This window comes from Heloderma suspectum, chromosome 15 (genome assembly GCF_057233095.1).
Source record: "Heloderma suspectum isolate Gila_16-S chromosome 15, 16-S_ref, whole genome shotgun sequence".
Taxonomy (NCBI): domain Eukaryota; kingdom Metazoa; phylum Chordata; class Lepidosauria; order Squamata; family Helodermatidae; genus Heloderma; species Heloderma suspectum.
The window spans coordinates 8,701,237-9,247,218 of NC_139472.1; the positions used below are offsets into that span (position 1 = coordinate 8,701,237).

At 47.9% G+C, this 545,982-nt stretch overlaps 14 protein-coding genes and 1 non-coding gene across 29 annotated transcripts; 5 read left to right on the forward strand and 10 right to left on the reverse strand.

The window, feature by feature from the left end:
* The first annotated feature begins 2,659 nt into the window (after positions 1-2,659).
* Positions 2,660-17,849, forward strand: TARDBP (TAR DNA binding protein). Of its 2 annotated transcripts, XM_084821784.1 has the most exons (9): positions 2,660-2,802; positions 7,188-7,441; positions 8,251-8,414; positions 10,150-10,290; positions 11,792-11,962; positions 13,196-14,486; positions 15,388-15,484; positions 16,135-16,234; positions 16,757-17,849. In XM_084821784.1, the coding sequence occupies exons 2-6, from the start codon at positions 7,204-7,206 to the stop codon at positions 13,727-13,729; spliced, it is 1,248 nt and encodes a 415-aa protein (XP_084677910.1). In that variant the 5' UTR covers positions 2,660-2,802; positions 7,188-7,203; the 3' UTR covers positions 13,730-14,486; positions 15,388-15,484; positions 16,135-16,234; positions 16,757-17,849. The 2 variants fall into 2 exon arrangements, with proteins under 2 accessions (XP_084677910.1, XP_084677908.1); XM_084821782.1 differs by having other exon boundaries at positions 13,196-16,234.
* On the reverse strand, positions 17,509-41,628 carry MASP2 (MBL associated serine protease 2). The gene is made up of 11 exons (XM_084821781.1): positions 41,548-41,628; positions 39,861-40,083; positions 39,099-39,276; positions 36,434-36,565; positions 29,661-29,857; positions 27,707-27,854; positions 25,999-26,117; positions 24,096-24,174; positions 21,506-21,643; positions 20,717-20,791; positions 17,509-18,626 (listed from the first exon to the last, which is right to left on the reverse strand). Exons 1-11 carry the CDS (start codon positions 41,574-41,576, stop codon positions 17,851-17,853), a joined length of 2,094 nt encoding a protein of 697 aa, XP_084677907.1. The 5' UTR covers positions 41,577-41,628; the 3' UTR covers positions 17,509-17,850.
* A 16,213-nt stretch (positions 41,629-57,841) lies between these two features.
* Positions 57,842-63,044, reverse strand: LOC146335283 (somatostatin-2-like). Its single transcript, XM_084822093.1, has 2 exons — positions 62,871-63,044; positions 57,842-58,540 (listed from the first exon to the last, which is right to left on the reverse strand). The coding sequence occupies exons 1-2, from the start codon at positions 62,970-62,972 to the stop codon at positions 58,328-58,330; spliced, it is 315 nt and encodes a 104-aa protein (XP_084678219.1). The 5' UTR covers positions 62,973-63,044; the 3' UTR covers positions 57,842-58,327.
* Positions 63,045-93,729: 30,685 nt separating this feature from the next.
* LOC146335284 (uncharacterized) lies at positions 93,730-116,122 on the forward strand. The gene is made up of 13 exons (XM_084821526.1): positions 93,730-93,898; positions 100,284-100,355; positions 101,097-101,168; positions 102,814-102,885; positions 107,026-107,097; positions 107,843-107,914; positions 108,828-108,899; positions 109,823-109,894; positions 110,808-110,879; positions 111,803-111,874; positions 113,414-113,485; positions 114,215-114,286; positions 114,928-116,122. Exons 1-13 carry the CDS (start codon positions 93,770-93,772, stop codon positions 115,003-115,005), a joined length of 999 nt encoding a protein of 332 aa, XP_084677652.1. The 5' UTR covers positions 93,730-93,769; the 3' UTR covers positions 115,006-116,122.
* An 18,001-nt stretch (positions 116,123-134,123) lies between these two features.
* On the reverse strand, positions 134,124-152,402 carry SRM (spermidine synthase). 3 transcript variants are annotated; one of them, XR_014786085.1, is made up of 9 exons: positions 152,154-152,402; positions 150,099-150,219; positions 147,994-148,086; positions 143,877-144,030; positions 143,016-143,099; positions 142,126-142,271; positions 140,046-140,168; positions 135,557-137,547; positions 134,124-135,412 (listed from the first exon to the last, which is right to left on the reverse strand). XR_014786085.1 is itself a non-coding variant. In XM_084822376.1 (8 exons), the coding sequence occupies exons 1-8, from the start codon at positions 152,300-152,302 to the stop codon at positions 137,530-137,532; spliced, it is 888 nt and encodes a 295-aa protein (XP_084678502.1). In that variant the 5' UTR covers positions 152,303-152,402; the 3' UTR covers positions 134,128-137,529. The 3 variants fall into 3 exon arrangements, 2 of the variants coding, with proteins under 2 accessions (XP_084678502.1, XP_084678501.1); XM_084822376.1 differs by having other exon boundaries at positions 134,128-137,547; XM_084822375.1 differs by lacking the exons at positions 134,124-135,412; positions 135,557-137,547 and having other exon boundaries at positions 139,900-140,168.
* Positions 152,403-158,000: 5,598 nt separating this feature from the next.
* Positions 158,001-189,486, reverse strand: EXOSC10 (exosome component 10). Of its 2 annotated transcripts, none has more exons than XM_084822373.1 (25): positions 189,303-189,486; positions 188,075-188,211; positions 186,857-186,980; positions 186,432-186,536; positions 185,035-185,200; positions 182,480-182,591; positions 181,026-181,101; positions 180,799-180,909; positions 178,341-178,484; positions 177,558-177,748; positions 175,817-175,973; positions 173,645-173,793; positions 172,609-172,659; positions 172,068-172,179; positions 171,156-171,206; positions 169,403-169,481; positions 168,776-168,897; positions 168,148-168,243; positions 165,377-165,451; positions 165,006-165,093; positions 163,867-163,937; positions 163,524-163,695; positions 161,939-162,000; positions 158,385-158,461; positions 158,001-158,190 (listed from the first exon to the last, which is right to left on the reverse strand). In XM_084822373.1, the coding sequence occupies exons 1-25, from the start codon at positions 189,408-189,410 to the stop codon at positions 158,160-158,162; spliced, it is 2,667 nt and encodes an 888-aa protein (XP_084678499.1). In that variant the 5' UTR covers positions 189,411-189,486; the 3' UTR covers positions 158,001-158,159. The 2 variants fall into 2 exon arrangements, with proteins under 2 accessions (XP_084678499.1, XP_084678500.1); XM_084822374.1 differs by lacking the exon at positions 189,303-189,486 and adding an exon at positions 189,136-189,206.
* A 691-nt stretch (positions 189,487-190,177) lies between these two features.
* On the forward strand, positions 190,178-309,572 carry MTOR (mechanistic target of rapamycin kinase). Of its 8 annotated transcripts, none has more exons than XM_084822366.1 (60): positions 190,178-190,262; positions 196,451-196,614; positions 197,353-197,461; positions 199,535-199,767; positions 200,168-200,368; positions 203,767-203,901; positions 204,390-204,665; positions 205,728-205,836; positions 206,685-206,871; positions 208,006-208,134; positions 211,218-211,462; positions 211,919-212,134; positions 213,189-213,394; positions 214,283-214,345; positions 214,724-214,846; positions 215,050-215,139; positions 215,990-216,082; positions 217,021-217,155; positions 217,575-217,704; positions 221,795-222,045; positions 223,321-223,362; positions 225,224-225,310; positions 227,074-227,241; positions 228,296-228,408; positions 229,007-229,169; positions 229,530-229,622; positions 230,622-230,768; positions 233,401-233,543; positions 239,107-239,269; positions 240,337-240,482; positions 268,835-268,910; positions 269,933-270,072; positions 272,344-272,444; positions 272,739-272,854; positions 275,341-275,418; positions 275,520-275,627; positions 279,944-280,069; positions 282,955-283,086; positions 289,765-289,880; positions 290,872-290,989; positions 291,500-291,712; positions 291,838-291,938; positions 292,140-292,236; positions 293,060-293,158; positions 293,255-293,377; positions 294,548-294,730; positions 295,297-295,431; positions 295,564-295,738; positions 296,333-296,468; positions 297,055-297,202; positions 297,703-297,825; positions 299,016-299,098; positions 299,937-300,009; positions 300,545-300,619; positions 303,115-303,250; positions 303,510-303,575; positions 304,447-304,527; positions 305,970-306,050; positions 307,104-307,209; positions 308,611-309,572. In XM_084822366.1, exons 2-60 carry the CDS (start codon positions 196,495-196,497, stop codon positions 308,624-308,626), a joined length of 7,677 nt encoding a protein of 2,558 aa, XP_084678492.1. In that variant the 5' UTR covers positions 190,178-190,262; positions 196,451-196,494; the 3' UTR covers positions 308,627-309,572. The 8 variants fall into 8 exon arrangements, with proteins under 8 accessions (XP_084678492.1, XP_084678493.1, XP_084678491.1 ...); XM_084822367.1 differs by lacking the exon at positions 190,178-190,262 and adding an exon at positions 190,385-190,475; XM_084822365.1 differs by lacking the exon at positions 190,178-190,262 and adding an exon at positions 191,152-191,240.
* Positions 247,276-257,753, reverse strand: ANGPTL7 (angiopoietin like 7). Its single transcript, XM_084822381.1, has 5 exons — positions 257,381-257,753; positions 251,933-252,033; positions 251,188-251,382; positions 250,146-250,344; positions 247,276-248,646 (listed from the first exon to the last, which is right to left on the reverse strand). Exons 1-5 carry the CDS (start codon positions 257,751-257,753, stop codon positions 248,453-248,455), a joined length of 1,062 nt encoding a protein of 353 aa, XP_084678507.1. The 3' UTR covers positions 247,276-248,452.
* LOC146335289 (U4 spliceosomal RNA) lies at positions 281,995-282,150 on the forward strand. Its single transcript, XR_014786090.1, has one exon. It is a non-coding gene; the product is annotated as a U4 spliceosomal RNA (small nuclear RNA).
* Positions 309,458-321,543, reverse strand: LOC146335290 (F-box only protein 44-like). Of its 2 annotated transcripts, none has more exons than XM_084822377.1 (6): positions 321,361-321,543; positions 319,574-319,835; positions 318,031-318,208; positions 317,017-317,112; positions 313,481-313,610; positions 309,458-312,201 (listed from the first exon to the last, which is right to left on the reverse strand). In XM_084822377.1, the coding sequence occupies exons 2-6, from the start codon at positions 319,809-319,811 to the stop codon at positions 311,926-311,928; spliced, it is 918 nt and encodes a 305-aa protein (XP_084678503.1). In that variant the 5' UTR covers positions 319,812-319,835; positions 321,361-321,543; the 3' UTR covers positions 309,458-311,925. The 2 variants fall into 2 exon arrangements, with proteins under 2 accessions (XP_084678503.1, XP_084678505.1); XM_084822379.1 differs by having other exon boundaries at positions 321,186-321,484.
* Positions 321,544-333,752: 12,209 nt separating this feature from the next.
* Positions 333,753-341,821, reverse strand: LOC146335291 (F-box only protein 6-like). Its single transcript, XM_084822380.1, has 6 exons — positions 341,723-341,821; positions 339,999-340,283; positions 337,977-338,154; positions 337,239-337,334; positions 336,231-336,360; positions 333,753-335,658 (listed from the first exon to the last, which is right to left on the reverse strand). Exons 2-6 carry the CDS (start codon positions 340,255-340,257, stop codon positions 335,521-335,523), a joined length of 801 nt encoding a protein of 266 aa, XP_084678506.1. The 5' UTR covers positions 340,258-340,283; positions 341,723-341,821; the 3' UTR covers positions 333,753-335,520.
* Positions 341,822-344,472: 2,651 nt separating this feature from the next.
* Positions 344,473-349,610, reverse strand: LOC146335292 (F-box only protein 44-like). Of its 2 annotated transcripts, none has more exons than XM_084822100.1 (6): positions 349,306-349,610; positions 348,261-348,559; positions 347,305-347,482; positions 346,512-346,660; positions 345,784-345,913; positions 344,473-345,615 (listed from the first exon to the last, which is right to left on the reverse strand). In XM_084822100.1, exons 2-5 carry the CDS (start codon positions 348,502-348,504, stop codon positions 345,879-345,881), a joined length of 606 nt encoding a protein of 201 aa, XP_084678226.1. In that variant the 5' UTR covers positions 348,505-348,559; positions 349,306-349,610; the 3' UTR covers positions 344,473-345,615; positions 345,784-345,878. The 2 variants fall into 2 exon arrangements, with proteins under 2 accessions (XP_084678226.1, XP_084678227.1); XM_084822101.1 differs by lacking the exon at positions 349,306-349,610 and adding an exon at positions 349,099-349,196.
* Positions 349,611-352,172: 2,562 nt separating this feature from the next.
* On the reverse strand, positions 352,173-365,904 carry LOC146335293 (F-box only protein 44-like). The gene is made up of 6 exons (XM_084822099.1): positions 365,842-365,904; positions 362,115-362,395; positions 358,641-358,812; positions 355,472-355,567; positions 353,946-354,075; positions 352,173-353,411 (listed from the first exon to the last, which is right to left on the reverse strand). The coding sequence occupies exons 2-6, from the start codon at positions 362,356-362,358 to the stop codon at positions 353,151-353,153; spliced, it is 903 nt and encodes a 300-aa protein (XP_084678225.1). The 5' UTR covers positions 362,359-362,395; positions 365,842-365,904; the 3' UTR covers positions 352,173-353,150.
* Positions 365,905-368,745: 2,841 nt separating this feature from the next.
* LOC146335294 (F-box only protein 44-like) lies at positions 368,746-376,972 on the reverse strand. Its single transcript, XM_084822098.1, has 6 exons — positions 376,639-376,972; positions 374,949-375,229; positions 374,475-374,646; positions 371,979-372,074; positions 370,996-371,125; positions 368,746-369,406 (listed from the first exon to the last, which is right to left on the reverse strand). The coding sequence occupies exons 1-6, from the start codon at positions 376,689-376,691 to the stop codon at positions 369,128-369,130; spliced, it is 1,011 nt and encodes a 336-aa protein (XP_084678224.1). The 5' UTR covers positions 376,692-376,972; the 3' UTR covers positions 368,746-369,127.
* Positions 376,973-391,975: 15,003 nt separating this feature from the next.
* UBIAD1 (UbiA prenyltransferase domain containing 1) lies at positions 391,976-403,380 on the forward strand. 2 transcript variants are annotated; one of them, XM_084822229.1, is made up of 3 exons: positions 391,976-392,075; positions 397,935-398,498; positions 402,653-403,380. In XM_084822229.1, the coding sequence occupies exons 2-3, from the start codon at positions 397,976-397,978 to the stop codon at positions 403,138-403,140; spliced, it is 1,011 nt and encodes a 336-aa protein (XP_084678355.1). In that variant the 5' UTR covers positions 391,976-392,075; positions 397,935-397,975; the 3' UTR covers positions 403,141-403,380. The 2 variants fall into 2 exon arrangements, with proteins under 2 accessions (XP_084678355.1, XP_084678356.1); XM_084822230.1 differs by lacking the exon at positions 391,976-392,075 and adding an exon at positions 395,580-397,123.
* The last annotated feature ends 142,602 nt before the right edge of the window (positions 403,381-545,982 follow it).

Below are 545,982 nucleotides of genomic sequence, written 5' to 3' on the forward strand. Positions count from 1 at the left end.
AGCATTCATGTAATACTGGTCGGTGTTGCCAGCTTTACAAGTGAGGACAATCCCGTTTGAAGGGCTGCCAGAGGACTGTTCTCTGTTTGAAAGTGTCCTGGATTTGAAGGGCTGTCCTGTCCAGTTCCACTTTAAAGATAAAGAATGCAAGAACTGTTGCCCATCGACAGCAGACTGAACAGGCAGGCACACAGGTCACCTGGACACAGTCTTCCACACTAAGGTGAGATGTACTGTATTTCTATTTAAATTATGATAATTATTTTTAAATTTTCCATTTAGACATATACCTATAGCATATACAAGCTTTATGCAAATCACTGTTCTCTTTCTGAGAGATGTATTTCCTCTTTTTTGCTGATTTATAGGTGGCCACCCTCTAGATAAGTGAGTGAGAGGGAAAGCGGAGGAGGCTTGTGGATGGGAGTGGATGGAGTTGGGGGCTGCCTGGGTGCGATGCAGGATTAGGATGACATCCAGTTGTGCCCAGTTGGAGGCACTATGAAGTCTGAGTCATGGTAATAATTCCCCCCCCCCTTTTAAAAAAAGAAATAGCTCAGTTTGATCTAATCCAATTTGAAGTTCAGTGCTCAAATTATGGGGGGAAAAGGGTGGGGGGAGGGTGGCTAGTGAAACCCACAAGCCCCATTCCCTGACCTCTCTTACCTACCAATTTTGGCAAATTTAATTTAAGATCAGTTTGTTACCTTCTGTTTCAGAGGACTGTTGCTGTTTTTGTTGTCACCCCGTATGTCTTGTCTTATTCATTTCTATTTTTATTGTATCTCACTATTTTGTCACCTGGGAACATATACTTATGTTGAAGGTGACGGATATAAACTACGCAAATAAAAAACTTGGTAGATGTTGGCCGGGTCCACACAACATGACAAGCTAGAGTATGGGTTGAGTTTAGGTCATTGCTGAGGGTTGTCATTGAACTGTGGGTTGTGTTGTGTAAACCCAGCCGTGCTAACAAACCATGGTTTGTTAACCATGAACAACCCATGAAGAGAAGCCATGGTTTATTGTTAGGTTGTGAACTGTGGGTTGTTCATGGTTAACAAACCATGGTTTGTTAGCCCAGCTGGGTTTACACAACACAATAACCACGATTCAACAACCCACATTCAACCCATATTCTGGCTTGTTGTGTTGTGCGACCCCAGTCAATGAGGGCATATCTTGCAAGAGGTGCCATGTTAGATCATCCCAGACTATTTTTTTTTTTACTGCTCTCTTGTTACTGTTCGGTATATAGCATGTGCTTTTCACATTTACTATTTTTAAAAGGTTTTATTTTTAATTGTACATTTTAAATGTGGTTTTGTGTGTTTTAAAAATTGTTTTGGAACACCACAGGGTGCTGCTCGTGTTGACAAAGACAGGTGGGATAGAAATGTTTTAAATTACAAATAATTAAGATGGTGCATGCTAACTGCAGTTTTTATAAGCTGCTTGTATTTTTATTTTTATTTAAAAAATGATTAATTTGGCACTATTCTCCTACTTAGAGTAAGTCCATTGAAATGGACAGGACTTGTTAAGTCATGACTAACTCAAGTCCCATTCATTTCAACACATCTACTTTAAGTAGGCCTAACGTTAGATACTGCCCAAAATATTTTAATTGTTTCATCTAATGGATTGTTTGTCTAACGGTGCAATCCTATACTCAGAAGACTCAATGGGATTTACCCTAAATAGGTATAGGATTGCAGCCAAAACGTTGTTCGTACTTCAGTATTTTCCCTGTCACACAGCTCTTAAATGCAAAGGAGCCACCCTACAAGTTTGTGTTTTTTTTTTTAAAAAAAGTTGCCATTCTGTTAATCCTCTTTTCCCTGCCAGCCTTTCCACTGGACACCGGGAATAATGGGAGTTGTAGTCCACCAATAGCTGGGGATTCAAGCAAAGGCTGCGCCGGGGCCCACATGCAACTAGGATGAGTTCTATAGTGGGTGTGGAAATGCGCTCTGCACGCGCTCAGAGGCACTCGAGGCACCTCAGGGGTGAGCCCTGGGATTTGAAATAGGTTTCCCGAGCTGACTGCTCAAGAGAAACTGAACAAAATACGCAGTAACGGACTTAGCACAACATAAATCAACTAACGTTTTGTCAATTATCTTAAAGAGAAAGCCTCTGTTGGTGCTGCGCATGCGCTCCACCGAAGCGTCTCCTCCTCGCAGCGTAACGACTTTTCCCGCTCTTTCCCCTCAATACGGGGTAGGGTTTTTTCTACGTCTTCCTCCACCCTATGCGCATGCGCATGCGCACAACCCGCCACCCCCTACCCAACCAGCTTTGCTCGAGCCTCCTTCCCCTCCTCCCTTTCCTTCGCGCACCGTTCCCTTAACTCATGCGCGTTACAGGACCGAGCGGGCCGTACCACTCTCGGTTTATACGAGAGGAAGGGGGAGAAACGCCTCTCACGCTCCGAAAAGATATTTATATGCGAGAAACCCTCGGCAAAGGAAAAAAAAAGAAAAACAACCCTAAATAGAAAAGTTTTCTTCACGGTTTTCTCCTTAGACGGGATTATTCCGCAGCAACACAAAGAATCCCCCACAACAGTGCCGGAACACCCCTCCCCGCGAGATCGGAGTGGCTCGTTCCGAGGCCGCGTCTCCGGCTCGTCGCTTCTGAGGGGAAGGAGGGCGCCGCCATTTTGTCGGCAAGGAGGAAAGCTGAGGCCTGAGCGGGGGAGCTCGCTTGACCCTCCTCGCACACGGCGCTAGAGGCCGGCAGCCGCCGCTGCTTTTTTTCTTCCCTTCGTCGTCCTCGTCAGGCCTCGGGCCAACGGTGAGCGCGGCATTCGGGGGTTAGAGCAGCTAGGCCCGGTCCGGAGCTGGCCTGGGAGGGTTGGTAGGCCAGGCCGCAAGAAAGGTTGGGCCTAGCGCGGGAAGGCCGGGGAGGAGGGCGGTATACAAGATAGACTAACAGCAGAGTGATTTCAGTATGTATTTAGAGGCAAACGTTTTGGTTTCTGCCCCCATCAGTAGCTGTGATGTGCTTTCAATTACAAATTGAAATTGGGCCTCTATTACAAATGTGGGCGGGGGCCATTACCTTTTCTAATTTATTTTTTAAAGCAGGGTTAGGCCTCAGATCCGCACACCTTTGCTCGTGAGTAGAGCCCATTGGCAACAGCGCGGCTTATTTCCAAGTCCCCGCGCGCAGGATCGCGCGTTAGACGCAGCAATGGAGGGGAGAACTGCCCTGTACTTACCGAGTGGGTTCATAATCTCATCTTTGAGGGCGCTTTTGCTGACAACTCTTGCCCATGATAGCAATGTACACGCGCGCACGTGCGAATGCACCACATTTTTTTTTCTCCTTAAGAATTTTTTTTTTTTTTAAATCTCCCAGCATTTAAAACTTGAAATCCTTTTAACATCACAGCTCCTGGTAAGGGCAGAAGCTGAAACATTCAACTCTGAATTACTCTGTTGTTAGTATGTCGTGTGTGTGTGTATGTGCAAACACATACCCCACATATACTCTCACACGTGTGTGTATAATATATACATGTGTGCACATATATACACGCCGGTGCAAGTGCATATATGTATGCAAATGAACACAAGTGCACAAAGGCATATCTATATCCACACAACACACAGAGGTAGGTGTGAAGCGCCACAGCAGGAAAATAACAAGGAGGTTCTGGATCTACTGTGGATGCTGTCGGTCTTAATTGAAAATATGTAAGATAGACTGAGAACAGAGTAATTTCAAAATGTATTTAGAACTAAATGTTTCACCTTCCACTATCAGCAGTAACTGCAGTGTTAAACAGATACCAACAGTGGCAATTTGGAAAACTTTTAGGAATTTTCATCTCCCGGTGTTCCAAATAACCATGCTTAGTATCTATTTAACATCACAGCTGCTGATGAGGGCAGAAACTAAAACTTTTAGCTCTAAATATATTTTGAAATTACTCTGTTAGTCTATCTTTCAAATACACACACACACACACGTGTATATGCACACACGCGCGTGTATATAGTATGGTAATAGACAAAGCACCTAAACAACGATGCAGTTGGCCAGACCCTGAGTCCTTGAGGGATGTGACCAACTGCAATAAGAATCTATTTCTAACAAGGTAACTGACAAATAAAAGTTAAAAGCTGTCACTGATGAAGGCAGAAGCCAAAACATTTCATGCAAATTAATATACATTTATTCCTCTTTGGCCAGTTGCTTTATTGGATAGATACAGCATGTTTGAAGAGGCTCCCAAAGCATCTTTGTTGTTGTTCAGTCATGTCTGACTCTTCGTGACCCCATGGGCCATAGCACGCCAGGCCTTCCTGTCCTGCGTTCTCTCCCGCAGCGTGCTCAAGTTCATATTCATTGCATCGGTGATGCTATCTATCCATCTCATCCTCTGCCGCCCCCTTCTCCTTTTGCCTTCAGTCTTTCCAAGCATCAGGGAACAATAAAAGACAAGAGAGCCCAATTGTAAATTCCATTTTGCAATTTAAAGTTGCTAAAATCTACATAAGCTTCTATTATGTTATTGTAATGATGTTATTATTTAATGATATCTCCGTATAGAACCATCTACCTACAGTACCCTGTTGCTTTAGAAAGGATGAGGGGACAGGCTGCCCTGTCCTTTGCAAAGTGCTGTACAAACAGAGATTGTGCTGTGTATTATTTATCTGTATTCATGTACTTGATGCTTAACAAAGTGTGAGCAGGAAGATCCCTGCCCTGAGGAGCTCACAATCTGGAGAACAGTGGAGAGATAACTGAGGAAGGAGAGGGAGATGGAGGCAGGGGTAAATGGGAAGGGCGTATAATTAAAGGTAAAGGTGTCCCCAACCAGTCGTGACCGACTCTAGGGTGCGGTGCTCATCCCCGTTTCTAAGCCGAAGAGCCAGCGCTGTCTGAAGACACTTCCATGGTCATGTGGCCGGCATGACTGAACACCGAGGTGCACGGAACGCTGTTACCTTTCCCGCCTAGGCGGTACCTATTTATCTACTTGCAGTTTCTTGCTTTTGAACTGCTAGGTTGGCAGGAGCTGGGACTGAAGACGGGAGCTCACTCCGTCACGCAGCACTTGGGTCTCGAACTGCTGACCGGCCGACCTTCCAGTCTGCAGCTCAGCATCTTAACCACTAGGCCACCGCGGCCCCTTAGCGTATAATTACTACAGTTTTAATTGCTTAGGTCTAGTTGCAGCAGGGTAGCCTTCTTCAACTCTGTCCCCTCCAGATATGTTGGGACTACTACTTCCAGCATCCGCAGACATGCTTTGGTAGTCTATAGGGACTAGATTGAAGGGGAGAGTGGGGCAGAGAAGTAGGTGGTTGGAATGAAGGCTGGGTACAACCTCTTATCTCACCCTCCCAGACCTATTAAAAGTTGATGGGTATGTAACTACTTTTCCGTCCATCTCCCCCCCCCCCCCAAAAAAAAAACCTTTTTCCTGAAGTTTTCGGTCTCCTCCCTTTTTCTGTTTTCTCCCCCCCAGGGCTTCATGTATCTAGTTACAGTAGGGTATTGGGACCAGGGTGGGTTATATTCAGTCAGAATACACCTAACAATTTAAAAGCTATTAACTTAAATTTGCTGGAGACCTCCCTCATGAAGGCACCTCCTTCCACAGCTGTCACCACCAGCAGCCATTCCAGCAGGCTGTGCTGAGGGAGATGAGAAGGAAGGGCAGGGCCATTCCACTAGCCCTGCTAAAAGAATGATTTTTCCCCTCTTCCTTTTATGTTTTAATTGTAAGTTGGCTTCGGGGCCTTATTTGGGCTGAAAGGTGACTCATACATTAATAAATAATAGATTTAAATATTTGTGATTTTCTGTCATGGTGATCTACAATACAGCCTACAGCAGAATAAACGCAAAGCATTAAAATCAGCATAAATAATAATGCAAATACATTATAACATAACTATAACTAATAATAGCGTAATAAAATAAGTAGCAGAATATCAACTTGCTCAGCAGAGATTTGAATGTAGGCCTTCATTCACATGTCTTTTGTTTTCCTCTTCTACGCTATACTTTGATATTTGTATCTACTGAGGTTTGCTAAATGCTTAAGCATAGTGCACTTTTGTGTGTATTTTGGTAACTGTTTCAGCTTCTCCCATCATTGTTATATTGTCTGTGGAAAAACCTCATATGTCAAATTTGCCTGCACAGCTGTTGGCTTTCTAGCAACTCTCTGACCATGCATATGTGTGTATGCATTCACTGCAAAATGTTTGTTTATGCCTTTTTTGTTTCCTAACATTAACTGAAGGGAAGCACCCTCTGGCCATTGCAATCCACCAGAAGAATAAGGGCCATTGAGAGGTCCCCGTCCCCCCGTGAAAGAGCATAGGTGACATGAGCCTGGCTGCAGCTATTGACTGGAGAAAGAGCAGATGCAGGGAGCTCCCCCCCCCCCCTTGCAGAAAGAAACTGTTCCAACTGCCAGTTGTCCTAGAGCTGCAGAAGTGAGGGGAAGTATTACTCTGAGCTCTACCACCAGCTAGAGGAACAGGGGCCACCAGGTAGCTGAACCTTTTCTGTCCAAGCAAGGTGATCAGCTTGGTCTTAAACTGGATATAAATGCCTGTTTACAACTAACCACTTTGCGCTGCCACTGTCCAGCTGATCTTTCTCCACTCCCCTTCCCATGTATGTCTTGTCTTTTCTCTTTAATTTGTAAGAGTTAGGACCTGTAGATAATGTCAGCTCCTTTAAGAGATGATCTTTGTCTGAAAAGCCAGATAAAAATAAGATGAAAATGAAATGTGTATAAGAAGATAGAAAGCCGCCTTATACCAGGCCAGTCTGTTTGTCCATCTGGTCCAGTATTGTCTATCCTGACCAGCTCTCCAGGGTCTCAGCAGAGGTCTTTCCCATCTGCTGTGATAGTGTCCTTCTAGCTGGAGATGCCAGGGGTTGAATTTTGGGCCTTCTGCATGCAAATCAGGTGCTCTACCACAGAGTTAGTCTTTCCTTATCTGTTAGCTGAGTGTGTGCTAAGCATCTTAGTGTGAGAGTTGAGGAAGTGTCGGTCATGATACTGCTTAATTAGGAAAACAGAGGGGTGACATTTTTCACTTTAAGACGGACTCTTAACTAGATACAACCATTATCAAAATCTGGAATTACTGTTTAGAAACTATTTGTCAGTCACTTTTCTCCTTCATCTTTTTAACCTTTAGTAACATCACGGCGGAGATGTCGGAATATATCCGGGTTACTGAAGATGAGAACGAGGAACCCATTGAGATCCCTTCAGAGGACGACGGGACTGTGTTGCTCTCCACAGTTACTGCTCAGTTCCCGGGGGCGTGTGGTCTGCGCTACAGAAACCCTGTGTCTCAGTGTATGAGAGGAGTCAGATTAGTGGAAGGAATTCTGCATGCACCAGATAACGGCTGGGGAAATCTGGTGTATGTTGTTAATTATCCCAAAGGTATGTGCTCAAGAGTTCTGGATTTTTTTTTTGTTTTTTTTTTAAGAGTCATGGTTTCCTGTTTGATGAACACAGAAATCTATAGTTGGAGACTTTCCTTTCCTTTGGTTTGTCCAAGGAGTCTGAACCAAATTGTTAAGCAACTTAAAAAAGAAGTCCCCATCACTCCCACAGCTCTGAATTGATCAACCGCAATATTTGAGATTGGAAACAGCAAATGGCAGCATAGTGTCTAACTCATAGACCAGGTTCACACAGCCACTGTGGTTCATTGTGGCTTATTTAAGCCATGATGAGCCTTGGTGGCTGCGAGTGCCATCCTGAATATTCAAGCCATGGCTTGTGTCATCTGAATCCAGATGCATATATTTTACTCTAGGGGAGTAATTCCAAAGCCTGTATTAAAGGTGCTATGGACTTTGAAGAAGCACGAGTACAGGATGAACAGGAGAAATGAACTCAATGGAAGGCACGTCAAGCAAACCCTCACCGTGATCGCCTTCCACCCGGAAACCTATGCCCTCACTGTGGGAGGCTGTGTGGATCCAGAATTGGCCTTCACAGCCACCTGCAGACCCAATGTTAAGACTCTACTCTTGGAAGACAATCTTAGTCACGAGTGATCGCCATGATGATGATGAATTCCAAAGCTTAGCTTGGAGTAAGCTCTACAATGAACACACAGGAGCTTGCTTCTGAGTAAACTTAGGGTTGGGCTGTACATAGCTTTAAAATGAGCTGCTCCTTTAAATACTTTCATTTAGCTGTTTAATGTGCTGTCTGTGCTGATGGGTAATCTTTCTCTTTAGACAACAAGAGGAAAATGGATGAAACGGATGCCTCATCAGCTGTTAAAGTGAAACGAGCAGTGCAGAAAACCTCTGATCTCATAGTTTTGGGTCTTCCATGGAAAACGACAGAACAAGATCTGAAGGAATATTTTAGCACATTTGGAGAGGTTCTCATGGTGCAGGTATTCGGCTTTCTTTTCCAGGAGCTATTATGTCCCTGGATTTAAGGGTAATGGTTCTAATCCCTATCATATGTACTGCGCTGTCATTTAATAAAACTCCTAACAATTACTCCTAGTTTTGTGGAGGAGGAGATAAACTAAGCTGTCTCCTGCTGCTCTTTGCCTGTAAGCAGTGAGCAGGAGTAACCTTGCATGAAGCCATAATTAGCCAAACCTTAGAAGTGAAACTCCTGTTGTGTGTAGTGGCTTCTTAAGCAGGGATAATTCAAGGACTTAACACCCCACTGCAACAATCTTTTAAATTATAGCAACAAAAATAAGTTCTTTGCAATCCCCCCCCGCCAATCAATAAGAATTCTCTCCTGCCTATCTACATCACCTGAAATCTCTCCCAGTGAGCTGCCTAATCCAGATATATTAAGCTTCTGTGTACTCAAATCTCATGCCCTTAGTCTGTTTCATTATTGAGTTAGGTAATTTGACATAGTTCTCACCCTTTTCACACTTGTAACAGCTTGCCAGACCAATTTTGGGAGTCAATTTTGCCTTTTGTGAGCAAATTTTACTTGGCAGAACTTAAGTTTTGCGCATATGTTACATCTGTTCCAAATTCTAACCTTTCTGTCTAAATGCAAACTTGAGCATCCTGATTTATTTGCTGCCTTTTAATTTTGCTTTTCAAACAATTAAGTGACTCACATCAATACAAAAAGAGAGACAGGCCGTGCCATCAGGTTTACAAACTAAAACGATAAGACACAAGGGAATGGAAGTGAAGGGAAAAGGAAGAGGAAGGGAGATCAGTTTTTCAAGGCCAGAACAAGAGGGTGAGCTATAAGTGGGCTTTTAAATGCACTTTGGGCAGGCTGATCTTCCCTTGCTGGTATTCTTGCTCGAATGGGGCTCTGTTCCTCTAGCCAATGGATGGGGCAGTGTGTTCTTTCCCCTTCCTTCTGCAGTCCTGGGGCAACTGTCAGTTGGAACTGAGTTCTTTCTGGCGGGGAGGGGGGAATGAGCTCCCTGCAGCTGCTCCTTCTCTGGCTAGTGGATGGGCCAGGTTGGCCTCTCCCTTGGGATGTAGTGGGTGCAGCCTCCTAGTGGCCCTAGGTCTCCTGGCTGATGGCAAAAGGCAAAGTATGATTCCTTTCTGTCCAGTCCCAGGGCAAATTAATTTCATTAATTCCTTGATTCTCAAAAGAACATTATTTAAAACTTTTTTACCCCACTGTCTAGCTGAAAAGGCTCCCAGAGTAGCTTACATAATGTCAATAACAAATAAGACAGTCCCTCACACATGCAACCTAAAAGAAACAACACAAAAAGAAAAAAAGATGAGGAAGGAAGAGGAAAATGAGCCAAGTCAGGCACTTGTTCTTAAAAGTTACAAGGCTCTTATATTGACCAGCTTGAATGGAAATAGTTCAGGGCCAGAAAGAGCCAAATAGAGCAGGTCTCTCAGCAGACCCAGTGGAGTTGCCCTGCTTCTCCTTTTTCCTGTTGCTACAGCCAGATTGAATGGCTGTTAGATGACACTTGAAGGAGAGAGGAGCCCGATGCTGCATTTGTTGAGAAGACAAAAGCATGGTGAAAGCTTCAGCTGAACATCAAACATTATCATTTTTTACTACTTCGTTTTGGAAATTTATCTGTGAAATAGTAGTGTGGAGTTATTTAAATAAATTCCAGTGCACTTCCTTTGCTGTTCTAGCCATCTAATTTCTTCTCCTAACCATAGGTTAAGAAGGACATCAAAACTGGCCACTCTAAGGGGTTTGGTTTTGTAAGGTTTACGGACTATGAAACCCAGGTGAAAGTCATGTCTCAGCGCCACATGATAGATGGAAGATGGTGCGACTGCAAGCTCCCAAATTCTAAGGTATTTCATGTGGCTTGTTCTGGCTTTGTAAGTATGTGAAGAGGAAACCCTTGTGAAGTACTTGTCCCAAATGATTCCAGACAATGAGATTCTCTGTAGTCTTGAATATGATGGCTGGGATCCAAAGTACTGCACACATGTCAGCCCCCTGATGCTACATGGCAAACAGTTTTTGAAACGGAGGGTACTTTCAAAAGTGGATTTGTGATATTGGGGTGGGGTGGGAGGTGTTAAAGGAAAAAAGCAAACCAGTCCCTCTACTCTTTGAATTACTCGGTTTGAATTACCTGGCCAATTACTCACTGTTCTAAATAGAACTTTGAAGAAAGTATACTTATGATTTCAGCCAAAGTAGGATATTAATATCCTGTAGTATCTCATTGTGGTACCACAAGATGGAGTGATGGCCACTAATTTGGATGGCTTTAAAGGGTGTTGGACAAATTCACGGCAGAGAAAGCTATCAGTGACTACTAGTCCTGATGGCTATATGCTACCTCTAGTATCAGTGGCAGTATAGCTAGATATACTGTTTGCTGGGAAACAGTGGGAGGGGACTTTTGCACTCTGGTCCTACTTGTGGCCTTCTCATAGTCTGATCCAGCATGGCTCTTATGTGCTTTTTGTCTGTTGATGTACTGCATGGCGCGCGTGCGCGCGCGCTCTCTCTCTCTCTCTCTCACTCACTCACACACACACACACTCTCTCTCTCTCTCTCTCTCTATATATATATATATATGTCTGAAGGACATAAAGGGAGTGTTCTAAGCTCAATACACCTCCTGTTCCAAGTTGCTGTATAAAACTTAGCTACTACCGCATAGATACATGTAAGCATAGAGTGTTATCAACTATTCCCTAGTTTGCCATTCTTGTTTCTAATTCCATGTCATGCTGCACCAGGGGTCCCCACCCTTTGGGCACACTTGGAAGTTTGAGAATTCCACCCTCACAAAATGCTTTCTAGGGGGTTGCCAATCCATAAAATGGCTGCCACGGTGGGTGTGGCCTCTCACAACACCGATTTTCCAGAAGGCAAACTGGTTATGTTCTTTATTTACTTTATTACATTTCTATACTGCCCATTAGCCTGGGTGGTTCACAAAACAAAACGTTAATATATCTTACCGTAAAATAGCACTGGAGCCAGCACTTCATTTTGCAGCATGCCCGCTTCCTGTTACTTTTTTTTAAATGAAGAAAAAACTTAAATAAAAATCAGGAGGGGCAGGGAGTCTGGCAAGCACCAAGGGAAGTGTCCAAGGGCATCACGTCAGGGACACCAGCACTATATATTTAAACTTTAGAATACACAATTTCAGAATCTGGGATACTATTCATGGTTAGTGATCACCTGCTTAGGTGGAAAAATCTACTTGCTGCTGCGCAATTCATGTGAGTGTGAATGTATATGTAACTGCCTTTGGTATGTGGGTTATTACAGCTGCTAGACAAAAAGCTCTGTATTAATGTGAGTCTTTTGTTCTGCATTGGCACCAGCAAAGTCCAGATGAACCTTTGCGTAGCAGGAAGGTGTTTGTTGGGCGTTGCACCGAAGACATGACTGCCGATGAGCTCCGTCAGTTTTTTTCGCAGTATGGAGAAGTGGTCGATGTCTTCATCCCCAAACCCTTCAGAGCTTTTGCCTTTGTTACGTTTGCTGATGATCAGGTATCCATCCAAAGCGCCCTGGTTATTCCCTGATGCGTGGGCACCTTGTTCTTAAGAGTTTTTCGTTAAGCTTTCATTTTATTTCCATTGTGTATAAAACGTAAGTGCTACTGGCCTATGAAGGGTAAGATCAACTGCGGTTCCTGTTAATGTCACTCTTGTCGGTTATATAATCATCTTCACTCAGAAGCCTTATTCATGGGCTACTCAGTTGTAGCCTCTTACCATGTAGAAGAAGATGTGAGGACGCATTTTTAGCCCTGCCCCTGACATCATGCATATGCCTTGCAACATGCACACGGAGTGCAGTAGTTTGCAGTGGAATCTCAATGCACAAGCAGCTGCTTGCATGGCTTTACATGATTGGGATACCCCCGCAATCAGGTCTTCCAGTTGCACCGAGTCCTGTAGATGCTCGTGTGTGGAGACTCCTTTGCAAACAACCACATACAATGCAAGGGTGTTGCAAGAGAGATGCATGACGTTACATGGTGAGGCCTTAGATATAAGTAACGCATGAATAGGGCTTAAGCTGTGTTTTAATCCAGGAAAGTGTGACCCTGAAATACCCCAGTATACTGATTTACTTCAACCTTATAATCAAATTTCTCTTTAGCTTGGCAGTACTAATTGCAGTTCACTGCATCATGTAAAAAAAGGGGCACAAAACAAGCCTTGTACATAATTAGCCCAATTGCCCAAACATACCTGTTAGCCATTTGTGGCATGTTGACTCTTAGGAGACGCAGGAGTGGGGAGAAAACCAGCTAGGTTAGAAACTTATTTTGCCTGGTTCTGGGGAAGTAGCCTGTTCTTGTCACAGGCCACCGAGTGAGTAGTTACTTAGAATATCGCTTGCACAGGTTTATAATTGAACAGTAAACTAAAGTATAATTGACATAAACACAGCATTGGAAGGTCTCCTAGAAGTTTTAAATGAAGCATATGGGTTTCTGCTTTCAAGGGACTAAATAGCTGTTCATATTAAGCAGAAGCAGTATGAGGTACAGTGCCCTTTAAATGAATACTGTTGCATAGTTCCATTTTTCAAGGAGAACTGAATTCCCCATTACAGTGAAGGGCGCAATATTACTCGGGAGGTAGTACTGTGTATTAAAAGTAAGCCCTCTAGATCTGTGTGTTGCTACTGTTTTAAAGTTTTTTGCATGTGTGAATTTTTTTTCTTTTTTGCTGTTTAAAATGACTCAAGTCTGCATACCTTATTTCTTATAGGTTGCCCAGTCCCTTTGTGGCGAGGACTTGATCATAAAAGGAATCAGCGTCCATATATCCAATGCTGAACCTAAGCATAATAGCAGTAGACAACTAGAAAGAGGTGGAAGATTTGGTGGTAATCCAGGAGGCTTTGGGAATCAGGGTGGATTTCCTAACAGGGGGGGAGGTGGGGGAGGCGGAGGGTTGGGAAACAACCAGGGCAGCAACATGGGGGGTGGGATGAACTTTGGCGCCTTTAGCATCAACCCAGCCATGATGGCGGCGGCTCAGGCAGCGCTCCAGAGCAGTTGGGGGATGATGGGTATGCTAGCCAGCCAGCAAAACCAGTCTGGGCCGTCGGGGAACAACCAGCCGCAAGGCAACATGCAGAGGGAGCAGAACCAGGGCTTCAGTTCAGGAAGCAATTCCTACGGAGGCTCGAACTCTGGTGCAGCCATAGGGTGGGGCTCTTCAAATACAGGTTCTAGCAGTGGGTTTAATGGAGGTTTTGGATCAAGCATGGATTCCAAATCATCTGGCTGGGGAATGTAGAGAACCTAATACTGACTCTGGTGGGAAATCAGATTTTTTTTTTCTAGAGCTCCTGGTAAGTATATTATAAGATGCCTATACTAAAACAAAAACAAACAAAAACTCCAAATCAATTTGTTCAGCGTGTAGTATATTTCAACAGTATTTTTGACATGTTTTTCTTTTGTAAGGGGGAAGAAAAAAAAAAGAAAAGATTAAATGGAGTTTTATAGGTTTTGTTACAATGAGTTGGAATACATGAGTTGGGATATTGAGTGGCTGAAAGTGAACTGCTGTTTGCCTGACTGGTAAACGGACGTGCTGCAATTTGATAGGAAATTGTAAAAAAAATTTGATTCCTCATTTCCTAGTCAGCTGAGATCTTTGCATGTTTCAAAAATGGAAGCCATTTTTCAGAAACTGCATCCTATCCTTGTTAGTTTTTTTTTCTTTTAAAATTTAATTTGATCCCCCGCCATAAGAATTTCTCTCTCTCTTTCTCTCCCTCCCCCTCCCCCCAAATGTCCTGTGTGGAGAATGCAATGTTGGTGTCGGCTTTTTTTCCTTTTAACACTGTCTCCCCTCCTCATACTAAAGTACGGTATGAAGACCTCATTTAATCCTTGCAGTTCATCTCATTTCAAATGTGTATGGAAGAAGCACTTCATTGAAAGCAGTGCAGTAAAAAAAAAAAAACCTGCCTTAGGAATACTCCTGTCTCCATGCTTTCCTCATCCAAGACTCCTTCATCACACTGCACATGCTACGTCTTAAGACGGTGGGTGTTCCATTTTTATCCGCTACTCTTTTTATTTCATGGAGGTCGTATTCAACGCTATGAACGCAAGGCTGTGAGATGATGGAAACCAGAAGGCTTGTTTGAACTTTTGAAAACCTTGTGTGGGATTGGATTGGTGGTGCCGAGGCATGTGAGGGCTTGGTATGTGCGAGAAAAAGGAGGAGGCGCATGCAGAGAGAGACTTGGTGGTGCATTATGGGATTTTTTTAAAAAAACTTTTTTTCTTGGCGCGATGTCCCTCGATCCTGTGGCTTTGGTGATGAGAGAGTGTGCGGAGAGCAATGGGAGCGGACGTACGAGTGTTTTTTTTCTTGCATTCAGAAGGACATCCCGATCTGGAAGAACTTAATTGGGGGGAGGGCTTTTTACTTAGTTAACCAATTAGTTGAATGTGTTAAGTGAAATGAATATCTGTATTTTTTTTTCCTCCTTTATGTCAACTCTGCTGTGAATGCTGTATGGTGTGTGTTCTTTTCTGTTTAATGATCCTGTAAGTGTGGTCATGTGAACTGGAGGTGGGGCTTTTGACGGGAACACTCGGCTCGTGGTGTGCTTTGCCGGCCTTTTCGTCACAAAGCTCATTCCCGAGCGCAGGGGTTCCTTCGTGGGTGGAAGTTTCTCTGTCTGTAAGATATCCATATGAATGCTGTTTGCTGCAGTTCTGTGTTTGGATGCTTTTTATAAGATTTGTCAATGTAGGAAATTCTTAAATAAAACTGATTTAAGTAATATGCGTGTGTGTTTGACAGCTCCCAAGTGCAAAGAGTTCATAGCAGTTAAATTTTGGTGGGTTGGTGTTTCTTTTTAATGCTTTGTGTTGGGATAAAACCACTGTGGAAATGTCTTTGGTATTTTAAATTTGCCTCTTTCATTGATGTAGTTGATACCCTATAGCTCGGCTCCAGTCCCATCCTGGTAACATTTTGTGATATACACATCTGAAATCCGGTTCTGCCAAATGAGGTACCCCATCCCTGGTGAGCAATTCCGTCTAGGGAACTGGTACTGGGTGTTGGAGATAAGAGCCAAAATGTCCTTTGAACGTACCTGTGATATTGAGACTTTCCAGGGCACTCTGACAGTAATAATAGCCTTCGGTTGGTTTTGGTGTGGAGGCGCTTAACCAAATACTATCAGAAGTTTTAGGTTTTCCTGTATTGAGGAATAGGATCAAAAGATTATGGACTCAGTAGTCCTAAATAATTGTTATACCAGCAGTGTCATGTTATAGCTTACTTGATGTAAATCTACAGCTTCTGCTTTGCAGATTGTGTTAAGTTCTAAATGAGTAAACGGGGACCCCCTTAAATGGGTGCAGTCCTATTTAAATGTAAATTGCCCCTTTGTGCGCCCCCCCCCAGGCTACCTTCATGCTTTTCCTTTCATCTTCTCTTTTAAATCTTTATAAAAGACACTGATGGACATGTAAAATGTGTTGTTGGGTGCTGATCTGGCATTGCTGTTGAATGCTAAAATCCATGTAAGGCTCCAGTACATGGTTCCTGATGTGAAACAAAAGCTGTCAATGTTCCAGAGAACAAATGTTCTTTAATAAGTTGCGTAACCTTTTCTGCACCTGAATCAGATTGATTGCCAAACTCTGTACCATCTGAATTTTGCATTTTAGCACTTGCACTAATACCAGCTACTGCTGCTGAGTAACACTTAGGGTGGTGTTCTCGGACCTCCAAAGGCTAAACTGTGTCATCCCGGGAAGAATCACGAGGGTAAGTTTTATACATCACTAGCATGGTTTCAGTAATTGTTTCAGCTTGTTCCTTAAAAAAAGTCGAGGGCCCTAAACAGAAGGGGGAACCCATGTTGTGATACTTTAATACAGTGAAAGCACTAAGGGTTCTGTTCTCTCCTCCCTTAAATCCCTGAGTGTATTAGAAATGTTTCCAAACATTCATATCTTCATTTTTATTTTTCATTAGTGTTTAAAGTGAGCTAATAAAAGGTATTCTCATAACTTGATTGTCTGGAGTCTTGTTTTGCTTTAACTTTCCACAGACCTGCGCCTATTGGGCTAATGTGATTTGAAGTAGGAAATAAGGAACACAGTCAGTTAACACTGCTACAAGGATTATCTTGCTAATGAGCGTCATTTAGTCATAAACAGCATAATAATTTAACAAAGGCCCTGTGTGAGCAAATGTGTTGTGTGTTTCAGTTACCTGCTGAGCATCTCTTAATTACTGAGGCTTCCATATTCAAATAGATGTAATGTTGACAATTTCCTCTTGCAGGCCAAATTTGTGTGGGTGTGAATTGAGTCTTGGAGCACTTTGGTCTCAGCAGTTGCAAATGTAATGTTGCAGCTGATTGAACAGCACCTCTGGGGGTCTTGCCCTATTCCGCCGAGCTGCATACATCTGCGGTATTTTTTTGTTTTACTGTCTGTACTGCCTACTTATAAGAACAGAACAGTGTTTGAAATACTTTCTTGGCAGTATTTTATAAAAACTCAAGATTAGCTCCTGCTGATGTTCAAGAGTTGGCCTTATGAATTGGCTGCAGAAGGAAACTGACAATCTTAACGCGTTTAGATCCAATGTCTGTGATTTGCGAAGAGAATGGAAGAAGTTGTAGAAGGCAATTCTGTCAATGGCAGTTAAAGTAGTTACGAAGTACAACCTCGAGACTTGGAGCATCTTTATCATCTCACATTGGAAGAAATTGCAAGATCACTTTGCTATTTCCAAGAACCTTCTGGTTTGAGTTGACCGGTGCCTGTAGTAATTAAGTCACCTGCCATGTTAACTTTCCATAAAGATCCATGAGGACAAATTTCTCAAATGATCAGTAAGGCCCTCTAATCTCCCCTCCCCCAATAAAGAATACAGTTCTCTTTTACAAACAGTATGCTGTGGCAAGAGATTCACCACCAGGAGGAACAGCGCAATCCCAGTTCTTTTGCCGTCTGGGGAAAAACAGAGGTGCTTTAATTGCATTTAGCATGTGACTATTGGTGTACAGTGTGGCGATTTTCCCGGTGGAATGGGAAGAGAGAACAAGTTAAAAGGTCAGCTATTAAAAACAACACCCAGCCTTCCTTGGGGAAAAAAGTACACATGTGAGGCAGATGTTGTTATACCTAATTTTATACTTCTGATGTGTAAGTTTGCAATTTTGTTTTATATAAGCATACCCTGACTGAGCTGTAAATCAAATAGTCTGGAAATTTTTGCCACATGGTTCTGTGTATATTTACGCAGGAGGAAGACCCAGTTAGCTGGATAGGGCTTAGTGCGTGTAGGCTTTCAGATGCGCAAAACCATTTCATGTAACAGAAGAGGAAGACTTGAGTTTTGTTTTATTGAAATAAAGCAGTAAAAATGAGTCAAGAATTGTGCTCAATTATGTCTTCAATCCATGAAATGTAATTCGTTACTTTAGTGTATACACCATAGAGCTCTGCAGATCCACAATCCAACCCCCAGGATACGATGCCACCCACAAACCACCTCTTGGTCTGGGTATCAAAAAAGGCTAATGACCCTCCGCTGTCTCCACTGCAGGAATCCTTCCCCCCTTGCTCATATCCAGCACAAAGCATGTTTTTTGTCAATACGAGTGGCTTCCCCCCTGAAGTATGGTTTGCATACGCAGCTTTACACATGTTTGGGTCAACAACATCTAGCTCGGTATACAGCAGGGCATGGGACTGCCGCCTTTTCTCCGTTTTCCCCCAGCCAGCTACCACTCCAATATCACTTGTGTTCACGTGGAATCTGCTGCTCCTCCCTGGCAGGCAAATGGGAGTGATGTTTGCATTAATAGGGACTTTGTGTCTCAGTTTAATCAAAGCAATGTCATTGTCAAAGTTGATGCCGTCATTTGTAAAACCTGTATGGACAAAAGCAGATTCTGCCCAGGCTTGGTGGTAGTGGGGGCTTCGTTTGTTTAGAAGCCCCATTTTCAATGTCAGGGAAGATGCAGCCTCTGGACTGGTGATGACATGAGCAGCTGTTAAGATCCAGTTGTCGTACAAAAGAGCGCCGCCCCCGGTTGCTCCTTGTGTATCGATGATCAGGACTTGCCAAGGAAACTGGCCAGGCAGTGCCTTCTTTCCACCAAATATACGCTTCAAAGCATTTGAAGTTTGGACTCCACAAACTGGCAAGTCAGAAATAAATGTTATTTTTAACATAGGTTTTCATTAGGGAAGTGAGACTTGAATGCCATGCATATTTTTTTTACTTATAACTTTAAATGCACATGTTTTCTGAATGGGTTGAAGTGAGGACAGTTGTAGACAGGTAACCTGATCCTTAAAACAAATAAGATAATTGTTCTGGTCTGCCTGGTAGGACTGGACCTTGAGGTCTTATTTTGCAGTAGTTCTGGTTCCCTTCTATATTGAAAGAAGACTTGGGGCGCGATCCTATGCATGTTTAGACAGGAAAAAAAATGCTACAACTCCCAGAATCCTGGGAGTCGTAGGACTTCTTTTGGTCTAAACATACATAGGACTGCATCCTTAGTTGGAAGAAGGGTCACCCACATGCACTCACAAACAGCCAAGGGATTGGTTGATCGTTAGAAGATAATCTAGACGGGGCAGTGGTTGCTGTGGCAAGAGACTCTTGATGGGATTCCTTGGAGCTGAGCCCTGACATCTAACTTTCCACCCCTTCTTCTCTGGCGAGGTCACTGCTGTTCAGTTAAAATGTAGGCTTAGTTCTCACTGTGAAGGGCAAGACTGGCTGGGCTGTAAGACTGAAGACCAGGTGGGGGCTCATATGATGGAGAAAAAAATTGGTTATATACTGCCTCTGACCATGGAAGTCCTGTCGTAGCCAATAACTGCTGGCAAGTGGGGCTTGCAACATTTGCAATGGATCCCCAGCTCTTAAGAGGGGTACTGTTCAGGCCATTAAAAAAAAAAAAATCCCAACGTACATATATTATTTCTATACCGCCCAATAACCAAAGCTCTGTGTGGTTCAGAAAAATTAAAAGCGATTATGCATTCTTAAGGATATTCCTGAGTACATAGAAATCGCTCCCTTATTTCTAGGTGGCCCTGTTTCCTTTCCAAACTGACAGGTGAAGCATAAGGTGGTCACTTGCTTAGATTGCTTTAGAAACAAATAGTTCCCTTTCCTTTAAGAAGCAATTTAGCCACTGCCATTCATGTATAGGCCAAAGTGGTACAGCCTGTGCACAGGATGACTGCCTTACTGTGAGGTGGGGGCCATAGCACAGTTGCAGAGTACACCCTTTGTATGCAAAAGCCACAGGTCCAATCTCTGGCAACAACTGATAGGTCTGAGAGGACTCCTGTCCAAAACCATAGAGAGGGGGACAACCATAGCTCAGTGGTAGAGCCCCTGCTTTGCATGCAGAAGGTCCCAGGTTAGATCCCTGCCTTCTCAGGTAGGGATAGAAAAGACTTCCACCTGAGACCTTGGGAAATGGCTGCCAGTCAGTCAATGTCAACCAACTTGATCAACAGGGCAGATGAAATATTCAGAATGCTCTGGCTGTACTGCCAGTAGACTTCCAAAAGCCATGAATCAGGGCTGTCGGCAGATAATTTTGGTTGGTCATCTGTCTTTAAGCACGTTACCGCAGATCTGGGTTTTATTGCCAAAGCTTTGATTTGTAGGCTGCTGCTTAGGATATTACAAGTTTTAAAAGGTGAAGAGTGGGCACTCATGAGAAGTAAGGGTCGCCCCTAAAGTTCTTGTCTTTGTTCCTTTATGAAAGCCTGGCACCAAAATGGCCTCAAAAAATAAGCATGTGGGCCCTTTAATTGATGCTGGGGATAGCTGAACACTCATCTGGCAGCCACAGGCTGCAGTGGGGGCAGAGAAAGGAAAGCAGGGTCACCATCAGCCCTCCTGAGAAGCCAGCTGGTGCATTTAAAGTCCTGGTGATCAACTTCTGAAAGTCTTAAATCGCTTGGGACCAGTTTATTTGGAAGACTGCCTGCACCCATATGACCCCGCCCTGGCCCAAAGATCGGCTTGGGAACTGCCCTGCTCACATGCCTGCTAGTAAGACCTGTCGGGGTGAGAGCATATAATTTGTGCCTCAGTATAACAGAAGTAAAATGTGAGATTGATGTGTATCACTCTGGAGGTGTTTTACAAACACCGCTTGTAGCAGGCAAACGTTTTGTGCTTTCCTCACAACTTGTATTGGGGTTATCCTGAGATGGCAGTCTTGCTCATCTATTATGTACAAATTTCATACATTACCTGGCTCACAGACAGGAGGTGCTTTTTTCCCTTTGGAGTCCCTCCAGAAGCCATCATCAGCACACTGGAAGTTACCTGCATAAACGTTAAAAGCATTCGAGATTATTGTACAGAGAGAGTTCTATGCTAAGAGATGCTGGCTAGTTCAAGTCTGTGAAATCCAGGCCTTGCTTTCATGCTCTTCATGTTTCCCAGCCCCTATGTAAAGTTTCACAGAAGCATGGAGTCGGAAGGGTCTTTCAAGCTCATCTAGTCCAACCCCCTGCTCAATGCAGGCTCTGCACTGCAGAGTGCAGCTACAGCATCCCTGACACATGGCCATCCAGCCTCTGCTTAAATACCTCCAGCGAAACTCTCCTCATGCTCCGTATCAACAGCTATATAACAAATTTAATTCTCCAGGTGCCTGTCTTTGTGCAGCCAAAACAGTACCATCCATGCACAAAAGGAGGTGTTAGTTAAGCCTCAAATTAGCAGAAATGTATTTTTTAAAGGGGAAAAAACATAAGGGCCCCCAAGAAACAGCCCAATGAGGACTAGGCCACAGAATGCTGACTTCACTTTTAGGAGGAATGTGCTGGAGTATCCCAGAAGCGGTCATGGGTAGTTTGCCAGAACCCTGAATTGGAGCACTCCACACTAGCATCTTGTAGGTGGCAACTTCACGGCGCAAACCTAGGCATGTTTATTTGGAAGGAGGCCCCACTGGATCAATGGAGCTCACTTTTAAAGATGTCTGTGTAGGACGGAAGCTATAGTTCCCTAAATTAGAAAGTATTTTTCTCTTACCAGAATATCCTGCTTTCAGCACATAGAAGGGACTCTTGCAGTTATATCTGATCTTGGCTTGGTATGTGCTAATATCCCGTCCTGTGATATAGGCGAGTGTTCCATTTGCTATGTCCTCGGCTGGACCGCAGTCGACAACTGAAAAGTAGGTAACAGTTGTTTTTTTTTAAAGACCCTGCAAGCCTGGGTAGGAGGTACACAGGAATGGGATCATAACTCAGCTGGCAAGTGACGAATAAGAGCCCTGCCTGAGACACACACTGGTTTTTTTTTAGTATTTTTGTATACCACATTTTAAGTACAGTTTACTGTTCTCAAAGTGGCTCACAGTAGACATCAGTACTGTGCATATAGATTGTGGGAGGTGAACCTTAACCTCCTTGCCTACTAACCATCTAGTGCCTGAATTTGCTTTTTTCTTCCTCCCTCCCAATTCCCTTTCCTCATGTGTCGTGCTTTTTTGATTATAAGCCTGTGGCCAGGGACTGTCTTATTTCATATCTTTGTAAGCTGCCCTGGGAGCCTTTTTGGCTTAAGGGCAGAATAAAAATGCTATAAAAAACCCAGCCAACCAAGATATGCATGAACCCATGGGGGTTTTCTTTTTTAACTTTGATAATTCCTATGATGAAAGGTTGAAGGAGCTGGGTCTGTTTAGCCTAGAGAAGAAACAATATGATAGCCTCCAGCTGTTGTTGGACGAACATAAGAGCCTTGCTGGATCAGGCCAAGGGTCCATCTGGTCCAGCATTCTGTTCCCATAGTGATCAACCAGCTGCCTATGGGAAACCAGCAAGCAGGACATGAGCGCAACAGCACCCTCCCGCCCTAGCAGTTCCCTAGCAACTGGTATACATAGGCTCGCTGCCTCTGGTAGTGTAGGTAGTATAGAGCCATCAGGACTAGTAGCCATTGATAGCCTTCTCCAGGAATTTGTCTAACCCCCTTTTAAAGCCATCCAAATTGGTGGCCATCACTCCGTCTTGTGGTAGTGAATTCCATAGTTCAGCTCTGCGCTGAGTGAAGAAGCCCTTTTATCTGTCAATCAGTCAATCAAAAACCAATCAGTTTTATGGGATGATCCCTAGTTCTAGTATTATGGGACACAGAGAAAAATGTCTCCCTATCCACGGTCTCCCCACTGTGCATCATTTTGTACACTTCTATCATGTCTCCCCGCTATGCCTTTTTTCCAAGCTAAACAATCCCGGCTGTTGTAACCTTCCCTCACAGGGGAGTTGCTTCAGCACCTTGATCATTTTAGTTGCCCTTTTCTGCACTTTTTTTCCAGCTCTATGATATCTTTTTTTTAGGTATGGTGACCAGAACTGTACACAGTATTGTAAGTGTGGACACACCATAGATTTATATAAGGGCAGTATGATACTGGTGTTTTTATTCTCAGTTCCTTTCCTAATTTTACCTAACATGGAATTCACCGTTTTTACAGCAGCTGCACACTGGGTCTATATTTTCATCAAGCTGTCCACCAAAACCCCAAGATCTCTTTCTTGGTTGGTCACTGCTAACTCAGATCCCATCAGGTTGTACTTGAAGCTGGGGTTTCTTACCCCAGTGTGCATCACTTTACACTTGCTTACATTGAACCGCATTTGCCATTTGGAAGCCCATTTTCCCAGTTTGGAGACATCCCCTCTCACAATCCCTTTTTGTTTTAATCACCCTACTTAATTTGGTGTCATCAGCAAACTTGGCCACTTCACTGCTCACTCCTAATTCCAGATCATTTATGAATGAAAAGCATTGGTCCTAATACAGATCCCTGTGGGACCCCACTATTTACATCCCTCCACTGGGAGAATTTACCAGTTATTCCTACTCTCTGCTTTCTGGTCTTTAACCAGTTGCTCATTCATACGAGGATCTGTCCTCTTATTCCATGCTTAGCTAAGTGCTAAGTTTGCTCAGGACTCTTCGGTGAGGGATTTTGTCAAAAAAACCTTTTGGAAATCCACGTAAACAGGGTCTATCAGCCCCAGCAACCATGGCTAATGGTTAGGGACAATGGGTCTAGCAGCATTTGGAGGGCCATGGGTACCCAGCTCTGCCATAAAGGCACTTTTGTTTAAAATATTTATAAAATAGTTGTGAGCCACACTTTGTTATAGGGCATCCTCTAAATACTGTTAATAAAATAATAAGCTACATCTTGCATGTCAGCATCTTCGAGGTGCCTTTCAGATAATTAAATCACATCAGCAATAGAGACGTTTAAAAATAAAACCTGAAAAATCCAGAGCAATAAAACAGCCAACTAGTAAAAGCACAGGAGCCCTGCCCAAGGAAAATGTTGGGAACTTTTTCTGTCATGGCAACAATATAACTAAGACTGTTGCCTGTTGATCTGTGTTCCCAGTGAGGATATTCCAATGAAAGCAATTTTTATATGCTCTAATTCAGGCTTGCTTTGCCTCAGATGGTTTTTTAAAATTATTTTTTATGAGAGAGCTTCATTCTGTCAAACAAAATATGGATCCCTGCAAAGAAATAAATAAACCAATAATCCATCTGACTATTGCAAATCCAAAAACCTCTCCTCCACCCACGCAAAGCATGAACATTGACGTACTGGTGCACTGAGCCATTGGCCTGTTCCAGGAGCCGTCCTTTTGACATATCGCTGTGAAGGATTCCACAATCAGCTCATTCTGTGCAGGAGGAAAAGCAGAAAAGCACAGATCAATTTATTTTCCCTTTGGAAACAATTGCAGCTTTGACAGCCCAAATGGATGTGCCCTGGGGGGGAAATATGTTTAGTACAGTCTGTGAGATGGCATTTGCCATTGGCTATCAATAACGACGATAATAAGGCAAAAACCAGCACTGTGGGCTTTTCTGGAGATGGGGAGGGCTGGACTGACCACTAGGTAATCCTGCCTCCCGAGAAACAGTTTGCACAATTGAGCAAAGCAAATCACCATCAGCACAGTCGGAAGGGCTCTTGCAGATGATCTACTCCAACCACCCTGCTTAAAGCAGGATCCATGGCAGCCTTCCCCAACTTGATGCCCTCCAGATACTTTGGACTACAACTCCCATCAGCCTCTGCTAGCATGGGCAATGGTCAGGAATGATGGAGATCATAGTCCTAAAACCTATGGATGGCACCAGGTTGGGGAAGGCTGATCTACAATGTCCTGCCCCTGCTTAAGTCCAGTCTGTCCCACTGTGGAAGATGGATGTGTCTCCTAAAGTTTAGCTGAAACCTGCTTCCCTACAACTTTCACCCATTTGTTCTAGTCCTGCCCTCTGGAGCAACAGAGATCAAGTCCTCCCCATCTTCTGCATGACAAATATTTGAAGATATCCATCATGTCTCCACTTAATCTTTTCTTCTCCAGTCTAAACGTACCCAGCTCTTTCGACTATTCCTTACAGGACTTGGTTCCAGTATGAGGCATATTGGCATTCAGTGGTGGTGTCCTACCTGTGGAGCACCCTACCCAAGGAGGATCACCTGGTGCCCATGCTGTTGTCACCTGGTACCAGGTGATGACTTTGTTCTTTTTAAAAAACAAACAAAACAAAAACAAAAACGCAGGCTTTTAACCTTTTTACACAGTTGCAAGTTTTTAATGACCCAAGTTTTTCCTTCTTTGTAATCAGTGGTGTGCTGCTATTTTATTGTTGTTGTTGTTTTAGGTGTTGATGGGGGGGGGGTATTATATTTTCTATGGTTTCTGTAAGCCATCCTGGGAACGCCAGCTGGCCTAGAAGATGTGGGGTTCACATTTTAAAGAAAGAGATAGATTCCCTTGTTTTTACTGGTGTTTAATTATGACTGGATTAGAGCCACAACATATGTGTTTGCTTTGGAAAAAAAACAGATTTGGTTGTTTTCATTATTTTTTAATTACATCACTTAAAATTAGACTTCAGAGCAGAGGGAGAGAAGAGAAGTAGAGCCATTCCATTGGCTGTCCAGACATACCAGCTCCTTATGGCTCTTCCGGAACTTTTTTTATCCCAGCTGGTCATTATAAGAACTCTGTAAGTTTAAGAACTGGTACCTGAGTTTGTTTTCCTTCTCCCTCCCCATTCTTTTTTCCTTTTGTGTCATGTCCTTTAGATCACAGGCAGGGAGAAAGTAGATCTCCAGATGTTTTGAACTCCAACTCTCAACATTCCTGACCATTGGTCATGCTGACAGGGGCTTCTGGGAGTTGAAGTCCAAAACACCTGGAGATCTATCTTCTGCCTACCCCTGCTTTAGCCTGAGGGCAGGAACTGTCTTGGAGTTCTTAAAAAAAAACCCCTCTAAGCCACCCTGTAAGCCTTTTGGCTGAAGAGCAAGGTAAAATTGCTTTTAATTAATTAAATTGATCAATCAATTTTAATTAATATTTTAATTAACAAATTAATTAAAATAAAATATATTAACAAGTATAAATTTTGTATGTGTGTATCAGAACAAACAGTAATACAGAGAGAGAGAGAATAAAAGAAACAAAAGCCACAATAGTTTTACCTACTTCCAAGAGTACATAGCCAACTTTGCAGGAGAGAATGTAGAAGTCTTTCATAATATATTTTGCTTGCACTGGAGAGATCTGGCCATTGGGCGGCGCTATAGGGTTGGGGCATGGCAAAGCTGCAGAAAGTCAAAACACAAACAGAAGGAAGAACCTCCCATTATTCTTTCCTGGAAAAGTGGACTCTTCATTTATACACACCAGAAAGTTAGAGGTGGCTCTCTCAATCCTGTCCAGTTAATCCCGTGATTGCAAGCATGACTATTTTGCTCTTTTGGGACTAGAATGCAGGACTAGATGGACTCTTGGTCTCACCCAGCATGGCTCTTATGTTCTTCTGTTCATTTTCTTTTTGGTATAAGGCAGCTTCTTTTGTTTTTTCTAGTAGCCCAAGGACAGACCCTTAGTCCATCTCACTCAGTATCGTGCAAAACTGGCAGAGGATCACTTAAAATTAGACTTCAGAGCAGAGGGAGAGAAGAGAAGTAGAGCCATTCCATTGGCTGTCCAGACATACCAGCTCCTTATGGCTCTTCCGGAACTTTTTTTTATCCCAGCTGGTCATTATAAGAACTCTGTAAGTTTAAGAACTGGTACCTGAGTTTGTTTTCCTTCTCCCTCCCCATTCTTTTTTCCTTTTGTGTCATGTCCTTTAGATCACAGGCAGGGAGAAAGTAGATCTCCAGATGTTTTGAACTCCAACTCTCAACATTCCTGACCATTGGTCATGCTGACAGGGGCTTCTGGGAGTTGAAGTCCAAAACACCTGGAGATCTATCTTCTGCCTACCCCTGCTTTAGCCTGAGGGCAGGAACTGTCTTGGAGTTCTTAAAAAAAAAACCCTCTAAGCCACCCTGTAAGCCTTTTGGCTGAAGAGCAAGGTAAAATTGCTTTTAATTAATTAAATTGATCCACTGCTCCCCCTCCCTGCCTGGCTTCCGCCTCCAAGTTCAGGGGCTTCCAAGCAGCTCAGGGGCTTCCAGTCTTGGACACCTCCAAGTTCAGAGGCTTCCGACCAGCAAGAGCGTACTCCATAGGCCTGCACCCTCATTGTACCCTGCCTCATTCACAGAATTTTACAAGCAGTCCAGATGGCATTGTCTTCTGCCGTTTGTAACCCTCCTGTGTTTTTCTACCACTATTTCTGTCTTTTTTTCCCTTGCCACAAAAAACAAACACACAAATAAGGTGGGAAAGACAGAACAGCGGTACAATGGCTTTTTATGGCTAGCACTAGGAGACAGGATAGGCATCAAGGATGGGCATGGTTGGGCACCTGCCAAGGGCCCACACCCCAGCAGGGGCCCACTGACAAGAGCTCCCTTGCCTCTTCTCCTCCTCTTCACCATTGCAACCTGCATGTTCACCTGCCTCTCACTCTACTCGGACAACGGTGGTGGTGAGGAGGAGGAGCAGGAGATGCTGCGGCCTGCTTGCTCCCTGGCTCTCTGCCTGTCAAACAAGCAAGTGAGAGCAGTGATGAGAAAGAGGAGGAGGAACAGCAGCTGGAGACCATGGCGGTGAGGAGAGGGGACCCACTGATGGTGCCTTGCCCAAGGGCCCTCAAAAACGGGGAGCCAGTACTGCTCGGAGACAGTACTCAAAGCACCTTAATCTCATAAGAAGAACCATGTTGGATAATAAGACCAAAGCCCTGCCTCACCCGCACCCAACACAGATAGGCCCGTTTTTGCGAAACGTCATCTACCTGTTGTGTTGTATCTGAGCTTCCATCCAGTGTGAACTCCGGAAAGGTCTGTGGTGAACTGGACGTCCACGATGCTGCTGCGTGTTTCGATTTTTGGAGGGAGGGTGTTCCCGCAGAATGGGCCAAAGACTTGCTTGGGTGTTTTAATCTGGGACAACAAAAGGAGAATCTCATGACCTAACGCCGCCTGCCTGCTTTCAGCATCCACATGTTACGACAACCTGTGCCTACCTGTTTCCCCGTTGCGGAGACACTTGTCTCTTTCTTCTCCCTCTCCTGCAATTCTGGCCTGCCTATGGCTGCTTCCAGGTGGATTGAAAACGCCAACCACAGATTTTAAATTTGACTTGCCCAAGCCGTTTGTGGCGAAGCTGTAGGGCAGCCTCCCTAAACATGGCTCCCTCCACCTATTTTAGGCTACAGTTCCAATTAGCCCCGCACAGCCTAGCCAATGGTCAGGGAGAATGGGTCTGTGTATGTGTGTTGTAATCCAAAACATCCAGGGGTGCCCACCTTGGGGAAAGCTGCCGAAGGGAATATGAAACTTATATGTTATTTCAATGCATGCCGCCTCTGGTGCAGTCTGATGCATGTTTATTTGGAAGTAAGTTCTGTTGACTTCAAGGTCAGTGTGCATATTATTGTGGAATTGTGAAAATAAATAAAAAAAGATCAGTTTAGGAACACAGGAAGCTGTTTTACACTGAGTCAGGCCCTTGGTCCATCTAGTCCAGTATTGCTGACACGGACTGGCAGCAGCTCTACAGGGTTTCAGGCAGGATTCTTTCCTAGCCCTACCTGGAGATTGAACCTGGGACCTTTGTATGCAAAGCGGGTGGTCTGCATGCAAAGCAGGTGCTCTGTTTAAACTATGAGGACTGGAATCTTGTAGGGGAAGGTCCTTCTAAAAGATTCTAGTCCTCATGGTTCTAAATAAAGGGCAGGTTTACATGAGAACATAAAAAGCTGCCTTTATACTCAGTCTCGCCATCGGCCCATCTGGCTCAGAATTGTCGACACTGACTGGCAGCAGCTCTCCTGGGCTTCAGGCAGGATTCTTCCCTAGCCCTACCTGGACATGCCAGGGACCGAACCTGGGACCATGTGAATGTGCTTAGTGGTAGAGTGCATGCTTTGCATGCAGAAGATCCCAGCTGCAATGCCCGCCATCTCCTGTTTTAAAAAAGACGAGGTAGCAGGGGATAGGAAGGATCTCTCTCTCTCTCTCTCTGTCTCTGTCTCTGTCTCATTCTGCCTGCAGTGCTAGAGAGCCATTGCCAGTCAATGTAGAGAATTCTGGTCTAGATGGGCAAATAGTCTGACTTACTATAAGGTAGCTTCCTATGAACTTAGATCCTTTAAAATGAAGGGGTTAATAGAGAAGCCATAGCTCAGTGGTAGAGCACAGGCCCGGCATCAACACCCAGCATGATGGGGCACATGTCAGGGCCCACAATTTCTGGAGGGTCCACCACTGCTGACACCAGTCTTCTTTTAAAAACAGCCCAAAATCTCTCAACAATTCTTTCTTCTTCAGTGGCATGGTGCTCTGAATGCGAGTGCAGGGCGTGTGGCTGCTGCTGTTGCCATCTTAATTTCCCCAGAATGCTTCTGGGCCCACTGCTTTGGAAATGGTCACTGTAACTTGCATGCACTTAAGCTTTGACATAACTGTCACAGTCTGTATTTTTGCATTTCGTTCCCCTGTATCCTCACCGCTCCCATTCCTTCCTGCCACCTCCTATCATGTGTATACATACCTGACGATTTGGGAATAACTCTTCATGCATCTGATGAAGTGGATTCTAGTTCACAAAAGCTTATGCCATAATACATTTGTAAGTTTTTAAAGTTTTAAACTCTCTGTTAGTTTTGCTGCAACACCCTGACACAGCTGGCCCTCTAAGATGTCCCCAGATCAGTAGTAAGGGCCTTGAGAACAGGTCCAACTAACCTTAAGGATGTCATAGGGGCATGACACTTCTGGGTGGATTTCTACGTCAAAGGTTCCCACGAATTCCAGGATGACCATAAAACCGTCTTCCACCTGGATGCCGTAATTGCAGTGGGAGAGTTTGGGATATGGGTTGGGATAATTTGGGCTGGTGAACTCTCCGGATCTTGCCGTCAGCACAGTATTTTGACAGTCAGCTGAAAGGAGAGTGGGTGGGGAGAAGACAAGCCTTCAGGAAAGCAAATGCATTTAAGCATTTCTTAAAACAATGATATTTCTAAAAATGGTAATGTTCATTCCAGGGCTGCGCACACATCTATTCAGTTAAGCAGGGGTGTTGTCCCTCCAGCCCGTGGGCCAAATCTGGCCTGCTTAGGGTCCCAAGCCAGATTAGCCCTTCGGGAATGTGGCCCTTGATAGAGAAAAGTTCTCCATTCCTGCTTTACACATTTAGTCCCTGACACAATTTGGATCACAGCCATCTGCCTCCTTTCTTCCTGAAACCTCCGAAAACACAAGCCATCCCTCAGCTGCCGTCTCAGTTGCCAGGCATGTGTAGGAGTGGAAATCATCTTTGCTTGGAAAAATCCAGCTGCAACCCTTGCTGGCATGCTTGGAGCCAGAAGCTCTCCTGCTGCCAGCAATGGGCAGTTAGCGAATGCCCGAAGGATCTCCACTTGTCAACAGTGCCAGTACTCGCTGGGAGCCAGGCGCGATGCTCACTGCTGGCAAAAGATTGCAAGTGCAGCTCCCTCCTAACTGATATATGCAGGAGGATGGAGCAAGGGTTGACTTGACACATACACTTGGAATGTTTTTGCCTTCACAGCGGTGAAGCTCCAGATGACTCAAAATCAGAAAAGCATTCAAGCTATCAAACCTTCCTCCATTTTGTTTCCCTTGCCTGCCTGCCTGCCTCTAACTTTCTTTCCAAGATATAAGCTTGGAGGTGGGCGGAGAGAGGGAGAAAGTTGTACTTGCCTGCTGGCCTTAAAAAAAATCTTTTAAAAATACACAACTTCTTCCCACCCTCCACCTCCCAACGAAATGCAGAATCTCTTCAAATCCATCTTCTGTGCTACAGCACCTCTTAAAAAGTAAAGCAGGGGTTCTATTAATCTTCTTTAAAAGGGTTTCTCAGGCCACAGATATTCCATTTGCTCTACTGATAAGAAGGCCCTGGTTTTCTTTCTTTTTTTAAAATGTATTGTACTTTTGGCACGCAAAACGGCACTGAATGCCACAATCACATTCTTTGTTCTGTCACTGCAACGTGTTGAGACAAGCTCTTTTTAAAGAGGGCCCGTTCCTCAGATTAGCCAATGTCCAGAGCTTGGTAAATGGTTTGGAACTGGAAGGTGGATCTGTAAAATTCTTATCCACTTGATCCTACAGTATGCCCTAATGAAGCAAGGAGTGGATAGAATATAGTGCAATGTCATCAGTGTGTTGTACCAATGCAGCTAAACACCAAGAATTTGGCATTAGCGTAGCAGTGTGTGACCTTGGACGAGCCAGATGGAGGCAAAATGGGGTCATGACAGTGTGTGAGAAAGAGAAAGCGTTCTGATAGAAAAGAGAGAGAGAGAGAGAAAAGAGAAAAAAGAAAGAAGAAAGAAGAGGGAAAAAGAAAAGGAGAAAAAGAGAAAAGAGAGGATAAAAGAGAGAACAAGAAAAAAGAGAAAAGAAGAGCCAGAGGAAAGAGAAAAGTGATGGTGGTATGGGCTACAACAGTAAGCACATTTGGGGCATAACAGAACTAGGTCCACCTAGTACTTTAGCCCCTTAAGACCGTTAAAGGGCTACCTGACAGGTTGTGCATCAGAATTTTATGAGACCTAGGAAGTGGGTGTGGACCTCTTTCCTCCCTGAAGGCAGCACCCAACTGGGGAGGAGCCTAACTTATAAAAGACTCTAGTCCTGTTGAAGGAGGAAGTCAGACAAAATGGGCCAGGAAAGTGTGTGCTTCTGGACAGCAGCGTAGACTTCTGTTTTTGGTTGGGTTGCCATTTTCAAATGTATTTTGTAAACGTGTCTATAGGTTTGTTTGTTTTTTAAACCCTGAGGAAATATAAATCAGATTTCTGGCTGGTATTTGAGTCCAACGTCACTGCAGGCCATTCACCACACTTGTGCCGGAAGTGGGATGTTCTAGCTAGGAGGGTAATGTCTTAAAGAAAACTAGAGATGGATCTCAAAATTCAGAGAAGGAGAGGGAAGGAGGCAGCTGGAGTAGATGACCTTCTGAGTCATCTACTGGTGAGCAGAAAGTAGATTGGGATCTGCTGGTTCATTTGCAGCAGATCAGCAAGAATGTCTGATTCCCAATAGTGCAACAATGGCAACAACAAAATGGCTCCTCCATCCTAAATTATACTGCTGAAATGAAGAAAGCTAGGGAAGGGGTAACCAGGAGCGGGTTTTTGTGTAGAAGGACTGTGAGCTCCATTCAGTTTTGGTTCTCTAAACAAATTCCTGGGCTCAGAATTCTTTAATTCTAAGTGTATTTTTTTGTGCCAGGCTCTGGTTGCTGGATCTTGGGTATTTTTTCTTCTACTAAAAAAACAAAGCAAATGGTGCAGGTCTGTCCGCCCTCTGCATATACCAGGGGTGGGCAGAAAGCAGTCCTCCAGATGTTTTGGACTTTAACTCCCAGCATTCCTGACCATTGACCATGCTGGCAGGGGCGTCTGGGAGTGGAAGTCTAAAACATCTGGAAATCTCTCTTCTGCCCCCCCCCCCCGGCATATGTAGCCAACCTATTGTGTGTGTCTCCAATGCTGGATTAAAATTACCTTGCCGCACCACTGGCTAGAAGGCCAGATTAGAGCAGAGCATAGGAAAAAGGGTCAAAAAATGTTGTTAGGCCCGTTGTTAGACATGGCAGGGAAGGGAGCAGCCCTGCTGGCGTTCACCCCTTTTACAGTTCTCTTACAAAGCTGCATGAGAACACTGGTGCTTCAGTGGTAGAGTGCAAGAGAAGTGTGTCCTCAAATTTTGGGGGGTTTTGAGCCGCAAGGAAAATAATACTTGGTAAAAGTTCACAAATAGCATAGGCATGGAGAATAAAGTTGTGTCAGTTGGTGCCAGTGGCATCATGAGCACTATCCAATCCCCACCTTTGGTGTCATGGGCATTATCGAATCCCCGCCAGTGGCGCCATGGGCATTATCAAATCCCCGCCAGTGGCGCCACGGGCATTATCCAATCCCCACCAGTGGCGCCACGGGCATTATCCAATCCCCGCCAGTGGCGTCACGGGCATTATCCAATCCCCGCCAGTGGCGTCACGGGCATTATCCAATCCCCGCCAGTGGCGTCACGGGCATTATCCAATCCCCACCTTTGGTGTTACGGGCATTATCCAATCCCCACCTTTGGCATCACGGGCATTATCCAATCCCCGCCAGTGGCGTCACGGGCATTATCCAATCCCCGCCGGTGGCGTCACGGGCATTATCGAATCCCCGCCAGTGGCGTCACGGGCATTATCCAATCCCTGCCGGTGGCGTCACGGGCATTATCGAATCCCCGCCAGTGGCATCACGGGCATTATCCAATCCCTGCCAGTGGCGTCACGGGCATTATCTAATCCCCGCCAGTGGTGTTACGGGCATTATCCAATCCCCACCTTTGGTGTCAGGGGCTTTATCTAATCCCTGCCAGTGGATTCCAATCCCCACCAGTGGCGTCAAGGGCATTATCCAATCCCTGCCAGGGATTATCCCTGGCAGTGGCATCATGGACATGATCCAATCCCTGGCAGTGGCATCACGGGCATTATCCAATCTCCGCCAGTGGTGTTGCAGAAGTCATCCAGTATGTGTCTGTGACACTTATGCAGCCCTGTTCTACAGAGCATTTTATGCAGCAATTGATGGGGCGAAGGGGAAAGAGTGCACAGGGGCTATTAAGCTGTGAGGACAGACAGTTGTGGTCATGACAATGCAACATTTCAGAATTGGTTCTCCTTTTGTGTTTTATATGTCTTTATATGTGACCACAGGGATCTGCCTTTATTAAGGGCTGCATTTTTATTTCACAGATCTGTAAGTGCAAAGAATCTATAAAATAAAAAAATAAAAGGCTTGCGCAAGAGGAGTGGGATAATTTTTCACGCAGTCCTTGGCCATAAACTCCAACTGAGCTTTAGGTGCGCCAGGAGACTGTTCAATTATATTTAGGTCCATATTTTTATTAGAGACGCACGGGCGCTGCCCACAAGAGACCTGGACTCTGAGAAAGGAGCCCATCTCAACTTGTGAACTCATGATGGCTGGATCATTAGGTCTGAAATTAACAGTGGGCTGTAAATTACATTGCTGAGCAACTCGAAGAGCACAGCGAGGTGGTGCTAAGAGTGGAAGTAAAAGGGAGGTGGACCGACGTCGTTTTGGCTTTTGAGAGTGAGCCGAGACGCATGATACGGAGGGGAGAAATATCCCATCATGCCATTATCCCTTGGCTGTAGCATCTCATGTTGCAGGGAAAGAGAAACCAAACCTTTAAATGATGTATAGATCGACACACACTCCTTGCATGTAGAAAGCTAGTGAATTCAGAACCTTGCAGGCCAATTTTCTATGTACAGCAAGTTTTAAATGTATATATCAAGGGTTCAGAACCTCAGAACTGTGGGCCAAATCCGGCCCGCCTGGGGTCCCAATGTGGCTCTTTGGGATCCCCTAGATGGTCACACCCCCTTCTCCAGGCCCTGCCCTCTTTCCCCCTATTGTGTGTGTGTGTTTAGGGCTGGCATTAAGTGTAGGCATGGTTGGGCATCTGTTGAGGGCCCCACACCCCAGCTGGGACCCACTGACAAGAGTCCCCTGAAGCTGCTCCTGCTGAAACACTCCTTAATTTTTTCCTCTTCCCTCCCCATCCCTTTTTCCTTTTGTGTCATATATCTTTATAGATTGTAAGCCTGTGGACAAGGGCTATCTTGTTTTTGCTGATTGGTTTAGGATGCTCCCAGAGCCTTTTTGGCTGAGGGGCGGGATAAAAATATTGAAAATAAAACAAATAATAAATGAACAAATGAATAAATAAGAGAGCTTCAGCTATTGGGCGGTATAGAAATGAAATGAATAAATAAAATAAATAAATACACAAGTCAGGATTGGGATGGTGGATTTCATAGCTACTGTCATAGTCAGTGGCGAGGCCACTCCACAGGTTCATTCGCAAACAACCAGTTCAAACGTGCCGTGGAAACGTCGACGCAGACAGAGCCACAAAGGGCTGCAACTTTGCATGTCTCCGGTTCAAGCACCGCTAGCTAGGGCCAGGAAAGACCCCTGTTTGAAAACCTTCGGGAGCCGCTGCCAGCCAGTGCAGAGCAGAGCAGGCGTGTTGAACCTCTTTCGGCCCGAGGGCCGGATTCTGTTTCAGAGAAGCTCCCGGGGGCTGCATTCCAGCGGTGCGCGGGGCCAAGGACCAAAGGGGTGGGGCCAAAGGGGGAAATTTCCCAAATGACGAGTTCATGTGTTGACAGCCCGGGCAGACCTCTGTGCGTTCTAGGCAGAGGTGGTTCTATACTGGGTGCAGGTGGGGCAGTGACCCTCCACCTGCCCCCCACCCACTTGCGGCAGAGACAGCCAGGTGCATGTGCAGCTGCTGAGCGCCGCACATGGTCTCTCCTGTCCTCCTCTGGCAGTCTCAGTAGAATATTGAACATCTGCCCCGTCCTCCGCCCTACCAGTCCCAAGGGCCCCCAGCCGCCACTGGTTCTAGGGGTGTAGGAAGGAATGCGGGGTGCTGTGAATTCTGCTCCAACCTTCTCCCCCTTTTCAGAAATTCTGCTGGGCCCAAACATGATTCCATCCCAGCCTATTGCTCTAGAACTGTGCAGTTCTCCTTCCTTCCCTTTCCTTGGGGCTTGGGGGAGGGCGCGGCACAGTGAAGCAAGCTTGCAGAAAGCCGGGCAAGCACAGAGAAAGCCATTTTATTAACTGCAGGAGGCAGACCGAGGCCGGAGGGAAAGAGAAAAGGCCCATGCTAGTCACTGACTGAGCACAGCACTCCGTGTGATTGCAGCCGGGTCTAGCTCCATCTCTGCCTAAGTCGTGCAGAAGCTCTTTTATTGATTTCATGCTGGAAAATAAAGATGGGAGAAGAGAGGGACAGGAGAGGAACGGGAGAGAGAGAGAGAGAGAGAGAGAGAATGGGCTGGTGAATATAAGCCTTCCCGAGCAATCGCAGAATGGATCTAACAGTGCAATCCCCTGCATGTCTACTCAGAATTAAGTCCTGCTGTGTTGAATGGGGCTTACTCCCAGGAAAATGGGTATAGGATTCCAGCCTTCGTGTATTCCCCCCCCCTTTTTAAATGTGTGGTTTTTCTATTTTCTGTGGTGTATTCTCAAAATCTTGCTTTTGTAAACTGCCCCAGAAGATCCAATGAAGAGCGATATGCAACCCGTTTCAAGGAACAAGTAAACAAATAATAAAGAAACAATTTAAACCACCCTTCTCCCACCCTGGTGGCCTCCAGATATGTTAGACCGCAACTCCCATCATTCCCATGCTGGCTGGGAATGATGGGAGTTGCAGTCCAACACATCTGAAGAGCACCAGGTCGGGGAAGGTGGATTTAAGTAAATAAATATACTTATTTATAAATAATTAAATAATAAACGAATGCAGCCCGAGCTGTATTTTAGGTAAATGGTTGCACTTCCAAAAGCCAGGCCTGTAACCAGCTCAGGTGTGCTGCAGGCTACCTGACATTCTTCACAGCTTTGGCCTCCCTGCTTTCCGTTGGGCAGACTCACCTGTGCAGGTTCTTTTGTTTCGATGGAGCTGGTAGCCGATCTGGCAGCTGCAGTAAAAGCCACCCAAGTAGTTGTGGCAACGGTGGTCACAGAGTGGCTCGCCGTCAAGCTCCAGCCTGCACTCGTTGATGTCTGGAACAGAGGGAAGGAAAGAGGAAGCGGTTGAAACTGGTACCTAGCAAACCGCCTTCCCCTATATATGCCCAGCCGACTGTTCAGATCCTCAGAGGAGGGCCTTGCTGGTCATTCCACGACCAACGGGACGTTGCCATCTAACATCTAGAAAGCGGGGCGTTCTCAGTTGTGGCACCCACCCTCTGGAACGCCCTTCCCTGTGCAGAAAATGTGGTGAATTTTAAATGCCTCCTGTTTTTACATAAGAACATCAGAGGAGCCGTGCTGGATCAGACCAAGGTTCGTTTAGTCCAGCATTCTGTTCACACAGTGGCCAACCAGCTGCCCGCAGGAAACCCACAAGCAGGACATGAGCGCAACAGCACCCTCCCACCCATGTTCCCCAGCAACTGGTGTACAGAGGCTCACTGCCTCTGATGCTGGAGGAAAAATAGAGCCACCAGGGCTAGTAGCCATTGATAGCCTTCTCCTCCAGGAATTTGTCCAGTACCCCTTATATTTCATATAAGCCTGCACTCTGTGAAAAAGTCCTTCCTTTTATTCCCCTGGCTTGTCAGTGGTATGACACAGCTCCCTTTGATTGTTATCCATTGCTGTTTTTTTGTTTAAATTGTTTCTGTTTATTTATTTTTGTTGTACCTGTAATTGATTATTAATTGAGTATTTTAATAGTGATTTACAAAAAATGCTTTGGCATGCAAAACTGCTTAGAGATTTTGTTATCTCAAGCAGCATACAAGTATTAATATAAATAAAAAAATAAAAAAATAAAATTGGCACTCTCAAAGTAAGATGTAACTATCTGGGGGAGGATTTCTAGAAATAGGCGTGTTTGGAAACATGACACAGTGGTCAGGGTTATGAATCATGCATGGAAAGACTGAAGCACCTGGGTTAGGTGTAATGTCAAAAGCTGACCTTTCCTGAACCAAGCTGAGCTTTGCATCTGATGCGCATGGGTTAATGTTCAACAGCATTGGGAAGCGGGTTCGAAACCTAGGACGATTTTTGTATGTTCAGTTGGACATTAAGCCTGGTTGAGATGGTTTTTGACCATTAGACTGTGTGGGAGAGCATCAGAAGACTCTTTGGAAATGGGGTGAGTTGAATGATGACACAGCAGGTGGCTGGGCAGGATAAGGGCTCTGCTGGGCAAGGAAAAATGCATGAACACAGACCGCTGCCTTGTACTGAGTCAGAGCCTTGGTCCATCTAGCCCAGTATTGTCAATATTGATTGGCAGTGGCTCTCCTGGGTTTTAGGGAAGAATTTCTCCAGCCCTACCTGGAGATACCAGGGATTGGACCTGGAACCTCCTGTATTCAAAGTGTCAAGGGCTCCTTGGCGGCCTCTTTCAGTCTAATCCAGTAGCCAAGTCCAGACACAGACAAAGGGATTCTTTTCAAAGCTTTATTCCTCTTTTACAACTTAACAACTCTGCTGTTAGCAACTAGCTATGAGCAGCAGAGTACCTATGCCCTAAGTTGGAACAGTTGGTCCCCGTTTGAAGGAGAATCACTGGCAGACCCTGAACTTACGCGCTAGGGAGAGTCCCTCCCCTTTTCCCTTGGATCCTCTGGGCGCAACCGTTGTTTGCGTGCCAACCAGGCACTACGCCTCCTTTCCGTGCCCTCCATTTGGCACCGCTCCCTGCATCGGCGTCGCGCGTCCAGCAAGTTTTCTTCCCGCGCTCTCTCACTCCCGGGACTGCTATCTATGCCAGGAATGCTGGTGGGAGGAATTTCTGCCAGCTGTTGGCCCCGGGAAGGATGAGCGCGCTCCTCTCCCAGGAGCGGCTGCTCTTCCTCAGAATCAGAACTACTCTGGGATTCTATGGGCTCAGTGTCCACCCTGACATCAAGCAGGGGCTCTACCTCTGAGCAACATACAGCCTTTCCCTTAAAAATAAACTAAGTTTCCAGTCCTCATGATTCTGAATAAAGGGCAGATTTAAACAGAAGCTTCAGAAACCGCCTTATCCTGAGTCAGTCTCATGGTCCATCTAGCTCAGTTTTGTTGACAATGACTGACAGCAGCAACCCAGGGTTTCAGCAAAAGGTCTCTCCCAGCCCTACCTGGAGACACCAAAGATTGAACCTGGGGACTTCTGTGTGCAAAGCAGTGTTTCCTAGCACTGAGCTACGCCCCTTCTTTTAAGACTGGTGTAGACTGGAATCTGCCTCAGCTGAGTCAGACCCATAGCTCAGTTTTGTTTGCACTGACTGGCAACAGCAGTTCTCTACAGGGGTCTTTCTTTTCAAGGCCTCCATGAAGATGTGGGGACTGCCCTATGGTCCATCCTCGATACGAACCTGCCTGACACCAGGTTAGGCTGTTTTTCCATGTAGCTCAGCACTGTTTACTAGGCCTTCCCCATGTCTTGCTACATGATCCTTTTTCACTGGAGATGTTGGGGACTGAACTGGGGACCTTTGGCATGCAAAGCAGTTGCTCTGCCACTGAGCCACATTGATGTTCTTGTTCTGCCCTGCTTTCCTGGAAGAGGAAGGTCCCTAATTCCATCTCTCACCTTCAGCAGCATAGAAGGCTTCAAATCCGGTGAACTCCTTCTCGTTGGAGTAGTCCGACCTGAAGGTCACGGCAAGGTTGTTGTCAACCGAGTGGTACGTCTTGTCCCCAGGAGCTTCTTCAGTGTCGGTGCCCTGATGTCCACACAGAGTGGCCAAGACCTTTCCCCCTGAACGCAACTGTAGAGCAATTCAGTGGGGCAAAGCAGGACGTGACATAAGTAAGTAGGTGGGGCAAAACAGGGCGTGATGTAAGCAAGTAGGCAGGGCAAAACGACATGACGTAAGGAAGTATATGGGGCAAAACAGGAAGTGATGCCGATATGTTATGGATGCGTTTTCCACCTTTAAACTGACCTCCCAATGCTACAGTTTTGAGCATTTGGTTACTAATCCCAGGCTTCATTTTCAGGGCTGAAGGCAAAGGGGGTGGGGCCAGGGTCAAAAGGGGCATGACCAAAATACCAAAACTACCGGCATACTTGAGCTTAACACTCTTACTGCCGGTAAGTAAGCCTTAGGAGAGGCTGTTCAACCTTTCAGAAAAACTGCACAAACACTAGGAAATGTGCAAATGATTGGCAGTTGGGGGAAAGGGCTGAGGCCAGGGGAAGGGGGTATGGCCATCTGCGGAACCCCAGAGGGCCAAATGGGGACCCCAGGTAAGCCAGATTTGGCCCGCAGGACTAAGGCTCAACACCACTGCTTTATGAACATCCTGACACCCATCTCAAACACTCCTCAATGCCCGTAGTTTCACGTACTTTCACATAGTCGTATTCGCACTGGTAGGACAGCTCCATGTTGAAGTGGGTGAAGTAGATTCGGACGGTGTAGCCATGGGGGACAGTAATGTTCCATGTTCTCTCCTTGCCATTGGGATATACATTCGGAAAGTCGGGAGATGCAAACCTCCCGTACATCCTCTCTAGCTGAAGAATGTCGCTGAGCCCCTCATGGCAAAAGGCGACTAAGAAGAGGCAAAGTCTGGGGGCAGGGGAGAAAATGGAGAAAGTTAGCAAAGGGATCGGTAGGTCATGCTTGATTCATATGAACATGGGAAGAGCCATACTAGATCAGACCAAGGGTCCATCTAGTCCAGTATTCTGTTCACACAGTGGCCAACCAGCTCCCCAAAGGAAACCCACAAGCACAGCATCCACTTGTTACAAAGACCCAGGAATATTGTAAAAAATGGGGTATGTTTATGAGTAAATGGGCATTGTAGATGATTTATTTATTTACTTATTTGTACCCCACCTTTCTACCAAGGAAATGGTACTCAAGGCAGTTTACAGTCATAGATGGATACAATATTGATCAATAAAATAAACAATCGATAATCAATAATTATTAAAACTAAAATAAAACAAATATATTATTAGACAATTACAAATGTAACAGTAACATAATAAAAAGGCACCCAACTCAACAGACCCACTTACACGTCAAAGGCCTGCTTGAATAAAAATGTCTTAGCTTGCTGGTGGAAGGACAGCAGAGAAGAGCCAACCTGGTCTCCCTCAGCAGGGAGTTCCACAGCCTGAGAGGGGCCACCAAGAAAGCCCTGTCTCACGTCACCACCAAGTGTGCCTCAGAAGGCGGCAGTACTGAAAAGGGTTTGAATTTTGTAGACTCCATTTAATAATGCCCAGTTTACATCTTTGAACCTGGTGCCCTCCAGATGTTTTTGGCCTACAGCTCTTATCACCCATCACCATTGGCTATGCTGGCTGAGGCTGATGGGAGTTGCAGGCCAAAACATCTGGAGGGCCACAACTTTTGAAAGGTGGCTAGGTGTCCTACTTTATAGAGTAAGGAAGGGGCAATTAAAATCCTCAAGAGGGTGGAGCAACTCCCTATGAGGGAAGGTTACAACAGCTGGGATTGTTTAGCTTGGAAACTAGGCAAGTCAGGGGAGACATGACAGAGGTGTAAAAAATGATTCCTGGTGTGGAGAATGTGGATAGGGAGACATTTTTCTCCCTCTCCCATAATACTGGGACCCAAGGGAGTCACCCCATGAAGCTGATTGGTGGGAGATTCAGGGCAGATCAAAGGAAGGACTTCACACAGCATAGAATTCAACTATGGAATTCACTACCACAAGATGGAGTAATGGCCGCCAATTTGGATGGCTTTAAAAGGGGGTTAAGCAAATTCATGGAGGCTGTCAGTGGCTGGTAGTCCTGATGACCCTATGCTACCTCCAGTATTGGGGGCACAATGATATACACCAGTTGCTGGGGAACATGTGTGGGAGGGTGCCCATGTTCCCCAGTAACTCAGTGTGCCATGGAACAGATTAGTGGGGCACAGCAAAGCCCCAATAACCACACATTTCAGGGGGCAATCTTGTAAGGATCTGATTTTACGAGTAAAAAGACCGATGGAAAGAATCTGTGGTAGGTTCCCGATTCCCTACAGAAGGACATTTTGGGTAGAACGTACCTCACTGTTGCGAAGTCCTTCATGTCCATGGGGTGCTTATGATCAACAGCTCTCTTTGGGATCTTTGCACTGCTCGGAAAGGCCGCTCTTCTGTTGGTTCAGCGGCGTTTGTCTGAATTTTGAAATCTGATCTTTATCTTGTCTTTTCTCCTCAGTCCAAAGCCAAGCCGATAAGTTCCATGGGACAGGATAGATTGGTAGAAGTGACCATGTGCTCGCTTCGATCTGTTTGTTTCCCCCCTTGTTTTATATTGTGGTTCAGAAGTGAAAACTTTAACACCTTAGGTTAAATCTGAAAGTCTTCAGAGATAGGGCTGCATACGCAGTATTTGTGTTGGAGCAGGAAACAAAGTCCGAGACCTAAATGGAGGAAGGCACAGGAAATTACACATTTTCTTTCAGTGGTGAGAGGAAGGGAAGGGAAGCGTATTTGGCAATATCAGTTCTGTTTCGTCAGCTGGGTCTTCCCCACTCTTGTGCAATGTGTGTAAATGTACTGAGAATCCTGATTCTTTTCAGCAACCAGTAATAAAAAAACCTAACCAAGCAAACAAAACTTACACACACACACACACACACACACACACACAGAGACAGAGACAGAGACAGAGACAGAGAGAAGAGAAGGCCAGTCCATACTTTGTCAGAACATATGTCCCATTCTGGCAGTTGCACAAAGCACGTGCATATTTAAAATTTTATTCCCTGCAGCAAACATCGGGAATGTCTCAGGGCTGCAGCTCAGCAGTAGAGCTCCTGTCTCACATGAAGCTCCCAGATAGGGCAGGAAAACTTCCTGGCTGAAACCCTGGAGGGCTGTGTCGACACTACTGGGCTAGATAGACCAAGAGTCTGACTAAGTATAAGGCACGTTCCTGTGTTCTTATTGTATCAGCCTTTTATTCAGAACCATGACGACTAGAACTCTATTTTTAGGGGAAGGCCATAATTCAGTGGCAGAGCCACTGCTTTGCATGCAGAAGCTCCCAGGTTTGATCCCTGGCATCTCCAGGAAGGGCAAGAAAACTTCCTGGCTGAAATCTAGGGATGGCGGAGAATTCCACCACAGATTTCAGTGAGGCCGAACGCACTGGCATTCGGCCCCCCGAAATCTGTGGCGGAACAGCCTCCCACCTCCCGCCCCCTGCGGATCCCCCCCCCGGGATGAAGCTTACCTGGGGTGGATGTTCCAGTGGTGGTGGCGGCGGCGGCTGGTCTTTCGACCGGCTGCCGCGGCTGCCATTTGTGTCTGCTGTTTGACGTGATAGGCAACGTAAGTATTTACGTAGCCTATCACGGCAAGCAAAAAAAAACACAAAACAGCGTATGCAAATGGCGGTGGCTACGGTGGCCGCCATTTGCGTTCCCTATTTTTCGCCGTTTTAGCCTACGTAAATATTTACATAGGCTATTATGGTGAAAAAAAAGGGGAATGCAAATATCGTAGTGGGAGCTATTTGCGTTCCTTTTTTTCGCCGTAATAGCCTACCTAAATATTTACGTAGGATAAAACGGCGAAAAATAGGGAACGCAAATGGCGGCTGCCGTAGCTGCCGCCGTATGCATACGCTTTTTTTTTGCCTGCCGTGATAGGCTACGTAAATACTTACATAGCCTATCACAGCAGCCTGGCTGGACGCAAATGGCAATATTGGCTAGAAGGACCAAGGATCCGACTTGGTATGAGGCAGCATCCAATGTTCCTATTTTGAATGAGGCCCTGATCTCATTCTAGAGCTTTCCCTAACCTGGGGCCCTCTAGATGTTTTGGACTTCGACTCCCATCAGTCCTGACCATTGGCCATGCTGGGGCTAATGGGACTTGTAGTCTAAAACATCTGGAGGGCACCAGGTTGGGGAAGTCTGCTTTAAACAGTCATCACTTTACCATTTAGTGGGGATGAAGTATGGAGGGGGAGACACCGTCTGTTTAAACTCAAGTGTGCCATTGAAACAAGCCATGTGTATTTTGCGATTTAAGTGAGTCATGTCTGTAGGGATGTATGTTTTTTATTAAATCCATCCCGTCTGTGTTTTGCTGATTGTCAGGTGTTTTTTGTTCCATCATCTGCTCATTGACGGAATCGGATTTTTTTTTTAGGGATGTTTGAAAATTTCCTTCCACTTCCACAAGTGCTCATGAGTGTGCCTGCGCATTAGCATTCATGTGCACTACTGCTAATGCACATTAGCGCAAGTGCAAACCCCCCCCCAATGGTTTGGAAGTCTGCGGAATCCATACGACTAGGAAAAAGCCAGTCTGCTGCTGAATCCACAGGCCGTATTCATAGAAATCTGAACTCATTCAAATCCGTTGCAGATTTCTCTGACATCTCTACCTGTTGGCCCCAGCATTCGAAAGCAAAGTGTAGTTTTTTCCTGTCTTTAGCCTACACACATCGGTGGGGATTTAAGGTGGGGAAAGTGATTGGGTGGGAAGGTTTAACTCCCTTACCTGTGCACCGTGGTCCCAATCTGGATTGGGGCCCCAGGTGCTTATACTAAAGTAAAAAAAGAAGTTAGGAAAAGCTACATGTGCCATATTTAACATAGCATGTCATTTAGTCCAGAGTTTAAAATTACTTAGACATAGTCATCTGCACATACTGCCTGTTCTTTACACCCACATGGCCAGAAGACATGATGGAGGGGGATTCTAGCTTGGAGTGCTGGCTGCTGGCTGTCCGTTCCTTGCTCTGGAGGCGAATTTTACTGAGATATCCTGTAATTACACTGCCGCCTTATCACAGTCAGCCCTCGTTATCGGAGGTGTCTGTTCTGTGAGGCAGCAAACACCGCCTGTCACCTCCAAATCTCTTGCAGCCTCCTGAGCCCCTCGATTCTGAAAATCAAACTGGCATTTTTTGCAGGGGGGAAAATACCTGAGAATGGATTGCATCTCTCCCCCCCGCCCCGCAGAAGATGCTATTTCAATCCTGCAAAAGGATACATTTGCAGACTGTGTTCGTCTCAGTTTTGAAATTCCTCAAGCATCCGTTCTTGATCAAAGTTTTGTGGGAAGATGTAGTTGTGGATGGAGGGAGGGGGTTGAGGAATTCAGTGTAAGGCTGAATTTTTTTTCTAACCAGAAGAAACAAAGGAAGGAAGGACAGGAAGGAGGAAAGGGAAAATGCCACCAAAGAGTTTCACCAAAGGGTTGCACCAAGGGGTTTCCCCTCTGGGGGAGCCTCTTCAGGGTTGAATGAGGGTGATGGTCATGTCTGTCTGTCTGTCTGTCTATTATCCATCCATCCTTCCATCATCTGTCTGTCTGTCTGTCTGTCTATCTGCCTGCCTGCCTGCCTGCCTGCAGTATTTTAACCCCACATGTCTTATGAAGGTTAATACTGAGTCAATCTCTGCCCTCAGGCTTACAGTCTAAAAGACACAACACAAAAGGAAAAGGGATTGGGAGGGAGGAGGAAAAAAGCAAAAACTCAGACACCAGTTCTTCATTTCAAAGTCCGCATAGGTCTTCTTTCTACCAGGGAGGGGTGAAGTGGGCTCTCTGCGGCTGTTCCTTCTCTGGCTGATGTATGGGGCTAGTTTGGTCCTGTTTGTTGGACAGAGGGGAGGAGGGAAGTGAGTGGCTGCACATCTGCCTGCTTGCTATGTATATTGTTATTAGCGCTGCCTGAAAGATGGGAAGGGAGAATGACAGGACAGAAAAGAGGGGACAGGATAAGAACAAGGGAAGGGGAAATGACAGGACAAGAACAAGGGAAGGGAAAATGACAGGACAGAAAAGAGGGAAGGGAAAGTGACAGGACAGAAAAGAGGGGACAGGACAAGAAAAAGGGAAGGGAAGGGAAAATGACAGGACAAGAACAAGGGAAGGGAAAATGACAGGACAAGAACAAGGGAAGGGGAAATAACAGGACAGGAAAGAGGGAAGGGAAAGTGACAGGACAGGAAAGATGGAAGGGAATCAGAATGAATAGAGAATTAAAGAGGAAGGCAGAGGGAAAACAATGGAAAATGAGAGAGAAATAAAAAGACATTGAAAAAAGTAGAAAAAAATAGAAGTGTCTTACAGTGAATGGAGGAGTAAGGGAAAGCTCAAATGTACTATTAGTATCAAGTTATGAAGGAAACAATGCCCATTTTTATTTTCTGTTTTTGACATTCTTTTTTCCTCATCTATTTCTTTTAAAGAAACTCCCCAGCTGTTAACTAAACTCCACATACTCAGCGACATAGAAACTTTGTTCCCACCACACAAAATGTGCGCAGCAGCGCCTTGGCATATGTTCTGTTTTGAGACAATGTATGTAAGAACCAACTGTGTACCAGAGGCAAGAGCAGGATGTATATACACACTGTGACCTGTGATCCTTCTTTCAAATCAAGACCAGATGGGAAGCACTGAAACAGGACAGAATGCAAAAAGAGCCCGTGTTCTCCAAGATGTCTATCACTGTGTGTGTGGTGTTTTTAAACGATTGAGCCCAATGTGTTTTGGAATGAAGAGCTCCTTTGTCAGGGGCAATTTTACGAACCCACACTCTAGGAATAGGCGAAGTCAAGTTCCAAAGATGGTGGCCATCTCTTTCACACCATCATACATTCCTCCGTCATCCCTAGTGAAGGGTGTTTTTTAGGACTGTTTTCCAAGCCAAGAGAGAAGTCATGGCATACATGCATGTAAGCCGGGAGGGGACGTTTCCCCATCTGAGGCTTTGCTGGTGCACTGAACTTGGACTGCCAAATATTCTCTCTGCCCCTGCAAGCCAAAAGATTCTTTGTGACCGTTTTGAGAAGTAGCGGGCCAGTGCCCAGACAGAATGGATGCTGTTCTAGAGAGCAGATGTCAGGCTGGCTCTGAGCAGGTCTCTGAGCTGGAAAACCCAGGGGCTGTTGTCCACCTTGCATTTGTTCATCTCCAGGCTTATTTACATGAAGGGTGACTCCAACATACCCACCCCTTCCCTTTCACTCGGGGCACGCCCAATGCTCCTGCTACGAGGCAGACCCGGCATTCGCACAGCCCATTTACCCCACCAGGAGGGAGTGATCTTGCCTCCAGCCAACCAGCCAAGAGTGCTTTTTGTACTTTCAAAGAGAGTTTCTTTATTTACATTATTTCAATTCTTTCCACTTCTTTCTATTTATATCCCTCCCTTCCTCGCAAGGAGCCTGGGTCATCTAACAACCGATATAAAAACAATCCCCGCACATGGACACCGTTGATATCACAACTCTTCACTCGGAAAGCAACAGAAGTGGACCGATTCTGCTTGGGCTTTGGGTTTCTTGCAGATCTGGTGCACATCCCTAGTTGGCAACTGTTAAAAGAGAAGCCTTCCCTTTCTTTCCTGCTCCCCCCTCTCTTTATAACTGGTGTCAGTATGTTCTTCTCGAATCCAAAAGGTTGCCTGACATTGTAAAGACAGAGCTGGGGAACAAACAAGCCAAATGCAGGGCGTGCGTTTGTGTTGTGAGCCAAGGTGGCAGTGTTGGGGGAATAAGGTGTTAGAAAGCTGTGAAACGAGCAAATCAAGCTACTTTGTGCTAGATGGTGGAGCAGAAGAGGGTGATAAATGCTTTTAAAGCTGAAGAGGGCACGCAGAGATGCCCCGTGCTTCTTCATGGGGTCTCTGTTGATGGAAGCCGGGTTATGTTTTCTTCGCCTGTAGAGGCGGGTGGCAGCCATGCAGTAGAATAAGAGTTAATAGAAAGGACAGGAGAGCATGACTTCGGTGGCTGTTAAGCCTTCCCCATGCCTGGAGCAGGGATGGATGGGTCGGTTTCTCTCTCTTTCTCCTTTTTCCAATCTTAATTATGTTCAGTTCATCGGTCTGAGATTAACTGAACTTTTTTAAAAAAATCCCACGGATATTCATATGTATTTTTTGTGTACATTTCTCCTAATGCAGACTTAAAAAAAAACAACAAACCACAATAATGCCTAATCTATTTTGTGTGTCTAGTTGGCAAACCTGGGAGGGTACTACACCATAACTATCTTGGAACATCTCTCTCTCTCTCTCTCTCTCTCTCCATCCATCCATCCATCCAATCAGTTAGTGGAGGCTGGTGGCTCGCTCTGATGTCAGTGGGGCAGTGAATCCACTTCAGGTTTCAGTCAGAACCAGCCAGAACTTTAAAGGAGCTATTCAAGGTGCAGAACTTATTTAAGGTTTGGGCTATTTAGGCCGGTATTCTCTATACCAGCCTTTCCCAACAGTGGGTCCCCAGATATTGTCAGACTGTAACTCCCATCATCATGGTCAATGGTCAGGGATGATGGGAGCTGTACTCCAACATCATCTGGGTAACTAAGGTTCCTGTACTACACCATAACTATCTGGGAACTGGCCCTATCTTCCTTCTTTCTTTCTTTCTTTCTTTCTTTCTTTCTTTCTTTCATCCATCAATCAATTGGTGGAGGGTGGTGACTCTGATGTCAGTGGGGCGGTGAATCTGCTCTGGGTTTCAGCCAGAAGCAGCCAGCTTCGCACCTTGGATAACTCCTTTAGAGTTCTGGCTGGTTCTGACTGAAACCCAGAGTGGATTCACTGCCCCACTGACATTGGATTGGAGCCACCCGCCTCCCCTGCTGTCTATCTATCCATGCCAGGACTGAATTAGGGAGGACTCAGATTAAGCCTTGTACTGCCCAGATCTTGCAAGTGAAGTCAACATCCAATGTCACCTGTGTCGATCCTGAGTCCTCCCTGCCAGGTCTGCTGTCATAAAGCATAGCGGAGGGCCACATAGAACTGGCTTGCAAACAAATCGCACTCGCCTCTGATCTGTTGGCTTGGCTCCAGCAGCAACAGGGCTTCAACAGCTGGGATGTCACTGGCAACTAGCAGAAGCGTTTGGAAGCGGTGCTGATGGTGCACGAGTGCTTCATGCGCACGCTCTGCAGAGCTCTGTGTGAGAAGCAATAGTCTTGTTGGCTGTGGATGATGGGGTTTGTAGTCCAGCACAGCTGCTGAGCACCAGGTTGGGGAAGGCTGAGCTAGACTTAGCTTGGAAACAAGGGGAGTCAGGAGTGACACGGCAGAGGTGTACAAAAGGATGCCTGGGGTGGAGAAAGTGGACAGGGAGACGTTTCCTCCTCCCTCTCTTATAATACTAGAACCCAATGCAGTCATCCTGTGAAGCTGATTGGTGGGAGACTCAGGACCGATCAAAGGAAGTCCTTCTTCCCACAGTGCAGAGCTGAATGGTGGAAGTCGCTACCACAAGATGGAGTGAAAGCCACCCATTTGAATGGCTTTAAAGGGGGACTGGACAAATTCCTGGAGGAGAAGGCTCTCAGTGGCTGCCTGTCATGATGGCTCTGTGCTACCCCCAGTATCAGAGGCAGTGTGGTTGCGTACACCAGTGGCTGGGGAACATGGGTGGGAGGGTGCTGTTGGACTTGTACCCTGCTTGTGGTTTTCCCATGGGCAGCTGGTTGGCTACTGTGTGGACAGAATGGTGGACTGGATGGACCCTTGGCCTGATCCAGCTGGGCTGTCCTTATGTTAGGCAAGCACTGCAACTCCCAGGGTTCCTGGCCATTGGCCATGTTGGCTGGGGCTTGTGGGAATCGAAGCCCCAAACACCTGGAAGGTACCACGCTGGGGAAGGCTAATTTAGCACAACATCAGGGGTCAGTATGTGCTCGAATGTGGGCTCTTGGCATTTGCCCAGCCATGCCGACCGTTGACTTCATCCCATGGCTGCTGGAAGAGTCATGAGTAGGGATGGGCCAACTCACCCCTGTCCGTGCCGCATGCTGCTCGCCTGTCACCTGTCAGGTGCCCAACCTGGTTTGCTGTGTGTGGTGAGCCACCTGACAGTCTGCGGGCACCCGGTGAGTGGAGTGCAAGGTCACCCTGCTCTGCTGAGCTGCCATTTTGTGCAGAATGGTGGCTCAGCCTTTTCCATAAATCACCATTTTATGTAAATGGCGGCCCTAAAGAGGTCCATTTATGTAAAATTGCAGGCGTAAATGCTCTAAATGGCCTTGGTGCGTGCTGTGGTGGTCCACAGACTCCAGTCTGGGAGGCTGAGCTGGTGGGAACCCGCTGAGCTTGAGTCCCCAACTGGATGCTCATGACTTCCCTAATCATGACGACCTCAGCCTCTCTTGGCAGGCCAAGAAGACCTGGGCAGATTGGAGAAGGGGCTTGATGAGTTTCCCTTTTCTTTCTTTGTCACCTTCTCAGTTCTTGAGCGTGAGTGGCATCCCGTTAATGGGAGCTGACATGTTTTCACGGAAGCGGCGTAATGGAGACTGAAAGATTTGGGACCCGTTGTCTTCCCCCCGCCCCGACACACAGACCCTGCTGCTCCTCAACCGGAAAACAACTTCCGAAGTGTATAATTGCAATTTCACACCTTCAGCACAAAAGATCTCCTGGGGAGGGGGCGGGGATTAAAAAAAATGACACGTCACCAGCAGGAATGAGATAAGCTTCAATTCAGCCACTGTTTATTTATTTAAAGTATTTTTATGGCACTCCCCAGCCAAAAAGGCTCCCAGAGCAGCTTACGTATAATCAGTTGAACAGAACAGTCCCTGCCCGCAGCCTTACAGTCTAAAAAAGATACAGCAAAGAAGGAAAAAGTGATGGGGAGGGAAGAGGGAAAAAAATCAACAGGGCTGGTGGAATAGGCCTGCTTCACACTTCCAACTTTCTTGGTCTGGCCTGCTAGAGTGGCTGCTGGTGGTGACAGCTGGGGAAGGGAACCTTTCTGGGGGAGGTTTTCAGCAAGGGAGTTCTGCATTGCAAATGACTGAGGATCCTTCCAATGCTGAATACTTGCTTTGCATCAGCAGTGTGCCAGGCACTGTATGCTGGACTGCCAAAAGGATTTGTGGGCACTGGACCTCATTAAGGATGCTTGAGAAATCCAGACTTTGAATTCTGAGAAAAACCAACCTGATCAACTCTACTCAGATACACATGCAGAGTGGAATGTAGTTATTCACCAGCGTTTGCACCTAGGGATGGATGAACCTGTCAATTTCAGTTTCTCATTTTTCCAGTCTTAAATTCGATTAGTCCCAAATTTTGAGTCAATTAGTCCCAAACATTTAGGCCTGGGTCAATTCTAAAAACTAGGGATGGATAGATGGGCCCGTTTCGGTTTCTCTCAGTTTCTAATTTTTCCTATCTGAACTACTGTTCATCTCGATTTTGAGAATTTCTCCAGTCTTCTGTCCAGTTTGTCTTGAACATTAAGATCTATTTATTTTTTTTAACTTCCTATGAAATTTCAGAAGCATTTTTGTGCACTTTTCTGCTAATGCATGCGAGTGCATTTTTGCCAAATATTTCAGTTTGTATACGGGTTTGAAAGTGCAAAATTAGGTAAGCTCACATTAATATGCGAACTGAACACATTTCTCCCCCATGCCCATGAGAAACCCATCAACAACCATCCCATCCTAAAATGTCAGCCAATTAAAAAACAATAACAATGCACAACTTAGAAAACAAAAAGAGAGCAAATACCAAAAGAGGATATTCAAAGAGGATTTTCACCGATTTTCTTCTCTCCATTTCCATGAGATATTTTCCACATATCTAGATAAAATTAGGTTTCAAAGTGGCCAAGTGAAAAAAGCCATTTTGAGCCATCTGTGTTCCATTTACCAGAAAAGGACTTTTCATCCATTCTCATTAGGCAGACCTCCAGAATGTGGGCGGAGGGTGAGGGCTGGTCAGCTACCCGCGTGTTGGGCTAAGGAGCACCATATGGAGAGCCCCTAATGTATGTTAACAGCTTCAGAGGGCTAAATTGAAAGAATAATGGCTTATCCCTTGGCATGGCAGCCACGATGAGGCAAACTTCAGCACTGATTTGTCAGCGGCAATTTCTGGCCATTACGACACTGTTAAGTAGGGTCCAGCAGACAAGTGGAAGAGATTAATCGGACGTCAACAAGAGAGATGGTCTAGCCTTTCCCCCTCTTTTTCTTTTTTGACAATGTCCTATCCCTGGGAGCAAATGGAATACATCTTCCTTCTGTCCCTTTCTCCACTTTACTCAATAGGGGGCAAACACACCCTAGAGATCTTTTTGGCAGCTTAAAGACTCTGAACGAATGAATGAACCAACCAACCAACCAACCAACCAACCAATATATGTTTGCTGTAACAGCCTAACATGGTCACCCCTCTGGATTGTGTCTCTACAGCAGGAGTGGGGAACCTCTTTCACGCCGAGAGCTGAATCTCTAGGGCCACATTCCAATGGTGGGCGGGGCCAAAGGCAAAAGGGGCAGAGCCAAAAATACCATCCTTAAAGTTCTTATAGCCTCAGTAACTAAGCTTTAGGAGAGGCGTTTAAACCTTTCAGAATTGGGGTGGGGTGGGGAATGGAAAAGCCAGGAAACCACCAATCAATCTATGGTCAGGGAAAAGAGGTTGGGACCAGGGGAAGGTGCGTGGCCAGCTGGTGAACCCCAGGTGAGCTGGATTTGGCTTACCAGTGGGCCGGATTTGGCTCACGGGCCTTAGGTTCAACACCCCTGCTCTACAGGGAAGACATCCAGAAAGGACACTGCTTGGAGCTCAGTGGCAGAGCCCCTGCTTTGTATGCAGAAAGTCCCAAGTTAAATTCCCAGTATCAGGCAGCAGTTGATGAGGAACTTCCTTCTTTGCCTGAGCCCTGAGAAGTTACTGCTTAGAGTAGGCAACACTGAGCTTGCCCCGATCTAATGCAGTGGAGGCTGGTTGCTCCAATTTCAGTGGGGCTGTGAATCCATTCTGGGTTTCAGTTAAAACCACCCAGTACTCTAAAGGAGCTACCCAAACTTCTGAACCCTACCCCCCAAATGGGTTCAGCTCTTGGATAGCTCCTTTACAGTTCTGGCTGGTTCCGGCTGAAACCCAGAACGGATTTAGAGCCCCACCAAAATAAGAGCCTCCACTTATTATGCTTCTTTATTACATCAGCTTCATTGATTGATAATTTGTTTCTGGTCTCAATGCAAGCTGCTGGTTTTGATCTTGAAACCCACCAACTGTTTGGGACCATTTGCCTTCCTCCATATGGGTCTGTCCAACAACGTGATGTATCTTCACTAAGAAACAGTATTTTCATTTATTTATGTTATTATTACATTTATATCCCACCTTTTCCCCCTTGCAAGGAGCCCAAAGCAGCATACATAATCCTCCTCTCCATTTCCCCCCTTCACAGCAACCCTGTGAGGTAGGCCAAGCTGAGAGTCAGCAACTGGCTGCTGAGAAGGCTCTGTTCCCATTGGGCTTCTCCCCCAATCCCTTAGGTATTTTCCCCCTAAATATATTTTTTTTTACTTTTGCAGACTTCCAGCTTTCCCCAGGCAGGCTGAAACAGCCCTGTTGTTTCCCATTAGCCCCATTTCGGCTACAAAGCCATCGTAACTCAGGGCTGAATTCCATTCCCGAGGACTGAATTCCATTTCAGAGAAGCTCTTGGGGGCCGCATTCCAGTGGTGGGCGGAGCCAAAGGCAAAAGGGGTGGGGCCAAAAGTAGCAGCACATTTTAGCTTAGAGTTCTTCCCGCCAGCAACTAAGCCTTGAGAGAGGCATTCCAACCTTTTAGAATGGGGGGCGGTGGGGAAAATGCAAAAGCCTGGAAAACACAAAAGAATTGGCATTTGGAGGAAAGTGCCAGGAGACGGGAGTGTGGTCATCAGAGGAATCTGGCCATCTAGAACATAAGAATATAAGAACATAAGACGAGCCCTGCTGGATCAGACCAAGGGCCCATCTAGTCCAGCATTCTGTTCACACAGTGGCCAACCAGCTCTTGACCAGGAGCCCACAAGCAGGGCATGAGCACAACAGCACCCTCCCACCCATGTTCCCCAGCAACTGGTGGTACTGGATGCAGCACAAAGCCATCAAGACTAGTAGCCATTGATAGCCTTCTCCTCCAGGAATTTTTCCAACCCTCTTTTAAAGCCATCCAAATTGGTGGCTGAGCCCCCCCCCCCCCCCGATATATATACAAGAGTGGTATGCAAGACAGAGTTTTTTCAGCTGTGGGGCCAGAGGTCTAAATCACCCTCCAAAGGGATGCAGGCCAGCCTGTCTTCCAGTGGTATTCGCTTCTCTACAGGCTGCAAAGACTGTTAATTTTAGCAGGCTTTTGCAAAGCACCACCTTCAAATTACTTTTATGCTGCTGCTGCTGCTGCCATTTAGTTCCCTGTAATCCTCTTTAGATAGTTCCACTGATTGTATCGAGGTGTGTGGTTGTTTTAAACAAAATGCTTTTTCTTTTTCTTTTGTACTGTGAGCTGCCTTGAATATTTTATAGAAAGGCATGATAGCTGGGGCTTAAGAGTGCTCTTGTGTCAGGAACAATAACTGTGGACTGCTAAAATACAGTGCCTGTACGGGGGGCAGGGGGGGGAATTGTTAACAGCCAGTCTTGGAAACTGCTGGGAGATTTTTGTGAGGGAGTGGGTGAAACCAGCTTGGCTTCTTACATGTTACATTCTGTGTGTGTGTGTGCAGAACAGGGGTAGCAACTTGTATTTTGGCCTCCAAATATTTTGGCCTAGAACTCCCATCAGCCCTAGCCAACTCAGCCAATCAGGACGGGTCATGGGAGTCAGGGTGCAATCCTATGCATGTTTAGACAGAAAAAAGCCCTACAACTCTCAGCATGCCCCAGCCAGCCCTGGCTGGGGCATGCTGGGGGTTGTAGGGCTTTTTGCTGTCTAAACATGCATAGGATTGCACCCTCATAGGCCAACACATCTGGAGGGGATACAAGTAGTCCTATGGACAGGACTACATTGGCAGGGGTGTGTGAGTGAAGGGGTGTTCTCAGAGCTGAGGGAGGCTTGCATCTGAATGTTGACAGTGCCAGCTATGGTAGCTTTCGTCTTCCTTTCTGAGCTACACATTGGCTACAAAATTCAGCCAGCTTTCGAGCAAAGCAGAGAAGCAACCGGGCGTGCTTTTGTATTCACTTGATTATTACAGCTTTTAAACATGGTTTTTAATGTTTTAGTATGTTTTTATTTGATTATGGTTTTTATGTTCTGAATTTTTTGTAAACCACCTTGGCTGGTTTCAGAAAGGTGATGGAGAAATACAATAAATATTAATAATATATTAATATATAACCAAAATGCCTGGGAAAATAAAAAAGATCTTCATCTGGCACTGAAAAGAGCACAATCTAGGCCCCAGGTGAGCTTTCTGGGAAGCTCATTCTACAACGGGGTGCCACAGCAGAAAAGGCCCTCTTCTTAGTAGCCACCCACCTCAATTCCTTTGATGGGGGCTCCCGGAGAAGGACCCCTGAAGACATTTTTAGTGTCTGGGCAGGTGTATATGGGAGGAGACGATCCTTCAGGTAACCTGGCCCCAAGCCATTTAGGGCCTCGAATATTAAAACCAGTACTTTGAATTGGACCAGGTAATGGACCGGCAGCCAGTGCAGATGGAAAACCACTGGCATAATATGATAACGTTGGCCACTCCCCATTAACAAGCTCAGTGCCCTGTTTTGGACCAGCTGAAGTTTCCGGACTGTTTTAAAAGGCAGGCTCACGTATAACACATTGCAGTAATCCAGACGAGAGGTTAGCAGAGCAAGGATAACTGTAGCTAGGCTATCTCTGTCTAGATAAGGACGTGGCTGGTATCTCAGCCTATGCTGATAAAAGGTGCTCCATGCCACCGAGTCCACCTGAGCCTCAAGTGACAGTCCTGGATCCAAGAGCACCCCCAGACTACGAACCTGATCCTTTAGGGGGAGTGAAACCCCTTCCAGAACAGTTGAACAGCACTTAGCCATGGAGATGAACCACCCACTAACCATTATTACTACCGAGGCCTGTGCTGATTCTGCCCCAAAGTTAGCAAAGCCTGTGTGCTTGGTGTTGCACCCTTAGCATCTCTTCTTAAGCGGCATATCTGTAAATTAGTAGATGCCACCAACTTGTGAGTGTTTTAGTTTCTGTCAAACCAGACTGGCTGTGCAAAAACCCTTCAGCCCAGCACACCATACGGGTAAGATATAGCAATGCATTTTTCTGCCACTTTCAGTGCCATTATCCACAGCCGGCTACGACTGGAGCTGCATTCTTTCTATGCACAGGTGGTGATGCTTTTCACACCGCCCCTGCATTCTAGCCTAATGAACGATTCTGCCAATACGACCTCCCTCCCTTACCCTCCCTGCCACTTTCTCTGTGGCATTTTGCTTGTTTGTCAGGCTGGTTTGCTGATGCCTCGTTGACTTCCAAAGGCTCTGGCTGTGCAGTTTTTGTCTCCCGGGAGGCTACTGGAGACTAGACATGTTGATCCCCCACCCCCGGTTATCTGCAGGAATTTAGGCAAGCATGACAGGGACAAAAATAAGGGATGTGCGAGGGGAGAGAATTTCCTTTGTCTGGAGTTGCTGGATCATTGCCTGAGATAAATTCATGTTCAGTGGGTTTTCTTGATGTGCAGCGGTATCACTCGCTCTAATAGTCAAATCAGGTGGTGAGTGCAGAGTGGACTGGAGCCAAAACCGGGCTACTAAGAAACAAGAGGGAAGATCAGCATAATTTGTAGAAATACACAAAACATGTGCCTGCCTGCCTGCCTGCCTGCCTGCCTTTCTCTCTCTCTCTCTCTCTCTCTCTCAGGACTTCTCTACAGGAGGGTAAAATCCTGCACCCTTACTGGGACTTCTGCTTCTGGGCTTTTTGTGGGATTAAGATCGGCTCCTTTACACGGGCTGACAGTTGCTGTTTTTGTGGGATTTTCTTTCTCAGCAAGTTCTATATGTTTCATTATGCAGCCACTAAATGGCGCTGTGTTATAGCAGAATTGTGCATTTTCACCAGGCTTCTATGGAGAGATGTAGCAGGATAGAGAGAAAATACTAGACTTTCCTCATCATGGAAAACCCCCAATAATGGTTGCAAAGAGTGGGAGAGGCCCTGAAGGATGACGACATCATGTAAAGGACCTGCAAACTTCTGTGAGTAACCAGTGGTGATCTCAGGATAAATGCCCCATGTGGAGAAGCTCTCACACATAAACAAACACAGACACACATTCCCCCTTCCTCCCTCTCTCACACACACATGTAATCTCTTTCACTTCTTTAGACCCATTGGAGAGTGTGAACGTGGTGCCCCAAAGCCTCTCCAGAATTGAATTTGGTCCTCAGGCAGAAAGATGTTCAATATCCCTGATTTACTATAATCAACACACTGAAAATTCTCCTCCTCCTCCTCCTCCTGCTAGTCCCGATGCCTGAAATTTCATTTGGCAGTCCCACATGTTTTTTTAAAGCCTATCTTTGCAGCTTTAAACATGCAGGAGTAGATGGACCTTTGCCCTGATCCAGCAGGGTTCTTAAACTATGGAACTAGCTATGACAAGGTGTGGTGATGGCCACCAGTTTGGATAGCTTTGAAAGGCAAATTCGTGGAGGAGAATACAGCTGTCAGTGGCTACTAGTCATGATGGTTATATGCTACCTCCAGGATCAGAGGGAATATGCTGTAGATCAGAAGGAAGCAACATGCAGCTTGTGGGTCACATGTGGACCCATAATCCCTCACCCACCCTGAAATTAGGGGCACCCCCCAAAGAATTAAAACTTTTTTTCAAACAAAATGGCATCTGGAGCTGCTATGGAGTGTCCAAGAGGTCAAAATTAGCTGCGTTGCAAGGTAATGTTGACCCTTCTGGCAGTCTGTGGCAGCTACAGCGCCCCCAAGTGGTCAAAATTAGCTTGCAAAGAAGCTCATTTTGACCCCTTTGGCACTCCATAGCAGCTCTGGGTGCCATTTTGTTTTTATTTTATTTCACTTTTTATTTGACCCCTGCTTTGAGCACCTGTGCACGTGTGTGTGTGTGGTTCTTGGGATGGGGTCTGGGGGCCCCCTGGACCTCCTAAAGTTGCCCACCCCTGCTGTAGATACTGGTTTCTGTTGAACATGAGCAGGAGGTACTACTGTGCTTATTCCTCCTTGTAGGCTTCCCAGAATTACCTAGTTGGCCACTGTGGGGTAGGCGATGTGGAACTAGAAGCCTTTTGGTCTGATTCCTCACGGCTCTTCTTATCTCCAGGGTCTATGCCAACCTTCTCCAACCTGGTGCCCTTCAGATGTTTTGGACTACAACTCCCTGAATTCCTGACCATTGGCCATGGGGCTGATGGGAGTTGAAGTCCAAAATGTCTGGAGGTCAAGACTGAGATAGGCCTTTGGGTTGAGCCAATAGGCCTCTTCTTATGTTTTCAACCAAGCCTGTCGGGCTTACACCAGTCAGTGCCTGCCTCCCCCAGCTCTTGAAAGGTACACCAAGATGAAAGAAGACATTAATAAATGGAAGGCTGTGTTCCCAGGAGCCTGTAGGCCATGCTTTATTTGCGAATGGAACCATCAGAAAGCCAACATTTGAATCATTCAATGAGAAAGAAATAGAGAAAGAAAAAAAACTCAAACCAAACCAAACCACGGATGGGCAGAGGCTATTTTACAATGGCAGGTAGAGTTCGTCATGTTCTAGCAAGACCAGGATGGGAAGGGTGTTGTCAGCATTCGACATGGTCCTTGGGAGCGGCCCCCTTTAAGAGCACTGTTTGATCTGCAGCAATTAGCAAGCAATCATTTCTTATTGTCTGCTCCATGCTATGAACATCTTGGTCTACTTATATCTGCAGATCAAACCTCTGTTAAAAGGTCAGGGGCAGGCCGGACTGATGCATTTCCCACCCCCTGGGCCCTGTTGGTGACCCTACACAGTGGGAGACAAAGTTGGAGGGCTCCCCAGATCCAGAGGCAAAAGGAGTCCTGGGAGAGCGGGTGGCTGGCTGGTGTGTTAGCAGGCAGTGAAGGTTTTCCAGAAGAAGTTTTTGCAAGGGGCTTTGCGATCTCGCTGGGTGATGTGGGATAACCGCCCAAGCACTGAGGGCTCTTCCTCCAGTTTGCTTTCGAGCAGATCTTCTGAATCCAAGAAAGCTGTCGCATCTGTCCCATCCAGTACATCTGCCAGCATCTTCAGGATCAGGCCTTTACGAGCTTTACTTTGCTCCTGTAGTCAAGAAGAGAGAGGGAGAGAGGGAGGGAGGGGGAGAGAGAGGAAGAAAGAAGAGGGCTGTGATATTTTCTCCCTTGCTGGAAGTGCCCTGTTATGAAAACTGAGGAAGAGCAGATATTCATGGAGGGCAGGTCATAGAATCATGGAACTTTAAAGCTGCAAGAAGGAATCTTGCAGACCATCCTGTCGAACCTGCAGCTCAGGGCAGGAATCTTGTGACTACAATGTGTCTGACAGACAGTCACCCAGCCTCTGCTTAAATACCTCCAACAAAGGAGAGTCCATCCAGGGCTGACGTCAAAGGTAGGCATGACTGGGACCTTGCTGAGAGCCCACGCTGTATTAGGGGCCCACCGACAGAAGCCCCCTGGAGTCGCTCCTCCTCTTCACCGTTGCAACCTGCTTGTTCACCTGCCTTTCGCTCTGGCCCAGACAATGGTGGTGGTGGTGAGGAGGAGCAGGAGATGCCGCGGCCTCCTTGCTCCCTGGCTGTCTGCCTGTTAAGCCAGCAAGTGGCAGCAACGATGAGAAACAGGAGGTTATGTCTTCTTATAGGTGACTATAGCAGCAAGTGACTATGGCGATGTGAGAAGGGAGACTTACTGAGGGAGGGAGCCCACTGAGGGTGTCTTGCCCCAGCGCCAGCACTGAGTCCACCACCTAATGAGACGGTCTGTTCCACTATCACACATCTCATACCCCTAGGATGTTTCTCCTAGTTTATTTTTTACCTGAACTCTGCTTGCTTCCATGTCTAATCATTGGTTATGGTCCTGCTTTCTGAAGCAACAGGTCTATCAATACATACTAGTCATGATAGTTATATCATGATGATTGACTGGTAGCCATATATCATGGGGGAGGGGCCATGGCTCAGTGGTAGAGCCCCTGCTTTGCATGCAGATCCCCGGCATCTCCAGGGAGGGCTAGGAAAGAATCCTGTGAAATGCTGGAGAGCCGCTGCTGCCAGTCAGTGTCAACAGTACTGGGCTAGATGGACCAAAGATGTGAATCAGTATAAAGACAGCTTTTGATGTTCCTATGTAAATCAGCCCTTTATTTAGAACCATGAGAACTAGAATCTTTTATTTTTTAGAAAGCTGTATTTTCATACGCACGCACGCACATATATATGTATGTATACACAGACATTTCACATGTATAAACTGAAATTGATACATTTAATCACGTTGACATAAATTTTTTCTTTTCTTTTATGGTTTTGTTTTGCTTTGTTGTTTTGAAATTTACAATAAGATGACGATGATTGATGACAGTAATATAGATAGACCAAGGGTTTGACTAAGTATAAAGCAGCTTCCTATGTTCCTATTTAGATTAGCACTTTTTCCAGAACCACAAGGACTAAAAGTGTAGGGAAGGGCTGTAACCCGAAACCCTGGAGAGCTGCTGCTGCCAGTCAGTGTCAACAATACTGGGCTAGATGGACAAAGTGTCAGACTTGGTATAAGGCAGCTTCCTATGTTGCTATATATGCAACCTCCAGGTTTCAGGGGCAGCTTCTAAATGCCAGTCAGTCACTGAGGAACAATGCTAGGAGGTTGTTACCACCCCATGTCCTGCTTGTGGGACTCCCCAGAGACATCTCGTTGGCCACCGTGGGAAAGAGGATGTTGGATTGCAGGCATCGTTGTCCTCCACCTTCCACAAACTGGTGCCCTGCAGATGATTTGGGCCACAACTCCCATTAACCTTGACCCTGCTGGGGCTGATGGGGGTTGTAGTGCAAAACATCTGGAGGGTCCCAGCTTGGGAGATCAGCCTACTTCTTCCCTCCTTAGGCTTTCCCACCCTCCACACATGCCTCCTTTGCTCTGAACATCTACCTTTAGTGTGAGGCATGATTGGAGAAGATCCAGGTTTAAACACTGGGCCTCCTGTAGAATAAATGCAGAAGACTACTGTATATCGAGGAGCTAGCGTTGTCTTGAGCCTGTTTGATCTCTGCTGATGGGTTTTGCAGGTCATGCGCATTTTGAATTGCATCCTTTTGATACTTTAGAAGCTGCTCTCAGAAGGGGCCATAGTTCAGTGGCAGAGTCCCTGCTTTGCCTGCAGGAGGTTCCAGGTTCGATGCCTGGCATCTCCAGGTAGGACTGGACAAAATTCTGCCTGAAACCCTGGAGAGCCGTTGCTGCCAGTCAGTGTGTCAACAATACCGGGCTAGACGGACCAAGGGTCTAATTCAGTAGAAGGCAGCTTCCTGTGTTCCTGTAACGGTTCTGTAGAGGTTTTGGAAGATGACCCTTTTCCTGTCCCTGTTGAACATCCCATTTCCATGGTACTATTAAATGCACATGAATCCTCTTCTCCTTTGCATCTGGTCTCCCAAATAAGATCCACTAAGAGCTTCGTGTAACAGGCAGAAATTCAACATGAGCCGATTCCACCCCCCACCCCAGTGCGGTGCAATGGGAAACACTCTGTCAGTTGAATCGCTGCCTTTCACAGTGCTGTCAAAGGCACTGGGTCTCCGTCAGGAGGAAGAAAGGGCCCCCCCAACGTATGCTTCATTTTCTAGTTTTCTCTTCTGTGTAAATAACGATGACAGTCCATCACAGTCAAAGCTAAATTACACAGAGTCACAATGGAAAAAGATATTTTAAATTGAATAATAATAATAATAGCTTTGCTCATTTCCTGGCATAGAACAGTCAGTTACACCCACAACCTCGTTAACACCACTATCCTTAATTTAAGCCATTTAAGGCACAATCCTATGCACCTTTAGACAGTAAAAACAGCATTTCCCAGCTGGCAATGGGTGGCTGGGGAATGCTGTGAATTGTAGGACTTTTTCGCGGGACTTTTTCTGTCTAAATGTGCATAGGATTTCACCCATAAGCTGCAATCCCTTACACACTTACCTGGGAGTATGTCCCACTGAAATCAACAGGATTTAGTTCTGAGCAGACATATGTACGATTGCACTGTTAGATTTTAATTTGTTTTGGCCCTTTTTGACTCTGCAAATATGACTAAAATGGGATCAAATTCTACTCCCCACACCCCCGGGCCAGTGTATCTACCAACAGGCAAAAATCCAACAGGTGCACTTGATGTCTCCAACCTGGGAGGAGCTGCGCTTGTGTGATATTTGGCTGTTAAAGGCAGACGAGCACAAGAGCCCTGCAGGTTCCAAACAAAGAGTTAGTAACTTTCCTTTTAACTTCTTCGTGGAGTGGTCGGTCAAAAAATGTCCCCCCCCCCCTCCGCCCAAGATCTGGCTCGGAGTTGGACCACTTCGATCAGGTGGATTTACCATAATAATGGATACACCTGCAGCTTCCAAAACTAGACCCCTGAAAGACAGGAAACAGTTTAACCTCCCTTCTCTTCAGCAGTTGTCACCAAACCCAATCTAACCATCTTGCTTGAGCCACCTACCTTCGCCCTCCCGGAATTTCCCCATCAAGAGATCAGATCCAAAGGAGCCAAAAGTCCATCCAGAATTCTCCTCCGCACATCTGCATTGTTGTTCTGAAACCGGGCGCATCCTTTCCAAACATGAGATGCGCCTTCAAATAAAACATCCACCACAAAGTGTCTTGTGACACCTTAAAGACTGACACATTTATTCTGGCAGAAGCTTTCGGGGACGCTGTCCTCTTCACTGGAAGCAGAAGAAAGCTTCTGCCAGAATAAACGTGTCAGTCTTTAAGGTGTCACAAGACTCTTCCTTGTTTAGGCTGCAACAGGCAAACACGGTTACCCCTCAGGAAACCTTTAAATAAGGATTCCAGGCGGCGGCGGCGGCGGCTGCTTCAGTCCCTTCGTTTTGTTTTATTCCCCCCTCCCCTTCCTTCTCTAAGGCTGCAATCCTCCCCACCCCCTTGCCTTGGAAAGACAAAGGAAGCCCCACTTACATGGGGCTTACTTTTGAGTAGACATGCATAGGATTGCGCTGTTTCTCTTTTGTCCTTTCATTCACTCTGCATCCTGTTCTCAGTGCAGTAATATTCACTTTAGCAGCCCCTTTCAGTAGGGGGTATATACCTAGAGATCCTTCCTTTCTTCTCGGTTTAACTCCCTCCTTTCCCCACATCTGCTTCCTTCTTCACCCTCTTTCTTCAGATCCCCCCTTTCTCCATCAGTTCTCTTTTTTAAAATGTTGATTTTATCTTTCCAATCCCTTTAACTCCATATATATATTCGGGGGAGGGGGGAATCTCCCTTGTGCAAAGACTCCTCACCAGCCAGAAGCTTTGAATGCTTTCCCCAAAAAGTAGCCAGAAAGCCTAGAAAAACCCCTTCCGTACCAAGTCCCAGATCATTCAGGAATGTTGTTCTTTTTTCAACTCACCCGGCTGCTCTGCACAGAAAACTTATCCTCCCCCGGCAAGGCGGATGCTCTCACACTCCAAGCCAACAGCAGCACTGCTACCAGCCTCACCACAAGCTGCATTCTGGATGGATCCGGACACTCCTTGGAGAAGACCGAGTGTCAGATCTGCTCCTCTGAGTTCTATCCTGTCTCAGAAGGGGGCTGCAGCATCCGCTTTTATAAAGCCCCCCTGCCTCCAACAAGCTGTGCCAGGTGACGGAGACAGTAAAATCTGTCTTGCCAACCAATGGAACTTCAGAGGAGCATCAGCACAAGCCTGTTGGAAGGCTGAGAGAACTGTGGTCATCCAGGAGAGTGACAAACCCAGGCGTACATTTTGAATGGATGGCAGAGGGGGCGGGAAAAAATGAAATAACCACAATAGGTCCTCCCTCATCTTTAAAATAAATCTGGACTTCAAGAGAATTCCCACAGCTTACTGAGATGTGTTCAACTGGCCCCTTTAGTCCTGCACCTTTTTCTGGTTTCCTGCACACTGTTCAGGACACTTATCTGCAAAAGCAGAAATTAAGGGTGCAATCCTATGCATGTTGAGACAGAAAAAGTCCTACAACTCTTAGCATTCCCCAGACAGCATGGCCGGCTGGGGCGTGGCAGGAGTTGTAGAGCTTTTTTGTCTAAACATGCACAGATTGTGCCCTGGGGAGAGCAATCCTATGCCCCCTAGACATCCTCTGGGGGACATAGGATTGTTTGGTTCCTGGAATCCAAGGCCGGAGCCAGGGCCCTGACCTTGGAGTCCAGAACCCCACCCCCACCCCCCGTAGCCAGCACAGTCCCGTGCTCGGAAATGGAGCACAGAGACGGGGAAAAGGGGCAGTCTGGGGGGCAGGGAGGGGAGGAGATTGGGGAAGCTGAATTATGCGGCTTCATATGCTCCCTCCCTCTCCAGGGCTAGACAGATGAAATCATCCATGTCATGAAAATGCAGGGTGGCCAGAACATGGAGGTGAGGATGTTCTGCCTCTGGAGAGATGGAAAAAGTGCAGAAAAGGGCAACTGAAATGATCCAGGGGCCGGAGCATCTCCCCTATGAGAGAAGGCCACAACAGCTGGGGTTGTTTAGCTTGGAAAAATGGAGGCTAAGGGGAGACGTGATAGAGAGCTACAGAATGATGCCTGATGTGGAGAAAGTGGACAGGGAGACATTTTTCTCCCTCTCTCAGAATACTAGAATCCAAGGGGGCCATCCCATGAAGCTGACTGGGAGTCCTTCTTCACACAGTGCATGGTTAAACTATGGAACTCACTACCACAGGATGTAGTGATGGCCACCAATTTGGATGGCTTTAAACGGGGGTCGGACAAATTCCTGGAGGAAAAGGCTATCAATGGCTACTAGTCTTATGGCTACGTGCTACCTCCAGTACCAGAGGCAGTGAGCCTGTGTACACCAGTTGCTGGGGAACATGGGTGGGAGGGTGCTGTTGCGCTCATGCCCTGCTTGTGGGTTCCGGGTGGACAGCTGGTTGGCCCCTGTGTGAAGAGAATGCTGGACTAGATGGACCCTTGGCCTGATCCCGCAGGGCTCTTCTGATGTTCTTATGGAGGCTGCCAACTATCTCCTTAGGACTGTGCCCGAAGTCCACCTAACTTTTTCCTCTTTCCTCACCATCTCTTTTCCCCGTGTGTGTCATTTTTTAGAATGTAAACCTGCGGACAGGGGTTGGCTTGTTTACTGATTGACTGTAAGATGCTCTGTGAGACTTCTTTTTGGCTGAGGAGCAGGATAAGAACATTTAAAATAAAGAAATAGATAAATTAGAAAATAAACTAAGATGTGGTTTCTTTCTGCTGTGCAGGTCGGAATCACCATTGCACATTGTGTGTGTCTTATTAGCAAGAGGACAAATAGGCTCAACTGTGCATCGCAGTTATGGCAAATTGCACTTGCATATAAATAGCAGTTTTAAAGAATATTGTTCTTTTTGTGGTTGCAAGGCAAAAATTACTGATAGCCCATAACTGGAGGCCTTGAAATAGGAGGACATTATGTAAAATAGGACATGAGAGAGGAACTGTGCGTGTTTTTTTGAAAATACGGTGAATATTGGAATCCCCTTTACATGTTATTCTATGTGAGCAAAGCAGAGGTGATGAACTTCAGCCTCCTGGGCCAAATCTGGCTTGCATGGGGTCCCAATCTGGCTCTCCAAGGTTCCCCAGATGGTGAAGCCCCCTTTTCCCTGATTGCCAATCATTTGGTGGTTTCCCAGCTTTTGCGTCCCCCCCTATTCTATTTTTGGCCCCGACCCTTTTGTTTTTGGCTCCACCCACCACTGGAATGCGGCTCCTGAGAGCTTCTCTGAAATGGAATTTGGCCTTCAGGCTGAAAGAGGTTCAGCACCCCTGGACTATAGAGTGGTGAGGCCACGCTGCTAGCTCCCCCCCCCCACTTAGCACCTGCTCCTCTGAGGGAGATTCAAAGGATGGCAGCAAAGGAGAGGGCCTTCTTGGTGGTGGCCCCCTGTTAAGCTTGAGGAAAATCCCTGCCTGAAGCCCTGGAGAGATGCTACAAGTCAATATCCACCAGGAGCAGGCAGCCTGGCACTCTTCAGATTTTTTGCACTACAAGTCCCATCAGCCCCAGTCAGTACGGCCAATGGTTGGTGACAATGAGAGTTGTAGCCCAAAACATCCAGAGGTCGCCAGGTTCCTTACCGCCCCCCCCCCCAATGTAGCAGGCTGTCCTTTCTCAGCCTGGGTTCCTGACATGATGTTGGACTACAGCTCCCATTATTCCTGACCATTGAGCATGATGATGGGAGTTACAGTCTGATGATATCTGGGGACCCACTGTTGGGAAAGGGTGGGGTAGAGAATACCAGCTGAAATGGACCAGACCTCAAATAGGTTCAGCACCTAGGATAGTTCCTTTTAGGTTCTTGGTGGTTCTGACTGAAATCCAGATCAGATTCACTGCCCCATTGGCATCGGAGCCACCAGCCTCTACTGCCTATGACGTGGTAGAAAACTGCTTCCTAGGATCCTAACTCTCTGAAGGAAAAATGACACCTACGACCACAGCCACACCCTGTTTTCCTTCTCTCCAGCCCTAATCACATTAAAGCCGGTGTGGTGTAGTGGTGAGAGCGTTGGACTGGGAGCTGGGAGATCCGGGTTCTAGTCCCCACTCGGCCATGGAAGCTCACTGGGTGACTTTGGGCCAGTCACAGACTCTCAGCCCAGCCTACCGCACAGGGTTGTTGTTTTGAGGATAAAATGGAGAGGAGGAAGATAATGTAAGCCGCCTTGGGTTCCTTGCAAGAGGAAAAAAGGCGGGATATAAATGCAATAAATAAATAAAATAAATAAAGCACAGAGAGATGTCAGGCTTGTAATGCCATTTCAGTGCAGCCAACTGACTTTAGCGATGTCCCCCCCTGGGTTCTGCAACAACCTGTTACCATTAGCAATTGCACTTGTGTCCTTCTTCCCCGGGATGCCAAAGCGCTTGGATATTTGCTCAAAAAGCCTGCTATGCTCATCAGTTCCAGAACATGATCTTCTCTTAATGTAGCATGGGACCAAAGGGATACTGGTTAATTTGCATATTTAATTAAATGCGAGGCTCTCAATCAGCTTATCATTTGAGCAAAACCTAGGGGAACGCATCAATTGCACACTTGTCTCCCAGCAAAGCTTTTAAAGCCTTTAATATATCTATATATTGTGTAGTGGGAAATATCAGATATCTCAGTGTGGAAACACATTAACATTTAGAAACGAAGACTTTTGATATTATTTCATACAAGATATTAAAAAAAAATGTGTGTGTGTGTGAGACAAAGAGAGAGGGAGCCCTTTAGATGGCCTCTATTGTTGCTTCCCCACACTTTTCGGTAGTTGACATGGGCCCATATTGTAGAGCCAGAAAAACATACAGAAAATTGCAACCAAAATGATCAGTTGGTAGGAAGAGAAAGATCACAACATCTGGGGAACTGTTAAGGTAATTATCACTGTCTGTTCTTTTTGCATTTCAATTGCCTCTGATAATACAGTTTACATCTCTCCCTGCAGTCTGGCAAATGTATATAAATCTGCCAATTCAAGGTTAACACTTCATGCATTTGACAAAGTAGACAGTGTTTACCAAAGCTTATGCCAGAATAAAATTGTTAGTCTTTAAGATGCCACAGGACTTTTGGTTGCCCCTGTGGAAATCATCTAGGGTGATTCAGATTAGGGAAAAAAGGTGATCAAAATGGGGACAGGACCGGGATGTATAAAATTATGCTGGGTGTGGAGAATGTGGAACATTGGAAAGCCCCCCCCCTTCCTCTCGTAATTCTAGAACCCAGTGGGATTATCCCATGAAGCTGAATGATGGGAGATTCAGGCATGAGCCAAAAGGAAGTACTTCTTCACACAACACACAATTAGTAGATGGAATTCCCCACCACAAAATAAGGCGATGGATGTTAGCTTAGGTGGCTTTTAAAGAGGTTTAGTTACAATCATGGAGGAAGAGAGGTCAATGCATGGCTATTAGTTCTTTCGGCTATCTCATTATAGTGATATACATACAGGGATATCACAGAATCATAGAATAGTAGGGTTGGAAGGGGCCTACAAGACCATCGAGTCCAACCCCCTGCTCAATGCAGGAATCCAAGTCAGAGCATCCCCGACAGGTGGCTGCCCAGCCTCGTCTTGAGTGCCTCCAGCGTGGGAGAGCCCACCACCTCCCTAGCCAACTGGTTCCATTGTCATCTTGCTCTAACAGTCAGGAAGTTCTTCCTGATGTTCAGCTGGAATCTGTCTTCCTGTCACTTGAGCCCATGATTCCATGTCCTGCACTCTGGGATGATTGGGAAGAGGTCCTGGCCTTCCTCCCTGTGACAGCCTTTCAAGGACTTGAAGAGCGCTACCATACCTCCTCTCGGCCTTCTGTTCTCTTCTAGTTGCTCCACCACCTCCGAGAGTAGCCCATCATCTTTCTCTGTCTTTTTCAGTGGAATGGGCACCAAGTTAGTTCCCTCCTCATTGTCTGACAAGCCACCATGGGAAGAGTATTTCTAATTGTTACATATACAGTGTGCATGGTACTTTACAGCAGGGATACAGAGCATCAAGTCCAGGGGCCATTTCTGGCCTGCAGAAGGCCACACCCCAGAAGGCACCCCCCTTCCCCTGGCCTCTCCTCTTTCCCCCATCTGACAATCATGTTGTAGCTTCCTTCCTTTGTCCAGTTTTTCCCCTCCTTCTAAGAGGTTGAAATGTCTCTCCTAAGGCTTAGCTACTGGCAGAAAGAGCTTTATACTAAAATATGCTGGTATTTTGGGCTCTGCCCCTTTTGCCTTCAGCCCCACCCACCACTGGAATGTGGCCCTTGAGAGCTTCTCTGAAACGGAATGCAGCCCTCGAGCTGAAAGAGGTTAAACACACCCACTTTACAGAATACAGTGGAACCTCCATGTTCAGAGGTACTCTACCCCTGAAAACCAGCTGCTAGAGGGGAGGGGTTGCCTTTGTGCCTCCTTGTGGGTTTCCCAGAGACATCTAGTTGGCCACTTTTTGAAACAGGATGCTGGACCTGGTGTTACCCAGCATTTAAGAACACTTTGTTCTGGTGGTGCTGGCAGTGGGAAGACAGCTCTCTTCTAGCAGGCTACTGGAAAGTCCTCTCCATTTTGAACAATGAGTGAGGAGGCATCTTTGGAGATGCCAGTTCTGCAAGCAGAAGCAATGAAAACCCTTTTAGAAGTGAAGGTGATTTATTTGCTGCATTATTACTGTGAGAAATTGTATACAGTAAGCTACAGCAATAGCTCCATTAACATGTCAGACAGGGATAGCTCCTCAGAAACCGGCTGGAATGCTGCACAAGCTACCTGTATATTTCCTGGCCTACACTCTGGAGGTTGCACTGTCAGGGAAGGTGCAGCACTGTTCCCCTCATCTGATTCTTAAGAGACAGCTAGACCATCCTGCTCCTTTAGGAACTGTAGCTCAGGGGTAGAGCGCATGCTTTGCATGCACAAGGTCCCAGGTTTGATTCCTGGCATCTCCAGGCTAGGCTGGGCAAACTCCTGCCTGAAACCCTGGAGAGCTGCTGCTGCAGCTTCTTATGTTCCTATGGAAAGTAAAGGTGAAAAAGTATCTCCCATTTATGTGAGATAAACATTGTTTTTGGAAACTGGTTAACCAAGGCAGACTTCAAATGTTTTCTAAACTATCTAGGGCAGCTTTCTTCACTCTGGTTCCCTCCAGATGGTTTGGACTACAACTGTCATCATCCTCAGCATAGGGCTGATGGGAGTTGTCATCCAACACATCTGGAGGGAACCAGGCGGGGAGAAGACTGGTCCAGGACAACTCTAAATGGCTGGCAAGCCAAGCTGGGCTCAAAAATCCCCATGCCAAGTGGCTTCCTGGCATGTTTTGGAGCACCGAGGACACAGGAAGAGATGTCGTGCTGCACCGTGTGTTGATCTAGCTGGCCTGCCCTAGGCTAGAGCAGGATTTACACAGCCTTTAAAAAAAATGATATACAACCTCCTGTTCCATATCACGCTGTGCCGAGATGAGAAATGCGGTTTGTGCAGTTATGTACCCTAAAGGCAATCGAATGGCACTGAAGATAGTCTTGGGCTTGGAAGGTTTTCAGCACCTTGGAGAGAGCCAGCCCCCTCTTCCAAAGAGCGAAGGGAGGGAACGCTCTGGTTGTTGACAAGAGATGGTTAGGGCCAAACAAATGCATGTGATCTTAAATGTGTCTTTGCTTTCAACAGGTGGGTTTTTTCTTTTTAAAATGCAAATAGGAGTTTGTCCTCAGGAGTACTGGGACCGCTGACCAGGTCCGTGCACACCGACTCTTTTGACACATATAATGAAAAAGGGCCTATCGACCAAGTATGCCTAGGAAAGGTGCAATTATGGATGGGTAAGAATTTCATTTGTTTTTTCACCCATTCGTTCATTTATTACATTTCTATCCCGCCCAATAGCTGAAGCTCTCTGGGTGTTTTACAAAGATTAAAACTTTAAAATGCATGGTAAAAATCATTTGCATACAAACATATAAACAGGTGGCACACACAGAGACACACGTATATCTAAAGCTATTCTGAAACCATCAACAATAAGAAAAATCCAGGACCTGATTAAAACCTCATCATAGGCTGCCAAATGCCTGAGAGAAGAGGAAGGTCTTAACCTGGTGCCAGAAAGATAACAATGTTGGTGCTGGGTGGGGCTCATCAGAGAGATCGGTCCGTAATTAGGGGGCCACCACCAAAAAGGCCCTCTGCATTGTTGCTGGCTTCTGAGCCTTTCTCAAAGGAGGCACCCAGAGGAGGGCCTTAGACGATGAACATAGTATACGGGTAGATTTTTAGAAGAACTTACCAAGATTTGTACATTGCTCCATAAATATGGAAAGAACCTGAGATTTTAAAAACTCGAATGCGGGAGCAAGCAAAATGGACAGATCCAAGCCTGGCTTCAACTATATTAGTGCTGAATTAGGGGGTGTCACCTCTGTTTTCTGATAGCCTCCTCATCTTTAACAGCTATACAGCAGGCAGGTACACCATGGTCATTCTCTCCATGCTGGGAATAGCTGTGCCTACTGATTTTGGCTGGGAGAGAAATGTCTGGTGACTGAGACCCTGTGTTTAAATTTCCAACCTTCGAGCCTTTTTCAGAAAATGTTAACTCCAGCTTCAACTGAAGGGTGACACAGATATTGGAACATCTCCCCTGTGAACACAGGCATATTCTCATTTGCTTTTAACAACTTCTTTGTCAACTTGGCAAACTTTCTTGCTCAGCTCCGTGTTTCTTAATCTTAACAACAGGCTGAGCTGCTCAAGCTAAACTCCAACAATTTCTGGGCTTTCTGTCTCACATGAAGGGGGTGGGGAAAAGAACCCCAAAGCATCATTGTGAATGCAACACCATTTAATAAGATGGGGATGCAGTTTGCAATGAAGGGGAAGGCCTCATCCCCCAGCTAGAGGAGGGCTCATTATGTAGCTGGATCTGTTGTGCTGTGATAAGAATTAACTACTGACTAATAACTTCTTTGGAAAAGATTAATAATCTCTGCTTTTCGAGGTAATGCAAAGGCCCGTGTTACAGAAAGATTGCCAGACAACAAAGAGGGTGAGACTATAGGGCAGACTTTCTCCAACCTGGCTGGGGATGGTGGGATTTGTAGTCCAACACATTCCAGATGTAACCTAGGCAGGGGTATAAAATTGGCCTCAAAGGTAATCTCTCTCTCTCTCTGTCTGTCTGTCTGTCTGTCTCTCTCTCACACACACACTTATGAAATTAATGTCTGATGATATTATAATTTCTATTATTATTATTATTATTATTATTATTATTAACCACTTCCCATGTTAAAGATCCCAATGTGGTTTACAACAAATGATAAAACAATACAGCCTTAGAAAATCACAGCAACATTTAGACAAGTTAATGGTTGGGTAAACACGTCAGTTTTTTAATGATCATTAGAAGCCCATGATTATTGATGCCTGATGTGTTGCAGAGGGGAGGTCATTCCAGAGGGAGGGAGGGGGCCACCACTGAGAAGTCTCATTGCTTCCAAATGGGACTCAGCAGGGTGTGGCATGGATAGCAGTCTCCCCTGAAGATCATAGTGTTCTAATGTGTCTCTCTCTATATATGGTGAGATGCTCTTTCACGTAACTGGGTCCTAAGTTGTTTAGAGCTTTATATGTAAAAAAAACACCACTTCTTGGTTGTGGTAGATTCTTACTCAAAGTGGCTTGAAATAGTCCTAGTGCCATCACAAACAGCTGCTGCAACCATCATAGCACTGTGTCACTTATTTACAACCCATGGGTTGCCTGATGCTATAGTAATTGGGACTGCATTTACATCTGATGAATTTAAAACCTTTTCTGACAAGATCCTCATTTGGGCTGTTACATTGCACCTCATCATCCCCAAGCAGATGGCCAAGCAGAACGGATGGTGCAGACAACAGAAGATGCCCTGGAGCACATTGCAGGAGGAGACCGGCCAACACGCCTCACCAGGCTTCTCGTTGCTCAGCACGTTACTCCTTGTGCGACCACAGGAGTCAGTCCTGCAGAATGACTTATGGGGCGGCGTCTAAAAACTTGCCTTGACCGTCTCCACCCAGATTTAGCAGAAGACTGGCCAAGCAAATGGGAGCAAGCTCTGGATGCTGCCTTCTCAGCTCTTGCTCTCTGTTGGTTTGCCCCGCAAGATCAGGTGTTTGCTAGGAACTATGGCGCTAGACCAAGAGGGATTCCTTCCTCTATCACTGAGGTCACTGGCCCTGTGTCATATAAGGTCCACTGTGCAGATGGGTCAGTGTGGCATCGCCATGTCGACCGGCTGAGAAGGCATTCTGGCCACAGTCGGTTGTCATCAGCAGAGGTAACGGCTGAAGATCTGTCTGCAACAGATGTGTTTCTCTCACTGCTAGCTGAAGCACCAGAACCACTAAGTGATGGGAGCAAGTCTCCTTCCTTACCTATGGCAGTTATTAAAAGAAAGTCATCTGAGCAATCTACACCTACTAGTCGAGTGCAGAGACTGTGCCATGAAAGGGTGCCTCCTTGGTTGGAAGACTGTGATAGCTAAGGGGGGAGGAATGTTATGTATTCTGGGGGTGCTGGTGCTGTCACTTAGTTATTGTTTTTGAGCCTTGGCAGCTCCTGTAGAATTGGGAGCAGCAGCAGTGGGTGGAGCTTCTGCTAAGTTCTCACTTCTGTGTGTACTGAATAAAGAACAGTTGTGTTTGAGGCCTGCTGGTTCTTGCAGTCATTCCTACTACCTATACAGCTCACTGAATGAATGAATGAATGAATGGAGCCAGGACTCCCTGAAAAGTCCCCATAGCTCAGAAGACATCGTCCCTTTCCTTGTCACAAGGCAGAGTAGCATTGACCACATTCACAGATGGAAGACGGCATGTAGAGTTAGACAGGATGCATGGATGTTGGGGTTTCCTCCCAGCCAGTGGACTGTGAAGTTTCACAGAGGAGGGAAGGGAAGCTGGGCAGAAGGAAGCCTACCGCCTTACCTTATCCCTCTGACTCTTATCAGTTCATAAGAAGAGCCCTTCTTGGTCAGTCCAAAGCTGCACCTAGGCAGCACCCTCCCCCCAACAGGAGCTGGTTAGATGTATTCAGAAGTAAACTGCCTTTGGAAGTTCCATTTAGCTTTCATGGCTTAGAGACATTGATAGCAAGGACACTGGCAGTCCTTGCTCATGAATTTGTCTAATCCCTTTTAAAGCTGTCCCTGGGCTGAGCTCCAGCCCTTCAAAATTCAGGCGAAGAGTCACAGGCCACAATTTGATAAGGCTTTGCTTGTGAATAGGATCAGGATAGATTTTTGAATATGATCAGGTTCCTGAGTTCCAGCCGAACACTCTAACCACCACACAACCACACTGGCTATTGTTTTGTTAAATCTGTTCCATCTGCGTTTCGTGGGCTGTCAGGAGTCTTTTGTTCCATCGTCCACTCGTTGACGGAATCATTTTTTTTTAAAACTAGAATTTCATTCCTGTTTGCACATGTGAAAATGCGCACTTGTGTAAATCCCCCACCCCCCCCCAAGTAAAAACCCCTCCCACAAGTCTGCAGAATCCAGGTGATTTGGAAAAAGCTGGTCTGTTGTGGACTCTGCAGGTTGGATGCACGGGCATCTGAACACATTTGAATTTGTTTTGGATTCCTCTGACATCGGTAATTTCTCTTTGTATTCAGTTTATCATAACCCCCACCTCCTTTTACAGCATGGTCCCCCTAACATTTGCTCAGAAGTACATATCTGCAAGTCTTGCCTTCAGCAGGAGGTGGTGGCAGATTTTTGTTTTTTTAAACAGGGCAGTGCAACTGCAGAATTCCCTTAAGGATCATATTTTTCAAATCACTGCAGATTTTGGATTCTATCTAGCACCAGGTGGAATGAATGGTGTAGTTGGGTCTTCTTTCTTTCTTTCTTTCTTTCTTTCTTTCTTTCTTTCTTTCTATCTTCTATCATCATCATCTATCTCCACATATCAATGTGGTTAATGAGATGGAATGGTCTTACAACTCAACATGTGCGGAATTGTCAGACTGAATTTCGACTGAGCTGTCCATCACTGACTCTTTTCTGCACCTTTTCCAGCTCTACAAAACCTGCCTTTTTGTGGTGGGCCCACTGGAAGAGCATATGGTATTCCAGAGGTGGTGTCAGGGTGGACACTGAGCCCATAGAACCTCAGAGCAGTTCTGATTCTGAGGAGGAACAGCCATCTGTGGGAGAGGAGCGCGCTCTTCCCTCCCAGGCCCTGCAGCTGACAGAGATTCCTCCTCCCAGCATTCCAGACATAGATAGCATTCCTGGGAGTGAAAGAGTGCAGGAGGAGGGCTGGCTGGATGCTCGACGCAGATGCAGAGAGCAACATGCTATGGAGGGTGCGGAAAGGAGGCGTAGCGCCCGTTTGGCGCGCAAGCAACAGTCATGTCCAGAGGACCCAAGGGAAAAGGGGAGGGACTCTCCCTAGCCCATAAGTTCAAGGTCTGCAAGTGATTCTCGTTCAAATGGGGACCAACTGTTTCCAACCCAGGGGCATAGGTTACTCTGCTGTTCATAGCTTAGTCGCTGGTGATAGAGTTATTAAGTTGTAAAAGGAATAACACCTTGAAAAGAATCCTTTGTCTGTGTCTGGAGTTGGCTACTGGAGTAGACTGAAAGAGGCCGGCTAGGGCCCCCTGACAGGTGGCTGCACCACGTTGGAGTACCACATTTCCCCAGAGATGCCTGGGAGTCAGGAGCACTAAAGATGAAGTTGTTTCTGTCCAGCCCACAGATGCAGGGACTGGGAGATCCCCACTCAGTCAGTCTTCTTCCTGTCCTGTAGATTGGGAAAAGCACAAAGCCCCTTTCTGTTAACAGACAACTCCCCCCCCAACCCTGGCAAAGTACAGGAAAGCAGTGGGGGATGTTAGGAGGAGGAGGCCTCCTCAATCTTGGGGACATCATGGAGGTTAAAGAGGATCAGGCTTAGTGGGAGTGCATTTGCTTTGCACACTAAAGGTCCCAGGTTCGATCCACAGCATCTCCAGGTAGAGCTGGGAAAGAATCCTGCCTGAAACCCTGGAGAGCCGTTGCTGCCAGTCAGTGTTGAGACAATACAGGGCCTGATGGACCAAGGGCCTGGCTCAGTATATAGGAACATATGCAGCTGCATCACCGTTGTTGTCGTCATCATCATATAATGTGTAACCATACAATCCATCAAGCTAATAATCCAGCCAGGGATGTCAGAAAAATTCCCAACAGAATCAAATGAGTTCGGATTTCTATAAGTCTGACCTGTGGATTTTGAGGCTTTTCATGGGCTTTTCCCAAGTCGCACGGATTCCACAGACTTGCAGACTTTTTTTTTTTTAACTTTCTGGAATTTTATGCAAATTTAGTCGTAGAAAAATACATAAAATAAAAAAAAAACACCAGCCAAAAATATGCATTTCCCCCATAGGTGAAAGCATGAAAATGCACGGGGGGGGGGGATTTGTGCATTTCCACAAGTGCAAATTTGCACAAATGCAGGGAATTGGAAAAAGTCCGATTCCGTCAATGACCGGATGATGGAACAAAAGGCACCTGACAATTTGCGAAATGCAGACAGAATGGATTTTACAAAATCTGTACATCCCTAAATACAGCTCTTCTGAAATGGAGTTTAATCTGCCCTGTGCAAACCACTCACTGTGAGAGAGATGAGTCTATGTCAAAGAAGCACCAATCTAAGGGTTAGGTCTAAGCTACAAACCAATTCAGTTTTACTGGTGCCTCTAAAGCAGGGGTGGGCAGCATGTTGCCCGCAGGCTGCATGTCGGGCACACTGTAGTCCTGTTGTGCTACCCCCATTATGCTGCCAAATTCAGCGGTGGCATAACCCCCCTCCAAACCACCATTTCTTTTTTTTTAATGGCAGTCTTAGCACTACAGTGTGCAAACAGGCCAATTTAGCTTGCTCTGAAGCTAAATTTGACCCCTTTAGTGCTCCATAGCTGTTATGGAGTGCTAGAAGGGTCAAATTTACCTTCAGAACATGCTATATTTGACCTGTTTGGGGGCAAAACAGCTGATTTTTTTCTGGCTGCCCTGTGGAATCTGTGGTCCCCTGTGAATTGTGGCCCATGGCAGGGCGATGCCCCCTGGGTCCCCCTAGTTTGTCCACCCCGGCTCTAAAGAATCCATGGGCTCACTTCCACCCCATCCCAGAACTATGGATCTCAAGCGGTGGTACACTCAGTTCAGTTCAGCAGCCATTTCACCCACCATGCCTCCGTGGAATGGCTATTTGGCAGACCTTTTCAGTGGCAAAAAACGTTAAAGGAAGGGATCCACAAGCAGTTTGAAACACAATTCTCTCCCTTCCTCAGAACAGTAACAATTTTCTCCTTCTGCCCATCCCGCCTGAGGATGGGGCCACAGAGGTGGTGGTGGTGGTGGAATTCGAGCCCAGCACGAGGATACTTGGAATTCTGCTGTTGGTGAAATTTCAATCTACCTGCTCTTAATAAGGTTGGCTGTTCTTCACCAGCAACCATGTCAGCAGCCTGTACAGAGGGAGTTGAGAGGGAAAGGGGGGGTGGGTGTTCCGCCTGTAAGACTGCATCATTTTTTCCTCTTCCCTCCCCGTCCCTTTTTCCTTGTGTGTCATGTCTTTTTATACTGCAAGCCCGTTTTGTTTTACCGACTGATGGTAAGCTACTCTGGGAGCCTTTTTGGCTGAGCAGCAGGATAAAAATACTATAAACAAATCAACAAACAAATAAATAAACAGGATTTTCGGAGATCAGCTAACCGGCCGTCTCCCTGCTCAGTGAAGGCTCTGCAACGCAGGATACAGTTACAGCAGGCCTGATAGATGTCCACCCAGCCTCTTCTATTATTCCTTTGTAGGGCCAGGAGGCAGAAATTATACATATCCAAGGAGAAGCAAATGGGACAGAAGAACCAGTTCAGAGGGATGGTTCCTGCGAGGCTTGTGCTGGCAAAAGTCACAAGCGCCTGCGGCTGAATGGAACCGGTTGCTTTGGGCTTCCCCTTGGCAGGTTTGGGTCAAAGAGTGGATTGGGATGCGATGGTGAGTCCCCTCCTTTATTCCCACCTCTTAATTACTAGTTGTCTTCTTTGCTTTCCTCCTGGGAATAAAACTACAGCTGCTGAAAAGCAATACCATCGTCTTCCACACTAGGGCGAGATGTATTGCATTTCTAGTTAAATCACAATGATGGTGTATATGGTTGCGTGGCTAGAGATCCATTAGCTCAGGGGTGGGCAGAATGTTGACCTCCAGAAGTTCCAAACTCCCAGCATTCCTGACCATTGGTCATACCAGCAGGGGTTTCTGGGAATTGAAGTCCAAAATATCTGGAGACCTCTCTTCTGCCCATCCCTGAATTAGCCTATCCACATTTCATACAAATCCATGTCCTCTTCTCTCCTCTTTTTTGGGTGGAGCATCTCCTCTATTTTGGTGATGCACAAGTGGCCACCCTAACTTTGGGTAGCTCATGTGGAGAAGACTCTTGCATGTATAGACAGAAAAAAAGTCCTACAACTTCCAGCATGCCCCAGCCAGCCATGTTTTTGCTCACTTTCACATTGTTCCATTCTAAAGTCTGTTTCATCTTGAAGTTTGAGAATGTGTCCAATCTTAAGTTTGCGTGCGTTTCCAAATTTTGTTTGAAAAAGTTCACATGACAATTCATAAGCATTTTTGTGCACTTTTCTCCTCCTACATGTGTTTTTGTATGCATTTTCCTGAAGACCTGCCCATTTTGCAAGTAATTGTCCTACAATTATGCATTTTTAAAAGATGTTATCTCCCCAAATATACACATTCTTCGATTGGAGAACTCCATTGCAATATTTGGAAATATGCAAATTTTGTCAGATAGCTGAATTTTGGCTCACATAGTGGTTTGAAAATGTGGAATTAGGTAAGTTGTCATTAAAAGGTGAGCTGAATGAACTTCTTCCCCACCTCTAGTCAAAAGATCTCAGGCTGGGATGCACTTGATAAAAACAGTTTGACCCCAAATCCAAAAAACACCGCAACTCCCTCCACCACCACACACAATCTGGTATAAAATCAGCAGTGGGACTTCAGAACTGAGCTATAGTTGCAAAGTCACACAAGCTTGGGTGAGAAAAAAGGTCTTAACTTGGTGCCAAAATGAAACTGGTTTTGGCAACAGCTGGGTCTCTGGGAGGGAGGCCATTGCATAATCAGGTGCTGCAGCGGAGAAGGCCTCTTGGATATCCCCCCCCCCACCTTTGTCCTGCTGTGGGTGGCTCATGATCATAAGAATATAAGAACATAAGAGCCATAAGAATATAAGAACGTAAGAAGAGCCCTGCTGGATTATATCAAAGTCCAGCTAGTCCAGCATTCTGTTCACACAATGGCCAACCAACTGCCCACGGGAAAACCACAAGCAGGACATGAATGCAACAGCACCCTCCTGCCCATGTTCCCCAGCAACTGGTATACACAGGCTCACTGCCTCTGGTACTGGAGGTAGAGCCATCAGGACTAATAGCTGTTGATAGCCTTCTCTTCCAGGAATTTGTCCAATCCCCTTTTAAAGCCATTCAAATTGGTGGCTTTCACTCCATTTTGTGGCAGCGAATTCTATAGTTCAGCTCTGTGCTGTGGGAAGAAGGACTTCCTTTGATCTTTCCTGAGTCTCCCACCAATCAGCTTCATGGGATGACCGCATTGGGTTCTAGTATTATGAGAGAGGGAGGAAACGTCTCCCTGTCCACTTTCTCCACCCCAGGCATAATTCTGTACACCTCTATCACGTCTCCCCTTAGCCTCCTTTTTTCCAAGCTAAACAATCCCAGCTGTTGTGATCTTCCCTCATAGGGAAGATGCCCCAGCCCCTTGATCATTTTAGTTGCCCCTTTTCTGCACCTTTTCCAGCTCTACAATGTCCTTTTTTAGGTGACTAGAATTCCCAGTGTGGTCGCACCATAGATTGGTATAAGGGCAGTATGACATTGGGAGTTTTATCCTCAGTTCCTTTCCTAGTTATGCCTATCATGGAATTTGCCTTTTTCACAGCAGCTGCACACTGGGTTGACATTTTCATCAAACTGTCTGCTACAGCAGTTATCCATGCTCTAATAACCTCTTGTCTGGATTACTGCAATTTGTTATACCTGGGGCTGCCTTTGAAAATAGTCTGGAAACTTCAGTTGATCAAAAATAGGGCAGCAAGGCTATTAACAGGGACTGACAAACATGATCACATTATGCCAGTACTCTTTCATCTGTCTGTTTCCAGGCCCAATTCAAATTGCTGGTACTAACATTCAAAGCCATAAACGGCTTAGGGCCAAGTCGCCTGAAGGATTGTCTCCTTCTATATACACCTTCATAGAATCATAGAATAGTAGGGTTGGAAGGGGTCTACAAGGCCATCAAATCCAACCCCCTGCTCAGTGCAGGAATCCAAGTCAGAGCATCCCTGACAGATGGCTGTCCAGCCTCGTCTTGAATGCCTCCAGTGTGGGAGAGCCCACCACCTCCCTAGGTTGTTGGTGCCATTGTCATATTGCTCTAACAGTCAGGAAGTTTTTCCTGATGTTCAGCCGGAATCTGGCTTCCTGTCACTTGAGGCCATTCTTCCGTGTCCTGCACTCTGGGATGATCGAGAAGAGATCCTGGCCTTCCTCTCTGGGGCAACCTTTCAAGGACTTGAAGAGCGCTATTGTATCTCCCCTTAGTCTTCTCTGCTCAAGGCTAAACATGCCCAGTTCTTTCAGTCTCTCTTTTTCATAGGGCCTTCCCAGACCTTCCCAGACCCTAAGATCATCCTCAGTGGCCCTTCTCCAGGAGCCCCCACAAAAGGTAGTGAGGTGAGTGGCTACAAGGAAGAGGGCCTCTTCTGCTGTGGCACCTCAGTTATGGATTGAGCTTCCCAGAGAGGCTCACCTGGCACCCACATTGTGATCGTTTCAGTGCCAGGTGAAGACCTTTGTATTCTCCCATGCATTTTATGGTTTCAGTTTGTTTTTAACTGGTGCTGTAGTTTAAATTTGTTGCTACTAGCTTCTCTTTGATTATTTTATTAGTATATTGTAGTTTCAAACACTTTTTAAACATTTATTTTGTATTTTATCATCTGTATTTTATTGTTTTATATTTTATTGTTCTAATTGTTCTGAACTGCCCAGAGAGCTTTGGCTATCAGGTGGTCTAAAAATGCAATTAGTTAATTAATTAATTAAGCTCCCCCAAGATGCTGACTCCGGAAGGCAGGCTGTGGGGCAAATCTGTGTCGAAGGTCAAAAAACAGGCAGAGGTCAGAAGCACAGGCAAACAGTCCAATACAAGCACAATCCAAGAACCAGAGTCTGCTCAGGAATCCAGGGGTCAAAGGCACAGGAGATCTGCCCAAAGAAGCAAGCCCGGATGGCTAGGGAGCAAGGCACGGAGAGGCAACATAAAGGTCTCGCTCCAGCAAGCAACAGCTCTCAACTGAGAGCTTATAAACCGAGCCCCACCAGGACTTAGCTACATCCTATCAGCGGCTTCTGAAAGAAGTCCTCCAGTTGAGGAGGGTCCTTCTCGTGAGGATTCCTTTACACATGAGGAGCCTTCCTTTGCAAATGGGCAGCCCTCTCCAGGGTTCTTCTGGCCTGACTCTTCACTCGCCGGGACTCTGGTTGGCTCGGGGACCACTGAGCCTCTGCCCTCTCCTCTTGTGGGGATTGACCTGCGGCCATCTCCCCTGAGGGCCCAGGCTCCCCGTGTCTTCAGGTGTGGGCTGCTCCTCAGTGTTGTTTGTCCCTGGAAGCTCTGGCTCCTCCTCTGAGGAGGGCTCCTCCAGTGGGGGCACGCCACACATAATGTAGCTCTCCCTATGGTGGGGTCCGAGGAGACCCCCTCAGCAATCCTGAACACTCAGGCAGAGCATGAAGCCCCCCTCCTTCTCTCCAATAAGGGACCCCTTTTGATGCTTTGAGCCACACAAGTGATCCACACCTAGCACCCAAGGGGACATCTCGCTGGCGTCCAGCCCCCAGGGAATGACCTCCTTCACCAGCCAAGGAACCGTCCTTGTGCCAGCAGGCCAAGCCAGGCCAAGTGGTCCTGCCTGACCCTGCCATGGCCCCAGACCGTGGACCTTCATCCTTGGAGGATCCCAACCCTATGTCCTCTGAAGAAGAGGCTCCAGCGTTAACAGTTCAGGGAGAGGTGATGGTCATGGAAAGGCATCATGCAGCTTAGACCTCCGCAGGACCCAGTTCCCCAGTTCCCCAGGGGTTGGAGGACCAACACGTCCTTCTGGTAATTCATTGCTTAAAGCAGGGGTGTCTCGGGGCCAGCAGTCCATCTGTGGGGATGGCCAAAGGCAGAGTGGGCCGAACCAAAGGCACCGTCAGTGGGCCCAAAATGTGACTCTTACTGACTTTAAGCCTACTCAGAAGCAAGCGGGACAAGGCTCTGCATATCTACTCAGAAGTAATCAGGAAAAGCCTTAAAGAAAATAGCACCGTACCAGCTCACCCGCCATCCTCATCCTCATCTATATCCTGCTGTTTTCCCTCGTGCAAATAATCCAAGGCACTCCTTTCCTGGTCCTCCTCCTCTCCATTTTATCTTCACAACAACCCTGTGAGGTAGTCAGGGACTGGCCCAAAGTCACCCAGTGAACTTCAGGGCCAAGTGGGGACTTGAACCCTGATCTCCAGAGTCCCAGACCAAGACCCACACCACTACGCTAGACTTGGTCTCTGACCTGTTATGCTGCTACGTCCCAAGGCCGAGCTCCAGCCCTTCAAAACACAAAAAAGAGTCACAGGCCACAATTTGATCAGGCTTTATTTGGGAATAGGATCAGGGAAGATTCTTGAACAAGAGCAGGCTTGATTTGTGCGTAGAGACAGGATCGAGAGTTTGCAGAGATAACTCACATTCTCAACAAGCAAGGTCTTCGCCAGGCACCAAAAAAACTTGCCCCGTTGAGGTTGCACAGTGAACAATCACACAAGGCCCTTTTCCCAGAAGGACTTGGCGAATTTCTTCTGGCTAGGAGCTGCCCAGCTGGAAACTGCTCCCCCTTGGGAATCTCCCACGCCCCATGCTGCAGACAAGTGATGCGCGAGAGTTTGGCCCATCACGTTGTTGGGGAAACCCACACACCCAGATACGCCTCGCTAGGGGGTTGGTTGAGCTGGACACAATATGGCAAGGGAGGGGCAGTGCCTTGGTGGAAGAGCTCTTGCTTTGCATGCACGCAGTCTCAGGCACCTCCAGGGAGGGCTAGGAAATCTCGTGCCTGAGACCTCGGAGAGGCGATGCTGCCAGCCAGTGTTGACAAGCCTGGGCTAGATGGACCAAAGGTCTGTCTCTGAAGAAGGTAGCTTGCATTTGGAGAGATGAGTTCAGTTAACCTTTCATACATGACTTGCAAATAAAATTCGTTGTCTGGGATCCTGCAGTGGTTTTCCTCTACTCAGTGGGATGTGATCTGACGTGCTTCCTGGCTTCATTTTGTGCTCTGCATTTATAAGGTAAAAAGAAAACATACCTTGCCCCGAAATGAATCATTTGATGAGAATAGAGAGCCCCAGGTGTGGTTGTGGTACTTTAAACCAGGCTTTCCCAAGCTAGGGCCATCAGATGTTGTTGGACTACTACCCCCACAATCCCCAACCATTGGGCTTGCTGGTGGGGTGATGGGAATTGTAGTCCAACAACATCTGGGGACTGTTGCTTGGGAAAGTGTGCTTTAGATGCTGGGGAGTCCAATGGAGCAGAAGCTGGATGTGGTCTGGAGGAGGTCACTCCAATGGTCAGCAGTCAAGGTCTAGACATTGAGGGTGCTAAGGACCGATCTGCACCGTTCAGGGATGAGGATTTTAAACTTCCACTTGCAACGCTCTTCATTCATTATTACTCCTTAAAAGCTTAAGGAAAAATTTCATTATCTTCATTTTTTGGTGCTTAAACACGCCTCTCCCAAAGTCTTTGATGCAATCCCAAAGCTTTTTAGCCTGTTTGTAGGAAGAAGAAGAGAGGTCATTTCTAACATCTACAGAAGTGGCTTTCAAATGTTCAGACGGTTTCCATATTGACTTGTCTGCCAGAGACCCTTCCCCTGAACCCCTTTAGCATTGCATTGGGAAGGTCAATGGTGCTGTCCTGCCAGCTCCCGCCCCCTGGGGTGGTCCCCACCATCCTGCTGAATTCATGGGGCACCCCCAAAAGCAAAGCAAAGAAAAATTGGAGAGGAAGATTGGCATCCATAGCACTACGAAGCACCAAAAGGGTCAATTTGAGCTTGTTCTGTTGTGCTACAGACACCATCTCCCTACCCCAGAATATTTTAAAATTTGTTTTCAGGGTAGAATCGTGGAATCATAGGATTGGAAGGGGCCTACAAGACCATCGAGTACAACCCCCTGCTCAGTGCAGGAAGCCTGATTCCCAAGTGGTCTCCCCTCCATGTACTAACCAGGGCTGACCCTGCTTAGCTTACGAGATCAGATGAGATCGGGCACATCCAGCCAATGGACTGTGATTTGTGGGGGTCTTTGTGGTGGGAAAATGCCCCCTGGACTTCCCAAAGTTGCCCATCCCTGTTGTAGTGGATCGAGGAAGCTGACAGTGAGCCAGTTCACATGACACAATAAGCCACCCTGAAAATAACCCACGGTGTGTTGGTTGCTTGATTGCTAACTCGTGTTGCTCCCAGCACTCTGTGGCTTGCTGTGGCTTCTTTCCCCCTTAGTCCCCCCACCCACTCCCGACACATATCCTATCTATCTATCTATCTATCTATCTATCTATCTATCTATGATTTATAACCCAACTTTCTACCAAAAATGGCACTCAAGGTGGCTTGCAAAACCAATTTAAAATAGATTAAAAAAAATAACACAATTAAAATGCCACAAAAACGTAACAACTACAGAATTAAAAAACACCCAACCCACAGATCCGTTCAAAGGCCAAAGGTCTTCTGGAATAATGTGGTCTTTTCCTGCAGTCAGAAGGAGAGCAGAGAGGGAATGAACCTGGCATACCTTGAGAGGGAGTTCCACAGCCTGGGAGTGGCCACCAAAGAGGCCGTCTCTCAGGTCACCATCAAATGCACCTCTGAAGTCTCGAAAGAAGGGCCTTTCCAGAGGACCTTAAGGACCAGGCAGGCTTGAATGGGAGAAGGCAGTCTTTTTGGTAGCCTGGCTTTATTGGTCATCACCAGCACTTTGAAGTCTGCCTGGAAACAGGCTGGTAGCCAGTGAAGCCACTGTAACAAGGGAGTTGTGCGCTTCCGGGAACTGGCCATGGTCAGTCATCTGGGCACAACATTCAGGACAAGCTAAGTTTCTGAACAGCTTCCAAAACCAACCCCACATTACAGAACCCCACTACTGGTTCTGCCTTTGTGGCAGAGCCAGTAGCCTCCTCTAATGAGCGCAAATGCACATTTCACATTCAGGGAGATTTGCACAAATTTAATAGGGTTTTTTTTAAAGGAGAAGCTTTAGAGGAGATTTGTGCAAATTCGCTAAAGTGCAGTAGTGACTGCCAATAAGTGCAGTAGTTACTGCAGATTTGCACAAATCTCCCCAAAAGCAAAAAAGAGAAAAAGTTACATTTGCGCAAATCTCCCTGAAGGTGCTGGTGGGGGAACAGAGTCGCTGGTAGGTGATAGGGGAAAAAAATGGAGTTGTTGTCTAGGGAGGTAACAAAGCAGAAGAGTAAATTGACAAGTATTGTTTCAAGTTGTAATAGAGAGTGGATATTGTTATGCTGGGCTACTGTGCTAACAACTGAACTTTTCAAGAATTTAAATAGTGGGCAGGTGAACCTGCTCACTTGCACACTTGCGAAGGACCAACAAATTAAAATAATGTTTTAAAAGGTTATGAAAGCATAAAGGAAATTCTCAAGTGTTATTTCTTATCGACTGAAAATGGGTTGAGTGTGGGTTGCCATTGGACCATGGGTTGTTGAGCTGTGGGTTATCATGTTCTCTGAACCCAGCTGCACTAACAAACCATGATTTGTTAACCACTGAGAGCCTATGAAAAGAACCCATGGTTTGTTGTTGGGTTGTGAACTGTGAGTTGATTGTGGTTAACAAACCATGGTTTGTTATCGTGGCTGTGTTCAGACAACATGATAACCCGTGTTTCAACAACCACCAACGGTTCAATGACAACCCACACTCAACCCATGCTCAACTCCGGAGTGTGGGTTATTGTGTTGTCTGAACCCAGTCAAAGGGTGGACAGGAGCTGTCTTTCAGGGAAGTGGGTCTACCATAGCTGTCTGCTCCACTGAGGAGCCCTCCTGATGAACTTCTGAGGCAGCGCATGGCGCCCTAGACCACAACCTGAAGAGCAGGCCTGCTAGGTTAGTGAGAAACTCTCTCCTTGTATTGCTTGGAAGAGGCAGTAAAACACCTCCCAGTTCTGCCAGGCCATGAATATTTCCTGCTTTGCCACTCTTCCATTTTAATTGCTGACCAAACATGTTATGGTATCATTTTGTTCCTTTGTTCCTCAGGTTTCAGGCAGAGTTGTAAAGATTTTATTGTAAGTCGCCCTGAGTGCCTGTGCTAGGTGGAGAATGTGATTTGATAAATCTAAATAATAATAACAACAGCAATAATAATAATAATAGCAGCAACAAAAATACGTTGTAGAGCTTCTCTGAGTCTATTCCCCTTTCTCACTCACACAGAGATTTTGTATTCCTTCTACTTACCCTTTGTATCAATGTCATATTTTCATTGTCCTCACCAGCACCACCATCTGTGTATTCCTCCCCATCATCTTTGTCTTCCTCCACACCATTCTCCCCGCGCTTCTGCTTGCCTTCCTCCTCAGCATCCGACATGCCCACCGTCAAAAGCAGCAGAATGGCTGCGAGCAGGAAGGGCCAGGACTTCATGACGGATCAGATGGAATCGGGGTGTCCTCCAGGGGTTGGCGAGAAGGAGCCAGCGAGGCTGTGCTGCTGTTCGGTCTCGGGCGATGCCACCCTCCCACTTTATGCAGGCCTCTCTGACCACGGTTGTGTGATGCCACCTGTCTCTGGAGTCAAGCCAAAGGCCGTTTGGGAAGCGCAAAGAGCTGTTTCATCTTGCTTGGGGAACACCGAGCCCCTCGCTGGGGATGAGTGGATTCTGCTCCAGTCCACTGACCTCTTCCTCGATTGCTCCTCCAGTTCGTTCCACCCCAAATCTCAGCTTAATTAGAAGGATGTGTGCCATCCGTTCTGGAACTGGGTCTTGTACAGTTGTCTGTCACAGCAATCCTTTTCTGTACTTCAGGGGTGAAGAGAACCTCAGGCCCGGAGACCAATTTGGCCCCCGAATCTCCCCATCTGGCCCTCTGGGGTTCCCAGAAGGCCATGCTCCATTCCCCTGGAGGCACGCCCTTTCTCCAACCACCCTTCGCATGGTGATTTCCTGGGGTTTGTGGAGTCCCCCCCCCAACTCTAAAAAGATTAAGTATGAAAACATGGACCTCAATAGGGGGCTTTGATGTTGGACAAGAACAAGTCAGGGGGATCTCTGGTTTCAGTGTTGGACCAGGAACCGGGAGATCTGGGTTCTGGGCCCCACTTGGCCATGAAGCTCACTGGGTGACTTTGGGCCAGTCACAGACTCTCACCCCAACCCACCTCACAGGTGGTTGTTGTGAGGATAAAATGGAGAGGGTTATGCACACCACCTTGGGTTCCTTGGAGAAAAAAAAGGCGGGATATAAATGAAAGAAGTTTGGTGATTCCCTGGGTTTTGTGCAGCCCCCCCCACTCCAAAATGGCAAAATGCCTCCCTTAAGGCTGAGTGACTGGCAGTAAAGCACAGGAATGTAATTATGCTGGTATTTTTTTGTATTCTGGCCTCACCCCTCTTGCCTCTAGCCCTGCTCATCAATAGAATGTGGCTCCTGAGTGCATTTCCAAAATGGAATTCACAAGTCAGGCTGCACCAGGTTCTGCACACCTGCTTTGTGTCTTCCCCCCACCCTGCTATTTTAGCAATGCAAATGCACTCATTTGAAAAAGGTTGAGTATGAAAACATGGATCTCAAAAGGGGCTTTTGCTGTTAGATAGGAGCTAGTCAAGGGGCTCTACTCTTCATGTGAAGGGCATGATTCCCTTCCATTCTTAGGGGGGAAATCCTACTAGGGGATGGTGTGAGTTACTTTAGTCTGGGAGAGCCCATCCCCCCGCCCCCACCAGTGCCTTCTCCAGATTTTTTCAGTCTCTTGGACAAGACACCCTCAATGACGCTCTCCCTGAGTCTACCTTCTCACCACCATTGTTTCCAGCTGGTCCTCATCCTCTATTTGTGGCACTGAGAGAGAAAGGGAAAGGGAGAGCAAGAGAGTGAGTGAGTGAAAGAGAGAGAGAGAGAGAGAGAGAGAGAGAGAGAGAAAGGCAGAGAGATGGAGGGAGAGAGAAGGGGATGGTGAGAGAGAGAGACAGGGAGATAGAGAAGTGTTGGCAGACAGAGAGATGGCTGTCAAGGAGACATACAGTGAAGGGGTGGGGGAGAGGGAGAGAGAAAAGGGGGTGGCAGAGAGAGAGAAAGGGAAAGAGACAAGGCTGTTGAGAAAAGACAAACTGAAAAGGGGGTGACAGAGACAGGTTTAGGTAGGGAGAGGGAAGGTCTGGCAAAGAGAGAGTGAAGTTTGTCAAGAAGTGCCGCCAAGAAGAGAGACATACAGAAAGTGGGTGGCAGGGAAAGAGGGGGTGGCAGAGAGAGGGAGAGGGAGGGAGGGGGAGAAAGAATGGGGCAGCAAGAGAGACAAATGGCTCTTTTGGCTGGGGGATGATGGGAGTTGTACTCCAATGCATCTGGAGGGCACCAAGTTGGGGCAGGTTACACTAAGATATGCAATGAATCCTGATGGGACCAATACAAACATAGCTCCTTCATGTTGCTTCAACTCTCAGGTTGCTCCGTGATGGTGATTTTTTGAAATGTACCTTCCTGTGCCTATTTAAAACATACAGTCACTTTTTGAATAGGTGAAGTGCTTCAGTAATAGGTACAACAACTCTGTAATAGGAACAGGGTGAAGGTTACACAGTGAACTGGTTGTTGGGTGGTGTGGACTGACCACCAACATGGACAATGCAGCCATTCAACCCTAACTCATTTCAGTCACTTTGGCCAAGGCAGCTGGTCATTGCTTCCCTCCACTACATGCATATTGAGGCTATTTTTCTGGGTGGATCTTTCTGTCTCAAAGGGGATCATGGTTTAAGTCAAAATAAGCAGGCCATATTCAATCTTATTGCATACAATGGAGAAAGGATGCCTTCCCAATTGCATACAAGACAAATATGTCAATTTTCTCTTTTTCTCAGTTATTATATCAGTTCATTCTGAATGTTAAGAATTTTTTTGTTTAAAGTTTGCATGAAAGAAAGTTTCAGCTATTGGGCAGTATGTAAATGCAATAAATAGATAAATACTCATAAGTATTTTTGTGCATATTTCTCTGAAAGCATGCATTTTTCCAAACAGGCACACCTTTATGTCAAGCAATGTTGCAAATATAATGCATTTTTGGACATTATTTTCCCCAATATATACATGTTCGTACGCAGTTTTTGATTGGACAAGTCCATCTGAGTTTCAGTTTGCATAGAGGTTCAAATGTGCATGCTTAAAGTTTGCATGAAAATCACATGTCCTGTTTCTGAGCTTTTTATTGTTTCCCTGTGGATTTGGGAGAAGAAAACTTGCTCTCTCCTAAATAATAGAGTTGAGAGTTTATTGGTTTTCTTAAAGCAAGAGTGGGCAACCTTTGAAAATTGCAAATATTGATACAGAAGGACATTCTGGTCCATGTACAGGTCCAGGTAGTATATATTTGGTAAGTGAGAAAGCCAACGAAGGTCTCACCTAGAGGCTAACAAGTAAAGTTCGAGATCACTACTATTCTCCCAACACCATTGTGCCTCTGGGCTCATATTCGATTTCACCGCTCATGCTGCCTGCATGGGAAATTTGCACAAATCGAGCAGGAATTGAATGTGATGTTTGTTCAACTTCCCCCAACTTTGTGCAAATTTCCTAATTTGTGCCACTTTCTTCCATAAACTAAAGCAGGGCTGATTCAGCCCACAGGGGAAATTTGCGCAAATCCGAACTGTTCAGGGCATGCTCACATGTTTTGCGAGCAAAAATGAAATTCTCATACATCCCTGCTTCCACCCACATCTAGCCTTATGCAGATGTTGAACAGCATAGGGACAAGATGGAACCCTGTAGAATTCCAACAGGCCACTGGCCAAGGAGTGGAACAGTGGTCCAGCCTTTCTCGATCCTCTGTCAGAAATGAACAGCACCAGCACAGCACAGTAGCACCAGTTCTCACCCTCTTGAAATACCCAGAAGAACGCAGTAGTATCAAACACTGCACACAGGTCTCAGAGAACCACCAAGGCAGCGCTCCCACTATCTATCTTCGGGTGCAAGTCACACAGTAGGGCAGCTTGTCCCAAGGGTTTGTATTTCAACTCCTATGAGCCCCAGGCAGGACAGCCAATGCTCAGGGATGCTGGGAGTGGTGGTCCAAAACATCTGCCGGGTACCAGGTTGGGAAGGACTGTACTAGGGCAAACCAGATTACTTCCATCCCAACACCAGGATGAAAACCAAACTAGAAATGACCAAGATACTTTGTTTCAGCCAGAAGCCCTTGGGGCTACAACGCCATTCAGGCACTTTTCCCAGGAAAGGATCCCAAAATGCTGTGCCACTGCCTGTTTGACTACTCTAAGTGCATGTCCTTCCCTAATGGAAGCATTCGCTGGTTCACAGACCAAAGTGTAACAACGCACAACCCTTAAAAGACCCAACCTTATCTGTCTGTTTCAGACAGGGGTGGGCTACTTGGGGTCCTCCAGATGTTTTGGCCAGTAGCTCCCATGATCCCTCCCGATTTACAATGTTGGCTAGGGCTGGTGGAAACTGTGGTCCAAAACTTCTGGAGGGCAGCCCACTACCTCCCTAGATAATTGGTTCCACTATCGTATTGCTCTAACAGTCAGGAAATTTTTCCTGATGTTCAGCCGGAATCTGGCTTCCTGTAACTTGAGCCCATTATTCTGTGTCCTGCACTCTGGCATGATCAAGAAGAGATCCTGGCCTTCCTCTCTGTGACAACCTTTCAAGGACTTGAAGAGCGCCCACCTATCTCCCCTCAGTCTTCTCTTCTCAAGGCTAAACATGCCCAGTTCTTTCAGTCTCTCTTCATAGGGCTTTGTTTCCAGTCCCCTGATCATCTTTGTTGCCCTCCTCTGAACCCTCTCCAGCTTGTCTGCATCCTTCTTCAAGTGTGGTGCCCAGAACTGGACACAGTACTCCAGATGAGGCCTAACCAGTGCTGAGTAGAGGGGAACTAGTACTTCCCGGGATTTGGAAGCTATGCTTCTATTAATGCAGCCCAAAATAGCATTTGCCTTTTTTGCAGCCACATCACATGGTTGGCTCATATTCAGCTTGTGATCGACAACAGTTCCAAGATCCTTCTCACTGGTAGTGTTGTTGAGCCACGTATCCCCCATCTTGTAACTGTGCATTTGGTTTCTTTTTCCTAGGTGCAGAACCTGGCATTTATCCCTATTAAATGTCATTCTGTTTTTTTCTGCCCAGCACTCCAGGCTATCAAGATCACTTTGAATTCTGTTTCTGTCTTCCAGAGTATTAGCTATCCCGCCCAATTTTGTGTCATCTGCAAATTTGATAAGCAGTCCCTGCACCTCCTCCTCCAAGTCATTAATATCAATGTTGAAGAGTGCTGGGCCCAGGACTGAGCCCTGCGGTACCCCGCTCGTTACCTCTCCCCAGTTTGAGAAGATCCCATTGATAAGCACTCTTTGAGTCCAATTCTGTAGCCAACTGTGGATCCACCGGATCGTTGTTTCATCTGGCCCACTTTGAGCTAGTTTGCTCATCAGGATATCATGGGGCACTTGGTTGAAAGCTTTGCTGAAGTCGAGGTATATTATGTCCACAGCATTACCACAGTCTGCAAGGGGGGGGGGGTACCTGATAGAAAAATGATATTTGGCAATATATACTTCAGGATAGAGGAGACATTTTAATGCATTTATCTAGTTTTGCACTTTTAAACTCCTGTGTGAACCGAAAACAAAGTTATCCTCCAAAAATTTGCACCCCTCTCCATTTTGCGATGGAGTTCTCCAAAATGCATACAAAAGTGTGTATTAGGGAAAAGAATGTTGCGAAGTGCATTATATTTGCAACATTGCTTGCCAGAAAGGTGTGTCTATTTGGGAAAATGCAGGCATTCACAGAAATGTAACCAAAATGTACTTACGAGTTTTCATGCATATTTTAAACAAAAAAGTCTCACTGTTTGGAATGAACTGAATTTCAGACTGAAAAAAAAGAGAAACTGAGCGAAACCAAAATTCACAGATTTGTGTGTTCATATATATACTTCTAATCTACTGGGAAGGCGTCTTTTCTCAGTTGTATGCAATAGAGTTCAATACAATTTGCTACTTAAACCATTATTTCCTTTTAGACAGGAAGATCCACGTGGAAAAATAGCCTCAATGTGCATTGAGTGGAGGGACGCAAGGACCAGTTGTTTTGGGCAAAGCGGCTGAAACGAGTTAGAGTTGATTGGCTGCATTTTCCAGGTTGGTGGTCAGTCCACCCCACCAATCAACCAGTTCAATGCATAATCTCCACCCTGTTCCTATTACAGAGCTGTTGTACCTATTACTGAATCAATTCACGTATTCAAAAAGCGACAGTATCTTTTAAATAGCCACAGGAAGATACATTATGAAAAATAACCATCATGGAACAATCTGGTAGTTGAAGCACCAGGAAAAAGATATATTTTTAATGGTCCCCTTAGGATCCGTTGACCCTTACGTATCGCATGCCTTACTGTAACCTTCCCCAACTTGGTGCCCTCGGGAACATTTGGATTACAATTCCCATCATCCCCCACCAGAAGAGCCATTTGTCTCTCTTACTGTGCTACCCCCTTCTCTCTCCCTCCCTTTCCCTCTCTCTGCCAGCCCCCTCTCTCTGTATGTCTCTTTTCCCCAGCTTTCTCTCTCTGCCATCACCTTCTCTCCCTCTCTCTGCCACCCATTTTCTGTATGTCTGTTCTTGACAACCTTCTCTCTCTTTCCGTGCCAACACTTCCCTCTCCCTATCTAACCTCCCTCTTTGTCGCCCCCTTTTCTGTACGCCTCTCTTCTTCACAGCCCTCTCTTTCGCTATCTCCCCGCCACACCCTTTTCTGTATGTCTCATCTCAACAGCTTTGTCTCTCTCCTTCAGTCTCTCTCTCTGTGCCACCCCATGTCTTTCTCTGCCACCCCTTCTCTCTCTCTCTCTCTCTCTTTCTCTGCCACCCCTTCTCTCTCTCTCTCTCTCTCTCTTTCTTTCTCTGCCACCCCTTCTCTCTCTCTCTTTCTTTCTCTGCCACCCCTTCTCTCTCTCTCTCTCTCTCTCTTTCTTTCTCTGCCACCCCTTCTCTCTCTCTCTCTCTCTCTCTCTTTCTTTCTCTGCCACCCCTTCTCTCTCTCTCTCTCTTTCTCTGCCACCCCTTCTCTCTCTCTCTCTTTCTTTCTCTGCCATCCCTTCTCTCTCTCTCTCTCTCTCTCTTTCTTTCTCTGCCACCCCTTCTCTCTCTCTCTCTCTCTCTCTTTCTTTCTCTGCCACCCCTTCTCTCTCTCCCCACTCCTCACTCTCTCTGCCACCATTTTTCTCTATGTTTCTCTTCTTGACAGCCTTCTCCTTCTGTCTGTCTGTCTGTCTCACTCTCCCTCTCCCTCTGCCAGAAAAAAAGATGAGGAGCAAGAGCAGCTGGCAACCATGGTGGTGAGAGGGTAGACTCAATCGGGGAGGGGGTCTTGCCCAAGATCCCGCAAAAATCTGGAGCCAGCACTGGCAAAAGGTGGGGGTGGGCTCTCCCAACCAAAAGTGACTCACACCACCCCATAGTAGGCATTTCTTTCATTCATTTATATCCCGGCCTTTTTTCTCCAAGGAACCCAAGGCGGCGTGCATAACCCTCTCCATTTTATCCTCACAACAACCACCTGTGAGGTGGGTTGGGGTGAGAGTCTGTGACTGGCCCAAAGTCACCCAGTGAGCTTCATGGCCGAGTGGGGCCTAGAACCTGGATCTCCCAGCTCCCAGTCCAACACTGAAACCAGAGTTCCCCCTGACTTGCTCTTGTCCAACATCAAAGCCCCCTATTGAGGTCCATGTTTTCATACTTAATCTTTTTAGTGGTGGTGGGGGGGAACTCCACAAACCCCAGGAAATCACCATGCGATGGGTGGTTGGGAGAAAGGGCGTGCAGCCAGGGGAATGGAGCATGGCCTTCTGGGAACCCCAGAGGGCCAGATGGGGAGATTCGGGGGCCAAATTGGTTTCCAGGCCTGAGGTTCTCTTCACCCCTGAAGTGCAGAAAAGGATTGCTGTGACAGACAACTGTGCAAGACCCAGTTCCGGAACGGATGGCACACATCCCTCTAGTTAAACTGGGATTTGGGGTGGAACGAACCAGAGGAGCAATCAAGGAAGAGGTCAGTGGACTGGAGCAGAATCCACTCATCCCCAGCGAGGGGCTCGGTGTTCCCCAAGCAAGATGAAACAGCTCTTTGTGCTTCCCAAACAGCCTTTGGCTTGACTCCAGAGACAGGTGGCATCACACAACAGTGGTCAGAGAGGCCTGCATAAAGTGGGAGGGTGGCATCGCCCAAGACCGAACAGCAGCACAGCCTCGCTGGCTCCTTCTCGCCAACCCCTGGAGGACACCCCGATTCCGTCTGATCCGTCATGAAGTCCTGGCCCTTCCTGCTCGCAGCCATTCTGCTGCTTTTGACGGTGGCCAAGTCAGATGCTAAGGAGGAAGGCAAGCAGAAGCGGGGGGAGAAAGCCGAGGAGGAGAAGTCACTCGAAGACATGGTAAGTAGAAGGCACAACAGATGCTTCACGTCCGCGTATGAGAGAGGAAGGGGAAGAGGCTCAGAGCAGCTCCAGAATGTATGATGATTTAGATGTATCAAATCCCATTCCCCACCTAGCAGGCACTCGTGGCGATGTACAATAACATCTTTACAACTCTGCCTGAAACCTGAGGAACAAAGAAACAAAACCTTTGTTGCTGAGGGCTCCTCAGGGGGCAGTCAGCTATGGTAGACCCACTTCCCTGAGAGACAGCTCCTGCCCACACACTGACTGGATTCAGACAATGCACTGATCCACGCTCTGGGGCAGGGATGGCGCAGGGGCCTGATTCATTCCAGGAATCTGGCGGACCCGCTCCTGCCTGCACTCCCGAGCTCCGTTTGCTGAGCCCCTGCCCATGCTCACCCCCTGCCCGCGCTCATCGAATGGACTGCGCTTATCCTGGTGGCCTTGTCGAGCTTTGCGGTTGCCATTTTTTGAGAAATAACATGGCGATCGCAAAAACGCGAATATCTGCGCACACGCGAAAATGCGCTTTTTGGAGAATGCACATATTTGCATATGTATGAAAATGCACATTTCCCCCAAATGCACATTTTCACATACACCCGAATGCGTGCCTTTCAAAATGCACATTTCCCACATGCGAATATACACATTCGCAAAAATGCACATTTTCGCCCATACAAAAACATACACATTTTTGCAATTGCCATTTTATTTTATTTTAAATAAAAAATAAAACCGCAGAGCTCAATGAAGCTGCTGGGGGGAGTGCGGGCTGCTCGCCGAGTGTGGGAGGGGCTTGAGCGTGGTCCAGGGACCGACGAGTGGGGGTAGTGGCTGGGCGGGTTTCCAGAGAACTCGGACAGGGGTGAGTTCGCACATCCCTGCTCAGGGACTGAACATGGGTTGGGTGTGGCTTGTTACTGAATCATGGGCTGTTATTGAAATGTGGGTTATCGTGTTGTCTGAATCCAGGCACGGTAACAAACCATCGTTTGTTAACCACGAACAACCCACAATTCACAACCCAACAACACACCATGGGTTCTCTTCATGGGTGGTTTGTGGTGAACATACGATGGCTTAGTAATGCAGCTGGGTTCAGACAACATGATAACCCACGGTTCAACAAGAACCCACGGTTCAATGACAATCCACACTCAGCTCCTACTCAACCCTGGAGTGTGGGCTATCATCTTGTCTGAATCCAGCCGTTGCCCTGGTTTGCATAACACCACAACCCAGGATTGGTTGTTACCCTTGTTTCTTTCAGGGTGGCTCATCATGACGTCTGTCAGCACGGTTTCTTCAAAACACCGAACCAGGCTTAGTTTCTTCCATAAAGGCCCATAGGACTAATATGCCCATAACATGGGGCTGCCTCTGAAAACTGCCCAGAAACTTCAGCTGGTCCAGAATGCTGTCCCCAGGTGATTGACCAGGGCTGGTTCCCGGGAGCACACAACTGCCTTGTTACAGCAGCCTCACTGGCTAACGGCTGTTTCCAGGCAAAATTCAAAGTGCTGGTGATGACCGATAAAGCCCTATATGGCTTGAAGCCAGGCTACCCAAAAGACAGCCTTATTCCACACAAGCCTTCCACATGTATGACTATCTACCTGCTGGACAGAAGTCATGGGTGTGCACTCAGTATGATGAGCTCCTGGCTCTCAGGGAACAAGTGTGTTCCCTTGGGGCCAATGTTGCTGACCTGGAGAAGCTAAGAGAAGCAGAGAGGTTGGTGGATGAGACCTTCAGGGACCTTTTAGCTGTGTCCCACTCCCAGGGTGACAGGTCCTCTGCTGTCATGGAGGATGCAGGTCTCGGGGATGGAGGGTGTCATTCTGAGGACGAGGGAAATGATCCCTTAGAAGGACCCATTCCTTGGAAGATGAACAATTATCCTCTTGCACCAAGGATGTGCCTCCAAGGGAGGGGGGCTTGCGGTAGTGATGGAATAAGAGGTCCTGTTATGGATCAGTAACTGGTTAAAGAACAGAAACCAGAGAGGAGGAATAATTGGTAAATTCTCCCAATGGAGGGAAGTAAATAGTGGGGTCCCACAGGGATCTGTATTAGGACCAATGCTTTTCAGCCTGTTCATAAATGATCTGGAATTAGGAGCGAGCAGTGACGTGGCCAAGTTTGCTGATGACACCAAGTTATTTAGGGTGGTTAAAAAAAAGGGGATTGTGAAGAGCTACAGAAGGCTCTCTCCAAACCGGGAGAATGGGCATCCAAATGGCAAATGTGGTTCATTGTAAGCAAGTGTAAAGTGATGCACATTGGGGTAAGAAACCCCAGCTTCAAGTATAGCCTGATGGGATCTCAGCTAGTGGTGACCGACTAGGAAAGAGATCATGGGGTTGTGGTGGACAGTTTGATGAAGATGTCAACCCAGTGCGCAGCTGCTGTGAACAAGGCAGACTCCATGTTTGGCATAATAAGAAAAGGGATTGAGAATAAAACTGCCAATATCATACTGCTCCTGTACAAATCTATGGTGCAGCCACAAGTGGAATACTCTGACCAGTTCTGGTCACCACACTTAAAAAACAATATTGTAAAGCTGGAAAAAGTGCAGAAAAGGGCAACTGAAATGATCAAGGGCCTGGAGCATCTCCCCTATGAGAGAAGGTTACAACACCTGGGATTGTTTAGCTTGGAAAGAAGGAGGGTAAGGGGAGACATGATAGAGGTCCACAAAATTATGCATGACATGGAGGATGTGTATAGGGAGACATTTTTCTACCTCTCTCAAAATACTATAACCCAGGGTCATCCTATGAAGCTGATTGGTGGGAGATTCAGGACAGATAAAAGGGAGTACTTCTTCACACAGCACAGAGTTAAACTATGGAATTCGCTGGCACAGGATGTAGTGATGGCTGGATGGCTTTAAAAGGGGGTTGGACAAGAAAGTTCCTGGAGGAAAAGGCTCTCAGTGGCTACTAGTCCTGATGGCTCTGTTCTATCTCCAGTATCAGAAGCAGTGAGCCTGTGTACACCAGTTGCTGGGGAACATGGGTGGGAAGGTGCTGTTGTGCTTATCCCCTGCTTGTGGATCCCTAGTTGGCAGCTGGTTGGCCCCTGTGTGAACAGAATGCTGGAGCAGATGCACCTTTGGTCTGATCCAGCAGGGCTCTTCTTATGTTCCTATGCCTGGTTCTTAAGATTTCCAGATGGTCAATATCGAAATCAGATTGATTATGTACTTTGCAGCCAAAGATGGAGAAGCTCTATACAGTCGGTAAAAACAAGACCTGGAGCTGACTGTGGCTCAGATCATGAGCTTCTTATTGCAAAATTTCGGCTTAAATTGAAGAACGTAGGGAAAACCACTAAACCATTCAGGTATGACCTAAATCATATCCCTTATGAATATACAGTGGAGGTGAGGAATAGATTTAAGGGACTAGACCTGATAGACAGAGCGCCTGAGGAACTATGGACGGAGGTCCTTAACGTTGTTCAGGAGGTAACAACGAAATCCATCCCAAAGAAAAAGAAATGCAAGAAAGCCAAGTGGCTGTCTGATAGGCTTTACGAGTAGCTGAGGAAAGAAGGGAAGTGAAAAGGAAGGGAGAAAGGGGAAGATATATCCAACTGAATGCAGAGTTCCAGAGAACAGCAAGGAGAGACAAGAAGGCCTTCTTAAATGAACAATGCAAAGAAATCGAGGAAAACAATAGAATGGGAAAGACTAGAGATCTTTTCAAGAAAATCAGAGATATCAAGGGAATGTTTTGTGCAAAGACAGGCATGATGAAGGACAAATAAGGCAGGGACCTAACAGAAGCAGATGAGATTAAGAAGAGGTGGAAAGAATACACAGAAGAACTATACAGGAAAGATCTGAATGTCCCTGATAGCCATGATAGTGCGGTCACTGAACTTGAGCTGGACATCCTCGAGAGTGAAGTCAAGTGGGCCTTAGGAAGCATTACTAACAACAAAGCTAGCGGAGATGACAGTATTCCAGCTGAGCTATTTAAAATCCTAAAAGATGATGCTGTTAAAGTGCTGCACTCAATATGCCAACAAATTTGGAACACTCAACAGTGGCCACAAGACTGGAAAAGGTCAGTTTACATTCCAGTTCCAAAGAAGGGCAATGCCAAAGAGTGTTCAAACTACCATACAATTGTGCTCATTTCACATGCCAGCAATGTGATGCTCAAAATCCTACAAGCTAGGCTTCAGCAGTATGTGAACTGAGAACTACCAGAAGTACAAGCGGGGTTTCGAAGAGGCAGAGGAACTAGAGATCAAATCGCCAACATTCGCTGCATCATGGAGAAAGCAAGAGAATTCCAGAAAAACATCTATTTCTGCTTCATTGACTACGCTAAAGCCCTTGATTGTGTGGATCACAACAAACTGTGGCAAATTCTGAAAGAGATGGGAGTACCAGACCACCTTACCTGTCCCCTGAGAAACCTGTATGAGGGTCAAGAAGCAACAGTAAGAACCGGACATGGAACAACCGATTGGTTCAAAATTGGGAAAGGAGTACGACAAGGCTGTATATTGTCTCCCTGCTTATTTAATTTATATGCAGAGTACATCATGAGAAACGCCAGGTTAGATGATTCACAGGTCGGAATTAAGATTGCTGGGAGAATTATCAACAACCTCAGATACTCAGACGATACCACCCTAATGGCAGAAAGCGAAGAGGATCTAAAGAGCCTCTTGTTGAGGGTGAAAGAGGAGAGTGCAAAAGCTGGTTTGAAACTCAACATTCAAAAAACTAAGATCATGGCATCTGGCCCCATCATTTCCTGGCATATAGAAGGGGAAGAAATGGAAGCAGTGAAAGATTTTATTTTCTTGTGCTCCAAGATCACCACAGACAGTGACTGTAGCCATGAAATTAAAAGACGTTTGCTCCTTGGGAGGAAAGCTATGTCAAGCCTAAATAGCATAGTAAGAAGCAGAGACATCACCTTGCTGACAAAGGTTCGTATTTGTAGAAGCTATGGTTTTCTCAGTAGTAATGTATGGCTGTGAGAGCTGGACTATAAGGAAGGTTGAGCGCCGAAGAATTGATGCTTTTGAACTGTGGTGCTGGAGCAGACTCTTACGAGTCCCCTGGATTGCAAGGAGGTCAAATCAGTCCATCCTAAAGGAAATCAACCCTGAGTGCTCATTGGAAGGACAGATACTGAAGCTGAAGCTCAAATATTTTGGCCATCTAATACGAAGAGAAAAGTCACTGGAAAAGACCCTGATGCCGGGAAAGATTGAAGGCAAAAGGAGAAGGGGACGGCAGAGGGTGAGATGGCTAGATAGCATCACCAATTCAATGAATATGAACTTGAGCACACTCCGGGAGAGAGCGGAGGACAAGAAGGCCTGGTGTGCTATGGTCCATGGGGTCTCGAAGAGTCGGACACAACTTAACGACTGAACAACAACCTTCTTTCGAGACTGCTGCCTTCAGAGGTTCATTTGATGGTGACCTGAGAGAGGATCTTTTCAGTGGACGCTCCCAGGCTGTGGAACTCCCTCACAAGGGAAGCTAGGGTCCTTCCCTATCTGCTCTCCTTCAGACTGCAGGAAAAGACCATGTTATTCAAGAAGGGCTTTGGCCTGTAAATGGATCTGTGGTTTGGGTGCTTTTAAAATTCTCCAATAGTTATGTTTTTATTGTATTTTAATGTGTGTTATTCTTTTAATCTATTTTAAATTGTTTTTGCAAGCCACCTTGAGTTCCATTTTTGGAAGAAAGTTGGGTAATAAATCAAATAAAAAAAAATAGGATACCTGTCATGAGTGGGTGGGAGGACTAAGCGGGAAACAAGCCACAGCAAGCCACAGTGATCATTTGCCTGGTGTAACATGAAGTTAGCAATTGAACAACCAACTCACGGTGGCTTATTTTCATGGTGGCTTATTGTGACATGCAAACTGGCTCACTGTCAGCTTTCTCAGTCTACTACAGCAGGGGTGGGCAATTCTAGGTAGTCTGGGGGTGCTGTTTATCTCCCCCAGAGGCCTCACAAATCACAGTCCATTGGTTATCTCGAAAACAAACCATTTAAAACATATTTTTTTTAGGTGGGGGAGAGATGATCTCTGTAGCACAAGGGAACAAGCTAAAATTCAGCCTTTTGGTGCTCCGTCGTGCAATTGATGCCATCTTTCCCTCCAGTGTTTCTTTCCTTTTCTGTCAGGCTGCCCCATGAATTCAGTGGGGGGATGGGGACCACGCCGGGGGGCTGTTCATTCCTCCGACCTGTGCCACACCGACCTTCCCAAGGCAACGCTGAAGGGGTTCAGGGCGGGCAAGTCAATATGGGAACGGTCCGCCCAGTCGAAAGCCACTTCTGCGGATGTTGGAACTGACCTCTGCTCTTCTTCCTACGAACAGGTTGATGTGTTTAGGAGAAACATCGAAAAGGCCGACCAACCACAGGAACAAAGGCCCATAAGGGAAGCCGAGGTATGACACGCCTGGTGTCACTGAGCACCCTCAATGTCTGGACAGGTCCCACGCTCCCAGCTGTGGAACTCCCTCCCAAGGGAAGCTAGGGGCTGTCCATTCCTCTGTCCTGTGCCGCACTGACCTTCAGAAGGCAATGCTGAAGGGGGTCAGGGCTCAGTTCACTCCCTCTCTGCTGTCCCTCTGCTGGCAGACAAAGACCACATTGTTGAAGAAGGTCGTTGGCCTGTAAATTGGTCTGTGGGTTGGGTACTGCTTTTCTTCTGTAATTTTAATGTTTTTTTGTCTATTGGTGTGTGTTATTATTTGCATCTCTTTTAAATTGTTTTACGAGCCGCCTAGAGTGTCAATTCTTGGTAGAAAGTTGGGTTATAAATCAAAGAAAGAAAGAAATGGGATACATGTCAGGGGTGGGTGGGAAGACTAAGTGGGAATCAGGCCACCGCAAGCCACAGAGTGCCTGATCATCTGTCTGGGATAATGTGGGTTTAGCAATCAAACAACCAACTCACTGTGGCTTATTTCCAGGGTTCCTTTTCCTTCGGGGTCCTCATGAATTCAGCAGGGTGGTGGGGACCATGCCGGGGGGCTGTCCATTCCTCTGTCCCATGCCGCACCGGCCTTCCCAAGGCAACGCTGAAGGGGTTCAGGGCGGGCAAGTCAATATGTGAACGGTCCGCCCAGTTGAAAGCCACTTCTGCGGATGTTGGAACTGACCTCTGCTCTTCTTCCTACGAACAGGTTGATGTGTTTAGGAGAAACATCGAAAAGGCCGACCAACCACAGGAACAAAGGCCCGTAAGGGAAGCTGAGGTATGACACGCCTGGTCCTCCGCACCCTCAATGTCTGGACCTGCATTGCTAACCTTTGGAGTGACCTCCAGGCCATGTCCAACTCCTGCTCCATTGGACTCCCCATCATCTAAAGCAGACCTCCCCAGGCCATGGTCCCCAGATGCTGTTGGACTACACTTCCCATCACCCCAGCCAGGCGGCCAGGGGTTGGGGATTCTGGGAAAGCTTGGGAAAGGCTGCTCTGAAGGACCAGACCCACACCTGGGTTCTCTGTTCTCATCCAGTGGCTCCCATTCTCATTTCCGGGAGGGTGTCTTTTCTCTTTTCCGTTTTGAATTCGGAGCACAAAATGGAGCCAATCTGCAAAGAACCCTCCACTCCGCTAATGAGCGCAGGCCTTCCTTGGCCTTTGCGCTCAGTAGCAGAGGAGGCTGCTGGGTCCGCCACAATGGTCCATAGGCTACTGCGCGTTCGGGCTGGTTTTGAAAGCTGCAGAAAGTCCAGCTGGCCCAGAATGCCGAGTCCAGACGGTTGACTGGGGCCAGTGACAGGGAGCCCTCGACTCCCGAGTTACAGCAGCTTCCCTGGCTCCCGGCCTGCTTCTGGGCGGTCTTCAACTGCTGGTTGTGACCTACGGAGCCCTGTGCGGCTCGGGACCCGGCCACCTGGAAGACCTCCTTCTCCCAGGTGAGCCTGCCAGTCCTTAAGATCTTCTGGAGAGGCCCTGCTTTCGACACTGCCGCTTGCAGGGCTGCGTTTGGTGGCGGCCAAGGAAGGGCCTTTTCGGTGGCCACCCCCAGGCTGTGGACCTCCCTCCCCAGGGAAGCTAGGGTCCTTCCCTATCTGCTCTCCTTCAGACTGCAGGAAAAGACCACGTTATTCCAGAAAGCCTTTGGCCTTTGGCCTGTAAATTGTTCTGTGGGTTGGGTACTGCTTTTGTTCTGTAATTTTAATGTTTTTTTGTTTATTGGTGTGTGTTATTTGTTGCATCTCTTTTAAATTGTTTTGCGAGCCGCCTAGAGTGTCAATTCTTGGTAGAATGATGGGGTATATATCAAATAAGTGAAAAGGAGGTTATGTGTCAGCGGTGGGTGGGAGGACTCAGAGGGACACAAGCCACGGCAAGCCGCAGACCGCCAGATTATCTGTCCGGTGTGATGTGGGTTGAACAACCAATGCACGGTGGCGACGTTTCAGGCTGGCTTACTCTGGCATGTGAACTGGCTCTCGGTCAGCTTTCTCAGTCCCCTGCAGCAGGGGTGGAGAACCCTGGGCAGTCTGGGGGTGACATTTCCCCCCCCGCCCCCCACACAAATCACAGTCGGTTGGTTCTCTCGAAAACAAACGATGTAAAAGATATCCTTGGGCAGGGGGATGATCTCTGTAGCACAAGGGAACAAGCTAAAATTCAGCCTTTTGGTGCTCATGCCGACTTTCCCTCCAGTGTTTCTTTCCTTTTCTGTCAGGCTGCCCCATGAATTCAGTGGGGTGGCGGGGACCACGCCGGGGGGCTGTCCATCCCTCTGTCCCGTGCCGCACCGGCCTTCCCAAGGCAACGCTGAAGGGGTTCAGGGCGGGCAAGTCAATATGGGAACGGTCCGCCCACTCGAAAGCCACTTCTGCGGATGTTGGAACTGACCTCTGCTCTTCTTCCTACGAACAGGTTGATGTGTTCAGGAGAAACATCGAAAAGGCCGACCAACCACAGGAACAAAGGCCCGTAAGGGAAGCCGAGGTATGACACGCCTGGTGTCACTGAGCACCCTCAATGTCTGGACAGGTCCCATGCTCCCAGCTGTGGAACTCCCTCCCAAGGGAAGCTAGGGGCTGTCCATTCCTCCGTCCTGTGCCGCACTGACCTTCACAAGGCAACGCTGAAGGGGGGCAGGGCGCGGTTCACTCCCTCTCTGCTGTCCCTCTGCTGGCAGACAAAGACCACATTGTTGAAGAAGGCCGTTGGCCTGTAAATTGGTCTGTGGGTTGGGTACTGCTTTTCTTCTGTAATTTTAATGTTTTTTTGTCTATTGGTGTGTGTTATTTTTTTGCTTCTCTTTTAAATTGTTTTGCGAGCCGCCTAGAGTGTCAATTCTTGGTCGGAAGTTGGGTTATAAATCAAAGAAAGAAAGAAATGGGATACATGTCAGGGGTGGGTGGGAAGACTAAGTGGGAATCAGGCCACCGCAAGCCACAGAGTGCCTGATCATCTGTCTGGGATAATGTGGGTTTAGCAATCAAACAACCAACTCACTGTGGCGTATTTCCAGGGTACCTTAGTGTGTCATGAGAACCAGCTCACTGTCTGCTTTCTCAGCCCCTTACACCAGGGGTGCACAACCCTGGGAAGTCTGGGGTGCCATATTTCTCCCCAACATTTGTTGTTGTTCAGTCGTTCAGTTGTGTCCGACTCTTCATGACCCCATGGACCATAGCACGCCAGGCCTTCCTGTCCTGCGCTCTCTCCCGGAGTGTGCTCAAGTTCATATTCATTGCATCGGTGATGCTATCTAGCCATCTCATCCTCTGCCGTCCCCGTCTCCTTTTGCCTTCAGTCTTTCCCAGCATCAGGGTCTTTTCCAGAGAGTTTTGTCTTTGCGTTAGGTGGCCAAAATATTGGAGCTTCAGCTTCAGTATCTGTCCTTCCAATGAGCAGTCAGGGTTGATTTCCTTTAGGATGGACTGATTTGACCTCCTTGCAGTCCAAGGGACTCGTAAGAGTCTTCTCCAGCACCACAGTTCGAAAGCATCAATTCTTCGGCGCTCAACCTTCCTTATAGTCCAGCTCTCACAGCCATACATTACTATTGGGAAAACCATAGCTTTGATTAGACGGACCTTTGTCGCCAAGGTGATGTCTCTGCTTCTTACTATGCTGTCTAGGTTTGCCATAGCTTTCCTCCCAAGGAGCAAGCGTCTTTTAGTTTCATGGCTACAGTCACCGACTGCGGTGATCTTGGAGCCCAAGAAAGTAAAATCTGTCACTGCTTCCATTTCTTCCCCTTCTATATGCCAGGAAGTGATGGGGCCAGATGCCATGATCTTAGTTTTTTGAATGTTGAGTTTCAAACCAGCTTTTGCACTCTCCTCTTTCACCCTCAACAAGAGGCTCTTGAGATCCTCTTCACTTTCTGCCATTAGGGTGGTATCGTCTGCATATCGGAGGTTGTTGATCATTCTCCCGGCAATCTTAATTCCGACCTGTGATTCATCCAACCCGGCGTTTCTCATGATGTACTCTGCATATAAGTTAAATAAGCAGGGCGACAATATGCAGCCTTGTCGTACTCCTTTCCCAATTTTGAACGAATTGGTTGTTCCATGTCTGGTTCTTACTGTTGCTTCTTGACCCTCGTACAGGTTTCTCAGGAGACAGGTAAGGTGGTCTGGTACTCCCATCACTTTAAGAATTTGCCACAGTTTGTTGTGATCCACACAATCAAAGGCTTTAGCATAGTCAATGAAGCAGAAATAGACGTTTTTCTGGAATTCTCTTGCTTTTTCCATGATGCAGCGAATGTTGGCGATTTGATCTCTAGTTCCTCTGCCTCTTTGAAACCGAGCTTGTACTTCCGGTAGTTCTCGGTCCGCATACTTCTGAAGCCTAGATTGTAGGATTTTGAGCATCACCTTGCTGGCATGTGAAATGAGCGCAATTGTGCAGTAGTTTGAACACCCTTTGGCGTTGCCCTTCATTGGTATTGGAATGTAAAATGACCTTTTCCAGTCTTGTGGCCACTGTTGAGTGTTCCAGATTTGTTGGCATATTGAGTTAACAGCATCATCTTTTAGGATTTTAAATAGCTCAGCTGGAATACTGTCATCTCCACTAGCTTTGTTGTTACTACTGCTTCCTAAGGCCCACTTGACTTCACTCTCGAGGATGTCCGGCTCAAGTTCAGTGACCACACCATCATGGCTATCAGGGACATAAAGATCTTTCCTGTATAGTTCTTCTGTGTATTCTTTCCACCTCTTCTTAATTTCATCTGCTTCTGTTAGGTCCCTGCCTTCTTTGTCCTTGATCATGCCCGTCTTTGCACAAAACATTCCCTTGAGATCTCCAATTTTCTTGAAGAGATCTCTAGTCGTTCCCATTCTGTTGTTTTCCTCGATTTCTTTGCATTGTTCATTTAAGAAGGCCTTCTTGTCTCTCCTTGCTATTCTCTGGAACTCTGCATTCAGTTGGATATATCTTCCCTTTTCTCCTTTGCTTTTCGCTTCCCTTCTTTCTTCAGCTACTTGTAAAGCCTCATCAGACAGCCACTTGGCTTTCTTGCATTTCTTTTTCTTTGGGATGGATTGAGTAGCTGCCTCCTGAACAGTGTTACGGACCTCCATCCATAGTTCCTCAGGCACTCTGTCTATCAGGTCTAATCCCTGAAATCTATCCCTCACCTCCACTGTATATTCATCAGGGATATGATTTAGGTCATACCTGAATGGTTTAGTGGTTTTCCCTATGTTCTTCAATTTAAGCTGAAATTTTGCAACAAGAAGCTCATGATCTGAGCCACAGTCAGCTCCAGGTCTTGTTTTTACTGACTGTATAGAGCTTCTCCATTTTTGACTGCAAAGGACATAATCAATCTGATTTTGATATTGACCATCTGGTGACGTCCATGTGTAGAGTCGCCTCTTGTGCTGTTGGAAAAGAGTGTTTGCTATGATCAGCATGTTCTCTTGGCAAAACTCTATTAGCTTTTGTCCTGCTTCATTTTGTACACCAAGGCCATGCCTGCCTGTTATCCCGGTGATTTCTAGTCTTCCTACTTTAGCATTCCAATCCCCTATGATGAAGATGACATCTTTTTTTGGTGTTAGTTCTAAAAGGTGTTGTAGGTCTTCATAGAACCGATCTACCTCCGCTTCTTCGGCATCAGTGGTTGGGGCATAGACTTGAATTACTGTGATGTTGAATTCTTGGATTCGTACTGAGATCATTCTATCATTTTTAAGATTGTAGCCCAGTACTGCTTTTCCCACCCTTTTGTTGACTATGAGTGCTACTCCATTTCTTCTAAGGGATTCTTGCCCACAGTAGTAGATATGATGGTCACCTGAATTAAATTCGCCCGTGCCTGTCCATTTGAGTTCACTGATTCCCAAGATGTCGATGTTCAATCTTGTCATCTCATGTTTGACCACCTCCAGCTTACCTTGATTCATTGATCTGACAGTCCAGGTTCCTAAACAATATTGTTCTTTACAGCATCGGATTTTCTTTTCACCACCAGACACATCCACAGCTGAGTGTCCTTTCGGCTTTGGCCCAGCCGCTTCACTCTTTCTGGCGCTACTTGGAAATACCCTCTGCTCTTCCCCAGTAGTATATTGGACACCTTCCGACCTGAGGGGCTCATCTTCCGGCGTCATATCTTTTAGCCTTGTGATACGTTCCATGGGGTTTTCTTGGCAAGAATACTGGAGTGGGTTGCCATTTCCTTCTCCAGTGGACCACATTTTGTGAGAACTCTCTGCCATGACCTGTCCGTCTTGGGTGGCCCTCCACGGTATAGCTTATGGCTTCACTGAGTTACGCAAGCCCCTTCGCCACAACAAGGCAGTGATCCATGAAGGGGTCTCCCCCACATCCCCCTCCACAAATCACAGTCCTTTGGTTATCTTGAAAACAAACCATTTATAACATATTCGGTGGGGGGAGCAATGTTCTTTTTCTTTCAGGGTCCCCATGAATTCAGCGGGGTGGCGGGGACCACGCCGGGGGGCTGTCCATTCCTCTGTCCCACGCCGCACTGGCCTTCCCAAGGCAACGCTGAAGGGGTTCAGGGTGGGCAAGTCAATATGGGAACGGTCCGCCCAGTCAAAAGCCACTTCTGCGGATGTTGGAACTGACCTCTGCTCTTCTTCCTACGAACAGGTTGATGTGTTTAGGAGAAACATCGAAAAGGCCGACCAACCACAGGAACAAAGGCCCGTAAGGGAAGCCAAGGTATGACACGCCTGGTGTCACTGAGCACCCTCAATGTCTGGACAGGTCCCACGCTCCCAGCTGTGGAACTCCCTCCCAAGGGAAGCTAGGGGCTGTCCATTCCTCCGTCCTGTGCCACACTGACTTTCACAAGGCAACGCTGAAGGGGGTCAGGGCTCGGTTCACTCCCTCTCTGCTGTCTCTCTAACGGCAGACAAAGACCACATTGTTGAAGAAGGCCGTTGGCCTGTAAATTGGTCTGTGGGTTGGGTACTGCTTTTCTTCTGTAATTTTAATGTTTTTTTGTCTATTGGTGTGTGTTATTATTTGCATCTCTTTTAAATTGTTTTGTGAGCCGCCTAGAGTGTCAATTCATGGTAGAAAGTTGGGTTATAAATCAAAGAAAGAAAGAAAGAAATGGGATACATGTCAGGGGTGGGTGGGAAGACTAAGTGGGAATCAGGCCACCGCAAGCCACAGAGTGCCTGATCATCTGTCTGGGATAATGTGGGTTTAGCAATCAAACAACCAACTCATTGTGGCTTATTTCCAGGGTTCCTTTTCCTTCGGGGTCCTCATGAATTCAGCAGGGTGGTGGGGACCATGCCGGGGGGCTGTCCATTCCTCTGTCCCGTGCCGCACCGGCCTTCCCAAGGCAACGCTGAAGGGGTTCAGGGCGGGCAAGTCAATATGGGAACGGTCCGCCCAGTCGAAAGCCACTTCTGCGGATGTTGGAACTGACCTCTGCTCTTCTTCCTACGCACAGGTTGATGTGTTTAGGAGAAACATCGAAAAGGCCGACCAACCACAGGAACAAAGGCCCGTAAGGGAAGCTGAGGTATGACATGCCTGGTGTCATTGAGCACCCTCAATGTCTGGACCTGGATTGCTAACCTTTGGAGGGACCTCCCCAGGGAAGCTAGTGTCCTTCCCTATCTGCTCTCCTTCTGACTGCAGGAAAGACCACATTGTTGAAGAAGGCCATTGGCCTGTGAATTGGTCTGTGGGTTGGGTACTGCTTTTCTTCTGTAATTTTAATGTTTTTTTGTTTATTGGTGTGTGTTATTTGTTGCATCTCTTTTAAATTGTTTTGCGAGCTGCCTAGAGTGTCAATTCTTGGTAGAATGATGGGGTATATATCAAAGAAGTGAAAAGGAGGTTATGTGTCAGCGGTGGGTGGGAGGACTCAGAGGGACACAAGCCACGGCGAGCCGCAGACCGCCAGATCGTCTGTCTGGTGTGATGTGGGTTGAACAACCAATGCACGGTGGCGACGTTTCAGGCTGGCTTACTCTGGCATGTGAACTGGCTCTCGGTCAGCTTTCTCAGTCCCCTGCAGCAGGGGTGGAGAACCCTGGGCAGTCTGGGGGCGCCATTTTCCCCTCCCCCGCCCCCCCCACAAATCACAGTCGGTTGGTTCTCTCGAAAACAAACGATATAAAAGATATCCTTGGGCAGGGGGATGATCTCTGTAACACAAGGGAACAAGCTAAAATTCAGCCTTTTGGTGCTCATGCCGACTTTCCCTCCAGTGTTTCTTTCCTTTTCTGTCAGGCTGCCCCATGAATTCAGCGGGGTGGCGGGGACCACGCTGGGGGGCTGTCCATTCCTCTGTCCTGTGCCGCACCGGCCTTCCCAAGGCAACGCTGAAGGGGTTCAGGGCGGGCAAGTCAATATGGGAACGGTCCGCCCAGTCGAAAGCCACTTCTGCGGATGTTGGAACTGACCTCTGCTCTTCTTCCTACGAACAGGTTGATGTGTTTAGGAGAAACATCGAAAAGGCCGACCAACCACAGGAACAAAGGCCCGTAAGGGAAGCCGAGGTATGACACGCCTGGTGTCACTGAGCACCCTCAATGTCTGGACAGGTCCCACGCTCCCAGCTGTGGAACTCCCTCCCAAGGGAAGCTAGGGGCTGTCCATTCCTCCGTCCTGTGCCGCACTGACCTTCACAAGGCAACGCTGAAGGGGGGCAGGGCGCGGTTCACTCCCTCTCTGCTGTCCCTCTGCTGGCAGACAAAGTCCACATTGTTGAAGAAGGCCGTTGGCCTGTAAATTGGTCTGTGGGTTGGGTACTGCTTTTCTTCTGTAATTTTAATGTTTTTTTGTCTATTGGTGTGTGTTAGTTTTTGCATCTCTTTTAAATTGTTTTGCGAGATGCCTAGAGTGTCAATTCTTGGTCGGAAGTTGGGTTATAAATCAAAGAAAGAAAGAAATGGGATACATGTCAGGGGTGGGTGGGAAGACTAAGTGGGAATCAGGCCACCGCAAGCCACAGAGTGCCTGATCATCTGTCTGGGATAATGTGGGTTTAGCAATCAAACAACCAACTCACTGTGGCGTATTTCCAGGGTACCTTAGTGTGTCATGAGAACCAGCTCACTGTCCGCTTTCTCAGCCCCTTACACCAGGGGTGCACAACCCTGGGAAGTCTGGGGTGCCATATTTCTCCCCAGCATCCCCCTCCACAAATCACAGTCCTTTGGTTCTCTCGAAAACAAACCATTTATAACATATTCGGTGGGGGGAGCAATGTTCTTTTTCTTTCGGGGTCCCCATGAATTCAGCGGGGTGGCGGGAACCATGCCGGGGGGCTGTCCATCCCTCTGTCCCGTGCCGCACCGGCCTTCCCAAGGCAACGCTGAAGGGGTTCAGGGTGGGCAAGTCAATATGGGAACGGTCCGCCCAGTCGAAAGCCACTTCTGCGGATGTTAGAACTGACCTCTGCTCTTCTTCCTATGAACAGGTTGATGTGTTTAGGAGAAACATCGAAAAGGCCGACCAACCACAGGAACAAAGGCCCGTAAGGGAAGCTGAGGTATGACATGCCTGGTGTCATTGAGCACCCTCAATGTCTGGACCTGGATTGCTAACCTTTGGAGGGACCTCCCCAGGGAAGCTAGTGTCCTTCCCTATCTGCTCTCCTTCTGACTGCAGGAAAGACCACATTGTTGAAGAAGGCCATTGGCCTGTGAATTGGTCTGTGGGTTGGGTACTGCTTTTCTTCTGTAATTTTAATGTTTTTTTGTTTATTGGTGTGTGTTATTTGTTGCATCTCTTTTAAATTGTTTTGCGAGCTGCCTAGAGTGTCAATTCTTGGTAGAATGATGGGGTATATATCAAAGAAGTGAAAAGGAGGTTATGTGTCAGCGGTGGGTGGGAGGACTCAGAGGGACACAAGCCACGGCGAGCCGCAGACCGCCAGATCGTCTGTCTGGTGTGATGTGGGTTGAACAACCAATGCACGGTGGCGACGTTTCAGGCTGGCTTACTCTGGCATGTGAACTGGCTCTCGGTCAGCTTTCTCAGTCCCCTGCAGCAGGGGTGGAGAACCCTGGGCAGTCTGGGGGCGCCATTTTCCCCTCCCCCGCCCCCCCCACAAATCACAGTCGGTTGGTTCTCTCGAAAACAAACGATATAAAAGATATCCTTGGGCAGGGGGATGATCTCTGTAACACAAGGGAACAAGCTAAAATTCAGCCTTTTGGTGCTCATGCCGACTTTCCCTCCAGTGTTTCTTTCCTTTTCTGTCAGGCTGCCCCATGAATTCAGCGGGGTGGCGGGGACCACGCTGGGGGGCTGTCCATTCCTCTGTCCTGTGCCGCACCGGCCTTCCCAAGGCAACGCTGAAGGGGTTCAGGGCGGGCAAGTCAATATGGGAACGGTCCGCCCAGTCGAAAGCCACTTCTGCGGATGTTGGAACTGACCTCTGCTCTTCTTCCTACGAACAGGTTGATGTGTTTAGGAGAAACATCGAAAAGGCCGACCAACCACAGGAACAAAGGCCCGTAAGGGAAGCCGAGGTATGACACGCCTGGTGTCACTGAGCACCCTCAATGTCTGGACAGGTCCCACGCTCCCAGCTGTGGAACTCCCTCCCAAGGGAAGCTAGGGGCTGTCCATTCCTCCGTCCTGTGCCGCACTGACCTTCACAAGGCAACGCTGAAGGGGGGCAGGGCGCGGTTCACTCCCTCTCTGCTGTCCCTCTGCTGGCAGACAAAGTCCACATTGTTGAAGAAGGCCGTTGGCCTGTAAATTGGTCTGTGGGTTGGGTACTGCTTTTCTTCTGTAATTTTAATGTTTTTTTGTCTATTGGTGTGTGTTAGTTTTTGCATCTCTTTTAAATTGTTTTGCGAGATGCCTAGAGTGTCAATTCTTGGTCGGAAGTTGGGTTATAAATCAAAGAAAGAAAGAAATGGGATACATGTCCGGGGTGGGTGGGAAGACTAAGTGGGAATCAGGCCACCGCAAGCCACAGAGTGCCTGATCATCTGTCTGGGATAATGTGGGTTTAGCAATCAAACAACCAACTCACTCTGGCGTATTTCCAGGGTACCTTAGTGTGTCATGAGAACCAGCTCACTGTCTGCTTTCTCAGCCCCTTACACCAGGGGTGCACAACACTGGGAAGTCTGGGGTGCCATATTTCTCCCCAACATCCCCCTCCACAAATCACAGTCCTTTGGTTCTCTCGAAAACAAACCATTAATAACATATTCGGTGGGGGGAGCAATGTTCTTTTTCTTTCGGGGTCCCCATGAATTCAGCGGGGTTGCGGGAACCACGCCGGGGGGCTGTCCATCCCTCTGTCCCATGCCGCACCAGCCTTCCCAAGGCAACGCTGAAGGGGTTCAGGGTGGGCAAGTCAATATGGGAACGGTCCGCCCAGTCGAAAGCCACTTCTGCGGATGTTGGAACTGACCTCTGCTCTTCTTCCTATGAACAGGTTGATGTGTTTAGGAGAAACATTGAAAAGGCCGACCAACCACAGGAACAAAGGCCCGTAAGGGAAGCTGAGGTATGACATGCCTGGTGTCATTGAGCACCCTCAATGTCTAGACCTGGATTGCTAACCTTTGGAGGGACCTTCAGGCCACGTCCAACTCCTGCTCCATTGGACTCCCCAGCATCTAAAGCAGACCTCCCCAGGCCATGGTCCCCAGATGCTGTTAGACTACACTTCCCATCACCCCAGCCAGGTGGCCAGGGGTTGGGGATTCTGGGAAAGCTTGGGAAAAAGGGCCAGACCCACACCTGGGCTCTCTGTTCTCATCCAGTGGCTCCCATTCTAATTTCCGGCAGGGTGTCTTTTCTCTTTTCCGTTTTGAATTCGGAGCACAAAATGGAGCCAATCTGCAAAGAACCCTCCACTCCGCTACTGAGCGCAGGTCTTCCTTGGCCTTTGCGCTCAGTAGCAGAGGAGGCTGCTGGGTCCACCACAATGGCCCATATGCTACTGTGCAACTTCCCTGGCTCCCGGCCTGTTTCCGGGCGGTCTTCAACTGCTGGTTGTGACCTACGGAGCCCTGTGCGGCTCGGGACCCGGCCACCTGGAAGACCTCCTTCTCCCAGATGAGCCTGCCAGTCCTTAAGATCTTCTGGGGAGGCCCTGCTTTCGACACTGCCGCTTGCAGACCTCCGTTTGGTGGTGGCCAAGGAAGGGCCTTTTCGGTGGCCACCCCCAGGCTGTGGACCTCCCTCCCCAGGGAAGCTAGGGTCCTTCCCTATCTGCTCTCCTTCTGACTGCAGGAAAAGACCATGTTATTCCAGAAAGCCTTTGGCCTTTGGCCTGTAAATTGGTCTGTGGGTTGGGTACTGCTTTTGTTCTGTAATTTAAATTTTTTTGGTATATTGATGTGTGTTATTTGTTGCATCTCTTTTAAATTGTTTTGCGAGCCGCCTAGAGTGTCAATTCTTGGTAGAATGATGGGGTATATATCAAATAAGTGATAAGGAGGTTACGTGTCAGGGGTGGGTGGGGGAACTCAGAGGGACACAAGCCATGGCAAGCCGCAGACCGCCACATCATCTGTCCGGCGTGATGTGGGTTAGCGATTGAACAACCAATGCGCGGTTGCGATGTTTCAGGCTGGCTTACTCTGGCATGTGAACTGGCTCTCGGTCAGCTTTCTCAGTCTCCTGCAGCAGGGGTGGAGAACCCTGGGCAGTCTGGGGGTGCCATTTTTCCCTCCCCCGCCCCCCCCACAAATCACAGTCGGTTGGTTCTCTCGAAAACAAACGATATAAAAGATATCCTTGGGCAGGGGGATGATCTCTGTAGCACAAGGGAACAAGCTAAAATTCAGCCTTTTGGTGCTCATGCCGACTTTCCCTCCAGTGTTTCTTTCCTTTTCTGTCAGGCTGCCCCATGAATTCAGCGGGGTGGCGGGGACCACGCCGGGGGGCTGTCCATTCCTCTGTCCTGTGCCACACCGGCCTTCCCAAGGCAACGCTGAAGGGGTTCAGGGCGGGCAAGTCAATATGGGAACGGTCCGCCCAGTCGAAAGCCACTTCTGCGGATGTTGGAACTGACCTCTGCTCTTCTTCCTACGAACAGGTTGATGTGTTCAGGAGAAACATCGAAAAGGCCGACCAACCACAGGAACAAAGGCCCGTAAGGGAAGCTGAGGTATGACACGCCTGGTCCTCAATGTCTGGACAGGTCCCACGCTCCCAGCTGTGGAACTCCCTCCCAAGGGAAGCTAGGGGCTGTCCATTCCTCCGTCCTGTGCCGCACTGACTTTCACAAGGCAACGCTGAAGGGGGTCAGGGCTCGGTTCACTCCCTCTCTGCTGTCTCTCTAACGGCAGACAAAGACCACATAGTTGAAGAAGGCCGTTGGCCTGTAAAGTGGTCTGTGGGTTGGGTACTGCTTTTCTTCTGTAATTTTAATGTTTTTTTGTCTATTGGTATGTGTTATTTTTTGCATCTCTTTTAAATTGTTTTGCGAGCCGCCTAGAGTGTCAATTCTTGGTAGAAAGTTGGGTAATACATCAAAGAAAGAAAGAAATGGGATACATGTCCGGGGTGGGTGGGAAGACTAAGTGGGAATCAGGCCACCGCAAGCCACAGAGTGCCTGATCATCTGTCTGGGATAATGTGGGTTTAGCAATCAAACAACCAACTCACTGTGGCTTATTTCCAGGGTTCCTTTTCCTTCGGGGTCCTCATGAATTCAGCAGGGTGGTGGGGACCATGCCGGGGGGCTGTCCATTCCTCTGTCCCGTGCCGCACCAGCCTTCCCAAGGCAATGCTGAAGGGGTTCAGGGTGGGCAAGTCAATATGGGAACGGTCCGCCCAGTCGAAAGCCACTTCTGCGGATGTTGGAACTGACCTCTGCTCTTCTTCCTACGAACAGGTTGATGTGTTTAGGAGAAACATCGAAAAGGCCGACCGACCACAGGAACAAAGGCCCGTAAGGGAAGCTGAGGTATGACACGCCTGGTCCTCCACACCCTCAAAGTCTGGACCTGGATTGCTAACCTTTGGAGTGACCTCCAGGCCACGTCCAACTCCTGCTCCATTGGACTCCCCAGCATCTAAAGCAGACCTCCCCAGGCCACGGTCCCCAGATGCTGTTGGACTACACTTCCCATCACCCCAGCCAGGCGGACAGGGGTTGGGGATTCTGGGAAAGCTTGGGAAAGGCTGCTCTGAAGGACCAGACCCACACCTGGGTTCTCTGTTCTCATCCAGTGGCTCCCATTCTCATTTCTGGGAGGGTGTCTTTTCTCTTTTCCGTTTTGAATTCGGAGCACAAAATGGAGCCGATCTGCAAAGAACCCTCCACTCCGCTAATGAGCGCAGGCCTTCCTTGGCCTTTGCGCTCAGTAGCAGAGGAGGCTGCTGGGTCCGCCACAATGGCCCATATGCTACTGTGCGTTTGGGCTGGTTTTAAAAGCTGCAGAAAGTCCAGCTGGCCCAGAATGCCGGGTCCAGACTGTTGACTGGGGCCAGTGACAGGGAGCCCACGACTCCTGTGTTACAGCAGCTTCCCTGGCTCAGTCCGCCCAGTCAAAAGCCACTTCTGCAGATGTTGGAACTGACTTCTGCTCTTCTTCCTACGAACAGGTTGATGTGTTTAGGAGAAACATCGAAAAGGCCGACCAACAACAGGAACCAAGGCCGGTAAGGGAAGCTGAGGCATGACATGCCTTGTCCTCAGCACCCTCAAAGTCTAGACCTGGATTGCTAACCTTTGGATTGACCTACAGACCACGTCCAGCTTCTGCTCCTTTGGACTCCCCAGCACTTAAAGCAGATTTCCCCAAGCCACGGTCCCCAAGCCAGATGTTGTTGGACTAAATTCCCATCAATCCCAGCCTGCAGGGCACATGGTTGGGGATTATGGGGGCAGTTGTCTGAGAACATCAGGCAAGCTGAGGTTGGGAAATGATTGCTGCCATCCCATGATTCCAATTCTCATTTCGGGGTGAAGTGTTTTCTTTTTACCTTTTAAAGGCAGAGTACAACTTGAGCCAGGAAATATGTCAGACCACATCCCACTGGGTACAGGAACCTCACTGCTGAATCCCACACAAGGAACTGTAGTTGCAAGCCGGGTATGCAAGGTTGACCCCACCCATCTCTCCAGACACAAGCCGTCCATTTGGAGGGCACCTTTGCCACTGTAGTTCACATGAGTGAAAACTGCAAAAAGGGATCACATGGGAAGCTGCCCAATACTGAGTATTGCCCTTGGTCCATCTAGCCCAGGCTTGTCAACACTGGCTGGCAGCATCGCCTCTCCGAGGTCTCAGGCAGGAGATTTCCCAGACTTCCCTGGAGGTACCTGAGATCTCCTGCATGCAGAGATCTTCCACTGAGAGGAAGTGGAAGGAAGAGGAAGGGCTCTTCCACCGAGGCACTGCCCCTCCCTTGCCATATTGTGTCCAGCTCAACCAACCCCCTAGCGAGGCGTATCTGGGTGTGCGGGTTTCCCCAACAACGTGATGGGCCAAACTCTCGCGCATCACTTGTCTGCAGCGTGGGGCGTGGGAGATTCCCAAGGGGGAGCAGTTTCCAGCTGGGCAGCTCCTAGCCAGAAGAAATTCGCCAAGTCCTTCTGGGAAAAGGGCCTTGTGTGATTGTTCACTGTGCAACCTCAACGGGGCAAGTTTTTTTGGTGCCTGGCGAAGACCTTGCTTGTTGAGAATTTGAGTTATCTCTGCAAACTCTCGATCCTGTCTCTATGCACAAATCAAGCCTGATCTTGTTCAAGAATCTTCCCTGAACCTATTCCCAAATAAAGCCTGATCAGATTGTGGCCTGTGACTCTTGTGTGTGTGTGTGTGTGTGTGTGGAAGGGCTGGAGCTCAGCCCTGGGACATAACAGCATAGCAGCATAGGGGAACAGGCCAGTGTGGGGAACCCCAAGCGGGCCAGACTTGCTCACAGGTCCTGAGGTTTGGCACGGCTGCTTTACAGAATGTGGCTGAGAATCTAAGGCCCCTGGCTCCCCGCTCTTCTGCTTCCTCTCAACACGAGATCCTCAGCGAGTGTGCAAACGCTGTGTGGGAGAAGGGAGATGAAATCATAAAACGGTGCATGGACACTGATCTATCCAGCTTCTTTGTTCAATTTCAGTTTTTCTGCTTTCAAACAAAGCATGATCAGAGGGCCTAGTGTGCCTCTGTAGGGTGTGTGTGTGTGTGTGTGTGTGCGTGTGTGTGTGTGCGTGTGCATCTGTTTGTTTGTGTTTCTGTATGTGTGTGTGTCTGTGCCTCTGTGTGTGTTTGTGTGTGTCTCTCTCTGTGTCTGTGTGTGGCTCTTTTTATCTCTGTGGTTCTGGGTCTGTGTGTGTCTGCATGTGTCTCTCTGTTTGCGTTTTTGTGCGGCTCCATGTGTGTGTGTGTTCACGCCTGCCTGCCTGCCTCTCTGTCTGTGTCTCTGTGCCTCTCTGTGTTTCTATATATGCCTCTCTCTCTCTCTCTCTCTCTCTCTCTCTCTCTCTCTCTGTCTCCCTCTCTGTGTGTCTCTGTGGATTTTGAAGGGGCCTGAATTGGAACGGGGGCCTCAGCAGGATATATGAATAGATCAGCCCTCCCACCCTTAATTTGCCAAACAGAAGCATTGCTCTTGCCTCCCCACACAACAGGGGACATGGAAAAGGGACAAAGAACATCAGAAGAGCCAAGTGCATCAGACTCGAGCTCCTGGCCCCTGCTCCAGTTACCGCACTGGCCAAGTGCAGTCCTGTGGGGAGCCCACAGGGAGGGCCTGAATGCAAGAGGCGTCTCCTGATGTCAGTCCCAGCTGCTGGCATGCAGAGGCGTGCTGCTTCTGATCCGATCCTGGAGGTAGAATATAGCTGTCCTGACGAAGAGATGGCGCTAGACACCTGCAGTGAGACAGCGGTCTGAAACTATCCAAAGGGCCGTCATGCAGAAGATGGAGCCGGTTTGTTGTCTGTTGCTCCCAGTGGCAGGACTAGAGGGCAGAAACAGCAGGGAAGCAGATTTTGGCGAAACATTACGAGGAGATTATTATACGGATAAACGTCCTACTGGAACACTCTTTCACGTTTACTGATGTACATGTCCTTTTAAATTACCTACCTGCTTAATAACTGCAACAACAGTTTGTGGAATCTACGCAAATTGCAGCCACATTTGCGCAATTATGGAAATCTGTGCAAATTACAGCTGGACTTTGTGCAAATAGTAAAACATGGAAAATCCTCTACGTAGCCCAACTTACTGCAGACCAAATCAGGCCAGTTAGTGGAAAATGGATCAAAGTCCATTGGGCGAGCCTACAAAAATTCATCGAACTCCACCCCCAAACAGATCCCACCCACATCGCTAGCCTCTTCACTCATCTGAACTCTCAGGGGCCACAGGGAGGACTCATCCTCTGCCTCAGATGCAGAGTTCCCCTCCTGTTGCAGGGATTGACCTGCAGCCATCTCCCCTGGGGCCCAGGCTCCCCCGAGTCTTCAGACATGGGCTGCTCCTCAAGGTTGTTTGTCTCTGGAAGCTCTGGCTCCTCCTCCAGCACTCGCTATGGTGGGGTGCTGAGGAGACCCCCTCAGCAGTCCTGAATATTCCGGCAGAGCCACACAACAGATCCCACACCTGGCACCCAGGGGACATCTTGCTGGTGTTGTGCATGGGGAACACTTAGCCCCTCGCTGGGGATGAGTGGATTCTGCTCCAGTCCACTGACCTCTTCCTCGATTGCTCCTCCGGTTCGTTCCACCCCGAATACCAGCTTAACTAGAGGGATCTGTGCCATCCGTTCCGGAACTGGGTCTTGCACAGTTGTCTGTCACAGCAATCCTTTTCTGCACTTCAGAGGTGAAGAGAACCTCAGGCCCGGAGACCAATTTGGCCCCCGAATCTCCCCATCTGGCCCTCTGGGGTTCCCAGAAGGCCATGCTCCATTCCCCTGGCTGCACGCCCTTTCTCCCAACCACCCATGGCTTGGTGATTTCCAGGGTTTGTGTGTCCCCCCACCCCCCTCTGAAAGGACGAAATGCCTCCCCTAAAGCTGAGTGGCTGGCAGGAAGCACACATGAAGCCAAATGGTATTTGGGGTATTCTGGCCTCTCCCCATTTGCCTCTGGCCCTGCTCCCTGACAGAATGTGGCCCGTGAAAGCATCTCCAAGATGGAATTCAGCACTCAGGCTGCGCGAGGTTCTGCACTCTTGCTTTACTTCTTCCCCCACCCTGCCGTTTTGTACATGTGAAAAAAAATGTGACCTGCTCATTCAAGAAAGATTGAGTAGGAAAACATGGACCTCAATAGGGGGTTTCGGTTTTGGACAGGAGCAGGTCAATGGGATCTCTTCCCCACGTGAAGGGGATGCCTACTAGGGGGTGGTGTGAGTCGCTTCAGGATGGAAGAGCCCCCTGCCCCACCATACTGGTCTCAGAGTTTTGCAGGCTCTTGGGCAAGACCCCCTCAGTGGCCCCCTCCCTGAGTGAGTGAGTCTACCCTCTCACCACCATTGTTGCCAGCTGCTCCTGCTCTGCTCCTCATCCTTTTTTTCTGTCAGAGAGACAGAGGGAGACAGAGAGAGGGGGGGCTGTCAAGAAGAGAGACACAGAGAAAAAAACAGTGGGAGAGAGAGTGAGGGGGAGGTAGAGAAGTGGTGGCAGAGAGAGAGAGAGAGAGAAGGTTGTCTAGAAGAGACGTACGGAAAATGGGTGGCAGAGGGGGGGAGAGAGAGAGAGAAGGTTGTCTAGAAGAGACATATGGAAAATGGGTAGCAGAGAGAGGGAGAGGGAGGGAGGGAGAGAGAGAGAGAGAGAGAGAGAGAGAAGGTTGTCTAGAAGAGACATATGGAAAATGGGTAGCAGAGAGAGGGAGAGAGAGAGAGAGAGAGAGAGAGAGAGAGAAGGTTGTCTAGAAGAGACATATGGAAAATGGGTAGCAGAGAGAGGGAGAGAGAGAGAGAGAGAGAGAGAGAAGGTTGTCTAGAAGAGACATATGGAAAATGGGTAGCAGAGAGAGGGAGAGGGAGAGAGAGAGAGAGAGAGAGAGAGAGAGAGAAGGTTGTCTAGAAGAGACATATGGAAACTGGGTAGCAGAGAGAGGGAGAGAGAGAGAGAGAGAGAGAAGGTTGTCTAGAAGAGACATATGGAAACTGGGTAGCAGAGAGAGGGAGAGAGAGAGAGAGAGAGAGAGAGAGAGAGAAGGTTGTCTAGGAGACACGTACGGAAAATGGGTGGCAGAGAGGGGGGGAGAGAGAGAGAGAGAGAGAGAAGGTAGTCTAGAAGAGACATATGGAAAATGGGTGGCAGAGAGGGGGGGGAGAGAGAGAGAGAGAGAGAGAGAGAAAGTAGTCTAGAAGAGACGTACGGAAAATGGGTGGCAGAGAGAGAGAGAGAGAGAGGGAGAGAGAGAGAGAAGGTTGTCTAGAAGAGACATATGGAAAATGGGTAGCAGGGAGAGAGAGAGAGAGAGAAGGTTGTCTAGAAGAGACATACGGAAAATGGGTGGCAGAGAGAGGGGGGGGAGAGAGAGAGAGAGAGAGAAGGTTGTCTAGAAGAGACGTACGGAAAATGGGTAGCAGAGAGAGAGAGAGAGAGAGAAGGTTGTCTAGAAGAGACATATGGAAAATGGGTAGCAGAGAGAGAGAGAGAGAGAGAGAAGGTTGTCTAGAAGAGACGTACGGAAAATGGGTGGCAGAGAGAGGGGGAGAGAGAGAGAGAGAGAGAGAGAGAAGGTTGTCTAGAAGAGACGTACGGAAAATGGGTGGCAGAGAGAGGAGAGAAGGTGATGGCAGAGAGAGAGGGCTGCCAAGAAGAGAGATATACAAAACGGGCTGGCAGAGAGAGAGGAAGGGAGGGAGAGAGAGAGGAGGGGGCAGCAGAGAAAGAGAGCGAAATGGCTCTGCTGGCTGGGCGATGATGGGAATTGTAATCCAAAAGTTCCAGAGGGCACCAAGTTGGGGAAGGTTACACTGAGGCATGGAATGGGTAGGGGGCAGCAGATCCTGATTTAAAGTGTATCTCCTTCATGCTGCTTCAACTACCAGGTTGCTCCGAGATGGTGATTTTTCGTGATGTACCATCCTGTGCCTATTTAAAAGGTACAGTAGCTTTCTGCATGGGAGAAGTGCTTCAGTAATAGGTACAACAGCTCTGTAACAGGAACAGGATGAAGGTTACGTGGGGAGCTGGTTGGTTGTCGGTGTGGACTGACCACCAACCCAAGAAATGCAGCCAGTCATGCCTATCTCATTTCAACCATTTTGGCTGATGTAATACAAGGAAAAACTCCAAATGCATGGGACAGCAGCTTTTTAAATAGGCGAAGTGCTTCAGAAATAGTTTCAACAGGTCTGTAATAGGAACAGAGTGAAGGTTACACATTGAACTGGTTGATTGGAGGTGTGGACTGATCACCAACCTGAAAAATGCCATCAATGGAAAGTAGGGGTGGGGGATCTTTTTCAGCCCACTTCCAGATCTACTTAACAACATTGTGATCTTTCACTGAAGACCCCACTGGCCAATGAGAAGACATCTGTGTCTGTCTGTGTCTATCTCTGTCTTTACGAACATAAGAACACCAGAGGAGTCCAGCTTGATCAGACTAAGAGTCCATCTAGTCCAGCATTCTGTTAACACAGTGGCTGACCAGCTGTAGACCAGGAACCCACAAGCAGGACACGAGTGCAACAGCACCCTCCCACCCATGTTCCCCAGTAACTGGTGTACATAGGCTCACTGCCCCTGGTCCTGGAGAGAGCATATATCCATCTGGTCCAGTAGCCATTAATAGCCTTCTTCTCCAGGAATTTGTCTAACCCCCTTTTAAAGCCATCCAAATTGGTGGCCATCACTACATCCTGTGGTAGGGAGTTCCACAGTTATCTATGTGCTGTGTGAAGAAGTCCTTCCTTTGATCTGTCCTGAATCTCCCACCAATCAGCTTCAAGGGATGACCCTGGGTTCTAGTATTGGGAGAGCAGGAGAAAAATGTTGCCCTAGCCACATTCTCCATGCTATGCATAATTTTTTACACCTTTGCCAAGTTTGAGGCCCCACCCTGTTTCTCCAGCCACTGATCATCTGGTGGTTCACTGGGTTTTCTACAGTTTCATGCCCACTCGAGAAGGTTGAAATGCCTCTTCTGAGGTTTAGTGACTCAGACAAAGTGCTTTAAGGTAAAATATGGTGGTATGTTCGCTATTTTGGCTCCACTCACTACTAGAATGGAGTCCCTGAGAGCTTCTCCAAAATATAGTTCAGCCCTCTAGTGGTAAGAGGTCCCCCCCACCCGCCTTAGAGACAAGTGCTAGGTTTTCTCTTCAAAGGGGTACCAGCAACAGAGCACGTCTCGCCTTGCTAGGGATACAAGGCACTGATCCCAGAGCTTTCTACACAGAATGCACAATGAGGTGGCTGAATTTGGGACATCTCTTTACACTGGGCATGTTTCCAACTCTCCCCCACCAAAAAGGGAAACACCGCCATCTCGTTACATGCAGAAAATAGCGCATTAAAGCGAAAGGTTTAACATACCCCAATGGAATATTCTCCTCTACTGTAGTTTCCTTGCACATCCCCTTGAAAAATAACTGAGGCTTGCAATGGGGATCTTCCAGTTGAACTGGGCCCAAGGAGTGAGATCCTTTGGTCCTGCCGTTCTGCCACCTCAAATGCTGCCCATAAGGAGCCCATCTCAGTTTGCCTGACCCTAGTGATGGAACATTGATGATTTAATGCTCAGTTCAAACAACGAAATGAGGAGACACGTGAATGCTGGACAAGCTGTTGCCCAAAGTTTATTTGCAGATGAAAGCATTTACCATTGAGACAAAAGAGCTGAAATCAATCAGTGGGAAGAGAAACCAATGGGATTTGGATCTAAACGTGTGGCATTTTGAAGTCCAAGAGACTTTTTGTGGCACAGACCTTCACCGAGTCAGCTCCTGATGAACCGGGCTCACGTCCATGACTCTAAGCAAACCGGTTAGTCTTTAAGGTGCCACGAGATTCTCTGTTATTCTTGTTGCAGTGAAGCAGTGCAGATGCCCTGGCATGAGAAGACCGGAGGCACCCAAGTTTGCCTGAGGGGGAGACAGTGAAGGGGACTGGCCCGAAAACCTCTCAGAGGAGGGTCTCTTGCCACCCCCAGCCCTGAGGCTGGTGGCCAATAATTTTGAGACAGGGAACCTGAATTGCTTGGCCCACCTAGTCCATTATTCTGTTTCCCAAGCAGTCTTCCACCGAGGAGGCAAAGTTCAACCACAGCCACGCAACCATCCTACAATGTGGCTCCAGATCAGGAAACAGTACCTTTAAATCAGGGGTGGCATTCCAGCGGCGGATGGGGCTGAGGCAAATGGGGAGGCCGTATCTGGCTTGAGCTTCCACAGCCCTGATCTCGCAGGATGACCAAGGCACTCTGTGTCCTATACTCCTGCGGGAAGTCAGAGGGACACAGATCTGTTTCATCCCAAAGCACCCGGAGCAGAGAAATCATGCTGCACTTGAACAGCTTGCTACAATAAAATTGAAAACAAAAGTGGCATAGAGATGTAATAAACAAGCAAGCAAGCAAGCAAACAAATACGACTGGCGGCTCCTCAATGTTTTTAATGTATTTTGAAAATGTTTTCAATATTTAATTATTATTTTGACATGGCTAGGGTTGCATTCTTTATTTAAGGTAATTCTGTGGTGGCGGCTGTTGTTGTTTGGGTTTATGATCGTAGCCTCCCCTGCTCCCCCAGCCTGAAGCTATTTGCCAGTTGGGTGGCATACAAATCTAATCAATAAATAGAAGCTATGTCATCTAATTAGACCATGCATGCCTGCAATTTTGCGGAAATCGCGCTATTTACAGCTGGCATTTTGCACAAAATGGCAATTTCCGTAAAAGGCTTACCTGTGATTTTGCATAAAATGGAGGCTTGTGGACAAGTGGGATGCTGCACGCCACTCACTGGGTGCTCATGGACTGTCTGGTGCTTTGCCCCATGCACCCACCAGGGTTGGGCAAGTGGCGGGGATCCGGCAAGAGGTGCTCAAGGCAGGCATGTGGGAGTTTGCCTATCCCTTCTCTAGTAAAAACACACACACAAAGCAGAGCCGGCAAGCTACTCATCCCCAGTCTGGACTGAAGAGCAGCGGCTTCTCTAGACCTATCTGGAGATTCTAGGGATGGAACCTGGACCTTCTGCACACAAAGCAGGTGCTGTACCAGTGAGCTGCAGCTCTTCCCCCAAAGAAAGGCATTTGGCTGTCTCATACTAGGTGGGGAAATAGCCAGTGATAGAGGGCAGGATTTCAGATGGTCAACCAGGTTGATGAAAGTGCCATCTAGGAGCAAAAAGATGCAGATCATGATCAGCAAAGTGGTGTGGGGAAGTGACAACAGAACCATGGAGAGGTTCTCTTGGACATTTGTCTGTTTAGGTCTTCGAGAAGGGCAGCCATTCTCTCCCAATGCAGAAAAAATGGTAACAAAGAATTGTGTAGCATCTTCAATGCTATCAGGAGTGACAGATTTGTCTGGAGTCTTTGAACTTTTCTAGATGAGGCTTTTCTTGCGTCCTTGCCATTCCTCACTCATGGGAGTTTGCGTTGTGGGTACTTTAGATGGCATTCTCATCCTCCCATGTTTTCCAAGGATTTTTCCAGGGTTTTTTAATTGGGGAAAATCCAGCTTTTGGGGGAATGGCAAAATGAAACACTAGTGTAGTTGCACAATTCTGCTAGACCACAGTGTCACCTAGAGGTTATGTAGCAGAACACACGGAAAGGCAGAGAAGGAAAACCCCAGAAAACCATATGTAGAAGATCTGATGTAATTCCACAAAGAATCAGGAGGCAGAAGCCACAGTAAAGTGACAGGTTAAAAGCTTCCTCTAGAATAGTCATTTGACTTGGGCTTGGTTCATTGGGTCCATCTGATCATGGGCATTCTTGGACTGCATGGAATCTTGTGCCACAATAAATCTCCTGGGGTAAAATCCAACATGAGTCCCACTTAGAGTAGACCCACTGAAATGAATGGGATTTAAGTCACGAGTAACTGAAGTCTCATTCATCTCAATGGGTCTACTGTAAGTAGGATTTATGTTGGGTTTTACCCTTGGTGTTCAAGGTGCCATAAGATTAATTGCTGGTCTTCTACTGGGAGGTCATCCAGTCCATGCTCAGTGTGGGAGGATGTGTATTTCCAGTTGTATATTATCATCTCTCTCCAATTTTGTTGTCAACAGGAAGAATCATATCCCTGGCACAGACTAATCAAGAAACATGCCCAAGTGGCGAAGGCACCCACCACCAATTCAAAAGTAGACAGCATTTTACAGGCCTTCTTTAGTCAACTGAGAGACAATGAACAATAAATTTATTTATTTATTTATTTATTTATTAAATTTATTAATCGCCCATCTGACTGGTCACCCAGCCACTCTGTCCTGACCTTATGCCAGACAGACACCAGTAACTCTTCTACGATTTCCTCACCTGGAACACCTTTGCCACCTGCTAACCCCCAAGTTCGGCTTCTGTTTCTGGAACCAGACCCATGGCTCTAAGTTTTGCACGAATCTAACCCCACTCCCTGATGACACCAAGAATTTCAAGATGTCCCCTTTAATGGTTCGGGGAGGTTTGGTGGATGGAAACAAGGGAGAGGGCCATTTTGATGGTCCCCCCCTCATTCTGGAATGACCTCCTCAGCGACTGATGGCAGCATTGTCATCTTTTCAGCGCCAGGTTAAGACTTTCCTCTATTCCCAGGCATTTGATGGTGTAGGATGGGCTTTTTAATACGTCCATTGAATTCTTTATGGTTGTCACTGGAGTTCTGGTCATTTTAGATGGTGGCGGTTTTTGAGTGGATAATTGTTATTAGCTGTTTTAAATGTTGTATGTTTTGATTTTGTTCCAAGTTGCCTTGACTCTTTTTTGAAAAAGGCATTTAGGGGCACAATCCTATACGTATTTAAATGGGAAAAAGTCCCCGATGGATTCTTCCAACATCCCCAGTTATAATGCTAAATATTTTGGGGATGGCTTGGTCTTGAATGGGCAATTCAGACCCATTTGCTCGACAAAAGACCTGCTCCTGGTGGAGATGAAAACAGCTAGAGCTGGTGTGTTGATATGGATCAACACGGCCACCTGAATTCTTCAGCTCCCTTGGGGGCGTGGCTATGGGGACTGTCATGATGAATGCCTGCACTTCAAAAATGTACTGCTACACCACTGGGACAGGCAGGCCTAGCATGATCTTTGCATCTTTACGCTAAACATCTATGTGGAAATGTGCACTGTTTTGTGCTCCTTTTTCAGAAAGTACACATTTCCCCCTTCCAAAGTACCTTGCATTGCTGAAATTCTGTCTTAACATGCACTTTCCTCAAATGTATGCATTCTGCATGCACTTTCTGCTGATATGCTAATGAGATCACATTACTCCAGTACTTTTCCAGCTGCACTGGCTGCCAGCCCATTTCTGGGCCCAATTCAAAGTGCTGGTATTAACATCCAAAGCCCTTAACGGCTTGGCGCCAGGTTTTCTGAAGGATCGCCTCCTCCCATATGTGCCTGCCTGGACCCTAAAATCATCTTCAGGGGTCCTTCTCCAGGAGCCCCTGCCAAAGACAGGGAGGCAGGTGGCTACCAGGAAGAGGGCCTTTTCTGCTGTGGAATGAGCTCCCTGGAGAGGTTTGCTTGGCACCTACATTGCACTCCTCCTGGCGCCAGGTGAAGACCTTTTTATTCTCCCAGCATTTTAGCATTTTAGCTTCCTAGTCTTTTAGCTCTGGTGTTTTACATCTGTATTTTAAACCTCTGCATTGCTGCTACTGTGTTATGTTGTTTTATCCTGCACTTTGGGGTTTTAATTTTTGTGAACCACCCAGAGAGCTTCAGCTATTGGGCAATCAATCAATCAATCAATCAATCAATCAGCAAGCAAGCAAACACATTTTTGTCCTCCCCATCCTCTGAGATGAGGGCTTGCAAAAATGTGGGGTTTTGAAATGTACCTCTGTCTTGGCACTCTGAGCGGTTACAGAGATGCGAATTGGGCAAATCTTTTAAAAAAAAAACTTCGACGGAGCAGCTGTCTCACCCATGCCTGGCGCTAGGTGATGCCAACAGGAGACACACATCCAAGCCACCGTGGCCGTGTTTCTCAGTAACAACATCATTTTTGAAGCCATTTAAGCTGACGGCCATTTCCGCAGCTTGCAGTGGCTCCTTCCGCAGGGTAACTCCGTTTTCAGATGAAAAACTTCCTCTAGTCTGTCCTGAATCTCCCACCCTTCAGCTCCAATTATTGAGGTATTCTGAGAGAAGGAGAAAAACTGTCCACTCCTTCCAGACCATGCATAGTTTTATAAACATCTGGCGTGTCCTGCTTCCTGAGGTGCGTTGCCACTTCTCCTCATGGTGCAAGTGCTCCAGCCCCCTCCGTCGGAGTATCGAACTTCATGTCTATGGGAGAGATGATCCCAATCCAGCCCTCTGGAGTTCCCCAGAGGGCCACACATCCTTCACCTGGCCCCAACCCCCTTTCCCCGACTCGCGATCATTTGGCGCTTTCCTGACTTTTATGCGGGTTGGGTATTTTGGCCACACCCCCGTTTGCTTTGGGTCCCTCCTCTTTTGCCTTAGGCTCCGCCCACAACTGGAACCAGCCCCCTGAGAGTTTCTTGGAAACTGAAATCAGCCCTGGAGCTGAAAGAACATTGACACCCGGTCTTAAAGGATCAGGGCCCTGGAAATCTCCAGAACCAGCCAGGTAGAAGGTAAAGCCAAGATGGGCAACGGTACACCCCTTCCCTTTTCCCCCACCTGATGGTGAAAGATGGTGACAAAACTTGCAGGGCGTATGATGCTTTGGAATATCAGAGGTGGGTCCAGGTGTTTGGCAGAATCCAGTCCAGAGGTGGTGAGCCTGTGGCATTCCAGATGTTGTTGGGCCACACAACACCCATCAACCCTGATCGTTTGCCATGCTGGCTGGGGCTGATAGAACTTGGAGTCCAAAGACATCTGGAGGGCTGCAGGTTCCTCACTCCCTGATCTAGGGCAACCTGGCCTGGAAAGTGGTCTCTGTGGGCCTTCCAGAGGAGATGGAAGAGGCATTACTGTTGAGGAGTACAGGAACTGAGAGAATCCTCCAGAGACACAAGGCCCCACACTAAACGACAACAGAGATGGTGATATGGGGACTCACAGGGCAGCCCTGCTGATGGGTCAAGGCAAGGTAAGTGCAAGACCTCCTCCTACCTGAGGCAGGAGGATACGCTGCAGCCATCCTCCTCTCTCTTCCCGCCCCCACTGCTGCCCCCCTCGCCCTCCCTCTCTTTCGCTCCCTGCCCGGCTGCTGCACCCTTCTCCTTTCTTTCCCTCGCAGCTGCTCGACTCTCCCTCAGTGCCCCGCTCCGAGGGGTTCCTTCCTCAGAGGAATCTCACTGCATTCTGGGTGAGATGTCCTTGGACACCCCCTGTGCTGCAGCAGCAGAGGTGATCTCCAAGGCCACCTCACCCAGAATGCCACGCTCTGAGGAAGGACCCCTCACAGTGAGGCATCTGGGCTGGCTGGGCTCTCTGGAGAGCCACACGCTGGCTGCTTTTCTGCTGCAGGTCTTCCCAGAGAGACCACCAGCCCACACCATGCCTTGTTCTGAGGAGTCCTCGGAAAGCTAGGCGCCGGGTGGGCCGAGTTCTGGAGAGCTGTGCCAGGCACTCTGCTGCTGTGGCATCTGCAGGCTGCCACAGCTGTCTGCACCACCTGCCTGCCTTTTGCCCTATTCTGAGAGGTGCTCAGACCTCAGAGTGAGGCACGGGGCGGGCAGCTGCTCCAGAGAGCCATGTCCGATACTTCTCTGCTGTGGCAGCAGAAGCAGGGCCAGGGGGCTCCCCGGAATGGCCACCCAGGCCTTACGTCTCACTCCGAGGGGTTCTCGGAGCGAGACCCAGGGCTGCGGGGCTGTCTCAGCAGCGGCAGCAGCGGGGTGTGCAGCCCTCCTGGCATCGGGTGGGGCAGCGCAATCCACCACCCTTCTGGATTTGCCACCTGAAGTGGGGGATTCACCCTGCCTTACGGGTGGGCCGGCCCTGGACCAAGGCCCTGGCACCCTCCAGCGCCGGCTACATGCAAAGGAGCCATGCACGGCAGAATCAAACGTTCCCATTAATTTTCTTCCTGCTCAACAGCTGGAAACACACTCTTCATGGTTAAATGCTTCCTTGAAAGGGCAGGTGTCCTGAATTGAACTCATTCCTTTCTCTGGCACAATTCTCTTCCTCCTCCATTGCTGCTAAGCCCGAAGACCCGAATTGTTCCTGATCAGATAACTGATAAGATTGGGTATCCAGGTCCACCCTTGTGCTATAAGAAAAGGATATATAAAAAATATTGAAGCTAACACCAGAGTCAGACCAGACCTATAGGGCAGATTTCACTTTCCAGCAAGGCAGAAAGACCTTCTACATCACGCCATCATGAAGATCTCTTCCAGCCGGCTCACCGTCGTGCTGCTGATCTGGGCTATAACAGCTCTCGATGAGGCGTGGACAGGGGCTTCAGCCCAGGACGGCCTGGTGAGTAGGATGCTCGCAAATGAAAGTGGGGTTGGGGCACAGCAGTACACTGGCGAGCCCCCAAAGGGCTAGATTTCCCCATGACAGACATCCTTAGTAACACCCCTGATGAACATATAGCAAGATCTTTCTATCGAGATCTTTTAACTTTTGTATATTTCTATTTATATGTTTTAAATGTACAAGTTTTTAATGTTGTAAAGCTGCCTTGAGTCCCAGTATTGGGGAAAAGGTGGGATAACAACAACAACAACAACAACAACAATAAATGTTTGGGAGGGAAAGAGAATTCCCAAGGATCAAAGGGAAACCCCTTGTCTCTCTCATTGCAGGAGGGGTAGCCTGTTTGGGAGAGCAGCGGGGTGACGCTCCCTCATGGCCAGAGGATTCGATCTGTATGTGAAGGGGCTCTATAGTTGTCGGCAAAAGCGTCAGCACCTGAAACAACATTCCTAAGCAGGGCTGTCGTGGGTGTCCAGCTGGGGCTCGAGGCCTGGCGAGAAATTGCCGGCTTGCCCCCCACCCCCCCCGATCTGTGGCGGCTCAGCCTTTTTCATACATTCCCATTTGCGCAAATGGCAGCTGTGAAGTGGCCATTCACCAGAGATTACAGGCGTAAATGGTCCATTTATGTCTGTAATCTCGTGTACATGGCTGCTTTCCAGCTGCCATTTGTGCAAATGAGGATTTATGAAAATGGCCGAGCCGGCATTTTTACATAAAATGGCAGCTAGGCAAGGGATCGGGAGGCCGCTTGCCACTTGTGGAGCGCCCGCGGACTGCCGAGCGGCTTGCTGCATGCTGGAAGCAGGGGTGGGCTGCTGGGGTCTGGCAAGGGTCACAATGAGGTCATCCATCCCTACCCCCAAATATACATAAATCAGCAACTGCAGAAGGGTTGCTCCCCAAAAGCTGGTCTAGTACTGGGGCCTCAAACATGATGCCCACGGGCATCGGTGTTCCTCCACACACCTTTCTTGGTGCCTAGTAGGCTCCCTGCCCCTCCAGATCGTTCTATCTATCTATCTATCTATCTATCTATCTATCTATCTATCATCATTTCTGGATTTTGTTAATTTAAATAAATAACTTGGAAGTTGGCAGAATCCAGGGTTATCTTTATTTCCAAGGATGTCTCTGGGCCGTACATCTCTCAGCCTCAACAGTTTGCTTTCTGGGATAAGAATGTTGGAGCAGAAAACTGTGGGTTCCGAAGAGTGGTTTTGTTCTTTTGCAGTCTCAGACCCCCACCTCTTCCTTGGACTTGGGTTTTTGGCCAAGTTTCCTTCCTTTGAGCCTCCCATTTGCCTTCTGGGAAAGGAACGTTCTCCAACTGGCAATGCTCACCATGGCAGCCATTTTGTGAGACTGCCCATGAAACTTTCTCAATGTTGCAAATTTTTGCCCACTGACCCAAAAAGGTTCTAGTGGGAAACCATCCAGTCCATGCTTGGTGCTGGAAGATGCATGCCTCCAGGTGCAGGGTCACACTCTCAACTCTGTCTTGTTTTGCCATCAATAGGAAACATTGAATGACTGCAGGACTCTGGTGGGATATTGTGGGGGGAAATAGGATGTTCTCACTCTCCAACATTTTCCCTGCCCCCACCCCCATGCCCAAACAGGAAAAGTGCACATTTTCAAACATGAAAAGTGCACGCTTTTCCAAGTATGCATCCCACAAATGCACTCTTCCCCCATAGGCTAAAGCATGAAAGTGAAGGTTCGGGGGGGGGGGGAGGGGATGCACATCTTCGGAAGTATGCTCTTGCACATTTTTGGATATGCACACCTGCACAAGTGCGCCTTTTCAACCAAAAGCACAAGCTTGGGAAATTGCCTCCCCCCTCCCCCCAATCCTGAGAATTACACACCTGCTCATGTTCGCGTTTGGGGCTGTGAATGTTTGCATGATTTGTGAACAGGAACGAAATTCTTGTACGTCCCTACAGGTAGCTGTGTTGATTCATATCCGCTAACTGGTTCTAGCAGTTCACAGCTTTTGTCAAGTGACTGGGTCTGAATTGCTTGTTCAAGGCCAAGCCACCCCAAAATACTTTGCATTACAATGGGGGATAGTTCACACGATATATTGTTGCTGGGAACATCCATTATTCCCCAGCTATTGCAAGGATGGCAGCGAAACTCAGAGGGAACAGGGACGTCTAGGGGTGGTGGTGGTGATGGGGGTGGCCAATGCTGTCAGCATCCCTGCTAATAAAAAAAGTCCAATTTCTGAGTCCCTGCGAGCCTGGCTCCTTTATAACACTGCTCTTACATTCTTATTATTTCAGACACTGAGATGTATAGAGGGGAACAGGGACAGATGTTTGCTGGAGGCCAGTCATAGAAAGGGATGATCTTCACCCTGGATGCACAACAAAGCCCTCACTTCTCCTCCCAACCCACAGGATGTGATCGAGGCCCGAGGGCTGAGGTCTCTGGAAGGCCTTCTCCCCAGCCGCCGTCGAGCTGCAGGCACTGCTTCAAAATCACCCCCAACCCTGGTTTGTAAAAAGCTTTTCGAGGGAACTTGGAGAGATTGCTAACACACCGCTTCTTCGTTTGGACAGCGATCACGCGTGCCTCGGTCCACTGCAAGCTCCACTTCCTTTCGCTCCACCAAAGAAACGCCACCGACTCTCTGCTGTGCACTTGCCGATGGCGGCTCCGTTGCCGCTCATCCGTGACAATAAGCCTTGTTTGAATTCATGAATAAAGTTTGGCTGAAAACCTGCCCTGCTTTAGTGTCTTTCGTATGGCCTTTTTTGCGGTTGCACACATTACACAGTAACGCACCTAAGCTGGCCACTCAGATAACTAATTAAAGCATTTTTTGCCTACTCATCAGCCAAAAAGGCTTCCAGAGCAATTTACGTAACAGTCAATAAAGACCAGACAGTCCCTGCACAGCTGGCTTACAATCTAAAAAGACACAACGTAAAAGGAAAAATGGAAGGGGAGGGAAGAGGAAAAAAAACAACCCAAGTCCTCCTTCAGCCAGGCTGGTGGAGTGGTTGCTGGTGGTGACAGCTGAAGGAGGAGCCTGATGAAGGTGGTTTTGCAGCGGCGCTGGAATTTATGCTCATTAGGGAGTCACACCTGATCCCCTCCCTTGGATGAATCTACCTTTATGATACCTGTGTTTTTAATTGCCTCTTTGTAGCAATGTTTCCCAAATCCTTTGCATCCAAATTCCTCCCTGGATGTTAGGAACATTTGGAAAACACTTAATACCAGGTTCTTCCTACAACCTACTACCTGATCCTTTTAGCTAAAGACAGCGGAGATCGAACCTTGGACTGTCTGTGTGCAAAAGAGATGCGCTCTCACTCACCTAGGGTCCCATCCCATATTGCGGCTCCCAGTTTCTTCATCCTCTTCCTCAAGTGGGTGGTTGTTTCTTTATGCAGCAGCATATACGTGTTCTTTTACAGAGTACAAGAGGGACAGCTCGTGTTCTTTTATGGAGTACAAGAGGGACAGCTCTCTGCCCCAAGGCACATTCAATCTAAAATTTAACACAGGAGAAAGGAGGAATGCAGAGACAAGTGCATGCAGCAAGATCCTGATCCAATTCACTGCATCACTCTTCTTAACATTTTTGCCTACAGGATGACCTTTGCCTTTCATGTTACTGTTCCCCTTTTTGTTCACAAAGCAGGTGAGGTCCCCCAGGTTTATTTATTTGTGTTACATTCACTGTATATCCTGCCTTTTTTCCCCTCTTGCAAGGAACCTCAGGCGGTTTACATGATCCTCAGAAAGGTTATATCTAGCAGTCTACTACTATGGGAAGTCTTCTTCGGGTGCTCAAGTGGACATAACTCATAACAGTTTGTAACTCATACCAGTTTGCTAAGACTACTGTGTCTACAACTGGTTGTAGGACTACCCACACACTGGGAAGGGCGAGCTGAAACACCAGTTAATATCTCACTATTAACCCACAAATGCAATAGGCTATTTTGCCTTTACTGACCAGCAGACTGCTGGTAACTCAGAAACGTGAAACTTTTCCCCGTTTTCAGTCTTTGCAAATTGTTATAAATCATATGATTATTGGATATTTACTGATACTGTTGTGTTTGAAAAACTGTCTTTTTGATGCAATGGCTTTGAGGAATAGTTTAGTTTAACTGTACCGTCCAATAGCATAAACCGCAAAGAAGTATTAACTGGTCCAATGCACCTTTGTTTTGTTCTTGGCACTTGGTTTGTTTTGAATTTGTTACTGGGAACCTTGTCTTTGTTTTGTATGGTTTGCTCCTGAACCATTTTGTCTCATCATCTTCATTGGTGTAATGCCATTGCAAAATTAAAACCTGATCAAATAGGTGCCTCTTGTTTGGGTGATTATGGATAAGTAAGGAACTTCCCTGGCTCATGCCAAGATTTTAATCACAACTACAGCCAGCGTCCAAAGTCGACATGCGCAGAACGTTAAAACTGTTCCGTCTTGTTTTTTGCAGAATGTCAGGCGCCTTTTATTAGAATGTAAGAAGAGCCCTGCAGGATCAGACCAAGGGTCCATCTAGTCCAGCATTCTGTTCACACAGTGGCCAACCAGCTGCCCAGGGGAAACCCTCAAGCAGGACATGAGCACAACAGCACCCTCCCGCCCATGGTCCCCAGCACCTGGTGTACATAGGCTCACTGCCACTGATCCTGGAGGTAGCACAGAGCCGTCAGGACTAGGAGCCATTGATAGCCTTCTCCTCCAGGAATCTGTCTAATCCCCTTTTAAAGCCATCCAAATTGGTGGCCATCGCTATGTCTTGTCATAAATCCCGCAGTTTAATTCTGCACTATGTGAGGAAGTCCTTCCTTTTCTCTGTCCTGCATCTCCCGCCAATCAGCTTCATGGGATGACCCCCTTGGGTCCTAGTATTATGAGGGAGGGAGAAAAATGTCTCCCTATCCACATTCTCCACACCATGCATAATTTTGTAGACCTCTATCATATCTCCCCTTACCTTTTCTCCAAGCTAAACGATACCAGCTGTTCTAATCTTCCCTCATAGGGGAGTTTCTCCAGCCCCTCAATCATTTTGCTCCATTGTCTGCTCAGTGATGGAACTGGATTTATTTTCCCCTTCGGGAAAGCATACAAAAAAGTCCGCCACAATTTATGGAGCTTTTGCTGGCACATAACATTTTGCATATTTCTCTTAGCTCAGGGTACAATCAATGAGCAGAGTGCACAAAAAAAGATTGCTACACAGGAGATCAGACATGTATAAAACTTGTTGTTTTTTTTAATGGCGTTTATATTAGGTTCTTTCCAGCAACTTTCATTATTTTTGTATGACTGAATTTGTGTACAATTCCAGAAAGTAAAAAAAAAAAAAGTCCACAGGTTGGATTCATGGAAATCCAATGTAATTTGAATCAATTGCGGATTTCTCCAACATCCCTGCCTCCAGTCCGCCCGGAGCTGACCACAGGAAGATCACCAGCTGCAACACTAGCACAACCCAGCAGGTGGCAGTGCTGCACCTAGCTGACCCATCTAGGCCAAGACATCAATGCTCCATCCTTCCAGGCATGCTACACCACAGTGCCATCTAGTGGCCATTCAGACTTATGGCATGCGTCACTTTTAAAGGGCTACATAGGGAGAACATTGTCAAATGGGAGAGTTATTCTCAACCTGGGTTCTGGAGACTGGTTGGAATCTCGACTTCAACATTCCCTACAGTTCTTATTGTTCCTTTGTGGGTACAGTATCAGGTCTAAACTACTTTAAATATGCAGCAGATTTAGTAAATTTCCGGGGGGGGGGTGTGTGTTTGCGTATTTTAATTATCCCTTTGTCAAACAGAATATACACATCTAACATAGGAAGATGCCTTACACAGTCAGAGCCTTCGCCCAGTATTACCCACACTGGCTCTCCAGGGTTTCAGGCAGGATTCTTTCCTAGCCCTACCTGCAGATGCTGGGGATCGAACCTGGGACTTTCTGCATGGAAAGCAGAGGTTCTACTGCTGAGTTACAGCCCTTTCCTAAGTTTCTAGTCCTCGTGGTTCTGAATAAAGGGCTAACTTAAATAGGAACACTGGAAGCTGCCTTATATCGAAGCAGACCATTGGTCCAACTAGCCCAATACTGTTGACACTGACGGGCAGCAGCTGCTCTCCAGGGTTACAGGCAAGATCCTTTCCTAGCTGTACCTGGAGATACCAGGGATTGAACCGGGGACCCGCCGTGTGCAAAGCAGGTGCTTGGTCACTGAGCCACAGCCCCTTGCACTGGAGATGCCAGCCAGATCCAACCCGGCCTGTTTCTCCACGCAAAGCATCAAAGATGCCCAGATGCCAAGTCAGACCATAGCATAGCACCGTTCCACCTGCTTCGCATGCATGAAGTCCCAGGTCTGATCACCAGCATCTCCACTTTTAAAAAAGGGTTAAGTTGCAGGTGACAGGACAGATGGTCTCTCTGCCTGAGATGGTAATGGACAGTGTTGGGCTAAATGGAGCTGAAGGCAAAAGGAGTGGGCCAAAATACTAGCATACTGCAGCTTGAGGGCGCAATCCTATGCATGCTGAGACAGGAAAAAGTCCTATACTTCCCAGCATTCCCCAGCCAGCCATGCTGGCTGGGGAATGCTGAGAGTTGCAGGACTTTTTTCTGCCTCAGCATGCATAGGATTGCGCCCTCAAACCCTTGATGACAGTCACTAGTTTTAGGAGAGCTATTTCAACCTTTTAGAATTGGGGGGGCGGGGGGAGAAACTGCACAAAGGCTGGGAAACTTCCAAACGACTGGCAGTCAGGAAAGGGGGCAGTGCCAGAGAGAGGGCCAGATTTGGGCCCTGCCCCTGAGTTTGTGCACCCTGGATCCAGAGGGCCACAACTGCCCACAGACACAGACCAGACAACCACCGCTGAGATGCTCAGGATGTTGAGCTCTACACACATTCTTTGCCAAAGTCTAGTGTAAACAGAATAGACAAAACAAAAAAGGCTGTTTTTTTAATCCTCCTCTTGCATTTCTGAACATCCCTAGCCTAGCATGGCTGGCTGGCTGGGGAACATGGGAGTTGTAGTCCAACACACCCGGAGGGCACAAGGTTGAGGAAGGCCGCACCGTGGGAAAAGTAAATGCCCAGAACAGGAAATGCAAATTATTTTCTCTGCCTTCTCTGTCTCAGTCCCCCTGCCCCACCGAAGGCTGAGAGAGAACAATAAAGAGGCTTTGAATGTGCTGTTGACAATCGTGACTTAAAAGAGAAACCTCCCCCCACAGTCAACACTCCCTTCCGCCAAAACTGTGGGCACACCTTTCTCCCATCCCTGAGCAGAGTTAAGGTGATGTGGGCACAGGCTGCAATGAGGTGACTTCAGCACCTCTGCTATTTTTTTATTTTTAAATGAGGACATAGATAAATGTCATCTTGTAACCATATAGAAAATGCCCTAAGACATATTGCTAAGAGAGAGACACAGCGTGGGGCTGAGACCTGAAACGACGCTGGGCTTAAAAAGCTCAGTTCCGCTTGCTGCCTTGAATAAGCTGGTGGCATTTCTGTGGCTCAGGTATCCCCCGAACTCTGTCACCCGGGGGGGGGGCGGACGGACGGACGGACGGACGCTGTGTTGGCTTCTCAGCGGGGCTCAGAGGACTTTTAATATGTAATTAGTAATGCTCGGTGGGACAGTGGGTTCTAGCACCCACCCACCCCCAACCCCACCAGGAAGGACGCATGATTACAGCGACAATCTGGAAGCAGATGAGATGAAAGTGGCAAGATGCAAACCGTTCATTTGGCCACTGGCATGCATTAGTGCCCCTTAGGCAGTTGGAAGGAAAGGCATCGCCATCCGTAGAAAAGTGGGCGGCAGCAGGGGGAGCGATGCTTTTCCTCTTCCCTCTGCCCTTAACAAAAAAAAGTGTGTGTGTTTTTTTTAGTATACAGACAGGTTAGAGCTTCCCTCCGGACAAAATCCAGGAAGCTCCCCGACTGCTCAGAGGGTGCTAAGAAAAGGGCTCCCCGGAGCTACACTCCACCAGTTCAAATGCCGCAAGGGACGTTCCTGAGCGCCGATGGGCCCGTGTCCACTCCGCACTGGGGAGGGGTGTGTAGGCGAAGGGCGGCACTGGGAGGGGAGAGGGAGCTGCGCATCCAACGGAAAGTGGAGCAGAGCAGGGTAGGAAGGGTGTGGCAAACAGGGGCAGAAAAACCGAAAGGGGGTCCCAAGAAAACTCCCTCCCCTCCTCCATCAGCCGGTCCGTTGCATTATAGGGCAAAGCATCGAAGCAAGTGTCTGATCCCTCCCCACCTGGCTGAAGGGTGGTGGTGGTAGGATACGTTGTCAGTTATAAATACAGACGTTTGAGCGGGGTGGGGGGTTAAAAAGGAAAAAGGCAGATCTACGTTAAGATTCAGAGCCCTGGAAACAGCAGTTCAAGCGATGGGTCAGCAACCAGGCTTGTGGTTGGTTGTTTTTTTTGCAGTCTCGGCAGGGTGGGAAGCCGGAGTCTCCTCCTCCTCTTCTTCTTTAAAAAAAAACATTGTCAGGAATGTTTTGCTGGCGGGATGTTGCCAAGTCGCCTGCTGGAGGAAATCCACGATACTGACGTCACTTCAAAACCCCGGGGGCTCTGAGGCAAGGGGCAGCCCGCCTGACGGCATTTTCAGACAGTGCTCAGCGCCTAGAGGGGGAGAAGCAGAAAGGGAGGAATCAGGAGTCGAGCCGCCAAGAAAGGGAGGGAAAGATCCACAGCTGCTGGGAGCACGTTCGGGGCCAGACAAAATACAGGCACATTATCTAGGCGAAGATTTTCACACGTGTACGCACTTGCAGACTCCAACATCCCTTCCTTGGGGCTGGGGGAAGTCAAACGGGGTGGGGGAACTGCAGCCCTGCAGATGTTGTTGGACTACAGGTCCCATCAGCCACAGCCACTGGCCCTGCTGGAAGTTGGAAGCTGACAACAGCTGGAAGGCGTTAGGTTTGGGAAGGATGGTCAGCACCATAAATGCCTTTTATGTGAATCCAGGATGTAGCCGCATTCGGAAGAGCGTGTACCGCTCTGGTTGGCCCATGTCAAGGGAGGCATTGCAGAGATAGAAGAGTGTCGAAAATGGCTGAGCAAATCCCCCATAGGGAAAGCACGCAAAGACAAGGCCTTTTAATTTTAGAGAAAAGGCGACTGGTGTGTGTGTGTGTGTGTGTGCGCGCACGCGCGCGCACATGATAGAAGAGGGGGGCAGAATTTCAAGCCCAGAGACCAAATCCTGGCAGCTAAGAGCTTTAAGCGAAAATATGCTGGTGTTTTTGGCATGTTGGCCCTGCCCCTTTTGCCTCTGGCTCCACCCACCCTTGAAAGTGGCCTCTGAGAGCGTCATTGAAATGGGATTTGGCCCTGCGAAGAGGTTCTGCAGCCCTGAGATAGAGGTTTCTAAAATTATTCAAGGTGGGCCCCCAAAATACCAGCATCTTTGAGCTGAACCCTCTTCCTGCCAGTAACCCAGGCTGCAGAGAGGCATTTTGACCTTTCAGAATGGGGGAAAACAGTCCAGGATAAAGCAGTCAAACCAAAGTCTCGCCAAGGGGGAAAGGAAATAAAAAGGAGAAAACTTAGAAAATTCGGAAGGGGCTGCAGCTATTCCAAGCAACTTTGGAGCCATGTATCCAGTCCGAAGGCTGGAGGAAGGGCTGAGAACAACTTCAAAGCCAGAGAAAGGACATATTCAGAAGAGGCAAAACTCTTTGTTCTTTTTGCAGAGGAGGCAAAAGTACGCACAGATCCCAAAACCAGGGCAGGGAGTGTGTGTATGTGGGGGAAATGAAGTCATAAAACAAACGGGAAAATGAGCTCTACCAGCATGCGATCACATTTTGACCCACTCACATCCCTAAATGCTCCTGCTTTCTGATTGGCCTTCGATCACTTTCTCCCTGGTTGCCATCGGGGAAATTCAGTCCTGGATTGGTGAACTCAACGTTGTGGGGGCAGAAACCTGCAGAGACAGGTTTCCATTGCCTTAGGGCAGGGATGGGCGGAAAGCAGATCCCCAGATGTTTTGGCCTTCAACTCCCATCATTCCTCAGCATAGGCCATGCAAGCAGGGGCTTCTGGGAGTCGAAGTCCCAAACATCTGGAGTGCGACCGTCTGCCCAGCCCTGTTTGATGGGGTTGGGATGTTCCCAAGTCCTCTTGGGGGACCAATGTATGTGGTGAGGCCCATGAACGTCACTGGGAGCAGTGGGGAATAGGGAGTACCGCACTTTTAAAATTTATTATTACATTTATATCTTGTCTTTTGTCCTCTTGCAAGGAACCCGAGGTGGTTCACGTGGCCCTCCTCCTCCATTTTATCCTCACGGCAACCCTGTGAGGTAGCTTAGGCCGAGAGTCAGCGACTGGCCCAAAGTCACCCAGAGAGCTTCTGTGGCCAAGTGGGGACTAGAACCTGGCTCTCCCGTGTCCCAGCCCAACATTCTCACCACTACCACCGCACTGGCTCTTAGCTTTGCATCTTCTTCCACACCGGCTCATCGTCTTCGCTCCAGCTTTCCACTTGGTTGACGTTTGTGTTTTTTGCCTCTCTCACACTTAGGCCCACACTGGCGTCCTGTGCTGGACTGAGCAGATGCCCATGGCGATCAACACTAGGCAGCAAGAGGCCAGGCAGCAGGGCGGCAAGGAGTCAAGGCAGGAGTTTCAGCCCCAAGGAGAGTTCCTAGTGAGTAACTTGCTCCCACAAGGGCTGGGGCCAGACTGAAGCCTTCTATGCTACAGCTCCAGATCCACCCCTTCCTTAAGAGCGGAACCCTTAAAGGGACCGGCCCCTGGCCTGTAGCCTAGCCCTCCTCCGCCTCTCCAAGAGCTCATGCCTGGCACGCTGCCGGCCTTGGCACACCGGCTCCCTGGACCGTGGGGCTCCTGTCGATGAGGGCGTCGGTCCGGTGCTGGGGCTAGGCTCAGGGGTCTCTGGAGGTCCTGCAGTGGTGCTCAAGCCTGGAGTTTCCTCTGTTGGCACCACCGGACCTTTGGCTTCAGAGTCCATGTCACTGCTGGACTCCCGGGCCATGACAACCAGCCCTCAAAGATTCCCCCGTTGAGGGGATCCACGCAGGAGGCCTCCGCACCTAAGGCTTAGGGAAAGGGAAAAATAGCACCATGTAAGGCCCTCCCTTTGTTACCTTTCGTGCAAATTCCGGCAGGACGAAAGCAGCCCGGTGGATGTCCGCGTTGTAATACTTGAGGCTCATGCTGTCCACTTGTCCTGGGGAAAGCGGTTGGACGGGCTCTCTGAAATTAGTGTTCTGGGGGAGGAGGATGAAAGCAAAAATGAATCCTGCTTCATTTCTTTTCATTCTCATTTTCTCTCATTTCTTACCTTTCTATACTGGCCAACAGCTGAACCTCTCTGGGTGGTTTACAAAGATTACAAACTTAAAAATACATTATAAAAATCATTGACACACAAACATATAAACAGACAGCACCAACAGAGACACACATATATCTAAAACAATTTGAAACAATTATCAATAAGACAAATCCAGGAACTGATTGAAACCTCATCATAGGCTGCCAAATGCCTGAGAGAAGAGGAAGGTCTTCACCTGGTGCCAAAAAAATAACAATGGTGGTGCCAGGTGGGCCTCACCAGGGAGATCATTCCAGAATGGGGAGGCCACCACTGAGAAGGCCATCTCCCTTGTTGCCACCTTCCAAGCCTCCCTTAGAGGAGGCACCTGGAGGAGGGCCTCAGATGATGAAGGTCGTGCACGGGTAGGTTCATGCTGGGAGAGGCGCTCTGCCAGGTACTGCAGTCCCGAGCCACGTAAAGTCTTTATAAATCAAAACCAGCACCTTGCATCGGGCTCAGAAACGTACAAGCAGCCAGTGCAAGTGGGCTGGAATTGGTGTTAGATGTTTGCACCACCTTGGCCCTGTTCTCAATCTGGCTGCTGCATTTTGCACGCACTGCAGCTTCTGAACTGTCTTCAAGGGTAGCCCCTTGTGGAGCGCATTGCAGTAGTCTAACGGTGGTTTCCAGAGCATAGACAAATGAAGCCAGGTTATCCCTGTGCACATCAGGGCATAGCTGGGCCGCCAACCAAAGTTGGCAGGAGGCACTCCGTGTCACTGAAGCCACCTGAGCCTCAAATGGCAGAGATGGTTCCAGGAGAACCCCCAAGCTACAACCCGGCTCCTTCAGGGGGAACGCAACCGCATCCAGAACAAGTTGAGCACCCCCCATCCGGTCAGAAGAACCACCCAGTAACAGCTTACTGACTCCTCTACAGCTGCAAAGGACGGTGGGCTTCCCTCCTCCCAGCAGATGCACTGCAAACTGTTAAGGCACTGAAGGCTGACCAGAGGTGTAGCAGAACCAGGCCTCACAGGGATGCAGTACTGAAATGTTTTTATTAGCAGGGACACTGACATCACGTGCCACCCCCTCAGACTTCCCTGTTTCCTCTGAGCTTAGCTGCAATCCTCACAGTAGCTGCGGGGCAAATGAATTTTCCCAACAACAACAGATCGTTCCCTGTTGTCACGCAACATATTTTGGGGATGGCTTGGCCTTGAATGGGCGATGGAGACCCATTCGCTTGACAAAACACCTGCTCCAGGCAGAGGTGACAACGGCTAGAGCTGGCTTGAACCTGGGACCGTCTGCGTGCAAAGCAACTGCTGTACCATCAAGGCATGGCCGCTCCCATGTATAGTATTTAGTAACATCTGAAGCTGTCCTATAACGGTCCGTCTAGCCCCGTGTTGTCAACAGCAGCAGCTCTCCAGGGTTTCAGATAGGAGTCTTCTTCCCAGCCCTACCTGGAGATGCCAGGGATCGAACCTGCAACCTCCTGCACACAAAACAAGGGCTCTACCACTGAGCTATCTCCATTCTTCCTCCAATCACCTATGCCACAGAGACAAGGAAACACGGAAATGCACGCAGAGAAAGACACAGACAAACACGCAGAGACAGAAACATGCAGAGAAACGCAGAGACATGCAGAAACACAGATACACAAACAGACACACAGAGGCCGAGAGGGAGACAGAAACACAGATACACAAACAGACACACAGAGACTGAGAGGGAGACAGAAACACAGATACAGAAACAGACACACACAGGCCGAGAGGGAGACAGAAACACAGATACAGAAACAGACAGACGTACACACACAGAAACACACACAGAGGAAGGTGCACACACAGACACAGAAATACACAAAGACAGGAGAATCTCTGGGTCCTTACTGGGTTCTTGCTGCACAGCATAAAGCCGATCTGCCCGCTCGGGTACGTCGGGATGGTGCAGTAGGCATACTCCACCACAGGGAACAAAGACTTGCAGAACTGGCGCATTTCCTTAATGAGGTCGAGGTGCAACCACTGGCATTCGCCTAGCCAAGACACAATTTGGAGGGGGAGGTTAGCAAATTTCTCAGGGGTGGGGAAAGAAAGAGGCCATGCTTCTCAATGCGGTCCAGGCGCTGGGGCTCCTCACCTCTTGAGCGCTAGGAGACAAGGTTAGAATCACAGAATTTCTAGAGTTTGGGAGGGATCTTGGAGCTCAACTAGCCTGACCGCGGCTCAGTGTCAGAATCTCGTAGCTACAGCATTGATGACAGATCGCAGTCCAGCCTCTGCTTAAAAAACTTCAGCACAGGAAAGCCCACTAGCTGAGAAGGCAGTTTCTTCTAGGGTCGAACAGCTCTTACCATTAGGAAGTTTCTCCTAACGTTCAACCGAAATCTGCTTCCCTGCCAATTCTGCCCGTCGATTCTAGTCCCGCCCTTGGGAGCAACAGAGAAGAAGCCCGCTACATCTTCTGCATGCCAGCCTTTCAGAAATTTCAGAAACCGCTATTGTCTTCTCTTCACTAGGCTAAAAATACCTAGAAATTCCAACCGTTCCTCACAGGACTTGGGTTTCCAGATCCCTTTACCATCCTGGCTTTCAAAGAACTAAATTTGGGCTGGACCACCAAATGCCCAGGAAGGGAGGCTGTTTGCCAAGAAGGCTCAACGCCCTAGTGTTCCTTGCTGTGATGCTAGACCAGGGATGTTGAACCTCTGGCCTGTGGCTCCCAATCTGGCCCGCCCATAGTCCCCAGAGAGCCACGCTCAATTTTGGCCAATTCTCACCTTGGCAGCAGAGAATTCCATCTTCCCGCAGAGCTGTTTTCATCAGTTGGTAGTAGGACTCTTTGAACAGGCTTTCTGCAGGACCTGGAGAGGCAGGGGTATTCCAGTAGTTAATCAGAGAGAAATGGAAGAGAGATGCAATTGAGCTTAAGGACAACAAAACATGATTAAAACCTCATTAGACATCAACAAACCCAAACCAGATCTGGGCCGCTTGCAACGGTGCGAATTTAGCTTAACTGCGTGAGTTACAAATAACAACAAAACACCCGTTAATGGCTCTGTCTTACACAGAGCTACCAAGTGTAGCTCACTAACCTTTGATCGGTCCACCTTTCCCTAAAAATAATTGCCTCAAACTTTAGCTAACTACTGAGCATCAGAAGGGACAAGCACCTCTTCCAGCATGAATCTACTCATACACAATTGGTCATCTGAGGCCTTTCTCCAAGACAGGAGAGGTCTTATTGGTGGTGGCTCCCAATTATGGAACATTGTCCCCAGTGAGGTCCACCAGGCACCAACACTGCCATCCATTTGGTGCCAGGTTGAGACTCTCCTCTACTCCCAGGCATTTGACATCATATGGTAAGGTTTTAACCGGTCCTGGGATCTATGTTGTTCACTGTTTTGCATTGTTTGTGTATGTGTATGGTTTTAATATTATGTTTCATGTTGTATTTTTAAGGGTTTAATCTTTTGTAAACCGCCCAGAGATCTTTGGCTATGGAGCGGTAATAATAACAATAACAACAAAGAGTATTTTGATTTTCAAGAAATGGCACAAGGCACTAATATATATGCGAGTCCGGTAATCGAAGCAGGTTCCTCCGCCAGGCCGGGTCTGCTCTCAGAACTCACCCATGGGGTCAGAAGAGTCTGTGATGATGATGTCAAACGCCTCTTGGTTCTGCTTCATGAATTCAAAGCCGTCCCCGACGTGTAAGGTGAGTTTGGGGCTGGAGTATCCCACGGCCATTCCTGGGAGGTATTTCTTCGATGCTTGGATCACGTCCTGCAACATTTTATTCGTTCGCTTATTTCGCATCACCGGGTGGCAGCCATTCCCTCAGGTTGCCTACACTGTGTCCGTCCCAGCTGATCGTTCTAAGAGTGGCCACTTTACAAACCGGCCCTGGATTTTGCTTGTTTTCCTCCTCCCTCCCTCCCGCTCCTCTTTTCCTTCTGTGCTGTGTCTTTTAAGCCTGAGGCCAGGGATTGTCTCGGTTTCTTAAAAAATCAATTGTAAGACACTCTGGGAGCCATTTCGGTGGAAGAGTGGAGCACATGAACACGTAAAGCCACCCTGAACCGCTCTGAGAGCTTTTTTTCTTGAAAAGTGGGATACAAAGATTCTAAAGAAACGAACACATTTCAGTAAAGTTGGTGCCAGGCTCAGCAGGCTGTCTTATGTACATCTCTTGCCCTCAAACAAAGGAGCAGAGTTCCTCACCTTATGCCTGATTGCCTACATAGTTCCTGGTTGTGCCAGAGAGCGACCTCTCCCTGGAAGCAGGATCTGCTCCCGAAAGTCAAATTTGTGGAAAGGACCAGACAATGTCCAGAGCACAGCGGTTTCTGCAGTCACACAGCCCTTCCCTGGAACATCCAATCTGATGCCAGTTGACATCCGCAGAAGAAGGGGCGTGATGCAGTCACCCCTCCCTCTCTTCAGGGGCAGTTCTCACCACTTTGGCTTCAGCAAAGAGCTACCTCTATCCCCCTTCCTTAGGGGAGGGTTGTAAATCGAGTTAGCCCACTGGTCCTTTCCTTAAAAGATTCTAGTCCTCAAGGTTCTAAATAAAGGGCTGATTTAAGTAGGAACATTGAGAGCTGCCTTACCAAGTCATACCTTTGGTCCATCTAGTCCAGTATTGTTGACACTGACTGGCAGGGCTCTGCAGGGTTTCAGGATGGATTCCTTCCTAGCCCTACCTGGAGAAGCTAAAGATTAAACCTGGGACCCTGTGCATGCAAAGGCCTCTGCTACTGAGCTCCAGCCCTTCCATAGCTCAGTGGCAGAGCCCCTGCTTTGCATGCAAAAGGTCCCAGGTTCAATCCCCGGCATCACCCGGTTAAGTGCAGCAGCCTGAATGGCAGCTGCCAGTCAAATCAGAGCAGCCGTCCTGAGCCAGGCACTCCCAAAACCTGTTGGACTGAAACTCTAACCATCCTCACCAACACCAGGTGAGGAAGGCTGGAGAATATTGCCTTGGACTAACTGACTTGGGCCCATTGGTACTTCCTTTTTTATGTGGATAGTACCGTTTTGGCTACGTCAGGATCCCCTCTCTAATAAAGAGCTTGCTTTTAATACATAGGAGGGGGGACAACTTTGGGGGGGTATCCAGGAGCCAATTCCACCTTGACCCCCTGCGGGTCTTTTATTATTACATTTATTACGGCGATTTCCTGCTTTTTTCCTTCTTGCAAGGAACCCAAGGCGGCGAACATGGACCTCCTCCTCTCCATTTTATCCTCACAACAGCCCTGTAGGTTAGCCTGAGCGTCAGTGACTGGCCTGAAGTCCCCCAGTGAGCTTCATGGCTGAGTGGGGACTACAACCCAGACCCAGTTCAATGCTCTAACCACTACACCACAGTGGCTCTCTGGGCTGCACTGCTCTGGCCAACAAGAAAAAGTTGGCGGCGGGGGAGAAGTCACATTCTAAACCATTCTATCCGCCACAAAGGCAGAGAACAGGCAAATTTTGCTTGAAAACAAGCTCAGTGTGTCCATACACGCTAAGCCTCCGTATCGGTCGACTGCCAAGTCCCCCCAACACCGCTGAGGCCCTCCACCCCTTTTTCTGGGAAAAAATAAATAAATATATAGGGAAAATGGGGTGGCATCAGCTACCTACCTCCGATATAGATGAGGATGATGATATCACCAACTAAAATAAAACAACTAAACTAAACTAAATTAAACTGAACTAAACACACCCTTGACCTCAACGGTTCAAAGTTTTTGCTAGAAACTGGCTTGCTTCTTCCTCCCCCTATCCCCTCGGGCATTGGTAGACTGAAATCTGGTACATTTCAGGGCCCTCTGATGGAGGAATCTGCCATCCACCCATCCCTGCCCTCGGGCCAATTTCTCAACTGGCACCATCTTTGGTGAGGGACATCCAGTTCCAAGCCCAGCCCTTGTCCTCCAGCTGTGTGCGAAACACCGAGTCATCTTCCTGTCCTCTGGGCACGAAAACGCTTCATTTCCTCCTCCGCCCAGCCTTGGCAGGCTTTTGCAAAAAACCTCAGCTTCGCGTGGTGCGGATTCGATCCGAGGCTACGGCGGCGGCTCCCTAAGCGTGTCGGATGAGAAGGGCTCGTGTGCGTGTCACAAAATTCACACCCACACACACGAGAAAAGGCACCTACACTCCCACCAAGGAACACCCAGCAGGAAATCCAAACGGGTGCAGGAGACAAATTTATGAGAACAAACAAGAACTGCAAAAAAGTGTTGCAGTATATCCTCACCCCTTCAGAGGATTCCAGCCAGCCATGCCCTCCTCTCAGGGTACCATAGCTGGTGCCCTCCAGATGTTTTGGGCTACAACTCCCAGCATTCCTGAGCATTATTGGCTCTACTGCCTGGGGACGATGGGAGTTCAAGTCCACAACATCTGAAGGGCACCAGGCTGTGGAAGCCTGCTATAAGCTCTACCTGGCTCAAGCTGACTCACTCTTCTCTGACTGCCTCTATTTTTCATTTTCTTTAATGACTCAGGCTCAATATTCCGTTGTTCCTGGAAACGCACATATACGTGCTGCATATTTTTTCAGTCTGGGTTTTTTGTGGGGTGGGGAGAGCCAGTGTGGTGTAACGGTTAGAGTGTTCGACCCACATTCTAGTCCCCACCCGGCCATGAAGCTCACTGGGTGACTTTGGGCCAGTCACTGACTCGCAGCCTCACCTACCTCACAGGGTTGTTGTGAGAATAAAATGGAGAGGAGGAGGACAATGTCAGCCACCTTGGGTTCCTTGCAAGAGGAAAAAAGCCGGGACAGAAATGTGACAAATAATTAATAAATAATACATATTCCCTTTTTTTAGCTTGTGGTATTTCTGGATCTCTCAGATTTCACCCACATGTGCCAGTCTCTCCTTCTCGTTTGTCAGTGACCCTGTTTTGGCTCTAGTGCTGTTGTCCTGCAGCCACAGAGTTTTGTCTTATTTCATTTCATTTGTTTTTTATTTATTTCATTTCTATAGCGCCCAACAGCCGGAGCTCTCTGGGCGGTTCACAAAAATTAAAACCAGAGAGCGCAGCATAAAACAATACAAAATATGACAGCTTAAAACGGCAATATAACAGTACAACCAGAATAAAACCTAGCATTAAAACCTGGTATGAGAGCGAGTGACAAATGCATAGACCCCCGCTGACACATTCCGAAGACTGGACTCTTTGGCAAGAGACAAGAAACAGTCAGTCTCTCTCTCAAGTAGTAATAATGATGGTGATAATATTTTGGTTGTTATTTTATTGCTGTTTTGGGTTTCTTTTTATGAGTGTAAGCTGCCCCGAGATCACCCACCAGTTAGGCAGTATGTACATTTTATATATAAATACATCACCATGCTGCAAGCCACACAAATACTCATTTAGGGTGTAATCCTATGCAAGTTTAGACAGGAAAAAAGTCCTACAACTGCCAGCATCCCTCCAGTCAACTATGCTGGGAATTGTAGGATTTTTTTTCCTGTCTAAATATGCACAGGATTGCATCCGTAAGAATTAATAATAATAGTAATAATAATAATCACCCAGAAACCACAGTCTCATTGCCGGGCAAAAGGGAGAGAGAGACACAGGGAAAGAATATTAATTGGGCTTGTCTACAGGGGCAAGGAAGATGTCTTTCCAGTTGTTCTGTGACCTCATTGATGGAACACACTGGTGTCTTTTTGAATATAACAGCAAAGAAGGCTTCTGGTTTTAATCCAGAATACACACACACACGGGACGTACCTCGTCGATTTCGCACTGTATTACCGACTCGACCGTGGGATGCTTCACCACTTCTCTCAAGACACCCCCATCGCCCCCACCAATAATGAGCACCTGAAGAAAGAGAAGAATGCGCATTAAGAAAAATTATTTGTCTATTTATTTTGAAGTGTTTATAACCCCCCCCCCCCCTTCAGTCAGGACGGTTCAGAGATCAGTAAGATCACAGTCCCCTGTGCCCTCAACGCTGGCGATCTAAAAAAGAAAAAAGACACGACATTGAAGGAAAAAGGGATGCAGAGGGGAAAGGAAAAGCCAAGCACCACGTCTTAATATTGTATGGTCCTCATAAGGATCAGCTGGGATAGAAACGGGCTGCTTGCTCATGGGTCAAAAAAGCACCCCCCCCAAAGCATCCTCAAAATAGCCTCATGAGCCGACTTTCCTCAAAATGCCTGTAAGGCAGCTTGGTCTTACAGACTGGGGGTGGGCAGCCCTTTCGCCAGAGAATGCCTTCCTCCACCCTGGGACAAACTAGCAATGTCCTTAAGGGTGCAATCCTATGCATGTTTGGGCAGAGAAAAGACCTGTCTGGCTGGGGCATGCTGGGAGTTGTAGGACTTTTTTCTGTCTGGCTGGGGAATGCTGGGAGTTGTAGGCCTTTTCCTCTATCTAAGCATGCACAGGATTGTGCCCTAAACCTATGAGGTGTAAGATACACAAGCACTCATCAAGCCTTTCCCTGACTTTTTCTGCTTTACGAATTTAGCTGAGTTGCCAATATATTTTCCTCATGAGGACTAGATGCGTGCGTATTTATTTCAGAATCCTATGTTGGCACTAGGATGCTACCTTCAGAGCAATTGAAGACCCAGATGTGGCCACCAGACTCCTCAGATGTGAAGTAATACGTCTTGAAAAAAAAAGCAAGCCGCCTCATCTTTCCAGGGTGAAAAGAGAAGGAACAACCACTTAAGCCAGGCAGAGCAGAAAGCCCCATCCAGAGGGCCAGTGTTGCATAGGGTTAGAGCACTGGACTGGGACTCGGGAGATCCGGATTCTAGTCCCCACTCAGCCATGAAACTCACCGGGTGATTTTGGGCCAGTCACTGACTCTCAGCCCGGCCTACCTCACTGGGTTGTTGTGAGAATAAAATGGAGAGGAGGAGGGCCAGGTAAGCCACCTTGGATTCCTTGCAAGGTGGGATACAAATGTAGTGATAAATTAATTAATTAATTAATTAATAAGTATTCTACCTTCAAAGCATCTCTGCATGAGTCGCTAAGAGCCACACACAGAGAGAACATTCTCTCCCTCTCATGGGGTGTCCTCTCCTCGAGTGCAATTGATGGGTGGGAGATTGGAGGGAGACAAAAGAAAACACAAAGGCTGCAGTTCAATGGCAGAGCCCCTGATTTGCATGCAGAAGGTCCCGGGTTCAATTTCCAGCATCTCCAGGACGGCTTAGGAAAAAATCCTGCCTGAAACCCTGGAGAGCTGCTGCTGCCAGTCAGTGTCGACAATACTGGGCTAGATTGACTAAAGGATTGACTCTTATACGAAAACATCTTTCTACATCCCTGCAACTTTAACACAATATTCACGCTTCTAGTCCTCATGAGGGGGAAATATATATATATATATATATATATATATAGGCAGGCTCAACTGAATTCTTACAGCAGAAAAACATTAGGGGTAGCCTTAATTTTTATTAGCTGGCTCGAGTGCCATTGTTTGGCAGAAAGGCAGGGTACAGATTTAAAACGTGAAGAATAAACAGAAGAATAAATACGGTATACGTTTGCAGAATTCATTACCACAAGGTACGGTAACAGCTGCTGAGCGGAGATACCTTTGAAAGGGGGTTGAGCAAATTTACCGCCAAGGAGAGGTCTTTTACTAGCGACGAAGGCTACTTGGTCTCTCAGAGGCAGTGTTGCCAGGGAGCAATAGTGTCCTGAGGGCGCTATCACTTCCAGGCTTGAGGGCTTCCATGCAGCATATGGGCTGACCCTTGGCGGGGACAGGATAAGGGGTGAGATGGCTCTTTTGTTCGATCCAGCAAGGCTCTTCTTATGATGGGGTGGGGTGTTCCCTGGGACAGTGACACAGTGAGGCTCACCTTCCGTGGATTTGGGTGGCTGCACAGGGGCAGGTTGGCAATCATTTCCTGGTAGGAAAACTCATCCCTCTCTGTACACTGTATAACACCATCGAGGACCAAAACGTTCCCGTAGGTTTTGCTGCAGGAGAGAGAGGCAGAAAAGGGAAACGATAAGGATGGAGGGAGGCAGGGGCAGCCAGCCTGCAAAAGAAGCCTTCCAGCTTCAACTCCACATTCATGCTTCCAGTCCTTATGAGGAAAATATACGGGCAGGCTCAGCTAAATTCCCAAATCAAAAAAAGGCCCTTAACAATCTCCCCCCACCTCTCCCAACTGCGTCCACACCTCCCCCAACTGCCTCAAAAATCTAAGTACGCATAACTGCATTGGCTCCAGTTAATTCATTGCTTCTCAAAACATTCCCGCCCTTTTGCTTGCGTCTCCCGCTGTCCAGCTTTAGACTGGAATTTCCTTGGGGCACGAACCTGATTTTTAAAAATCATGATTACACATGGGACCTCACCTCCTGGCAGGAACGTTCAGTGTTCCTATCAGCAAAGCATCCTCTCCTTTAGGTTATTATAATGCAGGGGTAGGTAACCTATGCCCCCCAGGTGTTTTGGACAGGGTGGCCAGTGGTCAGGGGTTATGGGAGTTGCAGTATATGGAGATCAAGGTGGGTATTCCATCACCACTTTGTTTTTCTGCCCCCCAACTAATGCTCAGCATGCCATTGGTACCGATCACACATTGATGTCCTTCGGCTGTTTTTTGCCTCCTTTACTTTGTTTTTCGTATTTCTACAAACCTGGGATTTGTCCCCCCAGCCCCAGCATGCTGATAACCCCCTCTTGTGTCTCAGTCAGAAGCCCCACTTTGGCTCCATTCCTATTGGCACTCACCACCCAAGATTGGTATTAGCGGGAGCTATTATGTAATAAAACACCCCGGGCATCCCCCCATTTTCTTTTCAAAAGGAATTATTTGGGGGCAGGAAAAAAAAAGTATAACGGGAAGGAGAATTTAGACATCCTTGGAGGTTAATGGCCATAGCTCTGTGCCTGAACACACACTTTGAACCCAAGAGGTTCATTTCCAGATAAAAAGCATCTCAGCATATGAAAGACCTTTTGCCAAGTAGACCTTGTAGAAAATCCTGGGCTGGATAGGCGTAGGAAACTGCCATCTGCCAGCTCAGACGAATGGTCCATTTAGCCCAACACCGTCTATGCCGGTCTTTCCTATCACCTGCTACTTAACCCTTTATAAAAACTGGTGATGCCGGCGATCGAGCCTGGGACCTTCTCCACGCAAAGCAGGTGCAACGCCGCTATGCTGTGGTCTGACCTGGCACACCGGCGTGCTTTGCGCGGGGAGACGGGCAGGTTTGATCTTGCCGGCATCTCCAGTTCAAGGGGCTGCAGCTCAGCGACCAAGCACCTCCTCTGCACACGGCGGGTCCCCGGCTCCATCCCCAGGGAGGGCTAGGAAGGAACCCTGCCTGAAACGCAGGAGAGCCGCTGCTGCCGGCCGGTGTGGGCGGCACCGGGCTAGACGGCCCTTCGGTACAAGGCAGCTTCCGACGTTCCCAGGAGCGCGGCGCGCGTCTGCGCGTGCCAGGTGACGGGGCCGAACAGGGCGCGAAGGAACCGCGCCTTCGCCCCTCGGAAGCATCTCCTCGGCCCGCTCGAGCCCAAAGCCGGGCTAGAGGCGCGGCTGCAGCGCACGCGGGGGCCGCGGCTCGGCGGCAGAGCCCCCGCGCGGCGCCCCCAGGGCCCCAGGCTCGCTCTCCGCGTCGCGCTCGGGGAAATCCCCGCCCGCAACCCTGGAGGGCCGCCGCTGCTGCCCGCCCGCCCGCCAGCGCTGGCCATGCGGGGCTGGCCGCGCCAAGGGTGCCCAAGCTGGCGGCGCCCCGGGAGAGGCCCGCTCGGGGCCGGGGGGCGCTCCCTCCGGGCAAGGGCCGAGCCCCGCTCGCGCCCCCGCGCCGGACACGCGTCTCCCGCTCCCCACGTGCCGAAGGCCCGCGCTCGCCGGCTCTGACAGGCGCGGGCCCCGCGCGCGCCGCCGCCCCACCTCTTGAAGACGAGGATCTCCTGGAAGGGCGAGCGCCGGTGATGCAGCACGTCCTCCACCTGCAGGGACAGCGCCTGGCCGGGCCACAGGCTGCACGTCTCGCGGAACCAGCCTCCCTGCACGGCGGCGGCGGCCGGGGCGGGCTCCATGGCCGGCCGGGCGCGGGACCGCGGCGCCGCGCCTGCCCGCCGCCGCGATCGCGCCTGGCGCAGCCTGCGGGGCCGCCCGGGCACGCCGCAGCCCGACCGCGGCCTCGGCTTGGCGGGGGGCGCCTGCTCGCGGAAGCGCGGCTCCCATTGGCGGGGGCAGCAGGGCAGGGTGCGCGCGCGCGCGCGCCCCCCCCCCGGCCACGTGGGGCGCGCCAGCGCGGTGCGGCGGCCGCGGCCCCTCCGCGTGGCTGGGGCGCGCGCGCGCGGGGCGGAGCCCGGGCTCGCTGGCGGGGGGAGGCGCTGCGACGAGCGCCCGGGGCTCCTCCCCCGACGGAGACAATGCGGGACCCTGCGCTTGCCTGCGGGAGAGTAAGGGCGTTGAACTCCATGGGGCTCCTCCGATACACTCTTAGGAAGGCTGCAAGGCTCCTATGCCTGTTTGCAGGACGGCTGAACTGCGCGGGGCTCCTCTCCCAGTTTATAAGGCAATGCGGGACCCTGCGCTTGCCTGCGGGAGAGTAAGGGCGTTGAACTCCATGGGACTCCTCCGATACACTCTTAGGAAGGCTGCAAGGCTCCTATGCCTGTTTGCAGGAGGGCTGAACTGCGCGGGGCTCCTCTCCCAGTTTATAAGGCAATGCGGGCCCCTGAGCTTGCCTGCAGGAGAACAAGTGCGTTGAACTTCATGGGGCTCCTCCGATACACTCTTAGGAAGGCTGCAAGGCTCCTATGCCTGTTTGCAGGACGGCTGAACTGCGCGGGGCTCCTCTCCCAGTTTATAAGGCAATGCGGGCCCCTGAGCTTGCCTGCAGGAGAACAAGTGCGTTGAACTTCATGGGGCTCCTCCGATACACTCTTAGGAAGGCTGCAAGGCTCCTATGCCTGTTTGCAGGACGGCTGAACTGCGCGGGGCTCCTCTCCCAGTTTATAAGGCAATGCGGGACCCTGCGCTTGCCTGCAGGAGAACAAGTGCGTTGAACTTCATGGGGCTCCTCCGATACACTCTTAGGAAGGCTGCAAGGCTCCTATGCCTGTTTGCAGGATGGCTGAACTGCGTGGGGCTCCTCTCCCAGTTTATAAGGCAATGCAGTTCCCTGGGCTTGCCTATGGGAGAGCAAGTGCATTGAACTCAATGGGGCTCCTCTGATACAATTTTAGAAAGGCTTTGTTGTTGTTGTTTAATCATGTCCGACTCTTCGTGACCCCATGGACCATATAGCACGCCAGGCCTTCCTGTCCTGCGCTCTCTCCCGTGGCGTGCTCAAGTTCATATTCATTGCATCGGTGATGCTATCTTGCCATCTCATCCTCTGCCGTCCCCTTCTCCTTTTGCCTTCAGTCTTTCCCAGCATCAGGGTCTTTTCCAGGGAGTTTTCTCTTCGCATTAGGTGGCCAAAATATTTGAGCTTCAGCTTCAAGATCTGCCCTTCCAGTGAGCACTCAGGGTTGATTTCCTTTAGGATGGACTGATCTGACCTCCTCGCAGTCCAGGGGACTCGTAAGAGTCTTCTCCAGCACCACAGTTCGAAAGCATCGATTCTTCGACGCTCTGCCTTCCTTATAGTCCAGCTCTCACAGCCATACGTTGCTACTGGGAAAACTATAGCTTTGATTATGCGGACCTTTGTCGGCAAGGTGATGTCTCTGCTTCTTACTATGCTGTCTAGGTTTGCCATAGCTTTCCTCCCAAGGAGCAAGCGTCCTTTAATTTCATGGCTACAGTCACCATCTGCGGTGATCTTGGAGCCCACGAAAATAAAATCTTTCACTGCTTCCATTTCTTCCCCTTCCATATGCCAGGAAGTGATGGGGCCAGATGCCATGATCTTAGGTTTTTTAATGTTGAGTTTCAAACCAGCTTTTGCACTCTCCACTTTCACCCTCAACAAGAGGCTCTTGAGATCCTCTTCGCTTTCTGCCATTAGGGTGGTATCGTCTGCGTTTCTGAGGTTGTTGATAATTCTCCAGCAATCTTAATTCTGACCTGTGATTCATCCAACCTGGCGTTTCTCATGATGTACTCTGCATATAAGTTAAATAAGCAGAGCGACAATATGCAGCCTTGTCATACTCCTTTCCCAATTTTGAACCAATCAGTTGTTCCATGTCTGGTTCTTACTGTTGCTTCTTGACCCTCATACAGGTTTCTCAGGAGACAGGTAAGGCTGCAAGGCTCCTATGCCTGCTTGCAGGAGGGTTGAACTCCGTGGGGCTCATTTCCCAATTTATAAGACAATGCAGACCCCTGGGCTTGCCTACGGGAGAGCAAGTGTGTTGAACTCAATGGGGCTTCTGATACAATTTTAGAAAGGCTACAATGCCTATTTACAGGAGGGTTGAACTCAGTGGGGCGCTTCTCCCATTTTTTTAAAAACAGACCCCTGTGCTTGCCTACAGGGGAGTAAGTACATTGAACAGAATGGGGCTTCTCTCAAGAGGCTAGAGGCTCCTGTGTCGACTCACACAAGAGTAAGTGCACTGAACTCAATAGGGCTTCTCCCATTTTTTAAAAGGCTATGCAGACCCCAGTGCTTGCTTACACAAGATAACACGCATTGCTCAATGGGACTTCTTTCTTCCGTTTTTTAAAAAATAAAGATGCTATTTACAATACCAGATTCTCAGTAATAAAAATAATAACTAGCAATACAGTAGTAATTTCCAAAGGGCTAGCCATGTTAAACGCTATTGCAGCAAAAAGACAACAAATAGTTTTATGGCGCCTTAACAGCAGCCTTCTCCAACCTGGTGCCTGCCGGTGTTTGGGACTTCAACTCCCATCAGCCCCAGGCAGCACGTAGAAAATGGTACACACCTACAGAAAATGGTACTCATGGACTTAAAAGTTCTGAATTGCCCTAACAAGGCACGGAATTCTCCTTAAAGAATTTGTCCCCAGCACCAATAACTATAGATAGAAAACGTTCCGTCTTTGCAGTTCGGTATCTTATCTTTCCCACGAACCTAGACAGAGAAATGCCAAACCAACGTGGAAATCCAGATCTTGTCTTCCCAACGCTGCACTTGTTGCCCACGTTCACCCCCAAAAGCAAAGGGTGCGCGCGCGCTCTGTACCTGCTGCCGGCCGAGGGTCACTGGGAGCCTGCACCCCCAGCCCCCACCTCCCAGGATAAACATCACGACAAGGGGGAAACCAGCCTGGCCCCATCCATCGGCCAGAGAAGGAACAGCTGCAGGGAGCTTGTTTCGCCCTGCCCTGCCAGAAAGAACACCTACACTAAGAGCTTTGAAACTATCCACTGGTGCCCAAGTTTTGTGTTTTTCCTTCTCCCTCCCAATCCCCCTTTCCTTTTGTTTCGTGTCTTCTAGATTTTAAACATGGCAGCAGGGACTGTCTCATTATTAAGCTCTGCAAGTGGCTCTGGGGGCCTTTTCTGGCTGCCGAGTAGGATAAAAAGGCTGTAAATAAATAAATATTCAGACTCTCCAGACTCAGACCAGGGAGCGGAGGAGGAGGAGTAACGAATAAAGGTTTGGGAGCCAAAACTGTGCCCCAGCAAAGCCTCACTGGAGTTAATTGTTTTCCTCCTCCATGACTCTGCAGGAGTGCGCATCCTGACAACGCTTACGGAGCAACGACTTCCGGCTTGAGTAACACGCTCTGTCATCTTTGCCCACATAAAACATTGGCTGGGGGTGATTTCACTGCAGTAATTGGCGAATAAATGGAGAAGGGTCTCCGCTGTAGAGATTTTTTGAAAAGCCTCGTTCGCCAGAGGTGCGTTGCGTCTTCCTTCTGAAAAGGACGCACTGAAAGAGATCCCTTTTTAGGCCTGGTTCCTTTTGGAACCAGGGACCCGTAGTGGACGGAGTGGGTTCCGGGAACACAACCGCCTCCCTCCAAGCCAGTGCCATCTGGACTGCAATTCCTATCAGTCCCAGCCAGCATGGCTGCCAATCAGAAATGCTGGGAGTTGTAGTCCAAAACACCCGGTTAGGGAAGGCAGGGCTAGGTCAGCCTTTGGTCAGACCCAGCAAAGCCAGTTCTTATGTACGTCAGGATAAACTGAACCTCCACGTTCAGGAACAGTGTACCTCTGAGTACCAGATTCTGGTGACAGAGAACAAGGGAGGGGATGTACCTGTTTTCTTGCCCTGCTGATGGACTTTCCGAGAAGCTCCTGGCTGTTTGCCATCGGGAACAGAATGTTGGGCAACAAGGAACCTCCATGATTGGAGGCAGGATACCTTGGGAAGCCAGTGTTTGGGGTAAATTGGTACAGGGAGATGTGGTAACTCACTCGCCTGTTTCTGGGCTGGTGTGCTGGAATTCCACTGACTGCAGAACCAGGCCTTTCCCCACTGCTCACCACCCAATCCTTTTGAACTGGTGACTCCGGAGACTAATCCTGGAACCTCTTGGATGCGATGCAGGTGCGCTGCTGCTTAGCTACAGATCTTCCCGCGCTGTCCCTGGTCCAGAGCGGCGGGTTCAAATCCCTCACATGCATCATGAACTCACTGGCCGGCCAAGGTCCACGAGTCAAAGCTGACTCGCGTTTTGTGGGAGAAAGATGACAAAGAAATGTGCATATTCAGAGCGCTTTGCAAAGAAGCATTAACTGCTTTTTCAAAAAGTAACTAAAATTGTGCCGGAGTGGCTGTAGGGAGACGCAATAAGGGTGATGAGCGGATGTTAAAGGTCAGCCTGGCCCCAACGAACAGACATTTTCACTTGACCCCGGGCCTCATCAAACTCCTCTCCCCGCTCCTCCTCCTCCTCCTCTGTGTGTTTCTTCTTAATTTGTAAGCCTTTCATTTTTGTTTACGGACAGTGCTGCCTCGGCACTAACAGTGGAGTCTTTAACCAACACAGTCTGCTTAGGGGGACCGTTTTTGTCTGAACAGGGCAGGGATGCTGAACCTCTTTCAGCCCAGGGGCCAAATCCAATTTTGAAGAAGCTCTCGGGGGCGCTGGCATGGTGGGTGGGGCAAAAGGGGATGGAGTCAAAATACCAAAAATACCAGCCTATTTTAGCTTAATGCTCTTCCTGCCTGTCACTAAGTCTTAGGCATTTCAGAAAGCTGGAAAAACATCAAACATTTGATGGTCGGGGGGAAAGGAGCATGGCCTTCTGGGGAACCCCAGCGGGCCGGACTGGGACCCAAGGCGGACAGAATTTTGCCCACAGGCCAGAGTTTCTGCACCTCTGGCATAAGGGGATTAAAAATGTAACGACAGGCCACTGGGATCCATCTTGGCTCCCACTTACTATTTTTCAGATGCTGTTTGCGCTTTCCAAGTCCTGCCTCATCTGTGGGATGCGCCAATGATCACAGAGTACAAGAGACTAAGACACCAGCCAAATAGCACCCATAAGAACATAAAAAGAGGAGCCCTGCTGGATCAAAATGATGGGCTATTTAGCCCAGTATCCCAGTTCCATCAGTGGCCAGCCAGAGGCCTCCCCTGGGAAGCCCGCAAGCAGTGGGATGTAGGAAACTGGTTAAGCCTGAACTCAGAGGTAAAGTGCTCCCGTGCTGGAGGTTCCATGTAGCCACCATGACTAAGGCTCATCCAAGTGGTAAACTGGGAGGCCACGCTGACCATGGCGCTTCACTCCAACCTTTCCCAACCTGGTGCCTTCCAGGTGTGTTGGACTACAACTCCCAGCACCCCCCAGCTGCCAACATTCCAACACTTAAGGGGGGGGAGGGGGAAGCCAACATCACCCAAGAGTATTAAGATTTTCCCTCCCCCACTCCTGGGGGAAGAAAAGCAGTTTAATCATGGTGGTTGTTTTTTTAAAAAAAGAAAACCCAAACTTCACAGATCCATACAAAAAAGCAGTGAACGGTGTTCCACGGTTCCTTCCAAGAGGTTCCTGGAGCAGTATTATCTTTTCGGCCAGTTATGCCTGAAACCCCTGCGCAAGAAATTACAGAAAGGTTAGAAAAAAAGGTTAACATTTGCCCTCTTGATGGCAAATGTGTGGGGAAAAAAATGCCATTGTCCACCCTCCCGCCCATCCCAAATGCTAGCAAACAATGTGATGGTCTAGAAACTTTTGAAGATGCATTTGCAAGAGCATTCCAACATTCCCGGACTGTCTCGACATACCTGTTGGATTTCCCAGCCATGTAGGACATGCTTTTTGTTCCAGCTGGCTGCTGGGCTTTGCTGGCTCCTGAAAATTTCTATTTTGAGTAAGAGAGAAAGGGGAGAAAAGAAGCTACTGTGATGTTGATGCTGAAGCCACTCAGTTACCCATGCTTGCCTCTATAATGAGCAATTAATCGATTTAGGGTGTTGTGTCATTCGGACTGACAAACTGTGGCCAACATTAACTACGCCTAGTTTCAAACAAGCCAACTTCAAACCACAGTTACTGAAGTGGGTATTTATTTTTATCGGAAGTCTCTCATATTGCCAGAGGAAGGCTGCTTGCTCAATTTGATTCTTTCACACTCCTCTAAAAGCTAACAAATCTTTGGAAGGGACATTCATGTAGCAAGAGGGTCATTTTCAGCTGTCTTCCATGAGAACATTTCCTTGGGAGGTTCTGATTAAGCAGGATATAATCCATAGACCTTGTCATTTCAGACCTAGTCCATAAATGGGCTTCAGCATAGATGTACAGTTTATATCAGTGATTTTTCTACTACAGCATATATATTTCCATGTTCTTTTAATGTATCATGGTAATATATTTGCACAGTTATTTTCTAATGGTAGTAATGCTCACTTTACTGATTTGCTACGGCCTCCATGGACTTTGTCTACGTATTTCTTGTTTAATAGTTAATGCTAACCATGGTTAATGGAGTGATAGCTTTGTTTTGCATGCAAAAGGTCCCAAGTTCAATCCCCGGCATCTCCAGGTAAGGCCAGGAAGGACTCCTGCCTGGAGCCCTGGAGGACCACTGCTGCCAGTCAGTGTCAACAATACAGGGGTAGGTGGATCAAGGGTCTGACTCAAAGTAAGACAGCTTCCTGTGTTCCCTGCCGTCTTTCACCCAGGACCCATCACTGTATTGCCAGGTGCACTGCGCCCTTCCAAACACTGGATTGATTGAGACTGGCTACGCTGGGGCAGCCGCGAGTGGCAGTGCATACCAACAGCAGTGCTTGCCAGCACATGCTCGAGGCTCATGTTAATGGCCATGATGGGATTCACCTGGAAGAGGGAGGGGGTGACGAGGATGATGGGAGGAAAGGCAGGCCAGCTCTGGATAAAAAGGGGGGGAAGGAGATAGGTGGGGAGGAGGTGGAATGCTGGGGAGACAAGCAGAGACCCAAACAGCAGGAGAAAGAGCGGCAAGGCAGGGGGGTGGAATGGCTTTTTGCCTGGGGAACGCCAACATCTGCTCCTCCGTATGCCTGTCAGGAGCCACATCACTTATTGGGGAGGGACCCTCTTATTTATTTATTAAATTTATCAATAAAATCGTACAATAACACCATTTTCTAAAACTACCCTAACCCACCCCAAATGCCTGCCTGAACAACCATATTTTTAATGCGCGGTAGAAGCTCATTAAAGAGGGGGCATGGCAGAATTCCCTAAGGAGGGAGTTCCACAGAGTGGGGGCCACCACAGAGAAGGCCCTCTCCCTCGTCCCCACCAGTCTAGCTGTCCTGGCTGATGGGACAGAGAGAAGGCCATCAGAGGCTGATCTTGTTAAGCGGCCTATCTGGTGTTGCTGGAGGCGCCCCTTAAGATAGGCTGGGCCGGACTCATATAGGGTCTTAAAGGTCAAAGCCGGCGTCTTGAATTTGGCACAGAAAACAACTGGTAACCAGTGCAACTCCTTCAGCACTGGAGTGACGTGATCTCGCCAGCGGCTGCCTGTAATCAGGCGAGCCTCCGTGTTCTGTACCAGCTGCAGCTTCTGAACCATCTTCAAGGGTAACCCCACGTAGAGCGCATTACAGCAGTCTAAACGAGAGGAGACCAGGGCATGTACTACCGATGGGAGCAGTTGGTCAGGAAGGTAGGGGGCACAGCTGCCATATCAGATGGAGTTGGTACAGTGCTGTCTGGTTCACAGCTGACACCTGAGCCTCCATGGTCAGCTGGGAGTCTAAAATGACCCCCAGGCTGCGGACCTGGTCTTTCAAGGGTAGCCGTACCCCATTCAACACCAGGTCAACATTCCCCAGCCTCCTCTTGTCTCCCACCAAAAGTACCTCGGTCTTGTCAGGGTTCCGCTTCAGCTTATTCCTCCCCATTCTTACATCACCCTTTAAGAGCAAGCTCCAAAAAGGCTCCAACAGACTTAACAGCCCAAGGCTGGAGGAGTCGGCATTTTCTCGAGGAAAGGGACCAGGGAGAAACGCCACGGAATGATTTGGGGTTGGACTCAGCAGCCCCTTCCAACCCTGCTGTTCTATTCTATGATTTAGCAGGTGGGAGCACCGTTTCTCCTCATGCATTTGGCAGAGACAAACTGTGGGGGATTATTCACCTGCCCGGCCTCAGTCCCTGCCACAGGTGAAGGTGGAGAGGATTCTCGTAATGAACAAGCTATTCCCCAGTTATTTTATGTTCTGTTTGGAGACTAGCAGTATTGTAACCAGGAGAGTCTTTCTTATTAAGCTTTGGAGTTGGGGCCTGTTTCTAGCTGCGGTCTCTCTGATGGGGCCCATGGACGAAGGAGGTTTTGATGGGCCTGTGCTGCCAGACCTGCTCACACACGGTTCATGCTAACCACAGTTCCAGGTCCAGACAAGATGACAAGATGGGAAGCAAAAGCGGGTGTGCATGCTTTGCAGGTCCTCCCAGCCAAGCGGGAGGAGGCGAAGGGACAGCACTGCGGTTTGTTCCTGCTTATTTGCATCATGCTAAAACCATAGTTTAGCATGGCACCCAAGCAGTGCCATTGCCAGGCCCAGCACTCCTACTGCTTCTCTGATGCCCTGGACCAAGCTTCCTGGGGGCCACGAACATTCCTCTCTAACACGACTTTGCCCATTTCCCCTCGTCGTCCCATGTGTCTGGAACCACCTCCACCACAAAAAACATAGGTGGTGAGGCCTTCTTCAAACCCCTCCTCAAAACTTACCTTCTCCTCGAGGCCTGTGCCTTAATGCTCACCCCCACCTACAGCCAAGCTTAAAAATGGATGGAGCGCTGCATTTCCTCATATTCAGCTCTTGCTACCTTTCTCTCTCCCTCCATGGCCATTTCCCACTGTTGATTACAGACTGTACTTTAGGAAACTTCACGTCAAACGCTGGCTGGGGGCGGGGAGAAGCACGCACTATGTGTTGTTTCCCCCACCCCACCGCTCATGTGCCTGGCATTTGCTTGATTAGCTGCGCCACGTCACAGGTTGTCATGTCGTCTGAACCCCACAACCCCTACTACAAGCCACGGGTTGTGGGGTGGGTTAGAAGTCACCCCTACCGCACGCCAGGTTCGGACGACACCACCCCCACGATGTGGCACAGGTGATTAGGCAAATGGTGGACATGTGCGTGGGTGGGGGAAAACCACCCATACTGCGTGGTTTCCCCCACGGATTGTGCAAACCTGGCCACAGACAGCACAGCGTAAGTAAGGATGAATGGGAGCCGGGGTGTGTGCATGCGGGTTAGCATGTCATATTACAACCAAGAGTACAAATCCCTGCTCAAGTGCAAAATTTACTTGGACCAGTACATTGCCTTACCTTCCCGGCGTGGGCTTGCTTGGCAGGATCAAACTGTGACGATGGCTTGGGTTTGCTGCTTCCTAAAAGGACGGCAAGGCAGAAGGCCATCTTACCGACCTGTTCATACCAAGAACACACGGCTCCAGGCCACCGACATGGGGACACTTGAGGTTGGCAGCTTTAGATCAGGGAGGCAGAACTTGACGTCTGCGGGCCAAATCCAGCCCTCCTCACTTCCCCAGATGGCCACGCCCCCTCCGCCCAGCCACTGATCTTTGGGTGGTTTCCCAGCTTCTGTATGATTTTCTCCCCATTCTCAAAGGTTGGAATCTCTCTCCTAATGCTGAGTTACCGGCAGTAAGAGATTTAAGCTAAAATACACCAGTATTTTTGGTATTCTGGCCCGGGCCCTACCCTGCGGAAATCTTCAAGGGTTTGAATTTGGGGGGAGGGGTCGATGGGACCCAGAAGAGGGTAGGACATCGGTGCCCTGCATGGCTCTTCACATCTGCCCTTGATCAGCAGAGGAATATTTAATCCAAGCATATCCACATTTGGCCTTCCCAAATATAGCAATGCACGCAAGGCAAGCCAGTTATATCAATTTATATAATTGTTCATCCCATGGACTAGGGATGTTGAACCTCTTTCAGCTGGAGGGCTACGTTTCATTTCGGAGAAGCCTTCGGGGGCCACGGTCTGGTGGTGGGCAGGGCCAAAGGCAACGGGGGAGGCCCAAAAGGCCAACCCCACCCCCAGCATATTGTAGCTTAAAACTCTGCCTGCTAGTAAGGAACCCTTTGGAGAGGCACTTCAGTCTTTTAGAATGGGGGGAAACCTGTACAAAAGCTAGCAAGTCATCAAACCATCGGCAGTCGGGGAGGAGAGAGAACGCAGAAGTGAAGCGGGAAAGAGCACCGTGAATGACAGTGAAAAGGGGGAGACACGCTCCAGTGCTCGAGAAAACAAGACGCATTGCGCTCGGCACATCTCGGAATGCTTCCTTCCTCATAAGTTTCATAAAACCCTTTTATGTACAAATGTTAGAATCCCGCCACCCAAAACCACTCAAGGAAACAATGTGGCCCATTTACACATAGTATAAAATACTCCCACACATTACCTTCGAACCCAGGAGATAAAGTAAGCAGTAGCTTTCTAACAAATACACGAATGGTCATTGTATATTTCATTTTACGAAATTCTGTAATATAGGAACAGAGTGTTATCTGTAAGGCAGTATTTTTAATGTCTGTGTTTGGTTTGATTTATCGCTCCTGAGGAAGGAAGCATTGTGAAGCATATCAAGTGCAATGCATTCTATTTTCTCGAGCACCAGAGCTTCTCTCCCTGTTGTTCACCAAGGAGAGACACTGGCCAGGAGAAGGGGGAACCCAACTGAGACCCCAAATGGGCCAGATTTGGCTTCCAGGCTTAAGGTGCAATACCCCTGCCAAGGGCAGTGAAAGTGAGGTTCGAGGCTGCAGTTCCACCCGCTAGAGAAGAGGGTTTTCCTACACATGCTTTCTGGGGCATTGGCTCACGGGGGCCGCCATAGGGCACACTCAGTAGCCACATAGGGGCTGAGGGAGGCTGGCTTTACCGGCAAAGACTCGGAGGTCAGATTTGCTGTAGTCGAAGGGGGTGAAGGGCTTTGGAGCCTTGGGCTCCTCTGGCAGCTGGGGCGTTTTGGGCTTCTTCCTCTCGTGCTTGGGGGTTTCCGTTCCAGGATTGCCACTTTCCACTCTCTCCCTCTTTTGGCTGAGCTGTTCTTGCTAGAAAACAAACCCAAGCAAGGATGAGATTTTTTTAAAGAACATTTTCTTGACAAGATCATTCAGACGAGAACAGCTAACGCAATTTCAAAAGTGGGAAGATCTCAGGACAATCCATTCGTAACCATGCTTCCTCGGTTCTCTTCTGTTAATTTTTCCAGTCAGACTCACCGCAACCAGCTGGCGAACGGAAACGGCATTTGCTGCTTTGTCTTTGCAGTCCTTCTCTGCAACCTCACGGGCTGCATCGGGGGGGGGGGGGGCGGAAAGAAGGGAAGAACAGGATGCGTTAAAGGTCAGAGCTGCTTTGCTGGCAAACACAGCAACAACCGTTCACATCTGCTGCACCACACTGGCTCTCCATGTTGGGAGGAGAAAGTGGTCTTCTCCCCTCTCTCAGAACAGAATAATCTATGGTGTGACCATGCTTGGAATACTGTGTACAGTTCTGGTCACCGCACCTAAAAAAGGACACTGTAGAGTTGGAAAAAGGTGCTGAAATGGGCAACTGAAATGATCAAGGGGCTGGAGCAACTCCCTTATGAGGAAAGGCTACAGCGCCTGGAATGTTTAGCTTAGAAAAAAGGCGAGTAAGAGGAAAGAGGTATATAAAATTATGCATGGTATGGAGACATTTTTCTCCCTTTCTCCTAATACTAGAACGCAATAGGGCCATCCCATGAAGTTGATGGGCAGGAGATTCAGGACAGATCAAAGGAAGGGCTTCTTCACACAGCGCAGAGTTGAACCGTGGAATTTGCTCCCACAAGATGTAGTCACGGCTACCAATCTGGATGGCTTTAAAAGGGGGCTGGACAAATTCCTGGAGAAGGCTATCAGTGGCTACTGGTCCTGATGCCTCTATGCTACCTCCAGTATCAGAGGCAGTATTCCCATGTACACCAGTTGCTGGGGAACATGGGCGGGAGGGTGCTGTTGCACTCCTGTCCTGCTTGTGGGGTCCTGGTCAACAGCTGGTTGGCCACTGAGTGTACTGAATGCTGGAACAAATGGACCCTTCGTCTGATCCAGCAGGGCTTGTCTTTGTTCTTAATACCAAGTCTTGATAACACAAGTCTGACTAGCCAAGGGGTTTTGAGCCTGTCAGCCTTTAGCTATGGGCAACGAAGTGTGCATCGCATTTTCTGGACTGTAAATGCCTTGGGGCAAGGACTTTCTCTCTCATTATTTGTAAATTACCATGTACATGGATTGTATATCCTCCTGCTCTTCAGGGTGAGGAATTAAGGAGCCCAGGCGCACCCTCAGGAAATGCAACCAGCAGGAAGCAGAAACAATGCCAGTGTTACCTGTCTGCTGAAGCAGTTTCTTGGAGGATTCTTTCTTGGCCATTGTCTGTAGCTCAGCCTGGCTGAGGAGCTTCCACCGATTACTGATCTGGAAAAACCGCAGAAAGACATACGTAAGACGCAACTCTGCCATTGTGGAAAAATCTTCCGGTGTGCAACCTGTTGGCCAGACTAGCCCCTTTCTGACCTACTCACTACACAGCAGGGGAGTGGCTAGAGCTCAGTGACAGAGGCCCTGCTATGCACACAGAAAGTCACAGGTTCGATCACAGGCATCTCCAGTTAAAAAGGATCTGGCAGCGGGGGGCAGGGGGAGACCTCTATGCAAAATCCTGGAGGGCCAAAGCCAGCCTGTGATGAGGGGCACGTACCTCATAGATTTTCGATGACGGATCAGACTTGGCCGACTGGGAGATATGGGCCGGGTTCTGTTCTGCCGGCAGATACTGAGGCAAAGAAAAACAGGCAACATGAAGAGTTACATCAGGGATAGGGCAATGTGAAGTTGGAAGCCGCTGCAGGAGCCACTCCTGGCCAAGAAATGAAGTTTGCCTATCAATAACAAAGAAGGATGTGCGCGCGTGCGTGCGTCTGGCTGTAAGAGCCGTAGCGCCAAGACCGTGAAACCCAAACACCTGCAGTTTGGCGTGCGTACTAAGGGGATCGTAGGGGTGTTGACCTCAGGGTTATTTTGTTTTTTTTAATGCATTAGTTAATTTAATGAATGTAAATGTGTCTGTATGGTTGAGACCTGCAGGAACATCTTCAGCCACCAGGAGGCAGACGTCCCTAACCGGCACACAGCTTTGCAGTCCATACAGTTCGAAGCCCGGGGAGATGAGTAGGCCAAGGGACAGAGTCGTAGGCCTGTCTCCTCCCCTTGCTGTGGGGCAGCCCCCTCTCAGGGGGATGGAGTGGACAGAGCCCTCCCTTAAGGGGCTGTAGGAGTGCACCATGGCTGGGATCCTACCGAGGGGTGCCAGCGGAAGGGGCTTCACATAGAAGGGGTGGATACCACATGCCCAAGTTCAACAGGAAATTCGTTTGAAGGCTTCACTGTATCAGGGAAGGTTCCTCCTGTGCAAGCACTAAGTCATTACTGACCCCTAGAGGGACGCGGCTCTCGCTGGCGTTTTCATGGCAGACTGTAGCGGGGTGGTTTGCCATTGCCTTCCCCAGTCGGGACTACCTTTCCCCCAGCAAGCTGGGTACTCATTTTACCGAACTCGGAAGGATGGAGGGCTGAGTCGACCCGAGCCGGCTACCTGGGACCCAGCTTCCGCTGGGATCGAACTCGGGTCATGGAGAGAGTTTTGGTTGCAACACTGCCGCCTGCCACTCTGCGCCACACGAGGCTCTTTCACAGTATCAAACTAAGGCCTATTCCAACACGTGCGAAGCCAGGCCCATTCGCTAGTAATATTACAAAAATGAAGCAAATTCTGTATAGCGAGGGGCCACCATCATTCTCCCAACAGTATTTTTGGGTCTGGAGTATACTTTCATTTCATTTATTACATTTCTACATTGCCCTATAGCCAAGACTCTCTGGGCGGTTTACAAAGATTAAAAACCTTAAAAATACAGTATTACGCAGAATATAAAAGAGTTTAGCTGCAGACATATAAACAGCAGACACACATCCAAACAATATCGCATGACATGATTAAAAACCTATCATATGCTGCCTGGGAGCAGAGGAAGGTCTTAATCTGGAGCCGAAAAGATAACAATGTTGGCACCAGGCGAGCCTCACGGGAGATAATAGAATCATAGAATAGTAGAGTTGGAAAGGGCCTACAAGACCCTTGAGTCCAGCCCCCTGCTCAATGCAGGAATCCAGGTCAGAGCATCCCTGATAGGTGGCTGTCCAGCCTCGTCTTGAATGCCTCCAGTGTGGGAGAGCCCACCGCCTCCCTAGGTAATTGGTTCCATTGTCGTATTGCTCTAACAGTCAGGAAGTTTGTCCTGATGTTCAGCCGGAATCTGGCATCCTGTAACTTGAGCCCATTATTCTGTGTCCTGCACTCTGGCATGATCAAGAAGAGATCCTGGCCTTTCTCTGTGACCTTTCAAGTACTCGAAGAGAGCTATCCTGTCTCCCCTCAATCTTCTCTTCTCAAGGCTAAACATGCCCAGTTCTTTCAGTCTCTCCTCACAGGGCATTGTTTCCAGTCCCCTGATCATCTTTGTTGCCCTCCTCTGAACCCTCTCCAGCTTGTCTGCATCCTTCTTCAAGTGTGGTGCCCAGAACTGGACACAGTACTCCAGATGAGGCGTAACCAGTGCTGAGTAGAGGGGAACTAGTACTTCCTGGGATTTGGAAGCTATGCTTCTATGAATGCAGCCCAAAATAGCATTGGCCTTTTTTGCAGCCACATCACATGGTTGGCTCATATTCAGCTTGTGATCGACAACAATTCCAAGATCCTTCTCCCTTGTAGTGTTATTGAGCCACGTATCCCCCATCTTGTAACTGCGCATTTGGTTTCTTTTTCCTAGGTGCAGAACTTGGCATTTATCCCTATTCAATGTCATTCTGTTGTTTAGTTTATTCCTTAATGCATTCATATAAATGTGTTTGTTGTATGAATCCCCCCCCCCTCTCTCTCTCACACACACACAGAGTCCCAGTTTGCTCATCATAAACAACCCCGTTTGTTAACTGTCGGTCACTGTGTTTAGCGCAGCAGCAACAGGCTGTTCAGTGCAGCGGGAGCAGGCAAGAGCCAGGATGCTTGCTCAGTCCCGAACAACCCACGGTTTGCTTACCTGTGGGTTGCTGTGGCACAATTAAAGTCTGACAGCTGTGCCAGGTTCTAGATTATTTTTACAAATCCTTTTGGGATAAGTTTGGCCCATGCGCCATCAGCTACCTACCCCTGGCCCAGATCAGCATGTTGAAGAATCCAAACACAGTTCCTCCCCTGCCAGCATTAGCCAACGCAGGAATTCTTCTGCCAAGAGTTTTTAGAAAACTAGATGCTATTAATTCCCCAAAACTGATCGCAGCCAGCTTTTACCAAACATGATAGCAATCGTCCAAGATTAAAAAGATACGGGTGGGATGACAGTTGCTGTAACAAAGTGGGGAGGGGAGGGAGAAATTCAGTTTGATTATTGGAAAATAAGAACTTTTTACCATTCGAAATGGGTTTTCGAAGGACTCCATGATGCGCCGGGCTTTCTGCTGTGCGATCGTTAAGTTCTCATCCTTTTCTTCACCCATTTCAAGTTCCTTTGGGAATGCAGGAAAAGTTAGTTAGCAACTGGAACCAATTACAGGTCAACAGGCATCAACGTACCATTGATGCTTTGGAGCTCGGTCTAGAGCAACCAGTCTTGAAACCTCCTGATCTGCGTTTAAGAACCTTTTTTCTCCCACTTCCCTCCCTATCCCTTTTTCCTCACATGTCATGTCTTTTTAGACTGTATACCTGAGGGACTGGGGCTGTCTTGTTTTACTGACTGATTGTAAGCTGCTCCAGGAGTCTTTTTTGGCTGAGGAGCAGGATAAAAATACTTCAAAGGTGAAATCCCATGTGAGTTTAGACAGAAAGAAGTCCAACAACTCCCAACATCCCCCAGCCACCATTGGCTGGGGCATACCTGGAGTTGTAGGCCCCTTCTTCTGTCTGAACATGCATAGGATTGCACCCTAAACCTCTTAAACCCTGTGGGACCAGTAGCTTGATAAAGTTCAGTTGGTCACCAGACCCTGTGGCTTTCTGATGCCTGATTGCAGGTCCCTCCCTGCCACCATGACATACGTTAAAAATGCTGATGCTGGCTTTCAGAAGGAGACACGGCGATCTTGGCAACTCGCCCATCCTGTCTGTCTCCTGTTCTGTTTCTGAAAAGAGACTCGCATGCTCCAGGCTTGCTCCACGTGCTACACAAGGAGGAAGAGAAGATAAGATGGGTGAAAGGAAACTCGGCTAATTATTATTTCATGTTTATCTTCCTGCTTTCCTTCAAAGAGATTAGGGCAGGGTACAGGGCTCCCCAACTGCCCCCCTCTTTATCCTCACAACAATCCTGCGAGGTAGGTTAAGTTGAAAGAGAGTCACTGGCCCAGAATCAATTAGTGAGCCTTGTGATTTGCATCTCTCTCTTTCTCTCATCTATGTTCAGCGCTATCTAGTCTTCCCCAAACTGGCACCCTCCAGATAGAAAAAATCTGGGGGAGGGGGAGGGGGAGGGGGAGGGGGAGGGGGAGGGGGAGGGGGAGGGGTCTGCCCACCTTGGCTCTGGTCTCCCTTACTGCTGGCTTCAGTCCCACCCACAGCTGTCATGCACCCATAGACAAACTGCTCTGAAGGGAATGCAGCCTCTAACATGAAAAAGTTCACCCACCCCTGGCTTCAAGGGCCACTCCTTACCCCTCCCAGGATTACCTAAATCCAAGTAGTTCAGCTTCTCATCCTGAGGAACATGCGAACTGTCATGGGGTCCAAACAAGCGGTTCTCTGGCTTCTGCCAAAACCAAAAGATATGGGGGCACAGGGCCTCATTTTAGAGACCATAGCTCATGTCTATGTGGACAACTGGTTCAGGTTAACAAGCCCCCCCTCCCCACCCGCTCATGAGCTCACAGTTATTTCTTTAATGTAAGCTCCTTCCCCACAACCACTATGACTGAATGGTACTGTTCACATAAATAGAGTAGGGGCTGAATATCACCCCTTTCCCGGAGGTATCTCTGATCACCCACAAAGAAAATACAGCTGTTCTGCTCAGCCCTATTTGCACATGTGAATGCAGGGCTAAGCCACCCTGACAGGATAATTAGAGAGCTTTAGCAGTATAGAAACGTAATAAATAACAATAAATAAATGTGTCTTTAAGAACAAACAGCTAGCAAGGATGCAAGAACTGCCTTGCAAAATCAGGCCAGAAAGGTCCACCCGAGCCCAGTGTTCAGTCTCCAACAGTTGCCAGCCAGATCTCTCACTGTGCAGATAGTTCCAAAAGTTAGACTTACTGTTTTGGTCCTCCTGAAAAGAAAGAGTTGGTTAGAGTGTCCCTTATTAAAGGATTTAATGGGTAGGGTTTAGACTAAATTAGTTGAACTTAAGCCTCGTTGAGTGATCTAACCTGGATCCGCCCCAACGGCCACCCAAAAATGGCTCAGGGGACTGGCGCAACACTCCTATGAGAGGTGACAATGTCTGGAGCTTTTAAGCATAGAAATAAAATGACTTGGAGCATGGGGGGAGGGGAGGGGTATGAAAGAAGTGTAGAGAATTATGCATGGAGTGGAGAAAGTCGATAGGGAGGCATTTTTCTCCCTCTCCCCTAATACTAGAACCCAATGGGGCCATCCCATGAAGATGATTGGAGGGAGATTCAGGACAGAGAAAAGGACTTTACACAGTGCAGAGTTAAACCAGTTCGCTACCACAAGACATAGTGATGGCCACCAATTGGGATGGCTTTAAAGGGGATTGGACACATTCCTGGAGAAAAAGGCTATCAGTGGCTACTAGTCCTGACGGCTATTCGCTCCGTCCAGTATCAGAGCCAGGTTGCCTATGAACACGGGTTGCTGGGGAACATGGGCGGGAGGGTGCTGTTGCACTCATGTCCTGCTTGAGGGTTTCCCGTGGGCAGCTGGCCGGCCGCTGTGTGAACAGAATGCTGGACGAGATGGGTCTTTGGTCTGATCCAGCAGCACTCTTCGTAGGGTGAAGTCCTATCTGGATGCCTGTCAGCCTCTGAACTCGGAGGCTGACAGGCATCCTATGCAGAGCAGGAGCACAGAGGCAATCATTCACCTCCAGCCTTCTCCCACTCTGGATTTTTGCTAGACAGGCATTTTTGCCCATCTAGCTAGGGCTCTGCGGAGGGAAGGAGGCTGGGGAGAGCTCGTATCCCCACTTCCCCAGTCCCCTCCTCTCCCACAGAACTGCCCCCCCTTTCCCTCCTCTCTAAGGTCCCCCTTGCGACCTCGACCTCTCTGCAGCATGACATGTACCAGGGGCAACAGCAAGGGAAACCGAATACGTCGTCTCAATGCTGCTGTCCGCGTGGATGCTAAAAAAGTGGTATCAACAGCGAAGATAACACACAAGTTCAATCAGGGGTTGGATCCAAGATTAAAAACAAAACCTAAATGTGAATGGAGGGTTGACATTAGAGATAGCCTACCTCTGTATTTCGAAGAGGTCCTTTCTTTTTCACTCCAGCTGAAAATTCAGACTAAGAACAGAGGAAATTAAAAAAATCAGAAACTATCGCTTGCTTCCAAAATATCTTTCTCTCCCACACTGGCCCTGTTCGCATGTAATGACAACTCATTGTTTATTTATTTACACTATTTATATACCACTCCACATCAAAAGATTTGGAGCGGTGAATGGCAAGATAAAAGAATAAAACAGGTTTAAAACAGTTCAAACATTTTTAAAAGACAAATTCCAATAAGGCGAATTTAATACACGGTGGCTGGTCACTCAAGGAAGGCCTCTCGAAAGAACAATGTCTTCAGGAGGCACCGAAAGGAACTCATCAGTTTAAAAACCACTTTTACTCCACAAACCATGATCTGCTCCTGGTTACCATGGGTTAACTGCTGGGTTGTGTAGGCCCTGAACAACCCAGTGGTCTGGGTTTGCACATCATGCTCCACAACTTAAAAAGGAGCTGATCGGGGGGAGTGGAAGAGGCAGGCACACCACAGGTAGCGCACCCACTCGTCCCTGACAATGCCTCATTTTTTAAGCCAATGGGTTGCCATTACGCACGTACCGGGTCAGTCCACTCCAAAAGCCCACTTCCCTGTCATTGGCTGAGCTCTTGAGATAACAATAATCACAGAATGTCCATAAACATTCCTACTGCTTAGGAAAAGTGGTGTGCTATAGAATGATGACATGCGATGCAGAAATTTTATTTAGACCACACAGCTGGGGTTATCTGGGCGTAAGGTTAAAGGGTGCTTAGGGCAGGGATTTGGTGTACGAGGGCCTTTTTTTATGGCCAATGCATCCGCTCAACTGCTTTAACCACCGTTGCTGTTAACTGCATGTGCTGCATCTTAAAGCCCCCACCCTCCAATACCTTTAATAGTGGCATCTCTCTGGCCTGCTGGATCAGAAGGTGCATTTCATTTATCTGCTGGCGAACAAGTGGTGGGACGGGGTTGCAGCAGGCGATGATGCCCTGGGGCTCTCTACAGACAGAAAGAGAGGCAGAATTTCACTTGCAGGACATTTTGCAATTGATATAAACATAACTGTTTGGCAGACTAAAAAAAGGGTGGGGGGAGAAGAACAGGGCATCAATCCCAATACAGGATAGGGCTGGCTACAGGTTCCTCTTCTGACAGTCTGAATAAAACTAAGGCATTTACACATTTAATCAGTGCAGCAAATGGCACAGTTTTCAGTGCTAAGTTCTACATAATGCATTCTCTGTGTTCTTAAAGGCGTCAAATAAATTTAGGACTGATAAGAAAGTATTGTCTACATTTCTGTTTCCCCCCAAATTTCTGCGTTTTCATTTTGTGCTTCAAAATTGCTGGAAACATTGACATCTCAGGCCCAAAACATGGTCCCCTTTCATTACTTACCCCTGCTTGAAAAAACAAGGACAGACTTACTTGGGCAGCTCCTCAGCTATCTTCAGAAGCATGTGGTTTGGTAGCACATACCTGCAGGAAAAGTGAAACAAATAAATGCACCACTGAACGCACCACTCGTTTTACCCATCTAATCTGGTGGCCACCTCTCCCACAATCCCTTTCCATGGGACACGCTAGCGGGGGCTGCTGGGAGTTGTCGTCCCAAAGATCTTGAGAGCATCAGGTTGCCCATCCCTGATCTAGATGGTGGCACGTTTGGGGGGGATCATACCTGAATGCACTGAGATACGACAGCCCTTTTGGGCCGTACACACAGGGCCCTCCGCTTCTCTCCTTGCACAAACCAGCAAACAAGGAAGACTTCCATTAACTATTGTTTCCCATTACATCCAAATTAGGAACTTTGTGGTTAAGGCTTTGGAACAAGCCACAATATGAAGCCATGGTTTGAAGTTGGCTTATTATTTTGGTTTGTTCTGAAGCTATTAACCATGGTTTCCTGGTTCACATGAAACGAGGAAGCATAATTAATTGAAGAGATCCTGGTTTGTTTGCTCCTGCCACGTAGGGAAGATTAAAGGGCTGCATGTGTGCCCACACAAGGCTCATTCATCTGAACCATCCCCAACTCTCCTTTCCTGACTCACTGTTCTGGGCAGGCCTCCTAATTGGAAGGGGGAAAGCCCAGCATAGTGGATCATGCAGAGACATAACAGATGGACTCCTCTGGGGGCAGCTTATTCCACTGAACTATCTCTTGAGGGATGGAATCATTCCATCACATCCATGATGCAGAGATGCAACACAATTGCCAGCTGCCACCAGAAGACTAGAGCAGCAACTCACGCAGAGATGTGACAGGCACTTCCATTGCATCTCTGCAGCACCAATGCCTGCAAGCCACCAAAAGATCAGGGGCTCGGGGGAAAAGGGTGTGGCCAGGAGAAGGGGGTGGGCCTGAGGTGTTGCACCCCTGATGCAAAGGAAGACAGGTGCCTGAAGCAGCACCCACTTCCCAGAGAGGAAGACATGCTTGCAGCAAGCTGCCCTTTACCCTGTGCTCTCGTCCTCTTGGCGCGCCATCTTGTCCCTCCATGCGAAGAGCAACTTAAAGGCTGTTAGCTGCTGGGTGTTGAGGTGCTTCTTCTGCTTCCGGTAGAGCTCGAGGTACGAGTCTTCCGTGAAGATGGGCTTGATGTATTTCTAAGTGGGAAGAGGCAAGGAAATCAGTGGGAGAAACACTGACGACTCACTGCAATGGAGAGGGGACCGCTGGAGCAAGTCACCTCGCCATTGGAAAGGAGAACCTGCAAAGCATCCGAGCAATATTTGGCCCCAAAGGGGAGGGAAGCACCAGGGACAGGGAAGCAGGAAATTGGATCTTACTGTCTTCCTTCATAAGGGCTGTGCTCTCTCCGTGGTAAAGGTATATATCCAGATTATATATATGAACAGACCCGCAGACTACACTCAGCATTTAAAGCCCTCCTCTGGGTGCCTCCTCCGAGGGAGGTTCGGAGGATGGCAGCAAGAGGAACGGCCTTCTTGGTGGTGGCCCCGCAATTTCCCCAATCAGGCCTGCCTGGTGCCAACACTTATCTTTTCACCACAAGGTTAAAAACTGCCCTCTTCTCCTATTTGCACAGTTTCTCCTACTTTGCAGAATTTCCACTCTGCTTGTTAGTCATGGAGAGCAGCAAGGAGTCACACAGGGTACCCCTGAAAGCTCCATCCCTGAAGACTGTGGAAACTCAGTTCAGTTACCCTTCTGGCTTCAGAGATTTTAGCAGGCAATGCCCGCCATTTGAAGCACGTTACCACAATAATGCCGGCTAGAAACATTTTTGGAGGGAAGGTTAAAGCTGCCAATCCCGGAAAGCAGCATTCTGCACCCAATACTGTGTACTGCACATTCGCTACACTCACACAGAATCACAGCATGCACACACGCCCCCCCCACATTAATAACTGGTGTGTTGAACCTCTTCCGGCCCGAGGGCTGAATTCCATTTCAGAGACAGTCTCGAGGGCCACATTCCAGTGGTGGGCGGGGCCAAAGGCAAAAGGGGCAGGGCTAAAAATGCTGGCATATCTTAGCTGAAAGCTCTTCCTGCCAGTAGCTAAGCTTTAGGGGAGGCATTTCAACCTTTCCTTTTAGAATGGGGGGGGGGGAAACCATCAGATAATTGGGGAAAGGGGGTTGGGGGGCCAGGGGAAAAGGGCATGGCCCTCTGGGCAATCCTAGAGGGCTGGATTGGGGACCCTCCACAGGCCAGATTTAGCCCATGGGTCTGAGGTTCTGCACCCTTGGTTTATACTCTAACCCTTCCCTCCCCGCAAAATCTCCAACACACCCATTTCCTGCAAGGGTAGAGAAGACAACTCGGAGAGAATGGATGGTGGGCGGTTCCTCTTGGGAAGCAACCAAGGAGGTTTTTAAACAAGACAGTGGGTAAAAGTCAGGACTTTTTCTGCTGTGGCACCCTGGTTGTGGAATGCCCTCCCCCTTGGAGGCCTGATCGGTACAGACATTGGTTTCATTTCGACACCAAGTTAGAACATGGTTTTTTTACCAAAGCCTTTGAGGGCTAACCGGACTCCTTGAGTTTGCACACTGTTTTAACTGTTTTATATTTTAAATTGGGATTAGCTAGCTTAATGATTATGTTTTTAGCTATTTAAATTATTTATTGCTTTACACTGTTTAAATTGATTTTATCTGTACGGCGCTCTGAGATCCTAATGATATAGGGCAGGATACAAATGATTTAAATAAAATCTAATATAAGTCCTAGAGTTGACCCATTGAAATGAATGGGACTTAACTTAGTCATGACTAACCTAAGGCCCATTCATTTCAATGGGTCTACTTTAAGTAGGACTTACGTTGGAATGTACCAAATGTTTCCCAGAGGAAGACTTTTACTACAGCTTGAAACCTGGTGGGAGTTCCATTTCATTCTTTACATTTCCATACCATCCAATCCACAGAACTCTCTGGGCAGTTTACAAAGATGAAAAACCTTAAAAATATGGTATTACACACAATACAAAAAACAGCTGAGCTACAAACATATAAACAGGGCAGACTCACATACACACATATCCAAACAGAACCTTCAGATATGATTTTGTAATAAAACCTGATTTTTCTGTCCCAGCCCAAATCATTCCCTGCTCTATGGGATGCCTTATTCTTTCTCTCTGTCTGATGTAGGGGTCTTACCTTCAAGCAGATGGCTTTGCTACGCTGCCATACCACTTGGAGTTGAGCTGGCTGCCCGTTGGCTCTCTCCCACAGCTCCTCTCTCACTCGGTCATAGATGTAAAGCAAGTAATGCGTGTCGTCACGGGCGTAATGGATCATCTCCTCTGGCAGGGGACTGGGGGGGGGGAAGAGAGAGAGAGAGAGAGAGAGAGCGCCTATGGGTTGCACACCCTGCTCTCAACAAATATTAAAAATATTTTTACCCCACCTTCCCATTAAGAAATAGCAACCCAAAATATTCCTGACAACTAACAGAACGGGATAAATAACAGTCACTAAGGACACTAACGAACATAAGAAGAGCTGTGCTGGATCAGACAAAGGTCCATCTAGTCCAGCATTCTGTTCACACAGTGGCCAACCAGCTGCCCAACCAGCTGCCCATGGGAAACCCACAAACAGGACACGAGTGCAACAGCACCCTCCTGCCCATGTTCCCCAGCAACTGGTGTACGTAGGCATACTGCCTCTGATACTGGAGGTAGCACAGAGCCATCAGGACTAGTAGCCGTTGACAGCCTTCTCTTCCAGGAATTTGTCCAATCCCCTTTTAAAGCCATCCAAATTGGTGGCCATTACCAATGAATGAATGAAGCGATCAATGGCCACCAGTAGACAAATTGGTTGTCCACTGGTATTACTTACTTCAGCCTTCCCCAATCGGGTGCCCCACAGATGTTTTGGACTACAACTTCCATCATCCCTGGCCACTGGTCATGCCGGCTGGGCTAATGGCAACTGTTCTCAAAAACATCCGGAGGGCCCCACATTGGGAGCGGGAAGGCTGCTCTACTTAAATATAAACCAGGCCTGCAGGATTTATTTATGCAGGATAGAGAAGTTTTAACTGGGGAGAACGTGACTTACTCTTCCCAGATTTCAACCAAGGTCAACTGTGGCAGCCTTCCACAACTCCCAACCAGCATGGTCAATGATCAGGAATGCTTGGAGTTGTAGTCCAAGACATCCGGAGGGCCCCAGGTTGGGGGAAGGCCAATCTATGATGTTAGGAGGGAGGTCTAAGGTTCCATACAATGCTAATTTCTGTTACTGCAGAACAAAACAGAAGAACTTCCACCATGCTGGCTGGGGCATAGTGGGAGTTTTAGGACTTTTTCCTGTCTGAACAGGCACGGGATTGTGCCTTTAGACAGTAAGAGGAAAAAAACCCTTGCTGAGGTCTTAAAGAAAAGCGCTAACTGGTCTGTTCACCAGAAGAGATTATATATGCACAAACACACACACACGCACACGCACACACACGTGTGTGCGCGTGCACGCGCGTGTGTAAAAGTCACACACACGCAATGTAATTTAAATAATGAACTCAGAATAACATGTCTTATTTTTAAATGGTGATAGCCTAGTCGTGAGCGGATTTTACGCAGCTGAATGCAACTGACTGCAATATAGGTATCAAATGGATTTAAAGACTTCTTTAGTTTCTGATGCTTGTTTTTTCTTTCTTTCTTGGAGTTCTATAATGGCCAAATAAGAAAAACTAACTGAACTGATGGATGATCAAAATGAGACGGACAATTAACAACAGGAGACCAAAACTTTGCCCAGGGGCAAGCATGCTAGAAGGGCTTATTCCTCACACGCGGAGAAGCAGCCTGCAGGCGTGTCCAGCGGCACGTGCCCTGAACAGGCGTGACCAACGTGGGCCGGGGCGGGGGGTAGCAAACATGGCCGTTACCGTATCCTCCAGTCAGCCAGCTGGTACTGCTTGTTGGCCTCCACACTGCAATAGAGCTTGAGGAGGTGGTCCAGGGAGTGCCTGCCGAGGCTGAGCAGCCGAGCCGCCTGGTGGGTATCGAACACGTTCACCAAGTAGAGGCCGAAGTCTCTCTGGAGCCATTCCACGTCTGAGTCAGAGCCGTGCAGGACCTGCAGAGCGCCGCCATAAAGAGGCGGTGGGCACTCACCCATCAGCTCTTTCTTAGATATCATCTGCCTCTACCCAGGGGTATGGGACCCAGGCAGACCCACCCAGGGTTACCCAGAAGGCCCTTTCCTTGGCCCCACCCCCTTTCCCCCACCACTTGTTGTGCCGTTTCCTGCTTTTGTGTGCCCCCCCCCCCCCATGTTGAAGTGCCTCTCCTAAGGATTTGTTACTGGCAGTCTGAGCTTTGAGCTACAACAGGCTTGTATTTTTGGCCCCGCCCACCACTGGAATGCAGCCCCTGAGAGCTTCTCTGCAATAGAACATGGCCCTCAGGCTGAAAGAGGTTCAACACGCCTGCTCTAACCCCTTGGATCCTTCTTTGCCCACTTGGCAACCTGACCACTGGCCCATCCTTGAGCCTGATTGGGAGGTGCCTCCGAGTCCAGCCAAGCCTTCCTTCAGGAAAACCATCTGCCTTCTCAAGAAGACACGGAGGAGAGCATCCTAGCGTCTGGAACACTGAGTGGTGGGGAGAACTGGCAGAAGCAAATCCGTCCCGCCACCAGCCACAATCCCAACTGTCCACTCCTTCACCTTGACAATGGCAGGGTCCGTGAACGTTTCGTTCAAGATGTACAAGTCGCCACGCAGCTCCAGCACATCGATGATAAAATCTTCGGTTCGGGTAGAAATTTGCATGAGGCATGTCAAGCCTAGAAAACTCCGGTAGGAATGGTGCTGCAGAGCAGTGGGGAGAAGAGAGAGAGTGGGGTGGGGGGGAGGGGGAAAGGACAGGAAGACCATCCATTAATTTAACAAGAACACAACAGTTCACCTCCTCTGGATGCGTAAACAGAAGCACATTAAAACCCTTGTGACAATGTGGGGCAGGCAACCGAGTGTCCTCCAGCTGTTTTGGACTCCAATTCCCATCAGTACCAGCACACCTGGCCAATGGTCAAGGATTATGTGAGCAGCAGTCCAAAACATATAGAAGGCATGAGGTTGCCTCTTCCTGCATGCATGAAAACTTGGAGTAAGCAGCTGTTTCCAAAAAAACAATCTTTTATTTATTTAATTCAAATCCCGCCCTTCCACCCAAAAAATGTTTCTCAAAGCAGCTGACGCTAGACTACAGATTAAAATCAAGATCTGAATTAAAATGTAACATGACACAAGGAAATTAGAAATGCATTGGTGGAAGAAATAGACAGCAGACCACCAATCAAAAGCCCCTTCAGCAACAGACCAGCTTACAAGCCGAAGGCCTGCCTGAATAAAAACATATTTGCCTGCTGGAGAAGGATAGAAGAGAGGGAGCCAACCTGGCCTCCCTCAGCAGGGAGTTCCACAGCCCAGGAGTGGCCACCGAAAAGGCCCTCTTTCATGTCCCCACCAACTGTGCCTGCAATAGCAACGGGACCAAGAGAAGGGCCTCCCACAAAGATCGTGAAACCCGGGCAGGTTCATGTGGTAGAAGGCAGTCTTTCAGGTAGCCTCCTTCCAAGCTATATAGGGCTTTATAGGTCAGAACGAGCACTTTGAATTCGGCCCAGAAACAGCGGTAGCCAGTGAAGCTGCAGTAATGAGGGAGCTGTGCGTTTCTTGTAACCGTCCCCAGTCAACTGGACCAGATGAAGTTTCCAAGCGGTTTTCAAAGGTGGCCCCAGGTGGAGCCCATTACAGTAGTCCAAACAGGATGTTACTAAGGCAGAGGTCCTCGACCTTTTTGCACCTGTGGGCCAAATTGAGAAATTCCTGTGGACACCAGCACAAAATGGCTCCCACACCCACAGAAGAGGTGGCTAGTCACATAACGGCTGCTGTGGGGGCCTGTCTTGTCGAAAATGAGCTAAAAGGGAGGGAGAGAAATAGTGAGGCTAGAAGTGTAGAGGGAGGGAGAAACAGCAAGGGAAAGGGATAGAGGGGAGAAAAAAGAAGGCTAGGGATGGGGAAGGGAGAAAAATAGTGAGGAAGGGGGTTGTTGGGAGAGAGAGCAAGGCTAGAGAGTAGAAGTGGGGGGAGAGAGAGCGAGAGAGAGAGCGTGCACGAGCGCAAAGGGGAAAGTTCTGTGTGAGCAGGTTCAGGAACAGAAGGAAAGCTTGTGCCCTAACTATTTTAATTACAATTTTTTTTGGGTGGGAGAAGGGGGCAGGGAGTGGAGAGCTTGGTGGGTGCCACTGGAGGTCCCCTGAACTAAGGTGTGCATGACCATGGTCAGATCAGATCTCTTAAAAAAAAAAAAATAGAAGGCAGAGGCATCATTTTTACCTAGTGCGCATGCCTGAGAAATGCACCTGACACACACACACACTAGAAAAACTGCAGCAAGAGAACAGCAGGCAGCTCAGTTTCACAGACCAAGCGGGGCTTGAATCTGCACCTGTCAAGTAGCCGTTCTCCCAGAACCATATGGAAAAATCCCTTTACAAGCTCAGAGGAGTTCTGAAAGCAGCTTGCGATACAGCATTGCGGGAGCGGAGAAAAAGGGGTCCTGTGGTTCCCAAGGGGGGAGAAATACCCCTCTCAAGCCAGACACGAAGCACTCCGAAGAAGTGGTTCTCCAGATTTCTCCCCTGGATTTAAGATGCGGGCCTCAAAACATGAAAAACCTTGACATTTGCAACAGAGTTGCGGATTCGAGTTTTGGAAATCCACCTTGCTTTCCGGCCCACGCAGAAGTTCTTGTTCTGGCTGCGGTTCAGAGCATCGGACAGGAGACCAGTTCAAATCCCCACCCAGGCATGAAGCTCATGGGTGACTGTGGGCCAGTTGCACACTCCTAGCCTGACCTACCCACACAGAGTTGTTAGGAGGATAAAATGGAAGAGGGAGACCCACATATGCTGCCTTGAGCACCTTGGAGGAAAGATGGGATATAAATGTAGTAAACCAGCCTTCCTGAACCTGGTGCCCTCCATAGATTGTGGAATACAACACCCATCAGCCCCAGCCAGCATGGCCAATGGTCAGGAATGCTGGGAGTTGTCGTCCAAAACAGCTGGCTGGCACCAGGCTGGGGAAAAGGCTGCTGTAGTGAACAAATCCTTACCTCTAAATCCACAGCAAATTCTTTGCAGCTACCAAGCTTCTCGTTCAATTCCACCAGCTCGTCCAAGGTGGAGACAAAGCAGCAGGGTGTTTCGGCAGGAGGCCGGTACATCTGTGCAGAGGAAAAGTGGGAGAAGGTACAATTTTACAGGCACTGCAATGCCGCTTGCAAAGGCAGGAGACGGTTGGATTGAGGGGGCGAGGGCACGATTCAATCAGAGAACCAACCTGGACTTCCGGTTTTTCAAGAAGTTCGGCAGGCAGTGAAAAATGCTCCAGTTCGTACTGGTAAGGATGAGCAAACCTGCAAGAACCAGAAAGGACAATGCAGTTTGGGAGCAGGTCTGAGTAAGCACCTGTCAGAGTGGACACTGAGCCCATAGAATCCCAGAGTAGTTCTGATTCTGAGGAAGAGCAGTCACTCCTGGGAGAGGAGCGCGCTCCTCTTTCCCAGGACCAACAGCTGATGGAGATTCCTCCCACCAGCATTCCTAGTTTAGTTAGCAGTCCAGGGAGTGACCAAGCACAGATAGCAGACTTGGTGGATGCGCAACGCAGACGCAGAGAGCGGCGCCAGATGGAGGGCGCGGAAAGGAGGCGAAGTGCCAGGTTGGCGTGCACACAACGGCTGTGCCCAGAGGCTCCAAGGGAAAAGGGGAGGGACTCTCCCTAGTCCTTAAGTTCAGGGGTCTGCCAGTAATTCCCTTTCAAACGGGGACCAACTGTTCCAACTTAGGGCATAGGTACTGTGCTGCTCAGATCTAGTTGCAATTGGTATAGTTGTTAAGTTGTAAAAGAAGAATAAAGCTTTGAAAGGAATTGTCTGGACTTGGCTACTGGTTTAGACAGAGAGAGACCTCCAAGGAGCCCTTGACAGCACCAGGTGAGAAAAGGCCAAGGAACAGCGATCAGCAGGGTTTGATTTAGCAGTGTTAAGGTTTTCCTTCATTCCAGGGCTTTGATGGCATACGAAGGGCTTTTTAAGGCATCGGTTCCCCATTATGTGACTAGCCACATTCTACCTTCTGTGGGAGTGCCCACAGCAGTTTCTCAAATTCCCAAAGGTCCAAAATATTGGGAACCCCTGTTTTATGGGGTGGTGGTGATGTTAGCAGATAATGGTTTTAAACCATTTTAAATATTATATGATTTCCTTTTATTGTAAGATGCTTTGAGTCTTTTTTGAAAAAGGCATCCAAGAAATCAAAACAATATTAATATTATTAATAGCAACACTACTGATACCGATGATGCAACAAACCCCGAAACTTCTCCCTTCAGTGAACTTTCCTTGTTGGCTCATCTGACCTCATTGATTTATCTGACAAAGTACCCCAGAAGATTCTGGGACAGTGGTGGGCAGAAGGTAGATCTCCAGTTGTCTTAGACTTCAGCTCTCAGCATTCCTGACCATTAGCCATGCTGGCAGAGGTGCCTGGGAGTTGAAGTCCAAAACGTCTGGAGAGCTCCCTTCTGCCCACCTCAGCTCTAGGATGCAAATGGAGTTCACGAGAAGCGCAGGCCTGACTGGGCCAGACTGTCAGGCAGCTGGAAGAGAACATCAAGCCATCAAGGAACAGCAGTGTTTCTAACAGGTTTGCAGAAGCGGACAGGGAGCAGCGGAGAAGGCACATGCCTGGAATGGGCGAACCCTTCCCCTCCTCTGCCTATTCTTTTCTTACATGTCCTGCTCCGTCTGTTGGGTCCTCTGCTGATGCAGGAAGTCGGCCAGGGCGGCTGGCACATCCAGGTCCTCAGGCCGCTCCTTGCGCTCCCGTCTGCTTTTCAAGAGGGCTGGAGAGTGGGATGCAAAGGCGTTAAGACAGGCCGGTATCCAACTCGTCATTTTCTGTCTCCTTCCCCTGACCCTCCTGGGGTTGCCTATTTTCCAGGACATTTTATTTTGTAGTTAGTGTGACTGTGTGCCTATTTATATATGCATGTATGTAGTGAGTCAGAAATTTGGCTGATCAGTAGGGATGTATGAGAAATTAGTTTCACTTCATTTTTGATCAGGATTTACCCAGTTTGCACAGTCCAGACTGAACATCGACTTGGATGCAATCTGCAGTCAAAGTCTGTACATTTCCGAGCTTGCAATGTCATTTGCAACCCCCCCCCGCATCCGACAGCATGCATACCTTTGAAAAATGCACATGAAGACATGCATACTTTTGAAAAGCGCTCACAAATACACTTTAACTGATGGGAGAAGAATGCATACATTTCACAGACGCACACAACAGATGCATCCATTTGGAAAAATATGCACGAAAATATGCACAGGGTTTTGTGCAGAAAGAAAAAAACAAAGCTCGCAATCCCATACGGGCTCGAGTGAGAATGAGGGCCGGGGCGGAATTTGGAGAATTTTGACAAGTTCAAGTTTTGCTGATTTGCACATCCCTATTGATTTGTCAAACCTATTCTGACAGAGCCAGGTCGCATCATTTTCACTTAGGAAGCTGCCTTATGTCTGGTTGTATTATTTGTCCATCTAGCTTGGTACTATCAACACTGACCAACAGCTGCTCTCCAGAGTTTGAAGCAGGGGCCTTTCCTAGCCCTACCTGGAGATGCCGGGGATTGAACCCGGGACCTTCTGCATGCAAAGCAAGGCTCCACCATTGAGCTACACCCCCTCGCTTACAGCACACGTGCCGGAAATCTGTGGCAAATCCATGCGCGATGCCAGAATTTCTTTTTAAGTCAATAGTTGGCCATTTTACATCTTCCCAAGTGCCACAGTGGGCAACCTCTGGCTCTCCAGATGTTGAATCGTGACTCCCATCAGCCCTCGTCAGCACAGCAAGTGGTGAGGGATAATGGGAGTCGTGGTGTGTGATGTCACATGTATATGTGTTATGAATCTGTGTGCGTATTAATGTTATGACACTGTGTTTTCTGGTAAGGAGATCTGGTGAATGAGTAGCATGAGTAACAGGAGGTATCGTGTATTTGCATATATGAGATGATTGGCTGAGTGAATGGCGGTGGGGATTGCTGTGATTTATTTATATATATATATAAATATAAATAAAAGCAGGACGCAGTGCCTGTGGAGTTTTAGATAGGGCAGAGATAGATAGGGCTCGTGGGAAGAGTGCCAGGATCTGTGTTTATACAATTAGTGTGGGGACTGAGTGCGTGCAAGCAAACGTATGGAAGGTTTTAAAGGGACTTATTACTGTAACTCAACTATTTATGTGCAGGAGGAGAGTAAAGTGGTTATTTACTGTTTAACACCTTAAATCTGTAAATAAATATTGCTCTGTTTTTCAAAATCCCATGCCTATGGATTGTGGCGACAAAAGGCTTAAAGTTGTAAGAGAAAAATATAGGTCAGAATAAAAAGCCATTCCCATCTCGAGAAGTAATGGTGTTGGACCCGAGGTAAAAGTCCGGGTGGCAACACTGCTCTGTGTGCGGTGGAAGGTGCTGCCTACTGTGGAAAAGGTACCTTACAGAACAGGTATCCACACTAGTAAACAGGCAGGAACGCCACACACTCCAAGTGCATGGGGGGGCCCACAAAAGTTGCCCAATCCTGCCCTATAGGATACCCCAAATTACTTTGACAGGTAAGATTCCTGAATAACATTTGCCCTCCTGCTTTGCAAGACCGGTGTAACCAAGACAGGACGTATGGCGGAGACGGGGCAAGAGCTTTTATCGAAAGATAAACTGCCCGGTGAACAAACGTTGACTCCGGCTGCTGGTTATGATCCCATCCCACCCACCCCCGCTCAAAAAAAAGTCAGCTGAGCTGGAGTCGCGCAAAAGCCTGCTCATCTGAAGCAGGCAGGACCAGAACTGGGGAGAGGAAGAGGCTCCTCCCACCAAGAAGGAAGGCATTTGCATATCCTCAGAGGACATGGGAGCAGAAACGGCTTCCAGGATAAACCTCCATGGCTGAAGCCTGAAGACAAAAGCACCGTTTCCTGGGCTGGCCACCAGATATTTTGGACCGCAACTCCCACAATCCCCAGCTACTGGTCCTGCTGGCTAGGGCTGATGGGAAGCATAGTCCAAACAGCTGAGAGTATCGAGTTGCCTACTCCTGGCTTAAATACTACAGCATGCGGGACGGTGCTGTTTTGGAGCATGGATGTCACTGGACTCGGAAGGCAGGAAGGGAGGTCTCCTGGCACAAGTCTTCATCCTTCCCAGCAGCCTTTGCTCTCCACTCCTCCGCCGCCACTGGGAAGGCTCCCACAAACCTCTTGGGCCCACTTACCTTCGGGCAGCGGCTTCAGCGCGTTGGGCTTGACAAAGAGCTTGGGGACAAAGGGGGTGTTGGAGTTGTCCACCTTCTCGCGGAACTTGAGCTGCGGCCGGAGGATGTTCTTGGCGTGGAGCAAGCGGAAGGTTTCCGGCCTCGCCCGCTTGCTGGCTTCCCCGCTCTGCCAGAAGGAGGCATGGCAACAAAAGCGACCTGATTAGGAACTGCCTGGGTGGATCAGGCCAAAGTGGGTCTATAGGAGGCAGTCTCCCACAACTGGGAGCTCACCAGATGTTTTGGGCTTAAGGACGTACAAAGAGCCCTGCTTGTTCAGACCAAGTGTCCATCTAGTCCAGCATTCTGTTCACACAGGGGCCAACCAGCTGCCCACGGGAAACCCACAAGCAGGACACGAGTGCAACAGCACCCTCCCACGCATGTTCCCCAGCAACTGGTGTATGTAGGCTCACTGCCTCGGATACTGGAGGTAGCATATGGCCATCAGGACTAGTAGCCACGGATAGACTTCTCCTCCAGGAATTTCTCTAACCCCCCTTTAATGCCATCCAAATCGGCGGCCATGACTACATCCTGGGGTAGCGAATTCCATAGTTTAACTCTGCGCTGTGTGAAGAAGTCCTTCCTTTTATCTGTCCTGAATCTCCCACCCATCAGCTTCATGGGAGGACCCCAGATTCTAGTATTTTGAGAGAGGGAGAAAAATGTCTCCCTATACACATTCTCCACACCATCCATAATTCTGTAGACCTCTACCATGTCTGCCCTTACTCACCTTCCTAAGCTAAACAGTCCCCGACGCTGTAACCTTCCCTCGTAGGGGAGATGCTGCAGCCCCTTGATCATCTTAGGACGCAATCCTTATGATCATCCTATGCAAGGTGGGAGAAGTGGCAGAGGCGAACTTCACCTCCCTGTGCTCTCTGCCTGTGTTTTTGCTAGACAGGCAAGGCCCTGGGGGGGGGGGGAGGGGGGCTGTTCCCGACCTCAGAGAGGCAACCGGTGTAGTTCTTTCCATGCTGGCTGCGAGGGGAAGGGGGGTTCGCAGCTCCGACTCCCAGCTCCGAGGACAGAACACCGGCTCTGACCTCGGATGTGGGAATCTGAGCTCTCCTATGGCCCCTCACATGCTGTTCCCTCCACTGGCCTTTTCTGCACTTCAGCGAAGACAGCTGTTGTCCAAAACATCTGTAGGGCACCATGTTGGGGACAGCTCACCTGAGGGGCAAGAAAACAGGTCCCCTCTGGATGCTTTGGACAATGACTCCCATAAACCTGGGCCATTGGCCATGCTGGCTGGAGCTGACGGGAGCTGCAATCCAAAACATCCAGGAGTCACCCGCCCCTGGTCTAACCAGAAACGAACCCCTTCAAGACCAAGGGCAAACTTTCACCTTGCGATTCCAGCTGGAGATGATGGTCTTAGGGGGCTGCAAGCCCGAGGGGAGGATGGGCTGCTGGTTCTTGTTCACGCCGGCCGCTTCGTCCAGGAGCATGCCCTGAAATGTGAGAACGGGACGTTCCGTGAAGCTCCGCAGCGCGAGACAGGATCAGGGAAGAAGGCAAGGTTGGGGAAAGGGCTGTAGGGCTAGCAGAAGGTCCCCGGGTTAAAGGAACCAAGGCAGCAGGGTTAGGAAGGGCCACTCTCTGCAGGTGCCAGTCAGAGGAGATGATATTGGGCTAGACGGACCAAATTTAAACCAGTTTGCCCTGTAAGATAAATCAAGTAGAGCTCAAGCGATTCTTCTAAGGCAGCCAGCTTGAAATTGGTTGGTCCGAGTGAACCCTCTGGAACTGCACGGGGCCAGGCAACACTCACCACTCTTTCCAGGATGGCATCGTTGGCGTCGACCAGCAGATCGAATTTGTCCTCCAGCTCTGTGACCTTGCCGCGGTCTTGGAGGTGGCTGCGGCAGCCGTGGTACTGCATCACTTTGCTCATGCTGCCAGGAGAAAGAGCAGAGCTGCATCAGAGAGCAGCGGGATTCATCCGCTATCATGGATACGCTGAACGTTCTGATCGTGTCCTTGAGTGGGAAGGGCCATAGCTCAGTAACAGAGCCCCTCCTTTGCAGGCAGGAGGTCCGGGTTCAATCCCTGGCATGTCTGGGCAGGGCTAGGAAAGACTCCTGCAGAGCTGCTGCTGCCAGTCAGTGTCAACAACACTGAGCTAGATGGACCAAGGGTCTGACTCGGTATAAAGGAAGCTTTTGATGTTCCTGTTTAAACTAGCCCTTTATTTAGTACCATAAGAACTAGAAGCTTTTAGGAAGAACACCATGGCTCAGGGAAAGAACACTCGCTTTGTATGCAGAAAGTCCCGGGTTTGATCCCTGGCATCTCCAAGTATTTCCCAGGTAAGGTATTCCAAAGGTGTGGGGCTGCCACAGAAAATGTCCTGCCCTTGTTATTCACGGGTCTAACAGCTCTTTTTGATGGTTGAGACAGCAGGGTCTTAGATGCTCTTAAAACTCAGGCAAGTACAAATGAGAGCAGTTGGGCCTTCAGACGGCCTAGTCCTAAACTGTTTAGATCAGGGGTCAAAAATCACAGGCCTGCAGGCCAAATCCAGTCCGCCCACTTTCCCCAGATTGCCAATAATTTGGTGGTTTCCCGCATTCTGCACGTTCCACCACAACCCACCCCCATTCTAAAAGGTGGAAACGCCTCTCTTAAGGCTTAGTTATTAGTAGTAAAAGCCTTATTCTAAAATATATTGGTACTTCTGCTCTTTTGGCCCCACCCACCACTGGAATGCAGCCCTCAAGAACTTCTCCAAAATGGAATTCGGCCCTCAGGCTGAAAGAGGTTCAACAACCCTGGTTTAGAGCTGTAAAGGTTAATTCCAGCATTTTACATTGGGCTCGAAACCAAGCAGGCAATAAAACTGGCCCTGCTCTACGAAACAAACCACACCTATTGCCTTGCAGCTCCAGATGACTTCAGCAAGAGAGCCATGTCACACACAGAGCCTTCACACTTACCCCAGCTCCCAAATGAGCCAATCAGACATTGGTCGCAGCCTGTAGAGACTCACCAGTGCAGCAACCTGTCTCCTTGGGTCTCACAGTAGGCCTGGAAGCCAGGGAAGCTGCGGTAGAAGTCATATTCATCTCCATGCTGAGGGAGACCGCTTGAAGCCTTGGTGGCAGACAACACCGTGCCAAGGGCATGCTGGACAATGAGAAGAATGACATAACAGTCAGGCTGGCAAACGCTTCGCTTCACCCAACTACAAAGGGGCTCAAGCCACTTACATACACACATGTGGAAGAAAACTGGAATCTGCCTTTCCACTTCCCTCTTCAATCAACCCACTTACCAACTCGCGTGGAATTCCATGCATATGCCTACATGCCGTTCCTGCTCACCCGTGGCTGCCAGGGTACTGCTTAAATACAAGGCTGAGGAAGTTATCTTTTTGGTGCCTGGCAAAGACCTTTCTTTTCTCCCAGGTATTTTAGAGGCCTGGTTTTAGTTATTACAGCTGTTTTATCGATTCCTGGGTTATTTGTTTTACATTACACTGTACTGCATTCTTTTAAATATTTGCATTATATTTTTAACTGTGTTTTAAAATAGCATTTTAGGGTGTGTGTTTTTTAAGTGGTTGTAATCCATCCGGAGCACATTAGTTATTGGGAAGATTAGAAACGTACAAAACAAACAATAAATGAATAAACAAAACACAACCAGTGGTATGAAATATTTAAACTTACATACACATATATAAAAGTCTATACACACACACGCATATATATATATATATATATATAAAATAAAAGTGTGTGTGTGTGTGTGTGTCCGTCCGTGCGTCCATGCACGCACGTGTGTCCGTGCGCATATATATGTGTGCGCACGCATGTCCGTGCGCATATATATGTGTCCGTGCGCGCATGTGTGTGTGTCCGTGCGCGTGTGTGTCCGTGCGCGTGTGTGTCCGTGCGCGTGTGTGTCCGTGCGCGTGTGTGTGCGTGTGTCCGCATATATACTTATATATGTATATATATTTAAAACCGCCAAAGAATATAATTTTTTTTTTATTTCTACACATCAGAGTCAGTGTCTCCCACGTAATTCAGCCCCCGATTAAATTACCTCCTCCTTGCCAGACCCCCCAGGACGTGACGCCTACAGTCCTATCTCCCTTCAATGCAACTGAGCGTCTGATTCGCTCGAGAGACTACAACTCCCGGCATGCCTCGCTCCCTCTTCGCCAGGCGGCCCCCGTACCGCGTTTTCTTCCTCTCCCTCCTCCAATATACCTTGACGAAGGAATCGGCGTCCTTAAACCCGGGCAGCACCATGTCCGCGCTGCCGCCCGCCGCCTCAGCGTTGCCGCCTGGCCCTCCGCCGCTCTCCTTCGCCGCCATTTCCCTCCTGTTCCTAGGCCGCCGCGCTTCCCCCGCTCAGAAGGCAGCCGCCATGTTGGACGGCGCTTCACGCAGCAAGCCCAAGCGAGGGGGCGGGAAGTCTCGTTCCCTCTCGCGAGATCTAAACCCAGCGGGGACGCGCCACAGAGATAATCCAACGCTTTAGGGTGGCGTTTCACATCGCCTGGATAGGGAACTTCCGAGTCCAAGTTGGATGGGATATTGTAAAATCTCTCCCCACGCTCCTAGGTAGAAAAGAGAATAGCCGGTGTTGGCTCCCGGTTTTGGAGGGTCCTTGGGGCAGACACCTTTCCCAATGGGCTCTGTGCCTCGGTGCACATAAGAAGAGCCGTGCTGAATCAGACCAAAGTCCATCTAGTCCAGCACTCTGTTCGCACAGCGGCCAACCAGCTGCCCACAAGCAGGACAGGAGCGCAGCAGCACTCTCCCGCCCGTGTTCCCCAGCAGCCCGTGCACTTACTGCCTCTGGTACTGGAGGTAGCAGAGAGCCATCAAGGACTAGCAGCCACCGATAGCCTTCTCCTCCAGGACTTTGTCTAGCACCCTTCTAAAGCCATCCAAATTGGTGACCATCGCTACCAATTTCCACAAGCTGGTGGCCAGCGCGTGGAAGCGATTTCCGTAGTTCGGCTGAGCGCTGCGTGCAGGAGGACTTCCTTTTATCAGTCCTGAACCTCCCGGCAGCGTGGCTGCCCCCTCACCAGCTGGGGTGGCTCCTCCTCCTCATTACTGCTACCACTTGCCTGCTTGACAGCCCGTGTGCAAGGAGGCAGGGGCATCTCTTTCGCACCGCCACTGAGCGAGAGACGGGTGGACAAGCAGGCTGCAATGGTGAGGAGCAGCTCCAGGGTGCTCTTGCCAGTGGGCCCCTGCTGGGGTGTGGGCCCTCAGCACGTGCCCAACCGTGCCTACCCTTGACGCTGGTCCCGAGAATAGTTTATAGAAAGCAATAGGGAAATCCAGGATTTTAGCATAGCAGTGGCCCGGCAGTACTGTGCCCACCTAGGAACAAAAGGAAGACCCTGGGCCCTTTCTCCCTCAAAGGTGGGTAGATCTCCAGATGGTTGGGGCTTCAGTTCTCAGAAACCGCTGACCAGTGGTCAAGAATGCTGGGCGTTCAAGTTCAAAACATTGGGGGATCTTCTTTGATCCCCTCTGCTCTAACCCTAGCCTTGGGGGTGGGGTGGGGTGTATGGGATCACTGTAATATATATCTCCACATACACACAGGGATTTTTAAATATTAAAAAATAGTACCCCTTCCAGTGTAAATTCCAGTGCGAATATAGTCCATTTTCTGCATGTTGCAGGTTGGGAGAAGGCATGCCTAAGAACGTTGGCTCTGTTGACTTGTATTTCTCCCCTGCCTAGTTTTCACAGTGTTGCTTTGTTGAAAAGGCAGCCTTTTCCTAATGCATCATTGACATGTGATACTTATTCGTTATTGCACTTTAATAATTAATTATTAACTATACAACAAACAAAAAACGAATGCGTATGGGGGGGAATTAATGTTATGCGCGCCTACTCTTGTAATTACGGTAAGGAAAGCCCGGCGGAGTTGTCTCGGCAACTTACGCTCGACCATAGAGACGCCCGCTGTTTGAAGGCATGAGAGTTCACGCCCACTTCTAACTCTGACTTGGACGAGGGCGGAAACGATAGCCGAGTCTCGAGAGCGACTTCCCCCCTTTCACTCTCTCTAAATTGGTCCTTTTCAGTGTCAATCTTCAGACCCTCGTTCTCTGATTGATCGATCGTTCCTACCTCTCCTGTGGTGCCTTAGAAGTGTGAGAAGGAGGGGGAAAGGTGAGGTTTTTTTGGGGGGCGGGAACAAGCTCCTAGCAGTTTTTCTTCCTCGCCTCTTTCTATTGGTCGGCGCCTTGTCCATTTAGGGTGTCGGGGCGGCTGATTGGGTGGATTCGCCGGTTGGGGGCGGTGCTGACAGCTGGATGTGGGGGGGAGGAAGGAGAAAAAGTGGGGGAAAGGCGGCAGAAGGCGAAGCTGGACGCCGCGCCGGGCAGGATGAGGCCGGTGCGGCTGTGAGGAAAGAGGTAAGGAAGGGGCCGGCCGGCCGGCGCTGGGCGTCGGTGCGGGCGGAGGGAATTCCCGCCTTGCTGCCCCTCCCCCCTTTTTACCTCAGGATTTGAATCTTTTCACAAAATGATAATAATAATAATAATAATAATAATAAATAATAAAAAAAACAGCAATCTTCTCGCTCGTACCCTCTGTCATCCTATTTTAAAAAATCTTGCCCAAGGTATGTATACTGCGGTATTTACGTCAGATTTTGAATCTTCTAACGAAGTCTCGCCATCATCATCATCACCACTCATCACCTCTCTTGTTCCACTCGGGAGTTTTACGCAGAACATCGGCACTGCAGTTCTGACCTCCAGCGCTCGCGCCCTTTCTTGCAGTAATAATACTGTGGCCAACCCGCCTTGCTCGTAAAGCTTTTGTTTTCGTTTTAAAGGTTATCCCAAATTTTACTGTTGAAGTTTCTGCCCCCGAGATTTGAGCGTTTTTACAATGACGACGACGACGACAACAACCCCCCTTTCAGTGTTTGAGCGTTTTTACAATAATAGTAATAACAACAGCAATCACCCATAACCATAATAATAACAGCGATCCCTCTCGCCCGTAACCCTTTACATTTAATTTTAAACATGTATCCAAAAAATCTATGTTACTATTTTTACCTCCAGGATTCTAGTCCTTCAAATACAATAAAATCTTTCTCCCCACCCAAACCTCTCTCTTATTTTAGTTCAAATCCTATCTTACGCACAATGTGTAAAACACAGTTTTTATCTCCAGGATTTGAGTTTTACAGGTAAAATAATCCTCCCCACCCCAACCTCTCTCTTATTTTAGTTCAAATCCTATCTTACGCACAATGTGTAAAACACAGTTTTTATCTCCAGGATTTGAGTTTTACAGGTAAAATAATCCTCCCCACCCCAACCTCTCTCTTATTTTAGTTCAAATCCTATCTTACGCACAATGTGTAAAATACAGTTTTTATCTCCAGGATTTGAGTTTTACAGGTAAAATAATCCTCCCCACCCCAACCTCTCTCTTATTTTAGTTCAAATCCTATCTTATGCACAATGTGTAAAATACAGTTTTTATCTCCAGGATTTGAGTTTTATAGGTAAAATAATCCTCCCCACCCCAACCTCTCTCTTATTTTAGTTCAAATCCTATCTTATGCACAATGTGTAAAATACAGTTTTTATCTCCAGGATTTGAGTTTTATAGGTAAAATAATCCTCCCCACCCCAACCTCTCTCTTATTTTATTTCAAATCCTATCTTATGCACAATGTGTAAAATACAGTTTTTATCTCCAGGATTTGAGTTTTGCAGGTAAAATAATCCTCCCCACCCCAACCTCTCTCTTATTTTAGTTCAAATCCTATCTTACGCACAATGTGTAAAATACAGTTTTTATCTCCAGGATTTGAGTTTTATAGGTAAAATAATCCTCCCCACCCCAACCTCTCTCTTATTTTATTTCAAATCCTATCTTATGCACAATGTGTAAAATACAGTTTTTATCTCCAGGATTTGAGTTTTACAGGTAAAATAATCCTCCCCACCCCCAGTATTCTATTTTCTTTTATTTTTTTCTCATCCGAAATGTCTGTATTATAATTTTTATTTCCAAGATTTGAATCTTATTAATAAAAGTTTTTTTAAAAAAAATTCTCCCCACTCCTGGCCCCAACAATTTTTATTTCATTTTAGATTGTGATTTTCTGTCTAAACGTACATAGGATTGCACCCATAATAAATTCATAATACAAGAACCCAATGTGGGTCATTCCTTGAAAGCGATTAGTGGGAGATTCAGGACACATAAAAGGAAGTTCTTCTCACAGCGCAGAGTTAAACTATGGAATTCACTACCACAGGGCGCAGTGATGGCCGCCAATTCGGACGGCTTTAAAAGGGAGTTAAGACAAATTCCTGGAGGAGAAGGCTGTCCGTGGCCACTAGTCCTGATGGCTATATGCTACCTCCAGTATCAACGGTATATAATATGCCAGTTGCTGGGAAACATGGGTGAGAGGACGCTGTTGCACTCCTGTCCTGCCTGTGGGTTTCCCATGGGCAGCTGGTTGGCCACCGTGTGAACAGAATGCTGAACTAGATTGCCCTTAGAAAGATAAGAAGAGCCCTGCTGTATCAGACCAAGGGTCAATGTCAGAAGGTGGTATTGGGGGACTCCCATTCAACACTGTGGCTGTTGACCTGTTGTGTTCCTCAGGGTTCCATCTTATCCCCCATACTATTTAACATACTTGAAACCCATGAGAGAGATTGTCTGGAGTTCTGGGGTTCAGTGCCACCAGTATGCTTATGACACCCAACTCTGTCTCTTTATCTAAATCCAAGGAAGGTATTCTGGTTCAAAATCGGTGCCTGATGTCAGTAATGGACTGGACGAGGACATTGAAGCTTAATCCCTACAAGACAGAGGTGCTCCTGGTTAGTCGAAGGGCATATCAGGGAATAGTGATTCAACCAGTGCTGGATGGGGTTACACGTCCCTGAAGACTCCGGTTCACATTTTGGGTGTACTCTTGGACTGGTTTCTGAACCTGGATGCACGGGTTTCCATGGTGGCCAGGAGTGCGTTTACACAGCTGAGGCTGGTGTGCCAGCTATGCCTGATCCTAGAGATGTCTGATTTGGCCACGATCACACATGCTTCAGTTACATCCTCTTTGGACTACTGTTGCATGCTGTATGTGGGGCTGCCTTTGAAAACTGTTCAGAAACTTCAGCTGGTCCAGAATGCTGAGTCCAGATGGTTGACTGGGGCCAGTTACAGGGAGCACACAACTCCCTTGTTGCAGCAGCTTCACTGGCTCCTGGCCTGTTTCTGGACAGAATTCAGAGTGCTGGTTATGATCTATAAAACCCTATGTGGCTTCAGACCAGGCTACCAAAAAGACCACCTTCTCCCATACAAGCCTGCTCAGTCCTTAAGATCTTCTGGAGAAGCTCTGCTTTTGAGACCGCCACCTTCAGAAATGTGTTTGGTGGTGACGCAAGAGAGCGCCTTTTTGGTGGACACTCCCCGGCAGTGGAACTCCTTCTCAAGGGAGGCTAGGTTCATTCCCTCTCTGTTTCCTTCTGATGGCAGGAAAAGACGGCTTTATTCAATAAGGCCTTTGGCCTGTAAGTAGGTCTGTGGGTTAGGTGCTGTTTTTATTCTGTAATTATGTTTTTGTTGTATATTACTGTGTTTATTGTTTTAATGTAAATTGTTTTGTAAGCTGTCTTGAATGCCATCTTTGGGTAGAAAGATGGGTGTAAATCAAATAATTTACTTTTTTTTTGCAATAATTTTACTGGCTGGGGCATGCTGGGAATTATATAACTTTTTTCTACCTAAACATACATAGGATAGTGCCTTTAAACCTTTTCTTGAGCAGCAAGATTGAAGAGTCCCAACCCAACATGCTTTGGTAGGGATTTCCATGGGATAGGGGATATTCCTGAGAAGTCCTTGTCCCATCCTGAATTATGGGCTAGCTGGGGCATGCTGGGAGCTGTAGGACTGTTTTCTGTCTAAACATGCATAGGATGGCACCCTAAAAAACTGGGCTATTTGCATTTGTGATTGTTTTTCATTAATATAAGGCACCTTCCTCAGCATCAACATGGACTTAATAATCAGAGAGGAGGGATTATAGGAGTTTGCAAAAAATATGTACTTTTTTTCTATGCTTCTAGTCACATAGGAACTGAGTCAGACCACCATCTAACCCAGTATTGTTGACACTGGTTTGCAGCAGCTCTCCAAAATTCCAGGTGGGATTCATTCCTAGCCTCCCCTGGAGATGCTGGGGATTCATAGAATCATAGGGTTGGAAGGGGCCTACAAGACCATCGAGTCCAACCCCCTGCTCAGTGCAGGAAGCCTGATTCCCAGGCGGTCTTCCATCCAAGTACTAACCAGAGCTGTCCCTGCTTAGCTTTTGAGATCAGATGAGATTGGGTGCATCCAGCCAGCTGAACCTGGGACCTTTGGCGTGCAAAGCAGGGGCTCTACCACTGAGCCATGACCCCTCTCCCTTATGTCTGGTGTGCAGACTGCCTTGCTGCCCAACCAAGGGTCACACTGAGAGTGTATCCAACCTACTGAGCAGATGTGCTGGGGAGAATTCCTGTACTATTATTTCTGTACTAATTCCTGTGCATGGAGACACACTCTCTGACAGTCTGCTGAGCCTTGGAGATGTTCTTCTTACTGCTTCCCTCCCAGTTTCCTGGGCCTTGAGCATGGTCAGACAATACTCTACCTTTCTCTCAGTTGGGTGGGGTTGGGGGAGGTCTGGTTTTTCTCAGCTGCCAAAGCCTGTTAAAATTTGTAGACCCCTGTAACTTCCTGTCTTTCTGAGCTGATGGAGGGGGTCTTGGGCTTGGTGCAGAGGAGCCCTAGGCCCTGGGGGTCTTCAGCATCTATGTGGAGTCTGTTTTGGCAGGAGCAGCTGAGGACTTTGTGGCCTCAGTGACCACCGTTTGGGGGTTCCAATGTGGCATTGGCCCAGTCCATGTGGGCAGGTCACACTGTAGAGCCGGTGTTCTTATGGGGGTAGGAGGAGGATGTTCTGGGGGTGAGAGATCTTTCTTGAATGTCCTCCTCCTGGTCAGATCACATCCTGATAAGGTTTAGGTTGCTTGTGGCGTCATCCCCTTTGCAAGTGTTTGGAACCATTTAAGAGCCCTCCCCACAACTGATGCGTTCCTGAGGGTTGTTAGGGAGAATCTGATGGCATGGCTGATGCTCATGTTGATACCTTGGACACTCTGTGGAATGCAGAGGTGACCTGGGTGGCTGATGCAATGTTTCCTAGCAATAGTTACGTGGGAAAAAAGTTAAATGACAACTTTGAAACTACCCAACGTGGCGGCTGTTGTATCCATTAATTATGTCACTAATTGCTTCTTCTTTCAGAAGTTCCTAACTGTTTTTTCTGTCTTTCTGTCTCAAAGGGCCCTAGAGGACTTGATGCCCTGCACTCTGACTCATCGCGACCATGTCAGGGACCGTCATTATCCTTCAGCAGTTTGCTGGAGGCCTCAAGAGCCGGAATGAAGAAGCCAGGGCAAAAGCTGCGAAAGACCTGCAGCATTATGTTACCATGGAGCTCCGCGAGGTCAGTGGGATGGGAGGGGAGCACCACTTTATACACTTTGCCTGGCAGTGAGAAGTGTGAACAAGGGGAAATGAGAACATTTTCCCATCACCTTTTAAATGAGGCCTTTGCTTTAATTCCTTATTCCTCACCCCCAACTGTAAGTGACCTTAAAATTGCATAGCTGCATTTGTTTGCATTCATCTCTCCATCCCATCCCCTGGCTGTCATCTAAGTTTAGATTGTAATCTCCTTTGGGGCAGAGACCTTTCTTTCTTTCTTTCTTTCTTTCTTTCTTTCTTGCCATTTACATGGGTGCTGTTTAAGTAGTAATTAGACGAATAGGCAAATTTTTTCAAAAATCCAAACTTCATAGGAAGCTGCCTTAAAGCTGGTCCATCTATATGTCCATCTAGCCCAGCACTGTCTCTTCTGACTAGCAGTGGCTCACTAGGGTGTCAGGTGGAGGTCTTTCCTATCACCTGCAGTCAGATCCTTTTAACTGGGGATAACAGTGATCAAACCTGGGACCTTCTGCATGCAAAGTACAGTCTCAGACACTGAGCTCTGGTTCCTTCCCAACATCTGTCCCCTTCACCAAGGTCCAAACAAGTAAATCTAAGAGATTTCTTTGAGTCTGGATATTTATTTATTTATTTAAGTAAGATTTATGAAGGCTGGGAAAGACTGGGACTGTTCATGACCAGGAGCATCGGCTTATTGGGTTGTGTTCTTTTTCTTCTTTTTCCTCCTTCACAGATGAGCCAAGAGGAATCCACCCGTTTTTACGACCAGCTAAATCACCACATCTTCGAGCTGGTCTCTAGTTCAGATGCAAATGAGAGGAAAGGAGGCATTTTGGCCATAGGTGGGTATCTCGATATTTTGCCTCAAGAAAACTGGTTACTTTCTGGTGAGATTGTTTATTTTATTTATTTATTTATTTCATTTCTATACCGCCCAATAGCCGAAGCTCTCTGGGCGGTTCACAAAAACTAAAACCAAACAACACACAATAAAACAATTTAAAATATATAGAACATTAAAACCACAATATAACAATAAAACCACAATAAAACCTAGCAGCAGTACAGGAGTTTAAAATACAGATTTAAAACAGCAAAGATAAAAATTTAGAAAGCTAAAATGCCTGGGAAAATAAAAAGGTCTTCACCTGGCGCCGAAAAGAGTACAATGTAGGCGCCAGGCGAACCTCACTAGGGAGCTCATTCCAGAGCCGGGGTGCCACAACAGAAAAAGCCCTCCTCCTAGTAGCCACCCGCCTCACTTCCTTTGGCAGGGGCTCACGGAGAAGGGCCGCTGATGATGATCTTAAGGTCCGGGCAGGCACATATGGGAGGAGGCAATCCTTCAGGTAACCTGGCCCCAAGCCGTTAAGGGCTTTGAATGTTAACACCAGCACTTTGAATCGGGCCCGGAAATGGACTGGCAGCCAGTGCAGCTGGAAAAGTACTGGCGTAATATGAGCTCGCAGGCCAGTCCCTGTTAACAATCTTGCTGCCCTATTTTGGACCAGCTGGACCATTTATTTTAATCCCACATCATGTCATAGTCATTATTTATAAACATTCTCTCTCTCTGAGACACACACACACTCTCTCTCTCTCTTTTATAAATGGCTCTTTTATTTAAAAAATATCATAGGTGATCAGTTGAAATTAAAACATTCAAAACAATAATTTATGAAGGCTGGGAAAGACTGGGGCTGTTCATGACCAGGAGCATCCACTTATTGGGTTGCATTCTTTTTCTTCCAACTAAGGGCGCAATTCTAGGCATGTTTAGACAGGAAAAAAAGCTCTACAACTCCCAGCATTCCCCAGCCGGCATGTTGTAGGACTTTTTTTTCCTAATTATCCATAGAGTTGTGCCCTTAATATCTGTTTGAGTCATACATTCACAAAAAGTCAATATAGAAGCTACTCCTGCAGCTTTACAACCTCCCCATATACTATCCAGCAGGGGTTCCAGATCATGGACCACAGCTCCCATAATCCCTGACCATTAGTCATGCAGACTGGGGCAGATGAGAGTTGGGAGTCCAACAATTCCTGGAGGGCCACAGATCACCTGCTCACTGTATTATTACTTCTCCTTCTCCTTCTATATGTTGCTTTTCTGTTTGCAACATCTGAAGCAACTAAAAGTCAATTAAAACAAAGCTAAAAAGAATATAAAGTATTGAAACACTGTCCCTTCTCTTCCTGGAGGAGCAGGAAAAGAGGTGGTTATGCTCAGGGTTTTATCTCTACTGAGATGAGCATGTGTAGGAAAAGGCTAGAAAAGACAGTTGGCAAGAAGATGTATTCAGACATCTGCATACTGGTGATGGAAAGGAAACTGCAGGTTGGAGTTCTGTTACTAACAGGCATCTGCTTGAGGAGTAGGATCTGCAGCAGCATGTTGCAGCTGTATGGGGTGCCAGCCAGCCATGCCCTCTTCCAGAATAATCAGTTCCATTCCACTGTTTTTTTGTTTGTTTCCCCCAACAGATGCTCAGTGTTCTATAGACACTAAGTGTGCTCAGTCCTCATGGGCTGTTTCTGGTTACCTCTTTGGGTGTTTTCTAAAACAACACTTTTGGGGAGGGTACCACTGCAAACCTTTCAGTTTCCTGAGCATGCTGGCACTTGTCCCTTGTGTGTAGATGGTGCGGTTTTGTTTACATAAGGGCTGGCATTTGGGGAATGGGTTTGCTCTTAGTTCATAGGATAACACTTCTCTAGTTACCTACCCAGTTTAAACTTTCCAAAAATGGTGGCTGTCTTTCTCTGGTGGCTTGCGGTAGAGGAAGAGCTAGTGGGAAATCTGTTTGAACAAATGGCCCACGGGAATCTTAATTTTCCGCCGATGTATCGTCCATACATGCTGTTCTTTAGCAATGCTAAAAACTTTCCCCCCATCGCTTTTTCTTTCCCAGCAAGCCTCATTGGCGTCGAGGGAGGCAATGCCACTCGCATTGGCAGGTTTGCCAACTATCTAAGGAACCTCCTTCCCTCCAATGACCCTGTTGTCATGGAGATGGCTTCCAAGGCCATTGGGCGCCTTGCCATGGCAGGTGACACCTTCACGGCAGAATATGTGGAGTTTGAAGTGAAGCGGGCTCTGGAGTGGCTGGGAGCCGACAGGAACGAAGGTCGTAGGCATGCGGCGGTAAGAGTCTGTGTTTTGGATAGCTGTGATAGAAGCTGCTTGTGGGAATTGTGAGGACTTTTGGAGTGGCAGTTCAAGGGGATTTCAGGAGGTAGGAACAACCCCATTACAGCTGGTTGGCCACTGTGTGAACAGAATGCTGGACTAGATGGAACCTTGGTCTGATCCAGCAGGGCTCTTCTTAAAGCCACATCCTTTCCTCTGCATGGGCTCATGCCCTGTCTTTTCCTTTTGTCTCCTCCTACTCCTATGTTGTGGCCTTAAATACCCACCTTAAATTTACCTAGTGCTGTTTTGAAACCATGAGATTTCCACCAACAGCTATTTGAGGGAGTCAGCATCTGAATTTTCATTTCTGCTTATTAGCTCTCTCCGTTTCATCTCTTTCCCTCCCCGCCAGGTTTTGGTTCTGCGAGAGCTGGCGATCAGCGTCCCCACATTCTTCTTCCAGCAAGTGCAACCATTTTTCGACAACATTTTTGTTGCTGTGTGGGATCCGAAGCAGGCCATCCGTGAAGGAGCTGTTTCCGCCTTACGAGCCTGCCTTATCCTGACAACCCAGCGGGAGTCAAAGGAGATGCAGAAGCCACAGTGGTACCGGGTAAGGAGATCGCTTTTCCAGCTTAGGGGCAGCTCCTTTCCATGCCTTGCTTTTATACGTGTTCTGGAAATATGAATTGCCAGCAGTTCAAACCATTGGCCTTGGAAGATGTTGGCCACCAGAGTACGCTTGGCCCTTTCTCATTCACAGTTGACATCTATTTGAAAGATGGAGTCCATCTACCGTAATTGCCCAATCTGTTCTGTGTTTACTTTGAAGCAAGTCCTATTGAAATTAGTAGGACTTTCTCCCAGGTACGTTTGCATAGGATTGCAGCCAAAGTGTTCAGATGACACCTTTAATCAAGTTTCCCTTTTCTTTTCAAACTTCCAAGTGTTTTTGTTGGCTAATTGTGTGTGGCAGAGTAAGGGGGTGGGGTGGAGCTGGTTATCAGGGTTTGTGTTTTGGTATTAATAGGTTTCCTCAGAAAGGCCACCTGGTCTTCCGCTGGGAGAGGAAAAATGGTGGAAAGTTATTCTAGAGCAACTTACTGCAACCTAGTGCCTGCCAGAATGTTTCGGACTGCAGCTCCCAGCATCCCTAATCATTGGCCATGCTGGCTGGGGCTGATGGGGGTTGTGGTGCAACACATCTGGAGGTGCTAGGTTGTGGGATGCTGTTTTAGAAGTTTCAGGATCCCTACTTAGCTAATGTCAGTTTTGATACATGCTGTTGAGACCTGACTTCAGAATAAAACCTTTTATTGCAGTAATTCCAATAAATAGGTTTATGCTTTTACAGCCCCAATAAAAGATCCACAGATCTTTTATTGTTCACAATATTAGACTTTGCCCAGGATCAGTTCATGAGCACTAGAACAAACCCCCAAGCAGCCCTGGATCAAGCAGACAGTATAAACCCCAGTACGTTCAGAGAGTCCAAGAGAAAGTGGGGAAGCTTTGCAAGTTATCTGAGGGAGCAGCCCTACCGGGATAGGCGGCAGCCTCCAAAGTCGGAGGCGACTGCCTATCCAATGCAGGGCAGGAGAAGTGCAGAGGGGATCATCCCCTCTGTGCTTCAGCTGCCCTGCATTTGTGGCTAGACAGCCGGTTATGGCTGTGTAGCCACAGGAAGTTGGAGCAGGGGAAGTGGCAGCCAGATGACATGTTGGATGTGTTGTATTGGACTTCTGACTTCCCCACCCTGGCACGCCCCCAGGAATGCCCCTTTTTCACTGCTCCGCACTCCTCTTCTGAGCGCGGGGGGCCATTTCGCGCTGCCTATGAGGCAGCGCGGGAGGGGGTGAAAGTCGGTTCTCAGGGAACTGACCTCGGAGCGTGGGCTCCAAGGTTGGTTCCCAGGAACCGACCTATGGCCGTCTAGCCACTGAGTAGCGGCCATAGGATTGTGCCCTAAGCGTTGTTTCTGGCAAAGTCTCCTGTGAAAGGCTCTGGCTTAAATACAGGGGAAAGAAAGGAAAGGTTCCTTCTCTGCAAGCACCGAGTCATTACTGACCCCTAGAGGGTCTCTTTCGCTGGCGTTTTCATGGCAGACTATAGCGGGGTGGTTTGCCATTGCCTTCCCCAGTCGTGACTTTCCCCCAGCAAGCTGGGTACTCATTTTACCCACTTTGGAAGGATGGAAGGCTTAGTCGACCTGAACCGGCTACCTGGGACCCAGCTTCTGCTGGGATCGAACTCAGGTCGTGGGGAGCGTTTCAGTTGCAATACTGCTGCCTACCACTCTGTGCCACACGAGGCTCTTTAAATACAGGGGAGCACCCACTAAAGATCAGTCTCAGATATTTGATCTTGACAGGGAAGCCTGCCTCTTTGGTGATTGCTGTGTCTCATGGGACACCTCTGCTCTCCCCTGTTTAATTTACGATACAGTAAAGGAGACTGTCCTGAAACACCCTCTCCTGCAGAAATGTCTTTCTGCTGCCCTGTCCCCTGGTCAAGAGGCAGGGGCTGCTGTCAAAGTCAGGTCTCCTGGCTGAGTAGGCCGTATCAGCATCCTGCAAGTCCCCTCTCCTGGGTGGCAAGCCAGTGGGAGGCCTAGCAGAACTGAGTTCTCAGGCTCCTGGCTTCCTGCAGCTGGGCCTGATTCTTCAGCATCCCTTTCTGACTCAGAGACGGAGGCTATAGCTCCCCCTGAACTGGAGGAAAGCCTCACATGCCTCTTTCGATCTCTCTTAACAGTGCTGCTACTTTTATTATTGAGAGCTAGTGAAACAGGCACATTCCAAGCATCACATCAAAGCCATAGTCAAGGAAGCTTAACAAAGGTTTGGCATAATGATACGGGTTTTTGTGAAAATTTTGAATCGGGGAAAACTTTCCACTGCCCTAAAATCACTAGAGATCTGATTTGGCATGTTTGTTTGATTTATGTTTAGTCAAATTAAAAGTACGCCATGTTAACTTTATGTGCTGTATAAATATCTGAACTATTTTTCCAATTGTCAAAGACAGTTGAAATGAAATATTTGATTGTGGGTGAGATCAATAAATTGCTCATCATGTGGTTTGAATGTTATACTCAAAGAAGTCCAACGCTTTTCTTGGAAATTATTTTTATTGGAATGTTTGTAAATATTTTAATTCATGGTGACTCATACCCCCCCCCCCCGATATAATTTAGATATTAAGGAAAAATATGGAGGCATTGAAAATTGTTGACATATTAGTTTTAGCAAGCCTGGAAAGTTGTGCCCATAAATATGTGCTTCCTAAGGGTAGTCTCCTGTATACAGTAAATCATAGCATTGATTTCAGATTGGACTAGTGTTGAATCCATTCCTGTTGTCCCATTGGCTTGTATTTTGCTTATTCAGGATATTACTAAGTTATTTCATGAAACAACATATCTTAAAAAATGGTTCCCCCTGCCCCCAAACAAATAGCAATAAAACATTTTCCACACCACATTGCTAGTTTGCTCTGACATCTGAACTGGCAAACCATGGCCTGTGACTGGGTGGCAAACCAGAATCAGAAACCATGATCAGAAGTACCTTAGCTGAGCATGGTCTGACTCTGAGATGATGTCGGAATGGACAAAACAGAATTACTCTTGCTCTGCCTCTGGAGGTCCTTGCAACATGGAAACAAAAGCAGACACCAGCTCTAAACCACCCTTTGCCTGTATGTTTGGAAGCTCAAATCATGGTTTGGGTTCTAAACTTTATTTAGTGCACACCTTGGTTTGCTGTCATGTCTGTCCTGAGCTATGGTGGTTAGAGTGAGCCTTGGGGCAAGAAATCCTTGGTTTAAAGCTCAGTTCAGCCATGAAGCCATACAAGCCATTATTTTCTCAGCCTCAGCTTCCCTCCTGCATCTGCATTACAGGCATAATAATACTGGTTTGCCTTAACAATAAAGGAATATGAAACAAGTGCTTTGAGCATTTTATGTGTATATAACTATTTTTCCTAAGTAGTAGCAATGCCATTTCAGCAAACGTATGAGGAAGCTGAGAAAGGTTTTGACGAGACTATGGCCAAGGAGAAGGGCATGAACCGTGATGACCGAATCCATGGTGCCTTACTGATCCTTAATGAGCTGGTGAGGATCAGCAGCATGGAGGGAGAGGTGAGTTGGGTAGGGAGGGGCTGGCCAGGCTTCAGTGTGGGCCTGCTTGTCAGGGCTTTTATGCCCTGAATAGTGGCAAATAAAAGTATTGAAATAAAGAGTGCTTTGGGCAGGCAACTGAAGGTGGTCACTCTTATTCTCTCCAGTTCACATAACTGAGCATATTGGGGTTGGACTAGTTGGCAAGGTGATGGGTTCTTAAAGGCAGCTTGCACATTATCTTTCGGAGCCATTGAGCATGTTATCTTTCATGCCATTTCTAACCTTTGATGTTTAGGTGCCATCAACCTCTTAAAACTACTAGTCTAGTATTCTGAACCAGCTCAAGTAAATGGGAGGTCAGGAGAAAAGGAGCCAAAACACCTCAAGGCTGGATGCTTTTAAAAGTGTATTAGATGAGTTAATGGAGGAGTATAGGTCTGCCTGCCCTGGTGAGGTTGCTTGTGGCCTGCCCAGTGTTAAGTGTCCTTTTCCTCCCCTTCGTCTAGCGTCTTCGAGAAGAGATGGAGGAGATCACGCAGCAGCAGATGGTACATGACAAGTACTGCAAAGACCTGTTGGGCTTCGGTACCAAACCTCGCCACATCACCCCATTTTCCAGCTTCCAGTCTGTTCAGCCCCAGCAGTCCAATGCCTTGGTAGGGCTACTGGGGTTCAGCCCCCAGCCAGGACTCATGGGCTTTGGTGCATCACCTGTCCCAGTTAAGTCAACCTTGGTAGAGAGTCGGTGCTGCAGAGAGCTGATGGAAGAGAAGTTTGATCAGGTGAGCTTGAGGGCCTCTGTATACACCTGTGTATTAGTCGCTTGGGAAGATGAGCGGGAGGGTGTTGCTGCATTCATGTCCTGTTGTGGGCTTCCCGTAGGGATCTGGTTGGCCACTCCAGGGCAGAATGTTGGACTAGATAGCCCTTTGGTTTAATCCAGCATGGCTCCTCTTATGTTTTTAGTGCTCCCCTGTTTTTATTCCCCCCTCCCCCAAATGCAACAAACTTACACATCTTGAGAAGCATCTTTTAAATCTTTATCAAGGGGCTCAATTCAGACATCACGCCAAACCGTGATTTGAGCTTGTCCACTTCTGTTTTCCTTCTGCTTAGCACTGGGCTTCATAAGCTCACTCAATGTCTCCATGGCTACAAGTATATAATTACAAATAATGCACAGTTTCAGAGATGGAGCAGCAAGCTGCCACATCTTAGGGTACCAAACATATCTCTTTTGTTTTTGTTAGTTGGGAAAATAGGGAGGAAGTAAGAGTTTAAAACAGAAACATCAACACTGCAGTAAAAAAAAAGAAGTCTTTATTAGAAACAGTCTCCTCTCTACAGACAGCATTACTCAGAAAGAGATGAAACGATACAAAAGAATGTGCAACATCACTGAGGGGGCAGTGGGATCATGGCATGCACCACAAGCAACAACCCTCTTTCCAACTCTTAGCAAGAAATTATGTCTGTCTCTTGCCTGATAGTCTGATACTTCTTAACAGAATGATCCATCTACAGTATACAGCAATTGCAGTTACCTGGTACTGTGGACTTGAAATAATTTTGAGGGAATAAAGTGTTTCTCAAACGATATTTTAAAACAGGGCTGTAAAACAATATTACATTAATTATTCTAAAATATAAGATTATTGTAAGAATTTCTCCCCTGCCTAATTTTTTCTATTGGAAAAGGTCCTGTTCCGCCCCCCCCCCATGTGCTTGTATCTCTACCCCACCTGCAATCTCAAGTGGTACAGCCCAGACACAAATCTGCCACCATATTTACTTTTTTGTGTGAGTTAGCTAGACCACAGGCATAGCATCTTTTTGTTTCTCAGGTGTGCTATTGGGTTTTGAAGTGCCGAAGCAGCAAGAACTCCCTAATCCAAATGACTGTTCTCAGCTTACTGCCACGGCTGGCTGCATTTCGTCCTTCTGCTTTCACAGGTAAAAGGCTTTTACAGTGCAACTTTCCAGAGGAAGGATTAAGGTGGGAGGGGGTTGGGGGGAACACAACTTCAGGAGCAAATCCTATTTTGTAGAGAACTTCATAGGAATACATAATAGAATATACTCATTCTACTGATTGGTCTACACCGCAACAAGGCTGGTGGGTGGCATATCTCTTCCTACTAATTGGTCACTTTTGCAACCAGAACAATTAGAGGACCCAGGTTCTTTGCCTAGTTTCAGCTAAGGTGGGGGTGGGGAACCTCTTTCAGGCCAAGGGCCAAATTCAGTTTCAGAGAAGGGGGGCCTCATTCCAGTGATGGGTGGGGCCAAAGGGAAAGGGGCAGGGCTAAAGGTACCAGCACATTTTAGATTAGAGCTCTTATGCCAGTAATTAAGCCTTAGGAGAGGCATTTTTTAGAATGGGGAAAATACCACGCCAAACTCAGGAAACCACCAAATGACTGGTGGTTGGGGGAAAAGTGTATGACCATCTGGGAAACCCTGGAGGGCTGTATTGCGGTCCAAGGATTTGGCCTGAAGTTCAACAGCCCTGAGCTAAGGGTTGCTTAATGATACGCCTTGGGAGCAGAATCATACCTTACTTGTAGTTCTTCCTCTATGCCTACTCGCTGGTGGTCAAGAATTACCTCTGAGTATGTACAAAGTGCCTTCCCCTCATCACTGATTAACCATGCTTGGCCCCTCCATCCATCTGCATTTGAAATCTGGGCTTTTGGGAAATAGTTTTTGATTAGGGTTAAGCCCTTTCTTTTTAACTAAATTAAGCATGAAAAATAACTCTGTGCTGCTTCTCTCCTCTTTTTTTTTTTTGGTGTGACCAGCTGACCACTACCTTCCAGACACTATGAACCATGTCCTGAGCTGCGTTAAGAAAGAAAAGGAGCGGACGGCTGCTTTCCAAGCCCTTGGCTTGCTCTCGGTGGCCGTGCGGTCAGAATTCCAGGTTTACCTGCCCAAGGTCCTCGAAATTATCAAGGCTGCCCTCCCACTGAAGGAATTTGCACATAAGTGAGTGGGGGTTTGACAAGGTGGGAAATGTACATTTTTTAATATACCAAGGCCATCTCTTTCTCTTCTGAATGAAGAGACCCCTAGCTGAAGGGGTGATTCTTGCAGGGAGACTGGGGATATCTGTATGAGCTCTGCTGAAACTTACAGGATCTGCAGAAAACAGGACCTTTTGCGGGTTTTGGTGTGAGTTGAGCATCCTTTGTCGAAAAGTACAGATTCTTTTAAAGTAAACTTCTTTGTGGAGGAGATATTGGGGAAAGGCTTGCATAAGAGCTTTTAAACCACCCAGACTGCGTGGTCGACGAGGCTCGCTTCCGTTCTGAAGCAGAGAGAGACATGGAGTGGTGGCTCATTGTGTGCTTTAAGCCTCCCAGCGGGACAGGGCCTAACTCAAGGGGCCAGCATCAAGGGTAGGCATGGTTGGGCACCTGCCAAGGGCCCACATCCCAGCAGGAGCCTAGTGACAAGAGCCCCCTGGAGTCGCTCCTCCTCTTCACCATTACAACCTGCTTGTTCCCCTGCCTCTCGCTCTGGCACAGACAGCAGTGGTGGTGAGAAAGAGGAGCAGGAGACGACACGGCCTGCGTGCTCCCTGCCTGTTCAGCAAGTAAGTGGGAGCAATGATGAGAGATCGGGGAGGAGGAGCAAGAGCGACTGGTGACAATGGCGGTGAGAAGGCAGATTCACTGGGCTGGGGGGGCATTGCCCAACTGCCCACAGAAAATTGGATCCGGCATTTTCAGCTGCCACAAGCAGGGAAGCCTACCACTATTTCCTGAGTCTAGACTATTGTGTCTGTTTAGCCCAGTGTTGTCTTCTCTGACTGGCAGCTTTCCACACTCACAGCCATGGGCTTTTCTCACCCCTTCTGCCATGGATCCCCTAAGCAGAGATTGAACCTGGGACCTTCTGCATGCAACGCCGTCTTCAGTGGCCCTCTCCCCTTTGCTGCTTTATTGGGTTTTCAATTGGCAAAAACAAGTCTGGAAGTCCCTGATTCGTCCTTACCAGCTGTATCTATCTCCTTAGGAGGCATCTCTTTTGGGAGGGGGAAATGGCAGCACAAATAAAATATTGCTCAGGATAATGCTTTCTGCCCAGTGCAGCTGTAACTCTGATATTCCCCTGCAGGAGGCAGAAGTCGGTGCAGGTGGATGCCACTGTCTTTACCTGCATCAGCATGCTGGCACGAGCAATGGGGCCCTCTATCCAGCAAGACATCAAGGAGCTTCTTGAACCCATGCTGGCTGTGGGGCTGAGGTAGGACTCTCCGTTGCCTCCGCTAGCAACTATGTGGCGCTTTTGGCTTTGCGTTTCCCTTCGCTAACTGCCAAAGACATCTTCTGTTTCCCCTTTGAGAGCTGACTAATATGGGGACGTCAACCTTGCAGAGCTCTGCTTCATTCTTTATGAACCAGCACAGTCTTCCTCAACCTGGTGCCCTCCATGTTGGGCTGGCTGGGGGATGCTGGGAGTTGTCATCTAACACTTCTGGAGGGCACCAGGTTGGAAAAGCGGAACCAGCAAGTTGTCTTTGTGTCTCACAGCAAACAATGCCACCACAGGGAGATTTTGGGCTTGCGGGATCTGTCTGTTGTTTATTAGAAGACAGCATGCAAGGGGGGGTGGGGCAGGGGCACAATTAGAATTAAACCCTGGGGCACCTCTGAGCATATGCTCAGCCCAAGGAATTTGTTTTCAGTACCAGAACTGAACCTGCAGACCTCACACAAAAACCCACTCCTGGTTTTCCTCCAAGTATGTTTCATTTCAGCAACCTTTTTGTTTTTGGTGTGTGTGTGTGGGGGGGAGCTCTTTTGTTGTTACTATTGTTAAAACAATTGAAAGTCAGCAATCCCTGCCAATGGGCTGCAAACACTTCACTCAAGAGACCGAACGGTACATCCTGATTTGCCCATCCCTACTCTGCAATGTTTGTTTTCATTGCAATTCCTTTTTGTATTTGGTGTTTGTTGCTTTAACTTGTTGTATACACCTCTCTGAAATCTCTTCCTGTGGAGTGGTTTATACATCCTTAAATAAATAACTAATAAATTTGGAGCGGTGGCTTGTGTCTAAACATCCAGTGGGCACCCTCTCTTGGGTGGTGACCTCCTCTCCTTGGGGTGTATCCACTGCACGGGTGTAGATGCACACCTCTTGTTAACAGTGTTTGCTGCCTAGCCTAATCAGATTGAAGGGATAGAGGATATGGTGGAAGAGCTCTGTGCTGCCACAACTCCAACCTGTTGTAGTTGTTCTGCCAGTGGGGAGGTCTGGGGGGTGGGGGTGGTAATGCAGGAGGGTATCCTGGGTTGTGTCCCCGTTGTCATGAGTTCATTGGCTCCCCCATCATTGCTGGGGCAGTCCCCCTGATCGATGGGCACTGGCAGGATTTTTGTGTTTCTCCCCTCCGAGATGCATTGGATGTGGTGGCTGTTCCGTTGGCATAGCGGCAGCATATTTTTGGTCCTGATGAAATATGAGATAGGAGTATAGGATTGCTCTGTTAGTTCCCATCTGTGCATGTCTGCCAGGCATAGGAGAGTGCGGTGGGCTAAGCTGTTTCTTTTTCGGGGAAATATCAAATTGTTGCGGGCCTGTTGAGAGTGCAGTGTGTGCTAGTATTTAAATAATTTCTAAAATTCCTCATGAATTCCTCAGAAGGCCTTCTTGTCTGCTTCTGGCATCTGAAATATCGCCTGTGAGGCAAATGCCTGAGCAAGCAAAGACTTTAACTGCCAACCAGGGGCAGGTTTGGGAGCTGAATTCTCTGTCTCTGACCTTCCCCAGCCCTCTTGACAGGAGTCTAGCTACTAACAGGATTACATCCAGGCAACAGGTCTGAAGCTGGAATTGTTTTTTGGCCTTGAATGATTCTGGCAAGAAACTTTTATGGATTCTTTGATTTCCATGTGAGTGGGAGAGGAAGAGAGATACTTTTCCCTGATAGGCCCAAAGGATTTGGGTTTTTGAAGCCTCTTAGATGCAAACAGTGCTTGCAGAAGGGGTCACCTGATCAAAACTGCCCCAGGCTTTTTGACTAGAGCAGTGGTTCCCAACCTTGGGTCACCATATGTTGCTGCACTACAGCTCCCTTCATCCCCAGCCAGCATGGCCAATGGTCGGGGATGATAGGAGTTGTAGAGGATGAGGAGAGAAAGGCTTATAATCAAAACCCAGGTGTTTTCCCACCCCTTGTTTCATACAAGGCAGTGGATCTGCATTTTGGTAGGTGGGGAGGAAAAAGCAGACGATAGTTACAGGCAGCCTGGTCCTGAGTCCATTTTCTTCTCCCCCATTGTGGTGCTACAGGGGACAAAGGAAAAGAATGAGAGCATAGCTCGTGGCTGCTTTTTGGATAAGAAATCTTCTTCTCTGTGATGGAGAGGGTCACCCTGTGGAAAGTGGAACTGGCCTTTTCTGGCGAAAGCAGAAACTTTCTGAAGTAGAAACATGCTGCTTGAGCAATAGTTTGTGCTCCCTCTCTTTAAAGAGAAACCTGGATTCTGTTGCCCTCCAGCTCAGGGCTGGGGAAGCTGTGGCCCTCCCAACGTTCTTGGACTGCAACTCCCATTATCCCTCACCATTGGCTAGGCTGGCTAAGGCTGTTGGGAGTTGCAGTCCAACAACATCTAGAGGGCTACAAGTCACCCAGCCCTGCTCCTATACTGTCCTCAGTAAGGTGGGAAGCTTGAGTCTGGGCTGTACCACTATAGATGGTGGCTAACAGAATGAAATGTTCCTCCATACGCCCTCCCACCCCCAAATCCCTCCACATAGAGCAGGAGTGCAGGACCTCAGTCCTGGGGGTCAAATCTGACCCTTTGGGGGTCCAGATCCCTCCCTCCAGGGATCTCTAGAGGGCCACACCCCCTTTCATCAACCATCAATTGTTTGGTGGTTTCCTGTCTTTTGTGAAGGTTTTTCCCCATTCTAAAAGGCTGACACACTTTTTCTAAGGCTTAGATACTGGCAGTAAAACCTTTAAGCTAAAATATGCTGGTATCATCTGGCTTTTTGGCCCCCTCCCTTTGCCCTGCCCAACACTAGAATGCGGCCCCTGAGAACTTCTCCAGGAAGGTTCTGCACCCCTGCCATAGAGAAATGGCATGTGATTAGACGTCTTCTAGCCTAGCTTCCCCCTAACATGCTAGCTTTTTATGTGGAGGGGCTTGTTAATACTTTTGGTACGGAGGAGCATTCCATCCCGTGAGTCCCTTTCCCGAAGTGATTCAGCCTGGCTGCAGGTTAGTCAGCTCCGTCAGAACTAGCAGGGATTCGAAGCCCCGTTTCACGGTTTGTCAAACTAAATAAACTGTGGGCCTACGCCTTGCCCTCAGCCCTGCCCTGACAGCCGTGCTGTACGACTTGAGTCGCCAGATCCCACAGCTCAAGAAGGAGATCCAGGACGGGCTGCTGAAGATGCTCTCCCTGGTTCTGATGCATAGGCCCCTGCGCCACCCAGGCATGCCGAAAGGCCTGGCTCACCAGCTGGCTTCTCCCAGCCTCTCCAATCTCCCCGAGGCCAATGACGTGGGCAGCCTCACCCTTGCGCTCCGCACCCTTGGCAGCTTCGAGTTTGAAGGTAAGTGATCATGTGGGAGGAAAAGAGTCTGCCTGAAACCTAGGAGATCTGCTGCCAGTCTGTGTTGACAGTACTGGGCTTGATGGACCCATGGTCTGACTCAGTATAAGGCAGTTTCCTATGTATAAAAGGGAAGGGGCATAGCTCAGTAAAAGAGCACCTGCTCTGCACACAGAAGGTCCCAGTTTTGATCTCTGGGTAGGGTTGGAAAAAACCCTGCCTGAAATCCTGGAGAGCCATTGCTGCCAGTCAGTGTTGACAGTACTGAGCTAGATGGACCAAGGGTCTGACTCAGTATAAGGCAGTTTCCTATGTTCCTGTGAGGGTACAAGCTGGAATTCTAAGAACAAGGGAAGCCCTGGGAAAAGATCATCCTTCAAGCATTTGTACGTGCGAGAAAGCCAACAAAACCTTCTCTCTCCACTGCTTACTCTTCCCCCACCCCCTGCCTTTTAGGGCATTCGCTGACTCAGTTTGTCCGACATTGTGCGGATCACTTCCTCAATAGTGAGCACAAGGAGGTCCGGATGGAGGCCGCTCGCACGTGTTCTCGCTTGCTCACGCCATCCATTCACTTGATCAGCGGGCACGCCCACGTCGTCAGCCAGACTGCTGTGCAGGTGGTAGCAGATGTCCTCAGCAAACTGTTAGTGGTTGGAATCACAGACCCAGGTAAGTGCGGAGGCCAAGGGTGGATGCTTTTGCCAGGTCCTGATCTTAACGTTAATGTTGGATGACTTTAAAAGGGGATTGGACAGATGGATGGAGGAGAAGGCTACTAGTCCTGATGGCTACAAGCTACCTCCAGTATCAGAGGCAGTGTGGCTGTGTACACTGGTTGCTGGGGAATGTGGATGGGAGGATGCTATTGCACTCATGTCCTCCTTGTGGGTTTCTTGCAGGCAGCTGGTTGGCCACTGTGTGGCCAGAATGCTGGACTAGATGGACCTTGGTCTGATCCAGCAGGTCTCTTCTTATGATCTTAATGTTCCGTTGCTGGGGTCTCCAAGGTGGTTCTTGCCCCTCCTGATTTAATTTTATCTCAAGGGGTTTTTAAATTATTATTCTTAATTGGGAGGCTGGCATGCTGCAAAGTGAAAGTCTGCCCACCAGCGCTGTCTGTATTTGGGTTCAAAAAGGTTTTGTGTTTATGAGCTCAGCTCCCACCTCTACTGTGTACTTAAGTTCTTGAGCAAGTTACTTTTCTTTAAGTTTCACTAGTTTGCCTTCTGGGAAAGGAGTGCTTTGTGACTGCCCATGCCCACCATGGCAGCCGTTTTATGAATGGGCAAGCCCTAACCCCATGGCTACCATTTTGTGAGAGTGCCCATAGCATTGTCTCAATATTCCACGTGTGGGAACCCCTGTTATAATAATTGAGTTGGCCAACACTGTAATGCCCAAGGATCTGTTCTTTAGGGTACCTTTAACTTAGTAGTAGTTCCAGGGGAGGGACCAAAGTTCAGTAGAACATCTTCCTAGCATGCAGAAGGTCTTGAGTTCAGTCCCTGATATCTCCAGTGAAAAGAATTGAGTAGCAGGTGATGAGAAAGATCCTCTCTTTCTGAGACCCTGGAGAGCTGTTGCCAATCAAGAGCGAGCAATACTGCACTAAATGGGCCAAGGGTTTGACCTGGTATAAGGCAGCTTCTCATGTTCTATGTACTTCTTGGGGCTCTGAGCCTACATCATCCCAAGCATCTGCTTTTCAAATGTGCTCTTCCAGACCCTGACATCCGATATTGCGTGCTGGCTTCCTTGGATGAGCGGTTTGATGCACACCTGGCCCAGGCGGAGAACCTACAGGCTCTCTTCGTGGCTCTGAATGACCAGGTCTTTGAAATCCGCGAGCTGGCCATCTGCACCGTGGGCCGGCTGAGCAGCATGAACCCCGCTTTCGTCATGCCATTCCTGCGCAAGATGCTAATTCAGGTAATGGAGTTGGAGGAAGCGGGTGAGGTGGTGAAACTGTCCAGCCCTAGTTGCCAAAACAAAACAAAGCCTGCTCTGTTTCAGAGGTGATTGGGTCATCTTCTGTCTTTGCAACACATACGTCTGGTCGGTTTCACTACACTCTGGTTTTGACCTGGCTGCAGCTGCCTCCTCTGTAGGTCGGGGTGCGCAACTTGTGGTCCTCCAGTTATGTTGGCTTACAGCTTACGTCAGCTCTGGTGGTTAAGGCTGACAGGTGTTGTAGGACAAAATATCTAGAGGGCCATGTTCCCTCCCCTACCGTAGGCCGTGTTTTAAGAGAGTTTGGTGCCTTGAACAAATCAGGATGGAGTGGACTTCTTGAGGAAGATGAGGGGACCAAGTGATTATTAAGGTGTGTCCCCCCCCAACTTTCCATTCTTAGCTTTCTCCTTGGACTTGCTGTGCACAGGAGGCAGTTTTTTGTTTATATACCCCACCCTTCCTCACACAGAGCCTAGGGTGGAAAAGGAAGAGATGATTTGTGCATTTGATAGAATTTTAACACCTGAATCAGTATAGAGTAGCCTTCCCAACCTGGTGCCCTCCAGATGTTTTGGACTTCCAAATCCCATCAGCCCAAGCCAGCATGTCCAGTGCTCAGGAGTTGTAGCCCAAAACATCTGGAGGTCACCAGGTCAGAGAACGCTGGTGCAGAAGGACAAGACTTTACTGTGTGCTCTTGGGTGCAGCCTCCTAGCCAGTCTGGAAATTGGCAGCCTCATGTGCAGATCAAAAGCTTATGCACCCCAGAACTGGCTTGATATGTTCCATGTGCTGCTTTCGTTGTTGTTGTTGTTATTACTATTTGTTATGTATTATTTATCTTGCTGTTCCCCCTCTTGCAAGGAATCTGAGGTGGCTCACATGGTCCTCCTCCTCTCCATTTTATCCTCACAACAACCCTGTGAGGTAGGTGATGCTGAGAGTCAGTGTCTGGCCCAAAGTCACCCAGTTAACTTCATGGCCGAGTGGGGACTAGAATCCAGATCTCCTGAGTCTCAGTCCAGCACTCTAGCCACTGTACCACACTGGGCGTCTCTCATTATGATAGCTTCTGCCATGGGAGTCCAAAGTCCATTCTTCAGAATGATAGTGCAAGGGCCCCTCTGAGAAAAAGAGAGAGATTGCTCACGGTACATTCCATAGTGATAAGGAGGGGGTGGAGAAAGATAAGAGGAGAATCTTCTGCTGCTGGTGAAAAAGTGGTCATCGGTCTGTGGGGGGTTTTGCGTCCTCCTTGCCTGAAAAGCGCCAGCTTCCCTGATGGCATTTCCTTTTCCCCTTCAGATCTTGACAGAGCTGGAACATAGTGGTGTTGGCCGAATCAAAGAGCAGAGTGCCAGGATGCTAGGGCACTTAGTCTCCAATGCCCCACGGCTTATTCGACCTTACATGGAACCCATCCTCAAGGTAGGGCTTTCATGGAGCTCTTGGGGTGATTTTCTGAATTCATGAATGCATTCCATCATTCATTTTAATGACCACATCCAACCTGTCTCCTACTGGAAGGGGCATGAAAAAGCTGGTGAAATGGGCCATATATGTATGAATATGTGGGCGTGTTCCCAACACCCCCCTATCAAATTTGCTTTGTTTTGTGTATCACTCCACAGGCGTTGATTGTGAAACTGAAAGACCCTGACCCTGATCCAAACCCTGGGGTAATCAATAATGTCCTGGCCACCATAGGTGAACTGGCGCAGGTAAGCCAGGCTACTTTTTTAGTTTATTATTTTTTTATTATTCAAATCGTTTCTACCCCACACTTCAGTCAACACACTCCCTGATTGGCTCATAAGAATCCACAATCAGGCAGTTCCTGCCCTCAAGCTCACAATCTAAAAGGATACAAGACACAAGGGAAGGTGTTGGGAGGGGTGAGGAAAAAAGCATTCAAGACGAGGCTGGAGGCATTCAAGACGAGGCTGGGCAGCCATCTGTCAGGGATGCTCTGACTTGGATTCCTGCATTGAGCAGCGGGTTGGACTTGATGGTCTTATAGGCCCCTTCCAACCCTACTATTCTATGATGGGTGATTCAGTTGTCCAGGTGGACAGGAAGATACCTATACTGGAACTAATTTTATTCATGTTTGCTCTGCATCTGTTGTCTTTATGGGCTGGCCGGTCCTTTGCAGGCCTGTTCCTCTTCCCTTTCTTCTCTTCTGCAACTCCTCTTCTCCCTTTGAGTTCAAGCCTAATCTATTCCTTCTTCCATTCCCTAACGTCAAGAAGCTTCTTCAGATGCCCTTCTGGGAGCAGTTGGGGGAGGGAGGGACCACTGCTGGGAGCGAAATGGGGGTTCTTCATCAGGTTGTGTCCGCTGCTTCTCCCATTCCCTCTGGGCAAGATGTTTCCTCAGAAGCCCTTCTGGTGGCAGTTGGGTTCTGGAAGTGTGCTTTGGCTTTGGCTTGACAGAATGTCACTGTTACAGCAGTCCTGGCATCGCCTTATTCAGACCTTATCCATAACCTTTCTATTGTTTCCACTTCTGCCTCCCTCCCCTTCCTTCCTTCCTTTTTTGCTTCCCTTTTTTTTTTTTTTGCTTCCACAGGTGAGTGGGCTGGAGATGAGGAAGTGGGTGGATGAGCTTTTCATCATCATCATGGACATGCTCCAGGACTCTTCCTTACTTGCTAAGAGACAGGTGAGCATGGTCTGCTGTCATGGAAGCCTTCTGTTTTACCTCTCTGACCTTGGGAAAACCTCACATGCAAGATTTAGTATCAGGGAGCATTAGCTCCCTTTATAATCCCCTGAGATCTCAAATCTCAGGCTCTGCTCCAGGGACCATCTTCATCTTGGATGCTAAATTTGTCATTGATGAGGAGCAGGGCTTTCTCTGTGGTGGCCCTGGAGCCTTGGAAGTTCTTCCCCTAGGAGGCCCACTTGCCTAGGAACATAAAATGTTTTCTACTGAGAGACCATTGGTCTATCTAGCCCAGTATTGCCTACTTTGACTGGTAGTGGCTCTCCACAGTCTCAGGCAGAGAGAGGTCTTTCCCATCAACTCTGCTACCTGATTTTCTGAACTGGAGATGTCAGGGATTCTGCCTGGGACAACTGCATGCAAAGTAGGTGCTCTACCACTGAGCTGTGGTCTGTCCTTGCTTGTCTACCTGGCTTGTCTCCTTTCAGAGACAGGCAACAAATGTCTCCAGTTTGCTGAGTCTTTGGAAATCTAGCCTCTTAAATTGCAGCCGCTCATTTGCTGCTTGTATGTTGTTAGCTTTCATGTTTTTATGATGTTTTGTCTTAGATACTTTTAATGTAATCCACATTTGTGAACACTTACATAAAAACAACAACCCCGGTACATTAACAAAATTGGTTAATATGTCTAGGTTAGGGGCAGTGAACCTGTGGCCCTTTGGATGTTGCTGGGCTCCATCTCCCATCAGCCCCAGCCAGCATGGCCAAAAGTGAAGGGAGTTGTAGTTCAACAACATCTGGAAAGCCTCAAGTTCCCCGTCCCTGGTCTGGGATCAGAGCCAGCTGGACAGTTGACTACTTATTTTAATTGTACCTCATGGAAGAACAAAACCATGAATAATCCTCCTTCCTCTTATGGGGAATCTCTTCCAGGTGGCTCTCTGGACACTGGGCCAGCTGGTGGCCAGTACTGGCTATGTGGTGGAACCCTACAGGAAATACCCAACTCTCTTGGAGGTGTTGCTGAACTTCCTGAAGACGGAGCAGAACCAGGGCACCCGAAGAGAGGTAGGCTCCTGTGGCTCACTTTCTAGTACCAGGCTCAGATTTCTTTCAGATTAGCGCTAAAGGAGATGAATGGAATTAGGGTCTCTCTCGTGTTTAGCCCTTCTACATATTGAACTATTTCAGGTGTGTGTGAAATGCAAGGGAAGCTGGTCCTTTATAGCAAGAGTGGGTAGTCTGTGGCCCTAGAGCCACATCCAGCCCTCGAACTCATTTCACACGGCCCTCATACTCTTCCCTGGCTGCCTATTCCTCTCCAATAAATTCTCACCCTTGAGCATTCCTGAGAATGGCCAGGTCCACGCTGAACACCAGAATTCTGCTCTCCTTTGAGATCATGTGTAACAGTGTTGCCCCTTCTTTTTGTCTGGGTGATGCATTCTTTAAAGCTCGCTGCCTCCTTTTCTTCTTGTTCCTGTTAGGCTATCCGTGTCCTTGGTCTCTTGGGGGCTCTAGATCCATACAAGCATAAGGTGAACATTGGCATGATAGATCAGTCACGGGACGCTTCTGCTGTCAGCCTGTCGGAGTCTAAATCAAGCCAAGATTCTTGTAAGTAGACCAAGAAAGGGGAGGCCTAGGAGTGGCCTGCTTCACAGGGGAATTTAGCTTTGCTGTTGAGGAGCTTAACTATTGGGGAGTCAGGAATTTTCAAAGTCCCCGTTCACCATCAGACTCATTTTAAAGTCCCCTTTTGCAAGTTGGTTTGTCTGTGCCTCGTTCATGAATTGGGAGAATAGTAATAGAGGGTGGCCTTTGTCAGGGACGGGCCATAACTCAGTGGTGGAGCCTCTGCTTTGCATGCATAAAGTCCCAGGTTCAATCCCTGACATCTCCAGGTCAGGTTAAGAAAGGCCCCTGCCTGAAACCCTGAGAAACTGTTGTCGGGCAGTGTTGACAATACTGAGCTAGACGTACCAGTGATGACTCAGCTTCCTATGTTCCTAGAGTAGGGGTGCAGACCCTCAGGCCCAGAGTCCCAGTCCAGCCCTCCTGGGGTCCCCATCCGGCCCTCCAGATTTCGCCAGATAGCCATGCAATTATTTGGCAGCTTCCTGGCTTTTGTGCATCTTTCTCCCTGCTTTCTAAAAGTTTGAAATGCCTTCCTAAGCCTTAGTTACTGGCAGTAAGAGCTTTTAAGCTAAAACAGGCTGGTATTGGCCCTGCTTCTTTTGCCTTTGGCCCGCCCACCACAGAACACGGCCCCTGAAACCTTCTCCAAAATGTAGTTTGGCCCTTGGGCTGAAAGAGGTTGTAACCTCCTGTCCTAGAGGGTTGTTGGGAGGGTGGACTGGAAAAACAGTTGCACCTGACTAGTTCAATGATGTTGATTAACAATCTGTAGACATGAGATGTAAGGCTGTCAGCCTTTTAAAGAAATCTTAGTTGGTTAATCATCTGCAATTTAGTTCTTCAGTCAGGTAGATTTAATCTATGTACATATGAGGGAAAATGTTCTAGAGGAAAAAAAAACATGTTTTGTTTTTGTTTTTAGATGATGCATGCATGCAGTGGGCACTGTCTTAAAGGCCATTTCCCTCCTTTTGGAGAAGTGGAAATCCCTCTAAGATGGTGCTTGGCAGTTTTTATAAGTACTTGTTTGTTTGTTTATAAATAACTTTGCTGTCTGACTGAGGATACCTTTTGTAGTGTTGTTTAAAAGTTTTCTTGTTTTATGAACACGGAGTGTTCTTGTAGTGTTGTTTAAAAGTTTTCTGTTTATGAACATGGAGGGTGTGGGGAAGAGGATTCTGGGAATTTCTTGACAGTGTTTTGGCAGCAGCTGCTGAACTTCATCCATTAAAACTATATCAAAGCTATTGCCAATTGCTCAGTGGGGAGGGGCCATGGCTTAGTAGTAGAATCCCTGCTTTGCATGGAGAAGGTCCCAGGCTCAATCCCCGGCTTCTCTAGGTAGGGCTAGGAAAGAATCTTGCCTGAAACCCTGGAGAGCCATTGCTGCCAGTCAGTGTCGTCAATACTGGGCGAGATGGACCAAGGATCTGACACAGTATAAGGCAGCTTCCTATGCTCCCATACTCCACTTTCAGTGTACATGCTGCTTTATTGCATGAGCAGAAGAAGGGAGATCCCAGCCCCGAGGAGCATACAGTCTGAAGTCAGAGAACAGAGGAGAGGGAAGGAAGGGGTGACAAAAGATGAAAGCGAGTAAATGGTTAGCTATACATAGGAAGCTGAGCCAGACCATTGGTCCATCTGGTTCAGAATTGTCTACTCTTGACTGACAGCAGCTGTGAAGGGATTCAGACAGAGGCCTTTTCCAGCTTTTCCTTTTGCATGCAAAGTATCTGCTCTACCCCTGAGCTACAACCCTTCCCTTAAATTCCACTCCAGTTGTATGTGAAGACTTGGGGGTGAGAAGTGTCAAGCAAAGCCTTTTCTATCTGGAGCTTTTCTCACAAAAAATGCTCCATTTATTTATTTATTTAAAATACTGGACTCCCATCTTCTTCCTTGAAAGAAAGGCAACGGGTTGTCGAGTAAATACGCTTATTCTCTGGCAGCAGCCCAGTTTTAAACAGTGAAACAGTCTATTCATCTACAAAAAGGGTGGCTCCCATTTCAAGGGGAAAGTGCCCGTGAAAACTTTAGCACACAGCGGCTCAGTTTTCCTAATTTCCTGTCTGTCTCTGCCTGTTTGCATAGCTGTTTCCTGAATTAGAAAGTTTAAAGGTGCTAAACTACTTGATAGGTGTAGCCATGCAGCTGTCTGCCAGATGTATGCTTCAATATGCTTTTTGATTTCTTTTTGTGTGGAGTTTCTCCCCCTGCCCCGCCAAAGAGGGGGCACAGTAAGCCTGTCGGTTAAGCCTTGAATCCCTAGAATTAAACGTATGAATGGCTGTAATTAAATTCCGACCAGTTTTGCTTTTGGAAGCTAAGGTGGGACAGAAGGCAGGATTTGAATGCAGGAAAAGGGAGAGAAGAGAACCAACATAAGTAGAGGGGGATTATAAGTCTCTTCCTCTAGCTGTGACTATATAACTGATTAGCTTGTAAGCTTTCCTGTGATCTAAAAAGCTACTTAATATGGTGACTTTTGATCAACGTTCATTAAGGAAATGGTGAGACAAAAACATGTACTCAGCCAGTGGCTGGATTTTAAAGTTCCAGTGAAGAGGATAAAGTTTCTTGCTGTGGTTCCCGTACCCTTTTTCATGTAGTATCCCAAATATTTCTGCCTTGTAGTGACTGTAGCCCAGGCTATCTCTACCAACGTCAGCTGAGTGTTCACTGACTTTGGATGCTAGAAGCAGGGCTGAAATGCAGAAAGCCCATAGAATTCAGCTTCTGGGATGGAGAGGGGACGTCCTAGCCTAGAGGTGGGGATTGTCTTTCAGCTTGAGATCACATTCAATTTTGCATGCAGAAGGACCCAGGTTTGATTGCCAATATCTCCAGGTAAGGCAGGAACACTGCCTGAAACACTGGAGAGCCACTGCCTGTCAGCATCTAACCATTTAAGTGGTTACACTTCTTTGAGAGACCATTTTGCATTTCTAATTAAAAACTGAAGGTTTTCTTTCAGCTTTTTTTCCTTTTCAGAGTTCAGATTTTTGTTTGTTACTACTTTTGTTTATCTGTGTGTGCTATTTTTTGAATCCTTGGGGCCGTGACTATAGATTCTCCTTGTGTGTGTGGCTATTGGGATTGTCATGATGAGCTTTTGCACTTCGAAGTTTACCAGTACACCACTGGGTTATAAACAGACTTTTTCTTTCTTTCTTTTTTTGATGCAAACAGCCCTGTCTGTTTCTGCTTCTCTTATATATAAGAGAAGCAGAAGTTTGCTTAATAACCTACAACAGCCTTCTTCATCCTGGTGCTCTCCAGATATTATGGACTTCAACTCCCATCAGCCCAAGCCAGCATGGCTAATGGTCAGGAATTCTGGGAGTTTTATTCCAAAACATCTGGAGGTCACCAGCTTGGGGAAGGCTGACCTACAAAGACTTGGGAGGGAGTAACATCAACAGTAACAGGATAGCAACAGCGCAGGCCATCAAGTGAGCTCCGTGACTGAGCACAGCTTTCCTTCCAAGTTTTTCCGTACCCCAGGCCTATGTGACTTCCAAAGCACCTCCATTCTGGCCTGCTTTTAGGAACATAGGAAGCTGCCATGCTGAGTCAGACTCATGGCCCATCTAGTTTAGTTCACACAACACGCTCAGTGTTGAGTGTGGGTTGTTGTCTGAACCCAGGACATTTTCCACAGGGTGGCTCATTAACCATGCAGTGTGGCTCATTAACCACACTGAAAAACCCAGCAACAAACCGTGGGTTCTCAAGCTGGCTTATTCCAGAAAAATAAGCCACGCTGCATGGTTAACCAGCCACCCCATGGAAAATGTCCTGTGTTCAGACGACACACTAACCCACGACTCAACAAACAACCCAGGGTTCAACAATGACCGTGTTTTGTGAACCCAAGACAGGCATGTTGTGTGAACCCAGTCCCTGAGTGGCAGCCACTCTCCAGGGTTTCAGGCAGGAGTTTTTCCAGCCCTACCTGGAGATGCTGGGGATTGAACCTGGGATCTCTTGCATGCAAAGCAGGGGCTCTGCCCCTGTGCTACGGCCCCTCCCAGCCTACACAGAGCTAACTCTTCTTCCGTCTCAGCTGACTACAGCACCAGCGAGATGCTGGTCAACATGGGCAACCTCCCCCTGGACGAGTTCTACCCTGCCGTCTCCATGGTGGCGCTCATGAGGATCTTCCGGGACCAGTCCTTGTCCCACCACCACACCATGGTGGTTCAAGCCATCACGTTTATTTTTAAGTCTCTTGGCCTCAAGTGTGTGCAGTTTCTGCCTCAGGTCATGCCGACCTTTCTCAACGTCATTCGGGTTTGTGACGGTGCTATCCGTGAGGTGAGTGCACCCTGGAGTGGCTCCCCCCTCCTCATCCCCTGAAGCCAGGATCTGTTTCAACACCCCACCCCACCCAAAATACTCTGTTGGTTAGAGCATTGCTGAGTTGTCCCTGCTGCCAGGCATGCTGCAAAAGTGAGTTACCGCCTCCACTTCCTGTATCTTATTCCCGTTTTTCTTGGGAAATTATGTGTGGCCAACCATTGCTCGCTTCTTCATTGGAAAGCCTGCTAGGTCAGTGGTGTCCTTCTTAATGGCAAATGCTTTCAGGCGGGACCCACCTTCCTGCCACAAAAAATGAAGCCGCTCTAGTTCCCGCATGGGTTTTGCTGGCATACGTATCTCCTGCCCTGTTGTAGTCTTCAGACCGCTGCAACAGGCCTGCACTGCTTTTTGTTGTTGTCCTTGCCATCGGAAGGAGAAGAGGGTGTATTGCCCCAGCTGGCCAGATTTTCCCCAGCTTTGTGTGCACGTTGATCCCACCGCAGTCCCCGCTCGTTGTTGCCCCACTCAATGAGCAAGTTTCAATTAAAGGTCTACGTCAAAGCTATCACTTTATATCAGACCTGCTAAATGCCACAGCTGTTCATAGGCACATTGGCTGTGCTATGTTATCAAAAAAACGAATGGTGGCATAATTTGTGTAGTGCTTAAAAGCAGAAGAAAACTGCAAGGACCTGCAGTCATGTCTTCAGAAAAAAAAAAAGTAGGTTATCTGAGACCAAAAGGGAGTGCCTTGTCTTTGGCCTGCCTAATGAGCTGGGATTTTGTTATACTTAAAGGAGACCCAATTTTCAGTTTGTCTGCTGGACTAAAACTTAAAATCAAACTGGGACACCAAAGGCCTCAGCTGCGTTTTGCATCTTGAATGGAGTGCAGTTTTGAAGGTGTTTGGGTCTCCGCAAGTCCCATCCAAATTCTTTTGATTTGAGCTTAAAATTAAACACCCAAGCCCTGCTGAAAGCATTGAGATTCTGGCGCACCTCGTGTCTTCTGGATTGTGCTCCAGATGTGCAGAGTTGGGACAAAGTTGGGAACACAGGATTCATTGGAGTTGCTTATTGTATGTGGGATGCACTTTTCCATGTGAGCTGCTGGTAAGTTGCTTTCGTAGAACTGCAGTCACCACTGGCTATTCTCTCTCAGAATGGAAACAACTCAGTGGATTTGAAGGCCAAGTTCTGATGCTCTGGGTTCACTGAGTCCCTGGACCTGACTTGATCTGACTTCCTTGAAAGCTACGCACTTTTGCCTACTCTCTTTAAAAATTTTCAGGTAAAAGAAGATGGTGACAGTGTACTGGGCAGAAGAGCCGAGGTGGGTACATGTGGCATTGAAACACGCAAGCAAGGAAATTCATGTGATGTCTATTTAAAGCACCTCAATATATCCTCAGTCAAAGGCAATATGTCAAGAGCTTAGGGGTACAGTTTTGATAAACGTAAATATGCCGGAGCCCTGCAGGTCAAAAATATAGATGGTTAGTTCTAATCAATACATGAAATTCAGATCCTCACTAGACATGTGAAGGTCTGGGGAGAAGCCACAGGAAAAAAAGCAGGAGAAAACCAGAAAAATTTGAACGAACACATTTTTCCCCAGGGGGGTTTGTGGAAAATTTGGAAAAAAATTGTGTTTTTTTCCTGGGTTTTTCCAGGTTTTTCTCAGGCCTTCACATCTCTATGTCCTTGCCACCTCCTTTTTGTCCTCTCTACTGCTTTGCCTGTTATTTTTTTCCTTCCTGCCAACAATACACAACTTGTCTATTCTACTTAGAGACAACATATCCGGGCTCCTTGGCTTTTAACTTTCCAGCTCTCAGCCTCCCTTGCCTGACTTGCACCCCTGTTTACTGCTCCCCTTTCTACCTTCCCAGCGAACCCCTTTTGCCACAGCCAAATCTTCCTTTAGTTTTCCTCACAAAAACTGTGCTGTTAAGACTCAATTGTTTCCACCTCCTCCCCTCCCCTGAGCATTTGGAATAGTTATGAACATTCCGTGACATTAAAGCTGCTTAGTCAGGGAAGAGACTTAGCCTGTTTCCCTTGTCCACCGGTTGGACTTTCATATACAGAAATAGGTTTTGACAATTTCATTTTTTTATAAAGCGTGTAGGTGTTCCTACATTGCAAAGCAGAATAAATTTCCCACGGGGAATGGAAATTCTCCCAACATTCTGTCTCACTGCAATGTGACCAACAAGGAGCATCCAGCATGATGATAAGCAAAGAGAATTTTTTGATGACTGAAGTTACTACAGGCAGAGTTAACCCACCAGCCCATTGGATTTCTGTTTCACTTTCTCTCATGTAAGTGAGCGGCTTCCGTGCACTCCAAAGTGAAGTGCTGCAACCTGCCTTCCTCCACCTGTGGCAATGGGTGGCTCAGCTGTCACTGACAAAGGTCTCACAAGGAGGTGCATTCCTGGGGTCCTTGCAATACACAAGCCCTTCCCTCCACACATACCCCACTTGTTACAATGGCAGGCATTTTGCTAGTTATGTATGAATGAACATGTTTCAAACGGTTACAGAAGCAGCATATTGAGCACATTTCCCCCAGATAATAGCCATTTTCAACATAGGCGGAGATCTTGCCATTACTTTTCCACCATATCCTCCTGTTAAATTCTTTTCTCTCTCTTTTTGCATTGTTGGGGTGAACTACCCAAGAGGCACTGTGGTCCCACTATCCTGTAAAAGGTGTCTTGATCATTGGGCTCATGGCGTAGAGCTATCTTCTTGCCTTTTAATTTCCCCACAAACACATCAAGGCACAGAGAGAGGGAGGGCACATAGTTTGGATATCAGGAAAGATCAGTATGGGTTTGGCTGGTTGGACATGTTGAGAAGGGGACGGGGTCCCAAAGGTGAGTTGGCGATATTCTGTGGCGCTCCAGTTCTGGTGTCAGCACCTGCATGTCTGGATGCTTTGCAGCCGTGCTTGCCTGAATGCCTCTTGTGTGCATGCACCTGAGATTTTGAAACATGCACAGGAGTGTTGGTAAACTGCGGCAGAATGGTTGTGAGATGTTGCAAGAAAATTTAGCCATAGGCGTACAGGCATGCCATAGCTGTGCAGTGTGTGTTTTTGGAAAGCTTCCAAATAGGAGCTTATGAAAACTGTTCTGTCCCAAACCTTGCCTGCATTTCTGTAACAACCTTTCCCCCTTCTTCAGTTCCTTTTCCAGCAGCTAGGAATGTTGGTGTCTTTTGTGAGAAGCCATATTAGACCCTACATGGATGAAATCGTCACCCTTATGAGAGTGAGTATAACAACAGTCCTATGAGAATGGTAGAGGGAGCTTGGCTATGTTTTAGCCTGGAGAAGAGAAGATGATGGGGCGACGTGTTGACATTCTTCAACTATCTGATCATAGAATCATAGGGTTGGAAGGGGTCTACTGAAAGGCTCTCAAGCAGAAGATGGTGCAGACTTGATCTCAGTTGCTCCAGAGGGCAGGAGGAGAACCAGAGGGTGGAAGTTGCAGGGAAACAGATTTCGGTTAAACATTAGGCTGTACAGGCAGAGCTGTTCAGCAGTGGAGCAGACTGTCTCAGGAGGTGGTGGTTCTCCTTCGCTGGAGGTGTTTAAGCAGAAGCTAGGCAGCTATCTGTCAGGGATGCTATTGCTGCATCCTGCATAGCAGAGCCTGTGTTGAGCAGTGGGATGGACTAGATGGTCTCTAACTGTATGATCCTAACCTTTAGCTCCTTGCTTTTTCTAAAAAGCCTCTTCCCAGGGAGCCCAGAATCCTTAAGGATATAAGGAGCTTCCTCATACTTAGTCAGGCTGGCAATTAGCCCACCCTTCCCACTATTATATGCTCTAGAAGTCGCTCTCCAAGCTTCCTGTTTCCCAGCCCTGCTTTCTGAGATACTGCAAACTGCCTGCATAGCATTTGCTCTACCACTGAGCTATGTAACATAGCATCAGTAGTGGAAGATGCCAGTTTTTACTGAGCTGTCGATAATTCATGTCATGGAACCCAAAATTCTGTATTCAAGCTAAATGATCAAATGGATGGCATTAATTTTTCATTTATTTTCATATAACACTAAAAAAATGCTGTTCATCATGGTAATGAGTATAAAAACATACTAATTACCATTTAACAGATGAGAGAACTGAGGCCGAAGACTGTGACTCTACATTCCCCTCCCCCAGTATATGTTTCCCTCAGTACACACAACCTTGAAAGTTTACAAGAGGAGCATCAATATCAAACACATGTATTAAGGCAGACTTCCATGGATTATTGGGTCCAGATTCTCTTTGATCTGATTAAGACCCATCAGAAGGTGAAGACTGATTTCCATGAAGAGTTAAACTTGGCTGTTTTTATGTGCTCTTCACTGAAAAGGGAAATTGAGGTGCTGATGGCCCGTGTCCTAATCTTTGTTCCAGATCATGTATACTAGGCTTGCTTTACTTAACCCCCCCCCCCCCCAATCGCCTTTGTTATGGGAAAGCATTTCCTCTTTTGGAGGTGATAATCCATCCAGGTTCTTCTGGCAGCCTGCCTGGCGTCTGTGTAACAGGCAAACCCTTTTATGAAACCAGGTGAAGTGAGAGGCAGGAGAAGGATTGTATTTCAAGCTTGTGAAGAGGTTTATTTCCTTGAAACTTCTGTTCTCAAAGGAAAATTTTAGCTGTAAACCAGGTAATGCGGCCCATGATTCCAAGAGACGTTTCCCTTGCCACACTGCACTACTGTTTGAAACCATGCATCTGATGAGTGGGCAGTGGCCAGTGGCCATGAAAGCTTATGCCAAAATAAATGTGTTCGTCTTTAAGGTGCCACAAGACTCTTTGTTATTTGAAACTAGGGCTGCTTTGCATAGGACAATATATGCACTTTTAAGGCTCGCTTGCAGTTCATCTTTCTCAGAGCAACTCATGGGATTTAAATATTGGAGGGCTGGGAGTCTCCTGAAGCCTCCCTAATCTGTCCTGCTGAGCTGAGATTGATATAATTAAAGAGGAACCCTAAGTTTGCTCAGCTTTCCTCTCTCTTCCTCTCTTCAGGACTTCTGGGTTGTAAACAACTCGATACAGAGCACCATTATCCTTCTCATTGAGCAAATTGTGGTGGCCTTAGGTGGGGAGTTCAAGCTCTACCTTCCCCAGCTCATCCCTCACATGCTACGGGTCTTCATGCATGACAGCAGCAGCACCCGCAGCGTCTCTACAAAGGTGAGCATCGCACACTGGTGCATTTTAGGACATTATGCAGCAGCACTAAAGCCAAGGGCTGGTGCAAAGGTGGCCAAAGTGTCATAAGCTTGGTGGGGGGTTCATTTGATGATCCACTTCTGTTCGAACTGAGGGTTCTGATGATACTCTGGGGTGTCGCTTGGGTTGCAGGGTTCTGCTGTGGCTCAGATCTGGAGTGGGGGTCAGGTTTCACAGGGAAGACGGAAGGAGATCAGCACCACACAGAGCTCCAAGTGGGGTCTGGAAGCTAGACAGGGTTGCCCATGTGGAACTCCAACAAGGAGCTGAGCAAGACTGATTGTTAAATAAGAATGTAGCTGTATTTAGGCTGATTGGATCTGCCTCCACGCTGACTGAGGCTGGGTCTCTTAAAGGGGCTTGGCCTGTTTTGACAGTCTCAGGCTGTGATGATTTGGGAGTGGCTGGGTATGCTAGTATCCTCATGGACCGGGTCGTTAAGAGTGTGAGGATGGTAGTGCGACCTCCTCTGGATGCTGGGGAGCTGACTCCTGGGGTCTTTCTTGTGAACTGGGTCCTCGAGAGGTGGAAGCCTTTCCATTTCCCTGAACCATTAACTCTGGAGCCTCCTCAGAGGACAAGGGGTCGGGACCCTCTGCAGATGAGGGTTTGGGGTCCTGGTCCATGACAGCTTCTTTCTGGAGACCTTAATTTAAAAAGGCATTCCCCCCCCCCCCCAACTTCATTTGGATATCCTGTTCTATTTGTCTTTGTTCCTGTAGGAATAATCCAGGATGGTGTGCCATACTTTTTTACTGTTCACACAAATGCCATGTGCTGGAGTTCATTTCCCAAAATGAGTATTATGTTTAGTGGTGTGAAGTTATCCCAGTTTTCCCCAGACATCCTGGGAAAGGCATTGGGGTGGGGAACTGGCCCTACTCTTAACATTCACTTGAGCAAACAGATTAGGAGCAAAAGTGTTTCTTCTCTTTAAAGTACACTCATGGTTAAACTTGAAGTAACTGTTTGAATGGTGGACCTTGTTCGTATTGAACTTTCTCTCCTTTTACAGCTGTTGAATGCCATCCAGCTGTTTGGCGCCAATCTGGATGACTACCTGCATTTATTGCTACCTCCCATTGTAAAGCTCTTTGATGCCCCAGATGCCCCAGTGATGGCTCGCAAGTAAGCATCAGTCTCTGTTGTGTGCTCCCCTGTCCCTTCACAGGCTAGTCTCTGCATGTGTTCCTTGGTGACACCACAGGTTTATACATAGTCTGTGCTCCCAACAAGGCCTCTTACCATCTGTGCTCTCTTTCCCCCCACCAAATGGGAAAACAGTGTTTCTTTTTGACTGAGGTTGTTATGCAAAGGAAAGCAAACCAGTGGTGGGGTTATGGAGGTGCAAATATCACACTCCTGCACTGTCCACTCATAATGATCGCTAATGGACAAAGAGAAGTGGAGATACATGTTCCTCTTCAGAGAAGAAAGTGATCCTTCATTCCAACTTCTTTGTACCTTCACTAGGCATAAATGCAAGTCACTGAAATGAAATTCCACAGTGCCTCCACCTTTCCTGGGGAAAAAACAAGAATAGGTTGCTGAAATATGTGATTGGTACTGCCCAAATATTTTTATTTTTTTCAGGAGCGCTTAGCTCCTTAAGTTCATCCAGTGGACTACATTTTTGCGTGGACCAATTGCATCTATACAACAAGTCATCTCATTTTATTTCAGTAATCGCAATGCTTTGTTTCTTCCCTTCCCGATCTAATTTTAGAGCCGCCCTGGAAACCGTGGATCGCTTGACAGAGTCTCTGGATTTCACCGATTATGCCTCGCGAATTATCCACCCCATAGTGCGAACTCTAGATCAGAGCCCAGAGCTCCGGACAACCGCCATGGACACACTCTCGTCACTGGTCTTCCAGCTAGGAAAGAAGGTAGGAAAAAAACTCATATTTCCAGAGTGAGTTGGTTGCGGGGGTGGAGTGGGGGGATGTTTACTAAAAAAATCTGTCTTCATTTAATTCAGGTGTGGGTGACTTGTAGGCCAAAACGTCTGGAGGGCCACAACTCCCATCAGCCTTAGCCAGCATAGCCAATGGGTGAGGCATGACGGGAGTTGTAAGTGAAAACATCTGGAGGGCCACAAGTTGCCTGCCCCTGCTTTCATTTACATCTTTTCCCTAGAGTAATATATGCTTTTCCAAACAGTTCCTTGTTTGGTTGGAAGACTGTGGGCCTGTTGTGGTTGGTAGTTTTGGTCTTGGTGATGCCAACTTCCTTTCTTCCATCTGCAGTATCAAATCTTTATCCCAATGGTGAACAAGGTGTTGGTACGTCACAGGATAAACCACCAGCGGTATGATGTCCTCATCTGCAGGATTGTGAAGGTCAGCTTATTTGAAGAAGTTGAAAAAGAGGGTGAGGGGAGGGCAAAGGATTCATTTACGAGACCAGGGGCTTCTCTGTATTCTTAACTTCAGTTTGTCTGTGGGCCTGCATGTCATCTTAACCTGGGAGTGTTCCCTCCTCTTACTGGCATGTGGGCAGAGCAAGTTAAGCCCTTGTGCCTTTACTTCCTTGCCCAGCCATGGGTACAAACAGGGATGCCATGCATCCAGCTGAGTCTCTGATTTACAGAAGGGGTGGGGAACCACAGGCCTGGGAGCCAAATACAGCCTGCCTGAGGTCCCTTTCTTGCTTATTACATGATGACACTCCTTTGGTATCATGTTAAGTGTGCTGTGGGACCATACCTAGGATAGATTCGCTTTTAAAATTTAGTCAGAGGTTTGATAACCAAACCTACCTAAACTTCCAACTGCTTTCTTAGACCTTTGCATAGCTTAAAGGATTTAGCGGCATTTGCGTTTTTAAAGCATATTCCATGTTTCCATTTAAATAGATGTCAAAGGTGGCTTGCATAAAAATATTAAAACCAATATAGAGAATCAGCTGTAACCAGCTGATAATCTTCAATCACAAAGCCAAAAGCAGCAGTGTAGAGCAGACATAGGTTTGTTTTTGTCCTATCTATAATTACTACTTCAAAAGCCATTGGTGAGTTAGAATTTCTTTAATGTGGTGCTTAAAATATATCAGTGAAGATGTCTGGTGAAGAGTATGTCATTAATGGGGCACCAGAATAGGATATTCCATTAATGGGATGCCAGAATTTGAAAAGCCCTGTGGCCTGTGAAGAAGGGGACATCTGGAACAGGGCTTCCGAAGATGGCCTTAATAAATGGGTAGGTGATAGTTCAGACAGCTTGGTCCCATGATGTGGATACTGGAACGCGCAGGCAGCAAGTGCAAGACTAAAGCAGTGCTAACCAAAGCCTACATTGCCAGATACCACTTTGGTTAATGGGAGCTCTGCTCTAAATCAGGGCTACACTCTTGCTGATGAAGAAGAAGACCCCCTGATCTATCAACACCGCATTCAACGGAGCAGCCAAGGAGAGGCTCTAGCCAGCGGCCCTGTAGAAACAGGTCCCATGAAGAAACTGCACGTCAGCACCATCAACTTACAGAAGGTAGACATGGGGTTGTGTCATGCAAAGACGTCCTGCGCATATTGAGGATTATGGGTGGTTTTCAACAAGAGTCTGTTGCATCAGAACTTCCAGGGCCCTCTCTCCATTTTTCAGCAGACTTGATGGCCCTGTTCATGCGTGAGAAACAATTCATGGTTTGTGAACTGTGGGTTGTTGATATGAAGTGGAGCAAGCGAGTGTGCTGGCTCATGACTGCTCCCGCTGAGTTAAATGGCCCAGAGATGCTCTGTCCTTGGGTTGTTTATTGTGACATCTGAACCTGGAATTGTAGATTGTTGCCGGAGGAACAACCCAGACTTGTAACCCAAGAACCAAACCATGGGTTACAAGTCTGGGTTGCGTCTCCCCTAACAGCATCCAATTCCAGGTTTGGACATCACGATAAACAACCCAAGGACGGAATATCCCTCGGTTCTTTAACTCAGCAGGAGCAATCAGGAACCAGCCCATTTGCTTGCTCTCATTTCAGTATCAACAATACTTGTTGTGACGTGCAACTTGGGCCATTCAGTCTGCTGGATTTGTTTAAACCCTTGGGTTCTTTAACTCAGTGGGAACAGGTGGGTGACAGGGAGCCCGCATGCTTGCTCCCTCCTGGTCCTTGGTGGCTACCTACAGTTTGTTTAAACCTATGTTAGCCGTGATGTGTGAACGTGGTCAATGTAAGTTACTGCAGGGTTTCCCATATTTGTCACAGTGAATCTTCCAAATTCAGAAAGCTGTTTTTGTTTTTAAAAGAGATGCTTCTGTAAGTATAATAAGGTCTGTTCCAGAACCTTCCCTTCCTCTAGGTCAAGAGAGCGTTGTTTGGTGGATGAGAGCAAAGCATTACTCCTATAAAGGAAGTGGTAAAAGTCTTCCCTACCTTTGGTAGTGATTGACTGGAGCAGTAGGGATGGTGTTTGAGTACTTCTGTTGGGAAGAGTCAAGGAGGAAATTTCTGGCATTTTTTGAAGAGACAGTTTCCAGCCTTTCACTGGGGAGCTGTGCACTTAGCGGCTGGTTCACACATACATGCTTGTCGCTTGACGAGTGAGACATGAAGTGGCAGCTTGCTTGTGTGAATGGGCCATTGCAGATCAAACGCAAAAGACTGAGTGTTCACATTACTTCAGGCACAAAGATTTTTGATGAAATCAGTTCATGTGTTCAGCTGGATTGTTACCATTGCAGGATGGGAAATCCAATGACATACATGCATGTGTGAACAGGCTAAAAGAATTCAGAACCTCCTGCTGTGTGGGAAATGTTCCTATGAGCCTGCAAGCCAAGCTTACGTCCAAAGGTCCCCCCTTGCCTCTTCCTGTACCACAGGCAGCTGCCCAGCAGTCCTTCTGGGCTCTAGGGCCACCAGCCTGGAAAATTACTAGCTTTGCATGAGTGTTGCGTTGTGCATAACATTTTCTCCAACTGCTCCAAGTTGGGTATTACTGCAGTTACATCGAGTGGGCATGGTGAAAGTGTATCCCTTAGCTAGATCTACAAGGAGGAGTGCTTGTGTTTGCGATTCAGCCTTCTGACTGAGCTATTAAAGGTCTGGGAACCTACCATTTGCTAAAACTTGGTACGGATGCTTTTTTGCTACTAGCTTTTTATCAAAAGCTCTGAGGTAGTGGGGCACCGCTGTGATGCTCGTTCCTTACCAAGTACATTCCAAATATGTTTATATATGTGTAATAAGCAACTACAAGGCAGAACATCACTGTAAATATATAGGGTTAGCTTTATAGTGACTTAAGCATCACCCTATTTGTGGCCCCCATACCTGTTTTCCTGCCACCACTCAGTTTGTACCCAGAAAAAAGACAATGTGAGTTTAAAGCAAGAGTGCAGAACCTCAGGCTCCCAATCTAGCCCACTGCGAGTCCCCAGTAAACCACCCCCTTTCCCCCAACCCCAGATTGCTTTGTAGGTTCCAGGCTTTTGTGCAGTTTTTTTCCCTTTTTCTTAAAGGTTGAAATGCCTCTGCTAAGGTGGTGTTACTGGCAGTAAGAGCTTTAAGTTAAAATATGCTGGTATTTTTGGCCCCACCCCTTTTGCCTCCGGCCCCACCCACCAGTAAAATGCGGCCCCCAAGAGCTTCTCTGAAATTAAATCTGGCCCTTGGGCTGAAAGAGGTTCAGCACCCCGGTCTACTGTCTCTGGTAGCTGCTCTCTGGGGCCCCAGGCAGAGGTCTGTCCCAGCCTTCCGCAGCCTAGTAGCCTTTTGATGTTTCGGACTACAGCTCCCATGATTTCTGCCCATTGACCATGCTGACTGGGCCTGATGGGAGTTGGAGTCCAACACATCTGGGGTGCTGGTTGGGGAAGGCTGGTTGGTCCTGTCACTTGCGACCTGATCCTTCTTTAAAGTGGAAATGCCTGGGATTGAACCTGGGGCCTTCTGCATGCAGAGCCTGTGCTCTCCCACTGAGCTAACTATTTAACTGGAAAAAGAAGACCACCTCCAATGTGCTTTAAGATACTTTTGAAGTGAGGCATGTCTTCAGTTATTAGTTGGCGTAGAGCTAAGTTGCGTTGTCATGTGTGAAAACCGTAATAGTTGAAGAATAGTGTTGTCCCGTTCTGTAGCTGACTTCCACAGTGCATGAAAGTGTCCTTTGTGCTTCAGGCCTGGGGAGCAGCACGGAGAGTTTCCAAAGACGACTGGCTGGAGTGGCTGAGGCGGCTGAGCTTGGAGCTGCTGAAAGATTCCTCGTCACCATCCCTGCGCTCGTGCTGGGCCTTGGCCCAGGCGTACAACCCCATGGCCAGGTAATGGCATTTCCTGCCTCTCTGAATTGTGCCTCCTGTAGCCAAATACCATAAAAAGGTAGAACTAGAAGGGCAAAGGCATTTCATTTACCTTCCAAGGGTAAATAAAAGCATTTGGGAATCTGATTTCATAGCCAGCTTTCCCCCACCCTCATTGACTGGCAGCTCCTTGAGGTGTTTCTTAGAGCTGAGACAGGAAAAATCAAACTTTTAATATGCCTGCTGCTATTTCCAGCATGTGACAAACGAGGAGCAGTGCTGGAAAAAATATAATAAAATTAATTTGTAAGGGCCTTGGGTCTCCAGTAAAGGCCACAGCACTTTTCTCTGGCCCAAACAGAGCTCAGCCATCTCGTGATTCCTGTGATGTGCCAGCAACCTGCTGGATGTTGTTTCAGTGTGATAAACGGCATCTTCACTTAATCAAACCTTAGAGATGCAACCTGAAAACCATCAGCAGCATTTCGGGAATTACTGGCCCATAGAATTTGTAGTGAGCCATCCAGAAACTGCTAAATATGGTGCCAGAAATGACTGAAACTTCCTGTGAGACTTTTGGTTTTAATTCAGCCTCCTGTTTACCACCTCTCTTTGCAAATATGTGTGAGAGAGAGATAACATGGACATGCTGCGCACACATGAACAGACATGAGTGCATGCACTGAACAGCTGTGAAATGGGTCCAAGAAGGAATAGGCAGGTATACCCTATCTCCCTATTCCTGATGTGGGTAGGTTTCCGCAGTGGATAAGGCTTTATAAATAAAGCTGCTGATTTTGTCTGCTTATCAGCGTTGAGAGGCTGACACCTGAAAAAAGGCCTGAATTTCAGATGTCCAGAGAGCTTCATTTATTAGTGTGTTTTTCATCAACTGGAGGCAGTTCAGACCTGCTCTTTCACCTACAAAAAAAATGGTCCACCCACAAAATGTACAAAATACCAAATGTTCAAAAACAACAGTCAGTAACAATTCCTTCACAAATCCGACCCCAAGATGGTGAAAGGGGACTAGCTTGGGTGAGGGGCAGACTGACTGATATTGATGCAGCCGCGCTTCATTTATGCTAGTGGCTGTCACAGGAGCATCCATAGGTTTTGTAGCAGGTTAGGAACACACTGCTGATGGAAAGATAGCCCTAATCTTGCTCTTTCAAATGTTCTAGATTGGGTAGGCAGAATATTCTGGATTGGGTGGGCATGCTCCTGGTGCTTCCTCATGGACCAGTGGCCTGAGTGGAGTCCACCTGGAAAAGAGCCTTCAGTGTGGTGGCTCCCATCCTGTGGAACTCCCTGCCTCTGGAGGTCAGGCAGTCACCAACACTGGGCTGTTTTCGGCGCCTCCTGAAAACGGCTCTTTTCCAGAAAGCCTTCCTTGGTTAACCAGCTTTGGGTTTTATTGGCATTCTGTTTTTTAAAGAATAATTTTAATACGTGTCATTCTTTCTATCGTTCATTTTATCTCGTTGTTCACCACTCCAAAATCTGTTTAGTTGTGGAGCGGCATACAAATGTTGTAAATAAATAAATGTAGCTCAGGATCTACTAGTAGATTTCTGGGTCTCCAACTCCCAATTTGTTTAACAATAGCCATTTTTAGGTCTAAATTAGGCGGTTAGAATCCCTGCTCTGTAGTATGTCAGATGTAGATTTGTACTTGTGAGTGCAGGTCATCCCAGTATGTGGCTCATGGGGGTTCAGTAGGTAATTGGCTCTGCCCCTTCAGCCACCATTTTTCATCTGGCTCCAGTTGAGTCGATCCCGTAAACCTGAAGCCTGCCCTCCCCTGTTCTAGATCTCCTTGTTAGTCTGTTTCTGTAGAGCTGACAGACCTTTTCTCCCCGGTTTTATTCCCCTCGTGCTTAAGAGTGTTAGAGGTTTTTAAAAAATAAATTCAAGCAGCTGTTTTGTACAGAAGGATCACGAGAACTGTTACACAATGAAGGCTGTAACTGCGCGTGTGTGGCTGGCAGGATTGGAGGAGTAAAAAAGAGTTTCAACAGACTTTCTAACGTCAAAGCCACCCTGTGGTTCATTGAACTAAGGATAAGGCCTTGGATTTCCAACATTTCTAGGATTTAGCATTCAAATGCAGATGAAGTTGATTTAGCCCACTTAAAATAAGAGAAGTTGCCCATGTTTGAAGGAGAATGCAATGTTGTGTGTATGCCATATTCAGGGTTCTAGTGCAGTCTAGTCAACCCAGTTTCACACTGAAGAGTGCCAGAGTGGTACCGCTGTTAGTCCCGGGATGGAGGGCAAGAAGTGGTGGCAGAATCAGGCTCTCTCCAAAGGGCTCAGTAAGAACATAGGAAGGATGTGGCTGAATCAGCCCTGGGGTCTGTGGGTCAAGCATATGTCAGTAGTGGTCAAGCATATACCTCTGGCAGGGAATGAAGGGCATGAAGGGAACAGCCCTCCCTTGTTGTTTCCCCCAGCATCTGCTATCTATGGGCATCTTGCCTCTGAACATAGGGAAGACTGTTTGACTTCTCTGTGGTTGCTAGAGTTTCAGAGTAGCTGGAGCAAAAGAAACAACCAGGCAGGGAAATAGTAGGGGAGGGGTCTTTGGAGCAAGAATAAAAAGTCCCAAGCACAGAGCTAACCTGTTCCTCAGAATGGAACCGGAAGCAATTAGTGATATTGGCATCCCTAACCTTCAAAATGGAGGTCTCCTTGCCTGCCAACAGTCTTTCGTACATGTATCCTTTTCTTTGCAGAACATGAGGTCAGTGCCTGTTACGTGAATAATCTCATATACTGCTGGACAGATTGCCTTAGGAAGAGCGGCAGAACTGTTAGCATGTCACGCTAGAATCTGCCCATCTGGGGAGCCCAAATCAATTTATTTATATATTTATTTATTATTAAATTACTTAATCGCCCATCTGTCTGGTGCCCTGGCCACTCTGGGCAATGTACAGCAGTACAATTTAAAACAGTAAAATTATACATTAAAACATTGTTTAATAATACCCTAACCCACCCCAAATGCCTGCCTGAACAACCAAGTTTTCAATGCGTGGCAGAAGCTCATTAAAGAGGGGGCATGGGGGAGTTCCCTAGGGAGGGAGTTCCATAGAGTGGGGGCCACCACAGAGAAGGCCCTCTCCCTCATCCTCACCAGCCTAGCTGTCCTGGCTGATAGGACAGAGAGAAGGCCATCCAAGGCTGATCTTGCCAGAGGCATTCCTTGAGATAGGCTGGGCCGGAACTGTATAGGGTTTTAAATGTCAAAACCAACACCTTGAATTTGGCCTGGAAAACAACTGGTAACCAGTGCAACTCCTTCAGCACCAGAGTGATGTGATCATGCTGGCAGTTGCCTTTAATCAGGCGAGCCGCCGCGTTCTGCACCAGCTGCATCTTCCGAACCGTCTTCAAGGGTAACCCCACATAGAGCGCATTACGGTAGTCTAGATGAGAGGAGAGCAGGGCATTTGGTGGTATCCCAGCTTTTGCACTTTTTTCACCCCATTCTAAAAGGTTGAAATGCTTCTCCTGAGTCTTAGTTACTGGCACTAAGAGCTTTAAGCCCTGCCCCTTTTTCCTTCAGCCCCGCCCACCCCCAGGAGATTCGCTGAAATTTAATTTGGCCTTCAGGCTGAAAGAGGTTCAACATCCCTGCTGTAGAGGAACCACATCTATTTTGCAGGTGCATAGTCAGGATGGGATGACTTTTCCCCCCCTAAGATGTTACTTAGTGGTGGCTATAGCTGCTATGATGAGAGCTATGAATCTGCACAAAACCGCCTTATACCGACTCTAATAATTGGTCTGTCTGGCCCAGTATTGTCTGCTCTGATTGGCAGTGGCCTTTCAGGGGCTCAGAAAAGTATTTCTCCACCTGATCTCTTTGTTAAGAGAGAGGCAGGGAATAAACCTGGGGGCAAACCACATGCCCTATCACTGCCCTAGGCCCCCTCCCAATAAACAGTGCATATACCTATTTTATACGTCTAATTTTTATGTATGGAAAGTTTTAAAGGTAAACTTTTATTACTGCATGCACCCAGAGCTACAGCAGCAAGAGCCTTCCCCTGTAGCCTGTTCAAGGCGGGCAGGCTGGCCTTTCTTTCTTTCTTTCTTTCTTTCTTTCTTTCTTTCTTTCTTTCTAAAAGTGTACTCTATTCCTAATTGCGTCCCTGGATAACCTTGTGCCCATTCCACCTTCTTTTATCCACAGCTGATTCTGCATCTGTTAGGGCTGTAATCCTGTTGTCTCTTGTGGTTTTGGTTCCCAGTTTCTAGTTACTCGGCAAGATCCTTCTTAGCCTTTGAGAGTTAACTTATGTTCCAAGAAATACACGGGCTTTTTTGTTGGATCTTGGAGACCCATATCCATTGCAGATAGACTGCTGAAACAGCAGATGCTGCATCTCAGTTCAGAAACCCTCCTTTATGTAACATTAATAATAATAGTAATTAACCCAGAGTAGTAAGCAGCTGTTTTGTATGCTCCTTCTGGTGAACAGGGTTTGTTAACATGTACCATTCTAGGCCTGTGGGAAAGAGGGGCTCCCCTTTATCTTGACTTCTTAATTTAGTGTAGAGAGGGCACGGTTGGGTAGTTATCACAGGGGTAGCCATTTCACTTGAGATGGCAGAGCAAACCTTTATTTACAGAAATGGTTTATAATTAAAAAAAAAATGCAACAAACAAATAAGATCCCTCCCTCCTCCCACAAAAGCATCATGAAGCTGGTACAAAGATAGCTCATGGCTGAGAGAAAGCCAAAGCAAACAGATATGCCTTCAGCAAGCCCTAAAAGCCACCAGCATTGAGGCCTGACATATTTCAGAGGGGAGATCATTCCACTGGGCGTGTGCCACCGCAAAGAAGACCCTGTGTCCATGTCATCACCATACGAACATCTCTTAGCCATTATGCGGACAACAGGGCCTTCCCTGCATATCGTAATGGTCGTGGAGGTTGGAGATGTTCCTTGAGGTATCCTGGTCCTGAGCTGTATAGGGCTTTGTATACTAATACTGGCACCTTAAACCTAGCTCGGTAGTAGACTGGCAGCCAGGTGTAGTATGTGTGCGGTAAGGCACCCCAGTCAATAACCTCTAGAGTTTGTGGGTGACTGTAGCAGCCATTAGTTCTGACAACTGCTTGTAGCCAGCTGTGAAGTCTTCCAGCTCTTCCTTGGCACTGTTGCTTGTGTGCCTGCATTGCCTCAGCAGCACCTGGCTGCTTGTTTCGGAAAGAGAGAGGATCCAAGTTGGTTGCGGTGGCTTCCCTTTTACAGGTGGGAAAGCTGCTGGAGGGCAAGTGAGCAAATGGATGGCGATGCAGAAAGGGTCTTGGGAAGGGAGTGCTCTGTGGTGTCTGTTCAGCTGTTAGGAATGATAGCTGCTGCAATCAGCTGGAGGTTTCTGATGGCACATTCATGGACTCCTGTGTGACCTGGTCCCAGGACCCTCTCTGATCTTGCCCCACTTAACCCCCATGGTTAAGTTGGGACACGGGGAAATGACAGTTTCATGGGTGTGTGGGGACTATACTGTTTGCTTGCTCACCACTACGTTGTTCTTTTCTCCTTCCCTCCCTGCCCCCCAGAGATCTCTTCAATGCAGCCTTTGTTTCATGTTGGTCTGAACTAAACGAAGACCAGCAGGATGAGCTGATCCGCAGTATTGAGTTGGCACTGACGTCTCAGGATATCGCAGAGGTCACCCAGACCCTGCTGAATTTAGCAGAGTTCATGGAGCACAGTGACAAGGTAATAGCCATTGTGGGAAACACTCTTCCAGGAAGGCTGGGGAGTGGTGGAAGGAGGGAGAAGCTACTTACACCAGCCTTGAAAAGTTACTAGTCCACAAGCAATTCTACTAGACTGGCTGCCCTTATAGCCCTGTGTTAATCGTCTGTGGCCTTGGAAAAAGGTCTCGGGTGGAGCCAGCTGGTGAGGGAGTGTTCTGCTCTTCACACAGCTGCTGCGTTGAATCCCCAGTGTGGCTCTGCCTCCCAGAAGACAATGGGAGGGGGTGGGCTGTACCTTTTGGGGAAGGGTCTATAGCTCCGTGTTACAGCACCTACACTGTGTACAGATGGCCCCAGGTTCAAACCATGGCATCTCCAATTAAAAGGAGCAGGTAGCAGGTAACAGGGAAGCCTTTCTCTGCTGAGACCCTGGAGAGCTGCTGCCAGTTAGAGCAGGCAATATTTGGGTAAGTGGTCAAACAGTCTGACCTGGTATAAGGCAGCTTCCGATGTTCCTTTCTAATAATAATAACAACCACCACCACCACCACCACCACCACAGCAGTAAAGCTTTCTTGTCTGGATACCTGGAAGCAATTCTTACTTTCCACAGGCAACCAGGCTAGTAGCTATTTGGAAGCCTGCCTTAGAGGTTACACTCATGTGTGCTCGCATCTTTGGGTACACCGAAACTGAGCCAACATAGCAAGCCCAGGAAGCAACAACAGCTTGTCGTCTTTGTTCAGGGCTGAACCTAACTAGTTCCCAGCTCACCGTCCCAGTTAGCTGGGAATCCTAAATAATTCAGAGGGGAAGGGGTCTGGTCAGCCCCGGTTCGACACATTGTGCAAGCAACCTGCTACGAATAGGTGGGGAGGAGTGCTGTTGTGCTTTTCAGTCCTGCTTCTCCTGCCTTGTCTGCTTCTCAGTTTCTGTGTGGACTGCTTGAATTTCACCCCTGGAAGCTGACTGACTGCTTGGTGAACCCTGCGGGACCCAATCTGTCTCCCAGCCGTGTATTTCCACCTGGGTGGCCTACTGACGGTCAGTCAGACTCCTGACACTGCTCTGCTTTCTCTACTGTAGGGACCGTTGCCGTTGGGTGATGATAATGGCATCGTCTTGCTGGGGGAGCGAGCCGCCAAATGTCGGGCGTATGCCAAGGCACTGCACTACAAAGAGCTGGAATTCCAGAAGGGCCCAACCCCAGCAATCCTGGAGTCTCTCATCAGGTAGGGCCAGTGGCTCTGAACTTCCTGTGTCAGATAGTGGTGCCTGGTGGTCAGAGATAAGCACTTGACCAAAGTGCATACCTTGGCTTTTCGTGATCCTGTTTCTGTGGCCAAGTGCTTGGAAGCATTGGGGAAGGCCAGCAGCCTTTTATCCCTGAGATGCACAGTGCTTGCTGTGGAGAAACCAGCAAGACCCAGTAACACAGCCTGTGAGGGCTGTCATCAAGGGTAGGCATGGCTGGGCATCTGCTGAGGGCCCACAGCCCAACGGGCCCACTGACAAGATCCCTGTGGAATCGCACCTCCTCTTCCCCATTGCAACTTGCTTGTTCACCCGACTCTCGTTCTGGCCCAGACAGCAGCGGTGATGAGAAGGAGGAACAGGAGGTGCCACTGCCGACTGGCTCCCTGGCTCTCTGCCTGCTAAGTGAGCAAGTGGTAACGATCAGGGGCAGCGTCAAGGGGAGGCATGATGGGGCACATGCGGAGGGCCCACAGCCCAGCAGGGGCCCACCAATAAGAGCCCCTGGAGTTGCTCCCCCTCTTCACCACTGCACCCTGCTTGTTCACCTGCTTCTTGTTCTGGCCCAGACAGTAGTAGTGGTGGTGAGGAGGAGGAGCAGATGCCACTGCCCACTTGCTCCCTGGCTTTTTGCCTGTCCAGCAAGCAAGTGGCAGCAATAATGAGAAAAAGGGGGAGGAGCAATGGCAGCTGGTGACAATGGTGGCAGGAAGGCGGACTCACTGAGGGAGGCGGCCCATGGAGGGTATGTTGCCCAGGGGTCCTCCAAAACCTGGATCTGGCACTGCAGCCTGTGGAGTTCCCCATCAGATTCTGCTGAACATGCATTTCAGCGCTGGAATGCGCTGTCCCATATTCTCATTCAGAAGTTGCATCTGCATGCCAGTTGAAAACACAAGTTTTACATGTGTAACAGTGTTTTGAAACCCTGTATAATGTGCAAATGCGGGTAACATCAGGAGTGATGTTGGGGGGCCATGAGAAAGTGGACTTTCTGCATTTCAGCTAGTGGAGGGGGGCAAAAATTGCTTTAACCTTCAGTGTAATGACTCCTTTGGATGTTTATTTTTTGATTGGGGCTTATGTGCAATGGTAGAAATGGAGGACAAAGTTAGCAATATTGTGCTGTAGTGGTTTAAAGCAGTGGTGCAGAACCTCAGACCCAGGGGCCAAATCCAGCCTTCACCAGATGGCCACACTCCTTTCCCCCCGACCACGGATCATTTGGTGGTTTCCTGGCTTTTGAACATCTTTCCCCATTCTGAAAGGTTGAAATACCTCTCCTAAAGCTTCATTATTGACAATAAGAGCTTAAAGCTACAATATGCTGGTATTTTGGTCCCACCTCATTTGCTTTTGGCCCCAGACACCACTGGAATGTGGTCCCCAAGATCTTCTCCAAAATGGAATTCAGGCCTCGGGCTGAAAGAGCTTCAACACCCCTGGTTTAAGGTATAAAGGCGGTGTAGAGAATCCCTTTTAGCTCAGGATTGTTCTCTAATCTTGAGTGCAGGAAGGCTGTGAGACTCTTGAATCATCTCTTCTCCCTCTTAGACAAAGTACATAAGACAGATCTTGGCACTCAAATGTCTCCCCTTAGTCTGTCCTCCCAAGCCAAAGTATTAAGTGACTTTCAAGAGACTTTATGTAAGGGGCATGCAAAGACATTCACGAATGCCGTTTTAGAACACATAGACAAATACAGTAAATAGCTGTGCAGTTTACGAAGTTTGAACTCCCACATTATAGCAGTTTGGAGATTAGTTGAGACTTCTATGTCAATTGGCTCGGCAACAGCAACAAAAGCACTTTGGCAAAATATAAGCTCATAAAAAGTCTGGGAATTGACCCTCCTTCTGCCTTAAAATGCCATCATCTGGTATTCAAATGCCTGGGGCCAAGTATAATAGAAGTGGCACCTCTCTCTGCCAGGAATTTCTCTTTCTTTGCTCCTGCCTGGGCCTAGCCTTGATGCTGCTGAGAGCAACTCTGGCCTTCTCTCCCTGTGCTTTTCTCTTTGAAAATGGCATTCAAACACTTGGATGGAAACCACGTTGCGTTGTTGTGGTGGAACTTTCCGCCCCTACAGCAAACTTCGTTTTGCCGCAAAACAATTGCTGTCTGTCCCGAGTTTAGGCTGGAGATCCTGCGTAAATGTCAACCTCATAGAAGTAAAGAATGGCATTTATCTCTTAGTATTGCAGCTAGGGGGTAAAACGTGAGGTGGGTGGGAGGGGTAGCGCAGTAGTCATTGGCTCTGCCACATTTTGAAAGGAGCCTGATTTCTGGTTTCATGGATTCAGGAGGAAAAGTTGAATCTCTGTGTTACAGTCCATCTTTTCCATCTAGCCCAGTACCTCCTATTCCAGCCTTCCTCAATCTGGTGCCTTCCAGATACGTTAGACTACAGCTCCCAGTATCCTTGTCGCCGGTCTCCTTATTTCCTTATCACCGGTCTTCTAAGAGCAGTAGAGGCCTACTCATGCAGACAACGCACCATTGCTTTTCCTGATAGGGTAGCTCATCTCCCCACCACCATCAACCACCAATTGCAAGTTTTCCCACTCCTCTCAGACAAGCATCACCCGCAGATGAGTACTTCTCCTGCTTCCATAGGAACACAGGAAGCTGCCTGACACCAAGTCAGACCCTGGGTCCATCTAGCTCAGTATTGTCGACACTGACTGGCAGCGGCTCTCTAGGGTTTCAGGCAGGGTTCTTTCCTAGCCCTACCTGGAGATGTCTGGAATTGAACTTGGGACCTTCTGCATGCAACGCAGGAGTTCTACCATTGAGCTATGGCCCTTCCTCAATGAACTTGTCGACACTATTGCCAGGGCAAGGCCCGGAGGTCTTCCAGACATCAGTGGGTACCCTTTCCGCAGCCACTGTGTCTGCCTCCTAGACTGTGGGGCTTTATCATGGGGGCAGGAAGTAGTGGGGTGGCCAATAGTTAACAGTAAGTGCTATGTTATGTTATGAGTATGTTACTCCATGACGTTTTGTGCTGCTGTTCCACTTTTTTCTTCTGCTCTGTAAGGAGGTAGCTAAACATTCCTAGTCTGTTAAATGTTCATCTGATACACCTGGCTGAAGCTATGGCAAGCTGTTTATGTCTGCCTCGCCCATCAGCTTGTGCGGACGTACAGTTCTCGAGAAGCACCTCCCTGTTTTTTGTCATCTTTTTGGCCAGAAAAAGCAGTAGCAACATTTTCCAGACGATACTGTTCCTTTCGGTCTGGGTCTCCGTGGCCACTGGATCAGGGCTTTGTAGCTGCCATTTGCCAGTAGCACGGTGACCTTTTTGTAACCTCTGGTTCTGGTGTTGGAATGAGATTGGCAAGGCTCCTCTCTCCATTGGCATTTCCAGAAATTCTCCTGGGCTGCATCACAGTCATTCCCAGCAGATGACAAAACATCACTCCGAGAACAGTCAGACCAGGGGTGTCCTGAAGTTAACGAAAGCACAAGCGCAGCTGCTTTTAAATAATAATTATTAATATACTGTTCCAAAAGGACGACTCTCTGGAAGGGCCATGTATGGTGCCCGGGAGCCTGCACTTCCTCTTCTTGCAAACATGCCTATGAATTCGTGAACGTGTGAAGTGGCCCAATAAATCCATATCTGTTCGTTACAGTTCATGACCAGGTTGCTGCCCAATAAAGAGAGAGACCATGGGTCCATCTAGCCTTGTACCTTTTATTCCAGCTTTCCCCAACCTGGTGCCTTCTGGATGTGTTGGACTGCAGCTCCCAGCATCCCCCACCCAGGCTGGCTGGGGGATGCTGGGAATGGTAGCCCAACACATCTGGGGGACACTAGGTTAGGGAAGACTGTTCTTTAACCGACGGCAGCTCTCCAGGCAATCAGGCAGAGGGCCTGCTATCTTAAAGGTCCTTTTAACTGGAGATCCTAGGGATTGAACCCAAATACTTTTCATGCAGTGTATGAATTCTACCATGGAGCTATGTACCCTTCTTCTCTCTACCTGGGGTGTTATAAAAACTGATTTAGAACCCAGGATGAGTCATGCTGGAGCAGACCAAAGGCCTGCCTAGTCCAGCATGCTTCTTAAAGTGGCCAACTAGAATCTCATAAGCAGGATGTGAAGGCCACAGCTTCCCTCCTCCCACACCCTTGGTTCCTTCCTCCCCACCACCTGGTGCAGACCCTTTGAACATGGAGGCGCCATACATCCGTGAAGGCTGTTGGCCATTTCTACAACTGAAACCCAGTTTGAAATGCTGCTTGATCTCAGCTCTAAACATTCCCAAAATGGCCGTCGCATCAGAGCAGGGATGCAGAACTTCTTTCAGCCCGAAGGCCGAACTCCACTTTGGAGAAGCTCTCAGGGGCCACAATGCAATGGTGGGCAGGGCTGAAGGCAAGCAGGACGGGGCCAAAGGCAAAAAGTGCAGTGGCAAAAATGCCAGCCTTAAAAGACTTACTGCCAGTAACTCAGCCTTAGGAGAGGCATTTCAGCCTTTTAGAATGGGGGGGGGGGGAAGCTACACAAAAGCCAAGAGACCACCACTGATTGTCAGGGAAAGGGAGCAGGGAACCCTGAAGGGCCTGACTGGGGCCACAGGAAGGCTGGATTTTGCTCCGGGCCTTCGGACTACACCAACTGTGCTGGAATTGAAGCTTAGATTTGTGGAAAACATTTCCAGAAGAGTTGCTGGTATCCAGGGGCTAATTTGAGATGGACTCCCTGATGTCCCAGTCTCAGCCTAGATGGACTTGGTTTGGCTCACCTGCTTTTGCGGGTTGATAAAAGTGGGGTCGATTTAAATGGAAATATCTCTACTAGCTTAGCCATGGTTAAAGAATTGGAGCTGTGACTGAACCTCCTATTTTCTGTTAGCTTCATTATATTTTTTTCCTATGGGATTGCATACAGACTTCATTATGCTGCTCCAGTTCTCGAGCAGTACATTTTGTCACTCTCAGTCAGTCTCTGTTCTGCTCCCAGCCAGTCATTTTAAGTTAATTTAAGCTGTGAGTTTCTTGTAAAAAATGTCTGTCCCTGGGGATGCATAATTCCTCTAGGGTTAATCTATGTGCCTTTTGCCTGCCTACTTCTGACAACTCCCCTAATCAGTCACGGATTGCAGTTACTCCTCTTCCAATTCGTCTTCCCAAGCTCACAAAATAGGCTACCGTGTGTGTGTGTGTGTGTGAGAGAGGGGGGGGGAAGGGGGTGGGCGGGTGGGGGGAGAGCAGGAATAATAGCTTCAATATTTTAGTGGCTACTCTTTTGCACAGGGTGTATTGGTGCACAACCCAACCTCTTCATGGGTGGTCAAGTTGTTTATTAAAGATGCTTATAAGGCGACTTACAGGCTTCCAACGGATAATGCCACCTGGGCTTTGAACTCAGAAGGGATGCTGATCTGACTTCTTGCTGCTGTCAAATTTTTGATGGGTTCTCTGACTGTTTAATAAACTTTGATTGGTTTAATTGCTATCATCAAGCATGGGTTACTAGCAAAGAGTGAAACTGTTGCTAGGGTGATCAAGTCCTCTTTCCTTACCAGCTATGAGCCATGATAGCTGAATGAAACCTCCATGTTCTGAGGCACTGTACCAGATGCAGGAGAGAGGTGACAGGGGAGGACTGTGACTTCCATACCTCGCTTACGAATTAAAAAAAAAAAATCTGGTTTGGAGGTTGTAGGGAACAGAATGCTGGGCTAGGTGAGCCCTTGGTCTGATTCAGTACAGTTGCTGTTTACGTTTCCCACTACTTGAGGACTAAATCTCCAATAGTCTGTGTAGAAAAGCAACACCTCCCCTTTCCTGTATGCTGAAATCCTCCCTCCCTCCCCAAAATGAAATGAAATGCAACTGAAAGTCTAGTGTTTATTTCTTTTGCTTTGTGGAAAAGTAACTTGCCCTTCCAGGGTGGGGGCGGGTGAAGGGGAGAGTCCTTCTCTCACTATGAGTAGCAGTGTAAATCTAGAGAGTGCATTTTTATTTTTGTTTTGTTTAGCAACAACAGCTGAGCTTGAAATTTGATAATGTCTCCGGCAGCTTCAGTTCCTTTCCCCAGCTCTTTTATCTGTGGAGATGAGCAAAGGCATCCAGTAGAGGAAAGGGTTGAAGAATTGCAACATTCACTTGGGAAGGCTTGGTGTGACAGTTTAAGAACCTTCTGCTCTAGGGTGGGTGGGCGGCTGAGGAAATATTTCAGATTTTAGTAGCTAGACCCAGTCTTTAAGGTTCCAGCTCTACACAGAACTGGAGACAAATATTTAGGTTCCTAGAAGCTGACACTAAGTTTGTAAACCCTTGGGTGACCAGGTTTTGAGACATGCTTTCCTCTAAAGCACAAGCCAGAAAAAAAAGTGGTATCTTCAGCCCTTTTAAATAAACAGAACCTGTGTTTACAGACCAACCCAGTGCTGGTTTACTCAGAATTAAGTCCCTGTGCGATGTTTGCAATCTTAGAACTAAGTATCAACGAAGGTCAGCCCTGCTTGCTCTCTAGCAAATGTGCTTATGATTGCACCCTTCTATTAATTATGTGTGACCTAACTCTGTGTGCACTGGCCCACTTTCTCCTCATTGAACTGATTATGTTCTTGATGCTTCTCATGTTTCCATCTTGTATCCATCCAGTGCTCTTTTATCTTACATGCAGGGCTATTTTTGACCATGCACACGTTTCACGATACATACGTTCTCCTTTCCTGGAGGCTCTTCCCGCACATGCATTTGAACTTAATCAGCCTATTTGTTAAGTATTTTGACAAAGACTTGAAACCCGGTTTTAAAAACAAGAGACTTTATTATAGAATCTGGAAAAAGACCCCACACATCCATAGCACCAACATGGCAAATTTTGTACAGAGTGCCTTTTTGAGTTACAGCACATACAAGTCCACTTGGAACATCTCCACCCAGCCTCTATAACAACAGGATGCTCCTGGTGAAATGTTCCAGTTTTGGCTAGTCAACATATACAAGACGTTTCCCAGAAAACTGGCATCTCCTGGTGACAATATAGCAACTTTAAATTAAGCTTAAAACCCTCTTGTAATAATAAAAAAGTGAATAAAAATAGATATATTAGCTATGAATCCGCTCTGGCAACACAGTTTAGTGAGGAACTAAGTTGTGAGAGAAGTGATGGGTAACTTCTTTTTAACAGACCTTTTCCCAAATGTGAAGTGGTGTGGGTGTCTTGCAGTGTGCGCATAATATAATTCCAGGTACCTCTTAACTTGTATTGAACACTGCGTAATATATAATATTGCTTGTTTTGTTAGTGGTTGTCTTTTGTAAAAGTAGTAACAACAAGGCATAAATATTAGGCTTTCAATTCTGGAACGTCTTGTTGTCTCCTTTATTATAAATAGGAAGATCTGTGGACAGTTTCACTTGTGATTGCCCAACATTCTAACCTGATTTTTGTTTTTCTCAGACTATGGGGGTCTGCAGTCGCAGAGGAACAACTCACTTGCTGTCCTCTTCTTAATTCATTCCCCATCACCACCATCTTGAAACAACCCTGGTCTTTTGCCTCATTTTGACAATATGCCTATCTATGGGCAGACAGAGTTTGCAAGGTGGACATTAAAGGAAGATGAGGAAGCCATTTCCCCTTTTCTCCAGCCCCCCAAGATCCCTGCCCACCTGGAAAATATGCTGAGGCAACTCTGTGATAGTAGTGAGTGGAACAATATTCTTAAGAGGATACTACCTCAAAGGGGTAACTTGCCAGGCATGTTTGAGGATTGTCCTGGAGAGAACGTTGTCATGAGAAAGATGCAGAAGTTTTTGCTTGCGCTTAAAAGGCTTTGGGGTCTGTCTCATGAATAATGCACGAGGTGCAACTTCCTGCATACAACCCTTTATATTTCCCATCAGTGGTTTTGTTTTGCTATTAGTGTGTGTCTGTCCCCCTCTGCCGATGGTCCCCCGTAAGGTGGTGTCGCTGCCGCCTTACTCAGCTTTGTTGATGTTGCCCTGGGCTTTGAAGTCTGAGGGTCGAATTTTCATCTCAACCCTCTTCAAGGAATAGGTGTTGCCATGCCAGCCGTACCAAGTGATGCCGTCTGTGCTCTTGTTGTGTTCACCGTTGCGGTAGTAAACCCCGTTCAGGTTGGAGTCTGTACAGCAGTTGTACCAGTAGCCACCTTTCAAGAAATAAGTGGATAAAAGAATTGTATCTGAAATCCATCGGTGGTCTTCCAGTATAGTAGTTTTCAGCCCCTTTTACCTTCTGGGAAGCCTCTCTGCATTGACTTCCGCCAATGGGGCCTAGTCATTTTTAAAGCATTCTGGGGCATGCGCTGTTCCAGTGATGAACTGGTGAAGCCCTCAGGCCTTGCTGTTGCCCCAAGTGAACTGAGTGTATGATCTAGAACGTATCCAACACTCCTCTGCAGCTGCATTGTACTGCAGAAGATCTGGTGGGTGGCTGCCTTTCAAGAAAGGTTGTCCACCATTACTGATCTCTTAAGGCAATCTGAGGAACCCCAGGGTTCCCTGAATCCAATTTGAAAAAGACTGTTTCCACAGATCAGAAGTATGTGCTCATATGTTTCTACATGAATTTGTATTGCTTTCCCAGAATATCCCTTGGGGAGGGAGTATAGTTCAACGGTAGAGCACCTACTTTGCAAGCAGAAATTTCCAGGTTCATTTCATGGCATCTCCAGCCAAAACAGGGGTACCAGACCCTCCTGAATCTGCCACTTCTCATCTCCAACCTCTCATTAGGGATTGGAGATAAGTAGCAATGGTACGGGGGGGTGCTGGGACGGCAAGGAGGCTGCCACCTTCTCCCTTCCCCAGCAACCCCGAAGCAGCAGCGATAAAACAATGATCTAATTAGAGTGGCTGAGGAAGGGAGGAGGCTTCTCCTTTCTCCTTTCACCAGCTGCCTTGAAGCAAATGAAGATTGCAAATGAAGGCAAGCCAAGGTGGCTGCATTACCACCACTAATAGCTGCTAAAGAGTCAGGTACCAAATGATGGGAAAGGCCCTTCTTTGCCTGAGATCCTGAAGAGCTGTTGCCAGTCAGGATGAACAATGCTGGTTATGATGGGCAAACCGTCTGACCTGCTATAAGGCAGCTTCCTATGTTCCTATTTGACCCAGAGAGCTCATCACATTCCTTTTCTGCTGCTGCTGTTCTTACATTTCTTAACTATTTCAAGGTTCACTCTTTCTTGCCTGGAGCTTGTGTTTTCTTTACCAGATGGCTGCTCCATGATTTGTAACGGCTGGCCTGGATTTCACAACCTGTCCACCTGCTCCTTATTGGAGATTTACCATCGCCACTCCACACAGCGTGGAGAGAGACCCCCTGCCCCGTTTTTAAAAAACTCTGCTCATAAGCACAAAAGCAGGATGGTTTAAAGTATATTTAGTAGGCTTTCCTCTATGAAGTGATAAGCTAACAGACCAGGATATTCGTGGAGCAGCGCAAGCTATGCTTGAATAGTTTGTGCTTCTGGAAGTCATCCCTCTTGTCAGAACAAGACACCCAACTGATCACTGGTGGAAGGGGGAAATAGGCTTTTCTAATGTAGAATTCAGAAAAAGTTTTAAAGTGCAAACACTCCCCCCAGCCTGCTCAGCTACAGTTTGGCATAGAAGAGTGGGGTGGGGGGACCTACGTGCACCTTACCTTTGCGTAACTGCGCACAGTGATCCACACACTTGTCATTGTCCTTGTCCTTAGTGCTGAAGGCTGTGTTGTTGTGGTACCTCATGGAGTCGTGTGGAACGTTGCCGCTGTAGTCGGCCAGGAGCAGGCGGTAGCTGTTCAGCTCGTTGCTCAAGCTGAAGTGATTGTATTGAGCATAACGGATGTTGCCATTCCAGTCCTGCAAGTGGGAAAATGAGAGAGATGAGGAGGAAATTGATACCTTCTGATATCAGTTGCTCTTTAAAATGAGCCAGTGTGGTGTAGCAGTTAGGCTATTGGGTTGGGATTCAGGAGGTCTGGATTTTAGTCCCTGCTCACAGGGTTGTTATGAAGATAAAATGGACAGGAGGAGGATTATGGCAGCTGCCTTGGGTTCCTTGGAGAAGGAAAAAAAGGTGGGATATAAATGTAATGATAAATTAAAAAGTGGATGTGAAAAACCAACGTGGCAGCTTTTCCAACATTTTGCATTTTGTTCATGCGCCAGCCACAAAGGCATCTTGTTTACTAGTTTGGCTCTACTGAAACTAATTATCGCTTAATGTGTTAGCCTGGTATTTTTCTTAGAAAGAAGTTGTGTCTTCTACCCACCCGCCTTCCCCAGTCTCAAGGGCATAAGCGAATAATGTTTTCAAAACTGAAAATGTTTAAGAATTAACTTTAGTTATTTATAATGAAGTAAAATTAGTTCCCTTCAGAAAAAATCTAGTTCAGCCTCCAGTTTGGCAAACCTCCCAAAGGAAGAGAGTTCTGTAGCTGTGGAGCAGCCATCAGGACTGCCTGTCTGTGTGCGCTTAGTGTTTTGAGTTTGATGCAGAGATGGTGCTGTTAAGAAGGCATAGAGGCAAAACCGAATTGGCATCCGTTGTAAATCAGTCCTCAAATTTGCACCTAGCCATATGTCTATCTCAGGTACCTTTTGAGAATTGCCTTTGGCTGCTCTTTTTTCTGATTTCAAATGACTGCCCAACATACACTTGGTACCAAAGGTCAGCCCTAGTGTCTGAAACCACTCACTTACCTCAAGCTCCACACGAAGCATAGTTGGGCGCATAGAAAGCCGATGGATATGCTCATTTCCCAGCCAGAAATCTCCTTGGATACTGCCAAACCCTTGCTTATACTGTTTCCAATCCCGGCTGAAGGAGATCAGGCCAACTTTACGTCTCTGGATGACAGTCCAGCCTCCACCATCAGTCTCCATGTCACAATATACCTAAAGAGAGGGGATTCCAATCATTCAAAGAGACTAGGACCAAATGGAGTGAATCGTCAAAGTGATTTGAACATCTAACTTTTCAAAACCTAATTTTATGAATATGAAAAGTTCTGTGAAAATTATTTATTATTGGAAATGTTCCCTTGCAGACCATGGGCTTTTATACACATGATGCTGGGCTGTAGCATTTACCATGGGTTCAGCTACTTTTTAATTTTGGGGTGATACTACATGTGTGCTGAATCTACTTTCCAGGAGAGCCATTTTGAGTACTGAGAAAGGAAAACCCATGAACAGGAAAACATTTCAGGCCTGAGATTCCTGCCATTCAGTCTCACAGGTTGGAATCTTGTAGAGAAATGGGGTCTTTTACCAGCATCCCTAGAGGTCAGTTTCCCTGGGGCACAGGAGCTTAGAGCAGCCAGTGAAATGTATGTGCCTTTATAGGAGCCTGTCCTGCAAACTTGACTGTAACTTCTCCTCTGGACTACATCTTGGGGAAAACAGGCACAAAGCATCAGGAGATTGTGTGTACTATGACCCTTACCTGCAGTTCTGGGGTCCCCAGAAATTCATCAGGGAGGAGTCTGTAGACTCCAGTGGTTCTGTAGTTCCTTTGATAAAGGGACGAGCAGTCATACACAGCATCTGTGTGAATAGGAAAATGGGAAGCAAGACATTTTAGCATGGACTTGAACATTTGATGAGGTCAGTGCTTATACACACACAGTTGTGGTGGTTTTCAACTACTGTTGGTACTAAATTTTATTGAACATAACCTTGTTTATGTTAAGCCCTCCAAAAATATCCTTTGTATTTAAAACTGTTTTATGGCAACTTCAGTGAAGTCTCCACAGACCTGTGAACCCACAGGGGGGATCCAAAAGCCATCAAGCCCAACCTCTCCCTGCCCCAAGTCAAATTTATTTCATTCATTTTTATTAGCGGTAGTTATATACTCCTTATCAGCCACCTCCTACATAAACCTATGTGATCCAGACTGCAGTGTGTTCCACAGATAGGAGGCAACAGCTCTGCACCTCACTGTAACACTTGTAGAATAGATGGTTCTAGCTGATTCAAGCAAGTGAGCCAGGCTGTATTCTGCTGGTGGAGGGGGAAGGGAGACATTGTCATATTTGGGAGAGTAACATGTGCTTCTTGTTCCTGTGGAATCCCCCTTGAGCCAGGCCTTCCACAACTCATAGAAGTCCTACCCTTGAGCTATAACTCTGCAAAGACCTTGGGCTGGGATCATAAATGTGGGTCCAAGTTAATCAGGGTCCAGATGAGGTGGAGATAGTTGAAGGCTTTGGCATCTGGGTCTGAATCCCCTCTCTACCCCTCCAAATGGCATTCTAAAGTGATGCAAAGATGATCCTGACTACCGAAAAGCAGATGACTAGTACAGTTCAGCAACCAGAGCATTGAACTTCAGAGGCTAGGGTTCAAATCCTCCTTCTGCTATGGACTTGCATAGGTGAGCATAGGCAGCTCACTGTCCCTTAGCCTTGGTTGCCTCCATCTGCAAAATTGGAGTAGTAATGACCTAGATCACTGGGGTCTTTGAAGGGTGAAAGTGACATGGTTTCTGGAGTGTATGTGGCAGTTTCTGCTAATTAGCCCTGGTCTGTGTGGAAATAGTCAGCACGAGAGCTGGAGTAGCATAGTGAACAGACTGATCTATAAATCTGGAAAACCCTGGTTTGATTCTCTCCTTGAACTCACTAGGTAGCCTTAGGAAAGGTATTGTTGGCCCCACTTATCCATGTGTTGTATGGATATAATATAAGACTAGCCTGCCTTCTATGGTTTACTGCAACCTTCCCCAACCTGGCACCCTGCAGATGTTTTGGACTTCAACTTCCATCATCCCCAGCCAACATGCCCAATGGTCACGAATTCTGGGAGTCATACATGTTAAGCTTAAACTTAACACTTACACATGTTTTAAAAGCACTGGAGAAATGCTAAGTACCATTTTTGAGTGTAAGGGAGCCACTTTCATTGTATTTCTTTTAAGGTCTCTTTTCCTTCTCCTCTCTTATTGCAAAACTGCCAGATTGGAGCAAGGCAGATAACAGGACAGTACACAGTTTGCCACCGTTCCTCAAACCCAAGTGTCTTGATCTGGTGGGATGGCCAGGCCTGGGGCCCAGCTTCCCTGTCTTCAATTGTGCAGTCGGGCTGATGAGCCAAATCAGCACACTCAACATGTTTGGGCTGTGCATGGTCTATTTTCTGCATCAAGGCCTGCTCCCATTTGCAAGGTACATCCTTCCCACTCAGGCGAGTGTTGGCCTTTTTGGAAACTGTTGGCTTCCCTTTCTGTGTCAGGAACTGAACACCCAGCTGCTTTGTGGGGAGGGGAGAGGCTTTACCTGAGTTGGATTTTTATCTGCCCTGACAGCTTTAACAGAGTGTAAGGTGAATGTTTCCACCTGTTAGGGAAGATTAGATGCCAACTGGGGCTTGTTTGCATCCTGTAGTTCAAGTCCCTACATGGTTGCCTTCTGCATGTGCTGCTTTGTTCTGTTTGTATTGCCTTGTTTTAGAACAACCTTCCCCAACCTCCAGATGTTTTAGACTACAACCCCCAGCATATGTGATCATTGGCCATGCTGGCTGAGGCTGATGGGAGTTGAAGCCCAAAATATCTGGAGGGCAGCAGGTTGGGGACAGCTGTTTTAGAGAGGCACTCTTGACTACTTATGTGAATGCTGCCAAATTTCAGAAAAGTCAGGTCCCAGTCTGGGGAGTTTTTTTTAGGTCAGACTTGGAGGTAGCCTAGTTGTTGCTGATGATAAAGAGCATTGCCTCAAGGTGACCAGGCAGGGAAGCTAAGTCTGGTTAGCTCTTTATTTCAAATGATGAGCAATCTGGCAAAGGTGTGTGTGGGTTAGTGAACAATTGTGTATGACAGTATGTTCAAGAACGGTCTCTGTGGAAAGACATGACTCTGTCATCCATTAACAGTTGCACCCAAGAGCATGAGTGTTCACCAGTGCTATACCCCGATTAAAAAATCTTAATTGATTTAATCTGATGAGTTTTCATTGATTAATTTTTTTTAAAAGAGACTGTAACCATAGTTTCCAAGAAGATGAATCATGCTTTGTCATTAAAAGTATTCCCTCCTGTGTGAGAGTAAAGCTGTACTACCTCATCTGCAGTTTTCATGGGGTTTTTTAAAAAATTGTTGTGCGGTTTACTTGGGGGTGCCCCTCTAGTTGACTGACAAAGCTTTTACTTGATTTAATCTAACCAGTTAATGTTATTAAAAGTTTCAGTCCTAGTGTTTGCACATTTAAGGATATGAATGTTCACTCTGTGTGTGTGTGTATGTGTGTGTGTATGTTTATATATACACCAGTGGTGGGGAAGATGTGGCCTTCCAGATTTATTTATTTACTTATTTATCATTACATTTATATCCCTCCTTTTTTTCTCCAAGGAACCCAAGACAGCTTACATGATCCTCCTCCTCTCCATGATCCTCCTCACAACAACCCTGTGAGGTAGGTTAGGTTGAGAGTCAGTGACTGGCAGCAAGGCCCCCAGTGAGCTTCATGTCAAAGTGAGAACTAGAACCTGGTCTCCTCAGCCGCAGTCCAACACCCTAATCACTATACCGCACTGGCTCTTAGTAGAGATCTTGTTGGACTGCAGCTCCCATCAGCCCTAGCCAATATAGCCAGTGGTGAGGAATGCTGGGAATTATAGTCCAACAACATACTGAGGGCCTCATATTCCCCATCCCTGGTAACTACATACACACATATATGCACATACCCTGCCCCCAAGTACCTCTTTCGTTTGCTCAGTGTAGCTCCCACGGGCAAAGCTTCTGCTGAAAGCCAAAGTAGGATGGCATGCATACAAAATCCTCATGCAACCCTCTTAGTTAGACTCTGCCCATATCCTGTGAAAATCTCGCCTCTGGTTAGTGTGGTCCACAGAGTTAGGCCTGACAGTGCGGATCAGCAACATTTGGGGCCAGCGGATAGGGCCCTTCTAGCCTTCCTTTTGGCAGTTAATAATTCTACAAGGTTTTCCTAATATCACACTCCTAGCCTGGTGTCCCCCACTCTTGCCTCACACAGTCTTTGCTGATCTCTAAGGTTAAGCTCTCGCAAACAGGGGTAATCCTCTGGCTAAGATGTCCTCTGTCAAAACATATGCTGCAATGCTTCTCTATACAAAAAAATATAAAAGTCCCTGCATGCAGAAAATCGGCATGTCAAGGAGCAGCCTTCTCCCTGACATGCTACTTGTCTCTGAGCACAAGTAAAAAAAAAAAAAAGCTTGTGTGTGTGTGTGAGAGAGAGAGAGAGAGAGAGAACATTCCATGGTGTTATGGGAGTTCTACAGCATAGACACAGATTTACCACTTCAGTAAGTACTAAATCTAATACTACTATCCTAAATGTGGTATTGAGGGCGGGGGTGGGGGGAAGTGTGTTTTTGAAATCCCTAAAGATCCCCTTGATGTTATCAACAGGGAGTCTTTTAGGTAATGCTTTAAAATGTTTTGGAGATTAAGAGGTGCTATGGCTAGTTAGATATGTATGAATAATGAAATTGCCATATTGAAAGGGAATTGAAACATGCTTTTAGATCAATGTAGGTGAACACTGGAAGCTCAGGTCTTTTTCTTTTTTCTTTTGGATAAGTAGCATACTTAGAATTGGAGACTTTCTCATTGCCCTTCTGTAAACCAGGTTTATGATGCTATTTATTGTATAATTTTATTCAAGATAACAACAGTCTCTCTAATGAGTAATGAAACTTGCTGGAACTTCAATTATAAAGTGCACCTCAGGCTGGATAAGTCCTACAGCCTACTTCTGAATAAACGTGACTGAGATCAGGCTGCAGTATCTTTAAAAAGACAAAGCAAAAACACCCATTCGTTCTTCAGACCAATCCAAATGTAGGTATATGCTTCCATCCCCCCACCCCACCTCCTGCCTCTGATATTCTAAAGAGGTATTGTGCTATGGATCATCTAAAGCTTTTATATGTCAAATCATTTGACAATTATTTAAAATACTCCAGCTCTCTTTTTGGGGGAGGGATAGCCTTGCTCGAAACTAAATGCTTCGATTGGAGCTCCTTTCTGTTGTTCAGGAAGTGTATATCATGCTTTTAGCAAAACTTTGATCACCACCTGTTTTGTTAGCAGAGATTTTGAATAAGAGAGGCTTTAAAGGTCCAAGCTGAAAGGTTTTAGGCAAGTTCTGCAGTTGGAAGGTCTCCTCAGAGGTATGTCCTACTGATTTCAATGGAACTTACTCCCCCAGTGGTGCAGTTAGTCGTTTTAGGCTTTGGACGTAATGGTCTTATGCTGTGGGGTGCTTGGAGCTCTTTTTAGATGGTAATGTGTTTCACTTCAAAATGTGGAAAACTAGCCCTGCTGTATTTGGCGGCCCTGCTGCTCATTCTGCTGTTCAGGACCCTGGACACCTTCCCCAAAGTCCTGCCCTGACAACATCACCCTAGTTCCCAAGGAACTATGCCTAGGATTGCAGCCAAACCCATCTTCCTGAGCACTCACTAAAGCAATCCTAAAACCTACTGCCAAATGCAATTTGTGGCAGAGGCTAAGGGCCTCATTTGAATGTAGCATTTTCTTCTGCAGGAACACTTTAGGTAGGATTCCTGGGGAGGAAGATCAGTGTGGAAAGCACCCCAGCCAAATGAGTTTTGCAAGGATGATCTGTGAGCGGGGATTAGCAGAAATCTAGTTCACTGTTCACGTATCTTTCTTGGTGGTGATAGAGTGTGTGCGTATGTGCGTGTATAGCGGGAATAACCTCTTCGGATAGTTTAAGAAGAAAGTTAACATTTTCCACAGTTATTCTGAAAACATTCCCACCAAGGAAAACAGTATGTCAGACCCAGCCCTTAGAGCCAAGGGATGGCAGCTGGTGTCTGCTATCTGTCTTTATAAGCAATAACTTTGGGGAGGAAGTGGGGGAGACTTTCTTCTTACCTGCGGATGTTTGTGTGACGGTTTGAGCTGCCTGGAGCTGCACAATGCCCAGCTGGTTGTTCATCTCGGAGTACTTCCCTTCCACATCGTTGAGCCGCAGGTCCATCCGCTTTATGCTCCCTTCCAGCTCCATCACCTGCATGATGGCGTTCCCCAGCTCATCATCCTGCTTCTTGCTCAGCTCCTCGATCAAAGCAGACAGGTTGGCCACCTGGACCTTCAGCTCCTTCAGCTCCTCACAGCAGCCCAGGGCCTTGGCGTTTGCATTCATTGCTTTCCTCTTCGGAGGTTTCTGCAGCCATGCTGGGTATACAGCTAAAGAGATGGTCAGTGCGCATAACCAAACCAGTTGAGTGCTGAATGCAGTCTGCATGTTTGCTTGTGGTTGTTTCCCCTGGCCTCCCACTTGCTCCCGCTGGCTGCTTGAGAAATTCCTAACCTCTCTCCCAGGAGGAGTTTGGGTGTGTGTGTGTGTGTGTGTGTGTGTGTTGAACTGTACTGGTATAGAAGTTTTCTATAAGGACAGTTCTTCTCTCCTCTCTGAACAGAGTGTCTCAAAGATGGATCATTCACATAGGAGCCTATGCTCTCTAGAAGTGTGTGTGCATGTCTGTGGGGCTTCTTTACACATGCAGCATCTTAAATATCCATTGAGCCTGGCTACCTCCACCCCCTTGCAGCTTTACACAGCCTGCTAAGCCACTCCCAATTCATCTGTTCATATCAGGTGAAACCAAAGAAGCTTCAGGGGTTTCTTTTTGTTTTTTTTAAAGGGGTGGGTGTGTTGGAGGCTTTCCTCCTCAGCTCTGTCATTCTCTCAGGTGGGAGAGAAGAATGGAGAAATCATGGGGGTTGCCAGTAAATGCATCCTATTGGATTTTAGCCTCCCTGATGACTAATATTCTGGCATGTTGATGTCCTGTAAGTAGAGGAGGCTCCGCAGGCCTCATGATTATATAATAGATTGGACAAGCTCCTGCAGGAGGGGGTTGATCCTATTTCTAAGAGTCCTTTTTAAGAGAGCAACCACGAGTTGTACTTCTGGTATGTTTTTTCTGGCTATCTCAGTGGAAGGGACCCAAAAGCCAGCTTTCAAACTCCCTTCTAGGGGGGAAAGGACCACATTGTGCCACAGATCAGATGCCCCAGATAGGAGGCTCCTGCACAGCATGGAGCTCAGGGGTGCAGAACCCCCTTCAGCATAGGGGCCAAATTCCATCTTGGAGAAGACTTCAGAGGCTGCATTTGAGTGGTGGGCAAGACCAACTATACCAGCATATTTTAGCTTAAGGCTCTTACTGCCAGTAATTAAGCCTTTTGACCTTTTATAATGGGGGACGTGCTTCACAAAAGCCAGGAAACTGCGAATGATCAGTGGTTGGGGGAAGGGAGTGGGGCCATCTGGGAAACCCTCAAGGGCCGGATTTGGCCCCTGGGCCTGAGATTCTGCACTCTTCATATAGCTCAAATGAGCCATTGGTTAATGTGCAAATGAGCCAGGCCCCATGTTCCAGCGGAGGACATAATTGGCAGATCGGAACTGGCTGCAATTCTTTCCTGATCCATCTAATAGTGATGAGCATGAGCAAAACATATTCCCAAAGGCTTACTTTGTTGGATACAATTCTGGGTCCCTGAAGTGGCAGTTCCTGGCACCTTAGAAGTCATGAGAAAGGGGATCCCGTGAGAGAAACTGCTCTGCTAGCAAGAAGGTGCTCAAGGGGAGGGAATCCATTGCATCTTTTCTGTGTTCTGCTCTGTTAGTAGATACCTAATATAGACTGACTGGCTGTGGTAACATGTTATAGTAACTCTTCAATATTGGGAACAGCATGGGACAAACTGGCCTCTCCAAAAAGCTGCTGCCATGGGGCCAGATTCTTTTGCTACAACTGTGCTCTCTCCAGTGCAGCTAGCTTGAAGTGATTGCGCATTGACGTACATGTGTGTGGTGTGTGTGTTTATTTTGAATAAAGTCCCTCTGGTGGGTCTTCAGATCTTTGTAGATCAGCAATTCTTGTTGCTTTGTTTTTGGGGGTGGGGGGGATTGATTTTTAAATGAACTTTTCTAACTTTCTGCCACCAAGGAAACATTTCTACATTGATTAATCCACTAAGGAGCACCTGCCTGTCTGCCGCGGAAATGGCATACAATCAGTCCAGGTGGAGCACATGCCTGGCCTGTTGGGCCTCGCTGTTACAATACCCCATGTGAACTGAGTGTCCTGCTTGTGAGTTTCCCGTGGGCAGCTGGTTGGCCACTGTGTGAACAGAATGCTGGACTAGATGGACCCTTGGTTCAGCAGGGCTTTTCTTATATATTTATGTTCTGGTGAGAGGTGTACATAACTCTTTCATCTCTGCATGCTACTGGGAAAGATCAGTTATATTGGGCCAGTTGCATTTTGGGGAGGCTTGTCTGCCATTACCATTCTTCTCATTAAGGAATCTCAGCAAGGCATTTGATTAATTCAGTTTGGAACTAGTTGCGCTAGCAGATAACTGCATGGGAGGTTGATGCTCCCTCTGAAGAAGCAGAATTGTGGAGAATAGGTGAGACTGCAAGTTTGATGAGATATGGCTGCCTCTGCAGTAAAACACTTTGGTGTTTTTTTTTTAAAGTAGATCCTTCCACAGATTTTGTGAGAGATGTATTTGGGGAACCTTTAGCTAAGAAATGTAGCAGTAAAGCAATTAGTTCATGTCTGAGGGGGACATGAACAAATTGCTAATTACTAATTACTTTTTAGCCACCTTGCTAAAATGAAGGACGTCTGGGTTTGGTTGGTGTCTCTGTAGGAGACTGTGTGGGGACCCCATGGATGCCGCCTCAAGTTCCATGATGGAAGAAAGGCAAGATACAAAAAAAGGCAATTTTTGTGAACCACCCAGAGAGCTCCGGCTGTTGGGCAGTATAGAAATGAAATGAATAAATAAATATTAATGCGCTAAATAAATAATAATGCTGAAATTATGCAAGTCTCCAGTTGGCATCACACATCCCCACCCCCAGTACTCTCCTGCATATCAAATTGTTTTGCTTGGGGCTACCAAACATCAAAGCTCCCTAGTAGCTTCCCCAGAAAACAACAGTGGTTGGATGGAATAGGAGGATATGGACAGAAATCTATCTCTATCTAAAATTATTTCTAGGCTGCCTTTAAGGCTGGAACCTTCTCAAGGTGGCAAAATTGAACATTGAGACAAACATAGGTGCCTTTGATTCAAAGTGTGTGTGTGTGTGTGTGTGTGGTGGGGCAGGGGGGAGGAATGAGGATCGCTTAAAACTTCCTGGAATGTCATTCTCCGTTCCCTGTGTGTGCCCGCAGCCCCTGGCTCCCATGCTTACCATTACCTGAGATGCCACCAAACATCCTCATTCAGAAACAACATGCTTGGCCACCATATGAAAAATTCACATTTTGTGACATGTACTTCCACACTGTTCGTGTCTGGGCAGTTTATTTTGTAAGAAGGGCTCAGACAGAATGAATTGCTTTTAAACAAATTCACAGGACATCTCAAGCAGCCCAACCCTTGTCCCTGTTCATTCTCTCCATAATCCTGTCCCAGCCACAGTTTCTGTTGTTCCCAGAGGCAAATTCTTTGCGCCTCTTGTGATGAGAAACATATTTGTCAAACTGAAGGCTAAGGAGCCGAGCGAGATGTGCGCTGGTTACTGCTTCCCCTAGTTATTTCTGTTCCCATTATCTCTCTTACGTACATCCTCTTTTGCCTCTCTTAGGAATGAACCATTAGGATTTCATGAGGTTTTCTACTGGTCCTGAGCCAGTGCTTTTTTAGACTGTGTATGTGTGCATATGCACTGTTAATGATGCAGATGGACTACTTCTTTAGATCAGCCTTCCCCAACTTGGTGCCCTTCATATGTCTTAGAAAACAATTCCCACCATCCCTGACCATTGGCCATCCTGACTGGGGCTGATGGGAGTTGTAGTACACAACACCTGGAGGGCACCAAGTTGGGATAAGGCTGCACTAGTAGATCTTGAAAGTTCTGCAGGCCTTGGCTGGGTTGGTAGAATGTGGTTCCAGGGGCAAGGTGGCAAATTCCCAGCAGTGGCTGGTGTCCTGTTATTTGAAGGTGTCTGCAGTGGATGTCCAGAAGCAGGTTTCCAGCTACCAGGCTGTGAGGTCTTACCTCCCCCGGTGCTCTGTTTCAACTACCAGCCTTGCTGACTTTGTGGGTGCTTCTGAATTTCGTGGGTGCCACATCATAGCAGTACAAGCCCTCTTGCCTGGCTTAGTACTCCATTGGCTGATCCCCAGCGAGGCCCTATAAAGCCCCAGCCTCAGAGATTGCTCCTTGGTCTGCGCCCTAACAACTTGGGACCAGGATATTTAAGGGAGCACCTTTTCCCTCACCAGCCTGCCCGGTCACTGAGGTCATCACATGGTGCACATGGATGGTTCCGCATGGGTCTGCGGTCTCTTTGGAGTCCACTCAGAGCAGAGCCTTCAGTGTATTGGCTCCCTCTCTGTAGAACTCTGTAGACACACACACACCATTTTCTGTCCCCTGTCATAGAAACTTTGAAGACCTTTAAAAGCAACAACAAAAGGCCACAAAATCTATATACTAATAAAGTTCACACATAGTACTGTGGCACTTTGTGCATTTCTTAAGTGAAGATGCAGATGAAAGCACAGCACTGTGTAGAAAAATAAGCAATTAGAAATAATAATGAAAGAATCCACCACAAACACACACTCTTAGTGGAAGCTTCTGCCTTTAGAAGTGTGTTGCCATTGGACTAAACTGTGAACACATTTATTCCTAGACCAAAGGAATGGGCATGCAGGATAGGCACATGCACTCCTAGCTTTCCAGTTGTGGTGCGGAGATCTCTGAACCTGAAGCGTTAGAGACTCGGCCCCCAAATGGACATGTGCATTCTTCAGTCTGCAGCTCTCCAATGTGAAAGAGAAACCTAGCTCTACATTTCCATATATTTCAACTTGCATGTAGCTAATATCCCAAACAATATTTTCAAGTTCCAAGAACTTAAGCTGCAATCCTAAACAAGCTTACTGAACACTAAATCCTATTCATCTCAGTGGGCTTTACCTTTGAGTTAACGATGTTTAGGATTGCTTTGTTAGAGGGCCCACCATTTCCCCCCCTTAAAACTCCAGAGAGAATTATTTCTCCAGAACCAGCCAGCCAGTGAAGAAAAACATCCACCTGTTGTTTTAAACAAATGAGTGAATTCCAGCAATTGCACTGGGAGTGTAAGCCATTGATGGCTTTGTGTGATAGGAATATTAGCCCCTTGGGGGTGATCTGGATGAGCCTGAATATTTTTCTCCCTCCCATGCTTCCTCTTTGTTGGGCAAGGAGAACTGGAAAACAGTCCTGTAATTCCTTAAGAATGTTAAAGAATTTCAAGAGTTGGTGCCTGATCATCTGATTAACGGCAAGGATCGAAGCATGCTCTGCCAATTGCCTGTTGAATCTTTCGGAAATGGGGAGTGTGGGGGAGAGAAATATTTTAAAATGTATGCTTTGATGGCGCTGTCACAGCACTGCTTGGAAACTTGTTGACACTGGCTTCAAGGGAAGTATATACTCTTTCCCATCCCATCTGCCTCTGTACCATGCCAGCCTCATAACCCCACTGTTTTGACTTTCTCCATTTCAAAAACACACATTCCAGTCCGTGCTGGTAAAACTGTTGTCATAAACTGTCAATCGGCCACTAATAATAGCTGAACTTCCTTTTAAAAAAGAAGGAAAAAAAGGACATGCTACGGTCCTTGCATACATTGAACAGGTTATTACTGTTCATGTCAGTAGCACTTTGATGAGCAAGCAGCTTTATAGTCTCTGATTTTATTTATCAGTGCTGGCTCCAGGTTTTGGAGGGCCCTTGGGGAAGGCACCTCCAGTGCCCCACCCCCCTTAGTGGGTCAGCCTTCTCAACACTGTTGTCACCAGCTGCTCTCACTCCTCATCCTCTTTCTCATCCTTGCTCCCACTTGCTCACTTGACAGAAAGACAGCCAGTGAGCAAGCAGTTAGACGCATCTACTGCTCACCCCCACCCCCCACCCACAGTTGTCTGGGCCAGAGCGAAAGGCAGGTGAACAAGCAGTTTGCAATGATGAAGAGAAAGAGCAGCTCCAGGGTGCTCTTCTCAGTGGAACCCTTCTGGGGTGTGAGCCCTCAGCAGGTGCCCAATCATGCCTACCCTTGCTGCCAGTCCTGATGTTTATCTAAAGGAGTCGAACTTGATCAATTGATGGCATTGCCCCAAAGGTTGAAACTGGGTGCAAATCCTTTTCCCCATTCAGATACACACTCAGAGCCCCTTCAGGTGTGACAAAAAGAGGGGAAGCTGGTCTGTGCTTCCTGTTCCCAGTGCATCTCTGTCTGATGTGAAATCAATCTTGCAGGCTGGCTCTCTACCTGGGGTTGGGCTCTAATACAATGGTACAGTCCCAGACATCTCCAGTTAAAAAGGGGATCTCAGGTAAGGAGTGCTGGGAACGACATCCTGGAGAGCCGCTGCCAGTCAGAGCAGACATTACTGCACTAGATGGATGAATGGTCTGACCTAGTGTAATTTTGGACGAGGCTGAGAAATGCAGAGCCCAGGAAGCACATCAGTTCTATTTTGTGCTTTCCCCTGCCCTGCTTACTTATGTCTGAAACAGTCCTCACTCTTCATCTTGGGGTCAATATCTTCCTAAAAGTTTGGGAACATCTCAAATGTAAGTGTGAATTCACTCAAAAGTAAGCTCCCATTTATTTCAGTGGGTCTTGCATATTAGAAGATCCTGGCAGATTGTGTATTTGAGTCTGCATCTGAGCCGCTGTGCTACCTTCAGTACCAGTGGTGGTATGCCTATGTACACCAGTTGCTGGGGAACATGGGTGGGAGGGTGCTGTTGCACTCATGCCCTGCTTGTGGGTTCTTGGTCGACAGCTGGTTGGCCACTGTATTAACAGAATGCTGGACTAGATGGACCCTTGGTCTGATCCAGCAGGGCTCTTCTTACGTTCTTATGTTCGTATGGGTTTTTCTGTAAGTCAAAATATGATATAAGTATTGCCAACTGACAACTACTGAGGGAAAGAGAATTGATCTTGAGCACCGTTTTTTGGCAGAAAGACGAGATATGACTTAAAAAATAAATTGAGAAGGATGTTAAAAGTTGCAGCCTCCTCCCCCCTTCCCCATTTTCCCTCTGTTCCAAGATTTAGGAATATGTTTGCTCATACTCAGTCTTGTCTGAAGTACAAAGTGTTTCAATTCATTCTCCCTTGGACAAGTTGCAAAAAGAGAGAGAGAAGGCATGCTAGACAGTGGCAGCGAAGGAGCAACAGTAATTGTGAAAGAGGGAGGGAAAGATAATGGCCAGTTTGTCAGTAAGTGTTGACAGGAGAGATGAAGTTGGAAGTAATGAACTGCCTGACATGCAGGGAGTGATGCTTCTGCCTGCCAACGGGAATGTGATGGCCGTTTATCACTTTTACAACACTGTGATTGATGACTGGCTCTTGCTCAGCTAGCTCTTGCATTCTTATTCTCTCCCTAGGACAGCATAGGTTTATCTCACAAGTCCATCTTGTGTCTTAGAGACAAGAGCATCCTAGCTTGCTGTTTTGTCGACAGCAGTGGTGTCAAAGAGTAACTGGAAGACAACTGGGGAAGCTATGACGGGCTGCAGAAAAGAGCAACCATCTTCCCAACAGCAACGGATAACCAGGATCTTATTACATTGATGCTTAAAACTCTACGATACGCAGCTTCCTGTAATTCGAGGTGGTGGTCTTCACCTTCAGCCCTGAGTGATTTGGGGGAGTATCGCAAGCAAACCGAAGGCCCCAGGATGCAAATTGAAATCTCTGCGCCCCTCGTGGGAGGCTTATTACAAAGAACCTAAGTAATAATTAGTAAAATCTATATAGCATTTTTTTCAGTGTTCATACTTCTTCTTAAGAAGAGCCCTTCCGAATCACACTGAAGGCCCAGCTAATCCAGTGCCATGTTCTTAACAGGGGCCACCCAGCTGACTCCCGGAAGCCTACAGTGGCCTCCCCAGGGCCGTGATTTGTCCCCCGGTATCTGGTATCCAGAGGTGTACTGCCTCTGAACATGCAGGTGCTCTGTTTAGTCTGCCTGGCTAATAACTCTTGAGAGACCTGTCCTGCATCTTCCTTCCCTTTAAAGCCATCTCTGCATCTTCTTCCCATGTATTCTCTCAGTCATCCTTACGAAAGCATGGAATGTTAGGCCACAGCCTAGGAAAGAGAACGTGGCTCAGCAGTGATGCACCTGCTTTGGATGCAGAAGGCCTCAGGTTCAATGCCTGGCATCCCCAGCTAAAAGGACCAGGTAGCAAGGGATGGGAAAACCCTCTGCCTGAGATGCTGGAGAGCCACAGAGGGTCAAAGTAGATGATGTCAAATCACAGCAGGTCAAACAGTGGAAGCATACCGGGTCAGACTAGTTGTCTGTCTAGTCTGTCTATGGGACTAGACAGACAACTAGTCTGACCTGGTATGCTTCCACTGTTCCATTATTATCCCGCCTATTGCACAGTGGGGGGCACGGTCATCAGCCCGAGAGAGGACACCTGATAAGTTCATGAACCTGGGACATTCTAGCTCTCCCTCTTACCTGCTGTGCTTCAATATGATGTGCTTTATTATTGAGAGAGCCAATGTGCCATGCATAGAAACGTCCAAATAGGGCTTGTAATGTATCTAAATAGGAAAGCATGGTTGCAACTCTAAAAGAGTTTCCCTCTTCATTTGTGTGGTATCCCTTCTGTTTAGGAAAGCCAGCCTTACCTGGAAAGCTTATAATTTCTGTTCCAATAAAGGAAAGTACACCGTCTGAAGGCACAATAAAACGGGCTTTGACAAACCCCAGCCAACCTTATAAAACAGAACATCATGATGAAAAATGGGTGCATGTGGCCAGATCGTTGAGACCTCCCATTTATAAGTCTGCTGGGTTCTCTCCAGCGGCCTATAAAACCAGCATGAAGTGGAATCCCTTCAAAAGGTTATAGCGTTAGGCTCAGCTAGGATGGTGTGCCAGATTCATGGGAGACCAGCCTGAGTCTCTGCTTGCTCTAGACAGTAGACAGGACAATGAGGTGTTTGTTCTACTGTATAAATGTACTGTTCTCGAGGCACTGCCAAAGGAGAAGTTTGTCGGCACATCTTGTGCCGTTTCGTGGTAGGCACCAATACGAACTGTGGCAAACGCTGCCCTTCTTTGTGAGTGTGGCATTTCCCTTATGCTGCAGATCCTGCTTTATTTTCTGCACCTCTGCTGTTCTGGATTGCAACAGATTACTATGCTTTTTAGTGCTGGGCATGCACACTCTCACCAGTACTGAACAGCCCCAATGACATGTTGCTGACCCCAAACTGACGAGCAATGTTAGGAAAGCTATCTTATATTGATTAAGACCCTTGGTCCATCTAGCCCAGTATTGTCAACGCTGATTGGCAGCGGCTCTCCAGGGTTTTCAGGCAAGATTATTTCCCAGCCCTACCTATAAAAGTTGGTCTCCCAAGCTTCAGTTGGTTAGAGTAGGGGTCTTGTTCTAGTCTAGCATGGTCTGCCCCCCCTCTTTTCCCCCCTTTTACTAGAATCCTTTGGTTCACTGAGCTATGCTTTTTAAAATGTATAAACCAAGACTGCATATGCTTAGGATATCATTGCAGTTAAGGCATCACTGATCTGTGTTAAGTGATCTTGAGTATTCACTCTTGCTTGAGAACAAAAAAAGGCCTTTGCTGGATTATCCCAAGATTCCCGTAATCCAGCATTCTGTGCAAGAATTTGAGCAACTGGCTGGCACAGTGTGGACCACCAAATATTGGCAAATTGAGGTGGGTGGAAGGGAAGCGGGTATTTCAGTAGTGGCATGAGGGAGAGGAATGCAGCAGCCGGGAGAGACAGATATGGAGCCGTTTGCCACTTTGGCAATACACTAGGGGCAAGTTACTCAGGAGAGCAGCAGATAATATGACTAAAGTAGGAAGAGGCACCTGTTTAATACAAAATTCTAATTTCTTCCTCCGCTGTTATGGGGTTTATCTTCCAGGCACTAAAGCCTCTAATTCTTCTAAGGGATTAGTAGCCTTTCTAAAGGGCGGGCTGCAGGGAGCAGGATTCCCACCCAATAAGGGAGGGCTGAAATGTTTATGGCTGACATTCGATGGCCAAAAAGCATTTGCATATGTGGATGGTCAGGAGGCGGAAAAGGTTGAGTGGAGGAAGTCTTAGCTTAAAGGAATGCAGCCTGGAGAAAATTAAACCTCACTGAAGTCCCCTGCCGGTCAATCTCTGCTAAATCTCACTAAAGCCTGATATCATGTGGCAGTGGTGGTGGCAGCAGCAGTTGGGGAATGGGGAAGTTGGGGGCTGGGTAAAGTAGCTAAAGCAAAAAGGGGTGGGGAAATCCTTCAGTATCTGACTCCTGCCAAAAAAGCGGCTGTATCAGTTGTCTGCATAAATGCTTCATGTGAGCACAGCGCAATGATTGCTTACGTTGATGCTTCATTGTTGGTTCTTACAGCTATGCAAAAAGGAGATGCTTTTTAAAAAAAGCTATGCTTTTCCAAGCTAGTGCAATCAGATAATTCTTTCTACAGTGCCCAGTCTGCTGAGAATCCTTTGCTTGCATTGTAGACTATGTGTGCACATGTTCTATGCCTCCAGCCAGTTCACTTCTGGGCCTCTTTGTGGCTGCATATGAACCTCAAGTGCACGCTAGAACATGCTCCGCACTCCCCTATAGCTGCAAATATAGCCAGGGAAGAGTGGTACCAGTGGGCAAAGCTGCCTTCCAGGGGTATCCTTGTCCTCCACTACCGATCATCTTCCAAGGAAACTCCAGGCTTTTCCTGGAACACAGCTGGAAAACCACTGGTATAAGCAACGATTCTATGCTTTGTGCTTTCTATTTCAGATGTAATATATATCAAACTTGATCAACCAGTCATCTTTTCTTTATGTTACACAAAAGGTTATTTCTGTTCTAAACCAGTCTGCGCATCATCATCCAAGACCTTCCTCTGAGTGCTGCCAACTATTAGCAGTGGCAACCACTGAGAGGGCCTTCTCAGTTGTGACACCCCTGTAACGGAACTCTTTGCCTGGGGAGGCTCATCTGGCTCCCAGCGAAGGCCTCTTCATTTTGACCTCTTCTCACATTTTAACTTGTGAGAGCATTTTATTGCTGCATGTTCTTAATCTTTGTGTTTTTCTTGCTGGTGATTATGCTCATTTTTGCGTGTTGATGTTTCAGAGTGTTTATATTGAAAGAAGGTAGACAAATCCATTCAATAAAATAAATAAACAATGCAGCTTGGTCTCCCATTACCTAGAAGCTGCATTTATACTGTTTGCTTGAACAGCCGTATCTGCCCTAAATAACTCCCTACCCCCCTTTAATGTCTTCCCAGTATCAACAACAAACTTCAGCAGCCCGAGGCTGCATCTGGGGTGCTGGAATATGCCATGAAACACTTTGGGGAGCTGGTAAGTAACCTCTTGTTTTTCTGTTTTTGAATATGAGTCCAACCCAGCATCTCTGGAGCACATCAGAAGGTTCTTAGACCCTTGTCGGGTTTGAAGCAGCCTGCATGTGGAGCCCAGAGGGGGCTGCTTTCCAGGCCGGAGCCAGAGCTGTACAGATCTCACGTGGAGGGGCACCAAAGTGTTGTGTGCGTCGCTTTATCCTGCCTGCAGGCCATCAAAGAATCCACTGCCTGGCATATGCCGCAGCAAGAGCTGCCAAGGGCTGAGCAGAAAAGAGCATTGGCCTGGAGCCCACGTTGGGGCAGGGGTGGGGGAGCAAAAAGCCCAGGAGGATTCCAGCTGGTAGCTTTCTTCTGCTTTAAAAAAAATCCTTGAAAATCCTTAAAGAAGCAAGTGGTTGGGAAAAGATTTGGGAACCTGAAAGCCATTGCAAATGGCTGTTGTTTTTTTTTATACTTGTCTCCTGAAAATTAGGAGGGTTAAGGCCGGTTTAAGGCTTAAGAATCCCTCCCTTCTGCAGAAAGCTACGAGCAAACCATGTGTTTGTGGGCTGGCCATTACTTGTGAAATTCCCAATCTTCATCCCTACTGCTCTTGCTAAATGCATCAATGTGATTCAGGCTTAGACCTGATGGGAAGACACATCGCGTGGAAGCCCCTCCTTCTGCCATTCGCCTCCCAGTGTCCTCCTTCACCCCAAAGCCATTAGCACAGTCTTCTTCAACGTGGTGCCCTCCAGTTGTGTTTGACTACAACTCCCAGTTCCCCTCCCCGCTGCCCCCCAGATGTGTTGGATTGCAGCCATCATGGCCATTGTTCTGTGCTGGCTGAGAATGCTGGGCGTTGTAATCCAGCCATTCTGGAGGGCACCAGGGTGGTCAAGACGGCTGTAGTGTATTGATATATTTTGCTATTTATTATGGCTATTCTCTTTTCCGTGAACTGCTTTGAGCACAGTGTCTTTGAGGAAAACAAACCCTTCATGCCAAAGCTGTTGTTTTTGTATGCTTCCCTCCCTCTAGGAAATCCAGGCAACCTGGTATGAGAAGTTGCACGAGTGGGAAGATGCGCTAGTAGCCTATGACAAAAAGATGGACACGAACAAGGATGACCCGGAACTGATGCTGGGGCGCATGCGCTGCCTGGAAGCCCTGGGGGAATGGTGAGAAGAGCCATCGGCTTGTGTCTCTCCTTGCATCGGCCATCTTGGGCCCATTTCCACAGCGCTGTTTCTCTCATGCAATACATCCATCTATCTAAAATTGTTTCTAGGCTGCCTTTAAGGGTGGAATCCTCTCAAGGTAAAAACCACACAAAGCACGCACAACAAAAATCCATAAAATTGATTGAGTAAAATCCATTAAAAACAAAGATTGCTATTAAAATCAATAGAAGCAAAACTTTGCAAGAAAAGCCAACAGCCCGGACTTACGGGAAAGCCAGCGAAAACAGGTGGGTCTTCAAAGCTTTCCTGAAGATCTGCAAAGAAGGGGCCTGACGAACCCATTATGGAAGTTGATTCCAGAGGTGTGGGCCACCACCAAGAAGGCCCTCTCCCTTGTACTCACCAGTCTGACTGCCCTTGGCAGGTGAGAAGGGCCTCTGTTGATGTCCTCAGAGTGTGGGCAGGCTGATATGGGAGGAGGTGGCCCTTCATGCAGATGTGTTACTCATTTGGTGCGGGAGGCGGCATCCAGATACCAAGCCTTAGTTGTGCAGCTATTGCCTTCATGTAGTGCTTGGATAGCAATATTTGGCTGCTATGAAAATGCATTTTCTTCCCTCCAGATAGCTGATGGGGATTGCTGTGTGGTGGTAATGGTCAAGAGTGTTGGACACAGCAGCTAAAAGGGGTGTGCAACCACTAGGCTGCTCTCCCCCTCTCCACAGCAATGTCCCTTTTTGTGCGGCTACTGTCAAATTTTTCGTGTGTGTGTGCGTGTTGTATCCCACCACCAAAGGCTGGGTGCTTTCCTGCCCCCTTTCTGCTGTAAATAAGTTGCGAATTTTGTGTTGTGGAAAAGTCTTGTCTGTTTCACTTCTCCTGCTCTTGGCAGTAGAAATGGAATTGACCAATCTTATTTGCAGTGCTCTGGAGAAGCCTTTTTGAGCAGGAAATGAAAGATGCACTTCTTCTCTCCTTTGCTGGAGTGCGCTCCTCTCCCTGTCTTTTTTTAAATGCAAGTGGGGTGTACCACAACACTGCTATCTTTCCAGAAACTAGGTGGTCTCTTCAGCTGCAGGACATACCTTTTTAGGGATCGTTCACCTGTTACGTATACCCTTGCATGCCTTGAAATCTACCAGGAAGGTTGTGTAATTAATTAACAATTGTGTAATTAATTGTTGTGTAATTAATTAAATGTAAATTAATTACATTTCTATACTACACAATAGCTGAAGTTCTCTGTGCAGTTCACAAAAGTGCATCCACTTTCTACCATGTAGCCACGAGGAACAGAGCCTACTTGATGGCTGCCCCATCAAAGAATCAACTTCCCAGAGAAGCCTGCCATGCTTGCTCTGTACTGAGCTTCGGAGTCTTGGCTGTGGCATGATATTTTAAGCAGGTCTTCTCTGGTTAGTTGTATTTCAGTCATTTTGTGTTTTCAGATAGGAGCAGAGGAGCCTGACTTGTTACGAGTCAGACTATTGGTCCATCTAGCTCAGTCTTACCTACACTGATCGGCGGCAGCTCTCCAGGGGCTCAGATCCGAGTCTTTCCCAGCCTTAGGTGGAGATGCTGTTGACTGACTCTTTTTCCTGCCTTCTTTTTTAAACTGCTTTGAGAGCTTTTGCTGAAAAGCATAGTATGCATTTTTGAGTGAAGTGTGTTGACTTTATCCCCTGGGGAACCAATACGGCTTGTTGAGGGACTTGTCAAAGGATCATGCAACTTGAAAGCAAAATGTGAGCAGGGCACACTCTGCACGTTAGTGTGGATAAAATCCTTCTGTGTCAGGAGGGAGTCTTTATAACAGGGATCTGCAACATGCAGGTTGAGCATTTGTGGGTGTGGTTGACTGTGCTTTTGAGAGGCTAATTGGAGAAGACAAGGTTCTCCATAATGTAGTGTGCAGTTCAATCCGGATGGTTCAGAAAATCTGAGCAAGTCCTGCCTGAATCTCTGAACATCTCATATCACTGAGTCTCTATTTTGATGGGTTCTGACATGAACCCAGTCCTGACAGCACATTGGAGGCAGGGGGTGGGGAGGGGATTGATGTCACTAGACAAACTAAGAAAGAGGACATAGAGAACGCATGAAATTACTTGAGACAGCACAATCTGTACCAGGTGAATCCTATCTCTCTGCATCCTGGATTGCTCAAGAGCAAGGAGAAAAAAACTCAGCTGCACCAAATGTTCCAATGGATACTCAACTTTTAAAGTTGTACCCTGCTTTTCTGCAACACTTGTTTCTCATTCCTAGGGGACAGCTCCACCAGCAGTGCTGTGAGAAATGGACCTTGGTGAATGACGAAACCCAAGCGAAAATGGCACGGATGGCAGCTGCAGCTGCTTGGGGCTTAGGTAAATCCCAACCCACGCCCCTCGCACCTCACTCCATACTGGGTCCTAAAAATCCAGAGAGGCATGCCATGTGTCCTGTCTGTCCCCCCTCCCCTTTTTAAAGAATGTGGCCATTGGGCATGCTGGCTGGGAATTATGGGAGGTGCAGTCCAGCACATCTGAAGGGTGCAAGGTTGAGGAATGTTGGACCCTATTCCCTTTCTTAGAACTAGACTACATGGGGGCTAGCTTAGATCATCCCATTGGATCCCTTCCAACTCTGACTGCTTATCCAGGCCGTGTCTGTCTCTGCAGGTCAATGGGATAGCATGGAGGAATATACATGCATGATCCCCAGGGATACCCATGATGGCGCCTTCTATCGGGCTGTACTGGCTTTGCATCAGGATCTTTTCTCCTTAGCCCAGCAGGTACATTGTATAAACATTGGCAATCACTGTTTTGAGGGCTGTGAAATTGTTAAGACCAGTAATTCGGTATTGCCTTCCCCTCCGGCAGGGCATATTTCTAGTGTAGCAAAACCACCAAGATTGCATTATTACCAGTTGTTGCTGTTGTGAATTCTCATTGTGCTTGCCTTGAATATACTTGAGCTTGGCGTGAAAATGTCACAGACTGTACCTCTCACATTTCATGGTCCTTTGGCCCCACAATTAACTCTTTTTCTCAATACATATCTGCCAGCCTCTCTGTCATTTCTATTTTCCAGTCAATATAACATTCCAACTCAGTTCATACGTAACGACAACCCAGGAGTTATTTGGCCCATGGGTTGTCGGGGCTGAGCGCAAGCGAGAAAGTGCATTGCCTCTCTCCAGCGCACTGTTTCTGCTTTGCATCCGCTTTGCTAAACAACCCTGGTTGTGACCTCCCAACCCAGCATTCTGGCTTGTTGTGGTTTAAACAACTCAGAGTTTGAATCCATAGTTTGTATAATCCTCAAGAACCCAGAGTGCTGGCTTCAGGCATCACAGCTAACCCAGGAATGGGGCATTCCAGGGTTGTTTAGCAAAGTGGGAGTAATGAGTGGGCGGGAGGCAGTGCGCTCGCTTGCTCCCACCTGGCCCTGCCAATCATGGGTTGTTTAACCCATGAATTGGTGTTACATGCGAACCAGGTCATTGCAAGGTACGCTCTAATACACAAAGGTTATGCCACAGTAAGACTGCAGTCCTTTCCATGCTTATCTAGTAGAAAGCACCATTGAACTCAATGGGACTTAACATCTGAGAGGACATATATAGGATTGAGCTGTAAATCTGTTATTTAATCTTCAAGGTGCCACAAGCCTCTGACTTGTGTTTTGCTGTGACTGTCCAGCATAGCTGTCCCTCTGGAACTTTTGGAAAGTTTCCTTACCCTATCACCTGGAGGCAATTCTCACTCGCCAACCACATGATCAAGCGAGCGGCAGTTTGCAAGCTGGCTTTTGGTCTAATCCAGAATAGGAGTTCCCTTGTTCCCTTTCCAGTGCTTCTATCGCAGGTTCAAGCGGTTGCCTAAGTGAATGAGAAGCGCACTGATTTAGTTCCTGAGGAAGCCTGTGTTTGTATCTCCCATCGCAAATTTGGTGCTGAAGTTGTAGAATGGGTTCCTCTGGAAGGAAGGAAGGAAGGAAGGAAATCCAAATTGGCCCTGTCAGAATCTGTCAACGTCTGCCGATGTGAACAAGAAAAATCAGTCAGGCGTTGGAAAGAACTAGGCCTCTGTAATTAACCTTTTTCACATTCTGGAAAGGGGGCAGGGAAGAGGGAAAATACAGAAGGAAGCTTATATAATACACAGCACTGCAACTGTTTCTGGGGGTTCTGTTCCATTTGTGCAGAGCGAAAGAGTGTGTGGGCTATAAAATGCAAAAGAAAAGCTTCAGTGCATGTAACTGCACAGAATATGTGGAATGTACCAGGCATAGCAGGCAGTGTCCTGTCAAGGGTAGGTTCTTGCAGATTCATCTTGACAGGACCCTGGCTGAGGTTCTGGGAAGCAGGCAGTGTGTCTCCAGGATCTCAGGATGTACCAGGTTTGTTTTCTAAGAACATTTAATTGGAGATGCTTGGGAGATTGTGCATTGGAAGTATGTGCCCTGTTACTGAGCTCTGGCCACTCTGCTGGCCTGAACCAGCATGTGCAATCTCAAGCATGTGGGAGTGGGGAGGGGCTTCAAGGGAAATGCAAAGCTGGCATCTGTATAGAAGTGGGCCAGGGGACAGGAAGTAGCCAGCCACAAGGTACAGTCCCCCCCAAAGAAACACCCTCTAATGGGGAGTTAGAAGTCCTTGGTGATCTACTGCAAATCACTTGGACATCTACCAGGAGATCCAAATCTACCCTCTGCCCACGCCTACTCTAAATCTATCTTATCTTCTGTTCTAAATCTATGTTCTCTTCTTTTTCTGTATGCTCCCTCTTGGAAGCTTCACTCTATGAGTACAAATCCTAGTTTAAACCTAAGGTTACCCTCTCTCTTCCCCAACTGCCTCCTTTACCTTGCATTTCCCTGCCATTAGAATGCCATCTTGCCTAATATCTGACTCTCTCCTTCTGTTAGTACCTTCAAACACTTCCTTGAGATCCATCTATTCACCTTGGCTTTTCCTGATTAATCTTCCCCTTTTACTTTACCCTTTTCTCGCAAGTGTGTCTCATCTTTAACTTTCAATTGTAGACTTGCAGGCAGCATCTTTAAAAAAAATTGGTAGTGCTTAGCAATTTTATATGCTTTATTAACAATAACAATCAAAGTGGATCTGGTGGAGTTTCTTGGGCACTCCAGAGAAAAAAATTAAGGTTTCGTCTCATGAGAGAAGTGAAAAATGTTTAGCATTGGCATAAACTTAGAGAGTATTTTAGGAAAAGGAGACTTAGCGGACTCTTTCTCTCTCTCTTTCTCCATCAGTGCATTGATAAAGCCCGAGACCTGTTGGATGCTGAACTGACGGCCATGGCTGGAGAGAGTTACAGTCGTGCCTATGGGGTGAGTATGTCAACTCCTACCCTTGGGCGCTGATCCTCCATTTAGGGCTCGTTCTGGTGCAGCGGTGATGGAGATGGAATGTGATTGACTGTTTCCTTTAGGCGATGGTATCCTGCCAGATGCTATCGGAGCTGGAAGAAGTCATCCAGTACAAACTTGTACCAGAGCGACGTGAGATAATCCGCCAGATCTGGTGGGAAAGACTGCAGGTAAAACCACGCTAGATGGGCTGCCCATGTGCTTATGTATTTATTTATTTACAGCCTTTTTATCCTGCTCTTCAGCTGAAAAAGACTTCCAGAACAGCTTTAATAATGAGACAGCCCCTGCCCTCAGGCTCGCCATCTAAAAGACATGATACAAAAGCAAAAGGGAGGGGTGGGGGAGAAAAACTCAGGCACCAGGTCTTCGTTTCAACTTTTTTATGCCAGCAGATACAAATTCAGAAGCACTGAACTCTCCCAACTAGCGTTTTATTTGGAGTGATAGAGGCTTATAAGATAGCATAGAGAAACTGGAGAGAGACAGAAAATGTTCTCCTTCTCGTAATATTAGAATTAGAGCCATCAATGAAATTAGAACCACCAAGACATCAGGAGATCTTTCAAGCTTTCCTGGGTCTTAAGTTCCCCTTTCCTTTCATCTCCTGTAGGGTGGATGCAAACTCATGGGAACATCAGAAGCTGCCTTATACTGAGTCACACCATTGGGCCGTCTAGCCCAGTATTGTTGACACTTAACTGGCAGCAGCAGCAGCTCTCCAGGATTTCAGGCAGGATTCTTTTCTAGTCCTTCCTGGAGGTGCCAGGGATTGAACTTGGGACCCTCTGCATGCAAACCATGTGCTTTACCACTGAGCCACAGACAGCTCCGAACCTGGTAGCCAGTGGCTGCCCCACATTAGCTACAGCACCTACCCAGAGGATGAATTTCTCCAGCATGGCTCATTCCTTCCTGTTGTTCCTGTGCGTGCTTCCGTGCTGCGCAAGAAGCTGTTTACTTGTCACTGCCAGCGACTTGCCTGCTCTGTCCCTGTGCCATTTGGGAAGCTGTGACAAAGCTTTTTGCCTCCAAAATTGCATTCCTGTCTGGAAAGGCTCAGGGAACATTCCACCGGAGAGGAAAAGCCAAGGGCGACAGGGTGGGTAAAGTCTGCGGATGCAACTGTTTATAGTCCTGGAGAAGAGAGGGAGAGGGAAAAGCAGGACACGGAGTTCTTGTACATTTTACATCATCTTACTAATAATTATAAAAGGCCTGTTGGACCACTTGCAGAATGTTTTATTTGAAGGTCAAAGAGCAGCAGATTTCCTGACTAATTTGGAAGGGGGGAAAGACAGCCAGACATGTGGCATACCTGCCAATCTAACCAAGGTGCCCTGCTCTCTCTGTCTCTCCTGAAGAGGGAGACCTCTTCAGTTTTTCTAACCAATGTTTGGGTGTTCTGCTTGAACGCCACCCAAGTCCGTTGAGCTCCTTGCAGTAGGTGCACACTCTTGCAGAAGGAAAGGAATCATTCTTTTCAATTCGTACAAATTGCTACTGTTTGTGGAAGGTGTCGGAAAACCCAGATGGGCTCCCTCCTAGATTTCTAGGTGGCTACAAAGTAAGTTGCAGTCGTGCAGCCAGTGCAGCCAAAATTATGCATTGGGGAAGCTCAGATTTTCTACCAGGGAAACACAGATTCTGCACTCAAAACAGAAATCAGTTATGCCTGGGTACACCAGATGCTGGGGAACATGGGTGGGAGGGTGCTGTTGCACTCATGTCCTGCTTGCGGGTGTGTAAACTGAATGCTGGACTAGGTGGACCTTTGGTTTCATAAGAACATAAGAAGAGCCCTGCTGGATCAGACCAAGGGTCCATCTAGTCCAGCATTCTGTTCACATAGTCGACCAGGAACCCACAAGCAAGGCAGGAGCGCAACAGCACCCTCCTGCCCATGTTCCCCAGCAACTGGTGTACATAGGCTCACTGCCTCTGGTTCTGGAGGTAGCACAGAGCCATCAGGACTAGTAGCCATTGATAGCCTTTTCCTCCAGGAATTTGTCTAACCTCCTTTTAAAGCCATCCAAATTGGTAGCCATCACTACCTCCTGTGGTAGCAAATTCCATAGTTTAACTCTGCACTGTGTGAGGAAGTCCTTCCTTTTATCTGTCCTGAATCTCCCACCAATCAGCTTCATTGGATGACCCCCTTGGTTCCAGTATTATGAGAGAGGGAGAAAAATGTCTCCCTATCCACATTCTCCATACCATGCATAATTCTGTACACCTCTGTCACGTCTCCCTTGCCCTTTTTCTAAGCTAAACAATCCCAGCTGTTGTAACCTTCTCTCATAGGGGAGATGCTCCAGCCCCTTGATCATTGGTCTCCCCTTGGTCTCATCCAGCTTGGCTCTTCTTATGATGTCAATTAAAACAAAAATCACTAGCATCATATCCCAATGCATTCTAAGGGCAGTTGTGAGCCAGATATATGGTTCCACATTACTTAAATAACTCACAGCATAGATAGGTTACATGGCTGGTGCCTGGAGGAAAAGAAGCGAGTGAACCGCAGGGGGGGACCGCAGCTCATTAGCAGAGCACCTGCTTTCCATGCAGAAGGCTCCCGGTTCGATTCCTGGCATCTCCAGTTGAAAGAATCAGGCAGCGGGTGATGGGAAAGTCCTCTGCTTTCTGACCCTGTGACTTTGGACACAGAGGCAGGCCAGGATCTGAAGGGGCAACACGTAGCTTGTCCAGGAGCCAAACCGTGGTGAGGGCTTGACAGATGTATATCTGAACATGTTGAATTGCCCAACATGGGTCCTCCATGTGGTCATCTCTCCTTTGCACCCACTGGGGAGTGCATCCAACAGGCAGCAAGGGGAATGAAGGTGTTTTTTTCCCCATCCTGTTCCTGTACAAAGCTGACAACCTCTTAAATTCAACCCAGACACTGCCTTTGTCCGTGCTGTGGCAGACATTGAGCTGTTGTGTCATTCGGCACAGGTAGGCAAGAGCTAGACAGCGTCTGCTAGCACAGCACGCCTGCCAGCAAAGCAAGGGACGGCCAAATCAGTGTGGCGGCAGGAGAAGGCCAGTACTAGGCAGAGAGAACAACAACCAAAAAAAGCACTGTAAGAAAAACTTCTGTGTGGATTATGTGTGCCCTGACACGCGCACACACACCAGATCTTCTTCTCTCTCTTCTTGTTTTTTGTAACTTTTCCTACTGGAAGAAACTGGGAGCCAGAACCCAAAATAAAACATGAAGTTCTTTTCAGAAATCCAGTCGGACCCCTGTCTTGTTGTTTTGAAAGGGATTTAGCAGAGCGCAGATGTTATTGCTGCATATTTTGAAGCTGTTACCGTTACAGAAGGCTGATGGTTCTTCCGCTCCCCTCCTAGCTTTTTCCATTAACGAACGTCGTTAACATTGGAGGACCAGGCCAGTTTCTTCTAGCCCTGCTATTATGCACAGTCCCCAAGGACTAATCCGAATCCATAGTTACCCGTGTGTTTGGGATAGAGTGGTGTGCAAATGGGGAAAATTATGTATATATTGTTTGGTCTAATAAAACAGTGAACTTTCCCCTCTAGGAGAAACAGGTTTTGTTCAGCATTAGCAGAAGCATTAACAGCTTGTTTGCGGGCAGAGCACTCCCCATCCTGAGCTAATTCTGTCCTAATTTCAAAATAAGTGTAATCCGCACTATTTTTATTCTGTTTTAATGTTTGTACCTTGTTTTTAGTGTATTGTATACCCTCCAGAGAACTTCGGTTATTGAGTGGTTTAAAAGTACAGTAAATAAATAAATAAATTTGTTGCTGGGGAGGGAGGTTGCCCTTTTCTTCCTATCTCAAACTGGCACCCTCCAGATATGTTGGAGTACAACTCCCATCATCACCAGGGACTGGAAGCCTTTTTCTAAGCTAAACAATCTTGCCTAAACAATCTTGCCTCACGTGCCTTGTTTTAAAATAAACTTGGGGGGGGCGGGCAGATTGCTGCCACCACAACAAATTTCAACAGCAACTTCCGGCAGGGAGAACAGGGGTGGGGTCCGGGGGGCAGTGCTCTCCCTCCAGACCCTTGGAAGTTTCCCACCCTTGCTCTATACAGTGATGTAATAATGTTAAAGGATTTTATGTAGATAGCTGTCATCTGGCACAATGAATTCCATAGATTGATGATACGTTCTATGCAGTGGCTTCTTGTTCATCTTATACCTGCTGCCTGTTTCAATTTCAGCTAGATAGGAATAGCAATGAAAATTACAGGAACATAGACCGTAGCTCCAAAAACATAGACTGTTGCTCAGTGGTAGAGCACCTGCTTTGCATGCAGAAGGTCCTAGGTTCGATCCCCAGCATCTCCAGGTAGGGCTGGAAAAAATCGTGCCTGAAACCCTGGAGAGCCAGCGTCAGTCAGTGTCAAGAATTCTGGGCTAGATGGACCGAAGGTCTGGCTTGGTGTAAGGCAGCTTCCTATGTTCCTATACTAAGAGGCCCCTTTGTATGCTTCCCTTTACCCCAGGGCTGCCAGCGGATCGTCGAGGACTGGCAGCGGATACTTATGGTTCGATCCCTTGTTGTCAACCCCCACGAGGACATGAGGACGTGGCTGAAGTACGCCAGCTTGTGTGGCAAGAGCGGAAGGCTGGTGAGTACCTCTGAAGCCCCTTGGGATTCCTGGATGTTGCTCTGTGAACCAGGGATGGGTAGCTAAGACCTGTGTTCGAAATATATCCTGTGTCAGAAAGTGCTGTGGCCAGCTGGCGTATGTCAGAAAATTGGAAGAACAGAGACCCAGAAGGGTTAATGTCAATAAGACTATGAAGGATTTGGATTTTTTTAAAAAATGTGGCTTGTTATAATACTGTTAACAAGAATGTTGCCCTCACACACACAATGCATTTCCATCATATCTACATCCTCATGTCAATATCATATTCCCAGCCTGCTTTTATGCAGTCATAGTGTAATAGTAGTATTTTTACCCCAAAGGGCCTTTATTAAACCACAAGCAAGTCTCAGTCACAACTCACTGCTGTGGGAAAAATGCATTGCCTCCAAGAGGAAAAAACATCACTGGGAATGCAGGAGGCAGCTGTTGCTAAAGCTCTCACGATCTCCGTTGTCAGCTGGCATGAACGGGGGCAGGAACAATTCTCTTTTGGGTTAGGCTGAGGCATTGCCTGTCTGAAGAGCTGAATATTTGTGATAGCTTTCTCGTCCCAGTTGTCCTTTGGCACACAGGCAGAGGTGTTCCAGTGCAGTCTTTGCCTTCTTTGATCTAAACCTCTTGCTTGACAGATCCTTTGAGAGCGTTTGTGTTGCCCCGTCCGTGGGCGCTGAACTCTTAGGTTAGAGGTGCCAAGACAGTGATGAATCAGAATCAGTGGTTTACCTACAAGTACATACTTTATTGAGTATTTTACAGCACACAGGCATACCCAGTGGTTGGATCAGACAGCTTCTCTGAACCCAGAGCCATGGGGTAACATGGGTTTTATACCATATATGTTAGCTGCATAACAGCAGCAAACACCCCCTAGCATTCATTCTCAGTATAAACTAACAGCACTTGGTTCTCAGCACAGCCACCTATAGCTTTAAGGTAAACAACCTCTGCTTCTCAGGCACATGAGTGATAAGACACTCTCCTCATTAGTACGGAATGTGCTGGGGCTGTTATCGGCCTTTTGACTCATCTGCACATGCTCAGAGGCCTACTAGCAAGGGAACTGCATTAATAATGAGCAAGTCATTATGGATCTCTAGGCCCCTCTAACACTACAGGTGACTTGGTTCCACTCCTGGGGCCAATACATTGTTCAGGACTTGTAAGTGATGAGAGAGTACCTCTGCAGAGACAATAACAGAACTGCTTTATAATGTGACTGGATTTAAGGCTGTCCCCTTCTCTTACAATTTATGGATGGATGAAAGCCTGCCTGGCCCACTGGCCTGTCCTTACGGGGGCCTGATAGTGGGTCTCGGTATCTGAATCCTGGGGCTGACAGACACGTTGCTTTCGCTGGGTTTTGCAGACGCCGAAATCACACCTGCCTTCCATACTTCAAGAAAATGTAACAAGGCAGAAATGATGCTGCCATCAGATCCAGGTTCTAAGACTAGGGAGTGCAATGTTTAGTCCATTTAACAATGTTACATTAATCAGTTAAAAACATTTCTACTAAAAAGGTGCTGTCAATTTTAATCAGTTAAGGGCTCAGTCCTATGCATGCTTAGACAGAGAAAAGGCCTACAACTCCCAGCATTCCCCATCCAGCTTTGCTGGCTGGGGAATGCTGGGAGTTGTAGGCCTTTTCTCTGTCTAAACATGCATAGGATTGCGCCCTAAGAGATCTTTAGAAATGTTGAATTACCTTTAGTATAAGCACCTCTCTTAAAACAACAACAAAACCCCTTTCATCCTAAGCACCATCTTAGAAAAGATATTTCCTCCTGTGCTTTCTGCAACAGCTAAATTAATCAGTTAAAAACAAAGTTTACTCCCCTCCTTGACTATTTTCCTATGTGCAGATTGGAATGATTTGCTCAATGTATCATCTGACACTCATAACAATTGCGCAGTGACAGTATTGTAGCCAGTGAGGTTAATCTGAGGCACCATTATTGCTAATTGGAACATAACAATTAATTGACTAAGTTTTCTGTAATTGACTGACAGCTCCGAGACAAATTCCAGATTACTAAATATGAATGATCAAAGATGATCAGGGGACTGGAAACAAAGCCCTATGAAGAGAGACTGAAAGAACTGGGCATGTTTAGCCTTGAGAAGAGAAGACTGAGGGGAGATAGGGTAGTGCTCTTCAAGTACTTGAAAGGTTGTCACAGAGAGGAAGGCCAGGATCTCTTCTCGATCATCCCAGAATGCAGGACACGGAATAATGGGCTCAAGTTACAGGAAACCAGATTCTGGCTGAACATCAGGACAAACTTCCTGACTGTTAGAGCAATACAACAATGGAACCAGTTACCTAGGGAGGTGGTGGGCTCTCCCACACTGGAGGCATTCAAGATGAGGCTGGACAGCCATCTGTCAGGGATGCTCTGACTTGGATTCCTGCATTGAGCAGGGGGTTGGAGTCGATGGCCTTGTAGGCCCCTTCCAACCCTACTGTTCTATGATTCTACATGAGTGAGATCTGCCTTTTCCTATTCGCACGTCCCGCTTTCTCCTGATGTGTCCAGAAGCATGGGTGACTCATGTGCCTGCAAACTCAGGGTGGGGGGCAAGGGGATGTGATTTGACTCTTAACTAGGCCCAATAATTGGCATACTGATTCGTGGCCTTTGTTTTCACAAATGGTGGATTTGGTTTAGCCAATCCTCTTCTTTTGTTCTCTGCAAGAGAGTAGTAAAGTCCAAGCAGAGTAGGAATATGTGCCATTCCTCTGACACATTTGATCCTGGGAAAGTAAAGAACAGGATGCCACAGGTCTAGCAGTCTTGGGAACATTAAAGAGATGGACTCAAGCCCTGCATTAACCTGCCCCTCCTTCTTGTTTGTTCAAGGCTTTGGCCCATAAGACCCTCGTGTTGCTCCTGGGGGTTGATCCGTCCCGGCAGCTGGATCACCCATTGCCAACTGTTCATCCTCAGGTGACCTACGCATACATGAAGCACATGTGGAAAAGTGCCCGCAAGGTAAACATTGCAAGGAATTTCAAAAATGCTTTTCTCCCTTCTGCTGATTGCTCCCTGTGGCTAGAACACCACTACTGTGCAAGGAGCAAAAGCTCACAGTTCTCCCTTCCTTACCCAGCCATCTTCTCCTTCAGTTTTGATGAGGATGTGTGTGTGTGTGCGTGTGTGTGTGTGATGTGCTGATGGTCAGTAAAGAAACAAGCAAACATGCTGGGTGACCAGCAAGGTCTGTTTTTGCAGACAAAAAATCTCTTTGCAGACTTTAAACATCCAGCCAAAAAACAGCTGGAGAATGCACAGGGCTGTGTAAGGCCAAACCATTTGACTTCCCAGGGCCAAGGGCTCAGTCTCCCTGGCTGTACCACGCAATGAGAATTTGCATAATCAAATCCAATAAGTCTCAGACTGGGTCCCTTCTCCTTCCCTTTTAATATTTGATAAAGTCTCTCTCTGCTCCTGAATGTGCTGCCACATCATTCCTTTTATTCTGGTTACCAGTTGTTTTCCGGGCCAAATTCAAGGTGTTGGTTTTGACCTTTAAAACCCTATATGGTTCCGGCCCAGCCTATCTTAAGGAGCGCCTCCTGCAGCACCAGACTGGCCGCTTAACAAGATCAGCCTCGGATGGCCTTCTCTCTGTCCCATCAGCCAGGACAGCTAGACTGGTGGGGATGAGGGAGAGGGCCTTTTCTGTGGTGGCCCCCACTCTGTGGAACTCCCTCCCTAGGGAACTCCGTCATGCCCCCTCTTTAATGAGCTTCCGTCGTGCATTAAAAACGTTGTTGTTCAGGCAGGCATTTGGGGTGGGTTAGGGTATTTTAGAAAATGTTTTTATTGTAGAATTTTATTGTTTTAAACTGTTTTTATTGTATGTTTTACATCGCCCAGAGTGGCTGGGTGACCAGCCAGATGGGCGATTAATAAATTTAATAATAAATAAATAAATAAAAATTCATTCTTTCCCGGTTCATGTTTTGCCAACTGTGGGAGCTGAAGCCATTATAACCATGTGGCCCAGTAGTATGTCTTCTAAAAAGCAGAATGAGCCACTTCCAAGGGCTAATCTTCTGGCTTTTTAAAAATTAATAGGTTTATACCCTTGCCTTTCTTGGAAAACTAAGCCAATTCAGCTTACGGTGGTGGGGGCGGCTTGGGGAATTATACAAGCCTGTGCGTTTTTAAAATTGAGAAATGGTTCAAATTAAGCTAGACCCATTTAAAGGGGTGGTTTAAACACAACATGCTTCAGCTTGCCTCTGGAGAGTTTGACAACACTGAACGCTGGAAGGGAGTTCCACAAGACTGGAACCATTGCTGAATGGGTCTTGAGTCTTCCCGCTGCTGATGTTATGGAGGGATGTGTGTGTTTGTTCCCCTTACATTTTCACAAAGGTATGGGCAGGAAACCCACTTTGGTTATGCATCTTTAATGGTTTGCAGTCGTGCAGCTACGGCTCGACCTTAGGGCCAAGTTCCAGAGCCCCACAGCCCAGGGGCCCCCTAAATGACCCCCCCCCCAGAGTGCAGCTGGTGATGAGGGTATCAAGGTGGCAGAAATAAATTCCCATTTTATTCCTGTAGTCATGATGGTGCTAGGATTTAACTGAGTTTAAAATGCAAAACTGTACATGCTCAGCGTTACTTTTTAAATCAGGGTTGGTAAACAATTCTGCTGTTGTCATTCTAACATATCAGGAATGTAGAAGCAGCTGTAATGCATGGAATGGTGGTTGGCAGGGTGGGGTGGAAGAAATGTTAGTTGTGTGCTTCACAACTGAAGTAATACACATGGCCATCTAAAGGGCCGGCCCTCAGTCAGAGGTTCTAAAATTACCTAGCTTGCACCACTGATGATTTGTTATGGCCCATCCAAAGGACAATTGCCTTCCATTCCTAATTTCAGTGCAGAAGCTTTACAACCTAAAGAGCATGGGAGGAGAAAGGCAAGAGAAAAATAATGAATAATTAAAAACATTACAACGACGTAACAATAAAACAGGGTAGTAACAAAGTCCTATATGGGTCAGGGAAAGCCTGTGTGAACAAGTGCATTTTCAAGAGCTGTTTCAAAGCTGCCACCATTTCTGCCCCTCAAACCAGACATGGGAGTGTGTCACCACTGAGGAGGCCCGCTTATGTACCGCTACTTTGCGACCTTCCATTGGTCACAGAACAACCAGTAAGGCCTCCGCAGAAGATCTTGGGATTGTCTGGGTATATACAGGAGAAGGCAGTTAGCTGTTAGTCGAATAAATGTACATACGGTTTTAAGAATAAAAAAAGCTGGTAACCTGACTGAAGCATGAAAGGAGGGCAAGACAGATGACTGAATCAGTATTTAGTTTACTGGCTGGTATGTCTGGTAAATGGATTGCGAAAGCAGGGGATGTTGGCTCAAACTGCAGGAAACATGCAGCAGCTACTGGAATGTATATATGTCTTTACACACCCAGAGTTTACTCTTGTTATTGCTTGACATAATAATGCGAAAGTGACATCTAAGGAATTAATCATGTTCCTGCTGATGGCAGCATGTAGGGTAATAGCTAGAAGTTGGAAAATTGCAGAATTTTTAACATTGAAGTCTTGGTACATGGAGCTGTGGCAAACAGCTGTGGTGGAAAAATCAATGTATCAACCTAAATTAGCTAAAGGCAAAGTTAAATCTTGACTTTTATACAATATGTCATGATTTTATTTCATATTCAAATCAGGGGCATATGCAGCAACATCTGTCAAAGCCTTTCCTCAGGTTACAGAAAAAAGACAAAGGTTGCAATCATAGAATAGTAGGGTTGGAAGGGGCCTACAAGGCCATCGAGTCCAACCCCCTGCTCAATGCAGGAATCCAAGTCAGAGCATCCCTGACAGATGGCTGTCCAGCCTCGTCTTGAACGCCTCCAGTGTGGGAGAGCCCGCCACCTCCCTAGGTAATGTCATAACATCCTATGAATGTTTAGACAAAAAAAAGTCCTACATGCTGGCTGAGGAATGGTGAGAGACGTAGGACTTTTTTCTGTCTAAACATGTATAGGACTGTGTCCTAAATAGAGAGCTGGTGTGGTGTAATGGCTAGAGTGTTGGACTAGGAGTCAGGAGACCCAGGTTCTCGTTCCCACTCAGCCATGAAGCTCACTGGGTGACTTTGGGCCAGTCACAGACTCTCAGCCCAACCTACCTCACAGGGTTGTTGTTGTGAGGATAAAATGGAGAGGAGGAGGATTACGTACACTGCCTTATTTACTTATTTTATTTATTTATTTATTGGATTTATTAGCCACCCATCTGGACAGCTACCCGGCCACTCTAGGTGGTGTACAATACAAATAACACGAAATACAACAAATTTACATAATCAACTGAACAAAACAACATTGCTCTGAAAAAAAGAGTTCCTTATGGAGGAAAAAAGGCAGGATATAAATGTAATAAATAAATAAATAAATTTTGGTATTATGAAGAACCATTCACCCATGGATGATTGCACCCATGTTTTGGCCTGTAAAGTTGGGGGAGGGGGGGGAGGGGAAATTTTATTTATTTATTCATTTACAATATTTATATACCTTATCAGAAGATTTCGGAGCGGTGAACAACATGATAAAGAATAAAACAATGGTTAAAAGAGTTAAGAGTTTAAACATTTTTAAAAAAAAGACAAATCCCAATGAAGTGGAGTTCAACAAACCACAGCTGGTCATGCAAGGAAGGCCTCTTGAAAGAACAACATCTTCAGGAGGCGCCAGAAGGAACACAATGTTGGCGCCTGCCTGACCTCTAAAGGCAGGGAATTCCACAGGAAGGGGGCCACCACACTGAAGGCTCTTCTCCTGGTGGACTCCAACCAGGCCATAGGTCTATGTGGAACCACCAGGAACATGCCCTCTGATGACCTCAGTAACCGGGCAGGTTGGTAGGGAAGGAGGCGCTCTCTCAGGTATCCTGGTCCCAAGTTGTTTAGGGCTTTGTACACTAGTACTAATACCTTAAGCCTGGCCCGGTAGCGAATAGGCAGCCAGTGCAGTTCCCTCAGCAAAGGAGTTACACACTGAAAAGGGGCAGCTCCCGACAGCAGCCGAGCTGCTGCATTCTGCACTAGCTCCAGCTTCCGGACCAGCCTGAAGGGCAGCCCCACATAGAGTGCATTGCAGTAATCCAGTCTTGAGGTTACTAATGCCTGTACCACCGTGGTCAAGCTATCCCTGTCCAGGAGAGGCCGTAGCTGGCGAACCAGCTGAAGCTGGTAAAAGGCACTCTGAGCCGCCGCGACCACTTGGGCCTCCAGCGACAATGATGGATCTAGGAGTACCTCCAGACTATGGACTTGATCTTTCAGAGGGAGTGCAACCCCATCCAGAACAGGCAGTGAGCCTATCTCCCGGACCCAGGAACCACTCACCCACAGGGCTTCTGTCTTGCCAGGATTCAGCGTCAGTTTATTGACCCTCATCCAGCCCATTACTGAGTCTAGGTACTGATTCAGGACTTGCACAGACTCTCCTGAGTCAGGTGTCACAGGGGGATAGAGCTGAGTGTCATCAGCATACTGATGGCATTTAGCTCCAAATCCCCTAATGACCCCTCCCAGTGGCTTCATATAGATGTTAAACCACATTGGGAACAGGATGGTACCCTGCGGCACCCCATAGCTCAATTGCCAAGGGGCTGAGGAATAGTTACCCAATGTTACTCTCTGAAATCGGCCCCGTAGGTAGGACCGGAACCACTGTAGCACAGTGCCTCCAATACCCATCCCATGGAGTCAATCCAGGAGGATACCATGGTCAATGGTATCAAAAGCCGATGAGAGATCGAGCAGAGTTAACAGGGTTGCACTCCCCCTGTCCCTCTCTCGATGAAGGTCATCCATCAGGGCGATCGAGGCTGATTCAGTCCCGTAACCAGAATGAAACCCAGACTGAAACGAGTCTAGATAATCAGTAATCTTCCAAGAGTGCCTGCAATTGGTTCGCCACAACCCTCTCAAGTACCTTCCCTAGAAAAGGGGTATTTGCAACTGGGCGGTAGTTGTCTAATACCGTTGGGTCCAGGGTGGGCTTCTTCAGGAGTGGCCGCACTACTGCCTCCTTAAGGACAGCAGGGACCACACCTTCCCGTAGAGAAGCATTTATCACTCCCTGGACCCACCCAGTCACACCCCCTCGGCTAGCTTTTATTAGCCAGGAGGGACATGGTCGGTCGCATTATTGCAAGCATCTTGTCCACATCATCAGGCCATAACAACTGGAACTGATCCCACAAAATCGGGCAGATGGTGGCATCAGACACCTCGACTGGTACTGCACCAACAACAGCATCAAGGTCGCTGTGGAGACAAGGGATTTTGTCCTCAAAGTGTGAGGCAAAAAGATCACAGCGGGTCCTCGACAGGGCCAGGGCCCCATTTACGGGGGAAGATGTTAACAACCGCCGAACCACCTGGAAGAGCTCTGCTGCACGGCTACTTGAGGACGAAATGGAGGCAGCAAAATAAACCTTCTTTACTGCCCGCACTGCCCCGCAATAGGCACAGTTATGCACTCTAGAGTGTGCTCGGTCATCTTCACTTCGAGTCTTGTGCCATTTGCGCTCTAGCCGACGTCCAGCCTGTTTCATTGACTGCAGCTACCAGGGAGCAGAACGGGCTCCAGAGTGCCGGAGAGGGCACTCAGGTGCAATCATGTCGATGGCCCTCCGCATCTCACTGTTCCACAGTGAGGCTAGGGTCTCGGCTGGATCACCAGCTCTCCACTGGAAAATCCCCAAGAGCATTCAGAAATCCATTGGATTCCATCAGTCTCCTAGGGTGGACCATCCGAATAGGTCCCCCACCTCTGCGGGAGGAGAGTAATGCTGTAAGTTCAAATCTCACCAGGAAATGGTCTGACCATGACAATGGGGTTACTTGGAGCCCCCAATCTTCAGACCACCCATCTCACAAATTGGAGCAAAAACCAAATCAGGGGTGTGCCCTGCTTCATGTGTTGGGCCGATGACATACTGAGACAGCCCCATGGTTATCATGGAGGCCATGAAGTCCTGAGCTGGAACTCCAGAGACAGCCTCAGCATGGAAGTTGAAGTCACCCAGAACCACCGTCCTGGGTTCCTCCAACACCACACTTGCGACTGCCTCCGCCAGCTCAGTCAGGGAGGATTCTGGGCAGCAGGGTGGGCGGTACACCAGCAGCATCCCCAATCTGTCTCTATGGCCCAACACCAGGTAAAACCCCTCAAGGCTCGTTCCAAGGTGGAGAGGTCTCCTGGTGATAGAGATGGAAGTTCTATGAACCATGGCAACTCCCCGCCCTGGCCCTCCAACCTATGTTGGTGCTGCACTGAGTACCCAGGTGGGCAGAGCTGAGTCAGGTTGACTCCACCCAGCTCACCCACCCAAGTCTCAGTGACAGCACACCAGGTTGGCCCTCTCATCCACGATTAAATCGTGAATGAGTGTGGTCTTATTGCAGACCGATCTGGCATTAAATAACACCGGAATGGTGGATAGGTTAAATGTACTATCCTCTGTCAACAACAGACTTAAACTTGACATCATTTTCTTTTCCTTGTTTGTTTCTTTGATTGACTTTGTATTTGGAAAATTAACACAATTTATGTTTTCAAAAGTAGAAGAGAAATCGTGGCCTTCTTAAGCATGGATTCACGTTGCCTGTTGCAGATTGACGCCTTCCAGCACATGCAACACTTCGTTCAGACGGTGCAGCAGCAGGCCCAGCACGCCATCGCCACTGAAGACCAGCAGCACAGGCAGGAGCTCCACAAGCTCATGGCGCGGTGAGTCCCCTGCCTAGCCGAGGCCAGGTTTCTGCCCAGACACACTGGTGCACCTTCCTGGAGGCTGCTGAGAGTTTCAGGGGTTTCCTGTTTTGGGGGTTTCTAGGACAACCCATACCCTGGATTAGTTGATTGCCTAATCGCTGGGGTCTTCAATGTGGAGCCTGCAGACACGTCTCCTGGCACTGGCCAGGCTCCCTGCCCCCTCCTGATTTTTATTTTTATTTTTATTTCTTAAGACTTTTTTTTAGTTACAAAAATACTGTTTCACCTGGGAAGTGGGTGTGCTGCAAAGCCAAGTGCTGCCCTCCACGGCTGTCTGTGAAACGAGTGTTCTGTGAGCAGCCATGCCCACTCGCAAAATTCCAAATGTGCCCACCAACCCAGAATCACCTCCTAGGGCGGCCTTCCCCAGCCTGGTGCTCTGGAGATGTGTTGGACTCCAACCCCAATCATTCCTAGCCAGCATGGCCATGATACTTTGGGGATAATGTTGTCAGCAACCCAAGGAGGGGTTTAAATAAACCAGAAGAGTAGCTTCGTGTCTGTATTTATTAATACAGATTTAGCACTCTTTTTTTGCTTCGCTGGGCTGCTACTCAGTGCAGACTACCTTGCCGTGTATTCTTCGTTATAAAGCTAGATTGATTCCTTACTGCTATGCAACATTTTTTCTGCAGTGTTCCCAAGAGAGCTGTAAAATCTAATGCCCCCTAGTTAGCTGTTAGGTTATGCCCTGGTGACCCATTCCTTCCCTAACCTCAGGACTTCCATGTAGCCTGAGTTCACTTCCATGCAGCCCAGCCCTGTCACAACCCCGATCGCCTGAAGGCCCACCGTTAAAGAGATGGAAACGGTGGGCCGAGCCTTCTTCCTTGCCGATCAGACATGACTTGCTCACCCTAAGCTCCAGAGTGATAAATGCCCTATGGCAAAACCATTGACCAAGAATTCTCCTTTGTTACTGGCTTTTTACATGTTCTGTTCTCAGGTGTTTCTTGAAATTGGGCGAGTGGCAGCTTAACCTGCAAGGCATCAATGAGAGTACTATCCCCAAGGTCCTGCAGTACTACAGTGCCTCCACGGAGCATGACTGCAATTGGTACAAGGTGAGCAAGGGAAGGAGTCGAGGGGAGGTCTGTAGCGCAGTGTCAGAGGACCTGCTTTGCATGCAGGAGGTCCCAGCAACTTTGCCCAACCTCTTGCCCTCCAGATGTTGTGGAATTCAGCTCCCATCCGCCCCAGACAGCATGTCCAGTGGTCGGGAATTCTGGGCCTTATAGTCCAAAACATCTAGAGGGCAACAGCTTGGGGAATGTTGCTGTAGGTAAAAGTTTTAGAGAGCAGGGATGAAAGACTCCAACTGGAAACCATGGAGAGCCTCTGCCAGCCACGATTAGGTAATGCTGGGCTTAGGGGGACCAGTGGACTGGCCCTGGGATAAGATGGCTTTGTGTACTCCTGGGTAATCCAAACAGCGCTAGTGGTGCTGCCACTGATGCGATCCGTCTGATCGGGGCACGTGCCATGTAAGTATCCCGCCCCCCCAGGTCTTCGTAGCCTCGAATTAGTGCCAGAAAGAGAAGTGTGCCGTTAATGTGGCTTGTCACACTCATCAGGCCTGGCACGCCTGGGCGGTGATGAACTTTGAGGCAGTCCTTCACTACAAGCACCAGAACCAGGCCAGGGACGAGAAGAAGAAGCTGCGGCATGCCAGCGGGGCCAGTGTCACCGGCGCCGACACGGAAGGCAGCAACAGCGAGGGCGAGGCTGAAAGCGCCGAGAACAGCCCTGCCCCATCTCCCGTGCAACAGAAGGTTACTGAGGTACGGGTAAGGATTCTTCCTGCGCGCTTTGCAAGCCCAGCTGGTTCTGGGCCTCCTCACACCTCCAGCTAATGCCGTGATATCCTTGGGTGTTGCTTTCGTGATTCTCAAAACATTTGTTCCCCCAACAGGACTTGTCCAAAACGCTCCTGATGTACACAGTTCCAGCTGTGCAGGGCTTCTTCCGGTCCATCTCTCTGTCTCGAGGAAACAATTTGCAAGATACACTCAGGTGCCTGATGGGCGGGTCAGCCGTTTCATTTGAAAAATTTAATTGCTGGGTGCTTTTGTTTGGCTTCTTTGCTGAACCCAGGCGAACAAGGGCCTTGTGTGCAGCTGTAATGAATCACTGCTCCCTTGCCCTGCTCATTTTGAGAGAGTCTCTGGGAGAGAGAAGAAAGGAGCCAAGCTTGATTTCATTTTCTTTCTTCAGAGTCCTTACTTTGTGGTTCGACTACGGCCACTGGCCAGAAGTAAATGAAGCACTGGTTGAAGGGGTCAAGGCAATCCAGATTGATACATGGCTACAGGTAATGGGCTGGTTTTAAATGAGGATTCCTTTTCTTGTTCAAACCTAAGTATGACAGTGGATTCCATAACAGAAAGGCTAAACAAACTGAGCCTGTGACCTGACTCGCACGTAATGCTAACCCATGGTTTATTTGACCCCTGGTTATCCATGTGTTGTTGCCCTGCCTAGGGTTTGTCTGGCAGACGATCAAATGAACTGTGCTTTGTTTTCTCAGTCCCTGGGCTGTTTGCTTCCCTCCTCTTTTGCCCACTTCCTCTCTGTATCCCAAATGCCTTTGTGGCACTGTAATACCAGCATGTAGAGCAGCTGGATTTTTTTTACCACTCTTGCCAACAACCCATGAACAACCCACAGTTCTCTATTTGCATGTAATGACAACCTGTGGTTTATTAAGCAACCCAGTGTTCACAACCCAAAAATAAATCATGGTCTTTCTTTCTGGGTTGTTTGTGGTTAACAAACCATGGCTTGTTAGCGCAGCTGGATTCACACTACATGGCAACCCCAAATTCAGCAAACCATGGGTTAGCATTTTGTTTGAACCCAGCCATTGTCGCACCGTGTGTGTGTGTTCTCAGGCCCCATCCATATATGTATTATGGGATGAGCCCTTTGGGTTCTAGAAGAACAGCTGGAGAGGGTTGTTACCTTCATACCCTGCTTGGGGGCTTCTTGGAGATACCTGGTTGGCCACTTTGAGAAACAGAATGCTGGACTAGATGGACCTTTGGTCTGAACCAGGCAGGGCTGCCGTTAGGAAAGGTTAGTGTCCCTTGAATAATGCCTGGGTTTTCTTTCCCCCTTCTCTTCTCTAAAACCAGGTTATCCCTCAGCTCATTGCTAGAATCGATACTCCTCGTCCTTTAGTGGGCCGACTTATTTACCAGCTTCTCACAGACATTGGCAGGTACCACCCACAGGTGAGTTCTTCCTTCACTCCCCTTCTGACCTCGTTCAGGCTCCAGACTGTAAACAAGTTTGGTTTATAAATTGCTGCTTTCTGATACTTGCCTTAGGCTTTGATCTACCCGCTGACTGTAGCTTCAAAGTCTACAACAACAGCCCGTCACAATGCTGCCAACAAGATCTTGAAGAATATGTGTGAACACAGTAACACGCTAGTCCAGCAAGCCATGATGGTGAGTGGTATGCATATGCACACATTTCTTCCCCCACCCTCCACGTATGCCAGTGTGGTGGAGAAAAATGTATTCATTCGTTTAGATTTTCATCCCTCCTTCTCCCAAAGCTCCATGTGGGTTGTATCATTTTAATTAATATGTCCCTCCACTTTGCAATTCAGTAGTCAAGGTAATCATTATATGCTTTATCTTTGTAGAAACACTCACCCCTTCATTCTTTAAAACAATTTTAATTATGGTTTTGCAAGGATTGATCTGCTTAGCTCTGTTGGGGCTGTATTTGGGGGGAGTGTATGCTATTTTTATTTAATGCCAGCATGTAAAATTTGAAAGATGCTGATCAGGGCCAAAATCAGTGGGCTGGTAGGTTTATTTTATTTATTTTGCAGTAAAAGCCAAGCCCATCCACCAATCCTGTTTGCGTCACCCACCACACACACACACATCTCCCTGCATGGAGGGTGCCATGATTCTGATGCTGCAGTATGTTATTTAAAACTCTCCTTCCCAACCTCGGTCTGAGGGTCCCCATCCCTGTCCTAGAATGCTGGACTAGCTGGGTCTTTCGGTCTGATCCATTAAGGCTCTGCATGCGTTCTGTTGTTTCTTCCCCAAAAGTCTCCTTGGCCTTCTCCAAATTTCAAAGCGAATGTACATTCTAACCAAATCAGGTTTTGCAGTAGCATACAGATGTGAGAATTGTACAAAAAGGTGCTTTTAGCACCAAGTGTGACTAAAGCTCCGCAGTGCTCTTATAGCTCCCCCTAGCAGTCAGCCAGGAGTACAGCTGATCTGTGACAATTTTTGTTAATGTAAACATACATACATACATACATACATATATATATATAATCTCCAAACCAGCAATGGCCAAGCTCTCTGGGGTTGATGGGGTTTGCAGTCCAATGCATCCAGAGGGAACCAGGTTGGGGAAGGCTGATCCAATAGAGAGGCCACAGCTTGGGGGCACTGCACATACTTGGCATGTAGAATGTCTTCTGGTCAGTCCTTTTCTTTAGAGGACCTCAGTATAACAGGGCTAGGAAAGACAGCCTGCCTGACCACTCAGAGAACTTTTGCCAGAAGAGACAATCCTGGATTAGATGGACAAATAGTCCCTGTTGTTGGGTATATAAGGCAGTGGGTTATATCTCTTCTCTAACCCAGGTGAGTGAAGAACTGATCCGCGTAGCCATCCTCTGGCATGAGATGTGGCATGAAGGGCTTGAAGAGGCATCCCGCCTCTATTTTGGGGAGAGGAATGTCAAGGGGATGTTTGAAGTGCTGGAGCCGCTACACGCCATGATGGAGCGCGGGCCTCAGACTCTCAAGGAAACCTCCTTCAATCAGGTATAAATGAAAGTTAAAATGATTCTGGTCCCCCATAACTCCAAGAGGAAATAAGAATTATGCACAAAACAAGAATTAGAGTTTGTAATTAGGAAAGTTATCCTGAAATGAACCGTCTCCATCTATAAATGCATGACAGATTATGAGGTGTTACAGCCTCACTCTTTTTGCTTCATGGGCCACTGTGTTTCCCTCAAACAGTCAACAAGTGATAAGCTGTTAGTCCTGATTGAGGATTAGAAAAGGGGAGCAAAAAAACAAAAACCAAGCATGCAGGTTGAGGAAGACTTGTCTGTCTTTTGGAAGATAGAGAGAAAGGATGTGCTGATTAAGTACTGTTAGCATCAGAAGGCAGCTGAACCCAATAGGCTCCCCTTCTTGCTAGACCAGAGGTGGGCAACTTGTTGACCGTTCAGGTGTTTTGGCCTACAACTCCCATGAGCCCTCACCACTGGCCATCAGCTGATGGGACTTGTGACCCTCCAGGTGTTCTGGCCTATAAGTTGCCCATCCCTGTTAGATCGTAATGACAGAATGAAGGGCTATATTTCCCCCTTTTTCCTCAGGCTTATGGCAGAGATTTGATGGAAGCCCAGGAGTGGTGCCGGAAATACATGAAATCTGGAAACGTCAAGGACCTCACCCAAGCCTGGGATCTCTATTACCATGTCTTCAGGCGCATCTCTAAGCAGCTGCCTCAGGTGAGGGGAGAGGAAGAGCTGTTTCTCCTGGGAATCCACCATTGTCAAGCAGTCAATGGGAGAGTCAAAGCAACTGCGTTAAAATACTGTGTTTTGTTGGCTTAATTCATTGTTTTGCCTCCTCACTGGCAGCTGACCTCCTTGGAGCTCCAGTATGTTTCACCCAAACTCCTGAAGTGCCGAGATTTGGAGCTGGCGGTCCCAGGGACGTATGACCCCAACCAACAAATCATCCGCATTCAGTCCATTGCTCCGTCACTCCAAGTGATCACGTCCAAACAGAGACCAAGGAAATTAACTTTAATGGGTGAGAACTTGACGTTAACGGATGGAGGGACACCCAAAATGCCCTCATCCCCAATTTTGTTTTTCACTCCTGATTGCCACTGGCCTAGATGGCTTCTCAAAAGGGTCAAATATATTGACAGTGGGTAAGGTATGTCCATTAGTCATAATAGGTAAATGGAACATCAAGGCTCAGAGGTAGTTTGTCTCTGAATGCCAGTTGCTTAGCGAGCGGCAGAGGGGGCATAATGGTGGAGGGCTACTATCATCAGGTACTGATTGTGGGATTCCTGGAAAGACCTGGCTGGCCATGGGTTCAAATCCTCAGTCGTGAAGCTCATTGCGTGACTTTGCACCAGTCACTGACTCTCAGCCTAGCCTTCCTCACAGGATTGCTGTGAGCATAAAATGGAGAGGAGGACTATGTACAGCGCCTTGGGCTCCTTGGAGGAAAAGTGGGGATATAAATGTAAGAAAGAAAGAAAGAAAAGACTAGGTGGACCCTTGGTCTGTTCCAGCAAAGCTGTTCTTGTGTTGTGTCTCAGTAGCAAATCCCTATATAAATCCACAAATCCGGGTTTATACACCTTAAGAGAGACCTTCTCTTCCCATACAGGAAGCAACGGGCATGAATTTGTGTTCCTTCTGAAAGGCCACGAGGATCTTCGTCAGGACGAAAGAGTGATGCAGCTTTTCGGACTTGTGAACACCCTGCTAGCCAATGACCCAACATCCCTCCGTAAAAACCTCAGGTGATCTAAAGGATATTTAGCCTCATGCTTTATTGTATATACCTCAAACACGCCACTTGAAAAAGAAAAAGAGATTTACTATAAAATGTGACATTTGTGAACAAATAATTGCTGTAGGGAGGCTTAAGGAGGGAGAGCCACAGGTAAAGCTGCTGTAATGTTGCCATGTGTTATCTTGGATGGAGTTACAACAACTATCAGTCTGGGTTTAAAGGGCAGGAAAGACTGAGATGGCAGCACTGGGGTGCAAATGATTAAGTGACGAAAAGAAGGATAAGCAGATGCTGTTTGCGGCTTTAATGCTTGCCTGGGCGTAGTCCCGTCACACACCAGCTAAGCAGGCAAAAGGCGTGGGGAATTCAGTTACAAGAATTCATGCTTCAGTAGTCATTGAAATACAATAGCCATTTCAGGTTTTTGTAATCTGCCCAGAGAGCATTTGTTACCAGACAAATTAAAAACGTAGTAAATAAATAGATTCTGTTAAAGTTCCCTGTGTTCTTGTGCTGGTGGATTTTGATTATTCCATTGATTTACAGAACCCAGCATTTTTTAAACTTGAATTTCCGTATCCTTCCTGTTGTAGCATCCAACGATACGCAGTTATTCCGCTTTCTACAAACTCCGGTCTTATAGGCTGGGTGCCCCATTGTGACACTCTGCACGCGCTCATCCGGGACTACCGGGAGAAGAAGAAGATTCTGCTCAATATCGAACACCGCATCATGCTGAGGGTAAGGCCATGGCTGTAACCAAAGATCCTACGCTCTCCACAGAGGAAGAGTTTTAGCATAGGTGCTGCTGAACCTGTAGACCTTTGGCTGTAAAGCTCTTTTATAAGGGAGGGCTGTAGCTCAGTGGTAGAGCAGCTGCTTTACATGCAGAAGGCCCTAGGTTCAATCCCCAGCATCTCTCTGAGCTGGGAAAGATCCCTGGCTGGAACCCCGGAGAGGCACTGCCAGTGGGCAGCTTGTGGCCCTCCACAGGTTTTGGCCTCCAACTCCCATGATCCCTCACCATTGACTATGCTGGCTAGAGCTGATGGGAGTTGTAGGCCAAAACCTGTGGAGGGCCACAACTTGTCCGTCCATGGTGTAGAGACAGTACTGAGCTAGATGGACCAATGGTCTGTCGTGGTATAAGGCAACGTCCTATGTTTCCTTCCTATTTCTCCTCTTGTGCCTCCTTGAGAAATATAGCTGCTAAATGTTGCTGATTCTCTAATTATTTTTAGATGGCTCCTGATTATGACCACCTCACCCTGATGCAGAAGGTGGAGGTGTTTGAACATGCTGTAAACAATACGGCTGGGGATGATCTTGCCAAACTCCTGTGGCTGAAGAGTCCCAGCTCCGAGGTACAACCAGACTGCATGCTTCTGAGAGCTCATGCTGACTTTGAAATACCCCTTCTCCACCAGTGAACAAAGTGGCTTCGGCCAGTAAATTGCTCATTGGCCACTTCAAATTCCTTGACGGCAGATCCTCTGTGATTTGTAATGGGTTGGTTCTGACAAACCTCAAGTCATGGTTTGGAGGACTGGAGAAGAGCTTTGGGCTCACGCACTCTGGTTCCCACCCAAATTTCCTGGTTTGAATAAGCCATAATTTGCTATGAACCAGGCAAGCTATGGTTTTTCGCAACTCAGGAAATGAGGAAGGAAATTAGAAGGCTGGAAGGGGGTTGAGGGAGACTGCAAATCCAAGGGAAGTTTCCAGTTCTCCAAACCAAGGTTTGGAGAATCATCTGAACCGACCCAATGTGGTAGAAAATATAAAGAACTTAAGTTCAAAAACAACGCAACAGATAAAAACGTTTTGAACTTGCTGCCAGCAAAAAAAAGTGAACCATGTACATGAGGCAGCTCTCTGTGCATGAATGCAAAAGGTTAAGAAGCAGCTGTTATCCTATAAGTCAGGGGTAGGCAGGGAAGCACTTTCAGCCCGAGGGACAAATTCAATCTCAGACAGGCTCTTGGGGACAAATTCCAGCGGTGGGCAGGGCTGGAGGCAAAAGGGGCGAAGCCAAAGACAAAATACCATTAGGAGAGGCATTTCAGCCTTTTAGAATGGGGCAAGGGGAAGGGGGGCATGGCTGCCTGGAGAATCCTAGGGGGCCACATGGGGACCCCTAGAGGGCCTGAGATTCCCCACCCCTGCTGTAAGGCCACTTAGCCACTGGCTGAGCTGCTCTTATGTCACAAAACGTTCACTAACCTTTTTATTGCTGGGAGGGGAAAGATTCAGTAATGGAATGCTGGCTGTGAAGGTTCGGTGAGTAGAAGCAGAATCTTGGTGGGCAGTTGACCTTCTCAGCTGTGTCGATGGGACGGAGAAATAGCTTGTGCAGTGGGGCAGGGAAGGTTGTGATTGAATTTCACATTGACAGAAAAAACAAACCCAATCTCTAGTTGCTGTTCCCTGGCATAAATTTAAGAGCGGCAATAGCGGCTCCTCAACCATCCATTTCCCTCCCTGAAATTGATCCTCTGACAGGCCTGTTTCATTCAGTCCTTTGATTCACTCCACGATCTGTCTTCTTTCTCAGGTGTGGTTTGACAGAAGAACAAATTACACTCGCTCGCTAGCTGTGATGTCAATGGTTGGTTATATTTTGGGACTTGGTGACAGGCAAGTAAAACTGAAGTCGTTTTCCTTAAAAAATAAAGGCATTCAGTAATCGAAAGGATTACAGGAATCAGAAGGGACCAATGAGTCGTAAAATACACTCCCTGGTCTCCAGATGTCCATAGATCAACCTGCTGCCTTTAAAATATTTCAACCCTGCCTTTCAACCAAGGCTACTTGCAACAATTAGTATAATACAATATCACCATCAATAATATAAAACTATTATCATATGGGCACCCGCCATCAGTGTACACAGAGCTTTGCAAAGGAGATGAGGACAGGTTCTTGCCCCAAAGGGGTTACAAACTAAAATTTTCCATGGAGGAGCGAAATGGAGGGCTAAAGAGGGGAAGAATAAGCATTTATTTATTTTACAAAATTTATAAACTGCTCTATATTTTAAAAAGATTCCTGTATGGTGAACAGTAAAGGGGGGAAAATCAAAATATAAAAGAATTTAAAATCCAGTTATACCAATAAAACCATGGCTGGTCATTCAGGAAAAGCTTGATTAAATAAAAATGTCTTTAGTAGACACAGAAAACAAAGCAGCATTGGTGTCTGCCTGACATCAACTGGCAGGGAATCCCACGGAGGGGAATTTATCGCAGGTACAGTGCACACAGATTTAGTTACAGTAGGGCAGGTTCCCTCCAGATATAATTGGACTGCAACTCCCATCAGCCCCAGGCAGCATGGCCAGTGATCAGGGGTTTTGGGAGTTGCAGTCCAAAATAGCTGGAAGGGCACAGGTTGCCTAACCCTGCAATAGGGGATGGGAAGCAGAAGGAGTTGTGTCAAAAATAGCGCATCAGCCACTGTGCTGTTCCTCCAACAGGCATCCCTCCAATCTTATGCTTGACAGACTAAGTGGCAAGATTCTGCACATTGACTTTGGAGACTGCTTTGAGGTAACTTGTGCCCGGATTTCATCCAAGTTAGCTTTGGCTGTTGGGCGGTATTGAAATATAATAAATGAATGAAAAACATAAATGCAAGCTGGCCTTGTAGAATAAAGGCAAAGTGGGAAGGAAGGAAGCATTCTGTATCAACTAAAGGCCCAAACAGACAAGACATGCGTGATGCATGATCAGATCTCCCAGTGTTTTGATTTTAAATTAAAGCAGGTGCCTGTATGTTTTCTGCTGTGGGGCTAATAGCAGCTGCAGCAGGAGGGTGATAAAGATCAAAGAAATGACATGGAAGAGAAGGATTAGGTATAGCATATCCCTTCCCCAGCACCACTGCCCTGATTCAACTCAGGCAGGGTGGAGTGCAATTACTCTTAACTTAAAATGTCAGGAAATCCAATTGCAGATCTCCCTCCGCACACACACACTTGATCCTCAGTCTTAAGATCAGCCGTAGGAGTCCCATCCTGTAAAAGGGAATATCTGCAGCATCACCACCTTCCATTAAATTGGCTTTCCTTCATCCTGGCTTTAGGTCGCAATGACCAGAGAGAAGTTCCCTGAGAAGATTCCTTTTAGGCTGACGAGGATGTTGACAAATGCCATGGAGGTAAGTGAAGACCAGCACCTGCTTGTCTGCAAGCAGGAGAAGAAACTTCTCTTAGGCCGGAGCTGCACAATACAAAAAGCATGAGTAGAAGTCTCCTTTCAGACTGTGTTCCTTGGAAGCTTATCAGGGGGCTCCTCAGCGAGAAGACCAGTATTGAGACAAGCTTTCCCAAAAAACCTCTTATCCACAACAGATCTTTCCCTGAAATGTGCAGCCACAGGAGAGTGTTGGGTATGTTTTGGGATGTATCGTCAGCTCATTCAGAGCAACTGTGAGACCCAGTAGGCCTGGCCAGTGGTCTGTGTGAACTGATGAACTGATTGTGCACCTTAGAAACATGCCCTAGAAAAGGAGCAGGGAAGTTCTTTTAGCCCAAGGGCCAAATGCAATTTCAGAAAAGCTCTCAGGGGCCACATTCTAGTAGTAGGCAGGGCTGAAGGCAAAGGGGTGGTGGACCCCCCCCCCCCCCCAGCACATTTTAGCTTAAAGGTCTTATTGCGAGTAACAAAGCCTTAGGAGAGGCAGGTCAACCTTTTAGAATGTGAGGAAAACTGCACAAAAGCCAGGGAACCACCAAATGAACTGTGATTGGGGGAAGGGGGTGGGGTCAGGAAGGGGTGTGGCCATGTGGGGAACCCCAGGAGGGCCACATTGGAACCCCAGGAGGGCACATTGGAACCCCAGGAGGGCCACATTTGGACCCTGGGTCAGAGGTTCCCCACTCCTGCCCCAGATATAATCCTTTTGTAGCAGGAGTCGTGTGGCAGACTGTTCTCTGGCAACCTGCCTTGGCTGTGTTAAACTCTCATTCTGCCCGCTCGGGCTTCTCTAGTATCTCAGGGCACAATGAGCAGGAGATCTGACCAACTGCTCGCTGGGGATAAACGGTTCCTCCTCCCACCACCACCACGACTATTAGGTAGTAGTTGACTGTCAGGCTGGCCCTCTGGCCCCACTTGCCTTTCGTCTGTCTTGCTCTTCCATACACCTCCCCAACAGGCAGGAAAAAAGAGTTCTTTGAAATCTTGAATTCTGAAAACAAAGTTAAGTGTACTTATATCATAGAATCATAGAATAGTAGGTTTGGAAGGGGCTACAAGGCCATCGAGTCCAACCCCCTGCTCAATGCAGGAATCCAAGTCAGAGCATCCCTGACAGATGGCTGTCCAGCCTCGTCTTGAATGCCCCCAGCATGGGGGAGCCCACCAGCTCCCTAGGGAATGAGTTCCATTGTCGTATTACTCTAACAGTTAGGAAGTTTTTCCTGATGTTCAGCCAGAATCTGGCTTCCTGTAACTTGAGCCCATTATGCCGTGTCCTGCACTCTGGAATGATCGAGAAGAGATCCTTCTCGATATACTTCTATTAGTGCAGCCCAAAATATACTTCTATTAATGCAGCCCAAAATGGCATTGGTCTTTTTTGCAACCACATCCCATTGTTGGCTCATATTCAGCTTGTGATCGACAACAATTCCAAGATCCTTCTCGCTTGTCGTGTTGTTGAGCCACGTATCCCTCATCTTGTAACTGTGCATTTGGTTTCTTTTTCCTAGGTGCAGAACTTGGCATTTATCCCTATTAAATGTCATTCTGTTGTTTTCTGCCCAGGGCTCCAGTCTATCCAGATCACTCTGAATTTTGTTTCTGTCTTCCAAAATATTAGCTATCCCGCCCAATTTTGTGTCATCTGCAAATCTGATCAGCATTCCCTGCACCTCCTCCTCCAAGTCATTAATAAAAATGTTGAAGAGCACGGGGCCCAGGACTGAGCCCTGCGGTACCCCACTCGTTACCTCTCCCCAGTTTGAGAAGGTCCCATTGATAAGCATTCTTTGAGTCTGATTCTGTAGCCAACTGTGGATCCACCGGATTGTTGTTTCATCTAGCCCACTTTGAGCTAGTTTGCTCATCAGGATATCATGGGGCACTTTGTCGAAAGCTTTTGACAGCTCACAAAGTAAGTAACTTATATCAAGCCAAATCTTGCTTGATTTCTTGGCATAGAATTTGGGGAGCAAGAAAGTGCACACACAGTGTTCTTGAGTCTACAAAGCCTTGGATTAGAGTATTCAGAGATCCCATTTTGAGGTCCTAGTGTGTCCCCTCACAACTGGGTGTGGGACCTCAGACCAAGGGCAAATCCAGTCCTCCTGGGGTCCCAAATGGGTTCTCTGGAGTTCCTCAGATGGACACTTCCCCTTTCCCCACAACCACCAACCTCCATCCTAAAAGGTGGAAATGCCTCTCCTAAGTCTTATTCACTGGCAGTAAGAGCTTTAAGCTATGATCTGCTCATATTACTTTGTATTTTGGCTCCACTGCTTTTTCCTTCGGCCATGGCCGCCACTAGAATGTGGCCCGCGGGAGCTTCTCCACAGTTGAATTCGGCCCTCAGACTGAAAGAGGTTCCCCGCCCCTGTCTTACAGGAATTTTGGGGATTTGGGTTGGAAGACAGTAGTGATTTTACTCCTTTCTTCCCTCTCTCTCCACAGGTGACTGGCTTAGATGGAAACTACAGAATCACGTGCCACACTGTGATGGAAGTCTTGAGAGAACACAAAGACAGCGTCATGGCTGTGCTGGAAGCCTTCGTATATGACCCCTTACTGAACTGGAGGCTGATGGACAGTGAGTTGTCCTGAAACAGAAGAGGGTCGATGTGGAAGGCCGGTTTTAGGGATCTGGTTGCCCTGGACTGCTGGTCTGCTGCACGGTGTGCGAATGACTAGTGTAGCCTCAAAAGAAACTTACTTGTAGGAAGCACGGGTTCCAGCCCCCCGCCCCCCAGACTTAGTTTTCTGGAACAGAATAGCTTTCCGCAGCATGCAGGGGAACAAAAGATTCAGAAGGAGAACCTTTAACGTGTACATCTTTACTGTCTTTGCAGCAAACACCAAAGGCAACAAGCGGTCACGGACACGGACAGACTCCTACTCCGCGAGCCAATCAGTGGGTGAGTATTGGCCAGACGGTGCCTTTTGTCCCTATGTGTTGCGTTCCTCATTGGGTAGAGCAAAAATGTTTAATTCCTTCCCTTTCCTCAATTTTTCGGACTGTGACAAGAAGGAAGTTGGATGGATCCAAGACGTCTTGGCCAAGCCAAAATCAGTCCTTAAATGTTTCCTCCTTTACCCACTTTGTCTGTGAAGTAGAAACATACTCAGAGAGGTTGGGGAAATTGAGAGGGAGAGTCTGATAAGTGCTGAAGCTGCTCAGTGGCCCCTAAGTGCCGCATGAAACACTCACCTTGCATAGAAGACGGACAGACGTTTGTCCCGAAGCTGCACAGGACTGTGCCTCTCAGTCCCGCCAGCCAAAGCTAGTTAGCCTCAATAAAGCTATTGGCCCAGTTCACACATCACAGCTACCCAGGGTTTGTTTAAACCTTGGGCAGTCTTGAATGAGCAAGAGCAAGCATTCTGGCTCCCTCTGAGCTAAACAGCCCAGGGACACTTGGTCCCTGTGTTGTTTATTGGGATGTCCAAACCCAGAATTGGGGGTTGTTGGGGGAGAGACAACCCAGAATTAGAACCCATAGTAGAACCCATGCTCCATCCCTGGGTTGTCCCGCTCTGCCCAGCTGCAGCAGGAGCAATCGGGTGGTGAGAACTAGTGCATTTGCTCAGTCCCACTTCATTCATAATGATGTGTGAACCGGGTCATTGTCTGTCTTGCTCTGTGGGAATAAAGTGGCTGATAAGTGAAGCCTAACTCTTACAAAGAGCCAGCAGCATGGTGGCCACTTGGAACGGGGGGCCAGGGAGGCTTGTCACAGGGTGGATAATGTTTTGTCGTTATGGCTGACCATTCTGCTCTTTTATTAGAAATGTTGGACAGTGTGGAGCTCGGAGAAACTGCCCATAAGAAACCTGGGACCACCGTGCCTGAATCCATCCATTCCTTCAGTACGTTTACCCTGACTTTTCCCAACCATTAAGTCGCTTCGATATTATTGTGCTTACATAATGATGTCTTATCTGATCGTTTGTTGTAAACGTTTTCAGGGTTTTCTTTAAAATGGGACATGGTATATAAATATTAAAAAATAAATAATATGTTTGAATCTCCTGCATTTCATAGCATGCTTCTTGTCCAAATGCCCAAAATGTGGAAGGTGAACTTCTTCTGGTAGTATAAGTTGGAGGATGTAAGAAGAGAAGTCCTGGATCAGACCAAAAGATCCATCTAACCCAGGTCCCATAGCAACACAGGAAGCTGCCTTCTACTGAGTCAGACCATTGGGGTCCACCTAGCCCAGTATTGCTGACACTGACTGGCAGCTACAGCTCTCCAGGGTTTTAGGGAGGAATATTTCCAGTCTGACCTGGAGATGCTGGGGTTCAAACCTGGGACCTTCTGTATGCAAAGAAGGGGCTCTGCCACTGAGCTATGGCACCTCCCCATTTCCCACAGTAGCCAACCAGACACCTCCAAGAAGCCCCTAAGGAGGGATTGAAGGCCACGCTCCTCCCCTAGCATACGTTTCCAGGATCTGGTATTCAGACGTATACTGCCTCTAAAATGCAGATTCTACTTTAAAAATTTAAATAAATTTATCTGGGGTACTAGACACTGATAGAAAGATTCATGGAGGATAAGGCTAATCCTTTATGAAATCCTTTATAAAATAATATAATAATTTTATAACTTTATAAAATAAAGTTATAAAATATAATTAAAATATAATTTTAATAACTTTATAAAATAAAATAATACGTTCTGCCAGAGGTGGGCAGAACGTAGATCTCCAGATGTTTTGGACCTCAACTCCCAGAAGGCTCTGCCAACATGGCCAGTGGTCAGGGAGGCTGGGAGTTCAAAACGTCTGAAAATCTACTTTCTTCCCACCCCTGATCTAAGCTAACGGTCATCACAACATATTGAGGAGGCAAATTGCTAATTCTGTGTTGTGTAAATAGGCACTTTCTTTTGTCTGCCTGCATATATTGCCCATCAGTTTTGCTGGGTGATCCCAAATTACAGTATTATGAGACAGGGAAAAGAATCTTTCTCTATCTACTGTCTACCGTACATAAACTTCTCAACCTCCATCGTGTTCCCCAGTAGTCATCTTTTTTCTAAAATAAAAAGCCCTAAGCACTTTAACCTTTTCTCGCAGGGAGGGTTCTCCAACCCCTGATCACTTTAGTTGCTCTGTTCTATATATGAAAATGGGATGGCCAGAACTGGAGAAAGTAAGCTATAACTGGTAGAATTTCTCCCCATTTTAACCAGTTTCAAGGGAACTGGTTTTATGATATACCAACACAGCTATTTAGAGGAGGAAGCAGAAATTTATATATTTGGGCATTCGAGTTTAAATGTTGTCCCTGTTTCTGCTTTCTAGTAGGGGATGGTCTTGTGAAACCAGAGGCCCTGAATAAGAAGGCCATACAGATTATCAACAGAGTCCGTGATAAGCTTACTGGTAAGTTACAGTGGTGAGAAAAAGTTTGTGAACCCCTTAGGATTGTCACATATTTCCAGCCTAAAATGTTACTAGATCTTAATCTAACCCCATAATCCTAGATAAAGAACAATAGATAACCTGATTAAACAAATGACACACAAACATGATGCCTTTTCAACATTTATTTATCCACAACTGATTGAACATTCAGTATCCATGTGTGAAAAAGTATGTGAGCCTTTAGATCCCCCTTGAGCAGCAATGACTTCAAGTAAGTGTTTCCTATAACTGCTGGTCAGCCTATCATCAGTTTTGAGAAATTTTGGCCCATTCTTCCTTACATAACTGCTTCAACTTGATGACATTTGAGGGCTTCCTTGCACGAACAGCTCACTTCAGGTCCTGCCACAACATTTTGATGGAGTTTAGGTCCAGACTTTGACTAAGCCATTCTAAAACACGGAATTTCTTTTCCGCAGCCATTCTTTTGTAGGCCCGCTTGCATGTTTAGGATCATTGTCCTGTGGCATGACACACACATACACACACACACACACAGAATGCAGATGCTTTTACAGTGTGTATAGTTGTTGATACAGTACCATCATTGTGCATAGCAGATTACAGAGTACAAGAGGACAGATCCCTGCCCCAAGGGGCGTATATTCTAAGGACACAGGGGAGTGACAGAGGGCAGTGGAGGGAGGGAGGGTAAACAGGGAAGTAACATCAGGTTGTTTGAATTGTGCATGTTTAGTGACAGTAGGGCATGGGAATGAGCCAGAGGCATCACAGAAAGGGTGGGTTTTGAGGAGGGATTTTAATGAAGTCACAGAGGTGGCGTCATGCAGGTGTCCTGTGAGGCTATTCCAAGCAAGGGGGAAAGGGCAGGGTCTTTTTCAGGGAGCGGGAGACATTCTACAAAATTCATAATAGAGAAATTCTATTTGCCTTCTTCGTTTTTATTATAAACATCTCCACCCCATTCCTTTTATATTTGGTTCTGTTCAAGAACAGCCACATGTGCTGATGAGCTTGTGAACCCCCTAATTATTCTCTCTGTTTCCAAAGGGCGAGACTTCTCCCACGATGAAACACTGGATGTGCCCACACAAGTGGAACTGCTCATTAAGCAGGCCACCTCGCACGAGAACCTTTGTCAGTGCTACATTGGATGGTGAGTTCGTACCTTTTTGAGCTTAGCTTTGAAAACAGCTTGCTATTCACCCTCTCTGCTCTGAGACACCTAAAGACACAGGCCTTTAATACCCATTTGTTTAATATTCCCTTCTCATAAAGGAAGTAAGTATTTATTTTATTAATTTAATTGCTTTTTAATGCTGTCTTTGATAATTTTACTGAGCTGAATATTGATTACGATTAGTGTTGCTGATTTTTGCTGTTTATTTTGTTAGAATGTTTTATGATTTTAAAGGAATATGGATTATATATTGTGAATTTACCCGTTGGAAGTTGCCTTAAGATGTTTTGACCTTTAAAGGTGATTTATAAATGTTTTAAATTAATAAAATGGCTAGTTAGGATACTGAGTTAGACCCTTGGTCCATCTAGCCCAGTACTGTTGACACTGACTGGCAGCAACGGCTCTCCGGGGTTTCAGGCAGGGGTTCATCCTGCCCTACTTGGAGATGCCAGAGACTGAATATGGGACCTTCTGCCTGCCCAGTATGTGCTCTGCCACTGAGCTACGGCCCTATGTTCATTCCCTACCCATCATCCCTTTGCTGCTGGAGACTGCCTCGGCATTAGTATATTTTAGAGAAGTCTTCATTGAAACACTGCCAGCCTCTCTTTTGTGAACCCATGTATATGATCTGTTCTTATGAGTTCTCCTTGTTTAATTGCTCAAACGAGCACATTAATCTGTAGACAGACCACTGCTGCTCTCTACTGGCCAGTTCCAACTTCTGTCCAGCAGTCCTGCATGCTCTGGCATGTGGAATAAAGGACAGCTCACTCAGTTGCACGTAAGAGCCCTGAAGGTTCAGAACAAGGCTTCTCTAGGGCAGCATTCTGTTCCCACAGTGGCCAACCAGATGCCCCATTGGGAAGCCCACAAGCAAGACATGAGTGCAATAGGACCCTCCCACTCATGTTCCCTAGCAACTGGTGTACATAGGCATATTGCCTCTGATACTGGAGGTAATGTACAGCCGCTATAATAAGTTGCCAATGATAGCTGTATCCTCCATGAATTTGCCTGTTCCTGCTTTAAAGACATCTAAGATGGTGGCTATCAGCAAATCTTGTGGTAGTGAATTACATAGTTAATTATGTGCTATATGAAGAAGTATATTCATCTTCCCACTCATTTTTTAGTGTTCACATTTTGAAGTGCATTGTCTGAGATCCAAAAAGCGGTTTTGGAACATTCCCGTTGGATTTTTTTAACCTCTTTTTCCCTTGGAACAGCAGACTTTCCCCTTGTGTCCTTACCACAAACTGGCTTAGAAGCTCATCTTGGCTCCAGAAGTAGATTTGCCATGCTGTGTGGGATATCGTGGCTGAATTTTGGGCCACTGTTTCACATCTGGTGTCCTTTACTTTCTTCCTTCAGGTGTCCTTTCTGGTAATAAGAAGACTTGTGATGAAGCATCTGCAGCCTTTCCTTTTAGAGGCGTTTGCATTCCAAGCTTGTTCTTCTTAAAAGTGAGGGGTGGGGTAGGAGAAAGTAGGACTGTTGTGATGGGGTAGGTGGGGACTGCCTTTGTCAAATATTTTTTTATTTGAACTGTAAATGAGAAAACGTAACTGTATATTAAACGTTGTTTTAAGCTGATTTACAGCTGCTGTTGTGTGTTGGATGAGGGGGTAGATGAGCCATGATGAAACCACAATGGGGGTTCCAGAGTGGTTTAAAACAAAATAGAAGCATACTGACCAAATTCTGGCTAAGGATAATTTGGTCTTTGGGGGATGCCTTGGCAAACGTACAGAAAGACTTATTTTTCAAGATACTTGGAAAGGAACGTAACTTGGTAGTGTGGCCGAGCTCTAGTGAATTCACGTTTGTGACCCCAAGTGACCTTGCTTAGGTTTGGGAAGGTGCAGAGCATCTAGGAACCAATGGACTGTTGCTCTTTGGTTGACTTAACTTGCCCATCTCAAAACTCAGCCCAAACCAGATTGTAACTGATGCTTGTGGTGATCACACACTTATAGCATGTTTCTGACTGAATTTGCATAGAAGGGCCCAAAGAAACTATCTTAGACTCTGTAGGAACAGAGTATTGTAATAGGAATGGGATATTACAAAATATAAGTTTGTGTATCTGGGAGAGTTTTCCATGCTGACACGGAGTGGAGAGAAAGAGAAACTAGGGGGAAGCATTAATGTTGAGCATAAAACCAGTCATGGGTTTGGAAGAAGGAAAAATGGGTGCTTAAAACACTAGGGTGAATGCTCAATGTAGTTATTTTATTAAATACAAAGCAAAATGCACAAGTTGTACCCCTCTTTAGATGCTGTGCTGTAGTCTATTATTTTGTGCCAATAAAGTACAACTGTGTAAACCTGCATTCTAAATGTGTTTTCATCCATAACTGGACAATATGAGGGGGGTTGGTGAGCAGGGCAACATTCCTGGAGTGATTCATTTGCAAGGTGGTACAGTCCTCACACAGGGGACTGTACTACCTCAGTTTTTACCTTGGGAGTTATGTATTGTGTACCAATACACACATGAAAGAAACGTAAAAACAACAACAACCCTAGCATGTTGGAATGAAGGCATGAAAACTTGCTTTTCACATGGGCTTTGATTTTTGAACAGTTCCCCAACGTGAAGAAGGAGGTGGTAAAGTCCTATTCATTTCTTTTTTAATGTACAGCATTTAGATGTCACCCTACAGAAAAAAAGGTCTACAGGTGCCTTACAACACCATAGGCCCCATGTTTAGAACTCTCTCATCCAAGAATCTAACTTCAATAATAAACTCAAAGATAACCATGTCATTCCAAGAGGGGAACTGATACGTGATTGCTTCATGTCTGTTAGGAGTAATTCAAGTTCATTTCATTGCTCCCATAAGGTATCTGATATTGAATGCTAGTCCACTGGCAACATCCCCCAGTAATAAAAGAGAAGCTTTACATATTTTGAACGTAACTTTTAAACCACATTTAATTTGCAATCCTATACATACTTACCTGGTAGTAAGCCCCATTGAACCCAACAGAGTTTACTTCTGAATAGACAGACAGACATAGAGTTGCACCATAAATGGGCTTTATTGACTCCTGTTACTAATCCAATATTTCAGGTCAACTAATTTTCACTACTGGAAAAAAGTGCTTGTGATCATTTATATACAACATGTAAAATTATGGTGCTGTTTTTCAGTTTTATCATATGCAAGTAAATTGCTAACTGAGCCTTCCCCAACTGGGTCCTCTCTAGATGTGTTTGTCTACAACTCCCAGCATCCTTCAGCCAGCATAGCTTGGGGAAGATTCTGCTAACCAGTTAGGCCCCAAAGCCTATGATCTGAAACCACATGTGGAGCTACATGGCTGAAGCGACGCAGTTGTGAACCTGAACAGGAGACCACCCAGGAAACCCCCGTCTGCTATTCTGAGCTCAAACCTGGACAAAAGGCAAGATATAAAGGTACTGATTTATTATATTTATACCCTATTTTTCAGCCACAAGTGGTTCCCAAAGCTGTTCACAAATAAGGGGCAATACACTAGGGATATCAGAGTGTGTTTCTGGCAGTCTCTCTTGGGCCATGACAGTGGATTTTAATTGTATTATTTACAATATTTGTACACTGCTCCACATCTAAAACAGATTTCGGTGCGGTGATGGATGACCTCATAGTCCAGACTGTAGGCTATTCCCTCCAGAAGAGCAGGTAGAAACAGTTAATGCAGACTGAGGTGGGTGGCTGATTCTAAAGGTAAATTATGATGGAAATTGGCTGGAATTTTTTTAAAGAAAATTTTCCACAGTGATCAACTAAATCAGCCCAACACACTTTTTTTTTTCTGAGACCTTGAAAAAGCGATTGTCTGTCAGTTTTGGCAGGTGTCCATGACATTCTTTTTTTGAATTGGTATCTGTCAGCCCAGCAGCAGATGCCTCCAAAATCCTTAATTTCTCACTTTTATCCTCAATTGGAAATTAAGTCTGTATGTGTTTACAATTCCCCCACATAGCCATGTGTGTAAACATTGGGTCAAATGGCAACGGAATGTAGGCTGTGACAATTCTGTGTGGACCCTGACAGCAAGAGACATAAACTACAAAGGAAAAACCATTTGAATATTTTGCAGAATACACAACCAGGAGTCTGCTCGTACCTAGAAGATTTAACACTGTTTACATTGGCAGCAGCTTTCATGGGTCAGAGTCCACTTTGTTACAAGTATAAAGCCGTCATCTCAGTAGGTAGGGATAAATACACCCTCAGTGCGGTGTGAAGGACTTCCTCCCCACCCAAAATAAAACTAAAAGGCCAAGCAATGCAAGAGAGAACAGTCTGTCATATTATTAGCTGATCACGAAATCATTATTATTTTATTCACTCAGTGGTAGCAAAAACCTTGCCTGGGAGTTAATGCTTGGTTATGTTTCCCTCCACTGAGAAAATAGAGGAGCCTTTGGTACCTGAAATTATCTCAGTTCAAGAGATATCTTCCATCTTCATCTCACCTGGCCCATCCATAAAGATCCTAAAAGTCTTGCATCTTCTTTGCATATTCCAGAAATGCTTGTTTAAACACTTGGAGACAGCACATACAAACATACAGCTTAAGAGTAGTAGAGGACATCACAAGTTGGAACCACAACTGGGAACAAATTTAGGGGGTGGGGGAACTCCACCCAGGATTTGCATAAGAGAATGAAGATGCTCCAAGGGGACTTTTTTACCAGTGGATATAGTTGCCACGGCAGGGACATTGGACACAGCTTGAAAGGTCTCTGCCCTCTCTGCCATACATGGTTTTGTCCAAAGAAAATGGGCCAATGGTGATGCTGCTTTTGGTTATTCTCATACTTTTTGATCTCATCCTTTTGGTTATTCCCATGCATCTGGTTATGCTCATGCCACACCTGGATTGCCACCAATTAAACTTTTCGCCTTGGTGTTGGAAGTAGATGTGGCGGACTCCAGGAGGAAAGTTGTGAAAAGTATACGAAACCTGAAGACAAGAAGGAACATAACATAAAGAGTCCTGCTGGATCAGATCAAGGTCCAGCATTCTTTTCACACATTGACCAACCAGCTGCCTCAATTGGAAACCCACAAGGAGGCCATGACATGAGTGTAATAGCACCCTCCTGGCTATGTCCCTCAGCAACTGGTGTACATAGGCATTCTGCCTCTGATAATAGAGGTTGCATATAGCCATCAGGACATTGATAGCCTTATCCTCATCTTAAAGCATTCCAAATTGGTGCCCATCATAATATCTTGTCATAGAATCATAGAATAGTAGGGTTGGAAGGGGTCTATAAGGCCACTGAGTCCAACCCCCTGCTCAATGCAGGAATCCAAGTCAAAGCATCCCTGACAGATGGCTGTCCAGCTTCATCTTGAATGCCTCCAGTCTGGGAGAGCCCACCACCTCCCTAGGTAATTGGTTCCATTGTTATCTTGCTCTAACAGGAAGTTTTTCCTAATGTTCAGCGGGAATTTGGCTTCCTGTAACTTGAGCCCACTATTCTGTGTCCTGCACTCTGGGATGATCGAAAAGAGATCCTGGCCTTCCTCTCTGTGACAACCTTTCAAGTACTTGAAGAGCGCTATTGTATCTCCCCTTAGTCTTCTCTTCTCAAGGCTAAACATGCCCAGTTCTTTCAGTCACTCCTCACAGGGTTTTGTTTCCAGTCCCCTGATCATCTTTGTTGCCCTCCTCTGAACCCTCTCCAGCTTGTCTGCATCCTTCTTAAAGTGTGGTGCCCAAAACTGGACACAGTACTCCAGATGAGGCCTAACTAGTGCTGAGTAGAGGGGAACTAGTACTTCACATGATTTGGAAGCTATACTTCTGTTAATGCAGCCCAAACTAGCATTTGCCTTCTTTGCAGCCACGTCACATTGTTGGCTTGTGATCGACAACAATTCCAAGATCCTTCTCGCTTTTAGTATTGTTGAGCCAAGTATCCCCCATCTTGTAACTGCATTTGGTTTCTTTTTCCTAGGTGCAAAACTTGGCATTTATCCCTGTTAAATTTCATTCTGTTGTTTTCAGCCCAGCGCTCCAGCCTATCAAGATCACTTTGAATTTTGTTTCTGTCTTACAGGGTATTATTAGTTATCCCGCCGAAGCCAATTCCGTAGTTTAACTATGCGCTGTGTGCAGAAGTCCTTTTTACCTGTCCTGAATCTCCCACCAATCAGCTTCATGATATGACCCCAGGCTGTACTTATTGGACCCCAGCCCAAGACACGCCCTTTGCACCCAGGCCTACTGTTACCTCACGCCATCCTTCATCGTCCGAATCGCATTTGTACAAATCTTTGGAACAGTATTCTCGGATGACCTTGAAGTCTGCTGACAGCAACTTCACACATAGTTGATAGCTGTTGCTGAGGTCACTGTAAAACCTATTTTAGGGGCAGATTGGACAAAAAAGACAGCAAGCATGAGTCAGGCACACCACGCCTGGCCCTGAGCCTCAAGATGGAGATGTGAAGGGAGAACATTGTGATGCTGCTTCCTTGGTTTATTCAGGAGACCTGGTAGAGAAACTCCTTAGAGATATTAAAAATACACTTAATGGGCTCCTAGTGCGATCCTGATTGGCACTTCTGGTATCACATTTGAATTGGTTGCCACTCTAAATTGCCACGGCAGAGATGTGGTGATAACCCATCTCAGCCTCCGTGGAGAGCTATGGCGGCTTTCATATATCTCCGCACGGCCAATAAAGCAGGGGTGTCAGACCCCTTCAGCCTGAGTGCTGAATTCAATTTTGCAAAAGCTCTTGGGGGTTGCATCCCAGAGATCAGCAGGGCCAAAACCACCGGCTTATTTTAGCTGAAATCTCTTCCTGCTAGTAACTAAGAGGCATTTCAGCCTTTTAGAAGAGGGGGGCAGGGGGAGCTGTTCAAAAGCTGAGAAACTACCAGATGATCAGTGGTTAGGAGAAAGGGAGCTTCAGTGGGCCGGATTTGGCCGGTGAGTTACAATAAAATTATGGCCCCATTTACGTACTCCTGAAGCCTCAATTTGTTTCTTTAAGTGGCGAACAAGTGATAATCCCTCCAAAGTGCAATTTGGGCATCAGTGTTGGGCAGTCAGTGACAAAGGAGGTTGGAGGCAGCACTGATGTGATCGCGAAGGGTGGCATGGGTTTCTTAGTCGCTCTTGCCAAGTGGCTCTCTAGCCGATCCCAGTAACACACGATAAAATCACTCTCTTGGGTTCAGACAACACGACAATCCACCGTTGGTATAAACAACCTATCAGGGCTGATCCCCAGCCCTTTCAGATGTCTGAGTTAGAACTGCTAGATCAAACCATGGAGGAGGGACCCTCCTTAGAGCGCCTAGAGGTCAGGAGAGATTCCTCCGAAGGCCTTGACAAACAGATGGCCCAGGCTGAGTCCGTGCCCCCTCCCTCCACCATGAGAACTCAAGTTTCGGAGAAGGAGGAGGAAGAGGGGCATGACTTGAGAGATGCCAGGGTGCATCACAAAGCTAAGTGGGAAAAGTTCGGGGCAGGGCTCAGACGCTCCGCCTGGATAACTACCCTTGGAAGCCAACGTAGGAGGGAGCCACATAAAGGAAGGGGCATCACTGTGAAGCAAGCTTGGCCATGAGGTTCATACCCAAACTACCCACAACTTCTCTACCTTTCTCAGAGGTTTGTCTCCTCTGCTTAGAAATTGTTGATTGGTTATTTAGGGCCTGGGGCAGTCTGAGAGTTTCCTTGAGTCTGCATTTGTACAGAGGCTAGTCTCTAGTAAAATAAAGCCGCCTTAGCTTCAAGCTTTATCTCCTGTAGTGTTGATTGCGAAGGGAAAGGATGATCCATTTCTGACACAACCCTAGAACAGGCTAGGTTTCTCAGGGTGGCTTTTTGAGAAAAATAAGCCACCCTGCAGAAAATGCACCAGGTTTAGACAACACGACAATCTACCATGGCTGGCTGCCCATGGTGGGTTGTTGTGTGGTGTAAACTCAGTCTGCAGCTGGGTTCGCACAAGTGGCTGAGTGTGTGTTGTTGTTGGACCGTGGGTTGTTTGTTGAACTGTGGGTTAGTGTGTTCTCTGACCCCAGGTCATTTTCCACAGGGTGGCTTGTTAACCATGCTGTGTGGCTTCTTTTTCTCAAACAAGCCACCTTAAGAATCCATGGTTTGATGTTGGGTTGTTCAGGGGGGCTAACAAGCCACACTGCATGGCTAACAAGCCACCCTGCGGAAAATGTCCTGGGTTCAGACAACACGCTAACCCACAGTTCAACAACAATCCACACTCAGCCACCGAGTGTGAGTTAGCATGTTGTGTGAACAGCCCCTGAGACCATGTTTGAATGATCAGAGGGAGAAAAGAAGCCACTGTGGCTTCTTCCTCCACCCCCAACACATGTCTATAGTAGGGATTGGCTTGTAGTAGGGGCTGTGGGGTGGGTAAGAAGCCACCTCTGCCATGCAGCATGCTGGGTTTGAATGACACAGTATTCTGCATGGTGTTGCAGGTGATTAAGCAAATGGTGGTTGCGCAGGGGTGAAGAAGCCACAGTGGCCTCTTTTCCCCCTCAGATTGTCCAAACAAAGCCTGAGAGTCAGTGACTGGCCCAAAGTCACCTAGTGAGCTTCATGGCTGATTGGGGACTAGAAGCTGGGCCTCCTGAGTCCAACATTCCACAACGCCACACTGGTGTTCCTCTTCCTCCCTCCCACTCCCAGCAGCATAAAATAGCCTGTCACTGAGATTGTGTGAATACCTTATTTTTCAAGAAAGTAGCTGTGGTACTGGGATCTGAAGTTGTGCTCAATTAAAGAAACAATCCTATGGGGATCGAAGGTCGCCTCCAACACCAGGGGTGACTGCCTATCCAGTGCAGGGCAGGAAGAGTGGCAAGGAGCGGATCTCCTCCTCGCCTCCCCTGCCCTGCTTTCACAGCTAGAAAGCCGATTTCAGCTGTCTAGCCGTGGGACCTTGGAGCGTGGGAAGCAGCGGCTGGATGACACGTAGGAAGCATTGTACCGGCATTTCCGACCTCCCCAGCCCGCCCCAGGAACGCCCCGTTTTTGCCGCTCCATGCTGCTCTTACAAATCACGGAGCATGGGGCTGATCCGTGCTGCCCACGAGGCGGCGCAGGAGGGGGTGGGGGTCAGTTCTCCAGGAACCAACCTATCCTACGGCCGTCTAGCCACTGACTAGTGGCCACAGGATTGCGCCCTAAAAGGGGGAAAGAAGCAAATTTCTGGATCTCTTTATTGCATGTAAGTTGTGTTTCTATCTTCCTGTTCTAAACTTTGTTAACTAGCACCACAGTACCATCTTCTGTCTACAATTTTCTTGAATGTGTTTTGCTTTTTGTTAAGAAATGCTTTAAAATCAGAACTTAAAATAGATGAGTATCTATTTAGGAAGTAATGGTGCTATTGGGATCCAAGGGTGAATTGAATCACAGCCTACAAATTCCACTTTGGGGATTGTAAACACCTGTTCTAAAGAGATCATGGTTATTTACATTTTAAAAGCCCCAATAAATTTTTGAACCAGATTATTACAATCTGATCCTAGAAAGGGACAGCCTGGCAGGGTTTTCAAAGCTTGCACAGGTACATAAGCGCTCAGCCTGGGTTAGGTCACTGTTGGAGCAAGTTGGAAGCTTTGGAGCTGTCCAAGGTCCTGCAGCCCAAGTACACAGGACTGCTCCCTCCACCCTTCTAACCGCCACCATCTTTGGGACCTCACACAGCTCTGTTGAGAACTCGTGTCTCGCCACATGGGCCCCCGCCTGTCTGTGGCCAGGTTGGAACTCTCTGGCACTCACCAGTCCTTCACTGCAATGGTGGGTCTGCCTTCGTCCATCAGCTCATCCCAGTAACCTTCATCCTTCAAGGTGATGAGCTGAGACTTGACGCAGAGCCTGCGGCACAAATGAAAATCATTCGGAACCATCATCGTTATCCCAGTGTTCAGACCCTGCTATCGAGCCCTGCCTGTAGTTGCCTTTTTTTACAGGCCCTTGGGCAAAACACCAGCAATGGACCCCTCCCTCCGTGAGTCAACCTTCTCACCACCATGGTCACCAGCTGCTCTTGCTCTTGCTCTTTCTCATCATGGCTGCTGCTTGCTTGACAGGCAGAGAGCCAGGGAGCAAGCTGGCCGTGGCATCTGCTGCTCTTCTTCTCACCACCACCATTATCTAGGCCGGGGTGAGAGGGAGGTGAACAAGCAGGTTGCCACGGTGAAGAGGAGGAGCGAGTTCAGGGGGCTCTTTTCCTTGGGCCCCTGCAGGGGTATGGGCCCTCAGCAAGTGCCCAAACATACCTAACATGCTCAACTGTGACTACCCTTGACCCTAACCCTGTCTTCTTATGTTCTTAAGCTTTAAACTCTAAAAATGAGTTAGATCTGGGACTTCTGTGTTGAAGACGGTGTTTGTTTTTGCTTGAAATGTCTGTTCCTTTATGGATTTTCATTGACAAAAATAAGTGATTAGATTGAATTCGTTTATGTCAGTTGATGTTCTCTTTTGTAATCATTGCATGGGATGGAGAAAAGGGGAAAAGGGGGAAAAGAGTAGATGTATCTATATGTCTCTTTCTCTCTGGCTGAATCTACATATAGCAGTTTTACCGTTATCATACCCATTGGTATCATGTGCACCAAGCGTTATCATTGCAGTATGATAATGGTAAAACTGCTATGTGTAGATTCAGGCTGTGTGTGTGTGTGTGTCTTTCTCTGTGTCTCTTTGTCCTTTTTCCCCCCACAGGAAATATGGAGACCCTCTTCCCCCTCTACAATTGATTTTCAGCTCAGATATCACTATGATCCTCACCCGTTATAAGCGGCAAAGCATCTTTTCACCTGCTGATAGGGTATATCTTCAATTTCCACATAATAATTCCTCTGAAGAAAGTCCCACTTCTGGAGTTTTGATGAATCTGCTCTTGATAATTCCTTAGTTTTCCACTGGCCCTGTGGAGATGTCTTGATGTCCCAGAAGTCCAAGCCCTCTGTGGGAGGGGAAAAAACAGAAAGAGGGGCAGTGGAGGAAGAGGCTTGGAGGGGGTGGCTGTAGCAGATGGGATAGTCCCTGTCAGGAGAGAGGGAAAGACTTCAGATCCTAGCCTAAGGATCAGAGTCATAGCAAAGTTTGTTTCCACTTAAATAGTAAACAGGATGGGCAGTTTACTAAAGTGGTCACAGCATGGCTGAAAGGAACAAGAAAATTCAACAGTTAATTGTACAATCAAGTATGTGCTGAAGGAATCAAACTTTAAAAGGGTTATATAGAACTATAAAGCATGCTCTTAAATTATTATATTTCTGTTTTCTCTTACCTATATCTACTGACTATCCAATGTAATACTAGTTTCCTCTCCCTCAGCAAATCCTGGATGTATTTATTTATTTTGGCAAATGGTCCTGGAAACTTTGCTGCATGGTGGTATATAAATCTTTTAAATAAAATTTAAGTTGAGTTCTATGAATTTGGCAAGGAGTTGCTAGTTTAGAATCCTCTGCCCAAAAAGAGAATTTCCAGATTTCTTTGTGGGAAGCAATGGCATTTACATTGATATATAACTGAGAAATGTGTGTGGAATAAGGTATATAAGCCCTTAATTTAATCATATTAATCATCTCTCCACTTTGAGTAATTCCTTTCAGTTTGCAGTGAAACATATTTTTCTCCCTTTTGCTGTAAGTAACAATGGACTTCTAAGAGGTGATCTCTCATTCAGAAAGATTGTGCTATCCAGCTGTCCTTGGACTGTACCATTTTTGAACACAGGTGGAGAAATCACATACTTGAGTGCTCCCCCATGTAAAATCATCATCATCCTGCACACAGAAAAGTAGTGTCTCAGGGAGAAAATGTCTTGCCTAGCTATTCTGAGGTGGTTGGTTGCTTTCTACACACTCTGGCTGGGTTCACACAAGACAAGCCAGAGTATGGGTTGAGTGGGTTGTCGTTCAACCATGGACGTTGAATCGTGGGTGGTTGTATTGTGTGAACCCAGCTGTGCTAACGAACCATGGTTTGTTAACCACAAACAACCCAGAAAGGGAACCCATGGTTTGTTGGGTTGTGAACTGTGGGTTGCTCGTGATTAAAAAAACATGGTTTGTTAGCGTGGCTGACACAGTTCAACAACCCATACTATGGCTTGTTGTGTTGTGTGAATTAGGTCAATGAAGGAGTGTTGTTGTTTTTAATGTGGGGGAGAATTGAAACCTACAATCTCCTATCAACCTGCATTCTGAAGTGGAACATTCCCAGCAGAGCTATACCAGATGGTTCTAGAAAGGCTCTTGGGAATCTGCTTTGTGTCTGGGAGGTGGGGTTTTTTCTCCTTCCCAGGTAAACTGGGACATACCTTCGCCACAAGCGTTCTTGATTAAGTTCTTCTCTAGGTGGGAGAAGATATAGAATGTCTTTGACTTCTTAAGGTCACTACCCTTCTGTTGAAACTTGCGCTTCCACAGCGCTGGCAAATCCACCACATCTCGCCACCGTGAGCAAACCAGCCGGCAGTTGTGGATCAGGTCCTTCATGGGGAGCTGAGACAGCACATCCAGCAGGATGTCTTCGGGCAAATCTTCAATGTTTGCCATCTTCCTTCAAGGGGTCACAGCTGCCTGTGAAGACGAACCGGGAGAGAGACAGAGACTCAAGAAGGGGCTGTGACAACACTAAGTCCGTTAGCAGAAAAGAGATGACTGGATATGGAATCCTTGACATGGAAGCTGGATGCAGATGGTAGAGGACCCCAAAAGCAAAAGCAGGGCAATGAACTGGGAGGTCTCTGGTGTGTCTTCGATCAGGGATGGGGAACGTGTGGCTCTCCAGATCTGGACTGGCATCAAGGGCAGGCATGGCTGGGCACCTGCTGAGGGCCCACAGCCCACCAGGGGACCACTGACAAGAGCCCCCTGGACTCGCTCCTCCTCTTCCCCAGTGCAACCTGCTTCTTCCCCTGCCTCTCGCTCTGGCCCAGGCGACAGAGGTGGTGAGAAGGAAGGAGGCGCAGGAGATGCCACGGCCTCCTTGCTCCCTGGCTCTCTGCCTGTCGAGCGAGCATGTGGTAGCAATGATGAAAGGGGAGGAGGAGCAAAAGCAGCTGGTGGCAGCAGCAAGAAAGTGGATTCACTGCGGGAGGCGGCCCATGGAGGGCACTTTGCCCATGGGCCTGCGAAAACCTGGAACCAGCCAGCACTGCTACAGCCATTGTTCGACTGCAACTCCCATCATCCCTCATTACTGAGTATGGTGGCTGCGGATGCTGGGAGTTGCAGTCTGACATCTGGTGGGCTATGCATTCCCTCAGAGACCCCTTTTCCGTCTCATATCTACAGGGGGCAGCATGGAACGGGCCCTGCTGGATCAGACCCAGAAGGTTCACAGGCCAGCATTGCAGTTCTCACAGCGGCCAGCCAAACGCCCCCAGGAAACCCACGCACAGGGTGTGGCCTCTCGTTGTCTCCCAGTGACTGGGCTATGTCGTCATTTTACCTCCTCCTGGTCTACCTTACAGCGTTGTTGTACAAGGATTTTAAGCAGAGTTGTATTTCAGTTCATGCTGTTTTTCATCGGCATACTGGCTCCTTACCACACCCTGGGGCTGTAAGGACACCCACCCACCTGATTCTCCCCCCTCCCCCATATTCCAGAAGGACTGAACTGGTGGCAGTTACTGGGAAGCAGAAGCCATTCCAAACAACTGCTCTGTGAACAGGAGAGGGAGCAGACTGTCACCATCACCAACTCTTCAAATAGGTTTTAAAATTTTATATATCCTCTCTCCCTCTCTTTTATTCCTTGTGTGTCATCTCTTGCAATCTAAATCTAAGCTAGAGGGCAGGGACTATCATGCTACTTATTTTTGTAAGCTGCTCTGGGGGAAGATTCTTGCTTGTTTCGGGTTTTTTGCTTAACGGGCGGGGCATCAACGCTGCAAACAAATAAACGAGAAAGAGCAAACTCCGCACATGTTCAGAGGCACCATCTTTCACCACGTCTTCTGTTGCAAATATGTCCCCGGGCCGAGCCCTGTTGGAAATCAAAGTCCTGCCGGCCTCCATTCTGCGGATCTTGCCGAAGACACCCCCTAGGCTGCCCTGAGACAGTCCCCCCACCCCTCAGAAGACCCCTTAGGGGTGTCACCTGGGCTAGAAAGGGGGGCAAGAACCCCCTTTGGCCTCTCCAGCTGGCAAAGCGATCAGTCTGCTGAGCGGAAACCGGAGGAAGAGGAGGAAATCGAAAGTGCTCCGGTTCGAGACGATGCTCCAAGGGGCTGGGATCCGGGGGACGCTCCGCCCGCCGCATGCCGCCGCCTCCTCCTCCTCCGCGGAGACTGGCCGGGCGGCGCCTCTCTGCTGGGCGGGCCGGAGAAGGGGAATCCCGGGCAGGGCTCATTTGCATGCGATGACGCGGGGCTCCAGGCCCCTCCCCGGGCCACTTCCAGCAGATCCCGACGCTATGCGAGCTGCCAGCCGCTGAGTTCTGCGGAGGACTTGCTCTCAGGTCGGTGCGCGGCCTTTTAAATTCTAGCTAAATGACTAAGAGACAGACAGACCTTTCCCCAGCCTGGTGCCCTCCAGATGGTTTGGACTTCAACTCCTATCAGCCCAGCCAGGAATTCTGGGAGCTGTAGTCCAGAACATCTAGGGGGCACCAGGTTGACGAAGGTTGGACTAGACAGCAGTGGAAGCTGATGGCTCAGATTTCGCTGGGGCTGTGAATCCCTTCTGGGTTTCAATCAGAACCAGTCAGAACTCTAAAGGACCTACCTAAGGCGCTGAACTTATTTTGGGGATCGGGTTCAGCACCTTCAATGGGTCCTTTAGAGTTCTGACTGGTTCTGATTGAAACCTGGAATGGATTCTCAGCCCCACCGAAATTGGAGGCACCAGCCCCCACTGTAGGTTAGGTAAGATGTGTAAGTGTATAACTTACAACAGGGGTAGGGAACATGTGGCCGTCCAGATGTACTACAACTCCCATCATGCTTACTGGTGATGATGGAAGGTGGAGTTCAGCAACATCTGGAGGGCTGCAAGTTCCCTACCCCTGACTTACGAAGCTTAAATTATAAGGGAATAACTGTACTATGACATTCCCCGCCCCCCCCCGAAGACAGCCTCCTCCAACCTGGTGCCAGTGAGATGTTTTGGACTACAGTCCCCAGCATTCCTGGCTGGGCTGGAGGCCATGGGAGTTGAAGTCCAAAATATCAGGAGGGCACTAAATTGGGGGAGGCTGTTCTAAGACAAGATAAATATAGCAAGGATCCATATTAAGGCAGTACCTTTATTAGGAAAACCCCAAGGTCAGCAAAATAACATGCAAGCTTTGAGGTTCGCCAAAGCTCTTTGTTAGGCTAGATGGTGAACAAAGTAGGGGGCAGGAGGGAAATACCTGGCTGCTGTTGAACCCATGGAGCCTGTTTTTAGCCACAGTCTTAAGATGGAACAGGGCGGGTTGTAGATGCTGAGTTTGGGCTTTGTGAGGTGCACAAAGCTTGCTTGAGTCCATCTGGCCAGATATCATGAGCTGGAGTGATAAAAAACTATGTTTTGCATGTGTCCCCGATACCGGACTCTATACCGGACTTCCACCTTGCTTTGCCCTCTGTCCCCTGCCTTTTCTCTCCAGAAGCTACTGCTTATCCCTTTTCCTTTCCCCCTATTATTGCCCTCCTTTCTTAGACACCACTCTAACTTCCTTTGTGTCCTTTCCTGAGCTCCTTGCTCCTCACATCCTATTTGTTTTTGCAAACTGGAAAAAGGGTGTTTTGGAATCATGCAAATAGGTGTTAGTGAAAGTAGGTGCCTGGATTGTCTAGAGTCATTTATTTAGAAGCCAAAGGCCATTATATGACTGCCAGAGCTTAGAATCATAGAATAGTAGGGTTGGAAGGGGCCTATAAGGCCATCAAGTCCAACCCCCTGCTCAGTGCAGGAATCCAAGTCAGAGCATCCCTGACAGATGGCTGTCCAGCCTTGTCTTGAATGCCTCCAGTGTGGGAGAGCCCACCAGCTCCCCGGCTTGTTACCTTGTTTTCTGGTGGGAGCTCCCAATATGTTTAATAAGGATGGGGAGGTGCCAGTGCGGATCTCTGAACAGCCTGGATCCTGCACCTTGCCCCCTGCACCATCACCACCAGGGCTGCCTTGTGGGTGCAAGTCTCACAGACTGAACTGTCTTCCTCAAGTGTTACCAGAACTGATGCCCATGTCTTTGTTCACAAACTCACATTTAGACACGTATACTGAAGGACACGAACCTTGAGCCCCTGCCAAAGGAAGTGAGGTGGGTGGCTACTAGGAAGAGGGCCTTTTCTGCTGTGGCACCCTGGCTGTAGAATGAGCTCCCTAGTGAGGTTCACCTGGCACCTACGTTGTATTCCTTCCGGCGCCAGGTGAAGTCCTTTTTATTCTCCCAGGCATTTTAGCATTTTAGCTTTCTAGTCTTTTAGCTTTGGTGTTTTAAATCTGTATTTTAAACCTCTGCATTGCTGCTAGGTTTTATTCTGGTTGTATAAAGCATTTATTAATGTATTAATGCATTTATATTTTATATTGTTTTATCCTGCGGTTTTTGGTTTTAATTTTTGTGAACCTCCCAGAGAGCTTTGGCTATTGGGCAATATAGATATGAAATGAATAAATAAAATAACATTATGCACGGTGCTTGAATAAAGTGGTAGAAATGAGCTCAAAAACACTGACCATGAATAATGCCAGTTTTATTCAGCCATAGATGTTTACATAGAGACAAAGGATTGATTAGTACAGCGGCCCCCCTTCACCGGACTGGCAGGCTATTCCTAACAACAGCAATAGAGCATGAAAAGATGGTGGCGGGAAGTTATGGTCTGCCAAATGAGAAGCAGGGAGAGTCTGACAGAATGGTGTGGGGCTCTTTGGGAGAGCTTGACTTCCTGGTTGGTCACAATTCGTCAGCAACTGGCATTCATGACTGATACCTACTGACAGATTTATTGACCATGAGTTTGTTTCGTCCCCTTTTAAAGCCATGTAAGTTGGCAGCCATCTCCACATTGTGAGGTAGTGAATTTCATAGCTTAATAATGTGCTATATGAAGAAGCATGTTCATTCAAGAGAGACGCAGTGCTGCCTATGGGAAAGTTTGTCTTTTATTAGCTCAGCGGCCAGCAAGAGAAGGAAGTAGGAAGCTCCATGAAGTTTCTCCTCCTCCTCCTCCTCCTCCTCCCCCCCTCCGGGGCAGCCCTGCAAGTTCCTCATGGGCAGAGCAGAGTAGGGGATCCCATCCACGGCTCATTTGCATGTGGGTCAGGTCGTCACACCCCTTCCAGTCTCACCTGCCTGCCTTGTATATTCCAGCAATGGAAACTGATGAAAGGCTAGAGAACAACTTCCACTGCCCCAAACCATTGGCCATGCTGGGGAAACCCAGTGGTGTATTTCCCTTTAAGAATTCTGGAGGGGGGATATTCCTGCACATGCTCAGTAAGGGAGAGAGATAAGGAGCGGCCACCATTATGGGTAGTTCCCTAAAAAAGTATTATTATTATTATTATTATTATTTCTGCACGGCCGCATAGCCAAAGTGCTCTGGATGGTTTACAGATGCAGTGTGGAAGACGTTTTCTTTCTCCTCTCTGTAAGGCCCCGAACCCTTGGGACAGGGTTGTCTATAAAGTTTGCTCCTGTGTTGCTGGAGAGGACTGCTGCGACAGTGAAATCAGGAACTCTGGGGGGAAGCGACCATGTTGTACTTGAGTTCTTGGTTCTAAGGGAAGCAAAAGCCGAGTGTTGTCAAACGCGTACCCTGGATTTTAGGAAAGCTGATTTTAATAAACTCAGAACAATGATCAGTAAGGTCCCATGGCAAGCAACGCTAATGAGAAAAGGAGTCCAAGATGGGTGGGAGCTTTTAAAAAAGGAAATTCTCAAGGCACAATTACAAACCATTTCAACAAGAAGAAAAGGTGGAAGACAACAGAAGAAGCCAATGTGGCTTCACAAAAAGCTTAGGGATGACCTGAAAACAAAAAAGGACACATATAGGAAGTGGAAGGAAGGACAAGCAACAAAGGAAGAGTACAGGCAGGTAGCACTGGTGTCAGGAAGGCTAAAGCTGAGAACAAGCTGAGGTTAGCGAGGGATGCTAAAAACAACAAAAAGGCTTTCTTCAGCTACGTGCATAGTAAAAGGCAGAGGAAAGAAATGGTTGTTCAGCTATTAAATAAGGATGGCAAAACAATAACAGAGGACAAAGAAAAGGCAGAGGGGCTCAATTCCTACTTTGGCTCAGTCTTCTCCCAAAAGAGGGTCTATGACCCCCCTGGCAAAGGCGAAGTACAGGCTGAAGGGGCAGGATTGCAGCTTGAGATCGATAGGCATATGGGCAAGGAACACCTAATTACTTTGAATGAGTTCAAATCTCCAGGGCCAGATGAACTGCATCCTAGAGTAATAAAGGAACTGGCAGAAGAACTCTCAGAACCGCTGTCTATTCTCTTTGAGAAATCATGGAGGACGGGGGAAGTGCCAGATGACTGGAGGAGGGCTAATGTTGTCCCTATCTTCAAAAAGGGTAAAAAGGCGGAACCTGGGAACTACAGACCAGTCAGTCTGACATCAATCCCTGGGAAAATTCTGGAGCGGATGATAAAACAATCCATCTGGAAGCACCTTGAAAACAATGCAGTGATTACTCGAAGCCAACATGGATTTGTCAAAAACAAGTCGTGCCAGACAAATCTGATCTCATTTTTTGATCAAATAACCTCCCTTGTAGACCGTGGGAATGCTGTAGACATCATACACCTCGACTTCAGCAAAGCTTTCGACAAAGTGCCCTATGATATCCTGATGAGCAAACTAGCTCAAAGTGGGCTAGATGAAACAACGATCCGGTGGATCCACAGTTGGCTACAGAATCAGAGTCAGGAGTGCTTATCAATGGATCCTTCTCAAACTGGGGAGAGGTAACGAGTGGGGTACCGCAGGGCTCAGTCCTGGGCCCAGTGCTCTTCAACATTTTTGTTAATGACTTGGAGGAGGAGGTGCAGGGAATGCTGATCAAATTTGCAGATGACACAAAATTGGGCAGGATAGCTAATACTTTGGAAGACAGAAACAAAATTCAAAGTGATCTGGATAGACTGGAGCCCTGGGCAGAAAACAACAGAATGACATTTAATAGGGATAAATGCCAAGTTCTGCACCTAGGAAAAAGAAACCAAATGCAGTTACAAGATGGGGGATATGTGGCTCAACAACACGACAAGCGAGAAGGATCTTGGAATTGTTGTCGATCACAAGCTGAATATGAGCCAACAATGTGATGTGGCTGAAAAGAAGGCAAATGCCATTTTGGGCTGCATTAACAGAAGCATCGCTTCCAAATCCCGGGAAGTACTAGTTCCCCTCTACTCAGTGCTGGTTAGGCCTCATCTGGAGTACTGTGTCCAGTTCTGGGCACCACACTTTAAGAAGGATGCAGACCAACTGGAGAGGGTTCAGAGGAGGGCAACAAAGATGATCAGGGGACTGGAAACAAAGCCCTATGAAGAGAGACTGAAAGAACTGGGCATGTTTAGCCTTGCGAAGAGAAGACTGAGGGGAGATAGGATAGCACTCTTCAAGTACTTGGAAGGTTGTCACAGAGAGGAAGGCCAGGATCTCCTCACGATCATCCCAGAGTGCAGGACATGGAATAACGGGCTCAAGTTACAGGAAGCCGGATTCCGGCTGAACATCAGGAAAAACGTCCTGACTGTTAAGAGCAATACGACAATGGAACCAGTTACCTAGGGAGGCGGTGGGCTCTCCCAGACTGGAGGCATTCAAGACGAGGCTGGACAGCCACCTGTCAGGGATGCTCTGACTTGGATTATTGCATTGAGCAGAGGGTTGGACTCAATGGCCTTGTAGGCCCCTTCCAACCCTACTATTCTCTGATTCTCTGAAATGAAAAGAGATGGTCTTCCCTCTTTGGCCCGCAGAAAAATCAAGTTTCAGGGAGCTTTTATATTTTTGTTGTGCACCCAATCTGGACAGAACTTTGGAAGGGCTGTGCTCTGTTTTATTGGCCTGTGATATGTGAATTGTTCTTTATGTAAAATTCCTCTGTGTATTATTATCGGTGATAATTAAGAAATTAAATGATATATGCTAATTGTCCCTTTATAAAGCCTTTGCTGGGAGTCCCTTTAGAGACCCTGTAGAAAGTGTTACACTGGCAGAAACTGATGGGAGTTGGAGTCCACTGACATCTGGAAGGGCTAGACGATCCACACCCTGGTCTAATTCTTTTATCTACTATTTTCTAAGGCGTGGGCAGAAGGTAGATCTCCAGATATTCTGGACTTCAACTCCCAGAAGCCCCTGCCAGTACGGCCAATGGTCAGGAATGCTGGGAGTTGAGATCCAAAACATCTGGCAGCCTGGTCAACTCCCCAAAGCCCCTGCTAACATGGCCAATGGTCGGGAATATCTGGAAGTCTAGTTTTTTTGCCCACTCCCATTCTAAGTCATTTCCAACCCCAGGGATAAATTAAACTGGCCTTTCAAGCTGGTGCCCTCAAGATGTTTTGGTCTAGATATACCAGCATTCTCAATTGGTTGGCCATACTTTCTGGTGCCGATGGGAGTTGACTTCTCCAAAACATCTTGCTGAGCCTAACATCTCCTTCATTGCATTTTGGCCTGCTGTCCTTCTGCACACATCTACCTGGGAGTAAGTCCCATGGAAGGAAGAATGCACTGGGGCTTTGGGGCCGGACTGCAGGGCTGTGATCCTGAAGAACACCTTTTCCCTAGAGAAAGCAGCCTCAGACTCAAGGCAGGGCAAGGGGGCGGGCTTTCCCATGTGAAATTGACACTGTCATTGACATGTAAGTCAGTCCTCCCCAACCTGGTGCCCTCCAGATGTTTTGGACTACAACTACCAGCATTCCTGAGCATTGGCCATGCTGGCCAGGGATGATGGGAAATGAAGTCAAAAACAGCTGGAGGGCACTTGGTTGCTTACCTCATTGGAAATAAGATGTGACAGGGAATGGGCTGCACCAGTGTGCGTGTGGGTCACTTGAAAGCAGCGTGAAGGCAGGAAAAAGGATCCCCGCTTGGGATTTTGGGACTTCCCTCCCTGTAAGTCACTAGGTGCTTTCAATTTTCCCTCCTCTTCTGCTGCTTGTTGCGAAGTGGGGCAGAGACCTACAGTCAGGGCCAGAAATATTGGAACAAGGATAATGGTTTTGACATTTGGCCTCTGTACACCACCACATTGAAGTTGAAAGGAAACACACCCAGATGGGAGCGAAGTCAGGACTTTCAGCTGTAATTCAAGGGGTCTGACAAAAGTGGGGCACTAACCATTCAGGGAGTACAGCCAGTGGCATACACACACACACCCATCGTTGGTGGCTCATAAGTAATGAACAAACCAACATCATTTCAAACTGAAGGATCGCCTTTAATTTGTTGTTGTTCAGTCATTAAGTCGTGTCCGACTCTTCGTGACCCCATGGACCATAGCACGCCAGGCCTTCCTGTCCTCTGCTCTCTCCTGGAGTATGCTCAAGTTCATATTCATTGCATTGGTGATGCTATCTAGCCATCTCATCCTCTGCCGTCCCCTTCTCCTTTTGCCTTCAATCTTTCCCAGCATCAGGGTCTTTTCCAGAGAGTTTTCTCTTCGCATTAGGTGGCCAAAATATTTGAGCTTCAGCTTCAGTATCTGTCCTTCCAAAGAGCAGTCAGGGTTGATTTCCTTTAGGATGGACTGATCTGGCCTCCTTGCAGTCCAGGGGACTCGTAAGAGACTTCTCCAGCACCACAGTTCGAAAGCATCAATTCTTCGGCGTTCAGCCTTCCTTATAGTCCAGCTCTCACAGCCATACATTACTACTGGGAAAACCATAGCTTTGATTATGCGGACCTTTGTCGGCAAGGTGATGTCTCTGCTTCTTACTATGCTGTCTAGGTTTGCCATAGCTTTCCTCCCAAGGAGCAAGTGTCTTTTAATTTCATGGCTACAGTCACCGTCTGCGGTGATCTTGGAGCCCAAGAAAGTATAATCTGTCACTGCTTCCATTTCTTCCCCTTCCATATGCCAGGAAGTGATGGGGCCAGATGCCATGATCTTCATTTTTTTAATGTTGAGTTTCAAACCAGCTTTTGCACTCTCCACTTTCACCCTCAACAAGAGGCTCTTTAGATCCTCTTTGCTTTCTGCCATTAGGGTGGTATCGTCTGCGTATCTGAGGTTGTTGATAATTCTCCCAGCAATCTTAATTCTGACCTGTGGTTCATCCAACCCGGCGTTTCTCATGATGTACTCTGCATATAAGTTAAATAAGCAGGCTGACAATATACAGCCTTGTCATACTCCTTTCCCAATTTTGAACCAATTGGTTGTTCCATGTTTGGTTCTTACTGTTGCTTCTTGTCCCTCGTACAGGTTTCTCAGGAGACAGGTAAGGTGGTCTGGTACTCCCATCACTTTAAGAATTAGCCAGAGTTTGTTGTGATCCACACAATCAAAGGCTTTAGCGTAGTCAATGAAGCAGAAATAGACGTTTTTCTGGAATTCTCTTGCTTTCTCCCTGATCCAGCGAATGTTGGCGATTTGATCTCTAGTTCCTCTGCCTCTTCGAAACCCAGCTTGTACTTCCAGTAGTTCTCGGTTCACATAGTGCTGAAGCCTAGCTTGTAGGATTTTGAGCATAACCTTGCTGGCATGTGAAATGAGCACAATTGTACGGTAGTTTGAACACTCTTTGGCGTTGCCCTTCTTTGGAATTGGAATATAAACTGACCTTTTCCAGTCTTGTGGCCACTGTTGAGTGTTCCAACATATGTTGGCATATTGAGTGCAGCACTTTAACAGCATCATCTTTTAGGATTTCAAACAGCTCAGCTGGAATACTGTCATCTCCACTAGCTTTGTTGTTAGTAATGCTTCCTAAGGCCCACTTGACTTCACTCTTGAGGATGTCCGGCTCAAGTTCAGTGACCGCACTATCATGGCTATCAGGGACATTCAGATCTTTCCTGTATAGTTCTTCTGTTTATTCTTTCCACCTCTTCTTAATCTCATCTGCTTCTGTTAGGTCCCTGCCTTCTTTGTCCTTTATCATGCCCATCTTTGCACAAAACGTTCCCTTGAGATCTCCGATTTTCTTGAAGAGATCTCTAGTCTTTCCCATTCTATTGTTTTCCTCGATTTCTTTGCATTGTTCATTTAAGAAGGCCTTCTTGTCTCTCCTTGCTATTCTCTGGAACTCTGCATTCAGTTGGACATAGCTTCCCCTTTCTCCCTTCCTTTTTGCTTCCCTTCTTTCTTCAGCTACTTGTAAAGCCTCATCAGACAGCCACTTTGCTTTCTTGCTTTTCTTTTTCTTTTGGATGGATTTAGTTGCTGCCTCCTGAACAATGTTACGAACCTCTGTCCATAGTTCCTCAGGCACTCAGTCTATCAGGTCTAATCCCTTAAATCTATTCCTCACCTCCACTGTATATTCATAAGGGATATGATTTAGGTCATACCTGAATGGTTTAGTGGTTTTCCCTACGTTCTTCAATTTAAGCCAAAATTATGCAACAAGAAGCTCATGATCTGAGCCACAGTCAGCTCCAGGTCTTGTTTTTACTGACTGTATAGAGCTTCTCCACCTTTGGCTGCAAAGTACATAATCAATCTGATTTCGATATTGACCATCTGGTGATGTCCATGTGTAGAGTCGCCTCTTGTGCTGTTGGAAAAGCGTGTTTGCTATGAGCAGCGTGTTCTCTTGGCAAAACTCTTACTAGCCTTCGTCTTGCCTCATTTTGTACACCAAGGCCATGCCTGCCTGTTATCCCAGTGATTTCTTGACTTCCTACTTTAGCATTCCAATCCCCTATGATGAAGAGGATGTCTTTTTTTGGTGTTAGTTCTAGAAGGTGTTGTAGGTCTTCATAGAACCAATCAACCTCAGCTTCTTCAGCATCAGTGGTTGGGGAATAGACAGAATTACTGTGATGTTGAATGGTTTGCCTTGGATTCGTACTGAGGTAATTCTATCGTTTTTTGAGATTGTAGTACTGCTTTTCCCACCCTTTTATTGGCTATGAGTGCTACTCCATTTCTTTGAAGGGATTCTTGCCCACAGTAGTAGATATGATGGTCACCTGAATTAAATTCGCCCATGCCTGTCCATTTTAGTTCGCTGATTCCCAAGATGTCGATGTTCAATCTTGCCATCTGATGTTTGACCACCTCCAGCTTACCTTGATTCATTGACCTTACATTCCAGGTTCCTAAACAATATTGTTCTTTACAGCATCGGACTTTCTTTTCACCACCAGACACATCCACAGCTGAGTGTCCTTTCAGCTTTGGCCCAGCCGCTTCACTCTTTTTGGTGCTGCTTGGGAATACCCTCTGCTCTTCCCCAGTAGTATGTTGGACACCTTCTGACCTGAGGGGCTCATCTTCCGGCGTCATCTCTTTTAGCCTTGTGATACGTTCCATGGGGTTTTCTTGGCAAGAATACTGGAGTGGGTTGCCATTTCCTTCTCCAGTGGACCACATTTTGTCAGAACTCTCTGCCATGACCTGTCCGTCTTGGGTGGCCCTGCACGGCATAACTTATGGCTTCACTGAGTTACGCAAGCAGTCAATGACTGCCTGAAGTCTGGAACCCATGGACATGACCAAATGCTGAGTTTCCGCCCTTTAGATGGTTTGCCAGGCCTTTACTGCAGCTGCCTTCAGCTGCTGCTTGTTTGTGGGTGTTTCTGCCTTCAGTCTTATCTTCAGTGAGTGAGAAGCATGCTGTATTGGGTTGAGATCAGGTGACTGACTTGGCCATTGAAGAACATCCCACTTCTTTGCCTTCAGAAACTCTTGGGCAGCTTTTGCTGTATGTTTTGGGTCATTATCCATATGAAGCGGAGTCCTATCAGTTTGGCAGTATTCGGCTGAATCTGAGCAGAAAGTATAGCCCTATACACTTCAGAATTCATCCTGCCGCTTTTATTGGCTGTCAGGTCATCAATAGACACCAGTGACCCGGTTCCATTGGCAGCCATACATGCCCATGCCAGAACACTGCCTCCACCATGTTTGACAGACGATGTGGCATGCTTTGGATCATGAGCTGTTCCTTTCCTTCTCCATACTTTTCTCTTCCCATCATTCTGGAACAAGGTAATCTTGGCTTCATCAGTCAGTCCAAAGAATCTTATTCCAGAACTGGGCAGGCTTTTTTAGGTGTTTGCTGGCAAAGGCTAATCTGGCCTGTCTGTTCTTGAGCGTTACCAGTGGTTTGCACCTTGTTGTGAAGCCTCTGTATTTACATTCATAAAGCCGTCTCTTGACTGTAGATGTTGACAATGACATGCCTACCTCCTCAAGAGCGTTCTTGACCTGGCTAGATGTTGTGAAAGCGTTCTTTTTCACCAGAATTCTGTGGTCATCCACTTTAGTTGTCTTCTGTGGTCTGCCAGGCCTTTTGCTGTTGCTGAGCTTGCCAGTTAACTCCTTCTTTTTCAGGATGTTCCAAACTGTTGTGTTGGCCACTCCCAATGTTTTTGCTCTCTCTCTGATGGGTTTATGTTGTTTCCTCAGCCTAATGATGGCCTCCTTCACTCGCATGGACGCCTCTTTGGACTTCATGTTGGGAGTTCCAGTGAACAGCTACCAAATGCAAATGTAACACTCAGAACCACCTCCAGGCCTTTATCTGCTTGACTGGTCATGGGGTGCCCAGGAAACAGGCCACACCTGGCCATGCAGCTGCTTGTCAGGCATTCATTCCATTACTTACGAGCCACCAACAATGGGTGTGTGCCCGTGTGTATAAAACTGGCTGTCCTTCCTGAATGGTTAGTGCCCCACTTTTGTCAAGCCCCTTGAACTACAGCAGAAAGTCCTGACTTCGCTCCCATCTGGGTGTGTTTCCTTTCATCTTCAACGTGGTGGTGTACAGAGGCCAACTGCTAAAACCGTTATCCTTGTTCCAATATTTCTGGTCCTGACTGTATTTCTCCCGGTGGGAGGAGCTCAATGGCCTTCACCTCTGGCCCTCTTAGCTCACTTGACCTCCACATGGGCTTTTGGGAACAATAAGGAAGTGGAGGAGAAGCCAGAGCAGCTGGTAACAAGGGCAGTGAGAAGTTAACCTTACTGGGAGAGGGGGAGCTATTAGGGGTTCTTGCCCAAGGGCCCTCCGAAACCTGGAGCCACACTGCTTAACCTCCTGCTGATTTATTTATTTACCTGCTTCAGGTCAGCTCAGCTCAGACTGGCAGCCCAGTCTCTGAACTTGGTTCCCTGGAGTCTGACCCATGCTGAAGCCTGACAACAGGGCTGGCGATAAAGGAAGGCATGATAGGGCAGTTGCCAAGGGCCCACACCTTAGCAGGGGCCCACTGCCAAGAGCCCCCTGGACTTTCTCCTCCTCTTCGCTGCCGCAGAAAATGTGCCTCCCGATGGGGCTGACGGCAAGACATGAGAACCACAAAAGGGCAGCCGGGCGCATCTTTTGCAGCAAACACAACCAAGAGTCCATTGGTACCTTAAAAGACAAACACATTTATTCGGGTGGCAGAAGCGTTCACGGGGGTGAAGTTCCACCTGGTCGCAAGTACGCCGCTGTCACAGAAGGTGGCGGGGATCCATAATACACCCAAAGGGCAGAGAAGATAATACACCCAAAGGGCAGAGAAGTAAGGAATCGGTCGCCATCCCACCCCCAACCGATCCAAGAGACAGCCGTTGGTGTTATTATGGTATTTGATCGGCGAGAGAAAAAACCCCACCTGGGACGGGGCATTTAGTTTGGGTCTCTCCCCATCCTGCTGAGAAAACAGAGGACCCTTTGGTAACTAAAACTATCTCCGTTCAAGAGATAACTTGAACTCCGAGCTGGCCCTTGTCTCTAAAGAACCGGAAGTCCTGCCTTGCCTTGTTTAACAGCCAGACATCTCGCGACCTCTGCGCAAGTGGGGTAGCCAAGCCAGGGCTCGCAGGGACACAGCGCAGCCACTGCTTCCTTAGCAGGGATGGTGACAGCATGTGCCCCTCCCCGCCCCCAGATTTCCCTGTCCCCTCTGAGCTTAGCTGCAATCCTCACAGTAGCTGGTGGGAACAGCAGGGGAATTAATTTTCCAAGCTACATATATTTATTTATTATTAAGTTTATTGCCCGCCTTTTTTCCTCTTGCAAGGTGGCTCACATGGTCCTCCTCCTCTCTATTTTATCCTTACAACAACCCTGTGAGGTGGGCTAGGCTGAGAGTCGGTGGCTGGCCCAAAGTCGCCCAGTGAGCTTCATGGCTGAGTGGGGCCTAGAACCCGGGGCTCCCGAGTCCCAGGGCAAGACTTTTAACCACTACACTACACTACACTACACTGGCTCTCCTATATATTGTTCACAGTTGTAACGCAAAGTATTTGGGGTGGCTTGGTCTTGAATGGGCAACTAAGCCCCCTTAGCATCACAGAAGGCCTGCTCTAAGCAAATGAAAACAGCTAGAACTCGTTTCTTGATATGGATCAGCACAGCAGCCTCAGTTGTTGGACTCTCCTTGGGGATGGAGCTATGGGGAATGTCGTGCTGAGTGCCTACGCTTCAAAATTCACCACTACACCACTGGTCATCTGGAGAAAGCAGCGGCAAGCCTACAACTTGGGAGAAGCAGAGAACATCTGAAAATCGGGAACCCAACTGGGGTGCAAATTTCGAGGAAGAAGCAGGGGCTCCCTAGATTTCGAGACGTCCATGTCCTCCCAGGGAGCCACTTTACCAGCAGTAACAGCAGTTGCTGCTGGGATCTTGGCGGGAGCAACATCATGATGCGTGAAGGGGATATCGTTTAATCCAAGGATCTCCACTATTTTTCATGCAGGAGTTACATGGCTCTCTCTCTCACCTGCGCATTCAATGTCCCCTCCGCCTCCAGCAGCTGCGCTAGCCAATCACTGAAGCTAGCCAATCCTGTTGCTGTCTGCCTCGTGGGCTCCTCTCCCAGCACAGCTGACTGCTCTTGCATTCTCCTCCTCCCTGCCCCCCACCCCTCTGCCTTACAGATGACACGCATCAGGGCTCCTGACCTCCCACCCCCGAAGACTTCTCCAGTAGCCCAGATATCTCAGCAGCTGGCCCACCGCCAAAGCAAACCACAAGGTAAAGCTAGAGAGTCCCTGCTGAGAGTGAACAGCTACTGTAAAGAGAGAGAGAGAGAGAGAGAGAGCAAGAGAGAGAGGGGGGCAGAGAGCCGCACTTAAGGTGATTGAGAGCAGCCAATGGTCCCCAGGGCCTTACAGGAAAGAACACAGGTTTAATCGAAAGAATACGGGCCAAAAGTGAGGCTGGTTTTGGTTATCTTTGTGCCTTCCCCGGAGGGGTTGATATTCTGGCCTTGGTGCTGGAAGAGAATGTGGCGGAGTCCGCGAGGGCAATCAAACATGAGTGAAACCTGAAGAAGAAAAAAGAGAGAGAAAGTGGATTAGTTTACCTAACCGGACATTAAGATCAATGTCTGAGGCCCTCTTTCAAGCGCCCTCACCAAACGAGTCGAGGGAAGTGGGGCTACAAGAGAGCCTTTTCAGTGGTGGTTGCACTCCATCCGTGGAATGATCTCCCCAGAGGCTCACCTGGCATCTACATTATGGTCTTTTCGCCACCAGATAAAGACCGTTTTATTCTTCCAGGCATTTTGCGAACTGCTTTTAGTGCTTTAATTCTCCATTCTGCTGCTGGTTTTATGGTGATGTAATGGTTTTCTTCTTTGCTGCTGGTTTTATCTTGTTTTTATTTTAATATTTGTACTGTATGTTTTTTAATGCGTTGTGCACCACCCAGAGAACTTGGGTTATTGGGCAGTTTAAAAGAACAGCAAATAAATATCTAAATACATTTGGGTTTGGGGGAACGTTGCGACGTTAGTTGCAGGAGGGGAAGCCACTCCTCTCTGGAACTATTTACCCCAGGCTGTGCTAACGGGCTCCAGCCCACTACTCACATTCCTGCCCACCGGCCTTACTTTACCTCACGCCATTTTTCAGTTTTAAAATCGCGTTGGTATGCATTTTTGTTGCCATATTCTTGGAGGACTTTGAAGTCTGCTGACAACAACTTCACCCACAGCTGGTAGCGGCAGCCAAAGCCATGATAAAACCTTTTGGGGGAGGAGAAGATGAAAAAAAACCAGGTGTGAATTCGGCACATCAAACATAGGCCTCAGCCTTGAGGTGCATGGCAAAGAACCGTAGCTTAGCAGTAGAGCATCTGCTTTGCATGTGGTCACAGGCTTTAGCTTGCTGCTGAGACAACATCCTTCTAGGGTTCTAGTGAGGGAGTTCCAGCCAGCAAAGCTCACTCTGAGCTATCCATGGTTCTGTTTCAGCTACCCTTTACACAAGAGAGCTTCTGCCTTAGCCTGCTGTGCCTGTTGTACTTACCTTGGGTAGCATCCAATGTTTATCCTATGTAGAGTAGACCCACTGAAATGAATGGGACTTAAGTCAGTTATGACTAACTTAAGTCTCATTCTTTTCAATGGGTCTACACTACATAGGACTAACATTGGATATTACCCCTTGACAGGTTTCTATTCAGCGAACACAACCTCGCCTGCCTAGACCTTACTGTTCTTCCTGGACTGGCCTCTCCTTGCTCAGATCTCACACTTTCAGATGCCACTGGCATTCCCTGCATGCTTCTGGTAACCAGAGATTGGGACAGGCTGATCCAGCAAGAACGTGCCCCCTGCGGAACCAACCCACTATTGCAGAGGCTAAGGCAATTGAACCTTGCTGACCAGGAGCTCCCTGAAGAGCTCAGTGAGGACTCAGGGTAGGTCAGATCACTGCCCAGGCAACCTGGCAGCTGCGCAGCCGTCCAAGGTCCTGTAGCCCAGGCCCAACCACACCTCCTCCTCTGTCCAACCGCTGCTGTCCTCCGGATTTCGAAGAGACTGGCGGGTCCCCCGAGAACTTTGAATCGCCACATGAGCACCCACCCACATGTAGCCAGGACTGGACATTCCACACTCACCAGTCGATCACCACAATATTGGGTTCGGCCTCGTCAATCAGCTGATCCCAGTAGCCGTGATCCTTCAAGGTGATCAGCTGAGACTTGATGCAGAGCCTAAGGCATGAACAAAATCATTAAGAGCCACTGCAACAGGGCTATCTATCCCATCACTGTGGGAAGCTGGAGGCTGTACTAGACGGAGCGTTGGCCTAATCCAGCAAAGCTCTTCCTTCTTTCATCTAGGGGTGAGGACCCTCTTTCAGCACAAGGACCGAATTCAATTTTGGAGAAGCACTCGGGGGCCACATTCTAGCGGTGGGTGGAGCCAAAGGCAAAGGTGGGGGGGGGGAACCACGACCCCTCATACCAGCACATTTCAGCTTAAAGCTCTTACTGCCCAGTAACTTATCCTTAGGAACTTTTGAATTCTTTGATCTGAGAATTGATTTAAACCTTAATCAAGAATTGGGGCTCCCCACCCCACCCTGCCACTTGACGTGTTTGCTTGTTTAAAGATTTATATGCTGGGGGTGGGGGTGTTAACCCTCCTGGTATATTAAACATAATAGATTATATAGAATTTCTGTATATAAATTTATCTTTTCTTTTGTGATGACTGGCATCTTTTGCAGGCTGTTGACAGAGAATTATGTAGAACTTCTGCAGAATTTTAGGTCTGCATGAGAATTCCTGTGGGGAAAAATAGAACCTTTCTCCACTTCCGGGTGAATCTGAGCTTGTGGCTTTAATCCTCACCCGTTATGCGCGGTGAAGCATTTGTTAATCTGCTGGTGGGGTATATCTTCCTTTTTCAAATGACGGTTCCTCTGCAGGAAGTCCCACTTTTGGAGTTTTGAGGAATCTGCTTCAGACATTTCCTCGATTTTCCACTGGCCCTCTGCAGGTGTCTTGATGTCCCAGAAGGCTAAGCCCTCTGTCGAGGGGAAAAACAGAAAGAGGGACAGTGAAGGGAGAGGCTTTGAGTGGGTGGCTGTAGCATATGGAATAGTCCCTGCCAGAAGAAGGAGAAAGACCTTAGAATCTAGAGCAAGGTTTGTAGCACAGTCTGTTTTTCACTGGAATGGTAAACAGGATCGGCAGCTTAGTATGGTGGTCACAGCATGTCCGAAAGGAACATGAAAAGTAATTTGTTTTACACCAGGGGTGGGAATCTCTTTTAGCCCAAGGGCCAAACTCCATTTTGGAGAAGCTTTCAGGGCCTGCATTCCAGCGGTGGGCAGGGCCAAAGGCAAAAGGGGCGGGGCTTTAGCTTGTTGCTGAGACAACATCCTCCTAGGCTTCCAGTAGGGGGAGAGCTTCAGCCAGCAAAGCTCACTGTGACCTATCTATGGCCCTGTTTCAACTGTCCTTGACACAACCTCTGCCCCCTCCTCCCAAAAACCAGCACATTGAAGCATAAAGCCCTTACTGCCAGTAACAAAGCCTTCGGAGAGGCACTGCAACCTTTGGACATAGTGAAAAAGCTGCACAAAAGCTGGGAAGCCACTGGACAATCAGTGGTTGGGGAAAGCGGGCATGGCTATCTAGGGAATGTTAGTCCTACATAGAGCAGACCCATTGAAATGAATTGGACTTTAGCCATGACTAACTTAAGTCTCATGCATTTCAATGGGTCTACACCAGGTAGGGCTAGTATTGGATACTACCCTAAGGGCTCAATCCTACGCAGGTTTAGATAGAAAAAAAGTCCTACAACTCCCAGCATTCCCCAGCCAGCTGGCTGGGGAATGCTGGGAGTTGTAGGACTGCTTTCTGTCTAAACCCGCATAGGACTGTGCCCTAGGAGCACATCCAAGAACTAGAAGATATTGGTCAAATGTTTAGAATGGTCACCAGTCCAATAAAGCATGCTCTTAAATCATTCTCCTTCTGTTTTCCTGCTCATCTACAACTACCGACTTAAACCAACGTAACAGCCATTTCCTCTCCCTCAGGGAAGCCTGGCAACATATTTTTATAAACTGCCCTGGAAGCTTTGTGGAAGGGTGGTATATAAATCTTGGAAATAATTCTTTACAAAATGGTTCTACAAATGAGGCTAGTGGTTGTTAGCAGAGAATTATCTGCCCAAAACAACAATACCCATGACTCTTTCTAGAAAGCAATGGTAGTTAAATTGATGTAACACTGAGAACGTTTGGCAGGGTAATTATTATTATTTTCATTATTAGTAGTAGTAGTAGTAGTAGTAGTATTTATTTCATTTTTATACTGCCCAATAGCCGAAGGTCTCTTATGTTAGAATAACATAAAGAGGCCCTGAATCTAATCACATTAACTGTCTCTCAGGTTTGAGAAATTCCTCTTAGCTCCCAGTGAAGCATGGTTTCCCATTTGGGGTAATTAAAAAAAGGATTCCTGACATCTAAGGGTCAAACTCTTCATTCAGAAATAGTCTGCAGTCTCTCTTTCCTGGACCGTACCATTTTAGAGTATAAGTCCGGCAACTGCACATTTGAATTCTCCCTTCTGTATTATCATCATAATCATCCCTGCACAGAAAACTAGTGAATCAGGGAGATTTCTTCCCCTGCCTCCCTGAGGTACTCGCTTTCTACAGGCAAGGTGATTGTATGACTTTAAGGTGGAGAAGGATTCAAACACACAGTATCCCACTAAGCTGCGTTTTGAACTGGGACAGTCCCACTCCCAGCAGAGCTATACCAGACTATTCCAGAAAAGTTCTTGTAAATCAACTTTATCTCTGGCAGTCTTTCTCCCCCCCGCCCACCCCATCCCAGATAAAGAGGGACACACCTTCGCCACAAGGGTTTTTGATCAAGTTCTTCTCCAGGTGGGAGAAGATATAGAAGCCCTTCCGGTAATCCAGGCAATCCTTATGCGTCTCAAGGTGTCCGCCCTTCTGCTGGTACTTCTGCTGCCACAGGGCTGGCGAGTCCACCAGGTCCCGCCAGCGCAGGCAAACCCGGCGGCAGTTGCGGATCAGTTCCTCCATGGGAAGTAGAGACAGCACCTCCTGCAGGATGCGTTCGGGCAAGTCTCCGATGCTCGCCATCTTCTTTCCAAGGAGCTCTCAGCCACCTGCAAAGAAGTCCCAGGAGGAAGAGTGGGGGAGAGAAAAAGGAAAGTGACCATACCGGTCCATGAGCGGGAGACAGGAAAGGGTTTGATGTGCCTTCCAGTCCGGAGGGGAGCTAACCCCCAGAAGCAAGACGAGAGAGAGGGATGAATCACAAACTCCCTGGGTTGGATTTGGCCTCTGCCGTGAAGACCAGAGCTAGGCAAACTGGTGCCTTCCAGATCTTTTGGACTACAGCTCTCATCATCCATGACCACTGGCCCTGCTGGCTGGAGCTGATGGGAGCTGTAGTCCAAAAGATCTGGAAGGCACCAGTTTGCCTACCCCTGGTGTAGATCAGGGGTGTCGAACCTCTTTCAGCCTGAGGGCTGAACCCCATTCCGGAGAAGCTCTTGGGGGCCATGTTCTTGGGGGCTGGAGAAGCTCTTGGTGGGTGGGGTGAAAGGCAAGAGGGGGTGGAGCCAAAATGCCAGCCTGTTTTAGCTTAATGCCCTTTCTGTCAGTCACTCAGCCTTAGGAGAGGCATTTCAACCATTTGGGGGGGGGACTGCATAAAAGCCAGGAAACAACCAAACTATTGGGGGTGAGGGGTCTGAGGAGGGGGTGTGGCCCCCGGGGTCTGAGGTTCTGCACAGCTGGTGTAGAACCATAGGTACGCCTCTCCCTCTTGGCCTCTTATCTACAGTGGGAGGCGGGGGGGGGGGATTAAGAAATCATAAGACTAGAATATGCCATGCAAATGTTAAGCACAATTTATTATTATTAATAATTATTATAGTAATATATTGTTGTTGTTATTATTATTGCATTCCAGTTCATGCTGCTTTACACTGACCATCCACTCACAGACATTGTAGCATTAGGAGTCCTCCCACCCCCCACATACATACTCACTCCCCCATTTCTGGGCACAGGTCTCCTCCGGACAGGACAAGAATATTCATTCTGACAATCCCAGGAGCCCCACATGTCCAGCCCTGGAGCAAACCCGTGAAAAATTGCTAGGGAGAGCAGGAAAGGTAGGGGGTGGGCTCCTGTTTTTTCTAGAAGCTTCCAAGTTAGATGATGTCCTTCTCTAATTGCAGAAGGACATGAAAAGGGGATAGTTGGGGTAGGGAGGTGAAAGGAAGAGGCGCTCCGTACGTGTTCAGAGGCACCCTGTTGCCTCCCATTTCGCTGCCCCTGCCTAAGAACTAAGTTGGCTCATGTCCTTCGCCCCTGACTCCAGGAGGGCAGGAACAAGGGAGTAGTGAGGGCAAGGAGAAAGGGCAGGGCGCTCTGCACGTGTGCAGAGGCACTGTCCTTCACCACTTCCGTTGCAAAGACGTCCTGGGGGGGTGAGTGAAGCCCTGCTGAAAGTAGCCCCCTCACGCCCCCCCGACCCTGCCTAGGGCTGCCCTTAGCAGGCCCCGCCCCCAGGGCTTGCTTTGTGCCGGGGGACCTTGCGGCGAGGGCGCCCGGTCTCCGCCCCGCTCAGCTTCCAGCGGCAGCCGAAGGACGAAAGGGAAAGCGGCAAGCGGCGGGCAACCCGGAAGTCCTCTCGGCGCGCGGCCTCGCCTCCTCCGGGGCGGGCCGGCCGGCGCCACCCCTTGGGCGGGGCCCGGAGGGAATCCCCGCCCGCGCTCATTTGCATGCGATGACGCGGGCGCCTGTCCCCCAGCCGCCCTGCGGCGCGTTTTTCGCGGCGCGCGATGCGGCCCTGCGTTTGCTGCGGGCCGGGTCGCCGCCGCACGGGGGCCTATGAGGCAGCCGCTGTTTTTGACGGCGGGGAGGAGGACACACCTGGGACGCGCCCCCCCCCGCACATATGAAACGGTCCCGCCCCGCGCATGCAGTCACGGGGCCCGCGAAAGGAAAAGTCCCATTCCAATCCTGAAATCCCTCTCTTCCTTATCTTTCTGAGACTACATCAGCCTCCCTCAAGCAGCCCCCTCCGGATGTGTTGGACTACAACGCCAATCCTCCCCAGCTGCAGCCTCCCCCAGTCTGGCAGGGGCTACAACTCCAATCGTACCTGGCTGGAACCTCCCCCAACCCAGCCCCCTCCGGATGTGTTGGACTACAACGCCAATCCTCCCCAGCTGCAGCCTCCCCCAGTCTGGCAGGGGCTACAACTCCAATCGTACCTGGCTGGAACCTCCCCCAACCCAGCCCCCTCCGGATGTGTTGGACTACAACGCCAATCCTCCCCAGCTGCAGCCTCCCCCAGTCTGGCAGGGGCTACAACTCCAATCGTACCTGGCTGGAACCTCCCCCAACCCAGCCCCCTCCGGATGTGTTGGACTACAACGCCAATCCTCCCCAGCTGCAGCCTCCCCCAGTCTGGCAGGGGCTACAACTCCAATCGTACCTGGCTGGAACCTCCCCCAACCCAGCCCCCTCCGGAAGTGTTGGACTACAATGCCAATCCTCCCCAGCTGCAGCCTCCCCCAGTCTGGCAGGGGCTACAACTCCAATCGTACCTGGCTGGAACCTCCCCCAACCCAGCCCCCTCCGGATGTGTTGGACTACAACGCCAATCCTCCCCAGCTGCAGCCTCCCCCAGTCTGGCAGGGGCTACAACTCCAATCGTACCTGGCTGGAACCTCCCCCAACCCAGCCCGCTCTGGATGTACTGGACTACAACTCCAATCCTCCCCAGCTGCAGCCTCCCCCAGTCTGGCAGGGGCTACAACTCCAATCGTACCTGGCTGGAACCTCCCCCAACCCAGCCCCCTCCAGATGTGTTGGACTACAACTCCAATCCTCCCCAACTGCAGCCTCCCCCAGTCTGGCAGGGACTACAACTCCAAACATCCCCAGCCAGAACCTTCCCCATCCCATCCCCTCCAGATGTGCTACGGCCTCCTCCAACCCAACACCCTCCCAATATTTTGGACTACAATTCCCATCAGGCCCATTCAGCACACCCAATGGTCAGAGCTTCTGGCTTCTGTGGCAGGTTTCTTTCAGGGAGAGTGCGCAGAAGATCGTAGCTTTTAAATGAGAGAGAAGTCGATTTCATCGTCCTTTCTTTCTGTCTAAACATGCATAGGATTGTGCCTTAAGATGTTTAACACATTTATTTTGGCTCTTTATTTTCCATTGCAAGAGGCAGCGGTCAGGGGCACATTCCTATGCCGGGCACAGAAGAATGATCATTCACTCAGGGGTAGAATAATCTCTACACCGGAGGTGAAGCTTGGTGATGCATCCCTCCGCACTGGGCTGAGAAAAAGGAGGAGCTTTCGCTAGCCCAAGCGATCACGATCCAAGAGTCTGCTTCCCTCTTCGTCAGAACTTCCCACCTATAAAGATCTTGGGAGTCTTGCTCTGGCTTGTTTAATATCCAGAAATGTTCATGGCTCATATATAGGCAGCAGCTGCAGACAGACATCTTGAGTGATGCAGAGAAGAAGGGAAACTGGACAGCAAGAATGGTCTCCACGAGGGCCTTTTTATCAGCAGTAGTACCTGTTGCCACGGCATCTACATACACCAAAGGGTGACGCTGCTTTTGGTCATTCTCACCCTGCCCCCAGATAGCTTTCGGTGAACGTGTTGGCCCTGGTGCTGGAAGAGGATGTGACGGATGCTGGGAGGGCAGCTGTAAAAAATGTACGAAACCTGCGCACAAGAGACAGTGGGAAAGAGGGAGAGCTCCTTTGGGGGTGAGGCTGGACATGCTTCCTGGGAGCAGGGCAAGAAGGCATTAGTATTCAAATGAGGGCAGAGCCTGAAATCCAGCAGAGGGTGAATTCACTCCTACAGCGCTACCTCACAGGGCCTGAATTGCCCATTCAAGCACAAACTACCCCAAAATCCTTTGCACTACAACAGGGGACAATATATTATTGCTGGGAAAATTCATTTCCCCCCAGCAAGGATTGCTGCTGAGCTCAGAGGGAGGAGGGAAGTCAGAGCAGGGTGGGGGTGGCAGTTGATGTCAGCATCCCTGCTAATCAAAAGGTCCAGGCGCTTTGACCCTACCAATCCTGCTTTTGCTACATGACTGGCTGCAGCTTCTAAACTGGACCTCAGGAATATGCCTAGGGATGCACCTCTCTGGTCCCATTAGATTGACAGCCCCCACCCCCAGAAAAAATCCCCCCTGACCTTTGATGGAACCCCATAGCAAGAGGCACAAACTCCGAACAGGATGAGTCCATTGCAGGAGTCAGTTCCAGGAAATGCAACCGGTAGTCTGTTGGTACTTTAAAAGGTTTAGCACATTTATTTGGGCAGAAGCTTCCGTAGTCCAGAGTCCACTTCATCACAAATATGAAGTGATCACCTAAGTAGATGTCGATGTACCCTGAGCACAGACAGCATTATGGGATTGTTTTTAAAACCCTATACGGTTCTGGCCCAGCCCAACTCAGGGAGCACCTTGAGATGCTCCTTGACACCACCAGACAAGCTGCTCAACAAGATCAGCCTCAGATGGCCTTCTCTCTGTCCTATCAGCCAGGACAGCTAGGCTGGTGAGGATGAGGGAGAGGGTCTTCTCTGTGGTGGCCCCCACTCTGCGGAACTCCCTCCCTAGGGAACTCCGCCATGCCCCCTCTTTAATGAGCTTCCACCACGCATTGAAAACTTGGTTGTTCAGGCAGTCATTTGGGGTGGGTTAGGATATTTTCAGACGATGTTTTAATGTGTAATTTTACTGTTTTAAATTGTGCTGTTGTACATCGCCCAGAGTGGACAGGTGACCGGCCAGATAGGCGATTAAGAAATTTAATAAATAAATAAATAATTTTTTGAGAAGTGAAACCAAATGGCCAAGCAGCGAAAGAGTCAGCAGTCGGTGTGACATTACTATGTTGAGTCCAAACCAATTATTATATCATTCATTCAGGAGAAGACCCTACCCAGGAGGTCATGCTTGGTTCTGTGTCCCTCCACATCAGGCTGAGAAACCTTTGTGACCCAAAATGATCTCAGTTCAAATGTCAGCTGTCGTCTGCATGGTGATGTTCGACCTTGGAAGCCTGTCTTGTTAAATATATGAACATTTTCATGCTCACGCTCATATCTAGGCAGCAGCTACAGACATGCAACAGGAGAGAAGCCGAGAACATTGAAAACTGGTACTGCAGGAAGGGGCTTCGAGAGGGGTTTCGGATCACCAGTCGTCATCTTCATCAAGGACCAAGATTGGCCACAACCGCCATAGTGTCATTAGCGCAGATATTCAAGCGATGTGGTGGGGTCCAGTTCAAACGGGCCAATGGTGATGCTGCTTTTGGTAATTCTCATTCTGCCCTCAGCTGGTTCCCTGCTAACATTTTGGCCCTGGTGTTGGAAGTCGATGTGACGGACTCTGGGAGGGCACTTATAAAAAGTGTATTCTATCTGCACACGAGACAGAGAGACAGAGGGATTGTTCGTTTGGAGGCAAGGCCCGAGGACAGTGCAAAAGGCCCTTTTCAGACATTCACACCAGGCTGCTCGAGCAACTCCCCCCCCCACCCCTCACCCCCCGCACGCCTAATACACCCACTGCACCTGGGCTTACTTTACCTCATGCCATTCTCCATCTTTTGGATTGCAGTGGGATAGATCTGTGGAACAATATTCTTTCAGGACTTTGAAGTCCTCCAACATCAGCTTCACACTCAATTGGTAGTGGCAACCGGGTGTGTAATAAAACCTATTGGGCAGAAGCGGGGGACAGATGGAGAAGACATGGAGCACGATTCAGGCACAGCAGACCTCACTGTTGGCCACTAACTGGAGCAGTCAGTGATGGTCGGTGTTGCTACTCTGGCAAATTTTGGGCAGGGAAGCAGCTCGCTAATATCAGGAAGAAAATTGATCCAAGGTGTCCTGGTGCCATCCTGATTGGCACTTCCTGCATCAAACTTGGTTGCCAATGTCAATTGCCGAGGCACATTGTTTGCAGGGATAAACTGTCTCTGCCTTCGTGGAGAGCTATGGCCAATGGCAGATGTCATGTATCTTCTCCCAGCTAATGCACAGACCCCAGCATTGGTTTTCTCAGGATACAAGAAGAGCCCTGCTGGATCAGACCAAAGGCCTATCTACCAACTTCCTGTGGGAGGGCTACAAGAACTTCTTATCTGAGAAGGCAGGGCCTAGCTGTGTGTTCCAGGGTGCATAAGTACATACGGGCTCACAATGGGTTGGACTACTGTTGGAGCAACTTGGCAGTTTTGGAGCTGTCCTTGGTCCCACAGACCACATCCAACCACACCTACTCCACTGTCCTACCATCACTGTTTCCTCACCACATGGGACCCCAGCCATCACCTCCGGCCAGGCCATGTCACTCTGCACTTCCCAGTCTTTCACCACAATTGTGGGTTTGGACTCATCCATCAGCTGATCCCAGTAGCCTCCATCCTTCAAGGTGATGCGTTGACTCTTGATGCAGAGCCTAAGGCACAAATGAAACTCATGAAGAACCACCATCCCAGCATTTGGACCCTGCTATGAAACCCTGCTTGAGGGTCTCCCACCATTATTTGGTTGGCCTTTGTGGGAAGCAGATGCTGGACTAGATGGAGCATTGGCCTAATCCACCAAGGCTCTTCTTACGTCCTAAACCATTAATGTCTTTCTTAAGGAACTCTATTTCTGGTGCAAAGATGCAGAGGAAGACTCCTGTGAATCTCTATAGAAGGTGATTAACTGACATGGCTGAGAAGGAAGGAAGCTGAAAAGGCATTAGGAAGTTATTGTTGGATGGATCTCTTAAGACTGGATAGATTTGGGACTATTGGATTTGAAAATTGCAGATTTAAATCTTGGTTAGATTAAGGACTTTTATACTGAAGGTAGATCATCCTCTCTTTTTGGCTTGAAATGTCTGGTTCTACATGGATCTATATTAAACTACCGGAAATTGAATGTGTTTATAGACGTTGGTCTTCACTTCTGTGAGTATTACATTTGTGTGGGGGGGGACGTTTTATCCACATGTAGCATTTCACATCTGCACAAGAATTCCTACAGGAAAAATGGAAAACTCCTTCCCCATTTTCACATCAGTTTCTGCCCAAATGTGGCCATGATCCTCACCCATTACATGCTGCAAAGCATTTGTTAACCTGCTGATAGGGTATATGTTCATCTTTCATGTAAGCATTTCTCTGAAGAAAGTCCCTTGTTATGAGTTTTGATGAATCTGCTCCGGACACTTCCTCGATTCTCCACTGGCCCTCTTGATGTGTGCTGATTTCCCAGAAGTCCAAGCCCTCTGGGAACAGAAAAGGAAAGAGATACAGTGAAGAACGCCAGTGTCACAGTATGAATGTTTTAAATAAAAAGAAACAAACTTATTTCTACAAATTAAGCCCAAGACTGATACCATAGAATTCTCTGTCCAAGCCAATTCCCTGGATTCTCTGGGGGAAGAAATTCCAGTTAGATTAGTGTAAAACTGAGAAAAGTTTGTAGCATGGGGTCAATCGCTCCTTCACTTAATCATGTTAAGTGTCTCACAACTCTGATAAGTCCCTTTTCATTTTCAGTGAAATATAACTTTTTAACATACTGTGATTGAAAAACAGATGGTTCAGGTCTCCTTGGACTCTACCATTTTTGAATGCAGTTGTGTATTTGAATGCTCTCCGGTGGATTTTTGTTTTGTTTTAGTTATTGTTATGTTCTTATTGTATTTTAATGTATTGTTTTATTGTTTTAATCCATTTTAATTGTGATTGTAAGCTGCCTTGAATGCCATGTTTTGGTAGAAAGGTAGGGTATAAATCAAATAAACAAACACACAAACCACGATCACTGCATACAGGAAACTGGTGCATTAGGGAGAATATTTCTTGCCCAGCCTCTCTCTGAGGTAGACAAGGAAGGTTTTTTGTTTTGATGTGCAGTAGAATTCTGACGTGCAATCTCTCCCACCAGCATGCATTCTGACATGGGACAGTCCCAGCAGGGCTATACCAGGAACCTTGAGAAAGCCTTTTGTGAATCAGCTTTGTGTCTTGGCATTTTTATTCCCCCAGATGAACACACACCTTTGCCGCAAGGGTTCTTGATTAAGTTCTTCTCCAGGTGGCGGAAAATGTGGATAACCTTAAAAAGTTGCCACACAACATCATTATCCTTCCGTTCATACTTGCGCCTCCACAGAATTGGCAAGTCCACCAGGTCCCGCCACCGCACGCAAACCAGCCGGCAGTTGTGGATCAGGTCCTTCATGGGGACCAGAGACAGTAACTCCAGCAGGTTGTCTTCAGGCAAATCTCCAATGTTCATCATCTTCCTTCCAAGAGGTCTTTCTGAGGAATGGTTGAAAGAGCTGGGGATGTTTAGCCTGGAGAAGAGAAGATGAAGGGGAGATGTGATAGCCGTCTTCCAATATCTAAAAGGCCATCACGCGGAAGAGGAACAGTCGTGTTCTTGGTTGCTCCCAATGGCAGAACTAGAATCAATGGGTGGAAACTGCAGGGAAGCAGATTTCAGCTGGACATTAGGAGAAACGTCCTAACAGTGAGAGCTGTTTGACAGAGGGACGGGCAGCCTTGAAAGGTGGTGGGTTCTCCTTCGCTGGAAGTATTTAAGCTGAGGCTGGATGGACACCTGTCAGGGATGCTGTAGCTGCACACCACAGCGCAGAGCCTGCATTGAACAGCAGGCAGGACTAGATGACCTCCAAGGTGCCTTCCCACTCTAGGATTCTATGATTCAGGTGGGAAAGGGGTATGACTTGTTTGTCCTGCAGAAATGCACCCCCCCACACACAGCCTGCCAAACAGCTGGCTCCAGGCTGGAGGCAAAATTCCTAAGGAGACGGCTCTGGGTTCAAGTCCTGCCTCGAAGCCTCCAAAGTAGATGATTTCCCTCCCCACTCACCTCAGAAGGAAGCTAACAGGGAGAAAGACAGGGGAACTCTGCACATGATCAATTGCACTATCCTTCACCACTTCTGCTCTTGCAAACAGGTCCCAGGGCTAAGCCTGTTGGAAATACAGTCCTGCTAGTTCCCACTTCATGAAGTTCCTACCAAAGAAACCCCTGGGTGCCCCTAGCGCCCCTCAGAAGACCCCTCCTGGGTATTACCTGGGCAAGGAATGCAGCAAGAAGCCCCTGGAACTCTCTCGCCGAGCAAATGAAGGAGGAGGAGGAAATAGAAATGGGCAGTGGAGGCTGGTGGGTCCGATTGTGGTGGGGCGGTAGATCCACTCTGGGTTGCAGTCAGGACCAGCCAGAACTCTAAAGGAGCTACCCAAGGCACTGAACCTATTTGGGAGATAGGGTTCCCCCCCCCCCAGATAGCTCCTTTAGAATTCTGGCTGGTTCTGACTGAAACCCAGAATGGATTTATAGCCCCGCCGAAATCGGGGCCACCTGCCTCCACTGGAACTGGGTGTGATCCGAGATGTAGCCGCAAGATGCTTCCCGGAAGCCGAGAAACGCTCCGCCCGCCGCCCCGGCTCGCCTCGCCTCGCCTCCCCGGGGAATGCTTTGGCCTGGTGGTGGGGGAGCTGAAGAGGGGAATTCCCGCTAGCCGCCCTTGGCATCCCATCACACGCTGCCCCTGCCCTTCCGCCACTTCCAAGGAAGCCAGAGGCTGCGTAAGTTTACTCGGAAGGAGCCGCCAGCCCCTGACTTCGGCGCAGACTCCCTTTCGGCTGAGCGTGCGCATCATCAAAGCCATTTAAGTTTTTCAGAGGTCGAGTTTGCTGAAAACGTAGTCAGAAGTACCAGATTTTAAATTGCTACGAGAGGGAAGAAGAAACTCCACCCAGATTTTCCAGAAACGTTGGATGCCATTTATTAGATATGGTAGCCTGAAATAGTTTTTAATAGTGTATTTTCAGCATATGGGTATTGTCACTTCAATTGCTTGTACACGTGTATTTTGAATGTGTCAATGGGTTCTTTAATATTTGCGTGTGAACCACCGGGAGATTTTTGTTTTAACATTAAGCGGTATATAAATATTATTGATTCATAAATAAATTGTTGGAACAGGTTCTGGGAAGGCGATGTCACTACTTGGGATTGCATTGGAAATGAAAGAACAATTTGCAGAATCAAAAAAATGCACACACCACGGCGTTCCCCCCCAAACCTACATATCTGGAGCATAGGGGCTGCTGCAAAGCCCTTCCACACAAGGTGGCGTTTGAAGCTAGTTTCTGAGTTGCCAACTTATTTTCCTCTCGCTGGGCTCCTGTGCCCTTCACGGTTCCGGCCCGTTCCATTCTGCTCCGTTCCGGCTTTTGCGCTGTCCCAGAGAAGTGTGCCATCGGAAGCAAATGAGGGTGGCTGGAAATTCCCTTCTTCAGCTCCAGGCCAAACCATCCCCGGAGGAAGGCAGCGGGTGGAGTGTGCATGGATAGCCCAGTCTGGTGGCATCAAATCAAGGGCAGGCTCTCAGCTCCTGGTTGGGTTACCGCTGCCTTCCTACATCCTGGCAGTGCGGCATCCAGATGAGTTGAACTACAACTCCCATCACCCCTGGCACTTTGGGGAACGATGGGGGTTGCAGTTCAATGCATTTGGTGTGCAGAGGAGAAGGAGGCTGCCCTGAGAAATCCTGCCAGCGGCGTGCTCCCCTTTCTCGCCACCTCTGTAATCCGGGCTGGAGGGAGAGGCAGATGAACAAGCAGGTTGCAATGGTGAAGAGGAGTAAGCCCAGGGGGCTGTTGCCAATGGGCCGGGTGCAATACAAACCCTGCAGTACAAACTCCGCCATGTGACTCAGCACTAAGAAGAGACCTGCTAGAAAGTCCACCTGGCTCTGCATCTTCAACCCGGTGAAACCCACAAGCAGCGCTTGAAGGGAGAAGTCTGCTCCAGGCAAATCGAGAGAGACGGTGTGGTATAATGGTCAGAGTGTTGGCCTGGGACTCAGGAGATCTGGGTTCTGATTCCCATTCAGCCATGAAGCTCACTGGGGGACTTTGGGCCAGTCCCTGACTCTCAGCCTGACCTACCTCACAGGGTTGTTGTGAGGATAAAAATGGAGACGAGGAACGTGAAAGTCATATTGGGTTCCTCGCAAGAGGAAAAAATTGGGATATAAATAAATGAAGAAGCAATAATAAATAAATGGCCTCTGAAGCTGGAAGTTCCACAGCACTATTATGGCTGAAAGCCACAGATGGTCCCCTCCTCCATGGTTTCGTCTAATCCCCCTTTAAAGGCATCTGATGTAGCAGCAGGGGCTGTTGCTCCACCTTGTGGCAATGAGTTCCATAAAGTAATTTTGCATCCTGAATCAGTTTAATTGGATGGCCCCATGTCCAGAAATTATCAGAGGGGGCAAAAAGCTCTCTCTCCATTTTCTCTTCGCTGTGAATAATTGTATGAACCTTTCTGTTTTGTGTCTCCCTCCATCCCAGTTATGTTTTGTCCAAACTATAGACCCCCAAAATATGTTTCCCCCCATAGGTGCATTTTCCCCATAGGATTAAGCATGAAAATATGCACGGTGGGGTGGGGTGGGGTGGGGTGGATTTGTGCATGGGGGGATTTGAGCATCTTTGAAAGTGCAAATTTGCACAAATTTGGGAAATTGGAAAAAATCTGATTCCGTCAGTGAGCAGATGACAGAACGAAAGGCACTTAACGATCTGCAAAACACAGACAGAACGGATTTTAAAAAATCCGTACAGCCCTAGTTGGTCTCTTAAAAGATGAACACATGTATTTCGGCAGAAGGTTTCATGCGGCAGAGAGTCCACTTTGTCACAAGTATAAAAGGGTCCCTTAAGTTGCCAGGTGTATGTGCGTCTGCCCTGGACATCAGAAATTTGCTGAGGGCTGTGCCTCTCTCTCTCCACTGGACACATGGGACTGACAGGCAGCTCAGACCCCCCAGACGAATCCTGACAGCAAGAGACATGAACCAGCCCACCCCTGCCCCAAAGCTTCGCCACAGGAGTCTTCCACACCAAACGCAACCAGGAGCCTGTTGGTACTTTAAAGCTGAACACATTTATTTCACCAGGGGTCTTTGCATGAAAGGGTTCACTTTGCCACAGGTGTGAAGTAGTCACCTAAGGAAGCAGGTGTAAAATATATGGGAGTTTTCCCCCCAGAAGTGAAGCCACACAATGGAAGAGGCAGGTCTCAGCATCACGTTACTCTGCCCAGCACAAATTAATTATTATTTTATTCACTCAGTGGTAGAGAAAAGCCCCACTCAGGGAGTGACACTTAGTTAAGCACCCCTCTACGTCATGCTGAGAAAAAGGAGGACTCTTTTTTTTGCCCCCCAAAACTATTTCAGGTCAAGAGACAGCTTCCATCTTCCTCCCTGCCCATCTATAAAGTTCCAGAAGTCTTGCTTTGCCTTGTTGAAATGCTCTTACAGCTCACCTATAGTTGCATCATTTATAACCGTAGCATCTATACAACTCAAGGGAAGCAGAGAATAGCTAAACTGGGAATGTAATTGACAGATGCCAGGTGCTCAAGAGATTGGGTGGGGGGCGATCTTTCCATTGGCATCAAGGAACTATCCCTCAGCTAAACTTAATTGCCATGAAGAGGGGGGATTTGGGGGGCTGGGGCACAAGGAAAGAGGGGTTAACCCTTCCATCCCCAACTGTGATCCCCTTGGAAATCTCCCCCCCTCCCCCAGCATGGCAGCTAAGCTTAGGAAAAAGCTCACATGGGCACCAATTGAAAGATTTTTCTAAGCTTCTTTGCTTCTCTGGGGGGATGGTTGGGGGCATGAACATTACAACACATGGGGAGAGGGATTAACCTTTCTCTCCCCAGCTGCAGTCCCCCCTTGAAAATTGCCCCCCTGCATGACAATTAAGCTGAGAAAAATACAACTTTCCATTGGCTCCAATGGATACTCAGCGTTCTGGGGAATAGATTTGGGGCCATGGGAAAGAGAGGAGGGGATGTGCAGAAGAGAATGGAGGGTCTCCAAAGGGGTCTTTTTACCAGCCGTAGTAATCACTACCACCGAAAAAAACAAAGTTTCCTTCCACAGATTCATCACTGCTGTAGCCGACTTCGTCATGGTAAGAGAATTCATATTCTGGGAAGTCGTCTTCCTCAAAAGAAGACGGGCCAACAGTGATGCTGCTTTTGGTGATTCTCATGCGGTCCTCGAACGGCTGCTCTGGCACATTTTGGCCTTGGTGTTCGAAGAGGATGTGGCGGACTCCGGGAGGGCAGTCATAGAAAGTGTGTGAAATCTGCACATCAGAGAGAGAAGGGGGGGAGGGTGGAGATGGCTATGGAGGAGGTGGCTGACTTAAGGGGGGGGAAAGGAGCAGTGGTGTAAATTTCACAGCGCTATCTATTCTGAAATACAGCCATTCATCATGACAGTCCCCCTAGCCACGCCCCCAAGGAGGGTCCAAAAATGGGAGGCAGCTGTGTTGATCCAGTTCAACAAACCAATTCCAGTTCTTTTCTAAAGCAAATGGGTCTGAATTGCCCATTTGAGACCAGACCACCTCAACATACTTTGCATTACAATGGGGAACATTAGGTTGTTGGGGGGGGGGAATCCATTTCTCCCCTAGCTCCTGTGAGGATTGCAGCTAAGCTCATGGGGAACAGGGAGGTCCAAGGGGGGAGGCAGATGCCATCCGTGTCCCTGCTACTAAAAAAATCCCAGTGCTTTGACTGCCAGCCCTCCCTCTGCTGCAGTACTGCTCAGGGACCGTTCACCCCAGCACTGTGCCAATGGGCTCCAGTGCAATGCACGCTCCAGCTTACTTTACCTGATGCCATATTCCATGTCCCCAATTGTTTTTATATGCATCTTTGGAACTATATGTTTGGAGGACCGCAGAGTCTGTCGACAATAGCTTCACACACAGTTGGTAGCTGCAGCCTTTAGCGAGATAAAACCTGTGGGGTGGGGTGGGGGGTGAGAGTGCGGAGAGAAGGCATCATTTTGGGCACAAATGGCTTTGGGTATGATTTGGGCATTCCTACCACTCCTGGCTGGCAGTGCAAAGAGAAGCAGTGGCACTGATAGGGTTGGATGCTGGGCTAAGGTGCAGGGTCCCACACCACAGGGGGTTCCCAAATGACCACCTAGAGAGAGGCAGGTAGTGAGGGCAGCAGCTAACACTGCGTGCGCAAACACAGCATTGCATCCGACAACAAAATGGTGCTTATTACCAAGCAAATGCGTTTAGGATCAGGGCAGCAGAAGCAAACTCCATTTTATTCCTTTGGTCACAATGGAGCTGTGATTTAAGTGAGCATCACATGCAAAACTGCACATGCTCAGAGGCTTTCTTTCTTTCTTTCTTTCTTTCTTTCTTTCTTTCTTTCTTTGAAAGATCAGGGTTGGCAAACAGTTTTTGTTTTGGCCTAACATATAGGGTCGGAGGGAGACAGAAATGTTCCTTGGGTGCTTCACAACTGAAGCAGTAAACTTGTATGTCTAAAGGGGGGTGGCCATAGGACCTTTAGGTCCTGGGTCTAAAATGACCTAGCTGCACCACTCAAGAGAACAGTTGGCAGTCGATGGCCCTGCAGTGTCAGACTTTGTCCCAGCCTGGGGGGAGTGATTGGGACTTTAAAGGCTCAATGCCAATTACTGGCATCACTGCAATAAAAGCCTTATCGAAACCTGAGCCTCAGAGTCAGGAAGTCAGGTCTTGACATGCGGGGAGGGCGAGCTCAGTTCTGCTGGAGGAGGCAGCGGCACCTGATGTTATCTTTGCAGAATTCCCTTTTTCTGATGAACCTCCCCAAAGTGTAGCAGGTGTCTGGTAGCCCTCTGATGCAGAGCAGAACAGCTTATCATGATGATCTAGCAACTCCATCCATAGAGACTTATGACTCCTCTGGACATGAGCTTCAATGCCAGCAGCCCACCGCACCCAAGCTGCCAACCAGAGGCCCACATCACCAATGGCTGGATGACCAAGCCTCACTGGGTAGGGGGGCCGCCGAGAGATCACTGTCCGGCTCTGGGGAGCCATGCAGCCCCTTTAAGGAGGCACTTGCTATCCCAGGAAAGCAGGGCCTTCCTGGGTCTTCACGGCTTGTACAGGTTGATAAGGGCTCCGGGTGGGCTGGATCACTGTTGGAGCAACATGGCAGCCTTGGAGCTGTCCAAGGTCCTGCAGCCTTGGAGCTGTCCAAGGTCCTGCAGCCCAGGTCCCAACTGTCCTACTCCTTTGTCCTACCAAACAACCAATTCTTTGGATTTCATAAAGCCCTCGAGATCTTTTGTCTCACCATGTGCCCCCATCCCACCTGTGGCCAGGACAGGATGCGCTGTACTCACCAATCATTCACCTGAATCGTGGGTCTGCCTTCGTCCATCAGCTCATCCCAGTAGCCATGATCCTTCAAGGTGATGCGCTGAGACTTGATGCAGAGTCTGAAAGCACAGACAGAAGCCCTTTCAGAACCTCCTTCACTAATCCAGGGTTTCAGTCCTGGGTTCCAGAGCAGGGGTGGGCAACTTGTGACTCTCTCCAGAAGTTTTGGCCTATGACTCCCATCAGCCCTAGCCAGCATAGCTGATGGTGAGGGATCATGGGAGTTGTAGGCCAAATATCAGAAGGGCCACAAGTTTCCCACCCATTTTAGAGGGTCAGCAACTGGCATCGTTGGGCCAAATCCATTCCCCTGAAGAGTATTTATTTAAAGCTGTGCACAAATGGCCTCTCAAAATTCTCCACCCTATTTGTGAGCAGATAAATTGGGGAAAAATTTCACTGACTTTCTCCAGGGGGAGTAGAAATTCTTAGCAGTTTCTCACAGGTAAGGATCACCATTTGCAGGGGTTGTAGCACAGCTTCTTCGTTTTTGTAAGGGTTTTTTTTGTGTGTGTTTGGGGGCATTGTGCTTCCACTGAAAATGGCAGCAGCAGCAGCAACTGTGCAATTTTGCATCCACCACAATGAAGGTGTGTGTGGGGGGCAGTGCTGTGTTATGTCTAGCTTCCGGGAAGAGGTGGAACTAATGCTGAGCCAAAATCTGTCCTCCGATTTCCTGAAAGTTGTCTTCCCCCATAACATACGGTGTTTTATAATTTATTTATTTAGTTACAACATTTATATATTGTTCCACAGCTAACCAGATTCCAGAGAGGTGAACAATAAATGATAAAAATAATAAAAGCACCAAATTAAAACATATGACCACATATTTTGTGGTGTTTTTGAGCTTATCTAATCACTGCAAGGCAGACAAGGGTGCTGTGTGAGTGTGTTTTCACACCTCTCCATTACACACCTCTCCATTGTTCTGCAGCCTCCCAGACTGCCTGCACTTCCTGATCTGAAAAAGCCCTATGGGAGGAATTACCTCATGATGTCTTGCCCTGGGATTTTATTGAAGTGTGAGAAGCCAGGGAGGCTAGATTCTGCTAGACAGATGATTGTACAATGAAAAACAGGATACTTGCACACACTCATCCACCTCCCAAGTAAGGTAAGCAGAAGAAGCCCAGACCCAACCTATGAGAATTGTTCTGAGGTTTTCTTCACCATTGCATTTCTTTTTGAAAGCCATTTCTTTTCCATCAGATTGAAGGAGAATGGTCGAAAACAATGTGGGAAAAATGATTGGCACAGCACTGGTATTTATCACCCCACCCATGTGTTTGCTAATACAGAGGCAACCGATGCTGTTTGGGGGCCAGGGGAGCTCTCAGCAACGCTCTGCAGAACTGTGCAGAACTGTGGCCTGGTTCTTCACCCTCTCTTCAACATGACCCTTCAGAAAAATGTGGTTTCTGACCAGGGCTACATTTTGTTAAGTTTAAGAACGTAAGAAGAGCCCTGCTGGATCAGACCAAGGGTCCAATGTGTCCGGCATTCTGCTCACACAGTTGCCAACCAGTTCCCCACGGGAAGCCCACAAGCAGGACACGAGTGCAATTGCACCCTCCCATGTACATGGGAATACTGCCTCTGATACTGGACTATCCAGGTTATCAATAGCCTTCTCCTCCAGGAATTTGTCCAACCCCCTTTTAAAGCCACCCAGATTGGTGGCCATCGCTATGTCTTGAAACTTTGAATCCCATAGCTTAACTCTGTGCTGTGTGAGGAAGGACTTCCTTTTATCTGTCCTGAATCTCCCACCCATCAGCTTCATGGGATGACCCCATTAGGGATCTAGTTTGATGAGAGAGGGAGAAAAATGTCTCCCTATCCACTTTCTCCACACCTGGCATACTTCGTTGCTTGATGCTGCCTTCTTGTGTGCACAGCAACACTTGCAAGTCCAACATACGCTCCCTCGGGCAGGGCTTAAAAATACTCCTAGAGCATGTGAGCCACTATCCTGAATGCAGTCCACAACACACATACCGTGACCTGCCTTGCATGGCGCTCTGCAATACCCTGAGAGGCACTGTGGCGCGGTGGCCAGAGCACTAGACTTTGAATGGAAAGACCAAAGGACAAATCCTCACCCATATGGGCTGACCTTGGGCACCCAGTGACTCTCAGCCTAACCTGCCTTGCAAGGTGGTTGTGAGGATACAAGGGAGGAGGTTATGTAGCCACTGCTATCCCCCAGATTAAAAATAAAAAAAATGGGGGGGGAGTTGTGTCTGTAGCAGCTATGGAGTACCAAAAGTCTTTCATTGGCTATGGAGTGCCAAAAATATATATTTTTTTTTAATGTCATCTGTAGCAACTACAGAGCCCCGAAAGGGTTAAAACTGGCTTGCAGACAAGTTATCCTTTAAGCTTTGGCCGCTCCGTATATGCTATGGCTGGAATTTAAAAAACAAAATGTATTTATTTTTCGTTAAGTGGGGTGGGGGAGTTGCAGCCAATGTGGGGTGAGGATACAGGAGGGGAAAATGGTCCCCAGACTTCCTGCAGTTGCCCACCTCTGATGTAGAGGAAGTGCAGGCTGAAAAGGTAATAGATAATAAAAATAATGGTTATTTTAAAATAATGGCCATCAGAGGGAGAGGATGTAGCAGTCAGGCACCACCCACCCAGCCTGGATTCAACGCTCCCTCCTGCTACCATCTGTTACCGCTGAGGACTTCAGTGGAAGAGGAAGCAGCAGCCCTTCGATCTATTTCGATCCAACTCCATGACCTGCTGAACTTTGCAACTAAGAATCTAGTGCCTGGATTTGTTGGTTTTTCATCCTCCCTCCCCATCCTGTTTCCCTTTGTGTCGTCTCTTTCATTGTAAGCTTGTGGTTGGAAACTGTTTCATTTCTTATCTTTGTAAGCCGCTCTGGGAGCCTTTTTGGCTGAGGGGTGGGATAAAAATGTGACAGACGGATTTAGAAGATATTAAGAAGAATTAGATTTGATATTTATATAAATTGTTCTCTGGTTTTGTGATTATTATATTTTGATCTTTTTTAAAAAAAATGGGTAGTGGGGAGGCTACCCAAATGCAGAATTTCATGTCTGCGAGAGAATTCCCACAGGGAAAACTGGATTTTGGCTCAAACGTGGCTGCGATACTCACCCATTACAGGCAGCAAAACATTTGTTAACCTCATGTTGGGCCTTATATTGCACACACAAATTCTTCTGAAGAAAATCCCTTGTTTTGAGTTCCGATTCACCTGTTCCATCCACTTCTTGAACTGTCCACTGACCCTTTTGAGGCATCTCCATTTCCCAGAAGTCCAAGCTTTCTGTGGGGGGCACAAAAACAGAAAACGAGAGAGAGAGAGAGAGAGAGAGAGAGAGAGTGTCTTGGTTTATACAATCAAAACAGCCCATTGTACCTTATTTAAACCATGGTGGGCTGCAGTGCATGCCCTTTTCTTTTCTTTTTTTAAATATTGTCATATTCAGGGAGGGAGACATTTTTCTCCCTCTCTAAAATGCTAGGACCCAGGGTCATCCCATGAAGCTGATTGGAAGAAGATTCAGGACAGGTCAAAGGAAGGACGTCTTCACACAGCGCAGACTTAGACTATGGGATTTGCTACCACAGGATGTAGTGATGGCCACCAATTTGGATGGCTTTAAAAGAGGGTTGGACAAAATTCCTGGAGGAAAAGGATATCAATGGCTACCAGTCTTGATGGCTATGTGCTACCCCAGTACCAGAGGCAATGAGCCTATGTACACCAGTTCCTGGGGAACGTGGGTGGGAGGGTGCTGTTGCACTCCTGTCCTGCTTGTGGGTTTCCCGTGGGGAGCTGGTTGGCCACTATGGGAACAGAATGCTGGACTAGATGGACCCTTGGTCTGATCCAGCAGGACTTTTCTTATGTTCTTATGTTGTCTGAACCTGGGGAACGTGGGTTATGTGAGGGTTCAACAACCTTTGCATATCCCAACAACAGATCATGGGTTATGAGAGGGTTGTTCAACTCTCACATAAGCCACAGGTTTGAACAATACGACACACTGCAGCTGGGGCTTTATTATTCAAAATGGCTGCCTTCCCATACCGCGACCCACTGCTAAATAAGCCACAGTGGGCTGTTTGATTGTGTGAACTGGTACGACTTTGAGGGGGTGGCTGTAGCAGATGGGATAGTCCCCGGCAGAAGAAGGACAAAGGCTGTAGATTCTGGTGCAACACAGGCGTTAGGATCAGATTCATAATGAAATTGGATTTCACTTCAATTCTAAGCAAGATGGGCAGCTTAGTGTAATGGCCACAGCATGGCTGGCAGGAATATGAAAATGTAATTTTTGCATATTCACAGAAGAAAAACACTGGTGAATATTTAACAGTGTGATCAAGAACTTGAGGGACTGGCATGGGCATTGATCAGATCCATTGGACGCATCCCCAAATGAAGATATCTTGGGAATATAAGAGAATCGAGTGGTAATGATCCACCTTTAGATCTTCTGATGAAATGGGGTTTTTTTTATTTACAATATTTAACTACCACTCCATATCTAGAACAGATTTCAGAGCAGTAAACACAAAAGATAAAGAGCATAAAAAGGTTACAACACCAGATTAAAATTATGCTATTTTTAAAAAAACAGAATACCAATAAAAACTGTAACTGGTCAGTTACGGAATGCCTCCTGGAACAGTGTTGTTTTCAGCAGGTACAGGAAACAGCACAGTGTTGGTACCCGCCTGACCTTCAGGGGCAGGGAATCCCAAAGAAAGGGGGCCACCACACTGAAGGCTCTTCTCCTGGTGGACTCCAGTCGGGCCATAGGTCCATGTGGAACCATCAGGAGCAAGCCCTCTGATGACCTCAGTGACTGGGCAGGTTAGTAATAACAATATACTGATAACAATACTACTAATATACTAGTAACAAACACACTGGGCTTCTTCACATGAAGCTTTTATCCTGCTATTGAGATTGGTTACTCACATAAGTTTGCAGGTCCCATAGATGACATCATCAACCTCCAGGGCGTCTCCCAAACTAAACGACCTTTATTCCATTTTGGATCAGAGATAATGAGCTATCAAATTACGGTGCTTGGGTTCCCTCGTGAAAAGAGGAAAACCCACAATAAGAGGAGCTGGACCACAGTGCCATCTAGTGGCTATATAATGAAAGATATTGAAGACTCAGATAAGGGGGAAAAGGGGGGAAGGAAGCACATGTAAAGGGAGTCCGTCGTGATCCTGCATTCAACATGGAAGCAGAAAGCCCCATTTTTAATGCGGGGTTTTAGGCTGGTATAGAGATTCTCATTCTCTCCAAGTTCAGAGCCTCATGTAACCAAAACAGAAGCATCCACACACAAAATGGGAAGCATCCCCAGGTGTGGGGAACGCTGAGGTTTGCAGAACTACAAAGCGATCTTTAGAGAAATAAAATTCCAAATGGAGCCCTAAACAGCTCGATGAAAACTGAGCATGCACAGTGCATCCCAAACAGAAGCACTCCACACTGTAAATATTTTGTCGTGGCTCTCACACCACAAGTGAGACTTGCCCACAAAATATTGCAGTGAGGAGTGCTTTTGTCTTGGGGTTCCATTGAGCATGTGGAAAGAAAGTCCTGTAATATGGAGTATCCTGGAGATGTGTGTGGTGAGCTGGCTGGAGCCCAAGACAACAGCACACCACGCAGGAAGCAATGAGTATGAAATTGGTACGAAACACAGAAAGGTGTGTGGTGTAGGCAGGGGTGAGATGCCCTAAATTTAATCATACTAGGGCGCAATTCTATGGAGTCAGTCAGAAGCTTCTGAAGTCGGAGGCTGCCAAGTATCCAAGGAAGATGGCTTGAGCACGGACACGATCCTCGCCTCTGTGCTCTGGCTGCCCTGCATTTTCGCTAGACGGGTGATTTTGCCCATCTAGCCGCAGTGCTTCTGAGTGGGAGGGAAGGAGGCTGGGTTGAGCATAGGAAGCTGTGTAGTTCAGGCTCCCCAGTCTTCTCCCTTCCCCACCCCCTTTTCCCTGTCTCTCCACTCTGTTTCTGAGCGCAGAGATGTAGCCAGAACCATGCTGGCTACGAGGGGGAGAGGGGGAGCACAGTTTATGGGCTCTGCAGTCGGAGCCCTGTTTGTGACCTCGGATCCCAGAAACTGAAACATCCTATGTCCCCCCCTCCCCAGATGCTGTCTAGGGAGCATAGAATTGCTTTCTTAACTGTCCTTCACCATTGGGAAATTCCATTTAGTTCCCAGGTTATTTCTCTTTTAATTAACAAAAGATTCAGAACATCTGACAGGCAATCTCCTCATTCAGAAATATTGTATGGTCCAGCTCTCCTTGGCATTTTTGAATGCTGATGCAGAAGTTACACATTGGAAAGTTCCCCTCATGTATAAAATAAAATAAAATCCCTGCAAACAGAAAACTAGAGCACCAGGGAAAAGATTTCTTACCCCACTTCTCTTGAGGTGCTTGCATTCTATAGAGATGGAGCGTGTTATGCTTTATTTCTTTTTCAGCTGGACTATACCAAACCCTTTCAGAAAGGCTGTTCTGAATCAGCTAACTGTCTGGGTGGTGTGTGTCCCCCCCCCCCACAAATAAACAGGGGCATACCTTCACCACAAGGGTTCTTGATTAGGTTTTTCTCCAGGTGAAAGAAAATGTAGAAGGCCTTTGAGTATAGTGTGTCAAGATCCGCATCCTTCCGTTGGAACTTTAGCCTCCACAGAAGCGGCAAGTCTACCAAGCCCCGCCACTGCGAGCAAACCAGCCGGCAGTTGCAGATCAGGTCCTTTGAGGGGACCAGAGACAGCAGGTCCAGCAGGATGTCTTCAGGTAAATCTCCAATATTCACCATTTTCTTCAAAGAGCTGCCTGCTGCCTGCAAAGAAGAACTGGGGGAGGGGAGAGAGAGTGAGCAAAAGAGAGAGAGAGAAAGAGATGGGAAGCAGCCACACGAAGTCCATTAGTGGGAAACAGACAATGACCAGGGTGCTCTGCAACTAAATGTTGCAGCGTCTAGTGCTTCAGTTCAAGTTTCTAGTAGCCAATCCATTCCATTCCCCCTCCTTGCCTGCTGGTTTTCCTTTCTCTCCCCAGCAATGACTCAGCATTCCTTGCCTAATCCTCACTGGTGCATTTTTGTTTTTCCCTGCCTTTTTTCAGTTTATTTCTCCATTCCACAGGGGGTGGGGGGGTGGGGGCTGATGGATAGGATGGACACATTTTTGCCTAATACCAGCTGCATTACAATGATTGATTTCTCTGATTGATTTCTCAGTTGGTTTCTATGGGCAGCTCTCTCCTCCGTCCCTGGGAACGTTTTAAAAATAGTTTCTCAGTGTGGTCCCGGAAATGTCTTATCCAGACACTAACCAAGTTCTTTCTACCCTTTTTGTATGTCTATGTGTCTCCTCCTTCCTTTCCAACCATTCCATTCCTCCTCCTCTGTTGTAACCTTTACTTCCCTCTCCCTCAGCATACCATGCCACTGACTTATGATGGGGCTGTCTGTGGTATTTTCTCCCCTGTAGAGCTTTCTTTGGAAATATCTGTAAATATCTGCTGATACTTTTCTCTTGCGCATAGGTGGTGTGGCTCTGGTGACAGCTCTCTGAGCATGGGCAGACCTGAATTGCAAGTTGGAGAATAGATGACATACGTGACATGGAAGCTGCATCCAGCGGGCAGATAATAATAAGGTCCACTTATGCTCCATCAGAAGAACCTATTGAAACAGTCCACTTATGGAATGGAGAGATATGTGTGAAAAGGATCTCTGAGTTGCAGTCAATCACAAACTGAATATGAGTCAGCAGTGTGATGCAGCAGTAAAAAAAAGGCAAATCCAATTTTAGGTAAGGGGAGACATAATAGAGGTGCACAACATTATGCATTTTGTATATTGTGTGGATAATGTGGAAAGCGAGACATTTTTCTCCCTCTCTCATAACACTAGAACCCAGGATCATCCCATGGAGCTGAATGGTGGGAGAGACAGGACAGATCAAAGGAAGGACTTCTTCACACAGCACATAGATAACTGTGGAACTCCCTACCACAGGATGTAGTGATGGCCACCAATTTGGATGGCTTTAAAAGGGGGTTGGACAAATTCCTGGAGGAGAAGGCTATCAATGGCTACTAGAACTGATGGCTCTATGTTACCTCCAGTATCAGAGGTAATATGCATATGTATGCCAGTTGCTGGGGAATATGGGTGGGAAGGTGCTGTTGCGCTCATGTCCTGCTTGTGGGTTTCCTGTGGGGAGCTGGTTGGCCACTGTGTGAACAGAATGCTGGACTAGATGGACCCTGGGTCTGATCCAGCAGGGCTGTTCTTGTGTTGCATCAATAGAAATATAGTTTCAAAGTCACAGGATGCAGTAGCTTTACTCTACTCTGCACTGGTCAGACCTCATCTGGAATATTTATTTATTTATTTATTTATTGCATTTATACCCCGCCTTTTTTCCTCTTGCAAGGAACCCAAGGCGGCTGACATCATCCTCCTCCTCTCCATTTTATCCTCACAAAAACAACCCTGTGAGGTGGGTCGGGCTGAGAGTCTGTGACTGGCCCAAAGTCCCCCAGTGAGCTTCCAACTGGCCCAAAGTCCCCCAGTGAGCTTCCATGGCTGAGTGAGGACTAGAACCCGGATCTCCCGGCTCCCAGCCCAACACTCTCACCACTACATCACACTGGCTCTCTGTGTGGTGTCCTGTGTCCAGTTCTGGGCACCACACTTTAAGAAGGATTCAGATAAATTGGAACAAGCTCAGAGAAGGGCAACAAAGATGATCAGGGGACTAGAAACCTGCTATGAGGAAAGACTGAAGGAACTGGGTATTTTTAACCTTGGGAAGAGAACACTGAGTGGGGATACGAATGCACTTTTCAAGCGCTGAAAGGGTTGTCAGACAGAAGAGGACAGCAACCTGTTCTCTCTCATCCAAGACTGTAGGACATGAAACCACAGGCTTAAGTTACAGGAGGGCAGATTTTGGCTGAAGATCAGGAAAACATCCTAAGAGTCAGAGCAGTCAGATGGGGGAACCAATTGCCTAGGGAGGTAGTGGGCTCTCCATCCCTGGAGGTCTTCAAGCAGAGACTGGACAGACATCTGTCAGAGCTGCTTTAAATTGGATTCCTGCACCAAGCAAGGGCTGGACTCCCTCAGTGGCTTCAACGCCCCGTCCTGCATTATGATTCTATGAACACTCAGGTAGCTGGGGCGATGGCCCCTGAGCAGCTCCTTGGAATACACTGGAGCTGAAGCCTTGGAAGCAAGTGAGAAGGTGACTGGCACCCAGGTGAAGGAAAACTCATCATGAGTCTGATCAAAATTTCCTTGTTTGCCAAGAGAGGGAGAGACACAGGGAGCACACCCCTATTGATTCTCCAGGACTTGGCAACTGTGTTGGACTGCAGATCCCATCAGCCCCAGCCACCATAGCCAATGGTCAGGGATGAAGGAAGTTGTGCTCCAGCTACATCCAATGGGCTACAAGTTGCCCACCCTTGTCTTAAACCACTCAGTGATTTCTGATACTGTCAAAGATGGGTCCCACCAGCTCCAAATAGCCAGCCCTAGATATTGCTGTATGGCAGCTGTGATGTTCAAGCCCTGCCTAGAAGCTTCCAAGCTACAGGCTGCCTTTCACCCTGAATGGCCTAAACTCACGGCCGTTAGTGGGGGGAAAGACAGTGGTATTCTGCACATGCTCAGCGGCACCCCCAGCAGTTCTCCTGCAGCAAGCATATCCCGGGCCTAAGCCCAGCGGCACAGCTAGGGTTGGACCTTGGGGACAAAACCTAGGGACCCACAGCTCAGGGGTCCCCCCGACACACACACAAACACAGCCGACCCCCCAGAGAGTGGCAAGTGCAGAAGCGAACTATTCTCTTCCTGTACTCAAGACGGTGCTACAGTCTGAGCGAGTTTTAAAATGCAAAACTGCACATGCTCAGAGTACCGTGTTTTTTTTTAATTAAAAAAATCAGGTTCGGCAAGCAGTCTGGTCGCGCTTGTAACCTATCAGGAATGCGGGAGCTGTTTCAGAGCATGGGATGGCAGCTGGAGCAGGGCGAGGAAGGCTAGCTGCACCCCCTAAAATGACCCAGTTTGTCCAGGGCGAGGAATGTTAGCCGTGTGCTCCGTGGCCATCTAACTCCCCCCACCCCTCAGCAATGAGGCCATTGTCTGAAATTATCTAGCTGCACCCCCTAAAATGACCCAGTTTGTCCAGGGCGCAACGCCACGGATCCTGCGTAAGGCTCCCTTTGGATGCCCTGAGGAGCCCCCCAGCCCCCCAGCCCAAAGTGCCATCTTGGCTTTTACCTGGGACGGGAAAGACTCGCGGCTCCCCCAGCGCGAAGGCGAGTCTGTGCCTCGCTCGGCAGCGAGAGGAGGAAATCGAAAGTGATGGGAGGCAGCTGCTGCGCTCCAGGCGACGCCGCCCAGCCCCGCTCGGCCTGCGCCAGCAGCCGGCCCCTGTTGCCGGAGGCGCGGGGTCTGCCGCGCTTTCCGGCGAGGTCGCCCCTCTCTCGCTTGACCCCGAAGCAGCGGAGGCTGGCCGCCCCGATTTGGGGGCTGGCGTTCAGCACCTTGGACAGCTCCTTTGGCCGTCTGGCTGGTTCGGACGAGAACCCAGAAGGGGCGCGCAGCCCCACCGCTTTGAAGGGCTCCGGTCCAAGGCCAGTCTAGAGACCCATCAGGAGGAAGAACCAGTTGCCATCGCAAGTATCGCCATTGAGCGGTAGCAGGCAAACCGGTATTGTTTTATTTTATCAGTGGATGACATTTGTATACCGCTCCACGTCTAAACAGATTCCGGGGTGGTGGACGAGAGAAAGACGAAACAAAAGATATTTCACATGGAAAGCTGCGAAGGACAGAAACTCATCATCGTCCACACCCACTAGCTTATATATATCTCACACACACACACGTTTCAATATATATGTATTGAAACTGATATATTTACATTTATGTCACTAATTTTTTTTCTTTTCCTTTTTTTAGTTTAGTTTTTTACTGTTGGAAATTTACAAAAAAAAAAAGTGTTTAAAATGTTTTCTCAGAACGATAAAGCCCCAAGGCTGGATCCTTTCCTCATGAGGAAGCTGCTTTGTTCTGCTACCACAGAGGACCACGCTGCCCCACCAGGTCTTATCAAACACCAGCCTCAGAATCCAATCTTCTGACTCAGTGACTTGACCTATTGGAGAAAACCCTGCCTGGCCAAGTTCCTAGTCCCTCCATAAGGGTGACCTCCTGGGCACGCTGGATTTCTGTAATTCAGGGGTGCAGAACCTCTTTCAGCCTGAAGCCAAATTCTATTTTGGGGAAGCTCTTGGCGGCCACATTCTAGCGGTGGGTGAGACCAAAGGCCTCAAAGTCTTAAACCAGTCTTAAAGGAATTGCCAATAGGCTTCTGGGCAGAATTCAAGGTGGCTCTCAATGGCTACTAGTCTTGATGGCTATGTGCCACCTCCAGGTCCAGAGGCAGTGAGCCCATGTACACCAGTTGATGGGGAACATGGGCGGGAGGATGCTGTTGCCCTCCTGCCCTGCTTGTGGGTTCCTGGTCGACAGCTGGTTGGCTACTGAGCGAACAGAATGCTGGACTAAATCATCTGATCCAGCATGGCTCATACATTCTTAAGGTGCTAGCGATGACATTTAAAGCCCTAAGCAGCTTGGGACATTGATATTTGAGGGAGCGCTTTCCCCTATATATGCCGGCCTGAGGACTGAGATTTGTTGGAGGAGCCCTCCTCTGTGTCCCACCAGTGCAAGGCACACACTGGGTGGGACATGGAAGAGGGCCTTCTCTGCTGTGGCATCCCTCTTGCAGAATGCGGTCCCCTTGGAGGCCTGACTAATGCAGACACTACTTTCATTTCGGTGCCAAAATAAAACATGGCTTTTAACCAAAGCCTCTGAGGACTAATTGGATTCCCTAAAGTAGCACACTGTTTTAACTGTTTTAGATTTTAAATTGGTAAGAGCTAGCTTAATGATTGGATATGTTTTTAGCTATTTACATTATTTATTGTTTTATACTGTTTAAATGGATTTTATCTGTATGCCGCCCTGCGATCCTAATGATATGTTTTAAGTATGTAAATAAATAAATAAAAATAAAAAGGCGAGTGTGGGCTAGGCAAAAATACCAAATATACCAGCATGTTTTAGCTTAAGCTGGTAACTCGGCTTCAGGAGAGGCATTTCGACCTTTTAGAGTGGGGAACAAACTGCGCAGAAGCCAGGAAACCACCAAACAGTTAGACATTGGGGAAAGGGAGCAAAGCTTTCTGGGGAAACTCAGAAGACCGCATTTGGGTTTGGCCCACAGGCCTGAGGTAATACACACCTGTTTTACTGGTTTCAGGCTCTTCTGATCTTCAGCTGCTGCTTTTAGAATGAGACCTCTGGCCTGTCTTGGACAACATTACCCCCTTCTGCTCCTTTTGATCTTTGGCCGTTGTGTTTGTCCTTGATCCCCGAAACATGCCAAGGGCTGTGCCTCTCTCTCTGTCCCTCCACTGGCCCCATGGGATGGACAGGGAGCTCCCCTTAGCCCCCCCCCCCCGAGAGAAATGTTTCAGGATGCAAATATTTTATTAATGGAAAGCCCGATGCGTTTCAGCCTCTTTTCTTGTTTTGAGGGCTCCCGCAAGGGATTATTTTTAAAAAGTCTGCAGAGATTCTTACGCCAAATGTCTCCTGCTGTAATTCACTGGCAAATAGGACTTACAGCAGGAAACATTTGTTATAAAAATCTCTCCAGGCTTTTTTTTTTTTTTAATAACCCCTTGAAGGCGGCCTCAAAATAAGAAAAGAGGCCCAAATATGTCCATTTTTTCATTAATAAAATCTTTGTTTCCTGAGACATTTCTCTCTTTTGGGGGCCTACTTTGGTGCTCACCAGTCTTTCAACGTCCAGTTCCCCTAAGACTCCCAAAACTAGCCCCAAACTCCAACAGGAGAGCCATATGAGTCAGGAAAATACCCAAACTCCTAAGGGGCAACCTTTGCGCAAGCCATTTGCAGGAAACAACTGGGAGCCTGTTGGTACCTTAAAAGATGAACACACTGATTTAGGCAGAAGCTTCATGGAACAGAGGGTTCACTTCATCACAAATATAAACGGGTCACCTAGGGAGCCTGGTATAAATACATTCTGAGTGCAGAGAGAAGCAAAAGGTTAGTTTTTTTTCTCAAGTTGAAGCCCAAAGTCCAAGCAATGCAAGAAGCACAAATGAATTAATTTTATTCACGCGGTGGTAGAGAAAACTCCTGCACAGGAAACATTGTTTGGTTGTGCATCCCTCTACGCGTTCAGAAAACTGCGGACTTCTTTGCCACTCAAAACTATCTTGGGTCAAGAGAGAGCTCCCAACTTCCTCTTTGCCGGCTTTTCGCTGTAAAGATCCAGAAGTCTTGCTTTGTCTTGTTTAATAGCCAAATATCCTTGCTGCTCATCTACGGGGAGCAGCTGCAAAGGTACAACTCCAAAGAAGCAGACAACGTCTGAAATGGGGACGAGACTGGGGTGCAAATTTAACGGGGGGGTTGGAGGATATGCAGAAGAGAATGAAGGTGGTCCAAAGGGGGCTTTTTACCACAAGTAGTAGATGTCATCGTCATCACTGTGGTAGCAAGTAGAGTAGATGCTCCAGTCTTCGTCACCGCTGGAGAAATAGTCGACATTGTCGTCGTCGTCATGGTATTTGTACTCGGGGAAGTCACCTTTCTCCACAGAAAATGGGCGGATGGTGATGCTGCTTTTGGTGATTCTCATGCGGTCCTTGAACGGCTGCTCTGGCACGTTTTGGCCTTGGTGTTGGAAGAGGATGTGGCGGACGCCGGGAGGGCAGACGAAGAAAGTGTACCAAACCTGGACACCAGTGAGAGAGGGGTGGGAAGCTGAGGTTGGTGAAGGTTACAGATATAGGGAGGAAAGTGCCCCTGTCTGGAACAGTGGTGTAGTGGGAAATGTTGATGTCTAGGCACTGAACATGACAGCCCCATAGCCACACCCCAAGGAGAGTCCAAAATGGCGAGCAGTTTGGTTGAACTACATCAACAAACCAGTTCTAGCCAGTTTTCATCTCAGCCATGTTAGTCTCTGGCAGAAAAGGTTAAAGAATATTGTTGGCTTGGTCTTGAAAAAGCTGCAAACTGCTACTTTGGACCTGAAATAGTGGTGCAGGCATGAGTAACCTCAAGACTGGATTACTGCAACGCGCTCTCTGTGGGGCTGCCCTTGAGGCTGGTCCAGAAGCTGAGCTAGTGTCGAACACAGCAGCTCACCTGTTGTCGGGAGCTGCCCCTTTTCCGCATGCAGCTCCTTTGCTGAGGGAACTGCACTGGGTGCCTATTTGCTACCGCCCAGGTTTACGTTTTTGGTGCTAGTGTACAAAGCCCTAAACAACTTGGGAGCAGGATACCTGAGAGAGCGCCTCCTTCCTTACCAACCTGCCCGGCCACTGAGGTCATCGGAGGGCTTGCGCCTGAGGGTTCCACTTGGACCTTTGGCCCAGTTGGAGTCCACCAGGAAAAGAGCCTTCAGCATGGTGGCCCCCTTCCTGTGGAACTCCCTGCTTCTGCAGGTCAGGCAGGCGCCAACACTGTGTTGCTTTCGGCACCTCCTGAAGATGCCATTATTCCGAGAGGCCTTCCCTGAGCGACCAGCCACCGTTTATTATGTTCAGAATCTGTTCTTTTAAAAATGTTTTAATTGGGATCCCCAATTATAATCCCAGCTCATGGGAATTTATTCTTTTATCTTGCTGCTCACCGCTCTGAAATCTTTGATGTGGAGCGGTATATAAACATTGTAAATAAAAAAATAATTAAAAAAAGGCCGATGGCTTGATAAAAAGTCCACGTGAAGTTTCAGAAGAAAACCCCACACATTACAAGAGCCCCAGACTCATATTCCAGACCCCAGACCCATATGTATGAAGACCTAGACTTGTGGTATTTGACACTGTGACCACGTGAGAACTGTTTGAGAATTTGTGTCCAAAAAATACCGTGCAGTGGGCTATGCCTAAACTTGCTTTCTGACAATGGAGTTGCCTCAGCTTGAGGCATAAAAGTTGCTGCTGCAGCTTCTTTAGGACCCAGCCAACAATACTGTCTTAACCTTTTCAGTACCAGATCTACGCAACAGGAGCAGGTCTTTCGTAAAGCGATTGGGTCAGCTGTCCGTCTGAGGCCAAGCCACCCCCAAATACATTTTGATTCACAACAGGGATAGCTCACAATAATATATCATCGCTGGGAAAACCGATTTTCCTCCAGCCGCTCTGAGAACTGCAGCTAAGCTCAGAGGAAACGCCAAGTCTGAGGGGGGTGGCAGATGGCGTCAAATTCCTTGCTAATAAAAAGGTCCCGGTGCTTCGACCCGCAAACGCCACTCGTCGGGAGCCGTTTATTCAGAGGTGTGCGAATGACGCCCCTGCACTCCGCGGACTTTACCTGGCGCCATTTTCCACTGCTCCAGCCATACTTGAACTCGTTCTTGGAACAAAACTCTAGGAGGACCGTGGAGTCTGCCAACAACAGCTTCACACACAGCTGATAGCTGCAGCCTTTGGCGCAATAAAACCTATCGGGGAGAGCGCAAGGAGAAGGCATCATTTGGGGCACGAATGGGTTTGGGCATCACCGTCCCTCCCACTCCTAGCTGGGGCTGTAGCGAGAACAGCGGGCAGCCGATGGCCCCGCGGTGAACAAGAGCACAGCCTGATGTTGTCTTTGCTGGCCCCTCTGTCTCACCTGCGCGCCTGCAATGTCCAATCAAGGGAGGCTGGTGGGTCCAATGTCAGTGGGGCCATGCATCCGCTCTGGGTTTCAGGCAGAACCAGCCAGAACTCTTAGGGTGGAGCAGCTTGGATAGCTCCTTTAGAGCGCTGACCGGCTCTGACTGAAACCCAGAATGGATTTACAGCCCCACCGAAATCGGAGCCATCTGCCTCCACTGTGCCCAATAACCCACTTATTTTTTAAAAAATTATTATTGCCTTTATATCCTGTCTTTCTTCCAAGGAGATCAAGGCTACACGCACGATTCTCCCTCCCTCCACTGCATTTTATACTCACAACAGCCCTTTGAGGTAGCTTAGGCAAGAGCCGAGCGTGATTATCCAGCAACCCAACCCAAAGAGAGGAACGGCTCCCCTGGACTCCGGTCTTGGGAAGGCAGGCCCTGGCGGGGTCTCCAAGGTCTGTGCAGGGGTGCAAGGGCTCTGGGTGGGTCAGACCACTGCTGGTGCAACTCTGCAGCCTTGGAGTTGTCCAAGCTCCTGTAATCTTGGAGCTGTCCGAGATCCTGCAGCCCAAGTCTGGTCAGACCTATTTCTCTGTCCTACTAATTGACTGATAATTTGGCTCTCATAGGGCCCTCAAGATCTTTCGTCTCATAAGTTGCCCCCACCCTACCCAAGATGCTCTGAACTCACCAATCTTTCACCGCAATTGTGGGACTGGTCTCGTCGATGAGCTGATCCCAGTAGCCGTGATCCTTGAGGGTGATGCGCTGCGACTTGATGCAGAGTCTGAAAGCACAAGTCGAAACCCTTTAGGAACCACCCCCACCAATCCAGTGTTTCAGCCCTGGGTTCTAGAGCAGGGGGGTGGGCAACTTGTGGCCCTCTCCAGACATTTGGGCCTACAACTCCCATCAACCCTAGTCACCATAGCCAATGGTGAGGGATCATGGCAGCTGTAGCCCAAACATCAAGTTGGAGGGTCAGCAACTGGCATCCTTGGGCCAAATCCAATCCCCCCCCAAGAGTATTTATTAGAGCTGTGAACAAATGGCCTCTGAAAGCACAAATGGAAGCCCTTCTGGGCCCCCCTCACTAATCCAACACAAATGGCCTCTTGGGGCCCAATCCAGACCCCATGAAGCATATCTCTCACCCTGCCCATCCAGGTGCTCATGCAGGGGGAAACAATGATGGTTTGGGGGCCACAGAACATTCTAGCAACAGTCTTTGCAGAATGATACAGGGGGCCTGGCTCCCCACCCGCCCCTCAACGTGGCCCTCCAGGAAAACACGGTTTCTGCCTAGATCTGCATTTTTTAGGTTTGTGGCTTGGTGCAGGCTTCTCCCTTTCCTTTGTGTGCACAAATACACCTCCGAGTCTGGAATCCACTCCCTGAGGCAGGGCTTAAAAAAAAGATGTGACCCACTACGCCCTGCCAAGGTGCTTGACAATCCAGTAAGGGACTGTGTGGTGTAGTGGCCAGAGCACTGGACTTAGAAGGGAAAGACCGAAGGACAAATCCCCACCCATACAAGGTGGCCTTGGGACACCCGTTGACTGTCAGCCTAACCTGCCTTACAGGGTTGTTGTGAGGATAAAAGGGAGGACATTATGTAGAGGAAGGGCAGGCTAAAAAGGTAATGATTTATAATACTTGTTTCGGCCCCATGCAGGTGTGTCTGTTTCTGGTGAGGCCATCAGAGGGAAAGGAAGCAGCTGTCAGCCCCCCACCCCTTTCCTGCCTGGAATCTGGATACAGATCCATCTGAGAGCTCCCCGTTCCTCCTGCTCACAGCTGCCACTGCTGTGGATGTCAAAAGCAGCAGCATCACTTCTTAGATCAAATTCCATCACTTGTTGAGCTGTGCAATGAAGAATCTAGTGCCTGAATTTGCTTTTCGCTTCCTCCCTCCCCCTTTCCTTTTATGTTGTGTCTTTTGGATTGTAAGCCTGTTTGCAGGGACTGCCATATTCCTTTTCTTCGAAAGTCACTCTGGGTGAGCCTTTTTGGCTGAGAGGCGAGATAAAAATGAAATAAATGAATGGATTTAGAATATATTTAAACATTCAATTTTATAAACTGAGTAAGTCAACTTAGATGTCAGAGACAGCACCTAATCCTTTGCTGGTGTTAAATAAGCATTCAGTGATAACTGTAAAATAATGAAGGTCTCTTATCTCCAGCATTAGACACAGTGTTGAAAATCTGATTAACTGAGATTTTTATTTAGACAGTTCTATTTTAAACTGCAGTTTAATACGTAATTCAGATGACAAACACACGGAAGTAGCCTTTTTGGTTGAGAGGCAGGATAAAAATGAAATAAATGAATGGATTTAGAATATCTGTTCTAAAATGGATTTGGAAGCTGTGACAGATTTTACTTTCTTGGGCTCCAAGATCACCGCAGACGGTGACTGTAGCCATGAAATTAAAAGACGCTTGCTCCTTGGGAGGAAAGCTACGGCAAACGTAGACAGCATAGTAAGAAGCAAAGACATCACCTTGCCGACAAAAGTTCGTATAATCAAAGCTATGGTTTTCCCAGTAGCAACGTATGGCTGTGAGAGCTGGCCTGAAGGCTGAGCGCTGAAGAATTGATGCTTTCGAACTGTGGTGCTGGAGAAGACTCTTAAGAGTCCCCTGGACTGCAAGGAGGTCAAATCAGTCCATCCTAAAGGAAATCAACCCTGAGTGCTCATTGGAAGGACAGATACTGAAGCTGAAGCTCAAATATTTTGGCCACCTAATGCGAAGAGAAAACTCTCTGGAAAAGACCCAGATGCTGGGAAAGACTGAAGGCAAAAGGAGAAGGGGACGGCAGAGGATGAGATGGATAGATAGCATCACTGATGCAATGAATGTGGACTTGAGCACACTCCGGGAGAGAGCGCAGGACAGGAAGGCCTGGCGTGCTATGGTCCACAGGGTCACGAAGAGTCGGACATGATTGAACGACAACAACAAATTAAATATATATATATATATATATATATATATATATTTAAAAAACTCAGTATATTAGATGTTTATATGAATTAATCTACCCTTTTGTAATTAATGAATTTGGATCTTTTAAAAAAATTGGTGGCGGGGAAGCTATCCAAATGCAGAATTTCAGCTCTGCGTGAGAATTACAACAGGGAAAACTGAATTTTAGTTCAAACACGGCTACAATACTCACCCATTACATGCAGCAAAACACGTGTTGACATGGTGTTGGGCCTTATATTCCACATGAGAATTCCTCCAAAGAAAGTCCGTCGTTTTGAGCTTCTTTTTACCCCTGCCAGCCACTTCCTGAACTTTCCACTCACCCTTTGAAGTTGTCTCGATTTCCCAAAAGTCCAAACCTTCTGCGCGGGAAAAAATAAACATAGAAAGACGGACAGTGAAGGGAGAGGCTTTGGGTGGGTGGCTGTAGCAGATGGGACAGCCCTTGCCAGGACCTCAGAACCTGGAGGTGCTAGCTTTCTACAGAAAAGGAAGGTGAGTCATTCATTCATTCATTCATTCATTCTCCCTCCCTCTTTCTTTTTAAGCCAGGGCAATCTTAAAATATGCCATCTCCCACCCTGAAGTGGGACAATCCCAGAGGGATATGCTAAACACTTTCAGAAAGGCTCTTGTGAATCAGCTTTCTGTCTGGGAGACTCACCTTCACCACAAGGGTTCTTGATTAAGTTCTTCTCCAGGTGGCAGAAAATGTAGAAGGCCTTCACGTTTCCTCTCATAAGATCGTCACCCTTCTGTTGGTACTTGTGCTTCCACAGAAGAGTCGAGTTGATGAGCTCCCGCCAATACAAACAAACCAGCTGGCAGTTGCAAATTAGTTCCTTCGCAGGAACCAGAGACAGCACCTCCAGCAGGATGTCTTCGGGTAAATCTCCAATGTTCGCCATCCCTGTCAAAGAGCACCCTTCTGCCTTCAAAGAGGAACTAGGAGGGAGAGATGATGGGAGAGGGAGAGTGAAAGGGAGGGAGGCTGCTCTAAGTCGATTAGTGGGAAACGGACAATGGGAAACAGACAATGAGTACAAGGCAGAGGGCTTCTCAGTGGTGGCCCCACACCCTTGAGGGTTTCATCAGGCCCCTTCGTTGCAGATCTTCAGGAAAGCTCTGAAGATCCGCCTGGCCTCCCCACAATCTGTGGACTGCAGGTTTTATTGGTGTAACCTGTTTCTACAGTGTTTTATGGTATTTTATTGTATCTTTATTTGCCTGTTGGTATACTTTTGTATGTTTTTCAATCCTGCCTTGAGAGGGCCTGATTCTTAAAGGCGGCCAAAAAATAATGTTAAATAAGTAAGTAAATAAATAGACAACCAGGGTTCTGCAACAAAATGTTGCAGCGTCTAGTGCTTCTGTTCTGGGTTCAGACACTCCATTCCATCCCCCCTCCCATGGCCCCTCCCATGTCCCAACGTAGTCCAACGGAGATCCAGGTTCTAGTCCCCACTCGGCCACGGAAGCTCACTGGGTGGCTTTGGGCCAGTCACAGACTCTCAGCCCAGCCTACCTCACAGGGTTGTTGTTGTGAGGATAAAATGGAGAGGAGGATTATGCATGCTGCCTTGGGTTCCTTAAGGAGGAAAAAAGGCAGGATAGAAATGTAGTAAGTAGTAATAAAATGATACAACAAGGGGGGACTCAAGTCCTGCCCAGAAGCCTCTCAGCTACACAGCACCCTCAGCACCCTGAATGGCTTAAACTTGTGGTTGATTGTGGGGAGAGCGTGGCCCTCTGCACACGCTCAGTGGCACTACCAGCACTTCTCCTCTTGCAAACACATCCCTGGGCTAAACCCAGTGGTGAAGCTGGGACTGGACCTCGGGGACAAAGTCCAGGGACTGGCAGCCCAGGGGACACAGATGACCACCCGGCGAGTGGCAGGTGCAGAAGCCAACTCCGTTTCCTTCCTGTGGCCAGGCCAGTGCTGTGAAGCCAAGAGGTTCGGCTACTGGGCCGGACAGAAATGTCACAGATAAAAAATGTGAATGAGCGTAATAAAAACGCAAAACTGCACACGCTCAGAGCATTTCTTTTACCAGCGCTGCCAAACGGTGTTGTTGCATTATCAGGATTGTGGAAGCAGTTTGAAAGCGTGGGAGGGCGGCTGGAGGGCAGAGAAGGATGTTAGTTGTGTGCTTTGTGGCCACTAACACACCCCCCCCCCCAGACTATGGTCTAAAATGGCCTAGTTGCATCCTCTAAAGTCACCTAGTTCGCCCAGGCTGCAAATGAAGGCCCACGGGCCCGAACTCCAGTGACCCTGCTTCAGACTAAGGCACCCTTCGGATGCCCTGAGGAAACTTCCTGTCCCCCCAAAGTGCCATCCTGGGGTTTACCTGGGCTGGGAAGGATGCAGAAGAGAGGCGTTTCCCGCAGAGGGAGAGTTCATCTGTGCCTGGCCCAGCAGCAGCAGCAGCAGCAGCAGCAGCGAGGAGACGAAACTGAAAGCTGCAAGATGCCGAGTTCCCAGAGAAGCCCCTCCCGCAGCTTCTGGCGTGGGGCTGCCAGCAACGGCCTCCGCTTCTGGGAGAGTCAGAACCACGATGCTTAGATCGCCCGTGTCTCTGCGTTACTCGGTTCTGTTTTGGCCAAAACATAACAAAAGGGACAAAACTGGCTTCACCAGGCCTCATCCAACCCCAGCCTCCGAGTTTGGTCTTTAGTCTGAGTGACTCGTCCCACTTGCTAAGCTCCTAGTCCCTTTGTAAATGTGACCTCCCTCCTGCCCTGGACTATGCCACTCGCCTTTTGCCCTTCTGATCTTCAGCTGCTGCTTTTTCAACTCAGCCTCCTGCCCCAGGCAATGTTACCCACTCCTGCCCACGTACCAAAGGCTGTGTATCGCCCTGCTGTTCCCTGTGGATGGATAGCCGGCGCCCCTTGGACCCTGAAAACTGACCACTGATGGACCCTGACAGCAACAGACATGAACCCCCAAAAGGCAAGCCCACCGAGCCTTTTGCAGAAAATACAACCCAGAGTCTGTAGGTATCAGGAGCGTTGCTCGGTTCTCAGGGTGCAATCCTATGCATGTTTAGACACACACAAAAGTCCTACAACTCCCAGCATTCCCCAGGCAGCAAAGGTGGCTGGGGAATCTTGGGAGCTGTAGGACTTTTTTCTGGTTAAACATGAAAAGGATTGCACCCTAAAAGATTTACATCTACAGTCAGGGCCAGAAATATTGGAACAAGGACAACTGTTTTGGCAGTTGGCCTCTGTACACCACCACATTGAAGTTGAAAGGAAACACACCCAGATGGGAGCGAAGTCAGGACTTTCAGCTGTAATTCAAGGGGTTTGGCAAAAGTGGGGCACTAATCATTCAGGAAGGACAGCCAGTGGCATACACACACCTCCATCGTTGGGGGCTCATAAGTAATGGAACAAACCAACATCATTTCAAACTTAAGGAACGTCCTTAATACCTGGATGAAAATCCTTTGCAGCCAATGACTGCCTGAAGTCTGGAACCCATGGACATGACCAAATGCTGAGTTTCCTCCCTCGAGATGCTTTGCCAGGCCTTTACTGCAGCTGCCTTCAGCTGCTGCTTGTTTGTGGGTCTTTCTGCCTTCAGTCTTGTCTTCAGTGAGTGAGAAGCATGCTGTATTGGGCTGAGATCAGGTGACTGACTTGGCCATTGAAGAACATCCCACTTCTTTGCCTTGAGAAACTCTTGGGTAGCTTTTGCTGTATGTTTTGGGTACATATCCATCTGCAATATGAAGCGGCATCCTATAAGTTTGGCAGCATTCGGCTGAATCTGAGCAGAAAGTATAGCCCTATACACTTCAGAATTCATCCTGCCGCTTTTATCGGCAGTCAGGTCATCAATAAACACCAGTAACCTGGCTCCATTGGCAGCCATACATGCCCATGCCAGAACACTGCCTCCACCATGTTTGACAGATTATGTGGTATGCTTTGGAGCATGAGCTGTTCCTTTCCTTCTCCATACTTTTCTCTTCCCATCATTCTGGTACAAGTTAATCTTGGTCTCATCAGTCCAAAGAATCTTATTCCAGAACTGGGCAGGCTTGCTGGCAAAGGCTAATCTGGCCTGTCCTTGAGCGTTACCAGTGGGTTGCACCTTGTTGTGAAGCCTCTGTATTTACATTCATAAAGCCGTCTCTTGACTGTAGATGTTGACAATGACATGCCTACCTCCTCAAGAGCGTTCTTGACCTGGCTAGATGTTGTGAAAGGGTTCCTCTTCACCATGAGCAGAATTCTGTGGTCATCCCCTTTAGTTGTCTTCCGTGGTCTGCCGCCAGGCCTTTTGCTGTTGCTGAGCTTGCCAGTTAATTCCTTCTTTTTCAGGATGTTCCAAACTGTTGTCTTGGCCACTCCCACTGTTTTTGCTATCTCTCTGATGGGTTTATTTTGTTTCTTCAGCCTAATGATGGCCTCCTTCACTCGCATGGACGCCTCTTTGGACCTCATGTTGGGAGTTCCAGTGAACAGCTACCAAATGCAAATGTAACACTCAGAACCACCTCCAGGCCTTTATCTGCTTGACTGGTCATGGGGTACCCAGGGAACAGGCCACACCTGGCCATGCAGCTGCTTGTCAGCCATTCGTTCCATTACTTATGAGCCACCAACGATTGGGGGGGGGGGTATGCCACTGGCTGTCCTTCCTGAATGGTTAGTGCCCCACTTTTGTCACACCCCTTGAATTACAGCTGGAAGTCCTGACTTCGCTTCCATCTGGGTGTGTTTCCTTTCATCTTCAACGTGGTGGTGTACAGAGGCCAACTGCCAAAACAGTTATCCTTGTGCCAATATTTCTGGCCCTGACTGTATATACTGTATGCACATTTAGAAATAATTCTTCAGCTTTATTTAAATCTCACAAAAGGCAAAGTCAGCCAATTTTTTCCCCATCCAAATCACCTCAAATAAAATGAATTCTTCAATTCACCTTACCCCACATCATCCCGAATCAAGATTTCAATTACAGTTACACATTTCATGCTTTACAACTATTTCTATATCCATGATATGTTTAGAGCAAACCAACCAACAAGCACAGCGAACTATTTTCCAACCCTAATAAGAAAGAAATACTCTGAGCATGTGCAGTGTTGCATTTTAAACTCCCTGCAATCGTGGCACCATCACGAATCCAGGAAGCAAGCGAAGATCGCTTCTGCTGTGGCCCTGACGTGAAATGCATCAGGTAATAAGATGCTTTGAAAAATAAGAAGAGAGGAAGGATGTTGCGGTGAACAGCACCAGCCCTGACTGGCCTCAGCACACCAGTGCTTGCCCAGATGTTGACGCCGGGCCTGTTTCACACTGCCCCCACGACGCCTGCCACTTTCTGGCTGGCGGGGTCCTTGACTTCGGCCCCGGGATCGAACCCTTTGGGCACTCCTATTATTCCAGCTCAGCCAATCACTAGCATTGAGAGGCAGCCAGATTCTGAAATCCAGAAGCCGCCCAAGGCCATGTTGAGCTGCCTTACAGGGCTGTTGTGCCTGGAACACTTCAACGCCATACAAACATTAAGCATGATTGTTATCATGTTGGTTTTTGCACTGACTTACTTACCGCCATAAGGACCCCTCACACACACACACCTTCTTCTTCCATCTTCTCTTTCTTTCTTTCTTTCTTTCTGGTATTTATATACGGCTAAATATAATAAAATCATGGAGGGAGCAATCCTATGGCTGCTAGAGAGTGGCTAGACGGCCGTAGGATATCTTGTTTTCCGGGAACCGACCTCGGACGCTAGTTGGCTCCCGGAGAACCGACCTCTCCCCACTTCCGCACTGCCTCCAGGGAGATACTGGAGCTGATCAAAACAACGGACATAAGAGAAGTGGGGGCATGAGAAAAACTATTCAGTGGGGCACAGAAGGGGCAAAGTATATTTCAAGGTGGGACAGCTGTGTCCCGTATGTTAAGACCTCTGAAAGAAAAATAACAGTATATTTAACACTTAAACTGCTATCCTAAACATATTTGTTTCTGAAATGGGAAAAAAGTGATTGGGCCTACACCACAGAACGGGAAGTTAATTATGAATTTTGAAAAATATTAATTTGTGGTTAGAAGTTCTTTCCTTTTTTTACTGTGAGTAACCCCATACATAGAATCATAGAATAGAATAGTAGGGTTGGAAGGGGCCTACAAGGCCATCGAGTCCAACCCGCTGCTCAATGCAGGAATCCAAGTCAGAAATAATAAATTAAGGGCAGGCAGGCAGGCAGCAACATTAGCAAGCAAGAATTGCATTGTTTTGGTGACACAGTTTTCTTAAACATGTACCTGGTGCTGAGCTTTAATTATTCACACATGCTCTTTTCAATGCAAAATTCAGCTGCAAAAGGATAGGGCACAGACAGCCAAGGGGTCAGCGAAGTTGGATCACAGAGCATGTAATGTATGTGACACAGATGTATATATAATTTCAGAACTAGAACCAAACACTTTGGATCACAATTTTGGTGTTCTTAATTGAAAATGCACTTTCTAGTCCATAAGGTAGTACAGAAAAAGATTTCCCCCAAAATTTAAAAACCAGATATGGCGTGGGTGTTTTCTCCAATGAGTCACTAAAACAGCCTTCTGTCAAGGTGCATCACCCCCCCACACTTTTTTTTGTTAGAGGCCTAATTATCCAGTTGCAAACAAGTGGCACGTCTGTGTTGTTCTGAAGACACGCACCTCTCTAACCATCTTGAGCCCGCCCACCAGGAGAAGGCCACGAACCCCTTCACCACACTGCCACCTCCATGAGGCAGAAACACTTTGCACATTCTCAGAGATACTTCTTTTGTTTCCTACATCCCACCTCAGAGACCACATTCCAAGCTGCAGCCCAGATTTTTAGCTCTCTAGACTTTTAGCTTTGTTGTTTTAAATCTGTATTTTAAATTCCTGCACTGCTGCTAGGTTTCATTGTGGTTGTATTGTTATATTGTGGTTTTAATGTTATATATATTTTATATTGTTGTGTGCCGTTTGGTTTTAATTTTTGTGAACCGCCCAGAGAGCTTCGGCTATGGGCGGTATAGAAATGAAATAAATAACGAAATAAATAAATTGAGTCTTCCACAGGTGGAATCCCAACATGCAACTACACTCAACACACACGTTAAACCCTGCCTCAAAACACAATGTCGACAAGGAAATTAGGTACTCCCTTCAGGATATGGTTATTCAGTGCCAAAACAGTGTTATGAAGTATACTTTAATTTACATGGATGTGCGTCTCACCAAACACATACATGACGGCGTTGAACTTTTGGCGTCGAACTCTGGGTGCTTAGGAAAACCTGATACCCCCCAAAGTTGAAGAGACCACCATAAGGTCTTTGCAAGCAATTCTTTGTTTTGCTAAAGAAGAATGTAAAATGAATTAAAATCACTCATAAGGGGAATTAGAATCCTACGTATATTATCTAGGGAATTAGAATCCTACAGTAACACTGAGAAGGTTACAGATAATCAAGCATTTAAAGGCAATAGCGAAGCTGAACAGAAAATCGTGTGTGTGAGCCAATCTACATTACAACTTTTAACTGGTTTCAAACCGGTTTATCTAAAGGGATCCTGCAGTTTCATGGGGGTACTGAGAATTCTTTGCTAGAGACCCCTGTCCCCTGCCCAAGCGGCCCCTCTTCCTAGGGCTACAATTCCCAGAATTCCTGTATTTGGTAGCCGTAATCACTAAAAACAGGTTTGAAACCAGTTTAAAGTTGTAATGTAGATTGCCCCTGAGTTCAAAAGAGACCATTTTTAATTTCTAGGAAGGTGTGTGCGTGTGCGCGCACGTGTGTTAAAAGAAGTTTGATAACAGTGCAGCACCTCAAAGAGAAGTTTTAACTCCTAGCAAGGTGTGTTTGTGTGTGTGTGTATTAATGCGATCATGGAGGAAGGGGGAGAGAGAAAGATGTTTCAGCTTGAGATACTTTGAATGGGGGAAGAAAGAGACTCTTTCGGAGAACTGAGGGAGACTTTGAAGGCGGGGGTTAGAGCGAATGTAGGGGTTTGGGAAGAAAGTGGACGGAGAGGCATTAAAGAGCAACAGGGAGGTCTCAAAGCCAAGGGCTTTTTGGAGTTTGGAATTTTAGGAAACAGGGAGGAAAGGAGACTAATTGGGAGTATGGACCACTTAGAAGGAAAATAGAAGATAATGCAAAGATTTACCCCTCTGGGTCTGCTAACTCTGGGAACTAAGGGGAGACACAGAAAGAAAAAAAGCAGGGGGATGGTCTTCTAAGCAGAAAGATGTAAGGAGTGCTCCTTCCTTCTCTCCCTCTCTGTGTTCTATGAATCTGGGTTGCTGTTTTTATCCCCCTTCTCTTCAGGATTTAGTAATCAAATCAATACAAAACAAGTCTTTCTGCTAAGATTGCTCATGGATGTTGGAAAATTGATTTTTAGCTGACAGACATTAAGGGAGGAAAGAAGACAACAGGCTTCTCTTTTCTTCCTGATGCGAGGAAAAGAGGAGCTGACGGGTGGCATTTTTGCATATCTCTGGCTATCACAGGTCCAGGTGAGTAAGACCGGGGGGGGGGGGGAGGTTGGCGATTATTTTAAATATAGGTGGCAAAAGAGTCACGTAGGCATGCCTGCTCACATAACATTGGGTTTTCAGGGTCTCACCGCTTTAAAAGACATTGAGTACTTTATTTTCTCCTTCTATTTAAACAAGGTTAGAAATCAGTGGAAAATATTTCATGGTGGGGGTTTCTGTGGTTGTTGTCCTGAGGCAAGATGTGAGATTTGCGAGTATTAATGCAAAGGAATTAAAGCAGAGTACAATGGCTGGTCAGAAACCTGTATGCAAGAAATCTGTAGTTCCACTTGGGACGTGGCCTCAATATCCTATGGAACCTGCTTTTCTGCTCCTCCCCAAGACCAGAAGACCGGAGTCCCTTTCCACGTACAGGTGGAAACAGCAGAATTTGGAGTGCTTTGTAACAACCGATAGACTTGGTATATCTCAGGGGTTCTATGGGCTTTATAAACTACACCCCATGCTCCAGGGAATATAGGCTCTTGGACTCACATTGTGGCTCAGATTAGCTTCTGGGGAGTGTGGGGAGAGTACCCCCAAAGAGCCCGGTTTGTGAGTTCAAAAGAACAAGCCAGCCTTTCCTCCAGCAGCAAATTCCCTTCTAGTTGCAATGTAGCAGGAGCAGGTGAAAGAAAGGCACTCTGCATTTGCTCAGAGGCACATTATGCTTATAAGCAAGTTCCAGGGCTCAAGCTCAACAGCAGGGGAGTTCTGGAGCAGATTCACCACCCACTGTGAGTTGGGCGGGGGGGGGGGGTGCATTTGCTGCTCTGCCTCAGGCAGCAAAACGTCTTGGGTGGCCCTGGGCTCCGTGGCAGGGTGATGTTCCGTGGTCCTGTCCACTTCAGGACAGCAGGGGAACGCTGGATCAGACTTTGCTCTCTGCCTCACCACCAGGGACTGCTCTGGAGGGTCCCCAGCTTTCGCCAGAGCCCCACACATGTGGCCCTGCAAGGAAGCCATTCCCCCCAAAGAGAGAGGTGCGCCGGTATGCTGCCCACTCAGAAAGAAACAAATCGGAAACTGGGGCAGCTCTCCCACGGGAATCCCCCAAGCCTCCTAGAGGAAGAAGAGAGGAGCGTGTGGGCGCCGCTACTGAGCAGCATTGCTAAGGTCCGACTTTTTGGGCTTGGGGAGAACTGAGGGAGATCAGAAAGGGGGGAGCAGGAGCTGGGGCTCTGCCCTGTTTGTCCACAGCAGCCGGCCGCCTCTGCTGTAGTGTCCCTGAGAGTGGGAAAGTTAGGGGAGGAGGGGGTTGCCTAATTTTCTGGTGTTGCCTTCAGGAACCTCTTGTCCTGCCAGCACACTGGGGACTCACTGGCATCAAACGGGCCTCTTTATTAAAATTTCTGCATTAGAACTCACCAACTTCTTCGTCCTCAGCATGGACCCCCCACCCCCCCAGGTCACAGCAGGGACAATAAAACCAGACACCAACCAGCTTTCTTCACAGGGGCAACACTGACTGACCCTTTGCCCTTCTGCAGCCCCTTTCTCTTTCTCTCCAGGCTTGAGTTTGTTCCTTTTTGGCCGAGCCTCTTGCAATCCTCCTCCACACCCTGTTCACATCTCTCAGGGGCCAGCAACTCTGTTCATGTGCCTCAAAGTATGCGCATGCCGTGCAGCGGAGAGGATTGGGTCGGGTGCAGGCCTGCAACGGAACTGCCTGCAACTGAGAAGCTCAATAGTAGACACTGGCCTGTACTCAGAGCCCCAGTTGCTCCATTTTAGTGGTCGCCTCCCCGCCACATGTCACTGCATTTTCCCCACATTTTTTATGTGCATGTTCTTCGTTCTGCCACCCCCACACTCCTTTCTTTAGGATGCAGAAGGGGCTGGCCTTGTGATGCAGCGAAAAATTTTCAACCACGGGAGAAGCTCTTTATGCCCCTTCAATACTCACATTCACATCTCCCAAGCCAAGCCAAACCCCAGTGAGACAAATATAACCCAAAATCAACTGTAATATTGCTTGCTTATATATAGGACTAGCAAATGGACCCGGCTTTTCACAGGTTGAAATTGCCTTTCGGTTGATACACAGAAGCCTTCGAGCAAAGCTACACAGCTGTCAGAGTTGGCCACGCTGTGCCTGCCCCGCCTGAGCAAAGGCATGCCTGCCGGCACCCCTAGGTGCCCTGCACAGTCCACCCCATAGCCCCCCCGAGGGAGGGGTTTGTCCACTCCATCCCCCTTAGATGGAGCTGCCCCACAGCTGAGGGGAGCAGGCAGGCCTATAACTCAGTCTACTGATCTTCCCTGGCTTCAAACTGCGCTGAGCCGTTTTTTCATACTAAACATGTTTTGTTTTGTTTTTTTCTCAGCATTTGGGGCTTGTTTTTTTAATGTCTAAAAAACATGAAAAACATGAATGTTGCACGGTTAAAATCTGCTCACCACAGTGCTGAACCATGATGCGAGCTTTGGTTGAAATCAATCAAGCGGTATCTTTAAAAACATTGATTTGCCGCCGTTTTGGTTCAAGACGGTGGTCAAAATTTTCACTATGCCTAAAACCATCCCAGACAAATCCTAGAACAAATCCTAAAAGTTTCATAATGATTGGATGTATGGTTTTCGAGTCCATCGAGGGCATACAAACAAACACTTCCTTTTATTTATATAGGAGAGGAGAGAAGAGGACAAAGATACAAGAAGATTAAGCTATGGCTCACTCCAGATAACATTCAGCATAATAGCTAAGGCAGCAATTCCATGCAGACTTGCCTAACTCTGAGTAATAAACATGCATAGGAGGATTACACTGTAAAGGCAACAGCGATAGAGAAATTGAGATTAAAGGAGTTAACCCACCCTAAAATGATTGGAGGAGAGGTTGTGACTGCATCACAAAGCAATTCCCAGCCTGACTGCCACCAAGGCAGTCTTGTGTGTGTCAAGAAAGCACAACTGGGGCTTTAGCGCCCCCCTCCCGCCCGCAGCAATGCACCTATCCACGCCTCCTCACTTACCTCTCTCTCCTGCATTTCAGATGTTTCCCCTTTCCCCTCAGATGTTGGCATCTTGAAGAGTATGTCAGGAGCTGCAAAATGCAGAGGCTTTGTGGGTTCAAGAGCTGCAGCGGACTTGAGATGATAATAGATGAATGCGCCTGTACAGGTGAAAAGTACCTTTCCTTCGAGTACTGACAGGAGTCCAACAAAGGGGGGCGAGCTCCTTGTCTGGGGGGGGGGGCGGCACTTTCCCCCCTTCCTGTTCCCATCTAGCCTCACCCCTGGCGAGGGGAATCATTTTCCATTGGTTTTTCCATCTAGGGCTGGGGGCAAATTCATGGAAGAATTTATTTTGAGATAATTTGTGCGGGAAATTAATTGGCAGACTCGGCCTCCTGTGAAATTTAAATCAAGCCCAGCAATTATCTCTACACTTGTGTACAGAGATATAGACCAACATATGGACATTTTATTTAGATATCTGTCCTATGGGCCTTGGGCCTGAATCTTTACAGAGCCTAGAAACACCCCTGCTTCATGCATATTCCTTGCTTTACAACTATTTCTCTATCCCTGATATGTTAGGGCAAACAAACAAATAACCACAGCAAACTATTTTCCAGCTCTCATAAGAAATACTCTTGAGCATGCACAGTGCTGCATTTTAAACTCCCTTCAATTGTGGCCCCATCACGACTCCAGGAAGAAAGGAAAGATCGCTTCTGCTGCAGCCCTGATGCTAAACGCATCAGGTAATAAGATGCTTTGAAAAATAAGAAGAGGGTAGGGAAGTTGTGGCGAACAACACCAGCCCTGACGGGCGTCAGCACACCCACGCTGGCTCGGATGTTGCCGTGGGGCCTGTTTCACACTGCCCCCACGTCACCTGCCACATGCATGCAGGGCCCTCGACTTTAGCCCTGAGGTCAAACCCTTGCAGCACTGCTGTTCACCTTCCTCCACCTTGGCCAACGACTGGCATTGAGAGGCAGCTGGATTCTGAAATCCAGAAGCTGTCCAAGGCCACGTTGGACTACCTTACAGGGCAGTCATGAAGACGGCTGAAATGGCATGCCTGAAACACTTAAATGCCATACAAACATTAAGCATGCTGGTGTTGCATTGATGTTGTAGGGGTTAAAAGGACGGCCTTCGCACACATATACACCCCTTCTTAATAATAACTATGGCTTTATTTATTTTAAGTATTATATTTATATCCCACCTCTTCTCCTGCGAGGAACCCAAGGCAGCTTACATAATCCTCCTCCCCTCCATTTTTATCCTCACAGCAACCCTGCGGGGTAGGTGAGGCTGAGAGTCAGTGACTGGCCCAAAGTCACCCTGTGAGCTTCATGGGTGAGCAGGGACTTGGCTCTCGATTTCATTTCTGTGCCACCCAATAGCCAAACCTGTCTGGGTGGTTCACAAAAATGACAAGCTCCAAAAACAAGATAATCCAAACACAATGTAAACTCCTTAATGTACAAAATTTAATAAGGATGTAAAGAGCTAAAATAGTTACAGGAAGATACTGGCACTGATCAAAACAACGGACATAAAAGCCACATGGCATGCTGTCTATTATAACTCCTTGAGTCCAACGGGGCACGTCTGGACAGGACAGGACAGCTGATTCAGGCAGCCCCAAACAGCCCACCCTCAAGATTGCTTCGTGGCAGTGTCAGATTCCTAAGAAACAGGTGTGGAGTTGGGGGTCAAGCAGGAAAGTGCCCTTCTGCACAGGTCTCTGAACGACATGAACTTGTAGATGGGGGGGGGAAGGGAGGGGGACTCTGCACAAGTTCAGAGGCACTCTCGCCATGTCTCCTTTTTGCAACCATTCTCGAAAGTCTGTGGAAAATAACTATGGCAAAGCCATGTCTTCTCGGCTTCTTCGTGCCTACGTGGCAGATTCCTCATAGGTCTAAAACTGTTGTCTGTTTCTTCCACGTTGAAGGAGAAACCGCCAGGACAGGAGAGATAAGTTATCTTGCTGGCACAGCAACTCACCCCACACCTGTGAATCATCCTTCCAAAATAATTGGGTCAGAAATCCTGGGGAAATTGCAGGACTCTCAGGGAGGAACCAGGGGTGATGGTGGTTCAGTAAAAGTTTAGTTGATAATGACCAGACATGCACGCTAGGCTTGGCTGATGCCACTTATTTAGGCTTGGCTGATATTACTGGTTGACGTCACTTATTTAGGCGCGGCTGACGCCACTTATTTAGGCTTGGCTGATATTATTGGTTGATGCCACTTATTTAGGCTCAGCTGACGCCACTTATTTAGGCTTGGCTGATATTACTGGTTGACGTCACTTACTTAAGCTCGGCTGACGTCACTTACTTAGGCTTGGCTGATATTATTGGTTGATGCCACTTATTTAGGCTCAGCTGACGCCACTTATTTAGCCGCACTCTGATGGTAATGGGCGAGTGTTGATCTGCGCTGCCTCTGGGTTGACAAGAGCTGCCTTCGTTGTACACAAATAAACTCGAGTTGGATCTTCCCCACGTGTCCAGAGCTTCACTGGAGGGCAGCTGGGCACGGACCTCCAAGCCCGGTTTTGGGCTTTCACCACAAGCCGTTGGTGCCCTCATTTTCGCCAGGTGCTCCCTGCCAGTTCCTGGATCCTGCCAGCTACGACTAAGACCCCCCTCGCGACCCCGTCTCCCCCCCCCGACCCACACCCCTCGACGCTCCAGGGCTTCCCCTGGGCCGGGAAGGACGCCAGAGACAAGGGGCTTCCTGCTCTCCCCCGCCCCCCAAAGCAGCCGGAGCCTGAAATCGAAACTGGGCGAAACGTCCTCCGGGGCGGCCCAGGGGAGGCGGAGCCGAGAGGGGAACCCCGGGCCAGGCTCATTTGCATGCTGTGACGCGCTGCTGGGCTCGCCACGCCCCTCCTTCCAGGCGGGGGGAGGGGAACCCCAGTCCCCCCCCCCTTTCCCTTCTTTTGCACTCCAGACACACCCAGGACGGACCAGCTTGTGGCTTTGCATTGCAGCCCTGGAAGCCTTGATTGCTGGAGGCGCGGGGCAGAGCCCGGCGCCCTGGACCCGCCCTAGTGTGGGCAGGCAAGGCGCCCACCAATCGAAAAGGCAAGAGAAGGCGGCGCCCCCGGATCCGCCGTCCAATCAAAACAACGAGATCGTGCTGATTGACGCTAAAAAGGGCCGGTGAGAGGCGAGGCCTGGGATTGGGATTCCGCCCTCGCTTCAGCCGGAGTTAGATCTGCGCATGCGCGCGAGGGCAAGGAAGGCCTGCGCCATAGAGAGTCAAGCGGAGAAGCGGGGCGCGTGTCTATGGTTGGAGGTCCGTCGCTGAAAGGGTTCCCGACGCTCGGGGCCCCCGCCTCTAGCCTGAGGCAAGGTCGCGGGTGGGGGCTTCGTACTGTAAATACTAGAATATGCGCGCATACAAATGATCCCCTCAGTTGCAACCACGTGCATATTTTATGTCAACAAGCGGTTTTTAAGTTCCCATCATAAATACATTTTTCCATATGCTCATCTTGCATGACTTGAAAGTTCTTACCGCAATTACTGGAGTAAGTGCCCATCGTGTAACAGCCCGCCCCCGCCCCCGCCCAGGTTATTTTCTCCCCCTGTTCTATTCCAAATTACGTTTGATTTTTATAGCTAATAATTGCTACATTCCAATAATAGTTAGGGTTTATTCATATGCAAATTTTGCATGAGGGGGAACTACCTCCCCCTTTTGAGGGTTTACTTTTTAAATAAGGACCATAGAATAGTAGGGCTGGAAGGGGCCTACAAGACCATCGAGTCCAACAGGATGACATGCTGTCAGAAAGAAGTAACTATTCATTTCATTTGGGCGGACGGAGAACATTTTTATTGATTGATTTTTTTTCAGGTGGACTCCCCAACTCCAGCCCCCCCCCCAATACATTAAAAGGCAACAGAGGGAAATACAGTACGGTTGTGCTGTAATATCCAACAATACTTCCTGGCATATGGAAGGGGAAGAAATGGAAGCAGTGACAGATTTTATTTTCTTGGGCTCCAAGATCACCGCAGACGGTGACTGTAGCCATGAAATTAAAAGACGCTTGCTCCTTGGGAGGAAAGCTATGGCAAACCTAGACAGCATAGCGAGAAGCAGAGACATCACCTTGCTGACAAAGGTCCGTCTAATCAAAGCTATGGTTTTCCCAGTGGCAAGGTAGGGCTGTGAGAGCTGGACTACAAGGAAGGCTGAGCGCCGAAGAATCGATGCCTTCGAACTGTGGTGCTGGAGAAGACTCTTACGAGTCCCCTGGACTGCAAGGAGGTCCAGTCAGTCCATCCTAAAGGAAATCAACCCTGAGTGCTCATTGGAAGGACAGATGCTGAAGCTGAAGCTCAAATATTTTGGCCACCTAATGGGAAGAGAAAACTCTCTGGAAAAGACCCTGATGCTGGGAAAGACTGAAGGCAAAAGGAGAAGGGGACGGCAGAGGATGAGATGGCTAGATAGCATCACCGATGCAATGAATATGAACGTGAGCACACTCTGGGAGAGTGGAGGATGGGAAGGCCTGGCATGCTGTGGTCCATGGGGTCACAAAGAGTCGGACAAAACTTATCGACTGAACAAAAACAACAAAAACGCATTTCATGGTTAAATAAGAATGGTGCCATGGTCCACGGGGTCACGAAGAGTCGGACACGACTTAACGACTGAACAACAACCTCCAGGAGTAACCAGTACCAAGCAAAACCGAACGTGTTCCGACTTCCAAGTCTTGAAGGTCGACGGCCTTGTAGGCCCCTTCCAGCCCTATTTTTCTACGATCCTTCGCCGGAGGCGGTCTAGTATGTAAAAACGGTCTAATATGTAAAAAGGTATATGAGAAGATTCAGGGCGCAATCCTAGGCGTGTTCAGGCAGAGAAAAGGCCGACGGCTCCCAACATTGCCCAGACAGTCAGTTTCTCCGTCTCAACAGGCACAGGACTGCGCCCTGAAAGGCCTCCAGATACACACACACACACACACACACACACACACTTTACAACCCCAGGTCCTCACAGCCATACGCAGGCACAGGACTGCGCCCTGAAAGGCCTCCAGATACACACACACACACACACACACACACACTTTACAACCCCAGGTCCTCACAGCCATACGCAGGCACAGGACTGCGCCCTGAAAGGCCTCCAGATACACACACACACACACACACACACACTTTACAACCCCAGGTCCTCACAGCCATACGCAGGCACAGGACTGCGCCCTGAAAGGCCTCCAGATACACACACACACACACACACACACACTTTACAACCCCAGGTCCTCACAGCCATACGCAGGCACAGGACTGCGCCCTGAAAGGCCTCCAGATACACACACACACACACACACACACACTTTACAACCCCAGGTCCTCACAGCCATACGCAGGCACAGGACTGCGCCCTGAAAGGCCTCCAGATACACACACACACACACACACACACACTTTACAACCCCAGGTCCTCACAGCCATACGCAGGCACAGGACTGCGCCCTGAAAGGCCTCCAGATACACACACACACACACACACACACACTTTACAACCCCAGGTCCTCACAGCCATACGCAGGCACAGGACTGCGCCCTGAAAGGCCTCCAGATACACACACACACACACACACACACACACACTTTACAACTCCAGGTCCTCACAGCCATACGCAGGCACAGGACTGAGCCCTGAAAGGCCTCCAGATACACACACACACACACACATTTTACAACCCCAGGTCCTCACAGCCATACGCAGGCACAGGACTGCGCCCTGAAAGGCCTCCAGATACACACACACACACACACACACACACACACACACTTTACAACCCCAGGTCCTCACAGCCATACGCAGGCACAGGACTGCGCCCTGAAAGGCCTCCAGATAGACACACACACACACACACACACTTTACAACCCCAGGTCCCCACAGCCACAGGCAACAGAGGCCGCTCTCGTGTCCTCCTTCTTCGTGCCGCATGTTGTGCTGCCAAGTGCCGCGGGCCGCTGCGTGGCGTGGAAACGGGCGATCGCACGGAGCCGGAGGCAGCCATCCCCCCCCCCCCCCCGGCGGAACGCGACGCAGGGCCGGGCGGAACTGCGGCGCCTCGGTTTCCTGCCGGGCCGCTTTCGGGGGCGCACGCCCTTTGTATCCGACCGAGGCGGCGGCGGCGGCGCGGGAGGCGCGGATGGCGCCGGGAGAAGTTCCACGGGCAGCGCGGGGCCTCGTCGGGACCCTCCCTCCGTTGTCCGTGGTGGGTCCGGAATGGGACGGCCGCCCCCGCTCTCCGGCCCCCCCCCTTCCCCGCCCCGAATGCAGCCCTTTTGGCCGGGCAGCGGGAATTGGGAGGCTAGCCGCCGGCGGAGACAGGGCACTGGGTAGTGGAGGATTAGCAACCCCCCCCCCCCGGTGCATTTTCTTTCGGGGGTCCGTTTGTGCGTGTGAGGTGGGGCGTAAAGTTATTAAGGATGCGTTCGTATGCCTGCTTAGACAGAAAAAGGCCCTACGACGCCCAGCATTCCCCAGCCAGCCATGCCTGGTTGGAGAATGCTGGGGGCTACAGGACTCTTTTTCCGTCTAAACGTGGATAGGATTGTGCCTGAAGTCATATGCTGGGGGCTACAGGACTCTTTTTCCGTCTAAACGTGCATAGGATTGTGCCTGAAGTCATATGCTGGGGGCTACAGGACGTTTTTACGTCTAAACGTGCATAGGATGGTGCCTTAAGTCATATGCTGGGGGCTACAGGACTCTTTTTCTGTATAAACGTGCATAGGATTGTCCCTTAAGTCATATGCTGGGGGCTACAGGACTCTTTTTCCGTCTAAACGTGGATAGGATTGTGCCTGAAGTCATATGCTGGGGGCTACAGGACTCTTTTCCCGTCTAAATGTGGATAGGATTGTGCCTGAAGTCATATGCTGGGGGCTACAGGACTCTTTTTCCGTCTAAACGTGGATAGGATTGTGCCTGAAGTCATATGCTGGGGGCTACAGGACGTTTTTACGTCTAAACGTGCATAGGATTGTGCCTTAAGTCATATGCTGGGGGCTACAGGACTCTTTTTCCGTCTAAACGTGCATAGGATTGTGCCTGAAGTCATATGCTGGGGGCTACAGGACGTTTTTCCGTCTAAACGTGCATAGGATTGTGCCTTAAGTCATATGCTGGGGGCTACAGGACTCTTTTTCCGTCTAAATGTGCATAGGATTGTGCCTGAAGTCATATGCTGGGGGCTACAGGACGTTTTTACGTCTAAACGTGCATAGGATTGTGCCTTAAGTCATATGCTGGGGGCTACAGGACTCTTTTTCCGTCTAAACGTGCATAGGATTGTGCCTGAAGTCATATGCTGGGGGCTACAGGACTCTTTTTCCGTCTAAACGTGCATAGGATTGTGCCTGAAGTCATATGCTGGGGGCTACAGGACGTTTTTACGTCTAAACGTGCATAGGATGGTGCCTTAAGTCATATGCTAGGGGCTACAGGACTCTTTTTCCATCTCAACATGGATAGGATTGTGCCTTAAGTCATATGCTGGGGGCTACAGGACTCTTTTCCCGTCTAAATGTGGATAGGATTGTGCCTGAAGTCATATGCTGGGGGCTACAGGACTCTTTTTCCGTCTAAACGTGGATAGGATTGTGCCTGAAGTCATATGCTGGGGGCTACAGGACTCTTTTTCCGTCTAAACGTGCATAGGATTGTGCCTGAAGTCATATGCTGGGGGCTACAGGACGTTTTTACGTCTAAACGTGCATAGGATGGTGCCTTAAGTCATATGCTGGGGGCTACAGGACTCTTTTTCTGTATAAACGTGCATAGGATTGTCCCTTAAGTCATATGCTGGGGGCTACAGGACTCTTTTTCCGTCTAAACGTGCATAGGATTGTGCCTGAAGTCATATGCTGGGGGCTACAGGACGTTTTTACGTCTAAACGTGCATAGGATTGTGCCTTAAGTCATATGCTGGGGGCTACAGGACTCTTTTTCCGTCTAAACGTGCATAGGATTGTGCCTGAAGTCATATGCTGGGGGCTACAGGACTCTTTTTCCGTCTAAACGTGCATAGGATTGTGCCTGAAGTCATATGCTGGGGGCTACAGGACTCTTTTTCCGTCTAAACGTGCATAGGATTGTGCCTGAAGTCATATGCTGGGGGCTACAGGACTCTTTTTCCGTCTAAACGTGCATAGGATTGTGCCTGAAGTCATATGCTGGGGGCTACAGGACGTTTTTACGTCTAAACGTGCATAGGATGGTGCCTTAAGTCATATGCTAGGGGCTACAGGACTCTTTTTCCGTCTAAACGTGCATAGGATTGTCCCTGAAGTCATATGCTGGGGGCTACAGGACTCTTTTCCCGTCTAAATGTGGATAGGATTGTGCCTGAAGTCATATGCTGGGGGCTACAGGACTCTTTTTCCGTCTAAACGTGCATAGGATTGTGCCTGAAGTCATATGCTGGGGGCTACAGGACTCTTTTTCCGTCTAAACGTGGATAGGATTGTGCCTGAAGTCATATGCTGGGGGCTACAGGACTCTTTTCCCGTCTAAATGTGGATAGGATTGTGCCTGAAGTCATATGCTGGGGGCTACAGGACTCTTTTTCCGTCTAAACGTGGATAGGATTGTGCCTTAAGTCATATGCTGGGGGCTACAGGACTCTTTTTCCGTCTAAACGTGCATAGGATTGTGCCTGAAGTCATATGCTGGGGGCTACAGGACTCTTTTTCCGTCTAAACGTGCATAGGATTGTGCCTTAAGTCATATGCTGGGGGCTACAGGACGTTTTTACGTCTAAACGTGCATAGGATTGTGCCTAAGTCATATGCTGGGGGCTACAGGACTCTTTTTCCGTCTAAACGTGCATAGGATTGTGCCTGAAGTCATATGCTGGGGGCTACAGGACGTTTTTACGTCTAAACGTGCATAGGATTGTGCCTTAAGTCATATGCTGGGGGCTACAGGACTCTTTTTCCGTCTAAACGTGCATAGGATTGTGCCTGAAGTCATATGCTGGGGGCTACAGGACTCTTTTTCCGTCTAAACGTGCATAGGATTGTGCCTGAAGTCATATGCTGGGGGCTACAGGACGTTTTTACGTCTAAACGTGCATAGGATGGTGCCTTAAGTCATATGCTGGGGGCTACAGGACTCTTTTTCCATCTCAACGTGGATAGGATTGTGCCTGAAGTCATATGCTGGGGGCTGCAGGATGTTTTTACGTCTAAACGTGCATAAGATTGTGCCTTAAGTCATATGCTGGGGGCTACAGGACTCTTTTTCCGTCTAAACGTGGATAGGATTGTCCCTTAAGTCATATGCTGGGGGCTACAGGGCTCTTTTAAAGTCTCAACGTGCATAGGATTGTGCCTTAAGTCATATGCTGGGGGCTACAGGACTCTTTTTCTGTCTAAACGTGCATTGGATTGTCCCTTAAGTCATATGCTGGGGGCTACAGGACTCTTTTTCTGTCTAAACGTGCATAGGATTGTGCCTTAAGTCATATGCTGGGGGCTACAGGACTCTTTTTCCGTCTAAACGTGGATAGGATTGTGCCTGAAGTCATATGCTGGGGGCTACAGGACTCTTTTTCCGTCTAAACGTGCATAGGATTGTGCCTGAAGTCATATGCTGGGGGCTACAGGACGTTTTTACGTCTAAACGTGGATAGGATTGTGCCTTAAGTCATATGCTGGGGGCTACAGGACTCTTTTTCCGTCTAAACGTGCATAGGATTGTGCCTCAAGTCATATGCTGGGGGCTACAGGACGTTTTTACGTCTAAACGTGCATAGGATTGTGCCTCAAGTCATATGCTGGGGGCTACAGGACTCTTTTTCCGTCTAAACGTGGATAGGATTGTGCCTGAAGTCATATGCTGGGGGCTACAGGACTCTTTTTCTGTATAAACGTGCATAGGATTGTCCCTTAAGTCATATGCTGGGGGCTACAGGACTCTTTTTCTGTCTCAACGTGCATAGGATTGTGCCTTAAGTCATATGCTGGGAGTTGCAGGATTTTTTTCTGTGTAAACATGCATACAATTGCATCCTGAAGTTTTTTTTTATCCTACTCCTGGAGCAGTTTACAGAAAAAAAGGTCCTACATGCTGGCTGGGGAATGCTGGGAATCATAGGATTTTTTTTCTGTCTAAACATGCATACAATTGCGCCCTTATTGATTTATGAAATGTATTACCTGCTTTTAATTTATGAAATCCAAAAGCAGGGTTCCCCCCCGCATGACAATAATAATAACCATAATAATTCCTATTACTTGAACAGGAACAGTGTTTGTTTTTCTTTTAAAAACTTGTTTTAAATAAAGTTACACTGGTTGTGTTGCTGGCTGGTGAATTGTTTTAGACTCCTGTTTGTTTGTTTTCTTCCCCAAATGACTTTGAGGGGCTGTAGCTCAGTGGCAGAGTGTGTTTTGTATGCAGAAGGTCCTGGATTAGGGAAGACCAGCTGATTTTTTTACTGGGCGAGGGAAGAGGGGGAAAATATACCTGTTGAAATTATATTGGCGCTGCTGCTGTTAAATGCATCAAAGGAAGGCAGGGAGCTACTTAATCATACTGAGTCAGACCTCTACTGTTCCATCCAGCTGGTCAAGATCGTGGGGCCAGATGTCTTTCCCCGTCTAGCTAGCTGAGATCCTAAGCTGGGAAATGGCATGTATCAAACTTGGGATATTTTTCCCGGTGCTCTGTACTTCAAGCAGCAGTAGCTCACTTTCCCCACCCCTGGGTAGCCCAGTGGGTAGAGCCCCTGCTTTGCATGCAGGCAATCCCAGGTTCAATCTCCAGGTTGGAAGAATCCTGCCTGAATCCCTGGAGAGCTGCTGCCAGACATTTGTAGACAGTATTGGGCTTGGTTGGCTAAGGGTGTAACTGTGAACGTGTCAACGTACTATGTTCCTATTTAAATCAGCCTTTTATTCAGATTGATGAGGACTAGCATCTTATCTTACATTTCAGAGAGGAGCCGTAGCTTGGTGGTAGAGTCCCTGCTTTGTATGCAGAACGTCCCAGGTTTGTTCCAGTGCTACGATTTTATGTTTGTGAGAGGCACGGCCTGGCGTTGAGATCTGTTAAAGGCCTGCACAGCTCAGGAGGGCTAGGTGCTCTGTTATACCATGTGGCTTGGCTCACTTTCTTGAGTCATCTGCACTTATTTGCTGTCCTCTGGTACACTTTTTTTTCCTACCTGTGGTCCACCTCCGCCTGGATTCTGTTGACGGGAAGAATCGTGGGGTTGGTCTGTCTTTCGCACATTGGCAACTGTCATATGACCGGGTGAGGATCCTGGAGTCAAGATGGAGGAGGAAGGTGGCACGGCTGTGATGGGGTGTGCGTGTGTTTGCGTGCAAGCTCACGAGGACTGCTTTGAATGTGACCGAACTGTTTCAAAGAAAGCATGTTAAAATAGGATCACCTTCACCCAAGTGGGCGCCCTTTAGATGTGGTAGACTACAGCTCCCATCATCCCTTGGCTGGGGTTGATAGGGGCTATAGTCCAATGCAACTGGTGGGAAAGCTGGTGCCGGGTGATGGGATTCATCCTCTTGTGTTGCTTTTACAGATTTATACACGTTTTTATTGCACTCCTTTTCATTGTGCTTTTAACTTACTCGTGTTCTGTGACTGCTTGAACTACGTTTTTATTTTAACCTTGATTCTTATTATTGTTAGCCAGCTTGAGCTCCAATCTTTTTGGTTGAAAGGTGGGGTATAAATCAAATAGATGAATGAATGAATATGATCAGGAGACCTTCCAAATCTGTGTCGATCTCTGCGCTTCTGAGCGATTCTTCCTGTTGGTTCTGTTCCAGTTTGCTCACTCACCAGCTTGCCTGCAGGTCTGGTTCTTCCCCAACTGCTCCTGAGACACCTCCTCACTTAGGACGGAGTCAGAGTTTCCCCTTACTCCTTCCTGCCCTGCCTTCCAAGGCCAAAAGACGCCTACTGCGCTCTGTGGATCTGGAGGGGCGTCCTCCTCTCTTTAGGGCAACGTTCCCACAGGAGAGGACGGAAGAAAAGGGGCTGGATATGCTGGGTTGCCCTGGAGGACTCTGATCACTGTACAATCTCCTACTCCTTTTTCCAGGTCCACTTCTGACACCAGGCTTTGCAGGAGCGTGCTAGGCCATGGAAGCTGAAGACGAGATGGAGAAGATCAGCGTCGTGGCGGAGAGCCACCAGGAGAGTGAGTTGGAAGGCGAGGGGGTGACTTTGCTCGCCTCTCCAAAGGCACCGCCCATCACCTGGCAGCATAAGTGCGCATCGTACGTTCTGGCTCTCCGTCCCTGGAGCTTCAGCGCCTCCCTCACCCCGGTGGCCCTGGGCAGCGCCCTCGCCTACCGCTCCCGGGGGACCTTAGACCCCGGCCTTCTCGTGGGCAGCGCAGTGACCGTCCTGGCCGTCCACGGCGCCGGCAACCTCGTGAACACCTACTATGACTTCTCCAAGGGCATTGACCACAAGAAGAGCGATGACCGGACACTGGTTGACCAAATCTTGGAGCCCCAAGATGTGGTTAGATTCGGGGTCTTCTTGTACACCTTGGGATGCCTCTCTGCCGCCTGCCTGTACTGCCTCTCCACCCTCCGGTTAGAGCACCTGGCCTTGATCTACTTCGGAGGGCTTTCCAGCTCCTTCCTTTATACTGGAGGTAAGCCGTTCCTTCCTCACCCTTGAGGGAAAAGCCGCACAATGAACCGCCCAGAGAGCTTCGGCTGTTGGGTGGTGTAGAAATGAAATAAATTAAAAAATTAAAAAATAAACCTGTGACCTTCTCTGTGCAGAGCATAGAGCTGTGGTCCTTCTCCCGAACGGTTCTAGTTCTCATGGTTCTAAATAAAAGGCTGGTTTAAATAGGAACATCCGAAACGGGCTTATGCTGAGTTAGACTGATGGGCTCGTTTAAAAACCTGTGATTTCCCAGTGGATCAGGCTGTGAAACCCCGGGAGCTTAGAGGCGGAGTTAAGGTACACACACAGACGTTTAGAAAGAAAGGTAAGGATTTATCGAAAGACCCAGTGCTGAACTTCCATTCCCAAATTGACAGTGGGCACAAGTTTGGCTATCCAGCCCTGAAGATTTGACCATGCAGTCCCAGTTGGCTATGCAGCCCCCAAACGCAAGTATAACAGTACAGTAGATATTTTCCCAATACCTAAGCACTGGATGATAGATATTTTTCCCCTCATATCTACCCAAGACATACTCACACAGATGCAGCTATGTTTTGCAATAGCAAACGTGACTGTTGTTGAATGCAGCTATGTTTTGCAATGGCAAACGTGACTGTTGTTGAATCAAGGGTTGGCGTTGATTGTGCGCGAATGATCCGATTCAAAGTCCACCGTCTCCCACCTTCTTCTGGACTTAAGAGGTTTTTATACCTTTGCACAAGCTCAGGACAAGTAACATCGAGGGCTTCAATGTTGCTTTTGTTTAGAATTCATCGTATTGTAAGGGAGAAACTGGAGGCTAAAAATTTCAGGGTCCCCGGTATTGGATACCTGGGCACACGTATTTTAAACAGCCTCAGCTTGGCTCTGATGTTGTAGGTGAGGTTCCTTTGAGGACTGAAACTCACTCAAATTCACTTAATTTAAGTGATTCTTGAATTATTCTTACCATATACTCCCAAGGTTCTTTTGGATGACCATAAAACGTCCTCCTTTATTGTTACCCCTTCTGCAGTGATGTTAAACAACCTTTCTTTGTCGATTTTCCATACTCTTTTCAGTCCATGCTTAATTTACTGCCTTTATGCGCACCCCCACCCCATCCAAGGCCTCTTCCTGTAAATAAAACCACCCAACATTCACTCTCTGCATCTTTCCTCAACAAGGACATTGAGTGATCAAACATAAGAATTGTTTAGAAAACAATTCTTATGTTCAAGGTATTTACAATTTGACACATTTGAGTAGCTAAGTCTGCCTTCTGTTACGAGTTGTGGTAGTTTATACAAACAATCCCCAAATTGTGGAAAGTTCAACCTGTCATCCTTCAGTTCTACAAGCTTGTTTATATCTTCTTTAGAGAACGATAACAAAAAGGGCAAAGTGAAGGCTTGAAAAATGAAATGAAGCTTAGAGGGAAATGGTCTTTATTGACAGAAATCAGGTAAAGATTGATGGAAAAGAGAGAAATGGAAATAGATAGAATTAAAAGAATTTTAAAAGAATATTTTTAAACAGCCAGAAATATATTGGAAAAATAAAACACACCGTCCCAGGACCCTTGTCCATCTAGCCCATTACTATTGACACAGACTGGCAGTGGCTCTTCTGGGTTTCAGGCAGGAATATTCCAGCCCTACTTAGAGATGCCGGGGATTGGGACCTCCTGCTTGCCAAGCAGCTGTTTAGCACAGAGTTATGGCCCGCTTCCTGTAATTTAAATAGAAATACAGTACGTCTTGCCATAGTGTGGAAGACTATGTGTGTTGTGCAATACAGAGAAACCAAGTTCTATATGGGAGAGGCTTTTATGGGAAGGTTTCTCAATCAAAGTTTATCATACGGTCTCGGACCCATCAAAAGAAACGGGAAGGGTTCTGTGTCCGCTCTGCACCGATTTCAAGTTCAGCGGTCCAAATCCTGCTCCAAGAGAACCGAATTGTACGACCTGTGTAAAAAGCCTCTCGAGAAGCGGGAGGGTGCTGCTGTGCTCTCGTCCTCCTTGTGGGTTTCCCACGGGCAGCTGGCTGGCCACAGTGTGAACCGAATGCTGGGCAAGGTGGACCCTTGGTCTGATCCAGCAGGGCTCTTCTGATGTTCTTGTGAGAAAAGAAGCAGCATTATTTCCCAGTTTGTCAAACTTGCAGTGTTCTTGCTGTTAATCCTTGCAGAGGGAGAAATAGCTAGGAAAACTGAGATGCTTGAGTGAAGCCAGGCTCCACTTCAACCCAAAGGTGCCACATCAACCCAAAGGCTGAAAGAGTATGTTTACCCTGGAGAAGAGTTTTACAAGTTATTATTTATTTCTTAGTTCAGGAGGTCGTGGTATTGGATCTAAACCCAGTGAAGGGCTTGCCGCTTCCTCTCCTGACGTCCTCAGCAGTGGCTGTTGGTAGCCACTCTCCAGCTTTGCTGACTTACTTATTTGCAGCATTGATACCTAGTCCTCTAGCCAAAAAGGCTCTGTGAGTGGCTTATGTTCGTAAGCCTGAGGGCAGGGGCTGTCATGCAAAGAGCCAGCGTGGTGTAGTGGCGAGAGTGTCGGACTGGGAGTCGGGAGATCCGGGTTCTAGTCCCCACTCGGCCGTGGAAGCTCACTGGGTGACTTTGGGCCAGTCACAGACTCTCAGCCCAACCCACCTCGCAGGGTTGTTGTTGTGAGGATAAAATGGAGGAGGAGGCCTATGTACGCTGCCTAGGGGTCCTTAAGGAGGAAAAAAGGCGGGATATAAATTTAATAAATAAATAAATAAATCTAAATATAGGACAGGATGTGCAAAGAATAAGAGAGCTGGAGGGAGGAGTGACTATCTTACGACGTCCTCCCAGTCCTGCCTTTTCCTCCAAGAAGCCCAAATGGCTCGTATGGTCCTCCTCCTCCTCTCCATTCTATCCTCACAACAACCCTGCGAGGTAGGTTCGGCTGAGAGTTGGTGCCTTGAAACAGCAACCTTATTCTCATCTAAATGTGCTCAGGATGTTGCCTTTACTTCGCTTATGTATGTCTTACTCAGATGTTCAGTCCCATTGAATTCCACAAAGCGTACTCTTGAGGAAGCACGCATAAATGGCAGCTTTTACAGCAGAGGTGGGCGACTTTCGTCTCCTGCTTGGGAGTTTCCCAAGGCCGTTCTGGCTGCAGAAAGCTGTATGAGATGGGCCTTGATCTGACCCAGCTAGAGCAGGGGTGTTGAACATCCAAATTCCATTAAGGAGAAGCTTTGGGGGGGCTGCGTTCCATTGGTGGATGGGGCTAAAGGCAAAAGAAGGTGGGGCCAAAACGCCCCAAACCCCAGCTTATTTTAGCTGAAAGGTCTTATGTATTATCTGTTTATTTGCTATGCTTATAGCCTGTCATTTCCTCCAAGGAGCCCATGGGAGCTTACATAATTCCCCTCCTCTCCATTTTATCCTCACAACAACCCTGTGAGGTAGGTTAGGCTGAGAGTGGGTGCCTGGCCTAAAGCCACCCAGCTTCATGGCCGAGAGGGGATTTGAACCCGGGTTTCCCCAGTCCCGGCCCAACACTCCAACCACTACACCACCCTGGATATGGTTGGACTTCAAACTCCCATCATCCCCAGCCAGCATGGCCAGTGGCCAGGAATGCTGGGAGTTGTAGTCCAAAACATCTGGAGGGCACCAGGTTGGGGGAAGGCTGGGATAGGAAAGCTGGCACCTGTGAGTTGCTTTGGACTGCAATCCCTATCATCCCTGACCCTTGGGGACAATGGGGCTTGTAGTCCAACAGATCTAGCCTTCGGCAACTTGGGAAAGGCTGTTGGGTTTTCTTGTTATGCCCTTGTTTTGCATTTGCAGCCCTGGGAACCTTAGTTGCTGAAGGTGCGGGGTTTAAAGTGATGAAATAAATGCGCTAGATTCGTGTTTTCAATACTTCCCCCGCCTCAAAAAACGAGCCAATCAGCTGACTCAGTCATGTGGATCGGCAAGGCATCTCCCACTCGAAAGGGCAAGAGGAAGAGGCGGAGGCTTAGGCCCAAAGTCGCCCAGTGCACATGGCTGACCGGGGAACTGAACCTGGGTCTCCCTGGCCCAGCATGCTACGCGCTCCCCTGCACCGCCTCTCCTTCCCCTCGTGACGGGCCTCTCCTCTCCTCGTCCTCCCTGCAGGCATCGGCTTCAAGTACGTGGCGCTGGGGGACGTGGTGATCCTCATCACCTTCGGGCCGCTGGCGGTGATGTTTGCCTACGCCGTGCAGGTGGGCCAGCTGTCTGTCTCGCCCCTGCTCTATGCCGTCCCGCTGGCCCTCAGCACCGAGGCCATCCTCCACAGCAACAACACCCGGGACATGGAGTCAGACCGGCAGGCCGGCATCGTCACCTTGGCCATCCTGATCGGCCCCACGCTCTCCTACGTCCTTTACAACACCCTCCTCTTCCTGCCCTACCTGATCTTCTGCGTCCTGGCCACCCGCTACACCATCAGCATGGCGCTCCCCTTGCTGACCATCCCCATGGCCTTCTCCCTGGAGCGGCAGTTCCGAAGCCAAACCTTCGTCAAGATCCCCCAAAGGACAGCCAAGCTGAACCTCCTCTTGGGACTCTTCTACGTCTTCGCCATCCTCTTGGCCCCACCGGGCTCGCTCCCCAAGCTTTAGGCCGTCTCGAGCAGGCGGTTGGCCTGTGGTGGCTGGGGCGGGAAACCTGGGCGCTCCCCTAAGACCTGAGAGATGCCAGTGAGCTTCTGGCTTCCCTTGGACAGGTGGACTGGGGGCTTTGTAGCGGCCTTAACGGCTTGTGTGACTTGGCTATAGTTACCCCAACCCTATGTGAAAATTTTCAAGCTGTTTCCTTTTTAAAAGGTAGCAGGGGAGAAAAAGAGTATTTATAAAGCTTAACCCTCAGAAGCTTCGTTTGCACTTCTTCCCCATCCATGTCGGCTTAAAAGAGGGGCCTTGGGCTAAAACTGCCCCTCCTGGGCTTCCCCAAATAGCCATGCACCCTTCTCCCAGCCAGTGATCCTTTGGTGGCCTTCCGGCTTTTGTGCAGTTTTTTCCCCCATCCTAAAAGTTTGAAATACCTCTCCTAAGGCTTAGTTCTTGGCAGTAAGAACTTCAAGCTCCACTATGATTTCAGTATGCTACAAGATGCTGGTATTTGTTCGGTATTTTGGCCCTTCCCCGTTTGTCTTTGGCCCTGCCCCTTTTTCCTTTAGCCCTGCCCACCACTGAAATGCGGCCCCTGAGTGTTTCTCTGAAATTGAATTCAGACCTTGGTCTGAAACAGGTTCAAAACCCTGGCTTAAAAAAAAAAAGAATTAATCACTTGATGTTCCAGGTTGGTAGGAGTCGCAATTCCCCATGAGGCAGTTTCAGATAATAATTAAGAAAAGGTTTTACAAATACAGCTTGAAACAGACCTCGGCGGGAAAGTCCGGGAGCTGTAAAAGATCATGATATAGGCAGCCGGTGTTAAATTAATTGGCTGCTCCAGAAGAAAAAAGCATCTTCACCCACATCTTCCATTTCTGTAGGATAGGGCAGTCAAGGAGTAGATCCCCAGATGTTTAGGACTTCAACTTGCCACATTCCTGACGGTTAGCCAGGCTGGTAGGGGTTTCTGGGAGTTTTAGTTCCAAACATCTAGAGATCTACCTTCAGCCCACGGCTGCTCTAGGGTGGAGCTGCGCTGGGCCTCTCCCAGGAGGGATTTCCACAGGGTTGACTTGACACAGCAACATAGGTGGCCCTGATTAATTTCCTAACTGGACTAACCTCAGACAGATGGGCCAGATCGCCTCTTCAGAGCTCAACAACTGTATCCACCATCGTATTTATTTAATAGGTGCCCCACCTTGGAACTAAAAGTTCTCACAGATGCGTACGTGGCAGCATAAGCATTTCCTAGAAACCTCAACACATTTCCAGTTTATTACGGAAGAGTTAGGTGGACCTCCCATTTGGGCAGAACGTGGAGGTGCTGTCAACAGGGTTTTTAAAAATACTTAATGGGCGTTAGGTGAGGTCTGTTGAACATACAGGCCTCAAAAGATGTTCCTCTCTTCTCTTTCTGTCCCACACCAACCCCGGTTGTTTTCTGTGAAGGTTTGTTCTTAAACTCTTTCTGTCGCTCGAAAACCAATGGCAGGGAGTTCTGCAGGGTGTGAAAATTCTTTAGTTCTGAAAGGTTGAAGGACAAGCCAGGAGAGCAAATGCTACCCATTTCCCAGGTTTATGGGTTAGGATACACTTTCCCAACCTGGTGCCCTTCAGATTTGCTGGACTACAACTCCCATACTCCTGGGAGCTGGCTGGGGTTTATGGGAGTTGTAGTCCAACACAACCAGGTTGGGAAAAGTTGGGTTGGGAGATGGGAGCAGCCTTCAGGTCTGTAAGACACACCTCAGATTGACCTAGAAGAGACCCAGTGTCTTTTTTTTCCTGTAGTTTTCGCCGTTATTTGCCACTCCCGGGGCCTCTGATGGATAAAGTCAGCCCTGAAAAAGCGGACTGCAAAAACCTGTGAGAGTTAAGCATCAGAATTGCTGCTCATTTAAGATACAACAGTCGATAGCCGTCGTTGTTAACTCCCCAACAGACATGGCCAAGCAGGGCCGTGCAAGCTGATGGCGCAGGTGTGTCTCGGCAAACTTCCAAAATCTGGGCAGGGCGGCATAACCAAATCACAGAATTGCGCTAATCGAGGTTGAGGGGCTGTTTGGCCATCTGCCCCCTGGCTGTCTCTTGCCGGATGGACACAAGGGCGCTGTTAGCTTTCCCTTCTGGCTGCGTTTCCCTTGTGATGTTCACCTGAACATGTGCAGACTCCAGAAGGAGGCGGCCAGCTGCGATCATAACCCTTTTCAACACGCAGGGGTTCAGAGCGCCACTGGTGATAGTGCTGTTGATTGTAGAATAATGCTGTAGTCCAGGGGTGCGGAACCTTGGCCCCGGGGGCCAAATCTAACCCTCTGGGATTCACTAGGAAACCACGGCCCTTTCTCCCAGCCCTGCTTCTTTCCCTCAGCCAGTAATTTGGTGGTTTCTTGGCTTTTGTGGGTCATACGCCCCCTCTCCCCCCAAATCCTAAAAGGTCGAGATGCCTTCCCTAAGGGATAGTTAACTGACGGTAAAAGCTTTAAGCTAAAATGAGTGAGTCATTTTAAATTTGTTGCCCCATCCACCACTGGAATGTGGCCCCCGAGAGCTTCTCCAAAATGGAATTTGGAAGAGTTTCTGCAGCCCTGATCTACACCTAAGAGGCAGCGTCTGAACCCGGACTGTCCTGCTACACTGCTCTCTCCTTTTGCTTTTGGGGTCATCTGGATGCCTCCCACATCTACGCCGCCGCATTGCTGTCTATTTCCCACACGTGGACGGGGTCTGGCCACTTCCTCTCTTGTTTCTAGGGCCAAAAGGGGTTCAGCAGCCCTGCTCTGGCCCAGTGTGTGTTGAGGACTTTCTGCAATCCACGATTTCCTAGCAGCTGCAGAAGGCGCCTCTCCTTTTTCCTCCTTGGTGTTCCCCTTCTTGCTTCACCAGTGCTATCTTGGCAGCGATCACCCTTAGCAGCAGCCCTAGGCGTGCATCCCACGGTTCAGGGATGGGTGAGCTGAGTAATGGCCATGGAGCTTCTCTGTTCCCATCAAGGCAGAGAGGGAAGGACGCGCTCGTAACGATTGAAGCCGCCTTGCTTTTTGCCTCATGAGGAATCCTTGGGCAACGGCTCGAAGCCCAGCCCTGCCCTCTGGTTTTCCAGCTCACTCTGGGCCTGCTGTAACAACTTGCTTTCTTCGCTCCTCTTGTCGATGCCGGTCTCTTCGCAAGATGGGGTTGGGTGGGAGCGGAGCAGAGAAGAGGGCTGACATGCTCTTGGGGCTGACCCCATGAGGATCATCTTCCTCCTTGACCGTACCTTTGATTCATTTGGGGCCAAGTCATATCCAGGCCCTTCTGTACTCCGGGTCTCTCCTTGGGGTCTGGGAATTTGGGGCATGTCCGTTCAGTGTTTGCTTGGAGGACGGGAGGGGACGGTGGTGGGATTCAGAAGTGCCATCTCAAGAGATTCTGATGCAGCCAGGTAGGGGAGCTTCAGCCTGCAGTGGCACAGCTGGGCCCCTTGGTTGTTCGGTGGGAACAGAGACTGTGGGCACAGTTGTCAGTGCCAATAGAAACTTATTTCACAGAAAGCAAACTTTTTCTCCCCACGCCATCTGCCAGTAAACACATCCCCACCCCAGCCCTTTTTCTCTCTCACCCTGGCTCATCATCCATAGACTGACTGACTGACTGACTCTCTCTCTCTCTCTCTCACACACACACACTCACACTCACACACACACCTCTCTCCCTTGGTGGACACCAAGAAAGGTGTCTGAAGGCGCAATGGACACCACATTGCCTACCCATATTCGGGATACTTCTGAAAAACACTCAAAGCCCCTGATCCCATAAATGCAGCTTTCCCCAACCTGGTGACCTCCCGATGTTTTGGATTTCTAGTATTATGTTTCTAGTGTTAGGGAGAAAAATGTCTCCCTATCCATTTTCTCCACACCATGCATTTTGTACACCTCTGTCATGTCTCCCCTCACTCGCCTTTTTTCTAAGCTAAACAGCCCCAGGTGTGGTAACCTTTCCTCACAGGGGAAACAGGTAAACAAAAAGCCTGTCTCGATAAAAAAAAACATCGTAAGGTGGCAGAAGGCAGGCAGGGAAGGTGTTGCTTGAGAAATGAAGGTTTAATAATGTAAATGGATTCAAGTACTGCAGGCTGCCTCTGAAGAAGGAGGGTTATGTCTGCTATGTTAGGTGAGCAAAGTACACAATAAACAGGCACTGTTGTGACTTCATTTTTCTTTTCTTTATTGCTAATACAGACGTATAGGAATTTCGTTTCTGTTTGCAAATCACTCAAAAATGCCCGTATGTAATCTTGAACACAAACGGGAGTTGCCTGTTCTCTGAAGATGTTTGCAAATTCCTGAAATGGTGTTGGCATTCGCAAAATGTGCATTTGAAAAGTGCGCTGCTTTCTGAAAATGCGCAGTTTTTGCAAAATGCACAACTTTCAAAAAATGCGGAACTTTTGAAAAATGCCCAAATCTCTTAAAATGCAAATTTTGAAAACTCTGCAGCTTTTTCAAAGCGCGCAACTTTTTCAAAGCGCGCAACTGTTAAAAATGCTCAGCTTTCTCAAAGTGCGCAGCTTTCTCAAAATGCACAGGCTCGGAGGAAGGCCATGGAGCTGGCCAAGGGTAAGGAAAATGATTCCTATGAGGAAAGGTTGAAGGAACTGAGCATGTGCTGCCTGGAGAAGAGAAGACTGAGGTGGATATGATAACCCTCTTCAAAGTCCTCAAAGGCTGTCGCACAGAAGAAGGCACATCCTGCGTTGCAGACCCTCCAGCATTCAAATTCTGTGACTCTGTGAGCTTTTCTGCATGAGGCATTTATTGTGCTCCCGTCATTCCCTACTCATGGCTGGTTATGGATTTTGTTGTCCTTCATGGCTTTTCTCTGTGAGTGATAAATTAAGCATGGATGTTGTTGCAGACAGCTGGGAAGTTCAATAGTGATGCCTAAAAGAATGGGTGATTTTGACCTTCCTCCCAACCTGGTGGACGAGGCCCTAATGCGCCTTCGTTCCTGAGCTGGCCTGTGCTTCACCCCTGCCAGTATCCTCAGGCTAGGTGCGTATGTCTGGATCACAGACAAAACTGTTTGAATACTTGAACAGGTCCTGCGCAAAGCTGGACTTAACGGAGAAGGCCATGTGAAGTCTACAGCTCCTCTACCACAAGGGAGTTGAACCTCCGGATCATGGCCCAAATCCAGCTCACTGAGCATCCCAATCCAGCCCTCTCTCCCAGCTGCCAAGAGTTTGGCGGTTTCCCAGCTTTGGCGTCTTTTATTTTCCCATTCTAACGAGGTTGACAGGGCTCTCCTATGGTTCAGTTCCTGGCCGCAAGTGCTTTAAGGCTGGTATTTCTGGATCTACCCAAAAGTTCCCCACCCCTGTCTTTAGGGGCAGTCCACTTGCAGGACATTTTTTTTTTAAAGTGGTACAGTCTGTTCTACCACCTTGGCAAACTGTCATCTTCCGCTGTAGGTGGTAGATTTCAGAAGAGAATTTGGGAGGGGAGAAAATTCATTTCAGCTCTGCTAAAGGCTGTGCTTTTGTGTGTCCTGGAGATGGCAGCATATCACTATCAACTCTAGGTTGGGTTCCAGTTCCAGTCTTTATTATATCGTTATTGCTGGACATGACCATAGCTCAGGGGTAGAGCCCCTGTTTTGCATGCAAGAGGTCCCAGGTTCAATCCCCAGCATCTCCAGGTAGGGCTGGAAAAACTGCCTGAAACCCTGGAGAACCGCTGCTGCCAGTCAGATGGACCAAGGGTCTGACTCAGTATAAGGCAGCTTCTTATGTTCCTATTTAAATTAGTCCTTTATTCAGAACCATGAAGACTAGAAACTTGGGGAAAGCCTATAACTCGGTGGTGGTACACCTCCTTTGCCTGCAGAAGGCCCAGGTTTCAATTCCCGGCATCTCCAGGCAGGGCTAGGAAAGAATCCTGCTGGAAATGTTGGGGAGTCGCTGCTGCCAGTCAGTGTCAACAGTACTGGACTAGATGGACCGAGGGTCTGTCAGGGTGGAAACTGAGCCGATGGAACCCCAGAGCAGTTCTGATTCTGAGGAGGATCAGCAATCCGTGGGAGGGGAGCCAGCTTATCCCTCACAGGCACAGCAGCTGGCAAAGATTCCTCCTGCCGTCATTCCTGAGATAGATAGTGACCCTGGCAGTGAGAGAGTGCGGGAGGGGTGCTTGCTAGACGCTTGACGCAGATGCAGGGAGCGACGAGCGATGGAGGGTGCAGAAAGGAGGCATAGCACCCGTTTGGCGCGCAAGCAACGGCCGCTTCCCGTGGACCCAAGGGAAAGAGGGAAGATCACTCCCTAGCCCATAGGTTCAGGGTCTGCGAGTGATTCTCCTTCAAACGGGGACCAACTGCCTACCTGGAGCATAGGCTACTCTGCTGTTCATTGCTTAGGCGCTGGTGATTAGCATCTGAAAGAGTCATTAAGTTGTAAAAGGATTAAAGCCTTGAAAAGAATCCTTTCATCTGTGTCTTGAGTTGGCTATTGGAGTGTACTGAAAGAGGCCGCTTGGGTGCTCCTGATAGGGTCTGGTGAAGTGTAAGGCAGCTTCCTATATTCTAATTTAAATCAGCCCTTTATTCAGAACCATAAGGACTGGAATCTTACTTTATGTTTAGGGGAAGGACCATATCTCAGTGGTAAGGCACCTTAATGGCAAGGCAAAAGGACCCAGGTTCAGTCCCTGGAAATCTGCTGCTAGTTGGTATAGAAAACATTGGGCTAGATGGACCAAGGATCTGATCCAGGCTTCTTGTGTTTGGCATAGCAGGTCTCCTCGATTTGATACCCACGTTGCACTTGTCTCATAGTGCTGATTGTGGGATGAGGTTTGCTTGAGCTTCTGCCTTCCATCATCATCATTACTGTTATTATTATTTGAAAAATCAAGTTTCTAGCACATAGGGCTGCAAAAGAACATCCCGATTACAGCTTACCACCAGCTTGACTGAAAAGAAGAGCAGCTGCAGTCAGACCTCCGCATTCTCTACCAAGGCAACGCTAGGTAAACTCAGATGCTGGAACCGGAGCCTGGTGCGCAGACGTCACCCTTGTAGCAAAAGCCCTAGGCATTCCAGCGCTGGACCCGACTCAAGCTCCGCGAGGTCCACCAGCATTCTGATGCACAGCTGGACGATGCCTGAGAGAGCTCGCAAATACGGGGGTGAAATTAATTGATTTTCCCCCGTTGTCTGGCACAGTTTCTGATGCTTGGAGGTAGATAGCTTCTGAAGACGGCGGTGCGATAGACGCGAACAGACCTCCTCAACAAATTTGTCTAAACTCCTTTAAAGGTAATTAAAGCCAGGGGCCAGCGGCAGTGAGTTCCATTATTTATTTATTTAGAGAGCAATCCGATGGTCCCTGGGCGAGTGTCCCAGGCGCCATAGGATAGTTTGGATTCCCCCATCCCCCTGAGGTCAGAGACAGTGCTCTGACCTCAGAAGGGGGAGTTGGAGATATGCCTCCCTCCCCCTCGTGGCCAGTGTGTAGAGAACTGCACTGGCTGCCTCTCCGAGGTCGGAAACCTGACCTTGGAGAGAGGGGGAAAGGGGGTATCCTGGTGGGAGGGGAGGAGAATGGAGAGGCCAGGATACGATGTATCCTGAGCCACCTCCAGCCTCCTTCCCTCCCCGTCCAAAACACCCTCGCTAGATGAGCTGAAAAGCCCATCTAGCAAAAACAAAAACAGGGCCGGGAGGCAAAGATCGCCTCCATCGGTCCTCCAGCCCCACTGGCGGCACTGGGATCTCAGAAGCCTCTGAGTTCTCAGGCTTCCCAGCAGTGAGGGTGCAATCCATAGTATTGCTGCTCCCTTGTTTGTTTATAATACTTGTATACCGCTTAATAGAATGAGATCTTTAAACCAGGGCTGCAGAGCCTCTTGCAGCTCAAGGGCCAAATTCCATTTTGGAGAAGCTTCCGGGGGCCTCATTCCGGTGGTGGGCAGGGCTGAAGTCAAAATGGAGCAGGGCCAAAATAATCAAAAATGCAAGCCTGTTTTCGCTTCCAGCTCTTCCTGCCTGTAACTGAGCCTTAGGAGACGCCTTTCAACCTTCATATGCATATCAATAGTGCATACAAAAATGCATATGTAATACAAGATAGGAACAATATAAAATAATGAGAAACCTTACTGCAAAGACAACAATAAAACAGGACAGTGTCATAGTCCTGTGTGCCATTGTGAGCCAGTCTAGTGCAGTGGTTAGAACTGGGAATCGGAAGATCCGGGTTGGACTGGGACTCAGGAGATCCGGGTTCTAGTCCCCACTCGGCCATGAAGCTTATGGGGTGACTTTGGGCCTGCCATTGACTCTCAGCTTGACCTACCTCGCAGGGTTGCTGTGAAGATAAAAAATGGAGAGGAGCAGGATCGTGTAAGCCACTGTCAGGATGCCCCTGTTGCCTACTGAATCCTTCAATAGCCGGAATCAACACTCAGACAAAAGGGCTGCTTTCCAAGGCTTTAATTCCATTCAGCCTAATGAAGCATACAGATGAGACTCAGAGGAACTACAAAGGAACAGCCATCTAGGGGTTTCTAAGGGTTAGGATGTCAGTTGATCTCCATTTGGGAAAAACGCGGCAACTCTCTGAACTTAAGGTGCGGTAGGGGAAGATCTCCCCCTCTCCTGTGGGGCCTCGGGGCGCAACTGTTGACATTGAGCCAATCAGGCTGAGCACCAAATCTCTCGCTTATGCCTGTGCCTGCACCTCGCATCTAAAAGCTCAAGTTGTCTCTCCCTTTCCATGCCTGGGTCACTGTCGCTCCCTGGGATGTGAGCGGGGTGGGGGGGGTCCCCCTCCAGCTGCGCCTCTGAAGTCTGAGAGAGTTCCTCTCCCATGAATTGTATCTCCTCCTCAGAATCAGAGCTGCACTGGGACTCTATGGGCTCAGATACAACCCTGACAGCCACTTGGGATCCTTGCAAGAGGGGAAAAAGGAGGGCGATCAATGTACTAATAAGAATAGTCCTTTACAGGTCAGGGAAAGCCTGTGTAAAGAAATACATTTTCAAGAGGTGTTTGAAGCTTGCCACAATTCCTGCCTCTCGAACCACATGTGGGAGAGTGTGCCAGAGGGTGGGTGCCGAGGTGGGAGTACTCAACCCTAGTTGAAAGATTTCGGAACTACCTTCCAGGGCCTAATCGCCTTCACAGGGCAGCGAACAGTCCACAGATAAAATTTAAGAACATCCCTTTTAAAAACACATGATGCCCCTTAAAACAGCCAAGTACTGCAATTAATAAAATGCAAATCTAAGCAAAATACATCTCTTAAGAATTTTTTTTTAAGGAAAAAAGAATAACAATAAGGCCACATGGATTTCCAGGATTAAGATGCAGCGTGCTAGAAGTACCAACGTGGCATTCCTTTTCAACCAGGCCTCCTTGGCCTCAGGCTGGTGGCCTTGTGCAAGGTCCTCGGAGATCATGCCTTTTGGCTTGTGCCTGTGGCCCCGTCTCCCGCTTCCACTTGTCATCTCCTTCATTAAAGAGCTAATTTTGCCCGGGCAGGAGGAAGGGCAGTGCATCAGCTGTACATTGCACTGTGGAGATTCGTCTCCTGGATATAATGGTGGGGAAATTGTGTGTAATTGAAAAGCTTTAATGACATTAGTGAAATGAGGAGGACCGGTGGCTCAAGGGGATAAGCGTGCTGGACTGGTCTCCTCCTCCTCTCCCTTCTGGAGGGCTTTCCTTTCCTGGAAGGAAGAGAATTCAGGTTTAGCAGGATGCAGAAAGCTACAGAGTACCCCATGGGTGGGGGGTGGGGGGAGAGAGAGGAGCATCTGGGTGGGGTGGGGTAGAAGAGATCCATCCTGTTAGGTCCCCTCCCTTCCTATCTTGATCCCTAGGTGGAGGCATGATCATGAAAAGGCTCTAGATACTCCGCTTTGAAGCCTTTGTAGACCCTGCTGGCACATTTTCAAATTCGTTTCCATAAGGACTAGTAACATGTTTCCCCCACCCCCAAAGAAGAAGCAAACAAAAAGAACAACAACCCAATCCAAATTGTTCCTTTTACCAGATTCTGGACTAAGGAACTGCAGAGAACAAAGTATTCAGGCTGGACTAGGAGCAGTGAGAGTTAGAATGTTTGTGAGCCTTCTATGACATCACAAAAGCTCAGCCAGTGGCTAGCAGAGGGTGAGTGGGGCGTGACCAGCAGGTAATAGCTTGACTTCAACCTACCATTCCAGCAGGCTGTATGGCGGGGGATGACAAGGCCATTCCACAAGCTCTGTGGAAAGACTGCTTCATTTTTTTTCTTTTTCCCTCCTCATCCCCTTTTCCTTGTGTGTTGTGTCTTTTTAGATTGTTTGCCTATGGGCAGGGACAGCCTTGCCTGCTTGTTTTAAGCCATTCTGGGAGATGTTTGGCAGAAAAGCACGTTAACTAACTAGCCTGCATAAGATGGCTGATACGGGAACAGACCAGTCAGCACTTCCTCCCACCCGAAACCCACATCGTTTTTCTGCTCAGTGGCTCTCTTTGTCAAGCACCCCAAAGAATTGATTTAGAAATTAAGTGGCCTTCACCTGCTTCCTTGTTTGGAGATTCCAACACCCCCCCCCCCCGCAAGAATTGCCTCTTTAAGAGCTGAATTGCTGTTCCGGCTTGCGGGAGGTCATTTTTCATTTTAAGGTGGAGCGAAAGATCTGCCTGAGTTAAAAAAAAATCTATCGCTCCCAGCACTGCTAAAAAATTCATAAGGCTTAATAAAACTCTGGGTTATTACAGTGGAGGGTCTGAAAAGGAAACACAGTAGAAGGAGCAGCCCCACTTCTGCCTGGAGCAAAGTCCATGCGTCACCATTTTGAAAAGCAGACTTCAGCACCTCCATCTTCACTCCTGAGCAACAGGCAAAGCAACTCCCTTCTTGCTGTTTAACCAATCTTTCATCCCATCCTGCCTTTCGCTTCCGTCACTCTCCTTCTCTTGCCCTGGGCCTGAGACTCCAGAAACCTCCTTGTATCAAGGGTTTTGCAGAGCGCTGGGCACCGGGAGACACCATCGAACAGACAAAGCGTCGCGAGTGATGAGCCAGCTGCATCTGTTTCCTTGGAAACGGGCACACACGTGGTTCCCTGTCCCAGATTCTGTGTCGGGGTCGGTCACCTCTGGTGTGAAAGATTCAAGAAAATAACCCCATGTGTGTGACCAGGGGTGAGGTGGGGGAAAGTTCACGGCCTGAACAAGAATAAGCCAAGTTTCCACCACCACCTCATCCTTTGTCCTGATCCAGCCAGGGTTAGCAACGTAGGAAACTACCTTATACGAAGTCACACCATGGGTCCATCTAGAGCAGTATTGCCTGCACTGGCTGGCAACAGTTCTCCAGAGTTTCAGGCAGGGTACTTCCACAGTCTTCTTGGAGATGCCAAGCACTGAACTTTTCAAGCCTTTGCATGAAAAGTATGTGCTCTACCACTGAGCTACGGCCTGTAGGGGATTGAGGAAGGCCTAATGTGGGCTTGGCTGGAGGAGCAGCTATTGAGCACCAGTCAACAGGTGCCAGGCAAATGTGACCTTTCTTCAGGACCTCAGAGAGCTCCTGGGCAAGGGAGAAGTTGCTCTAGTGCAGACATGAGCAATATTGAGTTCCTCTCTTGTCCTGTCTTCAGATAGGAAATTCTTGAGGGTGTAGCTCCATCATAGGGGAGTGCAGTTCTTCAGTGGAGCTGGGTTCATTCGCTAGCTCAGAACATGCAGGGCGATGGACATAATCCCAACAGAAACTAAGGGGTGGAATGTAGCAAGCTAGGCAAGGAAAGTAGTCGACAGACTTCTGAATACTTTAGATGTATACATAGGAAGCTGAGTCGGACCCTTAGTCTATCTAGCCCAGTATGGACTGCCAGGAACAGCTCTCCAGTGTCTCATACTGGAGTTTCCTCAAACCTACCTGGAGATTCCAGGAATTGGACCTGGGACCTCCCTCTGAACTACAGCTTTCCCCCTAAATGTGTGTGGAACTGAACACTGTAGAATGGCACCTCTCACCAACGTTTGAACAAAGCTTCCCCACAAAGCCAAGATAGGCAGAAAAGAGTGGTTTGTTTCCAGGTACTTTCTAGGTCAGTAGGGACAGCTGGAGCACCTGTTTTAGCTGCCTTTCTCTGCGGTTTCTTCCTTCATTATCATAAAAAAGAAGAAAAAGGGGACAATTTTATTGGAACTTTTGAAATATGGAAATGTATTTAGACACAATCAATTAGAAAATTAATTGATTAAAAGACAGGTGATTAATCAAAAAAGGGAGAAGACTTCAATCCAGTCCTAATTTGGTATTCCAAGGTGCTGTGGGGTAGTTGCCCTGCACAGATCTGTCAGGAGGAGATTCCCATGCAGTTAATCAGCCTGTGTTGTCGATACCATGCAGAGATGAATGAACCGGTGGAGGAAAGCGTTGACTTGGCGGTTTTTCCTGTACACAAAGAAATGGGCTAAAAGACCAGCACAAAATAACGGAATGTTGCAGCCTCTTCACAGGTTACAAACTCAAGGGTAACACTGAAGGCATTTTAAGTCTCAACCTAAAAATGTAAACTGTGAATGCAACAAATGTGTATTTTACAGGAGAGCATGTTCAGGCCACATTTGCTCATGGGTTACAGGGGCTGCATGGCAGTGATGGGTAGGGCCAGAGATAAAAGTTGGGAGAGCTACCCCCTTCTCTTTCTCTGTGCCACCCCCTTCTCTTTCTCTCACTTCCTTTCTGTCCCTTCCTTCCTTCCTTCCTTCCTTCCTTCCTTCCTTCCTTCCTTCCTCCCTCTTTCCCTGTTTCTGCCACCCCCTAGTCTCTCTCTTTCTACCCCTCCTCTCTGTCTCTCTTTCTCTTCTCTGACACACTGCTCTCTGCCTCTCCCCCCTTTCCTTCCTCCCCAGTGGGCTGCTGAGGAAGGGACAGATCGGTCTTGCCAGAGGCCTGGACTGATGTCTTGCAGAGGGCTTTTGAAATTAGGCTAAGGGATAAGTTGCCTTCCCCTTGACATGTCTTTCCTGTTTTCCTGCTATTGGAGATACTTTTTTTTTGGTAATAGCTGTTAGACTGAACCATGGATTTTGTGGAACATAGGAACATTCCGTCACCCCTATCTCTGTGTCTCTGTTTCTGCTGTCCTCTTTCTCTCCGCCTCTTTTACCACCCCCTTTCTCTCCCTCTCTTCCTGCCACCCCATTTCTCTCTATTTCTGCCACACCTTTCTATTTCTGTAACCCTCTCTCTCCTTTTCTGCAACCCCCTTTCTCTCTTTCTGCCACCCCCTTTCTCTCTTTCTGCCACCCCATCTCTCTCCTTCTACCATCTCCTGTCTGTCTGTCTGTCTCTGTCTGTCTCTCTGCCACTCTCTTTCTATTAGGGGGAGGGTCAGATCATTCTGTGCCAGATGGCACCAAGATTGCTTTTTTGCAGTGTCTGTGAGTGCGCACAAGTGCACACGTACATTGGGAAGACGCGGCACACACACACAAAAAAAGAATCTTGATGTGACCATCAGTGCTTCCAGATGGAGGGATCTTAGCATTAACTCTCAAAAGACATTGTGTAGCTCTTCTGTCTTTTCCTCCTCTGCCAGATCTCATTGCACACTCAGTCCCCTTTCCAGTGCCCTTTCCCCCAGTTGCATGTTTTACAGGTGGAATTAAGGATGAAATTAGGCCCTTTTCCTTGTCAGGTCTTTCCACTTCAATCTTCAATAAACGGTTCCAATCACCGCCAAGCGTGTGATGGTACAGAGAGGTCCCCATGGCTTGGCACCAGCCAGGAGCTAATTTCAATCATCCCTCCAAATAAGCACCGGCAGGAGGTAACAGATGTTGTGGCGGGGGTAGGGGATAGGTGCAGGGGTGACGTAGAGGGAGAGGAGAAGCTAAGAAGGCAGAGTGTAGGGTGGCCAGTGATCAATCACCCCAACAGAGGACACTGATGTGCATCCAATTTGCATACGCTAATTTACATGTATAGATGCAAATTTAGAAACAATTATGATAATTTAAACAGAAATGCAATACATCTCTCCACAGCGTGGGCGACGGCGACTGGGGTCACTGCTGCCCATCCTACTGCCCAGGTGTTGTCAATGGGCAACTTTAAGGCCCTTTAGCCTTTCCTTCTGATGGTTCTTTATGCTGGACTTGGACAGGCAGCCCTTCAAATAGAGGACACCTTCAAAACAGAGGATGTTCCTCGGGCAGGCTTTCAAAGAGAGGACTTCCCTCTATAAAAGAGGGCACACTGGCCCCCTAGTGGGGTGGGGGAGAAAGGAGTATCATATAATTGGGATTGAGGGTGGGGGGAAAAGTCCACATGGCCGGGAGTCTTAAAAATTGGGCCTAGTAATTGTGTTACTCAAAAAAGCAGGGAACGTAGCAATAAGAGCGCCTGTGAGTGTGTGCGAAGTGCCTTTCTCTCACAGCGGAGGAATTGCAACCATTAGCTGCTCATTTAAAGGATGGGGGGGGGAAGAGATGGGAAATACCCCCCCCCCCGGTGTGCTAATGTGCTTCTTGAAAGTGGCACCAATCCACCCCTTGATGCCTTCCTCCACCGTAGTGGGCTTACCTGGAGACTAAGGTGCGCTGCAGCCATTTGGCCCTGACTGGTGCCAGGTAGCGATCAAGACATTTCTCCGGAACCCTGATGTAGTGCTGTGTTGGGCATTCTGCAGCATCGCATTGTGGGAAATTTAAAAAGGCAACCAGTCAGCGCTGTTGAGCTCCCATAGGAAGTGTGCTGGTGTGTGCTCCTATGGGGCAAACAGTGGTAAGCCTCCGGAGGTGGTCTGATTGGCAACTTCTCCTTCGGTGGGGGCAGCCAGTGGGCCCTAGCAATGGCTCCACCATGCCTGATGCTGACATTGGGTCTGTTCTGATACAAGGCAGGTGCCTGTGCTCCACAAAATGCATAGTTTAATAGCATAAAAAAAGATCTGCAATAGCAGGAAATAGGAAAGACTGTGTTATGTACAACCAGGGTAGGCAACGTTTAGCCTTTAGCCTAATTTCAAAAGTGCTCTTCAAGTGATCAGTCCAGGCCTTTGGCAAAGCTGATTTGTCTCTTCCCCAGCAGCCCGCTTGGCAGGCAGGAAAGGAGAGTGGGCAGGAGAGAGAAAGGGGTGTCAGAGAGAGAGAGAGAGAGGTGTCAGAGAGGAAGAAGGGGGTATTAGAAAGGCAGAAAGGGAGAAGGTTGTCAGAAAGACAGAGAGTTGGAGAAGGGGGTGTCAGAAAGTGAGTGTGTGCATGTGTGTGTGTGAGTGTGAGAGAGAGGTAGAAGGGTCTGTCAGAGAGAGGAAGGGAGTGGGTGAGTAGGGAGTTTCAGAAGGAGAGAGAGAGGAGGTGTCAGAGAGAAGGGTGGGTCAGAAAAAGAGAGTTAGAAGGGGTGTCAGAATGAGAGAGAAAAGGGGGTGTCAGAATAAGAGAGAGAGAAGGGGTATCAGAGAGAAGGAGGGAGAAGGGGATTTCAGAGAGAGAGAGAAGGGATGGTCCTTCCCTTTCGGCTCTGACTCTGCCCACCACCAGCATGCAGCCCCCAACAGCTAATTTCCAAGAATGTGTCCCTCGACAAAAAAATGTTTCCCGTTCCTACTATACAAGATTACATCCCTCTTATTTTTCCTGCAAGGAGGATCGTGGCCAGTGACATCCAGTGAAAATATCCCAGGATTCTCGTCTTACTGCGCTTTCTCAGAAGGTTGTAGTCACAGCCAGGAGGGCCAGTCTGGGAACGCAGCTACCTGAACGCATTTTGGCGCCCCAGGCGAGGCACGGTTTTGCTGGTCACCCCATTGCTGTTTGTTCCACTGGGAGCTGAAGCAGCAGCTGCTGCCACCCCAGACAGGGAGAGGAGGGCAAGCAGAGACAGTGGGCGGCTGCTGGCACCAATCAGAGCCAACCAGACGTCCAGAACCAGCCCCCTGCTGCGGCGGCTGTCTGGTGCCCCCTGCAGATAGAACCAGGGGTTCTACTCCTAGAGACAGCCCTGTCTGGGAAGAGATGAAGTGAGCAGCCATTCTGATAATGCCCATGGCTACAAACCCTTTGGGAAAGAGAGAATGGAAATGGTCCAGCGTGATCTTTACTTGGCAACAAGCTCATCCCCCCACCCCACCCCCAAAGAAGAAGAAAAGGGGGGCATTGTTTGCTCTGGAAACGCAAGTGGTACAGCTGGGGGAGGGGGGAAACAAAGGAAAAAAGAATTGCAATGACACTTGAGGGCTTCCTGTATGATACACGAGGCCTACCAAGGCCTTCTGTTCTTAATACTCTTAGCCAGGGTGCCTTTCAGAATGAAGAACAAGCCCGGTGAAGCCAAAGCTCCCTGAATCTAAACAAAGCAGCATTCAAAACTTGCATGACAATGGAGAGCTGATGTATGCAAAAGCACTGATGATCCCAAACTCCTAGGCTCTGGTGGGGGGAAAAAGGAGAAAGACAACCACATGCAACCATGAGGCTGGGAGAAAGGAATTGTTGGAGGGTGGAAAGTGGGAGAATTTGCCCGCCGCACACCTTACTTCCCTCTTCTCCAAGTTACCTTTTCCTACCCAGCCGGAATCGCACGACACCAAGCTAATTGGGCGTCTCTCTCCCTCCTGTCTCAGGTAACCGTGCTGCGATCGCACCCCTACGGTGATTAGGTGTCCAATTAACTGGAGAAAGAACTCAGAGATTGCGGTCTCCCTCTTCATCTCTCCGTCTGCTTAGTATTCTGCATCTGTATCATCTCCCAGCACTGGAACTTTCAAAAAGTCACCTCATAAAAGCAGATTAGGCTTCCCTTTAAATGGCTTCCATAAAGATTATCATTATCTAGTGATAATTCCAGCTGGGAGCCTGCCTGGAATGCCAACAAGTTGGCCGATACCCAAGGGAGGTGGCTGGAGGCGATCACAAAGGTGGTTTGCCCTCACCTGCAGCCACTGGGTTTTGGCAGGGGTCTCCCGCTCAGAAAGTTCAGGCACAATATGCGACTTGAAAGTTAGTCCTGGTGATTGACACCCCGACATATGGTTGCTGTGCCTCGGGGTTCTTTCTGAAGATTTGGGGGTTTAAGCCTGGTTCTCAGGGTCTCCAAAGGGAAGGAGTCAAAAGGTCTCCCGGTGTGCAGGATGAGAAGTTCTATGGACCTTGCTGCTGGGTTTAGTTTCCTTGAGATGAGAAAGCATCGGAGAGTTCTGGCCACTCTGATCTGATTAATATAACAAGGAACTGCAGCAAAATGTCGCAGTGTAGATAGGGGTGTTGGAGAAATCCACAACGGAATCAAATGCATTCGGATTTCTATGAAACCCTCCCACAGCAGACTGACTTTTCTGGAGTTGCACAGATTTCACAGGCTTTTGGACTTTTTTTTTTTTTTAACCTTTCCAGCACTTTATGCAAATGTAGTCATAGAGAAATGTGTAAAAACACACACACCTTTCTTGGCACCCGCTCAAAAGCCCTACCTGTCCCGCTGTTGTTGTTTTAAATTAACACATTTTCTTACCTGCAGCTGGGAATGCTCTGAAATAGGTTTCTGTTGGTGCTGAAAATGGTGGGTTCAAAGGAGTTGTTTAGTATGTTGGGTCTACTGCAAGATGGAGTGATGGCCACCAATTTGGATGGCTTTAAAAAGGGATTGGACAAATCCATGGAAGACAAGGCTATCAGTGGCTACTAGTCCTGATGGCTCTATGCTACCTCCAGTGTCAGAGGCAGGGAGTCTATGTACACCAGTTGCTGGGGAACATGGGCGGGAGGGTGCTGTTGCACTCATGTCCTGCTTGTGGGCTTCCCATGGGCAGCTGGTTGGCCACTGTGTGTCCAGAATGCTGGACTAGATGGACCCTTGGTCTGATCCAGCGTGGCTCAGCCCCCCATCTCTGCCTTGTACGCATTCTTTGGGACAGGTTACTTGTCCTTTGACATGCCTCCCATGGCAGCCATTTTGTGGTGGTGCCCAGGACAGTTTATCAAATTACCAAAAGTGCCCATGGCCCAAAAAGGTTGCCTTCTTCAGGTCTACACCCTTACTGAATTGCCCATACATCCCAGAGATTTATCTACCGGTCAGTGTCGGAAAAAGACCTGTGTGATAGCATTTGGCAAAGTTATTTCTTGTGGTGGCCTTGTACCACAGCCTCCTTGTACGCTGGACCCTGGGACTGTGTTCCACAGCAATGAGCTGGGAATTGACCTATTTATTTGCTTCCTGGCTTTTTGAGCACCGAGTGCTGCGGAATCCATTGTGCTTTATTAGTTTAATATATGTGGAGGGCTCCGAATGGATGGCGCGGACCAGGTGGAACAGATGAAATGTGACTAACTTCGGGAATGATTGATAATGAACAGGACCAGGGAAATCAATGGTGTTAATTCCTGGCCTGCCAGTGGGGGAGAAAATTAATGAGAAAATCTGTCTAACTTAATGGTATTTACACATTTTACTGAGGGTGATAAAATCGTCTCCAGGTGCAGCGTGGCATTGCAATTATGGCATCCTTGCCAGTCCAGAGGGGTGGGAAAAAAAATAAAAAATAAGGACTTCTTGACACCCTAGGAACATTTCATGACAACAAGTCATACTTCTGAGAGCTGATGTATTACAGTGGTTGGAGCAGGCGTCCCTGAGCTGATGCCCTTCAAATGTTTTGGACCACAACTCCCAGCATTCCTGCATTGGCCATGCTGACTGGGACCCATTGATTGATTGATTGATTCATTCATTCATTCACTACATTTCTATACTACCCATTAGCCAAAGCTCTCTGGTGGTTTACAAAGATTAAAACCCCTTAAAAATACATTATGCAAAGTGTGAAACCATTTACAGTCAAACATGGACAGCACACACACAGACAACACATAACAAAAACCATTTCAAACCATGAACAATAAGACAAATCCAGGACCTGATTAAAAACTCATCATACACTGCCAAATGCCTGAGAGAAGAGGAAGATCTTAACCTGGTGCTGGAAAGATAACAATGTTGGCGCCAGGCGAGGCTCATGGGGGGGCTACCACCAAAAAGTCCCTCTCTCTTGTTGTACATGTTCATGCTTTAGCCTATGGGGAAAATGCACAGTTTTTGGCTGGTGTTTTTTAGTGTATGTATTTTTCTACAACCAAATTTGCACAGAATTCCAGAAAGTAAAAATAACCAGTCAGCAAGTCTGTAGAATCCACGCGACTCGGGAAAAGCTGGTCTGCTGTGGAATCTGTGGGTCGGATTCATAGAAATCTGAACTCATTTGCTTCCATTGCAGATTTCTCCGACATCTCTAACTGGGAGCTCCATTCAGTTCTGGTACTCAGAACAAATTCGTGGGCTCAGAAGTCTTTATTCCTAAACATATGTCTTTTGCACTGGGCTCCATTTGGTAGAGCTTGGGCTTCTATTAACAGCAACAACAACAAAGGACAGTAAATCCTGAAGTCTGCCCACCCCCTTGATATCGACTATGCCAGACTAGAGGGACAAAGCGTTCCATGTGTGTGACCCTGCCCCAAGCTGAGACTGCAGGAAACGGCTTAGAGAACCAATGGCTCGTGGAAGTGAGCCAAGCCACACTAAACTGAGCAGTGGCTTGGAGCAGTGGCCTCCAGTGTGGGAGGGGAAGGACTCCTCCCCGGATTGGCTTTTGAATTGCCTCTGCTCCAGGGAAGGGAGCCGGAGTCGTGCCTGAGAAGCTGCCGTGTACGGCAACCAATCCTGTGCCTACTCAAACACCCATGGGGAATTAAGCCAGCAAAATGAGCGGCGGTTATAATAGATGGGATGCAGCATTCCAAGCTATCCATAATCCTCCTGCACTTGGAGCAGCTGCGTTGCCATTGTTCTAACAACCATTTCCTCTTCTCCTCACTGTAGGGCATCACGTGTCTCTCCTTCTTCCATCACCCTTGCCTGCTTGCATTTATGGGTGGCCTAGTTGCTGTAGGTTGGGAAGAAGAGGCTCAGGCCGGGGAGGGGGAGGCGCAGATGGCCACGCCCTTCTCCTGGCCCCACCCCTTTCCCCTAACCTCCCGTTGTTTGGTGGTTTCCTGGCTTTTGTGCCATTTTTCTCCCCCATTTCAAAGAGGATGAAATGCCTCTCTTAAGGACTAGTTACTTGCAGTAAGAACTTTAAGCTAAAACCAGCTGGTATTGTTGGCCCCACCCCCTTTTGCCTTTGGCCACGCCCACCACTGGAATGTGGCCCCCAATCTTCAAAATGGGCTGGAGAAGGGTTCTGCACCCCTCCCATAGGTGCTGAGTTTGAGGGAAGATGAGTGACACTCCTGCAACTTTGGATAGGCTGCTGCAACAGCGTAATGCTGCTGTCCCTCTGTGCTCCTGGGGAGAGGTTTTTTTTCCTGCAAATGGTGAGGCCAAGAGTGATACTAAGCCTAAAATATGAATCCTGAGGCTGTTATATCCGGGTGAACTAATGTGCCCGTGTGGAGAGACCTAGCGTGCAGCAAGAAATAATGTCACTAACACATTAAAACCTCCTGTGAGCCCAGAGGACTTCATTCAAAGCCAAGTCTGAGGGTGCCTGATGCAGCTCTTTGTGATGTTGTCAGGAGCGCCCTAGCTGCCTCTTGTAGTACCCACCAATAGCCAACTCAAGACACAGACGAAACGGCTTTATTCCTTTTACAGCTTAATGACTCTTTCAGATGCTAATCACCAGCAACTAAGCAAGGAACAGCACTGGGGAAAGATAGCAGAGTAGCCTATGCTCCAGGTTAGGCAGTTGGTCCCCATTTGAAGGAGAATCACGGGAAGACCCTGAACTTATGGGCTAGGGAGAGGTCCTCCCTCTTTCCCTTGGGTCCTCGGGACACGACTGTTGCTTGCGCGCCGAACGAGGGCTACGCCTCCTTTCCGCGCCCTCCATCTGTCGTCGCTCTCTGTGCCGGCGCCGAGCGTCCAGCAAGCCCCCCTCTTGCACTCTCTTGCTGCCAGGGTCACTATCTCTCCCAGGAATGCTGGCAGGAGGAATCTCTGCCAGCTGCTGTGCCTGTGAGGGATGAGCTGGCTCCTCTCCCACGGATTGCTGTTCCTCCTCAGAATCGGAACTGCTCTGGGGCTCTATGGGCTCAGTTTCCACCCTGACAGATGTCTGATGTTGCCTTGGGACTGCAGAGTAGATAGCAAGCTGACTCTGGCCACTGCCCTGCACTGAGAAGTTGCGCCTGCTACCTCCTGGGAAGAATATCATCACATATGGGGGAGACCAACCTGGGCACGTCCATCCACCAACAAAGAGCAGCTGCTCCAATCCATGCTTTCCTCTGCCCTCCGCATTCCTTTTTCCTTTTGTATCCTGTCTGCAATGAAATGGATTTTCTCCTTTAATCTCTGTGCACTGCTGAGAATTTCAGGCCCTTTATCACTGACAAATAATATTCGTCGTCATCCACTGCTGCTTTGACACCTTCCATTCAGCTTCTGGTAGTGGGTAGGGGATTTTGCTGAATCTCTGCATCTGGGACACGTGGATCATTTAGTCTCTCCCTACTTGCCCTTTCAAAGACTCTACCTGTTGGAACTCTGCATGCTTCTCTGCTCTGGGCCCATTTCCTTCCCATCAGCATCAGAGCTCATGATCCTGCCACATCTTGAGGCCTCTTACAGCCAAGGCATGGAAGGCTATATAGCCCCTGCCTTTGTTTATCCCCAGTATTCAGAGGTAGGCTGCTACTGAACACAGGGCCTCTCCCTTTCAGGTCCTCTAAGCCAGTGGCCAAACCACATCCTGGGACAGTGACCTGTAAAATTTGTGGGCCTCCTCCTTCTTCCCCTCCCAAACTGCAAATATGAGCTGCTATTAAACAAACAAACAAACAAACAATGAATGTAGGGCCTCTTACACTCAGGGCAAGAGCCTTAAGACAGTCAGACTCTTTGTCCCTCTAGCTCACTACTGTCTACACTGACTGTAAGAAGCGCTCCAGGGGTTTCAGACAGGGTTTTTTTTTTCTTTTGCAACCCTACCTAGAGATGCATGCAAAGCAGGGGCTCTACCTCTGAGCTACAGCTCCTCTTGGGAGACTCAAAGCCACAGACCAGGGTTGGGGGGGTTTAATTTTTTTTTTTTTAATGTTGAGGGTGGCATTTCCTTAGGGATTATTTGACAGGGGAAGAAGCCACTGATGAGCGGACCCAAAGCCATAAGTGGGAGGTGCACTCCATTCTCCGTCTCTCCGCCACCCTTCTCTCTCTTTCTGCCACCCCTTCTCTCTCCCCCCTCTTTCTGCCACCCCTCCTCTCTCTCCCCCTCTCTCTGCCACCCCTTCTCTCTCTCTGCCACCCTTCTCTCTCTTTCTGCCACCCCTTCTCTCTCCCCCCTCTTTCTGCCACCCCTCCTCTCTCTCCCCCTCTCTCTGCCACCCCTTCTCTCTCTCTCTCTCTCTGCCACCGCTTCTCTCTCTCTGCCACCCCTTCTCTCTCTCTGCCACCCCTTCTCTCTTCCTCTCTTCCTCTCTCTGCTACCCCTTCTCTCCCTCTCTCTCTGCCACCCCTTCTCTCAATTCCCCCCCACCCAGAGGGCTGCCAGAGGAGGGACAGATCACTCTTGCCAGAGGTCTGAACTGGTCACTTGCAGGGTGCTTTTGAAACTAGGCCCTCCGGCAGCTCCTAGGGCTGCAAGTAGCTCACTCCTGTTCTAGACTAACAAACATGGCCTGCACCCATGTGTGCCTGTGCGTGTGTTTGTCCACTGACAGGCGTTCAGCCTGCACTCCAAGTTTTACCCCTTTCCCTACCAAAGGAAGGAAAACACTACTGCAGTTTATTTAATCTGTCTATTTTTAGAAGGAAAAAGAAGAAGCCTCTCTGAAAATTTTCTCTTTCAAGGGCTCAGAAGAGTCTGGTTTTCCTCTTGTCTATGGGGGAGATTTGCCTCCTTCTGTTGTAGGCTTATCTCCTGGGACTCAGTGCTGCATGATAAGGCTTTCAGCCAAAACAAGGAGAGGTGGGGGATATAAAACCCTTAAAGAATAAAAGGATTAGAAACTAAAAGGCTCACGTGCCCAGCCCTCCCAAGCCAGCTCTGCCTGGATCTTTGGAGAGCTTGTGCGTGTATCTCTTTATTAGCAGGGACTGGGGGAGTGCGAGAGCATCTCTATTACCGCAGCTGAGTAGCAGCATTGCTGAGCTGGAGGAGTTCTCTCTCTTTTTTTAACCCTAAATTTTATCTTACAGCTCCGGCTGTTGTGTTGTTTATGCCCCAAAGCCCCAAACTGTCTACCAGGACATGCTGAAGCGGCACAAGGACCACACTGCTGACGTGCCACAGGAGTTCAAACAAGACTGCAGATTCCACTTCCCTGGGAGTAAGCCCCGTGGAACTCAGGCTTCTGAGTAGACAGGATTGCACTCTTAAAGAATGGGACTTGCATGTGCAAAGAGGAGGCTGTTTTTTGCTTCTCTGCAAGAGTGAATGCCTGATTTTGCCTTCTTCTGATCAACCAAAGTAATTCTAGGGATTTTGGAGAAATCTGCAATGGAGTCTAACGAGTTCAGATTTCATTGAATCCAACCCGCAGATTCCTCAGCGGACTGGTTTTTCCTGAGTCACACGGATTCCAAGGACTTGCGGACCATTTTTTTTCACTTCCCAGAATTTTATGCAAATGTAGTCGTAGAAAAATATGTCAAATAGAAACCACTGGCCGAAAATGCGCATTTACCCCATAGGCTAAAGTATGAACATGCATATAGGCTAAAGCATGAACGTACACATTTACCCCATAAGCTAAAGCATGAACATGCTCTTTCACCCCACAGGCTAAAGCATCCAAATGTGCATTTACTCCCTAGGCTGAAGCATCAAGATGTGCATTTTAGGGGGATTTGCACATTTTGGGGAGGATTTGTGCCCTGTTGATGCCTGGCAATCTGAGAAACACAGATGGAACGGATTTAAGAAAATCCATACATCCCTGGTTGTAGCTTCCTTCTACCAGAGCCTGCCTGAATGCCCGATTGAGCACCTGCCTCCAGCAGGGCTCAGCCCTAGCCAGACCACTGGACACATCTTGCCTTCCATAGCTGGAAGGCGGCCTGTGTCCTGTGTAGGTGCCCCTAATTGGTTCTGTGCTAGAAGGCAATTGTAGCCACTCTTTCTTGTGCGGTGGGGCTGCCGTATTTCCAGTGGGTGAGTGGAGAATTGGTGCCTTCCCCATAACCAACCAGATTTTATAATCCTCCTGCCAACTCTGATTCTCTGTACAATCCAGCTCCAGGTTCTTTTTCGGGGTGTGTGTGTGTCAGTAGACCCCTCTCCCCAAGCAGGCTCATCTCTCCCTCTGTTCTGCCCCCACTGCCCATTCACTGGCCCACTCCTTCTGGGCTCCATGCACACTGCCGTCCAGGAGGGAGAGTGCCAGGCAGCTGAAGGACGGTGCTGTACTGCCTCACTCTTTCCATTGCTTGCGATGTCTGAGAGGGCCGGGGAACTGACAGTGGCAGCACGGAAGGGTGGTAGAAATACTAGGGGCCAGGCCTTCTGTCCTTGTCTGGGCAACGGGGCAGGTCAGTTTGCCTGCAGCACTTCTAGCTAAGCCCCAAACTATAGCAAATGTCTCTGGGGGCATGGAGAACATACCTTATATGTCTCAGTGTGGGTACAGCCAGCCCTGATAGTATGGACCTCCCCCTGGTGGTTCCATTGGCAATCCCAAAGAACCAACTAATCTCTCCTTTTTCTGCCTTCTTGCCTTATTTATTTATTTATTTATTGCATTTATACCCCACCTTTTTTCCTCTTTCAAGGAACCCAAGGCGGCTTACATTATCCTCCTCCTCTCCATTTTATCCTCACAACAACAACCCTGTGAGGTGGGTTGGGCTGAGAGTGTGTGACTGGCCCAAAGTCACCCAGTGAGCCTCCATGGCTGAGTGGGGACTAGAACCCGGATCTCCCAGCTCCTAGTCCAACACTCTTGCCACTACACCACACTGGCTCTCCAGTGTGGTGTAGTCTTGACATCATGGACCAGAATGCTGGACCTTCATCCTCAGGATCCTGAACTCGCATCCTTGGAAGGCTCCCGAGTCAACTGTTCAGGAAGAGGACTTGGTCACAGAAAGGCATCACAAGGCTTCCACTGCCTCAGGACCCAGTTCTTCAAGTAGGCCTCAGGGACCTGTCCTCCTGCGTCCAGAAGAGGCCACATTGCCACCCTAGGACTCCAGCCATGAAGACACCAACACACTACAGCCACCCCTGCATTGTTGCAGCCTGAGGTTGCTAAAAGAGACCAGGACCCTTTAAAAGGACAGGCTTTAGTGTTGTGGCAGGGCTAACCAGCCTAAAGGAAGCCAACCCCCTACTTAAGGGTTAGACAAGACGTGCTGCTTGTTGGAGCAACATGCAGGCAAGCTTGTCTGGCTTCCAGGCCCAGCCCCACATGGAGTTGTCCCTGGTGCTGTCCTCTTCCTGTTCATGGGAAAATTGACTTGCCCCAAACCCTGATAAAGACCTGGTCTTTATTGGAACCTACGCTTCACCTGTCCTCCACCAATACTTGATGATAATTGAGGAGGAATTAATAGGACATCCACTTGACTTTGAAGTCACAACGGAGGAGCGGGGTGAAGGATGATGTATATGATACACCAGCAATAGCCAGATTTAATCTTCCATGGCAGATATGCGAACAGCTCAACAAAAGGACTCTACTTCGGTAAAGGCATCCCAACTGAGGGAGCTGACAGTGAGCTGTTCCCAGCAAGCAAGGCTGGGGAAGGTTTACTGATAATATCCCAGAAGCGCAAAAGCAGCTCAATAAGTCATAAACCTCTTGTTAACTTTGTGAAGTATACAAGAGGAAAAAAGTCCACTCCGGAGGGGGGTGATGCTGTTTCTCTCCCTCCCCACTTCCACCATTCTGGTGTTTTATTGGGAACGTCCCCATAAACCATTATCTTCTTTGTAATAGGAAAACGCAAACAAAAAATGGTTTATGTCCCTTCTGCATGACCACGGAACATTCTGTCTCTCTGCCTTGGCAGGCGTGGTGATGGCATGGGAGAGCACATTAAATCGGAACTGAAAGAAATTTACTATGGAGTCTCTCCTTGATTGTTGGCGAGGAGGTAAACTGGAGTGCCCTTTGGTTTATTAGGATAACTTGGCTATTGTAGCCCACAGTAAATACTCAGATCAGTGCCAGACTTTGGTTGGCAGATGGTCTGATGGTGCACCCCTGTGGACGTCTAATGGGTTTGTTTTGCTATCAGTAAAACTGCTACCTTGCCAACACTGATGGTGACTGGATCTAAAGAAGCAAAGGGCTCCTCTGTCTTTAAATAACTTACAGAGGGAGTCAACATGTTTAGTCTCTTGTAAAACAAGAGTCTACAAGACTTTTTGTTGTTTTTGCTGTAATAGACTTTTATTTTAATAATAACAATAATAATAACAGCAATTATTATTATTATTATTATTATTATTATTATTTTATATATGTATTCATTATATTTCTACATCTCTCTGGGTGGTTCACAAAAACTAAACCCCTAAAATACACAACAATAAAACATAATATAAAACCCTTAACATACAAACATTCTCTCTTTTCTCCCCCGCCGCCATTGCTCGGATGCACTCTTTTCTTCTCCCCCTTCTTCCTCCCTCTCCAGAGTTCTTTTCTGGGATTTCTGGGTTTGCTCTTTGCTTGCCCTTCCTCCTCCTCCTCCTCCTCCTGCAGATTTCTTTTCCCCGTCCCCCCCACCTCTCCTTTTCCCCGTCCCCCCCACCTCTCCTTTTCCCCGTCCCCCCCACCTCTCCTTTTCCCCGTCCCCCCCACCTCTCCTTTTCCCCGTCCCCCCACCTCTCCTTTTCCCCGTCCCCCCCACCTCTCCTTTTCCCCGTCCCCCCCACCTCTCCTTTTCCCCGTCCCCCCCACCTCTCCTTTTCCCCTTGCCCCCATGTGGTGATCCACAGAACCACAGGTGGCAGCTTCTCAGTCACGTGTCTTCAGGCCCCCAGCTGACTCTGCCCACCCAGGCTGGCCATTGGTTCCTTCTGGATAGGTAGGAGTATAAGAAGGCTTCCTTTGGCAGGTGAGCCTTGCTCAAGCAAGATGGTCTTCCTGAGGTCTGGTGCGTTCCTGTATTCTTCTGTATCATTCAGTCCTGATTGGCTTGTTCCTTGCTCCTGGTTTCTCCTCCGGTCCCAGCTTGCTCCTTTCTTCTGTCTCCTGGTTTCTCCTCCGGTCCCAGCTTGATCCTTTCTTCTGACTCCTAGTTTCTGCTCCAGTCCCGGCTTGCTCCTTTCTTCTGTCTCCTGATTTCTCCTCCAGTCCCGGCTTGCTCCTTTCTTCTGCCTCCTGGTTTCTCCTCCAGTCCCAGCTTGCTCCTTTCCTCTGTCTCCTGGTTTCTCCTCCAGTCCCGGCTTGCTCCTTTCTTCTGTCTCCTGATTTCTCCTCCAGTCCTGGCTTGCTCCTTTCTTCTGTCTCCTGGTTTCTCCTCCAGTCCCGGCTTGCTCCTTTCTTCTGACTCCTGGTTTCTCCTCCAGTCCCGGCTTGCTCCTTTCTTCTGTCTCCTGGTTTCTCCTCCAGTCCCGGCTTGCTCCTTTCTTCTGTCTCCTAGTTTCTGCTCCAGTCCCGGCTTGCTCCTTTCTTCTGTCTCCTGGTTTCTCCTCCAGTCCTGGCTTGCTCCTTTCTTCTGCCTCCTGGTTTCTCCTCCAGTCCCAGCTTGCTCCTTTCCTCTGTCTCCTGGTTTCTCCTCCAGTCCCGGCTTGCTCCTTTCTTCTGACTCCTAGTTTCTGCTCCAGTCCCGGCTTGCTCCTTTCTTCTGTCTCCTGGTTTCTCCTCCGGTCCCAGCTTGCTCCTTTCTTCTGTCTCCTGGTTTCTCCTCCGGTCCCAGCTTGCTCCTTTCTTCTGACTCCTAGTTTCTCCTCCAGTCCCGGCTTGCTCCTTTCTTCTGACTCCTGGTTTCTGCTCCAGTCCCGGCTTGCTTATTACTTCTGTCTCCAGGTTTCTCCTCCAGTCCCGGCTTGCTCCTTTCTTCTGTCTCCTGGTTTCTCCTCCAGTCCCAGCTTGCTCCTTTCTTCTGACTCCTAGTTTCTGCTCCAGTCCCGGCTTGCTCCTTTCTTCTGTCTCCTGGTTTCTCCTCCAGTCCCGGCTTGCTCCTTTCTTCTGTCTCCTGGTTTCTCCTCCAGTCCCGGCTTGCTCCTTTCTTCTGTCTCCTGGTTTCTCCTCCAGTCCCGGCTTGCTCCTTTCTTCTGTCTCCTGGTTTCTCCTCCAGTCCCAGCTTGCTCCTTTCTTCTGACTCCTAGTTTCTGCTCCAGTCCCGGCTTGCTCCTTTCTTACGTCTCCTGGTTTCTCCTCCAGTCCCGGCTTGCTCCTTTCTTCTGTCTCCTGATTTCTCCTCCAGTCCTGGCTTGCTCCTTTCTTCTGCCTCCTGGTTTCTCCTCCAGTCCTGGCTTGCTCCTTTCTTCTGCCTCCTGGTTTCTCCTCCAGTCCTGGCTTGCTCCTGCTTCCTGCTTGTTCCTCTGGTCCTGGCTTGTTCCTTTCTTCCGGTTTCTCCTCCAGTCCCAGCTTAATCCTTTCTTCTGACTCCTAGTTCCTCCTCCAGTCCCAGCTTAATCCTTTCTTCTGACTCCTAGTTCCTCCTCCAGTCCCAGCTTAATCCTTTCTTCTGTCTCCTGGTTTCTCCTCCAGTCCTGGCTTGCTCCTTTATTCTATCTCCTGGTTTCTCCTCCAGTCCTGGCTTGCTCCTTTCTTCTGTCTCCTGGTTTCTCCTCCAGTCCCGGCTTGCTCCTTTCTTCTGACTCCTAGTTTCTGCTCCAGTCCCGGCTTGCTCCTTTCTTCTGTCTCCTGGTTTCTCCTCTGGTCCCAGCTTGCTCCTTTCTTCTGTCTCCTGGTTTCTCCTCCGGTCCCAGCTTGCTCCTTTCTTCTGACTCCTAGTTTCTCCTCCAGTCCCAGCTTGCTCCTTTCTTCTGTCTCCTGATTTCTCCTCCAGTCCCGGCTTGCTCCTTTCTTCTGTCTCCTGATTTCTCCTCCAGTCCCGGCTTGCTCCTTTCTTCTGTCTCCTGGTTTCTCCTCCAGTCCCGGCTTGCTCCTTTCTTCTGTCTCCTGGTTTCTCCTCCAGTCCCGGCTTGCTCCTTTCTTCTGTCTCCTGGTTTCTCCTCCAGTCCCGGCTTGCTCCTTTCTTCTGTCTCCTGGTTTCTCCTCCAGTCCCGGCTTGCTCCTTTCTTCTGTCTCCTGGTTTCTCCTCCAGTCCTGGCTTGCTCCTTTCTTCTGTCTCCTGGTTTCTCCTCCAGTCCTGGCTTGCTCCTTTCTTCTGTCTCCTGGTTTCTCCTCCAGTCCTGGCTTGCTCCTGCTTCCTGCTTGTTCCTCTGGTCCTGGCTTGTTCCTTTCTTCCGGTTTCTCCTCCAGTCCCAGCTTAATCCTTTCTTCTGACTCCTGGTTTCTCCTCTAGTCCTGGCTTGCTCCTTTCTTCTGCCTCCTGGTTTCTCCTCCAGCCCTGGCTTGCTCCTTTCCTCTGTCTCCTGGTTTCTTCTCCAGTCCTGGCTTGCTCTTTTCTTCTGTCTCCTGGTTTCTCCTCCAGTCCCGGCTTGCACCTTTCTTCTGACTCCTGGTTTCTCCTCCAGTCCCGGCTTGCTCCTTTCTTCTGTCTCCTGGTTTCTCCTCCAGTCCCAGCTTGCTCCTTTCTTCTGACTCCTAGTTTCTGCTCCAGTCCCGGCTTGCTCCTTTCTTCTGTCTCCTGGTTTCTCCTCCAGTCCCGGCTTGCTCCTTTCTTCTGTCTCCTGATTTCTCCTCCAGTCCTGGCTTGCTCATTTCTTCTGTCTCCTGGTTTCTCCTCCAGTCCTGGCTTGCTCCTTTCTTCTGACTCCTGGTTTCTCCTCCAGTCCCAGCTTGCTCCTTTCTTCTGTCTCCTGGTTTCTCCTCCAGTCCCGGCTTGCTCCTTTCTTCTGTCTCCTGATTTCTCCTCTAGTCCCGGCTTGGTCTTTCCTCCTGCCTCCTGATTTCTCCTCCAGTCCTGGCTTGCTCCTTTCTTCTGACTCCTGGTTTCTCCTCTAGTCCTGGCTTGCTCCTTTCTTCTGTCTCCTAGTTTCTCCTCCAGTCCTGGCTTGCTCCTTTCTTCTGTCTCCTGGTTTCTCCTCCAGTCCTGGCTTGCTCCTTTCTTCTGCCTCCTGGTTTCTCCTCCAGTCCTGGCTTGCTCCTGCTTCCTGCTTGTTCCTCTGGTCCTGGCTTGTTCCTTTCTTCCGGTTTCTCCTCCAGTCCCAGCTTAATCCTTTCTTCTGACTCCTAGTTCCTCCTCCAGTCCCAGCTTAATCCTTTCTTCTGACTCCTAGTTCCTCCTCCAGTCCCAGCTTAATCCTTTCTTCTGACTCCTGGTTTCTGCTCCAGTCCCGGCTTGCTCCTTTCTTCTGTCTCCTGATTTCTCCTCCAGTCCCGGCTTGCTCCTTTCTTCTGTCTCCTGGTTTCTCCTCCAGTCCCGGCTTGCTCCTTTCTTCTGTCTCCTGGTTTCTCCTCCAGTCGCGGCTTGCTCCTTTCTTCTGTCTCCTGGTTTCTCCTCCAGTCCCGGCTTGCTCCTTTCTTCTGTCTCCTGGTTTCTCCTCCAGTCCCGGCTTGCTCCTTTCTTCTGTCTCCTGGTTTCTCCTCCAGTCCTGGCTTGCTCCTTTCTTCTGTCTCCTGGTTTCTCCTCCAGTCCTGGCTTGCTCCTGCTTCCTGCTTGTTCCTCTGGTCCTGGCTTGTTCCTTTCTTCCGGTTTCTCCTCCAGTCCCAGCTTAATCCTTTCTTCTGACTCCTAGTTCCTCCTCCAGTCCCAGCTTAATCCTTTCTTCTGACTCCTGGTTTCTCCTCTAGTCCTGGCTTGCTCCTTTCTTCTGCCTCCTGGTTTCTCCTCCAGCCCTGGCTTGCTCCTTTCCTCTGTCTCCTGGTTTCTTCTCCAGTCCTGGCTTGCTCTTTTCTTCTGTCTCCTGGTTTCTCCTCCAGTCCCGGCTTGCACCTTTCTTCTGACTCCTGGTTTCTCCTCCAGTCCCGGCTTGCTCCTTTCTTCTGTCTCCTGGTTTCTCCTCCAGTCCCAGCTTGCTCCTTTCTTCTGACTCCTAGTTTCTGCTCCAGTCCCGGCTTGCTCCTTTCTTCTGTCTCCTGATTTCTCCTCCAGTCCCGGCTTGCTCCTTTCTTCTGTCTCCTGATTTCTCCTCCAGTCCCGGCTTGCTCCTTTCTTCTGTCTCCTGGTTTCTCCTCCAGTCCCGGCTTGCTCCTTTCTTCTGTCTCCTGGTTTCTCCTCCAGTCCCGGCTTGCTCCTTTCTTCTGTCTCCTGATTTCTCCTCCAGTCCCGGCTTGCTCCTTTCTTCTGTCTCCTGGTTTCTCCTCCAGTCCCGGCTTGCTCCTTTCTTCTGTCTCCTGGTTTCTCCTCCAGTCCTGGCTTGCTCCTTTCTTCTGTCTCCTGGTTTCTCCTCCAGTCCTGGCTTGCTCCTTTCTTCTGTGTCCTGGTTTCTCCTCCAGTCCTGGCTTGCTCCTGCTTCCTGCTTGTTCCTCTGGTCCTGGCTTGTTCCTTTCTTCCGGTTTCTCCTCCAGTCCCAGCTTAATCCTTTCTTCTGACTCCTAGTTCCTCCTCCAGTCCCAGCTTAATCCTTTCTTCTGACTCCTGGTTTCTCCTCTAGTCCTGGCTTGCTCCTTTCTTCTGCCTCCTGGTTTCTCCTCCAGCCCTGGCTTGCTCCTTTCCTCTGTCTCCTGGTTTCTTCTCCAGTCCTGGGTTGCTCTTTTCTTCTGTCTCCTGGTTTCTCCTCCAGTCCCGGCTTGCACCTTTCTTCTGACTCCTGGTTTCTCCTCCAGTCCCGGCTTGCTCCTTTCTTCTGTCTCCTGGTTTCTCCTCCAGTCCCAGCTTGCTCCTTTCTTCTGACTCCTAGTTTCTGCTCCAGTCCCGGCTTGCTCCTTTCTTCTGTCTCCTGGTTTCTCCTCTAGTCCTGGCTTGCTCCTTTCTTCTGTCTCCTAGTTTCTCCTCCAGTCCTGGCTTGCTCCTTTCTTCTGTCTCCTGGTTTCTCCTCCAGTCCTGGCTTGCTCCTTTCTTCTGCCTCCTGGTTTCTCCTCCAGTCCTGGCTTGCTCCTTTCTTCTGCCTCCTGGTTTCTCCTCCAGTCCTGGCTTGCTCCTGCTTCCTGCTTGTTCCTCTGGTCCTGGCTTGTTCCTTTCTTCCGGTTTCTCCTCCAGTCCCAGCTTAATCCTTTCTTCTGACTCCTAGTTCCTCCTCCAGTCCCAGCTTAATCCTTTCTTCTGACTCCTAGTTCCTCCTCCAGTCCCAGCTTAATCCTTTCTTCTGACTCCTGGTTTCTGCTCCAGTCCCGGCTTGCTCCTTTCTTCTGTCTCCTGATTTCTCCTCCAGTCCCGGCTTGCTCCTTTCTTCTGTCTCCTGGTTTCTCCTCCAGTCCCGGCTTGCTCCTTTCTTCTGTCTCCTGGTTTCTCCTCCAGTCGCGGCTTGCTCCTTTCTTCTGTCTCCTGGTTTCTCCTCCAGTCCCGGCTTGCTCCTTTCTTCTGTCTCCTGGTTTCTCCTCCAGTCCCGGCTTGCTCCTTTCTTCTGTCTCCTGGTTTCTCCTCCAGTCCTGGCTTGCTCCTTTCTTCTGTCTCCTGGTTTCTCCTCCAGTCCTGGCTTGCTCCTGCTTCCTGCTTGTTCCTCTGGTCCTGGCTTGTTCCTTTCTTCCGGTTTCTCCTCCAGTCCCAGCTTAATCCTTTCTTCTGACTCCTAGTTCCTCCTCCAGTCCCAGCTTAATCCTTTCTTCTGACTCCTGGTTTCTCCTCTAGTCCTGGCTTGCTCCTTTCTTCTGCCTCCTGGTTTCTCCTCCAGCCCTGGCTTGCTCCTTTCCTCTGTCTCCTGGTTTCTTCTCCAGTCCTGGCTTGCTCTTTTCTTCTGTCTCCTGGTTTCTCCTCCAGTCCCGGCTTGCACCTTTCTTCTGACTCCTGGTTTCTCCTCCAGTCCCGGCTTGCTCCTTTCTTCTGTCTCCTGGTTTCTCCTCCAGTCCCAGCTTGCTCCTTTCTTCTGACTCCTAGTTTCTGCTCCAGTCCCGGCTTGCTCCTTTCTTCTGTCTCCTGATTTCTCCTCCAGTCCCGGCTTTCTCCTTTCTTCTGTCTCCTGATTTCTCCTCCAGTCCCGGCTTGCTCCTTTCTTCTGTCTCCTGGTTTCTCCTCCAGTCCCGGCTTGCTCCTTTCTTCTGTCTCCTGGTTTCTCCTCCAGTCCCGGCTTGCTCCTTTCTTCTGTCTCCTGATTTCTCCTCCAGTCCCGGCTTGCTCCTTTCTTCTGTCTCCTGGTTTCTCCTCCAGTCCCGGCTTGCTCCTTTCTTCTGTCTCCTGGTTTCTCCTCCAGTCCTGGCTTGCTCCTTTCTTCTGTCTCCTGGTTTCTCCTCCAGTCCTGGCTTGCTCCTTTCTTCTGTGTCCTGGTTTCTCCTCCAGTCCTGGCTTGCTCCTGCTTCCTGCTTGTTCCTCTGGTCCTGGCTTGTTCCTTTCTTCCGGTTTCTCCTCCAGTCCCAGCTTAATCCTTTCTTCTGACTCCTAGTTCCTCCTCCAGTCCCAGCTTAATCCTTTCTTCTGACTCCTGGTTTCTCCTCTAGTCCTGGCTTGCTCCTTTCTTCTGCCTCCTGGTTTCTCCTCCAGCCCTGGCTTGCTCCTTTCCTCTGTCTCCTGGTTTCTTCTCCAGTCCTGGCTTGCTCCTGCTTCCTGCTTGTTCCTCTGGTCCTGGCTTGTTCCTTTCTTCCGGTTTCTCCTCCAGTCCCAGCTTAATCCTTTCTTCTGACTCCTGGTTTCTCCTCTAGTCCTGGCTTGCTCCTTTCTTCTGCCTCCTGGTTTCTCCTCCAGCCCTGGCTTGCTCCTTTCCTCTGTCTCCTGGTTTCTTCTCCAGTCCTGGCTTGCTCTTTTCTTCTGTCTCCTGGTTTCTCCTCCAGTCCCGGCTTGCACCTTTCTTCTGACTCCTGGTTTCTCCTCCAGTCCCGGCTTGCTCCTTTCTTCTGTCTCCTGGTTTCTCCTCCAGTCCCAGCTTGCTCCTTTCTTCTGACTCCTAGTTTCTGCTCCAGTCCCGGCTTGCTCCTTTCTTCTGTCTCCTGGTTTCTCCTCCAGTCCCGGCTTGCTCCTTTCTTCTGTCTCCTGATTTCTCCTCCAGTCCTGGCTTGCTCATTTCTTCTGTCTCCTGGTTTCTCCTCCAGTCCTGGCTTGCTCCTTTCTTCTGACTCCTGGTTTCTCCTCCAGTCCCAGCTTGCTCCTTTCTTCTGTCTCCTGGTTTCTCCTCCAGTCCCGGCTTGCTCCTTTCTTCTGTCTCCTGATTTCTCCTCTAGTCCCGGCTTGGTCTTTCCTCCTGCCTCCTGATTTCTCCTCCAGTCCTGGCTTGCTCCTTTCTTCTGACTCCTGGTTTCTCCTCTAGTCCTGGCTTGCTCCTTTCTTCTGTCTCCTAGTTTCTCCTCCAGTCCTGGCTTGCTCCTTTCTTCTGTCTCCTGGTTTCTCCTCCAGTCCTGGCTTGCTCCTTTCTTCTGCCTCCTGGTTTCTCCTCCAGTCCTGGCTTGCTCCTGCTTCCTGCTTGTTCCTCTGGTCCTGGCTTGTTCCTTTCTTCCGGTTTCTCCTCCAGTCCCAGCTTAATCCTTTCTTCTGACTCCTAGTTCCTCCTCCAGTCCCAGCTTAATCCTTTCTTCTGACTCCTAGTTCCTCCTCCAGTCCCAGCTTAATCCTTTCTTCTGACTCCTGGTTTCTGCTCCAGTCCCGGCTTGCTCCTTTCTTCTGTCTCCTGATTTCTCCTCCAGTCCCGGCTTGCTCCTTTCTTCTGTCTCCTGGTTTCTCCTCCAGTCCCGGCTTGCTCCTTTCTTCTGTCTCCTGGTTTCTCCTCCAGTCGCGGCTTGCTCCTTTCTTCTGTCTCCTGGTTTCTCCTCCAGTCCCGGCTTGCTCCTTTCTTCTGTCTCCTGGTTTCTCCTCCAGTCCCGGCTTGCTCCTTTCTTCTGTCTCCTGGTTTCTCCTCCAGTCCTGGCTTGCTCCTTTCTTCTGTCTCCTGGTTTCTCCTCCAGTCCTGGCTTGCTCCTGCTTCCTGCTTGTTCCTCTGGTCCTGGCTTGTTCCTTTCTTCCGGTTTCTCCTCCAGTCCCAGCTTAATCCTTTCTTCTGACTCCTAGTTCCTCCTCCAGTCCCAGCTTAATCCTTTCTTCTGACTCCTGGTTTCTCCTCTAGTCCTGGCTTGCTCCTTTCTTCTGCCTCCTGGTTTCTCCTCCAGCCCTGGCTTGCTCCTTTCCTCTGTCTCCTGGTTTCTTCTCCAGTCCTGGCTTGCTCTTTTCTTCTGTCTCCTGGTTTCTCCTCCAGTCCCGGCTTGCACCTTTCTTCTGACTCCTGGTTTCTCCTCCAGTCCCGGCTTGCTCCTTTCTTCTGTCTCCTGGTTTCTCCTCCAGTCCCAGCTTGCTCCTTTCTTCTGACTCCTAGTTTCTGCTCCAGTCCCGGCTTGCTCCTTTCTTCTGTCTCCTGATTTCTCCTCCAGTCCCGGCTTGCTCCTTTCTTCTGTCTCCTGATTTCTCCTCCAGTCCCGGCTTGCTCCTTTCTTCTGTCTCCTGGTTTCTCCTCCAGTCCCGGCTTGCTCCTTTCTTCTGTCTCCTGGTTTCTCCTCCAGTCCCGGCTTGCTCCTTTCTTCTGTCTCCTGATTTCTCCTCCAGTCCCGGCTTGCTCCTTTCTTCTGTCTCCTGGTTTCTCCTCCAGTCCCGGCTTGCTCCTTTCTTCTGTCTCCTGGTTTCTCCTCCAGTCCTGGCTTGCTCCTTTCTTCTGTCTCCTGGTTTCTCCTCCAGTCCTGGCTTGCTCCTTTCTTCTGTGTCCTGGTTTCTCCTCCAGTCCTGGCTTGCTCCTGCTTCCTGCTTGTTCCTCTGGTCCTGGCTTGTTCCTTTCTTCCGGTTTCTCCTCCAGTCCCAGCTTAATCCTTTCTTCTGACTCCTAGTTCCTCCTCCAGTCCCAGCTTAATCCTTTCTTCTGACTCCTGGTTTCTCCTCTAGTCCTGGCTTGCTCCTTTCTTCTGCCTCCTGGTTTCTCCTCCAGCCCTGGCTTGCTCCTTTCCTCTGTCTCCTGGTTTCTTCTCCAGTCCTGGGTTGCTCTTTTCTTCTGTCTCCTGGTTTCTCCTCCAGTCCCGGCTTGCACCTTTCTTCTGACTCCTGGTTTCTCCTCCAGTCCCGGCTTGCTCCTTTCTTCTGTCTCCTGGTTTCTCCTCCAGTCCCAGCTTGCTCCTTTCTTCTGACTCCTAGTTTCTGCTCCAGTCCCGGCTTGCTCCTTTCTTCTGTCTCCTGGTTTCTCCTCTAGTCCTGGCTTGCTCCTTTCTTCTGTCTCCTAGTTTCTCCTCCAGTCCTGGCTTGCTCCTTTCTTCTGTCTCCTGGTTTCTCCTCCAGTCCTGGCTTGCTCCTTTCTTCTGCCTCCTGGTTTCTCCTCCAGTCCTGGCTTGCTCCTTTCTTCTGCCTCCTGGTTTCTCCTCCAGTCCTGGCTTGCTCCTGCTTCCTGCTTGTTCCTCTGGTCCTGGCTTGTTCCTTTCTTCCGGTTTCTCCTCCAGTCCCAGCTTAATCCTTTCTTCTGACTCCTAGTTCCTCCTCCAGTCCCAGCTTAATCCTTTCTTCTGACTCCTAGTTCCTCCTCCAGTCCCAGCTTAATCCTTTCTTCTGACTCCTGGTTTCTGCTCCAGTCCCGGCTTGCTCCTTTCTTCTGTCTCCTGATTTCTCCTCCAGTCCCGGCTTGCTCCTTTCTTCTGTCTCCTGGTTTCTCCTCCAGTCCCGGCTTGCTCCTTTCTTCTGTCTCCTGGTTTCTCCTCCAGTCGCGGCTTGCTCCTTTCTTCTGTCTCCTGGTTTCTCCTCCAGTCCCGGCTTGCTCCTTTCTTCTGTCTCCTGGTTTCTCCTCCAGTCCCGGCTTGCTCCTTTCTTCTGTCTCCTGGTTTCTCCTCCAGTCCTGGCTTGCTCCTTTCTTCTGTCTCCTGGTTTCTCCTCCAGTCCTGGCTTGCTCCTGCTTCCTGCTTGTTCCTCTGGTCCTGGCTTGTTCCTTTCTTCCGGTTTCTCCTCCAGTCCCAGCTTAATCCTTTCTTCTGACTCCTAGTTCCTCCTCCAGTCCCAGCTTAATCCTTTCTTCTGACTCCTGGTTTCTCCTCTAGTCCTGGCTTGCTCCTTTCTTCTGCCTCCTGGTTTCTCCTCCAGCCCTGGCTTGCTCCTTTCCTCTGTCTCCTGGTTTCTTCTCCAGTCCTGGCTTGCTCTTTTCTTCTGTCTCCTGGTTTCTCCTCCAGTCCCGGCTTGCACCTTTCTTCTGACTCCTGGTTTCTCCTCCAGTCCCGGCTTGCTCCTTTCTTCTGTCTCCTGGTTTCTCCTCCAGTCCCAGCTTGCTCCTTTCTTCTGACTCCTAGTTTCTGCTCCAGTCCCGGCTTGCTCCTTTCTTCTGTCTCCTGATTTCTCCTCCAGTCCCGGCTTTCTCCTTTCTTCTGTCTCCTGATTTCTCCTCCAGTCCCGGCTTGCTCCTTTCTTCTGTCTCCTGGTTTCTCCTCCAGTCCCGGCTTGCTCCTTTCTTCTGTCTCCTGGTTTCTCCTCCAGTCCCGGCTTGCTCCTTTCTTCTGTCTCCTGATTTCTCCTCCAGTCCCGGCTTGCTCCTTTCTTCTGTCTCCTGGTTTCTCCTCCAGTCCCGGCTTGCTCCTTTCTTCTGTCTCCTGGTTTCTCCTCCAGTCCTGGCTTGCTCCTTTCTTCTGTCTCCTGGTTTCTCCTCCAGTCCTGGCTTGCTCCTTTCTTCTGTGTCCTGGTTTCTCCTCCAGTCCTGGCTTGCTCCTGCTTCCTGCTTGTTCCTCTGGTCCTGGCTTGTTCCTTTCTTCCGGTTTCTCCTCCAGTCCCAGCTTAATCCTTTCTTCTGACTCCTAGTTCCTCCTCCAGTCCCAGCTTAATCCTTTCTTCTGACTCCTGGTTTCTCCTCTAGTCCTGGCTTGCTCCTTTCTTCTGCCTCCTGGTTTCTCCTCCAGCCCTGGCTTGCTCCTTTCCTCTGTCTCCTGGTTTCTTCTCCAGTCCTGGGTTGCTCTTTTCTTCTGTCTCCTGGTTTCTCCTCCAGTCCCGGCTTGCACCTTTCTTCTGACTCCTGGTTTCTCCTCCAGTCCCGGCTTGCTCCTTTCTTCTGTCTCCTGGTTTCTCCTCCAGTCCCAGCTTGCTCCTTTCTTCTGACTCCTAGTTTCTGCTCCAGTCCCGGCTTGCTCCTTTCTTCTGTCTCCTGGTTTCTCCTCCAGTCCCGGCTTGCTCCTTTCTTCTGTCTCCTGATTTCTCCTCCAGTCCTGGCTTGCTCCTTTCTTCTGTCTCCTGGTTTCTCCTCCAGTCCTGGCTTGCTCCTTTCTTCTGACTCCTGGTTTCTCCTCCAGTCCCAGCTTGCTCCTTTCTTCTGACTCCTGGTTTCTCCTCCAGTCCCAGCTTGCTCCTTTCTTCTGTCTCCTGGTTTCTCCTCTAGTCCCGGCTTGGTCTTTCCTCCTGCCTCCTGATTTCTCCTCCAGTCCTGGCTTGCTCCTTTCTTCTGACTCCTGGTTTCTCCTCTAGTCCTGGCTTGCTCCTTTCTTCTGTCTCCTGGTTTCTCCTCCAGTCCTGGCTTGCTCCTTTCTTCTGTCTCCTGGTTTCTCCTCCAGTCCTGGCTTGCTCCTTTCTTCTGCCTCCTGGTTTCTCCTCCAGTCCTGGCTTGCTCCTTTCTTCTGCCTCCTGGTTTCTCCTCCAGTCCTGGCTTGCTCCTGCTTCCTGCTTGTTCCTCTGGTCCTGGCTTGTTCCTTTCTTCCGGTTTCTCCTCCAGTCCCAGCTTAATCCTTTCTTCTGACTCCTAGTTCCTCCTCCAGTCCCAGCTTAATCCTTTCTTCTGACTCCTAGTTCCTCCTCCAGTCCCAGCTTAATCCTTTCTTCTGACTCCTGGTTTCTCCTCTAGTCCTGGCTTGCTCCTTTCTTCTGTCTCCTGGTTTCTCCTCTAGTCCTGGCTTGCTCCTTTCTTCTGCCTCCTGGTTTCTCCTCCAGTCCCGGCTTGCTCCTTTCTTCTGCCTCCTGGTTTCTCCTCCAGTCCCGGCTTGCTCCTTTCTTCTGTCTCCTGGTTTCTCCTCCAGTCCCAGCTTACTCCTTTCCTCTGTCTCCTGGTTTCTCCTCCAGTCCCAGCTTGCTCCTTTCTTCTGACTCCTAGTTACTGCTCCAGTCCCGGCTTGCTCCTTTCTTCTGTCTCCTGGTTTCTCCTCCGGTCCCAGCTTGCTCCTTTCTTCTGTCTCCTGGTTTCTCCTCCGGTCCCAGCTTGCTCCTTTCTTCTGACTCCTGGTTTCTGCTCCAGTCCCGGCTTGCTCCTTTCTTCTGACTCCTGGTTTCTGCTCCAGTCCCGGCTTGCTCCTTTCTTCTGTCTCCTGATTTCTCCTCCAGTCCCGGCTTGCTCCTTTCTTCTGTCTCCTGGTTTCTCCTCCAGTCCCGGCTTGCTCCTTTCTTCTGTCTCCTGGTTTCTCCTCCAGTCCCGGCTTGCTCCTTTCTTCTGTCTCCTGGTTTCTCCTCCAGTCCCGGCTTGCTCCTTTCTTCTGTCTCCTGGTTTCTCCTCCAGTCCCGGCTTGCTCCTTTCTTCTGTCTCCTGGTTTCTCCTCCAGTCCTGGCTTGCTCCTTTCTTCTGTCTCCTGGTTTCTCCTCCAGTCCTGGCTTGCTCCTTTCTTCTGTGTCCTGGTTTCTCCTCCAGTCCTGGCTTGCTCCTGCTTCCTGCTTGTTCCTCTGGTCCTGGCTTGTTCCTTTCTTCCGGTTTCTCCTCCAGTCCCAGCTTAATCCTTTCTTCTGACTCCTAGTTCCTCCTCCAGTCCCAGCTTAATCCTTTCTTCTGACTCCTGGTTTCTCCTCCAGTCCTGGCTTGCTCCTTTCTTCTGCCTCCTGGTTTCTCCTCCAGCCCTGGCTTGCTCCTTTCCTCTGTCTCCTGGTTTCTCCTCCAGTCCCGGCTTGCACCTTTCTTCTGACTCCTGGTTTCTCCTCCAGTCCCAGCTTGCTCCTTTCTTCTGACTCCTAGTTTCTGCTCCAGTCCCGGCTTGCTCCTTTCTTCTGTCTCCTGGTTTCTCCTCCAGTCCCGGCTTGCTCCTTTCTTCTGTCTCCTGATTTCTCCTCCAGTCCTGGCTTGCTCCTTTCTTCTGTCTCCTGGTTTCTCCTCCAGTCCTGGCTTGCTCCTTTCTTCTGACTCCTGGTTTCTCCTCCAGTCCCAGCTTGCTCCTTTCTTCTGTCTCCTGGTTTCTCCTCCAGTCCCGGCTTGCTCCTTTCTTCTGTCTCCTGATTTCTCCTCTAGTCCCGGCTTGGTCTTTCCTCCTGCCTCCTGATTTCTCCTCCAGTCCTGGCTTGCTCCTTTCTTCTGACTCCTGGTTTCTCCTCCAGTCCCGGCTTGCTCCTTTCTTCTGTCTCCTGGTTTCTCCTCCAGTCCCAGCTTGCTCCTTTCTTCTGTCTCCTGGTTTCTCCTCCAGTCCCGGCTTGCTCCTTTCTTCTGTCTCCTGGTTTCTCCTCCAGTCCCGGCTTGGTCTTTCCTCCTGCCTCCTGGTTTCTCCTCCAGTCCTGGCTTGCTCCTTTCTTCTGTCTCCTGGTTTCTCCTCCAGTCCTGGCTTGCTCCTTTCTTCTGTCTCCTGGTTTCTCCTCCAGTCCTGGCTTGCTCCTTTCTTCTGTCTCCTGGTTTCTCCTCCAGTCCTGGCTTGCTCCTTTCTTCTGCCTCCTGGTTTCTCCTCCAGTACTGGCTTGCTCCTGCTTCCTGCTTGTTTCTCTGGTCCTGGCTTGTTCCTTTCTTCCGGTTTCTCCTCCAGTCCCAGCTTAATCCTTTCTTCTGACCCCTAGTTCCTCCTCCAGTCCCAGCTTAATCCTTTCTTCTGACCCCTAGTTTCTCCTCCAGTCCTGGTTTCCTCCTTGCTCCTGCCTCCTGGTTTTTCTTCCAATCTTGACTTATCCTTTGGTTCTGCCTCCTGGCTAGTCCCACAGGTCCTAGGTCCTGGCTCACCTCCAACCACTGCCCACAGCCTAGCCCTGACATTATCTGCCATGGGGCCAGCCCAGTCACAATAGGAAGGATCCAATCTTTATTCTGAGCCCTTTAAAAAAAACAAAAAAAAAACAACTGAACAGTTTATACAAGAGGAAGCACTAAACTGGCGTTAAGAGGCCTGTGTCATGTAAGTGTTAAGGGTGATTGTAAGCGTATTGGCAGAAGGCGTGATGGATGGTTGCCGCCAGCAGTCCAGTGATAAAGTGGCGATTCATTATTTATAAGCATCCTTCCCAAACAGCATGATGCACCGGATCAGCTCTTGCATGCTGTGAGAAATAAATTAAACAATTAAGGTCTTCCAAGGGCCCGATGTGCACGCTTAGAGAAGAGGCTACTGTGGTTCCTGTTGCATCTCTGAATGATTCTTCTGCTCTGGGATGGCCTCCTTCCAATCACCCTCTCTTGGGTGAGGGTGGAAAACTCTGCCATATCTCTGCAGTGGGATTAATTCCTTGAACCATTTCTGAACCAGCAGAATTGGCCGCCCCGTGAGTAGGGTTGTAGGGATGATGGAAAGTCTGTTCTGTCTGCATTTCATGGATGGTCAGGTGCCTTTCATTCTGTTGTCCGCTCACTGGCGGAATCACAGTTTTTCCAATTTGCGCAAATTTGCATTCCGCAAATCTGGATTCGGTGCAAGTCCATGCTTGCAAAACCTGCAAATCCCCCCAAATTGTGCATCTGCATGCTTTAGTTTATGGGGGAAATGCACATTTTCAGTCTGTGTTTTCTTTTTAAGTTTATGTATTTTTCTACAACTAAATTTGTGTAAAATTCCAGAACTTTTTTTTTTTTTTTTAAAGTCCGTGGAATCCATGTGACTCAGGAAAAGCTGGTCCACTGTGTTGGAATCTGTGGCTTGGATTCATAGAAATCTGAACTCATCCCATTCTGTTGCAGATTTCTCTGACATCCCTACCCGTGACTCTCTGTATGATTCAATCCTGGTATTTATTTATCATTTATTTACTGTATTTTTATCCCACTTTTCAAACAATTATTGTCTTCCAAAGTGGCTCACGATAATAAAAGTGTGTGTCTGTTTGGGAGAGAGGCCAAGTCATCAGGTTTATTTTTTATATTTATTACATTTCTATACCACCCAAGAGCTGAAGCTCTTTAGGTTTGCAAACTGAAAAGATGAGATACACAAAAGAAGGTGAGAGGAGGGAAAAGGAAGAGGAGGTACATGAGCCTTTCAAGGCAGAACTTGCTTGGTGGTGAGCTATAAACAGGCATTGTTGTCGCTATTGTTAAAGAATTGTGAGTTGCTCATTCTTGCTGGTCTGCTGGGAATCACCCAGCTATGTACCAGCAACTCTAGATCTTCCTTCTGCCCACCCTGGCCTACTCTGACTGGCAGGAGTTCTCCAGTTAGAGAAGAGTCTTTTTTCGCCATCATCTGCTACCTGGCTCTTTTCCTAGGTCCTATTTTCTTCCTGCCTTGATTTGACTGCCCTCAAATGTTGCCAGCATCCCCTGCTATCCTTGAGGAAGCATAGAATGGGACACCATCCAGGGCTGGGTGCAAAATCAGGAGGGCAGATATAGAATTGCAGAGCAAGGTGCCTCTGAACACACGCACAACCCAGGAATCTGTTTTCATTACTGCAACTGAAGTTTGCACACAAATCCCCCCCCCCATACACACATCTACTTCTTTCCTCCCCTTCACGAGACCCTTTCTGGATTTCAGCAGACTAATTTAGGGGGAAATAAGGCTTTTCACTGTAATTATTACAGCATCGGCAGTCAGAAACTCTTGCTGATCTACAGCAAATCACCTTCTGCCCTGGAGTAGACCATAGTGAGCTAAATGTCTTGACATGGCATAAGGCACTTTTATATGTTCATACATATAAGTTCATATGCTCCGTCTGATGCAGTCTAAAGTAGGTCCGTGTGCCTCCTGCCACCAACAAAGGCTGGTCAACCACTGTCCTTTAATTTCTTAATAGTGTGGCATAATGACTGAATGTGTTTAATGTTCTACCGACATGGCGCATTACCGACAAAGATGATAAATGGCTTTAATTTGCACGGAAATGAGAGCTCACCAACCATCCGACTGCCGGAGTCGAAATCTTGGAATGGCGGCTTTGGAAGCCATCAGTGAGGGCTACATCAGAGTTAGAGGGTATCTGTCATCAAAAGACATTATTTCCTGGGCATTAGCAGAGTGCAGGCCGCCTCCGGAAATGTATTTCCTTGCCCCTCCGCGTGCTTCAATCCATTAGCAGGATCAGCTTACGAGCTGGCAGAAGGGCAGCTCCATCTCTCGGGAGAAAACCCCAGCTTCCTCCATTAGAGCTGTTCATTTCTTCCTAATGTTTTCTTTAATGGTGTATTCATAAAGTCCTCCTTGCACAGCAGGAAACATTCCAGTCCTTGCCGGAACATGAGGGAGATAGAGATGGACATAAAAAGGGAACTTTGCCTAGTTATGGGCCACTGTGCTATTTTGTTGAGCCAAGTAGAATAAACACGTACTTTCAAGGCCTAGCCCTGTGCGAGGAGCATGGATAAAATGCAGAATGAGATGGTGGGCACCAGATTCAGCTACCTGGGAATCTCAGCTTTCTCTCTTTCACTCACTCTTAAAAAAAAAAAAAAAAAGGCCCATCAAGTTTCTAGGCCTTAAGACTGGAGAGACAGGACCATGCTTCATACCAGGGGTGGGGAGCCTCTTTCAGCACAAAGGCTGAATTCAGTGTCAGAGAATCCCTCAGGGGCTTCATTTCAGTGGTGGGTGAGGCCTAAGACAAAAAGGGTGGGGCCCCAAAACTCAAATGGCCAGCATATTTTAGCATAAAGCTCTCACCGACTGTAACTAAGCCTTCAGAAAGGCATTCCAACCTTTTAGAATGGGAGGAAAACCACACCGTCAAGGATTGCTGAGACTGGTCCCAATAACCCTGCAAGGTAGGACAGGCCAAACTAATCCCCACAATAACCTAGTAGCTTCCCACCAGGGCAATAGGCACTGAAGTTATGCAGAACTCACGACACCAACTTGAAGTTGCATAAAAGTTTATTGAAGGAAAAGGGACAATTAGGGAAGGGGAAACGTGGTAGGCTGTACAGGAAGGTACAAGCAGATTACAGCAAACAACACACCCTGGAATAGTGAGAGCCTTTATATGCACCCCAAGCAAAATAACAGAGTGAGCTAGTCTGTCCTATACATACCAAACTATGGTTCTTCCAGGACAGTTTCCAGCCATCAACACATCCAACAGCCATCAGGGCAAAGGAAGGCGACCCACCTCTTCCTCGGTCCCCTATTTAAGGCCTGGCCCTAGCAATAAATGGCTGGATGTGCCTGATCTCGTCTGATGTCGGAAGCTAAGCAGGGTCAGCCCTGGTTGGTACTTGGATTAGGGGTGCACGAAAGTCACTTACCTGGTCTCGCAGCTTGCTTCGCGGTGGGGGGGAGGCGCTTCGCTGCTCCCCCCGAAGTTCAGGCCGGGGGGGGAGGCTTCCCTCCTCGCCCGGCCGAAATTCAGGCCCGGGGGGAGGCTTCCCGCCTCGCCCGGCCGAAATTCAGGCCGGGGAGAAGCGCCCCATCTCCCCGGCCGCGAACTTCAAAAGAAAAACAAAAACAAAAAAACGCCCCTGTGATAGGCTACGTAACGATTAACGTAGCCTATCACAGCTAGATCTGCAAAGTCAGCCGTGATAGGCTACGTTAATCGTCACGTAGCCTATCACGGGTGACTTTGAAAAAAAAAAACGCGTACGCAAATGGCGGCCCCCATAGGGAGCCGCCATTCGCGTTCCTTATTTGGTCCCTGTAGTCTACGTAAAGATTTACGTAGACTACGGCGAAAATAAGGGCAACGCTATTTGCATTGTCCTTATTTTCGCCGTAGTCTACGTAAATCTTTACATAGACTACAGGGACCAAATAAGGAACGCGAATGGTGGCTCCCTATGGGGGCCGCCATTAGTTGTACGCGCTTTTTTTTTTTTTTAAAGTCACCCGTGATAGGCTACGTGACGATTAATGTAGCCTATCACGGCTGACTTTGCAGATCTAGCCATGATAGGCTACGTTAATCGTTATGTAGCCTATCACAGGGGTGTTTTTTTTTTTTTTTACTTTGCTTGTAATGGCGGCAGCGGCAGCCGGTCAAAAGACCGGCTGCCGCCCCCGCCCCTGACAAAGACCTGCTGAACCGCCGCCGGGACCCGCCGCCGGGAGGGACATTCGTGAAAGGTAAGTCCCATCCTGGGGGGGGGGGGCGAGGGGGACAGAGAAGTTCCCCCCCAACAACCTTCGGAGGACTGAATATGTTGGCGCTCGGCCCCCCGAAGTTTCGGGGAGAAATTCTCCCCCATCCCTAACTTGGATGGGAGGCTGCCTGGGAATCAGGCTTCCTGCACGGAGCAGGGGTTGGGCTCCATGGTCTTGTAGGCCCCTTCCCACCCTATATGATTCTATGAACTCAGGGCAGAATTCGTGTAACCAATCAAAGCTCAGCCCCTGGGCACACCACCCTCACCTCAGAAGAGACAGGATCTTCCCACCAGACCCAGCTGTTGTCTCCTTCCCAGTTCACATGGACTGAGCTTGGCCTTGAGAAGCAGGGCTGGGGAGCTGCTAAATCACAACCAGCTCCAGGTGGTTGGCTCTGTTGGACGTGACAGCCCGGCCTGCTCTCATGACAGAAAGCAGGCCATTGTTCTTCTGTTCACACAGAAGCTGGAACACTACCAAATGACTGGCAGCCAGGGGAAAGGGGTGTGGCCAGTAAAAGGGGGCATGTCCATCTGGAGAACCACAGAGGGCCGAATTTGCACCCCAGATTTGTTCTTCACCCCCGGCCAAGATTAGCCATCTCTCTTGCCCATCCGACCGTGTTGTGTTTTTACATACATATGCTGGTGTTTTCAGAGTTTTGGCTCTTCCTCTATTGACTTTGCCTCCACTCACCACTGGAATGCAGCCCCCGAGAGCTTCTCCCAAATGGAACGCAGCCCTCAGCTTGAGCCATCTTCTGCACCCCTGATGTGAAGGGAGATGTGGCACAGACGGAATCGAATGTGAGAACACCGGAAGAGCCCTGCTGGATCAGACCAAGGGCCCATCTAGTCCAGCATTCTGTTCACCAAGTGGCCAACCAGCTGTCAAGGGAAACCCACAAGCAGGACAGGAGTGCAACAGCACCCGCCCGCCCATGTTCCCCAGCAACCGGTATATAAGAACAGAAGAATGCTAAGGGAAGACTGTTAATTGAATCTCTTGGTGGAGAGAGCCTACTTTGGGTGGAGAGGAAGCAAGGAGTGCCCAAGCCTGTGTAGCTGATCAGTATTTAACTAGGTCCTCAGGTGCCATAACACACACACACAGACACACACACCTCTCTCAAAATAATAATAAAGAACCTAGCCTTATTAATTTCCCCCTCCTTTCCAGGGAGCGCAAGAGTAATCACAGTATCGAGTCATTGTCATCCTAACACAAAAAGGCCCTTCACTGAAAATAGCTGTTAAAGGCCCCGGGAGAGTTCAGCAGGGAAAGATTGCATTAAGATAAAATAGATTATAACAGCGGCGGACATTAAAGCCAGTTGTTGAATGGCAAATCACAGGGGGATGTCCTCGAAGCTGCTTTTAAAAATAGCCAGGGGGTGGAAATTCTCACTGAAGCTTCCTTTTTGGGGGCCCTGCAATGGAAAAACGGGACTCCTGGGGAAATGAGATCTGAGAGTAAAAGAGGGTCATTTTTCATTTGTTTTGGACTGTCCTCTGCTGCTGCCCCTGAGAGATGAGAGGGTAAGTGTAGCCAACCCTGCTGAAAAGTCTGCTTTATTTTTTCCTCTTCCCTCCTCTTCCCTTTTTCCTTGTGTGTCATGTCTTTTTTAGAATGTAAACCTGCAAGCAGGAACTGTCATTTTTAATTTTTATTTTTTTGCGGATTGATTGTAAGCTGCTCTGGGAGCCCCCCGTTTTTTTGGCAGAGGAGCAGAATAAAAATAATTTAAACAGATAGATGACTCAGTTTTGTCATGGAGCTGCAATTGGAAAGCTGGGCAAAATGTGTAAAGCTTATGAGAAATGGATGTCACTCAGGGACAGAGCAGATGGTCCTGGGTTCAATCCCTGGCATCTCCAGGTAGGGCTGGAAAAACCCCTGCCAGAAACCCCAGAGAGATGCTGCTGCCAGTCAGTGTTGACAATACTGGTCTAGATGGACCAAGGGTCTCACTCAGTATAAGGCATTTCTTCAACTTGTGTAACCAAGAACAAGGCAGTTTTTGATATGCCCAAAATAAAAGGCAGTTTCGTCTAAAAATAAAAATAAAAGGCTTATGCTAGCGGAGGTATTGAGCAGACTCGGTTTTTAATCCCACTGTTCACAGCATGCAAAATACTGCATTTCGCCCAGGCCTTCAAGCCTCAGTTATGGTGTGTTATGTTCTTTTTATTAACGCTATTCAGATATTTTACCCCCGGCTTCCGTTCGTAGCGGTGGCTGTTTGTTCCTCTAGCATCTCTCTTTGCAGCCAGCCCCACAAGGCCTTGTAAAGCTGTCTGACAGCAACGCTAGACAAACACCCACCATGCGATGCCACAACAGCATAAAATATTGGGGATTCCTGCGATGCCGAGATCCCTTCTGACCCCTCCCTGGCACATCCTTCTCGGTTCTCCAGTTGGAGATTTGCATTCCATTCCCCCCATCCCTGAGCTTGGCAGATCGTTTGGGATATGTGCCTATTAGCCACCAAAGTCGCTTGCCCAATCTCTCTCTCTGTGTGCGTACGTTACCATTAATCTTGACAAAAGTGCATTATATTTAATACGGCATCTGCAGGCCTCGCTGGCTAGAATCATAAAATTGGAGCGATGGAGGGAGGAGGTGTGTGGCGTCGGAAAATAGAAGGGAAAGCGCTGAGACAACCAGATCCGTTAACACTTTGCTACCAGCCTCAGCTACCTCCCAAGCCTCCTGTTCTTTTAATTCAGAGCCAGTGTGATGTAGTGGTGAGAGTGTTGGACTGGGACTCGGGAGATCTGGGTTCTAGTCCCCACTTGGCCATGAAGTTCACTGGGGGACTTCGGGCCAGTCACTGACTCCCAGCCCAACCTACCTCACAGGGTTGTTGTGAAGATAAAATGGAGAGGAGGAAGAGGGCCATGTAAGCTACCTTGGGTTCCTTGCAAAATGTAATATAGAAATGTAATAACAAATAATAAATAAAATAAAGTACTTGGATCCACACATTACCCTGTTTCCTACCCACATACCCCATTCCTGCCAGAACTAGTATGCTGCGAAATCTCATAATTAGATGGCTGGTTTGGTTGAAACTCGTCCATTCATAATGCTTTGTGGTGAGCCTGGACTGATGCATTCTGAACTCGCTATTACGTTTGGAGCTGCTTGGGGCTTCAGGGCACTGCATCTAAACAATGCCATTCCTGTGCATGCACTGAGTTGGGGTTGGACTCGATGGTCTTATAGGCCCCTTCCAACCCTACTATTCTATGATTCTATGAGTAGGTTGGTGGAGCCCTTGAATGATCTGGTGCATCCTCCATGGCTTTCCTCATTTTTGTCGCCACTGTAACTCTGACTCTACAAGGAGGAGGACTTTGTTGGTCTACCTTCTTTTCTTCTCCACATACCAGCAATCGGCAAGTCAACAACACATCACACGTTCAGGCCACGCAAAAGCAACCAATCAGGGATGGGGTACATGTCAGGACGTATGGCATCATGCCGCATTATGGGATTCCAAACTACAGCTCCCAAGATGCACCTTGATATTGCGCATGCATAGAAATGAGGGCTGTGCACTGCTTTGGTATGAAGTCTGAATAAGAAGGCGAAGTGGGTCTACGCTGAACTACAGCCCCCCCCCCAGGGTTTGCTTTTTCCATACTTATGATAAGTAGACAGAAGTGGCAAGATGTTAGGATTTCACCCCTGAATTTTTTAACTGTATCTCTAAATCTAGCATTCCACAATATGACGGGTGAGTTTCTCAAAGCCCTGCTCTCCTGCCTCCATTAGTGTCAGGGTGTGGAGCACGTGGTCCTCTAGATGATGGGCTTCCAACTCCCATCAGCCCCATCCAGCCTGGTCAAGGGTGATGGGAACGGTAGTCGAAGAACCTCTGGAAATCCATAGTTTCCCCATGCCTGCCTTACTCTGTCAGGCTTACTTGTACATCATTTTGTTCTCTATAGAGATCACTGAAACGATGCTTCTGTCCCTCATGTGTATGGCCAGAAATGGTGATGTCAGCATCTCAGTGCTGGAAGAGGATCGGGCTTTGTGGTACAGTCATAGCAAAACATGCTAGCTGGGTTTCCCAACACAGTACATTTCATCTTCTCCTTACTCAGCCTTCTCAAGCCTGGTGCCCTCAGGAGGGTTGTACTATGACTCCCATAAGCTCTTCCTGACAGTAGCTAAGCCTTAGGAGAAGCATTTCAGCCTTCTAGAGTGGGGGAAAAACTGTACCAAACCATTGGTGGTCTGGGAAAAGAGGGTGAGGCCAGAAGACTGGATTTGGCCCACCAGAAAGGGCAGATTTAGCTTCAGGGCTGGAAGTTCCCCACCCCTGGAGTAAATCATATCAAGAACCCACAGGCTAGCAGGTGAAGGCGTTGCCCAGGGAGAAGGGGGCATGGCGTGGGAGAGTCTATAGGTCCTCATTTGCCCACAGACTGGAGGCTCCCCAACCCTGGTATCAAGAGTGTCTGTATCATCAGAAAACAGACCTCTGGTACATGTTAGGATTTTGGTATCCGTCTCTCCAGTCCCAGCTTAGCAACACAGTTTTGAAGGAGCGACAGAGACGGGAGCAGGCTGAGGGAAAATGAGAGCCTGCCCCAGTTGGACTGCCCCTGCCAGGAGACAAGAGATGAAGCAAGGCCATTCCACCAGCCCTAATTCCCATCTTGTTTTCCTTGTGTGTTGTGTTTTTAGGCAGGGACTGTCTTATTTTACTGATTGATTGCAAGCTGCTCTGGGAGCCTTTGTTGGAGCGGGGGCTGGGGGAAGCGGCGGAGTTGCATGAAACAACATTTTACATAAATAACTTAAATAAATAAAAGACCTGTGGGGCTATCACAAGGGTATCACTGCATTTTAAAATAAAGTAGTGGAGCTCAGTGCTATCTCCCAGGAAGCGCACTCCTCTCTGTTTCTGTGCGGTTAGCACTGGTGTTTTTTTTGGTTATGACAAATTAGAGAGCTTCTTTGGAGTCAAAGAAGTGGGGAGTTAACTATTTATCTTAAATGCAAAAGTGCTTTGTATTTTCCTGTGCCTGCTATGGGATAGTTAATGAAACAAATGTTAAATTATAAACCAGTATTTTTCCCACCCTGATCCTGTTTCTCTCCCTTCTTCCTCCCCCCTGCCCCCACCCCTGCCCCTGCCCCTGCCCCAAGCTGTCTCTCTGCATCGGTTGCTACTTGCTTGAGAAGTACAACTTTCTCCACCCTTTTAAGTCGAGAGTGCATTTGGCAGCACGCATTGTTGAGCGATTATTCAATTCAAAATGAAAAGGAATTACCTTTTGGCACAAGTGTCACTCTCCTGTTTGCAGAAGGGAAACCAGCACAACGCTTTTGAAAGACAGGTGTACAATTGGTCTGGCACAGTTTGGAAAGATGATTGAGAAATTTGGAGGATATGCAAAGGACGATGGGTGTTAACAACTGTCCAGAGAGGTAAGGAACATCCTCTTTGTTGCCAGGGATGTTTTCGAAATCCTCATCTTTCAATTTTTTCCTGAGATTTTGGAGCTCCAAATTAACTGCTCTTGTTTCTGAAATATTGGGGGGATTTTCCATTGTTCTTTTTTCTTTTCTGAACTGTATTCATCTGTTTTACTTATATCCTGCCTTTTCCTCCGAGGAGCCCAAGCCGGCATACATGATCCTCCTCCTCTCCACTTTATCCTCACAACAGCCCTGTGAGGTAGGTCAGGCTGAGAGTCAGTGATTGGCCCAAAGTCACCTAGTGAGCTTCATGGCAGAGTGGGGATTAGAACCTGGATCTCCCCTACACCACACTGGCTCCCAATTTTGCACTGAGCCACCTAGTTTTCTATAGCTTTCAATCCCTTTCGTTCATTTATATCTTTCATTCATTCATGCCTTCCTCAGTACCCAGTACCAATGTACATTGATAAACCACCACCAAAAATTGCGAGTGTGATTCACTTATGAGATTGATTGCATCAGGACTGGAGATTGGATGGAACTGGCCATCACAAAATCTTAAAGGAAGAGATGCTAGCAGTCTTCAGACATTCTGCCATGCTTGTTCTCTGTTGTTCCAGAGGGCAGGACTAGAACTGATGGGCAGAAATAGCAGGAAAGTAGATTTTGGCTAAAGGTAAGGAGAAAAAATGTGTCCTATAAAGCAGTTTCCTGTGTTCCTATTTAAATTAGCCCTTTAATCTCCTTCCAGTGCCAGGTGAAGACCTTTCTATACTCCCAGTATTTTAGCATTTTAGCTCCTTAATCTTTTAGCTCTGATGTTTTAAATCTGTATTTTAAATCTCTGCATTGCTGCTAGGTTTTATTCTGGTTGTTCTGTTATATTGTGGTTCTAAGCTTTTATATTTTATATTGCTTTATGTTGCACTTTGTGGTTTTAATTTCTGTGAACCGCCCAGAGAGCTTCGGCTATTGGGCAGTATAGAAATGAAATGAATGAATGAATAAACAAATTTATTCAGAACCACGAGGACAAGAAACTTAGGGAAGGGCTGTAACTCAGTGGTGGTACACTTGCTTTGCATGCAGAAGATCCCACATTTCATCTCCAGCATCTCCAGATAAGGCTGGAAAAAATCCTGCCTGAAACCCCAGAGAGTCGCTGCTGCCGGTCCATGTTGAAAATACTGGGCTAGATGGACCCAGGGTCTGACTCCGCAGAAAGCAGCTGCCTGCGTTGGTGTCTGATGCTGCTAGCTAATGCTCTCTTGGAATGGCATGGATTAGATAGCCACTGGGACATCAGAAGCTGTTTTCCCCTGATGCCCTCTGGATTCATTCAACTACAACTTCCATCATCCTAAGACAGCCTTCGGCAAGACTAGCTGGGAACAACAGCAGTGGCAGCTCCGCACATTTGGAGGGGTCCGGGCTGGGGAAATGTGGCCCAAGGTATAGAGAGCTTGGCTGAACATTACGTACTGAGCAGTTTGAGAGTGGAGCCAAATCCCTAGAGCAAGAGTGTGGGGCCTCTTTCACCCTGAGGGCCAAATTCCATTTCAGAGAAGCTCTTGGGGGCCTCATGGCTGGGTGGGGCTAAAGGAAAAGGATGCATGGATGAAGACAAAAGGGGTGGGCCCCAGCTACCAGCCTGTGGCGCTCCAGATCTGGTGGACTACAAGCCCCACCCTCCCTGAGCATTGGCCATGCTGGCTGTGAGGTGTGTGTGTGTGTGTGATGGGAACCTAGTCTGACTCCAGATGTCCTGTTTGTGTGAGTATCCCAGAGGCATCTGGTCAGCCTCTGTGCAAAACAGGAAGCTGGACTAGATAGGCCTTAGGTGGGATCACCTAGGGTGCTTCTTACTTCTTATCAGGTAAACACACACACACACCAACTTCCTTTAGAGAAGGGGCGCAGAACCTCTTTGAGCCCAAGGGCTGAATTCCATTTCAGAGAAGCTTTTGGGGGCTGCATTCTGTGGGTGGGCAGGGCCAAAGCAAAAGGGGCGGAGCCAACCTAACCAGCCTATTTTAGCTTGACGCCTTTTCTGCTACTAGCTCAGCCTTAGGGGAGGCATTTTGCCCTTTTAGAATGGTGAAAAATGGCAGAAATGAGAGGAAAGCACCAAATGTTCTGTGGTTGGGGGAATGGGCTTGGGGCCATGGGAAGTGGTGTCGCCTTCTGGGGAAATGTAGAGGGATTCCGCCCCTGGGCTTGAGTTTCCCCAGCCCTGCCCTAGACATGGTGATGGGCTCTCTCTTGCTGTGAATCTCCAAGGAGAGGTTGGATAGCCACCTGCTGGGAATGCTGGATTTCCTGCACTGAGCACAGACTTGGACTGGATGCCCTACAAACCCCCCCTCTGACTCTGGGATTCTCTTCGCTAGCCATCTGCTTGCCACTGCAACCATTCAAGCCCTGCCAGAGAAGACGGTTGGCAGTGCTAGTCGGTTGATCCACACCGCAGCTTTCCTTGGCCTCGTCCCCGCAGCTCTGCAAAACAGCTGCGGCTTGTCGCGGTACCCAACCGCATCTCCGCCTGATTTCAAATGCATCCGACAGGCCCAGGCTCTTGACTCCTCTGTGCGCAAGGCTCTGCAATGCGAGCGCTCCCGGAAAAGCTCGCCACATGATCGCAGACAAAATAGACAAATATTCGTCACTGTCAATATGTAACATCTGTTGCGGTCTCCTGCAAAAGAGGGAGATGCTTGACCGGGTGGGGTTCCCCCACTCTGACAAGTCTCCCCCCCGCTTCCTCTCTTTACGCTCCTTTTCCTGCCTTTGCAGTGATGCTGTCGTCAGCATGAAGCCATTGATGGATCCATGGGAGACTCCCACCCCGCGCTGACGGATTGCTGCTGAGCTTGCCACGCGTTCCAGCTCTCGCCGCCATTCACGCGGTCGGATTGACGGCCCCCATAAATCATTCTGGAAGGCGACATGTTTCGAAAAGGCATCTCAGACTTGTCTTCAGCACTCTGGCATCAGCACGGGGTGGAGGGAGAGGCTGATGGTGGGAGGCAGTTGTCTGGGGCAGATTTAGAAGAGGGTGGCAGACGGAGGCGGTGTCATCGGTAGGCATGGTTGGGCGCCTGCCAAGGGCCCAGACCCCAACATTACAGGATGCAGCATTCATTTCAAATACAACCACCAATTTTGCCGGATTTGTCCTCTTTCCAGAATTACTGGATATCAAATATACTGAATGTAGTATAACTCTCTCTCTCCCTCCCTCCCTCCCTCTCCTTCTCTCTCTCTCTCTCATTGCAATGGTTTTGCTCTTAACTAGGCTTCTGCAAACTTCTATTTATGGGTGGGATGGAAATCTAGCAGAAGATCCCACCAGGAGGTGAAGGGGAGACATGACTGGCATCAAGGGTGGGCATGGTTGGGCACCTGCTGTGGGCCCACACCCCACTGATACGGGCCCCCTGGACTTGCTCTCCCTCTTCCGTATGGCAACCTGCTTGCTCCCCCGCCTCTCGCTCTGGCCCAGACAACGGTGGTGGGGAGAAGGAGCAGCAGATCCCACGGCCTCCTTGCTTCCTGGCTCGCTCTGCCTGTCCAGCAAGCAAGTGGTGGCAGTGATGAGAAAGAGGCGCAGGAGCAAGAGCAGCTGGTGACCATGGCGGTGAGAACATAAGACTCACGGAGGGAGGGGCCCCATGGAGAATGGCTGGCCCTCCGAAACCCGGAGCCGCACGGCTTGACCGCCTGCTGTTTTGTTTGTTTACCTGCTTCAGGTCCACCCTGACCAACAGCCAGGTCCCCCAGGTCTCTGAACTTGACCGCCTGGGGCCTGAGAGCTGGACTCATATCGAAGGTAGGCATGGTTGGGCTCTTGCCAAGGGCCCACTCCCCAGCAGGGTCCCACGGACAAGAGCCCTCTGGAGATGTGCCTCCTCGTCACTCCGCCTGTCAAGCACGCAAGTGGGAGCACCGATAAGGGGAGGAGGAAGACCAGCGGGGGACAATGGTGATGAGAAGGCAGACTCGCGGAGGGAGGTGCCCATGGAGGGCCTTCTGAAACCTAGCGCTGGCCCTGCCCAGGAGGTGGAATTGGTCCTGCATCCTCTCTGTGGGGCAGCAGTGGGGGAAAGGCCATAGGCCGGTTCAGGGTTGCAAGGACAAGGCTTCAAATGTCTCTTTCCCACCACCCGATTCTTTCTGCTGCAGATGCAAAGGACAAAGACCAGGGATGAGACCTCACTGGTGGTCTTCAGGCAGAGGCCAGGCAAGGGATGTGACAGACAAATAGCTACTAGTCATGATGGCTATATAGTACCTCTCGGGCAGCGGTGCGGAACCTCTTTCGGACCAAGGGCCAAATTCCATTTTAGAGAAGCTCTTGGGGGACACATTCTGTGGTGGGCGTGGCCAAAGGCAAAGGGGGAGGAGTCAAAGGCAAAAGGGGTATGGCTAAAATGCCAACAATTCCGTCACATTGTAGCTTAAAGCTTTTACTGCCAGTAACTGTCAGGGTGGACACTGAGCCCATAGAACCTCAGAGCAGTTCTGATTCTGAGGAGGAACAGCCATCGGTGGGAGAGGAGCGCACTCATCCCTCCCAGGCCCTGCAGCTGGCAGAGATTCCTCCTGCTGGCATTCCAGACATAGATAGCAGTCCTGGGAGTGAAAGAGTGCAGGAGGAGGTCTGGCTGGATGCTCGACGCAGACGCAGAGAGCAACGTGCTATGGAGGGTGCGGAAAGGAGGCGTAGTGCCTGTTTGGCGCGCAAGCAACAGTCGCGTCCAGAGGACCCAAGGGAAAAGGGGAGGGACTCTCCCTAGCCTATAAGTTCAGGGTCTGCAAGTGATTCTCGTTCAAACGGGGACCAACTGTTTCCAACCCGGGGCATAGATTACTCTGCTGTTCATAGCTTAGTCGCTGGTGATAGAGTTATTAAGTTGTAAAAGGAATAAAGCCTTGAAAAGAATCCTTTGTCTGTGTTTGGAGTTGGCTACTGGAGTAGACTGAAAGAGGCTGGCTAGGGCCTCCTGACAGTAACTCAGCCTTAGGAGAGGCATTTCTGCCCAGAAAACATTAGTTGTCAGGTGGATTAGAAACTTAATAAATGAAATAATATTAATCAATAAAATCAATATTTCAACCTTTTAGAATGGGGGAAAAACTGCACAAAACCTGGGAAACCACCAAACAATTGCTATTTGAGGAAATGAGGTGGGACACTGTGGATCAGAAGCCCTTGTTGACTGACTGCAAATCACTCTAAGATCTGCTAGTAGATCCTAATCCACCTTCTGCCCGTCGTTGGGCTAGATGGACAGGAGATCTGGCCCATTATAAGGCAGCTTCCCAGGTTCCTGTCATTGGAACAACTCTGCATGCTTCCAGACATGAGGGGGCGATAGAGAATGTCCTGCAGCTTGAGCAGTTCCTATTTTCTGCTCCCTCCCCTTCCTCGTCCTTCTTTCTTCTTTCTCTTGCCGCTGCAGCAAGCATCCTGCGGCTCTCTCCCTGAGTAATGATATCTCATGCCTTCTCTTCCTTATACTCACGCTCCTAGCTTTAGGGGTGCTTGTAGCTAAACAGTGTTAGTCTCCCCTGATGTTATGTATAAAAGCACTAACAAAGTAAGTTGATTTAAACTTCTTTCAAACAGGCTGTAGCCTTCATCGATTGCCTCCAATATTAAAAGCTGTGTTGCCATGCTTTCTGTGTATAAAGCAACTCTGCTGTAAGTCACACCAGACTTTCCAACACCTGTGTCAACAGGGTGGTTCTTAGACTTTGGGAGGGCCAGAGCATTCAGCCCTTATGGGTACAGAGAAAGAGTTTCCCAAAAGCAAAAGGACATCACTTACATACAGTTTTGCACAGTGGAGTCCCGTATGCTTGCATCTCTAGAGAACAAAGGCGCGATTTACATTTGCACTTCAAACCCTCGGTGATGGCTGGGTGTTCCCTGGAGGATCAGTTTTTGAAAGCTTTGGGATCCCAAGGGGTGGGGTGGGGGGAAGGTCCGGCTCAGAAAGGAGAGACCACTTCTGAATAATTTAGGATGAGCAAGTGGGATGAGTCATAGAAGCCAGTCACAGAGGAGCCAGCAGCTTATGCCTTCCAGAGACGGAGTCTGGGGCTGAAGATGGAAGGGATGAGAACTGGCCCATGGGCCTCATCAGCTGCAGATGAGGGCATGACACCCTACAGCCCTAGGGCTACATGTGGCCTTTGGTCCGATTCCACATTGCCCTTGGCCTAATTTTCAAAGCCCTCTGTGCGTGATCAGTTTAGACCTCTGCCAAGAGGGATCTGTCCCTCCCCTGTAGCCCTGCTGGGTCAGGAGGAATGGGGAGAGATAAAAAGAGCAGGGGGTGGCATAGAGAGAGAAGCAGGTGGCAGAGAGAGAGAGCAGGGGTGTCAGACAGTGAAAGAGAGAGAGAGAGAGAGAGAAGGTGGTGGCAGAGAGAAAGAGAGAAGGGGTGGCAGAGGGAGACAGAAAGAGAGAGAGAGAAGGGGTGGCAGAAAAAGAGGGAGAGAAAGGGTGGCTTTCTCAAAATTTGCCAATTTTGACTCTGGCCCAACCCACAGCTGACTTTGACTCTCAGGCCCTGACAGATTACCTGCCAGGGAATGTGGCCCTCTGTCCGGGCAGACAATGACTTTGGTTCCTTCTCCCCTCCTAAAATTCCTAAATCCAGTTGCACTGATCTCTGGGAACATTTCCTGTCTCTGTGAAGTGGCGAAGAGTGCTCAGGGAGGACCAGGAAACATCTGGAAGTCCAACTCAATGCCCAACCCCCTTTCCTTTTGAGATCCCACCAGGTAGATTTTTTTCCATCTTAAGAGCTAGAAACTTGCCTTAAAAAAATGAAGTGGGCTTCTCAAGATGCTCAATACGAAATTATGAGTCATGCACCAAAACGCAGATAGCCCTGCATATGTCACCAGTGCTTTCATTGTGGTAACGAGTGGCACTGCTTTTACGCACGGTGAGAAATGTCGCCAAAGGTAGAATAAGGGCTCACTGGAGACGTTTGAGCAGCGATGGTGTTAAAACTCCCTCCTGCGTTCCAAGAAGGGAAAACAAAGGACTTCACAGTGAGCACCATGCTTTTTTCCCCACTGGGAGATGTCCACCTGCCTTGCAAATTAACCCAGACACCTTTCCTCCTTCCATCACTACATGAGCATATGCACACACACGGGTCCGGGGGGGGGGGTGCAGATTGTTGGGTTCATCCTTTTCTGACTCATGAGACACCAGATGACAGGTGAGATGTCTCTGGCGCTGCCGTCTTAAGCTTCTTTCCTTCGACTGTTGTTTATTGTTACTATTCGCATTATTTCTTGGTGTCTCTTTTGCACATTCTGGGTGAACATTCTCAGCGAGTGTGTGTGTGTGTGTGTGTGTGTGTGTATTATATATATATATCTCCTACAAAAAATATGAGCCATGAATATTCAATGTGCAAACCACGCTTTGCAGTCATGGATTATTTATATGTGAAATAACTAAAGCATCATAAATAATAAAGCGGGAGCGATCGTGGCTCGGGATTTTATGCTTTTTCTTCTCTTCTGGGTGCAGTGTAAAGGGCGGGGGGATTTGTTGATGTAAGGGCTTGTTTAAAGAGCTGACCCACTTCATCATTTCTAAAATGAGGGGCGGCGGGATTATAGGTTGGATGCCATGGGCACACACACAATCCCAAATGTGTGAGGCAGGGAAGGTGTCAAGGGTTGACATGATTGGGCACCTGTTGAGGGCCCACACCCCAGCAGGGGCTCACTGACAGGAGCCCCCTGGAGATTCTCCTCCTCTTCCCCGTTGCAACCTGCTTCTTGCTCTGGCCCAGACAATGGTGGTGGTGAGATGGAGGAGCAGAAGATGCCACGGCCTCCTTGCTCCCTGGCTCTCTCTACTGGTCACGCAACATGTGGGAGCCATGTTGAGGAAGAGGAGGAGAAGGAGCAAGAGCAGCTGGTGACCATGGTGGTGAGAAGGCTGACTCACTGAGGGAGGGTCCCCATGGAGGGTGGCTTGCCCAAGGGCCCTCCAAAATCTAGAGGTCTGGCAGATGTTGTTTGCCACTGAAATGAATGCTCTGCACACGTTGAGAGGAATGCTCACCTTCAGCATTACCTCACTTTACTCACTTCCATTTTTAATCCACCCAATAAGCAATGTCTTCTGGGCTGATTACCAAAAGTCGAAAGACTAAGGTGCCATACGAACAGGCCAAAATATGAAAATACAATACAAATATTTAAACTAATGAAATCAAACACAGGCTTGTGGAATTGCCACAGAACAGAGCAATAATCCCCCCAGCACCACCTTCTGGATGTGACCATCCAAGTAGGAATGGAACCACTGTAAAACAGTGGCCTGAACTCCCAACCCAGAAAGCTGATCCAGAAGGGTACCATGGTCGCTGGTATTGAAAGCCACTGAGAGGTCCATGAGAACTAACAGGGTTGCACTCCCCCCATCTCCCTCTTGACAAAGGTTATTCCACAGGGTGACCAAGGCAGTTCCTGCCCAAAACCAGGCCTAAAGCTGGATTGAAATGGATCTAGAAAATCAAGTTCATCCACGAATGCCTGGAGTTGATCGGCAACCACACGCTCCTGCACTTTGCTCAAGAAGGGGGTGTTAGCGACCAACCTACAGTTATAATCCATTTCACAGTCTAGTTTCAAAGGAACTCTCTCCGTTAGCGTTACTTCTGCATGCCCCAGGGTCAAGGCCTTGTGATGCAAAATTGCCATGCCGCCTCATCTTGTGTTGGGAGAAGAATTTGTTCGCTTTGCATTTTAGTGCAAACTCGCCTCATTTTGCATTTTTGAACCAAGATGCAAGCCGAAATTCAGCTGTGTTTCGAAATGCACACTTCTCTGGATTTTGCTGTGGCATTCTCAAAAAGAAAAAGTGTGCAAAAGTATGTATATTAGGGAATGTGCACAGAAAAATGCATATATCTGTGAACATGATGTTAAAAATGCATTCTCTTAGGCAAATTAGGGCTCAGTCCCATAGAAACAGATGGACACCTGCACCCTCCCCTGAAGTCAGAGGCACCCGCCTATCCAATGCAGGGTGGAGGCAGAACAGAAGAGAGGATTCCCTCCATGCTGCAGCTGCCCTGCACTTTGTCTTAGACACGCATTTTCGGGGAGGGGATGGGAACGGGGCTGGAGACCACATAGTAAGTTGTCTAAAACAGCTTATGTGGTCTCCTCTCATGTGGAGTGGTCTCCTCTCATGTGGTCTCCTCTTATGTGGTCTCCTGCCCCCCGGAACACCCCATTTTCACCCCTCTGTGCTCCATGTTATGAGCATGGGGGTGGCGATGGCGCAGTTCTCTCCACTCCAGTGTCAGGTTTCCCTTTTGTCCCTGCTGAACTCCAGTAGCAAAATCAGAACACAGTCAAGGGGCTTCTATCCACAACTCTTTAATCCTTTTACTTCAATGGGTCATACAGATGCTAATTGTCAGTAACTCACAGTTTACAAAGGAAAAGTCTTCAGGGGTTTCAAAGGGTAACCAGGAAGTTTGGAAGTTGCCTCCCATTTGAGAAAAGGCGGGCACGCCTCCCTAACGTAAGGAGTGGGGATCTCCCTCTCTCTCATGAGGTATCTACGTGTAGCTGTTCCTGCTGGGCCAGTCGGGCAGATCGCCTAAGCTCTGCCCCTGCCATCTCTCTCTTGGCCTTGCATCTCTGCCTGGGGTCTAAGAATTCAGGCTGTCCCAGCCCCACCTCTCCCTGTTCACCATCTCTCACAGGTGTGTGTGAAGAGAGGCTCTCTCTGTCCAGCTGGACTATTGAAACCTGAGGAGTCTGTCTCTCCCTGTCTGGAAGAGTCTGGGAAAGTTTCTCCCCCACATTTTGCGGTTCCTCTTCGAACTCTGAGCTACTCTGCCACTGCCTCTGCTCAGAGGCACCCCTGACATCCAGCTATGAGGGGGCAGGGGCGGGGAGCATGGTTTCCCGGCTATGAGCTCATAGCGCTGTCTATGAACTCGTAGCTGGGAAACTGAAAAACCCTATCTCCTCAGGTGCTGTCTAGGGGACATAGGATTGCTCTCTTTCTTGCAACACATGTTCCATTAGGCAAAATTGCATGCAAAAATGCATGTGTTTGGAGAAATGTACACAAAAATGCACACGGCTTTTCATGCACAGAGGGTTTTTTTTAAAAAGTCTCCAAATTCAGGATGAACTGAACTTAACAATGGGAAAATACAGGACCCAGGAAGCAGGCCTTCTCTGTGGTGGCAACCCAATGGAATTATCTGCCCCTGGTATTCAGGAGGCACCAACTGTTTCGTGTTTCAGGCACCAATTGAAGATCCATCTCTTGACCCGGACCTTCCCAGAGTGAATGTGCTGCCTGTAGTTTTCTCTGCACTGGCAGCGAGGGGCAGGGGCAGGGAGCTCAGACTCCTGGGTCCAAAGTCGGAGTGCTGACCCCAACCTCCGATTCAGGATCTGCTCTCTTTGCCATTTTTATGTATTTAATTGCATTTTAATATATAGTGTTATGTATTTTGTGAACCACTGAGAGGTATTTTTAAATATGCTCAGTGGCATATGAATCTATTCAATAGATAAATAAAATCAGAAATGGAGAGAAACCAACATTGAAAGATAAGTCCATCTGTGCCCTCACCGTAAACCCTATTCATCTCCAGTTATCATTACATCAACCTCACCACCAGCAAAGACAGCCCAAGGAGAAAGGGCCTAAAACCACTGACATCCAAGAGGTGTTCATGCTTTGGTAAATTTTAGACAGTGACCTGGTGTTTGGATGGTGATTTTGAGGCGTGGGAGGGCCTGTGGTTGAGTATCTGTCTTACATGTAGAATGTCCCAGTTTCAATCCTCTGCATCTCAGGGGTGGGGAACCTTAGGCCTGGGGGCCAAATCCTGCCCTAGAAGGCCACACCCCTTCCCACCTGCTTTCTCCAAGCCACCAATCATTTTGTGGCTTCCCAGCAGCCCCCCCTCCATTTGAAAAGGTTGAAATGACTCTACCAAGGCTGTGTGACTGGCAGTAAGAGAGTTAAGCTAAAATAGGCCAGGCATTGTGGCCACACCCCCTTTTGACTTTGGCCCCATCCACCACTGGGATGTCACCCCCAAGAGTGACTCTGGAATTGGCTTTGGTCCTTGGGCGTTAAGAGATTCCTCACTCCTCTTCTACAACATGGCATCAGAAGCCAGCTTTAAACCCGCCGATCCTGAACAGGTCAATGGAAAAGCCTGAGTTCCCTGCACCTTCCGCTTTTTTGAAATAATCCTGCAGCAGTTCTCGCTTCTTGGGAGTCTTCACTCAGAAACCCTCCCATGAGCCTTTTGCAATGAGTTTCGACTTCATTAACTGCTCCTCGGACTACTTTGAGCTTCTGTTCTCCCTTTCATGGGGAGTTTACCCCTCCTCCTTCATTTTTATTCTTTCAGAAGCCTCTCTCTCTCTTACTGCACTAGTGTGGCCAACCGTGAATGCAGAGAGGAAGCAGCCAGGTCATGCTGGGTTCAGACGGAGTTCCTTGGGAATCGCCCACAGCCGTATCACTGTGGGTCCCGCTGCTGTCAGATCTCAGAAGTCAAGCCAAGGGGAGTCCCATTAAGAAGGCGATGAAAGGGACTGCAAAGGAACCCCCTGCAAGTTTCAGGAAGTGGGGTGGAGAGATTTGCCTTCTGCAACCACCTTAAAGTATTAATCTAGATGATTATTTTAATGTTATTGATTAAATGTGTACACCCATTGCAGCAGCAAGTGTTAATTTGGTGGTCTTATCTCGGGCTGTATGAGGAATTGTTTTTAGTTCACTTTTTTGACCAGGAGTGACCTAGTTCACCTCCCGGAGCCAAATGTGGACTTGGATGCAATCTGTGGGCAAAGTTCATACATTTCTGTCATGCCCCTGCTGGAGGAATCCTCCTCTGAGGAGGAGCTAGAGCTCCCAGAGACCGACAGTGCCAAGGAGCCAGCCATGTCTGGGGATCCAGGGGAGCCTGGGCCCTCAGGGGAGATCACTGCTAGTCCATCCTTGCAGGAGGAGGGGAGTTCCATCTCTGAGGAGGAGGCTGAGAGACTACCTGGCCCCCAAGAGCATCGTTGCCTCAAGAGGCGGGCCAATAGTGCCCCTCTGAGGAGGGGCGCTTGATTACAAAAAGGTGCTCCTTGGGAGAAAAGCCCTCCCCTTGAGTAGGACTTTTGCCAGAGGGCCTGTAAGGCACTGCAGTTGAGCCCTGGGTGGCCTTGTCATTGACCTTCTGAGCTGCTGACCCTTGGACTCCCATTTGACTCTGCTTCTGGACTGTGCATGGCAACTTACTGCTCAACTGCGCTTTGGCCTTTGCTTGTTATCTGGACCGCTCCTGCTTTTACCTGATCCCATGCTGGACTGGAGCTTTTCTGCATGACCATTTGCCTGCTTTGTTGCCTTTTGGGTTGCCCCATAATTGGCTCTAATGATGAGTCTGATTGAGCTGTAGCAGGACAATTTCTGAGCTTGCAATGCAGTTTGCAGCCCCTGCCCTGGAAGGCACTTGGCAAATGAAAAATGCCCACGGAAGGATGCATCCTTTCGAGAAATGCGTATAAGCACGGGCGAATCAATGGCAGAAAATGCACCCATTTGCAAAATGCACATAGTTGATACATATGTTTGGAAATCCATGTGTGGAAATATGGACACTTTTTTGTTCAGGAAACAACAAAAAAAACCCTCACAATCTGATGTGGACATTAATTGGAATGAGCGGTGAGGTGGAATTTGGAGAACTTTGACAAGCTCACGTTTTGCTGACTGCACATCCCTAGTCTTATCTGAGTTTAAATTTTCAGTTTTGCAACCCAGTGGGTCAGAGGGTGAAGCAGGACTAGTGTAAAAGACCAGAGACTCAACATTTTAATGGAAATAAATCAATTAGTTTATTGATTGCCTGAAAATAATATGATAATCATATAGAAGATAATATTAACTTTGTGCAGAAGATAATAAAAGGATATGATCTTCACACAGAAGATAATATGAACAAATCAATTAGTTTATTTTTATTTTATTTATTTTATTACACTTTTATCCCACCTTTTTTCTTCCTTAAGGAACCAAAGGTGGCGTCCATAATCCTCCTCCTCCTCTCCATTTCATCCTCACAACAACAACCCTGTGAGGTGGGTTGGGCTGAGAGTCTGTGACTGGCCCAAAGTCACCCAGTGAGCTTCATGGCTGAGTGGGGACTAGAACCCAGATCTCCCGACTCCCAGTCCAGCATTCTCACCACTACACCACACTGGCTCTCGTTTATTGATACACAATGCCTGAAAATAACATGGACATATAGAAAATAATATTAAGTTGAAGACAGACATAGTAACATTAGTATTAAGAAAATAGTATAAATACTCAGGTCATAGGAGAACAATCAGCAAACCAGTGAAGCAAGATAAATAGTTTAAGAATGGCAGAAAATTGGTATGGAAATGTCATCACCAAAACAAGGCAATTTCAATTTGAATGCATTTTTTTACAAAGAAATCTCAAAGTTCGGGACAAACCAAACTAAACAGTGGAAAACTGAGAAGCTGAGATCGACAGATTTGTCCATCCCTCCTTTTGAATGCACACACAGCTGTTGCAGAGGCAGCCAGACATTGTAGGCAAGCTATGACCCATTCTTGTTTTGGTTTTTAAAAGAATGGAAATGCTTAAAGCAGGGATGGGCAAACCAGGCATGCTCAAGTGTGCTGAAATTCTCTGAACGTTGTTTCAAAGCTTGGTTTGGCTTGTTCCCATTCTTGTTTGCAGCCTGTTTTTGTTGTTGTTGTTCATTCAACTGGGGAAAGTGAACATTTCTATGCGCATTGTTTCAAAAGTCTGTGCTCTTTCTCCATTGACTAAAGAATAAACATGTGCATTTTAAGAATGCATGTTTAAACGTGTGCATTTTCCAAATGCAAGTGCAAGTTCCGGAATTCGTGAACATTTTAAGAGAACACGTGCTCCCGTTCACCTTTGGGATTGTGAGCAGGGCATTTCTGAGTGATTTGCAAAGTGAGACGAATCTTCCATACATCCCTACTTTAAAGGTGGCCCTGATACTTCCTTGTAACACTGCAAGTATGTGAGTTTTGAGAACTGCAGACTCAAAATACAATCGGACTGTATTTCTCAAGCATCCCTGTGCTTGAAGCTTGGTCCTTCCTCTGAGAATGATGGGTGAAAGGTATAGGAGGATCAATCTCAGGGAAACTTGGAGCATATTTTTTTTATCCACGGTTCTCTTGGCTGGCTTGAGTGTGCTGCACCTTTTGGGAGTTGTCGCTTTTAGTTCTCACGAAAGCACAGAGGAGGGGGAGAGGCAAAAGGGGAAAATGTGTTGGTAAATTGGTTCTCTAAATCATCCCCCTGACAAAGCTGGTGGTGAAGGTCACCCATAATGAAGCTGTCAGAAGGCAAGTTGTAGGCAGTCAGCAGGGTGGGATGGAGGGATAGAAACCCTGCATGTCAGAGGATGTTTAGAGGCAATGATTTCACTGAGCTGAGGGAGAATATCTCCATATTCTCCAACTCTGCTTTTCTTCCTCCCACATCTAAAGGTTCTCAATATTTCTTGTACATCAAGTACGCCCCCACTCCCCCCCCCACTCATTATGCCCATACAAAGTGAGGAGTGGATTTATCCTCTTCACTACCTAATGCTTCCTCGGTGAAGTTGCTTGCCTAAATGAGCACTGATGCCTTTTGATGGCTACTATCTATCACAGCCCAGCACTGAGAGTCAATGGGGATGGAGGTCTCCAGTGACGGTGACTCTGAGAAGGCATCAGAACCAGTCCCTGGTCCTTCTGAACTGGGGGCTTCTGCCGTGGACACAGCATCCTGTTCATGCAACCCCTGGCACGTGCTGTTGCCCTCTGATTCTGAAGAGTGGACCTCAGCCTCCTTCGGTGAGCAGGGAGACCCCAAAGAGCATCCCCCAACTCTCTCCTCACGCCTCCAACCTTCGCCTCCCAGGAAAAGTCAGTGATGATGGGAAAGGGCACTGGCCCTTTAATAGCCAGATATAGCACTTGAGGGGGTGGAGCTTCTAGAAAGACTTGTCTGGCCTGGCTATAAAAGCCTGTCAGTTACTCCAGGTCAGTGTTGGGGTAGCTCATCCTTACGTTAGCCGCAGGGTTGCTCTCCAGGGTCCTGAAACTGAGCGCAAAGCTGGTAACTACAGTGCTGGCCGTGGTCCTGAATCTGCTTTGTCCTGGGCCTACTCCTGTCAGCTGCCTCATGTTATCTCCTCTCACCTGACCCAGTGCCTGGAGCAATAGGTCAGGAACTACCTGAGCATGAAACTGACACCCCTGAAACTTGGAGTGCCTAGGTAAGGCATAAGTAAGGGGACCCTAGGGCTGTCTGCCTTGGTGTTATTTTGTTTTTCAAATACATCAGTTAATTTTAATGAATTTAAATGTGTCCATGTGGTTGAAACCTGCAGTAGCATCTTCAGCCACTAGGGGGCAAACTCCTCAACAAGCAAATAGCTTTGCAGTCTATACAGTTAGATGCCAGGGGAGTGGAATGGTCTGGGGGGACAGAGTGACATGCCTGATGCCTGCCCCCTACTGTGGGGCAGCCCCCCTCTAGGGAATGGAATGGAGAGACCCCTCCCTCAGAGGGTTATAGGTAGTGAAACATGGCAGGGGCTGTACCTAGGGATGCCAGTGGGCATGGCTTCACTCAGATGGAGTGGGCATGATGTGTCCTACTCTAACAGCTCTGGAAGTTTGCTTGAAAGTTCTGCTGTATCAAACTAAGAGCTATTCTAACCCATGCAAACCAGGTCTGTCCATTAGTATATGTGCATGCGTGCATGCATGCATCTCCACTAGGGATGTTGGAGGAATCTGTCTAGGGGTGGAATTCACTGAGCTTTCAGTAGCTTGGCCCCCTGGACTTTGGCTTGCTTACCCACAAGCTGGCCCAGTTTCACCTGCATCGAGTTGAGCAGGCCAGCTCACAGATTGTTTTTTTTCTCATTAATAGCAAGTTGTGTAAACTGCAGGTGCAATTTGCACAATGTGTGCAAATTCCAATTGGAATTTGTGCGCATTAATGAATTTACAGCCAGTATTTGCAGAAATTGCATCTGCAATTTGTTCAACTTCCTATTGAAGGGGGGGGGGGGGACCTGCAAAAATTTCCCAGATTTTGGGAGAAGTCTGAAACTCAGCTTGCAAATGCAAGCCGAGCTGGGTGGGCAGTGGGGATCCGTCAGGCCCCCAAAATGGCCGGATTTTCACAGGACAGACATTCCTGATCTCCACTATAAAGGGTGACAAGAAGGAATCTCTGTCTGTGTGTAAGTTCTAACTGCATGCTGTTTGCTAGAAGATGGCATGACCGTCTCTGGCTTAGATGGCTTTAAAAGGGGATTAGACAAATTTGTGGAGGAGGAGAAAGGACTATCATTTGCAATGATGAGGAGGATGTTTTTGCTATGCTTATTATTCTTAATATTTAATTATTGTTATTACATTTATATCCCATCTTTTTTCCTCTTGCAAGGAACCCCAGATGACTTACATGGTCCCTCTCCTCTCCTTTTTATGATAGTAGAATGACCCCCCCCCCAGTTCAGGGGCAGTAACAAACCCCATGGGGAAAGGCCATCCATTGCTTATTTTATTTATTTATTTGAAACAGTTCTTGGCTGCCTTTCAGCGCAGGAGCCCTCTCAAGGCACGTCCAACAGTAAAACTCCATAATAGACACCGATGCGGTAACAGAAACCGTAAAAACAGCAACAACACCAAGACCAGCATAAAAGAAAACTTACAACACACAACTGCAGTGACAACCCAGTCCCATAAAACATAATCAGGGAAAAGCCAGAGCAAAGCAGTATGTTTTCAGGGCCTTCCTAAAAGCCTGCAGTGACAGGGCTGGCAGACTTTGTTGCCTTGTTTGAGGACTTAACAGAGAAATCTGGCTGGTCCTCCTGGAAAACAAGATGCTGGTCTGATCTTTATGCCACACAGGATGAAAATTTGTGCTTTACCTGCCATCCCCTCTCCACCACTCCACTCTCTAGTCAAAGTACTCCGACCAACCTGGTTGCTGACCAGAGCAACAGAATACAGTGCTGAACTTAGAGCTGAGATGTTTAGTAGGACCATGGAGTGCTCTCGTAGCACCTGCCAGGCTCCCCGCCACTCCTGATTCTAGTTTTATTAAATGTTTTTTAATATATGTATATTTTTTAAAGCTGGGAGGCTGGTCTGCCACAAAGCAAAGAGCAGCCCTTCAGTGCCATCTTTATATGGGTTCCAAAGAGTGGTTTTGTGTTTTGGTGCTCAGTCCCTCCACCTTGTACCTTTTAGTTCTTGGCCAAGTGTCTTCTCTTTTAGTCTCACCCATGTGCCTTCTGGGAAAAGAGAGTTTTGTGACCACCATGGGGCATGCCCCACCCTGGCAGCCATATTTTGAGTGTCCACAACACTCTCTCAAAATTCCATGTGTATCCACTGACCCCAAAACGCTATTAAGGGCTGTTGCCTGGATGCCACATAGCTGTTTTCCCCAAAACAAGGGTGGATATATACTGGCATGAAAGAAATAATTTATTCTTGCCTTTTGCTCAATGTTTGTGCTGAAGTCTGGGCTGTGGAAACCACAAACCTGGCTCCTCTGAGAGCTTATTGTCCCTTCTATTTCTGTAACCACATTTCACCCCTGGGACTCCAGATAAACAGAAGTGGAGTTCTCCTCTTTAATCTATCTAAATGTGTTGGGGTTCAGCTTTTTTTTTGTAAAGGTTGGATTCTAACCACTGAGATCTAGGTCATTGCCTTAAACCTTTGGATTTGGTTCTCCTTTTCTTAATCTGTAGGTAGTTGGGTTGTTTTGGGTTTTTTTGGCCAACCACATGATAACACTCGTGTTTCTGCTAGGGATGTATAAGACATTGGTTTCAGTCCATTTTCAATCAGGATTTACCCAGTTCGCACCTTCCGGACTGAACACGGACATGGATGCAATCTGTGATCGAAGTCTATACTTTTCCATGCTAGCAGTGTGATTCGCAGTCCCCCACCCCAGAAATGCTTTTGACAGAATGCTTTTTTTTTGACACCCAGAAATGCTTTTGTGAAATATGCACATGAAAAAATGCGTACTTTTGAAAAATGTGCACAAATGCACTTTTATCAGTGGGAGAAGAATGCATACATTTCAAAGGTGTGCTCAATTGATGTGCCCATTTGGAAAAATGTGCACAAAAATACACACAGGTTTTCATATGAAAAGAAAAACAAAGCCTGCAATGTGAAACAGACAAGTTGGGACCTAGAAGCTGGCCTTTGTATGATGAAGGACAGAGTACATATTCTTGCCCTCAGATGTTGGTTGAAATTGAAACAGAGGATAGGGCCTACTTTTGTATTATCTGCTTTCAGGGAGATGTTGAGCTTTAATAATAGAGTGTTTTTATCCTGGAACCGGGAAATGTTACAAATTATTGAGATGTATGGACTCTCTTTGGCTCTCTTGAGCTCTTTAAATTTTGAAGCAGCATCACACTATCTGAAATCTTATATGTCAAAACAGGATTTTTGAGAGGATGGTGCTTCTGCTTGTCTGTTGAGATGTGCTCCTTTGGCATGCCAAACTACCAATTCAAACTCCTCATCCACACTATATAACCAATATTACACATTTTAAATGGAGAAAGGCTTTACAGCCTTATGATTTCAGCCCATGAACTCTGCTTGTTTGCCCAGTTTATGAGGACTTAAGAACAGCCTTGTTTAGAGATCTTGATCTGCTATCCAGCAGATCTGTGGTGTATTTGAGTAATTTTTTTTTATTGAGAGACAGGCTCCCTCAAGTTTCTCAAAATGTGGCCTGCTTTGCTTTTAGAGTGGCAATTTTAAGGAGGAAAATTCGTGATGATAAGTTGAACTCTCCAGATGAGCAGTCTTTTATTAATTATTTTAATTAAATTATTTTAATTAATTATTTTAATGGACGCATGCAGTTTTATTTTGTTCTTTGATGTGTTCTGTTTTGTAATGGCTTTAGCTACACAAAAATAAACTATCTTTGATTTGATTTGACAAAGAATGAGCGTTGTGGTGGAATTCGGAGAACTTTGGTTAGTTTGAGTTTTGCTGATTCGTACATCCCTATTTTCTGCATGGAGAAAGCTGCTTCAGAAGAAATCATATGCACTGGGTTTTCTCCCTGAGCTTTTCATAACTATGGGGGCAAATCAAGCAAAGCGCATTTAGACCCCCCAAACATGTGATCACTAGCAAATAAAACCTCATCATAAGCTCTCATTATTTGTGGGTGTGAACCCAAGTTATGGGATTAAAGTGGCAAAAGGCTTAGGGGCATTAAATCTTCCTAAATGTAGACATGCTGTAACATTAGCCAGGTTCAAAGTTTTACCACCCCATACTGCAAGAAGGAAGATTTCAGGGTATTGCTTTTATGTATTCCTTTTATGTCTGCTCCTCCACATCTCTTATTAAACTGCCCATTTTATGGAGAACTCCAATTAGAGTTACTCTTAGATTGAAGGAAATCTTTGAATGAGATCATTGGCTTTTTCATTTCTGTAAATAACAGATATCAGATGGAGGTTTTTGCAATTTATTTTTGATAAATGCAACAAAAATAAGATAGTCAAAATGCTGCTTTACAGAACAATCCTGTTCCTTGTTTACTCAGAAGTAAGTGTCACTATTTTCAGGAGGGTTTGCCTCATAGAAAGTGTGTTTAGGATTGCAGCCTTAACATGTGCAATTTTGGGCTTAGTTGTATTTATGTTGGTCTATGACTGTAATAAATCTTTGCATGGGAATCTTTGGCTTTTGCACTACAGCTATCCTGTTCTCCCCACTATTTTGCAGCAATGGGCAAAAATGCCCAAAGGAGTAACAAATACCTTCGTTGCTTCAAAAGCTCTGAGATGTAGCAGGCACCACTCAGCTTTGCAATGGAGTTCTCCAATTAAAAAGAATGCACACAGAAATGCATATATTACATGAATGTGCACACCAAAATGCATATTTTTGCAAAAAATAACATTAAAATGCATTCTATTCTGAAAGTGGCTTGCAAAAAATGAGCACGTCAGACAAAATTGTTTGCAAAAATCATTTGGAGAAATGCACGCAAAAATGTGTACACATTTTCTCGCAAACTATTTTAAAAGTTCAGGACTGTAAGGTTTGAAAGGTGAGGAGCTGAGAGGAATGGAAATGGACAGATCCTTCCATCCCTAAAAGAAGTGGAAGAACACAAGGAGAAGCAGCCTCAAAGTACATAAAAATACGGTTCCTTAGGTCCAATGTATTTCGATTGAGATCTTCAAACTGCTTTGCAGCACAATGTCTGGAAAATGCAGCATGTCCTTGTTTTACCCCAGCCCATATACAGATCTTAATCAAAAGGCACTGGGCCTCATGCACATTAAGGGCACAATCCTATCCCTGTTTAGATAAAAAAAAGGTCTTATAACTCTCAGCATTCCCCTACCATCCCCATCTAGCCCTTTGGTGTTCCCCAGAGAGCTCCCCTTTTCTCTGGAACACCTTGATCTCTGACCCAGTGGACAACTCACTGCTCTCACACCAAGGTGAGTTATATGGCAGTAGGGATGTACAAGAATTTTGTTCCTGTTCACAAGTCATGTGAACTTGTCCTGTTAGCAACCTGGAATGTGGGCATGAGCAGGAATGCAATTCTCGGGAAATGTTTGCAATTTCCCAAACTTGCATTCATGTGTGAAAGTGTGGACTTGTGCTAATGTACACGTCCAGCAATGTGCACTTGTACATATGCGCACGTGTGCAAACGCACATTTGTGCATTGCTGTAACCCCCCCCCCAATTCTCATTTTCACAGTTTAGCCTATTTGGGGCAAAAATGTGCGCTATAAAACATGTGCATTTTTCCCGATCAGAAAAAAAAGATGCCCACATTCAGGAACATGAATGAGGCAAAGCGACCTTCAAGGAAGAATTTGGAGAACCTCAACAAACTTGAACATTGTATGTTCACCCATCCCTAAATGGCAGTGGGCATGATGGGACTGTAGAGTGGTGCCAGAGAAGAAGGAAGGGAGGGAGTGTTGCGGAAAGTAGCTTAGCAGGGAGCAGTGGCATTTTCTAGTAATGTTCTTTGCTAAGGGATGCCAGGAGCATGAAATATTAAAAACCAACTATACTCTGTCTCTCCTGGAACAGACATTCAGCTCTCCTTGGTTGCCGGCACTTTCACCTGGGAATGTAGCCTTGACGTCAGTGCCCTGAATCATGCTGTGGTCCTATTTTGTCTTGCCAGAGCTCATAATTGGCTTGCACTGCAATGGTCAGACACTCGGAACAATCCTTCAATAAGTCCTTTCTGGAGGATTTTCCCCCGTCTCAGTGGGAGCTGGCTGCCTTCCTGAGAACTGTGAAGATGCTAGAGAGGGGGAAGGGGGGGCAGATTTCCATGGCAACTGACCGCATTCTGCTGACTTTGGTTTCCTGTCACTCTCTGGAAGCGTCTGTCGCCCACGGTGCCTGGGGTTTCGGGGCCAGCAATTTGTGACGGGCCGAGATCACACAGACAAGGCTGAAGAGGCAGGATGTGCAGGGGTGAGTCAACTGCAAATTTTACAGTAAGCGCAGAAGCGTCAAGGTTAAGATGATACATCAGAAACCTTCCTAGCAATTCAAAGCAGGAAATGAAGGAAGAGAATGCGGGGTGCTCTACAGAAGTTTTCCTCAATGCCAATTACCTGCTTAGAAGCCGTTTCTCTTTCTTGTGACGTGGGCTTTTAGTTTCAAGAAATGTTGATTCTGCACAAGATTTGAATAAACTTGATCAGATCAGGAGAAGTCAAATAAGGTTCCACAAATTCCACTGCTCCAGTGCTCAACAAGAAACTCAAGTGAAAAGTATTCATGGGAAATTGAGCTGTGGATAAGAATCACAATTGAAATGGAACCACATGGCAGAACTGCAGACTTCTCCCTTGCCTTGTCAAGTAGGCACTTCTGAAGATTGGTGAAACACAGGGCCAGCCCTACCAGTAGGCAGAATGTGGGATGTATGAGAAGATAAATTCACTTCAATTTGTTTTTTCAGGATTCATCAAGTTCGTATCTGCTTAACCAAACATGGAATTGAATGCAATCTGTACTCAACATTTGTACATTTCTGAGCTTCCAATGTGATCCACGCCCCCCCCATGTTTGATGACATGCATACATTTGAAAAGTGTGCATGAAAAATGTGCAGAAGCATTCTTTTGAAGATGTGCACAATAGACACCCCACCCACTGAGGTTCATGACTGAATGGGGACTAGAACCCAGGTCTCATGAGTCCAAGTCTAACACTGGTTGTCATGGTGTGTATGTTTTTGGAGGAGGGGAGGAGGTGTTGAATTTCCAAGTGGCTCTTGACTACTGCTGGTACTGGGAACTAGAATTCCTAGGGGGCAGGATAATAGAGCACACGTATGCAGCACCATTAGCAGACATATGTTGACGCTACAAGCCAGGAAAGAACACTTGGAAAACAGACAAGTTTGACTGCTGCCAAATGCTTGTGAGGGATACTCATAATTACTACTGAGCCAGTTCTGAAGTGAGCCAAGAAATATTCACCTATCTCTGAGCGTGATGTGTGTTTAGGAACAGACGAATCAGTCAAGTTCATTTTCAGTCATTTTTCTAAAGCCACATTTGTCCTATCCCACATTTGAATCAGATGGTATTTTTTAAAGAAGTCCACATGAATATTCCTATATATTTTCTTGCACCTCTCTGAAAATGTAGTCGACCTTGAGGGAGCTGGAGGTGGCGATGGCCGAAAGGAAGCTCTGGCATGGGCTGGTCCACGCAGTCACAAAGATTTGGAAGCAACTGACCGAATAAACAACTACTCTCAAAATGTATGCCTTTTCCTCCCAGTTTCCCCTGAGATAAAACACTCTTCTCTGCACTTCTCTGTAATGCCTGCATTTGGGGTCACCTTTCTGCACTGTGCAGGTTTTTGCATGTTTTCTTAATGTGAGAACTTTGATCTCAAGCTTTGGAAAGGTATGGATGTCAAGGTTTTACTGTCTTCTGGTTCATGTACGGCAGGGATGCTGAACCTCTTTCACCACCACCCCCGGCCAAATTCCATTTTGGAGAAGCTCTTGGGGGCCACATTCCAGGGATGGGTGGGGCCAAAGACAAAAGGGGACTGAGTCAAAGGTATGGGGCCAAAAACACCTGCATATTGTAGATCAAAGCTCTTCCGGCCAGTCGCTAAGCCTTCAGAGAGGCTTTTCAACCTTTTAGAATGGGGACCGAACTGCACAAAAGCTGGGAAGCAACCAAATTATTGGCCATTGGGGAAAAGGGGGAGGGGCCATCAGAAAGGGGCGTGACCATCTGGGGAATCCTGGGGACCTATTTTTGGCCCCCAGCCCCAAGGCTCTGCACCCCTGATGTACAGGTTCAGGTAAGCTGAATGTCAGTTGTTGGAATGAGCTTACCAGAAAAGCTCACTTGGTGCCGATGTTGTGCTCTTTTCGATGCCAGGTGAAGACCTTCTTATTTTCCTAGGCATTTAAGGGCGCAGTCCTATGCACATTTAGACAGAAAAAAAGTCCTACCACTCCCAGCATTCCCCAGCCAGAATGCTGGGAGTTGTAGGACTTTTTTCTGTCTAAACATGCATGGAATTCATAGATCATCGAATAGGAGGGTTGGAAGGGGCCTACAAGACCATTGAGTCCAAGCCCCTGCTCCGTTCAGAAAGCCTGATCCCCAGGCAGTCCCCCATCCAAGTACTAACCAGGGCTGACCCTGCTTAGCTTCTGGGATGAGATGAGATGAGGCGCATCCAGCCCTTTGGATGGCGCCCCAAATCTTTCAGTTCCTGTTGTTTTTAATCTCTTCCAGTATTTTAAAACTTTGCATTGCTGCTAGGTTTTATTTTGCTTTTAAGAAATTTTATACTGCAGTTTTACACTTATAAACCTTTGCATTGTATCATGTTGTATTTTATGGCTTTAATGGTTGTGAAACAGCCAGAGAGATTTGGCTATTGGGCAGGATACAAATGTAATAAATAAATACAATACCATACATTTCTCCTCCATCCTTATAGTTTGTCTGGGGGGAAAGGCAGTCCTTGGTATATCCAAAATTATGCTGGGATCCATGTAGGAGACCCCTGAGCAGTGGGGGCTGGTGACTCCCGTTTCAGTGGGGCTGTGATTCCATTCTGGGTTGTAGTCAGGATCAGGCAGAACTCTAAAGGAGCTATCTAAGGAGCTGAACCCACTTTGGGGATTGGGTTCAGCACCTCAGATAGCTCCTTTAGAGTTCTGGCTGGTTCTGGCTGAAATCCAGAATGGATTTACAGCCCCATTGAAATGGGAGTCACCAGTCTCCATTGCTCCTGAGGCTGGCAGGTGACCACTTGCCTGGCCTACTATAAGGATGGGAGATCTGTTTAATTTCTTATGTTTCTGTGCCTGGAATTTCTGAGGGCTGGCTCCAAAGAACCAACAGAAGATGCCGCTGTTTTGTCTCCATTCCCCTGCAGGGATCTTTGCACAGAGACATGTGGGTTTTACGAGGCAAGCGGGGGTCTCCTGGTTAATTACCGCTGTCGCGATCAATCTTTCCCCCTGTTCATTATCTTTCCCTCCAGGCCTGGTGATATTTTAATTCACGAATTGCCAGAGGAGGTTCCACCTCCTTAACAAACCCAAGGCAGGGATGGGAAGCGGCCGATGCAGTGCAAACCTGACCCTGGTTGCTGAACTGCAGGGAAAGAGAGGGTGGACATGACCCCATTTATTTAAATATATGCTAATTGAAAATCGCTTCATTGGCTGCTGCCAGGGATGAGCTGAGAGCATTTTGTTTGGAGTGGTTATGAAAGGTTAGCTGTAGAGAGGGGGCATGTGGTATGGCTGATGGTTCTGTTTCTGCTGGTGGTCTCAGTCACATGGGTTTCCAGCCCAAGCAAGAAGTTGTAGGCAAGTTCAAGTTCTGGCAAGATAAGCCAGGCAAGCAAAGTGAGTCAAATATCAGTCTGCAGTGTTGCAAAGCTAGGCAAGGCAGAGTCCAGGAAGGCAGAGTAAAGGCAAGGCAGAGTCCTGTCTGCAGTAATGCAAAGCTAAGCAAGGCAAAGTCCAGTTTCCAGTGAGTTTCACGAGACAGATGCTTCAATTGCACAGACAACCACAACCTGCTTTTTGGAACAGGAACTGTGCAAGGGAGCACGAAAAGGGCAATGGCCCAGTCATGTAGGTTAGGAGTGGAGCCCATCAAAGAGCTGGTGGAAGTTGGGTGGCCATGGTGTGTGATTTTGTTTTTTCATCAAGGGGGGAAGCTGTGGCTCATGAGAGGATAATCTCTAGTTCCGTTGCCTCGCTGCCTTGAATATCAGCCTTCTACAGATGTTGGGAGGAAGCAACGAACCTCCAGTACATGTTCTAGGGATGGGAAAGTTGTAACCAGTGAGGATAAAAAAGGTGCTCTGTCAGAATGAGAAGCTGGGCAGCCATTTTCATGGGTGTCTGGCTCCCTCTTTTTAACACACATGCAAACTGCTGCTTGGATTGTTCTTGCTGAGGAAATGTCAATTGTCTGGAAATGTCATCTTGGTTAAGAAGCTCTCTGGGGAATGCTGGGAATGGTAAACTTTGACTGGGTTAATCCTCATCTCTCTTTCTCTCACTCTCGCCCCTTTTGCCTTTTAACCTTTAGCAAGGGAAGAGGGGAGGAATCACTGCTACTCCTGCATTCTGCAAGAATGTGTGGTGGTAATTGGAGGAGAAAGGTTAAGGAGCCTCAATTAGAACAGTTATGGCGGGGAAAGTGATGCCTCGGAAAACTGCGATAAAGAAGGTGGGAGGGCCTGGCAGCCCATCATGGACTTAGCAAGGGCACAGGCACAAATTTGAAGTCCTATGGTTCATGTTACCTGTCATTTCATGAAGTACTAGCAAAATACCTGTTATGATAGGCAGGGGAATGTATTGCAGGAACACAGGGGAAGGCACTGCATCTCTGACTGTGCAATACTTGCAACAATATGCAATTTCTGTCAGGGAGGCAACAATATGCAATTTCTGTCAGGGAGGCAACAATATGCAATATGTGTTGGGGGAGGCAGAAGTATGCAATATATGTTGGGGGAGGCAACAATACACACCCCCTGTCAGGGGAGGCAACAATACACACCCCCTGTCAGGGGAGGCAACAATACACACCCCCTGTCAGGGGAGGCAACAATACACACCCCCTGTCAGGGGAGGTAATAATACACAATATGTGTGGGGCAAGGTATCAATATGCAATATGTCTCAGGGAAGGCAACGGTAAGAGATATCAGTTGTCAGGTAGGCAACAATAGACTATGTGTCAGAGTAGGCAACAATATGCAACATGTGTCAGGGGAGGCAAAATATGTAAAATATGTCAGGGGAAGCAACAATATATAATCTGTGTTGTGGGAGGCAACCACATGCAATCTGTGTCGGGGGAGGCAGCAATACGTAATATGTGCCGGGGGAGGCAATGTGTCTCTGTAGTATACCTGTGAGTGGCTTGCAACACAGAAAAAAAGAAGCTCTGTGGGGAAATTAATATAGGGACAGGAACCAGTCATGATAAGGAGGGGAAGAGTGAAGGAACGGGCCAAACTACTTCTGTTCAAGATAGTCACTGAGTTTAGCAGAGTAGCAGTGCCTTCAGATGATGGATTCCACTCCAGTTCATCGATCGCCCTGGCTTTGTGTCCACCATTCTACTCCTGTGTTGCCTCTAGAGTTATTTTAAAAAGAAGACAGTGCCCTTGAATATATACAAAGTGCTTTCCCTTATTACTCCACAGTCAGACTCAGTATGTCTCAGGTTGGAGGAAGAGGCTTGTTCCAACTCATTTTCAGGGAACACCATCTTTAATCACACATAATCTACCCTCGTGGATTTCTGCTGCTTCTGTGCCTCACAGATCACATCCCATGTGTGTGCATAAGTAGGGAAAATGGCAGCATGGATTGAGGGCCCAGTCTCTGGGCCCCAGAAAATACATGTTCTTTCCCATGGCTGATCCTGGCCATGCCTGACACACTGCAGTCCCCAGGGCCAGAGGCTACAAACGAATGGCTAACTCAGAGCGAAGAATTACACCAATTTCAATTGATTTTCTAGCATTAATGAACCATGCAAGTGCTTGTGATTGCAGCTTGAAAAGATTTATAATTATTCATTGCAACTCAGAAGATAATTAAACTTCACATAAAAAAATACGCAGGCACAATGAGGAGGAAGTACAGAAACCCTCTTGTAGAAATTCCAGACAGAGAAGGGGAAGACAAGGGACGAGAAAATGAAAGAAGGAGATGGGAAGAGGCAAAGAAGGATGAAAAAAGCATACACTTTTGTTCTCTCTTCTTGGTGCATTGCAGGAAATGGTTCTTTGACTTACAACACAAGAAGAAGTCTCATAGAGGATTGGTTGACCAATGGCTACCTGATGTTTTAGCCCTAAAAATGGAACATATATTGCCACTAAATAGAATATTGGCAGTATACCTCTGATCACCAGATGTTGGAGATAAATAGCAGTGCATCTGACCCGGTACCACCATAGTCATCTCTCCCAAGCCTCAGCCTTTTTAGGGTACAGGAGAGGAGTCTGATGAAGATGAGGATCAGACTGCTGTTGCAGGGGAAGGACAGTCAGTCCCAAGGGCAGTCAGTCCCTCCCTTGCCATCATCCTCTGAGTCCAAGGAAGAACATGCAGCAGAACCTCCCTCTCCCCAGCCTCACAGAAGTCTGAGATGACAGAATCAGGTCATGGCTCTTTTACAGTCCAGCCAGAAGGGGTGGAGCTGACCACACTACAGATCAGAGCTGCCTACGTAAGGCTTCAGTTGTCTCAGCAACAAGCTAGAGCCAACATCTTCCTACGGTTCTAGAAGGAGAGAACTGCAGCCAGCAGCACTCACTCTGAGCTATCCGGTACAGTTGCCTTTGACACAAGAGCTGCCTTTACCAAGTTTGCTGGGATTGATGCACTTATCTTGACCAGACTCTCGCTACCTAAAGAACTTCACCTGCCTTGGCCTGACTGTTCTACAGAGACGGAATCTCCTTGCTCAGATCTGACCCTGTCAGATGACATTAGCTTCCCGTACAAGCCTCAGGTTGCTCCAACTAGCAGCAGATCATGACTAAGAACATAACATAAGAACAGCCCTGCTGGATCAGACCAAGGGCCCATCTAGTCCAGCATTCTGTTCACACAGTGGCCAACCAGCTGCCCATGGGAAACCCACAAGCAGGACAGGAGTGCAACAGCACCCTCCTGCCCATGTTCCCCAGCAACTGATGTACATAGGCTCCCTGCCTCTGGTACTGGAGGTAGCACATAGCCATCAGGACTAGTAGCCATTGATAGCCTTTTCCTCCCAGAATGTGTCCAACCTCCTTTTAAAGACATCCAAATTGGTGGCCATCACTACATCCTGTGGTAGCGAATTCCACAGTTTAACTTTGTGCTGTGTGAAGAAGCCCTTCCTTTTGTCTGTCCTGAATATCCCACCAATCATCTTCATAGTATGACCCCAGGTTCTAGTATTTTGAGAGAGGGAGAAAAATGTCTCCCTGTCTGCATTCTCCACACCATGCATAATTCTGTAGACCTCTATCACATCTCCTCTTATCCTCCTTCTTTCCAAGCTAAACAATCCCAGCTGTTGCAACCTTCTCTCATAGGGGAGATACTCCAGCCCTTTGATCATTTTGCTTGCCCTTTTCTGCACTTTTCCCAGCTCTACAATATCTTTCTTTAGGTGTGGTAACCAGAATTGTACACAGTATTCCAAGTGTGGTCGCACCATAGATTTGTATAGGGGCAGTATGATGTTGGCAGTTTTATTCTCAGTTCCTTTTCTAGTTATGCCTAACATGGAGTTTGCCTTTTTACAGCAGCCGCACACTGGGCTGACATTTTCACTGAGCTGTCCACCACAACCCCAGGATCTCTTTCTTGGTCAGTCAGGGCTAGCTCAGCTCCCATCAGGCTATACTTGAAGTTGGGATTTTTTGCCCTAACAAGCATCATTTTACACTTGCTTATGTTGAACCGCATTTGCCATTTAGATGCCCATTCTCCCAGTTTGGAGAGATCCTTTTGGAGCTCTTCACAATCCCTTTTTGTTTTAACCACCCTAAATAATTTGGTGTCATCTGCAAACTTGCCTCACCCACTGCTCACTCCTAATTCCAGATCATTTATGAACAGGTTGAAAAGCATTGGGCCTAATACAGATCCCTGTGGGATTCCAATATTTACTTCCCTCCATTGGGAGAATTTACTATTTATTCCTACTCTCTGCTTTCTGTTCTTTAACCAGTTACTGATCTGCAAGAGGACCTGGCCTCTTATTCCATGACTGCTAAGTTTGCTCAGGAGTCTTTGGTGAGGGACTTTGTCAAAAGCCTTTTAGAAGTTTATCAATAAGGTTGAGAACTTCATCTTTTGTCAGCACTATTTGCCTCAGTTCCCCAGACTCCCTTTCTGAAAACATTAGTTTTCTGTCCTATATCTTTTGCAGTGAAGACGGGTGAAAAGAATTAATTCAGCTTCTCTGCAGTCTCCTTTTCCACCTTCAATACTCCTTTAACTCCATTGTCATCTAACTGCTTCCCTAGTTGGTTTTCTGCTTCTGATATATTTAAAGAATTCTTTATTGTTGGCCTTGACATTTGTCGCGATATGCTCTTCCATATGCTTCTTTGCATCTCTTATTGTCTGCTTGCATCGCCTTTGTGCAAGCTTGTGCTCCCTTTTGTTTTCCTCACTTGGGCAAGACTTCCATTTTCTGAAGGAAGCCCTCTTTTCTCTAATAGCTCCCTTAACCTTGCCGATGACCTCTTGGGCTTGGTGCTACCTTTCCTGACCTGTGCTATCCATTTTAGCTGGGCTTCTATTATTGTGGTTCTGAGTAATCTCCAAGCATTTTGAAGGGATTTAATCCTCTTGACACCCCCTTTTAACTTCCTTTTCACCAGTTCCTCATTTTAGAGAAGTTTCCTCTGCTCAAATGTGACTGTGTTGGACTTCCTGTGCACTTTTCCACTGAAATATATATTAAATCTGATAGCACCGTGACCACCATTTGCAGTTGGTTCAACAACATTTACATCTCATTCTAGGTCCTGGCGACACCATTTAGGATTAAATCCAGGGTCGCCCCCTCCCTCTGGTCAGTTCCATGACCAACAGTTCTAGGGCACAATCATTTAGGGCATGGAGAAATTTAACCTCTTTGTTGTGGACGGAATGTGCATTTATCCAGTTAATGTGGGGGTAATTGAAGTCGCCCATTATTACAACACTTTCTTGCTTGGAGGCCTTCCTGATTTTGTTTCCCATCTCACGGTCACTCTGAGCATTCTGGTCTGGGGAACGATAACATGTTCATAGCACTACATTAGTTTTGGAACCTGATATTGTCACCCACAGCACTTCTGGGGAAGAGCCTACCCGTTTTAGGTGTTCTAGTCCGCTCGACGACACTATGCTGTCTTTGAAGTACAGGGCAACACCTCCCCCAGTACGCCCTTCCCTGTCCTTCCTATAGAGTTTTTATCCAAAGATGACCATATCTCACTGGTTACTGTCATAGAATCATAGAATAGTAGGGTTGGAAGGGGCCTGTAAGACCATTGAGTCCAACCCCCTGCTCAAAGCAGGAATCCAAGTCAGAGCATCCCTGACAGATGGCTGTCCAGCCTTGTCGTCTTGAATGCCTCCAGTGTGGGAGAGCCCACCACCTCCCAAGGGAATGGGTTCCATTGTCGTATTGCTCTAACAGTCAGGAAGTTTTCCCGATGTTCAGCTGGAATCTGACATCCTGTAACTTGAGCCCATTCTTCTGTGTCCTGCACTCTGGGATGATGGAGAAGAGATCCTGGCCTTCCTCTCTGTGACAACCTTTCAAGTACTTGAAGAGTGCTGTCCTATCTCCCCTCAGTCTTCTCTTCTCAAGGCTAAACATGCCCAGTTCTTTCGGTCTCTCTTCATAGGGCTTTGTTTCCAGTCCCCTGATCATCTTTGTTGCCCTCCTCTGAACCCTCTCCAGCTTGTCTGCATCCTTCTTCAAGTGTGGTGCCCAGAACTGGACACAGTACTCCACATGAGGCCTAACCAGTGCTGAGTAGACGGGGATTCTATTCAGCACTGGTTAGGCCTCATCTGGAGTTCCACATCTACTTCCCGGGATTTGGAAGCTATGCTTCTATTAATGCAGCCCAAAATAGCATTGGCCTTTTTTGCAGCCATATCACATGGCTGGCTCAAATTCAGCTTGTGATGGACAACAATTAAGACTGAGCCTTGGCTTCTTTCGATTGGTTAGCCTCTCAGTGGGGCTTCACAGGGAGCCCCCTCCCCTGGCCCCTCACTCTGACAGCTCCTCAAACAGAGGCGACGGATGGCTGATGATCCGAAGCGGCATGTGCTGCAGCAGAAGAGCAGGGCGTGCAGCTCTCTGAGAACCCCTCAGGGTGAGGCATCAGCCTGCCACTCAGAGAGCTGCACCACCAGCCCCCCTGTTGCTGCCACAGGAGAATGGCTGCTGCGGCTCTCCCCAGGCCTCACTCTGAGAGGTCCTCGGATAGAGGGCGGGTGGTGACAGCTGCTCTGGAGAGCTATGCTGGCTGCGTTCCTGCTGTGGCGTTTGCAGGGGCTGGGAGCAGTTGCTGCCAGCCGCACGCCTTGCTCTGGGAAGTCCTCAGAGTGGGTCACAGGGTGGTGGCCGGCGCATGGCTCTCCTGGTGGTGGCAGTGTGCGCATGCGCGTGTCAGTAACGTAGTGAAGCCAGGGCTGACAAGGACACAGCACCGGCAGTGCCGTTGTCTATTCGCAGAGACACTGCCACCATCTGCCACCCAGGCTTCCCCATTCCCTCTGAGCTTCGCTTCCATTCTCACAATAGCTGGGAGTGGGGAGATGATCCCCATCCCACCCCAAGAAACCCTATATTGTAACCTGTTGTAATGCAAAGTATTTAGGGGCGGCTCGGTCTTGAATGGGCAATGGAGACCCATTAGCTTTACCAGAAACCTGTCCATGGTGTAGATAAAAATGTTAGAACAGGTTTGTTGATCTGGATCAGCACCGCTGCCTGCGTTTCTGGACTCTCGTCGGAGGTGTGGCTATGGAGACTGTCACGAGGAGTGCCTGCACTTCTAAATTTACCACCCTTTGGGGTCCACCGCCTGAGGCGAGGGATTCACCCCACTTCATGGGACAGAAAGCTCCAGTTGGACTTGACGACCTGCGAGATCCTGTCCAAAGAAGAACGTACAGATTTTTGAAAAACCCTTTCTGTCTGTGTTTTGCCGATTGTCGGGTGACTTTCGTTGCTTCGTGCGCTCCTTGGCAGAATTGGATTTTTCCCCAATTTTCTGAATTTGTGCAAATTCGCACTTACAAATGTGCGAAAAACCCCCCCCCCCCAAATGCACATTTTATGCTTTAGCCTATGGGAGAAATGCACATATTCAGCAATTTAAAAAAAAAAAAAATCACATATTTTTCTACAACTACATTTGAGTGAAATTGTGGAAAGTAAAACAACAACAACAACAACTGGTCCACAAATCCATGGAATCCATGCGGCTTGGGATCAGCCAGTCTGTTGTGGGATGCGCAGGTCAGATTCATAAAAATCTGAACTTATTTGATGCTGTTGCAGATTTCTCTGACCTCCTTCCTTCTAACTCTGATGTTATATGATTCTAAAATTCCAAGGCAGAAGCCAGACTAAAGGAATGAATCCTGTGTTGTTTCTCAACTTGGCATTGCCTTGTTGCTGGGGCATGGGGCAGAGGAATGTTGCAATGTCGTTTGCCTCCTGTGGACTTTATTTTGAGTTTAAATGCTTAATAAAGATGATAATTTATTTAAGTTTTTTGGCTGATGTTGAAGCTCAACAATTCAGTGGCAGGATAATTGGAATCTAATTAGACGGAATAACAAAGTAGGCATTGATATATGGGATTTAAGACATCCCGAAGTGGTGATGTGAATGGGTGTCTTTTTACAGCTTCAGAAGACTTGCCTCTTAAGGTGGTGAATATATCGAAATGTCTCTGGAAAGGGGAGGGGGAGTTGCAGCAAGACACAGTCTTCCTAATGGAGTTGGAAACAAGTTTTGGAAACAGAATGATAAAGTTTTATTTGGGAAGTTCTGAAAGGAGAACTGTTAGCAGAGTCAGTCATCCAGTACAGGGGCAGAAATGGGTGCTGGGTGCAAAAGATCACCATCCTGTGAGTCAATTTCCAATTAAAAAAATAATCAAGTTTCTAGTTCTCAATAGAGGCTAAAAAGTATGTGAAAGTGCCTGCCTGGTAAGATCTCCAAACTCAGAGGAAGGAAATGGTCATGGACCATGACCCCGAACCTGCATCCTCAGTGGACCCTGACTCCGTCCACACTCTCAGAAAAAGAGGCTCCTGAGTTAACAGTTCAGGAAGAGGACTGGGTTACAGAAAATGGAATCATGAGGCTTCCCCCTCCCCAGGGCCTAGTTTTCCAGGAAGACCCCAGGAACCTGCCCCCTGCATCCAGATGAGGTTAAATTGCTATCCTCTGAGGACTTCAACCAGAAAGACACAAGCATGACACAGCCACCCTTGTGGCATCACAGCCTGAGGCTGCTAAAACACACCAGGCCCCTTTAATGGAAAAAGCCAGTGTTCAGCAGGGCTAACCAACCTAAAGAAAGCCAATCCCATACTTAAGGCTCAGTCATGATTTGCTGTTTGTTGGAGCCACATGCAGCCAAGCTGACCTCTTCCCATATCTGCCTTCCTGGAAAACCTGACTTGCCCCAAACCTGATTCATAGTGCAGCCCTCTAACTCAGGCCTCACTAGCTCCCAACAGTGCTAAGCCCTTGCCATGACAGAGGAAGAACATGGAAACCAAGTGAGCTGCCAGAGGAGTAAAGTCCCCTTTTTTGTTTTGTTTTTACAAGGGTGGCATAGAGGGCATACCTGGTTTCAATTTACTTCTGCTTCTGCCTGTCTTTCCCTCTCCTACTGGGGAGCATCTCCACTTTTAATCTCATTCTGCCCATCTTCCCCTCCCCTTTTTTGGGACATCTTCATTTTCAATCCACTTCTGCTTCTGCCCATCTTCCTGTCTCCTACCAGGGACATCCCTGCTTTCTAATCTAGCAAGGTGATAGCTGGAGAATTTTTTTTTTTTGGTCTGGCATGAGTCTCTCTTCCTGAGCTGTTAGATGCTCCTGAAATAGCAGCAGATCAATGGATTCATAAGTAATTAAAGCTTTTCCCCTCCCTTAAGGCTGCCTCTGGATCTATAGCACAGGAAGTAGTAAAATCTTTTTTCACTTTCCCATAGTGTGGGAATGGATTCCCCAAAGCGAGTGCCTCATGAGAATCATTTGTGTGCTGCAAGAAATAAGCTGATTAAAGGATTGCCTCCTCCTGTAAGCCCAAAGTAACCCCTCCAAAGAGGTTACCCTCTGCATCTCTGCCTGATGGACTGTTCTAGTCTTCCATCCTTGAAAATGCTTGTGATAATTCTACCCCATCTCTGCATCTGGAATACTTAATCACACCCAATATACAGGCTCAGTAGAGAGGGATGTTTGTTGGATTCCCCACATCTGGATTTTTCACCCTGTAAAGTTCCACTTTACATGGCATTGCTGTGCCCATGCTCAGAGATGAGGCATGTGTCATCAGTGTAACTGGGGCATGGCAGGGAACCAAAACTGGGTGGAGGAGCTGGATAACTAGGGATGGCACAGGTGTCCGATTCTGTTCGGGAATCCAGCAGAACCCCCATGCCTGCACCCCAAGCCCAGCTCGCTGAGCACCCTGCCTGCCCTTGGTGAGCAGGCCACACTCACCCCAGTGGCCTCATCAAGCTCTGCCATCACCATTTTTTGAAAAACACAATGGCAATCGCAAAAATGTGCACATTTGCGCATGCGTGAAAATGCACACATTTGCATATGCGTGAAAATGCGCACATTTGCATATGCGTGAAAATGCGCACATTTGCATATGCGTGAAAATGCGCACATTTGCATATGTGTGAAAATGCGCACATTTGCATATACGCAAAAATGTGTTTTTGCACATACACAGATATGCGTATTTTTGTAATTGCCATTTTATTTTTCAAAAAAAGGTGACTGCAGAGCTCGGCAAGGTCACTGCGGTGAGTGCAGGCTGCTTGCCGTGTGAGAGGGTCTTGAGCGTGATCCGGGGACTGGAGAGCAGGGACTGGGTGGGCTGCTGGAGAACCCAGACGGGGGTGGGTTCACACATCCCTATGGATAACACAACCCTCTGTTAGGGATGTGTAAGAATTTTGTTCTAGTTCATGTTTTAAATCGGGATTTATCCAGTTCACACCTCCCAAACTGAACACAAACTCGAACACCATCTGTGGTTGAAGCATGTACATTTTCAAGCTTGCAATGTTATTCATGGACCCCCAAACTGCATTCAACAGCATGTGTAGATTTGAAAAAATGCACATGAAAAAATGCATGCTTTTGAAAACTGTATACCAACATCCTTTAATTAATGAGAGAAGAATGCACACATTTCAAAGGTGAGCGCAATTGTTGTGTGCATTTGGGAAAATCTGCACAAAACATGCACGGATTTTCTAATGAAAAGAACAAAACAAAAAACCAAAGATAGCAATCCAAGAGAGACACAAGATGGAATGAATTTTGAGGTGGAATTTGGAGAACTTCAAAGAGCTTGGGGTTTGCAACATTGCCTGCACTCTCCTTCTTTATTGCAGGGAAGGGATGCACATCCCTTCCCTCCATGGGCCAAATGATGTAAAAGTGGGGCGGCCATGCTCCTGGCATCAAAGGGGATATGGCCACACCTAGGGTTGTTGTCAAATCTGCTCCGTCAGCATTTTGCAGATTGTCAGGTACCTTTTGTTCCATTGACCACTCCTTGATGGAATCCGTTTTTTCCCCAATTTCCTGAATTTGCGCAACCTTGCATTTGTGCAAATGCACACTTGCAAAAAGGTGCGAATCCTCCCCCAAAATGCACATTTCATGCGTTAGCATATGGGCAAAATGCTGTTGCTTTCTTTTTTTTTTTTTTTTTACATATTTTTGTACAACTAAAGTTGCATAAAATTCTGGAAAGTAAATAAACACACACACACAGTCCACAGATCTATGGAATTCATGTGACTCAGGAAAAGACAGTCCATTGTGGAATCCATGGGCTGGATTCATAGAAATCTGGACTCATTTGATACTGTTGTGGATTTCTCTGACTTCCCTACCCACACGCACTGGTGTCATTTAGCTCCTGGTGGGTGTGTCATGCCATTGATTCTCCTGTGCATCTGCCAGGAAGCACCTTAGTGGTGAGGGGGCCTTCTCCCATGCCCCCCCCCAGCTCTTATGTCTGATTACAGTTTGCAGCCAACAGCATGGAATCCTGCAGGGAGAGAGTCCAGGAAGGCTCTGTGAGCTGCATGGGGATCTGCAGACTGGGTTAGGCTCGTGGGCCAGAGGTTCCCTTCTCCTGGACAAGCCAGAGCTCCATCTGACTTTAGCATCACAAGATCTGCAAGAATCCTAATACTGTGCAGGACATTACAACAATGCCTGGTCACTACATCTGCCTGGACTTTGAGAAACCCTGACCTGCTCAGGAGTTGGTGGAATGATGATTCTTACCTCCTTCCCCACCTAATGACCACATCTCTTTAGGTGCTTGAGGGAGGCCTTGCTGAGTCAACCCCGCCCCCCCCCCAGTCCTTTAACTCTGGATGGGTGAGAAAGGTTATCCCCCAAAGTGTCCCTTACTTCCTCCAACTCGGGTCTCACAGCCTTGACTTATAAGTAGATCTGTGCGTAGATGATCCCTTGAAATTCTCCACCCTATTTATGGGCAGAAAAAGGTGGCAGGACAATTTCACTGAATTCCTCCAGGGAAGGAGAAATTCTCCAGCAGTTTCTCGCAGGAGTTCACTGTTGGGGTGGGGGGCGGGCGCACAGCTTCTTTCTTTTTCCCTAAGGTTTTTGGAGGAGGGTTTGTGCTGCTACTGCAAGTGGCAACAGCACCATCTGTGTTGGCAGCCTGGTCCCCATTTTGCGTCTACCACAATGCAGGTGTGAGGAGGGCAGTGGTGTCTCCAGCTCCAGGGAAGAGATGGAGCTAATACTGAACCAAAACCTGTCCTCCAATTCCCTGGAATTTTTCTTCCCTCATGACAGAGGCTTCCATTGTTCTGCTTCATTCTCAGCGTGTTTAATAATTTATATTTTGTAGTGTTTGTGTGTCACACTTATTTATTTATTTATTTGCCCCCCACATCTGGCCGGCTACCTGGCCACTCAATCACTGCAAGGCAGCCAATGATGCTGTGTGTGGTTTTGTTTCTATCACACATCTCTCCATTGCTATGCAGCGTCCCAGGCTGCCTGCACTTCTTGAGCAGAAAAAGCCTTAGAGGAGGAGCTACCTCATGATGTCTTCCCCTGGGGCTTTAACTGAAGTGTGGGAAGCCAAGGAGGCTACAGGCTGCTGGAGAGATTATTATACAATGAAAGACAGGACACTCATGTACACTCCTTAGCCACCTTCTAAGTAAGGTAAGCACAAGAAACGCAAAGCCAACCCATGACAATTTCTCCAAAAATTTTCTTCACCACTGCATGTCTTTTTGAAAGCAATTTCTTTTCTATCAAAAATGAGAAGGGTCAAAAATATGTGGGATAAATTTTTGGCACAGCACGAGTTTTAAGTTTTGAGAAACCCCCATTACCTTAAAGGTGCCTCAGAATCATCGCCTATATTCTTACCTGTCCGTCTGTGTTGACTTTCCTAATTGTGAGCAATTAGCGTCCCTGTTTACTTAAGTGGCCCTGTGTACTATTTAGGGAAATCTGAAGCAGCAAAAACAATGATAAAACTAAATGATAAAACCCATTAAAAGAACTGTTTGAAAAGCCATAACCATAATTCAAAATAATTTGAAAGAGATAAATAGTCGAGCAACTAAAACATGGAGAAAGAAGGTTTTTTAAAACGCAGCGTTAAACATGTCATTAAACAGAAAGAAGGCAGTTCAAGTTCAAATAGGGTTCAGCACCTTGGATAGCTTTTTTGGCATTCTGGTTGGTTTTGACTGAAACTCAGAATGGAATCACAGCCCCACTGAAATCAGAGCCACCAGCCTCAACTGGCTTTGTCTATAGGTCGACTCATAAATTGGAATAAATCTTCCTCCTCAGTACATTTTTTCCAGTTTTGGAGGCAGTGTGCCTCTGAATACCAGTTTTTGGGGAACATGAACAGGAGGGTGCTATTTATTATTATTTTATTATTACATGTACAGTACTGTGCAAAAGTCTTAGGCCACCACCAGCTGTGTTGTTTTAGCAAAGTTTTAATGACCATCAACAATTATTTTCCAGTCTCTGTATTAAGATACAAACAGAAAATACAGGAAATATGTACAGGCAAAAGCCAGTATTTAGTGTGACCTCCCTTGGCTCTAAGCACATCTTGAACTCTTTCGGGGAGACTATCCTGAAGTTTTCTGAAGTAATCTTCTGGTATATTATACCAGGCTTCTTTCAGCACTTCCCAGAGTTCTTCTTTAGATGTACGTTGTCTTTTATTTCTTTCTCTGTCCAGGTGATCCCATACTGCCTCTATAATATTCAGGTCTGGACTCTGTGGAGGCCAGTCCATGACTGTCAGTGTTTTATCAGCTGTTTTCCTTGCTAAATATGATTTCGCTGCATTAGCAGTGTGCTTGGGATCGTTATCATACTGAAAAATGAAACCATTCCCAATCAGGAGCTTTTCAGAAGGAATGGCATGATGAATTAAAACCTGTCTGTACTTTTCAACACTCATGATCCCATCAATATGGACAAGATCGCCAACACCACTGGCAGAAATGCAGCCCCAAACCAGGACAGACCCTCCACCATGTTTCACTGAAGGCCGCAAGCACTCATTTGTCCATCTCTCTCCAACTCTTCTTCTCACATATTGTCGACGATTGGACCCCAAAATTTCAAACTTGGATTCACCACTCCATAATACTCTTTTCCACTGATCTTCATTCCAATCTTTGTGAGCTTTAGCGTATCTTAGCCTTTTCACCCTGTTCCCCTTCCGCAGAAGTGGTTTCTTGGCTGCTACCCTTCCATGAAGACCATTCCTGGCCAGGCGCCTGCTGTTACTCTAGTGTAAGGGGAGGTCACCCTAAATATTTGCCACTTTAGCCTATGGAAGCAGTTTTTTCTGATTTTTTTTTCTATTGTTGAATAGTGCATACAAATTTCCTGTATTTTCTGGTTGTATTCTAATGAAGAGACTGAGAAATAATTATATATGGTCATTATACCATTGCTAAAACAACAAATCTAATGGTGGCCTAAGACTTCTGCACAGTACTGTATATCCCGCCTTTTCCTCCAAGGAACCCAAGGCAGCGTACATGATCCTCCTCTTCTCCACTTTATCCTCACAACAACCCTGTGAGGTAGGTTAGGCTGGGAGTCAGCGACTGGCTCAAAGTCACCCAGTGAGCTTCCTGGCAGAGTGGGGACTAGAACCCAGATCTCCTGAGCCCCAGTCCAACACTCTAACCACTATGCCACACTGGCTCTAATGTGCTCATGTTCTGGTTGTGGTTTTGCTGATTCACACATCCCTACTTACAGGTTGGCTTCCTTTGTCAATCTGTCATTTCTTTCAAAATATAGATGCATACCTACTCACGAATGAGAACGTAGTGCCTTTTATTCCAGTATCACATATATTTGTTGCAGTTGTTGGATTTGGGGGGCTGGGGTTTCATTTTTCATTACCTTTCTGGCATTGTATATTTGGATTTTATCCCGTGTTTGATTTTATCTTCACAACAACCCTGTGAGGTAGGTTAGGTTGAGCGTTGATGACTGGTCCAAAGTCACTCAGTGAGCTTCATGGCCGAGTGGGGAGTAGAACCTGGATCTCTGGAGTCCCCGTCCAATGCTCTAACTACTACACCACACTGGATCTCATAACTAATAAGTAATATGTAATAAAATCTGCATATGACTTCCGTATGCTTATTGTTCAGTGGTTTAATGACAGTAGTTCCATGATCTTTAGTGCTCGGTTGGTTGTATTTGCAGCTGTTGTCCCCATTTTGTTTTGCTGCAGAATAGATGCTCCATCTCTAAGGTGCTATCCAGTCCCAGTTAAATCAGAGCTTCTGACTTCATGCAAGCCCATTCCAAATGTCTCCCAAATAATAAGAAAAAATATCCATTCTGCAGCAGCAAGTCGCTTGGTGAAGATCAGTGAGCTGTGGCAAATGAAGGCAAACCCCATAAGGGCCCATTCAATGCCTCGCTTGCTTGCGAATCCTAGCGACACTTCCAATTCACAGCCAGAACCCTCCAGGGACCAGAGTGCAGCAGTGTGCAGCAAGAAGAGGCAGGCATCAGCTTGCATGAAAGGGATACCGCCAGATGAATTCCTTTTTATTCTTTTTTCATACAGCTGCCAACCTTAAGTAAGGTCACCTCCAGCTTGTACTGGTCTTGTACAGCTGCGACCATTTACAAAATGAAATTATGATCAAATACAATAAAACCAACCATTAAAACAACAAAGCAATGGTAAAAACAATAAAATCTCATAAAAATAGCCAGGGCTAGCGGACGTTACCAGTCAAGGAAATGCCTGGGCAAACAAGTCTGTCTTCAGTTGTCAGCAGAAGAACTCCACGGGAAGAGCCTGTAGTGGCGAGTGTGTTGGACCGGGAGCTGGGAGATCCGGGCTTTAGTCCCCACTCGGCCATGGGAACTCATTGGGTGACTTTGGGCCAGTCACAGACTCTCAGCCCAGCCTACCTCACAGGGTTGTTGTGAGGATTAAATGGAGAGGAGGAGGAGCATGTAATCCGCCTTGGATTCCTTGCAAGAGGAAAAAAGGCGGGATATAAATGCAATAAAATAGATAGATAGATAGATAGATAGATAGATAGATAGATAGTTCAGAAGGCCCCTCTCTGCACCATAGCCAAATGAAACTCAGTAGGCTATGGGATCTCTGAGAAATCCGCGATGGGTTAAAATGTGTTCAGATTTTTATAAATCCACCCTGTGGATTCCACAATGGGCTGGCTTTTCTGAAGTCACACAGATGCCACAGATGTGCAGGTGTTTGTTGTTGTTTTTTACCTTGGGGCTGGGGGATTTGTGCAATGCACACTTGCGCTAATGTGCATTAGCACCAATGCACACTTGCACAAATAGAACAAAATTCTTGGACAGCCCTGAAAAACCCAAAGTGTTTTCATCAATGAGCGGAAGATGGAATGAAAGATGTCTGACAGTCCACAAAACAGACAGAACAGACTGGGGTAACCTAAATGGGAGACAGTGGTCTCTCAGATCACCTGGTCCTGTGCTGTTTATTTATTGATTTATTTGGTACATTTCTAATCAGCCCAATAACTAATGTTCTCTGGGCAGATTGCCAACAGTTAAAAACTAAAATACCATATAACAGTTAAAAATATAAAAATATAACACAAATGTTCAAAAGAATAAAATACAACATCATGTGAAACCATAAACAGCACAGGAATCGATAAAACAACCGTAATAACCTAGAATGAAGTCTCTAAAATGTCTGGGAGAAAAGAAAGATCTTTGCCTGGTGCCGAGAAGATAACAACAAAGGTGCCAGGTGAACCTTTTTGGGGAGTTTATTCCGTAAGTGGGGTGCCACCACTGAGAAGGCCCTCTCTTTTGTAGCCATTGCCTAGTTTTCTTTGTCAGGGGAACCCAGAGGAGGGCCTCTGAAGATGACCTAAAGGTCTGAGCAGATACATGTGGGAGGAGATGTGCGTTTAGATATGCTGGTCCCAAGCTGTTTAGTGCTTTATAAAGCAGCAATAACATGTTGAACATGGCCCGGTATCTAATTGGCATCCAGTGCAGAGCTGTCAGCACAGGAGTCATACTTGCGCGGTAAGAAGCTTCCCTGAACAACCTAGCTGTCCCATTCTGCACTAGCTGCAGCTTCTGAACCAATCTCAAGGGAAGCCCCACATACAGCACATTACAATCGCTCAATCTTGAAGTTACTGTTAGAAAGTCTGGTGTGACTTACAGCAGAGTTGCCTTATATAAAGAAAACATGGTAACATAAGATTTAGTATCAGAGGGAATAAGTGCCGTCTAGAGCCAGTTAAAAAGTTCAAATCAGTTTACTGTATTAGTGCTTTTCTACATGTTGTCGAAGAAGGCTACCTAACAGTGTTTAACTACAAGCACCCAGTAAAGCTGGGTACATGAATGTAAGTAAGTGAAGGCATGAGATATGGTTACTTGCTTCCCTCAGGGAGACAGCACATATTGCCTGCTGCAGAGGCAAAAGAGGATGAGGAAGAGGAAGGGGAGGGAGTAGGAGAAAGGAACCAATCAAGTTACAGGACAACAAGGGGGATGAACAAGACAAGTGGCTGTTCTCTATCGCCCCCTAGTGTCTGGCAGCATGCGGAGTTGTTCCCATTATCCAACAGTTACCAATGCATGCATCACTGTGGCCTGCTAAAATGTGCTGGCATTTTATTTTTTATAGTTTTGACATCACCCCTTTTGCTTTCAGTCCTGCCCACCACTGGAATGCAGCCCGCAAGAACGTCCATGAAATTGATTTCAGCCCTGTGGCTGAAAGACATTTTATACCCCTGTGGCAGAGGAATCCCCACGCAAGTTGAATCATGCCTGCTGGCTGCTCCTGTCCTCCTTTAATTCAGGAAACAAAGGGTGGCAAAACTAAAGGAATGAATGCAGTTCATGCAGGGTTTTTAAAAAGCAACCAACCAACCAAGCAATGCTTGAAATGAAATGCTGTACATGGAAAAGGAGGAAAAGAAGATGGAGAAAAGAAAAAAAAAAGGAAAGAAAAAGTATCCCAGAGGTAACGAGCAGATGAGTGTAATTCTTCATTGCTTGTGTCACAGAGATGCTAGACGTCCCTGATTCCTCTCGCTTCCCATTTAGCAACACAGGCTAATGAGGACTTTATTGGAAAGTGTGTTTGAAAACAATTACAATTATACTGCCAGCGGGTAGCTAATTCAATCTTGGAATATTGAGATAGTGAAGCTGGAATGGGAACACAGGCGGGCTGGGATCCCCTCTGATTGTTGGGGTGGGGTGTGGGTGTTGTGTATATAATCTATTAAGGTCATCATAAGAAATGCGCCTGATCTCCTCTGCTCTCGGGACCTAAGCAGGGTCAGCCCTGATGAGTACTTGGATGGGAGACCGCTTGGGAATCAGGCTTCCTACATTGAGCAGGGGCTTGGACTCTATGGTCATGTAGGCCCCTTCCAACCCGATGCTTCTGTGATTTCTATGATATGCAGAAGTTAACCAGGCTGTGTTCTGGAGTTGTGTCGATGATTTCAGCAGGTCCAGGTTTGTTTGCAGGATGGGGTCACTATTTCATATTTCCATGTGGGGCGGGGCAAGAGTTTTCAGCAGTGGAGGCCGGGGGCTCTGATTTCAGTGGGGCTGTGAATCCAGTCTGGGTTTCAGCCAGAACCAGCTAGAACTCTAAAGGAGCCATGCAAGGCACCAAACCCATTTGGGGGGTAGGTTTCAGCACTTTGGAGAGCTCCTTTGGAGTTCTGGCTGGTTGTGACTGAAGCCCAGACTGGATGCACAGCCCCGCTGAATTTGGAGCCACCAGCCTTCACTGGCTTTCAGTGATGCGGGACAAGGTTCAGTAAGGCCCAAAGCTGTTGGATCTGTACGTAGTTGTGTGGTGGAGTGAGCGGTCACGGGGCTGAAATGCCAAGACTTCTGCATCAGCAGGGATGATGTCATCTGCTCCCTCCCCCAGTCAGATGTCCCTGTTCCCTCTGAGCTTAGCTGAAATTCTCACAGGAGCTGGGGTAACTGGATTTTCCCCAGTGACAGTATATTGTTGTGAACTATCCCGGTTATAATACTAAATGTCTGGAGGTTGCTCAGTCTTGAATGAGCAATTAAGAAGACCCAGTAGCTACAAAAGCTCTCTCTCTCTCTCTCTCTCTCTCTCACACACACACACACACACACACACCAACCAACACAGCTGCCTGCATTCTTGGACTCTCCTTGGCAGTGTGGCTGTGGGGACTATTGTGATAAATGCCCGTGCTTCCAAGATTTATGATTACCTCCTGTCTGTATGAGGTTAATTTGCAACAAAAAGCACCATTGGATGGCTTTTAAGGACTTCACAAATTATCAGAGGAGTAGGTCTATCAACAGCTATTCACCACAAAAGCTAAACAGCAACCTCTGCATTCAACCGTGATTCTACCATGCTTGCCACTACACCACCCAATTGCTGGGCAGGCCACCAATGAGGTAGTATGTATGATTTTACGCAGTGTGTATTTTAAGAGCCCTTGCTGTGACTTGTTTAATTTCTTCATAAGATCTATAGGTCTGGCTTGTCAGTCACCCCCACTCTTAAGCAGAGAGAGGTGTTACCATTGACATGGATACATACTGCTCTTGTATGAACCTGATGTCATCCAAAATAAGTTCTTGCATCTGCTTTTGGCAGTAGCATAAACTGTAGCACACCCAGTGCAATGTCAAGGAGTGAACCAGGTGTTCCCTCTTTAAAAGTGCACATACACAAATCTGTAATATTGTATTTTTAAAAAGCTATTATTGAAGCCAGATTATTATTTAGCAGAACTGTGCGTTTTTGATCTACAGAATACAGAAGGTTGGGTACAATCTTGCAGCTGTTTGACATGGAGCTATTCGATCTCCCCAGTAATGATGATGCAAGATGCATCCGTTCATAAGATCTGGGATATAATCTTTGTTGAAGATGCTAAGAGAGATTCTGAATATATAAAGAACTGTAGGTCTCCTATTTGGTATGCCAAAATCAAGCTAGACCATAAAAGAGCCAGTGTGGTATAGTAGTTAGAGTGTTGGACTGGCAGCCAGGTTCTAGCCCCCACTCAGCCATGGAAGCTCACTAGGTGACTTTGGGCCAGTCACAGACTCTCAGCCTAACCTACCTCACAGGGTTGTTGCTGTGAGGATAAAACAGAGAGGAGGAGGATTATGGATGCCGCCTTGGGTTCCTTGGAGGAAAAAAGGCAGGATATAATTCTCTCTCCCTAGCCCATATAACTTATGGGCTAGGGAGAGATCCTCCCTCTTTCCCTTGGGTCCATGGGAAGCGGCCGTTGCTTGCGTGCCAAACGGGTGCTGCGCCTCCTTTCCGTGCCCTCCATCGCTCATCGTTCTTTGTGTCTGTGTCGAGCATCTAAGAAGTCCCCCTCCCGCACTCCCTCACTCCCAGGGTCACTATCTATCTCAGGAATGCCAGCAGGAGGAATCTCTGCCAGGTGCTGAGCCTGTGAGGGATGAGCTGGCTCCACTCCCACGGATTGTACCTCCTCCTCAGAATCAGAACTGCTCTGGGGCTCTCTGGGCTCAGTTTCCACCCTGACAGGCAGATTTTCTAAAAAGCTAGCAAAAGGCCATTTCTGTGTATGTAGATTAGGCCAAATTGAAGATGTAGTGCATTATATTTTATACTGCCCTTTATATGATTCACCTTGGGTTAAGTTCATCCTCCCTTTTCAGACCTCTCTAGAAGGCCTATCTGAAGATCAGATGGCTGCTGATGGACATAGACAAAATTGTCTGTTACAGCTGTTTGCGCTAGCTGCAGGAAAGTTATGAGTGGCCTTTCTGAATCACATCAGCGACCAAAGCTAATGGGAGTTTCAAACATATGCTTAAAACCTTTATTTGTGTTTTATTGGATGGATTGTTCAATGTTTTATAAATATGTTTTCTTGTGTTTATATTGTAATGGCCATTGGCTATAAACAATAAAATTTGAATGAATGAGTACTGACCTCATAGGCACATTTGCTTGTAATCAGTAGAGATGTTGGACAAATCTGCAAGAGAATCAAATGAGTTCAGGTTTCTATGAATCTGGCCTGTGGATTCTGCAGTGGATGGCTTTTCCCAAGTTGCACAGATTCTGTGGAGTTGTGGGCCACTTTTTAAAAAAAGTTCCAGAATTTTACGTAAATTTAGTCATAGAAAAATATGTAAAATAAAAATACACTGGCTGAAAATGCTCATTTCCCCTATAAGCTAAAGCATGAAAATGCACATGGGGGGGGGATTTGCACATGGGGGGGGACTTTCACAAATCCAGGTTTGTGCAAATTTGGGAAATTGGAATAAATTTGATTCCGTCAATGAGAAGATGGTGGAACAAAAGGCACCTCACAATCCACAAGATGTAGATGGAACTGAATTTACAAAATCCGTACATCCCTAGTCATCAGTAGAGCTGGCAAGCCAAATCTCACACCACCAAGGTGGGAAAGCTTGGTGCTGTATCTTGTTACCTTCCTGGCAGGACAGCTCTGGAACTGAACGAGGAAGAGGAGGATCCTGATGCTGGTCAAAGTGGTTGTGAGGGTCAGGGCAGTGGAAAGGTGCTGATAGCCCCCCGAGACAAGGAGTGATGCTCCATTGGAGGAGGCTCTGGCCTTAGAAGAACTGAAACACCTGGACTGGTCCCATCCTCCTGCTCCAGACCTCCCATGATGATCCCCAGGGCCCCAGGAATGAAGACGGCAATGCGTCCAGAGCGAAGACGGCAATGCGTCCAGAGCGAAGACGGCAATGCGTCCAGGGCGAAGACGGCAATGCGTCCAGGGCGAAGACGGCAATGCGTCCAGAGTGAAGACGGCAATGCGTCCAGAGCGAAGACGGCAATGCATCCAGGGCGAAGATGGCAATGCGTCCAGGGCGAAGACGGCAATGCGTCCAGAGCGAAGAGCAGAGCTGGAGGTGCAGTGTCCATCTGGAAGCACATCAAATATCTTTGAGCCCTACCTGTGAGGAGGAAGCACGTTCTGGATCAGGGCCCCCGTGACAAGCCAGGAAGGGATGGGAGAACGACATCTCCCATAAAGCTGCTAAGTTGGAATCTAGCCCTTGCTGAAGCAACATCTCTCTTACTGTGATTTCTCCTGGACAGCTCCCCTGCTAACTGGATCTTTCTGATCCTTGTACCACATGACTGTGGCAGGAATTGATAGTCATGGCAGGGGTAAGTCCATCAGAGACAATAGTGAGCTACTAAACCAGAACTGACCCTATTTCTAAAATATAGGAGGAGCTAAGGCACTGACTTGCGGAGGATAATCATACTACCAAGTCGCACAAAATGAGAAAACCCTGCCTAATTTGATTGCTGCTATCTGCTGTCATTCAGTTTCATCTTCAATGAATTCTGTCAGTTTCCAGATCTAACTATTATTTGGCAGCACTCAAATTAACCAAGGGCTGTTCATTCTCAGCCTCTCATTGCGAATAATCACAGTACGGAGGCCGAATGATCTTGTGCATTAGCTCATTCAATGCTTTAAAAATTGGGCTGCTCCAATCTTGTAGCTTCCTTGAATACCCAAATCCATTATCATTTTTTTTCAAAGCTGGAGGGGATCTTCTTGTAGGCCATATGCTATTGAAAAAGGACATCCAGAACGACAGAACTCCCAGCAAAAGAGAGCCCATCATTCCTCTAGGTTTAGGGCTGCCTGTACAGTGCCCATGTTTTTAGCATCAATTTAAAAACAACAACAGCATCACCCATTTCTGAGTATCACAAGTTTCCCTTCAGCTCAATGGGTATTTTATTGTGCCTTGTGGGGGCCAAATACATGATCTGGCATATGTGTTCCCGTGTGTCTCGCTCTGGCCCAGACATTGGTGGTGGTGAGGAGGAGGCGCAGGAGATGCCGCGGCCTCCTTGCTCCCTGGCTCTCTGCCTCTCCAGCAAGCAAGTGGCAGCAATGGTGAGAAAGAGGAAGAGGAGGAACAAAAGCAGCTGGTGATGTTGGTGGTGAGAAGGTAGACTCACTGGGGAAGGGCCCATTGAAGGTGTTTTGCCCAAGGGCCCTCCGAAACCTGGAGCTGCACGGCTTGACCTCCTGCAGTTTTATTTATTTACCTGCTTCAGGTCCACTCCGACTGACAGCCAGCTCCCCCAGGTCTCTGAACTTCACTGCCTGGAGCCTGACCCTTGCTGAAGCCTGACAGGAGGGCTGGTGTCAAAGGTAGGCATGGTTGGGCTCTTGCCAAGGGCCCGCTCCCCAGCAGGGGCCCACCGACAAGAGCTCCCTAAAGTTGTTCCTCCTCTTCACCACTGCAACCTGCTTCGTCACCTGCCTCTCACTCTTGTGGTGGTGAGAAGGAGGAGCAGGAGATGCCACAGCCTTCTTGGCTTTCTGCCTGTCCAGCAAGCAAGACGTAGGAATGATGAGAAAGAGGATGAGGAGAAACAGTGGCTGGTGACAATGGTTGTCGGAAAGTAGACTCACTGAGGGCCCTCCAAAACCTGGAGCAGGCACTGCCTTTGGCAAGAGTGATCTGCTACTTCCCTGGCAGCCTGCTATGTGGGAAGGAAGAGGGAGAGAAAGGGGGTGGGCGAAGGAGAGAGAAAGGGGGTGGGCGAAGGAGAGAGAAAGGGGGTGGGCGAAGGAGAGAGAGAAAATGGGTGGCCCACCCACTTTTAGCTTTCGCTCTATCCACAGCTGACATGTAATCTCCAACAGATTATCCCCAAGGGATTGTGGCTCTCAACAGAAAAAAAAGCTGCTCACCCCTGGATTGAAGGGACAAGAACCCTCTCCACTGGGCCACCTTATAAGGATCAGAATCTGCCATGCTCCCGATGACATCATTGGTGTACTAGACAGGGTCCATTTTGGCTTGTTCAGTTCAGTTCTCTGAACCCAATGATGAGTCTGGTTGAGGGAAGTAGTGGCCCCAGTGCTACCCTGATTCCTGCCATGAGCAAAGGGATAGGAGCCCCGCTCCTAAATACATACATACATACATATCAGATCCTCACAGTGAAAGGGATTTGCATTGAAATTCAGGGCAGCTTGAGAGAGATTCTCCAACGAAAGCCACAGAGCTCTCATTGTCATTCAAAACTTTGCCAGGGAAAGTGGAGGGAAGGCCTTACAAGCTGCATTTTCTTTTTAAAATAAGATTTGGAGGTAAGAAACCATTCTGTATTGACTTTCATCACAGAGATTGGAGTGGGAACATGTTTTTTTGATGTACAAGCAGAGGATTCCAGGCACAGGAGACAACATCACAGAGAGAGAGAGAGAGAGAGAGAAAGAGAGAGAGAGGGGAGAAATTGATGGGTGAACACGCGTGGACTACAGGAGATGGTGCATAAAAAATCAAGATAGCTGATCCTAAAGCCGTCTCTCTCCTTTTTTTCTGCATTTAACAGACATTCAGCTTTATTTCATTGATTTATTACTCACATCGACATGCCGCTTTCTACAGAGGGATCCAAGTGGTGAGCATAACATGCAGAGGCACAAGCATGACAGTAAAATATAACCATAAAACACACAGTACAAAATTAACTGAGAGTGGCTGCATCCCAGGCTGCCCTCTTGACCTTCCAGAGCAATGCAGCCTTTTGGTGCTACACTCCAGGGTAGGACAACGCATCAGAGGCCTCATAGGAACACCGGAAACTGCCCTATTCTGAGTGAGACCCTTGGTCCATCTAGCCTAGTATTGTCCAGACTTGACTGGCACCAGATCCCCAGGGTTTCAGGCAGGGTTTTTTCCTGAAGATGGCAGGGATCGAACCTGGGACCTTCCATGTGCAAACCTCTACCACCGAACGATGGCGCTTTTTCATTTGATACTTTAATGAAGGGCTAGGTATGCCAAGACCAGCAGTGTCGTGGAGTCAGGGCTCGCAGGATCCAAGTGCCAGGACTTTTTCATTAGCAGGGATGATGGTTCCCTGAGCCCTCTGAGCTTAGGAGCAATCTTCTCAGTAGCTGGTGCTTCTGCTGGAGGTGGCGGAGATGGATTTCCCCAACATCAGTATATTGTTGCAAGTAATTCCTTGCACACTTCTATAACACACACAAACTAGATATGGATAAAAACAGCTACCTACATTTTTGTTGTTGTTGTGAGGATAAAATGGAGAGGAGGAGGAGAATGTAAGCCGCCTTGGGTTCCTTTGAAGAGGAAAAAAGGCGGGGTATAAATGCAATCAATCAATCAATCAGTCAATCAGTCATGTCCTCCAGGGTTCCCCAGGCAGCCACACCCACTTCCCCTGACCCCGCCCCCTTTCCCCCTATGTTTGGTGGCTTTTGTCCTGGTTTCCCTCCCATTCTAGAAGGTTGAAATGCACTCCTCAGGCTTAGTGACAGGCTGTGAGAGCTCAAAGCCGCAATATGCTGATATTTTCTGAAATTTTGCCCTCACCACTTTTTGCCTTTGGCTCCACCCCCTTTGCCTTTGGCCCTGCCCACCTCTGGAATGCACTCCCCTGAGAATGTCTCCAAAATGGTGTTTGGCCTTTGGGCTGAAGGAGGTCCCGAACCCCTGCTCCAAATTTGCTCTGGAGTGGGGGGATGGAAGGAGCAAGAACTCAAGCCTCTCGTATCAGCCAGGGGACATCAGGCTGCTGGGAGGCTGTGCTCCTGTCGTCCATCATGGCAAGAGGGGGATGGCCTCATCCATCAGCAAGACAGAACGGGAAGCTGCCGAGAGCTTGCTTCCTCTCTCGCTGCCAAGAGGAACGCTTGGTTCCGACAAGACCTGGTACTGCAGAAGGAATTCTCTGGCCCTGCCCATCAGACAAAGGAACAAGAGCCAGAAATTGCTATCCAAGCAGGACCCCAGCAAGGGAGAGACCAGCCTGGCCCTAACTGGATGTAACTGCATCTTTATAGCTCACTGCATTCTTCTCACCAAAGAACTGACCTCCCTCGCCTACCCTTCCCTTCTCTTCCCTTCCCTTCCCTTTCCTTGTGTGTCTTGTCTTTTGAGTTCGTAAACCTGATGGCAGGGTCTTTCCGTCTCTCCATCTTTCTCTCTCTCTCTCTCTCTCTCTCCCCCCTTCTCCCTCTCCCTCCACCCCTGTCCCTCCTTTATTGATGAGAGCTTCTTTGGGAGACAGGAATAGTCTGAAAAGCAGGATCAAAATGCCATTAGTTAATTGTATTTGTAAACAATTAATTAAATCCCAGCAAATGTACAGGCCCCGCCTTGTCAACCCCACACCTGTAAAGGATGGCAGCTGTATGTGGGGAAGGTATATAGGGTGGTAAAAATGGGAAGCAGGCTAATAATGGGCTCAATGTGTGTGCGTGCGCGCGCGCGCGCGCATGCAATTTAGTTTTACTAAGACGTTTCTACCCTTTAACATCAATTTTCTGGAAAGTTTAGAAATTAGGAAAAGCATATTATCTATTTTTTAAAAACACAATAAAAATGGCAGTTAAAAACAACGTACAAAAGACTAGGATCTTTTATTCTCTTTTATAATCCTTTGAAAGGCTTGGAAAAAAAGCCCTGGATGAATAAAAAGGTATTTGCTTGGTGTGTGTGTGTGTGTGTGTGTGTATGTATGTGAATATATATATGTGTGTGTGTGAGTTGAACCTCCCTGGGGAGGGTTAGGAAGATAACATCAGAACATCAGAACAGTCCATCTAGTTCGGCATTCTACTCCCCAGTGGCCAATGGGATAATACCCTCCTGCTCATGTTCCCCAGCATACTGCCTCTGATACTGGAGGTAGCATAGCACCAGCCATTGATAGCCTTATCCTCCAAGAATTTGTCTAATCACTTGATGGCCATCACTACATATTGCAGTAGGGAATCCCATACTTTAACTACATGCAGTGTGAAGAACTCCTTTTGTCTGTCCTAAATCTACCACCATTCTGCATCATGGGATGACCCCATTTGGTTCTAGTTTCTATGTACTTTCTCCAGGGCATGCATCATTTTTAGACACTTCTACCATGCCTCTGGGTTTCAGAGTGCTGCAATGGAAAACATCCTTCCCCACTTATCACCCATCTGACCTCAAACATAGGGGAGACCTGGAGTAGGGCATTAGGAGATGCTTGTAAAGTACAGGCAGGCTGATGAAGTTCTTTCAGATGCCTAGGGCCCAAGGCAGGGAGGATTTTATAAGCAAGCCCTGGGAACCTGGATGGAAGCCAATGGAATCCTGTAAATATAGATGATGTGCTACGTAATATAGTGCTGTGCCAACAATTTCTTCCACATTTTTTGACCATTTTGAAGAGAAATTCAAAGTGGAAGAAATTCTGGAGAAATTTGCATAGGGTTTCTTGTGCTTACCTTACTTATGAGGTGTCCAAAGAGTGCGTGCAAGTATTCTGTCTTTCATTGTACAATTATCTCTCTGGCAGCCTGTAGCCCCTCAGCTTCCCATACTTCAGCTAAAGACCAAGGGAAGACATCATGAGGAAATTCCTCCCATAGGTTTTCTTTTCTTTTTTTCAGATTAGGAAGGGCAAGCAGCCTGGGAGATGCAGAGCAATGGAGAGATGTGGACTAGAAAGGGGGGCAACGCACACACAGCACCCTCAGTGATTAGGTAAGCTAAAAAAAGAAAGAAGCTGTGCTACAACCCCTGCCAATGGTGAGCCCTGCCTGTGAGAAAGTGTGCAGAATTTCTCCTCCCTCTGGGGAAAAAATGGTGAAATTGTCCCCCCAGTTTCTCTGCTCATGAATAGGGTGGAGAATTTCAAGGGGCCATTTGCGCACAGCTCTAATATAAGTTATGCATCCAATCTTTCCATAGGTAGTAAGCCAGCTTTCCCCAATCTGATGCCCTCCAGGTGGGCTGGACTACAATTCCCATCACCCCCAGCCAACACAGCCAGTGATCAGGGACCCTGGGAGCTGCAATCCAAAACATCTGGAGGGCACCAGATTGCCTACCCCTCTTGGGAGCAGAAGAAACTGTAGATATAAATTCTTAACTCCTTCTCATATCTTATTTATCCAATGCTCAGTTCTCCCCACTGGCAGTATATCTGCAGTTGCTTAATCCCATCCTCACAGTTTCAGCCCCTAAAAACAAAAAAACAGCATTGCCTCTTTACCAAGTGATTGGACTTAACAACCTGATGCTTAGTTGCCTGGCATAGGCCATCTAGGAGCTTTTGGAACTCAGTATTTGTAAAAAAAATCTGCACAGGAGTCTTCCTGCATCTTTCCAAGAGCCTACCCCCCACACCTCTCTTTTCTCGCTTAGCTCTTCCCCCAGTTCCTCCTTTTTCTCACACAATTAGCTCCTTAAAATTCTTCCAGCTGCTCTCCCCTTGTGTCCCACCTGACACATCCGTCTTGCACAGCCTGTTCCCTGCCTTCATAAAAATTCGGCGTGAATCGCGCAAAAGATGTCACAGTTTCTTTGCTAATAAAGACCGGGGGGGATGTTAAGCCAATAGAAACTAGGCCAAGAAGGGGGGAACACTGGGGGAAGAGGCCGTTTTTTCTTGCAGTACCAAAGCTTGGGTTTTGTTGTTGTTGTTGTTGTGCGTGTTTTGCTCTTAACTCGAAAGTCATATATGGGAATAAAGGACAATCGAGACCATCACGTCTCCTAAAAACTGAACTTCGGTTTGCATTTATTTAGACATATATTTCAGCTTCAGAGGCTTTCCAGGCCAACTAACAATCATCCTAATTACAACAGCAAGTAAAACAAAACAAAAAATAACAAGCACAATTTAAAACAGTAGGGTAGCAAAAACCAATGTTAAAACCAGATCAGCCCAGGGCCAAGAAGTTTGCTCCCACCCCCACCTCGCTCATCATAGAGAGCTTTTGTGGTGTAGTGGCTAAGATGCTGAGCTGCAAAGTCCCCTGTTCAAATCTCGCCTCTGCCATGAAATTGCTAGGTGGGCCTTACGCAAGTCTCTTTCCCTCCCAGCCTCACCCCTAGGGATGCTGGAGAAATCTGCTGCAGACCGAAACGAGGTCAGACGCCTGGCAATCTGACCTACGGAGTCCATACTGGACCGGTTCTCCCTACCTGTGCATCTTCTGGATTTTTCACAGATTTTTTTTCTTTAAACAAGACAAGCTACACCAATTGCAGCTGCAGTTGGTTTAGCTAGGGCAAATTATGGCCCTAATTAGCATGTTTTACACCATTTGCAGCTGTAAAGTGCTTAGTTATACGTAAATTGCAGTTGCAATTTTGTTATACATAAAGAAAAAAAATCCGGGAAAAATCCGGACAATGCGCAAGGGCTCTGGGGAAATCCGCTGTGCCCCAAGAGGGCTGGATTTCCTTGTGACCTCCCCTACCCCCCCCCGGACCGGATGTTGCAGGGTTTGTTCATCCCTACTCAGCCCCCCTCCCTATCTGTGGTACAAGGAAAAGTAATATTGACTTACCTTACAGGGCTGTTGTAAGGAATACATCTAGGTAGTGGATGTGAAGAGATAGGCAAATGTCATGTCATAGCTGGACATTTTTCAGAAGAGGAGCAATGAAGTCTTTTGCAAGGACTCTCCAGGGTTTCATGCAGAAGAGGGTGATTCCCACCAACTCTACCTGATCTTCCTAACTGGAGATTGAACCTGAGACCTTTCAGTGCTTTATCACTAAGCTATGGCCCTCCCCTTATGACATAGGAATATAGGAAGCTGCCTTTTATTTTGAGTCAGACTATTCGTTCTAACTTAGTACTGTCTTATCAACCCCCCCAACCTGGTGCCCTCCAGATGTTTTGGATGGCAACCCCATCATGCCTGCCCACTGGCTGTGCTGTCTGGGCCTGGTGGGAATTAGTCCGACGCATCTGGAGGGCACAAAGTAGGGGGATGCTGCCCTTGGGCCTCTGTATCAATGGTTTTCCATGGTAGAACTTGCCAGTGGGCAGATGCTAGCTGGGGATGAAGTGAGTTGTAGTCGAACACATCTGTAGGGCACCAAGCTGGGAAAATTTGCCCTAGAGCGTCTTCCATGCAGGGTCACAGGTGTGCATCTAAATGTGTGGCCTTGCTTAATTGTTGGCAATTAACACAAAAGTGCACTTTCTTGTCTTTCTTTTTAACAAGCACCATGGGTACAACCTATGGGCTAAAATGCTTTCCTGATCCGTCTTGTCCTCCACCTGTCGAGTGTCCAGACCCTGGCTTCCTTTGTAGTCAAGCGACCCAGTTGTATTTCCAGTCAAACACTAGCCAGCTTGTTGTCAGGGTGGAAACTGAGCCCAGAGAGCCCCAGAGCAGTTCTGATTCTGAGGAGGAACAGCCATCTGTGGGAGCGGAGCCAGCTCATCCCTCACAGGCTCAGCACCTGGCAGAGATTCCTCCTGCCGGCATTCCTAAGATAGATAGTGACCCTGGTAGTGAGGGAGTGCGGGAGGGGGGCTTCTTAGATGCTCGACGCAGATGCAAAGAGCGACAAACGATGGAGGGCGTGGAAAGGAGGCGTAGTGCCCGTTTGGCGCACAAGCAACGGCCACCTCCCATGGACCCAAGGGAAAGAGGGAGGATCTCTCCCTAGCCCATACGTTCTGGGTCTTCAAGTGACTCTCTTTCAAATGGGGATCAACTGCCTGCCTGAAGCTTAGTCCAGGCTGCTGTTCCTTGCTTTAGCCACTCGTGATTAGCATCTGAAAGAGTCATTAAGCTGTAATGGGATTAAAGCTTTGAAAAGAATTCCCTTTCGTCTGTGTCTTGAGTTGGCTATTGGAATCTACTGAGAGAGGCCGCCAAGGCATTTCTGACACTTGGCATAATGTATTACTACCTAAGCTACAGGTACCTATCCTGGGATTAGGGATGGACGAAAGTATGTAGTATTTATGTATTTACGTAGCCTATCACGGCTGACTTTGGGGGGGGAAAGTGCGTACGCAAATGGCGGCGCCCATGGGCGCCGCCATTTGCGTTCCTTATTTGGGCACGTGTAGTCTACGTAAACATTTATGTAGACTACAGCAAAAATAAGGGCAACACAAATAGCATTGCCCTTATTTTCACCGTAGTCTACGTAAATGTTTACATAGACTACAGGTGCCCAAATAAGGAATGCAAATGGCGGCGCCCATAGGTGCTGCCATTTGCGTACGCGCTTTCCCCCCCCAAAGTCAGCCATGATAGGCTATGTAAGGATTTACGTAGCCTATCACGGTGTTTTTGGAAAATCTAGCCATGATAGGCTACATAAATCTTTACGTAGCCTATCACGTTTGTTGTTGTTGGTTTTTTTTTTACTGGAAATGGCAGCGGTGGCAGCTGGTCGGAAGACCGGCCGCCGCCGCTGCTGCCGAACCACCGCCGAACCACCGCCAGCACCAGGGACATTCGGGAAAGGTAAGTCCCATCCCGGTGGGGGGGTGGCGGGGGGGTGGCGGACTGTTTCTCCACCAATTTCGGGTGGCCGAATGCGTTGGCATTTGGCCTCCTGGAGATTCGTGGAGAAATTCTCCGCCATCCCTACCTGGGATACAGCACTATGAAAGAGAGTTGCGACGAAACTACCCTGGATGGCTCCAAGCACCCCTTTGCAACCTGAGTGGGCTGTCCAGTCCTGTGCTCAAGGTGGGCCTTTCTAGGGGGCTGGCTCCCTGGCTGCAAGCCTCTTAGAATGCCTCGTGACTCTGCGTTGCTCCTCCCTTCTCACCCGATGCCCAACTCCTGGGTCCCTTGCTCCTGCCACCCTTGATAGGATCCTGCATTCCCATGAGTTCAAAGGGCCCTGGCTGGCCATCCTCCAGATGATTAGGCTGTAGCTGGGCATCTTCCTCTCTGCCATTGTTATTCTCACAGCTCTCCTGCTCCTTGGTGCCTCAAGAGCATATCCTCCCCATCTGACTCTGAATCAGTTCCCTTCTCTTCATGGCGTACGGCTGAAGAGGTGTTGGATCCAATCCCTGCACTAGTCCACTGAGGTGGACCCTCCTGCATCTTCCTCAGAAATATCCCTACTCTCAGTTTACATAGAATGGTGGTGATCCCCAAATGCCCCGGAAGAATTGGATGCGCATCTTGGAATGTGCCCCATAAACTCCTCCAATAGTCTGGGCGTTCCTTGGCATACCTTCAGAAACTCCTTGGCATATGGTTTAATCTGGGAAGGTTTCCCAGAGAATAGAAATTGTGAAAACCAATCACAAGTGTGGGTGGTTAGTGTGGGTGGTTAGTGGTGGTTATGTGGAACATATCCTCTCCATTGCAGTCACATCTCCTTTCCTCACGTTATTAATTAAACATAGCCCATATTGTCTGCAGTGGCTCCCGATGTTCAGGGGAACTGTTCCAAAGATGTTTAATTCATAATTCGCCCCCTAGTCTTCCATCTCTTTCTGTATTCGTCTGTACGCACTTCCCTGGGGAATTTGTTCCCAAAGCACTAGAGGTTACATACATGCACTCAGTCCCTTTCCAGATTTGTTGCATCACTGTCTTCTAAAGAGTGTTATATTCACTCAATTAGCCAAAGGTGCTTTCTTATCCAATGGGAGCAACAAAAAAATAAATAAAAATAAAAAATCCATAAACAGCAAGCACGGCTTGTTTGTAGCTTGCTCTGTTCGTTTGAAGTCTGTGATTTGCTGAAATCCACTACACAAGAGTTTAAAGATGGTGTGTGTGTGTGTACTTGAAAGGGGGGAAATAGCCATTGATTACATGATAAAATGAATTAATTAAACCCAAATACTGACTGCTGCTTTCACTTTTTCATCTTCACTTCCCTGTGTGCAAAGAGAGGAACCAAACAGAGGGAGGAAGCAAGGTAGAATTGGTGTGGTGTGATGCAAATGTATGCCAGGACGGGAAACTTTAATCAATAAATTATGCAATTTATCAATGGATGGGATGGTTTCTGAGCTGCGTCCCAGGGAACCCTGAGGTTTCTTTGAAGATTATCTGGGAATCCTCTTTAAAAAATTTGAAAGAAATCATAAATTATAGACAAGCATCCCTGATAAACAACATTCCATTCCATTCCCCCACCCACATGTAACAGTGTCATGCACAATAGTCATTGGTCTGTTTGGGGATGTCCCCCCCCCCCCCCGTAGGGGATTTAAAAAAAAAAACTTTTGCAAGACTTGGTGTTTTCTGAAGTCTTCTGATTCCACTCTATCTTGTGTGGTGCCATTTTGGCTAAATAATCAATGACATTCACACCTGGACATTGGAAATAGAGGGAACAGTTACCTTGTCATCTGTACTATTGCTGAAAGAGACAGTGGGGAGATGGGAAATTATACATCTCTGAGAAACATAAACCAATCTAAATTTAAGCAGAATATGCTTGAAGATAGGTGAGCAATTCAATAATTTTAATCAGAAAAATAGAAAAACTGAGCATCTGATGTAATCATAAACCATTGCAGGGCCTCATTAGCCAGAATATCAGAAGGCAAGAGGAAGTTTATGCTTACTGAGCAATGGGCCAGAATCCTGCCTGACCTGGTGTAATGTTGGGAAGCATTCCTTACCCCACATCGGAGAGAAGATGTTAGGGGTACCTTTTCCTTTTTACAGTGTTTTGTAGGGCTGTGCAGGGACCCCCCGATCTGACTCGGAAGCCTCTTTGTGGCTTTCGAGGTGGGCCCAATTTGGCTGAGGCTTATTCGGTGGGCCCTGACCTGACTCAGCCCTGAACCTGAAGTGGGACTTGGATGGCTGGGTCCCACTTCAGGCCCCCCTGATGCCCCCACGCAAACCCCCAGCTCCTTGCCGTGCCGCCTCCTCCTCCTTTTCCTCCTGTGTCGCTGCCTCCCTCTCTTCCTCTGCAGCTACCTCCTCCACCGCCTCCTCCTCCTCCATTGCCACTGCTGCTGCTGCCACCATCATAGCTGACGCCAGCTCCTGAGGCCTGGAGGCGCTCTGGCTCGTGTTGCAAGGAGTCACCATTTTTAAAATGGCAACTTCCTGGAACTTCTAGGAAGTTGCATTTTAAAAATGGAGACTCCCTGCAACATGAGCCGGAGCGCCTCCAGGCCTCAGGAGCTGCCAGCAGCGATGGGTGGCTCTCAGGTAAGGATCTAGGGTGCTGGTGCAGCTGGGTCAGGGGTGCCAAAGCTCCAGAGTGCACCAAGGTGCTTCAGAGAGCCCCCAACCCACTCCGGGTCATAGAATCCTAGAATAGTAGGGTTGGAAAGGGCCTATAAGACCATCAAGTCTGACCCCCTGCTCAATGCAGAATCCAAGTCAGAGCATCTCTGACAGATGGCTGTTCAGCCTCATCTTGAATGCCTCCAGTGTGGGAGAGCCCACTGCCTCCCTAGGTCATTGGTTCCATTGTCTGCTTCACCTTGGAAGGGGCTTGAAGCGATCTGAAGTAGCCTGCTTTGACTCAGGCCTCGGGCCGAGGTGGTGCACACCCTTAATGTTTTGCCATTTTTAAATGGTCCATTATTCCACATTTCAAAATATGTCCTGACCTTTCTCCAGCATCCTCTTTAAAAAGGGAAAGGAGGGGGGAAAAGATCCCCACCCCATTGTTGACATCTGGTAGTACATATATTTATTTGAATTTCATAAACTAATTGACAGGTTAAACACCAGGCAGTTCACTGATTAAGAATCCCGAGCTGGACGACATCCCTAATTCATGCCTAGTGCGGGATGTTTACACAACCTTGTAATAGGGTTTCATCAAAGCTTCCAGTTCCATTACCTGAAGAGATTGCACTGAAGAAATAGAACAGGCTTTTCATCGATTAGTGGCTTTTCTTTTTCATTTCCTTGGCTCATTGGAAAGTCACTTAAGGCTTTGGCTACACCTACAGTAGCATGAGGTGGTTGTAGATCATATCACTTCTGAGTACAGGTCAGGGGAGCACTGATTTTGAATTCGCCCCTACACACACACACACACACACACACACACTCCTTCTCCTTCTCCTTCTCCTTCTCCTTCTCCTTCTCCTTCTCCTCCTCCTCCTCCTCCTCCTCTTCTGTTTAATGGCTGGCAGAAAATCAGTTCATGGGGGGGTAGAGGTTTTAATCCAGCTGTGATTCAGATCTAAGTGACCTGACCTACTCACTCCCTCCATCGTAGTCCAGCACCCTGACTTAATGAAACAGGGAGAGGGCTCAGCTACAGAACAACACCGTGATGTTTCTAATCTGTTCTTACTGGAAGAATCCTCCTGGAGGACTCCTATCTCATCAGAGATAATAGCGGGAATGACTTGGCTGATGCTAGGAGGAGTCCTTTTGCACTTCATGCACCACCCGCATCGGGATCGGGATGGCATGTGGTGCATGGATCCGGGGAACTCAGCAGCACTGAGAGCGGTGGCTGCTAATCCCAGTGCTGTCCGAGTCCCCCTTTCTATGCCTGCAAGAACAGCACTGCATCATCACGTAATGTCACTCCTGGGGGCTTTTGGGAAATGGAAACAGCAGCTGCCAGGCCCCCGGAGGAGCTTGGGATGCTGGCGACACGTTTCATTCCCTCCACCCTGAAAATGTAGCTCCTACCTGTGTGTGTGTGGGGGGAAAATGGCCTAAAGCTTCCCCCAGTTTCGTGGCCTGAAAAGGAGAAGGGCATGACTATTTTTGCTCAGCACAAGTTGGGGATTATGCAAAAATGTTAACAACAACAGCAACAAACCACAGACATTGGCCTGAAGTGGTAAATCCCAGTCTACCATCTCATATTTTGTGCAGAGAACATTCTTCAACACAATGCCTCATTTGGGATGTGATGGAAGGAGGGAGGGAGGGAGGGAGGAAGGAAATGCTTTCAGGACCATGGACAGCAGCTACAATGGCTCCTTCTTGACTGTTGCCCTGGCAGACGTAGGATGCTGTGCCTTTTGGTTCCTGAGTGCGACTCAGGTTTCCGAGGCGAGGGTATAAATTCACCGCCAGGCCTGAAAAGCAGGAAGATGACTCCCCAAAGACACCAGCCTCCCTGCCAGGATGCAGCTGAGTCAGGAACTGCAAAGCAAAACAGACGTTGCTTCGCTCTAACGAAACGTCCCTTTCCTCACTTTCCCCGGGGACGCGGTATTCTCATTATTGCTGTGGCTGTGGCAGCCGCTGGAGATGCGTGAAGATTCAATGCATAGACACACATTTGTTCTCCGTAACGGGTGCAAATGGGGGCGGGGAAGAGTTGATCAGAGGGAAGAGATATGGAGTCCAGCCATATAAGGTCCCCCACAACTGTTGTAGATGGAGGGACTGGCTGGCAGTGTGGATGAGCTGAAGTATTAAGTGGTGTCCTTCCTAACAGCCTTTGGAAGCAGGTTTGGATTTTCCTTAAGTACGAAAGGGTAAAGAAACATCCTGCTTTTTTAAAACATGGAAGTGGTGAAGATTTGTATTCAGTGGGAGATATTTATAAACAATTCCTGCAGCTGGATCAGGCTTTCACTAATATGTCCAACTTTGGTAGAACATGACACCCCATAATTGCATGATCTCTGGTAGAGATGGGGAACCTCAGGCACGGGGGATGTATCTGGCCCTACTGGGTCCCAGTTCAGGTATCCGGGGTTCCCCAGAAGACCATGCCTCTTTCCCTGGACCCCATTCCCTTTCCCCCACCCACTAATCATTTGGTGGTTTCCTGGCTATTGTGCACATTTCCCCCACCCCATTCTAAAAGTGTGAAATGCCTCTCCAAGGCTGAGTTACTTGCAACAAGACTGTTAAGCTAAAAGGTACTGGCATATTTTAGCTCCATCCCATTTACCTTTTGCCCTCCCCACTTTGCTTTCAGCCCCACGACTTGCCTTCAGCATCTCCAAAATGGAATCCAGCCCTTGGGCTGCAAGAAGCTCTGCATCCCTGGGGGAAATGAAGCACACACAATCTGCTTTTCCTTAAAGCAAAACAAAACACACATTTAGATCACAGATATTTGTATTCAGAGGCAGCTATTTATAAAGAATTTCTGGAGCCAGACTGTGCTTTTGCCAATCATCTGAATTAGCTAGCACATGACACCCAATAATCGTATGATTTATGACGATGGTCACCACTGGAATTAGTCAGAAGAGTGTATCACAACTGGACCAAGGAATGTGATAGCAGTGAGCTCTAGCAACCATGGAGTCTAGCTGCAGGCCCGGGTCCCTTACTTTTGCACCACCAGGACTGCTTGCACATCAGAGGCGGGGCACTTGTAGCCCTAGCAATGTTGTTGGACTACAGCTCCCATCATCCCAGACCAGTGGCCATGGTGGCTGGGCTGATGGAGTCCAGCCATATAAGGTCCCCCACAACTGTTGTAGATGGAGGGACTGGCTGGCAAAGCTTCAGTTGCAGTTGTAGGTGGAGGGACTGGCTGGCAAAGCTTCAAGTGCTGTTGGAGATGGAGGGACTGGCAGAGAAAGCTTCAATTGCAGTTGGAGATGGAGGGACTGGCTGGCAAAGCTTCAACTGCAGTTGGAGATGGAGGGACTGGCTGGCAAAGCTTCAACTGCTGTTGCAGCTGGAGGGACTGTCTGGCAAAGCTTCAATTGCTGTTGGAGATGGAGGGTCTGGCAGAGAAAGCTTCAATTGCTGTTGGAGATGGAGGGTCTGGCAGAGAAAGCTTCAATTGCAGTTGGAGATGGAGGGACTGGCTGGCAAAGCTTCAACTGCAGTTGGAGATGGAGGGACTGGCTGGCAAAGCTTCAACTGCAGTTGGAGATGGAGGAACTGGCTGGCAAAGCTTCAACTGTAGTTGGAGATGGAGGGACTGGCTGGCAAAGCTTCAACTGCAGTTGGAGATGGAGGGACTGGTTGGCAAAGCTTCAACTGCAGTTAGAGATGGAGGGACTGGCTGGCAAAGCTTCAACTGCAGTTGGAGATGGAGGGACTGGCTGGCAAAGCTTCAACTGCTGTTGCAGCTGGAGGGACTGTCTGGCAAAGCTTCAATTGCTGTTGGAGATGGAGGGTCTGGCAGAGAAAGCTTCAATTGCAGTTGGAGATGGAGGGACTGGCTGGCAAGGCTTCAACTGCTGTTGCAGATGGAGGGACTGGCTGGCAAAGCTACAATTGCTGTTGGAGATGGAGGGACTGGCAGAGAAAGCTTCAATTGGAGTTGGAGATGGAGGGACTGGCTGGCAAAGCTTCAATTGCAGTTGGAGATGGAGGGACTGGCTGGCAAAGCTTCAACTGCTGTTGGAGATGGAGGGACTGGCTGGCAAAGCTTCAACTGCAGTTGGAGATGGAGGGACTGGCTGGCAAAGCTTCAATTGCATGTGGAGATGGAGGGACTGGCTGGCAAAGCTTCAATTGCAGTTGGAGATGGAGGGACTGGCTGGCAAGGCTTCAACTGCTGTTGGAGATGGAGGGACTGGCTGGCAAAGCTTCAATTGCTGTTGGAGATGGAGGGACTGGCAGAGAAAGCTTCAACTGCAGTTGGAGATGGAGGGACTGGCTGGCAAAGCTTCAACTGCAGTTGGAGATGGAGGGACTGGCTGGCAAAGCTTCAACTGCAGTTGGAGATGGAGGGACTGGCTGGCAAAGCTTCAAGTGCTGTTGGAGATGGAGGGACTGTCTGGCAAAGCTTCAATTGCAGTTGGAGATGGAGGGACTGGCTGGCAAAGCTTCAATTGCAGTTGGAGATGGAGGGACTGGCTGGCAAAGCTTCAACTGCATTTGGAGATGGAGGGACTGGCTGGCAAAGCTTCAACTGCAGTTGGAGATGGAGGGACTGGCTGGCAAAGCTTCAATTGCATGTGGAGATGGAGGGACTGGCTGGCAAAGCTTCAATTGCATGTGGAGATGGAAGGACTGGCTGGCAAAGCTTCAACTGCTGTTGCAGATGGAGGGACTGTCTGGCACTGGCTGGCAAAGCTTCAGTTGCTCCACAGTGCCACCCTGACCATGGCAAGAAGAGGGACTGCAGCTGGTCATCCTCAGAAAGAATCTGAGGAGCTAAATGTGGGACCAGCCCCCTGATGAGGTCCACCTGGTGCCAACATTGTTATCTCTTCGGCACCAGGTTAAAACCTCTTTCCCCAGGCATCTAGCAGCACATGATGAGTTCTAATCGGTCCTGGATGTTCTTTAGTTACGACTGACAGTTCAAAGTTGTTTTTAGTTATATGTTGTTTATGTATATTTTCTGTGTGCTTTTAGGTAAATGGCTTTAAAACTTCCTGTATTGTATTTTAATGTTTTGACTTCTGTAAACTGCCCAGAGAGCTTCAGCTATGGGGTGGTGAAAATCATCATCACCATCATCACACACCCCCACAACCTTATATAAGAACTCTCCTAGACTGGGTTTCCCAGCCTAAGCAACCTTTCTGAGAGAGAAGGTGCTAAACAGACTCCTTCAGCCTTTCCTCATCTGTCTCCTCTGGAATCTGACCACCGTGTCCAATTTTAGATCATGCCATCTGCCTCTGGTCTGTTGGATCCTGATGGGCCTACTCCAGAGCCCACCCACGGGTCCATTGGATCATGCCATCTGACTCTGAACCCTGACATGGGGCCACGGAGCACAGGAATGACATCCAAGCCAGAGAAAGAGGGCAAAGGAGGTGGAGAACCAGCTCTGGTGGACCACAAGGGAATAGCAGCCCAATCACAGAGTTGGAAGGGGGTCATTTAGTCCAGCTCCCTGCTCAACATAGCATTGACAATCCAGCATTCATCTACTGGCACACTCCAGATATTTTGGAGGACAATCCCCAGCATTCCTGACCATTGGCCATGTTGGCTGGAGCTGATGGGGCTTAAAGTCCAAAAGATCTGGAGGTCACTAGGCTGGGGAAGGCTAAACTAACAGCATCCTTGCAGAGGGCTGCCCAAAATCTGCTTACATTCCTCCAGTGAAGGAGAGCCCACCAAATTGGGGCAATCTGTTCCACTGATGAAGAGCTCTTGTCATTAGGATTAATGTTGAACCAAAATCTAATGCCCTGCCATTTCCATCCATCGCGTCTAGCCCTGACTTCTGGAGTGACAGAGAACAAGTCTGTGCCATCTTCCATGTGGTATCCCTCCAGAGATGCAAACCTATCCATAAAAGTGGAAGGCCTCTGGGTCTTTTAGGAAGCTAAGCCAGGAGGAGAAGAGTGTGTGGCTGCAGGCACAATGGCCCAAACACTCACACAGGGCTGGTGCCAAGAGTAGGCATGGTGGCTCCTGCCGAAGGCCCACACCCCACTGGCAAGAGCTCCCTGGAGATGCTCCTCCTCTTCACCACTGCAACCTGCTTGTTGTTCCCCTGCCTCTCACTCTGTCCCAGGCAAGGGTAGAAGTGAGGAGGAGGGGCGGGAGATGCCACGGCCTCCTTGCTCACTGCCACTCTGCCTGTCAGGCGAGCAAGTGGGAGCAATGATGAGGAAAGGGGATGAGAGCAGGAGCTGTTGGTGACAGTGGTGGTGAGAAGGTTGACTCACTGAAGCAGGGGGACCATTGAGGCAGTCAAAGAACTGGATCCAGCACCACACACTTGCACTCCAGCCAGGTTCAGCACGCACAGCATATTCAGGCCAACTTGTGAGTTGGGAGATGGGGTATGGAACAAGAAACATAGGTTGCAGAGCTGCCTGTAAGTGGCAGAAGGCAGGAGAGGAACGATCTACTCATATAGGAAGCCTACAGGCAAAGAGTGCGAGTGCTCCAGAATCTCCCTTATTCTCCTTTTGGGGCAACCAGTTGGAGTTTGTCAAAAGGACGGTCCCACTGTCTGTGAGAAGTGTGTGAGAAGTACACCACCCCTGGGTGAGCAGAAGGCAGATCCAGATCTACTAACCAATCTCGATGTCAGGGTGGACACTGAGCCCATAGAAGCCCAGAGTAGTTCTGATTTTGAGGAAGAGGAGTCGCTCCTGGGAGAGGAGCGCGCTCCTCTTTCCCAGGGCCAACAGCTGACGGAGATTCCTCCCCCTGGCATTCCTAGCTTAGATAGCAGCCCTGGGAGTGACAGAGCACGGGAAGCAGACTTGATGGACGCGCGACGCTGACTCAGAGAGCGGCGCCAAATGGAGGGCATGGAAAGGAGGCGTAGTGCCCGGTTGGCGCGCAAACAACAGTTGCGCCCAGAGGATCCAAGGGAAAAGGGAAAAGACTCTCCCTAGCCCTTAAGTTCAGGGTCTGCCAGTGATTCCCTTTCAAACAGGGACCAACTGTTCCAACTTAGGGCATAGGTTCTCTGCTGCTCATATCTAGTTGCTAACAGTAGAGTTGTTAAGTTGTAAAAGAGGAATAAAGTAGGGATGTACGAAAGTTCCTCCACGGATCTCGGGGAGGCCGAATGCCAGCTCATTCGGCCCCCTGAAATCGGTGGCGAAACGGCCTGCCCCCCCCCCAGGATGAGACTTATCTTGGGCGGATCTTCCTGGCGGCGGAGGCTCCGGTGGCGGCTCTGGCGGCCGTTCGGTGGTGGCGGCGGCTGTGGCGGCCGGTCTTCTGACTGGCTACCGCCGCAGCCATTTCCGGTTAAAAAAACAAACAAACGTGATAGGCTACGTAAAGATTTACATAGCCTATAACGGCTAGGTTTAAAAAAAAACCATGATAGGCTACGTAAATGTTTACTTAGCCTATCACGGCTGACTTAAAGAAAAAAGAAAAAACCCCGCGCGTATGCAAATGGCGGCGGCCATGGCCGCCGCCATTTGCGTTTCTTATTTTGGCACGTCTTAGTCTACGTAAACATTTACGTTGACTAAGATGGCGAAAATAAGGGGAACGCAAATAGCGTAGCGTCTACGCTATTTGCGTTCCCCTTATTTTCGCCGTCTGAGTCTATGTAAATGTTTACGTAGACTAAGACATGCCAAAATAAGGAATGCAAAAGGTGGCGGCCATGGCCGCCACCATTTGCATATGTGCGTTTTTTTTTTAAAGTCAGCTGTGATAGGCTATGTAAACATTTATGTAGCCTATCATGGCTGACTGCAGGGATGCAAACGGCGGTGGCTACAGCTGCCGCCATTTGCGTCCTTGCTAGCCAGTGGCCGGATGTCAGAATCGCTGCGGAGCACAGCTGGCCAGCCAGGATTCCGGGGGGGGAGGAACGGAGCGCCTCCCCCCCCCACCATCAGCATAATCTGCGAAAGGTAAGTGATTTTCGTACATCCCTAGAATAAAACTTTGAAAAGAATCCCTTTGTCTGTGTCTGGACTTGGCTACTGGATTAAACTGAGAGAGGCCTCCAAGGAGCCCTTGACAATCTGGGTGCTTTGCAGTAGATCAGTAAGGATTTCTCATGTTGGATCTTAGATGTGTTTTAAGTGTTCACTGAAAACCTATCTGTAAAGATTTCTATGATAAAGCAAAACAAAATATGAAGTCTGATCCCACCAAGCTGAAGTCTGCATACACTTGCATTAGATCTCTATGTACAATCCAGTTTTCCTCATTCCTTCTCTCCTCTAAATGTGGAGATTGCAGTTATCGCTGGTCTTTGAATGAGGTGGAAAACCCTGATTGTTTGGACCCACTGTGGGCATCCTTTAGAAGAAGAGTGAATTTTGCAATTCTGGTAGCAATTGCCCTCCTCCCTTCCTTCTTTATAGTTAGGAGAGGATGGCTGTAATTCATTCCCCAGTGCTCTGTGGCTATCGATCAAATTGTTGAAGGCTAATGTGTCACCAAAGGGATAGAACTGGTGATGCCTTCAGGGTGGATGGGCAAAGAGAGACTGTTTAACTGCACTCTTTTTCTCCTTCTTCTTCCCCCCCCCCATACATTTGATACTCTAAATCCTGGGGAGATGATAAAAATAAAGACACATTCATCCAGGAAGAAAGAATGGAAGCCTTTTTTTCCTGCTGAGAGTCTGGCCAGGATTTTATGTTATCAGTGCAGCTGATGAGAAGAAATTCTTTTGATCATCTAAATCCAGGCCAGCTTAATTAGTTGCATCCCTTTCAGCTCCCTGGGACTTGCAGGGGATCATGAATGAGAAGATTCCCTGACCCCCTATCATTTTTTGTAATCCTGCCTGGGCGAGCAGATGCTTCTGGGTTCACCTGCCTCCGAGGTCATAGGGCAGTGCTCGAGAGATCAGCTTGTAATTGTTTAGTTGTTGCCATGAGGTTGTATGGGGGAAGATGCAAGAAGAATACAGAACATGGTGCTATTTCATCATCCCTGCCCTAAAGCCCCATCCAAACCTAGTAAAATAACTGAGCCAGCAGGAGTGAAGACTTCTCTGGAGCCTGGATGTGAGATTACCCCTCTCAGGTAAGAGACTGGGCAGAGACCCAAAGTATCTGATTGGCTTTTAGAACTGTAAGTCATCTATTGATGGGCCACCAACTTGGACAACTCATTTCTAGTTTGTGGGCTTCCCACTGCGACACTGGGTTGGCCACTGTGGGAACAAAACACAATGTATTAGACAGGACTCCTGTCTGATCCAGCAGGGCTCTTCTTATATTCTAATGAGAACCACCAGTGGAAGCTGATGCCTCTGATGTCTGTGGGGCTGAGAATCCACTCGGGGTTTCAGTCAGACCTCCAAAGGAGCTATCCAAGGTGCTGAACCAAATCCCTTGGATAGCTCCTTTAAAATTTGAACTGGAGTCACAGCCTCCACAGATAAGATAACCATCTAGTGTTTTTCTGAAATAAATTACACTTTAGAACACAGTGAACAACCTGTGGTTGGTGGGCAGAATGTGGCCCCTAAGGCCTGTTGTGTGGCCCCATGATCTCCCTCCAACTCCAGCAGAATTCCACCCTCTATTCTGATGATGGCAGTGGGGGAAACAGCAATCCCAATAAAAACTGCTGGGGCATGGAGGAGACTTTAGCCTCCACAGCCCCAAGTGACCCCGAACCAGCCACGTTCATTCCTTCCAAGCTGCCAATGGTGACAGAGAAGCACCACTCCCAACTGGGGTTGCTGTGGGGTTGGGGGAGACTTTAACACCCCACATCCTCCCACCCCAATGACCTTCTGCAGGATTGCTTGGGTGGGATGAGGTTAAATCCCTCCCCCGCAGAAGTCGTGATGCCTCTGGAGGACTCCTTTTCAGAAGGTCAACTGCAGCTAAGGACACATGGGTTGTATGAAATCCATTCCACCGGTGTTTCGCCGATTGTCAGGTGTCTTTCATTGCAATGACAGAATCAGAATTGACTCTGACTAATTTCCAGGAGCTCTGTCCTCACACCACTGCCAGGAGGACATAAATGATCCTGACACCCCCCCTGTCCCATTCTTTGTGCCTGTTCAGGTCCCACCCCCACAGTCAACACCCAAGGCAGTCCTTGGGCTTGAAAAGAACATCAGAAGAGCCCTGCTGGATCAGGCCAAGGGTCCATCTAGTCCAGCATTCTGTTCACACAGAGGCCAACCAGGTGTCAACCAGGAACTCACAAGCAGGGCATGAGTGCAACAGCACCCTCCTGCCCATGTTCCCCAGCAACTGGTGCACATAGGCATAGTGCCTCTGATACTGGAGGTAGCACATGGCTATCAGGACTAGTAGCCATTGATAGTCTTCTCCTCCAGGAAAGCTTGTGCAGCCCTGGTTTAGAAGAAAAGGCCATTTGACTATGTTGTTTCCCCCCCATCCCATAACACACCAGAATGAAGACAGCTTTGAAAGATAAACAAGGCCTGAACTCACAGTTTTCCCAATTAAAATGGTGCCCCAGTGTGACCCATCTCATACCCAACAGCTATATTTGTTCCTTTCTTTTTAGGGATGCAAATTTAAACCCACCAGTGATACAGCTCAAGTTTTCATTTGGGTCAAGTTGGGCATCCCACTTCAGACTAGCTAAAAAACAAAACATTTGTGGGTTTCAGTTTTGCATTCCTAACCATAAAGAAGCTAATAGCCCTGTTGTGTATTAGACCAGTGGCAGATGGCCTGTGTTTACTTTTTGCTGGTCTAAAGCGGGATGTTTCTTAATGCTGTCTTCTTATGTTTAATGAATTTTATAAATGTTTTATATTTTAAGTTATTTTGTTTTTCAATATTGTTTAATATAGATTTATATTCGTTTGGGTATATTGTAGGGATGGATAAATTCTGATTTCTCTCAGTTTCTCATTTTTCCAAACCCAATTCAGTCCATCTCATTTCGCAATTCAATTCACAACTTTAAAACGCATTCACTCCGCATGAAAAATTGTGTACATTTTCACAAATGGTATTCCTAATATATGCTTTTTTGGTATGCGTTTTTGCCTAATAGATGCATATTTTACAGTTTCCCCTTATATCCTGCTGTGTGTGTGTATGTGTGTGTGTGTGTGTGTGTTTATGAATGCATGCACCTCTTCTCATTTTTGTATGCATTTTTTTGCTCAGAGAATTGCGTTGCGAAATTCTCAGAAGTGTGAATATTGTAAGACAGATGTGTAGCGCCACTTTCAGCCCAAAGGCCAAATTCAATGATCCACATCCCAGTGGTGGGCAGGACCAAAGGGTTGGGGACACAAATACCAGCATATGCCTGTATGCCAGTTACTGCCAGTAACTTAGTCTTAAGGGAAGCATTTCAACTTTTTGGAATTGGGGAGAAACTGCCGAAAAGCCGATAAAACCCCAAATGATCAGTGGTTGGGGGAAATGGGTGCACTAGACTGGAGGAGGGCAGAATTTGCCCCCGGACCTGAGTTACACCACCTGTTCCATAGGATAACTGTGTTTCCATTCACATATTGATTTGCTAAATGCAGATTTAGTAAGTTTTCATCAAAATGCAGAGTGGTTCTTAGTCTTGAACATGACTTGAACTCTCTGTGCAGTCAGGGACCCTGATGAAGCAGGATAGATGCGGCGAGGTCGGGAACTGAGGGGGTGGGGCAGTGCGGCCAGGGCCTTAAGTGGTGGCTCCGATGTCAGTGGGGCTGTGAATCTGGTCTGGGTTTCACCCAGAACTCTAAAGGAGCTATCCAAGGTACTGAAGCTATTTTGTGGATCAGTTTCAGCGCTGGGCTCAGTGCCTTGGATAGTTCCTTTGTTTGTTTGTTTGTTTGTTGGTTGGTTGGTTGGTTGGTTGGTTGGTTACATTTCTATCCTGCCTTTTTTCCTCCTTAAGGAACCCAAGGCGGTGTACGTAATCCTCCTCCTCTCCATTTTATCTTCACAACAACAACCCTATGATTCACCCTAGAGAGGAAATTTGTGCAAATCCAGCCAGGAATTGGGAACGAGACCAGCGTGAGCATGTGTTCATCCATGAATATTTTCAGCAGACATGTGCATGCACTCGTGTCCGGAGCTTCGGACGGGGCATGCTTGCATGGTCTGAGAGCAAAACCGGAATTCTCATACAGCCCTAGATAATGGTCAGGGTGGATTGGAGTTGTCCTCCCAAACATCTGAAGCACACCAGATTGGGGAAAAGCTGATCTATCCCATTCAGCAATTCCAGTCCACTTCATTGGCTAATACACATGGGTAAACCCATCATCCATGACTTCCTCTAATCCGCCCTCCACCGCTTTAAGCCATCACTGCTAGCTTTTGCCTCCATATCTTGGGGGAGCAAATTCTTTATGAATGCCATCCATCTAAGTCGCTACCCCCCCCTTCTATCTCCTTTTTCTCCCTTTCCTTACTTGATGATTTGGCTCTGTCTGTTTGGAATGTGCAGAGATTAAGGGCAAAATGAATTACAGCCTTTCTATCTCCTCTCCCCCTCTCTCTCTCTCCCCCCACCCCGAAAACCCAGAGGGGAAAAATAATGTCACTATAGTCATCCTTCCGCATCACTCCCGCCCCTGCCCCTCAATTGTTATCACCGCCTTGTATACGATAAGTCCCTGGTCATTTCACCGGCTAGAAACCATGAGCTCTGATCTGTCAGAGTGCATCAGATGAAATCGGCTCTATTCCATGATAGCTTATAAACTGGCAGCATTTTGCTGCAACGGACTAACCTGGCTGCTCCCTCTGAATGCTTGTCCAGCAAGGAATCATCTACGTTGGGGCGGGCCACCTTTTTTCTGTCGAGGACTGCATGCCTTCACGGGTTGGGGGCCAGATGGTGGTGGTGGGAGGGAGCAAAGACAGCAGTGGGCAGGGCCAAAAGTGGGTGGGTCAACCTTTTTCTCTTTCTGCCACTTTATTTATTTATTACATTTATATCCCACCTTTTTTCCTCTTGCAAGGAACCCAAGGCAGCTTACATTATCCTCCTCCTCTCCATTTTATGCTCACAACAACATTCCTGTGAGGTAGGTTGGGCTGAGAGTCTGTGACTGGCCCAAAGTCACCCAGTGAGCTTCCATGGCCGAGTGGGGAGTAGAACCTGGATCTCCCAGCTCCCAGTCCAACACTCTCACCACTACACCACACTGGCTCTGTCTGCCTGTCTCTCTCCCCACAGAGTGAGCTGCCAGGGATAGGACAGCTTGTTCTTGTCCGATGTCTGATCGCATGCAGAAGGCTTTTGAAATCATGCTGTAGAGAGTGGGTTACCCACATGCATTGCATGTGACAACATTCCTAGGAACATTTACGATTCTCTCAGGGACGTATGAGAATTTCATCTCAGTTCACAAATCGCTCGAAAATGTCCCATTCACGATCCCGAATGCAAACGGGAGCAAGCGTTCTCCGAAAATGTTCACACATCCCCAAACTTGCGCTCTTGTTTGTAAAATGTAGACTTGAAAAACTTCCTCAAAGTGCAAAACTTCCTCAAAGTGTGCAGGGTTGTTTTGTTTTTTTTGAAAAAATGCATAGCTTTCCCATTCAAATGATCCGGACAAAACAGGTCGCAAATCAGAATGGGAGCAAGCAGAACTGAGTTTCGATGTGAAGTTCAAAGATTTCCAGTGAGCTCCAACATCCCAGATTCTCTCACCCCCAGACTTCAGTCCAGTCCTAGGCTTCATTGGAGCATGTGGCTTGCTCGGAAGGAACAGAGTGGCTCACATAATAAATTGTATATAAAAAAACGAAGATCATGGCATCTGGCCCTATCACTTCCTGGCATATAGAAGGGGAAGAAATGGAAGCAGTGACAGATTTTACTTTCTTGGGCTCCAAGATCACCGCAGACAGTGACTGTAGCCATGAAATTAAAAGTCGCTTGCTCCTTGGGAGGAAAGCTATGGCAAACCTAGACAGCATAGCGAGAAGCAGAGACATCACCTTGCCAACAAAGGTCCGTCTAATCAAAGCTATGGTTTTCCCAGTAGTAATGTATGGCTGTGAGAGCTGGACTATAAGGAAGGCTGAACGCCGAAGAATTGATGCTTTCGAACTGTGGTGCTGGAGAAGACTCTTACGAGTCCCCTGGACTGCAAGGAGGTCAAATCAGTCAATCCTAAAGGAAATCAACCCTGAGTGCTCATTGGAAGGACAGATAGTGAAGCTGAAGCTCAAATATTTTGGCCACCTAATGCGAAGAGAAAACTCTCTGGAAAAGACCCTGATGCTGGGAAAGACTGAAGGCAAAAGGAGAAGGGGACGGCAGAGGATGAGATGGCTGGATAGCATCACCGATGCAATGAATATGAACCTGAGCACACTCCGGGAGAATGCGCAGGACAGGAAGGCCTGGCGTGCTATGGTCCATGGGGTCATGAAGAGTCGGACACGACTGAACGACTGAACAACAACAACCCTTTCTGTGGTGCTCTTCCTCGGAAAGGGGAGGTTTCCTTAAACCCAGCTAGTTGCTTATGCATGAAGGAAATCTGAATCTGAGAATTTCCAGGACAGCTGCATGTAGATCATCACCTGTGATGTAGATCATAACCCTCAGGTTCTTCACTGTGTGTATGTGGGATGAACATATGTACCCTGGGAGTGCCGGCTGAAGATTTTCCTCTTGTGCTCCATGTCAGTGAAGCAATTCTGATGTTTTATCCTTTTGACAGCAGACCTGCCCCACAGCTGTGGGGTTCTCCTCCCTCAACCGTGCCATGCTCCTTCTTCAGCTAAACATTCTTTCCAGGTGCCCACCCAAAGACTTAGGAGGCGGGTCACAATTCCACTTTGCCATTAATATTTAAATCACAAACAGAGCCATCGTTCTCTAATACTGTCCCCAGTGGATGCTGCTCATTTGGGCTGCAGCCTTCTGAGACTTAATTATTGCCAGTAATGAATTCTAAAAGGCCAGGCGGATTAGCCTAGCAAGACAGTCCCATTCTCTTAATTTTCTGGAGCTGTGGGGTGAGGACTCAGTACAAAGTAGCAAATACGGCCCTCCATCTCCCTCCCGCCCCCGTGTGTGTGTGTTTCTTTCCCCAAGTGCTTTCCTCCAAGTGGAGGGTTTCTCACTGACCTGGAATACAACAGTTCTGGTAGTTTCCTGTGTAGATCAGATCAAGGTTCCCAGGGGAACTTACCTGAAGCAGTTACACTTCTTGGAAGGGCAAGGCAGAGTCAGTCCAATGAAGCAAAGGCAAGGAAAGGTCTTCCAGGATCCTGGACTGATCTATGCTGGCTGGAAGTCACTCAGAAAGTGCTGCTGTCTCAGCAACATGCTGAGGCCTTCTGAAGCTTGGCTGGTCTGAACAAGGGCCATGCAGCACTTTGGCCCAAAGCCCGAGCTCAGAGTCGAACAGGGGTGCTTCGGGCCACTTCAGGCTGCCTCAGAGGCAAGGCAGGGGGGCACAAAGCAACCTGAAGCAAAGTGGGTCACTCCGAAGCCCTTCGGCGCACTTCAGAAGTCCAGCTGCCGTGCTGCTGCCACTGCCACCACCCAGCTCCCAGCTCTTTACCTGGGTCCTCTGGATGTGCACTGGCAACCATTTTGTTGTTCTGGAGGGGGGGGAGCCATTTTTAAAATTGTGACTCGTGTATTTCCAGAAATACAGGGAGTTGCCATTTTAAAAATGGCTCCCCCCATCCCCCGGAACAACAGGACAGCTGCTGGCACATATCCAGAGGATCTAGGTGTCAGTGGCGTCAGCGGCTCCCCCAGTGGCACAGGAAGAGCCAGCTCCCCTGGCAGCAGCCCCCCCCCCGAACAAGGGCCCAGATAAGGAGCTGGGGGCTGGGCAGTGGGGGGCCAAAGTGGGATTCGGATGTCTAAATCCCGCTTAGGCTTCATAGGCCAAAGTGAGTTGGGCCCCCCTGAATTAGCCCAAGCTGAATCCGGCCCACCTCCAAAGCCCCCAAGTGGCCTCCAAGTTGGAGGGGGGGTCCATACACAGCCCTAGTCTGAACCTGCTATTAACTCTGCCCCCTCTGGGGAGCTGTCTATTTCTCAAAGGGCCATCGTATGATCTTGCAGCAGCTGGCTCTTATAGCATGTAGAAGTGCCCTCTGCATCCAAGGAATCTGGTAAAACCACACCCTCCAGCCTGGGATGTCCTGGAGTAGCAGATGGTGGATTAGTGAATGATGCCTCCTCCCCCTCTGAGGAGCCAGAGGGAGGATCAGGGCCAGAGAACATGGCAAGCAGGATCAGTCCCTAAGAACAGACTGTGGACCTGTGAGAGCTGTTTTCGTTTTTGCTAGAACTCTGGCATCCACCAACCAGAAATCTGGTCCAAGAAATCTGAGTACAGGAATTTGTTCTGAGAATTCACAAACTGTCCATACACAAATCCATTCCTGGTTAGGCATGGGCGGATCACTTACCCCGTTCTGGGTCAGGGAGTCTACGGGGGGGGGGGAGGTGATCTGTCCCTCCCCCTGGAATCCATCCAGGCCGGCTCCGCTCCGCAGTGATCCACTCTGCGGTGATTTCCACTACGCCATTTGTGTCCCTGTTTTTTCATGCAATAGGCTACGCAAATATCTACGTAAATATTATTTGCGTAGCCTATTGCATGAAAACAGGGACGCAAATGGCATAGTGGACGCCATTTGTGTCTGGACTTAGCACAGCGATATGGCATGGCAATGACAGCCGGCCATATTGCCAGCGCTGCGAAGCCGGCGGCTGGCTCTGCAGGATCACCACATGGAGGAGCCGGCTTGGACAGATTCCGGAAGGGCACAGAGGTGAGTGCTTCATTCTGCTACGGACCCCAATGGGGCCAGATTCTTGGAATCCAGCCTCACTGGGGTCCGTGGTGGAATTCTCTGTCATCCCTATTCCCAGTTACATCCCTGCCCAGCTTTCTTCATTTCAGCATTTCATGATGGGGTGGGGTCCTCCCCATCATGACAATAAACAACATTTTATTGTTTCTATTTGCAATCATTGGTAGTCAGAATGTAGCGCCCCTTCCATTTTTACCAGCTGCGAATGGGTTGGTGAATTTGGTGGTCAGCCCTGCGATCTTTGTCTGCTGCTCATGGTGCTTCATCCTTGCTTGCCCACGACTGTGCTACTCGTCTCCGGCCCCATTGGCTGACAGTCCACTCCTCCCAGGACTACGAGCCCCAAGCACTTTGGACCTGTTGGACCATCACAGGCTGGCCGGGTCCATGAGCAGCTGTGGTGGAATCCGGACCTGAAGTACGTGTTCCCCACCACAGAGTCTCTGAGAGCAGCTGCTATAGCTGCCCAAGGGGCAAATCTTGGACAATAATCCACTCCGGTACCAGGAGACCTGGCCACAGAGACGTGCTGCCTTTTGCTTGAGCGACATCTCCATGGCCTCAGAGCTGTCCTTGGTCCTGCTGATCCACTTTCCATCCCACCAGCCTTGCCCAACCACAGGAAGTTGCCTTGTACTGAGTCAGACCCTTGGTCCATCTAGCCCAGTACTGCCTGCCTCTCCAGAGTTTCAAGCAGGAGTTCTTCCAGCCCTACCTGGAGATGCTGGGGATTGAACTTGGGACCTGCTGCATACCAAGCATGTGCTCTACCACTGAGCCCCAGCCCTTCTGTATGTGTTAGACTACAACTCCTAGCATCCATAGCCAGCTGGTTATGGATGATGGGAGCTGTAGTCCAACACACCTGGAGGATGCTGGGTGTAGGAAGGCTGCAACAGACTCTGTCTCTGTGTCTGACTACCACCATTTCATTTTCCTGCTCTGTGTCACCGTCCTTCCGCCTTCTTCCAGCTGCTCCCCATGGATGATGGTTCCCAGACACATCTCCAGGACGAGACCCATTGCACCCATTGTGTGTGGGTTTTGTGATGGCTGGGATGGCATGTATGATGGCCAGTTGTTTTTGGACTCTCATAGCCCCAGCCAGGATGGCCAACAGTGAGGGATGGCAGGTGTTGAACTCACACAACATCAAGAGGGTGATGGGTTCCCCACCCATGGCATGAAGAGTTGCCAAAATCCCGTTCCTAGCTAAGCCCCTGTGAACACAGCTGTAGCAGAAGAATTACAAGTGGCCTCCTCTCCCAGGGCTGCACTGAGAGGATGACTGACATGAGGAAATGTTGTAATCCTCCCTGAGCTTTCAAGATAGGGTGGAATTTAAATCTAAATGACGAGTAATATAGTAAAACCTCTTTTAATCTCACCCTTTCTAATCTAAATCCTTCCAGTAACTTGTAACTGCCCACTTCTTTCAAAACCTGCTGCATTAGCATGCTTCTCCTTTCCTGTCAGTTGCTCAGGGGATGGGGGGAAGAGGAAGGGATGTCCATCACTGAGAAATCGGGTTCTTTCTTGATTCGACGGAGTTCTATGGCATGTACAACTCCATTTGTGTTTGCAAGCCAAGCTACAGGCTTTTCTCCAAACACCAGGAACTTTTTTTGTGCATTTTTTTTCTCCCAGGTTCCGCAATTTGCACAAACTTTTGAGCAATTTGCATAAATTATGGACAAATCTGTGCAAATTAAGGCCAAATTTCTGGAAACTATGGCTGTAATTTGCACACATTGCTCAAAAATCTGTGCAAATTGCTCAGACATTTGCATGAACCCCTGGAAACAAATGCTCAAAATGGCTGGAAAATCCCCAAACTGGCATGACTCCCTGCAGACTGAGTTCCGCCCCGCAGTGGGTCCTGGAACAAAATCCGGGTAGCTGAAGCAAGGAAAACTCATCAAACTCCACCCCCTAAATGGATTTCTCTGACTTCCCTAAGAGTGCACAAATTTCTCCCTCCCCAAACTGCATTTTCATGCTTTAGCCTATGGGGGGAAATGTGCATTTTTGGTTGGTGTTTTCCCCATCCCTTTTCTTAGGGTTTTTTTTTGTGGGGGTCATACAGTTTTGTATGACTAAATTTGCATACAATTCTGGAACGTAAAAAACAACAACCCAACAGTCAGCAAGGCCTCGGAATCATGAGACTTGGGAAAAGCCAGTCCACTGCAGTATCAGCAGGTCGGATCTATAGAAATCCAAGTGCATTTGAACCCGTTGTGGATTCCTCTGACACCCCTAGTTAGGAGACAGGAGTCTTAGCACTTTGTCAGGAGTGCCCTAGTGGCCTCTTTCACTCCAATAGCCAACTCAAGACACAGACGAAAGGATTCTTTTCAAGGCTTTAATCCTTTTCCAACTTAATGACTCTTTCAGATGCTAATCACCAGCGACTAAGCAATGAACAGCAGATTAGCCTATGCTCCAGGTAGGCAGTTGGTCCCCGTTTGAAGGACAATCACTTGAAGACCCTGAACTTATGGGCTAGGGAGAGATCCTCTGTCTTTCTCTTGGGTCCACGGGACGCGGCTGTTGCTTGTGAGCCAAATGGGTGCTATGCCTCCTTTCCATGCCCTCCATCGCTCGTCGCTCCCTGCGACTGCTTCGAGCATCTAGCAAGCCCCATTCCCGCACTTTCTCACTGCTAGGATCACTATCTATCTCAGGAATGCCGGCAGGAGGAATCTCCGCCAGCTGCTGTGCCTGTGAGGGATGAGCGGGCTCCTCTCACACAGATTGCTGATCCTCCTCAGAATCAGAACTGTTCTGGGGTTCTATCGATTCAGTTTCCACCCTAGAATCACAATCATAGAATAGTAGGGTTGGAAGGGGCCTACAAGGCCATCGAGTCCAACCCCCTGCTCAATGCAGGAATCCAAGTCAGAGCATCCCTGACAAATGGCTGTCCAGCCTCGTCTTGAAGGCCTCCAGTGTGGGAGAGCCCACCACCTCCCCAAGTAATTGGTTCCATTCTCGTATTGCTCTTACAGTCAGGAAGTTTTTCCTGATTTTCAGCCAGAATCTGGCTTCCTGTAACTTGAGCCCATTATTCAGTGTCCTGCACTCTGGGATGATCAAGAAGAGATCCTGGCCTTCTTCTCCCTGACACGCTTCCTCCCACAATGTCCTTGAATACATCGCCCCATTGTTTCTTCAAGAATACAGGGCCACCATTCAGTTGGATGGCACTAACGAATCAGTCCCATGAGCTCAAAACCTTCCTCCCCTAACACTGTCCAGCCAAGCTTCCACTGAGAAGATCCCCAGGCAACATGGCTTCTGCTAGTGAAGAAAGAAAGGTGCGGATGCTGACGGGAAGGGAGCAAAGTCTTGAGGTACCCTTCACAGGAGTGCTATGTGCAGCAAAGCTTTTTGTTTGTGCAGCCAATTCCAGGGTCCCTGGGCCAGGAAAGGATAGCATGAGGATATTAGATCTGGTCCTCTCACCGATCTGTCACGGTGCTGTCAGAAACCATTGATCCTTGCAGCCCTTCATGAACTGTCTCCTCCCTGTGGCTGCTCTGTCCATCACTTACTAACCGGCAAACTTCTGGGCTGAGGCTGAGCAGCCTGAGGAGAGCCCCTGGATTTCCCACATGGTGCCAACAAAGATTCCTTCCTGGCCCCCGGAGTGGAGCGCAGGGAGCTGCCTTCTACCGAGTCAGACCCTGGGTCCATCTAGCCCAGTAATGGTGACACTGACTGGCAGCAACAGCTCTCCATGTTTTCAGGCAGAAGTTTTTCCTGCCCTACCTGGAGAAGTTCTGGATCAAACCCAGGACCATCTGCATGCAAAGCAGGGGCTCTACCACATAGCAATAGGCCCTCCCTAGTGAGAAATGATTTTCAGTTACCTTCGGGTCAGGAAGCAACAGGGCCAGCCCCAGGATTTGGAGAGCATCCAAGCAAGGCGCCCTCTGGGACCATCTCCAGGTCCTGCCATTTGTTGCAGGAGGAGCTCCTGATGCCTCAGAGACAGAGGTGAAATCCTTCCATGACTGTTGCAGATTACAAAGAAAATCCACCCTGCCTCTTCAGAGTGAAGCACATACAGAGAGAATGAGAAAGGCATTCTCTCTCTGGAACAGAAGCAGCGGAGAATTGCAGCAGCACAAAGCAGAAACCAACACAAATCCAGCGGCTGAGGGAGAGCAATACAAGCGTCTATCCCGATGTGTTTTGAGGAAAACATGCTTTTCATTGGGGGTGGGGGGAGAAAAAGCCATGGTGATGTTCTGGGCTTTTGTTTGTTTTTACAGAAGATTCACTCCACAAGGACTCCCTGGCTGACTCCTGCAAAGGTAACTCAGCAGGTATCCACAGGGCGGAGTCAATGTTGTGTAGGGTCCAGTGAGATTGGACAATACTGGGCTTTATACAAATAGTCCAGCCTCTTAGAAGGCAGTTTGCAATATTCCTGTCACCTCTCATTTCCTGAGTCAAACGTGAAAAGTTCTAAATATCTTGGAGAATCGGTGTCCGTTTCGCCACTGTCTCCTAGCCTAGCCAGCTGCCTCTCTCTCACCACTCTCAAACCTTCCCATCTTTTTAATGAAAAATTAAATATTAATCATGGCAGAGGATGGTGCCTGATGCTCAGATCCACTGACAGAGGGACCCCGATCCGTCCTTCCATAGCGAGAAGTGGGCTGCCTGCAAGAGTGCTTTGCAGCAGCTGGTGAGGCCTCTGCACTTAATTGGCAGGACTTGCCCAGAGGGAAACCATTTCTCTGGGTTTCAGATTTCATGGTGGCTCAGTGCATGTGCGTGTGGTGGGCGGGGGGGGGGAGGATGCAGGGAGGACTACTATTTGTTTCAGGCTCCTTAGCTGATAATTGACAGCTGAGGGTTTCTGATTAATAAGTCAAAGGAAGAGGGGGTTAAGTATTTGCAGTTTGCCTGCCTCTGTCCCTCTCTGTGTCGGGAGGTCGCCCCTGCTGCCTTCTGAAATCCTCAGGTAGCCAGGATCAACATGCAGACAATAGTGCTCTTTTCCAAGGCTTTATTCCCATTCAACCTAATGATGCTTACAGATGCTAATTGCTTGATCCTACGAGTGAGACTTAAGAGAGCTGCCTATTCGGGGGTTCTAGCCTTAGGAATCAGTTGATCTCCGTTTGGAGGGGAAGGTGGGAAACCTCTGAACTTATGGGCTAGGAGGAGAGAGTCCACCCTTTTCCCATGGAGCCTTGGGGCGCCGCTGTTGCTGTCGCACCAAGTGGGCTGAGCGCCTCCTCTCAGCACCCGCCATCTCCCGCTTGATGCTGCGCTGGCGCCTAGCATCCAGAAACTGCTGTTGCGCCTCCCTCTCCCTGCCAGGGTCACTATCACTCTCAGGAATGTGTACCGGGAGGGGGTCTCCCACTGGCTGTGCCTCAGAACAGTGTGCGGGTTCCTCTCCTGCGGTTTCTATCTCTTCCTCAGAATCAGAACTGCTTTGGGGCTCTCTGGGCTCCGATCCAACCCTGACACTCTGCCTCTGTCCCTCTCTGCCTCTGCCTCTCGCTGTGTGTCTCTCGCAGTCTTTGTCTGTCTGTATGTGTCTGTGTCTCTGTGTACTTTGTCTCTGTGTACTGTGTCTCTGTGTGTCTCTCTGTGTGTTTGCCTGCCTGTACGACTCGGTGTGTATTTGTCTGCGTCTGTGTGTGTGTGTGTGTGTGTGTGAATTTGTCTGTGTTTCTCTGTCTCGCTGTGACTCTGTGTGTGTTTGACTCTCTCTGGGCATTTCTCTCTCTGTGCATCTATGCAATAGAGGCTGGTGGTTCCAATGTCAGTGGGGGTGCTGCATATTGAGTCAGTGGTGTGATGTGGCTGCAAAAAAGGCTAATGCAATTTTAGGCTGCATTCTTAGAAACATAGTTTCCAAGTCATGTGTGTGTGTGTGGGATAAATAGTTTCACCTTATTCTACACTAGTTGGACCTCATCTGGAGTACTGTGTCCAATTCTGGGCACTACACTTTAAGATTTGGATGGAGATGTTGAAGGATTTTGCTCGGTCCGCATTCTGAAATGAACCAACCTGGTCTGAATCTTCTGGGTCGGAATGAAGTTCTCCTCCCAATTTTGGACTGCTCTGAATCTTGCAAAGCAGCCCTCAGCTCAAAGAATAAATCAAAATACACGTAAAAATGCATAAATTAGGAGAAAATCTATTTAGAAATATGCACTTTGAGAGAAAAAGTGTTTAGAAGTGCATATTTTGTGATGGAAATGCATTCAAAAATAGATGTTTAAGTATGAATGTTTATGTAGATTTAAACACATCACAGATAAATGCAGAAAGAGGACATGATGGAGTTCTAGAACAGAGGTGATGAGCCACATTCCCAAGGCCAAAATCTCCTCCACCTGAGATGATTGTCTGGCCCTTTCCAGGTGGCAATGCCCTGCCACGTTGTCCCAACCCAAGGCCAATCCTTTGATGGTTTCCTGAGTTTTGCACAATTTTTTGCCATTCTAAAAAGTTGAAAGGCCACTCCTAAAGGTCAATGGAGGCGGGTGCCTCCGATTTTAGTGGGGCTGTGAATCCTTTCTGAGTTTCAGTCAGAGGCAGCCAGAACTCCAAAGGAGCTATCCAAGGGGTTGAACCCTATCCCCCAAACAGGTTCAGCACCTTGGATAGCTCCTTTGGAGTTCTGGCTGGTTCTGACTGAAACCTGGAATGGAATCACAGCCCCACTGAAATGGAAGCCCTCACCCTCCACTCCCTAAGGTGCATTTACTGGCAGTAAAAGCTGTCAGCTAAATTAGGCTGGCAAATTTGGTACTTTGGACCTGCCCCTTTTGCCTGTAGCTGCTCCCCTTTCACCTTCGGCCCCACCCACCACCGGAATGCAGCTCCTGAGAGCTTCTCTGAAACGGAATTCATCCCTGGGGCTGACAGAGGTTCCCCACTGCTGCACAACCCCCTTTTACATTTATATAGAAACCAGGAGGGAAAAGCAGAGATTGACGGCAACGATTTGCATCCCTGTTATAAACTAACACAAGATCTCATCCAGTCTGGAGTCTGGGCACAGACTGGTCCCGACCCAAAGGCACCCTAGACTCCTCTTGAGTAGAACAGATCTGAAACAAACTTCCTCCCCAAGAGTCTTGTTCTGAACTTGTCCTCATCACCCTTTGGCAGCCACAAACCACCTTTGCCTTCCTGAGCCTTTTCCTGTTTTCCATAGCGCTTAATTGTATGTGACATTAAACGCTTGTTTGATGAAAACTCCTTTCTCCGGCTGCAGTGATTCAGCATGAGAACTCGGTATTGAGTGAAAAGCCTTTGAGTTAAGATGGCTCAATAACCTGCAGGGCCGAGCAAAGATTATTTCAATAAAGACAAAGACGTCCTCCACAGCAAGGTGGGAATTTCTCACCATGCACAGGGAAAAACGGGCATGCAAGGCCATCCTTTTGACTTGTGCTGGTGATGCTAACCGCGCAATTAATATCTGGTTTCTGGTATACATAGACTCTTTAAAAAGAATGTGTTAAAGGCCTGCTAAAATCTTTCCTATACACAGCAGGACAGGAGGCCAGCGCATTAGGCCCAAGGGCCACATTTAGAATCACAAATGGCCACCCTTCCTTCCTAGGTGCTGTCAGGAATGAATCTGAGCATGTGGAGATGTCTGGCAGCTCAGATTCAGATTTAGAATGGGAACAGCCAGAACAGGAGGAGGGACCCTCCCTAGTGAGCCCGGAAACAGCAAGACTTTCTTCCCAAGACGTTGACACACAAATGGCCCAGGCTGAATGGCTCCCCATTCCTCCAATATGAGAACTCAAGTTTCGGAGGGAGAGGAGGAGGAGGGTGAGAGGCGTGACTTGAGGGATGTTTGGGTCTGTCGCAGGGTGAAGTGAGGGCTCAGATGCTCTGCCCGGTTGGCCAGTCGTGGAAGCCAACATAGGAGGGAGCCACCCTAAGGAAGGGGCATCCCTGTGAAGCAAGTCTGGCCAAGAAGTTCATGCCCAGACTGCTGGCAACTTCTCTAACTTCCATTTCGTCTCCTCTATTGATATTTATAGATGTGTGGATTAGCTGGTTCTATGCAGTCTGAGGATTTCCTAGAATCTGCATTTGTAAAGAAGCGAGTTGTTAACTAATAAAGAAACGTAGCTCAAAGCCTTGTTTCCTTTAGCGCGTTGATTGCGGAGGGAAAGGACAAAGGAATGTGACAGCTGCCACCACTCTAAAAGGTTGACATGCCTCTCCTCAGGCTCAGTGACTGCCAGTGAGGTCGCGAAGCTAAAATATGCTGGTATTTTGGGCCCCGCCCCTTTTGCCTTTGGCCCCTCCCACCACCAGAATGCAGCCTCTGAGAGCTTCTCTGACATGGAATTTAGCCCTTGGGCTGACAGAGGTTCCCTATGGTGCTGCTGCACCATGAAACCCTTTTGCTCTTCTATAGAAACCAGGAGGAAAAAGCAGGTGTCGATGGTGGTCATGGACACTCTGTGCCCCTCACCTGAAAGGTCACCTGTTTGACAGGTGAGCTGAACTCAGAAGATTTTTTTTTGGGGGGGGGACACTGAGAATTTTCTTTTTCTCACCCTCCACCCCCAGAAAAAGAAGGCCACTTTGCAGAATTTTCTCAGAATATTCTGTGTGTGTGTGTGTGTGTGTATGTCAGCCAACATTTTCTTCCCACAATTCCCTGGAATGAGGCAAGGTTCAGGGCACCGTGGAGGATGCAGGACATTGTCCAGGCTGTTGTCACACATGCAGGAACCATAGCTCAGTGGTAGAGAAACTGCTTTGCTTGGAGAAAGTCCCAGGTTTATCCCGGATGTCTCTGGATAAATGGACCAAGCAATGGGATTAAGGTCTCTGCCAGAGGCCTCGGGAGTCACTGTCAGCCAGAGCAGACATTGCTGCACTTGATGGACAAATATTGTGACCTTAGATCTGTGTGCAAAGGGCCTCTCAAAATTCTCCACCCTATTTGTGGGCAGAGACATTGGGAGAACATTTTGCCAAATTTCCCCATGGGGAGGAGAAATTCTCCAGCGGTTTCTCAGAGGTGCAACTCACCATCAGTGGTGGTTGTGGGACAGCTTCTTTCTTTTTTCCTCATGGTTTTTCTTTGTTGGGCTGCCACTGCAAGGGGCAACAGAAGCAAATGTGTTGGCAGCTTGGTCACTGTTTTGCATCCTTCGCCATGCCCCATACCTAGTGTCATTCCAGGGGGGGAGGGGGCCACCACAAAAATGGTGGAGATATTTTGGGATGGCCAATAGTGCAGTATGTATTTTTTTCTTAGCATTATACACCCCTCCTTTGCTCTGCAGCCTCCCAGGCTGCCTGCACGTCCCAAGCTGAAAAAGCACTATGGGAGGAATTAGCTCCCATCTTTCCCTTGGGTTTTAATTGAAGTGTGGGAAGCTGAGGAGGCTACAGGCTGCTGGAGAGATGATTGAACAGTGAATGACAAGACACTTAGGCACACTCCTTGGCCACCTCATAAGTAAGGTAAGCACAAGAATCATGAACCCAACCCATGAGAATTTCTCCAAAATTTTCTTCTCCTTTGAAGTTCTTTTCAAAAACAATTTCTTTTCTATCAAATTGATTGAGAATGGTTTTTTTAAAAAAAGTGGAAGAAATTTTCAGCACAGCACTGTGTAATCTTGTGCATTGTAATATTTACAGTGGAAGCAAAAAATAAAATAAAATATGAAAACATCATAGGGAAACAAGAGAGTAGATATGCAATTGACACTCCTAAATTGTCAATTTGTGTATTTTCTTTCATCTGTCTTGAAACCACCACAAACCCATTTCATTGGGTGACCTTGAGTTCTAATGTTATGGAACAGGGAGAAAAAGAGATTACAAACCCTTTCCATGTCCATCACAGCCTTGGTTGCTTGGAACACATTAAGACCCTTTCAGCCACATCCATTATACTGATGTTCTCAATTTTCTCTGAATGTCTCACGAACATATTCATCCCACACCCTATTTCATCTTACAATTCATTCTCTAGACCCCCTCAGGTTTTAAATATCAGCTCTTGCTGGCTTCAAATTATTATTTTTTAAAAGGGGTTGTGTACTCGTTCAAAGATTTGTCCAATTACAAAGGAGCAATACATAAGCAAACATTTTATTAGCCAACCTTGCAGGAAGCAGCCTTCATTTCAATCACTGTATATAATTGTAATGCTTTTGATCCTGACTAGGCTTCTGTGAAGTGAGATGCTCCTTCTGTTTATGGGTGGGCAGAGATTCAGCAGAGGATCCCACCAGCAAGCGGAGGGGAGACATAGCCAGCATCAAGGGTAGGCATTGTTGGGCACCTGCCAAGGGCCCGCACCCCAGCAGGGGCCCACTGATAAGAGCCCCCTGGAGTCACTCCTCCTCTTCACCCTTGCAGCCTGCTTGTTCCCCTGCCTCTCGCTCTGGCCCAGACAATTCTTGCTCCTCAGTGGTGAGGAGAAGGAGATGCCGCAGCGTCCATGCTCCCTGGCTCTCTGCCTGCCAAGTAAGCAAGTGGTAGCAGTGATGAAAAAGAGGAGGAGGAGGAGTTGAAGACAATGGTAGTTAGATGGCAGAGTCACTGAGGCAGGGCATCCATTGACAGTGACTTCCCCAAAGGCCCTCGAATACCTGGAGCCAGTACTGAGGGGAGGCAATGTCTGCCAATTCCCCCTCCCTCTGAAGCCCATCCCCACTGTCCCAGCAGGTCCCACAACCCTCCCGAGCAGACTGGGGGCTACAAGGGGACGAAGGTGGATGGATGATTGCTGAAATTTCCCTCTCTCCCCACCCTCCCTTGACTGGCGGGAGCCTCCTGCGAGTGGAATCCCATCCAAGAATGCTCCTACTGAAGGGGTGACAAATTCTCTTAGCTTGAGGGCCAAATTCCATTCCAAAGAAGCATTTGGGGGCTTCATTAAAGGGGGGATGAGGCCAAAGGGGGTTGAATCAAAGGCAAAAGGTCTGGGGCCAACCATCCCAGCACATTTTAGCTTAAAGTTCTTCCTGCCGTTAACTAAGTCTTGGGAGAGGCATTCCAGTTTTTTTAGAATGGGTGATGGGGGGGGGCAAAACAGCACAGAAGCCAGGAAACCATGAATGATTGGTGGTTGGGGAGAAGGGGGTGGGGCCTGGGGATGGGGGTGTGGCCAAGGGAAGGGGTGTGGCCACCTGAGGTTCCCCACTCCTTATATGAGAAGAGGCAACTTTGTGCTCCAATGTGAACTTGGTCGAGTTTTTAACTGCGATCCCCCCTGTTTTTAACTCTGATCCTACAATGTCTGCTGGAACTTTCCATCCATAAAAAAACTCTCTTTTATTAAGAACAGCTGCGCAAAGGAGAAATGGATTCTGGCTGCAACCTCAGGACTGTCTGCAGCTGCATGAGCAGTGTCTGGATTTGCTGCCCAGAGCCAGGGATCCGTGGGGAGAGTCACCGGTTAACACAGCTGAGTCGAAGGACAAGCCTTCACCCAAAGGACGCAACTGTGCACAGCTCTGGAGCTACAGACATTGCACCCAGGATGGATCAGTGGGCAAGCTGTCATAACCAGCCCTGATGCCTTCAAGAACGGTGCCCCCAATTACCATGATGAGAGACGTGTGGTGCTCAGAGGGGCAAGCCCTGTGTGTGCCATGGAATTTGGAAGGGGTGGAGAGACACTATGAGAAGGGGCTACTTAAACCTGGCAAGGAGTCCCCCCCATGTCCTGATCACACAACTGGAGCTGATAACCCAGCAACGGTCTGGTCAAACACTGTGGGCTTATATACTTGCTGACCCTGATTCACCATTTGCAGCAGGGTCTGCTCCTTCATTGGCTACAGCTGGGTCTTCCTCCTCCCAGGCAGAGCCTTGCTCCTGAGTAAAACCTTCCCAAAAGGGTCTTCTGGTGGCCAGTGGGATCAGGGAGGAGAACCAGTAGCCATGCCTCTCTCTCATCTTATTTCTAGGGACAGGCGAAGAGCAATGGTCAAGCGTGCCGAATTTCTCCAAACAACAGCTCGTTGCTTGTCTCCCCTCAATTTGAGCTCACGATCGCTGTTCATTTTGTGCAAACGGGACAACTGGGCAGACAAACAGTGGTAGAACATGAAGGTTGCACAATAACATTCCTGGCTCTTTCTTTTTCTTTTTTTTTTCCATTCTGAAAGGTTGAAATGCCTCTCCTTACTTCCTGGCAGTTGGAGCTTTAAGCTAAAATCTGCTGGGTCCCCCCCCCCATATTTTCAGCCCTGCTCTCTCACCTTTGGCCTCATGCCTTTTCCCTTTAGCCCTGCCCAGGACTGGAATGTGACCTTCTCTTAAAGTGGTTTTGGCCCTTGGGCTGAAAAAGGGTGCTGATTTAAGGACTAGACTCATCTGGGCCAAAATGGATTTCCCCTTGTCTGAGTGCCTGGAAGTTGAGCCGTGATGGAGGAGACGTGATGTTCCTTTCTCCTCCGTGTTTGAGGCTTGGAAGGCAGATTTGAGCTGAGAATTCCCCTGAGATCCTAGCTGAATCCTGTCATGATGCAGAAGCTTTTTGCTTCTGTTATGTTACAGCACCGGGGGACAGAAAAAGACAATATTTAAGGCAGCCTTCATCAACTCAGTGTCCTCTGGATGTTTTGGACCTCAGCTCCCATGGCTAATGATCTGGAATGCTGGGAGTTGTAGTCCCCAAAATGTGGAGGGCACTAGGTTGGGGACAGCTCATTTAAGGTGTCTTTTCTGTAGAAGTATGAGTGGTAGCATTCCCATTTTAAATTGTGCAGTGCTTCACACATCCTTCAATATATCACAGACAGGTGCCTCTACTGGGGTTCTAGTACTATGCAAACTTATTTCAATATAATGACTTAATTAACTGGCTGAAGGGGCAGGCAATTCATCAAGAAAAACATCTGAATCAATGGAGGGGCCTACTTTTCATTGGTTGCATGGCACCGAATTTTAAATAATCATAGAAATTGACCATTGTAATAGTTATTGGGTTGTATAGAGACTGAGTCATGTTTAGAGCAGACCTATTGAAATCAGTGGGACTTGTGTCAGTCATGAGGGACTCCTGTCAGGCAAGGGCAACTGAAATGATCCAGGGGCTGGAGCATCTCCCCTATGAGAGAAGGCTACAACCGCTGGGATTGTTTAGCTTGGAAAATGGAGGGTAAGGGGAGACGTGATAGAGGAATACAAAATTATGCATGGTGTGGAGAATGTGGATAGGGAGACATTTCTCTCCCTCTCTCAAAATGCTAGAACCCGGGGTCATCCTATGAAGCTGATTGGTGGGAGATTCAGGGCAGAGAACAGGAAGGACGTCTTCACACAGCGCAGAGTTAAACTATGGAATTCGCTAGCACAGGAAGTAGTGATGGCCACCAGTTTGGATGGCTTTAAAAGGGGGTTGGACCAATTCGTGGAGGAGAAGGCTATCAATGGCTACTAGTCCTGATGGCTCTGTGCGACCTCCAGTACCAGAGGCAGTGAGCCTATGTACACCACTTGCTGGGGAACATGGGTGGGAGGGTGCTGTTGCACTCATGCCCTACTTGTGGGTTCTTGGTCGACAGTTGGTTGGCCACTGTGTGAACAGAATGCTGGACTAGATGGACCCTTGGTCTGATCCAGCAGGGCTCTTCTTATGTTCTTATGATTAAGGATGAACAGATTTATCCCTTTGGTTTTCTCTCTCTCATTCAATCCAGTTTTAAATTCAAGTTCATCCCGAACTTTGGACATGTTTGAACAACAGTTTTCGTGAAAATTCATAGGCATTTTTGAGTCCATTTCTCATAAGACATGCATTTTTGTTGTTGCATGTATTGTTCCCTAATATGCACAGTTTTGGTAAGCAAGTTTCCTAATATATTGCATTTTTCAATGCTATTTTGTCTAATTTTATTTATTTATTTATTGTCCAACTGGCTGGTCATATATACACTTGTGTACACATTTTTGAACTGGAGAACTCTATAGCACAATACAGAGAAGTATGAATTTCTAAAGGTATCTGAGCTTTGGTCTGCATGGTGTTTCAAAAGTACATCATTAGGTAAATTTGCATCAAAAGGGAAAGTGAAAAAAAATCCCCCCCACCCAATCCCAACTCATGACTAGCATGAGTCTCGTGGATTTCAATGGGTCTATTCTGTGAATGGCTAAATCTGGATCCAACCCATGATTGTGTACGTTGCCCTGAGAGCTTCAGCTAGAGGGCAACTCATAAACTGAATAATAATAATTAATCAATGTTGTTGTTTGCTATTATTCCACTGCAGCAGACACTGACGGACCACGCCCCTGGGCTGAACTGACCAAATAATAGGCAAACTTCACCAATGGAAAATTTTGATGTGCAGACGCTCATCATGGCAGCCCCCATGGCAATGCCCCCAAGGGGAGCCCCAAATTGCAGGCAGCTGTTGATCCATAAACCAGGTCTTGCCCTTTCCATCTCTACCAGGAGCAGATCTCTTTAACCCTAATGGTCTTAATTCAAAACTGAGACAAAATGCATTACAACAGGGAATTTATTTATTTCATTATTTATTTCATTTCTATACCACCCAAGAGCCGAAGCTCTCTGGGTGGTTCGCAAAAATTAAATATAATATATTATATTTATATATAATATATTGCTGCTGGGAAAATCCACCCCCCCTCCCCGTGAGTGACTGTGAGGATTGCAGCTAAGCTCAGAGGAGACAGGGAAATCTGAGGAGGGTGGCAGATGACATCAGCGTCCCTGCTAATAAAAAAGTCCCCGTGTTGTGTCCCTGCAAGCCCTGGATCTGCTACACCACTGCCGTTGCACTAAGAAAAAGGAGCCGAACATTCTACAGTCTGAACAAATGGGGCAGATTTCGCATCGGTTGCTCTGCTTGTGTCAACAAGGAGTTCTGAGGAATGTGAGACCTCACTGGAGCAGTCTTCAGCTTTCCCCTGCAGGCTCTCACCTGGGCACAAAGGCCCCCCTTGTCCAACAGATGGACTGGCCCACTCCTTTGGAAGGGCTAAGGTGCTGGATCTGCTGCCCCCGTTTTCTCTTCCTTCCCTCAGTGGGACATGTCGTCTCGCATCCCGCGCCCCCAGGCTGCTGCTCACAGCCCGGGCAGGGAACGGGAAGGATGTCTCCTAACAAGTCGGGTGGTAGATGACATCTAATTATCCAAACTGAATATAATGTAATTTCACCCATGGGCAGGCTTGAAAGGGATGCGTTTCTCTGGAGGGTGATGTATGATGCCGCGGCCGCTATCTCTGTTTGCCGAGCCGCGGGCTTCATCCCCGGCTCCCTGGCAAATCTCTAAAGCTCAGAAGGCAGGGAGCAAGCGCGTTTCACAGCTGAGGAGCTCAGATAAACCCTCGACAGAGCCGCTTGTTGTTAAAATCCCAGAGCAAACATGGGGAAATTAATGGGTCTCTCTCCCTCTCCACCCCTTCCATCCCTTTCTATTTGATTTCTGCTTTCCTGGGTTCTTCCTCCTCCCCTCCACTTGCTCCTTTGTTTGTGCTTTCCTCTTTGTTTCTTGTTTATGATAAATGCGGTGCACGGCGCAGCACGGAAGTTTCACCCAGGGCTGTTTGCTTGTACATCAGAAGAAAAATGGTCTCAGACAAGACCGGGGTGGTCGGGAGATATTAGCAAATGGGGTGTAATTAGGCCTCATTGAGGGGTGGGGGACGAATAGAGATTTGCCAAGCAGCACACTGCAAAAGCCGTTTGCAACCTAGTTGACGAGGATGCTTCCCGTGTCCTCCTCCACGTTTTTCTCCCTGAATTTTGGAGTTCTGAATTACTGCCTCTTGCCTTTGAAGATTCTCCTTCTTAAAATTTTATTCCTGGATTTCACACAAATCCATGTGCAAACAGTTTTTGCTGCAGATTCCATTTCATTCAGTCCTTTGGTCGGTCGGTCTGTCTCTCTGTCTCACTCTCTGTCTCACTCTCTGTCTCTCTCTCTCTGTCTCTCTCTCTCTCTCTCTCACACACACACACACACACACACACATTGTATGGATTTTGTTAAATCCCTTCTGTCTGGGTTTTGTGGACTGCATTGTTCGTTCCATCATCCACTCGTTGATGGAACTGGATTTTTTTAGGGATGTATGAGAATTTTGTCCCACTTCTGCAAGTGCATACTTGCACTAATTCACCCTAGCACAAGTGTGCATTAGCACTAATGTGCATTTGTGCAAATCCCCCTCTAAATAAAATAAACAGTGCCCATGTCTGCAGAAACTGTATTACTTGGAAAATGCCAGTCTGCTGAGAAAACCCTAGGTTTCCTCAGCAGAAATCTGAACTCATTTGAATTCATTGCATACTGCATATTTGCATATTGAACAGTTAATATTTTCAATTGCATATT

Bases quoted from the DNA above. Each gene is read 5' to 3' on its own strand.
- TARDBP (XM_084821782.1), top strand. From the start codon at position 7,204: ATGTCGGAATATATCCGGGTTACTGAAGATGAGAACGAGGAACCCATT. The intron at 7,442-8,250 runs GTATGTGCTCAA...CTTTCTCTTTAG, and splicing joins TGTTGTTAATTATCCCAAAG to ACAACAAGAGGAAAATGGAT. The intron at 11,963-13,195 runs GTATCCATCCAA...TATTTCTTATAG, and splicing joins TTACGTTTGCTGATGATCAG to GTTGCCCAGTCCCTTTGTGG.
- MASP2 (XM_084821781.1), bottom strand. From the start codon at position 41,576: ATGGACATGAAGGACTTCGCAACAGTGAG. The intron at 27,855-29,660 runs GTTAGTTGGACC...TTGTTGTCCCAG, and splicing joins GCCCCTATGACATCCTTAAG to ATTAAAACACCCAAGCAAGT. The intron at 20,792-21,505 runs GTAAGAGAAAAA...ACGTTTATGCAG, and splicing joins GCTGAAAGCAGGATATTCTG to GTAACTTCCAGTGTGCTGAT.
- LOC146335283 (XM_084822093.1), bottom strand. From the start codon at position 62,972: ATGCAGCTTGTGGTGAGGCTGGTAGCAGTGCTGCTGTTGGCTTGGAGT. The intron at 58,541-62,870 runs GTGAGTTGAAAA...TCTTGACTACAG, and splicing joins TTTCTGTGCAGAGCAGCCGG to GAGCAAAGTAAAGCTCGTAA.
- LOC146335284 (XM_084821526.1), top strand. From the start codon at position 93,770: ATGAAGTCCTGGCCCTTCCTGCTCGCAGCCATTCTGCTGCTTTTGACG. The intron at 93,899-100,283 runs GTAAGTAGAAGG...TCCTACGAACAG, and splicing joins AGAAGTCACTCGAAGACATG to GTTGATGTGTTTAGGAGAAA. The intron at 108,900-109,822 runs GTATGACACGCC...TCCTATGAACAG, and splicing joins GGCCCGTAAGGGAAGCCGAG to GTTGATGTGTTTAGGAGAAA.
- SRM (XM_084822375.1), bottom strand. From the start codon at position 152,302: ATGGAGCCCGCCCCGGCCGCCGCCGCCGTGCAGGGAGGCTGGTTCCGC. The intron at 142,272-143,015 runs GTGAGAATTGGC...TGTCTTGGCTAG, and splicing joins TGGAATTCTCTGCTGCCAAG to GCGAATGCCAGTGGTTGCAC. The intron at 140,169-142,125 runs GTAAGGACCCAG...CTCCTCCCCCAG, and splicing joins TGCTGTGCAGCAAGAACCCA to AACACTAATTTCAGAGAGCC.
- EXOSC10 (XM_084822373.1), bottom strand. From the start codon at position 189,410: ATGGCGGCGAAGGAGAGCGGCGGAGGGCCAGGCGGCAACGCTGAGGCG. The intron at 182,592-185,034 runs GTAAGTGGGCCC...CCCACTCTCCAG, and splicing joins GCTGAAGCCGCTGCCCGAAG to CCCTCTTGAAAAGCAGACGG. The intron at 169,482-171,155 runs GTAGGCTATCTC...TGGTTTTGGCAG, and splicing joins GACCTCTTCGAAATACAGAG to AAGCCAGAGAACCGCTTGTT.
- MTOR (XM_084822366.1), top strand. From the start codon at position 196,495: ATGTCAGGGACCGTCATTATCCTTCAGCAGTTTGCTGGAGGCCTCAAG. The intron at 208,135-211,217 runs GTAGGACTCTCC...CCTTGCCCTCAG, and splicing joins ATGCTGGCTGTGGGGCTGAG to CCCTGCCCTGACAGCCGTGC. The intron at 215,140-215,989 runs GTAAGCCAGGCT...TTGCTTCCACAG, and splicing joins CCATAGGTGAACTGGCGCAG to GTGAGTGGGCTGGAGATGAG.
- ANGPTL7 (XM_084822381.1), bottom strand. From the start codon at position 257,753: ATGCAGACTGCATTCAGCACTCAACTGGTTTGGTTATGCGCACTGACC. The intron at 252,034-257,380 runs GTAAGAAGAAAG...CTATTCACACAG, and splicing joins CGTCACACAAACATCCGCAG to ATGCTGTGTATGACTGCTCG. The intron at 251,383-251,932 runs GTAAGGGTCATA...CCCTCTCTTTAG, and splicing joins TGGGGACCCCAGAACTGCAG to GTATATTGTGACATGGAGAC.
- LOC146335290 (XM_084822377.1), bottom strand. From the start codon at position 319,811: ATGGCAAACATTGAAGATTTGCCCGAAGACATCCTGCTGGATGTGCTG. The intron at 318,209-319,573 runs GTATGTCCCAGT...CCCCTCCCACAG, and splicing joins CAAGAACGCTTGTGGCGAAG to AGGGCTTGGACTTCTGGGAC. The intron at 317,113-318,030 runs GTGAGGATCATA...TTTGTGCCGCAG, and splicing joins TGCTTTGCCGCTTATAACGG to GCTCTGCGTCAAGTCTCAGC.
- LOC146335291 (XM_084822380.1), bottom strand. From the start codon at position 340,257: ATGGCGAGCATCGGAGACTTGCCCGAACGCATCCTGCAGGAGGTGCTG. The intron at 336,361-337,238 runs GTGAGTGTGGAA...CTCCCCCAAAAG, and splicing joins AATATTGTGGTGATCGACTG to GTTTTATCATGGCTTTGGCT. The intron at 335,659-336,230 runs GTAAAGTAAGGC...TTTCTTCTTCAG, and splicing joins AAACTGAAAAATGGCGTGAG to GTTTCACTCATGTTTGATTG.
- LOC146335292 (XM_084822100.1), bottom strand. From the start codon at position 348,504: ATGATGAACATTGGAGATTTGCCTGAAGACAACCTGCTGGAGTTACTG. The intron at 347,483-348,260 runs GTGTGTGTTCAT...TTCTGTTCCCAG, and splicing joins CAAGAACCCTTGCGGCAAAG to AGGGCTTGGACTTCTGGGAA. The intron at 345,914-346,511 runs GTGAGGAAACAG...TCTGCCCAATAG, and splicing joins GATGGCTGGGGTCCCATGTG to GTTTTATTACACACCCGGTT.
- LOC146335293 (XM_084822099.1), bottom strand. From the start codon at position 362,358: ATGGTGAATATTGGAGATTTACCTGAAGACATCCTGCTGGACCTGCTG. The intron at 358,813-362,114 runs GTATGCCCCTGT...TGCCCCCCACAG, and splicing joins CAAGAACCCTTGTGGTGAAG to AAAGCTTGGACTTCTGGGAA. The intron at 355,568-358,640 runs GTGAGTATCGCA...CTGTGCTTTCAG, and splicing joins TGTTTTGCTGCCTGTAATGG to ACTCTGCATCAAGTCTCAGC.
- LOC146335294 (XM_084822098.1), bottom strand. From the start codon at position 376,691: ATGAACTCTCCCTCTGCGGGAAACGCCTCTCTTCTGCATCCTTCCCAG. The intron at 372,075-374,474 runs GTGAGTATTGTA...TTGTGCTTTCAG, and splicing joins TGTTTTGCTGCATGTAATGG to ACTCTGCATCAAGTCGCAGC. The intron at 371,126-371,978 runs GTGAGTTCAGAG...TCTCCCCGATAG, and splicing joins ACAATTGCGGTGAAAGATTG to GTTTTATTGCGCCAAAGGCT.
- UBIAD1 (XM_084822229.1), top strand. From the start codon at position 397,976: ATGGAAGCTGAAGACGAGATGGAGAAGATCAGCGTCGTGGCGGAGAGC. The intron at 398,499-402,652 runs GTAAGCCGTTCC...TCCTCCCTGCAG, and splicing joins CTCCTTCCTTTATACTGGAG to GCATCGGCTTCAAGTACGTG.